Genomic DNA, 472,779 nt, shown 5'->3' on the forward strand with positions numbered 1-472,779 from the left:
CAACTTTTCCATCACTCCAGAAAAGTTTCCTTCTGCCCCTTTGCAGTCAATCTCTTCCCCCATCCCTGGCAGCTGACATGCTTTGTTTCTATAGTTTTGCCTTTTTTAGAATGTTATATAAAGAGAATCACAGCTATAAGTAGCATTTGAGGTGGGGCTTCTTTGATGTAGCATAATACATTTGAGATTCATCTATGTTGTTAGTTCCTTCCTCGTTATTGCTTAGCAATATTCCATTTTGTTTATCCATTTACCACTAGAATAACACTCTTCCAGTTCAGAGCCACTATATAAATCTATTACAAAGTGGGAGGACAGGTTTTGAATGGAAGTGTGTTTTTATATATTTCTTTTGTTTAAATATCTAGGTGTGGTATTGCTAGATATGGTAAGACTAGCATTTGAATCCTGATAAAGATAGTCTTGGGCTGCCTTTCTTTAGCTGTCAAGCTTGCGATTAATGCTAGAATCAGTCCCAACAGTTACAAAATCATGATTCGTACTCAACGCTGTACCAGGTGAAAGAGAGTACACAACAAAACCTTGATATCTATAGGTAGACATTTTAAAGCCTCCAGGCCTAATAGAGGCCACCTGTAGCCAGGAAACATGGCAAGAAAATTCACAAATGAAGTTCTGATCGTGATTGTACCGTGAGAATTTAAAATATTTTTTTAGGTTAAGGTAAATAACAGTCTTTGAAAATGTTAACACGTGAAACTTTTAGCATAGCCAAATCCCTGTCTAGAAATCCATGTATACAATTCAAATACACTTAAGACATTCAAACACTATTTAATTGGCAAAAATTACTTAGGGGTACAAAGAGTTTTCCTTGCACACCTAAATGATTACTGTGCGTATGATCTGGGACTCGATTGATGGTTTTGTGAATTACTCGTCCTTGTGGTAGACTTCACTATGCGTTTCAGACCAAAGTGGCTAGAATTAACTGCCCACCCCAGATCCCAACTAAAACAGAGACAAGTAGAGGAACTCCAAGGAGTTGAGGACGCACAGGTAACGGGCGCGGTTGGCCAGCAGAATCTGACATTTTAAATCGCCCTGCCCATCAGGGCCTCTGCTGCCTTTGACGGGCGAGCGAGTCAGAGGTAGGGGAGAGCTGGCTGGGCTTTGCCAGGCAGCGCGGGACGACGCCCCAGTCGCGGCCTTCACAGCGCTGAACTCCAGGACCCCACTTGCCCAACTGCGCCAACGCCCCCGGCGCCCCCGGCGCATCCCGCAGTCGGCCGGCAGGTGTGCGTGGTGCGCGCGCACGCAGTGCGTGCTGGGTGCGGGTCCCGCGAGCCGAGAGGCAGCTGGGCGCCTGGCGGAGAGTGGCTGGCTGGGTGAGTGTCGCCCTCCTCGCCTCCCCGCCTCCTCTCCTCGCGCCTGCCGGGGATGCTCGCGCGCGGCGCCCCCTTGCCTGTAGGCTCGCGGCCCCGGGGGGGCGGCGTGTGTGAGTAGCTGGGAGGGGGCCGCGAGGCGCTGCGTGGAGAGCTCGCCAGGGTTTGTCCGCCGCCGTCACCTGACTCGTCAGAGCAGCTACAGCTGAGGTGGGGGCGGGGATGGAGACGCAGCGCGGAGGGCTGGAGAGACACGGCGGCGGGCGGGTGCGGCTGGCTCCTGGGGCCAGGGGCGGCGGGCGCAGGGACCGCGGAGCTGAGGGCGGGGGCCGGGCCAGGGCCGGAGGCGGCGCGCAGCGGACACCGGGTCCGCTCGCGGCCGCTCACACCCACCCGACGCGACTTCCCTCGGCGGCCTGGGCTCCGCTCATCCTGCGGCTCGCGGCGCCGCTCCTGGGGCGGGGTGAGTACCGCCGCCCAGGCTCGGCCCCCTCCCCGTGCTTGGGCCGCGCGGGGATCCGGAGAGGATAATCCTAGGGCGCGGAGAAGGGCAGCGGCCGTGTGACAGCTCCGCGGCGCGCTGAAGGGCGGGCGGGGGGCTGGGCTGTCAGCCCGTCTCTGCTCCGCTGTCAGGAAGGGCGAGGCGCTGCGAGACTCCGGCGCCTCCGCGGAGCCCTGGGGCGGCCCCTGCGGCGGCGATTTGGGGGCGAAGGGAGGGGGTCCGGGCGGAGGGCCTCGGCGGGTCTTTGGAGACCGCGGCGAGGAAGGAAGGGGAGGCGGGCGCGTAATATGGCGCAATACTAGGATAATCTCTGCCGCGACCGAGGGAGGACGAGCCGGTTGCTGCAGCAGCGCGAGGAGGAGGAGGGAGGCGGCCAGGGCTTGGGTATACGATCCATTCTCCGAAGCCTGCGGGCTGCTAGGAGGAGACGCTGCGGCTGGGAGGCGAGAGGTGGGCACACGGCGGGCGCGGCGCCCAGGGCATAACCCCGACGCACGCGGGAGCTGGGCTGGCACCCGAGATAGCTTGCAGGGGAAGTGCTGATGGACGGGGGGGCGCGGAAGGGTGAGACGGGCAGCATCCGGGGGGAAGGGAGTGGGGGGGGTGTCGGTCGGGGACATTGTCACGATGCTGGCACCGGACTCGCGCTAGTCTCGCTCAAGACTCCTAAACCGCGTCGTTCGAGCGGAGCTTAGCGCGGTGCTGGCTCCGGGAAGGTGGTACCAGGGCGGGGACGGAGAAGAGAGCCGCCCTGCGGCTGGAGGAGGCAAGGCCTGGGTGCTCGGAGGGTCTGATCTGCGGCTTAAAGCAGGACCATCTCCCCCTTTTTCCCGCAGAAGAGAAGGCGGTAGACGCGGCCGGAGAAGATGTCGGGCCAAACGCTCACGGATCGGATCGCCGCCGCTCAGTACAGCGTGACAGGCTCCGCTGTAGCCAGAGCGGTGTGCAAAGCCACCACTCATGAAGTGATGGGCCCCAAGAAGAAGCACCTGGACTGTAAGCATCTCTTTATATAAGTGGGACATGCGCACGGCCGAGGCGCCGTGGATACGGGCGACGCGGCCTGGGCGCTCGGTCGATAATGCTGCAGCCTTCCGACCTACCAGCGGGGCTGCCCCTGAGCTCGAAATCTCCCACCGTGGAGGTGTCGCCTTGGGTCGGCCCTGAAACCTTGACTTTGAGCCATTTTTTTCTCCTGTTGACCTCCAAGGTTTTGCTGGAGGAAAAAAAACGATTATATATATATAGATAGATAGATAGATTAATAATTTAAGATACCAAGAAATTGTAAATTCAGGGTTAGGCGCTTTTCACCTCTTCCCCCCGCCCTTTCTCCACCCTTCCCCTTTTCCAGTCCACGTTAGAGGAAATCAGGGGTTACACAGTGGTAACAACAGTAACCCCAAAAATGGATTCGTGGAAGGTCAAATTTATCGCCCTAGTTGTTTCCTAAATACATTTTGGGTAGTTTGAAAAGTGTCATCTTTTTCGATGCTGCTGCTGAGGTTTGGTGCCTAGTGTGTGTCGTATGTCACCACACCAAACTGAAACAAATTCAAGCTCTTGAATGAGGAAACTGCACATCATAGCTAATGGAGATTCCATTTTACCCGTCCCGGCACGCTTCTTTGTCCCATTCTCGGGAACTGCTGGGCAGAATGACCATTGCAGTGGACACAAAATGGATGTGCCTTCCCAGCCTTAGAGATGGTGCAATTTTAGATGAAAACGTTCAACTTATAATTTTTTTAAAGTATTGGGTTTTTTGATGGGTTTTTTAAAGTATTGGGTTTTTTAATCTAGTTTGGAATCTATATATTTCTGAAGTAAATATTTCATTTGATTAACATAGTAAATGTTTAGTTATTGAAGGGCAACTGGGGACACTTAGAAAAAGGCTTTCACCTGCTTTGAGCAGTGAGGCTCCTTATAAGTAAGGCTACATCAGAATATATTCTGTAGTTGCTGTTCGGTCTTCTGGGACCTGCTTAGAATCTGTCCTGCTGTTGTGTTCGTTGGTAAAGGTCAGTGCTGGCATGAAAGACACAGGCAGGTCTAGCCATACCCATTTCCCACCTGGCTTCCTTTGCCCATTTTCTGGTTTTCTTATGCTTGAGGCCTTCCCCAGTGTCTGCCTTGTGCAGCTGAGAAAATGGCACCACTGTTAGAATTGACTCTGGTCCTGTTACCTGTTTAAGCAAAGCTTGATGAAGCTGACAGCTGGATATTGTAAGCGTTCTCCAGCCTTGCGAACCTGTTGTCTCATAAAATTGAATAATTTTGCTACGAGAAGCTTGCCTGAGGGGGGAACACCATTACTCTTTTCCTGAGGGAATTTTCAACACAATGTGTTGATTATGGTATCGTGTGTTATACATGCAGTACAGGGTGAGAGAGGTGGCCAGGGACCCTAACAGAAGGGGAAATTATAAATTCATGACCAGCTCGTTTTGCTGCAGCGTGCTGAATCATTTAGCCATCTTTGATCAGTTTCCCCAACTCTGGAAGGATGATTCATGTTTTAAAGGTAGGTGTAGGTGTAGCAAATCCTCATAATAAAAAAGCTATAGGTTATGGATTTGCTCAATGATTTGAAAATGATAGATCGATATATTGATACATTTCAGAGAACACTTACAGGTATTTCATTAAACGTGATTCACATAAAGACTGACTTTTCCATGTCTAGATAGTCACCTTAATCTTTAGATCTTGAAAAGTCTTTTATAAATTTTCCAGGTGGGGGGGTTTTCCAGTATTTCCAGCATATGTTAGTAAGTGAAGTGATTCTGAAGATGTGGAACACAGCAGGAAGATTCCTTACTTAAGGAAAGCCGTGGAAGTAGGAACTGGTATTGAGTTAAGAACACGGACAATCATAAGAGCTAAACATTTATTGAGCAGTTACTATATGCTGGGCACTGAGCTTTACATTATTAATTTATCATCACTTAAAAGTTTCGGGGAAGGTAATTAACTTTCATACCTTTTAACCCCTGCACTTAACTGCCATCTGTGGTTTATTTAGTAATATTCTCTATTGGGGGGGGGAAGGGAACCAAATGAGCCTGAATGGTCTAATCTTCAAAATACCCATCCTGTTTGCATGGCTTTGTGTGAAATTGAGCATCACAGCCCCACACACTTATTGTAATTTCTATGATATGCGTGCAGAAATGTTAATTCTGTCATTTAAAAAATGAGCAAAAGCCAAGCACTGAGGAGTATTGGTCTTTCTTTTTAACATTTTACTTTTCCAATAAGACATAAAATAAATTATCTTCACTTAAAGCCAACCTTAGGGTAGAATTTGGAAAGATAGGTATCAAGTTACTGATATGTCCTATTTTAAGAAAACATGATATGGAAAGTCTGAACATATAAATAATGTTGTATGTATATGTACTGCAAGAGGGGATCTTTGCACAGAATTCTTTGTAATGTTCCTTTAAATAACAGTAGACTACCTTAGTAATTTATTCACAGGTGTTCCAATAACACACCAGTTTTAAAAGTGAGTTACACCTGTTATTAAAACATGCAAACATATAACTAAGTTTCACTATAGGCACTGAAATAATCTTAAGTTTATTTAGTTTTGAAAATATTAAATACTAGTTAGGAGGAAAAGAGTGCAAAATGTAGAGTTGGGGATTTGAAACCAAAAAAGTTTTTTTTTTTATTTCTCTTGTAAGTTTATTTTCAATATTCATAACGAAGAGCTTCCTGTTTTTTAGCTGGTATATAGGTCTTTTTTTTTTTACATCTTTATTGGAGTATAATTACTTCACAATGGCGTGTTAGTTTCTGCTGTATAACAAAGTGAATCAGCTATACATATACATATATCCCCATTTCTTCTCCGTCTTGCGTCTCCCTCCCACCCTCCCTATCCCACCCCTCTAGGTGGTCACAAAGTACCAAGCTGATCTCCCTGTGCTGCTTCCCACTAACTATCTATTTTACATTTGGTAGTGTATATATGTCCATGCCACTATCTCACTTTGTCCCAACTAACCCTTCCCCCTCCCTGTGTCCTCAAGTCCATTCTCTACATCTGCGTCTTTATTTCTGTCCTGCCCCTAGGTTCATCAGAACCATTTTTTTAGATTCCATATATATGTGTTAGCATATGGTATTTGTTTTTCTCTTTCTGACTTACTTCACTCTGTATGGCAGACTCTAGGTCCATCCACCTCACTACAAATAACTCAGTTTTGTTTCTCTTTATGGCTGAGTAATATTCCATCATATATATGTGCCACATCTTCTTTATCCATTCATCTGTCGATGGACACTTAGGTTGCTTCCATGTCCTGGCTGTTGTAAACAGTGCTGCAGTGAACATTGTGGTTCATGTCTCTTTTTGAACTATAGTTTTCTCAGGGTATATGTCCAGTAGTGGGATTGCTGGGTCATATGGTAGTTCTATTTTTACTTTTTTAAGGAACCTCCATACTGGCTGGTTCTCCATAGTGGCTGTATCAATTTACATTCCCACCAAGAGTGCAAGAGAGTTCTCTTTTCTCCACACCCTCTCCAGCATTTATTGTTTGTAGATTTTTTGATGATGGCCATTCTGACTGGTGTGAGGTGACACATCACTGTAGTTTTGATTTGCATTTCTCTAATGAATAGTGATGTTGAGCATCCTTTCATGTGTTTGCTGGCAGTCTGTATATCTTCTTTGGAGAAATGTCTATTTAGGTCTTCTGCCCATTTTTGGATTGGGTTGTTTGTTTTTTTGATATTGAGCTGCATGAGCTGCTTGTATATTTTGGAGATTAATCCTTTGTCAGTTGCTTCGTTTGCAAATATTTTCTTCCATTCTGAGGGTTGTCTTTTCATCTTGTTTATGGTTTCCTTTGCTGTGCACATGAAACCAAAAATTTTTAATTAGTTTGATTTGTATATAACTTTGTAGTTTGGAGTTCATATTAGAAGGTTGTAAGAATAGAGTTTATGGCTCTGTGATTTTCTTTTTTTAAAGACACTGGGTTAATTGAATGGGCTCAGAATCTTTATGAAATGTGTACTTAATATTATTTAAAGTACTGGTTTAGAAGATAATTTTTTTCTCTTTGGGTTGATAGGCCACAAAAATTATTGTTAACTATGGTAATTTATAAAATGATGCTTAATGATATATGATTTATACATTTGAAGAAATGATTTGTTAACATCTGGAGGCAGAATTACATGTAGTAAGAAGGTAGAGAGATAAGCAAACTCTAGACATATATTCTCATATATTTTGTCCTTCTTTTCACTCATAGTATGTTTCTTGGAGGAAAAAAATATATTCAGAAAAGCTTGACCATAATTAGCAGTTATAGATGAAAGTTAAGGGTTATGATTAACCTTAATAATTTAAATAAGGATTATATATTTTAAGTTACTTTTGGATTATGTAAAACTTTTATTCTATAGTATAATAAGATTGCCCTTTGCACATGAAAATTAAACACCTAACCAGTGTTAGTTTAACATTAGTTTTTCTGGATCCATCTGTACATCCTCACTTCCTTTCCCTTTAACATTGTGTACCTATTTGATAGCACATGAAACATGCAGACTTGTCAAGCATTCACCTTCTTGATTGCGTTACATTACAAAATGTAAACTATTTTACATTTCCATTGTTTTTCCTTTTCTGTTTTGTAGTTGATGGCCTAAGGGATAGCCCAAGTCAAATAATAAAGTAACAGGATCCAGTAGGGCACCCAGTGCTTTCCCAAGTGCTGCGTCAAGGTTAAAGAACAACAACAAAATGGAGTTGGCCCAGAGTAACACCTGCAGGGAGAATTTGGGAAGTTTTACAGCCCTTGTATAAGATTCATTTTGGTTAATTGCTCTTATGAACAGTTTCTGTGTATGCTGTACTTTTAAAATACCCTGTTTAAGATTGTCAAAATTCCAAACTTAGACATTACTATCAACATCAAACCAAACCTTATGAAAAGCCAAATTGCTTATCAGTAATCCTACTTTTTTCCATTCTAAACCTCTTGTGAGTTTTTAATAATGAGCTTACCCTACATAATAAGCAAGTAATTCAAGTTCTGAATCTTATGTTTGAGAGATATTGGTATTTTATAAATGATTCTTTTCCTCCCAAATTAAGAAAAAATAAGATTGTATTTCTTTTTTTTTTAAATCAGACTATCTTTATTAGATACCTTTTTTTAAATACATTTATTTATTTTTGGCTGCGTTGGGTCTTCATTGATGCTTGCGGGCTTCCTCTAGTTGCAGCAAGTGGGGGCTACTCTTCATTGCGGTGCGCGGGCTTCTCATTGCGGTGGCTTCTCTTGTTGCGGAGCACGGACTCTAGGCGTGCCAGCCTTCAGTAGTTGTGGCACGTGGGCTTCAGTAGTTGTGGTTTGCAGGCTCTAGATGCACAAGCTCAGTAGTTGTGGCACACGGGCTTAGTTGCTCCATGGCATGTGGGATCTTCCTGGCCCAGGGCTTGAAACCGTGTCCCCTGCATCGGCCGGCGGATTCCTGACCACTGCGCCACCAGGGAAGTCCAAGATTGTATTTCTTATGAGAACATCTGGTAAAGGGAATGGGAGATACAAGACTATGTTTTGATTCGAGACAAATATTGGCAAATGACCACAAAATTCCTACTGCTTTTACTTTATTTATAAAATATCTTCTAATAAGAAATTTTGTGAGTAAACATAGAATGAAAACTTAAACCTAAAAATTTATTTGCTTTACATAAGCTTCTTTAGGATACAGTATATAAAATATATTTCAATTTATAGAAGTACTATTTGCACACTGATTCAGTTGATACCATATCTATCTTTGTGATAACTTATAGAGCTTTCTGTAATGCTAGTATGAAAAATGTAAGCTTAGTTTATTGAGTAAAATTAAGTTGGAACAGTGTATAAAAGTTTACTGAACACTAGGGTAACTTTCAATATGAGAAGTGTACTAACTTGCTGTAAATATATTTTACTTTGATTCCAGTTCTCTTTTAACCATTTGTTATTGTCTAAAGAAACCCTCTAATTTTCTATACCGAGGCATACTCTGTTCCTCCTCCTTGATTTCACCGGAAGCCTCAGCCCATGTGGAGATGGTTTAGAACAGTCTGTGTTATTTTTTAGGTAGTCAAGAAGAGATGAGGGAAATAGACTTCCGAAAAACATTCAAGCTGAGTATCCTTTATACCTTAAATCTGAAGGGGTCCAATCTATGTGGTCCTGTGACATTCTCAGGTGACGTTCAGCATCCCAGGAGGGGAGAAAAGAGATCTTGTGAAGTTTAGGGGTTAGCAGGATTAGGAGAAGAACAGTGGCAAGGAGTCTTAGGTACATCTTTGGGTCACTTTAGATTTTTTTTTCCCGTTTGAGATCAGTGTGGTTAGCGGGTACTTTCTTAGAAGCAGTATAAAATTGGTAACTCAAATCAATTTTTTTAGAAGTTACTCTAGTGATTTAAAAGACTGTAAACATGGAAAAAGATGTAAAACTATGGACGTAGTAGGTAAATTCATATCTTTTTTTTTTTTTGGTAAATTCATATCTTAATTGCAATATTAGCTTGATGCATTTTAGATTAAAATCTGTATTTTTCGTACATTGCCGTATTAGTTTTAACGTTTAACAAATGGCTCCTGAAGTCTTATTTGAAATTTAATCTGTGCACTTAGTTGCCGTGGATCTTTCCCTTAGTTTTTCACAAGTAAATATCCTTTAAATATCTTACCTCTTCTCTTCAAATTGATTGATCCTGGGATAGGGTGTTCTTTGGAGCTTATCTTGGTTTCAGTAACTTGGTAAAGAAGGTCAGGAGTGGCATATAACCCTGTTCCCTGAGGGCCGAGGATGCTTGAGTTGTATTTTAGGTGACGCAACTCCTGAGAGAACCTTCAATATAATCTTAGTGCAGTTAAATAATTTGAAAAGCCACATTTCTTGCCATTAAAAATATTTATTCTTCAGTTTCACTTTGTAAAATTCCTTTCTCTTTACAGAGGAATATATTGTTTGCTTGTAAGGGACATGTTGACTATCTGTTTTTCCTTAGGTGTTTATGTAACATGGAAGTTTATCTTTTGTTCCTCACAAACGGGAGAATAGTTGAATGGCATACTCATTGTCAATTGCATGGTGACCTATAAGTGCAAAATGTTGGTGTCTTCCTTGGAAGCAGTTGGGTGAAAGCACAAACCAGAGCGAGAATTGTACCCTGAAGCCCACAGCCCTTCTCTAGCCGTTTTCCTGCTCTCTCTTCATTTGTCCCAAGTGTGTGAGGATCCCCCTGTCCCCCCTCCCTACCCTCCCATGTGTACATAAGGTTTCTCTATTATGCATCTTTAAGAAGGGTCTAGTGTCTTCTAAAAGATTTTGTGATATGCCGTTCCTGGCTTCCCAGGAGAGAGAAGCTAGATCTTTGCTTTCTGTGGGTTTGCTTTGTGGCCTGATCATTTGATTATTCTCCTAGGGTTAGCACTTTTATTTTAAGCTATAACTCTCCTCCTTTCTGCATCAGTTATTCTCTCTGTCATCCGCATCTTTAACTTCTCTCTCTAGCTCTCTTATGAAATTTTCGAGTATCTCCGTTGAAAACAAACAACCAAAACCTCCTACACACACAGCTCTCCTTGGACTCTATGACCTCTTCTAGCACCAACCTGTCATCCTTTGCTTTTCTTTCACAGCCATGCTTCTTGAAACAGACACTCACGATTCCAAAGAAAACAAGCACAGCTCTAAGCTTACTTTGGATATTCTGTGTCTTTGGCTTAATTCATGCATGAAATATTAGAAGCTCTGTGAGGTGCCAGCTATTGCCCACCCAGGTGCCCAGGCCACTGACCTGAGGCTTTTCCCTCCTCTCTCAAATTCAGTGAGTGATCAATTCTTTTAAAACTCTCTGACCTCTCCTTCTTTAGCTGTCTTCTGCCTGGTTTTGATCAGTAATAAGCCTTATCTGTAAAATGATTAGTGATAGTACCTACCTCATATCTGTTGAGGAGTAAGAGAGAGAGTACATGTAAGAGACCCAGCCCAGAGCTTGACACACACACCTGCAATGAACATCAGTTATTACTACCACTACTGTAGTTAACCATTACTAGTACAGTTGCTGTTGTTGCCACGACTAGTACCATTACTGCTGCTCCCACCACTATAACAACTGATGCATGATCCTTACTAATTTGCCCTTACTGTGCTTGTTTTTCGTCTCCTTTCAATTGCTTCAGGTTTTACTTTAATTCTAACTTTCCCCTTCTTTAGTTTGGAAGCTATATATACTATTTCTTTTTTTTTTTAACATGAATACCTTTATTGAATCACATTTTAAATTTATAATTCTAGACATTATAGTTTTATGAATAAATAATATTTGTATTGCATTTATAGGAAATGTTCAGAAAGTGCTCATGACTTTGAATTTGTTCCAAGTGATTTTTGTAGCTCTCTAGAAATGTACTACCATAAATGTATTATCATAAATCAGATTCTAGCTTTAGAAAAGAATGTGTTATCTTTAATCATGGAGACCATATCCTATATTATATTTATCATTATTAGCAATACAGCTAGGTAGGACGTTACCTGGATTACAGTATATTTAAAAGACTTGTTTTAATTTTATTTCCTTTTTTTTTGATTTTGATGTTTTTTTACATCTTTATTGGAGTATAATTGCTTTACAATGGTGTGTTAGTTTCTGCTTTATAACAAAGTGAATCAGTTATACATATACATATGTTCCCATATCTCTTCCCTCTTGCGTCTCCCTCCCACCCTCCCTATCCCACCCCTCCAGGCGGTCACAAAGCACCGAGCTGATCTCCCTGTGCTATGCGACTGCTATTTCAGTTCTTTTAGTGATTGCCCTTCAAAATTTAGTATGCATTCTTAAAGTCTCAAGTCGATCAGTATCTCTTTTTCTTCCTACCAAAGAAAAGAAATTTAGAAACTTTTTTTTTTGCCATGAAGTGTGTTTTATTGTCATTAATCATACAAACAATTTTCTATAATATCCCAGAGCAAACCAGAGAATTTGGCAGTCCTATTAGAGGATCCCCTCAGAGACCCACAGGCCGGTGGCATCGGCACAGAGTGCCTGGGTTCACAGTGCAGCTTGTTGCTCGTGTCCATCTTGCAGGTGGCTCTTCCTCCACATCACGACTAGGGTCTCCAAGATGATGGAGGCGGAGAATCCTCCAGGTTCTTAGAAAATCTCACTTGGCTTGCAGGGTGTTCTTCTCCTTCATCTCCATCTTCTTCAGCTTGGCCTTATCAAAGCTCACGATTTCTCTCATGTCCAGCTTGTCTGCCATTTTCTTAAAACAATCTTAGAAGTTCCACTCCGAGCCTGCGGTCCCCGTGCTCCCACTTGCGTCACTGCAACAAGAGACGAAATTTAGACATTTTGAATTCCAGTCACCCACTTTTTACTCATATGCTATTATTGTCCAGGGATTTAGTCCACCATTGTTTTAACCCCCAAAGCCAGACATTATTACTTCATACAGGCAGTGTTCATTTAGCTGAATCCACCTTTCCTTCTTTGTTCACAATTCCTTGATCATGCCTAGGATTTCCTTGAACTATATCTTTTTGAAGCTCTTTCAGTGAGGCTGTTTAGTAGTAAACTCTGTTTTTGTCTAAAAAAAAAAAAAATCTTTATTTTACCCACATTGCTGAAGGATAGTTTATCTGGCTATACAATTTTAGATTGAGTTATTTTCTCTTTAAAGATAATATTTGGCTTCCATTGTTGCTCTTAAGAAGTCATCTATTAGACTACCAGCCTTTAGGTAATCTCTGTTTTTGTGGTTGCTTTTAAAATCTTGTGTCTTCTCTATCTATACTGTATGTGTGTTTAGACGTACTTTTTTATTTACCCTATTTGGAGCTTTATGAGTTTCCAGAATTTGAGAATTCATGTCTCTCATTAGTTCTGGAAAATTCTCCATCTTTGATTGTTGCCTACACCCATTCTCTTCCTTCTCTCCTTCAAACATGATTATATATATGCTGGACCTTCTCATTACACCTTTATATCTATAAATATACCTTTCATAGTTTCTAACACTTTCTTTACTGTTTGGCATGCTTTTTCAGATATCTTCCAGTTCATTAATTCTTTCTTTAGCTGTGTCTTGTCTGCTTTTACTCATTCTTAGTTTCTAATTTTATTCATTTATATTTTTCATTTTTGGAGTTTTTCAAAATTGCCCTGTTTGGGGATAACGTATTACTTCTTGCTCACATTTTTGAATTCCTCTTTTATTTCTTTACCATTTTGAACACAATTCATTTTATATTCTGTATGTCGTAGATCTATTACATGAAGCTCTGTTTCTGCTGTTGTTTTTGCCTAACCGTCAGTCATCGTTTATTTCTTCGTGTGTTTTATAATTTTGGACTATGAGATCACGTTGGCTAGGACTTCATCTTTGGGAATCCTGGAAAGCCTAGGATCACCTAGAGAGGATTTGTGTTTGCTTCTGCAAGGTCCCACAAATGCTACCATCCTGGGAGCACCTTAAGTTGATTTGTGCTCTTGGAGCTTCCCATCTAGTGCAAGACCAGGTCCATAATCCTTATCCATAATTTGAAAATCCAGAAAGCTCAGAAGAATGAAATTCTTCTTGTAAATCATCTGGTGGCAAAACTTGATCAGATATAGCTGTTGTACTACCTACCGTGAAGGTTCATATATTGAGCTACAGAAATGTCATATTATGGTGTGCTGTCCACATTATACTAGGTTACTTAGGATATGGTATATGCACCACATTACTTTTGTAAAATCTGGGAAATCCTAAATTCTGAAACATGTATTGCTCTAAGGGTCTTGGATGGAGGAATGTGAGTCTATAATATAAATTTGAATCACAGTCTGGGGCAAGGTGAAAAGCTATGTTTACAAAATGCCCCAGAGATTTTTTTCCCCCTGACATCTACTAAGAACCTAGGTTGAGTGAATAGTTTTCTTCTGGTCTTCCTTTGCTTGAAGGTGTTCTTTGTTGGTTTTTTTTCCTCCTAATTTTAGTAAGGGAGTAACTCTTTGAGGATCCCAGCTCTATAAGGAGGTCTTAGTTCCAATCAGCCATCTTGCTTAGTCCCAACCGCCTTGTCTTCTATTCCCCACAGGGTTGTTAAAATCTAAGCCTCTGGCTGCTCAGACTAACACATGGCCTCAGGGCAGCCTTCTCTTAAGTATCAGTTTACCATGTGGTTTTCTGCATCTTCTTTCATTTCTGGCCCTGGGGATTGCTTTTATTTCCTCATGAGTACAGCCAAATGGGTAGAAGATGCCTGTAATGTTTATCTAAATTATCAGGTGTTTTTTTTCCTTGATAGTCCACCTATATGCTAGAAATGGATCCAGCCTGGTTTTCCCATCCTCTGTCCTCCCACTCCTTTTACACACCCCCTTTACACACATCCCAGAGCAGCTCTGACATTCATCGGCTTCAGTATACTGTGCATTATTTGGGGGCCTTTGTACACGCTGCTTCTGTGTTTTAATATATATTTCAAAATCTCATGTCTGAAACCTGGTTTCGCTCATTCCTTTTCAGTAGGTCGATGGCACCCAGTGCTTCTGTCCCTGTCATCTCACTCTTGGAGCTGTCGTGGGTTTGACGGCTCCCTCTGACCTGCAGTTTTGTGAGGCTGCCTTATCTCTAACACCAAACACAGCCTGGTAGCAGGTTTAGGTAAACATTTGCTGAGTGTTTTTTTTATTACACCTTTACTAAATTTTAGGCCCTTTTTTTTCTTACTATTTAAAGATTTTACTCTTTTATTTAAAGATTTTACTTTTGCTTACTAACCTTTCAGAAGGGCATGGACTTAAATGGATCCATTTTCTCTCAAGTTTATGAAAACAATAGAAGTACGATATTGAAGGAAAACAAACAAAAGAAACAGTAAATTGCTTAATGTACATAGTTAATGTGCATTTCCTGACCGTCTCTTGACACTTGCATTCTTTTGACATGACAAAAATTTAATTTGGGGAAAATTATAGCCTTGATAGGCAAAGTTTTTGGGATTTAAAGTATATGTACTTCTCTTCGTGCATATCACTAATGATTAGATAGGAGATGATTGGGTATTAATATCAGAGAAAATTCTTCACCAGCGTCTTGTGTGTGCAGATGCATTTGCTTTGGGTTTTTTTGAGCTGGATACAGTTGGGTAGCATTGTTCTTCAATAGCCCTTTTATAATTTATAACTGCCTACATTATGAATGGTAAGGGTATTATGTAAGAAAAGCATTATTTCAAAAGTAGCTACATGTTGTTAATTTTCACTGAAATGATATCATTCACCAGAGGTATAGTGATATGATTTTACCATTAACAACTTGAGGGTTTTAGAAAAACAGTGAGGAGAGGAGACAAGCTTAACCTAAAGCTTTGGATTCTCTTGCCTTTGTAAAAAGAACAGTGAATATCAACATGTTTAATTTAGCTTTTAATGATCTGTTTGGAGAAATTATAAATTACTTTTAGTATTGAGGCTTTTAGTAGCTTATTAAGCACAATCCCATCATTTGTTCATTTAACAAATATTTGGGTGTTTACTAAATGCCAGGAATTATTCCAGGAGGCATGGGTACTATGGTGAACAAGATACATACAGCTCTTGGCATCAGAGAGCTTGCAACTTACTAGTGTTGACAGAAAATGCAAACACTAATTGCTGGTGGTTCTGAAAGTTTTAACAGGGGGAGGTGAAGACATCCATGGGAATGCATTGAAGAGGAACTGATATTTAAGCCCAGCCTTGAAGAACGATCATGACTTAACCTGAGTGAGGGGTGGACAAGGGCTGCCGCACAGTGTTATCTTGGAAGAGGCTTAGAGCAAGCGAGGTACGTTTTAGGAACTGAAAGAAGTTAAGGGCTGCTGGAAGACTGAGGTTAAGAAGGCTAAGAATGCCGTGAGAGGAAACCTGAGTTGTGGGCAGTGGCAGATCTGGAGGGCCTTCTAGGCTACAGAGGATATTAGAAGTTGTCCAACTTTTTCATTTTTATAGATGAGGAAGCTGAGTCCCAAAGAGGCAAGAATCACACATTCTATATGTGTTCATACTAAATATTTCTTGGGAGTTCCCTGGAAGTCCAGTGGTTAGGACTCTGCACTTCCACTGCAGGGGGCATGGGTTCGATCCCTGGTCAGGGAACTAAGATCTCACATGCCACGCAGCACGGCCAAAAAATAAAAAACCATACTGAATACTTCTTAGCTATCTGCCTTCAGCAGGTGCACCAGTGGGTCACTGCTTTGTTCACCTAGTTCTGATGGCTGTGCCTATGGTAGATAACATTCTCCATGTGGGGTCATGTGGGAAATGTCAAATATATATAAATATTAAGTAGACACACACGTGCACACACACTTTAATAGTGTTGAATTCAAATTCACCATAAATGTACACGTAACCCTGGGCACTTCTGACACAGGGACAACCGTGCAGCTGTCCCCGGTAAGTGTTGCAGGCCTCATCCTGCCAGCCTGAACCTTTCTTACCTTTCTCCTCTCCTTGTCTTTTGCTTGGTTCTTGGGTCCTGGTGCTGGCACCAGAGAATGCTCTCTATGCCATTGGTGACAGTGAAGACTTTGAAGATTACAGATGTGTAATTTAGTTGAAAGTCTTCTAAAACTATGTATTGAAACAAACTTTAAGGCCATTTGGTTTGGTCTTATTGTGGTGACATAATTTGTAACATTCCTTAACTATCACCACTGAAATAATAGAATTTTGCAAATCAGGCTTCCTAACTATTAAAACTACAAAACAAAATACCAAAAATAATCCCCCCCCAAAACACCATACATGTTAAATATATCTAAGTACGTTCATGCCATACTTCACTGGGTTGGTCTGTTAGTCCGTTAACACCAAAGAAAAACACAACAGTTATTAAAATTTAGGTTAAGAAAATATCCAAGTGAAGAATGTTACCTTTCCCCTATTCTTTCCAAAGCCAGTTGCTTTCATATCGCTATCCTTTGCAATTTTTTCCTCAAGGTAAATATTAAAAAGATATAAGAAAATATTCTATTGGTTCTTCCTTAATAGAATTTTTTAAAACTTTCTATAATCTCACTAACAACTTGATTAACATCAAATTGTACAGCTTACAAACCATCATCTAGCTAAACACTTGAGTTAGACAGTGGCTTAATGAAGTTTTGTTATTTTTGTCTCCCCATCACAACAGAGTTGCAGTGTGTTCATGTTTTTCTGGTCTCTTCATTAAATATTTTAACATTTAAGATTCTGGTTTCGGCTCCCCTTGAATGAGCATGAGTGTACTCATGGCAGTTTCCATGGAAGACTGATTTGAGCCTTGCTAATGGACAGGCTGCACCAAATGTTTTTTTTTTTTTTGCGGTGCGCGGGCCTCTCACTGTTGCGGCCTCTCCTGTTGCGGAGCACAGGCTCCGGACACGCAGGCTCAGCGGCCATGGCTCACGGGCCCAGCCGCTCCACAGCATGTGGGATCTTCCCGGACCGGGGCACGGACCCGTGTCCCCTGCATTGGCAGGCGGACTCTCAGCCACTGCGCCACCAGGGAAGCCCCTGCACCAAATGTTTTTCACACTTGAATCTCCTTTTTGCTGTGTGGTTCTCTAGTTGTTCATTTTTTCCCACAAGAGTTCTCATCATGGTTCCAAAGGAGTCACTTAATTTTTAGTTATAAAAAATTTATTGCATTTTTTGAAGAACAGTGTGCTGCACTAACATTACTATGTCAAGGGTCTGTTCTGTATGTGTGTGTATATATATCGGTAGAATAGAGATTTGACTTTGGTCCTTCTTGTGGATTGTACTAATCATTTCATGCGGTAATGCTGTGAATTCAGCAAGAAATGCTTCTTCAGTTGAGTTCAGCATTACTTTCTCAGGTGGAAAAAGAAGAGTATGAATTGGGCACTGAGTTGGTGGGAGTATAAATTGGTACAAACTTTTGGGAGGGCAGATTGGCAGTACTAGTCAGAACTCTTGAAAACAGCAATTTGACTTATAAATTGGTCTCAGATAAATAATTGGAAAAATAGAGAAAAGTATGCATTTAAGGGTATTTGTTGCAGCAATGCATACAGGAATACAAAATAATACACCTAAATACTTGATTAAAAAAGGATGGTGTGTGCCAACAATAAGATACTAGGCAACCTTGAAAAATGAGTTTGTTAAAGTATATTTGACATGGAAGGACAGTCTATGAGATATGATTCAGTTTTCATTTTTTTAGAAAGTATGTATATGCCCATAGTACTTAGTTTGGTAGAATATATGCCAAAACGTTGTCTGTGGATGGAAAGATTTTTACTTTCTGCTTCATACCCATATTCATCCTGACTGTTTTGAATGTGAGTCACAAGAATATAGATCAAAATTATTTTGGCAAACAGCTTCACCAAAAGAAAGGGACTCTCTTCCTAGAGCTAAAGTTTTACAAAATCTTACGGAAGAACTTTTTTAACATCTTCATTGGAGTATAATTGCTTTACAATGTTGTGTCAGTTTCTGCTGTATACCAAAGTGAATCAGCTATATGTATACATATAACCCCATATCCCCTCCCTCTTGCGTCTCCCTCCCACCCTCCCTATCCCACCCCTCTAGGTGGTCACAAAGCACCAAGCTCATCTCCTTAGGGAAGAACTTTGATTTGCTTTGCTCAGGTCCTTGTTGACCTGTGAGGGTATGTGGCATGATACTAATGATTACCGGTCCAACCAGAACTACTTAGTTGGGAACCCCAAGAGCTAGTGGCTTGATACAAGTTTTATTTCTTGCTTGCCTCACAATTTGCTACAGATTAGTTCATTCCATCTAGGTGATTTCATCACCTAGGGTTTCAGAGTCCTCCACTGGATTCTATGAACCTGTGTGGTGGAAGAAGGAAGACAGAAAGGGGAGTATTGCAGGGGAGGAACGAGGGCCAGGCCTAGACATCATTTCTGTGTATTTTCCATTGACAAGAATTCAGTGGCCTCACCAAAATGTAGGAGAAGGTAGGAAATGAAGTCTAGCTATGAGTCCAGGAGTAGAAGGAAATGAGATGTGAACACACAATTGTTGACTCCACCGTGCCTATGGAAGAAGAAATTGGATTATGGCTTGTCGCCTATATCTCAAAACCACTTATTTTATGCCACTGAGATCTCCAGCGATTTGACTGCTATAGTAATGTCATGCATATCTAGCAATAAGCTAGTTGCTGTTAATGTTTTTTTCAGTGAGGCCAGATCGTTCTGGAAATGCATGACTAATGGCTGGTCAGTAGACGCTCGGCATATTCCTCCCTCCTTGGCAGACGTTGCAGATTGATGCTGGCGCTCTTCAAAGCATTGATTCAGCCTCAAAATGCCGTACATATACAACGTTTTGGATTTCTACTGTCAATCATAGTTGACATTTAAGATGAAACAGATTTGCTGTTACTTGTCTAGGTAATTTATCTATGTTAGATACTGAGGCATACTGCTCTCTGGATTTATCTAGACGCCCAGAATTGACATTCAGCTTGGCTGGTTCGTAGCCCGGGATTCATCTGCCAGTGATCTTGTCTTTAAAAGCTAGTAATAGAGTGATTTGTGTGGTTAGGCCACGGGGAGAAGTTCTTCCTGGCTCCATTTAACAGCAAAAAGCTATTGTTCCTGATTTTATATTTTGTGTAACAGAGACAGTTATAGCTTTTGTGAGATAGGGAAAGGATGTTTTGAATTTTTGCATAAAATCTAAACTTTCTCTAGGTAGGCATCGAGTCTGATATTAACCAGTGGCCTTAAAATATAAGTTATGCAAAGCATATTAGAATTTTAGTAGGAAGAATTGTCTTTGAGCTGCTGCTTAGGTACCTACATGGGTATGGTTTCTTTTTTAATGTAAGTTGATTCTTGATTCACTTGTTTGATGTATAATGTATTAGCAGTCTGTCTTTTCCTGTAAGATTTAAGTGAAGAAAACTAAAGGAGGCCCCTAGGGCTGAAGTGGGTGAGCGTTGTTCCTGGCATGTGTACAGGACCAATTGCTGTTTTCCTCACAAACCTCCCTGAAGTTAATACTCCTATCCTAGGGAGGTTGGAAAACTCACCTGAAATCCCCCGGCTAATGAAGGAAGGAGCCAGGGGTTCTAACTGCAAGACTTAAGGATTATTTTTTTTTCCTTTGTATCGTGTTTTTTGCCTCTTGCCTGTGTCTCTAGTTATCACAAGTCTCAATAATCCGAACAAAACCAAACCAATTAAGATACCATATGATTGTTGTAGGGAGGAAAGACCAGGGTGAGCTCTGAAGGCAGTTCATTAGCTAATTAGCTTGATGGGCAGAAGCCCTGTGAAGGTCCTCTTCTGCGTAATGGGGAAAAAAGTGGAGGGGTGGTTTCAAATGACTGCCCTTAGCCCAGTCTCACCTCTCATCAGTTACGCCTTTTGATGCTTTGCTACTGAAGCCTTTATTGGAAATACTTGTTAACTAAGGGCTTTGGGCAGTGCTGGGAGGTACAGGAGGAGTAGTGATTTGTGAAGACGACCTAGGGTAATGCCAGGCTCTGTTGCTCTCTGGCTGTGATCTTGGCCAGATGAATTTCATTTCTTTGGGCCTCAATCTCCTCTTTTCCAAGGCATCATGGGGTTATGGTAATATTTAAATGAATATATTTGTTAAAAACATCAATAACAGCAATAAAATTCAAACCTAAATGACTCTACAAATTATTGTTATTAGAGGAATAAGCCTTGTGGGCCCCAGCAGTTAGCGTCCTATGATGTGCAGCAATGAATGTACAAAAAGAGCCCAGCCTCAGCTGCTCTCCGCATATCTTTGGCATCTGCTTGAGAGATGATAGTTTATTCCTAGAAGATAAGAAAAGAGAATTGGGCAATTAAACCCTCACTGTATGGTTTTCATGATCTTGTTTTTATTCTGTTGACAGATGTTAGTACTAATTATCAAAATACAGGTGTAACTTATGTTTGATTAAAATCATCTACTGAAATAGATTGACTTGATGCTATAGGTTTAAACTTTGCAGTTTTAGATATTAAGCTTTTCAAATATAGTCTTTTAGTAAAAGAGGGTTATTGCTTTAAGAAAGATAATGGTCGTTGCTCACTGAAATGTTTAATAAGACATGTAGGCAGTGGGAAGACTGAAAAATGTGGAGTGACTTTATTGTTGGCTCTAGATTCTTCATGGTTAGCATTTTGTACTATTTTTGGTTTATATTTGAACACATGAATAGAAATGGAGAGACACTAAATATACTGTTTTGCATTGAACAGTAAAGAATTGAGGAAAGATTTTTTAAATATTTAGAAAAAATGTTTGAACTGATAGCAAAACTGATTTAAAAGTGAGGTCAGTTTCATGGTGAATCTCAATTTATATTGTATGTACTAATAATATTATATTTGAAGGATTTGACAATTTTTAGTACTAATAGAAAGGTAAACAAGACGTAGTAGAACCATATAACAAGATGTAGTCAATAAATAATGTTAAGAATACTGATGTTCATTGTTTGTATTGAAGACATTTTGAAAAAATATTAGCAGGATAATTGAATCATTTAAAATTTTACGTATGAGAATTTAGTCCTTATAGCTAACAGTAAGCTGTGTAGTTGTGGTTAGGAATTCATAACATTTAATAAACTAATTGATCAGGTGCAATATAACTTTAGGGAGGTTATAGTATGTAGAGCTTGTCAAAATCTTAGTTAGGTCATAATTATGAGCTATCTTATTTTTAAACATTTTTTGTGTTTTTGTTGTGTATTTCTAAAAACGTCTAAACTTGGCCAGCCTCTGTTAAGAGTGTGAAAAGGGGAAGCGTTTGTCTTGACTCAGGAGTACCATTTTTTGAATTAAAATTTTAATTTTAAAAACCCAGGAATTAATTATCAGTAGTAGAACATTGGAGTTGAAAAGGATAGGAAATGGAATATTAGCTATGTCTGTACCATAGTACGACTCACTATGTATATCAAATCTTGGTTATTTTATATAAAACTGTGTTATATGGTAGTTTAAATGATTTTCTTTATATTATGTGATAGTTCTTAGAAAAATTAATGCTTTTCCCATTCTAATCTAATAATTATTTTTGGACTGTTAGTTAATATAGGAACCAAACTAATACTGCCCATCTCATCTTTCTTACAGTGCATGGCAGAAAAGATAAAATTGAAGAGTATTAGGGAATGAGATGGAAAAGCAGAAATTGTTAAAGTTGTAAGACTTATCTGTTTTCAGCTCAAGATTCACTATTTCTGTTTCCAGACTTATTCCTATGGAAACACATGAGGTTTTATACTGTCAGCCTTCTCTTTCCTTTCTGGTATGTCAGTCAGTTTGGGTATAACCAACCAAACGAAACAACTTGCTCAGTGTATCTATTGCTTTAATAGAGAATTGAGTATTTTATTACTAATGTGTAACTGAGCTGAACTGTGTTTTCCTAGACCTACAAACCTTCTTTCAACAAGTGCTTCCTAACTAACTTTGAGATCTTAAAATATGTTCTAGTCTCTTTTGAGTTATACAGCAAAAGAAGGCTAATGAGTTCACAGTTGTCATCAAAAACTGTGCTAAAAGAGAGGTACTTCAGAAATGTGTTCCGTTTGTCTTCATCACAGTATGATTTATTCCTCACAGAGAGATTTGTTCATCACAGTAGTATTAGGAAGTACTTCCTGGAAAACATTTAAACACTCAGGTTAAGTTATTGTTCTCTGTCCGTAATCATTAGGAAAACCTTCAATGTATGATGTTCCCTTTTATCCTTAAGTTCAAGAAAATTTACCTGAGAGTATTTTTTTATACTCATCATGAATGCAAAGAAAACTTTAATTGTTCACAAATAGGGTGGAGTAGAAAGAAGCTGTTAAGATTAATAAAAGTTTTTTAACATATAAAATGAAATTAAATGATGAGAAATGGAAAGGAAGTAAAAGGAAAAAATGAAGATAGTGATTGTAAACCACTTAAGATAAAATTTTATACTCTGAAGAAAAGATAGTTAAATGACAGAATGTGTAAGAAAAGAAAGAAAGGTGAGGCAACTGACACGAACAAGTGGGGGGTTTGACGACAAATATTTGACATAGTTTAATAGAAAATTAAAGATGTGATGTTTATAGCCATACTTTTTTGAGGATTGATGTCAAAAATTGTTTTCAAAAAAATTTTTTAACATCTTTATTGGAGTATAATTGCTTTACAGTGTTGTGTTAGTTTCTGCTGTATAACAAAGTGAATCAGCAATATGTATACATACATCCCCATATCCCCTCCCTCTTGCGCCTCCCCCCCATTTGAGGCCTCATTCTTTTTGGTCCTCTTTCTTTTCTTTCTGTCTTTTTTTTTTGGTGGTGGGGAAGCGCCACACTGCGTGACATGTGGGATCTTAGTTCCCTGACCCGGGATCGAACCCGTGCCGTGCCCCTGCAGTGGAAGCACGGGGTCTTAACCACTGGACCACCAGGGAAGTCCCTGGTCTTCTTTCTTGATCTTTAGATGACAAGAGAGTACTTAGATGACAGAGTAAAGAGAGTACCATCATACTGAAATCGGGTTAATATTTACCAGATTTAAAAAATATTTATCCCAAAGTTATTTGAAAGTTTCCATTTTTTAGTGCTTGTTTTGTGTATACTTTTTCTTATAATCTACCATTTTTTAAAACCATTCTTTGTATGAGCAAAATGTATTAAGATTCATTTATCACTTCTGTGTTCAACAAATGTTTACTGAAGACCACAGAATATTCCGCTAGGTGTTGGCTTTCTGGCTCTTATGGTTTTGTAATTTGGCAGGAGAGCCAAAGTAGAATTTTGAATTTTGAGGACTTAATTGGATGATTGTTTGAAAGCTGTGCTTTGTAGTTTCATAGGCATGTTATAAAGACTTCAATATATTCAAATACAAAGGATGGCTGATAGTTCAGTTACCATGAAGGCTGCTCTGTCATCAAACTGTCTTGGCCTCCCACCCGCTTCCCTTTCTCTGGGTGGTCCTAAATGTCTTTGTCCCTAATGTTGCAGGTGGGATGGGGGAGGATGTCCTAAGGCCTACTCTGAACCTTGATGGTGGCTCATCTGAAGGTGAAAGATCTTGAATAAGAAGTACCTTTGCGGGCTTCCCTGGTGGCACAGTGGTTGACAGTCTGCCTGCCAATGCAGGGGACACGGGTTCGAGCCCTGGTCTGGGGAGATCCCATATGCCGTGGAGCAACTGGGCCCGTGAGCCATGGCTGCTGAGCCTGCACGTCTGGAGCCTGTGCTCCGCAACGAGAGGCCGCGATAGTGAGAGGCCCGCGCACCGCCATGAAGAGTGGCCCCCGCTCGCTGCAACTAGAGAAAGCCCTTGCACAGAAACCAAGACCCAACACAGCCAAAAATAAATAAATGAATAAATAAATTTATTAAAAAAAAGAAGTACCTTTGCTACCTCTGAGCAACACTTAGTTTCATTGGGGAGGCTCAGTTTAGCAGAGACTTTTCCATGAGCCTACTGCTTAGTGAGATGCTGTGAAAAAAACAGATAAGACACAACAGCCTCTGTTGAGATCCTCATAGGATAAACATGTAAACAGACCAATAATAATATACCATTATAAGTGATATAGTGAAGGAATAACCAATGTACTGTGAGAGCACAGAGGAGGGATGACCAGTTTTGCCGGAAGAGAGTCAGGAAAGGCTTTTCTGAAGTGGTGATATGTTTGGCTGCATGGGAGACAAATAGGAGTTTGCAAAGAACAAAGGAGTGTGACTAGGCACAAAATATTCAGTGTGCAGTGGAAAGGGAAAAGAAGTAGGGTGTAGTAAAGAACCATAGGGGCCAGCCCTAAGTCTTATTTTATAAAGCAGTGAAAAGCCAATGCAGAGTTTTAAACAGGAGAGTTCCATTATGAGATTTAATTTCTCGGAATATACATCTGGTTATGGAGAAGATGGCTACATTAGGAAGAATGGAGACCAGATGGAAATAGTGGAGTGAGTTAAGTGCGAATGAGGGTCTGAGCAAGGAAGTTGCGGACGGGATAAAATGGAGAGGCTAGATTTCAAAGGAAATTCTGCCTCAGAAGCTACGGGAGTGTGTTTGAAGGGTAAGGAGGAAAGATTAGAGACCAGAGAAACCTAAGCTTTTAAGCTGGCTAACCATGGAGGCAAAATTAATGAGTTTGCAAACATCTAGACTCTTACACTCAGCACATCCAAGACTGACCTGTTTATTTTCCCCTCAAACCCGTGTCATCTCATATCAGCCATCTGAATCTCAGTTGATAGCAGCTTCATCCATTCTGTTGATTAAGTCATTGAGGTCATTCTCGACTCCTTTCTTTCTCTCCTCCCCTGTATTCTGTCGGTCAGGAAAACCTGTTGCCTCTGCCTATCTGCAAACTTGTATTTATCCAACCACCTGTCACCACCTCCTCTGCCAGTCTCAGCCGCCATCATCTCTTACCAGGATTACTGCAGTAGAAGCAGCCCAAGTGATCCTTTTCAGTGTCATTCCAGTTATGGCACTGCTCTGCTCAAAACCTCCATTCCACTCACCCCCAAATTTAAATTCTGATAAATTCATTACAGTCTACGCCCTGTCATTGTTAATTAAATACCTCTGTGGCCAGTAGCTCTTTTTTTTTTTTTTTGGCCATGCCACGTGGCATGTGAGATTTTAGTTCCCCAACAAGGGATCGAACCCACACCCCCTGCATTGGAAGCACGGAGTCTTAACCACTGGACCACCAGGGAAATCCTGGGGCTAGTAGCTCTTAAAAAAGAAAATGGTGAATTTTATTATGAGTTATGTAAATATGACCAGCTTATTCAGAAAAATACTCAAAGTAATAAAAACAGCACGTAACTAAGGAGCCACCTTACACCTGAGAGACTTCATCTAATTTTGTCTGTTTTGCAGACCTGGTATAGGAAGAACCCAGATTAGAATCATAAGAAAAAATCAGAGCTGATTATAGGAGATGAAGGAAGACTAGACTTAGGCAATTGAGATAAAGGCAGAGTGCGTTCCATGTTGACAATAAGTATTAGTGAATAGGTCCGCTGTCCACCAGGTCCCGTTCTCGATGCTTGGGGGTACATCAGTGAACCAAACAGATGACAATGCTTCCCTTGTAGAGTTTATATTTGAGGTGGGTAAGACAGTCAAAATAAACATAAGCAAATGGAATTAGATGTTAAAGACAAACAATGGTCTAGAAAAAAAGAGGTATGAGAGCACAGATGCAGGAATTCATTGGGTGGGGCCTTGAGTGTGAAATAAAAACGACTGGATTTTATTTGTAGGTAATAGGCCATTAAGATTGTTTAGAGCAAGAGAACAATCAGCTCAAAGAGATGTTTTTGAGAACCTCAGTCTTGTCGAATGTAGAGAGGGTTGGAGGGAGGGGAATCTACTTGATAAGATTGTTTCAGAAGACCAGGTTCTGAAGGGTTGGTAGGCAGTGTTTACAAGGAAATTGGAAGGAATGGACAGAATAAAAGACATTCGCAACACTTAGTGTGGTGATCAGGAAAAGGAAAGAGTCAGAGATTGCAGTGCTTCCAAGCCTTGTTTTGCCCCCGAGAATGGTTGAATAAGAAGTTAAGCAGTGTGTGATCATCTTTAATTTACTAAAGTTAGGGATGGTCCCTCTTGGTGTTGAATCTCACTTTAATTCTTTTTAATCACAACGAGATGAATGTTTTTGGATAGGGAAAATCAATTTATGATTTCCTCGATTCTCTACTCTTAGTCTGTGCCAAGCAACGCATTAGGCATGGCTTCTCCTCCTTCTGCCCTCTGCCAGAAATGAGATGTCTCCCTGTAGGGAAGGAGGCCTGAACCCCCAAGCTGGTGCACCCACTGTGCTTGGGGAGGGCGCAGAGAGGTTTCAACACTCATGTTCTGAGGGCACAAACAGGCAACTGTGTCCATGGGGGCTGTGTTCTGACCCTTATTCTATCTTTCTCTGATGCATAAATGTTGGGTCCGTGGCATCCAATCATAATTTTTCCCTTGTTTACACACTGAGGGACAAGTTTGGCTCCTTCTTCTAACAAGAAATTAGAGCAGCAAACAAGCATGATCTTTAAAGAGAATTTTAACAAGGTCTATGCGGATATTTCCCGTCCTCCTCCCTTTCTTTTGGTCACGTGTTGGTTATCTTCTGGGAGGGAGGCACAGATCTTGTTGCAACTCACTGTAACAATAGTCATCGTGGTTTTCTCCATCTCTTCCCTTAAGAAAGAGGAGTCAATATATAGTGGCTCGAGAGTTTCTTGTGACTAATGTCAATGTGATATTACTTTCTGATTTTCTTAATTAATGGATAGAGCTCCAAGAATTGGAGTTACTACTGCAGGTTTTTTGGGATAAGGAGAAAAGGAACATTTATTATAGTTCTCTCCAAAGGGTTTTATTGCATATCCACTGTGTTTCAGGGATTTTGCTGGTGAAGCAGAGCTCACATCCTAGTAAAGCATGCAGATATGCAAATTATCGTGCATGATATTGTGAGATGAGCCCGAAAAGTGGGTCCAGAGTGCCATGGAAAGGACTGTGTTTGGTGAAGTCCAAAGAAGTTCCCAAAGAAAGCATCGTGTGAGCACCCAGGCTGCATGGGAGCCCTCGAGTGGACAAGTGGAAGAAGAGAACGCCAGGCCAGGGAACAGCACGTGCAAAAGCACATGGGTGTGCAAGAGCCTGGAGGTCCTGTTTGGAGGCAGTCTGTGTATGTGAAGAAGTAGCAGGATGTGATGGAAGTTGGGCAGCTGGAGGCCTGGGGTAACTGGGGTAACTCATCTGAACCACAGAACATAGAACATGATTTAAGGGACTCCTTCCTCAGTTCTCCCAGTGGTGGTCTATAACTGATCTATTCCAGATGCACGCCAGAGACGTTCATTTGTCACGTACAGTGGCTGCTCTAGGGCATTGGGGAACCCAGGTTGAAAAGGACAGTATTACATGAAACTGTTCATTTTATCAGTAGGATGACACCCCATTTATATTTAGAAATATACTTTTGAGAGCTGATTAAAAATAAAGTGAGAAAAGGACAGGGAAACAAGTTAGGAGGTAATTGTGCGAGTGATCCTAGTGGAAGATAATAAGATGGTTGAGCAGAGAAACAGTTTCAGAGATACGTAGGACGTAGGATCTGTCTAACTCAGTAATTGAATACAAAAGACAAGAGAGAAGACAAGGATGACGCCGAGTTAGAAAGCTGAGGCGCCTTGTGGATGGTGGCACTGTCATCTGGGCGAGGCTAAGTAGGTTTGAAGAGAAGGTAATGATTTCTGTCTTGCTGGTCCATTTCAGATTATCCAGGTCTAGTAGAAGTATAGGCATGGGAGCGAGTGCTTAGTAAGAGAGTCTTGATGAGAAAAGAAAAGTGATCTTGGGGACATCCAATATTTAAGGGCCTGGAGGAAGAAGAAGGGCCAGTAATGGAGACTGAGAAGGAAAATCAGAGGTAAGAAAAGGACTAGAAAAGGGCGGTTCCCCCAAATCACAGGAAATATGACTTTAAACACTAAAATTGGGGGGAAAAAATTATTCAGCGACACACGAAATGGAATAGGATGGGAACTAGAGGGTGTCCATTGGTTTTGGCAGTTTAGGGGTCCCTGCTGGCCCCGGAGCAGATGCGGTAGCGTGGTGAGGAAGATTGTCATGTTGTAGAGACTCCTGTGACTGAGTTCTAATGGATTCCAGACCCTTGAGTGAAGAAACGGAGGGAGAGAGAGAAGGTTTGAGTTCACGAAATCTAGAGTATAACACAGGGTCAAGAGGGGGATTTCTTGTTTCTTCGCCCTCCAAAATGGGCTATGTTGACCTTGTTTTTAGAAGATACAGAGGAGCGGGTATGATGGAAAGAATAAAGATATAGACAGAGTGGCAGAGAGGCCGGGGGCAATGAGAGCGCAGACTGAGGTGTGGCCTTAAGAAGGAGGGGAGGACTCGTCTTTCTCCAAGGTCGGGGAGAGAAAGCAGTAGAGTATCAGACCACCAGATGGAAGGGAGGTCCAGAGGGTGTCAGCAGAATTCTAGGGAGCTCTTGTTACCCTGTGACTTAAAAGAACATTCTCATTTGCTGGTTGCCCCCCCACCACCACTTCTGTGACTTGATCATGGGAGCCCCATGACCCATGGAACTGGAAGTTTAAACTCTGCATCTCCACTGGATTTGAGTCCAGGATTCCGGCCTCCACTCCCCATTTCAGAACATTTCGGGAGGAACGGTAGAGTATGTTTAGTCATCTTCAGTGCAAGTTATTGTGTGCAGAGTTGATTGCTGCTTAATGGACAACCCTCTGATCTACCTCTCAGCCCTTCCTCTGCAATACAGAATTGCTCCTCAAAGCAGCTACCCTTCATCTACCTGCGTTCTCTACTATTCTTCACTTCCAACAAGTGCAATTCTGTTTCTTTCCTCATCTTTTCTTCCTTTGATGTTTTCTAACTTTTTCTTTTGCCTCTGAGCTGGCTAGTAATCTTTGTCAGATTGTAAACTATAGATGAATCTGAAGTGGACTTTTGTAGGTACTAAGACCTATCATTTGTCTTTATCTTGGGGATCTAAATAAATGGGAGAAAAGAGCCGAAGAGGAGCATAGGAAGCCGACATCGTTTGGGGGCTGCTGGGTCTTAGAAAAGCTGGAAGGCGATGTATTTTCCCATGGGGTCTGGAAAGGTGGAAAACCTCATCAGAGACAGAGACCACTCTGTCTGATGAGGAGAAAATGAAAATGTGAGTCACTCTCCTGATGAGGAGAAAATGAAAATGTGAGTCAGTAGTGCCTGAGAAAATGAAAATGTGAGTCAGTAGTGCCTGAGGACCTTGAGGTAAAGGGACAGCCGGAGAAGAGTTCAGCAGGATTTTGTGGGAACATAGCATTGTTACAGAAAGAAATGATTATGTTGAATCATATGAAGTTGCTGGTAGTGTTAAACCATTTTTTGATTGACAAAAATGGTAATTTTGATATAGCTCAACTGAATGTGTTCCTGATTCTAAGGACACTTGTAAACTTTAAAATCCTAACAATCATAACCCTTTCGAAAGCTGGGAACTGCTGTCCTTGGTTATGTGTGAGAGTTCCTTTCCTGTAAGTCTTCTTTGCTTACAACAGTACATGCTCTCCGTGTATGTTCAGTTCTTATAGACTGCTACCCATGCAGTGCGGTCCTTTGCCCACAACTGCAACTGGAGAGGATACTGGTCACAGGCTGGGACAGCTTCCCTGGGGACCTAATCTAGCCTGACTTCAGCTCCTGAGATCTCCAGATTCTTACTCTAGACAGGCAGTTCTTACTAGGGGGCAGTTCTGTCCCAGTGGGGAAACTTAGCAGTGTCTGGAGGGGGGCGGGGAGGATGCTACTGGCGTCTCGTGGCAGAGGTCAGCGTTGCTGCTAAGCATCCTCCAATGCGCAGGGCAGCCCCCAGAACCAAGAATTTATCTGGCCCCAAATGCCGGCAGTGCCAAGGCTAAGAAACTTCTTCTAGACTGAGCCACCAGGGAACTTGAGAAAGCACACGCAAATCATGATTCTTCGTGCTGAGCATGAAAAGTGTGTAAGGAGATGGGTAGGACTTGGCAGAATAAAGTTTGGAGAATATAATAGAGCAAAGCCAATGGCTTAACCATCCTAGATTTCAGAGGCTGCTTGTCTGCAGAGTGCACTCAGAGCGCTTAGACAACAGGCAGTTTTGAAGAAGAGCTGGGATCTGGGGTCTCAGGAGTTGACTAACTGGTTTAGCTTTCTGCTGCTACCACCTGCTGTATCTGAATTTCTGACCATCTTTCATTTTTCCCTACAGTTACGCATCAGTACATGAAGTCTCAACAGCTTCTCTTCCGTGTCTCAAGAGCAAATGTAAAGCCTTTTTTCGGCTTTTCCTTTATTCCCCCCCTTTATCCTCTAGGGATTAAGGATATATATGAAGGAGAGGCCTAAATAGTCTTTTCATTTCGCTTAAACATTCTTTTTCTCTTTTACTGCAGGAAAGTGATATTACATATATGTGTTTTTATATATTTATTTATGTGTTGATATATATAATATTTATGTATTAAATAATCCATAAAATAAACATGTATAAAGAACTAGAGTTGTATTCCTTAGTATTTCAGACCGAAAATAGACCTGGGTTTTTTTGAGGTTTTTTTTGACATTTCCTTCTAGGAAGTTCTGTAGAGGATTGTGAAAAATAAAAACAAATATGACTTTGGGTAAGCCAAGGAGAAGGGATAGTGCTGGGAGGTGTTGCCAAGGATCCTTGTGTTGTGGAGGAACAGGAGTGGAAAGCACAGAACATCCAGCCCTGTACTAGCCTTGGAGTGAGGGCTAAGAATTTGGGAGAGGGCTTCCTGGTGGTGCAGTTATTGAGAATCCGCTTGCCAATGCAGGGGACGCGAGTTTGAGCCCTGGTCCGGGAAGATCTCACATGCTGCGGAGCAACTAAGCCTGTGCGCCACAACTACTGAGCCTGTGCTCTAGAGCCCGCGACCCACAACTACTGAAGCCCGTGCACCTGGAACCCGTGCTCCGCAACAAGAGAAGCCACCGCAGTGAGAAGCCTGCGCACCGCAACGAAGAGTAGCCCCAGCTCGCTGCAACTAGAGAAAGCCGACACGCAGCAACGAAGACCCAGTGCAGCCAAAAATAAATTTATATAAAAAAAAAGAACTTGGGAGAAACCCTGAGATTAGGCTGTAGATACAGCAAAGGAGGAAAGTTCTAAATGTCTACAGCAGGAGTTGTCATTTCTGGATACTGTTTATTTTTAGGAAACATAAGCTTCACATATGTGAGTGGGGAGCTTGATTGGAATCAGAAAACTGATGCCTTATTTCTGCTGCCTGAGTCCTAACTATGCAACGCTGCTTTTCTCTGTGGCTCGAGAGCAGTCTGAAAGGAGGTGTTGAATATAAAGAGTTAACCGAGGTTGGAATGGCTGTTCTTTTCTGAGGATGGAATAAGAAGTGATGGGCTGTGGTTAGTGCATGAAGGACTTAGGTTAGACGTTTAAAAAGATGTGCAGGGTAGATCAGTGTTGAGATACAGTAATTTACTAACATGGCAAATTCTTCTCCAGACACCCCTAAAATGTTGTTTGGGGATAACTTAAATATAAGCCCCTTAAGCTTTTAATTTTAGTCCAAGTCTCTGGGAAAAACAGAAACAAAACTTAAGGTCATCATGTAAATAGGGCATGAGTTAATTTACCTGACACACTTGAAGACTAGACGTAGGTAGATCATCATGTGGCAGTAGCAGGAACTCAGAAACCCAAGCTGCACATATCTTCTGAAATCTCCCTGGCAACGAAGTCAGCAAAGGCCATCCTTCCAGCAATTACTGCCAGCTTAAAGAACTGGCTAGAGATTCTTTGTGGATTGCCCAGAACACCATGATCTTCTATTTCAGTGGTTCTGTTACAAATGTCATCTCCTACCTCTGTGATACTGTCTCCTTTTCTGGTATCCTTTTAAAATTCTGTTCATATAAATTGTCATCTGGTTCTTAAGGCACAGAGTTCTTTTGAGAACCCCATGATAATTTATAGAAAACAATTGGAAGAGGATAACATACAAAAGCAATGTAGTGTTATGGCTAGTTGACGTATGTGTTTATTTCTACCTCAGGGTTACAGTGTTAATGCCAGCACTGTGTACAGATCCTAAAGGACAAAAATGTAACCTTCCAATTTTTGTCCTAACAATTTTCTACTACCCTAGAGTTAACTGAGGGTGCAATATTTGGTACATGGACTGCTTACCTGCCCCCTAACCCCCCAATCCCAAGCAATAGTGGTTCATGGCCCTGGATCCAGCGTCATGCAGGCAGGCAGGCAGGCAGGTGGGCACTTGTCCTGGTTCCTTGAAGCTCTCTGAGTCATGATCCTGCATTCGGGAGGCACATGGTCAGTATCTCCTCTACTCCAACCGGTCAGAACAATCATAGTCAGTAATTTATAATGTTCCTTTTGAAAAGTTAACTATGCCTGCATCTCAAACCGACCCATGTTTAGAACTCTTTTGGGTATAGTTTCCATGAGGCTTAAATGATTGACATAATTCTTGGGATGTCCTTTTATGTGTTCCACAGACAATAGACCTTCCATTGGATGTAGCTCAAACATTACACAGGGCATGGGGCTCCCCGTGGATGGGAGTAAAGTCCAAAAAGAGAGTGACAAAGTAGGTGAGAGTAAGTAGAAAGAGAAACAAGAACACGAATACAAGCATATGCCTACCGTGCTTCTCTTTCCCAGAGGATACAAGAGGCCCTTCATCCAATTGTTCAGATGCTACAAGCTCATCATTCTTGATTCTTCTCTGTATCTCACGCCTCCCATCAAATCCATTGGCTAATATTCTTGGCTCTGCCTTTGAAATATCCAGAATCCTACCTTTTGTTTTCCTGCTTCTTTCCCATTGTCACACTGATGTAAGCTCACTATCACCTCTCACCTGAACTACTGAAATAGCCTCCTTTATTGTCTCCCTAACTCTACTCCCTCTACCCAGGGTAGGCTCCACATTGCCCCCAGAGAAACTCTTCAAAATATAAGTTGGGTCATATCATTCCCCTGCTCAAAACCCTCTAGTGACTTCCTACTGCATTTTAATGAAATGCCAAGTCCTTCCTGTGACCTATGATGCACTGAGTTACCTGGTCCTGATAATTCTGTCTGCCACTCTCTCTGTTGCTTGCTGTTCCCCAGGAACCTGGCTTTCTTGCTGTTTCCTTTTTTTTTTTTTTTTTTTTTTTTTGCGGTACGCGGGCCTCCCACTGCTGTGGCCTCTCCTGTTGCGGAGCACAGGCTCCGGACGCACAGGGTCAGTGGCTATGGCTCACGGGCCCAGCCGCTCCGCAGCATGTGGGATCCTCCCGGACCGGGGCACGAACCCGTGTCCCCTGCGTCAGCGGGCGGACTCTCAACCACTGCGCCACCAGGGAAGCCCTCTTGCTGTTTCTTGAATCCATCAGGCATGCTCTCACCTCAGGGCCTTTGCATTTATTGTGTGCTCTGCATAGAACATTCCTTCCTCACTGCGTGTAGGTCTCTTTAAATGTCATTTCTGTGTGGCAGCCTTTTCTGACCACCCTCTCTGAAACAGTAACCACTATTACTCTGTGGCCCCTTATTTTATTTCTCATCACATTACTTAGCTCTGCCTGGCACATCATGAGCATTCAGTAAATATTTGTTAATTAATGAATCAGTTGAATTAACAAAATATGCCAAGTCGTTTTTTGGGGTTTTTTTGTTTGTTTGTTTTTCTTGTGGTACGCGGGCCTCTCACTGTTGTGGCCTCTTCCGTTGCGGAGCACAGGCTCCAGACGCGCAGGCTCAGCGGCCATGGCTCACGGGCCCAGTCGCTCCGCGGCATGTGGGATCTTCCCGGACCGGGGCACGAACCCGTGTCCCCTGCATTGGCAGGCGGACTCTCAACCACTGCGCCACCAGGGAAGCCCTGCCAAGTCGTTTTTGATCTAGGTAGCCAAAGGGTGACTAATTATAATTGTGTGTGTGTATCCATCTCTTTTTGTGTATACTATGTTATGTATGTAGTAGAGTATTATATATGTGTGTGTATAAATGTGTGTGTGTGCGTGAGCGTATCTCAAGCAAAGTATCTAGCACGCAGCCTGGTATATTATCAAAGGATCCATTCCTTATAGTGTATCAGGCTCTGTGCTAGATATTTTGCTTGCATTACCCACTTTAATAAAATAGCTCTCAGATAGGTGTCGTCGTTATCCCCATCGTGGTGATGCAGAAATGGAGGTTGAGAGGCAACTTGGCTCAAGGTCACACAGTTATTAAATAACAGATGAATAATGGACAGGATGTGATCTGGCTCCCGAACCTTTACTGAGTGACTTGACTATGCTATCTATATACTACATCTCCTAATTTTGTTTTGTTAGTGGTTTAGAAATTAGGTTACATTAAAGTTCACAGATGGTAATATGAAATACCGATAAAGTTTTTATTCAGCTATATTGACCAAATTAAGTGAAAAATATTAAAAGTTTACATTTTATACCTTCTATTTAAAGGATTTGTTTGAAGGACACCTGTTATGTTCTGCAAATCCTATTCATCAAGTTGGGCACATTTACAAAGTGCTCCCCCTTGATCTCTGTAAACTCGAAGGTGTTTATTCTTTTATTTCCTGCTCCATTCATCCTTGTTATCTACACTTAACAGTTGAGGGACATCACTTACCCTTGCTGTCTCCACCTTTGCTGTCATTCACGTAGCTCTCAACGCCTCCCCACTAAGCCCTCACTAGGTCACTTCATTTCACATGCTCAGCCCTGCCTAGACTTGCCAAGGTTCTCCCAGTACCCCTCCTCAGCTTCTTTTCTTTTGGGATGTCCATGCAGTGTCCAACCACCTCCTTCATATTTTTGTTCTGATTACTGTCTGTGCTACCTCTGAACTTCTATATGCAAAATTTATATCTTATAAAATTATTTCACATTTGTTAGGTCTTTCTGCATGGCACACAGAAACTCTCTTTCTCCTTCCCGATATATAATTCTTTCAGTTGTACCCTCTATCCTAGTTCCTGTAACCAGCTCACCTGAAACAACTTCTATGCAAAAAGCGCTTACCTCTCAAGGGAAGGCATTAAGGGGTTGTTGAACACTGTAAAAGCTCAGAAGCAACATGGTTTTGAGGAGCAGTGAGTGAGATGCTCAAAGGATGTTAGAGCCGGAAGGCCCTGGAGAAGTCATGGGCCTGGTTCCTTTTGTTGTGTTATGTTCTGTGTAGGTTGTATCACTTAGGTTGCTTTCAGCTGCAAGTAACAATACCCTAAGAAAGGAATTGACGAGATTATTTACCATCTTCCTCAACAAGACGTCTGGAGAGGAGCCAGTTCCTGGGTTTGATTAGGAGCTCAGCAGCATCACCACTGAACCATATGCTATCCATAGTTCCCCTTGCTATCTTCAGCTTGTTGGTGAAGCCTGTACTTCTGTGTCGTGGTGACCATGATGTCACAGGCATACACAACTACGTCCACTGAAAGAGAGGAGACTTGTTTCCACTCTGCTAATTGTACAGCTCTGCTCATTCCAAAGGGAAACGTTTTTGCAGGTGATCCGGCAGACTGCCACTTCTGTGGCCACGGCTAACTACAGGGGAAGCAGGGATGGCATGTGTCTGGCATTTGTAGGCTTCCTGATGGGCGAGGTGGGTGTGTGGATTCTGCTGGTATAGAAGAAGACAGAAGGAACTAGCTATTGGTGTGGCACCCATTAATGTCTGCCATTCGTACTGAACCCAAGAAGAGGAGCTTCTGAACCATCTGCATCATTACCTTTCTGCATTGCCCAAACTGGAAGGATTAGTTTCTGTTTACAAATGTTTGAGCTCTCTGATGTTGTTAACTAGCAGGAAGGAAGGGAGAGAGGAAGAAAGAAAAAAGATATAAATTTAGAAGAACTATAGTTAATAAATTTTCATATATATCAGTTCCCATGGCAAATACTCTGAGATATTATGACGTATCAGCGACTCTTAAAACCTGCATATTACTGTGTCACTGGACTTTGGTCTATAACTTCTCATTTTCTTTTTGGGGGCTCAAGTTTAGATGATTGTAAGATAAAATAATGACCAATCTTTGTACCCCTTTCTGGCATTCAGTCGAAGGAAAATTGCTTTCTTAGTGGAGTTTGACAGAATCATGTAATTGAACTTAGGAAGAGATTTTTTAAAAATTGAAGCATAGGTGATTTACCTATACTTTACAATATTGTATTAGTTTCAGGTGTATAGCAAAGCAATTGTTATTTTTATCAGATTATATTCCATTATAGGTTATTACAAGATACTGAATATAATTCCCTGTGCTATACAGTAAATCCTTGTTGCTTATCAATTTTATGTATAATAGTTCTTATTTGTTGACCCCATTCTCCTAATTTGTCCCTCCCACCCTCCCTCGCTCTCCCCTTTGGTAACCACAAGTTTGTTTTCTATGTCTGCTAATCTGTTTCCGTTTTGTATATAGATTCATTTGTACTGTTTTTAGATTTCACATATAAGTAATACCATATAATATTTGTCTGTTTCTGTCTGACTTACTTCACTCAGTATAATATTCTCTAGGTCAGTCCATGTTGCTGCAAATGGAAATATTTCATTCTTTTTTATGGCTGAGTAATATTCCACTGTATATATGTACCACATCTTCTTAAGCCAGTCATCTGTTCATGGGCACTTGGGTTGCTTCCATGTCTTGGCTGTTGTAAGTAGTGCTGCTCTTGAGGTTCATGTATCTTTTCAAATTAGAGTTTTTGTTTTTTCCAGATAATATACCCAGGAGTGGGATTGCTGGATCATGTGGTAGCTCTACTTTTAGTTTTTAAGGAACTTCCATTCTGTTTTCCATAGTGGTTGCATCAATTTACATTCCCACTGACAGTGTACAAGGGTTCTCTTTCCTCTACACCCTCTCCAACATTCATTAATTGTAGACTTTTTGATGATGGCTGTTCTGACCAGTGGGACGTGATACCTCATTGTGGTTTTGATTTGCCTTTCTCTGATAATAAAAGATGTTGAGCATCTTTTCATGTGCCTTTTGGTCATCTATATGTCTTCTTTGGAAAAATGTCTATTTAGGTCTTTGGCCCAATTTTTTATTGGGTTGTTTATTTTTTTGATATGGAACTATAGGAGCTGTTTGTATGTTTTGGATACTAACCCCTTGTTGGTCACATTGTTTGCAAATATTTTCCCCCATTCTGTAGGTTATCTTTGCGTTTTGTTGATGGTTTCCTTTGCTGTGCAAAAGCTTTTCAGTTTGATTAGGTCTCACTTGTTTATTTTTGCTTTTATTTCATTTACCTTGCAATGAAGGCAAATTTCATTGACCTAAGAAAATATCACTACGATTTATGTCTGAAAATGTTTTGCCTATGTTCTCTACTAAGAGTTTTATGGTGTACTCTTATATTTAGGTCTTTAAACCATTTTGAGTTTTTTTTTTTTTATAGTATGGGTGTGAGGGAGTGTTCTAATTTCATTGATTTATATGTAGCTGTCCAGCTTTTAGGGAGAAATTTTTAAATGGAGTAGAAGATGCCTTTCTAAATGTAGGCTGCTGATAAAAGTACATGTAACAATGAAATAAAAAGTAACTCTTCCTTTCTAATTTGGTGATTCAGTTATGTCCAGTAGGAGTTACAGAAAGAAATAGCCTCTAGGACCTATCAATTTTATCATGAAAGTATCTTAAGTTGAGGTAGATGATGCTAAGCCAGTCACGGCCATCTCATTTACTGTTTCTTTTGTATGTCAGGGCCTGTGTTATGTACAAAGGATCCAAAGATATAGAGATGGCCTCATTCCTACCTATTGGACCTTGAGCTCCAATGGGGCAGAGACCTATGTAATCAAGCAATTACAATTCCAGGTACTACAGACTACAATAGAGATGTGTAAAAGTAAGGATTAGCACAAATGACAGTGTCTGTCCTATAAGATAGTTCATATTATCCTCATTTCTAGGTGAAAAACACAGAGCCACAGAGTAGTCAAGTTAACTTGTCCATAAACAGCCGAGTCAGGTTGTGAACTGCATCTCTGACCCCAGGTCCAGTGTCCTCTGGCCTACTCTGCATGGAAAGGAAAATCAGGTCTCTCTTCCCCTTGAGGGCAGTGTCAGAAAAGATCTCACAGAGGTTATAGTATTTGAGATTGGCCTTGAGAGATGAGATCTCAGTAGGGTGAGAGCAGAGACATTGTAAGCAATGAGAACAGCATGAAAGGCTTCAGTGCTATATTGTTGGTGCACAGTTTGTAGCAGAGAAAAAAATTAGGGAGGTAGCTGAGCCTTCTAATGAAAGGCCTTATAGTCAGGGTTGAGGTATTTACTTAATTCAGTGAACAGCAAGAGGATCCAGTGGGGTTTGAGCAGGTGACTGCTATAACCAGAAGGGTACACTTAGGCAATTATTTTTCCACAAATATATCTAGTTGGGCTGGAGGTGATCCAGAGAACAGGCAAAAGAGCAGTCCAAGCAAGAGGTAACGAGGGCCTGTCACGTGGCTACCTTTTCACATGGCTCAGGTAGCTGAGAGTCTCCCGTAGTCATGGAACAAGAAGCAGGTGATCACAAATTTGAGAGCCATTCAGGTTTGTGGCGATTTTCTTGTCTTAATGAACAATTATTTACAACTCCTAAAAGCTCAAGATTTTTTCCCACTCCCATTTATTTCTTTTATTCTCTTGATTATATTATCTTGCCTCAGAGAGATTTTTCTAGGACATTTTTAATAGCTTAAAACTACTGAAAATAGAGACTTACTTTGTGGCAAGATAGAGTAGCAGGGTCTGTATTCACCCTCCTGCCTGCAACAGCTGAGAAACTGGACAAAGCATATGAAATAACTTTTCAATATGTTGGACGTTAGGCAATAAATGACAGTGACGCCTGAGAGACGGGGAATAAACAAGGTTAACTCTAGGACTGTCGAAGCTCATTGCCATGAGAGGGCCTCCGTGCCATAGCACAGGGTGCTGGACCCCAGCTGGATCCTAGTGGTCTCCTGAATGGTGGAGGGTGGAGCTGGTCGTTTGAGAACATTGACACAGTTAAATGCCTTTACCCAGGCTGATCAGAAAAGAAGAAAGATGTAAATGACCAATATCAGGTAATTAAGAGAGGGGATGACGTCACTACTGATTCTGTAGCGGTTAAAAGGTCAATAAGGGAATACGGCTAATGAGTTGATGCCAATAAATTCAACAACTTACATGAAAATGACATATCGGTTAAAGGCACAAACTACCCAGGCTCATTCAAAAATAAATTTAAAACCTGAAAAACCCTATATCTATTAAAGAAATTGAGTTTATGGTTAAAAACCTAGCAAAGAAAACTCCAGGCCAAGATTACTTAATTGGTGAATTCTGTCTATAAAAGAAACAATCCCAAACTCTTTCTAGAAGAATACACAGACTCTTCCAGAAAATTGAAAACGAGAGTACACTTCTCTGCTTATTCCATGAGGACAGCATTACCAAAGACGTTACAAGAAAAGAAAAGCTATAGACCAATATCCCCCATGAACATAGATGTAAAGATTCTGAACTTCCCTGTGGCACAGTGGTTAGGAATCTACCGGCCAATACAGGGGATATGGGTTCGATCCCTGGTCTGGGAAGATCCCACATGCCATGGAGCAACTAAGCCTGTATGTCACAACTACTGAGCCTGTGCTCTATAGCCCACGAGCCACAACTACTGAGCCCGCGTGCCACAACTACTGAAGCCCACACGCCTAGAGCCCATGCTCCGCAACAAGAGAAGCCACCACAATGAGAAGCCCGTGTACCACAACGAAGAGTAGCCCCCATTCGCTGCAACTAGAGAAAGCCCGCGCACAGCAGTGAAGAGACAATGCAGCCAAAAATAAAAATTTTAGCAAATCAAATCCATGATAAAATATCATGACCAAAGGGGTTTATCCCAGGAATGCAAACTTGGTTTAACATTTGAAAATCAGTCAATGTAATTCACCATAATAACAGACTGAAAAGGAAAAGTGATTATGATCAGTATTTGACAAAGTCCAATATTCATTCATGAGAAAAAAATCTCGGCAAACTAGGAATAGAAGGGAACTTTCTTAACCTGTCTTAGTACATTTATGAAAAACCTACAGCTAACATTATACTTACTAGTAAAAGGCTGAATGCTTTCCCTCTAAAACCAGGAAAAAAGACAGAGATATCTTCTCTTACCATTTCTGTTCAGATTACACTGGAGATTCTAGCCATTGCCATCAAGTTTAAAAAAAAAAAAAAAAGAAGGCAAAGGTATTGAAATTGCAAAGAAGTAAAAACTGACTTTTATCACAGATCACATGATCATCTATGCAGAAAATGTGATGGAATCTACCAAAAAGAACTATTAAGTGACTGTAGCAAACTGTAGGATACAAAGTCAATAATACAGAATAAGTTGTATTTCTCAATATTGGCAATGAACTATTAGAAATTGAAATGGAAAATAGTACCATTTACCATTTCAAAGAATATGAAATACTTAGAAATGCATCTGACAAAATATGTATGAGACTTGTATACTGAAAACTGCAAAACATTGCTAAGAGAAATTAAAGGAGATTTAAATAAATTGAGAGACAAACCATGTACCTGGATTGGAATACTCAGTATCGTTAAGATGCCAGTTCCCCCTCAATTGATCTATAGATTCAACATAATCTAAATCAGAATCCCAAGAGCCATTTTTGTTAAAATTGATCAGCTCCGTCTAAAACTCATGGAAATACAAAGGATCTAAAAAGAGCTAAAACAACTTTAGGAAAGAACAAAGTTGGAAGAGTAACTTTACCTGATTTCAATTAATTATTATAAATTTATAGTAATCAAGGTAATGTGATATTAGTATAAAGTTGGACAAATAGATCAGTAGAACAAAATAAAGAGTCATTTAATAGGCCCAAGGATATATGGTCAAAATTTATTTTTAACAAAGGTACAAAGGCAATTCAGTGGGGAAAGAATAGTTTTTTCAACAAGTGGTGCTGGAACAATTTGATATCCATCTGCAAAAAAAAAAATCATATATCCATACCTCACACCATTTATAAAAACTAACAATGTATTATAGACCTAAACGTGCAATCCTAAAATTATAAAACTTCTAGAAGAAACACAGGAGAAAATATTTGTGACCTTTACTTAAGCAAAGATTTCTCAAATATGACACCGAAAGCATAATCCATGAAAGACAAAAACCTGGTAAATAGGACTTAATCATGATTTCTGATCCTTGAAAGACACTGTCAAGGGAGTGAAAAAGAAAGCCACAGACTGGAGAAAATATTTACAAATCATGTGTCTGAGAGAGGACTTTATCCAGAATCACTCAGTGATAAGAAAACAATCTAATAAAAATGGGCAAAGAATATATACCAATGGCAAGTAAACTAATGAAAAGCACATGAAAAACATGTTCAACGTCATTAGTCATCAGGGAAATGCAAAGAAAAAGCATCATGAGATACCACGCTACACCTGTTAGAATGATAAAAAAATAAGTAAACTGAAACACTCATGTACTGCTGGTAGGAATGTAACATGATACGATCATTTTCGAAGTATTGATAGTTTGCCAGTTTCTTAAATATCTACTTCCAAATGACTTAAACATTTCACTCCTGGGCAATTACCCAAGGGAAATTAAAGCATATGTCCATACAGATACTTGTACACAAATGTTTATAGCAGCTTTACTTGTAATAACCAAAAACTGGAGTTGCCTCAGATGTCCATCAACAGATGAATGGATAGACAGTTTTGGTATGTCCATATAAGGCAATACACCTCAGCTATATAAAGGAATGAACTGTTGATACATGCAGCAATTTGATGAGTTTCAAAATAATTATGCTAAGTGAAAGAATCCAGACCTCTGCCCAGCCCCGCCCAAAGAAAAAGGTATGATTTTTCTTTATAGAAAATTTAGAAAATACAAACTAATGTATGTTTACTGAAAACAAATTGGTGGTTGCTAAGGGACAGCAGGGAGGCAGATGGGGAGGGATAGGAAGGAGGATTTTATAAACAGGATTGAGGAAACCTTTGGGGTGATGGATATGCTCATTATCTTGATTTTGGTGATAGGTTTATGGGTGTGTATGTTAGTCAAAACTTATCAAATAGTATGCTTTAAATATATGCAGTTTTGTGAATCTCAATTATACTTCCGTAAAACTATTTCTGAACTACCAGAGTGCCACCAGATCTGTCTTCCCAAGTTCAACTAAGACTTTGAATTCTAAGGAATTCAACTGTGATAAATATTTAGCATTTAGATGCTCACGATTTTCCAGAGTTTTTTTCAGCATGTTTATGTCTGTTCAATTTTTTGAAGTTCTTTACTTGAAAGCCCTTTATTTCATGAAGAAGTAGAGCAGTATAAATGCATACAGACTACTGGTGAGAATATAAATTGGTGCAATCACTATGTGACAACACTTCTAATGTAAAATATGTGCGTACTCTACAACATAGCAGTTCTCTTTCTTGGAATGGACCGAGAATAGCAGCTCTCAAACTGGTCTCAGGTCGCCTTTGCACTCTTAAATTATTGAGGAATTAAAAGAGCTTTTGTTTATGTTATGTGAGTTATATCTTTAGATATTTACTTATATTAGAAATCAAAACTGATAACATTTAGAAATATTTTTCATTTTTAAATAACCATAATAAACATACTGACAGGTTAACACAATTAATACTTTTAGGGAGAATAATGGTTTTCCAAAACAAAAAAACAAGTGAGAAGAGTGGTATTGTTTTATATTTTTAATATATTTGTATCTAATACCTTGCTCAATCGAAGATGGACACTCATATCTTCTTTTATATTTAATCTTTTGGGATATACTGTCTTTTTTTTTTTTTGCGGTACACGGGCCTCTCACTGTTGTGGCCTCTTCTGTTGCGGAGCACAGGCTCCGAACACGCAGGCTCAGCGGCCATGTCTCATGGGCCTAGTCGCTCCGCGGCATGTGGAATCCTCCTGGACCGGGGCACGAACCCGTGTCCCCTGCATCGGCAGGTGGACTCTCAACCACTGCGCCACCAGGGAAGCCCTGGGATATACTGTCTTAATTGAAGTGTATGAGGAAAGTCTGGCCTCACACAGATATACAGTTGGAAAAGGGAGAACCTTTGCAGATAATTGTGGGTAGTCTTCTTTGATACTACACTGTAACTCTCTAAGTGATAGTTTTTAAAATTTAAGTTGCAGTGTTGAATCTGAAACCACATCAGTGAATTTTCTGTACTCTGTTGCATTAAAATCCATTGGCATTTGTCGATCTGTACTTTGAATGGACTGATCACATTATTTGTAATATTATGCACTAGTTTGGAAAATATTGGCTCAGGTGAGTTATTCACATCTCCCAAATGTTGACACATTTCATTATATAATATCAACAAATGATACTCATTAATATCACCCACAATCTTATCAGAAAAGTCTCGAAGAACTAGAAAGCTGTCAAGCTTGCCATGGCAGACATAAGTTTTCTGAAATTCTAATTTTTACTTGAAAGACTGAGTTTTATCAATGGCAGCCAGTAATGCCATTCATTTCTTTGAAGCGACAGGTTCACTTTCTTTGTTTTCGAGAGATAACTGTTAAATACCAAGTCTGAATCATGATGGTTTGAAATCTGTCAGTCATTCTTTCAAGTAAAACAGTGGTCTGTGGAAAAAGTGGTTAGTTCAGCTTGCAATTCAAGCACACGACTGCTTTTCCTTGAGACAGACGTTGCTATTTGTTCGACAGCAGAAGTGCCTTATGCAGCTTCCCATTTAGGGACATAACAGCAAACATTTTCTGTAAGAGGTCAGCAAGTATATACGTTAGGCATTGTGGACCACGGAATTGAGTTTGAGTGTTGTAATGATTCAGCTACATCAGTGCAGTGTGAAAGCAGCCTTAGACAATATGTAAACAAATGGATGTGACTGTGTACCAATAAAACTTTATTTACAAAAACAGGGAGCAGACTAGGTTTGCACAGCAAACTGTAGTTTGCCAACCCTGACATACAGTATTAAAAAGATGAGTATATTAAGGTTAAGAGTTAATAAAATTAATAACTTACTGCTTCACCAAGGACATGCTTCTCAGTAGCATTGATATCTGTCATCGTTCTTCTATCTGAATGATAGATACTCTTGAGCATCTATCAAGAGGATCCATGCTTACTGCTCTTCATTGTGTAACCCTCCGCTCTGATGCTATTCTAGCATCTGAGCCCTGGATTCTAGAGTTTATCCTGCCTTGAGAACGTCCCATAAATTATCTCTATCCTCTTTTCAAACTCAGTTCTTTTTGACTTCTCCTTCTTGATCTCAAACATGCTTACACGTGTCCCATCTTTAAGTGATAAAAGCCTTCCTTTGACCCTCTCCTCCACTCACACCCAGTCTGTGCTTGGGCTCTATTTCCTTTGCATGGCAGCAGTCTCCTAGTCGTACATTTTGTTCTTAGGGTTCTCTTTGCTAGGACTTTTGCAATGTTTGATACCAGTGATCCCTGACTGCTTCTTGAAATTTTTGAAGCTCTCTTCTTAATTGGCTCCAAAATTTAATTTTCCTGGGCTTCTATTTACCATTCTGATGGTTCTTTCGCCCAGTTTTCTTCCATTCATTTCTTAAATGTTGGTCTTTCTTGGTTTTGCTTCTTATTTTCAGTAAGATAATTTTCATTGTTCTTTGTATGATCCATGGGTTACCTCTTCTACTTTCATGATTTCAGCTCCCATGTCTTTGCTGGTGACTCCCAAAGTTGTATCTAGACTAAACGTTTCTCCTGAGCTTTAGAACATGCTTCCAGTCCCCTATCAGACATCTCAATTTGGAGCTCCAATAGCTACTTCCTATGTATCATGTCTAAAATAGTTTATATCTCTTTTGAAACCCACTTTCCTCCTTATTTCAGTCAAAAGCATTTACTGGGCCCCAAACTGGAAATCTGGAATTATTTAAGATTCCTTTTCCTTTCACCTCTAATATCTGTATGCTCACCTGCAAATCCCCATAGCTGTATCTCCTAAATTTCTTTCTGCTACATTCATTATCTCCCTGTCTTCACTGCCTTCTCGTGAGTTCAGCTTCCTCTCTCTGGCTATCGCTGGGCTTTCTAATGTACCCTTGTCCTGTCTTCTAGTATATCTTTCCAGGCAAAGGTGATTCTTCCTTATCTGCCTCTTCTTACCTTGCAGATATTATTTAGTAGTCACTGGGTAATGTGGTTGCCTGTAAAAGCAAAATCTTATTGGTACTTTTCTGCTAAAAGACTCCCAGGAGCTCCCTTTGGTCCAAAGGGTGAAGTTGAAACTCTTTAATGCCAGGTGTGAGATCTCTCACTGGCCATCCCCTGGCTCTTTAGTTAAGTTTCTCCCCTCCGTCTGCCCACATACACCCAGCCCCCAGACCACCACAGTTCTCCAGGGACACGTCCATCACCTCTTACGGCTGCACTCTTTGCACATTTGCTAAAAATGTCCTCACTCCCCTCCCATGTCACAGTCGACTTAAGGGCCCCACTCCACTCTTTCCTTCCCATGGAGTCTTTCCTAATACCCCAACATACTCTCACAGTGCACTGCATGGATAACAGCATTTACAGACATTTATTTTGGGTGCCTACTTTGTTCAGATCATTTGCAATCCTTATAATAACCCTGAAAGGTAGTCATTATTGCTCCCACTTTAGAGATGAGGGCCCGAGTCCAAGATACGTAATATTAAATGATTTGTCTGAAGTTAACACATCTAGACGGGGGCTGAGCTAGGCTCTGGACCTGGGCTCTTCCTGTTCTATCAGTCTGTATCTCTTTACTCTTCTAGGGATTTCTTTACTATCTGAACATGTATTCATCTCCTCTGATCAGCAATACATTTCCACATCACCAGTTCAATAAATAAAGGAATAGAAGAATTTGTGACTGACACAGAGTTTCAGGTATAAAGCAGTCCCCTGATATAATCTCAGAAAACAGTGTTAGAGCTTAGTGATTTGTCTTTGTCAAAGAGCTGTTTATTTAGATCTTGGGTAAAGTATTTTGGTTCTTGTACATTTTTGTCAACAAATGTTTACTGTGCGCAGTGTTCTCCGAAGCCCTGCCCAGGAAACAGACATTGGTATGGTTGTTTCCATCCTCAGAGAGCTTTGGTATGGCAGGAATTTATGACAGACACACAGCTGATGTGGACAGGCGGTAGGAATAAAGTGCCTCAGGTTTTTAAGCAGAGGAAGGTCACGTGAGACTGCATTCAAATGGGACCAGGAAAGATTTCCTGATGGATGAGTAGAATTCCAATAAAGGGAGATATTTATTTTAAACTTCCCATCTTCCTATTCAGGGGATAGGAAGTTTAAAATAAATATAAAGTAAGAAAGAAGTCTGGTTTGGTCCATTTATAATTCAGATCAATTATTGATCCCTTTAGTCTTGGAGTTAAGAGCAGTGATGGAGTATCGATTTTAAAAATTCTGTTTATTGTACAGTAAACAAATGCATAAAGTAAATGTGGAGCTTAATGATTAATGAGTGTGGATTTTAAGTAAGGAACGGGTGGGTTTGTCTTTGCGTTTGTTGCGTGGGATTTCCTAGACACTGGGTATCACATGCAGTCCTCTGCAGGACGGGTGTGGCCTGTAAGAGAATTCCCTGTTTTCTCGCCCTGACAAGGTCGTCTTGTCTGTTGAAGTAATTTTCTTAAGTCCACACTGCGCCAGGGTGGCTTTGCTTCTGTTCCTTAGGACATGGTCTTTGGTTGCCTCAGCTAACTTTTTGACAGTGCTCACTTTTTCTGAATTCTCGGCAGCCCCTCTTGGACACTATAGACATTTTTTTCCCCAAGGTACACCTGGAATAGTAGCTAATATGTAGATGTGGATGGTGAATGTGTTACAAAGATTTACTGTCTTATAAACTCAGGTCAGATCATAGTAATTTAATGCCTGCATGATGTTCTGTGAAAGCTTTGATGAGCAGAGTGGAATTCTTTCTTCTTTTACTGTTCCCTCTCATTCTGTCACTTACATGACAAGTGTGTTATTAGCACCCATCAAAATTAAAATCCAAGTGAAGTAGGCTTTTCGATATAGTATTTCAAAAAATACACTTATGTTATTGCCTTCAGATGGTATATAGCAGGAGTCCCCAACCCCCCTGGGCCGCACAGCAAGAGGTGAGTGGCAGGCAAGCGAGCGAAGCTTCATCTGTATTTACAACCTCTCCCCATTGCTCGCATTACCGCCTGAGCTCCGCTTCCTGTCAGATCAGCGGCGGCATTAGAGTCTCATAGGAGCTCGAACCCTACTGTGAACTGCGCATGCGAGGGATCTAGGTTGCGCGCACCTTATGAGAATCTAATGCCCGATGATCTGAGGTGGAGCTGAGGTGATGCTAGCGCTGGGGAGCGGCTGCAAATACAGATTATCATTAGAGAGAGATTTGACTGCACAGAGACCATAATAAATCAATTGCTTGCAGACTCATATCAAAGCCCTATCAGTGAGTGGCAAGTGAAAACAAGCTCAGGGCTCCCACTGATGCTGCATTATGGTGAGTTGTATAACTATTTCACTATATATTACAATGTAATAATAATAGAAATAAAGTGCACAATAAATGTAATGTGCTTGAATCATCCCGAAACCACCCCCCTGCCCAGTCTGTGGAAAAATTGTCTTGTATGAAACCGGTCCCTGGTGCCAGAAAGGTTGGGGACCGCTGGTGTATAGAATAAGTGTCCACATGTTTGAGACATTGTGCCAGGAGTGATAACAAAAAAGATTAACATAAAGTTTAGCTTTCCTGGGAGTTTGTAATTTTAAAAAATGACAGTGGTACCAGAAAATGGATAAAATTCAGAAGAGGATACAGAAGAGAATTCAATAGAAAAAATAAGTCCAAGAAAAAATAAGTACATTGGGTAAATGTATTTATATGTCCATGTGTGAAAATATGACATTTAATTTTCTTTGAAGGAAAGATATTTATTTTTTTTGAATTTTATTTCATTTATTTTTTTATACAGCAGGTTATTAGTCGTCAGTTTTATACACATCCGTGTATACATGCCCATCCCAATCTCCCAATTCATCACAGCACCACCACCACCCCCCTGCCACTTCCCCCCTTGGTGTTCATACGTTTGTCCTCTACGTCTGTGTCTCAGTTTCTGTCCTGCAAACCGGTTCATCTGTACCATTTTTCTAGGTTCCACATATATGCGTTCCACAAATATACGATATTTGTTTTCCTCTTTCTGGCTTACTTCACTCTGTATGACAGTCTCTAGATTCATCCCTGTCTCTACAGATGACCCAATTTTGTTCCTCTTTATGGCTGAATAATATTCCATTGTATATATGTACCACATCTTCTTTATCCATTCGTCTGTCTATGGGCATTTAGCTTGCTTCCGTGACCTGGCTATTGTAAATAGTACTGCAGTGAACATTGGGGTGCATGTGTCTTTTTTAATTATAGTTTTCTCTGGGTATATGCCCAGTAATGGGATTGCTGGGTCATATGGTAATTCTAGTTTTAGTTTTTTAAGGAACCTCCATACTGTTCTCTATAGTGGCTGTATCAATTTACATTCCCACCAACAGTGCAGGAGGGTTCCCTTTTCTCCACACCCTCTCCAGCATTTGTTGCTTGTAGATTTTCTGATGATGCCCATTCTAACTGCTGTGAGGTGATACCTCATTGTACTTTTGATTTGCATTTCTCTAATAATTAGTGGTTGAGCAGCTTTTCATGTGCTTCTTGGCCATCTGTATGTCTTCTTTGGAGAAATGTCTATGTAGGTCATCTCCCCATTTATGGATTGGGTTGTTTGATTTTTAATATTGAGCTGCATGAGCTGTTTATATATTTTGGAGATTAATCCTTTGTCCGTTGATTCGTTTGCAAATATTTTCTCCCATTCTGAGAGTTGTCTTTTCATCTTGTTTGTAGTTTCCTTTGCTTTGCAAAAGCTTTTAAGTTTCATTAGGTCCCATTTGTTTTTGTTTTTATTTCCATTACTCTAGGAGGTAGGTCAAAAAAGATCTTGCTGTGATTTATGTCAGAGAGTGTTCTTCCTTTCTTTTCCTCTAAGAGTTTTATAGTGTCCGGTCTTATATTTAGGTCTTTAATCCATTTTGAGTTTATTTTTGTGTATGGTGTTAGGGAGTGTTCTAATTTCATTCTTTTACATGTAGCTATCCAGTTTTCCCAGCACCACTTACTGAAGAGGCTGTCTTTACTACATTGTATATACTTGCCTCCTTTGTCATAGATAAGTTGACCATAGGCGTGTGGGTTTATCTCTGGGCTTTCTATCCTGTTCCATTGATCTATATTTCTGTTTTTGTGCCAGTACCATATTGTCTAATTACTGTAGCTTTGTAGTATAGTCTGAAGCCAAGGAGCCTGATTCCTCCAGCTCCGTTTGTTTCCCTCAAGTCTGCTTTGGCTATTCGGGGTCTTTTGTGTCGCCATACAAATTTTAAGATTTTTTGTTCTAGTTCCGTAAAAAATGCCATTGGTAATTTTTTTTTTTTTTTTTTTTTTTGCGATACGCGGGCCTCTCACTGCTGCGGCCTCTCCCGCCGCGGAGCACAGGCTCCAGACACGCAGGCTCAGCGTCCATGGCTCACGGGCCCAGCCGCTCTGCGGCATGTGGGATCTTCCCGGACCGGGGCACGAACCCGTGTCCCCTGCATCGGCAGGCGGACTCTCAACCACTGCGCCACCAGGGAAGCCCTGCCATTGGTAATTTGATAGGGATTGCATTGAATCTGTAGATTGCTTTGGGTAGTATAGTCATTTTCACAATATTGATTCTTCCAATCCAAGAACATGGTATATATCTCCATCTGTTGGTATCATCTTTAATTTCTTTCATCAGTGTCTTATAGTTTTCTGCATACAGAAAACTTTTGTCTTTTGTCTCCCTAGGTAGGTTTATTCCTAGGTATTTTATTCTTTTTGTTGCCATGATAAATGGGAGTGTTTCCTTAATTTCTCTTTCAGATTTTTTATCATTAGTGTATAGGAATGCAAGAGATTTCTGTGCATTAATTTTGTATCATGCAACTTTGCCAAATTCATTGATTAGCTTTAGTAGTTTTCTGGTGGCATCTTTAGGATTCTCTTTGTATAGTATCATGTCATCTGCAAACAGTGACAGTTTTACTTCTTCTTTTCCTATTTGTATTCCTTTTATTTCTGTTTCTTCTCTGATTGCCATGGCTAGGACTTCCAAAACTGTGTTGAATAACAGTGGTGAGAGTGGACATCCTTGTCTTGTTCCTGATCTTAGAGGAAATGGTTTCGGTTTTTCACCATTGAGAATGATGTTTGCTGTGGGTTTGTCGTATATGGCCTTTATTATGTTGAGGTAGATTCCCTCTACGCCCACTTTCTGGAGAGTTTTTATCATAAACGGGTGTTGAATTTTGTCAAAAGCTTTTTCTGCCTCTATTGAGATGATCATATGGTTTTTAATGTTAAGTTTGTTAATATGGTGTGTCACATTGATTTGCATATATTGAAGAATCCTTGCATCCCTGGGATAAATCCCACTTGATCATGGTGTATGATCCTTTTAATGTGTTGTTGGATTCTGTTTGCTAGTATTTTGTTGAGGATTTTTGCATCTATATTCATGAGTGATATTGGTCTCTAATTTTCTTTTTTTGTAATATCTTTGTCTGGTTTTGGTATCAGGGTGATGGTGACCTCATAGAATGAGTTTGGGGGTGTTCCTTCCTCTGCAATTGTTTGGAAGACTTTCAGAAGGATGGGTGTTAGCGCTTCTCTAAATATTTGATAGAATTCACCTGTGAAGGCATCTGGTCCTGGACTTTTGTTTGTTGGCAGATTTTTAATCACAGTTTCAATTTCATTACTTGTGATTGGTCTGTTCATATTTTCTATTTCTTCCTGGTTCAGTCTTGGAAGGTTATAACTTTCTAAGAATGTGTCCATTTCTTCCAGGTTGTCCATTTTATTTGCATAGAGTTGCTTGTCGTAGTCTCTTAAGATGCTTTGTATTTCTGCGGTGTCTGTTGTTACTTCTCCTTTTTCATTTCTAATTTTATTGATTTCAGTCCTCTCCCTCTTTTTCTTGATGAGTCTGGCTAATGGTTTATCAATTTTGTTTATCTTCTCGAAGAACCAGCTTTAAGTTTTATTGATCTTTACTACTGTTTTCTTTGTTTCTATTTCTTTTATTTCTGCTCTGATCTTTATGATTTCTTTCCTTCTGCTAACTTTGCGTTTTGTTTGTTCTTCTTTCTCTCGTTCCTTTAGGTGTAAGTTTAAATTGTTTATTTGAGATTTTTCTTGTTTCTTGAGGCAGGCTTGTATTGCTATAAACTTCCCTCTTAGAATTACTTTTGCTGCATCCCATAGGTTTTGGATCATCGTGTTGTCAGTGTCATTTGTCTCTAGGTATTTTTTTATTTCCTCTTTGATTTCTTCACTGGTCTCTTGGTTATTTAGTAACATATTGTTGAGCCTCCATGTGTTTGTGTATTTTACATTTTTTTCCCTGTAATTGATTTCTAGTCTCATAGTGTTGTGGTCAGAAGAGATGCTTGATATGATTTCAGTTTTCTTAAATTTACTGAGGATTCATTTGGGACCCAAGATGTGATCTGTCCTGGAGACTGTTCCGTGTGCACTTGAGAAGAAAATGTAATCTGTTTTTAGATGGAATGTCCCATAAATATGAATTAAATCTAGTCTGTTGTGTCATTTAAAGCTTGTGTTTCCTTATTAATTTTCTGTCTGGATGATCTGTCCATTGGTGTAAGTGAGGTGTTAAAGTCCCCCACTATTATTGTGTCACTGTCGATTTCCTCTTTTATAGCTGTTAGCAGTTACCTTATGTATGGAGGTGCTAGTATGTTGGGTGCATATATATTATTTATAATTGTTATATCATAGATCATTATGTAGTGTCCTTCCTTGTGTCTTGTAACATTCTTTATTTTAAAGTCTATTTTATCTGATATAAGTTTTGCTACTCCAGCTTTCTTTTGATTTCCAATTGCATGGCATATCTTTTTCCATCCCCTCACTTACAGTTTGTATGTGTCCCTAGGTCTGAAGTGGGTCTCTTGTAGATATCATATATATGGGTCTTGTTTTTCTATATGTTTAGCCAGTCTGTGTCTTTTGGTTGGGGTATTTAATCCATTTACATTCAGGGTTATTATCGATATGTATGTTCCTATTACCATTTTCTTAATTGTTTTGGGTTTGCTTTTGTAGGTCCTTTTCTTCTTTTGTGTTTCCCACTTAGAGAAGTTCCTTTAGCATTTGTTGTAGAGCTGGTTTGGTGGTGCTGAATTCTCTTAGCTTTTGCTTGTCTGTAAAGCTTTTGATTTCTGCATTGAATCTGAATGAGATCCTTGCTGGGTAGAGTAATCTTGGTTGTAGGTTCTTCCCTTTCATCACTTTAAATATATCATGCCACTCCCTTCTGGCTTGTAGAGTTTCTGCTGAGAAATCAGCTGTTAACCTTATGGGGATTCCCTTTTATGTTATTTGTCATGTTTCCCTTGTTGCTCTCAGTAATTTTTCTTTGTCTTTAATTTTTGCCAATTTGATTACTATGTGTCTCGGCATGTTTCTACCTGGGTTTTTCCTGTATGGGACTTCCTGCACTTCCTGGACTTGGGTGGCTATTTCCTTTCCCATGTTAAGGAAGTTTTCAACTCTAATCTCTTCAAATATTTTCTCTGGTCCTTTCTCTCTCTCTTCTCCTTCTGGGACCCTATAATGCGAATGTTGTTTTGTTTATTGTTGTCCCAGAGGTCTCTTAGGCTGTCTTCATTTCTTTTCATTCTTTTTTCTTTATTCTCTTCTGCAGCAGTGAATTCCACCATTCTGTCTTCCAGGTCACTTACCCATTCTTCTGCCTCAGTTATTCTGCTCTGGATTCCTTCTAGTGTATTTTTAATTTCAGTTACTGTATCGTTCATCTCTTTTTGTTTATTTTTTAATTTTTCTAGGTCTTTGTTAAACATGTCTTACATCTTTTTGATCTTTGCCTCCATTCTTTTTCCGAGGTCCTGAATCATCTTCACTATCATTATTCTGAATTCTTTTTCTGGAAGGTTGCCTATCTCCACTTCATTTAGTTGTTTTTTGGAATTTTTTCTTGTTCCTTCATCTGGTACATAGCCCTCTCTGCCTTTTCCTCTTGTCTGTCTTTCTGTGAATGTGGTTTTTGTTCCACAGGTTGCAGGATTGTAGTTCTTCTTGCTTTGCTGTTTGCCCTCTGGTGGATGAGGCTATCTGAGAGACTTGTGCAAGTTTCCTGATGGGAGGGACTGGTGGTGGGTAGAGCTGGCTGTTGCTCTGGTGGGCAGAGCTCAGTAAAACTTTAATCTGCTGACTGCTGATGGGTGGGACTGGGTTCCCTCCCTGTTGGTTGTTTGGCCTGAAGCGACCCAGCACTGGAGCCTGCCGGGGCTCTTTGATGGGGCTAATGGCAGACTCTGGGAGGGCTCACACCAAGGAGTACTTCCCAGAACTTCTGCTGCCAGTGTCCTTGTCCCTTGGTGATCCACAGCTGCCCCCTGCCTCTGCAGGAGACCCTCCAATACTAGCAGGTAGGTCTGTTTCAGTCTCTTATAGGGTCACTGCTCCATCACCCTGGGTCCCGACGCGCACACTACTTAGTGTGTGCCCTCTAAGAGTGGAGTCTCTGTTTCCCCCAGTCCTGTCAAAGTCCTGCAATGCAATCCCGCTAGCCTTCAAAGTCTGGTTTTCTAGGAATTCCTCCTCCCGTTGCCAGACCCCCAGGTTGGGAAGCCCGACGTGGGGTCAGAACCTTCATTCCAGTGGGTGGACTTCTGTGGTATAAGTGTTCTCCAGTTTGTGAGTCACCCACCCAGCAGTTATGGGATTTGATTTTATTGTGATTGCACCCCTCCTACTGTCTCATTGTGGCTTCTCCTTTGTCTTTGGATGTGGGGTATCTTTTTTGGTGAGTTCCAGTGTCTTCCTGTCGATGATTGTTCAGCAGTTAGTTTTGATTCCCATGCTCTCGCAAGAGGGAGTGAGAGCACATCCTTCTGCTCCACCATCTTGAACCAATCTCTCTGACATTTAATTTTTGAAAATCTTTTTAGCTGTTGTCAGTGCAATTTTGGACTCATAAACTCAACAGGTTTAAATGTTTAAAATTTGAAATGAAATTTTTTTATGCAATCATTAGTGATATTGACTGAAATCTTCTATTTCCATAGATTTGATCCAGGCTACCAATGAGACCAATGTTAATATTCCTCAGATGGCGGACACGCTCTTTGAGCGGGCAACAAACAGTAGCTGGGTGGTTGTATTTAAAGCTTTAGTCACTACGCATCATCTCATGGTGCATGGAAATGAGGTAAGCCATGTAGACCTAACTTTTCTTTTTCTGGCAGGGGAGGGAGGCTGGTGATGACTTAAGTTTCTTAAGCTTTCACTAATTAGGAGAAAAATAAGAGGAAGTATATGGTTCAGAGTCATCTGGAGTACAATTTTAATCTACTGTTTAGCTGTTTTTCAGAAATATGTTGTTAGACATTTTGTTAGGGATATCAAAGTGTTAAATCTGTATATACCATGTAAATGTATTAATGGACAAAAATATTAGGAGAAAGGAACAACAAAATTATTTTCCCATTGGGAAGTAATTCTTTGTGCCTCTGTGTGAAAATTGCTTTCATAAAAATGTTTAATTTTGGAAAATATTGACTAAACTAAAAATTAGCCATTTTATATGGGATACCTACCGAATCCTATTAAATTGCAGTGTTTCTGTTATATACAGAAATGAAAGATCACACAATTTAATTCTATTTCAGTGGGTCTGATCAGTTTTTATTCCCCCTCAGAGAAAGCCCACAGACTAGGAAACTTTATACTGAGTAAAAAAGATCACAATGAGAATTTATGTTTTTAGAAAATTGTCTTTAGTATCAGAACTTGTTTAAAGTAGTGATTTCAGAATATTGATGTTTAGTTCTGACTTTTGTTTTTCAGAGATTTATTCAGTATTTGGCCTCTAGAAATACACTATTCAATCTCAGTAATTTTTTGGACAAAAGTGGATCCCATGGTGAGAATATTATGTTTTATAATTTTCTTGCTAATGTTTTTGATGCAGAATTTTTTGATTTTTGAAGTGAGGTTATTAATTAAAAATCCGTGTTAACTGATAGCTCCATTGGATATACAAGGAAAAAAATGTAAACCTAACTATATAGTTACTTTATATTAGCTTTAAAATACTTAATTGTTATGCAACTCAGCATATGAATTATACATTAATTCTATTTCTTGTCTTTTTCAGTGTTTACCTTAAAAAGTAACAGTGGGTATGTTAGATCCACAATTGTTTGTTAATGAAGGTGTAAGAGACAATGAAATGAAAAAGTACTTTGCCAATGAAAAATAATCCAGTTTTAAATGTTTTTTTGTAAATTATTAGAATTTGTACTGCAGTCATTTGTTCATTCAGCATATATCCTGGTTGTCACTTAACGTATAAGGCAAGCACACCAAGCACGTGGATAGTTCTCAGATAGCTACATGTATTAAATCTGCAACAGTGAACAAAAATGCAAGGAAAAATCAGAAAAGGCATTCTGTACAAAGATGGTAGCATATCTAAATTGAATAGTCTTGGAATGTCTCATGCCAAAAGTATTTTTGCCTGAAGTAGGATTTTAAATGAGGCCTGTCTGGTACACTTATTGACCTCATCTTAGAATTATTTATATTTGAGGAGTTTAAAAAAAGATTGGAGCTAGCAAAGCACAGTTGAAGGTATTTTATTAATTAGTTTTATCTCCTCTGCCTCTCTCCCCAGGTTATGATATGTCTACCTTCATAAGGCGCTATAGTAGATATTTGAATGAAAAGGCTTTCTCTTACAGACAGATGGCATTTGATTTTGCCAGAGTGAAGAAAGGGTATGTTTTTTCTTTCTCATATTTATTTGAGCAGAAGAAGTCTTTGAGACATACTTGATTTATCTTAACTAAGTTAATTGCCAACTAGTTTTGATCACGAAGGCCCAGTTTATAATAACCTAAAAAAAAAACTCAATAATATTATGCAAGTTAGCCTTGTGGTTGCAATGTTACTTATTTATATTTTCATGCAGAAAATCTGATTTGCTGCTCAGAGTTGACATGGTACAACATTTTATTTTGTTAAAATCAACTCAAAATTCTTCAACAGTTATATACCTTCAAATAATTTTAAATGGAGAGAATTTAAACAAGTTTCATTTAAAAGAACATGGCTGTAGTCGACAATAGTTATTTCATTGTGTTTTGATTGAGGTGAAACTGAACTGTATGTGTGTGTGGAGATCTGTCACAGATCTGGAGAACAGATAACACTGTCCTACTGTTATACATGCACACACACAAACACATGAAAACACACCATATCTGAACTAATTATTAATACTAACCATTGATTAGGAAAATCTCATTGATACAGACTCCTTGCATGTTTAATTCATAATTGCTGTTTATTTCCCTCTAAATAGATGTTTGAGTTTAATCAAAAGTGTTCAGCTATAGATCTGTGCAAATCTTGTATCCATTCCTAATTTGAAATAATGGCAACATATTGTACAAAGTTTAATATTTTAGTCTCAAGAATTCACACAAAGAGATATAACTCTGTTTTCTGATAGCTGGCCTCAACTTAGCTTTGAACTACTTTTTTTTTTATCATGGTAGTGAAAAATATAAACTTGCCTATTCAAAATAAACTAGTTTCTTGTGGGTGAAGATTTTATAAAATTAAGGTTTGAGTTCATCCCCATCTCATTAGAGATGATTCTAGTTCCTATGCCTTCCTCTGACTTCTTACGTGGCCCTGGGCAGCCGTGCCTGATGTTCCGAGCTGGATTGTGACCTCTCCACAAGATGTCCACAGCCTTCTTAGAAACTTCTGCACCGCCGAGTGGGCACATAAGGGCACTTTGGGATGCTTTCCCTACCGTTGAGGTGGGAGAGACCGAAAGCTGCCATTATCAGCACCGTCACGTCACCTGGGCATTTTCCTCAGCTGTTTCACTCCTGCTGCTTCTTGACCATCTCTGGATACAGGAGCTCCCTAAGAGGCCTGTGGGTGGGTGCAGGCTTCAGTGCCCCCTACGATGCACCCTTCAGTGCTAACCTCCAGTCACATTCTCTACAGCTGGTTAAACTCAGCTCTTTTTGACCAAACTGCAAATCAGAATGCCTTTTTCTTCACTTGATGGATAATAGTATAAATTCTGTTCCCAGTCCTACAGGTTTTGAAGACTTCCAAGACATGTTTTCTCTCTCTCTCTCTCAAAAACAAACAAACTGGGGTTTAGGAAACCTAGATTTTTAATACTACTATTTCTGTTATAGATTTAGAAAAATCCATTCGTAAATTCAGCTGGCCTCTTTTATCCAGACCACATTGCTTTCTTCCTGACGGCAGTGCATAGAAAGCACAGCCTTTGTGGTTAAGGAATGCATGTGGGTGAGAAGGAGTATAGAGAAGGGACCCAGCCAAAGCCTCTTCACATCTCAGAATCATCCCAGGAGATTAACAAGGAAATAGGAGGAAAACAGTTTGGAACAATGCATGTGGTCTCAAATTTTCCACATACAAGTAAGTCTTACCTTTTTGGTTTTTGTTAAATTGTAGGGCTGATGGTGTCATGAGGATAATGGCTCCTGAGAAACTACTGAAGAGTATGCCCATACTACAGGGACAGATTGATGCACTGCTGGAATTCGACGTACGTACCTCACCAGAAAATGCTTCTTACACAATCATGCTGCCTTTTATTTGAAGGTGGGCTACAGATAAGGAATTTCCTCAGAAGACAGATTTAGGTCTCCCTCATATAGTTGAATTAGATGAACACTTAGTTTAGGCTGTCAGTGAGGAATAGAGGATTTTGGTTGTCCAGATTGTCCGAGAAGTTTACAGGTGTTTACTTCAGTCATGGGAAACTACGAGTGGTGCATTCTTGGATCCCCATGTTCAGAGCAGGATGGTGGCCTCCTGTTGTGTTTGACAGAATAAAGTAGCTGCAAAACATATGTTCAGGCAGCTAAATACCCCAGCCTGCTATTAGAACCTGTTTTATACAGTCTGTTTAAATGGCACCATCCATGGAAGAGAATTATTTTTGTTTCGTCATGGTCCTTCTTCCTGCCAATGCCAACGTGGCTTGTCTCTTAAAACCAAACCTGTATCTTGACTGTGATGGTGGATACACTAACTTACACATGCGATAAGATGATGTAGAACTAAACATACAACAACAGGTAAAAAACGGGAAATCGGAGTGAGATGGGTGGATTGTATTGATATCAGTATCCTGGTTGTGACATTGTACTATAATTTTGCAAGATTTTACCTCTGGGAGAAACTGGTAAGTAGTACATGGGAATCTCTATATTTTTCACAGTTTCATGTGGATTTGCAGTTTATTTCAAACTAAAAATTTTAATTAATGAAACATACCTGATTTGTGAAAATAAAATGTTCTGCCCTGTAGGAAGATTCTTAACTCACATTGTTATCTTTCCTCTGTTTTGGTGGTTGCCTAAAACAAAGATTTTCCTCAAATATTAGTAACTAAAATCTCTGTTAAGATTATGGTTTCGTCTGTCCTAGTCACAACACCCAACTCCTGTGAAATTTCATTTAAAGCAGCAAACCATCTTACTGTTTTTTGACAGATTTGACAGTAAGGACATCACTAGGTATATATGGAATTGCTTCTCTTAACTTTTTTTCTTATTATTCATTTTTCTTTGCTTTCCTTACCGTTGCTGTTGGTACTGTCTTACTTAAAGGAGAAAAGAAGTCAGAAAAGGAAAAAGAGCAGAGCACGAGGAGTTGTGAGCAAGGACTGGGAAATGGAGAGAAATCATTCTTCTTGGTGCTAGTGATTAGAGTATTTGTTGGGTGGGTGAATACTGTGAGTCTCCAGAATTATTTTAGGGGTAGACGGCTAGGGTATGTTTTCCCTATGCTAGGCTTCCTCTCTGAGTCACTGCAGGCCCCTGGAGCCTGAACTCTTCCACAGAGATCATTACACAGGGGAAGGAGAAGAATGTAATATGGCATGGTGAAAGCAGCAGGAGTCCAGGTGTTCAAAAGTTGGATTTGATTTATCTGTGGATCATTAATCACATAGAATGTATATATGTCTTATAATTGATAGGACTAACTTCATTGACTTAAATTGAAGCAAAAAAAATAGGCAATCCAGTTTTTGATATTGGTAGTGTTACTCAAAGAGTTATGCAGCATTTGGTGAATATGAATGAATTTCTTAGTCATTTGAGACTTCTTAACATGCTCTGAGAAAAATTGTCATTTGATGATCTGCAGTTAACTTACGAAATTTTCATCTGTTTCTAGGTACATCCAAATGAACTAACAAATGGTGTCATAAATGCTGCATTTATGCTTCTTTTCAAGGACCTTATCAAACTTTTTGCTTGCTACAATGATGGAGTTATTAATTTACTTGGTAGGTAGAACTACTGGATGGTGTCTGTGAAGAGAGACTGTATCAGAATGCAAAGATTTGGGTGCTACAGACTTCATAAAAATCTAAATACACGGCTCATTCAGGTCACATTTCTGTGTGTGTTCTTATGTCGAGATTAAGTGCAGGGAATGGAAAGCATTCTAGGTATTTTCAGCAGAAAGAGATTTCATACAGGGATTTTGATGCTTACAAGATTTCGGAATGACCGAAGGAGCAGGTTCTAGGCTTTGCCTCTTGGAATAAGTCCCATAACAATACATAACTGTTCCACTGTGCTGACAACTACCTCTGATGCCTCCCCTGGAGGTGCTCCTATTTTGATATAGTTCCATACATCTCACTATCTTTCATTTGCCATAAAGTGAAAATCAGATAGATACACTGCTTGACGTTTGGCCCACAGTAAAAGATTTCTTTCTACTGACAAGGTCACCCCTTTCTGGGATATAATGATTCAGCAAACCACTTCCACCTAGTGCCAGTCTGAGAAAACATCTCTAAACCAAGCTTGAATTATTTTCTTCCCGCTGTCAGCTGGTCATAGGGATCTCCCAGAGGCTATAGGCATGATTGGAGGGAGAAGTAGCCATCCAGAAGATGTAGGTATGCTGGGAGTATGAGCCACCTGTTCATACAACCTACATGGGTTTTCAGGCACTGCTCGAGGCCGATCGCTTATATTACCGCCTCCATTTGATGATGGAGTATATTCTTGCACTTGTCTAGCTTTATGGTTTGGTGTATAAGATATCGCTTGAGGTCTTATGATCACTTGGTATTCTCTGGTCAGAACGTCAGTCTCTAGAAGCAAGCCTAGAGCAGTTTTTCCAAAGGAGATCAGTTACTATCTGAAAAAGAAATGGCCCTGCTCCAAAGCGCTAGAGGCTTCTGTTGTATTTTCCTATTGGCGTGTGCCAGAGTCGTCCTGCAGCATTTGGATCTGCTGTAGACACTTGCAGTGCCTTTAGCTCTGCAGGAACAAAGGCCCGAGTGGCCCCAGGTTGGAGCAGTTGCAGAGTCTTCCTTGAGCTGGGCCCTGCTTCCATCTGACACCATACACCGATACTCTGTTTAGAGCAGCACATACACATGTTGTCTATGCTACCTCCAAAACCGAAAAAAGCTTGGCAAAACTTTCGCCTGCATTTTCCTTACAGAGAGTGCAAGGTGAAGCAATGTGTCTTTCAGATGGAGGGGACCTTTGGACCCGCAGAAACTTCATCGATGTAGCAGGTCCCTGGGCTTTCATAGATTCTCTCTCCTTCCCCTTGACCTGCCTGTGACTTATTAGGCACCTAGCATACCTGAAATTCTTTCCCACCAGCCACAGTCAACCTCATGTCATCAAATGATATCCAGTGGCATTATGACAACCAGAGAGGTTAATATACTTGACGTAAGACAGTGACCGTGTACTGGCATCCCTGCCAGATGAAAGAAAACTACTTCTGATGGGCTGTGTTTACTGGGGTAGATAGAAAAGAACTTGCTAGTTTGATAGATGCTTATCACATGTCAGCAACTGTGCTGATTTTATGCTGGAAAGGAGGACACATCTGGATCTCTGCAAGTAAGAATCATCACCTGATAAGTTTCCAGTAACCTACAGTTCATCTCTAAGATTCACTCATCTTTTGCACAAACCAGGTATGCAAGTTAACTGGGAATATGATGGAATTGCTACCCTGTATCTTTGTAGAGATCATGAAACCGATGTGGGGATCCTGCTAGGTTTAAAGTATTTCTGTGTATTTCAAAGTATTTCATCTGTGTATTCAGGAAACTGGGGAAATAACCACTGATAGTTTCATGCATCCACTGGATCTAATTTTTTTTTAATCTCCTAATCCCCAGAAAGCCTCCACTCAGATTGGTAGAAAATATAGTGACATTTTGGATCCCCAGAGACTAGCATCGGCTTAGAGTCTGTGTCCCTGAAAATTCTGGGTATGTCCCCTTTCCCATGTGTGTAGTCACTCTGGTAAATGTCCCTTTGCAGAAGAGTAGGAATAGATGCTTTTGGCTGTGTTTCAAGGCTCTTACTCAAGAATATCTGGAGGGCTTATTAAAATTGAGGTTGCTGGATACTAACTCAGTTTCTAATTCAGTAGGTCTGGGGTAGGGCCTGAGAATTTGCATATCTAGTGAGGGCCTGGATGGTGCTGGGTTTGGGGGACTACAGTTTGGGAACCACTGTGTTAGATCCACTTCCGGATGTTCAGGCCAGTGTTTTTTTTTTTTTAACATCTTTATTGGAGTATAATTGCTTTACAATGGTGTGTTAGTTTCTGCTTTATAACAAAGTGAATCAGCTATACATATGCATATATCTCCGTATCTCCTCCCTCTTGTGTTTCCCTCCCACCCTCCCTATCCCACCCCTCTAGGTGGTCACAAAGCACGGAGCTGATCTCCTTGTGTTATGCGGCTCCTTCCCACTAGCTGTCTATTTTACATTTGATAGTGTAGATATGTCCATGCTACTCTCTCACTTTGTCCCAGCTTACCCTTCCCACTCCCTGTGTCCTCAAGTCCATTCTCTACATCTGTGTCTTTATTCCTGTCCTGCCCCTAGGTTCATCAGAACCTTTTTTTCTTAGATTCCATATGTATGTGTTAGCGTACAGTATTTGTTTTTCTCTTTCTGACTTACTTCACTCTGTATGACAGACTCTAGGTCCATCCACCTCACTACAAATAACTCAATTTCGTTTCTTTTTATGGCTGAGTAATATTCCGTTGTATATATGTGCCACATCTTTATCTATTCATCGGTCGATGGACACTTAGGTTGCTTCTACCTCCTGGCTATACAGGCCAGCATTTTCAATCGGTGCTTCTTGGCATGTTCACACAAATTGATGAATTATCAGTGACATCAGAAAAACGAACGTAATGGTCCTTCTTTACTGCTCAGAACCTTTAGAATTTATTTGAATTATCTAGATTTTTATCAATTAGGATTGCCCGATTCAGGAGGAAAAAAATACAGGACGTCTCGTTCAATTTGTATTCAGATCAACATGAATAACTTTTTTAGTATTAGTAAGTCCCATGGAATATCTGGGACCTACTTATGCTAAAAATTATTTTTTACAATTAAAATTTAACTCAGTGTCTTGTATTTTATCTGGCATCCCGACTGCCAACATGAATTTGCACAGTCTTGCACTTCTTTTAGCATGTATGTTTTTTTCCTCTTGAGTCAGGCTTCGTACCTGTCTCCTGAGGACATGCTGGATTGCTGGGTTCTAAATCTCATTCTAGGTATTGAAGCAGTTGGCAAGGGGAAGGGAGTAAGAAGTAGAGGGACAGAGCACGAGGAGAATTTTTATTCCCTCGTGGAAGGTGGGTTGATTACAGGATCTCCAAGCAACGCAGGACCAGCCTCTTCAGACTGAGAAAGAAAAGCCTTTTCCAACAAGGGTAGCTCATTTTGGTTTGAATCTACCCAAGTACTTTCCTTTCCAGTTTTCTCTTTCAATAATAGTCCTAACTTTCACAAAGGAGACCCTGTTGAAGCTGGAAATTTAACTTGCCCACATACATTATAATTCAGCAACTCACAAGATTAGACTCCCTGACTTTGGCGATGACAGCCCTGTGTCTGTAAGGATAAGATTATTTTAGGGCAGCTTGGAGTACCACAGTCTGACTGGAGCCTTGAGCCAGTCATTTTAAATCCTGTGTTGTCATTTTCCTTTTTAAGCTCTCCAGTGGAGTCGGGAGCAGCCGTCCACCCCACAGTTCCATCTGCCTTGTTCTCGTCATGGTCTATCCCAGCAGCTGCTTATTCTGATAAGCTCCATTCTAGGTGGTTATTTCAGAAAACCATAGGTCATAATTTAAGTCATTATTTTGCTCCTGTGCCGCACAGATTCCGAGAATCCCATTCTCCACTAGTTGCAGGTGGTCATCACTGCCTTCACATTCATTCAGGTTATCTGTCTAATCCCAGATTCCTCCCTTTGACGTTTTCGAGGGTCTGATTTCTACAGCCTCTTCAGCCACCAAATACTGCGTCTATGCAAGAAACAGAAACCACTCCACGTACTCTAAGTAGAAAGGGATTCAAAACAAGGGGTTAGGTCTTCATTTAATTATGGGAAGCCTACAGGAACTGGTCCTGGTCTCGGCCTCCTGAGATGCTCCTGAAGTAACCAGTTCTTGTGCTCTAGGGAAGCGACTGCTTGTGAGGCCACTACTTGAAAGTATGCTGAAACAATCTCGGCTGCCTTACAGCACTAGGGAGCTGGAGAACGGACACTTGAAGCTATAATCCAGAGAGTCAGATCATGTGGCTGTGACTGTGACAGTTATTCCGTAAAGCCCAGGAAGGCTGGAGGGTGACAGTGAAATGCTGTGAAAGGTAGCTCACCCTCCAAGGATCTTATCACTTGCCATAGGAAACAGCTGTTCAGGTACAGGAAGCCTGCTGCTTCGGCCTCAGTTTCACCTTCCAGATCGCCCACAGGTCTGTCTAATGTGCGGAACTAAATCTGCATCCAGATCCCTGGCTTCTCATGAGTCTAGAAAAAGATAGAATGGAATTGGGTGAGCCAGTCACCAACGTCGAATACAGTGCCCTGGGAGGTTTTGCCTTTCCTGGGGAGAGATTCCTGCCCGTGGTGTGCAGTTCAAAACCACATCACCTTTATTTCAGGTGAGGGAGTTTGGTGGCAAGCCAAGGAAGGTAGACTTTTCCATTCGCTTTTGCTGGCTGACCTTAATCTTCTTTACAACTCATAAATGTGAGCTTTTGCTAAAGTTCATGTCCAGCCATCTGCTGTTTTGCTTTCTCTGTATTCTTCACTGGGAAACTTATCGTTTCCATTATGAGGAGTCTCACATCTATGCTTTCAGTCCTTCCCTTCCTCCTGAGCTTCAGTTTTGCACGTCTGCTTATTTGTCAACACTTAAATTTAAATATTGTGTTCTTACCTCAAGCTTTGAGTTTCCCACTGACTAAAATCTGTGCCAGTCAGAAATGAAGTTCTGTTGATTCATTCTCATCTTCTCTCCCCAGTGTACCCCCGCTTCATCTCCACTTCTGCTTCATGAACACTGGACTTAATGCCTTTACCATTGATTTAGCAATTAAAGATGTTAAGTCATGTGACTCTCCTCTGTTATTGTCTTGAACACTCCTTAAATGCTGCTCTGCTTTACTTTATGTTGACTTTACAGATGGAGTGTATTAAGCATGCATTTTCTCCTTATATTAAAATAATAAACATTCCATGTATTTTTTTATTTCATTTAATTTGAAAAAAAGAGTCTCTTGCCTAAGATTAGGAGCAGAAAAGGAGAAGAGTTGTACCTTTTCATATCAGAGACCTAACCTTTCAAAAGTGGTAGTTGTACATTCTGGCCTCACGACACTGTGGTGTTGAGTGGCCTTCATTCAGCATTGTCAAATTGCTCTTGTAAAAGTAACACTCTAGAAGAGAAGTATACGCAGTATCCCAAGTGTTTTGAGACAGGTCTGTTTTTTGTTTGTTTACTAACTAAGCGCTAGGAATTAACTTTATAAATATATCATGGGTGAGTCTTAGTCAAGGACTTCATGACCAGTTCTCTGCATCTAATGTTGGAATCAACAGTGGTGCAAATCTTAGCAAACATTTTATCACTGTAATGAAACTCTGATGCATGAATAAGAAGATGCTTCCCTTACTGACTAGTGGTCGTTAGTAATAGCTTACATGCAGGGTCTCAGTTTGTTTCACAGGGATGAGATACCTTTTCATCTGGTTCTTTTCCTTGGACAGTTATTCTGCAAAAGCCAGTACTAATATGACAAGGGAATTTATCAACACTTTATAAAGATTCACATTACAAATGTCAATATTTGATCATTTCAGATACTGAAAATCAACATGTTATCTTTATTATGAAAGAAAGAGACTCATTTCTGGGTGACCCATCCCCTCTGTTAAAAGTGTTAATTTCTCTGGTCTCTTAAGCGGGTGAGGGAACTTTACAGCTTTGCACCGATCAGTACATGTTCCTTCTCTGTGTCATTACCACTGTTACAGAACCACTTATGAGATTATAACCTAAAACCATCATTATTGAAAACTCTTTTGTTGCTGAATCCTAAATTACCACAAAAGATACAAACAACTTAAAAAGCATCCAGAGGAGACAAAAAAACACTGTTTAAGATTTTGATGCATTGGTTCTAAGAGGAGATTGAGATTATTCAGTTTGATTTCTCTTTTTGTGTTATCACTGAAGATCTGATTCAAAGAAATAAACTTATAGTAAAGAAAAGTAATTTAGACACTTGGAAGAAATTGTTTATGTGAAGATTGTTTAAAAAGCAAGAAAGATGTGTTTTACCAGAATAAGTCCTAATTTTCAAAGGTTTAAACTGAAAAGATCTGTTCCCCTATAACACCATATTTCTGTCTCTAGCTTAGAAGACAGGGTGGGTGGACAAAGAAAGTATACTTAAATTTGGCCATTTTTTAAAAGACCCACTTTCCTCTCAAATCCTAACAACTAGAATACATTATGTGTTTGTTTTCTTGATCTTTTTGCTTCCCTCAAATACCCTGCAGGGGAGGTCCACGTTAAAAGTAAAATTACCAAAAAACTGTCAACAGAAGGTAATGATTAGCTACCCTCAATAATTAGTTCTTTGTGTAATTATATATTATTAAACCTTTCATGAGAAAATTAAAAATACTTTTGAGGTAGTAAAATTACATGCCGAATGAAATCCAGAACTTTCAAATGTGAGAGAGCATAAAAATAGCATATGTTTAAGCATGTGCAAATATGAAATAATGAAGATACTGAGCCAACAGTTATGATCCAGGGTTGCCAGGGAGCCATTGTAGACACTGGCCGACTGTGTCTCCATCCGCAATGTTAGTAATTTTTGACTGAATGAATGGATGAATGACTGGCTGGGGAAAGCACTGTTAAAATGCTAGTTTTCTTCAAAACATGTATGGAGAAAATACACTCTCATACTACAATTATAATTCATAATTCTAGTCTTGGGAAGCAGAAGAGAGCAGCCAAAGGACCCTTTGTTTTTCTGTCTAGAAAGCTAAAAGTTGAGAAAATACACTCTCATACTACAATTATAATTCATAATTCTAGTCTTGGGAGGCAGAAGAGAGCAGCAAAAGGACCCTTTGTTTTTCTGTCTAGAAAGCTAAAAGTTGAGAAAGACGATACGATTATAGACTAGAAGGGACGAAACTCCACTATTTTATAACAAAAAGACATAATGTTTGAAAGAAATAGTTGATGACCAGTAAAAGCAAGTATCACTTATATGGAGTGTAGACAATTTAAAGAACTCTTTAATTCAGAGAAGTTTATAGATTATTGCTTTATAATATATAGATTATTGCTTTATAGTGAACTATTAAGAAAATAAGGATGATGTAGGGTGCAGTTTTAACTTTTGAGATTGTTATCAGCAAGAATTTGATACTATTTTCTGAAACAGAATATTACGCTATATGTATCATGAAGTATACCTGTTATGACAATTAATATATTCTTCTACTTTAACTGTATTTTCATTATTTAAATTGTTTCATGTGAGACACCTTAGAACATAACACCTTTCCTAAACTACTCAGACCTCACTTGTTTAGGTGTTTTTAATATTTCCCATAAGTTTTAGTGCCAAGTGTTTTGAGTCAGACATTAAAGTTGTTAAGTAATAGTATCAATGTAAGCTTAGAAGAAGATTGAATATAATACACTTTCCGAAATGCTTATCTATCTCTTTTAGAAAAGTTTTTTGAAATGAAGAAAGGACAATGTAAAGATGCTCTAGAAATTTACAAACGATTTCTAACTAGGATGACACGAGTGTCTGAATTTCTCAAAGTTGCAGAGGTAAGTGATATTAACACATGTATCTGGAGTAAACAGTAACGTTCATAATCTGGCAAGACATTCTGCCACAGAGTCACAGGTTATTAGGGTTGGAAGTGGCCTTGGAAGACATTTCATCCTGCTTCTCACCCAGAGCTGTGCTCTGCACTCTTGCTTTTCAATCAGAAGATCATCCTGTGTCCAAATAAAAGTTTCATGGATAATGAGTTCACAGCTTTGCAAGGTGGTCTGTGCCTCCATCTCACCTCATGGCTGTCCTTGATTGTGAGAAAGTGCTTCCTTTGTATTGAACTGTAGAAAAAAGCCCTTAGAAAAGTCTGTCCATTGTTCTTAGTGTATAAACGATAAACCCTGACTTTTCTTACTGTGTCAAAATGATTTCAATACAAGGAAAAAAGAAAACAAAGTATAATTAATTTTATAAAGTTTATAAATTGTGTCTTAAGGATGTCTCTTTATACGTAATCACAATAACTGTGTAACCACACAGTTGTTGTTCCTGAGGTTATCTGTAAATTGGTGTCTTCTCTTATGAAATCCAATGATTGACTCATAGTGGAAATTATGACATTTTGTTACATTCCTTTGTCAGGGTGACAGATGGGTTCTTATCTTGCTTGTCAACTAACTGATTGCTAGGGCTGACTGAAGTGTTTTGTGGGAAGGGTTCTGAAGCTCACCAGCAAAGCATAAAATGCTGTGGACGTGGGACATTCATGCCATGTTTTTGCTGTTTTTGCCATTTTCAGAATATAGCACAAGAACAGACATTTTATACACATAGTTTCAAAAGCACTCTAGTCCAAGCATTATTCTTCAAATTTCATTTATTCACAGGAGTGATAATTGTCATATTTAAATTCCAAGACCAAAATAATCTTGCAAAATACTGTCTCTCTAGCTTAGATCCATACAGTTTATAATCAGAATTTGTTAAAAAAATCAATATGGGAAACAAAAGGTAAAGATTAGCTTAATAAACTGCATATACATTAAAGCATGTTCATGTATATTTCTATGGGTTTATTGATGTTGGTGGCCTTTAAGGAAGGATAGAATTGCTTGAAACTTTTGCTGCTACACAAGTTTTATTTTTTGTATTTGATATGATTTTCCCATGGTTCAACTGTAATTATCAATGTAATCTAGCAAAATTTGCCTAATTTCTTTCTGTGAGAAGATCAATTATACCTAAACACTCAGGGCAGAAGATTATTTCACTGTTCGATTAATTCCTGATGCACACTCTTCCCAGTGTTCCCATCTGATGTTGTGTATATCAAAAAAGTAAAGAGCTGGACGTGTTACAATTTGGGGGTAAATATTTCTCTAATCAACATAATAAGGCTGGGCTCAAGGTCTCCTTGAGAAAAAGGGTGCTTATATATCAGTTCCTTCTATTCTTACATGTAAAATTTTACTTTGTGTCTCTTGATAACCTCGTGTTATCACAGGCCCATTTCAGGCTGCTGAGAAGGAGATATACAGAAATTAGATGTCATTTTGAGAGTTTGTCTTTAAACAACATAATAATAAATATTTTAATTTTATTCAAACATTATGACTAAGACTTTTTATAGAATGGATACTAATTTACAAAATTATTTTTAATAGAATAAACATTAATCACAATGGGTTAACCATTAGTGTTTTCTTTCACATTTAAATCGCATCGTTCATAATTTAAACATTAACTATTTGGATACCAGTGTCGAATGGTTTGGTTATGATTGGTAAATACAGAAAATTTTCAACAAATATACGAAGCTTCTCTTTTCTACCAAGCAGTGCTTGTGTGGTGTACATATGTATGGACTCCTACTCAATAAGCTACCCTGTTGTTAATACCATTTGCCTGCAGAATGTATAGATGACTTGCAAGAATGTTGTTTCTAAAATACAACTCTTAAAAAAAAAATACAACTCTATATATAGGCTATATGGCAAATGTTAACATTAAATTTCCCATCGTATTAAAAGAAATGTGGAGTAATTGAATAATGCCTATGGATATATTCAAATTTTGCAGAGGAATTGCTTAAAATACAGAAAACTTCCTGTGCTTTGAATTCTTATACTGAAGTCTCCTAAAGCAGACAACTGAACCTTTGTAAAATGGTTATTTTACAAGTAATAGGCATGTCTGCTAAACGCACTTACCTTTTATAGAACTAAATTATTCTTAGTTTGCTATTCCAAGGTAAATACCAACTCATTGGAGTTACGTCTCCCAGAATACTTGCAGACAGAAAGTGATGAGATTTCTGTAATACAATCGCACTTCATCCTCCAACTTCATTGTGGTTCAGAAGTTCAGGACAGTAAGAATAGCAATGTAAAGGAAGAATTCCTTTAACAGTTACCCACTTAATAGAATCGAATCACCTTTTAAGGAGGTGATTCCAATATTAGGGACCCATAATGCTTTAATTTAAAAAACACTGACTTCATTCATATTCATATTTATTTTAATGTATCATCTCAAGAGGTATTGAAATATGGAAATAAATAGAATGAAGTTGCCTTAATTTATAATTTCCATACTTTGAAAGAATGTGAGTTTAGGGCAGACATAAGACAGCCCCCAGCAAAGAATTATCATCCCAAAATGTCAATAGGGCCAAGGCTGAGAAACGCTGCTTTATTTTGTATTTTTTTAAACATCTTTATTGGAGTATAATTGCTTTACAATGGTGTGTTAGTTTCTGCTTTATAACAAAGTAAATCAGCTATACATATACATATATCCCCATATCTCTTCCCTGTTGCGTCTCCCTACGCTGCTTTAGATATAGAAAAGGCAAAGGAAAGAAGTTAGCTCAGCATTTGACACACAAGTGGACTTGCCCCTCTCCAGTTTGCCTTATTGTCTTTCAGGAGCCGACACTTAGGCTTCCTGTGTTTGCTTCCACATTTCCATCAGCATAATGAAGCACTTCATTTCTCACAGAGAGACTTGGGTTAACCCGCTTTGTTTCTTTAAGCCTCAATTTCATCGTTTATATAGAATGAGAGAATGAAGTTATGATTTGTATTTTTCCCCAGCTTTTTATTTTGAATAATTGTCAAACCTACAAAAGAGTTGATAAGCTTGTATAGTGAACACCTGTGTACTCTCTTCCTTGATTCACCTTTATTAATATATTCCCGTTTTTGCAGTCTTGATAGCACTTTCTTTTTCTGCCCCTCCCTCCCTCCCTTCTCTTCCTTCCCCAAGCTACCAAAATTTAAAATTCACATTTGCTTTTATCTAGTAATTCCACTTCTACAAATGTGTCCTACAGATGTGTCCACACAGGTGCAAAGTGATGTGTGCAGCATTGCTTGCAATGGCAAGGGATTGCAAGCAACTTAAATGTTCATTAATAGGTGACTTGTTAAATAAATTGTAAGACAAGGAAGCTGTTTAAAAATGAAGAAATTCTGTATATTAATATGGATATAGTTCCAAGATGTATTGTTAAATGAAAAGTATAATCCCAGTGTATATAATACACTATTATTTTATAATAATGTGGGAAATAACTATGTATTTATGGATTTACTGTTTCCTTGGATATGCATAAAGAAACTCTGGAAGGATACATCTTGGATGTCACAGTGGTTCTCTCTGTGTGAGGAAGGGTGGAAACTACACCCTGAACAAGTTATTAAAATTCAGTGAACATTCCCTGTCCAGAGGACTGACTGGGCATAATTAACAATTTAAATTTAGTCGAAGCATTTTAAAAAAATTTTCGTTGCCATTAACCATGGAGGAAACCTTTTACACTTCAGTTTCCTAAGTTCTTTTTTCAGGTTCTAGCAAAATTCTGTACATTTGTTATATCTATATTGCCAAAATCATTGCTCTTATATTGAGTGGAAAACTCCACAAAAAGCACATATTCAAAGTGAGATTGATATGTATAATAATTATTATTTTATACCAAGATTGAGCTGTGGTTTTAACTAATTCTGTAGGTGATCTGAGAAATTAATTTTTAAAAACCTATTAAGTAACTTTTTTTTAATCCGCAGCAAGTTGGCATTGATAAAGGTGACATTCCTGACCTCACACAGGTAAGTGATTCTCTGAGTGAAAAATTCAGTATGCATGAAATTATTAATCCATAGTTTACCATAAATGGGCAGAGGCTTATAAGCATTTAATGCGTTTTTGAATGTAGGCCAACCACCTTTCTTGGAAATCATTCTAACTTACTATTTCTTTTTTAGCTATTAAATATATTTCTGGAGATAATATGAATATTTTCCTAATCTTATAAAATCGTTTCCTCTTTAAAGGCAACGGTATTTAATTATTGAGCTCATTTTTTCATTCTTAAACTTGAATCAAACGGAAGCCTTGAAAAATGTTTAAAAAGTGTTTTATCCATGAAACGTGACTATTCATAGGCATGTAATCAGAACATTTGAACTGTTCTTCCTGCTTCTTCTCCTAGTTTTCAACATGTCCCAGGGATGGAGGAGGGGCACGAATAGCGAGAACACTGATGTTGTAGTTCTACTGTTCAATACACTGATTTTTGTCTCCCCTGTGAAGGGGAGGAATTTCTATATACAAAAAAACCTTTTTTAAAAAAATAGTAGTGGTAGATGAGTGATTTTCTGGGGACTATCTAGGAAGCAAAAACAATAGTAGAGCTTCCTTATCAATCCTTTTATCTGTTAAGAGGGTACATGGTATGGCTCCTTGGATTTAGAATCAAGATCATTCACATGTGCAGAATTACTGTAGGACCTTTCTCATAATTGGCAGGAACTACTTTTGTTTAATCAACTTGACATTCTGCTACGGTAAATTTCTGTTCCAAACATGTTCTTTAACTAGAAATAGATGATAGGAGAGAGTTAAGAACTGCTACCATATATACCAGTAATGAATATATGAGTTTTCTGTCTTTGCAAATAAAAAAAAGTTATTGTAATTGAAGAAAATTGTCATAACGAAAGGTTACCCATTTTTAATAGTATCAAAATGTGTTTAATAATTTATTATCTTTATTATCCCTTAAAATGTTTCTATATTTAAATGTTAACCTTAAATTTTTATTAAAAATTAGGGAAACCCAAAGTAATGGTCTCTGTATTGAGACCATTATTATTATTATTAAAGTACCAATTAAATGCCAAGAATTCTTCATAAATAAAATTCACAGAACAATTCAGAAAATGATGGCATTGTATTTTTTTATTTAAAAGTTGGTGGAAATTGCCTTCTAATAGACAGAATATTAGTATAAAATATTTTTGCTACTATGAGAAAATAGTGTTCTTTGATTAGGTGCATACCTAAATAAGATATTGGTATCATCTTGGATATGGCTAAAAATTGTGTGCATAAAATACTATTAAAATTTCTTTATAGATTATAATCTAATAAAGGTTTATTAATTTTGTACTACTGTAATAAAAAGCAAAGAAAATCACTGTGCTTTCATTTTAAATTATTTAATTATTTACATTATTAACATTAACATTTACATTGCAGTTTAAAAAAATAACCCAACTACATGTTAACCTAAAAAATGTAGATATTTAAATATTTAACTCAATGACTAGCTTTTAGAAATGGTAAATCATCTTTATTTCAACTGTATAGACTGCTCTCACCATGGAACAGAAGTAAAACTAGTCATGTTGTTAGAGAGGCTGGCAGGTTAAGAAGAAAATAGGTCCTCATTTATCTCAGTTTGGGCAGAGTCTGAAGGGAGATAAAGAAAGGTTTAAAAGGATACTTAAATACCTTTCTGTTTTTAAAATTAGAAAATTATAGCATATCATTGACAGATTTACATACTTGGCTTTAATTTTTAATGATACTGTTATATTCATTACAGTTTATATAATCTTCTCTTAAGAAGTCCAGAGGCATAATATTTTATGTAATGATGTATGTTCTGTTGGGGAACAGAGACCCATCCTTAAGATAAAATCTCACTCTGGGTCTAGCAGAAAGCGATTCTGTGGTAGAGATTCATTAGACACTGGTAACATTCTATCCTCTGCTTTTGTTATGACTTGAAGAGCCACATAGACTTCAGTATTAACATTTATTTTGAAATTATCTCCTTATAAAAAAAATCCTCTAGTTCATTTCTCCAGTGTATATTTAAATCTCAATTCAAAAGTTCTGTGTGCTTCTGAAATTTCTTAATAAATTACTTAATTGTGATTTCTGTTGGGTTCATGAGCAGCAGAGCTAAACACCCTCCCTAATTTTTATTTAGAACCCTTCCACAGGTCTCATTGGAGGCTTGTCATTGAGCTGGGGTTTTAGACCCACTGTGACAGTCTGGTCAGACAGAAACTGGAATGTGAGCTGTTCTAGGGTTAGTCCTGCAGATAGTGTTAGACGAGAACTAATCTGGAGATGGTCAGAAATGCCAGGTAGTGTGGACTCTGTTTGAGACCTGTGAGATTGGGTTCTACTCTCTGCCAGGCTTCTCTGTGGCCGCCATGGCCACTGAATCTAGCCGTGGCGATGGACAAAAATAGCCAGCAAGGAAGAGGATTAAAGAGATGATGGGGACCAGAAGGGCTACCTATTGACTGGGTGTAGGGGAAGGCTGCTCCTAACCGAGAAAGGATTAGAATTCCTCTTGCAGCAAGATGAAACAGAGGGAGTGAATGGATGTCTTTCTGGTTAGAAAATGTACAGTAAATACCAGTGTGGTCATCTGTAGCCCTTTTTAAATTGTGCATATAATACCATCATAACAGTATTTTAAATGATTTATAAATACCAATGAAAAACCTTGTTAAACACTCAGAAGTACTGTATTGAATAAGAAGTGAATATGATATCAGAACTGAAATATTCCTCCTCAGCACTTTCCAATGGTTTCTTAGATCTAATAAGCAAAAAATTTGAATGAGCTTTTGGTTGCTTTTTATTTCCATTTGTTTTTAATGATGCTTTAGGATCTAAAGCATCTAAATTGTAGATGGATGCTTCCTTTTTGATCCTGTACTCACAATCAGCTATGAATTTGTTTCAAGAAAAGGATTTTCAAAACATTATTTCCTGTTTGGTGTGTGTGCATGTGTTCCGAATTTAATATATCTCCATTTATGAAAAACATCTTAGGTTTTGATGTCAGGAATTCTGGTTGATCTGAAAACTACTGGTAAAGAAAAGTCTCCTTTTAAAGACTGTACCACTGATGAATCGGTAACCATGATATATCACTGTTATTTATTAGTCACAAGCTGCCCCTTGTTCTTTGGGTTGGTATTTTCACCTGATTGGTCTGTTGACTTCAGCAGTATTTAAAATAAGCAACTAAAGATACTGCTAATTATACTAAAGTTCCTTTTACAACAGCAGAGGCATTCTCAAAGTTTTGCCCCTTGGAAATTTGAGACAGTTTTCATTTTTGTCTGCTGCATGCCAGGATGTGCTCAGTGCCATAGAGCTCAGAAGGCCAATATTCCTACACTCAATGAACTTTACTATCAAAGTAGTTTTTTCCCTCCAAAAATGTTTGAAGAGTTTATTTTATTAGATTTCACATGTCCTAATAAGAGATATAAATGATGAAGCATTTCTAAACTTCTAAGCTAAAATGCTCCAAACTTAATTTTATGTGCAATGCATTGCAAAATAACACCTCTTAAAGTCAGTTTTGTAGTCTGTGTTCTTGGTCACATTTCTCTCAACTATTGTGATTTTAGTGACTACTACTTTATTTTTTTCTTAAATTACTAAGAAACTTTACAAAAAGAATGAAATTGCAAACTATCATCCTAGTTTTTGGTTTTTTTGTTTTACATAATTAAGAAACCATATAGGAAAAAAATACTACTTCTTTTGTTATCCCATACTGTTCTCTATTTCGTAACTATAAATAGCATTTCTTAAACAGGTTTAGCACAGAATCACATTTCTTTTACATTGCATTTAATACTCAGAGGACCTAAGTCTTCCAACTGGAGAGAGGTTCTATGGCTTGATATATTTTTCCTTACTGTGATCCCAATGAAAAGAATGGAAACCGAAAAGGTTAAAGTTATATGCCCGGGCCTCCTAGGTTCCATTATTATGACAATTATAATCATTACTATTATGACAATTATAATGGAAGTTCTCAGGTGTGAATTCATCTAAAAATTGTTAAGCCATTTCTGTCTTCTTCCTTTTAAAGTTACAATACACATTCTGTTTATTAAGCAAGTGTATCTTAGTAGTTTACAGTTTTTCTATAGAGCAAAATTTCCTTTATCTCTTAAAAATTCATTCTTTAAAACTTAGACGTATACCCCTAGTTGTAGTTTACTAAACTTTGCTAAGTCACCTTTTACCTGAGCTATATTAAGAATTCTAATTTTTATAACTTTCAAAATTTATTGTATCTCCTGAAAGTCATTTTTTCTACTCTACAGTAATTAACTTTTTATATAACGTTCACAGGGCTGTCCCTTTCTACCCTACCTTCGTCACTTTGATCAAGTTAATATTTTTGTTCACTTACTAATTTATATTTATAAATTTATGTGTGGCTCACTTTGTAATTTACATGTACAATCTCACATAATTATATATGTAATAATATTATTGTTAAGGCAGTATATGAGTCTATTAGTGAAATGAAAATGAATATTAAATGTACTAAACAATTTTAATAAGAATTTTATTTTCATTTGTCATTATAGGTGCAATGTAAAATGTAGAGTTATACTATTTTAGCAGTTAGCATAGTTACTTTAAAATCCCTCAAAATTAATTTTATATTAATTTTAAGAATAATTGTCAAAATTAAATGTATCTATAAATGTTATGCCAGTCTTTGAATGCCTATGCTGCTGTTAAAGTCTAACTTGGGTTAAGATTATTCGAGAAAGGTGAAGGTAAATTTCTAATGTTTGAGGAATAGATGGGGTGGAATTTTATATGAACCTATTATTTCTTCTCCTAGTATACAGCAAAATGCCATCACTTTATATTGCCTAAAGTATGATAAAGACATTCAGGTACTTCTTAATAAAAGAGGTGAAATATATTAAATTTGCCAAAACACAGTAGTCTGTTATAACATTAATATTTGCTAAAGTTACTTTATTATGTATATAAATTACATAGCTCAATAATAAGAAAATCTTAATTGTGGTTGACTATTAAAGTTGTATTTTTTTCCCCACAACTCTCACTTACCCTTTCTTTTTTAATAAAGTAGTAATTTTCCCTAATATTTCAGTCAAATATGGATAAGTGAGATTTTACTGTATTTTCATATTTCTGTAAGTTTGTATTTGGGCACTTATATTTTTGACTTGGATACAAATACCTTTAATTTTTCCACTGTGGTCTTATGGAAACATATGGTGAACTTGATTTAATTGAGTTTACTACATTTAAGTAATATCTTAGTAAAAGTCTATCCAATGTCATTTCTACACCGAAACCACACTGTAACACTGTTTGTTATGCAGTGAAGTTAAGTATATATATGATGGGCCTGTTTGAGATTCTGTGGAATTTAAATATCTAATTACCAAAAGACCCTGGAATGAAATTATCTCCCATATGTATTAGGGTGCCCAGACCTGCACTATACAAAGTTACAGTGATGTTCCAGTGTATTTATTTTGAAAGAAAGCGATGCAGACATTTATTTTTTACTTTCTTATTGTAGGCTCCCAGCAGTCTTATGGAGACCCTTGAACAGCATCTAAATACATTAGAAGGAAAGAAACCTGGAAACAAGTACGCATTAGTTGTATATTCTAAATAAGATGAAAAATACTAGACTCATTCTTTATACAGTGAGATTTATCACGGTACTACCGTTTCAGGGTATGCTTTATTGTAATTATCCTGAGTTCCCTCGAAACCCCTACCCTTCCCATTAACTTACGACATCATGACCCCATTATAGGTAATCTGTCTGCAGGCTAATTCGGCAAACTAGTAGGTTGTACCTGTGTTGGCTGGACTTGCTGATTTATTTATTATTTTGCCCTCAGAAGGGACTCACAGTCCTCAGAAAAAGAATTGCTCATGCTAAAACTTGAGACTGTCATCATTGGGAACCCAATTTCCCAAGCAGCCTTGAACACTCTGTTATGTTTCCGAGCCTACTGTGAAAAAGCAGAGCCTTCAGGAATGGCTTTCTGGACTTCAGGCTCTCCCCAGGTGGACCCTTCAGCATGGCATGCTGCTGACACTTGACAGTTATTTTTCTAGACAGAGTAGCAGTTGAGCAACGATAAGTGTAGTTTTAGTAGACTTTCAACCTTTCTGTTTGGACACTTAGATTTTTGACCATTTTTCCTGACCGCATGCCAAAAATGTCCAGGTTCCATTTTTGTCTTCTCTCCAGCCGGGATCATACTTGTCGGTTCACAAGACCTGGTACTTTCCCGTCTCCGTACCTCGCTCAGAGTGTAATTCTGCTAATCTTGGGTGCCTCCCCTCCTGTCTCTGCGTGCGCGCATTTTACACATCCTGGGGAGGGCCATCTCATGAGGGCTTCCTTAATCATGCACCACACTGCTTTATGACTCTCCTCCCCACCTCCCCTGCCCTGATATGTGGTTTAAATGGATTTTCTGATTCTTAAGGTCAGGGACTATTTTATACTTCATTATCTCCACCTAAAAACATAATGTAGCTCTCTCTATAGAGTCAGCTTGAAATCTGTTTTTGTTGGTGATCCCAGCTTTATGTTGATTCTGTTTAGATCGACAGCAGAAATTGGTAGAGACAACCCGTGAACTGCTCATTGTAGGGCTATAGGCTGATCGTGGATTTTACCTGTGATGCAGCTACCAAAATGCACCTCCTTTCTGCTTGCTTCTCTCTGGGCATTCTCCCAGAATCTAGACTCGTGTCTTGAGTCACTCTTTTGCCTGTTGTTTAGCTAAGGGTGATTTCTGTCATCTTTTCCAAGTTAGTATAAAAATTATTGCATGTCTTAAGTTTTCGATGGTAAACAACGGAGTAGGGCTCTCTCAGGCTGTGATGGCAGAGCTATTTGGAATGATGGATGACAGGACCTCTCAGGGGCTCTGTCAAGGTTGTACCGTTGTCCAAGGTCTGTCCCCACTTCAGTGTGGCCATGGACGATCAGACTTGTGTGTGTAGATTGACGTCAACTGAAAAGACGTGCGAGTATGTTAAGTCACAAAGGAGGGTGCCAGCTTCCAGTAATTGCTGCCTCCTCCCACCCCTCCCGTATTAGGGTGTCTGGGAAGCCAAATGAGTGGCCCAGGATTTAAGCCAAAGGAGGCAGGAAGCCTGAGAAATGTCCCTCTTCCTGTGGCAGATGGATCCCTTTAGCTGAGGAAATATGCATATGCCAGAGTTAGAGCCTCTCCCTTGGGCCATGCAGGATGCGCATGGGTGCAAGTCAGCTTCTCCGCCCTCTTCCCCGCTCAGGTCCCCGCACCCCGCACAGGTCCACCCTCTTCCCTCCTGAAATCTGCCAGGGCTGCAGTTCTGTGAGAAGCCGCCTTCTCGAGTGGATCTCATCAGCCCTAACTTCAGCTCTAAAGCCGCCCCCTTGTGGCTGCTGCCACCTATTTTTGGACTATTTGGCTGTGGACACTTGGTTACATTTCTAGGAGTAGTAAAATAAGAACTTAATGATCTTCTGTTTTGCATTACCTTGTACTGAGCGTCATTTTCCTCTCTCCTTTAAAATCATTTTATGCTTGTCAGATTTCTTTTCTGAATTGGCTGAGACCACCTATGAACTTGTCTTTTGCTTATTCCCTATTTTTAAAATAAATGAACTATAGTAGTTAACTATTTTCTTCTTTGTATGTTTGTGCTTACCTGGGACCTTAAGTGAAGGGTGAGTACTATATTGAGTGACATTTTTTGCATTTGGTTACTCCTAAAAATGCAAAAAACACTCTTAAAATTCCACATTTGGTATTTAGAACATTGAAAACTGATTTCTGTCCATTTTACACATCTGTGTTTTTTCATTATACTCTTAAAATTTTCTCCTAAGGTGGCTCGCATAAATGGTTTTATTTTGGTCTTCTTTGATCAAGACTAACAGACTCTCTTAGTTGTATATTCAGATATCCCTCTTAGATTTTAGACATCAAAGGCTTTTTCACTTGTTTAGTAAACAAAAGATTTCCCTATGGCACGTGGCAGAAGTGCCAAAAGACAATGCTATTAAGAAAATTAATTACTTAAACGGGTTTTCTTTGTCTTCTGGTAGCAGTATAAAACTATTCTAACCTCTAAGTCAAGTAAATGCATAAAATGAAGCATTTTCAAATGTCTGCTAAAAAACACGTAGGCCTTTTATATTTAGTCCTTATATCCACCGATACTTGTTTTTGAAATTCTATGCAATACTGTGTGATATGCCTTTGTATATTGTCTGTTTCTGTAATTCCACAGAACAAAAGAGAGAAATTGATTTTATTTTATATGTGGGTTTACTAAGTGTTGAGGGTGCAAGAAACTCAACTTTATTGTAATTAAAATTATTTGGAAGAGATAGGTTTTTCACATCTGTGTTTTGTTTGTCTTTCTGGCTAGCATTTTTGACCAAAAACTGTGTAGGGATTAGTGTTGTGAATAAGAAATAAAATTTCTTCTTTTGATAGTTTACCATTAACACATGGGAAGTGTAAACCTTAGCATTTTCTGTGTTTATCATAGAAACCCATGGATTTGTTTGTAACATTTTACAGGATCTGTGGGTCATTCATTCTCTTCTAAAATTACATTCGTGTTTTATTTTCCCCCAACATGGTTCACCATGTACTAAATTTCTCTAGCTGAAGTTATTGAAATAAGTATCGGGCTTTAAATAATGTCATTATATATAAAAGATTGTAGCATTTCCTTTTATAAAGGGCGAAGAGCCAGTGGTAGGGTAGAACATCAGCTGAGGAACAGGTAAAAAGAAGCAATTTGTGTGTTGTGTAGGGGAGGAACAAATGTGCTGGGCTCCCCTGTGATTTTGTCAGGACGGGCTGGAATGTGAAATGTGCACAGACAGACTTGGACTGGAGCCTGAAATCCACCATTAAAGAATGATGAGACTTTGGCGAGTTATTTACCTCTCTGAGCCTCCGAGCCCTCAGACTTCAATCAGTGTTGAGTGATGCTTTTTAAAGCTGTGGCCCCAATGGGAGCACCTCTGGTTCTACCTTTTTGATGAAATCATGGCAAAACCTGGATCTGGTCCATGGGAACAGAAGTCATACATCCTGACAGTTTAGTTTCATACAGTATAATTTTTAAGATGTTTGGTTAATTTATTTTTAAGATGTTTGGTTAGTTTATTTTGGTTAATATGTTTATCTGATATAAAACAATGAGATAGGTTCGCTTCCTTCAAAAAATTTGGCATCTAGTGGAGAAGACAGACGAATAAGATACAGTGCTTCAAGTGGGATGATAGTGGGAGACAGGAGGTTTTTTTGCTGAATCCATGGGGTAGCTACAAGTGTCATTTAGTAACAGCACTCATGCAAGAGCTTGACAAAGTGATTATTGTGCCAATTGTGATATTTTGTACTTAGGTTCGAGCATGATATTCTTTAGTAGTAGGTAGAGAAATTCTGTCATTTTTCTTTATTTTGCTACAGAGTATAGAATATGTTAGAAACTTGTATGTATTAGTTTGGAAATACAGTTCAAAAAGTTCTCGTTCATCCTCAGTTCTCTTTTCTGTATTAATATTGCTCACTGTGTCAGTACCACTAAGAATTGGTTCATGAAAATCTCTTGAGAGAGAAACAAATTAATTTCAATTAACTCATTCTTAGAAACTGACCACATCAGATGGCTTCTATGTTTTCTTTGCAGAGTTAAGGCTATTATTTTCTTGGATTTTTATTTAGACTTAACTCCCTTCCTTTTCCGCATATGTAAAGAGAAAAAAATGGTAGGAGTGGAGGAATTATTAACCAAAAACTCATTAGGGAATGTTCAACCTCAGTACTAGATTTTTAGGTTCCTAAGTTTCTGAGATATAGAGAATACTGTGATTCCATTTATTTCAGTAGACCCTTAGTGAGCAATATAGAGAAGCATATATCCTTTTCTTCATAGGATATCTTACTCTGAAGATAACAGCCCAAGTACACATAACCTAATCGAGTGTAACCCTTATGCATCTGTCTTCCTTATATCACAGAAATCTCTGTTAGCCCTTGCTTTCATGTTCATTTTAAGTGAAAACTAAATTTAGACAGGAAATGGCAGGCTTGTGTTTGCAAATGAAGTTGAACATAAGAGGTATTAATCTGGCATATAATATTGTTAAATTTCTTTTGCTATATCCAATATAATAAAAATTCATGATATTGTATAAAACTCCAGTTACTAAATCTCTGCTGATTTTATTTTACTCCTGCCACGTGTGATATTTTCTCTGTAGATAAGTAGAAGGGCACCCCTGCCATTCTCTGAGACCCTGACAATAGTCTTCTTACTGAAATGTCTTTTTTTCTTCATTTTGTTTCCTTACTAATTTATTTTCCACCAATTCAGGTTAGTAAAACCTAAGCTGTTTAGGCAGTCATCTCTGAAGCATTTTTCTAGAAATGATATATATAATCAGTGCTACCAGCAATCTAACTGAAAAAAAAAATGTATTTCTTCCTGATTTTCCCTCACTCCCTTAGACACAAGCATTGAAGTTACTCTTCTTTTTCCAGCTCCCAAGTTCTCACAGGATAATGGGAATATTTCTCATAGATAGTTTTCATTACAGCCATGAGAAAACCCAGACAATCTCTAGGAGTACGCACAGTGTGGAGTATGCACAGTGTGTCTCAGCTCAGTATGGAAGCTGAGACACACATCAGGCACAGGGCTTGTAGGGATCTTTTTTTTAATTCTAGTGCTCCTTTTATGTATCACAGTTATGACTAAGTGAATCACAATGTGCTTTAACCTTAATGGGTTTTCTAACTTGTAAAAATAATAAACTGGACGATCTTTTAAAAATTCTGGAAAGCATTATTTTTCCCAAGTCTTGACAATTTTTTTAAAACTCCAGTTTGAACAGTTTATTTTTGATGGACGTAGGCAATAAAGATCAATTCGAATAATTAATTGAGTTGCTAGAGATAGCAAAAAAAGATTTTGAATTTAAGAATTTCTAATACTAGAAATTAAGTGGATGGGAGACATTGGAAACAGATGTTGTAATTGAGTAAAAGATAAAATATATTTTAAAAATAGTTTATCCATTACTAAAAAAGTCTATATAAACAAGTTAATGCTTGACCAACCATCAAACTTAAGTGCTTCTACAAATGTATTCATGTATATCCAATTTTAATTCTTTTTGGTTGCCTTTTAGATCTGGTGCTCCCTCTCCATTAAGTAAGGTAAGTTTGTTTTTTGTTTTGTTTTGACCATTTTAACGACTTTTGATTGTACAGTTCAGTGGCATTAAGTACATTCACATTGTTGGGTAGCCATCGCTGTCATCTGGTTGGAGAACATTTGTCATCTTCCCCAGCTGAAACTCTGTACCCTTTAAACACTAACTCCCTGTCCCCCTCTCTGACCACTCTCACCCCCAGCTCCTGGCAGGCACCATTCTACTTTCTGTCTCTGTGAGTTTGATTACTCTAGGTCCCTCAAATAAGTGGAACTGTCCTTCAGTATCTGTCCTTTCGTGACTGGCGTATTTTACTTAGCATAGAATCTTCAACGTTCATCCATTTTGTAGCATATGTCAGAAATTTCCTTTCTTTTTAAGTCTGAATGCTATTCCATTCTATGTGTGTACCACATTTTGTTCATCCATCCATCCATCCATTAATGATCACTTGGGTCACTTCCGCCTTTTGGCTCTTGTAAATAATGCTCCTGTGAACATGGTGTACAAGTATCTGTTCAAGTCCCTGTTTGCAGTTCTTTTGGGTCTATACCCGGAAGTGGAATTGCTGAGTCATATGGTAGTTTTATTTTTAATTTCTTGAGGAAAGGTAAGTTTTTATGTATTCCCCTTTATATTAGTTTCTTAGTCATATAGCAATGTGTACTTAGCCCTCTATCTGGACTAAATTTTTCTTTAAGTAGACGAAATTTTCATACATTTATATTACAACTGAAAACAAATGTGTCAGTGTTAACGTCTTACTAGTTACAAAGCACTTTCTCGTACTCTGAATCACAGCCCTGTGAGATAAATAAGGCACATAACATTGTCCCTGTTTTGATGGTAGAGAAACCAATTGTCATTGGGTATCCTCACAAGCATACCTTTTAGACAGTCTACCGTAATAACTGTCACAACTCCTTCACCTCCGTCTCTCCTTTAGCATCCTGAAGGACAGGATTAGGGTTGTTAGTGACAAGAGTATTTACTTCTATAGGTCAGTAGTTCACATTTGCCATTGTATTTTTCACATTGCCATTTTCATTGCAAAAATGTGATAAATGTGCTCTTTCCTCTTTGCCAAATTTCTGTTACATAACTGCTGTTATTACAGACAAAAAAGTTGGCATTATGACTGCACAGGGTACCCCAGACACCCTTTACTGTGTCAATACCTGGCCAGCTGCCCAAGAGACCCTCAGGGAGCTCCAACAATCAAACAAACAAAGAAACAAACAACCTAAGCTCCCTGGTGATTCTGCTACAGAGCCAGGTTTAAAATCATTATGTCACATGGGAGAAGATGACGGTGTGGGAAGATGCAGAGTTAGCGTCTCCCCACAACTAGGGAGCCTGCTGGCCGCTGGTGGGGGACTCTGATGCCCAAGGAGATTGGAGGAACCCCAAAGTGAACCGGTAGGACGTAGGGGGACCAAGTGGGGAGGAGAAGTGGATGCCAGACAAGATCAGTGCCCCTGAGGCCGGGGAGATCAGGAGAGGCAGGCAGGAGGGGCCATCCAGGAGGAGCAGGAGAGGAGCAGAGGGCGATTGCCCTGCCCACTGGGGCCGTGGGAGCCTCTGACCTCCCAGGCTGGTCCCCTACAATCCAAAGCCCCCTCTAGGCGACGTGGGTTCTGGGAGCATAGGAGGGAGGCCAGGGAGATTAGGAAAAGCAGGCGGGAGGGGCCCTGTGGGAGGAGCAGGAGAGGAGCAGAGGGTGATTGCCCCACCCACTCGGGCATGGGGAGCCTGCTGACCTCCCAGGCCAGTCCCCTCCCCACCAAGACCCACCCCTCCCTGCCAGCCACATTGGTCCTCGGGGCATAGGAGGGAGGCCGGGGAGATCAGGAGAGGCAGGAGGTGGTGGGGCGGTAGCCCTCTGGGAGTAGCGAGAGAGGAGGGGAGGGCGTTTGCCTCACCCCCTTGAACCCAGGAAGCCTGCTGGGATCCCAGGTAAGGTCTCCTGCCCTCTGAGACCAGGGGTGGGGGGCATGCCTGGGCCCCTTCTGTTCCTTGAGCCTAAGCCCCACCCCCTACTGTCCCCAGGGCCTTTTCCAGCCCTGTGGGTCCTGAGCATTGGCCCCACCCATTGTCCAAACCGCACCCTTGCTTACTCCCTGCCCTCCACAGCCAAGGCCTTTCCCCCCATTTCTTGTTTTCTTCTCCCTCCTCCTCTTTTTTACTATTGTGGTACTGATGTACCTTCCGGTTGATTCATCTATATTTTATTTTTATATTCTCTCTAACATATCTGTTAGTTTCCTAGTCTAATTTTATTTTTTACTTTGTTATTCGGGTATTTTTGTTTTTTGGGGTTTTTTTGCCACCCCACGTGGCTTGTGGAATATTGGTTCATGAGCCTGGGGTTGGGCCAAAGTTCCTGCGGTGGGAGCTCCAAGTCCGAACTACAGGACTCACAGAGAACCTCAGACCCCAGGGAATATTCATCGCAGTGAGGTCTCACGGAGTTCCTTACCTCACCACCAAGAAGCAGCTCTGCCCAGCAGCCTACAAACTCCAGTGTTGGAAGCCTCAGACCAAACAACCAGTAAGACAGTAACACAATCCCACTCATAAAAAAAAAAAAAAAAAGGCAAAAAACTATGTCACAGATGAAGGAGCAAGGTAAAAACCTACAAGACCAAATAAATGAAAAGGAAATAGGCAATCTACCTGGAAAAGAATTCAGAGTAATGATAGTAAAGATGATCCAGAATCTTGAAAATAGAATGGAGGCATGGATTGAGAAAATACAAGAAATGTTTTAACAAAGATCTAGAAGAACTAAAGAACAAACAGAGATGAACAACACAATAGCTGAAATGAAAAATACACTAGAAGGAATCAATAACAGAATAACTGAGGCAGAAGAATGAATAAGTGAGCTGGAAGACAAAATGGTGGAAATAACTGCCAAGGAGCAGAATAAAGAAAAAAGAATGAAAAGAATTGAAGACCTCTCAGACAACACTAAACACACCAACATTCGAATTATAGGGGTCCCAGAACAAGAAGAGAAAAAGAAAGGGTCTGAGAAAATATTTGAAGAGATTATAGTTGAAAACTTCCCTAACATGGGAAAGGAAATAGTCACCCAAGTCCAGGAAGCACAGAGAGTCCCATACAGGATAAACCCTAGAAAAAACACACCAAGACACATTAATCAAACTAAAAAAAATTAAATTCAAAGAAAAAATATTAAAAGCAGAAAGTGAAAAACGAAAATAAAATACAAAGGAATCCCCATAAGGTTATCAGCTGATTTTTCAACAGAAACTCTGCAGGCCAGAAGGGAGTGGCAGGATATACTTAAAGTGATGAAAGAGAAAAACCTATAACCAAGATTACTCTACCCAGCAAGGATCTCCTTCACATTCAGTGGAGAAGTCAAAAGCTTTTCAGACAAGTAAAAGCTAAAAGAATTCAGCACCACCAAACCAGCTTTACAACAAATGCTAAAGAAACTTCTCTAAGCGGGAAACACAAGAGAAGGAAAAGACGCACAAAAACAAACCCAAAACAACTAAGAAAATGGTAATAGGAATATACATATCAATAATGACCCTGAATGTAAATGGATTAAATGCCCCAACCAAAAGACACAGACTGGCTAAATGGATAGAGAAACAAGACCCATATATATGCTGTCAACAGGAGACCCACTTCAGACCTAGGGACACATACAGACTGAATGTGAAGGGATGGAAAAAGATATTCCATGCAATGGAAATCAAAAGAAAACTGGACTGACAATACTCATATCAGATAAAATAGACTTTAAAATAAAGACTGCTACAAGAGATAAGGATGGACACTATATAGTGATCAAAGGATCAATCCAAGAGAAGATGTAACAATTATAAATGTTTATGCACCCAACAAAGGAACACCTCAGTACATAAGGCAAATGCTAACAACCATGAAAGGAGAAATCGACAGTAACACATGATAGTAGGGGACTTTAACACCCCACTTATAACAATGGACAAATCATCCAAACAGAAAATAAATAAAGAAATACAGCTTTAAATGGCACAATAGACCAGATAGATCTAATTGATATTTATAGAACATTCCACCCAAAAGTGGCAGAATACACTTTCTTCTCAAGTGCACATGGAACATTCTGCAGGATAGATCACATCTTGGGTCACAAATCAAGCCTTGGAAAATTTAAGAAAATTGAAATCATATCAGGCATCTTTGCTGACCACACTGCTTGAGATTGGAAATCAGTTACAGGAAAAAAACTATAAAAAACACGAATACATGGAGGATAAATAATGTGCTACTAAATAACCAAGAGATCACTGAAGAAATCAAAGAAGAAATTAAAATATACATAGAAACAAATGACAACGAAAACACAAAGGCCCAAAACCTATGGGGCACAACAAAAGCAGTTCTAAGCGGGAAGTTTATAGCAATTCAATCTCAACTCCAGAAACAAGAAACATCTCAAATGAACAATCTAACCCTACACTTAAAACAACTAGAGAAAGAAGAACAAAGAAAACCCAAAGTCAGTAGAAGGAAAGAAATCATAAAGATCAGAGCAGAAATAAATGAAATAGAAACAAAACAGTAACAAAGGTCAGTAAAACTAAAAACTGGTTCTTTGAGAAGATAAACAAAATTGGTAAACCCTTAGCCAGACTCATCAAGAAAAAAAGGGAGAGGATGCAAATCAATAAAATCAGAAATGAAAAAGGAAAAATCACAACTGACACTGCAGAAATACAAAGGATTATAAGAGACTACTACAAACAACTATATGCCAATAAAATGGACAACCACAGAGAAATGGAAAAATTCTTGGAAAGGTAAAATTTTCCAAGACTGAACCAGGAAGAATTCGAAAATATAAATAGATCTATCACAAGTAATGAAATTGAAACGGTAATTAAAAATCTTCCAACAAACAAAAGTGCGGGACCAGATGGCTCCACAGGTGAATTCTAGCAAACATTTAGAGAAGAGCTAACACCCATCCTTCTCAGACTCTTGCAAAAAATTGCAGAGGGAGAAATACTCCCAAATGGATTCTATGAAGCCACCATCATGCTGATAGCAAAACCAGAAGAGATCGCAAAATAAGAAAATTATAGACCAATATCACTGATGCACACAGATGCAAAAATCCTGAACAAAATACTAGCAAGTGGAATCCAACAGCACATTAAAAGGATCATACACCATGATCAAGTGAGATTTATCCCAGGGATGCAAGCATTCTTCAATATATGTAAATCAATCAATGTGAAACACCACACTAACAAATTAAGGAATAAAAACCATATGATCATATCAATAGATGCAGAAGAAGCTTTTGACAAAATTCAACACCCATTTATGATAAAAAAAAAAAACTCTCCAGAAATTGGGCATAGAGGGAACCTACCTCAACATTATAAAGGCCATATATGACAAACCCACAGCAAGCATCATACTCCATGGTGAAAAACTGAAAGCATTTCCTCTAAGATCAGGAACAAGACAAGGATGTCCACTCTCGCCGCTTTATTCAACATAATTTTGGAAGTCCTAGCCACAGCAATCAGAAGAAAAAGAAATAAAAGGAATCCAAATCAGAAAAGAAGAAGTAAAACTGTCACTGTTTGCCAGTGGCATGATACTATACATAGAAAATCCTAAAGATGCCACCAGAAAACTACTAGAACAAATAAGTGAATTTGGTAAGGTTGCAGGATACAAAGTTAATGCACAGAAATGTCTGGCATTCCTATACACCACCAATGAAAAATCAGAAAGAGAAATTAAGGAAACACTCCCATTTACCATTGCAACAAAAAGAATAAAATACCTAGGAATAAACCTGCCTACAGATGTGAAAGACTTGTACTCAGAAAACTACAAAACACTGATGAAAGAAATCAAAGATGACATAAACAGATGGAGAAATATACTATGTCCGTGGACTGGAAGAATCAATATTGTGAAAATGACTGTACTACCAAAAGCAATCTACAGATTCAGTGCAGTCCCTAGCAAACAACCATAGCATTCCTCACAGAATTAGAACAGAAAATTTTACAATTCGTATGGAAACACAAAAGACCCGGAATAGCTAAAGTAATATTGAGAAAGAAAGAGAGAGTTGGAGGAATAAGGCTCCCCAACTTCAAACTATACCACAGAGATACAGTAATCAAGACAGTATGGTACTGGCACAAAAACAGAAATATAGATCAATGGTACAGGATAGAATGCCCAGAGATAAATCCACACACCTGTAGTCAACTAATCTATGACAAAGGAGTCAAGGATATACAACGGAGAAAAGACAGTCTCTTCAATAAGTGGTGCTCGGAAAACCGGAGAGCTACACGTAAAAGAATGAAATTAGAACACTCCCTAACACCGTACACAAAAATAAACTCCAAATGGATTAAAGACTTAAATGTAAGACCAGACACTATAAAACTCTTAGAGGAAAACATAGGAAAAACGTTCTTTGAGATAAACCACAGCAAGATCTTTTTTGACCCACCTCCTAGAGGAACAGAAGTAAAAACAAAAATAAACAAATGGGACTTAATTAAACTTAAAAGCTTTTGCATAGCAAAGGAAACCATAAACAAGACAAAAAGACAACCTTTAGAATGGGAGAAAATATTTGTAAGTGAAACAACAGACAAAGGATTAATCTCCAAAATATACAAATAGTGCATGGAGCTCAATATCAAAAAAACAAGTTAAAAAATGGGTGGAAGTACACCATGATCAAGTGGGGTTTATCCCAGGAATGCAAGGATTCTTCAATATATGCAAATCAATCAATGTGATACACCATATTAACAAATTGAAGGAGAAAAACCATATGATCATCTCAATAGATGCAGAGACAGCTTTCAACAAAATTCAACACCCATTTATGATAAAAACTCTCCAGAAAGTAGGCATAGAGGGAACTTACCTCAACATAATAAAGGCCATATATGACAAACCCACAGCCAACATCGTCCTCAGTGGTGAAAAACTGAAACCATTTCCACTAAGATCAGGAACAAGACAGGGTTGCCCACTCTCACCACTATTATTCAATATAGTTTTGCAAGTTTTAGCCACAGCATCAGAGAAGAAAAAGAAATAAAAGGAATCAAATCGGAAAAGAAGAAGTAAAGCTGTCACTGTTTGCAGATGACACGATACTATACAGAGAGAATCCTAAAGAAGCTACCAGAAAACTACTAGAGCTAATCAATGAATGTGATAAAAGTAGCAGGATACAAAATTAATGTGCAGAAATCTCTTGCATTCCTATACACTAATGAAGAAAAATCTGAAAGTGAAATTAAGGAAACACTCCCATTTACCATTGCAACAAAAAGAATAAAACACCTAGGAATAAACCTACATAAGGAGGCAAAAGACCTGTTTGCAGAAAATTATAAGACACTGATGAAAGAAATTAAAGATGCTACAAATAGATGGAGAGATATACTGTGTTCTTGAATTGGAAGAATCAACATTGTGAAAACGACTATACTACCTAAAGCAATCTACAGATTCAATGCAATCCCTATCAAACTACCACTGGCATTTTTCACAGAAGTAGAACAAAAAATTTCACAATTTGTATGGAAACACAAAGGACCCCGAATAGCCAAAGCAATCTTGAGAACGAAAAGCAGAGCTGGAGGAATCAGGCTCCCTGACTTCAGACTATACTACAAAGCTACAGTAATCAAGACAGTATGGTACTGGCACAAAAACAGAAATATAGATCAATGGAACAGGTTAGAAAGCCCAGAGATAAACCCACGCATATATGATCACCTTATCTTTGATAAAGGAGGCAAGAATATACAGTGGAGAAAAGACAGCCTCTTTAATAAGTGGTGCTGGGAAAACTGGACAGCTACATGTAAAAGAATGAAATTAGAACACTCCCTAACACCATACACAAAAATAAACTCAAAATGGATTAAAGACCTAAACATAAGTCCAGACACTATCAAACTCTTAGAGGAGAACATAGGCAGAACACTGACATAAATCACAGCAAGATCCTTTTTGACCCACCTCTTAGAGAAATGGAAATAAAAACAAAAATAAACAAATGGGACCTAATGAAACTTCAAAGCTTTTGCACAGCAAATGAAACCATAAACAAGACCAAAAGACAACCCTCAGAATGAGAGAAAATATTTGCAAATGAACCAACTGACAAAGGATTAATCTCCAAAATTTACAAGCAGCTCATGCAGCTCAATATCAAAAAAACAAACAACCCAATCCAAAAATGGGTGGAAGACCTAAATAGACATTTCTCCAAAGAAGATATACAGACTGCCAACAAACACATGAAAGAATGCTCAACATCATTAATCAGAGAAGTGCAAATCAAAACTACAATGTGATATCATCTCACACCAGTCAGAATGGCCATCATCAAAAAATCTAAAAACAGTAAATGCTGGAGAGGGTGTGGAGAAAAGGGAACCCTCTTGCACTGTTGGTAGGAATGTAAATTGATACAGCCGCTATGGAGAACAGTATGCAGGTTCCTTAAGAAACTAAACATACAACTACCATATGACCCAGCAATCCCCCTACTGGGCATATACCCTGAGAAAACCATAATTCAAAAAGAGTCATGTACCACAATGTTCATTGCAGCACTGTTTACAATAGCCAGGACATGGAAGCAACCTAAGTGTCCATCAACAGATGAATGGATAAAGAAGACATGGCACATATATACAATGGAATATTACTCAGCCATAAAAAGAAATGAAATTGAGTTATGTGTAGTGAGGTGGATGGACCTAGAGCCTGTCATACAGAGTGAAGTAAGTCAGAAAGAGAAAAACAAATATCTTATGCTAACACATATATATGGGATCTAAGAAAAAAAAAAGATCATGAAGAACCTAGGGGCAAGACAGGAATAAAGATGCAGACCTACTAGAGAATGGACTTGAGTACACGGGGAGGGGGAAAGGTAAGTTGGGACAAAGTGAGAGAGTGGCAAAGACGTATATACAGTACCAAATATAAAATCGATAGCTAGTGGGAAGCAGCTGCATAGCACAGGCAGATCAGCTCGGTGCTTTGTAACCACCTAGAGGGGTGGGATTGGGAGGGTGGGAGGGAGGGAGACACAAGAGGGAAGAGATATGGAGATATATGTGTAACTGATTTACTTTGTTATAAAGAAGAAACTACTAACACACCATTATAAAGCAATTATACTCCAATAAAGATGTTAAAAAAAAATGGGTTGAAGACCTAAATAGACATTCACCAAGGAAAACATACAGTTGGCCAAGAGACACATGGAAAGATGCTCAGCATCACGAATTATTAGAAAAATGCAAATCACAACTACAATGAGGTATCACCTCATGCTGATCAGAATGGCCATTTTCCAAAAATCTAGAAACAATAAATGCTGGAAAGGGTGTAGTGAAAAGGGAACCCTCCTGCACTGTTGGTGGGAATGTCAGTTGATCCAACCATTATGGAAAACAGTGTGGAGGTTCCTTAAAAAACTGAAAATAGAACTGCCATACGACCCAGCAATCCCAGTACTGGGCATATACCCTGAGAAAACCATAATTCAAAAAGAGATAATGTACCACAATGTTCACTGCAGCACTGTTTACAATAGCCAGGAAATGGAACCAACCTAATGTCCATCGAGAGATGAATGGATAAAGAAGATGTGGCATGTAAATGCAATGGAATATTACTCAGCCAGAAAAAGAAATGAAATTGAGTTATTTGTAGTGAGGTGGATGGACCTAGAGTCTGTCATACAGAGTGAAGTAAGTCAGAAAGAGAAAAATACGATATGCTAACGCATATATATGGAATCTAAAAAAATACATATGGTACTGATGAACCTAGTTGCAGGGCAGGAATAAAGAGGTAGACGTAGAGAATGGACTTGAGGATGTGGGGTGGGAGGGCGAAGCTGGGGCGAAGTGAGAGTACCATCGACATATATACACTACCAAATGTAAAATAGTTGGCTGGTGGGAAACAGCAGCATAGCACAGGGAGATCGGCTCGGTGCTTTGTGGTGACCTACGGGGTGGGATAGGGAGGATGGGAGGGAGGCTCAAGAGGGAGGGGACGTGGGGACATGTGTATGCATATGGCCGATCTGCTTTGTCGTGCAACTGAAACTAACACTGTATTGTGAAGCAATTTTATTCCAATAAAAATCTATTAAAAGAAAAATGAATAAAATCATTATGTCTGTGGAAAAATTTCACCATACGAATACTGAGTAGAGTGTGGTAAAATTCTGGAATCCTTTGGGATGGTCTGTTTCTGCAGTTTGGCCAAATTGAATTTTCATCTTTTCTTCTTGTAGTAACAGGATTATTTTGGTTCTGTTTTCATACCTCCCACATCTCTTCAGAGCTTATTATTACAAGGCAGTTTTCAATGAGCCTTTGAAGACCTTCATTTCTGCATTTATATTGGTAGATTCATTGCTGTCATTACGTTCTCCCTGGTGTTTCATAAACATCACTTTCTAAGGTATTTACATGTATTGGTTTATTTTTATAAATTTATTTATTTTATTTTTGGCTGTGTTGGGTCTTCGTTGCTGTGCGTGGGCTTTCTCTAGCTGCGGCAAGCAGGGGCTACTCTTCGTAGAGGTGAACAGGCTTCTCATTGCAGTGGCTTCTCTTGTTGCCGAGCACGGGCTCTAGGCACACGGGCTTCACTAGTTGTGGCTCGTGAGCTCTAGAGCGCAGGCTCAGTATTTGTGGCGAACCAGCCTAGTTGCTCCACGACATGTAGGATCTTCCTGGACCAGGGCTTGAACCCATGTCCCCTGCATTGGCAGGTGGATTCTTAAGCACTGTGCCACCAGGGAAGCCCACATATATTCGTTTAAAAAAAAAAGCCACTATTTTATTTCAGAGTTGTCAGTGTCCACAATGGATGACATGCAAATTAATGTTAGTCCTTTCTATCCCCTTGATAATCTTTCACATTCCATTTGGAAATTTTAAATTTTGGGTGAAGAGCAAAGCTTGAGTTCACCCTTTCTGAGCAACAGCATCCATACTGCTCATGGGTTTGTCTTTCTTGAAGTGCTGAGCGCTTGGCACTTGTGTATCTTTGGATTTTGACTTCTTGATTAGTTATATTCTTGGACAAACAGCTATTGAGCAGATACTATCTAAGTCTGGAAACTCCTATACATTTCTTATCTCCTCAATCCTTTTTCTTAAATTGTTCTTTTTCAAACTTCCTCTGAGTTTGGTCTACTTGACATTAGATGTCCTGTTACAGCAGTGTCTGATGGCCCTTGCTTGACCTTGGTCTCTGTGCACTTTGCTTGCTGTTAGGTCTCGTTTCCACTTACAGAGCTAAGTATTGGTGGACTGGATTGAGATTGCTATTAATCTTTCTCTTGTGAATACAAGCAAATTAAATATACCAAATAGAGTTAGGGTAGTTACTAAACAAACATTTTTTTTGATATATTAGCTGACTATTAAGTCCTCTTCTTAAACCAGCCCAGGACAATAAATGTTAGGTTTTATTTCACTTTTTTAGTTTTATCTGTTTCATATTAGTGATGGGCTATCCTCAAGCTGTCGGTGACTTGAATCTTGTTTGGGAATTGTTCTCTGCCATCTGTGAACTATTTTGTAAGTTACATTTCTAGATTTTAAAGGCATCTGAGAAGACTTTACATGAAATCTGTTTAGGATGCAGAAAAGAAAACAATGGCCTTGGTTTCACAGAAGTCATTACAATTAATTTTTTTTTCCATTTTTGGCAGCTAGCAAGATCTTTCCCACTAATTTAATGTTTAGAAAGTATGTTTGGCTTTTATTTTATTTTATTTTTTTATTGAAGTGTAGTTGATTTACAATGCTGTGATAGTTTCTGATGCTCAGCGAAGTGATTCACCCCTTATATATATGTATATGTGTATATATGTGTGTTTGTGTATTCTTCTTCAGATTGTTTTCCATTATAAGTTATTTCAAGTTACTGAATAAAGTTCCCTGTGCTATACAGTAGGACCTTGTTGTTTATCTATTTTATATATAGTAGTGTGTATCTGTTAATCCCAAACTCCTAATTTATTGTTTGGCTTTAACTGTAAATACATGCATAGAAGTCATTGCAACGTTAGGCCAATTATTTTTTTTCATAATTTTATGTAAATTACGTATAACTTTTAAAATTTGAAACATGTTTTGTCCAGTATTGATTATTTATTACAGTTCTCAATTTCAAATTTTCTTGAGTTATTTCTCCCACGAGGAGCAACCAGAAAATTGCTGGGAATGGCATGGGTCTGAAAATTGGAGGTCCTCTTGCCTTGTGTCCTGTAGATTCAAATCTGACCAGAGTGTGCTTTGCATCTTCCCTTTCAGTCTTCTCCAGCCACAACTGTTACGTCGCCTAATTCTACACCAGCTAAAACTATTGACACATCCCCTTCAGTTGATTTGTTTGCAACTGCATCTGCGGCTGTACCAGTCAGGTTAGTTCATGAGAATGCAGCGAACCGTTTATTAATATTATGATCAGGTTTTCATTTTATTTTTGTGTACCAAACCCAGTGACTTCACAAAATGAGATGTAGTCCTAGTAAATGTGTGATATTTGGGGTTATTTTCAGGTACATAGACTAAGTTCTTCTATACTTCATACAGTTACTTAGGCTTGTACCTCTCAAAGTGTAAGAAAGACGTAAGCTGTGGAAATCACCTTGGTGCTCACACATTTGGCAAAGGAAGTGGAAGAAAGATGCACACACTTCAGGTTCTTCTGAAATGGATGATATGGACAGTGTTTTCTGAAATTAGTTTCTTCTTGTGTGAAATTTAAAGGGTGTCTTAAAGTGCCAAGAAATGAGATGAAAGGAAGTGAAGTGAAATGAAATGCTTGTAGTTGCAGGCCAATTAGCTGGTGCATATGAGGAAATCAAACTCTGGCGGTAGGAAGAAACCATCAGGATGTGCCTAATTGCTTTTTTAAAATATTTATTTATTTATTTGGTTGCACCAGGTCTTAGTTGCGGCAGACAGGCTCCTTAGTTGTGGCTCATGGGCTCCTTAGTTGTGGCAGGTGGGCTCCTTAGTTGAGGCTCCAGGAATGCTTAATTGCAGCTCCAGGGCTCCTTAGTTGTGGCATGTGAACTCTTAGTTGCGGCATGCATATGGGATCTAGTTCCCCGACCAGGGATCAAATCCGGGCCCCCGTATTGGGAGCGTGGAGTCTTATCTACTGCACCACCAGGGAAGCCCCCTTATTGCTTTCGTAGTGCCTAAAGGTCAGAACAGTAGTGAGAAAGGGGAGGGATGACTGTGCTTTCTGTAAAATCTCTGGGCCACCTGAAATGAAGCCCCAACTCAGAGAGGCTTCCTCAGGTAATAATTTAGGTCAACTCTTTGTTTGGTTCTTTAGCCTTGAGAGCATTCGAGTCCCATCTTGTAGTATCTGTGACTCTGATTATGAATGCCCTGTATTTGAAGACGTGAATTTTGAACTGAGCAATAAAGCCCCATGATGTGTGCGTGTTAACGATGCACGTTACCCTCTACTTGCTTAATTCTGCTTTCATGATCACAGGCTTGGTAAAGCCAAGTCCTTTCTGCCTCTATACTAAGATAAATTGCTTCTTATAAAAGCTTTGATTCCAGTCTTAATAATAAATGTTTCCCTGTTCTGGCTCTTAGACCAGTCGTATTTATGAAATAGACATCAAAACTAGGCAAGTTTCAGGGGTCTTGAAACTTTTTTTTTGTAAGCAGCAGAATCCTTTTTTCCAAAAAATATTGCTCGGAAATCTAACACGTAAAAAAGATAAAGATGGAATGGCTATTTATGAGGAGGGGTGGGGCACCTGGGACCCTGATGGCTTAGTACCTGGTCTGGCAGCCTTTAAGCCAGTGCTCCTTTAAACCTGACTGTACAGTGAAACCCCTGGGGTTGTAGTAAAATGAAGACTGATGTAGTAGATAATGGTTAAGCCTGGGATTTTGCATTTCTAACAAGGTCCCAGGATGCTGCTAGTTTGGAAACTACACTTTGAGTAACAACGCTCTAGGCTCCTCCTTGGAGCTTCTTTAGATGGAGGAGCTTTGAAAAGCACAGCCCCAATTGAATAAGAGTGAAAAATATGGAATTATTTTTAGGTGAGGTCTCTTATAGGCAAACTTGATGTGTTGTAGTTTAACTTAGAAAAAAGGTACAATAGTGATTATTCATTTTAGTATTCTTTGGTTTATAAATTCTTTTCAAGTTAAGAATTATTTACCACACTACAAAAAAAGCATACAAAAAAACTTCAGAAAATAGAGAAAAGGAAAAAAATTACCAATAATTCTCTTACCTTTATTATTTGCAGTACGTTTCCTTTTGTCACAGCCCTCATAACCAGCATTTCAGATGCTACCCAGTGGACATAACATGTTTAAAATTCCCCCTTATTTTGAGGCATTTAGATTTTCCCTTTTAATTTCTGCTCTGTGATTTGCTGAGTGACCCATTGCTTGAGGTATAATTTAACTTTGCAAGAGTTGGCAAACGATGGCCCATAGATCAAATCTAGCCCACTGTCTTTTTCTGTAAATAAATTTTTATTGGAACAAAAGCATGTTCATTTGCTTACGTACTGCCTGTGTCTTATTTCACTCCGCACTGGCAGAGTCGAATAGCGATAGAGACTGTCTGGCTCGCAAACCTAAAATTTTTAGTATCTGGCCCTTTACAAAAGTTGTTTGCCAACTCTCAGTATAGAGGAACATATGCTTTACTGCTGTACTTTACAAAATATTATTCTCTTACTGAATTTAAAATAGCCAAAATCTGTGATGTTTTCTGCATAAGTCTTTATTTAAAAAGCATCTTTACGTTTTAAAACTTCAAAATCTGATTTTAAAATCATATTTTCCTTTCAGCGCTTCTAAACCATCTAGTGATCTCCTGGACCTGCAGCCAGACTTCTCCTCTGCAGGGGCGGCAGCAGCCGCGACACCAGCACCAGCACCACCTTCAGGAGGCGCCACTGCGTGGGGGGGTGAGTGAAACCAGGCAACCATGCCATTTTTCTATTTAGTTGTTTTTATTCAGGCTGTAATTGTTATACTTACCTTCTGATTATCCAAAATGGTGCTAGAAACTCGGGGAGAAAATGTTAAGAATGGCATTGATTGATTGATTGATTGAAATATATATTGAGACAGCGAGACAAAGACAGAAAAAGTACCCATAATACAGTTAAAATATTCAAGTAATCATACCGTTTTTTTAGTTTAAAAGCTGGAACAATGGGAGTATTTTTGCTTCGCTGTTCTCAGATTCTGATTATTTTTAGTAGTTGCTCCCTAGAGATGCAGGCCTTAGAAGGTTGGGTGTTCCCATGAACTTATGGGATTACTCAGAGGCAGCATTTCGAATTTGGTTTGTCCAGATATGGTCTCCTTCATGGATTCCTTTAGACCTTAACTGGTTTTATTCACATTGTATTTGACTTCATGCAGTTGAAATCTGGGATAGATTCTTCTTGGTGCCAGAAAATATCCATCCTAAACTAATTAAGAGGAATCACACCTAAGTGCTCGATTTCCATTTTATTCATGGATCTTGGGGGAAAAAATTAAGCTTTTATATGTTTTTAATTAAACATATTTAATACCAGTATAAAAATTAAGTTAATTACTGCTTAATTCTCAAAGCTTCACAGAGTTGGTGTTAAATAACATACTCTACTACATCAAACTATCAAAATAAAAAATTGTTTAAGTTTGAAAATGGCTCATAGGAACAACATAGAGGGAAACAACACAGAGGGACTGACACAGGAGGTGTCCCATCATATCTCCCCATAGGAACAGTACTTTGGCAGCCACCCACAGATAAAAGTGCCTTTGTGGGAGCTTTGGGATCCACGTAAAAGGTTGCAAAGCCCAAGTGGAGCCCAAGACCAAGAACAGTTGATTTGAGAAGGCAAGCCTACTCCCAGGTGGGAGGCCTGCCAACCATCTCTGAACCCAACTGCGCATCCTGAAGTGGACCCTTGTCCCAGCTCCAGCCCTACTAACCAAGGTCGTGAAGGCAGTCCTGTCCACTCAGGGACCAGGAGGCAGGATCTATACCCACCCAAGCCCCTGGTAACAGGCCCACTAACATGGACACTACAGCAGACCCAGAAGCAGCCACATGACCCAGCCCCAACCCCACTCAACTGCAATCCCGGAGTCAGTATCATCAGCCCAGGGACCTGACAGGAGAAGGCCTGCCAAAACCAGTGTTTAAAAACAGGAAGAGGTGTTTGCTCCTTCAGATGCACAGACACCAACACAGGGCTACACAGAATATGAAGAATCAGGCAAACAGACATGACACTGCCAAAGGAAACTAATAAATCTCTAATAACTTACCCTAAATAAATGGAGATCTCTACATAGCTTGATAACAAATTAAAAATAATTATCTTTAAGAAACTCAGTGAAATACAAGAGAACACAAATAGGCAACAAAATTAAGTCAAGAAAAGTATACATGAAAAAAATAAGAAAATAGAAACCATAAAAGGGAACAAAACAGAAATTCTGAACGAAACAGAATACTATGACTGAACTGAAAAGAAAAACTCAGTAGAGAGCTTACTTGATCAGACAGAGTAAAGAATCAACAAACTCAAAGATAGAGCGTTAGAAAATAGCCAATTAAAGGAACAAAAAGGAAAAAAAGTGATGCATACAGGACCTATGGGATGCCATAAAATTAATTAATATATGCATTATGGGAGTCCCAGAAAGAGAAGAAAGTGAGAAAGAGAAGAAAGCTTATTTAAAGATAATGGCTAAAAACTTCATAAATCATGGGAGAGATATGGACATTTAAATTCATGAAGTTCAAAAGTCTCCAAGCAAGAGCAATCCAAAGACTATTACCTGAGACACAGTATTTAATCAGATTGTCAGAAGTCAAAGACAAAGAGAAACTTTTGAAAACAACAAGAGAAAAGCACCTCCTCACATACAAGGGAACCCTGATAAAGCTATCAGCATATTTCTCAGCAGAAACCTTGCAGGCCAGGAGTAAGTAGCATGATATAATAAAAGTCCCGAAAGAAAAAAACTGCCATCAAGAATACTACACCTGGCAAAGTTGTTCTTCAGAAGTGAAGGCAAGAAAAAGACATTACCTGACAAAATCTGAGAGAATTCATCACCACTAGACCTGTCTTACAGGAAATGCTAAAGGGATTTCTTTAAGATAAAACAAAAGGATGCTAAATAACAATGAGAAAATGTATGAAGGTACATCCCTTGAACTACATGAGTTTGAACTGTGAGAGTCCACTTATACACAGATTTTTTTTCCACTAAATATGTAATACACAACTAAACAATACATGGTTCGTTGAATCTGCAGAACTGTGGATATGGAGGACCAACTGTAAATGTATAGGTGGATTTTTGACTGCATGGGTGGTTGGCTCCCATAACCCCTTTGCTGTTCAAGGGTCAACTGTATCAAACTCACTGGTAAAGGTAAATTTGTCGTCAAATTCAGAATACTCTAATACTGTAAATGTAGTAGGTAAATCAGTTTTAACCCTGGTATGAAAGTTAAAAGACAAGAGAATTTAAAATAACTAAAGCTGCAATAATTTGCTACTACATACACAATATAAAAAGATGTAGGGTGGATAATATGTGGAGAGTAGAGAAAGGTAGAAGTGTCCATACTTTTTGTATGTGATTGAAGTTAAGTTGTTATCAGCTTAAAATAGACTGTTAAAACTATAAGATGTTTTACGTAAGCCCCATGGTAAACACAAAGAAAAAAACCTCTACTAGATACTAAAAATAAAAAGGAATCAAAGCATACCACTGAGGAAAATCATCAAGTCACAAAGGAAGAGAGCAAGAGAAGAAGAAAAGAACAAAGGAACTACAGAATGGTCAGAAAACAGTAAACAAAATGACAATAGTAAGTCCTTACCTATAAATACTGTAAATTTAAATGGATTAAATTCTCCTATCAAATAATAGAGTGGTTCAGTGGATGTTAAGAAAAACAAAAAACAAGATCCAACAATCTAGTGCCTACAAGAGACTCCTTTTAACTTTAAGGACATACATAGGCAAGGTAAAGGGATGGGAAAAGATTTGCAGTCAAAGTCTATCACAAGAAACAAAGAAAATCACTCTATAATGATAAAATCAATTCATCAAGAGGGTATAAACATCAAAATATCTAAATATATAAATCAAATATTAACAGAACTGAGGGGAGAAATAGACAACCATACAGTAATAGTGGGGGGCTTCAATATGCCAATTTCAACAATAGATAGATCATCCAGACAGAAATCAGTAAGAAAATAGCAAACTTGAATAACAGTTTACCCCAAATGGACCTAATAGGCATAAACAGAAAATTTCATCCAACACAGCAGAATACACATTCTCCTCAGGTGCACACAGAACATTCTCCAGGGTAGATCATATGTTGGGACACTAAAAATTTCTTAACAAGTTAAAGAAGATTGAAGTCATATCAAGTATCATTTCTGACCTTCAGTGGTATGAAACTAGAAATCAGTAACAGAAGAAAATTTTGAAAATTCACAAATACGCGGAGATTAAATAACATACAGCCAACCAATGGGTCAAAGAAGAAATCAAAAAGAAATTAAAAAGAATCTTGAGACAAAGGAAAATGGAAACACAACATATCAAAACTTACATGATTCTGCAAAAGCAGTTCTAAGAGGGACATTTATAGCGCTAAATGCCTCCATTAAGAAAAAGAAAGATCTCAAATAAACAATCTAGCTTTACATCTCACAGAACTAGACAAAGAGCAAACTTAGCCAAAAGATAGCAGAAGGGAAGACGTAATAAAGATTACAGCAGAAGTAAATGAAATAGAGACTAGAAAGACAATAGAAAAGATCAACAAAACTAAGGGTTGGTTTTCTGAAAAGATAAAATTTCTTACAGCTAGACTAACCAAGGAAAAAAAGAGCAACAGCTCAAAAATAAAATTACAAATGAAAGAAGAAACATTATAGCTGATACCATAAAACTACAAAGAATCATAAGAGACTACTGTGAGCAATTTATGCCATAATTGGATAACCTAAAAGAAATGGATAAATTCCTAGAAAGATACAATTGACCAAGACAGAATCATGAAGAAATAGAAAATCTGAACAGACCCATATGAAATAAGGAAATTGAAGCGGTAATCAAAAACCTCCCAGCAAAGAAAAACCCATGACCATATAGCTTCATGGGTGAATTCTACCAAACATTTAAACAGGAATTAATGCCAGTCCTACTCACACTCTTCCCAAAAAATTTAAAAGGAGGGAATACTTGCAAACTTATTTTTTGAAGCTAGTTTTACACTCATTCCAAAGCCATATACAGATACTACAAGAACATAGCTGCAAGAATCCTTCACAAAACATTAGAAAACTGAATTCAGCAGCAGATTAAAAGGGTCATACACCATGATCAAGTGGGATTTATCCCTGGGATGCAAGGATGGTTCAACATATGCAAGTGATACACACCACATTACAGAATGAAGGGTAAAAATCATATGATCATCTCAATAGATGCAGAAAAAGCACTTAACAAAATTTAATAACCTTTCATGATAAAAACTCTTAACAAATTAGGTAAATAAGGAATGTATCTCAACATAATAAAGGGCATATATGACAAGTCCACAGCTGACATGATACTTAATGATGAAAAGCTGTAACCTTTTCCTCTAAGATTAGGAACAAGACAAGGATGCCTACTCTCTCCACTTCTACTCGACATAGTACTGGAAGTCTAAACAAGAGCAGTTAGTCAAGAAAAAGAAATAAAATACATCCAAATAGGAAAAGAAGAAATAAAACTGTCTCTTCAGATGACATAATCTTATATGTAGAAACCCAAAAGACTCCACCAAAAAACTGTTAGAACTAATAAACGAATTCAGTAAGTTCGGGATACACAATTTATGTACAAAAATCAACTGCATTTGTATACACTAAGAACAAACTATCTGAAAAAGAAATGAAGAAAACAATCCCATTTAGAGCAACATCAAAAAGAATAAAATACTTAGGAATAAATTTAACCAAAGAGGTGAAAAACCTGTACACTGAAAACTATAAGACATTGATGAAAGAAATTGAAGATACAAATAAATGGAACGATATCCTGTGTTCATGGATTAGAAGAATTAATATTGTTAAAATGTCCATACTACCCAAAGCGATCTACAGATTCATTGCAATCCCTAGAAAAATTGTAATGGCCTTTTCCTATTAATAGAAAAAAATTTTTGTGTTCATACAGACCACAAAAGACACCAAATAGCCAAAGGAATCTTGAGGAAGAAAAATAAGGCTGGAGGCATCAAACTTCCTGAAATCAACCTATATTTCAAAGCTATAGTAACCAAAATGGGATGGTACTGGCATGAAAACAGACACCTCAACCAACAGAACAAGAGAATAGAGAGCCCAGAAATAAACCCATGCATATTCAGTTAGCTAACCTTTGACAAGGATGCCAAGAATACACAACAGGGAACAGATAGTCTCTTTAATAAATGGTGTTGGGAAAACTAGATATCTATGTGCAAAAGAATGAAATTGGAACCTTATCTTACATCATACACAAAAATTAACTCAAATGGATTAAAGACTTAAATACAAGATCTGAAACCATAAAACTCCTTGAAGAAAACAGGGAAAAAACTCCTAGACATTGGTCTTAGCAGTGATTTTTTTTATTTGCCACCAAAAAACACAGGCAACAAAAGCAAAAATAAGCGAGTAAGACTACATTCAAACTAAAAAACTTCTACACAGCAAAGGAAACAACAAAATAAAAGTGCAACCTGTGGAATGGGAGAAAATATTTGTAAAAAAAAAAAAAACCCCAAATAACTTGATTTTAAAATGGGCAAAGGACATAAATAGACATTTTCCAAACAAGGTATGCAAATGGCCAAAAAGTATATGAAAAGGTGTTCACTGTCATTAATCATTAGGAAAATGCAAATCAGAACCACAGAGATAGCACCCCACACTTGTTAGGATAACTGTTATCAAAAACACAAGAGATAACAAGTGTTTGGTGAGGGAGTGGAGAAAAGGGAACCATTATTCATTGTTGCTGGAGATGTAAATTGGTGCAGCCATTATGGTTTATTTTTTATTTATTTTTATTTTTAATTTTTTTTATTGGAGTATAATTGCTTTACAATGTTGTGTTAGTTGCTGCTATACAACATAGTGAATCAGCTATATGTATACATATATCCCCATATCCCCTTCCTCTTGAGCCTCCTTCCCACCCTTCCTATCCCACCCCTCTAGGTCATCACAAAGCATCGGGCTGATCTCCTTGTGCTATACAGCAGCTTCCCACTAACCATCCATTTTACATTTGGTAGTGTATATATTTCAGTGCTACTCTCTCACTTCATCCCTACTTCCCCTTCCCCATGCCGAGTCCTCAAGTCCATTCTTTACGTCTGTGTCTTTATTCCTGCCCTGCCATTAGGTTCGTCAGTACCATTTTTTTAGATTCCATATATGTGCTTTAGCATATGGTATTTTTCTCTTTCTGACTTACTTCCCTCTGTATGACAGACTCTGGGTCCATCCACCTCGTTACATATAATTCAATTTCGTTCCTTTTTATGGCTGAGTAATATTCCATTGTATGTATATACCACATCTTCTTTATCCATTCACCTGTCGATGGACATTGAGGTTGGTTCCATGTCCTGGCTATTGTAAATAGTGCTGCAGTGAACATTGTGGTACATGTATCTTTTTGAATTATGGTTTTCTCAGGGTATATGCCCAGTATATGCCCAGTGGGATTGCTGGGTCATATGGTAATTCTATTTTTAGTCTTTTAAGGAGCCTCCATACTGTTCTGCATAGTGGCTGTACAACCATCATGGAAAAAATATAGAGGTTCCTCAAAGAATTGAAAATAGAACTGTCACATGATTCACCAGTCTCACTTCTGGATGGATGGAGATCTGCACCCCCATGTTCATTACAGCATTATCCACAATAGCCAAGATATAAAAATAACCTAAGTGTCTGTCAACAGACAAAAGGATATAAAAAAAACACATTGTATATATTCAATGGAATATTAATTATTTAGTCCTTTAAAAAGAAAGAAGTCCTCCTATTTGTTACAGTACGGATGAACATGAAGGACATTATGCTAAGTGAATAAACCAGGCACAGAAAGACAAATATGTGTGATCTCACTTCTGTGTGAAATCTAAACTCACAGATGCAGAAAGTAGAAGGGTGGTTGCCAGAGGCTGGTGGTGGGCGACGGAGGGCAGGGCATGGAATGGGAAGACGGTCAAAGGGTACAAAGGGTCAGTTGTAAGATGAATAAGTTTTGGAGATCTTATATACAGTATGGTTACCATATTTAATAATACTGTATCGTATACTTAAAATTTGCTAAGGGAGTGAATCTTAAGTATTTGCACTACAAAAATACAGTAACTATGTGAGATGATAGATGTGTTAATTTGATTGTGGTAATCTTTTCATAATGTATATGTATATCAAATCATCACATTGTGCATCTTAAATATATACAATTTTTATATGTCACTTATACCTCCATAAACCTGAAGGGGGTGGGGAAAAACAGCACTGGTAAAAGACATTAACTGGCTGATGAGGAAACCGGTAAGATGATAAAGCTGGCTCAAAGAGAGTTTTGAGGAACTGGGTATTTATAGACATTTGAAAGGAAATGTTAAAATAAGATGGCTAGGTTAAGTACAAAACTGGTTAATGTCCAGTAGAGCAGTAAAAATCATGTCTTGAGGTTATCTTTTCTCCCAGACAGAGCATCACTAGCAGACAAGAACTGTAACTCAGTATATCATTTCAGAATCAGAGTCCTTAATTAACAGTTAAATTGCAGCATCAAATGAAGATACATTTCCACAGGTAATTAAATAATCCTTGGATGAGTTTGGTAAACATTGGCAATATAACATCAACACTACCTGCTATGATCTCTTGGTTTTATTTCCAAGTTTTTGTGGTAACAAAGTAAGCAAAAATAACTACTTGTGAAACAGAGTTGCTAACTATATTTATAAGCATTTAAATATTGGTGCTTTTCCATTTAAATACTTAAAACTTCTCCTTTGTTGAAATGTTCAACTCCTAAGCCTATAGCTATCATTTTCTTAATAAAAATTTTCTTTCAGCTACACTTAACTTTATTAAATTTCAATTGGTAAAGGAAAATATTTTTGTTGAAGAGATTTTATAAGGGCCTTCTGGTTTTCATGTTTTTTCATTCTGAGCTTCATCTTTCAGAAATGTTTGATTATTTCAGTTTACTAATAATTTTCATTGCCATGGTATCTTATACAGTGTATCATGTTTTCCTATTTATTTAAGAATGCTTCAAATCCATATCCTTAAATCAGGTTTTCTCTGTCATAAAATTCATTTAAATGAATTTCATAGAACTTTTATAATTTAAAATTTAGTATTAATTATAAATTTGTAGAGTTATACAAAATTTTTTTTCACTATTATATGAATGTGTTAACAATAATTCTCTCAACTAATTAAATCAGTAGATTGTTCACACTGTAATTTTTAGAACTTATTAAACATTTAGTTGTTTAGTGATTTAGAACTTGAATGAATAAACAGTGAAATTGTAAACTGTCTCCTTTCACTGTATTCTCCAGCATCAAACTGAAGAGAAATTGTGTTCTTTTTGTTTGATTGGTTTGTTTGGCACCAAAATAATAATAAATGAAAAAGAAAATCCCTTGGTGAAATCTTTTTAAATTGCATTGTAACATTTTTATTTATATTCATCTTCAAGTACTTTTTGCTAAGACACATTATAAGGAATAAGTTATAATAACCAACTTTATTATAACACATTTCAGTCTTTACTTGTTAGGAATAAATAACTGTTGACGATTGAAACATTGAGGTGTCAGTGGATATAGAAGAAAGCAGATTAGTGTGGTTTTAACCAGGGCTGTGCAGTGTGGACCCGCAGTTTGTGCCTTGCCCAAAGGCAGGTCGAGGGGCCTGAAATTCAGCCTGCTTTCTGATAGCCAAACTATGGGCTTTTTTCGTCCTTGAGGAAGAAGTAAGTGCTTTTCCTGTTCCAACCTGCTGGCCCAACAGGAGCACTTTTTTATAATTAATACAAAACACATTATAGTGTATGAAAATGTTGGCTTAGGACCTGATGGTTAGCATTAGTCTTTTGTTTCAACAAAATATCTACAGCTCCTTTCATAGCAGTAGAAAAGTCAGCTGGGGAGAAAAATACTAATAAGTAAATTCTCTCATTCCTAAGCAAAACAGTAAAAATTATAAGCCTTAAGAAATTCAAGTAGGGAATTCCCTGGTGGTCCAGAGGTTAGGACTCAGCGCTTTCACTGCCAGGGCCTGTGTTCAGTCCCTGATCGGGGAAAATAAGATCCCACAAGCCTGCGCACATGGCCAAAAAATTAAAAAATAAAATATGTATCTTACTTAAAAAAAGAAATTCAAGTAAACTAGTGAAATATGAAATTGATAAATGTTACCTTCAGTTTACATTTATCCTATAGATACCCAGTCATATTTGAAGAGGTGCTAAATTGTTACCAGTATGTTTTGGCTCATTTGACTAAGCAAAAAATTAAATACATAAAACCACTTTCTCAGTCTTGTTTGATAAGATCACTTTACTATTATTGTAGTTTATTTGAATTTTGTGTAACTAGATGGTAAAATGCAAACTCTAAAACTCCTTAGACCTATTTGGATGTTCTTATCCGACCATAGTGATAGAGGATTTCATTTTCAAATGACTATGGCCACATCAGTTGTTTATAGGTTTCTCTTGGGGGTTCTGGGTATGGATGAATATTGCCATTTTAGGGGACGTATTGTAAAGGATAGTATTTCTTGTCATTGGTGTAAACCAAATTTTAGCAAATTCATATTTTAGTAAATTTAATTTAAATAGTGCATATTCCATGTGGCATTCTGCCAGCCAGTAATGAACCTGGAAGTATACAGAGTGCTTTTAAAATTCCTACCTTTCTCCCCATAAAAGGGAGAGTGTTTTTTTCCTTCATAATAAATTCACCTCTCTGCACAAACAAATGAGTGTGTGTGTGTTGTACTTCTATGCATCTTAGAAGTGGAAAATGCGTAATTTTTTATTGTAAATGCTTGAAGTGAAATTTCTACTTTTTGAGAAATACAGAATTACTGCTAGGGTTTAATTAGAGTTAATAGACTTAATAGAAGTTAATTTACACATGCTGGAATGCTCATCAATATTATGTGATCACTTGACTTTAATAGTTTCCATGAGAAATATTAGCTACAGTACAAGCAGTTTTTGTGACCCATATTACCATTTGCTTGTTAATTAGATCTGGGGGGGCACATCTGCAGGCTGTCTTCAAACACATTCATGTGTACACACACACACACACACACACACACATGTACACATACTCTCTCTGAAAGATTTATAGAAGCTTTGAAATTCACAGTCCTATAATGAAAAATTATTATTTAACTTAAATGTTAGTTACTGCTATTTTTTATTGAAGTATAATTGACATGCAACATTATATTAGTTTCAAGTGTACAACATAGTGATTCAACATTTATACACATTGTGAAATGATCACCACAATAAGGCTAGTTACCATCTAAGCTATTGCTATTATTAACTTTTATTATTGAGCATTTGATATGTTCTTGGTATGGGCGAGCACTTAAATAAATTAACACATTTAATCTTCATAAAAACATGAAAAGTTCAGCTCCATCTCACAGCACAATATAGATTTCCTTGTTCATTTAGTTGTAGCTCTGTTTCCTTGGTTACAGGGAATATTTTCTAGCAATTTCTATAATACAAACAACTCTGATCATGTACTACTTGCAAATGGATTGAACTCTTATGCTGAAGTGGGGTTTTTTTGTATAGTTTAATCCTCTATAAAAAGTAGCAGTTTTGAGAATATTTAATAACCATCCTCATCATCTTGTAATAGGGACTTGCTTTTATAGTAGAGAAAATTTTGCGTAAAACAAGGAATATATAACAAATTATATTTCATCTAGAAAATTAAGATTTTGGAGACTAACACCTGTGGTTTCCAAGAGTGGAAAAAATTTTCAACATCAGTTATCCACCAATATGCTTAATCATTGTACATTTTCCTAGGAAATTTTACTTTCCATCTTCCATCATATCATTCTCATCACCCTCCATCTGAACAAAACACTAGTTAAGAGCAAGGAACTAATATTTTAATCTTTCATACCTCTTTTTAAAATCTTTTTAACTCTCTCTCCTTCTAGTACACATAAACAGTCTTCTCCTTTCTCACTTACCAAATGTATGAAATAAATTACCTGTCCCCTGTGATAGACAATGAGAGGTCTGGAAGTAGACAATGAGAGGTCTGGAAGCTGTTAAATCACATGGCTCTTAGCTCTTCTGCTAAGTCACACTGCAGCTTGAAGTAGCCATTGATAAGGGCAGGGCTACGGAGAGCCCCACCAACGCCAGGAGAAAAGAGAATCCAATCTCTCTGGCTTCTGATGACCCACTTTGGTTTCTAATGAATATTTTTATTTATATTTTTTATTTTATTTTTTTACCATCTTTATTGGAGTATAATTGCTTTACGATGGTGTGTTAGTTTCTGCTTCATAACAAAGTGAATCAGTTATACATATACATATGCTCCCATATCTCTTAGGACTTAGGACTGTAGAGTAACAGTTGTATTGGGCCAGGTCCGGTTGGCTTGAGGAATGATTGGAAGGACCTTCTACTTCTCAGGATTTGGGACCTGGACACCTAACAGCAGAAAATACCCTAGCCCTACGTCAGCTATTCACTAGGCGTACATTCTAAAATTTAAAAACTATTTCTAATGTCAAGAGCTCTATGTGCTATAATTTTCTAATGTTGCTATGAAATATGTAAGATTTAGTTTTAGGAAGAGCCTTGATTATCTTAGTGGATCTGTAGAGTGCTTTACCTAATATTTATTGGGTCACATATTGCATAGTTAAATTAATATGATAATTTTTTTCTTCCAGTTTTGTTGAGACATAATTGATGTACAGCACTGTAAGTTTAAGGTGTCCAGCATAATGATTTGACTTGCATACATCATGAAATGATGACCACAATAAGTTTAAGTGAACATCCATCATTTCATAGAGATACAAGATTTAGAAAAGAGAATTTTTTTTTCCTTGTGATGAGAACTCTTAGGATTTACTCTCTTAACGACTTTCATATATAGCATATATAGCATGGTGTTGATTATGTTTGTGATGTTGTATATTATACCCCTAGTACTTTTTTATCTTATGACCGGAAGTTGGTATGTTTTCACTGCCTTCATCAAACTCCTTCATTCTTCCCCTGCCTCTGATAACCACAAACCTGACCTCTGTTTCTATGCATTTGTTTGTTTGTTGTTTTGAACTATAATTGACCTACAACACTGTTAGTTCCCATTACATAACATAGTGATTCAGTATTTCTATACATTTCAAAATCATCACCACCGTAAGTCTAGTTACGATCCATCACCATACAAAGATAGTACCTATTAATGACTGTATTCCCCACAATACATTTCATCCCCATGACTCATTTATTTTGCAACTGGAAGTTTATACCTCTTAATCTCCCTCACCTATTTCTCTCCTAACCCCGAACCCCTCCCCTCTGGCAACCACCTGTTTGTTCCCCAAATCTGTGATTCTGCTTCTGTTTTGTTGTGTTTGTTCATTTGGTTTGTTTTGTAGATTCCACATATAAGTGAAATCATACAGTGTTTGTCTTCCTCTGACTTATTTCACTTAGCATAATCATCTCTAGGTCCATTCACATCGTTGCAAATGGCAAATATGGCTAAGTAATATTCCATTATCTATATGTAGACACATACCACATCTTCTTTATTCATCTAGTGATGGGCACTTAGGTTGTTTCCATATCTTAGCTATTATAAATAATGCTACAGTGAACATAGGGGTGCATGTATCTTTTCTAATTAGTGTTCTGATTTTCTTTGGATAAATACCCATGAATGGAATTGCTAGATCACATGGTAGTTCAATTTTTAATTTTTTGAGGAATCTGTATACTGTTTTCCATAGTGGCTGCACCAGTTTACATTCCCACCAACAGTGCATGAGGGTTCCTTTTCATCACATTCTCACCAACACTTGTTATTCATTGTCTTTTTGATAATAGCCAGTCTAGCAGGTGCGAGGTGATATCTCACTGCAGTTTTGATTTTAATTTCCCTGATGATTAGTGATGTTGCACATCCTTTCATGCGTCTGATAGCTATCTTGTATGTCTTCTTTGCCCATTTTTTAATCAGGTTGTTTGCTTTTTTGATGTTGAGTTGTATGAGTTATTTGTGTATTTTACATATTAACCCCTTGTTGGATACATCATTTTCAAATATCTTCTCCCATTCAGTAGGTGGCCTTTTCATTTTGTTGATCATTTCCTTCACTGTGCAAAAGCTTTCTAGTTATGTAGTCCCATTTGTTTGTTTTTGCTTTTGATTCCCTTGCCTGAGGAGACATATTCAGAAGAATATTACTAAGACCAGTGTCAAAGAGTATACTGCCTATGTTTTCTTAGAGAAGTTTTATGGTTTCAGGTCTTACATTTAAGTCTTTAATCCATTTTTTTTTTTTTTTTTTTTTTTTTTTTTTTGCGGTACTCGGGCCTCTCACTGTTGTGGCCTCTCCCACTGCGGAGCACAGGCTCCAGATGCACAGGCTCAGCGGCCATGGCTCACGGGCCCAGCCGCTCTGTGGCATGTGAGATCTTCCCGGACTGGGGCACGAACCCATGTCCCCTGCATCGGCAGGCAGACTCTCAACCACTGCACCACCAGGGAATCCCTGCGCCACCAGGGAAGCCCTCCATTTTTAACTTATTATTATACATGGTGTGAGAAAGTAGTCCAGTTTGATTCTTTTACCTGTAGCTGTCCAGTTTTCCTAACATCATTTGTTGAAGAGGCTGTCTTTTCCCCATTGTATATTGTTGCCTTCTTTGTTGTAGATTAATTGCCATATAAGTGTGGATTCACTTTCTGATAGTTCACTCTTAATATATAGAAACGCAACAGGTTTCTGTATATTAATTTTGTATCCTGCAACTTTACTGAATTCATTGTGAGGTCTAGTCGTTTTTTTGGTGGCATCTTTAGGATTTTCTATGTATGGTATCATGTCTTCTGCAAAGAGTGACTGTTTTACTACTTCCTTTCCACTTTGGATTCCTTTCATTTCCTTTTCTGATTGTATGATTGCTATGGCTAGGAGTTCTAATGCTATGTTGAAGAAAAGTGGCAAGAGTGGGAATCTTTCCCTTATTCCTGATCTTAGAGGAAAAGCTTTCCGCTTTTCACTGTTGAGTATGATGTTAGCTGTGGGTTTGTCACATGTGGCCTTTATTATGTTGAAGTATGTTCCTTCTGTACCTCCTTTGTTGAGAGTTTTTATCATAAATGGATGTTGAATTTTGTCAGAAGATTTTTCCCCGTCTATTGAGATGATCATATGAGTTTTATTCTGCAGTTTTTTGTATCACATTGATTTGTAGGTATTGAACCATCCTTACATCCCTGGGATAAATCCCACTTGATCGTGATGTATGCTCCTTTTACTGTATTGTTGGATTTGGTTTACTAATAGTTTGTTGAGGATTCTTGCATCTATGTTCATCAGTGATATTGGCCTGCAATTTTCTTTTTTTGTGATATCTTTATCTGGTTTTGGATCAGGGTGATGCTGGCCTTGTGGAGTGAGTTTGGAAGTGTTCCTTCCTCTGCAGTTTTTGGGAGTAGTTTCAGAAGGATAGGCGTTAACTCTTCAATAAATATTTGGTAGAATTCACCTGTGAAGCCATCTGGTCCTGTACTTCTGTTTGTTGGGAGTTTTTTCTTATTACTGATTCAATTTCATTACTGAACTGTTTGTATTTTCTATTTCTTCCTGATTCAGTATTGGGAGATTGTCCATTTCTTCTAGGTTGTCCATTTTGGGGGCATATAATGGCTTGTAGGACTCTCTTATGATCCTTTGTATTTCGTGGTGTTGGTTGTAAGTTCTCCTTTTTCATTTCTGATTTTATTGATTTGGATCCTCTCTCTTTTTTTCCTTGATGAGTCTGGCTAAAGGTTTATCAATTTTGTTTATTTTTTCAGAGAACCAGCTCTCAGTTTCATTGATCTTTTCTATTGCTTTTTTTAGTCTCTATTTCATTTATTTCTGCTCTGATCTTTGTGATTTCTTTCCTTCTTCTAACTTTCTTGTTTGTTTGTTCTTCTTTTTATAGTTCTGTTATGTGTAAGGTTAGGTTGTATTTGAGATTTTTCTAGTTTTCTGAGATAGGCTTGTATTGCTATAAACTTCCCTCTTAGCCTTGTTTTTGCTACTTTCCATGGATTTTGGATCACTGTATTTTCATTTTCATTTGTCTCCAGGTATTTTTTTATTTCCTCTTTGATTTCTTCAGTGATCCATTTGTTTAGTAACGTATTGTTCAGCCTTCATGGGTTTGTGTTTTTTGAAGATTTTTCTTGTGGTTGATTTCTAGTCAAGGCATTTTGGTTGGGAAAGATGCCTGATATGATTTCAGTCTTCTTAAGTTTACTGAGACTTCTTTTGTTGCCCAGCATATGATCTATCCTATAGATTGTTCCATGTGCTCTTGAAAAGAATGTGTATTCTGCTGCTTTTGGATGGAATGTTTATATACATAAATTCATATATTAAAAAATATATATATATATAAGTCCGTCTAATCTAATATGTAGTTTAAGGCCAGTGTCTCCTTATTGATTTTCTGTGTGGATCTGTCCATTGATGTAAGTGGGATGTTAAAGTCTCCTACTCTTACTGTGTTCCTGTCAGTTTCTCCCTTTATGTCTGTTAATATTTGCTTTATGTATTTAGGTGATCCTGTGTTGGGTGCATATATATTTAAAATTGTTATATCTTCTTCATTAATTGATTCCTTTATCATTGTGTAATGTCATTCTTTGTCTCTTGTAACAGTCTTTATTTTAAAGTCTATTTTGTCTCACTTAAGTATTGCTACCCTGACTTTTCATTTCCCTTTACATAGAATACCTTTTTCCATCCCCTCACTTTCAGTCTGTGTGTCTTTATATCTAAAGTAATTATTTTTAATGTCAAATTTATGTTTCTCAATCTTTTAAATGTCTTCTAGAACTTTTGGTTTACTGAGTTCCCATATGGCTTTTAAGGCTCTGAAAAAAATAGCTCCCTAATGAGTTTTGATAAAGTTTCTTCATGATTAAAATAAATTTCCAGTAACATTCATGAATTTGAATGTGATCCCTGAGATGTATCACATGACTGAGAGTAGAAGAATGCCATTGGACACTATAAATGTTTAACCTAACATCATAGTACAGTTAAAAATAATCCCTCCTAGGCTTTTTATTTAGAATGCCAACTGTAATCCCACTGTTGGTCACTAAGTCTGAACCTCCCATTGGAATGCTGACCTCAGAAGGGCTGAAAAGTTTGGATGCTGTATAATCTCTCACATTCTTCTTAAAAATAATTTTCATATGTTGTCTCATAATGTTTATAAATTAGAGATTATATACTGAACTGAAAAACACCTGGTAATGTGAAACTTACAAAGAAGAGAATAGTTTAAGTTAGAGTTTCTTTTTTCTAACCCCTAAACTTGCATTCAGCTTAGTATGTTCCACAGTCAAACTATAGCCATTGTAAAGCCTCTATTCATGCTCTGGTATGACACATCAAATAAAGAGGATCAATAAAATTCAATTAACTATGGTTTCTTCAGAATTGACAACTACAGTGTAATGAAATCAACCAAAGCAGATGAAACGGTAAATCTGATAAGAAATCGATTGAGTTTGTCAGAGTTGTTTAGACCTAGCTTAAGGTAAGTCTCTTGACCTCCCTTGCTCTCAGTTTTCCCATCTATGAAGTTGGAAAGTTGATCTAGAGGATCTCTAAGGTCCATTCCAGCTCAAAAGTTCTATGGTAATAATAGGTAATACATTTATTTTTTAAATTTCAAATGGTCCAGAAAGGTACATAAAGCTAAAATTTCTTCAGTTAGTGCCTCACCCTGCTTGGACATTGGTGTGGTTGAAAGTTTCAGCTTTATCTCTTATTTCTTCATATGCTGACCCATGGACATCGATAGACCTCTTGGGAGAGGGTGAGTAAAACTTTATTTGTAAACTTCTGTTTCGAGAGACTTCCATATCTTAATAACTGTCCTCACTTTGATCATTTGGAGCCTGGTATATCTTTTGTCCTTTCCTTTTCTTCTCTCCCATTTGTTCTCTGTCTCTGGTGCGACATAGATTCTCTGGCTGCACTTTCCTCTGTTCCCTCCGAAGCACAGATTTCAGATCCGTTCGCACCAGAACCTACTCCTCCTGCTACAGCTGCTGAAATTGCAACTACTTCAGCCTCTGCCTCAACTACTACAACTGTCACTGCTGTCACTGCTGAAGTGGATCTCTTTGGAGGTTAGTCAGTCACATCACTTTTCTTTTATTTTCCTTCCAGGATTGCTAGCGTTAAAGCATTTAAATCTTTTACATGATAGAACATGGCAGATAGATAGAACATGCATGGCAGAGTGTTTAACTACTTTTAAAATGTTTATTCATATATATTTATCTTTGCTCAATTTGTCAACTTCATATTCATTTAATTTTAGTGATTATAGAGCAAAGGTTGCAAATGCTTTCGACCTATTCAATTTTCTACTTTTTGCGAAGTTAGGATTTAAGCTGCTATTAGAACTCTTGTCCCGTATATGCTCCAGCCCTGCAGTATCTATAATAGTCGTACCAGATCTTTCTATCATATTTAGAATTGGTTTTTTGGCATTTTTTTAGATTTGAACTAGCTGAGAGAAAAAAATGTTTGGGGAACATGGGAGGAGAAATCCTGGCCTAAGTTGTTCTTTAAGATTTAGGAAAAAAAAAATCACCTAAGTGGAGTTCAGATCTAGAGGTCTCTGAAGAGAGTTTAGGGATATGTCCATTTTTGCAACTTTTTAAGCTTGTTCTGTCCAAGCAAAAACTTGGATCATCTTTGGCTTCAGAACTTTGAGAGATCACTGGAGTCGGCACTTGCAACGCTGATTGAAAACAGGTTTATATCAGACTTTGAAACGATTGTCTGAAAATACTTTTTCCATGCAAATGTAAATTCTGACACAGAGTTGATTTACAGCTGTAAGCTTCAGTCAAATATCCTACACTCTGTCAATATAATATGTCTGGACCTGATGAACCATCTGAAACCAGTTTATTTACATCTTCCCATTTTGAGTGGTGCTAATGTCCAAACCTGGAGAAGTGCTCATTTCACATGTGTACATTGAACAGTGTTATAGTCATCGTAGTTTTGTGTTTCTTCGTTACAGTATAACATCTTTCCCGGGGCATTTTGAGAGTATGGTAAAGAAATTGGAGGAAGCAAATGATAAGGGGTGGGGGCAGCAGAGATTTGGCAGGCTCTGGTGGAGTTAACGTATTCCCCTGGGAACATACACTTACACACTGTCACATACCACTGTGCAACATGCAGTGCCCCAGTCTCTGAGGCTTGCCAACGTTGTCTAAGACAAGGAATACTCAGTGGGACACAGCATCGTTGCCTCTGTTTCATGCGGGGAATTTGCTCCTGCCTTGCTGCACTGCCATTCTGTTGCTCTTCCAAATCTATTATAGGAGAAATCCGTTTTTTTGTTTGTTTGTTTTTTAAAGTAGGAGAAGGGATTTGCATAGTCTTGAATAATTTATTATGAGGAGTCATCCACTAGAGAAAGTTAGTTTTTCAGTTATGCCTCTGTAACTTTTGAGACCAGAAATTAAAATATTAGCTTAAATTTATAAAAACCAACTTCTTCACCCCATCCTTCCTACCTCCATTATTGGTCTTGAGTATGGATGGTTTCTCATAGGCTTATGTTCAGAGAAAAATTCAAGGAAAATATGGACGGGTTGGATAACAATTTTGTACGTAAGCATTTCTATTCCTTTAGCTATTTAGATTTTTGTTTTTCAGTCCATTTTAAGGAGCTTAATTGCCTATAAGAAATCAGTCAACTCCATCTTGCTTCTCTCATGGTCCTGCCTAAGATATTTCTTGGAAATATTCTTTGTGCCATTATGCTGTTTGTGTTAATCATTTATTGCTGCTTTGATGACAGTCATCAAGCAGAAGAATCTGTATGTTTGAAAATATTTTCGTGATGTCAGTCTTTCTACCCTGAAATACAAATTTAAAAGGTCAGTACTGTAGAAAATCATATAATTTAATGCCAAAGAATGGAGGCTGTCCTTTAATTTCACCAATATCCTTTCTAGTCATCTGGATGGAGGATAAGTAAAGATGAGTACATCTGCAAATCTCATCACAATTATTTTTACTAATCTTTATCGTTCTGTAAACTGTCTCCCGGCCTCTGATAGCTATAAAATCTCTATCTTTTATGTTCAGAAATCTATATGTGTCACTGTCTGTCTTGTAGTTTTCAGTGATACCCCCTGATTTCTTTCGTGTTCTTTATGGATTTATAAGGAATCATTTAGAGGTAAGATTTTAAATTAAAACTTAAACTAAAATCTCTTTGGTCGTGTTGTGTGGCCATTTTTTAAAAATTTTGTATCTCTAAAATGGGCAAGTGGTAGAACTTTTGAATAATAAGAGCACCAGTTATTTATATGACTTTAAAATATGCCCCTTTGAGGTTTTATGTAGCATATATAGCAGTATTAAGTAGATTTCTTTAGAAATAAGCTTAATGAATTTTAATTTCTGAATAATGGCTAATTGTTTAATTTCAGGAATATGAAATACTGAAATGTTAAATTTTTCTATGTATTTTAGTCTTGTATTTTCATTACAAATTTGAAAAATACGGAGTGTCTGTTATTTTAAAATACTCAGATTGATACCCACATAATGTTTTAGTCGTTTCAATGTAAGTCATTAAAAAAAAATTTTTAGAAACATTATATTTACTAAATGCTTATTTTTTTAAAGGGAACTTTTAAGAAATGAAATCTGCCTTCTGCCTTCTGGGGTCAGACAGAACAGGACTGCAAGGCAGTGTTATGCTTTAAAAATTTAGTAAAACTTACAGATATTGATAAAGGTAAAACACAAAATCCTTAAAGGCATTCTGTTTTTCACTGATGCAAAACTCTACTAACAACAGCACATTAGTTTGTAACAATACAGTTTTTTCCTAAGGAGTGCAATGCTAAATTGATGCTAATTCCTCTACATGTTCTCCAGGGTACCCTTTTCCGTCAACTGTGTTAATTTGTGTGCAAGCCTCCATGATGGTAGGCTGTGAGCACAGAACCAAGTGGCTGGAAAACCAAAGAACTTGCCTCCCAAACCTGACTTCATTTGAACAAGTTGGTTAACCAAGTTCATCAATCTTCCTTAACACCAATACTTAAATATAAGCACTTACAACTAGATTTCATGTAAGAGTCTTATCATCTGGGACCTTTGGGGAAGAAAATGAACTGGAATGGTGACTCTTGGGCTCAAGACGCTGAGAATGATTGAAACCTTTGTGCCGAGTATGTGATTTAAAGATGGTGTGTGTGCCTGGAGAAGACAGGGAGAGGAGTTCAGGCTGGAGAAGACAACAGCAGTAAGAAATTTTTACAAAGGTAGTCAGTCACATGATAAAAAATGAGGGAGAAAATTCTTCCTAGATTGCCAGAAGGAAGAGAAGGCTAGTCTGCAGCAGTGTCAGAGACTGGTTTGCTGAGTAAGGCTGGACTGAGTCCATAACAGTAGAAAAGCAGGAATATGCATTTCCTGGAAGTAGCACTGGTTGGTAATGGGCAGAATGTAGACCTGAACTGCAAATGGGCAACAAGGGAACGAGAACTAGATTGGAGATTGCTTTAGCTTTCAGTGCTGGAAGGACAATGCTGCCATCGATGATGAAAGAAAGCTGGGTAGCTAAGAAGTTTTGCTGTTTTTTTAAACAAAATCAAAATTATCTTATTGTCTCTGACAGTCCCGGGGAGTCTAGTGGGCTCAGCTGGACGGTTGTCTCTCAGAGTCCCTTTCGTGGCTACAGTCAGACAGTGGCTGTGGGGCTGGAATTATCCAGTCTCTCTCGTTCACATCTCCATCAAATGGGCTGGGAACACTTAGCAGCTCGGGGCTGGAGCAGCTGGGGCTCCTTTGTTTAGGAGAAGTGTTGACAGTTGATGAGTTAAGTTTACAATGTTTAGTTTCAGAGAAGCATTAAAAGGAGATGTCTTGCTGACCGGGAATGGAGGGACACCACCTCTCCTAAAGATATAGCTACAAATATGGGTTTCATCTACGTACACAGAAATCATAATTAAGGAGGCCAGCCTGTGAATATTTGTTTGAACTCTAGCACTGATATAACTGGTGCTTATTCCATCCTGCAAGGAGGGGACAGTATAGTAGAATGTGGCACAGTTCAAAACAGTAGAGTGGTCAAACACCCAAACCTCCATCAAACAACTTACAGCCAAATCCTGACCCCGCCACTTGACGGACCTTGGTCACATCCTCAGACTTTACAAGCTTCTGTTCTCTTATCTACAAAGTGGAGATGATAAAACCTATATCACAAGAAAGTTGGAGGAATTAAATTTAATAACGCAAATAAAATATTTACACAGCGACTGGCACATAAATAGTGACTGCTATTACTGTTTCTATTACTTCCAATGGCATTACCGTTAGTTCCAAATTTTCTAAGAATGAAAAGAAAGAAAACAGACCTGACCCGTGGCAAAATATTTTCAGCCCTCCCAACCTCCTCTTAGACTTTTCTTGTGGTCTTCTGCCCCAGCTGTTAGGGCTTTCAAGTTGCTCTAAGTCCTCTGTGATAGTATTCTTAGCATGGCATCTGAGGAGGTGTGTCTGTCCTATCCCCTGGTGTGTTTTTCCTACTCCGTTATTATTATTCAGCCTCTCCCCTGACTGCCCTCTACTCAGAACATATATATATTCCCTCAGTGTAGCTGTGGGAAGCAGTCAAATCAAGCTGTAACATATGCTTGTCCCCTTGTCCCTTCTAGGGATATTGGTGTCTTTGTAAAGGACCTTTTAACTCCAGCGAGTCTCTAATGTTTAATGTTTGTTAAGGCCGGGCTTCAGGACGTTACCATCATGTGTCTCATACTCAGATCAGTTTGGAACACGCTGGGTGAACCTGAGAAACAAGTGTCTCGACTGCAGGACTTCCTACAGCCCGATACACCACATAAATCTCTGAGAAAGTGGGTATCCTGTGTAGCATTTCCCAAGCATGTTTGACAAATTCTTTTTAATGGCTAGAGGAACAGTGTTCTAGGGAACACTGGTAGATACTGCAGAAGGCAGTATTTTAGGATGGGAAATCTAGCAGATCAGTGGCAGGTTCTTGTTGGTCCCTACCTTCCAGAAATTTCTTCTAGGCAAGGCATATTTATGATGGCTTCATTCCTTCTGTAAAGGGTTTCTTTGAAAGCTCCAGGATTTTTTTTTTTTTAAACCATAATTAACATGGTGTGTTGACAGAAACACATTGGGAATCATTTGTACACATCAGCCACTGATAAATCGGACATTTATAAATGGAGGCTGCGTGCATGTTAATGGATCTACTGTATATTATTATAATCTACTATAGATAGTTATACACTTGTAGTCTTAAAACATGAAACTACATCTTTAATCTGTTGAAAATGGATCATTGACCACATAACTGGAGCAATTCAGTATTTGAAAACAACTATAAATTTAAGTCAAAATAAAGGCATTATGGTGTCATCTCCTAATTTTTTTTCTTTAGTTCTTTAAAACAAATCCTTGGTTGTGTCTGAAAATGTTTTTCAGGGATAGTGAAGATTTAACTTTTATGAACATTTAGTATACCTTTCATGTTAACAGTGTAATTTTGTCTGTAGTAGACTGTAAAAGAACATGTAAACTAAAATTGTTTACATCATCATCATATATTTAATTTTATTGGGCTTAAAGAAGATATCCGTGTTTGCTAGAAGCCACTAGTCAGAGACATCATGGTAACATAGTGTATAAATATTACCTGGACGTGAAAGATCGATGTCTTAAATTGCATAATAAAGTTATTTTTGTGTTTTATTTTTCACATCCATTCCTTCCTAATGATACATGAAACATGCTTCTCAGAGCCCTTATACAATGAGAATCTTGTTACCTTTTGGATCCTCACAGGCCTCAGCAGGATCAAGGCTGTACCACTTGCATGTAACCAACATGAAGGGGTGCCAAGAGTCATTGTCTTGTGACCGCCAACAGTGCATGGGCCATAAAAAGGCGTTTCAAGCAATTCGTGTTGTATAAGGGAGCCTTCTTTGCAATTTAACTTGGTTCTTTTACTACATTTTTCTTCTCTTTTTATCCCTTTCATTTCTGTTGTTTTAAAACCTGCACCCAAGATGCCTTTGCAGCTTCTCCCGGGGAGGCCCCTGCAGCATCCGAAGGGGCCGCTGCGCCAGCACCCCCGACCCCTGTAGCCGCGGCGCTTGATGCGTGTTCAGGAAACGGTGGGTTTCCAGTCCTGAGCCCGTCTGTTGTCGTTCTGTCCTGATGTGAAGCTCCCGTAGCTAGACTTGGCCCTATGTGTTTCTAATTTTGCTTTCTTCTGAGTATAAAGTATCACTCATCGTAACGGAATAAAGAATGCGGGCACTTGAAAACATTAAGAAAACGAAGGGCATCCTTATCAAAATTGACAATTTCTCAAGATTGACAATTTTTGTCAGTGCAAGTATGCTCTCTTAATGTTTTTTTGTTTTTTTGTTTGTTTCCCTGTAATGCTGTATTGTACTCTTTTGTAACACTGAGTTCCAATACGTTGGCATGTTTTCATGAATTTTCCAAGCTACCAAATTGACCACATTAAAGTAAGGATTTGAATAACCATCTCTGATCCTAGACTGTAGGCTAATCTGACAATACTCTGAAGTGTTTCCGTTTCTGAACTTCGTGGTGCCTACTACATTTTCTTTTCTCTTTAGAAAAACATCCTAATGACTGACCCCTGCTAATAGGGTAGTAGCTCAAAGCAGGCCGCCTAATGCCTAGCTCGCATGTGAATATCTGTGCCAGGTGTCTCGTACCTATAGTTTTGACGCCTCTCTGTTGTCTGTTTCCTTACTGATGCCGTATGTGTCTCCACTTTCCTTTCCCCAAGACCCCTTTGCCCCATCTGAAGGTAGTGCAGAGGCTGCACCCGAGCTGGACCTCTTTGCAATGAAGCCACCTGAGACCAGTGTTCCTGTAGTTACCCCTACAGCTAGCACAGCCCCTCCGGTTCCCGCCACCGCTCCTTCTCCTGCTCCCGCCGTCGCAGCTGCCGCCGCTGCCACTACCGCTGCCACCACAGCTGCCGCTGCCACCACTGCCACCACCTCTGCCGCCACCACCACCGCTCCTCCTGCTCTAGATATCTTTGGTGGTAATTTTTTTTTGTCATTGTCGTTGAACTCTTTCCACCTGGTGGATTGAATTCTGGTCCTTGTGATGTACTGCCTCTGCACCTCTGTCTGCATGGTGACTGTGTCATTAAATGGTTCTCCAGCAACCATTTGCAGCTCGTTTCAGAACCCTCCAGAGTGCTCATGCACAACTGGAAAGTGATGCTGTTTCAGGCGGGTTTGTCCAGTTGAGTAAAGGCATGTGTGTTCTTGGTCTTAGATTTATTTGAGTCTGCTCCCGACGTCGCCCCCGCGCCTAAGCCAGATGCTGCTCCTAGCATAGACCTGTTTGGGACAGGTAAAGCCAACTCCCGCCTTTCTTTACACTAATTTGCCTAGATGTTTTCATGACTAAGCCCTTTGTCCTCACCTGTGATAATGCACTTGTTAGACTTGTGACTTTGATTTCAGCTCTCTACTTACCTCTGCTTGGTTTTGGTTTGTTTCACTTTTGGAAGATGCTTTCTCCTCTCCACCACAAGGGGCCTCTCCCGTGCCTGAGAGTTCTCTCACTGCTGACCTCCTATCCGGTGAGTGCTTTTGCCAAGGTGAAGCCTTCCGAGATGTCTTGTGGGCCTCATACGTGGAGAGGCAGATGCGAAAACACGCGGGTTCGTCTTGAGTTCTTTTACACTCAAAACTCACTTTACAGTAAAAAAAGTCTCATTTTGTGTCCATCCCCAACTGATGAGGGTAAATATTTCAAATCTACTGCCGATTGAAAAGAGAAAACCTCTTTTTCACACTAAAACCTCTGACCTCAGGAGTCAAAAGTTTTATTTTCTTCTGGAAAGTATGTATTTTTAAATCTGCTGGCTTTTCCTTAACTGCTAAGATTGTCTACAGTCTTCGGGCTATTCAACATGAAATCTCAAGAAGCCGTTTGCCGAGTCTCATGATTTCATTTTCCTTTGGGTGACATGCACTTTGTCCTGTTCTGTGCTTTGCTACAGTGGATACATTTGTAGCACCATCTCCTGCAACCACTGCCTCGCCAGCAAAGGTGGATTCTTCAGGTGTGATAGACCTTTTTGGGGGTGCGTATCTCTCCTCCTTCAACACTCACAGAATCTTTTTTTCCCTCAGAAGAGTTATTAGATCTTCTGTTTCATGATACTTGGTCTTTTTTCTTTCGACTATGTGAAGCTATTTCCATCTTTTAAATGTAAACTTACGTTCAGATCTTTTCCATTTGTCATCATCATCTACATGCTCGTCAGTTCATCATATTTTTTAGTGCATGTCCTAACAAAACCAGATCATTTTTCATTTGAAGTCTTTTCATTTGAAGTCTTTGTGTTTTTAATTTTTTGTTCGTCCTAATGTAGAATCAGCTGATTGGAGTTTCCTTCTACTGCTCTTCCTTAGTGATCCTGATCTGTTGGCTAAATCAACATTTCTAAGCTCTTAAAAGCAGTATAAACATAGATAATTCAGAATATAAAAGACATAAGCCAGTCGGAACTGAAAGCATAAGCTCTAGATGTCATACATTATTCTATAGGGTTTATTTATGTTGCGTTTAATGTTTCTAAATCCTCCCAGAGAACTGGAAGAGGTTTCACTGATTTAAATGCATTTTCCTTTTCCTGTGTGTTATCAGAAGACAGGCAGATGTACTGAATTAACTCTTGAACTACTCATTTGGATGACACATTCGAAGTCTTCTATTAGCAGTAAATTTATAGGGAAAAGTCCAGGTTTGAAGTGATTTCTTCATGAACGCCTATAAATGTGTATGCTATGGGGTAAAATACCATCCTTAGCAAATTAAACCCACACTGAGTACCTATAGTACATTGACACATCATGGAATACAAAGATGTCACAGTCTGTGACATTCAGGGGCTCAAAACTTGTGCAAATAAACCCTGAAATTTAATATATAGGTACAAGCAGGGCTGCTGCTGTTTGAATTAAGTTTGTTAAATTTTATTTAATAGAGTTCTAAGTGGGAAGATTCTTTCATTTTACCTTTGGGCAAAAATTTTAAAAACTTTGATCCTGTTTGGATAGGAATTAGAATTTACAGAATTTAGTCCCAAAGTTTTATTCTTTAAAAAAAAGAAAAAGAATTCTCCTACTCTTACAGAGATGTTAATTCTTAAATAGCTTAGAACTCATCTTTTGAGAGAATAAACTGGTCAGAGCATAATTCCGTCCACTAAGTGATTTAACACATCCGCAGGAGACAAGCTTAACTCACAGAGTGTCATGTCTGTGCATTTCTCGGGCAATCACTTCCCTTACTTGCTGTACTTACTGTTTACACTCTTTTACTTTTTTGCTGCATAATGGATAATGGGTAGATGCATTTGGAAGTAGTGCTTCTGAACCCCAACCTGCATCTCAGGCTGCTTCTAGCTCGTCAGCATCGGCAGACCTACTAGCTGGTAATTAATTACATTTACATAAAATGGTGTTTTGTTAAAGTTAAGTTTGGGTGTATTTTTATAAGTAACAGATATTATATAAATTTCAAGGTGCATGTTTTCTTTCCCTTTTGAGACATGAAATTGAAAAGCAAGACACTGTGTAACAGAAGGTTGATTATTTCCCAGGATTTGATGAAATTGGTCTTAAAATCACAGCTGTACACAAGCCACCCCTGTGGCTCCTTGGGTGCTCTTAGTATGCGTTACTTTCAGTTAGCACATTCTGTTTTCGTTTATTAAGGAGGTAATGTGCTTATGTAGCAATTTTTATCTTGTATTGCCCATGCCCACCTTTTTTTTTAAGGAATTTGTGGGGAAAAGTACCGTGATATTTGACAGTTGGTTCTGTAACATGAGAAACTGTTACAGAGTTCCACCCTTGGGTTGAAGCCGCTGCTACCTATATGTTACTGTAAAATAACTGATCATTCTCCTATCTGAAAACCCCTGGAGTGATCCCAGTTCAACAGGGCCATAGTGTGAAGTAGATTGGCACAAGGTGCCTAGGATTATTGCTCATTGCCAGGATGGGATAGATAGAATAACAGGAAACATTTCAGCGACTCAAAGATAGTAAAAGCCAACTAATAGTTTTCCTTGGGACCAAATCAAAGTGTGCTTAATGATAGCTAGACCTAGACATTATTATTGTTACAAGCAAAGCATTTGCCAGTTGTCAGACCACAGTAGTAAGTTTCAGGTTCAAGTTCTCAGTCAACAGCGTCTCAGCAGACGCTGCTGGTTTACCTTGCTCTGACTTGACTTAGAAGGGTACATAACAGGAGGTACGGCAGTGGCATCGCCGAGGCCACAGACACTCAGATGCAGCTTTGATGTCCCTCCCCTGTCATCACAAGGGATGCATTTTGTCACGAGGCTGGCAAGGGGCTGATGAGAGTGCGGCTCACATCAGCACAAGGAAGTCACCAATGTCTGGAGTCTCTCAGCTTCAATTCCCTGCTACCCAGGTAGCCCTTGATAGGGTGAGAGACTAGTTCTCATTTTTTTAGTGTAATGAACAATCCTGACACCAGGAACAGTAGGCTAAGGAACATTCTTTCTTGGATTAGTGATGACTAGTGACCTCGTTAAAGGACCCTCATCAGCTTTCCAAGTTGTAGGAAGTTTGACACAAGGTCCAGAGTCTGGAGGTGTCATCACGGCCCAGCTGTTACCCTTTCCTTCTATCAGTCATTCAGACAGCTTGTTTAACAGTCTTTCCCAGGGGCAATAGCATTTCTTTTGCATCTTTCCCATTCTCTCCAGACTACCCTGGTTAAACATGACACTCTTGTTTTCTGAATCCACTCCAAACCAGTAACTGCCAACCGATATTTTCCTGAAGGGTGAAGAGCCAGGGTTCCACTGTGATGTCACTGTGGACTTTGGAAGCTACAAGTATAAGAGGCAGTGCACTTAACACAGACCACAGCTGGTTACTTGGGGAAAACAGTACTACCTTGCCTGGCTTTTCTCCTGACCTAGGTAGTCTTCATAACAGCTTCAAATTGGTCACAGTAACTTTGAAGCTCTTACTAAACCAGTAAACTTAATCCATGTTTTCAAGGTTCAGCAAAAGGATTTTAACAGGCCACAGAAATAGCATATTTGGGGGAAATGACCTTGTTAATTTTTACATGAGGTTGCTAATTGTAAACCTTTTGCTCTGAAGTTATAATTAAGCTTCAGGTAGCACATGAAATCAAAAGTTCTGACTTTTTGCAAAATTCTAAGAAGTCTTTCTTTCTCTCTGGGTAGCCGCCATCCTGCCACAGACCCCAGCAAGGGGTTTGAAGCCTGCCAGACAGAAGCCTGGCAGAGTGGTCAGCCACCACTGACCACATCCAGCACTGCAAAGCCATGTCGTCTTCTCCAGTGTCCCCAGTTTGTTTGGGCTCTCTGTGCTTCCAGGGCTAGAACCTGAGATACTGTGTTTCCAAAAGAGCCAGGTACACTAGAAACAGGAGCAGAGAGGCCAGTGGTGAAAGCCACTGTTCCCTTCCAGTGCCAAGTCAGATGTCAGTGACAGAGCTGAGAGATTTGATCCTGGGAGATGAGATGGATCTCAAATACACCTGCAACGAGCAGGAAGGGTTCTGTCACCTACTGCTGAGTCTAAGAGCAGGCAGCTGAGCCTCCACTGCTCAGCTTGGTACATGGATGGGTCCCACGGGGGAAGTGCACAGAAAATGCAAGTCAGGTCCCTTCACTAGAAGCAAGCTTAGGTTACTCAACTGTGTTGTCCATCCAGAAATCTTAGTAAAATGGGGTAGAAAAGAGCAGAAATCAGTGCTGAAAGTGACAGTGTCATTTACATAGGTGGTGGTGGTGGTGGTGTTTTTAAATTAATTTGTTTTATTTATTTATGGCTGTGTTGGGTCTTCGTTGCTGCACGCGGGCTTTCTCTACTTGCGGGGAGCAGGGGCTACTCTTCGTTGCGGGGTGCGGGCTTCTCATTGCAGTGGCCTCTCATTGTGGTGGCCTCTCTCATTGTGGAGCACGGGTTCCAGGCACGCGGGCTTCAGCAGTTGCAGCATGCAGGCTCAGCAGTTGTGGCTCCTGGGCTCCAGAACACAGGCTCACCAGTTGTGGCGCACGGGCCCAGCTGCTCCACAGCACATGGGATCCTCCCGGACCAGGGATCTAACCCGTGTCCCCTGCATTGGCAGGCGGATTCTCAACCACTGCACCACCAGGGAAGCCCTACATAGGTGTTGTTGACTGTGCCCTTCCCCCCTTTTCCACCGTATCTTCTTGTGATTATTTCAGTGATGGGAAAGGTATTTTTGTGTACGTTTTCCTCTATTTTTTTTCCTATTTAAATTAATTAACTTTTTAATATAAATAGGTATAAAAGGGTTTTAATGTCTAGTTTGCTTTCCAAATATTTCTTGAAATTGAGCTTGTACATTTCTGTGTCTGATTTACTTGGCATGGGCGAATATCCTGATGTAAGAAATTTTCACCTAATATCCTGACATAGGAAATTTTAAATTACTTCTAACTTCTCCAGGTCTTAATTATTCGGGCTGGTTTTTCATACTTCTGTTTTGCTTATAGAAAAACATTTTTCACGCTTGCTCAAGTAACAAAATAACAAGAAGCCATGTTTTCAGTGAAGAATATCATGGACCATTAATATAATTCTATCTTATGAACCAGAAGCAACTTGCCTAGCCAAAAAATGAATAAACACAAACCCTGCAAATATATACAATATAAAATCATAGTCATATTTATATAGGTAATCTAGCTGACAGTGGCTATTCTGAGTTTTCATATTGCCTAGACATCTTTATTTGATGAATATCAGTGATAGGACAAATATTCGGGGCCCTGTATTACAGTAATTTGCAGTGAAGCTTAGCACTTGGGTTATACCTGTGTGTGTGTCTGTGGAGACAGATCAGATAAGTCCACAGGCTATTGAAATAAAGAGGAACATTATTTTAAAAGATAAATGAGCCTAATCATGGATAACAAAGAAGTCCACAACTGGGCTTCCCTGGTGGCGCAGTGGTTGAGAGTCCGCCTGGCGATGCAGGGGACGCGGGTTCATGCCCCGGTCCGGGAAGATCCCACATGCCGCGGAGCGGCTGGGCCCGTGAGCCATGGCCGCTGAGCCTGCGCGGCCGGAGCCTGTGCTCCGTAACGGGAGAGACCACAGCAGTGAGAGGCCCGCGTACCAAAAAAAAAAAGAAGTCCACAACTGCAATCAGGTTCAAAGTAGGAATTTGAATTAAAAAAAGAGAGAGAGAGAGAAGGTTGTATTATGTGAGTCTCTAGAATCTTGTATTATTGGCTTTCAGTAATAAGACGATTGTGGAAGAGTAAAAAAGAAAAATAATAGACACACAGTAATGGGAGGGTTAGACTGTCCAGAATGTAATGTCCGTTGCTTGACTGGGAGGAGGTCTCACCTTATGCTTGACTGAGGTTAGATTTTTTTGAGGGCATAAATATGCATGTAAATAACAGGGGAAATGCAATAAAGATGTAATGTAGATATAGTGTAAATTTTAAAAATGATTTTTAGAGATTTTAAACCAAAAATTAAGAATCATCTCAAAATTGGGGAGAAAGCTTTATCAAAACTTGGTTTGTAATTTAAAACTAGAAAATAAAGGCTAAGTGGATACTCTCTTAAAAATGGGTTTATCTCCCAGAAAAACTTGTTATTCTTCTTCATTTAATTTACTTCTAGAACTGTCAAATAGTACCAATTCCACAATTGAACTATGGATAAAATATCATCTTAGTCACCTTCTACTCCCTGAGTAAAAATTTCGAGTTCTGTTTGGTGCACCCAGTGTGGTGACACTGGAGAAAATTCTAGAAAAGGCAACTGCTGTGGCCAAGGAGAACAGACTAACAGAATAAGTCTCTCCAAGTCATCGAGATTACTGGTGGGATGCAGATATTACCCGTATCTCAGACGGAGTCTGGCTGGACCCTTGAGAGTTAAGTTTATAACAAATAGAAGGAAATATTATTTCACACAGTGAGGAGTAAAGCTGTCAAATTCCTCTCATGATGTACCAGCTGAAAATACAGATGTTTGAAAGCTAGAGACAGATTCCTGGATGACAGTGGGAAATGGATTATTAAGGGAGGTTAGGTATGTTGAAGGATATGAGGTTGACTTCTGAGGTTGACATTAAACAGGAAAACCATGTTCTTCCATAATAGACCATTCTGGGGCAACTGTGCCTCTTCCTATCTTTGATTCCAAAGGTAGGGAAGAACAGGGGCCTGCCCTGCAGGTCCTTCATAGTTTTGCATTCTCTGTTAACCACGTGACACAGCTGGCTTTTTTTTTAGCAGAGCCACAGAAGTCCTTGAACTGATTTAAAATATAGCCATGTGGAAATAATAACTAACCATTTCCACTAAATGGGAAGGTCTATAGAGGACTAATTCTTTCATCCTCTCTGGGGTTCAAAAACAGAAAATTGTCAGACAAAAGGTTCTCAGGGTATTATTCCTAGAAATATTGACTATCTCAGATTGATCTTAGTAAATGGAATTTAATAACTGACTTTACCACTGAGAATAATGGAAATGACAGTGTCTTTAACATAATAGAGCATGTGTGAGTGTGGGGGAGTATGTGTGGGAGTGTGGTTACCTACCCGATGGTTTTAACATTGCACTCCTTCAGCCCAAGTGATATGTAGACAGTGACTGTCAGTTTTGATATGTCTGCATTAATAGAACTTCATTAAGTGTGTAGGCCGTTCCCCTGTGGAAAGATACATTCATAAGACTAATCATCTGTGATAAAAGGCAGTGTGTCTGTAGCTGGTGATTCAGTTGTAGAACAGTTCAAACATGTCTGCAGGACATCCGGAAGCCTAGTGATTATTACTTTATCTTCAATTCCACAAAGCACCTTTCTTAATATAATTCAGAACCATAGAGAAAGAAAGAGTCGTGGTTAGGATTCTCTTATTACTTACCTCTATTCCAGGGCTCTGACACTCTTCACTAACAGGAGGAGTTCCCCAAACTCCTTAATTAATGTCTATAATTTTCCTGCTTAGCTCTTCATTAAGAGTATAGCAACAGATTTTTCTTCTTCAACATAATCAGTTGGTTATTCTATATCACTTAGCTTTTTAATTAGTCTAGGTTTGTAAGGGCCCCTGCTTCATAAGAACTGAGTATAATGGGAGAAAGTCATCTTTCTAGATCTCTGTCAAGTTCATAAATGTGTCAGAAGGGGACAACTCTGGAGTTACTCCTGGCTGTCGGAAAGACGCCAAGTAGTATTGTGGTGAAGAACCAAGGCTCTGGAAGATTCCTTTGTGGAATCCTGGCTCTGCATTTGCCATCCTGTGACCTTGGGCAAATTATTTATCCTCTCTGGCCTCAGTTTCCTCATCTGTGAAACTTCCTAGGGTTGTTGTGAGGCTTAAATGAGCTAATATATGTTTTAGGTTGAACAATATAAAATTGCTGTTTTGTAGGATCAAAAAGGTCAAATACTGGCAGTTTATGTGATTCAGATGGTTCACCCTAAAAAAAAATGCTCAGAACGGTGCCTGGCACTTGGTGAGCCTCGTGCCAGTTTTGGCTTTACTATCACTTTCTTAGAGAAAGCAATAATTTTTTTCCATTGAGTAGTGTTATTTATTCACCTGTGGGAATGATCTGCTTACCTTATGAAACTGAACAGCCCTAAGCAGATGAGCCCTGGGTAAATGCACGTATTTTTCTATTTCTGAATTGTGGGTAGGTGTGTTCACGTCTCTTTGCATCTTTTCTAACTGTGGAAAAATAAGATTGAATCAGATGATCCTAAGGCCCTTTCCAACACTAACGTGCTGTGATTCTAGAATAAATTGTCTCTTCTTGAACAAGTTTTAAGAAATGGAAAGTCAAGTACAGTTGTTTCCACGTTCACCTGTAACAGAGAGAACCACACCCTAGAACAATTGCCTAGATTTCCTGCAGCCGTATTCCAGATTGTGTGGGATGTCTCCAAAAAGTCAGCATTAACACAGCCACCAGTTTCCCTAAAACCGAAACAGTCATATCTTCAAAAATAATTACATCTAACCCATCTTTGCTTCATAATGATATTAGTTCTCAAAGATCTGGGGAATGTCTTATCTTCATTTAGGAAGGTTACATGATCCCTAAGTCACTCAAACAGCACTAAAACCACTTAAAGTAGTCCCCATGGATTTTAAAAGACCAACTTCTAATAGGTAACAGTTTTCCAAGTCACAGTTTTTCATAAACATATGAAAAACTTAGGCATGGAAAGACTAAACCCATGTCACTGTCAGTTGCCAGGGACAACATGACTTTCTGGTTAGAAAATAGTAACTGGAGAATGTCAATGGAAGTCATTTTCAAAATTATAATTGATTATTATGAATTGTAAGCGGAAGGATTTTGGTAAGCATTCTTTATGTTTTTTGGCAAGCAGTTTGTGAAGAAAAGATATAGCTAGATGAGAAAGGAATGTATATGTGTGTATATATATACATATATAGTATATGTGTGTGTATATATACATATATACATATGTGTGTGTGTATATATATATATATATATAGCCAAACTGAGTGTAAAAAAGACTTCTGGTAGTAATACATTTTTGATAATAGAACATCATCTAATGTCTTATTAAGAAATCACTTTCTTCACAGGCTGCATAATTTTGTACAGAAGCAAAACAGAGTGAGCTCTGCTTCTGTCTCTTGATTGAGAGCAGTAATTTACTTCCAGACTTCAAAAGAGAAATATTTAATTTGAGGTTTGGTTACTTTACAGTAGGCTTTGATTTTTCCTCACCTTTTAAATTCAAAAGTTGCCCTTCATTCAATAAGTGTAATTCAGTGTTTTAGGCATTTTGTTGAATATTAGTGGAAAAGGTGAAAACAAGAGGAAACAGTTCCTGACACCAAAAAGCCATTCCTAGACTGGGGTGGAGAGATGTACCAGGCGCTGAGGACACAGAGGCAGAGCACATAACCCACGTGTACCGGCGGTGGGAGGGGCAGGGCGCGTTGTGGCTGGTAGCAGCAGCAGGCAATATACGGTAAGGAAGCCCTCCCAGAGTTGGCATTTGACTCACTACGGTGCATTGTGGCTGCAACTGAGTTTGCAGGGATGAGGAAGGGCCCAGAGACAGATGAGCTTGTTTGCCATGCAGAGGAACCTGCATTTTATGAATCTGAAAGTTAAGCGGGGCCAGTGAAGGATTTTAGAGAAGTAACTTTGTCAACGTTTTCCACTCAGAAAGATCACTCTGGCTGCACTGTAGAGGCTATGTTGGAGGAGGTACGGGTTAGAAGCAGAAAACCCCTTCGGGTTGTGTTGGGTGAGCCTAAACTTGTCGGTAGCAGCAGTGGGACTGGAATATACACGAAATATATTAAGGAGGATTTGATGGCAGAGTACATGCATACTTCTCTGATTTGCCTTTTATTATTATACTGAGCCAGTGTGTACAACTAAGCATTTTCTAGCTACCTGGTATTGTGATTTGAAGAGACAAAATTTAAATACGATGAAAATAATTATCTGAAGTTTAACCCTAGTGAGACCTTCTTAGCTTTATGTACTCCATTATAACAGTAGATTAGATTGCTGCAGGTTCTTTTAACAAGGGTATACAGTCTTGTGTGCTCTTTTATTTCCAGTTAAATTAAATCTCTCATTAATACATGGCAGATTTCAAAATACTTGAAAAGCTTTTTAAAAACTAACTTCCTGGATTTCAGTGCCTTCTCATCCATATACATTCAATTCCTTTTTGGTCTTCTGTGACTTTTTCTGACTCTGTTTTAATGGCCTTTACTTGTCTTTAGTTGTTTCTGCTTATATTTTTCTGGAACTATTTTTTTCCCAGGATTTGGGGGTTCTTTCATGGCCCCTTCTCCATCACCAGTGACTCCTGCTCAGAATAACCTGCTACAGCCCAATTTTGAGGCAGCTTTTGGAACCACGCCTTCAACTTCTAGCAGCAGCTCCTTTGATCCGTCAGGTGAGGCAGTGATTTTCAAACATGCTTTTTATTTGTTCTGATTATAAAGTACACCACCTAAGGTTAGCGTGGTATCAGGAAATTTATAAGCAAATATTGAGTGATGACCTTGTTTTAAAACTCTTCAATAAATCTCTCATTCTATAATTTAAAGTAAATATTTTCTGTACATTTTGGTAGCTTTAAGAGTAACCTGCAATCCCTTTCTGTGTTTTTAACTTTTAGCAGAAATCTAACTTAACATGCACACCCATCTGTTTGCATGAGCTTACATGCACACGGTTTGGAGAAGGTTAAGGGAAAACAAATATTTTGTGCTAAATCTTTGTGCGGTATCTCAACATGTGGACACTCCCACTGCTGTTGCTTACACCCTCTGAAGCTTGCCTGGCCCTTGGTTTTATGAAGTTGACACAAATAGTATTCTTTGCCTGCCTTTAACCTTTCATCCTGCTGTCATTTTGTTTGTATTCTCTTCCATTCTACTCTTCCCATGCTGGGTCCTTACTACAAATTTTCAATTGGTGAGTTTTTGGCAATCAAATGTGTTTCAGAAAGACCCTAAATATATCCCCTGCTTGACAATTTGGTTGCTTCCTTTGCCAGTGCCTAGTTGAATGCTATCGTTTTTTCAACTTAGAATTATTGTAGAGTGGAGTGTATGGTAAATATGCATAGTTTTTTGATAAAAAATTAACAAGCATAAAACTTTTGACATAGTTATCAGCAATAACGTTTGTGCACATCCTATGAGCCTTCATTTTGAATGGTCTTTCTGTATTCCAGGAACTAAACAAGTGATCATTTGTTATATGCTGATCAGGAACCATCCATAATGGCATGATTCCTGATGTTTAAAATAGTGTTTACTGTAGCTGTGCCCTTAAAGTTAGAACCAAAAGTGAAAACTGTAATGAGAGAAGAAAATCAAAATTCTTACTTCTACAATATGGTCAACTGTTTTTCAGATACTTATTACTAGGTACTGACCATTAGATCAGGGTTTATTCCAGCACTGATTTCATAGAAACTAGGAGATTCGGCCTTCCTTTCTCGTTTAAGAATTGTTATAAAAGTAAGCATTGTAAATACTACACACTGAGTGCCTATATAAAGCAAGCATTATAATAAAGGCGTGACCTATATTATCTATTTTAGTTTTCACAACAAATCCATGGAGTAGTGGTACTCTCCCCACTTTCAAATGAGAAAACTAAAGCTCAGTCACTTTCTCAGAGTAACACGTTAGTGAGGCATGCAGCTGAATTTGAGCCCAATTCTGATTCCAAAGTCTATGCTCTTTCCTGTACATTATACAGATTTTCTTTTCCATCTTCACGTTCATTAGTATTCCCATACTTTATGAGTAGACATATGCAGAGATGTTCTTTTTTGGTGTTATAGTCGTTAAAAGTGTGAATGAAATGCCTTCTTTTATAAGATTGTAAATACATTCACTTGTTTCCATAGTTTTTCAAAAGGCAGTGTCCCTTTAATTTTGCATATGGGTTTTTTTTGCAGTTATTCTGAACCCGGTCTATTTGATTTCCAGTGTTTGATGGTCTAGGTGATCTTCTGATGCCAACCATGGCACCAGCCGGGCAGCCTGCGCCCATCTCAGTGGTACCTCCCAGTTCTGCAGTGGCAGCAAGCAAAGCTCTTGGGAGTGATCTTGACTCATCTCTTGCCAGCTTAGTAGGCAGTGAGTAATATAGTTTTCTTTAACAGAATCGTATGTGAATTTTTTTCTCTATCTGTTCGTATGTATTGTTTCTGGATTCACTTTCTGGCGAGTGTGCCAAGGAGCGGACAGAAATTCTTAGTGCTTTACCCAGTACAGTTCCTTGGAAGATACACAGTCACTATGCCGTTGTCTCCCAAGCAATACCCAGGACACTTTTAATCTAAATTACAGAAGGTGTAGTTCGAGAGCATGTACAAGTATGAAACCAAGTGTATTATGTTTAAGAAGTACTTAATTTTTTTATTTCTCTTGGAAATAACATAGAGTAGCTTAAATGCAGCATATTTACCAATTGAGTATCCAAGTTCATTTCAGTTACTCATTGAACAAATACTTATTGAGCACCAGGCAGTCTTCTAGGCTCTAGAGATAAATCATGAACAAAACAGGTATAAATGTCTATTCGTAAGGTGCTTAGAAGGGCAGAGACAAACATTACGTATTTTCAAATAAATAAATTTTCTAGGGCCATGGAGGACAAAAACAGAACACGCTAAGAGGGATTGTGAGTCCTACAGAGTGGGAGGTAGAGTAGGCCTCGCTGAGAAGGTAAAATTTGAGCAAAGATTTGAAGGTAAAGGAATGAACCGTATGGATATCTGAAGGAGATTATTTGCAGGCAAAAGAGAGAGCCGGTGCAAAAGCACTGGGGCAGAAGACTGCCTGGCATATTCAAGGAGTACCAATGAGGCGAGTGGCTAGAGCTGGGTAAGTGAAGGAGAGGGTCCTAGGAGATGAGGGCAGCTATTATAAAGATTGCCTTTTTTAAAAAAACTCTGAATTTTTCTATTAAGGTGAATGGGTTTACCATCGCAGATACCTTTCATTTTACCCAAAGCTATATCAAAAATTTAGCAAATCTCTGAGACCTTTTTTCCTATGAATTATCCTGTGGACATACTTTTTTTCCCATTCATCGTCCTTGGTCTGGACATTCATGAAAATGCTTTGATGACAACCACAGAGAGGTTATTTGAATATTTCTTCCTACTTTAAAATTTTATCTTACTGATGGATAGTCTGCAGTAGTAACTGCTTTTACTGAATATTATAATGTACTGTCTAGATCTTCCTTCAGAAATAAAGACTTCATACCTCCAGGGCTGAAAGTGCCACTAGCACACATCCCTCAGGTGGCAGCCACCTTTAAAATGATCTCAGCTGAAGCAAGCACACCCAATTGAGAAATAGCCAGACAATGTGGATAAAGAAGCACAAGTTCGAAGTAGTCACATTTTGCAATATCAAAACTTCTGCAAAGCTACAGTCATCAGGACAAATGGTATTGGCTTAAGGATAGAAAGATAGACCAATAGAGTGAATAAAGATCTCAGAAATAAACCTCACATACATTGTCAGACAATGTTTTCAAGGATTCCAGGACCATTCAAAGTAGGAAAGGACAACCTTTTCAAAAAATATGCTTGGATAACTGGATAGCCACATGCAAACGAATGAGGTTAGGCCTCTTCCTTATACCATCCACAAAAATCAATTCAAAATGAATCAAAAATCTAAATGTAAATCTAAATCTGTAAAACTCCTAGGAAAAAAACTAAGTACAAGTCTTTATGACCTTAAATGAGACAGTGGCTTCTTAGATATAATACTGAAAATACAAGCAATCAAAGAAAAAATAAATTAATAAAAATGCGTCAAAATTAAAAACTTTTGTGTTACAAATTGATGCCATCCAGAAAGTGGAAAAACAACCCACAGAATGGGAGAAAATATTCCCATATATCTCATAAGGGACTTGCATCCATAATATATAAAGAACTCTTACAATTCAATAATAAAAAGTAAAACAACTTAATTTAAAAATTGGAAAAGGATTTGAATAGATATTTCTCCAAAAAAAAAGCACAGGTGGCCAATAAGTATGTGAAAAGATGTTGAATGTCATTAGCCATCAGAGAAATGCAAATCAAAACCACAATGACAGGCCACTTCACACTCACTAGGAAGGCTATCATCAAAAAGATAATAACAAATATTGGCTAGGATGTAGAGAAATTAGAATTCACACAGTGCTGGTAGGGATGTAAAACGATGCAGCCTCTTTGGAAAACAGGTTTACAGTTCTCCAAAAGTTAAACATAGTTTCCTTGTGGCACAGCAGTTTCACTCCTAGCTATACATCCAGGAGAATTGAAAACGTATGTCCACATGACTTGTACACAGATATTCACAGAAGCAATTTTTATAACAGCCAACAAGTGGGAACAACCCAAAAGTCCATCAGCTGTTGAACAGATAAACAAAATGTGGTACACTCATAAAATAATCAGCCATAAAAAGAAGATGAACCTTGAAAATATTTTGCTAGGTGAAAGAAGCCAAATACAAAAAGCCACATATTATATGATTACATTTATATGAAATGTCCAAAGCAGGGGAATCTTTAGAAGCAGAATGTACATTAGTAGTGGTCAGAGTGACTGCTAATGGGGATGGGGATTCCTTTGGGGTGATGAAAATGTTTTGAAATTAGAGTGTGTTAATGATTTCACCACCTTGTGAACATACTTTTTGCACTGAATTTTACTCTTTAACAGTATGAATTTTATGATATGTGAATTGTATCAGTCTTTTTAGAAGTCTCATCTTACTATACACCCATTAGAATGACTAAAATTTTTAAAAGAAGAGAAGAGCTGACAGTACTTTGTACTTACCAAGGGTGTGGAGCCTCTGGAATTCTCACACTTTGCTGGTGGGAATACAACATAGTGTTGCCATGGAAATCAGTTTAGCAGTTTCTTATAGTTAAACCTATACTTAATATGACTCAGTAAATACATGTCTAGGTACTTGTCCTAGAGAAATGAAAACATATGTTCTCACAAAAACTTGTCCATGTATCTTTATAGGAGTATTATTTTAAAATGCCAGAAACAACCGAAATGTCTTTCACTGGGTAAATGTATAAGCAAACTGTGGTAAACCTCTTCATTAGAATACTACTTAGAAATGAAAAGGAATGAACTATTGATGTACACAAGAGCACAGATGAATCTCAAATACATTATGCTAAGTGAAAGAAGCCAGACACAAAAAAATTATATACTGGTAATTCCACTTATACAGTTTACTTTTGGGCTTCCCTGGTGGCGCAGTGGTTGAGAGTCCACCTGCGGATACAGGGGACACGGGTTTGTGCCCCGGTCTGGGAAGATCCCACATGCCGCGGAACGGCTGGGCCCATGAGCCATGGCCGCTGAGCCTGCGCGTCCGGAGCCTGTGCTCCGCAGCAGGAGAGACCACAACAGTGAGAGGCCCACGTACAGCAAAAAAACAAAAAAACAAAAACACATACAACATATACAGTTTACTTTTGTTAAGGCAGAACTATAGGGAATATATCAGTGATTGCCAGGGTTAGGAGTAAGGGGAAGTTTGGGTTGCAAAGAGAGAATATTTTTGAGTGATTAAATTGCTGTGAATCCTGATTGTAGTGATGATTATGTGAACCCATGTATTTGTCAAAATTTATAGAAATGTACAACACCCCGCAAAAGAGTCCCACTGAATTTCACTGTAAGTAAATACTTTATTAATGAAAACATATTCCAAAACTGAAAAAAATTTTATCTTCATACTCCTTATCAATATTGCAGCTTTGCTTTTTTTTTTACAGAAATGGACAAGCTGAACCTAAGATTTATATGGAAATGTAAGGAAGCCAGAATAAGCCCAAACATTTTGAATAAAGAAGAATCATTTTGAAAGACTCACACTTCATGATTTCAAAACTCAACTACAAAGCTACAGTAATTAAGACGAGTGGTACTGCATAGGAATAGGCATATACATCAGTGGAATAGGATGACAGGCTACAAATAAGCTTACACATCTGTGGTCAGTTGACTTTCAACAAAGGTGCCAGGACAGTTCACCTTTTTGATTTGTTGAAAAGAATTTGTTGAACAGAATTTGTTGAAAAGAATCACCTTTTCAACAAACAGTGCTAGGGCAAGTGGATATCCACATGTAAAAGGATGAAGTTAGACTTTTTATTTACCCCAAAGTAATTAATTCCAAATGAATCTAGAACTAAGTGTAGGAGTCAAAATGATGAAACTTTTAGCAGAAAATTTATGAGTAAATATTGATGACCTTGGATTAGATAATGTTCCTAGATGTGACAGCAAAAGCACAAGCAACAGTAGAAAATAAAAGATAAGTAGGACTGCATCAGAATTAAAAACTTTTGTGCCACCCAGGAGACCATCAAGACAGTGAAATATCCGGAATAAGTAAAGAACTCTTATAACTCAATAATGAAAAGACAACCCAATTTTTAAATGGTCAAATGATTTAAAAAAGACATTTCTCCAAAGAATATATACATGTGGCCAATATACACATGAAAAGAGGCTCAACATCAGTCATCTGTGAAATGCATATCAAAACCACAGTGAAATATCCCTTCACACCCATTAGGATGGCTATAATAAAAAAGGCAGATCATAACCAGTCTTGATAAGGTTGTGGAGAAATTAAAACCCTCTAACATTGCTGGTGAGAATGTAACATTGCGCAGCTGCTATGGGAAGCAGTTTGGCAGTTTCTGGAAATGTTAAACATAGAGTTACCATTAGGCAGAGGTGCCTAGAAAGCTCTTCCCCAGATCTCTGCTCAGCTTTGCGTAAGCTTCACCCCTATGAGGCCTTCCTTGGACACCCTATTTAATCCTGCCTGCCCCTCACCCTCAGCCTACCCCACCAGTTCCCCCTTACCTTGCTGCTTTCCATTTTCCATAGGCTTGCCGTATCACCTTCTAGCAGCCTGTATACTCTTTTATTATTTTATTGTTTTATCGTCCATCTCACCCCATCAGAATGCAAATTCCTCTGGGGTTGGGCTCTTTGTTTTTGTAACTAACCTATCCCAACTGCTTAGAGCAGTGCCTAGCATATGTAGGGTTCAATAAATATTTGCTGAAATAATAAATGAATTGAGATTAGAGCAGAATGACTAAGTCCGTTGGGTCAGGAGTCCCCAAGACCACCCACACGTTTATAGATCCACTAGAAGGACTCAAGGGAGTCAGCGCGTACTTGTACTCACAGCTAAGGTTTATTACAGCAGCACAGTAAGGATACCCAGCTGGATCATCAGGGGCAGAGACACAGGCAGCATCCAGAAGAATCCACACATGGACTTCCTTACGCTCTCTCTTCCCCTTGAGGGGAAGAACACACAAAAATGCAGCAACCCATAGGATGTTCCTGCCCAGGAAAGCCCTTTAGAGACTCAGCATCCAGGGTTTTTATTGGATGCTGGTCCTGTAGGCACTCTGCCTAGCATGTACCAAAATATCAGTCTCATGTAAGGAAAGCAGATTTTCAGCATACACCTTGTTTGTACAGTTTAGATACAGTGATCCACGCTTATCATTAGGAAAACTTTTATCTCAGTATAGAGAACAATTGATATTAGCCAGGTCCCCAGCCACACGGGCTGTCCTAAGACAGCAGTCTCAAGCCTGCTATGTTCACTCTTTTCTGGACACCAGTTGACATTAAAATATGATCCTTAAGAATAACGTGAAGTGAAAGAAAATGTTAGACTTGAGAATATGTTTCCTAACGTGGTTTCTCCTTTGTAAAACTAAATGTAGTCATTTGTAGGCAAAATATGGACTTTTGCTAGACCTCTGATTCTTTGATCTTTTAAATGTCATATCATTTAAGCTGAGTATAGAGGTTTAAATTCTTTTTTCTTCTATCCATTTATAGATCTTGGAATTTCTGGTCCCACGTCCAAAAAGTAAGTATTTTTGAAATTGTCTGGTTTTCTTATGAAAAGTGTATCTGTACTTATTTGAGACTATCAAACATTGCACTCATTGGAGTAATTACTCATTCCCAGGCTAGGTAACTGCAAAATTGGTTTTTATTTCATTCCCAGTTTTTGTTTTTGTTGTTATTCTATTGGAACCTCCAAACTACTGGCTCTGCAGTGAGAAGGAATAATCTATTTCAGCCTCCATATTGTCACAAAGTATATCTAGAAATATTTGGGAATTGTGGTTTGAATACTTCAGTAGCTTTAAATTGTAGATTCATTATAATATTACTAGCTAACATTGATTTTTAAAAAAGTCTCATGGGGGTCAGTTTTAAGGAAGAGTAGTAAAAATGACAAACAATGTACACTTTTTTTTTTTTTGCGGTACACGGGCCTCTCACTGTTGTGGCCTCTCCCGCTGCGGAGCACAGGCTCCGGACACGCAGGCTCTGCGGCCATGGCTCACGGGCCTAGCCACTCCGCGGCATGTGGGATCTTCCCGGATCGGGGCACGAACCCGTGTCCCCTGCATTGGCAGGCGGACTCTCAACCACTGCGCCACCAGGGAAGCCCCAGTGTACACTTTTTTTTTAGATGCATATTTCAACGTCTCTGAAATCGGGATGCATTTAACAGTAGCTGTAATCTTACAATCACTTGAAGGCAGGTTGTAGTCATGACATAGTTATGTGAAACCTTCTTTTGAACCCTGTAAGATCCAGAAAGTGCCATTATGGATTCATCTTCAGTTCAACAAAGGATATACAATATTTATGATATACTTATTTGGAATTTTTTATAACCAGTGATGAATTCAGTTGAATTTTGTGTCACATTTTTCCATTAGAAGTGACAAGAAATTCTTGTTATCCCTGAGGTCTAACCTCTAACTGATTTTTTTGTCAAATGCTCTTAAGGTCTCTTAGATAAGATATGGTAAGACTCCTCTATCTGTTTTAACCTGTTCTCTTTATTACCGCTTGACCCAAACAGACTGCTTCTGACCCCAGATAAAAGTATTTAGGGAGCCACACACCATTCTTTTCTGATTGTGTGTTTGTCTCTTTGTTTTGCGTGCTTGATTTTAGGGGAGATCTTCAGTGGAATGCTGGAGAGAAGAAGTTGACTGGGGGAGCCAACTGGCAGCCAAAAGTAGCCCCTGCCACTTGGTCAGCAGGTGTCCCACCCAGTGCACCCTTGGTATGTAGTCCCCAGGGGCCAGGGCAGTGCGGGCACTTTGCCAGTTTCCAAGTGTATAGAACAGGGTCCATGTTGCTGAATTTTGCTACTGACATTGTACTTTTTCACCCACATTAGGAACAAGATGCCATATTTACTGAAATGCAAATTTCATTGACTTTAATAAAGATTATGACCTATCTTTTTATTTTAATGATTTCAAAATAGTATTTATGCTTCTTCAGATATTAGTCCTTTATTTGTACAATTATGGAAATGATTCTTCAAAACATGTAATATCATTGATCGTTATCTGTGTTTTTACCACATTTCTTGCCTAAATTTCCTGATGGCCATAAGAAGTAATGAAAACTTTTTTTCTTACCGGAAAGATTGGGCAGTTTTCTATCGTGTAAGTGAGCTTTCATTTTAGAACCCTGTGGATTCTTCTCACCATGTTTTCAACTTGAAACGACTTTTACCATCTTTTCTATAAAATTTAAATAGGTTTCGTTTCTCTATATTAAATTTCTATCAGTATATTAATGCCACCATTCACTCTGTGAAAGAGCATATCACTGGAAATAAAGACTTAATTATTACTTAGTGCGATTTGCCACCACAAAAAGTACGTTTCCAGGATAGCAAAATTTACTATTTTTCTATATATGCCCCATATTTAGCAGAACTAGGCTAGCTACTGCTTCCCCAGCTCACCCGTAGTTCTTCACCTTTGCTTACACCTTCACCTGTCTAATTCACCCATCTCTAAGGTTTTCTTGATGCCAGCCTCTCCTTGTTGCTGAATTAATTCCTAACCATCAACCGCCAACCCCAGCCAAACAAGCATGCATGGAGGTGAATTAATATAAATTAGAATATATTTTAGATAGACTCCATTAAAAATGATGTGTTCCAGAAATCTATTTAAATATCTGAGTTTTTTGAATTTAGAACACATTTTCTTTTTTTTTTTTAACTTTTTATTTTATATTGGAGTACAGTTGATTAACAGTGTTGTGTTAATTTCAGGTGTACAGCAAAGTGATTCAGTTATACATATACATGCATCTATTCTTTTTCAAATTCTTTTCTCGTTTAAGTTGTTACATAATATTGAGCAGAGTTCCCTATGCTATACAGTAGGTCCTTGTTGGTTATCTATTTTAAATATAGTAGTGTGTACAAGAACACATTTTCTTTTAAACAATTTTATAAATAGTAATGTTTTTACACATAGTTTCATAGCGAGTTTATAAATAAAAATAAGCTCAAATCAATCTGAAAAAGGACTTTTGAATCAAAATTTACCACTAAACAGTACTAATAGTATTAATTGAACTACAGTTTATACCGTAGTTTCTATAGGAAAATACATTCTGTGCTCAGACTTGGTTCTCAAAACCCACTTCCTCTGGTCTCCCCACTCCACCCCCTGGTGCTTGTAAGAGAGCAGGAAATTCAAGGACTGATAATTCTCTGCCTTTGGTGAGTTCAAAGTCTGAAAGAACTTAATTTTAAGAAGTGACTTCTAAAAGATAACAATGAGAAGATTGCCTATTATGTATGGATATTTACCTCTTCAGATCTTTCTTTTCATTATTTAAAAACAGTGCTTAAGAGGGCCATTTTTGTATTTAGCTATAAATAGAGTTCCATTTTAATTTTTATAAAGGATACTTAGTAGAAAGCTACCAGTCTCTTAAACTGAGCTATGCCCAGGATAACCATATAATTTATTCCCCAAACTAGGGCTCTTTAAGGGTGGAAGGGAGCATAATTATTATCCTGGGACCCCAAGCATGTGCCTGGTACCTGGTGGCCCACATAGATGATGAGACCATAAGCAGGTAGCACTCTGGGTCTAGGCAGCTGCACTCCATTCTTTTTTTTTTTTTTTTTAAATTGACATAAAGTTGATTTACACTGTTGTGTTAATTTCTGCTGTACAGCAAAGTGATTCAGTTATACACATATATGTGTATATATATTTTTTCATATTCTTTTCCATTATGGTTTATTGTGGGATATTGAATATAGTTCCCTGTGCTGTACAGTACGACCTTGTTGTTTATCCATTCTCTATATAATAGTTTGATCCTGCTAACCCCAAACTCCCAGTCCATCCCTTGGCTGCACTCTATTCTTAAATACAAAAACATTGCTGGGGGTAGAGGGAGAGAGATTCAATAAACGTAAATAACATCCCTAAAGAAAGAGAAAGCTTCTTTAGAACGGATCTTATAAATCTGTTAATACTGACATGAAAGCTCACAATTTATATCATCATCACCAAATTAAAAGAACTAATTTTTCTATTCTGCTCTATGCAAAATTAAAGAGACCTTATCTGCAGTCCTAAGAAGTTTATACTTAGTAGTGTTGCCCTTATCAGCAGGATAAAGCCGTTTAATGTTTTTTTAACAGGTTAGTTTCAAAACAGTCATGGAGGGAAGGGCGATGAGAATACTGGCATCTGGCAGATCAGCTGTAGGTTTAAAAATTTAAAAAAGGTTGGAGCCAGAGGTGAGGATGGAAAGTAAGACAAGAAAGAAAAGTCTCAGGTAGATTCCACACAACTGGGGGTAATTGTGAACAAACATACCAAGACACTGGTTGCCCAGGTTTGTATGTGGGGCAGTTTGCTAAGTAATGAGGCCATTACCCCAGAAGGGGAACAAAGGAGAAGTCCTTTAAAAACGGTATTGAATTGGAGATCTTCCTTGGCCATCACCTCCCCTGAGATGAAGATTTTAACCATACAAGGTTAAGAATTCATCAGGTACTTAATTAACAACTCTTTTGCTTCTTCAGGCCCACGAGGCTGCCAGTTATCTGATTGTCAGGCACCATCCCTGAGACTGAGATTAATGCTCTTATATTTTTAAACCCCAGAACTCCTTATTTTTGTTTATGAAGCAGAAAACTTTACGTTTTTCATAGTGAAACTCCAGAAAGTTAAAGACAGTAGGCTCTAGCATAAAGTGTCCACAAGCAGCTGTGGAAAGAGAAATTAGAACAATAGAAATAATTTATTAGGAGGGCAGAGTTACATGTAGTCCTGTTTCTTTTGTTTATTTTCTTTAACATTTTAGGTAATAATAGGAAGGCTGTCCTATGCAGTTATTTTATCATTATTAACCCTCACTTAGTTGTATAAAAATTCACTGCCATTTACTGCAAAGCTCTTCTTCCTGAACAACGCTGTAGCCTTGCTTTTACTTGGTGGTGCAGCTCTAAAGTTTTTCAGACCACAGAACCCAAGTTATATCTAAAAACCTTTAACAGGACTGGCATATCATCATGGCCATCAAGAGGGTTACTCATTCCTAGTTTTGAGCACAACAGACCTGTTAAGTTTCCATCAGACAAACTAGGAAGGTACTTGCAACTCGGAAATATGTGCATTTTGCAGGAGGCCACAGAATCCACAACTCTCCCCCTAAAAACAACTAATCTTTATATGCCTATAGGTGAAAGATTTTGTTGAGTGTTGAAAAAGAAAACAACTTTTAAAACCTTAGGACAAATAACACTGAGGGAGTAAATTATTAAGAGTTAATCTACCATTTGAGCAAAATGACAAACAGACTCCCTTTAAATTTTTTGACCCATTTGTCTGATCAGGATTATCTGCAGGTTCATTTTATTTTGGTAGCTTTTTTCTTTCACAGTCTTAAGTCCTAATGATACAATTCTTGTAAATACAGTTATTATTGTATGCCACAAATCTGATAAAATATGCAATTCTGGGTCTAGTGAATAGCCTACCACCTAACCTGTTGAAATGATTGAGTAGAGTGAATGTGAAGTATAATACTTCCTTTGTAGGGGAGGAAAAATAACTTTCCCGCTATCCTTCTGAATTCTTAGTAGAGACTCGTGTAATAAAAGACGTATGAACAAGAGAAAAACAGAAGTTTATTAACATGTATGCCTCATATATACAGGGAGATACCCAGAGAAAAAAATGAGTAACTCCCCAAGGTGGCCCAAGCCACCAGCTTAAATATACCATCTTCAGCTAAAGACAAAAGAAAGAATGATGTGGGGAGGTTACCAGGAAAAGCAGGGTCAACAAAGGTAAGATTTGTTATGTAGATTTAAGTCAGTGACTTCTCCATTGATAAGATTCTCTTGTGATTTAGTCATCCTTCTCTTCCCAGTACAGAGAAGGAGACACCCTTACAAGTGGAGATTTCCTTTATAAATCTAAATGTCCCTTACAAAAGTTTAATTTCTACCATTTTCAGAGTTTCTCCTGCCGTTCTTCAAAATAATCAGCTCAAAATCATCCTTAGGCCAAAGAAGCGTGCGGTGGCCGGGTGGGTTTTTCTGCTACCCTTTGGATTTTCTTTCATTTAAAAAATTTTTGAGATAAATTTATGTAACATTAAATTCACCATTTTCACAACTTTAAAGTGTATAATTCAGTGATTTTTAGTATATTTTTGATGCTGTAAAACCGTCACCATTCTCTAATTCCAGAATATCTCCATCACCCCAAAAAGGAACACAGTCTTTCCCAATTTTCCCCTTCCCTATACCATGACATTCAAAAATTTCCTCTGTTTCTATGGACTTGCCTATTCTGGATTTTTAATATAAACAGAATCATATACTTTGGAGCCTTTTGTGCCTGACTTTTTGGCTTCTTTCACTTATCATAATGTTTTCAAGGTTGATCCGTGTTGTAGCATGTGTCAGTACTTCATTTTTGTATTGCTGACTAGTCTATTGTTTGGGTATACCACGTTTTATTTATTCATTCATTAATGGACGGACATTTGTGTTGTTTCCACTTTTGGCTGTTATGAAAGATGCTTCTGTTATTTGTATACAAGTTTGGTAAGAATATATATGTCCTCAGTTCTTTTGGGAATATACCTAGGAATGGAATTGCCAGAACTTGTGTGACTCTGTTGAGCTTTTTGAGGAACTGCCAAACTTTTTCACAGCAGCTGCATCATCTTATGTTTCCACCAGCAATGCATAGGGTTTCAATTGTGGTTTTCATGTGCATTTCCTTAATGACTAATGATATTGAGAATCTTTTCATGTGCTATTGGCCATTTGTATATCCTTTTTCAGAGAAATGTTTGTTCATGTCCTTTGCCCATTTTATAATTGGGTTGTCTTTTTATTGTTGAGTTCTAAGAGATCCTTATTATTCTGGAATACCAGATGCTTATCAGATACATAATTCGCAAATATCTTCTCCCATTCTGTGAGTTGTCTTTCTTGGTAGTATCTTTTAACGCACAAAGTTTTTGATTCTGATAAGCTCCAATTTGTCTATCTTTATTGTTGTTGCTTTTGCTTTTTTTTTTTGCTTTTTTTTTGTGGTATGTGGGCCTCTCACTGTTGTGACCTCTCCCGTTGTGGAGCACAGGCTCCGGACGCACAGGCTCAGCGGCCATGGCTCACGGGCCTAGCCGCTCCGCGGCATGTAGGATCTTCCTAGACCAGGGCACGAACCCGTGTCCCCTGCATCGGCAGGTGGACTCTCAACCACTGCGCCACCAGGGAAGCCCTGTTGCTTTTGCTTTTGGTGTCATATTTAAGAAGCCATTACCTAATCCAAAGCTTAAAGATTTACACCCAGATCTCCTTCTAAGAGTTGTATAGTTTTATCTGTTACATTTGGTTTTTGACCTATTTTAGGCTTATTTTCATATGTGGTCCAAATTCTTTGTGTTGCATGTGGAAATCTAGTTAATCCCAGAACCATGTGTTGAAAAGACTGGTTTTTCTTCATTTATTGGTCTTGGCATTCTTCTCAAAAATCAGTTGACCATAGATATATAGATTTATTTCCATACTCTCTATTCTGTTGTATTGACCTATATGTCTGTTCTTATGCCAGCACCACAGTGTTTTGATCAATGTAGCTTAGTAGTAAGTTTTGAAAACAGAAAGTGTGAGTCCTCCAAATTTGTTCTTGTTTTACGAGATTGTTTTGGCTATTCTGGGTCCCTTGCATATCCATATAAATTTTAGGTTCAGATCGTCCATTTTTCCAAAAGAAGCTGTTGAAATTTTTATAGGGTTTACTCCGAATCTATAAAGCAAATTGGGAAATATTGCCATCTTTACAATCTTGTCTTCCAGTCCATGAACAGAGGACATCTTTCTATTTATCTGAGTCCTCTTTAATTTCTTTAACAACGGTTTATAGTTGTCAGTGTACAAGTCTTATACTCTCTGTTAAATTTATTTCTAAGTATGTTGTTTTTAATGCTGTTGTAAATTAATTTTTTTATAATTGCATTTTTTATTGTTCATTGCTAGTGTAAGGTGAATGTCACATTCATTTTTGTATACTTATCTTGTATCCTGTGACTTTGCTGAACTTGTTTATTAACTCTGATAGTTTTTTTGTGTGTGGATTCTTTAGGATTTTCTGTATATAAGCTCATATCATCTACAAATATAGTTTTATTTCTTCCTTTCTTTCTGGATGCTATTTCTTTCTTTTTCTTACCTAATTGCCCTGACTAGACTTTCCAGTACATCTTTGTCTTGTTCTTAGGGAGAAAGCTTTCAGTCATTCAACATTAAGTACGATGTTAGCCATGAGTTATTTGCAGATGCCCTTTATCAGGTTAAGGAATTACCCTTCTGTTCTTAGCTTATTTAGTGTTGTTTTGTTCATGAAAGGATGTTGGATTTTGTCAAATGCTTTTTCTGCATCTACTGAGATGATCTTTTTTTTCTTATATTCTATTAATATGACATATTACATTGATTGAGCCTACCTTGCATTCCTGGGATAAATCTCACTTGGTTTTGGTGTGTCATTCTTTTAATATGCTGCTGGGTGTGGTATGCTATTATTTTGTTGAGAATTTTTGTATCAATGTTTGTAAAGGATTTGGTCTGTAGTTTTCTTTTCTTGTGATGTTCTTGTCTGGCTTTGGTATCACAGTAATACTGGAATCAAAGAATAATTAGAAAATGTTCCCCTTCTATTTTTTTTATTTTTTTTTTTGAGAGCTTGAGAAGGATTGAAATTAATTCTCCTTTATAAATGTAATAGAACTGACCCGTGAAGCCATCTGGTTTTGGGCTTTTCTGTGATAGAAGGTTTTCGATTACTGACTCAGTCTCTTTACTTGCTATAGCACTATTTAGATTTTTCTATTTCTTCTTGAGTCAGTTTTCGTAGTTTGTGTCTTTCGGGGAATTTGACCATTTCATCTAGATTATCTAATGTTTTAGCATGTAATTTCTGATAATATTTCCTCATAATTTTTTATTTCTGCAAGGTTGGTAGTAATATCTCCACTTCCTTTCCTGATATTGGTCATGTAAGTTTCTCTCTCTTTCTTGGTTTGTCTACCTGAAAGTTTGTTAATTTTATTGATCTCTTCAGAGAGCCAACTTTTGGTTTCTTCTATTTCCTCTTTTGTTTTCCCATCTCTATTTCACTTTTCTCTGGTGTAATCATTATTATTTCCTTTCTCTGCTCACTTTGGAATTGGTTCTTCTTTTTGCTAGTTCCTTCTGGTGGAAGTTTAGGTTATTGATTTGAGATCTTTCTCCTGCATATGGACTATATGTTCTTGTTTCTTTGCATACCTCATAATTTTCTGTTGAAACCTGGACACTTTGAATATTATAATATGGCAGCTTTGGAAATCATATTCTACCCTCTCCCCAAGGTTTTTGTTGCTACCTTTTTTGTTGTTTTCTACCTTGGTTGGAGGGAGGGGGTATTGTTTGTTGGTTTGTTTTGTCCTTTTAGCTAAGTGGTCAGCTAATGATTAGACAGATACTACTTAAACTCCTGGAACCAAAAATATCTCCCAGTCTTTGCAGAGGGGCTCTGAGTATGTATTAGGCATGACTTCAGACTCAACCAGGCAGTTTGCAACTCTGCCTTAGCGATCACTGCTGCTTTCTTAAAGCCTCAAAGTCAACCCAGAGGCATCTCACATCTTTCCTGAGCATATGCACAGCCCTGGGCATGTGCATGGCTATCTAAATTCCCAGGAGAAGGTCTGGGTTTTTCAACCCCTTAATCCTCAAAGCATCTCATTCTCCAGCCTTTCCTTCTGAGCTTTTTTTTAGTCTGCTGTTTTTGCTGACTGATATCCATTGCCTGATACAGCAACAACTGAAAAATTTGCCTTTAAGTATTTTCCACAAATGTCTTCAGGTAACAGCTTTAGCACTAGATGGGTTCCCAGTTTGGCAAGATAAGGACAAGCCTTTTGGGCCAATGTTTCCAGGGAGCCACCTATACATGAGACAAGACAAAGCAAATAATTAAAATATATTCTGCTCCTCGCGGTACTATTACTGGGACTGTGTGCTGTTATTTTCAAAGCTACAGCTGAACTGGAGAACAGTGGCTGGAACTCTAGGGTAAGTTAAAATGCCCCAAAGCTCAATGTTCTTACCAAGATTCAGCTGATTTTTTTTTTTTTTGATTAAGTACTTTGTAGGCTGCTGCAAACTTTTAGTTAGGTTCCAGAGTTCCAAAAAAGTTGATTTTGACCATTTTTGCCTGTTTTTCCATTGCTTTTATGCCTAGGGGGACTCTTCGAGTTCCTTATTCCACCATTTTTGTTGATATTACTATAGTATTTTCTTTTTCAATTAGGATTTTGCTCTAACGGTTAACTTAAAGAGATTGCAGCAGGGTTAATTTTATACATAAGGGAAATATTAGGGGGTTTGGTGTGTGACTGAAAACTATCAAACCTGTGCCTGAAATGGGATATATGTATGATATTATGTGCAGTCCTCTAAATGCTTCCTAAAACTTAGAATTAATTTTGGTCTTTGTGCAAATGTACAACAGTCAAAAGTCAGAAGCAAATATAACACAGAAAGAATAATATAAAAATGGGGGGGAAAATGGAAACCAAGCATTAAAAATGTAAATGAAAGCATTCTTTAAATTTCTAATTCAGTGCCTATTGGAGGATATAATGATAGGAAAAGACAAGCTTAGAAAAATTTGACTTGTTTACAGTGAGGGTGGTATAAGGAGATAGAGACGAAGCCCAGTGCTTGAGTGTAAGCTAAGCCCGAATAAGTGAACCCAAATAGCACCACAACAGTGAACATCAAGTTAGTAACCTTCTTCGTATCACTGGCGTGGTGCTAGTGCCTTTTTTTTTTTAATTTAAAACTGAAATTTGAGACTTCTTTACATCTTTACACATACTTAAGGGCATGCATTTTAAAATTGTATTCTGTCATTTTAAAACCAAATTATATTGGTTCTTTTTGTTTGTTGTTGTTTGTGTGTGTGTGTGTGTGTTGTTTCGTTTTCATAGCAAGGAGCTGTACCTCCAACCAGTTCAGTTCCTCCTGTTGCCGGGGCCCCATCTGTCGGACAGCCTGGAGCAGGATTTGCAATGGTGAGTGATGACCGGTGCTAAAAATTGTAATGAATACTTCGACGGCCTTCACCAAATCCCATATTAACTATAGAATATAATTCTCCCCAAAATGCAGTGAAGTAAAATGTAAAAAGTTAAGTCATCTGCTTTAGACATTAAGTAGTCTACAGAGGGCATGACTGAGTCACTTACAAGACACTTAAATTCTGCCATCAAAATAATTTTTATAGTACACTGTTATGTCATTTTTGAAGTACTATTTACCAAACATATTTTTAGCTCAATCATCAAAATCCACTTTTAATCACTATACTAGGACTTTTCACTTACCACGTTCATCACTAGCAAATTTTAGAGCCATTTTCCGTAAAGAAACAAGTTTTCATCTCTTCAAGAACTATGCTTCCAGGAGATGGATAAACAACAGCAAAGCCTGGGTGGGGTGAGGATGCTTTGTGGCCAGCCAGACTCCTACTGCCCCTCAGTGATTCTCTGCCATCTGGCAGCCTCCCAGCACCCATCGTTCAAAATTACAAATTATACTTTCTCACAGACCTGGATTCCTCAGGGGATATGGGGATATATGTATACGTATAGCTGATTCACTTTGTTATACAGCAGAAACTAACACAGCATTGTAAAGCAATTATACTCCAATAAAGAGGTTTAAAAAAAAAAAAAAAGGAAAGAAAAATTTTCAGGAACATATTAAAGACGTAAAGGTCAGGGCATTGCCAGAGTAGATTCCACTCATGCTATGAACTGCTCTGCTTTTCAGCCTCCTGCTGGGACAGGCATGCCCGTGATGCCTCAGCAGCCTGTCATGTTTGCACAGCCCATGAGGAGGCCACCCTTTGGAGCCGCAGCTGTACCTGGCACACAGGTCCGTTTTTAAATGTCCCACAAAAGAATGACATTACTTTATAAATGGAAAACTGTCATGTGACAAACTGTTTAAAAATGTTTTTACCTGATACAGTCTTCATACCTGTTGCTTCAGAAGTAAAGGGAACATGGAAGAGAGATGAGCCATAGTGTGACATTTGGAGGAAAATGATGGAAATAACTAACTGTCCTAAAGTCCCTCCATTCCTCTCCTACTTAATTCAGGATGATTCCTGAGAACTACCAGGTGTTTAAAGTATCCAGGCATTTAGTCCAGAAAAAATGAGCAGCTCTGATCCATACTCTTATTATGTGTTCCCAAAGTTAGCCAAACGGAAAGTTAGTGACACAGTCCTCCAGATTGCCAGGTTTGCCCAAGACTAGTAACACGAACTGCAGTGAGCTTGCCAAACTGCAAAGCCTGAGGGAGCAGTTCCCACAAGGCTGCCTTCACATCAGACCCTTCAGGTCCCAGGGGCCACCCTCACTTCCAACCAGCTGCCTACAGATTTGAGGGTTCCCAGGACCATCCTCAGATTAGACAGTTTTCTAGAATGACTCGTAGAACTCAGGGGAGCACTAACTTTATGATGACACTTTAAGTGTAGTAAAAAGATGCAAATCAGATCCAGCCAAAAGAAGAGATGAGCAAAGTCTGGGAGGGGCCCACACATGAGGCTTCTTTGTCCTCAGGGATGCATTACCCACCTGGCATCAACGTGTGAGGATACGCAAGCCATACTGCCAACCCAGGAAGCTTACCTGAGCTTCAGCGTGCAGAGTTCTTATTGAGGTTTCTTTAGATAGGAATGACTGATTGAGTTCAACCACGTGGGAAATAATTCAGTCTCCAGCCCTCCTCCCTCCCTGAAGGTCAGGCTCATATCCTGTGGCCCAAAGACTTAACTCTGTAATCACGTGGCTGGTCTTTCTGGCATGGCTAACCCTCCACCCTGAGTCATCTTGTTAACATAAATTATCAGGTGTGGTTCCAGACACCCACCCTGAATAATGAAGACATTCGTATCACTCAGGACGTTTCCAAGGGTTGAGAGGTTACCTACCAGGGTCCAGGACAAAGGGCAAACCTCTCTTTAGATGAGGCCAAATGTCTTACTGCACAATGTGCTACCTCCATTTATGAAGATGCTAAAATATATGCACTTGGTTGAACTGTTTTGCTGCTAATAGTGATGTTCATACTGATGAATCACCCTTTCTTTATTACTCTTATAAATTGCCTGGCCAAAGTGAAGGTATGTGTAGAACCAAAGAGGTCACTGTGAGAAATTGATTTAGATGGAGACAGAACATGGTAACTACTAGCACCATGCTAGTCCTATTCACATAGCTCATATATATTTTAAGGATATCAGGAAATAGTTTCATTTCTATAATGTTTTTAATTTACCACATGGGTATTTTTATTGTTTCAGCCAAGGAATCCTACTGTGAACTTTCTGAGTGTACTTTAATCCCCTTTGCTTCCTTGAATCATTTCTAAATTCATTTTCTACCTGTTCCCAAAATTTGCTTTCTTCAGCTTCTTTACTTTAACCCTCAAAAGCCATAATGACCAGGAGAGAGAATGGTGGGTGTCCAGAGAGATGAATTTACACTGTAAGAGACTCTAGCCTTCAAGGCCATAGCCAAAGCACTGGCTTCATGAGAAATCTTCTGTTCTGCTCTCATACTAATGAACGCTGCCTAAAGTTGTTTGGGGGGAGTGGGGTGGTAGTGAGGAAGCTTTTAGGTGTAATAGTTGGTTTTAAATTTAATCTGGATATATTTAAATTCTAAGAAGGATCTCATTTATTGTGAATGTCTCCTTGATGGTTAAATATATCCATGACTATCTACCACCTTTTTGAAAAAAAGGAAAGATGTTCCTATTTTTATGAGATTTTTAAAAGTCATTGTATTTGGTGTGCTGAAAGCTTTAGAAATAAATTAATATAATTTTATTATTAAAGGTAGTTTTTCTGTGTGATACTAGTGTTACAGAGCATCAGTTTGCTTACTTAATTCAAAGAATGAAAATGAAAAATAGATGATATGATGAAAACACAGTGTTTTCAATCATTTAATTGAATTTATGGTAATTTAGGAAATGGTATGCCATACTTACACAATTTTTAGATTGTATTTCCTATATCAGAGAAGAAGCATAGCTGATTATATACTAGATAAGAAAATAAACACGAGTTGATAGCTTTAGAAAACAAAACAGTTTTTCATTACTGATATGTGGACTATGCCACTATTGCTCAGTTGGTTAGTATCACGATGTTGTCATATCACCTAATTATTAATTATAGACCAGTCCTTGAGTTTCTTATCTTCCAGACAACGTTGACCCTTACCCCGGTCTTTCTATGAAATACGATCCCAGTTTTAAAAATGGAAATTTGACTGATAAATACTGCAGTCAGTCAGTAGTTCATGGACATAGGAGCAAATCCAAAACTTCTTACTTCTGGAGCTTTGTTTATGGAACCAATGAAAACATACATCCGTGCCCTACAATCCCAAGTCTCTGAGGTTTCCATCATGTTATAAGCATAGGAAATTAATTAGATTCAAAGGATACAGGTCAGTTATTGCTCTGTGTAAATTCCATGACCTTTTTCAAGGCCTTGGACCTTAACATTCCTGCAAAAGCCTGTTCCTAGAACTTATGTCTGTCACACAATGAAATAATTTAGGTATTCACTAAACAGAAACAAGGTAAGAAAATTTTTTGTTGCTTTTGCGGCAGGTTTAGTATGATTCTTCTCTATAGTCTGTAATAATGAGTCCTCTCTACAAGCTGGATAGGCAAGATTGGAATTAGCGACATTCATAACTAGGAGACTATTTGCTCATCTGAAACTAACAGTGCCCCAAAACTTGACAGGTTTTCACTTAAAATACTTTACATGAAATCCTAGTATATTTAGCTGATATTTTAAAATAATTTCTTAAGGAACTTTCTGCAAGCTGTTTTCTTCCCATTTTTCCTTCAAACTCACTGTCACTCTAAGAGAAGTCATTTATATTCCTTTATTAGTTTAGTGGTACTAATAACTCAAAGAAAAATGCTTTGAATAGAGAAATTGTTTGGGTTTTTTTTTTTTTTTTTTTTTACTGTATATTCATAATAGCTTTAATGTGACTAGTTTTTCACATCTTCCCTAACTAACATCCATATTGTTCTACCAGAGTCCTCAAATTTTACTTTGGCTAAATTTGATGTCAAAGAATTTCAAGAAAGCCAATATTCTTTGAAGTGTGTTTTATAAATCCAAAATCTAAAACAACACTGTGACTAAGTAGAACAAAGTAGATTTTGTAAACTTTTAGCCATCTAATCTTCTGCATGTTTGTTTTCTGTGGTATGTGCTCGGCCTAATGCTTATCTTTCTCTCTGTTTGCTTTCTGTTTCCACTGTCTTGGGCTGGCTTTTCCCCCTTAGCTTTCTCCAAGCCCTACACCTGCCACTCAGAGTCCCAAGAAACCTCCAGCAAAGGACCCATTAGCGGATCTTAACATCAAGGATTTCTTGTAAACAATTTAAGGTATCTAATATTGAGCTTTTCCTGTGGGCTTGTAATAATGACCTATGCTGTGCTTAGCTATTTTATTAGGTATAATATTTGTACTTCTGTGTTTTAAATACATGTATATAATAATAATAATTTGAATGTTTATGCTTGTTAAAGCAATACTGAAAGCTATCTTTATCAATGATTTTTTTAATCTTAATCTATAAAACTAAGAGGGAGAGAAACCTCCAAATTGTCCTTACACTGGAAAGCACAAAGATTATACTGATAAGGCACAAAGTTGCCCAAGCTACTACATAAATTAGAAAATTACCACTTCATTCTATGATGACTGGAATTTATGGAAAGGTAACATTTATAATACTTCATTTAGAAATTGTCTAAGAATATATTTGGCTACAATAATTATAATTTTATTTTGCTGATTCTCCTTTATTCTCATCAAATAAAGCTTAGATTATTATTTTGTATTTCTGCATTCAAGCAAAATTTTAAATTTCTAACATTCTAGTTTTAAATTTCTAATGTAGTTTATGAAATTACATTATGACTAATAGTGGACTTACAGAAGAAAACTGATGAAGGAAAAGGGTTTACTACTAGCCCCAGCACCTAACACAGTGGGTAGGTTCTCAAGAAATACTTGCTGAATGTGGATGAACAGTATTAATGATGCTTTTCATTTACATGGTATTTTTCGTACTTGCTAGTCATTAACTCTTTGACCATCTCTGTAGAAGATCAGACCCTGCGAGATAAACTAGTCAGATACTTTTGCCTCCATTTCACAGCTAAAGAAACTGTTCCTTGGCATTAAGTGATTTACCCAAGGCCACACTGGCAGAGCAGTAAGAGTGTCGAAGCTTTTGGACCCCCATCCAGTGTTATTTTTATCCTATATCTACTACCTATATTTTTTTAAACTTTCTCAAATGCCTACTAAGATTTTTGTGGATTCCTGCCTTATGAGTTTTTTCTTCATACAAAATTAATAAACAATTTATCATTTTAAGGCCTTGGCATCTCAGCCAAGTCATTCTCCTTGTGCCCAACTTTTCTGTCCCACTTTGGTGTGGATTGGGCTGAGGTAGGCTTACGTAAGACAATGATCACTTACTTCTTAGCAGCTGAAGTTTCAGGAATGACCGAGGACACTGCAGGGGGCAGCCTTTTATCCTTCTTCTGTTCAGTAATATTGCTGTCAGTCTGTGCAGGAACTCCGATAAGGACCTGAAACAGAGATGCTTTAGACAGCCCCTGCCCTCAGAGATTCACAGTCAAAAGAGGAACAGATACAGACTATGTTCTGAAGAAGAGTTACCCCCATGGCTAAGCCTGAAGACCCCAGGAAAGTTTTCCTGGCAGAGATGATGAAGCGTGGGAGATAGGGTGACTAGTGGGGGGTGGCATACGCGAAAGCTTTGAATCGCCAGGGATATCTCCCCTCTATTCTGTTCTGTCACTTGTGCAACTGTTTAGTGGCTCCTTGAAAACCATAACTGAAAAGGACCAAAAAAAAAAAAGGGAGTCCCTGCCCTTCCCCCTTTTTTTCACTGCCCTTTTTTTAAGGTTAGCTGTTCTTAATTGGTACTGAATGTCTTGCTAAGGTTTCTAAGTATCCAAATTTCAAAATCTTGCCGATAGAATTTTCTTATCTAAAAATGAAGCTATACACTGAAAGTTTTTTATTTCCCCCCCGGATGAAATTTTAAGCTTGTTTTAAAGAATTGTGAAAAGTATATAAATGTGACTTTGGTAATACGAAAACCTTTGGTGTAAAGATTTTCATTGTAACAGCGAAGTAAAATTGCAAGGAAGGTAAAATCTTTGAGGAGTACGTAGTATTGTTTTCTAATTCGAGTGCTTTTTATCTTTACAGCTGCAATTTTTGTGACTGAATAGGAAAAAAAAATAATGAGTTTGGACACTTCAAATAAGACTGATGCTCAGAGTTTCAAAGGGAGCCACCAGTACCAATCCCAATGCTTATACATAACTTCTCTTCCAAAACGTGTAGCACAGCTGTGAAAGTGAACAGTAGGAATGTGTACTACCTTAGCTGTTATCCCTACTCTCAGAATTGTAGTGTATATGGGTTCTTTGTGTGTTGTACGATGTAAACAACGAATGGATGTTTCTAATGCCTTTAGTGCTTCTCTGGACCTCACCCATGGATGGATGATGCAGCTGTTGTGTGGTGAGCCATTTGGAAAGACGTGTCTGTGTTTTTGAAGGTTTCAATGTATATATAACTTTTGGACAAATCTAAACTCTCCCCGTAAATTCTCTTTTCTTCTGTATGTACGTTACAAACATAGTGTGATGATATCAGGTAGTAAGGAAAACACTCTTAAATATACAGAACTTTTTTCGGTGTGGAGTACACTTTTCCAACCACAGGAACTTCAGCTGTTGTGGGAAGTGTTTATTTTTGTGGCACTGTATATGTTAAGAACTTTTATTTTAAAAAAATGTAAAGGTTAATGTCCATAACAAATATTTCTCCTCGAAGCTACCTTATCAAGAATGAAATTCATATGGGAAGAATTCCATATTCAATCACTGCTATATTAAAATATATATTTTAATTATATTTGACAGGTTTTGCATCTAAATTGACCTATTTGTTCATTTTTGATTCAATGTGCTGAAAAGTGAAGGGTCCATTTCCATCATGTCTGTGAAAATGCAATTAGAAATGTGCTATTCAAGTGATTATAAAGGCACTCCAAGGTATAACTGTAATTTAAAGATTACTGCACATATTTTTATTTTCTTGTGGGTTTTATGTACATCTGTTAATTTAGTATTTCTTTATGTGTTCTGTAGCGTGGTGTTCTTCCATCCCTCAATTGAACTCAAAGTAGGTTTTGTTGTACCATTGTGATTAAAATTTAAACTAAATCAGAGAATTGTATCCTTTACTGTACATATTGTATTCTTTAATTTTTAAGTTGTTGTCATATTGTCTGTGCTGATGGCTTGGCTTAAGATTTCGATGCATAAATGAGGTCACTGTTGATCAGTGTTGCTAGTGGCTTGGCAGTTTTTCGTTAAAGCATATTGGGTTGGAAAGGTGTTCGCCTTTTTTTCAAATTATTCAATAGATGTATGGTACCATTTAAAAGTGGTTGTATCTGAATTTACTGTGGGGATAACATACACTGTAATGGGGAAAAATTACCTAAAACCAATCTCAAAACGGCTTTTCTTTGTATTTCAGTTGAAAAACCCAGTGCATGTATGCCCTCTGAGATGCAATAAACACCTTGAACAAAGAAAATGCAAACATAATCTTTCTCTCTTTGATTATTTCTTAGGGGAAAAAGTCTGTTTCAGATGACGCACTTATCATATACAAAATATTGCAAATGCTAAAACATTCAGGATGAGAAATGCGGTCTGTGCCAACATAGTTTTGATTATTTTCCAATAAAGTAAAGACAAGGATAAAAAGAACAATTTTAATCAGCTGTCATTAAACTTGGGACTGCGTGGCTACTGCCAAATACACTGAAATTCCATGTTCCAAAAAAGAAAAGGATGAACTTTCTTTTGAAATATGCGGTTAAATTCTTATAATAGTTTTGCAGGAATTCTCTGTGGAAGTTGAAGAATTGTATGATTTTAAGTAATCGTTTACAGTACTCACACACTTGCATGCACAGATACTCGGACACAAAGTCTAGATTAGCCAATTTTAGTAAAATTGGATGACTTGATGCCTGTAACTAGATTGTTACAGTGTCTCAAAAAGTAGTCCAATCTCAAATAGAAGTATTCCTCAAATAGAAGCACATTTCTATTTCTAAAATTGTCTTTCCCTTAGTTACCTAGGATTTGTATCTTGAGAACTAACTTTCAGAAGCTAGTATCTGATTATGTAATGTTTTTATAGATTACATTTGATCATATGTTACTTTGCAGGCATATTGTAATAAAAATGTGTTTCAGATTGTAAATAATTTTAAGCTTAATATAGCATTTTTAATATGCTTTTTTCCCTTCATTGAATGACCCATGTGGTATAAATTCTTAATAGGTGAAGCTACAACAGCAGTATTTTTAAATTGGATGCTGGAACCTTGCTGTGGTGAGATTCTTGATGTCCTTGGGTGGGGAATTGTCTTACAGATGAGATGCCGGATCAGGTCCTCTGCTCAAACGATTTATCTCTCTGGAGAACTTTCAACACAGATGCATTTTACCCGCGGTGTTCTTCCTCGTGTTGCGCATGCCTTTACTGCCTCTCCTGGGCTCTGCGTGCATACACACGCGAGCACACCCTTCAGGGTGTGACCACACCACTGCTCACACAAGTGGTCACTTTGCTGGCCAACACAGGGCCCTCTGCCTTAATTCCCTCCCCCAACCCCACGAGTACAGCTAAATCCTACTCGTCCATCATGGCTCCCCACCCTCTTCTCAGAGCCCAACTTTCATCGGCCTTTATGGCACTTAACATACTGTGTTATAATCAGCTGGGAAGGTGGCTTCTGCCCTGGCCATTTGGGTGCCTCAAAGGCAGGAAACGTCTCCTCTTGTTCAGACCCTCAGCAGCTAGCACTTCAGTAGGTATGTGTCTGAAGGATGAACACAGTACATTAGTTCTTTTTTTTTTTTAATTTTTATTGGAGTATGGTTGATTTACAATGTTGTGTTAGTTTCTGCTGTACAGCAAAGTGAATCAGTTATACATACACATATATCCACTCTTTTTAAGATTCCTCTCCCATATAGGCCATTACAGAGTATTGAGCAGAGTGCCCTGTGTTATACAGTAGGTCTTTATTAATTAATCTATTTTATATATAGTACTATGTATATGTCTTAGAGGTCTTTTCACTTACTTGGATACTGCTGGGCTGTTGTATTTCTGATGACTAAAGAATAACTCTCATATAGTGCAGTTATCGTCAGATGTTACTAGAGTTTGAATAGCTCTCCCAACTCATTGCAGTGGAAGCATTAACACCAATTGAAAACCCATCTTGAGTTGAAGGTTTGAATTACTTTATGGTGTAATGATTACAACAAGTGGTTCTCTCAGTACTAAAGTGTCTCCTTTGTTCTCTGTCTTTCATGTTATTTGTTGTGCTTTTTAAAACAAGAATAAAAACCAAAGACTTCTGGGGAGAAGTCATGGGGTTCAGAAGAGGAAGAAAGGAGTGGACGTGAAAAAAATACATGAGAAGTTGGTTCACAGAAAGATAAAACGTGCAAAGCCCTCTGTCTGCCTCTTAAATAGACACATCTTTAACAATAGATCTCCAAATTTTTGAAGGTGGAAAAAGGGCATGGTCTCGTAGCAGTAATGACAGTGTTTCTTGGGTGGAAGTAGTTGATGAAACTCAAAATGTGTGTTGTCTTAGTTGAAAAGTCACGTTGGTCTATACTTTTGAGGCAACAGGCTTTGTGGTAGTTTGTTATTCATCCTCTTGGACTGTAAGAAAACTTCTGTTTCTCATAGCCTTGCTGACAGCACATTTCACTACTGGATACATCATTCGGGTCTCCTGTATGAGTGGAAATGTATGAGGGAGCAAGGTTTCGTGGCTTAGTGATACGGTCATTAACCTTAGCTAAACTGTCAGAGCCGCAGCACTAAATCATCCAAGTTCATTTCCACTTACGACATGCCTCGTCAAACAATTCTGAAAGAGGAATCCATGCTATAATTGATTCCATAATTAGGTATTCTGTATCTGATCGCAGAACAGAGGTTTTCAAACTCTTTGTCTCAGAACTGAATTTGAACTTTTTTTCGCCGCACATCATGTGGGATCTTAGTTCCCCAATCAGGGATCAAACCTGGGCCTCCAGCAGTGGAAATGCAGAGTCCTAACCAATGGACTGCCAGGGAATTCCCTGAAATTTATTGAGGACCTCCAAAAGCTTTGTTTATATGGGTTATGTCTGTCAATACTTGGCTATGTTAGAAATTAAAACTGAGAAAATTTTAAAGTTTTGTTTAAGTCATTTTTTAAAATATTAAAACTATTCTATATTAACATCAATAAAATATTTTTATGAAAAATTCCAATTAAAAAAAATTTAGAAGAGTGGCATTGTTTTGCTATCTTTAATCTCTTTAATGTTAGACTTAACAGAAGACAGCTACATTCTTATATCTGCTTCTGCATTCAATCTGTTGTCATGTCCCGTGTCATGCAGTCACTGGGAAATTTCACCACGAGCACAATTGTGAGAAAATGAGCGTCCTAGTATTATTATGAAAACAGTTTTTACCTCACAGTATTGTTATAAAAATAACTTTAACCTCACAGACCCTTCAAAAGGGTCTCAGATCCTCAGGAGTCCCCAGACCACACTTGGAGAACCACTTCTTTAGATCTGAAAGAATTGTTCTCACGTTCTTTGAAAGAGAGAAAACATTTACTAGTTAACAGATTGCGTCATTTTCTGTGTGTGTGAACAGAATAACCCTACCACCACCATGTGTTTTGTTCAGTGTCTGAACAAATGCCCTCCTCCACCAACCCCACATTACTTTTTACGCAACTTTGAGACATGTACAGGAATGGGAATTCCGCGTCAGACTCCACGGAAGGGCATCCCTGCTCAACCACCCACTGTTACCTTAGGCGAGTTACATAAGTTCTCTGAATTTGTTTTCTTGTCCATGGAAAGGAGAAAATTTCTATCTTTGTACTTACTCTTCAATGAGATAATGCATGGAAAATGCTTGGCACAGAGATAGTGCCCAAGAAATACTGCTGTTGTTACTTTTAGAATTACTATGGCTGTTTTTGCTATAGATTTTGTCATTTGTCTATGATTGTAAGAACACTAAGGGATGGAGAAGATGGAAGTATAAAAAGTAGTCAATAATAGGAATATTCCTTAATAAAGTACAATCACTAGAAGTACTAAACGTGTTTTAAAGTTTCATCAACGTAAGTGCCTGTTCCACATATAAATACAGCTCACAATTCAACACAGCTGGAAGATGAGGTATCTGAGCAGGGTACAAACAACATCTACCACCGAGTTCAACTTGATTCCCTGGAGCCTCTTCCTGGGCACAGTTTCCGGTGTCTAATGACACTTTTTAAGAACATAAATGAAAGATACTGATATGAAAGATGCTTTGGGCCCGTAATAGAATTGTTGCCATTGGCCAAAATTGTTTCTACTTGGAGAACAAATATCTTTAAAAAATACACTTAATAGTGATTTTTTTAAAATAGGAGAAATATTTAATGAGTATTTGACAGAGATGGAAGGTAAAAATATCCAGAATGGACATAGAATGTGCAGGTAACAACATTGAGGACTGGAGTAGGGAGAAAATTTTGAACAGAAGCCTACAGCAGCAAGAGACTATAGCCTAGGACAGAACCCAGGCCTGCAGACAGCAGACCACAGGTGAGTAGGACCTAGAAGGGCCCCCTTCCAACAAGGGGAGGGGGAGACAGTCTTCTTTTAGTGATCGTGTTCTCTGCTGTTAACCCACTCTTTAATGCTAAATTCATCTCCAGATACCCAAACAGCCCGTGGTTCATCTCTCTCCTTCAGAGTAGGGAACATCTTTGGGGTAAGTCAACTAATTTTGTAATTAATAATTGTCTTTGTAAAACCTAAACAGGAAGTCAAAACTTACAGCCTGAAGTGACTTACAAATCTGTGCCAAGGAAATTTGGAGTTACTTTTTAAATCACCTGCTATTTAGGGTCACATGGCTTTTGGCACTCTATTGAAAACAGGACATGCAGTTGTGACCATGTGTGTAATATTTTAGTTGTGTATTTGGGGCCAGATTTTTTAAAAATCTCTCTCTTCTCGCAGGGGAAAAAAAAATGGCTTCAAAGCTACACTAAAAGGAACATTTAGTTTAGAACAGAGACAAAGGTGTTCCTATTTGATTGGGTCCAGAACAAAATATAGTTACATAACTGGCTAGTTGGTGATGTGTTCATGGGTTAGTTCACTGTAAAACCACATAATGTTTATAACTTGTTGCTTTATGTCTAGGTGTTATCAAACTTATTGATAAATATTCTACAAAAATGTTTAACAAACATGTCTAAGAGTGAACTCGTTATCTGTTTACCTCAAGCCTGGTTTTTCTGTCTAGGTTGGTGGTCTCACTGTCTACCTAGGCTCCCAAACCAGAAAGTTGGTGTGACATTACACCCTCAATTCTTCTCCCCTATATTCAATGAGCCACTAAGTACACTGAACATTCTGCTCTTGGAATGTCTTACAAGGTGCCCTCTCGTGCCATTTCTGCGGCCACTTTCTTAGGACAGTAGCTCTTTACTGGGCTCTTTGCCTCTAGTCTAATCCCCACCCAAACTCACCCCAACTCAGCCTACATGGTTGGCCAGGTTTCCCTGTCAAAATTCTCATCTGATGACATGACTTTTCCCTGACCTCAAAACCTGAATGTAAAGGTTGAAGTCCAAGCTCTCTAGCATGACATTCAAGTCAAACGTCTATTCAAGGCTAGAAGTCTAGTTTGGAGCCTCATTTCTTGCCATTCCTCACCACTAGCAGGAGCTAACCTCTCATGGCAGCAACCCCCAACACTGCGTCCTAAACACACAGGACAGTGTCACACTTCCATACCTTTGCACAGGCTGTTTCATCTCCTGTGGGTGGCCTCCACTCCCCCAAGCTCCCCCCTGATAGGCTGGCAAACTTGAACGCATCCTTCAAAACCCAACTGAGGTATCACCTCCTCTAGGAAGCCTTTCTTTTCATCACATCTGCCCACCCCGATAGAGCTGATGCTTCTCAAATGTGTTCCTTCAGCACCTTGTACTTGCTTCACCTTTTTCACACTATTTTTTAAACGTGTGTCTGACTTCCTTACTATATTATGAATTTTTTAAAGAAGGGTAGAATCTAGTACTTAACTCTGTATCCTATGTGCCTAAGATTGGACTAAATAAATGTTCATTGAGCTATAGTGATTTGATCTAACCTATAGTGTAAAGCAGATCATGAATTAAAAAAAATTATCTCATTTCCAGGAAACAAGTAAAATTGGATTTTGTCCCTGATTGTAAAATGATTGCCTATGTTCAGGAGTTCTGTAAATTTGACTCATTTCTTGCCATCATAAAACAGAATTTGACAATGTTATTGCTAAAATGTGTTTCCGCTTTATAAAAATACTGAAAAGAATACCATCTATGTGTCTGATAGTTTTACCACCACTTTCCTTACCAAAGTACTTAAGATAGTTTACAGGAAAAAATATAAAGATAGGTAGAACTGAGAAAACATTTTATTGGGGAGAAAAAGACACACATAATTGTGCACAGAAGGAAAGTGTAGGAGCTGGAAGAACAATTAATTTAGGGAAGATAGGTTTTCATGGTGGTTCCCAAATCAAGCTAAATTATGAACATCATAATTCCTTGGAGAGCTTTATCAAATATAGGTTTCTGGGCCTCACTCTTAGGGGCTGCAAGGTAGATCTCAGTGGGGCCCTGGAGACAATCTTTCTAAAATAATTCCCTAGGTCATTCTGATGAGCAACCAACTTTGGAAACCACTGAAAGGTCATAAATCTGGTGGACTCACAGGGCGTAGCTCTATTTGAACGTTCTAGATAATTCCAGCAAAAGAGAAAATGTCTAAAGTCTTCAAAATAGGAAAGACACGAAGAGTATTTTGTCTCATCTAGTCTAAAAATTGAGACATGTAGTTCCTAGTCATAAAACGGTGGTCCCTATGGCATTATGATACATTAGCTTCCACCAAAAACCAAGCTTTCATCTGGCGGCTCTGTGCAGGAAAGATGCTGGACCAATGCGTGCCCAGGACATCTGTCCACGGAGCCACATCAGCCACGTACCATCTACAGGAAGTGGCACCACTGCCCATTGAGTGGGTACAATGATGTTGCTTATTTTCCCAGGCCACAAAGAGAGCCTTTTAAAGTAAATGCTCCAAGTACAGTGGCAGAATACTAAATTTGGTTCTGTCTTAGCAATAACACGCTTTTATCTTGAGACAGTTGCTTGATAAAGTGGTAGTTTTGTTTGGCAGTAGAATCTTGGCACCAAGCCCACTCTGATTTTTAAAAGAAAAACATAATTAAACGGCACTTTTATAGATACTGTAAAGAAAAACTGTTGAAAAGTTTAAAAGGTGCATCTTCTAAGATTGTTAGCTGCAATTTTTTCCAACAACTGATCAACTTAAAGGAGTTTTGAGGGAAAAAATGAATGTGTCCTCTCAGATCTCAGTACTGTATACTAGTCTGTTCTTTTCTCCTGTATGCTGAGATCGATGTTGTTTTGTGATCTGGTATCTGGGTCGGTAGCTGTAGTTTAAATCCTAGGGAACGCAGAATTGCAGTTTTCACTCCTGTCGGTTAAGAGAAGAACGAAACGTGCTTAGAACAGAAAGGGACTTCTTCTCATTTTCCAGACGCCTCAGTCATCTAAGGATTACTCTTGGAAAGCCCCTGGAGGGCTTATCTAGCTGAGAAGAGAGTAGTTCCTTAATAGGCAGTTCTTAGAAAAACCTTGTGTTGTTGGCTAAACCCCAGGAAGCTGGAGGTTTAAGAGTAACATAGTCGTGGGAAGGGGAAACTGACAGTTTCAGAGAACAAGAGTTGCAACACCCCAATCCTCCCAAAACATGCACCAGCACACACTCACCCTCACACTAGTTCTTCAGGGATGATTGATTGCTGATCTCTGCCCTTAGGAACTTCCAATCTTTCTTTCAATTATAGGAGGTAATTTCTATCATTTTATAATACTAATTACAATTATCAGCATATTATATTTGGTGACCACTTACTTCACTCAGGGCAGTCTACTAGGATTAGACAATTAAAGCTATTGTATTCCACGTCCTGAATTTTCTCCAATACACCAGAGTTGCTGTTCCTGTGTGATGTGTTTGCATGAACTGGGTTCAGCTGTATGGCTAATTCTCAACTTTCAATACACTCATTAACAGTCAAAATCACCAGTATTTTAATGGTTAAGGATTTGGGGGTATAATAAAACATCTGGGAAAGATTTTTTTCTTGACTTTCGAGATTAGAATTTCATTTGGTACAGAAGCAGGTCGATTCTGTAGACTGCTGATGTTTTTCTCTTCTTTTAACAAAGCTTTAAAAAATGTATGTTAAGCTTTTTTATGAAAAATGTTCTATAACACCTTACAAAACTCATACTGACCATAACTAAATTTTATATCAATTCTTCAGCCAGCATTGTGAACATAACATACATCGGTAGGCTTTCACAAGCTAGTATGGGTCGCATAGCAACTAGCACCGAAACTCAGCAGCTCTAAACAACTGTAATTTTGTAGTTTTTAATAACTGGTTTTTGTTGTTTTAATCGTTTAGTAGTTTGTCTGCATCTTCTCTCTCAGGCTGTCACTTTTGGGGACTGATCTAGACTTGCCTTGACAGCTGCTTTCAAGTATAGTTTGGGAAATAAGATAACCAAGCTTGTTAAGATTATTTCCAGAGTAAAAGTCATTTCATGTCATCCATTTCGGTTATCAGAGGATAATACCTGGGGCTTAATATTTTTGCTGTATTTTGGATACTTGTACTTACCAGCAAGGGAAATTCTGGGTAAATGAGATGATAATCGTATGGTATATTACAAATCACTGATGAAGTTGAATGTAAAATACAGAGACGAGTAAAGAACGTGAGTAGTCGTTACGCTGAGCAAAAGGCTAAAGGAACTTTCCAAACTCATCTGTATTCACTTGTGTGAACAGTTTCCAGAGTTTTGCTCTCATCTGTGCCACGTGTCAGAGTATATACTATACACATTTCAGTATATGAATGCATACACAGAGGATTTCAAAAGCATAAACGTCAGTTTTACTACTAGTAAAACATTTACAAATATAGATTAAAATGTGATCATATTGTCTCAGTTTGGTAAAACCACACTGGAAGGCAATAATGGATCATATGGTCACAGTGACTGCAATCTGGATTAAAGTAGACATTCTAAGCAGACTGCTTGTCCCCGGGGCTTGAGAAAAGTGAATGAATTTTAACATGTTATTGGAAATTTTAAAATATTGCTGAAATGAAAGGCTTCAGAGGCAAGTTTTGAAGCAGAGATTATCTGATTAAATATTTACATGGCATGGGGGAAGGGGAAGCTGGGACGAAGTGAGAGAGTAGCATCAACATATATACACTACCAAATGTACAATGGATGGCTAGTGGGAAGCAGCTGCATAGCACAGGGAGATCAGCTCTATGGTTTGTGATGACCTAGAGGGGTGGGATAGGGAGGGTGGGAGGGAGGAGATATGGGGGTATATGTATATGTATAGCTGACTCACTTTGTTGGACAACAGAAACTAACACGACATTGTAAAGCAATTATACTCCAATAAAGATGTTTAAAAAAAATATTTACATGGCAGAGCAGGGGATGAGGCATAACTACAGGATCCTGGCACTCCTCAGTTTGAAGGCATTTTTATCAGAAATACCCAAACCAGTAGGGAACATGGCAAATGTCTGATTCCTATGCCATGCTACAATATTCTGATATTAAAATTCTCATTACAAATAAACGTCCCCATTATTTGAACATGTGGTATATACAATATGTGGCTAAGATAATACCTCTCGTATAATATTTTGGAGCCTTAATCATGCAGCACGGAGTAGATAATGCCCTGAAAGAGTAAGCCTCAAGGAATTCTGGGTGTTATTTTTAAGCATGTATTTATCACCTCCTCTGTGCCAGGTATAAGCACTTGAGATAATGATCATGAAAATGAGGAGAAGGAGATTGGTTGGCCTGGGCTTCCATTCATACCCATTGCCTCATTCCCCTGCTGACTGCTTTATTTTATGAGTTCCCTGGGCCTGGCCCAAGTTGCAACTTGTGGGTTTAGAATAGACACTTGTTATGGACTGAGTGTTTGAGTCCCCCCAAAATTCATGTGTTGAAGCCCTACTCCCGATGCAATAGTATTGGGCGATGGGGCCTTAGGGAGGTAATTAGGGTTAGATGAGGTCATGAGGGTGGGGCCCTCATGCTGGGATTAGTGCCCTTGTAAGAAGAGACACCAAAGAGTTTGTTCTCTCTCTTTCTCTCTCTCTCTGAGAGCACACAAAGAAGAGGTCATGTGTGCACAAGCAAGATGGCAGCCACCTACAAGCCAAGATCAGAGGCCTCAGAATGAAACCTACCTTGCCGGACTTCCCAGCCTCCAGAACTGTGAGAAATAATTTTCTGTTGTTTAAGCCACCCGGTCTATGGTATTTTGTTATGGCATCCCAAGCTGATTAAGAATTACCTGGACTGTGGGTAAAGCAAACTAGCCTAGACTGGGATCACAAGTTATTGTGGCCACCATGCTCTAGACAGTTTCACTAACTGGATCAAACTGCCAGTTGTTAAATACAGAAAGAAGTAGACAGGGGGTTGCCCTCCTAGACTTTATTTAGAAAAAAAAAACATCTGAGGGTGATTTTTTTCCCCTTAGTTGAATGGCAAATCGATAAAGAATTGTGAATCTGCCTATACACTGACCCCATATAATGACAACATGATTTCACCACCAATTAGACCAAATATTCTAAATATCTCTGAACTTTATGATTTGGCCATTGAAGAAAGCTAGAAAAATCAGTTTATTAAAAAGATTGTTTTGAAGCTGAAAAAACAAAAAGGTAATGATTTGTGCACAACTCTGATCTTGGTCATACATATATTTAAATCTTTTTCAAAGTGAATACCTGGGATTTAACTAGAAACATATCAAAAAAGGAAAAATGTCTCTTCTGCCCACACAGTTATTGATTTAAGCAAGAAAAAACATAAATAAAATGAAATGTATTATTTGGGTAAAGAAAAAAACATAATTCTAAGTTTCAGTTGTTTTATAAATAGTTCTTTAAATTCACCCATTGATAAGTCTTTCTAAGCAGTAAGTCAGTATCATCCTTTACACACAGTAGACAACATATGTGTGTGGGGGTATATTTGTTTAGCTAAGAGGATTGAAATTAATTTTCTATTTCAAATCCGATAAGCATAACAGAAGAAGTATGTGAAGTAAAACTTTCTGAGTAATGTAGTACATTTTAGTGGTCCTAAATAGGTCATATGAGATCCATGATTCTCTTGGGAAAGAGAAGAAAATGAGAGAATCAAACCTCTGCCAATAAAATGAGCTAAAATTTTATATTTTTGAAAAGTATATTATACAGTGATTTTAAGGAAATCATGTATATTCAGAACTTAACCTTAAGGACCAAACTGTTGACAGTAAGCACCATAAATTCCTCCAAACTGACTCAAACCCAGGACTTATTGTCTAAGAAACTAAGATGAAGAATGCATGTGTGTTTGCAAGAGTGCAAATGTGCAAAATTCACCTTGGAACATTTTTAGTCCCAGTGATCATATAGATGTTTCCCCAAAAAAGATTTGATCAAAGTTTTGGAGACAATAGCCCTATTCCACTACCACCAGTGATAAAATACTTCCCAGCAAAATGTGCTTAGAATTAAGTAGAATCATTTTTTTAAATAAACAGTTAATACTTGCTAAAACCTTGTATGTAAAACATATATACAAATACAGTAAGAGTGATAGTTGATTTATTTTTAAAATTTTTATTGAATGATTTTTAACAGATTCACATTATAAAAGAATATAACTTGTGCTAAATTTCAGCTATTTTCAACACCATTTACAAAATCACTTTTTAACATAATCTAATCATGTATTCCTTTGCATACTAGTCAAGGGTATAACTTCCCCTTATTATGGAAAATAATAACAAGTAAAATAAATTGGAACTCAGGCAGAATCAATGACTTGGGTGTGTCCCAAGAGAAGAGCGTGTACCCTAGACACTACCAGGAAGAGCAGCCCAGAAATAAGGTCTGCAACTCCTGAATTTTATAGTGCACTCAATTACAAATCACTAAAACCCTTTAAACATAATGGCCTGAACTAAACCGCTTGTACAACCATTCAGCAAATATCTGATCATTCAAGAAATATGTATTGAGTGTCTACTCTGTGTTTTGCCCCAGGGCAGCCACTGGACTCTGCCTGCTGAGGCTGCCATGATGGCCCCAGTGTGTGCACCGCCTTGGTCCCTAATGAAAACGATCAGAACTTTCTTTTAAAAATTATATTCATAAATTATACTCACTTTGTTAAAGGGACATATCCAAAATCGCTAATCAGAGAATTCACCAAAATAATATGTCTGTGGCCCTATTAAGAAAAGCGAACTTTGTCAAGGGGAAGAAAGGCTTTCTCTTAAAAAAGACGATAGAATTCCTTGTCTCAAACTGTAACACCTCATTCGTAGAAGACTGTGTAGCTGTATAAAATGATGTGGCTTTCAACACCTGATCATTTATTAACTTTGGAACTGTCTTCCTACGCATACTTGAAAAGTCCATATTCTGAATACTAGTTAAATAAAAACTTGAGATCTTAAAAGTCTCAGTTTCCCTGTTTTTAAATTAGATTTATTTCATAGAACAAAGTAGTTCTCCCATAAATAATAACACTTCAGTTGGTATTTTTTTAAAGCAGTAAAACTGTTAATAGTTTTGTTTATAAAGCTTGCTGTTCATTGTAATTCTTAAAAAAAAAAAAAAAAAGAGGGCTTCCCTGGTGGCGCAGTGGTTGGGGGTCCGCCTGCCGAGGCAGGGGACACGGGTTCGTGCCCTGGCCCGGGAGGATCCCACGTGCCGCGGAGCGGCTGGGCCCGTGAGCCATGGCCGCTGAGCCTGTGCGTCCGGAGCCTGTGCTCCGCAACGGGAGAGACCACAACAGTGAGAGGCCTGCGTACCGCAAAAAAAAAAAAAAAAAACCTAAAGTTTCTCAGACCCAATGGAAAACACAATATAAACATGGAGGGCATGAGCTGAATGGGTCTACCTCAGAGTAGTACAAACTGTGTTATAACTGTCTCAAACTTGATTCTAGTCGTCCACCTCTGTATATGCAGTTTCACATTGAATACACAACCGGCACCCTATTGGCCTCTTCTTAGAGTAGGACCCTGAGAGTCAGTCCATTGAGAAATCACATATTATTTATGATACCAGCTTGAAAATTTAAAGAGTGTCTAATCTTTAACAAGGCAGAAAGAAACAAAAATTTTCCCACCAATGAACTTACCACCATGTAAAGAAGAATATATACTTGGCATTGAAGTGTCCATCTAATTGTAGGATGCGTACCTACACCTTTTAAAAATGTATGAAAAGCTCCTAAATTTGAAAAAATAAACATGTTGAAATACTATGGATAGGGTTCAAGTCCAAGCAAAACCTATGAAGTGATCTTTACTAGAGTAATCAGAACCAGTTTTCTCTGCGATGTAGGTCATCCACAACCTCGTTTCAGGGATCCGTTAGCCGTAGGTGCAACTGGCATCATCCCCGTGCATCCAGAGGCAGATCTGGGCGTACTTGAGGGGCGTGATGCGCACGGCCACGTTGTAGTCCTTCTGAACTCCGTTTATGTCCACCCACTGGTGGCCGGAATAGACCGCAATGATTTTGCGTTTCCATCTCTTTTTGTCCGGATCTTTCAGACGCAGATAGACCCCAGAGCCAGTGGAGCCCGACTCGGCATCGCAGTATTGATAGAGAAGATCATTGGATTCATCGGACACGCTGCAAAACCGGTAGACTAACTGATCTGCCCTGTCGTGATCAAATCCTGAGAAGTGGATCATTCCGCCGGGCAGCTTCTTGACGGTGGGACTGATGCCCAGCTCCATGTATTTCTTTTTGTGAGCACGCTTCAGCTCCAGAAGGGCGTAGTCATAATCCAAGGCCGCATCTCCCCTCCCTCCTCTAGCCCAGCCTTTGGGGATGTGGGTGTTCTTGACCCGGGTCCACTGGAAGGAGGGCATCCCGTCAGCGGCTCTCTGACCCCGAGCAGATTCCTTTCTCCTTCTCCCGGCCTTGGCGCTCTCCTTCAGGTTCTCTCTGCTACCCTCTCTTCCAGCACCACCCCTTGCTTCCCTCCTGTTCCTCCTAGAACCTCTATGTTTCTTGCCACTACCTTTATTTCTCATCTTCAACAACCCTACCCGTAGCTTTTTGCTGCCTTTGATGTAGTCGTTTCCGTCGTGGACACAATGGGCTGCTGTTAGGACGTGGTTGGGGGAGATGAGGATACCACTGCAGCCCGTGGAGAGCTTCACGGCCGTATTGAAAGGGAAATTGGTTAAGAATCTCTTGTCCAAGATGCTGAACCTGCTGTCAGTGCCGTACACCTGTCTCTTTCTCCTCACAGGTGCTCCCTGGGCAGTGAGATTTTCATGTGGCTCAGGGACCCAACCTTGAACTTTCACTCTGGTCAAGGTTCGGGTGCCGTTCTCAAAGACAGTCTCATATGAGAGAGAGTCTTCCAGGTCAGAAAGGTTGGGAGCCGGGAGTCCTTTCTGGCATTCGATGCCACACGCTTGATTTAACACCATCTTAGCGTCTGCTTCAAAGGTGGGGCTGGTGAGATGGAAGGTCCTTTCACTGACAAGCCGGGGTATTTTTCTCAAGTGCCACGTGAAATCCCGTTCCATTTCAGATGCATCGATGAGAGTCCACCCAAGGGTGGAAAGTATCAACCAAAATAGCGTTGTTTCCATTTTGTTCTTCTATGTTGTCCTTTAAAATAGAAAGAGAGGCTTTATAATGGTTTCTTTTAAAATATGTTACTTATCATTCATTTTGGTCTTGGGTCCTAAAGGTAGCTTCACCACAAATAGGAGCCCATATTCTCACTGTACTTAGATTTTACTGAGATTAGATAAACACCCTACTAAGTAGGCTCATACAGACGTCCAAAATCAGTAAACTGTTTTCACTCAGACTGCCCTCCACCAGCCCTAATCCCCGTGCATCCTACCCCCATCTGCCATCTCCCCCTCTTTCAACCCAACACATGGGAGAATAAGAAGGGGTGGCAAACTGGGGTCCTCTGTTGCATAAGCCACACCATCTTCCTTCCAAGGTGTCCTACAACCTTATCTCCAGATGATTTAGAAATAAAGATAACAGCAGATGTCCGGCCCTTTCCCTGAACTCAGCTTCTTAATAAAAGCAGGGATCATAAATTCCTCATCTCTAGAATGTAAATGGCTAGCACAGAGCTCAAAAAAAGCATTCACTGGAATACAATGAATTTCCCTTAATCACGGCTTGCAGACCAAGCTGATTGATGGTGCAATTAAAATCATAGGATAATATTCTAAAATATTCAGTAGAGATTTTAGAAGTAAATAAATGGGCTCCTCTGCTATTGACCTGCTTTGATTTTCGCAAGCAGAACCCCTGATCATAAAAAGAAAATACACAGCACAGACCCTTTTATCCGAAAATAAGAAAAATGTACCCTGTACTTTTTTAAAACAAAGTTGTGCTTGGAACCACCACCTAAGCAAAGCACCACGCAAAAATACTTTATAGTGGCATTTTACTTTATATTAAAATTGTAAGAATTTATGGAGCACAGGCGATGGTTATGAATTCGCTACTTGGGGGAACATGATCATGATGAAATATAGTCCCTTTCATCCTGGGTCTCTCATCTGAAAACTGTTTAAATTGTATAATACCTCTTCTATTGTTTACATCTTCTTGCCTTCATTTCCTGCTTCTCTAGGTTCACTGGTATGTACATCTGTTCCTAGAACTGACTTTTGTCAGTTGTTGCTTGGTGAGAGAGGGGGAGTAGTACTCTTTGGAGCAGCAGTTTGGAAATTTGTAAGCTATGTTCCAAGTTGTTTTTAACTAATAGTTAAAACATCCAGGCTTAGCCCATGATTTGCACTGTGCGTAAAGCAGAGGCAGTTCAAGGTTAGATTATTCCTACAGTACCTTCACTCTCAAGGCTTTCTCATAAGCTTTCTTCGCTTATCAAAGAAAAGAAAGCTAATAAAGAATGTCAGGAATGGCCTACAAAGCAGGGTACACCCATAAGATCCTGGGAGCTGGCAGGAAAAGCCGAAGTTGTCTCTGATTCAGAGCCGAATATGGGCATCTCTTGATACAACGGAGTTCATTTCGCCATATACAAGGACAGAATTTTATTAACAAACTAACAACATTCTTTTGATAAAACAAAAACATATACTACATTAACCTCTTCGTTATTTAAACATGATCTGTTCATCAAAACATGACAATTAATTTGAATGATCATACATTGGAACGTGTTAAGCAAGTTTAGAATAATCTTTACCATGACTTGGCATCAGCAAAATTACGTAGAAGTTTTGCAATTTCCATTTTTTTCTATTTGCTCACAGTTGAATGCTAAGTAATGGTGGTTCTGGTTAATATTAGTATTGTTTGCTGAATAGCTTGTACTTTATTTTGGAGACAGGGCATTCTTCTGTAGACTGATGGATATTGTCCAAAAAATCAGTAAACAATATACTTGAGAAAAAAATTCACACTCATGTCACAATATTTTCTGATCATTACCATGGCAAATTTGACTTTACACAAAGCAGTAATTATATCAGTAATGAATTTGTTGAACCACTTAGTATTTTCTTTTGTTGCCTTTTTATGCAATTTTCTTAATGAGTATTTCATCCATTTTATTTAATTGGATTGGAATGACAAAGGCTAACAACTCAGTAACTCTCCTGAGACCTTGAAATTGTATGTTTAACTGGGTGGTTCCCAAGATGAAATGTTATGTCTTTCCAAAAAAAAGAAGCTAAAATCATAGTTATTTGCTGCCTCTTAGTTTATCAACAGGCCATAACAGATGATTTTAAAAAGATGTATACATATCTTTTTATCTACTTGATCCTTAGCAAAATTTCAACCAAGGGAGTTTTTTGATGTGGGAAACAAAAGTTTTAAAAATCGATTTTTTATTTAGCCCTATGTGATAACAGCTGTTCATTATGTACTTAATATATGATTACAGCAAAGACTGAGAATAGCCAATTACCCACATTAAAAAATACACAGGATCACTTTGTACATTTTAACACTTGGTAATAACGATCTGTGCAGTAATAAATGTGTGAAAGGCATTCCTAGGCAAAAGAGAGAACGTCAAAATCTTGGTGTTGTGGTATTGCTTCCACAGTTAGGTTTTGTTTTTCGGATTTGGGTTGTTTTTTTTTTTCCAGTGTTGTTTAATTTAGTCTTGCAAATTTTCAGCTAGTTAGGATTTAGATAGGTAGAATGCAAATATTAAATTATAACAGACCAGATGGTATTTTGCTATACAAATAATTGACCTAGAATATGAATCTCAAATTTAGAAGTTCCTCTTTACCAAATAAAACATGTGCCCTGTGCATTAATTCTGTAGTCAGACTTTTAAGAAAGTCCCATGTAATGGTTAATTTTATGTGTCAACTTGACTGGGCCACAGGGTGCCCAGATATTTGGTCAGATATTATTCTGGGTGTGTCTGGGAGGGTGTCTCTGGATGATATTAACATTCGAATTGGTAGATAGAGTAAAGCAGGTTGCTCTCCCTAATGTGGGTGGGCCTCATCCAATCAGCTGAAGACCTACATAGAACAAAAAGGCTGACCCTCCTGTGAGTAATGGGGAACTCCTTCTGCCTGACGGCTTTGAGCAGGGAAATTGGTTTTTCTCCTGCCTTTGGATTCAAAATGAATTTTGAATAAGATTTTGTTAGTAAGATTCTGTGCTTGTGAGTGGCCAAATAAACTCTGTCACATCAAGGGATTCCCAGGTTGAAGTCCCCAAACCAGCAGTGTCAGCATCCCCTAGGAACTTGTTAAAAATGCTAATTCTCAGGGCCCAACCCAGACCTACTGTTCAAAACTCTCCAGGAGGGGTGTGGGTTCCCAGCTAGGCATGTTGTACACAGCCCTCCAGGCAATTCTGATACTCGGTACAGTTTCAGAACCACTTCAGCAGCCGGGGTCCTGGTGTAGCAGCTTAAACCCCTCCCAGAAGGTGGACTTTCCAGGGATGATTGATTCACCAGGTTTCAAAGGACCTCTGCTTCCTCTCTGTGTACAAAATAAATTCATTCTAAACTTTGCTCTTTTACTACGGTAGCAACTGTTCATATTGAATGGTTCCTCCTTTAATAGAAAACAACACATACTTTATAAGTGATTTAATAATACTTCTGAAAAGAGTCAAATTCAGTGGGCTTGTATGTAACGCCTCTGATCCTACAGATGATGCAGGAGTGTTAGCTGGACAGCCCTGTCTGGTGCCCTTTGAGGGACTCAGCTGCAATGCAGCACAGGAATAAAAGCCATGCCCACGTTGATCCTTGGGCACGGGAAGGGCAGAGCCTTGTCATATGACCTCAGAATCACAGTAATGAAGGACATGGACTTAGTAAGCCTGTCTAATTTGGCCTATAATTTCAAACTGAACAAATGTCTCAGGACACTTCCTTTTGGGAAATCTAAGTTTGCCTTGTGGTAAAACGCCAGTGTAACGTAAATGATAGCTCTTGCTGATAGAGCAAGCCATGGTTCAGTGGATACATCTATAGACTCCTGTCATCCAAAAAGCACTAACTAAAGAGACACAGTCCCAGCTGGTGGAGCAGTTATAGTATTTTGAAAGCTTTAATGTGCCATGTCTTCCCTCATTCTCCTCCTTTTTCCTGTCTTCCATTATAATTGTGACCTTCCCTGTCACTTTCCAGATGGCTTGGATTTGGGGCTTCAGATTCCAATTTTGGTTAATAAAAGTGAGGTTGCAGTCATGGCTCTCACCACGAGTCAATGTACACGTAGTTAATTATGGGTTGGACCATGGAGACGAATGGAAGGGAAGAGAATTATGGGGGAAGCAAGAATACCAGGATTTATAGATGAATTCTTACTGATGAAGCAGATATTAGTCCACATTTCTGCCTGGTCTGTACTATTCACAGAAATGACCACCCGTAACTACAAGAGATAACTTACTGTTGCTTTTGTTTGGTTTCTTGCTTATACTTTCTTAGAAATGTGAATGCTGATAGTATTTAGAATATTTGGGTATCTCTACCAGCATAGTGGTTACAAGGGCAGACCAAGGAGTAAGAAGACTTGGGTTAAGTCGCATCTTTACCACTTATTAGGCAACTGAATATGGGCAGTTTATTAAGTTCAATTAAGTTTCCATTTCCTCATCTGCAAAGTGAAGATAAGAGTAATCTCAACTTCATAATGTAATTGTGAGAATTAAATAAGTTGATATATGCAAAGAATTACCACTGAGCCCAGAGCATAGACACAATCAATAATAAGTTCTTTTATAGTTATTATTCTACCTTAATGGGTGAATTAATATCACTTTAAAACAATTCATCATATAAGGCAAAGTTATAGCACTTTTAGTTTTCTAGAAAGTCAATTTTACATTCAGACATTTTTATTTCAGGATAGTTTCTGACACACTCTCAAACTCCGTTTTTCTTTGTTTTGTTTTTTGTTCAAGGACAGCTTCGCTTTAGAGACTTCTCAAATGAATGCTTTCCTAATTACTCATTTCTATGAATATCTGTGGCTTTGTAATATGTTTTTCTCATTGCTATTAAACTTCAGTGTGATTAAACATTACCCAGCCACAGAGCACTTGAATTGCACTTCCCATGTCTTATTTTTAGCCTGAATCTACCCTAAGAATTCTGGAACTGCAACAGACCCTCAGCCTAAAAAGAAACAGTCAGTGTCAGAATAATTACTCTAAGGGAGCGATTTACAGTGAAAGAAAAACCTAACTTTTTGAGTGAGTCTTCTAGAGTGTATAGAATTTTACCATGGCATGACATAATTACATTCTCAGGCTCAGTTTCTCTTAGAAAGATTAGATGACCTTGCTATATTAAATGTTTTGAATGAACTACTTTCTTGTAAATGAACATGAGCTGATGTACCATCCAGAATCTGCACCAGGTGATAGAGTCACACTTACCTGGGCCATTCTTTTCACCTGGTCCCTTGTAATGGACAGTGAAGTAGCTGCCCAAGTTCATGTGTATCGTATGCTGCCTTGGAACATAATTTTGCATTACTCTGTCAAACACTTTCTGGGGGGCTGTTATGGGTCGGGGACCACTCAGATCAATGACCTCACAGGGCCAACACCAACTTCTACCTTAATGTATATTAGGACCCAGAAATGACTGCATAACCACTTTTGACAACTTGCCTGTCCTTTATTTAGCCATTCTTGATCCCAGCCACTCACCCCTCCCAGCATCACTGCCTACATTTACACCTGTGCACGAATGTGAAAACACGTTCCAGCTGTCTCCCTCCTCCTCCAGTTTCATCCTCCACCTGCTCAGTCAAGACTGACACACAACAGGTAGACATTGCAGTCTGGACCAGATACTCTCTTTATCTGCAGAGAGAACTGCTGGCTTAGGCAAAAGGCCAGGGCAGGAAAGGAGCATTACTAGTGTGAGCAGACAGGTGGGAAGTGAGCATTAAACGGGTCAGGTTTTGGAGAACACTTGTCAAACTTTGAGTCACTTTTGCAAATTGGGAGCAGATGCAGAGAATAGGTTGGGTTTTTTGTTTTTTGCGGTCCGCGGGCCTCTCACTGTTGTGGCCTGTCCCGTTGCGGAGCACAGGCTCCAGACGCACAGGCTCAGCGGCCATGGCTCACGGGCCCAGCCGCTCCACGGCATGTGGGATCTTCCCGGACCGGGGCACGAACCCGTGTCCCCTGCATCGGCAGGCGGATTCTCAACCACTGCGCCACCAGGGAAGCCCACTGCTGGTGGTATTTTTTTTTTTAAAGATTTATTTTATTTATTTATTTATTTTTGCGGTCCGCGGGCCTCTCACTGTTGTGGCCTCTCCCGTTGCAGAGCACAAGCTCCGGACGCGCAGGCTCAGCGGCCATGGCTCACGGGTCCAGCCACTCCGCGGCATGTGGGATCCTCCCGGACCTGGGCACGAACCCGCGTCCCCTGCATCGGCAGGCGGACTCCCAACCACTGCGCCACCAGCGAAGCCCGAGAATAGGTATTTTATAAAGTTCAGTTCCCAGTGCACTTGAAGCCCCCAGTGAATGTCAGTCACTAACTGGAGCACTGAAATGGAGGCAACATTTGGGCTAAAAAGTGTGGGATCAGTATGACGAGAAAGTAATTGTGTTAGTGATGTGACCAAGAGGGACAGTGAGAACTGGGGTGTTTCAGTGATGGTGGTGTCAGTGGGCTTTGAAGCCGAACCAACTGAAGTCCACTTGCAACTTCTCAGCAGTATGAGTTTGTGAAGGTCACTTAATCTCGCCAAACATTACTTTCTACGTTTGTTAAACAGGGATAATGTTTTGGAGTATTTTTGTGAGACACTAGTATGATATATTTATAAATACAGTGCCCAGAGCACAGTAAGCCCTCAGCAAATGGCAGCAATGATTATTAGAAGTATCAAAGAATAGGGGTCAGAAGCTACGTAGGTATTTATAAGGGATTTCATGTATCTCTGACTGCTGTGGATTTCATTCACTGTGGTACGCCAAGTACAGGCAGATGTCGTCTCATTGTGCTTCACTGCACTTCACAGATAATGTATTTTTTACAAACAGAAGGTTTGTGGCAACTCTTTGTTGAGCCAGTCTATCAGCGCCATTCTTCCAAGAGCATTTGCTCACTTCGTGTCTCTGTGTTACATTTTGGTAATCCCTTTTCATTATTATTGTATTTGTTATGGTGATCTGTGATTGGTGATCTTTGATGTTATTATTGTAATTTTTTCAGGGGGGGCCACAAACCACACCCATATAAGAGGGTGAACTTAAGTATCGTGTGCGTTCTGACTGCTCCACTGACTGGCGCTCTCCCCATCTCTCTCCCTCTCATTGGGCCTCCCTGTTCCCTGAGACATAACAGTATTGAAATTAGGCTAATTAATAACCCTACAATGGCCTCTAAGTATTCAAGTGAAAGGAAGAGTTGCACGTCTCTCACTTTAAATCAAAAGCTAGAAATGGGGGGCTTCCCTGGTGGCGCAGTGGTTGAGAGTCCGCCTGCCGATGCAGGGGACACGGGTTTGTGCCCCGGTCCGGGAGGATCCCACATGCCGCGGAGCGGCTGGGCCCGTGAGCCATGGCCTGCAGAGCCTGTGCGTCCGGAACCTGTGCTCCGCAACGGGAGAGGCCACAACAGTGAGAGGCCCGCGTACCGCAAAAAAAAAATCTAGAAATGAAGAAGGCATGTGGAGAGCCGAGATAGGCTGAAAGCTAGGCTTCTGCACCAGTCAGCCAAGTTGTGAATGCAAAGAAGTTCTTGAAGGAAAGAAAAAGAGCTACTCCAGTGAACACACAAATGATAAGAAAGCAAAGGAGCCTTATTACTGATAATGGAGAAGGTTTCAATGGTCTGGAGAGAAGATCAAACCAGCCACATATTCTTTTAGGCCAAAGCCTAATTCAGAGCAAGGCCCTAACTCACTTCAATTCTCTGAAGGCTGAGAGAAGTGAGGAAGCTGCAGAAGAAAAATCTGAAGCCAGCAGAGGCTGGTCCATGAGGTTTAAGGAAAGAAGCCACCTTCATAACACAAAAGTGCCAGGTGACGCAGCAAGTGCTGATGTAGAAGCTGCAGCAAGGTCTCCAGAGGGTCTAGCTAAGAGAATTCATGAAGGTGGCTACACTAAACAGATTTCCAACGTAGATAAAACAGCCTTCTATTGGAAGAAGACGCTATTGGACTTTCACAACTAGAAAGAAGTCAGTGCCTGGCTTCAGAGCTTCGAAAGACAGGCTGACCCTCTTGTTAGGCGCTGATGCAGCTGGTGACTTTAAGCTGAAGCTAACGCTCATTTACCATCCTGAAAATTCTCTAGCCCTTAAGAATTATGCTAAATCTACTCTGCCTGTGCTCTAGCGATGGAACAACAAAACCTGGATGACAGTACATTTCTTTACAACATAGTTTACTGAATATTTCAAGCCCACTGTCGAGACCTACTGCTCAGAAAAAAAGATTCCTTTCAAAATATGACTGCTCACTGATTTTGAATTTATTTAAATTCAATTTATATTTTATATTTATATTTTCTTTTTTTTATTATTTATTTATTTTTTGGCTCGTGGGCTTAGTTGTCCCGCCACATGTGGGATCTTAGTTCCCCAACCAAGGATCTAACCTGCGTCCCCTGCATTGGAAGGTGGATTCTTAACCACTGGACCGCCAGGGAAGCCCCTATATTTTCTTTGATAATACACAAATATTTTGAGATGAACTGATTCTAAGTAACTGAATCTAATTAAAATGGACTCTTAACCCAGAAAAAAATATATTACTGCTCACTGACAATGCACCTGGTCACCCAAGAGCTCTGAGGGAGATCTACCATGAGATTCATGTTGTTTTCATGCCTGCTGACACAACATCTGTTCTGCAGTCCATGGATCAGGAGTCATTTTGACTTTCAAGTCTTACTATTTAAGAAATACATTTCGTAAAGCTACAGCTGCCACAGATAGTAATTCTTCTGATGGATCTGGGCAAAGTTAGTTGAAAATTTTTGGAAAGAAGACACTATCGTAGATGCCATTAAGAACATTCATGAGTCATAGAGGTCAAAATATTAACATTAACATGAGTTTGGAAGAAGTTGATTCTCATGGATGACTTTGAGGGGTTCAAGACTTCAGTAGAGGAGGTAACTGCAGGCGTCATGGAAACAGCATGAGAACTAGAATTAGAGGTGGATTCTGAAGATGTGACTGAATTACTGCAGTTTCATGATAACCCTATAACAGACGAGGAGTTGCTTCTTATGGGTGAGCAAAGAACGTAGTTTCTTGAGATGCAATCTACTCCTGGGGAAGATGCTGTGAAGATTGTTGAAATGACAACAAAGGATTTAGAGTGTAACATAAACTTAGTTGATAAAGCGGCTCAGGAAAGAAGTTCTGTGGGGGAAATGCTATCAAACAGCATTGCATGCTACAGAGAAATCGTTCATAAAGGAAGAGTCCATCGATGCAGCAAACTTCAGTAGTGTCTTAATATTAAGAAACTGCCACGGCCGCCCCAGCCTTCAGCAGCCACTGCCCTGCTCAGTCAGCAGCCATCAGCATCGAGGCAAGACCCTCCACCAGCAAAACGGTTATGACTTGCTGAAGCTCAGATGATGGTTAGCATGTTTTAGCAACGAAGTGTGTGTTCAATTGTTGTATCCATTGTTTTTTAGACATAATGCTATTGCACAGTTAGCAGACTACAGTAACTTTTATATGCACTGGGAAACCCCCAAAATCCCGTGATGCTTTGCTGCAATAGTCGCTTTATTGCAGTGGTCTGGAAATGAAGCCACAGTATTTCCAAGTTATGCCTGTAACACATCCTAATCCCCAGATTAGGATGTGACTATGACACATCCTAATGTGTCATATGTGACTGTGTTCCTGACTTGGTAAAAGAGACTTTGCAAACGTGATTTAGTTAAGGATTGTGTGATGAGATTAGCTCGGGTTACCCAGGTGAGCCCAATGTAATCACAGGGATCCTTCTGAGAAGGAGGCGGGAGGGTCAAGAACGAGAAGGATCTGTGAAGATGGAGGCAGAGGTCAGAGTCAGGTAGGACCACAAGCTATAAAATGCGGGTGGCCTCTAGACCCTGAAAAGGTAAGGAGACATTTCTCTGCTGGAACTTGCAGGGAAGAAGGCAACCCTGCTGACCCTCTCTGGACTTCTGGCCTCCGGAACTATAGGATACTGGGTTAAGTCACGAAGGTTTTGGTAATTTGTTACAGCAGCAATAGCAATATACTTAGAAAATTAAAAACCTAGTTTTTAAAACTGTCTGCCCTGGATGTTTGGAAAGAAAGAAGTAGTGGGGAGTGATATAAGGGGGAAAAGAACGTTTGGTTCAGAGACTTAAACATAAATGAAAATGTTCATTTTTAGGAAAATTATCCAGACACACAACTTTAGAGCTAAAATCAGAAGATCGTGATAAAACATTCCTGTAGCATGCAGCAGTATTGCTAGGGAGAATCAAGAATTGGAACAGGATAGATAAAGTTGTTTATTCGACAAATACGCACAGTGCAGTGCTGTGCATCATTTCATAAGCCTCTTTCCTTGCTTATGAAACTCTGTGATAAGTCCTCCTTAGCCATCGAGTTGCACTAGAAAATTTCTAAGATCTCTTTTAGCTCTAAAGTCCTAGATTAAATCACAAATGAAAAAAAACACAAGTTAACTTACTCATCACTGAGCCTCGAGCCGCTTCAATCCCTAGTCCCGGGTGAGTGGAGGGGTGGGGGGAGGTGGGTAGGAACTTGCCTGCTATCCCTATTTCTACCACTAGATGGCGAAGCTAGCCTGGTGATGCCCAATCTAAGATCCCACACTTAAGATGGTTTACGTTCCTTGAGGTACAAAAATCGAATTTATTTTAAAAGCATGTAGGATTCATGGGAGGGATAGAAGTCTAACTGGCTAATAATATACTAGATGGTTATCACATAGAACTGATCACTTTTAGAAAACCCACCTCCAGGCCACAGAGCCCAACCGGATGAGCTGAGGACTGATAATGCTGTCTACAGCCAGACGTCTGGCAGGTGGTTTCCCAAAACCATCGTGGTGCCAGCACACTTCCACTATGACCTCGGGCGCTGCTAAACAGTCCCCCAAATGTGCTGCAGTTCATTTCAACAGGAAGAAAAATCTTCCGCCTGTCAAATATTTCCCATGTCTATCAACTACTTAATGATTCACTTCCAAAGGGTAAGCTCTCCACTGATTCTATGCTGAAAATAAATGGCAAGGAAGTTCATCGACAATGTGCCAATTGCTATTCAAAATATCGTACCATAGCACTATCTTCAAGTTTAGTTTCAGGAATGAGACAGAGTAACGTCTGCTTGAAAAGTTTCGCAGTAGTGGAGGGAAAGGAAGATGGTAAAGTTACACAGTTGATTACTTTACAGTAACCCACAACTTGTGTTTCTCATCATAATAAAAAAAATAAAACTTCCCTTTGTTTTTTAAGCTATTTTTCCAGGACCTGTATATTTCAATTTGGGCAATGGATATGTTGTGTGTAAATCAAATTTGGGGTGAATGGCACTGATGGAGCCCCAGGGGAACCCTCTGCTGGCTCTCTCATCCACTGACATAGGAAATGCACAGCGTATGGCTCCTGACTTACGTTTTATCTTGCAAGTTGGCGAAGAATATCTGGAACTGTATTAGGTTTGCTACTCTTCAGGCTTTAAAGCATCTTATGATCACTGTGTTTCTAGCTAAGCAAACATCTGTTAAAGCTTGTGAAGCTTTTGAAAACATATTAGTTAAGCAAAGTCATAAAATAATAACGTTCATACTTTGCTGTTTCCAATCTCTCATCTCAGATTTCTCATGTGCAAAGTTAACCCAGGCGAAGTAGCTTCAGCCTCCAAAATTCTGAGTCTGATCCCGCTGTTAAAATGCAATGTGCTTGCCTTGGATAGTTGAGCATTGGGCAGAGAAAGGTAAGTAATGAACTCAGCAGGGGAAATTAACTCACATTAGCAATTGATTACTTTAACATAATATGCACATTCTATGTGCCAAGCACGAGGCTAAACAATCTCACGTTTGAAAACACGGAAAAGATTCTTAAAAGTGTGCAGGTTTCCGAGCTGTCTGGAGGAAAAACAGGAAGAGTATCCACATCCAACCTCTTCTCACGTTAAAGGAGCTCTTCTAGTTATGTCCTAATAAACATAAAATTCCATATGATGCTCACACACTACTTTCAAGCCTAGATGTCTTATCTGGCTGGAATTTTAACCTTCTCTCTTCTAAATTATATACCAGATCTAAGCATAATTCTCCAGGCAGCAACATATGACTTTTATAACTCTCTGTGGAGACAAATGCACTTGGGATAAAATGAGAATTTCAGAAGTGAGAAGAGTTAACAGAAGGGGAAAAAAACACCTAGACAGGATATGCAGCTCCTTTCGAATCAATGACAGTGTAAAAAGGTCAGAGGAATCAGGCAGGAAGTGTTTCTACAACTTTTCAAAAACTTTTATGATGGGGCTTCCCTGGTGGCGCAGTGGTTGGGAGTCCGTCTGCCGATGCAGGGGACACGGGTTCGTGCCCCGGTCCGGGAAGATCCCACATGCTGCGGAGCGGCTGGGCCCGTGAGCCATGGCCGCTGAGCCTGCGCGTCCGGAGCCTGTGCTCCGCAACGGGAGAGGCCACAACAGTGAGAGGTCCGCGTACCGCAAAGCAAAAACAAAAACAAAAACAAAAAACTTTTATGATAGAAAATTTCCGAAGTAGAGAGAAAGTTAGAAAGTAGAAAATTACAACCCCACATGCCCGTCATCCCGCGGCAACAATTACCAATATTTTGACAATCTTGTCTCACTCAGTTGTCTTCCCCCACCTTTTTTTCTTCCTAGAGTATTTTAAAGCAAGTCCAAGACTTTTCAATTTCGTTTCATCTTCTCGCTTAAAAACTGTTTTGCGCTGCTCCTTTTGCTGACCTGTGCAGCCAGGTTGATGAGACAGCGAGAGATTCCTAGCTTTCATAGTAACTTTGCCAAAGAGGCTTTCAAGGAGACGAGGCTTTCCAGGAATGCGTTTTACACCTTTTTTCAATGGCATCTGTTAATAATCATAAAAATAAAGAGGGTCCCCTCTGGTAGTGCTTAAGTAGAAAGAATTCCATTTGTATTCCAATGCAAACAATTTTACTGTTGATATTAAACGGTGCAGAGGCCGACACAAAGAATTGCCTATTTGGAAGAGTAGCTTCTTTGATGACTTAAAACTGCTAAGTTTGATCCCTATCTTTAGAGCCCTTCAAAGAAGCTCTCCCCGGGTGGGTCCTGCCTTTCTCGGGGGAAACTTCCAGGTTCTAGGGTCTCGCCCTGTCCGGGGGCGTGGGGGGGGGGGTCTCCATCCTTACCTGCGAAGGTTACTCGGTCCCGGGGGCGCGGCCCTGCTCGAATCAAAGTGCCCCCGAGGCAGTCACCGACGCTGGCGAGGCAGGAGGGCAGGGGTGCAGCTGCCTCGAGCCTCGGGACAAGCCGGAGTCAGAGCCTGGGCGCCCGGCCACCGCCCGCCAGCGTCGCCGGGAGCTCGCGGCTGAGACTGCAGGGAGGCTGGAGGCGAGCTGAGCGCAGCGTCGCGGAGGTGGGAGGGGAAAGGGGGCGGGGACCGGGGCGGCCGCGGGAGGGAGGGGGTGTTGGAGGAGAAGGGAGAGGAGGAGGGGGTCAGGCGGGGAGGAGGAAGGGGGATCTGGGGAGGGTTTACAAGGAGGTGCGGGGCGGACCGGGCAGCCTCTCACCCCAGAGTCTCTGCCCCCAGCATTAGGAAAAATTCATGAGTGGGTTCACAAGAGATGTCTGTCCCTGTGCTAGCGTGCATCCCTTAAATAAGGTTGAGAAGATACTCCCAAGTGTGTGCTTGGATGGATTGGGGAGGGTGTTCGGGACTGCTTCTTTGAATTCCAATCCCCCGGCTCTTAGACCCCAGCGTCTAGAAGAACCAGAGGCGTTTTCCCAACCCCATCGCAAGCCTGTCTTCGCCCGGGACGCGCTCTCAACAAGGCAAATCCTGCGTCTCAGGCTCCTGCAGGCGCCCACATCCAAACTGAAGACCTGCGACCTGCCTTGGGCTGGGATCTGGGTCACCCTGTAAGCATCCCATGCGGCCTCCAGGGGGAGCGCGTCAGTTTCTGTCTGTCCTGAGGCTAGTAGGCTTTCTCTACTTTGGACGAGCCTCCTTTAAGATGTTTGCCCACATCAGACCCACCAAAATTCTAATCACATCCTTTCTTACTCTCTTTATTCTCCTCCTTAGGAGAGGTGCTCCTTTGGGGTGGGAGCTGCGTAACGAAGGGGACTTCATTTATTCAACATCTACTGATCTACTGGGTGGCAGGTCTGAAGCAAGATGGCACTGATAGAAAAATGAGTTGAAAAACTTGGTGCTAGCCCTCAAGGAAGGAAGGTCAAATAAGTGCACAAGTATTTATAACACAAGGTCTTAGCATGTCCCATAAGACTTGGCTCAGTAGTGGTTTATTGCATTTCTCAAGTTTTTATTTATTTATTTATTTTAAGCAATGAGATTAGAACATATATACAATTGTTTCCTGTTTTTCCACTTAGCATTTTCATTTAGGCGCTTACCCATATAATTAAAATCTATTAATAAATTTTATCTGGTATAAAACAATTAGTTCTGAAGCTCTCTGTCTCACCAGTTAGATCATAATCTTCAAATGCATCTTTGAATCACCACCCTCTACCACAAGGGCTGGCATATAACGGCTGCTGATTATGTGCCGAACTTAAAAAGTTTACTGGTGAAATGGAGTGTGGGGAGTTGAGAGAGGAAGCCCAGAATTCAGACTGGGAAGTCCCGTCTGACACTAAATAGCTATGCCCTGGGCCTCAGCCTCTTCATCAGTAAATTGAGAAGGTTGCACTGGAGGAGTTCTACAGTCTGTACTTCTCAAACATTTTGGGGGATTCTAGCACTGCATCAATCCGGGAGGATTTAGTGTGGACGCAGGTCTGATTCCTCTAATTCCGTCAGCACCCCTATTGACATCACATAAAGCCAACTTCAATGCTCTCACATTTTCAGGGCCCCTTCCTGAGCCTTTTGCCCCAAGCCATCTTTTTTCCCCCAGTTTTACTGAGATGTAATTGACATGTAATATTGTGTACATTTAAGACGTACAATGTGATGATTTGTTACACATATAGCGAAATGTTTACCACACAAGGTTAGTTAATACATCCTTTACTTCACATAATTACCATTTTTTAATTGTTTTTATGGTGAGAACATTAAAGCTTTACATTCAGAGTAACTTTCACAATACAATATTGTTAACTATAGTCATCAAGCTGTGCATTGGACCCCTGAAACTTACTCATCTTATAACTGAAAGTTTGTGCCCTTTGACCAACTTCTCCCCATTTCCCGCATCCCTCACCGCATTGAGTATTCCTGGCTCTCTTTTCAAATACTGGTTGACTATATATGTGTTGGTTTATTTCTGGGCTCTTGATTCTATTCCATTGGTATATGCATCTGTTTTTGATGTATAGATATTTAACTAGATTGGTTAAATTTATTTCTAAGTATTTTATTATTTTAGATGTTATTGTAAATGGGATATTTTATTTAATTTTGTTTTCAGATAGTTCATTGTTTGTGTATAGAAACACAACAGATTTATGTAGGTTGATTTTGTATCCTGAAACTTTAGGATAGTTTATTAGGTCTAAGGGTTTTTTGAAGTCTGGAATTTGCTCTATACTGTACTACTCTATACAAGATAATGCCATCAGCACACAGAGACAATTTTACTTCTTCCTTTCTGATTCAGATGTCCTTTTTTTTTTCTTGTGCCTAATTACTCTAGCTAAGACTTCCAGTAGTATTCCAAACAAGAGTGGTAACAGCCTTTATTATTTATTGCTGTGGGCCTTTATGATGTTGAGGTATGTTCCTTCTATACCCAATTTTTTGAGAGTTTTTATCATGGAAGGATGTTGAATTTTGTTAAATGCTTTTTCTGCATCTATTGGAGTGATCGTATGATTATTGTCTTTCTATTAATGTAGTGTATCACGTTTATTGATTTGCATATGTTGAACCATCCTTGCCTTCCAGGGATAAATCTCCCTTGATCATGATGTATGATCCTTTTAATGTGCTCTTGAACTCAGTTTACAAATATTTTATTGAGAATTTTTACATCTATATTCATTAAGGACATTTACCTGTAGTTTTCTTGTGATATCCTTATCTGGCTTTGGCATCAGGGTAATGCTAGCCTTGTAAAATGAGTTTAGGGGTGTTCTCTCCTCTTCAGTTTTTCTGAAGAGTTTGAGAAGAATTGGCATTAATTTTTAACGCGTTTAGCAAAATTCACCTGTGAAGCCATCTGGTCCTAGGCTTTTCGTTGTTGGAGGGGATTTAAATGCTGATCCAATCTCCTTACTTGTTATTGGTCTGTTCAGATTTTCTATTTCTTCATGATTCAGACTTGGTAGGTTGTATATTTCTAGGAATTTATCCATTTCTTCTAGGTTGTCCAATTTGTTGGCATATAACTGTTCATAATACTCTCTTATGATCCTTTGTATTTCTGTGGTATCAGTTGTAATGTCTCCTTTTTCATTCTGATTTTATTTGAGTCTTCTCTCTTTTTTCTTGGTAAGTCTAGCTAAAAGTTTGTCAGTTTTGTTTATCTTTTCAAAAACCCAACCTTAGTTTGATTAAAATTTTCTATTTTTTTCTAGTCTCTATTTCATTTATTTCTACTTTATTTTCTTCCTTCTACTAATTTTGGGCTTAGTTTGTTCTCATTTTTATAGTTCCTTGAGGTATAAAGTTAAGTTTGCTTGAGAGCTTTCTTTTTTCTAAATGTAAGTATTTATTGCTATAAACATTCCTCTTAGCACTGCTTTTGCTGGATCCCATAGGTTTGGGTATGTTGAGTTCTTATTTTCATTTGCTTCAATATATTTTTGACTTCCCTTTTAATTTCAACTTTGACCTATTTGTTGTTCAGAAGTGTGTTGTTTCATTTCCACATATTTGTAAATTTTCCAGTTTTCCTCCTGTTATCGATTATCCCCCCCGCCACATGTTTTTGATGTCACAATATACATTTTTATATTATGTATCCAGTAACAAATTACTGTAGCTATAAGTTATCTTTAGTTCTTTTGTCTTTCAACCTTTATACTAGACCTAAGTGGTTAACACATTACCATATTACAGTATTAGAGTATTCTGAATCTGGTAATTCAGATGTGTGTTGTTATTTCTGTATGTTGTCATGTTTCTAGTTGGCAGTCTTTCATTTCAACATTTCTTGTAAGGCAGGTCTAGTGTTAATGAACTCTCTCAGGTTTTGTTTGTTTGCAAAAGTCGTTATCTTGCGTTCACTTCTCAAGGACAATTTTGTTGAGTATTCTTTGTTGGCAGTTTCTTTCTTTTTATTTTTTTTTTTGCGGTACACGGGCCTCTCACTGTTGTGGCCTCTCCCGTTGCGGAGCACAGGCTCCGGACGTGCAGGCTCAGCGGCCATGGCTCACGAGCCCAGCTGCTCCGCGGCACGTGGGATCCTCCCGGACCGGGGCACGAACCCGTGTCCCCTGCATCGGCAGGCGGACTCTCAACCACTGCGCCACCAGGGAAGCCCAGGCAGTTTATTTCTTTTAGCACTTAGAATATCATCCCATTCTCTCCTGCTCTGCAAAGTCTCTGATAAGAAGTCTGCTGAGAGCCAAGTGCAGAGGTGTGCACTGGCGCCAGCCCCAGGGGGGCATGGTAGCTCATTGGCTCAGGCCACTGGGGTCCACAGAATTGACTTGGTAAGCACTACAAGAGGTCTTAAGAGGCTGCAAGGAGTCTTAAGAGGTTGTTTCGCTCCCCAGCAGCATCTCCAGGTCCAGCAGCTAGGGACCAGGGCAAGTACGGGTAGTGACCAGAGCCAGTGATACACACACACTTGGCTGTGGGGGACCAGCTGTAGGCACCTGTGTAGTGGCAGGGGGGTTGGTTGCAAATGTACACGTAGTCGTGGGGGCCAAGGCAGGCAGCAAGGGCCGGGGCCAGTTACTGGTGCACTGGCAGCTGCGGAGGCCCCGGCTATTGGCGTGCGTGACTGTGGCTGCTGGCTCTTGTCACGGGCACACGGCAGTAGAAGGTGGTGATGGAGGTTGGGCCCGGAGCATGCAGGTGCACTGGCTGCCTGTGAGCATAGTGCAAGCATGTGACGGAAAGACAAGGCCAGATCTGGGCCCACCAGCAGCTGCAGGGGCTCTGACTTCGGGCGTGCTTTTCCCTGTCTCACCGTCTGCCCCCCATGCGTGCGCATGACAGTGAAGTCTGGTGATGGATTGCATGCGAATGCACAGCTAGAGGGGCTAGCCTTGAGCACGCACACAGTGGTACTGGTCGGTCTCTGGGATCCAGGCTGGTGTCTTGTATTCTGGCAGCCAGAGAGGCCTGCAGTGGCTGTCGGTGTGGCTCCGGGGCTCTGGCAGGATTTGGGGGGTGATGAGCAGGGAGAGATTCAGGTAGCTGGTGTCAGCAAACAGGAACACCTGTGGGACGACAGCCAGTGAAGTCTGCAGGAGGTCCATGGTGGCCATGCTGGCGGTTGGTTACTTCAGTGGTGAAAACTGTTGGGTTTATTAGCAAAGCAGGTCACCGAGAACGAGGATCACGCCCACTGGGTGGCTGCCACCGGTAGCCCCTGCTTTGCTCCCTTGTTCCTAGCCGTCTCTAGTTGTCTCAGCTCTGTGTTCCCTGGGCGGGGTGAAACCAAAGCAGAACCTTCATGGGGTGATCTGAAGGGCTGGGGAAAATGGTAGCTCACCTCACTCTTCCTTCCCCTATGAAGGCAACTCTTTGTAGCTTGGTGTGGGCAACGGTCAGCCATGAGAGCAGGCTGCAGACATGCCAGGCATGCCGCCGCTGCTCGAAGGGACTGTCCCTACTTGTTCCCCTCCTTGTTCCATTCCATGGGAGATAAATCACCAGGGCCCAGAGATCAGAAAGAATGTAAACTGAGACAAGCAAAGCTGTCTCCCCGCTGCACATGCAGGTTATTTTTGATGATTCTGGCTTTATGGCTTTTCTCCCAGGGAAGTTAACCTTGAGCCCAGACAGTCTGTAGATAATATAAACCACCGTCTGGCAGCCTTCCTTTTTCTAGTCTATATAATCTGCAACTGTAGCGCCATAAAATTTGCCTTGCAACCATCAGTTGTCTTGGTCCTTCTGACCCCATCCGTCGGTGCTACTTCAGTTCCTTACCCCTTCCCTTCTGACCCTGGGCGGTGAGATCCCCTTTCTCCAGCTGGTCCGCGGCAGCTTGGGTGTTCCCCTCCTTGTGCTAAGAGCTGCCACCTTGTGTGTTTGTGCATGTGGGGGAGTGCAGGGGGGAAGCAACAAAGCAGACAAAACGAAGCTGTCTTCCTTCCCTTTTGGGGTGGTTATTCTCAGGGGTTTTGTTCCACTGTTTTGCTGTTCCGTTTTCTTAAGTGGACTCCAGAGCTCCTCCAGATCTGTTTTTGTTCACTGATATCCATCCTGATCTCTGTGAGGGTGCAGAGGCTGGAGCCTCCTCTGCTGCCATCTTGGTGACATGACTCCCCCATCTACCGCAAGCCCCCTTGTGCTCTATCTCTGGATCTGATCAAGGTGGTCTTAGCATAAACTGGAAACTTTTAAAAAATTAATTAACCAATTTATTTGTTAATTTCTAGCTTTACCTCATCTGGCCCTGATGCGTGATAAATACTACTTCCCTGCTTTCAGGATTCTGGCTTCTCTCTATCGGAATTTCTTCTCCTGGCTTCATCCAGTCCCTCAGGTTTTCTGTAGCCTTGGGTGAGCCATTCAGACACCTATACCCAACTATCTCACAAAAAGGTCCTTTGCCAACCCCTCAAGTTCCCCATTCTGGTCCTGTTACAATGATCCTTCAATTTTCCAGTGCTCATCAACCAGTTTTCTTTGTGAGAATGAGCACCTCATACAATATGAGTGACTCCTACCATTTCAGAAAATGCACTGTAGGGAATGCTGTTGTCAGTTTAAAATAAAACATGAATAATGAAGTTTCTAGGCTTCTTTCCCCAACATTCCTAGGCTTGGTCTTTTAGTGTTGTGACTATCATGACCAGAGATTTTATCCAATTACTTTCAATAAAGCCCAAGCCCTCCGTTAATGCAGGAGTAGAATTCATAACTACCTACCCTGTGTGGGGCCTCTAGGTTATGGGCTCATTGTTATACCACTCCAAAAATAGACCAAGAGTCCTGGACACATCTCTTGTCACATTTCAAGTCATTAGGGATATTGTGACTTTGGGAGAAGTCCTGGCCATGATTAAGGCTGTATCTCTTAACTTTTTTTTTTTTTTCCCTAAACTTGATTTCCCAAGGGACTCAGATCAAAATAGAAGAGCTCCCTTTCTGAGGCTAAATCTTATTTGTCATGGAAATGTACTTGGAAAGTTTTAGCCATGGAAAGACAGGAAGAGGAGATGTTTCATGGTTTATCTATGGTCAGGTCTAAGCGATGACTCAGCCTTGTAGAAGGGGAATGACTTGCTGTGGCTGGAATCACCCCTGTTAACTTTTAACCCCAAAGTTTGATCAAAACCTTTTACTTATTAGGTAGTACAGATATGGATCTCTGTGTTTAAAACCCAGGGCCTCTTGACTAACAAGACAGAGAAAATTAAGCAAATGTGATGATAAGAAAAATTAGAAGATAAGGTGACATTTACCCTCAGATTAGATTTAGTCTGAAAGGAGCCACCTGTGATCAGCTAATTTGAGGAACGGCTTCTGGCTCTCCACAAACTTACAGAATCCTTGACTTTCTCCGTCTTTCTCTGTGGCCCGAGGAGAAGCAATGATGTATCCCCAAAAGAAATATGGCAGTTGTGTCCCCAGGTGTGGCCCTCCTCCATTTGGACCTGGTCTCTCTGATAAGTGGTGTTGATCTCTCCCTCCTGTGTGCCCGCACTGGACCTGGATCCTTGTCACACTCTTCTGGGATTATTTGTTCCCATGTCTCTTTCTCAGACCGGACTGTGAGAACCTCAAGAGCATCAAAACTTCTCTATCTCCAGCACCAAGTATAGTACCCAGAGTTTTGATATTCAGTGTTAACTGAGAAAATGAAAAGGCCTCCAAAGGGGACCAGAATTAAGAGATTCTCTCCCATGCCATGGGTGAATTAGAGAGTAGAGAAGACTATCGGAAGAAACCAGATTCCCCACAGAAATAACTAAGACTTAAGCTAGAACCATCACAAATAAGTATAAATAAAAAACCTGAAGAGGACCTGGACTCCAGGGAATGCAGCTAGGATACAAACACGGGGCCCCAACCAGAAAGTCTCCCAGAGACAGGATTTCATAGGGCCTTGCTGGCAAATAGAGAACCTTGTAAAGCTGACTTTATAAGAATGTAGATTGAGGCTAATGGAGCAGAATCACTTATACTCCAAGCCTGGAAGCTCATGATACCTTTTTGTGTATTATTATTACTTTCTCTTTTGGTTCTGGAAATAGTGATAAATACTGCATGAGCAAGGCTTCAGTAAAGATCTTTAACAGGGTCAAAATGATCCTGGGCAAACTGTACTTTCTAACATGTATCCAGTCAGGAAGAATAAAGGCTGTTCTCTGAATGAGGCACTGAGTCCATCTTAGGCTCGTAACAACACTACCCTCTGTGGAAGTGTTTTTGGGGTTGACTGAAGTTGGAAGCTGAACACTGCCACTTATTAGCTATGTGATTATGTCAAGCCATTTAACCTCTCTTTGCCTCTGTTCCCTATTTGAAAATTTGGCATGACAAAAACTTGCCTGGAAGAGTGGTTCTGAGGCATAAATGTGAAAATGTATGTGAATGTCCTTAGCTGTGACCTGGTCCATGATAGGTGCTCAGTAAACAGATTCCAACTCCACAGATCCAGAGAACTGGTCCCGGAATAGAGTACAGTGGGTGACAAATGGCAGAGGTCATGACCTCACTCCCAGGTGTAACTGGAAGCTGATTTCTTTTTTTATTTTATTTTATTTATTTATTTTTTAACATCTTTATTGGAGTATAATTGCTTTACAATGGTGTGTTAGTTTCTGCTTTGCAACAAAATGAATCAGTTATATATATACATATGTTCCCATATCTCTTCCCTCTTGCGTCTCCCTCCCTCCCACCCTCCCTATCCCACCCCTCCAGGCGGTCACAAAGCACCGAGCTGATCTCTCTGTGCTATGCGGCTGCTTCCCACTAGCTATCTACCTTACGTTTGGTAGTGTATATATGTCCATGCCTCTCTCTCGCTTTGTCACAGCTTACCCTTCCCCCTCCCCATATCCTCAGGTCCATTCTCTAGTAGGTCTGTGTCTTTATTCCTGTCTTACCCCTAGGTTCTTCATGACATTTTTTTCCTTAAATTCCATATATATGTGTTAGCATACAGTATTTGTTTTTCTCTTTCTGACTTACTTCACTGTATGACAGATTCTAGGTCCATCCACCTCATTACAAATAGCTCAATTTCGTTTCTTTTTTTGGCTGAGTAATATTCCATTGTATATATGTGCCACATCTTCTTTATCCATTCATCCGATGATGGACACTTAGGTTGTTTCCATCTCTGGGCTATTGTAAATAGAGCTGCAATGAACATTTTGGTACATGATTCTTTCTGAATTATGGTTTTCTCAGGGTATATGCCCAGTAGTGGGATTGCTGGGTCATATGGTAGTTCTACTTGTAGTTTTTTAAGGAACCTCCATACTGTTCTCCACAGTGGCTGTATCAATTTACATTCCCACCAACAGTGCAAGAAGGTTCCCTTTTCTCCACACCCTCTCCAGCATTTATTGTTTGTAGATTTTTTGATGGTGACCATTCTGACTGGTGTGAGATGATATCTCATTGTAGTTTTGATTTGCATTTCTCTAATGATTAGTGATGTTGAGCATTCTTTCATGTGTTTGTTGGCAGTCTGTATATCTTCTTTGGAGAAATGTCTATTTAGGTCTTCTGCCCATTTTTGGATTGGGTTATTTGTTTTTTTTGTTATTAAGCTGTATGAGCTGCTTATAAATTTTGGAGATTAATCCTTTGTCAGTTGCTTCATTTGCAAATATTTTCTCTCATTCTGAGGGTTATCTTTTGGTCTTGTTTATGGTTTCATTTGCTGTGCAAAAGCTTTGAAGTTTCATTAGGTCCCATTTGTTTAATTTTGTTTTTATTTCCATTTCTCTAGGAGGTGGGTAAAAGGCTCTTGCTGTGATTTATGTCATAGAGTGTCCTGCCTATATTTTCCTCTAAGAGATTGATAGTTTCTGGCCTTACATTTAGGTCTTTAATCCATTTTGAGCTTATTTTTGTGTATGGTGTTAGGCAGTGATCTAATCTCATACTTTTACATGTACCTCTCCAGTTTTCCCAGCACCACTTATTGAAGAGGCTGTCCTTTCTCCACTGTACATTCCTGCCTCCTTTATCAAAGATAAGGTGACCATATGTGCGTGGGTTTATCTCTGGGCTTTCTATCCTGTTCCATTGATCTATCTGTTTTTGTGCCAGTACCATACTGTCTTGATTACTGTAGCTTTGTAGTATAGTCTGAACTCAGGGAGGCTGATTCCTCCAGCTCCGTTTTTTGTTCTCAAGATTGCTTTGACTATTCGGGGTCTTTTGTGTTTCCATACAAATTGTGAAATTTTTTGTTCTAGTTCTGTAAAAAATGCCAGTGGTAGTTTGATAGGGATTGCATTGAATCTGTATATTGCTTTGGGTAGTAGAGTCATTTTCACAATGTTGATTCTTCCAAGAACATGGTATATCTCTCCATCTATTTGTATCATCTTTAATTTCTTTCATCAGTGTCTTACAATTTTCTGCATACAGGTCTTTTGTCTCCTTAGGTAGGTTTATTCCTAGATATTTTATTCTTTTTGTTGCAGTGGTAAATGGGAGTGTTTTCTTGATTTCACTTTCAGATTTTTCATCATTGGTGTATAGGAATGCCAGAGATTTCTGTGCATTAATTTTGTATCCTGCTACTTTACCAAATTCATTGATTAGCTCTAGTAGATTTCTGGTGGCATCTTTAGGATTCTCTATGTATAGTATCATGTCATCTGCAAACAGTGACAGCTTTACTTCTTCTTTTCTGATTTGGATTCCTTTTATTTCCTTTTCTTCTCTGATTGCTGTGGCTAAAACTTCCAAAACTATGTTGAATAAGAGTGGTGAGAGTGGGCAACCTTGTCTTGTTCCTGATCTTAGTGGAAATGCTTTCAGTTTTTCACCATTGAGGACAATGTTGGCTGTGGGTTTGTCATATATGGCCTTTATTATGTTGAGGAAAGTTCCCTCTATGCCTACTTTCTGCAGGGTTTTTATCATAAATGGGTGTTGAATTTTGTCAAAAGCTTTCTCTGCATCTATTGAGATGATCATATGGTTTTTCTCCTTCAATTTGTTAATATGGTGTATCACGTTGATTGATTTGCATATATTGAAGAATCCTTGCATTCCTGGAATAAACCCCACTTGATCATGGTGTATGATCCGTTTAATGTGCTGTTGGATTCTGTTTGCTAGTATCTTGTTGAGGATTTTTGCATCTATGTTCATCAGTGATATTGGCCTGTAGTTTTCTTTCTTTGTGACATCCTTGTCTGGTTTTGGTATCAGGGTGATGGTGGCCTCGTAGAATGAGTTTGGGAGTGTTCCTCCCTCTGCTATATTTTAGAAGAGTTTGAGAAGCATAGGTGTTAGCTCTTCTCTAAATATTTGATAGAATTCACCTGTGAAGCCATCTGGTCCTGGGCTTTTTTTGGTTGGAAGATTTTTAATCACAGTTTCAATTTCAGTGCTTATGATTGATCTGTTCATATTTTCTATTTATTCCTGATTCAGTCTTGGCAGGTTGTGCATTTCTAAGAATTTGTCCATTTCTTCCAGGTTGTCCATTTTATTGGCATAGAGTTGCTTGCAGTAATCTCTCATGATCTTTTGTATTTCTGTAGTGTCAGTTGATACTTCTCCCTTTTCATTTCTAATTCTATTGATTTGAGTCTTCTCCCTTTCTTTCTTGATGAGTCTGGCTAATGGTTTATCTATTTTGTTTATCTTCTCAAAGAACCAGCTTTTAGTTTTATTGATCTTTGCTATCATTTCCTTCATTTCTTTTTCATTTATTTCTGATCTGATTTTTATGATTTCCTTTCTTCTGCTAACTTTGGGGTTTTTTTTGTTCTTCTTTCTCTAATTGCTTTAGGTGCAAGGTTAGGTTGTTTATTCGAGATGTTTCCTGTTTCTTAAGGTAGGATTGTATTGCTATAAACTTCCCTCTTAGAACTGCTTTTGCTGCATCCCATAGATTTTGGGTCGTCGTGTCTCCATTGTCATTTGTTTCTAGGTATTTTTTTATTTCCTCTTTGATTTCTTCAGAGATCACTTTGTTATTAAGTAGTGTATTGTTTAGCCTCCATGTGTTTGTATTTTTTTACAGATCTTTTCCTGTAATTGATATCAAGTCTCATAGCGTTGTGGTCGGAAAAGATACTTGATAAAATTTCAATTTTCTTAAATTTACCGAGGCTTGATTTGTGACCCAAGGTATGATCTATCCTGGAGAATGTGCCATGAGCACTTGAGAAAAATGTGTATTCTGTTGTTTTTGGATGGAATGTCCTATAAATATCAATTAAGTCCATCATGTTTAATGTATAATTTAAAGCTTGTGTTTCCTTATTTATTTACATTTTGGATGATCTGTCCATGGGTAAAAGTGGGGTGTTAAAGTCCCCTACTATGAATGTGTGACTGTCGATTTCCCCTTTTATGGCTGTTAGTATTTGCCTTATGTATTGAGGTGCTCCTATGTTGGGTGCATAAATATTTACAATTGTTATATCTTCTTCTTGGATCGATCCCTTGATCATTATGTAGTGTCCTTCTTTGTCTCTTCTAATAGTCTTTATTTTTAAGTCTATTTTGTCTGATATGAGAATTGCTACTCCAGCTTTCTTTTGGTTTGCATTTGCATGAAATATCTTTTTCCATCCTGTTATTTTCAGTCTGTATGTGTCTCTAGGTCTGAAGTGGGTCTCTTGTAGACAGCAAATATATGGGTCTTGTTTTTGTATCCATTCAGCCAATCTGTGTCTTTTGGTGGGAGCATTTAGTCCATTTACATTTAAGGTAATTATCGATATGTATGCTCCTATTCCCATTTTCTTAATTGTTTTGGGTTTGTTATTGTAGTTCTTTTCCTTCTCTTGTGTTTCCTGCCTAGAGAAGTTCCTTTAGCAGTTGTTGTAGAGCTGGTTTTGTGGTGCTGAACTCTCTCAGCTTTTGCTTGTCTGTAAAGGTTTAATTTCTCCATCAAATCTGAATGAGATCCTTGCTGGGTAGAGTAATCTTGGTTGCAGGTTCTTCTCCTTCATCACTTTAAATATGTCCTGCCAGTCCCTTCTGGCTTGCAGAGTTTCTGCTGAAAGATCAGCTGTTAACCTTATGGGGATTCCCGTGTGTGTTATTTGTTGTTTTTCCCTTGCTGCTTTTAATATGTTTTCTTTGTATTTAATTTTTGACAGTTTGATTAATATGTGTCTTGGCGTATTTCTCCTTGGATTTATCCTGTATGGGACTCTCTGTGCTTCTTGGACTTGATTAACTATTTCCTTTCCCATATTAGGGAAGTTTTCAACTATAATCTCTTCAGATATTTTCTCAGTCCCATTCTTTTTCTCTTCTTCTTCTGGAACCCCTATAATTCGAATGTTGGTGTGTTTAATGTTGTCCCAGAGGTCTCTGAGACTGTCCTCAGTTATTTTCATTCTTTTTTCTTTATTCTGCTCTGCAGTAGTTATTTCCACTATTTTATCTTCCAGGTCACTTATCCGTTCTTCTGCCTCAGTTATTCTGCTATTGATCCCATCTAGAGTTTTTTTCATTTCATTTATTGTGTTGTTCATCGTTGCTTGTTTCATCTTTAGTTCTTCTAGGTCCTTGTTAAATGTTTCTTGCATTTTGTCTATTCTATTTCCAAGATTTTGGATCATCTTTACTATCATTATTCTGAATTCTTTTTCAGGTAGACTGCCTATTTCCTCTTCATTTGTTAGGTCTGGTGGGTTTTTATCTTGCTCCTTCATCTGCTGTGTGTTTTTCTGTCTCCTCATTTTGCTTATCTTACTGTGTTTGGGGTCTCCTTTTTGCAGGCTGTAGGTTTGTAGTTCCCGTTGTTTTTGGTGTCTGTCTCCAGTGGCTAAGGTTGGTTCAGTGGGTTATGTAGGCTTCCTGGTGGAGGGGACTAGTGCCTGTGTTCTGGTGGATGAGGCTGGATCTTGTCTTTCTGGTGGGCAGGTCCACATCTGGTGGTGTGTTTTGGGGTGTCTGTGGACTTATTATGATTTTAGGCAGCCTCTCTGCTAATGGGTGGGGTTGTGTTCCTGTCTTGCTAGTTGCTTGGCATAGGATGTCCAGCACTGTAGCTTGCTGGTCGTTGAGTGAAGCTGGGTGCTGGTGATGAGATGGAGATCTCTGGGAGATTTTCGCCATTTGATATTATGTGGAGCTGGGAGGTCTCTTGTGGACCAGTGTCCTGAAGTTGGCTCTCCTACGTCAGAGGCACAGCATTGACTCCTGGCTGCAGCACCAAGAGCCTTTCATCCACACGGCTCAGAATAAAAGGGAGAAAAAGTAGAAAGAAAGAATTAGTAGAAGTAGAAAGAAAGCAAGAAAGAAAGAAGGGAGAGAGGGAGGGAGGGAGGGAGGAAGGAAGGAAGGAGGGAAGTAAGGAAAAAAAGAAAGAAGATAAAGTAAAATAAGATAAAATATAATAAAGTTATTAAAATAAAAAAATAATTATTAAGAGAAAAAAAACGGACAGATAGAACCCTAGGACAAATGGTGGAAGCAAAGCTATACAGACAAAATCTCACACAGAAGCATACACATTCACACTCACAAAAAGAGGAAAAGGGGAAAAAATCATAAATCTTGTTCTCAAAGTTCACCTCCTTAATTTGGGGTGATTCGTTGTCTATTCAGATATTCCACAGATGCAGGGCACATCAAGTTGATTGTGGAGGTTTAACCCGCTGCTCCTGAGGCTGCTGGGAGAGATTTCCCTTTCTCTTCTTTGTTCGCACAGCTCCCTGGGCTCAGCTTTGGATTTGGCCCCGCCTCTGCGCGTAGGTCGCTGGAGGGCGTCTGTTCCTCGTTCAGACAGGACGGGGCTAAAGGAGCCGCTGATTCGGGGGCTCTGGCTCACTCAGGCCTGGGGGAGGGAGGGGCACGGAGAGCGGGGCGCGCCCACGGCGGCAGAGGCCGGCGTGACGTTGCACCATCCTGAGGCGCGCCGTGCGTTCTTCCGGGGATGTTGTCCCTGGATCCCGGGACCCTGGCTGTGGCGGGCTGCACAGGCTCCCCGGAAGGGGGGTGTGGTTAGTGACCTGTGCTCACACACAAGCTTCTTGGTGGCAGCAGCGGCGGCCTTAGCGTCTCATGCCCGTCTCTGGGGTCCGCGCTTTTAGCCGCGGCTCACGCCCGTCTCTGGAGCTCCTTTAAGCAGCGCTCTGAATCCCCTCTTCTCGCGCACCAGGAAACAAAGAGGTAAGAAAACGTCTCTTGCCTCTTCGGCAGCTCCAGACCTCCCGGACTCCCTCCCGGCCAGCCGTGGCGCAGTAACCCACTGCAGGCTGTGTACACGCCGCCAGTCCTCTCCCTGCGCCCCAACGCTCCAACAGAAGCCCGAGCCTCAGCTCGCAGCCCCGCCCGCCCTGGCGGGTGAGCAGACAAGCCTCTCAGGCTGGTGAGTGCTGGTCGGCACCGATCCTCTGCGCGGGAATCTCTCCGCTTTGCCCCGACCACCCTCGTTGCTGCGCTCTCCTACGCGGCTCCGAAGCTTTCCCCCTCCGCCACCCGCAGTCTCCACCCGCGAAGGGGCTTCTAGTGTTTGGAAACCTTTCCTCCTTCACAGCTCCCTCCCACTGGTGTAGGTCCCGTTCCTATTCTTTTGTCTCTGTTTATTCTTTTTTCTTTTGCCCTACCCAGGTACGGGGGGGTTTCTTGCCTTTGGGGAGGTCTTTGGTCTTCTGCCAGCGTTCAGTAGGTGTTCTGTAGGAGTTGTTCCACGTGTAGATGTATTTCTGGTGTATCTGTGGGGAGGAAGGTGATCTCCGCGTCTTACTCTTCCGCCATCTTCCCAGAAGCTCCCCGCAAGCTGATTTCTGTGCCTCTATGTGACCCCCAGATAAGAGACCCAGGGACCTCTAATGTCAGCTTCTTCTCTCTGTTATGCTTTCCCTTCTGTTCTCATTGTACCCCAACTCTGACTAGAGGCAAAGCATCAGTTAGGTCAAACAGCCTTCATAACATTGAAGTCAACAAACAGGGAATGATCACCAGAGGGTGGAGTGAAGGGTATGAAGGGAGGAGCGGTGAGCGCTGGAAATAACACACGAAGACTGGGCCACCTTTGATCTTAGGACCCATGTTTCAGATTGCAGAAGTTTTGGTATAGCTAATCAATTGGAAGGTTACTGTGAAAATCCTGATTTCTAGGATTTTTCTGTGAAAAATTAGAAGATGACACAAGTCAAGTTCACATTCCCTCGTGGCAAGAGTCTGTTGAAGCCAAGTAGGAGCCAACAAATGAGGTGGCCCAGCCCTTCTTGAACTTGACAGTTGCTTCCACTCCTTTTTATCTGCCCTGTATCCAGTCTGAATACTGGTTTCCTTTTGTTATCTCCATGCGTGACAGTTTCTCTTAGCTAACTGTACTATTTACACGGTAGGGAGCTAGCAGAAGAGATAAGATCAGTTTGAGTGTTAGAAAAATAATCTTGGAAGCTGAAAGATTTGTAACTGTGAGAGGGAGATAAAGTGAAAGAGAAGGATTAAAGATCAAAAGTAGAAAGATCAGCTTAGGGACTACAATAGTTTACACTAAACATCAAGAACATTCCAACCGGGCAGGAGCCCTGGAGGTGGGGAGAGGATAGATTCCGAAGATAGGTTGGGGGTAGAATTGAGGGAGCTGGTGACTGAACGTGGAGGGTGAATGAAGGAAAGGGAGAATTTCAGGGCTCAAAATAAGTCAAGGCTATGCACAGCGGTCTTTATTACAACAGTTTTTGTTTAGTAGCAGAAAAATAGAAACCAAGTGAGTGCCCATCAGAGGAAAATGGTTGAAGATACCACGGTATGTCCATGCTCTGCGACACTGTACTGCCATTGTCAGGAATAAGTCAGATCCAAACCAGCTGCCACGCAGGGGTTTCCTCTGAGTGTATTTAGGTAAAATGCACTGAGGAACATTTATGAGATGATTCCATTAATGAAAAAGCAACAACCCCCAACCTACGTATGTATGTATATGCAGAGAGGTGTGTATTCATTCGTATATACGTACGTGTGTATGTTTGATTATGATCATATGAACAAAGGAAAAAGGATGGGAATCATTATAGTAATAGAACGTGGGAGTAAGTGGACGCTGAAGGAAGTAGGAGAAAACCCCCCAAAAATAAAAAGAAACCAACTATATTATAAAACGTGATCTTTGGATTTTTAAAGAATGCATATTTTATTTTTGTCGAATTGCGTATGTGTGTGTAACCATTGAAAAGGTGCATGAAATGGATACATGGGGTCTGAGGGATTCCAGTTGATTTTAATTTCTTAGAGTTACAGATTATTTATAAAATTGGTATAAACTCCCCACAATATGTGAACCTAAAACTGCTTAACAAATGAAGTTTATTAATTTTGTAAAAACCCACAAGAGATCTCTTTTCATTGTAGACAAGCACAAATCGAGGTATACTTTTCAATCATCTCAATATTCCTCTCATTTTATATTTAAATCGTGCCATGGCTATTTCCCAGCTGGGTGAACTCAGGCCATTTACTTAATCTCTCTCTCTCCGCCTAATTTTTCTTATTTGAAAAATGGGAAAGATCATCTTAACACTGAAATGTTGTTGCTAGGATCAAATGAAAGAATATCCATGAAGTGTCTGGCCCCTGGGAGGCTCTCCTTAGATGACAGCTACTATTTTTAGTCCTTTGAGAGAATACTTTACCCCTACCCTGCTCACAAGTGTGACATGATTGATAGTTTCAGCCATGGCCTTCAGTGCCTCCTGAACCGCCAGATACTTTTCTGTCCAGTTCCAATGATAACGCTCCCTCTCCTTTGCTTTAGACTTTAATCAGTTACTTAAGGCCAAGGAAGGGATTCTGGGCCACTGGCCAGTGAGCAGGCATCAGGGCTCAGTTTCTTTCTCATCCTATTTTTAGCTGATCAGACTTCTTAGTTCAAAACTTACCATCAAATTTAAGTCATTTGCAAGCCTTCTGATCATGTTTAACAAGTAAAAGCCTTTCGAGGGGCACGTTTTTGCAAGTTTGGTAAGTTTTATTTTTGCAAGTTTTGCTCACAATGTAAAGAAAAAGATGAAACGAAGGTGGGATTTAGGTGTGATAACATTACTAAGTGCTAGGTAAGATTTACAGAGCCACCGTCCCTCCCAGCCCCATCAAAATATAATAGAAATTATTTGAACTTTGGATACAAAGAGGGTCAAATCGATTTAGAGGAATTAAAATCACCTTATATTTGTATATTTGTTTAGTGTCTCCACTCCTGGAGAAACAAGAAATACTGAGATACTTCAGGTAGAGCTGTACTGTGTCGGCACTGAAGTTGCTTAAGGTGTTTCTGTTTTATTTTTAGCTAAGAAATTCCATATAAGTTGGATAAAACTTAACAATTCAATTTGCCATGTTGTCTGTTTTATTTCTAAAATAAATCATTGATATAGGGAAAATGTATAAATAAGTGTAAAAATGCAAATCCCAATCAGTTGAAAGTTTCCCTCAAAGTTTGATTGATTCCACATAAAACCTTAGAGCAAGTCTGTCCTAGCCCCAGAGCTTTTCAAAAGGAACTACAGGGGCCCTTTTATAATGAGTTAGACTTTGGGCATTTCTTGAATTCGTTGGGGGGTTTCTTCATATTTTATTTGTATAAGAATTTTATTTATTTCTGAATAGAATTTCCTCTTTTTTTGGTCTCTAAATTACACTTTAATCTTCTTCAAACAGCAGATTACTTTAAATATTTTAGAAAATAAACCTTCAGATGTGGCCATTTCTGGGTAAAAATTCTATTCCATTTGATTTGCCATGATTAATAGAAAAACAGAAACCAACATTTACTGTTTATAATGGCTTAGGCATTGTTCTAAACAGGGTTTCTCAACCTCAGCACTACTGAAATTTTGGACCGGATGATTCTTTGTTGTTGAGGGCCGTCCTGTACATTGAATACCGTTAAACAGCATCCCTGGCCTCTACCCACTTGATGCCAATAGCACACCTCCACCAGCTGTGACAACCAAAATGTCTCTAGACGTTGTCAAATGTCCTTTGAGGGGCAGAATCACCCCAGTTAAGTACTCCCCACTGTTGCAGACACTTTCACATAGGTCATTTTATTTACTCTTTACAACAGAGACTCTGAGAGTTTACGTTATTTTCCAAAGGTCACATATTGGAGTAGTGAGTGGGGTCCTGGGATTCCAATTCCAGCTGGTATAATCCCACAGTTCCTCTTTTAGAGATCATGCTGGGAAAAAAGAACAGAAAAGAAAAAGGAGAAATCTGACTTAGCTTCAAGATTTCTTAAAGCATAAAAATTATTCTCAGTGCTATTCTCTAATAATTTCTACATCCTCAAACCTTATTCTCGTCCCCAGGATGTGCTTTTAGCTGCCACCGACCCCCAGCCCTCCCTCCCAACAAATATCTCATTTTTCCCTGAGAGATGGAAGTTGTCTAAAGTGAGTTTTTTCCAGCTTTTTTCTCTTCATCTCAAAAGTCTTCCAACACCTAACCCATCCTTTACCATACTTCTTTCTGAGCCCAACCCCTCTACCTGTGCCCTTGATCACACCCCCTCCCTTCTCTCTAACCTTGCTTCATGAATGATCCCTACTACAGATGATCCCTGTGACAAGTCTTCAGTTCTTCCCTAAGCCTGAGCACATGCTTCTCCCTTTGTGATGGTTACTTTTAAGTGTCAGCTCGAGTAGACCATGCATGGTACCCAGTTATTTGGTCAAATATGATTCTAGATATTTCTGTGGAGATATTTTTTAGATGTGATTAAAAATCAGTAGACTTTGAGTAAAGCAGATTACACTCCATTAGGGGGGTGGGCCTCCAATCAGTAGAAGGTTGGCCTCTCTGGAAGAAGACGAATTTTTTTTTTTAAGGAGTCTGTCAGTGGATGTAATGGTTATGCCTCAGGAGGTCTTGTCTCTGTCATTTGCTTTTTCTGTTCCAGTGAAGTATGTTGTCAATCAAACTTCTTTGAAGATGAAATTCTTAGGACTGAAACTACAACTCTTGTCTGGGTCTTCAGTCTACCAGCCTACCCTGAAGATTTTGGACTTGCCAAGTCCATAATCACAGAAGCCAGTTCCTTAAAGTAAGTCTTTCTCCCTGTATATACAAATAGAAATTTGTTCTATTTCTCTGTAGAACCCTAATATACCCTCCTTTCCTAAAAAACCTTTTCCCTGAAGCTGCCTTTCATCTAAGCTCACATGCCCCTTCTCTACACAGTCAGCTCTACTATCCTCTCTCCTTCTGCTGGCTGCTCTTACAGTCTGCATAAGGAGATGTTTGAAATAGTGGGATTTCTGCACTGTGAAACAAGGACGTAATCTATTTCATTGTTACATTTCCAAAATGTGTCTAGCACAATAACTGGAATATTGTGGGTACTTGAGCTTATTCATTTGAAATGTCAAATCCTTTCTCTAAGTTAAGGCTGAAAAACAACTGAGAAAAATGCAACCATAAACATTTCCTTTGATATTTCTGGACTAAGATGTTTGAATTTGAACTCTGTTTATTAAAAACATTCTTGCTGGGTAATTTAGTCCTCTTTTCTCTTAAAAAATGTTTTTCAGAGTTGCAGTAAAAGAGCAACCCAAATGCATAACAAGATCAAAGAAATCATTCCCCACATCCCAGTAGTGATGAACAGACATGTGGTGAGTGGCTGGTGGACACTGTTCTACTTCACTACACGTTTAACCCCTTTGTTTCTGTCCGTGGTACCTAGAATGTCCTTATAAAATTAGAACATTAGGAAAATTTTGAATTAATTATTAAAATAGATTTTTTTAAGTCAATAAGAAAAAAAAGCAACAGGGTCAGAGAAGGAGTATTACTCCCGTTAGTGAAAAACAGTTATATTAGTTGAAATTTTGACCTTTAGGCTGAAAATGAGAAAGTGGGTTTTAAAACAGGAACATATTCTTAGGGAATAAGAAGGAGTTTTTAAAAATTCAGTGGGAATTTACCACTGATATATTTTTTTTAAATTTAGCAACACTCAGGGCACTCTAAATTGAAAAGAGAAAAAATATCCACAATAACAAAAACACCATAAATCAAATCACTTCTGCTTTTATATTTGTTTTATTTCTACAGTCCTTGACCATTTAGATTTATAATTTTTCCAACAATGTATTATAAATCTTTCAAACAAATCACTCTATCCATCTTATTTTTATTTTAAGTACATTTCAAAGAAAGTTGCAGACATCAGTATACTTCACTACAACCAAATGGGATTTGTTCCAGGTATGCCAGGCTAGTTCAACATTCAAAAAAATCAAATAATGTAATACACCACATCAACAGATTAAAGAAGAAAAATCATATAATCATATCAATAGATGCTGAAAAACATTTGACATATTCAACATCCATTCATGATCAAAGCTCTCAGCAAACTAGGAATGCAGAGGAACTTCCTTAACTTGATAAAGAACATCTATAAAAGAAAAACCTATAGCGAAGACCATACTTCATGGTGAGAAACTAAATGCTTTCCCCCTAAAATTGGGAACAAGGATGTCTCCTTTCCTATCTAACATCATACTGGAAGTCCTAGCTAATGCAATGAGACAAGAAAATAAATAAAGTATACAGAATGGAAAGAAAGAAATGAAACAGTCTTTGTTTCCAGATGGCATGAATGTCTATGTAGAAAATACCAAAGAATCAATCAAAAAAACTGCTGGAACTAATAAGCAATTACAGCAAAGTTGCAGGATACAAGATTACTTTCCTATATGCCAGCAATGAACAATTGGAATTTGAAGTTATAAAAACAACACTATTTACATTAGCCTCAAAAAAAATTTTTAAGAGATACTTAGGTAAAAATTTAACAAAATATATACAAGATCTATATGACAGAAACTACAAAATGCTGGTGAAAGAAATAAAAGAATATCTAAATAAATGGGGAGACACAAGATGTTAGTTCTTCTCAACTTAATTTATGGATTCCACACATTCTCAGTCAAAATCCTGGAAAATTATTCTGTAGATATCAACAAACTGATTCAAAAGTTTATATGGAAAGGCAAAAGACCCATACGAGCCAATACGACACTGAAGAGGAACAAAGTCAGGGGACTGACATTACCTGGATGAAGACAGTGAGGTATTGGTGAAATAATAGATAAACAGATCAGTAGAACAGAATAGAGAGTCCAGAAATAGATCCACACAAATATAGTAACTGATCTTTGACATGGGAGCAAAAGCAATTCCGTGGAGAAAGGATAATCTTTGCAACAAGTGATGCTGGAACTACTGGATATCCACATGCAAATCATCATCATCATCATCATCATCATCTAGCCACAGACCTTACACTCATCCCAAAATTAATTCAAAATGGATTATAGATGTAAAAATGCAAAATTATGAAATTTCTAGAAGATAAAAAGGAGAAAATCTAGGTGACGTTGGGTTTGGTGATGAGTTTTAGGTACAACATCAAAAGTGTGATCAGTGAAAGGAAAACTTGATAAGTTGGATTCCATTAAAATTTAAAACATCTGCTCTGTGAAGGACACCATTAAGAGAATGAAACGACAAGCCACAAACTGGGAGAAAATATTTGCAAAACTCATCTGGTAAAGGGCTGGTATCCAAAATATACAAAGAACTCTTAAAACTCAATAATAACGAGACAACCAATTAAAACATGGGCAAACAATTTGGACAGACATCTCACCAAAGAATACATACAGATGGCAGATAAGCATATGAGAAGATGCTCAATATCATATATCCTTAGAAAATTACAAGTTAGGGAATCCCCTGGTGTTCCAGTGTTTAGGACTCGGCACTTTCACTGCCATGGACTGGGGTTCGATCCCTGGTCAGGGAACTAAGATCCTGCAAGTAGTGTGGTGCAGCTAAAAAAAAAAAAAAAAAGAGGGCTTCCCTGGTGGCGCAATGGTTGAGAGTCCGCCTGCCGATGCAGGGGACATGGGTTCGTGCTCCGGTCTGGGAAGATCCCACATGCCGTGGAGCGGCTGGGCCCGTGATCCATGGCCGCTGAGCCTGCGCGTCTGGAGCCTGTGCTCCGCAACGGGAGAGGCCACAACAGTGAGAGGCCCGCGTACTGCAAAAAAAAAAAAAAAAGAAAAGAAAAATTACAAGTTAAAATAACCACTACACACCTATTAGAATGGCTAAAACCCAAAACACTGACAACAACAAATGCTGGTGAGGATGCAGAGCAACAGGAACTCTTGGTCATTGCTGGTGGGAATGCAAAATGTTGTAGCTACCTTGGGAGAGAGTTTGGCAGTTTTTTACAAAGATAAACATAGGCTCCATAAATCCAGTCATGTTGCTCCTAGGAATTTACCTAAATGAGTTGAAAACATGTCCACCCAAAAATCTGCACATGAATGTTTATAGCAGCTTTATTCGTGATTGCCGAAACTTGAAAGCAACCAAGATGTCCTTCACTAGGTGAATGGATAAACAAACTGTTATACATCCAAACAATGGAATATTATTCAACAATAAAAAGAAATGATCTATTAAACCATGAAAAGACACAAAGGAACCTTTAGTGTCTATTGCTTTATGAAAGAAACCAATTTGAAAAGGCTACCTATGGTATGTTATGGACTGATTGTGTCCCCCCAAAATTCAAATGTTGGAGCTCTAACCCCCAATTTGACTGTATTTGGAGATAGGGCATTTGGGGAGGTAATTAAGGTTAAATGAAGTCATAAGTGTGGGGCCCTAATTGGATAGGACTGGTGTCCTTAAAAGAGAGGAGAAGACACCAGCACTCTCTCTCTTTCTCTGCCCACACACAGACAAGAGGCCATGTGAGGACACAGCAAGATGGAGACCATCAGCAAGCCAGGAGGAGAGATCTCACCAAACACCAACCCTGATGGCACTTTATTATTGGCCCTCAGGCCCCAGAACTGTGAGAAAAAAATCTGCTGTTTAAGCCACCCAGTTTGTGTTATCTTCTTGTGGCAACCTGAACAGAGAAATACATGGTGTGATTCCAAATATCAGCTATCTGAAATAGGCAAGACTATAGAGACAATAAAAAGACCAGTGGTTGCCAGAGGTTCAGGAAAAGGGAGGGAGATTTGAATAGGTAGAGTTCAGGGCATTTCTGGGACTGTGAAACTATTCTCTGTGATACTGTAATGATGGATACATGAGCTTATTCATTTGTCAAAACCCATGGAACATACAGCACAGAGAATGAGCCACAATGTAAACTATGGACTTTAATAATGATGTACATTATTTAATAATAATGTATCAATATTGGTTCACCAATGTTAACAAATGCACCACACTAGTGCAAGACGTTAATAACGGGTGAGACTCTATGCATGAGTTATTAATACTTTCTCTGCACTTTTTCTACAAACCTACTCTAAAAAATAAAGTTTATTAAGACTTATAAAAATTAATATTCTAAATGTTAAAATTAGCATCATGGATAACTACCAGTTTTTTCTTCACAATTATGTGTACTTTAATATAGTACCTATATTATCCAGTTGTCTGTCATGTTCTTGAAAGTATTTTTCTGGTTTGCTGTTGACATTTTAAAGTTAAGGGTTTTGTTTGTTTTACAGAAGACTAGCCCCAGGTCAACTAAGAATGTAGCATATTTGTGACCTAAAGATGACAAGGTTGGTCCGCTTTTTACAGAAACATAACATTCACCTCGAATACTTGAAAACACTGCATATTTAGTTATTTTCACATTTGCCATTAGTCTACCATGTGAAGAAGGTGAAGATGAGAAGAGAAGTTAGAGTCGTCCAGCTCCCCTTAGAAAGTAGTTGCACTTCACCAAGATGGGGCAAGCCTGCCTGCCAGCTAGCACCTTGCTTGAAGTGATGGTGGTTGCCAGGAACCATATATGCCCCAAATCTCATACACCCCTTTTTCCAGAGACATTAAAGAAGGATTCTGACTTTGTATTGAGTATCTACAAAACCTAAAGCATACATTATCCCTTCTAAGTAAATTCTCAGGACCACTCACCTTTTACTGCCCCCCTCCCCTCCTACCCTTCTTCCTCTATTTTTTATCCCTGGTCCTATGTTCCTATGTTCCAGCGTTCAATATCTGCTCTGCTCTCTCCACTTCCTTTCTTCTTCCTTCTGGTACCTTCTGTATCATTTTCTCCAATATATCTTTCAGTTTATTTTATATCATTTATTGTTAAAACCACCTATTAATGTTTTGTTTTGTTTTTTTAAAATTCTTTTATTTCGGAGAATTTCAAAGTTCTCCAAACATACACATATACCAAATAGACAGAAGAGTAAAATGAATGCTCATAGCCCCGTGGCCCTGCTTCAATAATTGTCTTTTTTCATTTTTTTTTAAACCAATGGATTTTAATATAACAGAGTATCATGTTTTTTCATTTATATTCCCATATTTTCTCTACAACTAAGTATTATTTGAAGCAAATCTGATAAGCTTTTTTCAAGACTGCTTTTATTTATTTTTATAATTTTTATTGGAGTATAGTTGATTTACAACGTTGTGTTAGTTTCAGCTGTACAACAAAGTATCTCCGCTCTTTTTTAAATTCATTTCCCATATAGGCCATTACAGAGTACTGAGTAGAGTTCCCTGTGCTATACAGTAGGTCTTTATTACTTATCTATTTTGTATATAGTAGGGTGTATATGTCAATCCCAATCTCCCAATTTATCCCTCCCCCCACTTAACCCCTGGTAACCATAAGTTTGTTTTCTACATCTATAACTCTATTTCTCTTTTGTAGATAAGTTCATTTGTACCCTTTTTTTAGATTCCACGTATAAGTGATATCATATGATATTTGTCTTTTTCTGACTTACTTCACTCAGTATGACTCTTAAGTCCATCCATGTTGCTGCAAATGGCATTATTTCATTTTTTATGGCTGAGTAATACTCCATTGTGTATATGTACCACATCTTCTTTATCCCTTCATCCGTTGATGGACATTTAGGTTGCTCCCATGTCCTGACTATTGTAAATAGTCCTGCGGTGAACATTGTGGTACATGTCTCTTTTTGAATTATGGTTTTCTCTGGGTATATACCCAGTAGTGGGATCGCTGGATCATATGGTAGCTCTATACTTAGTTTTTTAAGGAACCTCCATACTGTTCTCCGTAGTGGTTGTACCAATTTACATTCCCACCAACAGTGTAGGAGGGTTGGCTTTTCTGCCCACAGTATCGCCTCACACCGGTCAGAATGACCATCATCAAAAAATCTACAAACAATAAGTGCTGGAGAGGGTGTCAAGATTGCTTTTAAACACATGGCTATCTCTCCTTGATAGGCATTCCCTGGCCCCTCATCTAGGAGATTCTATCAGAGCCTTAGGGTATAGTGAGAAAAGATGGGGAAAGTGTAGCATACCAGGGCAGAGAGAAGAAGCTGACACTAGAGGTCTCGAAGCTATTGCCTCTCCTGGGAGTCATGTGGCACAGTGATCAGTTTGTAATTAGAGTGTAGTAGTGACCTCAGTCATATGTCACCTGTTTTATTCTGCTCCTGGGGCCCTCCTCTGGGCCCATGGCTTGTGGCTCAAGAAATTGATGCTCTGAGTCTCTTTATTGTATCTGTGTTTAAGTACTTTCAAGACAGACCTCACATAATTTCTTCAGACACATTTCTGAGGAATGTGAGCTCACAAGGAAACAAGGCATGTGAGCAAGATCCAGGAGACCCAGACCCACAGAGATTGCAGACATTGGAATTATTGGACATAACATTTTAAATAAGTTTGTTTACTGTGTTTAAAGGAATAAAAGAGGGCATTGAAAATATGTGTAAGGATCAAGAGATTCATTTTTAAAAGACCAAGCAGATTTGAAAAAAGAACCAAATAGACTTTTTTTTGAAATGAGACTGCGATAACTGAAATTAAAAACTAAATGGATATTGTCATGGATGAGATAGTCATGCCAGAAACATTGAACCTAGATGTGATTAAACCTCTAATTCCAACTATCAGTTTACAGGTGCGAGAGGAACTAAACCACAGATAAGCAATTGGCAAAATCCAAATTGTAGAAAATTCCACAGGACAAACAACTCATTAAAAAAAAATAGATTGTAAGGAAAAGAAAATATGGAGGAGAACCTATTGATTCAATAGCAGCATAAAAGACATATTTACCAATTGCAATATTCATAGTTTGCTTGATTCAAACAACTTGTAAAAAATATGACATTTAGGATACAATTGGAAATTTGAATAGTTACTGGATGTTGAGCCTACCCACGGATAGTAAGCGGTTATTGTTAATTAGGGGTGTGATCATGGTATAGTGACTTTGTGTAAAAACAGGAGTTACTATCTTTTATAGATACATACTGAAATACTTATGGGTTTCTGTTTTCCTTGCATTGTGAACAGAGAATTTGCATGATCAGTCATTCTGGTTCACCTAACTCTCCCAGTTTTAGCACTTAACCCCTTAGTCCCAGGCTCACTGGGATGATTGGTCACTCTAGTCTAATGTCAGTTCCTTAAAATTGGTTAAGTTATCAAATTATGATTAGATTATCCCTGTTAATTATTTTGTCTCTTTGGATATTCTTGAAATGAGTTAAAGTCTGACACTTTTAATGCGATTTTTTGGTGATTTTATCATTATAATTCTGTTAAGTTTTGCTACACATATTTTGAGGCTCTATTTAAGATACATAGAAGTTTATAAATGTTCTATCTTCTTGAATCCTTTGATTTCCTTATAGTCCTCCTTTTGATCCCTATTAATGCATTTAATTCTAAATTTTATCTTATTATATTAGTATTGCTACATCAGCTTTCTTTGGTTAGAACTTGCTGGATATATCTATTTCCATACTTTTATTTTCAACCTTTCTGGGTGATTTTCTGGTAATTTTGTCTCCTATATGTAGCATATACCAAGATTTTTTTTAATTTTAATTTTTTTATTGAAGTACAGTTGACTTACAATGTTGTGTTAATTTCTGCTGTACAGCAAAGTGATTGAGTTATATATATATATATATATTCTTTTTCAAATTCTTTTCCATTATGGTTTATTACAGGACATTGAATATAGTTCCCTGTGCTATACAGTAGGATCTTGTTGTTTATCTATTTTATGTATAGTAGTTTGTATCTGCTAATCCCAAACTCCTAATTTATCCCTCCTCCACCGCCTTTCCCCTTTGGTAACCATATATTTGTTTTCTATATTTGTGAGTATGTTTCTGTTTCATAGAAAAGTTCATTTGTATTATATTTTAGATTCCACATATAAGTGATATCACATGGTATTTGTCTTTCTCTTTCTGATTTACTTCACTTAGTATGATAAGTGAAGTAAACCATCCATGTTGCTGCAAATGGCATTATTTCCTTCTTTTTTATGGCTGAGTAATATTCCATTGTATAGATGTACCACATCTTCATCCATTCATCTGTTGATGGACATTTAGGTTGTTTCCATGTCTTGGCTATTGTAAATAGTGCTTCTGAGAACACTGGAGTGCATGTATCTTTTCGAATTATAGTTTTGTCTGGATTTATGCCCAGGAGTGGGATTGCAGGATCATATGGCAACTCTATTTTTAGTTCTTTAAGGAATCTCCATACTGTTTTCCATAGTGGCTGCACCAATTTGCATTCCCACCAACAGTGTAAGAGGGTTCCCTTTTCGCCATACCCTCTCCAGCATTTGTTATTTGTGGACTTTTTAATGATGGTCACTCTGACCAGTTTGAAGTGATACCGCATTGTAGTTTTGATTTGCATTTCTTTAATAATTACTGATGCTGATAAATCTTTTCATGTGCCTACTGGCCATCTGTATGTCTTCTTTCAATAAATGAAGATTTATTTTTTTAATTGATATGATAATCTCTATCTTTTGATAGGTGAAGATAGTTCATTGAAATATATTAGAATTTTTCTTATTTCTACTATCTTAGTTTGGGTTTTCTGTTTAACCTCCTCTTTATCTATTTCCTTTTTCCTCTTCCTGTGTTCTCATTAAATGATAAACTTTTCTATATACCCTTTACATCCTCAGAGATTTTGTAAAATAAGGATTGTTTTTCTATTATGATTTTTGGTTTTATTTTTTAGTAGTTACCTTGAGCACAGCATGCCTTTGGCTTCAGCAGGACTCTCACTCTTAAATGTCCTGCTTCTTTTCTGGTTCTTGGAAATGTTTATATTCTGTTGAGCCTGATTATGTCTTTGTCAGACTCTCTTATTTGCGTTTTACATAAATTTCTGTGTAGAAATCATTGCTGTCTTTTAGAAGTAAATATTGACCTTCAAAGCATTAACTTATTATTAACAACCTTGAGCGGAATTCAGCCATTCAAGCTACTCATTTCTTGCATACAAGTTAAAGATCCTTTATTTTTCTTTCTCTTTTTGTATTTTAGATAATGTATTGTCAAAATTTTACAAATTTATACAGTTTATAGAATATTTTTAACATATCACATATTCAAAATGCAAAGTTACTTATTAAGGTATAATTTGTATAAAATACACAAATCTTAAAAACACAACTTGATAAAATTTTACACATTTATAAATCTGTGTAACCACCACCAATCAAGACGTAGAACATGTCTATCTACCCAAAAAAGTTCCTGTGGTATCTTCCCAGGCAAAAACCAACCTCTGAGGTAACCATTATGCTAACTTCTATCACTGTGGAAAAGCTTTGCCTATCCTAAAACTTCATATAAATGGAATCCTGCACTATATACTCCTTTGTATCGAGCTTCTTTTGCTCTCAATATCTTTTTCAGTTTCATCCTTATTGTTGTGTATATCAGTACATTCCTTTTTTATTGTTGTGTAGATTTCCCTTATATTAACATACCATGACTTATTCATTTGTTCCTCTTATGATGAATACTTGGATGCTTCCTAATTTTTTACTATTATAAATTAATATGCTATGAAGAGTCTAGCATAAGTCTTTTTGTGGACGTAGCTGTGCCATAGAAGAGACACTTGTTTAACTTTGAATAGAAACAGCCAAAGAGCAACGTATGAGAGTCTCAATTACTCCACATCTTGCCAACACTAGAAACTGTCAGTCTTTAACTGTAGAATTAAAGAGGGTGTGTAGAAGTATCTTTTGTTTTTAATTTGCATTTCCCTGATAAGTAATGTTGTTGAATAATTTTTTTATGCTCGTTGACTAGATATTTTATTTTGTAAATTATCTTCTAAATCTTTTGCCTTTTTTAAAAATTAGGTTGTTTGTCTTATTATTATTGAACTGTAAGAGCCCTTCATATATTCTGGATACAAGTCCTTTGTCAGATATATGTTTTTCCAGGCTCTGGAGTGCCTTTTCACTTCCTAAAGAGTATCTTTTGATAAGCAGATTTTTAGATTTTGATGATGACCAATTTATCAATTAAAAATTTTTATGGTCAGTGCTGTTTGTTCCCTGTTTTAAAAATCTTTGTCTATCTCAAGGTAGCTTTAGCTTTCAAATTTACACTTGATCTACCCAGAATTGATTTTTGTGTATGGTGAGAGATAGCATCAAATATTTTTTTTTTCTATAGGAATATCCAGTTGCTCTAGCAGCATTTATTAATAAGACCATCCTTCCTCTTTGAAATGCATGAGTGTCATTGTTGTAAATCAAGTGACCAAATATATATGTGTTTATTTCTGAACTCTCTCTTTAGTTCTATCAATCTGTTTGTGTTTTTGCCAATACCTCACTATCTTAATTACCAAGCCTTAGAGTAAGTTTAAAATCTTTTAGTATAGGTCTTCCAACTTGGTTCCTTTTTTCTTTTTTTTTAAAATAGTTTTGGCTAGTCTGTGTCCTTTGCATTTCCCAATAAATTATAGATCAGATGATTGATCTCTATGCACAAAATATTAAGCCTTCTGGGATTTTCATTGGAATAGCATTAAATTTATAGATCAATTTAGGGATAATTGATATCTTAATAATATCAAGCCTGTGGTATACCTCTCCATTTATTTAGGTCTTCTTTAATTTTTCAGAGCACTGTTTGATAGTTTTTAGCGTGTACATCTTGCACACTTTTTGTTAATTTACTTTCCTTTTCGAGTTTCTTGAAGTGGAAGCTTAACTCCTTGATTTTAAAACTTTCTTCTTTTCCAGCATATGTGTTTAAACATATAAATTTCTTACTAAGCATTGCTTTACTTACGTCTCAAAATTTTGCTAATTTGTGTTATTATTATTTGTTCAAAATAGTTTCTAGGGCTTCCCTGGTGGCGCGGTGGTTGAGAGTCCGCCTGCCGATGCAGGGAACACGGGTTCGTGCCCCGGTCCGGGAAGATCCCACATGCCGTGGAGTGGCTGGGCCCGTGAGCCATGGCCGCTGAACCTGTGCATCCGGAGCCTGTGCTCCGCAATGGGAGAGGCCACAGCAGTGAGAGGCCCGCGTACCGCAAAAAAAAAAAAAAAAAAGTTTCTAATTTACCTTGTGACTTCTTCTTTGACCAATAGATAATTTAGAAATGTGTTGCTTAATTTCCAAATATTTGGACGATTTCTAATTATTTTTTGTTACTGGTTTCTAATTTAATTCCATTATCTTTGCAAAACATATTTTATATGACTTTGGTCCTTTGAAATTTATTGAGACTTGCTTTATAGCCCAGAATATGGTCTATTTTTGTGAATGATCTATTGCACTTAAATAGTATGTGTTCTTTTTTTCTTTTTCATGGTTGTTGGCTATAATATTCTTTAAATGCTTTATTAATGTCGGATTAGGTCAGATTATTCATCTCATATATTGTGACTGATTTTTGTCTGCCTGTTCTATCAATTACAGAGAGATATGTTCTCAAATATCCATTTCTAATTATGGATTTATCTATTTATCATTTTATTTCTGTCAATTTTTACTTCCTATTTTGAATGTATGCTATCAGGCATATACACATTAAGGATTATTATATCTTCCTATTGAATTGACCCTTTCATCATTATTAAATGCCCTTCTTTTTACCTGGGAATACTTTCTGCCTTAAAGTCTACTTTGTCTGATATTATAGCCAGAGCTATAATTTTTATATATATAAACTTAATTTTTAAGCTTTTTGTGGTTAGTGTTTACATCTAATATGGTATTCATGTTTCTAATAATTTACTTTCAACTGTTCTGTGTCCTAATATTTAAAGTTTGTGTCTTATAAGAATATTCTTGGGTCTGTTTTTTAGTTAGTCTAATAATATCTGCCTTTTAGTTGGGATGTTTAGTCCTTTCACATTTAATGTAATTACTGACATGGATTTAAGTCTGTCATCTCAGTATTTGTTTTCTATTTGTCCCATACACTTTCGGTCTTCCTTTAATGGATTTTTTTTGGATTAATCAAAAATTTCCCTCCTATTTTGTCTACCTTCTTATACTAACTGGAAATGTTTTGATGATGTAGGGAATAAATTACTAACTCAAAAACCTTGTGCACCAAAATTCACATAGTCACAGTTCTTATCTTTATACTTTTACATTGTGGTTATTTTTGTTTTTCTATGTGAAACCATTTGGTCTCCTATTACAAGGTATATGTGGGTGGTGCATATGTGTAGGGGTGTGTGTGTGGGGGTATGTGTTATGCATATGTGAATGTGCTGCATATGTGAGTATGTGTACAAACATGTATGCTTGCACGTGTCTGCATGTATAGTGTGCCATGTGTGTGTTGCCTTTAAATACTAAATATCTAGGTGATGAATTTTTTTTTTTTTTTTTTTTGCGGTACGCCGGCCTCTCACCGTTGTGGCCTCTCCCATTGCGGAGCACAGGCTCCAGATGCGCAGGCTCAGCGACCATGGCTCACGGGCCCAGCCGCCCCGCAGCATGTGGGATCCTCCTGGACCGGGGCACGAACCCATGTCCCCTGCATCGGCAGGTGAACTCTCAACCACTGCGCCACCAGGCAAGCCCTAGGTGATGAATTTTAAGAGCACATTTCATAATTTAAAGATATCACTTCATTAGTTTCTGACTACAACGAAGTAATTCATTAAATGACAACAGACCGGTCTATCAGAATAAATGTTTCTGCCAAGCTGTTTTAGCTTGTAAGCCAGAATTTAACTCAAGTATTTGAAGAAAAAAGTTGTGCATTCATAAAATCTCTCAAGGGGAAGATATGAATGATGTCCTAATTTAATTCAGTATGTATTTCCATAAAATCGTACAATAAAATTCGTGAAACATAGTAAGATATCATGTCAGACACTTCTAGCATTGGAGAAATATATGCTGTATTGGTTTCATGTCAGCTTTCTTTTTTTGACTGATTTCTTAAGGAAATACCTTCCTCTCCCTCTGGTAATATGCTTGAACTTTGTTTGGAAAGCTTCAGGGGAAGGGAGGTTTGGGGCAGACTGCCTAGAGAACTTATTTCCCTTGGTGATTGATAAGATCCAGGCTTACAGCATGCAGGTATGATGCAAGTCTGTACATGTGTGGAGATTATGTTTAACCAAGGGTTTTCTTGGTGAAGGGGTAAAACTGAACTCTGGGAAATTTTGAGAAATAATTCTGTGAGTTATAATTGTAACTAAGGTCTCTTTGATGTGGCTAAGTTCTTCTCTATTAGCAGTAATTATATTAATTTCTTTTACCTTGATTTCGGCACTGTGAGAAAGACAAAAAAACGAAGTCATCCATTACATGAATTCACACTTTTTAAGCACTTGTAATCCTGCCAGGCACCATGGGTAATCTAAAATGAAAAAGTCTGGGTTACTGCTTAAGGAAAACACAGTCAAGTAGAGGGAGCTACATTATGAACACAAAAAAACATAGGATAAGGTAGAAAGTGACATGCACCTTAAATTTCAAAAACAGAGGCTGGGATTGATCAAAGAATGCCTCATGAAGGAGGGGACATTTGAATTGGGCCCTAAAAAATGGGTAGAAATTTGATAGCCACTGATGAAGTGAACGGTGTTCTTAGGGGCAGACACATGGTCAAATGTACAGGGATGGGTTTAGGGGAAAAGGAACAATTCTGTTTTGTTGGTATATAAAGTACATAGGAAAGCAGTAATAGATAATTCAGGAAAGATAAGATAGACTATGCCAAGGAGAGTGTTAAAGGTTATTATCATTATTACTACACAATTAACTTTTTATTATTCCCCTCACTATGTGTTAAAAATAGGACCAGCTGCTGTGTAGACATGCAGAAGGAAACATGGTCTCTATGTGGATAGAAAATAAAACACAGTTCAGTTCCTCCAATTTTGAATTGTCTCCACTCTTTTCAACATTACAAACATTCTGGTTTTTTAAATGCTTTGTTTATATTAATATCTACTTCTGTTTATATTTAATTATATTAAATTTATACTTACTATCATTTATATTGGCATTAACTGGAAAGCTGGTTCAAATAGCAAAATAGTTTTCCATTGATCTGCTGCTCATGGCTACTTTCATCAGTACCACCTGCCTATAGTCCCTGTTACTTATTGAGGTTTCGTCGGCCAAGGGCATAGAGATTTCCAAAACGTTTGTTCTCTTTCCTTAAATTTTAAGCATGCAGGGCTTCCCTGGTGGCGCAGTGGTTGAGAGTCCACCTGCCGATGCAGGGGACACGGGTTCGTGCCCCGGTCCAAGAGGATCCCACATGCCACGGAGCGGCTGGGCCCATGAGCCATGGCCGCTGAGCCTGTGCGTCCGGAGCCTGTGCTCCGCAACGGGAGAGGCCACAGCAGTGAGAGGCCCGTGTACCGCAAAAAAAAAAAAAAAAAAAAAATTTAAGCATGCAGAACTTCAAATATACTAGCCAATCTTTAACATTAAATATCTAGGATATGTATGACCACTGCTTAATAATTCCCCTGGCATTGACCTTCTACTCTGTGTTCTCCCTAGTTCTAGTCTGTGGTAGGTGGAATAAAGATTCTCTTTTTTTTAAGTTTACATTTATTTACCATTTACCGATAAGACTGAACATCCCTTCCTATATTTATTTTACATTCAAGTTTCTTATTTTATGAAATGACTCTCTGTCCTGCCCTTTGATCTCTCTATTAAAACATTTGTCTTTTTTGTGTTTGTTTTGTTACCTTCTTTTTATTTTTAGAATTTTATTTATATTTTTATATAGCAGGTTCTTATTAATTATCCATTTTATACATATTAGTGTATATATGTCAATTCCAGTCTCCCAATTCATCACACAACCACTGCTCCCCTGCCCCACCACTTTCCCCGCTTGGCATCCATACATTTGTTCTCTATATCTGTGTCTCTATTTCTCCCCTGCAAACCAGTTCATCTGTACCATTTGTCTAGGTTTCACATATATGCAATCATATATGATATTTGTTTTTCTCTTTCTAACTTACTTCTCTCTGTGTGACAGACTCTAGATCCATCGACCTCACTACAAATAAATCAATTTCATTCCTTTTTATGGCTGAGTAATATTCCATTGTATATATGTGTCACATCTTCTTTATCCATTCATCTATTAATGGACACTTAGGTTGCTTCCATGTCCTGGCTATTGTAAACAGAGCTGCAATGAACATTGTGGTACATGACTCATTTAATTATGGTTTTCACAGGGTATATGCCCAGTAGTGGGATTGCTGGGTCATATGGTAGTTCTATTATTAGTTTTTTAAGGAACCTCCATACTGTTCTCCACAGTGACTGTATCAATGGACATTCCCACCAACAGTGCAGGAGGGTTCCCTTTTCTCCACACCCTCTCCGGCATTTATTGTTTGTAGATTTTTTGATGATGGCCATTCTGATTGGTGTGAAGTGATACCTCATTGTAGTTTTGACTTGCATTTCTCTAATAATTAGTGATGTTTAGCAGCTTTTCATGTGCTTCTTGACCATCTCTATGTCTTCTTTGGAGAAATGTCTATTTAGGTCTTCTGCCCATTTTTGGATTGGGTTGTTTGTTTTTTTTTGTTATTAAGCTGTATGAGCTGTTTATATATTTTGGAAATTAATCCTTTGTCCATTGATTCGTTTGCAAATATTTTCTCCCATTCTGAAGGTTGTCTTTTTGTCTTGTTTGTAGTTTCCTTTGCTGTGCAAAAGCTTTTAAGTTTCATTCGGTCCCATTTGTTTATTTTTGTTTTTATTTCCATTACACTAGGAAGTGGATCAGAAAAGATCTTGCTGTGATTTATGTCAAAGAGTGTTCTTCCTATGTTTTCCTCTAAGAGTTTTATAGTATCTGGTCTTACATTTAGGTCTCGAATCCATTTTGAGTTTATTTTTGTGTATGGTGTTAGGGAGTGTTCTAATTTCATTCTTTTACATGTAGCTGTCCAGTTTTCCCAGCACCACTTATTGAAGAGACTGTCTTTTCTCCATTGTATATCCTTGCCTTCTTTGTCATAGATTAGTTGACCATAGGTGCATGGGTTTATCTCTGGGCTTTCTCTCCTGTTCCATTGATCTATATTTCTGTTTTTGTGCCAGTGCCACATTCTCTTGATTACTATAGCTTTGTAGTATAGTCTGACGTCAGGGAGCCTGATTCCTCCAGTTCTGTTTTTTTCCCTCAAGACTGCATTGCCTATTCAGGGACTTTTGTGTCTCCATACAGATTTTAAGATTTTTTGTTCTAGTTCTGTAAAAAATGTCATTGATAATTTGATAGGGATTGCATTGAATCTGTAGATTGCTTTGGATAGTATAGTCACTTTCACAATATTGATTCTTCCAATCCAAGAACATGGTATATCTCTCCATCTGTTGGCCTCCTCTTTAATTTCTTTCATCAGTGTCTTATAGTTTTCTGCATACAGGTCTTTTGTCTCCCTAGGTAGGTTTATTCCTAGGTATTTTATTCTTTTTGTTGCAATGGTAAATGGGAGTGTTTCCTTAATTTCTCTTTCAGATTTTCCATCATTAGTGTATAGAAATGCAAGAGATTTCTGTGCATTAATTTTGTATCCTGCAACTTTACCAAATTCATTGATTAGGTCTAGTAGTTTTCTCATGGCATCTTTAGGATTCTCTATGTGTAGTATCGTGTCATCTGCAAACAGTGACAGTTTTAGTTCTTCTTTTCCAATTTGTATTCCTTTTATTTCTTTTTCTTTTCTGATTGCCGTGGCTAGGACTTCCAAAACTATATTGAATAATAGCAGTGAGGGTGGACATCCTTGTCTTGTTCCTGATCTTAGAGGAAATGCTTTCAGTTTTTCACCATGGAGAGTAGTGTTTGCTGTGGGTTTGTCATATATGGCCTTTATTACGTTGAGGTAGGTTCCCTCTATGCCCACTTTCTGGAGACTTTTTTATCATAAATGGATGTTGAATTTTGTCAAAAGCTTTTTCTACATCTATTGAGATGGTCATATGGTTTTTATTCTTCAGTTTGTTAATATGGTGTATCACACTGGTTGATTTGTGTATATTGAAGAATCCTTGCATCCCTGGGATAAATCCCACTTGATCATGGTGCATGACCCATTTAATATGTTGTTGGATTCTGTTTGCTAGTATTTTTTTGAGGATTTTTGCATCTATATTCATGAGTGATATTGGTGTGTAATTTTGTTTTTTTGTAGTACCTTTGTCTGGCTTTGGTATCAGGGTGATGGTGGCCTCATAGAATGTGTTTGGGAGTGATCATTCCTCTGCAATTGTTTGGAAGACTTTGAGAAGGATGGGTGTTAGCTCTTCCCTAAATGTTTGATAGAATTCACCTGTGAAGCCATCTGGTCCTGGACTTCTGTTTGTTGGAAGATTTTTTGTGTGTGTGTGATACGCGGGCCTCTCACTATTGTGGCCTCTCCCGTTGCGGAGCACAGGCTCCGTACATGCAGGCTCAGCGGCCACAGCTCACGGGCCCAGCCACTCCATGGCATGTGGGATCTTCCTGTACCGGGGCATGAACCCTCATCCCCTGCATCAGCAGGCAGACTCTCAACCACTGTGCCACCAGGGAAGCCCTGTTGGAAGATATTAATCACAGTTTCAATTTCATTACTTGTAATTGGTTTGTTCATATTTTCTATTTCTTCCTGGTTCAGTCTTGGAAGGTTATACCTTTCTAAGAATTTGCATTTATTCCAGATTGTCCATTTTACTACCATAGAGTTGCTTGTAGTAGTCTCTTAGGATGCTTTGTATTTCTGCAGTGTCTGTTGTCACTTCTCTTTCATTTCTAATTTTATTGATTTTAGTCCTCTCCCTCTTCTTCTTGATGAGTCTGGCTAATGATTTATCAATTTTGTTTATCTTTTCAAAGAATCAGCTCTTAGTTTTATTGATCTTTGCTATTGTTTTCTTTGTTTCTATTTCATTTATTTCTGCTCTGATCTTTATGACTTCTTTCCTTCTGCTAACATTGGGTTTTGTTTGTTCTTCTTTCTCTAGTTTCTTTAGGTATAAGGTTAGATTGTTTATTTGAGATTTTTCTTGTTTCTTGAGGCAGGCTTGTATTGCTATAAACTTCCTTCTTAAACTGCTTTTGCTGCATCCCATAGGTTTTGGATCATCGTGTTTTCGTAGTCATTTGTCTCTAGGTAGTTTTTGATTTCCTCTTTGATTTCTTCAGTGATCTCTTGGTTATTTAGTAACATATTGTTTAGCCTCCATGTGTTTGTGGGTTTTACATTTTTTTTCCCTATAATTGATTTCTAATCTCACAGCACTGTGGTCAGAAAAGATGCTTGATATGGTTTCAATTTTCTTAAATTTACTGAGGCTTGATTTGTGATCCAAGATATGATCTATCCTGGAGAATGTTCCGTGTGCACTTGAGAAGAAAGTGTAATCTTTTGTTTTTGGATGGAATGTCCTATAAATATCAATTAAATCTGTCTGGTCTATTGTGTCATGTCCTTATTAATTTTCTGTTGGGATGATCTGTCCATTGATATAAGTGAAGTGTTAAAGTCCCCTCTATTATTGTGTTACTGTCAATTTCCTCTTTTATAGCTGTTAGCAGTTGCCTTATGTATTGAGGTACTCCTATGTTGGGTGCATATATATTTATAATTGTTATATCTTCTTCTTTGATTGATCCCTTGATCATTATGTAGTGTCCTTCCTATCTCTTGTAACATTCTTTATTTTAAAGTCTATTTTATCTGATATGAGTATTGCTACTCCAGCTTTCTTTTGATTTCCAGTTGCATGGAATATCTTTTTCCATCCCCTCACTTACAGTTTTTATGTTTCCCTAGGTCTGAAGTGGGTCTCTTATAGACAGCATATATATGGTTCTTGTTTTTGTATCTGTTCAGTGAGCCTGTGTCTTTTGGTTGGAGCATTTAACCCATTCACGTTTAAGGTAATGATCAATATGTATGTTCCTGTTACCATTTTCTTAATTGTTATGGGTTTGTTTTTGTAGGTTCTTTTCTTCTGTTGTGTTTCCCACTTAGAGAAGTTCCTTTAGCATTTGTTGTAGAGCTGGTTTGGTGGTGCTGAATTCTCTTAGCTTTTGTTTGTCTGTAAACTTTTGATTTCTCCATCAAATCTGAATGAGATCCTCACCAGCTACAGTAATCTTGGTTGTAGGTTCTTCCCTTTCATCACTTTAAATATATCATGCCACTCCCTTCTGGCTTGTAGAGTTTCTCCTGAGAAATCAGCTGTTAAGCTTATGGGAGTTCCCTTGTGTGTTTTTTGTCCTTTTTCCTTTGTTGCTTTCAATAATTTTTCTTTGTCTTTAATTTTTGTCAATTTGATTACTGTGTCTTTGCGTGTTTCTCCTTGGGTTTATCCTGCCTGGGACTCTCTGCGCTTCCTGGATTTGGGTGGCTATTTCCTTTCCCATGTTAGGGAAGTTTTTGACTATAATCTCTTCAGATATTTTCTTGGGTCCGTTCTCTCTCTCTTCTCCTTCTGGAACCCCTATAATGTGAATGTTGTTGTGTTTTATGTTGCCCCAGAGGTCCCTTAGGCTGTCTTCATTTCTTTTCAGTCTTTTTTCTTTACTCTGTTCTGTGGCAGTGAATTCCACCATTCTGTCTTCCAGGTCACTAATCCATTCTTCTGCCTCATTTATTCTGCTATTGATTCCTTCTAGTGTATTTGTCATTTCAGTTGTTATATTGTTCATCCTGTTTGTTTGTTTTTTAATTCTTCTAGGTGTTTGCTCTTTAATTCTTCTAGGTCTTTGTTAAATATTTCTTGCATCTTCTCGATCTTCGCCTCCATTCTTTTTCTGAGGTCCTGGGTCATCTTCACTATCATTATTCTGAATTCTTTTTCTGGAAGGTTGCTTATCTCCACTTCATTTAGTTGTTTTTCTGGGGTTTTATCTTGTTCCTTCATCTGGTACATAGCCCTCTGCCTTTTCATCTTGTCTATCTTTCTATGAATGTGGTTTTTGTTCCACAGGCTGCGGGATTGTAGTTCTTCTTGCTTCTGCTGTCTGCCCTCTGGTGGATGAGGCTATCTAAGAGGCTAGTGCAAGTTTCCTGATGGACGGGACTGGTGGTGGGTAGAGCTGGCTGTTGCTGGTTGGCTCCAATCAAAAGAGCTCAGTAAAACTTTAATCCACTTGTCTGCTGATGGGTGAGGCTGGGTTCCCGCCCTGTTGATTGTTTGACCTGAGGTGACCCAACACTGGAACCTACTGGGCTCTTTGGTGGGGCTAATGGTGGACTCTGGGAGGGCTCACGCCAAGGAGTACTTCCCAGAACTTCTGCTGCCAGTGTCCTTGTCCCCACGGTGAGCCACAGCCACCCCCGCCTCTGCAGGAGACCCTCGAACGCTAGCAGGTAGGTCTGGTTCAGTCTCCTATGGGGTCTCTGCTCCTTTCCCTGGGTCCCGATGTGCACACTACTTTGTGTGTGCCCTTCAAGTGTGGAGTCTCTTTTTTCCCTGTGCTGTCGAAGTCCTGTAATCCAATCCCGCTAGCCTTGAAAATCTGATTCTCTAGGAATTCTTCCTTCCGTTGCCGGACACCCAGGTTGGGAAGCCTGACGTGGGGCTCAGAACCTTCACTCCAGTGGGTGGACTTCTGTGGTATAACTGTTTTCCAGTCTGTGAGTCACCCACCCAGCAGTTATGGATTTGATTTTATTGTGATTGTGCCCCTCCTACCGTCTCATTGCGGCTTCTCCTTTGTCTTTGGATGTGGGATATCTTTCTTGGTGAGTTCCGGTGTCTTCCTCTTGATGAATGTTCAGCAGTTAGTTGTGATTCCAGTGCTCTCGCAAGAGGGAGTGAGAGCACGTCCTTCTACTCCGCCATCTTGACCCAATCTCCAAAACATTTGTCTGTTTAAAAAATTGATCTGTAGGCCTATTTACATGTTTTAAATACTAATCCTCTACCAAGTATATGCCTTATAATAAACGCAGTCATTTTGAGGTTTGTCTTCATTTAATTTATGGTATCTGTTGATGTACAGAAGTCTCAAATCTTAATTTAACCTAGCTTATGCATCTTATCCTTAATGATATGTAGTTGTAAAATCATCCTTTCCTAATCCAAGATCATAAAGATATTTTCTTCTTAAAATTGTAAAGTTTTTCTGTTCACATTTACATCTTTTATTCACCTAGAATCTGTTTGGGGGAATGATATGAAGCAGAGATTGAAATATAATTTTTCAGTATGGACAACCGGCTCTTCCAGCATCCTGTCCCCAGGAGTCGGTAGTTCCTCTTTTAGTTAACAAGCTTCCATATATGTGGATCTATTTATAGACTGTTCATCAGTCTAGTTGCTCTCTCCCTGTACTAACCTACTCTGTCATAAACCACACTGTCCTAATTACAATAGCTTCAAGATATAAGATACATGATTCTTTTTTAATTGTTAAATTTTTTATTGAACTTTAGTTGATTTACAATGTTGTGTTAGTTTTTGGTGTGCAGCAAAGTGATTCAGTTATGTATTTTTTTTCTTTTTCATTATGGTTTATTATAGGATATTGAATATAGCTCCCTATGCTATACAGTAGGACCTTGTTGTTTATCTATTTTATGTAGAGTAGTGTACACCTGCTAATCCAAAACTCCTAATGTGTCCCTTCCCAACCTGCTTTCCCCTTTGGTAATCATAAGTTTGTCTTCTATATCTGTGAGTCTGTTTCTGTTCTGTAAATAAGTTCATTTGTATCATAGTTTAGATTCCACATATAAGTGATATCATATAGTACCTGTCTTTCTCTTTCTGACTTCATTAAGTATAATAATTTCTAGGTCAATCCATGTTGCTGCAAATGGCATTATTTCATTATTTTTCATGGCTGAGTAGTATTCCAGTATATATAATACTATATATATATATATATATATATATATATATAAAATCTCCCATCTTCTTTATCCATTCACTCGTCAATGGACATTTAGGTTGCTTCCATGTCCTGAATATTGTAAATAGTGCTGCTATGGACACTGGGCTGCTTGTATCTTTTCAAATTACAGTTTTCTCTTGACATACAAGATGCATGATATTTTTAAAAGTGGGTCCCTTTTGTTCTTCCTAAAAATTATTTTGACAATTCCTGGCCCTTTGCTCATTCAGATTGACTTTAGGGTAATATGGTTTAACTTTCATCAAAAGTAAAAGTCCATTGGGAGAACTGATGTCTTTATGTTACTGAGACTTCCCATGCAAGAACATTTATTTCTTTAATAGCTTTCAACAAATTTTTCCTCTTTCTATTAAAAATCTCTTACACACTTGTCAAAGATTTATTTGTAGATAACTTACATGTTTTGTTGCTGTTATAAGTGATATCTTTAAATGTTGTATTTTTGATCTATTTGTTGCTGGTTTGGGGGGTGCAGTTGATTTGCATAATCATTTATCTGTTGGTTCCTTTGGATATTTTTATGCAGAAAAGCATATAAGTTGAAAATAATGATGGTTTTATGACTTTTTTTCTAATCTTTATCTCTCTTAGTTACATAACAGCTATATATTATATGTGTATATTACTATGTATAATATAGTATATGGTATACAAGTATATAGTATACAGTATACGGTATAGTATACCTATATAAATGGTATTACTATAGCAGTATTATATAATAATATACTAATTATATATATTATATGTAATTATATATGCAGACACTGTAAGTAGAAAAGGGCTAACTTGTAGAGGGCTATCTGTGATTATTTTTAGTGGTAAGTCCAGGAGCTGGTTTAAGTAACTATATTCAATAATTTACTATTAGAATTAGACCTGTAAATACATTTCAATATTTGCCTGAAATAAAATGGAATATGCTGTTTATCAGGATCCATTAACTTAGGCTCTGCAATTTAAGCCAGTTTTCCAGAAATGGTAATAAGTTTGTATTGACCCAATACAACTTTGCCACTAAGTATTCCTGAGGACCAAAGACACAGTATTAGTTACTAAGCATAAAAGTATAATGCAAAGATCTGGTTGCAGATCCCCCAAATCAGCGGATTCAAAGCATCGACATTAGTCAGGGCATACACATCATGTGCATTTACACATTTCACATTAAAATAAAATGTTAAGGCATGCTTTTTAGAAATTATTTTTAACTGCCTTTATTGACCAACTGCTTTTCCCAAGCACGTCAAAAAAATCCTTCGCTTCTACTGCTGACCAGGGCTACATTGGGGTCATAATTAGTACACTGTTGATTGACGTAAAGTCTAAGCCGCAGGCAAAACTCCAGTCTTCAACATTGTCTCTCCTGTTTGCTTAGCTCAGCGGCCGGCCACCGACATGTATAGAGGAGCTTTGTGCAAGCACCGATTATCAAAAGTCTGTGCTTTCATCCACACCATTAATTTCTGAAGCCAGAAGAAAGCATGGTGAGTGCACTGACGAACACTACTACAGAGAATCCCAGGACAAATAATCCTAGGAAAGATCAGCTCCTCTAGGACTGAACGGATCTTCATTTCTTGACCTGGGCACCTGTAGGGTGTGTCAAGTATAGTACGAGGGTAAATACTAATAGTGCTTTAGAGGTAGACACTACCTTTCATCACAGAAGTTCACATTTTTCATTAGATGCTTTCCTTTGTCCTGACAGCACTGCAATGGGATACAGAGTAATTAATTCATGTTTTCATTTTCAAATAGGGACACCACACACAAAAGGAGCCCACTTATTTACTCAGATTTTCCTACGATTCTACCAGTTGCAGTCTTACTTAATCTCCTCCACCAGGCACACATATTCAGAAAGTTCTGGTGCCGTCAGGTTCACCAGACCCTGCTTGTGACCCTTCACATGTTTGCTGTCTGCTCTGTCTCTCTGGGGATGATGTTACACAGCTGTTGGCAACTTTATGTCCTCCAGTGTTCTTCCTCCCCTTAATCCAAACAGGACAGAGGTAGTGAGAGTGGAGAGAGAAGCACTTCAGCTAAAATCTCATTGCCCCAACTGCTAACTAGTATGACTTTGCAATGTTTCCAGACACTATTTTGTGTTATCAGCATCATAATGACAAATACATTAAACTGACTGAAAGGACTCTTTGAACTCTAACCAGAATGGACAAGTTATATGTTACAGGGGGTTCTATGAATTATGTTCATTAGGGTTATTCTCTGTGACTGGTTCCATGGGATTGTCTAAATGAAAATGACTTGGGGGCTTCCCTGGTGGCGCAGTGGTTGAGAGTCCACCTGCCGATGCAGGGAATGCGGGTTCGTGCCCCGGTCCGGGAAGATCCCACATGCCGCGGAGCGGCTGGGCCCATGAGCCATGGCCACTGAGCCTGCGTGTCCAGAGCTTGTGGTCTGCAATGGGAGAGGCCACAACAGTGAGAGGCCCGCATACCGCAAAAAAAAAAGAAAATGACTTGGGCTTAGAGCAGCCATAATTAGAAGGGAAAGGAAGTGCTGAGAACTTTCTAAATCGGTGTGAAGACAGTGGTAGAACAAAAGACACTAAGAGCTGGGAGGAACATTGGAATTCATCTAGTCTAAATGCTCATTTTACAGATTAAGTAATAGCCAACATGTTTCTCATCAGGGACACCACTGGCGTTTGGGCAGGACAGTTCTTTGCTCTGAAGGACCATCCCACACATTGCAGGATGTTTAGTGTCCCTGACACCTGCCCACTAAATGGCAGGAAGCGCCAGTCATTATGACAACCACAATTCCCCTGCCAACTTCCCAGTGGGCCCTCCCAGAGGGAGCGGTACCCTCGCTGTTGAAAACCTCTGAGCCAAATTGCTCAGAGACAACCAGGAAACCCGTGCGAACACAACTGACTCACTGACAGCACTTCTGAGACTTTAATGTGTGTGAGAATCAACGAGGGATCTTGTTAAAAACACAGACTCTGACTCAGTAGGTCTGGGATGGAGAGTGAGATTCTGCATTTCTGACCAGCTTGTAGGTGATGCCGAGACTGTGAGTTTGCAGATCCCACTTCGAGTAACAAGGGTCCAAGCATCTAAATGAGAGGATGTCTGAACTGTCTTGGTGTCCTTACCAGTTCGTGTACCACCCAGAGTTGTGGCTTCGGAATTCCACAAATGGTACCTGCTCTCTGTACAAGCTTCTCGGGAGATCGGCTCTAGCTTTGTCTTGGGGACTCTGCATCTGATTCTTCTCCCAGGTGACCTGATGGCAGACTCTGCCCTTACCTCTCTGCACAGCAGGCTTCAGACTATTTTTTTGTTTGTTTCCAGAGCCTGATTTTATGTAAGTCCCTCTCTTGGAGTCTCATACCCTCACCTGTCCAGCTGCAGCTCCTGGAAGCCCAGTTGAGACCAAAAGCAAGGCGCCCGCTTGCTAGCTGAGCTGGTGGAGGTAGGCGGGTTCTGGGAGAGCCTAGGAGCTGTCATTTGTCTCAGTGACGGAGCTGCCCAGAGCCCAGGTTTCCTGACTCCTGCCCAGAGTTCCTCCCCAGTGGTCCATGTTCTCGTTTCCCTCCCTTCTATTCCTACCATTAAGTGAAACCGTGTGTCACTCAGTATATCTGTTTAACTCACCAGGAAACTGCCACCTACTCTGCTTTAGCAAGAAGGCTCCTCATGGACCAGCTTCCTGGTTGAAGTGCAATGTTGAGAACTCTTGCAACGTAGAACAAATGGTATAATGAGAAGTAAGTTCCCACAGGCATTGTCATTGATTTTTTTTTCCATTTCTGGAACTTGGAAGTAGCTGATGGGAAGATTTGGAGACGGTTTCATCTCCACTGGTGATAAAACAAAAAGCTATAACGGAATTCAATTGCTAGTCACAGAAAATCAGCTCTATATTCTCCCTTATCTTCTCTGGTTCCCTCCATCCCTTTTCAGCCAAAGAAACAAGCCAGAAGGCCATCCACATGGGTGGGTAGGCATTTCATGGGGAGCAGGCTTCTCTGAAATTCCATAATATCTGTCTTAGCCTCGGTTCCCCTGAAAGCAGAGTCTGAGACAGATGTTTGTGTGATGGTAGATTATTTGAGAATGGAGAGTCCGTGGAGCGGCAGGGCAGACAGAGGGAGTCAAACAGAAAGTGAGGGGAAGAAAAATAAGGATAATTATCAAGTCAGCCCCTGGTACAGGTGATGGTGCTGGATTCCTCCTGGACCCTATGAACTGACTTGAGAGCTCTCTAACTAGAGGACAAAAGGAAGAAGCATTTACCTGTCACTTCCCACTCCCCATTGGCCAAGGGTGGGCCCACAGGTGTTGACTCCCCTGAACTTTCAGGTTTTGCAGGTGTGAGTGTCCAGCAGGTTCCCAGAGGACCTCAGAGCTGGTCAAAGTCTGTGAGGAAACCTAGAGCAGGAGGTGGGGTTGAGTGAAATTTTAAGTGGTGCGTAAGAGGCAATAATCCTTGAGACAATGGAGGGTACTGGAAACAGTTCTGGGAGTCCTGGGAAATGGAGGTATCCCCCTCGAAGTGTCTTTGGCAGGCCAAGCACTGGCTCTTGTTTTTATATGGGAGCTGTACTTCTGAAATTCATGCTTCCAACCTGCATTCTGTCACCCTGCATTGTCACAGCAAGGGCCCAAACAGGGAGTCTGGAAATTTTAGACAATTGCAGACAATTTAGACCATTTCCCAAGTGTTGGTTTCTCATCCTCAACTTTGAGTTTGGGAACACCGACCATAAAAACAGCTTTGGAGGGCTTCCCTGGTGGCACAGTGGTTGAGAGTCCGCCTGCCGATGCAGGGGACACGGGTTCGTGCCCCGGTCCGGGAAGATCCAACATGCCGTGGAGCGGCTGGACCCATGAGCCATGGCCGCTGAGCCTGCGCGTCCGGAGCCTGTGCTCCGCAACGGGAGAGGCCACAGCAGTGAGAGGCCCGCGTACTGCAAAAAAAAAAAAAAGAAAAAGGAACAGCTTTGGAAAACTGGATATGTACATGCAAAAGAATGAAGTTGGGCCCTACTTACACCATAGACAAAAATTAACTCAAAATTCATCAAAGACCTAAACATCAGAGCAAAAACTGTAAAACTCTCACAAGAAAACAAAAAGGGAAAAACTTCTCGACAGTGGATTTGGCAATTATTTCCTGGAAGTAATGCCAAAGACAGGCCAAAAAAAAAGTAAAAATAGATAAATTGGACTACATCAAAATTAAAACTTTCTATGTACCAAAGGACTCCCAACATAGAGTAGAAGAAAATATTTGTAAATCATATATCTGATAAGGGGTTGGCATCTAGAATATGTAAAGAACTCCTACAACTCAACAACAAAGAAACCAACAACTCAGTTTAAAAATGGGCGAAGGACTTGAATAGATACATCTCAAAACAAGACACATAAATGGCCAAAAAGCACATGGAAAGATGCTCACCATAACTTATTAGGGAAGTGCAAATCAAAACCACAATGAGATGCCACCTTATACCCATTAGGATGGCTACTGTGTTAGTTTGTTATGGCTGCCGTAACAAAAGACCACAGGCTGGGTGGCTTAAACAGTAGAACTCCCTTTTCTCACAGTTCTGGAGGCTGGAAGTCCCAAGGTGTTGGCGGGTTTGGTTTCTGGCGAGGCCTCTCTCCGTGGCTTGCAGATGGCAGCCTTTCACTCTGTCCTCACCTGGACTTTTCTCCGTGTGTGCACATCCTTGGTTTTTCTCTGGATGCCCTAATCTCCTTTTCTTATGAAGACACTAGTCGGATTGGATTAAGCCTCACCCTAATGGCTTCATTTTAATTTAATTATCTCTTAAAGGCCCTATCTCAAAATATGGTTACATTCAGATAATCATATTGGGACTTCAACATATGAATTTTGAGCTGTTTTCAGCAAAACAGGTGTTGGCGAGGGTGTGGAAAAATTGGACCCCTTGTGCATTGTTGGTAGAAATGTAAAGTGATGCAGCTACTGTGCAAAGCAGTAGAGTGGCCTTCAAAAACTTAAAAATAAAATTACCTTATGATCCAGCAATTCCACTTTTGGGTATACACCCAAAAGAATTGAAAGCAGGGTCTTGAAGAGATTTTTGTACATACATGTTCATAGCAGCATTATTTACAATAACCAAAATGTGGACGTAACACAGGTGTCCATTGAGGGATGAATGGATAAACAAAATGTGGTATATACACGTACAAAGGAGCATTATTCAGCCATAAAGAGGAAAGAAATGCTGATGTGTTATAACATGGATGAACCTTGAGGACATTATGCTAAGTGAAATGAGCCAGTCACAAAAAGACAGATACTGTAGGATTCTACTTATATAACACAGTCAAATTCATAGAGACAGAAAGTAGAATGGTGGGTGCCAGGGGTAGTGGTGGATGGGAGGGCAGGGGGATGAATGGGGAATTGTTGTTTAATGGGTGTAGAGTTTCAGATCTGCAAGTTGAAAGAGTTTTGGAGGTTGGTTGTACAATAATATGAATGTACTTAACACCACACTACTGAACTGTATACTTAAAAATGGTTAAGATGGTAAAGTTCATGTTATATATATTTTGCTGCAATTGAAAGTAGATAAAACAAAATAAACAAATAAAAATATCTATGGAGGTGAGAGAGGAGGAAAGCCATCAGAAAATGGGCAGGGAGTTGGCTAAATGGATGAACGAACATGAGCAAGTGGAAAATTTTAAGCTCTTGTAAAACTGTTTCCTTACTAAATGGGGATGATTGAAACGACTGAATCTTGCTGACACAAACATAGCTGTTAAGAAATCTGCGCAAAGGCAGGAGCGAACGCTGTGAATCTTGATCTCTTCCCCACTCTTTGCTCCTGAGGCCATGCTACACAGTGCTTAGAAGCAGGCAGTGCACTGCAAGGGCAGTGAAAAGAAGTGTCCCTAGGGGTTCAGGGGCCCTCTAGCTACTGCTGCACATCTACAGTGTTGTCTTTAGGCACTGCTGGTGCAGGAGCCTAAAGCACTTTGCCAGTAAATTAGTGATGAGAACAGCATAAAGATGTCAGCTTGCGAGCCATTCAAGCAAATTGAAGAATCTGGAAAGATGGTTACACTGGTGGTAGCTGTTCATGCACAAAGTCATACCTCTAATGCTAACCTTATGTTACCTAACATACAATCATCTTTGACAGCCACCAGAAACCAAAAGTCGTTGCTTGTGTAAAGCAGCAGGGAAGTGGGAAAGACAAAACACTTAAAAATGCTTTTTTAATGTTTTGAACGGACCGATTTTCCATTTGGATTTTGCTGATGTCTCTGCCCTCTACCATTTGCTCGTAAGATTTTACAGATGCTCTGTAATCTTCTCCAAAGACGTAAGATAGTATGTAATTTACTTTAATTATATATTATTAACTTTTAAGTTAATCAACTTTTATAAATATGTAATGGTTTTTCTGACTGATCAAGTTATTTTACAATATACACAATAAATGTTAGCATTTATGAAGAGTCTAAAAGAGATGACAAAGCTCAGAATGAAGGGAAGAGAAATTCACTAAACACTTCAGTTCCTACTACACTCAGAGTTGTTACTATGTGTTTTTGTTTAAAGCAGTTATCCCCATTGTTTAAAAAGTTCTTTATGACCTTAGTGTTAGGAAAGATTAATCCCATTTAGCAGAATAAAATTTTTATATAAAATGTAAAATCCAGTTTCGAGCACTGGTTTTGAAGAGACACAAATGTACTTGAGCATGTACAGATAACAGTAACTACAATGGAAGGGTCTAGAATCATTTTATGTGCTAAATGATTAACAAAGCTAGCCATAATAACTTAGAGAACATTTGAGAGACAGATGTTCATGTTAAAATACTTGAAGAGTTATTGGGTAAAAGATAAATTATATTTCTATGACATCAAAGGTAGAAATATGGCTGCTGGATAGAAATGAGACTAGAGAAACATTTTGCCTATTATAAAGATAAAAGTTCCTAGAGCTAGTAGGAATTTTTTAAGTCACATACTAAGGTCTACAAAATGTAATTTTTTTTTTCTAAGTCTAACAGATTTTATCTCAAGTCCCCACCTGCAGGAAAAAAAAATTCATTTCAAGACAAATTAGTTCAGTTCCAGCTTCCTCAGAAAGGGAGCCTTTTTCTTCCTGCAAATGCACCAAGCCGTGCGCCAGAAAACAGAGATTGGTTACGGAGTCACAGGCTGGCCACTCACAAACCGTAGATGACGGGTCCTCGGGGGATGGGGCAGTGGTGGCTCCAGATGGGCCGGTCCAGGGAGACTGAAAGTCTTGCACTCTTTCTTTTTCTCCAGCCGCCTCTCCCTTCCCTCACTCCAGAGGGTCTTTACATATTCAGGAGATGGGAGGAGGCGAGGTAGGGAGGAATTGTGTCCCTATTCATCCAGATCCTTCTTGAAGAATTTGATATTTTGAAGTCTCGTTTTGTTTGAAGCCACCATTTGAGGCAATGGAAGCTTCAGACTGCATTTGTAGTGGCTCCAATGGGTGGGACTCTTGAGGTGAGAGGAGAAGGAGAGAACCCACCATAAATGGCAATAAAGTTTTCCCCGACTACCATGGATTGGTGCTCAGTATTGCCAAACAGTGTCCTAGGCACTTTACATTTCATCCCTACAATAGCCCTGTGAGATAAATATTATTTTATAACCGTAATAATACCATTATCAAAATAAAACAAAACATCATCACTAACATCACTAACATATAGCCCACAATTAAATTTCCCGTTACTCCAAAAGTGATTTTATAACATTTTTTTAAAAAATCAAGATCCAGTTAAATTTCCACAAGGCATTTGGTGGTTAAATTTATTTTTAGCCTGTGCTAATGATAATCTCTGAATAAATTATGATATTGAAGGTTGCAAAATGCTGATTTTAAAATGATCATTCCTCCTGTACTTATTTGCTATTTAAAAGAATAATCTTCATATTTGTTTTAAGCTATAGAAACATAGCAAAAAATCTTTTTTACTTTTTCTAACTTTTTTTAAAATTTTTATTTATTTTTTGGCTGTGTTGGGTCTTCGTTGCTGCGCGCGGCTCTCTCTAGTTGCAGCGAGCGGGGGCTACTCTTTGTTGCGGTGCGCGGGCTTCTCACTGCGGTGGCTTCTCATTGCAGAGCACGGGTTCTAGGCACCCAGGCTTCAGTAGTTGTGGTGCACGTGCTCAGTAGTTGTGGTGCACGGTCTTAGTTGCTCCACGGCATATGGGATCTTCCCGGACCAGGGCTCGAACCCATGTCCCCTGCACTGGCAGGCGGATTATTAACCACCGTGCCACCAGGGAAGTCCCTTTCTACCTTTTTTTTCAGGTGGTTTTCCCCCCCAGCTTTATTGAGGAATAATTGACACGCAGCATTGTATGGGTTTAAGGTGTAGAACATAATGATTTGACTTACATACATCATGAAATGATTGCAATAGGTTTAGTGAACATCCACTGTCTCATTTAGATACAGCATAAAGGAAATAGAGAGAAATTTTTTTCCTTGTGATGAGAACTTCTAGGATTTCCTCTCTTAACAGCTTTCATTTATAACGTACAGCAGTGGTATTGTCTTTATCATGTTGTACATGATACCCCTAGTACTTATAACTGGAAGTTCGTATGTTTTGACCACCACGATCTAGTTCCCTTTCCCTCCACTCCCCCTTCTCTCGTAGCCACAAATCTGATCTCTTTTTCTATGAGTTAATTTGTTTGTTTTTGAAGTATAATTGACTTACCACAGATAAATATTTTAATTGCATTTTATAGATGATGAAAGTGAGGTTTACAAGATTAACATCATCAATATCACAGCTTTAAAGAAGCAGAACTGGGATCTGAAACTATAACTGCCTCATCCAAAGCTTGTAAGTTAATATTTTTGGTTCTACTCTGTGCCCCCAACTGCTGTATGTATTAGGAATAAATCAGCTTTAAACCACTATGCTCCCTTAGAATAGACTGTGTCAGAGAATTGAAAATTCTTGATCACCTGAGACGTTCAGGCAAGAATAGAAGGCTTTTGGCTGAGATAGTTTCTATTGGACAGTAATCTGTAGCATTCATTTCAAATCAATAAAACATTAAAGCTTGAAGGAAATAATCATGTAATCCAACCACCCATGACTCAGAAGCATAATTTTCCTCACAATTCCATAAAACGCTTATTAGACTTTGGGTGCCTAGTAATATTTATGAAGCTGCACTAATACTAAGACTGCCACGGAAACTGGATATGGTTATGCTTTGGCTGTACACAAAGCCAACGAAAAAGACACCTTTCCAAATGAACAGCTCCAGTGTCTGAGCAGTGTTGGCTGCATTCTAGAGTGGCTTGACCTGTCGTAGGGTAATATTCACTCCCATAAAAAGGAGAATTTTTCAGAGTATATGAGCCATGGAGATTGGGCGTAAGCAAACCATGGCCGAACTGCCTACTGATTGCGACAGGCCCAGCCTGACACTCTTTGGGGACGTGCCATGAGAGACTTGCTTCAATTACATGGTAAAATCATAAATGGCTTGACGTGCCATAGCTTCACGTGAGCCGTAGGAGCAATTCTGCTCCACCCTCCTATCTCCAGAAGTGAGTGACAGCTAAGAGTCACTGCATTTACTACAGTTGCTGCATAATAAGGCAGGGATGCTCCGGGAGATGACTTATGCTTCTGCTCTCTGCCTTTATCCTAGTGAGTGTACTGTTGCTATTATTGGCATATGGAGCACTAACTGATTAGAGAAGTTGACAAATACTTTTGAAGCTTATAACACCATAAAACATAACACATAATGGCAAGGTCTCTCTCCCTGGCCCCATGATATTTGTAAGTGTGACTAAGGGCCCATTTGAAAATACAGCATGTAGAATGCACATATGTAATGCATAATAACCACCATTAAATGTAATAAATAACATAGACAACTATAGTCCCCTCATCTGCCCATTTGCCTAAAATGTTGCCATTTTGTGTTCTGTGTTCCTTGACTCCTACAGGTAATGTGTGTAAATATGGGTTATATGTTGATGACTCCCCACGGGACATCTTGAACTTGAACCCTTTCCTGAATTCTAGATTTATACATGCAGGGCCACCTCCCCAAACCTATTTTCCCCTAGAAATATCCCTCAAGCCATAAATCAGTGTCTCCCTTTCCCTACATCGAATCCATTCACAAGTCAGTTCCCCTTTCAAATATATCCTGAATCTGTTCATCTCTATTCAGTCTGTTCACCTCTTCAGTCTTTTCCTTTCTACTGCTACCGCCCTAGTACAAGCTTCCATCACATTTTCTCCAGATTTTTCTAATACATTCAAAGGTGCTCTCCTATTTCCACTCTTGTCCCCTACCATTCTTTTGACACGAACAACCAAAGTGATTAAAGATAGATAGATAGATCATTAGATAGATAGATAGATTGTTAGATAGATAGATGATAGATAGAGATTGTCTACTTTGTCTCACCAGCATTTTAGGCTCTTCAAGGTGATGCTATTCCCCATCTATCTGTCTATGATGTTCTCACCCCCCTGCTTAAAATCCTTCCTGAGTTTCCACATCACTTAGAATAAAGCCCTAATTCCTCACCACTGCCTCTAAGGTCCCATGTGACCTGGCTCTCTTTCTCCACATCTCAGCCCACTCCCTGCTAATTCACTGTGCTTCAGTGACGGCTTTCTGTTCTGTAAACTCACCAAAACTATTTCCACATCAAGGCATTTGCACATGTGCCCTCTGTCCAGAATGCTCTTCCCCCAGATCTTTGTATGACCACAGGATCATTCAGACTCCAACTCAAATGCCTGTTCAGAGAGGTCCCCTGAGCTCCACACCTAAAGCAGATCCCTCCCAGCCCGTCACACTCTATCATATCACCCTGCTTGGACTAACTTACAGTAATTTTTAATAAAATGTTCTAACGTCTTATTTCCTTACTCACGTATTGTCTGTCTCCTACCATTAGAATGTGAACCCCCTAAAGGCAGAGATCTATTTGTCTCATTTACCACTGTATCCTCCGGGCCTAGAACAGTGCCTAGAACGTGGTGGGCAAACAATGAGTATTTGTTGAATGATTGGGCTTTTCCTTAGAGCACAAAGTGTGTTTCAAGGTAAAATACCTAGGTGGGGTACCGAGTCCATTTGCTTACTTACGATAAAAGATGCAACCCAAAGACAGTGAAAGCAGAGGACTTGTCATTTGCTTTTCTAATAAACTCCTTTCTCAGCATTACAGTCCACTACTATGAATTAAATTTCTGTCTCTTGGGCATTAGTGATAATAGACATCTCAATTTCATTGAGACCGACTCTTGCTTTTCACAAAAAGCATAAGTCTGGACAATTAGGTATTTTAGAAATAGTGAAAAGTCAACAACTTTCATTTTATTCTTCAAGGCCTCTTCTTGACTAGGCCTCAACCTTTGCCTCTAAGAAATGTAACTTTTAGCACAAATGGTCTTATCCATCTCTCACACTAAGAGACTTGAACAAACACTGACATAATTTCTATCAGCTCAGAGCTGTGTTCCTAGGATGACAACCCCAGTCCCCTTAAGATGCCATGCCTGGGAAAACTCAATACTGCCTAAAGAATTTATTGTTTGTTCTAGCAAAAACCTGACAATAGGCCCCTGACCTCACTTTTCTTAGAGCATTGACTTTAGAAAACATGCCATTGTAAATCCTTTCTCTGTCTCTTTGAGATTGTATCTTCTACAACCCAGGAATGTCTTTGTCAAGGATCTGGGAGCCATCCCTTTAAAATGCAATCATCAAGCCCAGGGTGCTTGTCTCCCAGACCCTGTGGGAGAATAGGAGCCTACCTTCCATAGATGCGAGTTCGCAGACACAGATGGCCTAATCACATTGACCAAGCCCCCCGTAATGTCCTTCAGTAATTCTCCTTTAGCACCTCCAGCATTTCAAAAGCCTCATGCCTTTTTGCTGAGTTTAGTTCAGTTCTATAGTGAAGTCTCTCTCCCCTACTGCAGGACCTCAAGTAAAATCTTTCTTGCTACTTTTAGCCAGAGTCTGGTGAATAATTTCTCTTCAATATCATGGACTAGCTCATTATTCTGTGTGGTATATTTGGCTCTATTTCAGTGTGGATGCATTCTCACAGGTTGTGTACTTCGTCTCGCCAGCATTTTACTCTCCTCAAGGCGATGCTATTCCTCAGGAATGGTTATAAACACCGTCTTCACTGGGCTGTGAGATGGACTCAAGGGAGAAACTAGTGATGAATTTCTATCTAAAAAAAAGAAAATGATTGAGCTACCCCCTGAAGCAATGCCCAGACACCTGTGTCCCCAAGGCTCTCTTGAAAATCTACATTCAAGCCACTCTGCATTCCTTTTATTATGTCACTTGGGTCTTGCAGTCTTGAATGACTGTGAGGACGCTAAGTTCAGCAAGACAGTTGGATATAGGGTCTGTGGGTCAGGAGAGAAATTTGGGCTCGGAGACACAGACTTGAAGCAATGAACTTTCAGATATAAATTGAGTAGATAAAGCTTACTCAGCAAGAATGGGTTGACTGAGAAGAGGGCCAATGACAAAACCTCCCAGGAAATACCAATATTTTCAGAAAGGGTGGAGGACTGTGTTTCCCAACTTTAAACATATAGGAGCACCCATAGAAAATAGCATCTGTATGGCACACTGCAGGTAAACTGTAAGAGATTTAGGGGTGTCTGTGTGGACTTGGTGAAATTGTTCATTACTTTCTGTACTGGTTTCCGAGGGCTGCTGTAACAAAGTACCGCAAACTGGGTGGCTTAAGAGAACAGAAATTTATTGTCTTACGGTTCTGGAGGCTTTAAGTCCGAAATCAGGGTGTCAGCAGGGCCATGTTCCCTTTTGAAACGTGTAAGGGAAATCCTTCCTTACCTCTTTCTCGCTTCTGGTAGTTTGCTAGCAGTTCTTCGCTTTTTTTTTTTTTTTTGACTTGAAACTGCATAACTCGGCTATCTGCCTTTATCTTTATATGTTCTTCCTGTGTATCTCTATGTCTTCATGTGATCATCTTTTTGTAAGGACACCAGTCAGATTAGGGTTCCGCCCTACTGCAGTATGACCTCATCTTAACTAATTATATCTGCAATGGCTCTATTTCCAAATAATGTCATATTCTGCGGAAATGGTGGTTAGGACCTCAACGTATCTTTTTGTGGAGGGAAAAAGAGTTCAATCCATAATAATAACTTCTTTACATACCATACCTATAATAAAATTAAAAGTAGTAGGAATGCTAAGTATTGAATTTGTAAAATATTTAATATCAGATTTTGTTTGAAATGGATATATTTTCCTTCTAATTATATATGATCTCTTCAATTTTTTTTTTCTCTTCCAAATCCCTTTGAACGAAGCCATGGGCAGTAGAATATACAACATGGCTTGGATATGCAGCACAGCAGGGCCTAGATAATGAGATAATTTTCCCCACATCTTGGGGAAAAGAATGAAATGTATTTCTTTATGAACGCTATTTTTAAAATATAAACTCACAACATTCTCCAGGAGCTAGAGCCTAAGAGTTCCCACTGGGGATCCGTCATCCATGAGAAGCAGCCTCTAGGGAGGGGTAGGGAGTTTCTCCATGGCCGGGAGAGGCTGCAGCAGCCCCCGCCTTTGCTGGGAATGTGAGGCAGTGACAGCAGCAATGAGGGAACAGATCGGGTGGCAGCAGTTTGGGGCAGATCTTCAGCACCTTCATCACAAATACCCAGTAGGATCCAATTGGTGGCCTTGCCAGTGGGGCCAGAGAGGCAGAGGGAGGCTTTTCCTTCATGGAGGCAGAGACTTTGCTTGAAGGGAAAGAGGAGGGGCTGATAAGGAATGGGGGAGGGCATGGGGGCCCACAGAGCCTGCAATCTTGGCGACCTCAGCTGGACCACAGCCACGGCGTCAGGAGCAGGTTAAGCCTGGCCACTGTCAGCAGGAGAGGATGCAGAGCCCAATCACTGACAGGTTTGGGAAGTTTAGGTTCATCTCTGTTGCAAAGTTTTTCTCTACCAACTTGGCATCACAGGGACTTCCAGAGCTGGAGTAGCCCTGCTTGGAGGTGCTTTTGTTGCTGCTCCAGGCCAGGGGCCTGCCGCCCTTGGAATCCATGGTCCTCCTGTGCGGCACAGTTCTGTTGGAACTGGACACGGTGGCTCTGTGACTTGCGGCACTTCGGCGTGAGAATCAAAATCAGTGAAGAGGTAGATGGAGGTGTTGCTGGATTTCAGGCCTCTCGGCTGGTACAGGGTAGGATCAGGGCTCTGGATAATACATGCCATTTAGTCTTAAAACAGACATGGTTTTTTCCTCTGCTCAGGGAATTTGATTCTCATATTCTTGATTATTACCAATGGTGAGAAATGTTCATGCAAATAGGTAATAAAAATTTTTATAACCACTCAAAAATTTATGATGGTTAAAATTATATTGTACAGGGCTTCCCTGGTGGCGCAGTGGTTGAGAGTCTGCCTGCCGATGCAGGGGACATGGGTTCGTGCCCCGGTCCGGGAAGATCCCACATGCCGCGGAGCGGCTGGGCCCGTAAGCCATGGCTGCTGAGCCTGCGCGTCCGGAGCCTGTGCTCTGCAACGGGAGAGGCCACAACAGTGAGAGGCCCGTGTACCGCAAAAAAAAAAAAAAAAAAAAAATTATATTGTACATAAGGAATCCATCGGCCCTTCCTTTTTTTTTTAATATTATTACTTTATTTTTATTTATTTATTTTCTTTTGGCTGCGTTGGGTCTTCATTGCTGTGCACAAGCTTTCTCTCGTTGCAGCAGGTCCGGGCTACTCTTTGTTGCGGTGCATGCTCTCGTTGCAGTGGCTTCTCTTGCTCCAGAGCACAGGCTCTAGGCGTGCGGGCTGCAGTAGTTGCGGTTCACGGGCTTTAGAGCGCAGTCTTAGTTGTGGCACATGGCGCACGGACTTAATTGCTCCGCGGCATGTGGGATCTTCCCAGACCGGGGATTGAACCCGTGTCCCCTGGGTTGGCAGGTGGATTCTTACCACTGCACCACCAGGGAAGTCCCGGCCCTTCCTTTTTTTTTTTTTTTAAATTTCATTGACAAATGTAATAGTAAATTTCATGAGAGTGAATTTTGAATCCAATCAAATTTTCTCTTTTTTAATTGAAGTATGGTTGATTTACAATGTTGTGTTAGTTTCAGGTGTACAGCAAAGGGATTAAGTTATACACACATATATATCTATTTTTTTCAGATTCTTTTCTCTTATAGGTTATTATGCAATATTGAGTATAGTTCCCTGTGCTATACATTAGGTCCTTGTTGATTATTTCTTTTATATACAGTAGTGTGTATATGTTAATCCCAAACTCTCAATTTATCCCTCCCCCTACCTTTCCCCTTTGGTAACTATAACTTTGTTTTCTATGTCTATGAGTCTATTTTGTATATAAGTTCATCTGTATCATTTTTTTTAGATTCCACTTATAAGTGATTTCATAACGATACGTGTCTTTCTCTATCTAGCTTACTTCACTTAGTATGATAATCTCTATGTCAATCCATGTTGCTGCAAATGGCATTATTTCATTCTTTTTCATGGCTAATAGTCCTTTGTATAAATATACCGCATCTTCTTTATCCATTCATCTGTCGATGGACAGTTAGGTTGCTTACATGTCCTGGTTCCTGTAAATAGAGCTGCAGTGAACATTGGGGTGAATGTATCTTTTCAAATTATTGTCTTCTCTGGATATGTGCCCAGGAGTGGGATTGCCAATCACATTTTCTCTTGATGCACAGCCTGCCTTGTTAGGATGGTCACCCTGCAGCTACCTTGGAGGCTACTAAAAGTGGAGTTGGCACTAATATCCCTGAGGACTGAATTTGGTCCTCTGATTGCTGCTCCCATAAGAAGGAACCCCTCCCTACCTGGCTTCCCCACCACTGCCAGCTATAACTTGAGCTGTGTACTCCCCTCTTTGGGCTGCTAAAGTTGATGTGCACCTTGGCCTTGGAAGTGAGTTCCGTGTTGCTGGGAAGGAGAGAGGCACACTTTCAGATCCATTCTTCTTAGTGGCCTTCATAGGATAACAGAATAAAAGTGCTTGTAATGATGGCCATCAGCTAGGAGGTTCTGTACTTCCAGGCACCGTCTGGGTAAAGCAATCAGTATCTCTTTGCTTTCTGCCTGTTGGAAAGCTCTGAGGTAGAGGAAGTTAAGTCCTTAAATGGGCAACTAGTTAAGCAAGAGAAAAAACAAAGGAGTGTGGTGTCCCAGAAACCAAGGAGAGTGTAGCCCACAAAGTCAAGTGCTGATGACACTCTTGGAAGACAAGGACTGAAAGATTTCCACAAAGAGGTCGTGGGACTACTATACTACTCATTGGAGGGAGTAGTTTCAGTCAGTGACAGGAGCCCAAGCGTAAACTGCCACGGGTTACAGAGAATTGCAGTGAGAAGTGGGGATGGTAGAGGCAGACATCTCTTCTACAAGCTCTGCTTACCGCTCAGTGCCTCTAAGCTTCCTAGTTGGTTTTGTTTCGTTTCTGGAAAGTGCGCAAACATTAAAACCCATTCCCACAGGATTGTTGGGAGGTTTGAAAAAATTAACATGAAAGCTTTCTGAAAATTATAAAGCACCAGAAATGTATATCTCTACGTTAGCAGGTATCTTTAGTTCTAACGAAAGTTTGTGATTTCTCCATGCCGACCCCTACTCCCACCTCCACCCACAAAAGCCATCTCTTTTCAAATCTAGCTTTTTTTTTTTTTTTTTGCTGTACGCGGGCCTCTCACCCACTGTGGCCTCTCCCGTTGCAGAGCACAGGCTCCAGACACACAGGCTCAGTGGCCATGGCTCACAGGCCCAGCCGCTCCGCAGCATGTGGGATCCTCCAGGACCGGGGCACGAACCCGTGTCCCCTGCATCAGCAGGCGGACTCTCAACTTCTGCGCCACCAGGGAATCCCTAGCTTTCTTTTTTTTAAAAGGGTGGTGGGCTTCCCTGGTGGCACAGTGGTTAAGAATCCACCTGCCAATGCAGGGGACATGGGTTCGAGTCCTGGTCCAGGAAGATCCCACACGCCACAGAGCAGCTAAGCCCGTGAGCCACAACTACTGAGCCTGCATGCCACAACTGCTGAAGCCCACGTCTAGAGCCCCTGCTCCACAACAAGAGAAGCCACTGCAATGAGCAGCCCGCACACTGCAATGAAGACCCAAAACAGCCAAAAATAAAAACAAATTAATTAATTAATTAAAAAAAAATGGTGGTGAACCAGGAACCAGAGCTGGGTGGAGTCAACATTTCCTGACCCCCTCTTTGGTGCCCAGGTGGTAATGGAAGGAAATGCCCTGGCATGTCATGAAGAAAGGAAAGAAAATTCCTTCAAAGAGCTGTCTCTCTGCAAACTATTGGATTTACTCTCTGAAAAGGAAGTGTTTTTGTATTACTAGTGATTCAGCTTTGGCAAAATGCTGAGAAGAAGCCAACAGACATGATGATTAATTCCTTGAAATTTGCAGAGAATATAAACTGGAGGAAGGGCTGGGAGTGTAGATTTGGGCTAGAAGTGGCCTTGGCTGGGCCTGAAAATCCTAGTGGAAACAGATCACTGGAGGGACCCACCTGAGAAGCCAGCCCCACCATTCCGAGCCTAGGTGGGGCTTACTTTGATGTTTAGCTAAAGAAAGAGTATGTTCCAGAAGAAACTATTCCTAGATCAAAAAGCTTGGCTTCCTCTCCCATCGTGTTTTCATGGTACAGCAGTTAAGCTGGGTAACAGGTCTGTGTAGCATTGAAGCAGTATCAGGCATAGCTACATGTAACTGTAATTCTGTACCCTTCAATCCTGGAATTGTATTTACCTTTGCAATCGAACCATTTCACCTTGTGCACATAACTGTCTGATTGCCTAGGTAGACCATTCAACAGGGGGCTGACCTTAGGAAAAGAATATCAAAACTATTTTCAGTATAAACTAAGACAGTAGTTTGAATGACTATTTTCATTTTCTGAAAACTTCCTTCAGAGCAAAATTGCACCAAAGTTAAACAGGCAAGAAAGACTTTATTCAAGTCTATTGCATTAGGGAAGAACTAAGTCTGAATGTCAGAACTAACTCTGAACCCAGCTTCACTGGAGAAGGGTAGGTTTTTTAAGGGTTGGGGGAGCTGGAGAATGTTAGAGAAAGTCATAGGTCACCTGTGCTTGCTAAGTGGCTTTATCCAAAGGAAAAATAAACTCCTCATACCTTTATGACAGGAGGTAGTTTTGCAACTTGGAAGAAGGTACCCACTGAATTTAGGCTCCTACCCTCCCAGGGAGCTGGGAGATAGAGGTGCTGTCTCCTTTGATGATTACATTTTAAAGAGATAGCTCCCAGGTCATGGAGAAAGATATTCCTGGATTGTGAAACTGGCAAGAGAGTTTTTAAAGGGCATCTCAAAGGGACAGAGAAATAATTTACAAGTTTTCTAAAGACAGTGATCTAAGAAAAGGGAGGACGGGGGCCCGAGAATGAGGAAGAAGCCTTTCTAAAGTTTAGTCTGGCTGAAGGAGATGTTAAGGCCACCTTAGTCCCTGGTCACATGATAAATGATCATTGAGCAAAAATTATTTCACTATTAAATCTAATTACTCAACTGTATATCAACTCCACTTCTGTTTTCTTCAGTAAAATTGCCACCTGTTCTCATCGTTGCAAGCCTCCAATTAGCACCGTCCGATAGAACGATCTGCAGTGATGGAGATGTTCTGTAGTCTGCACTGTCCAACTCAGTAGCCACTAGCCACATGTGGCTACTGAGCCCTTGAAATATGGTTCGTGTGGCCGTGGGATTGAATTTTTAACTTTAACTGATTTAAATTTAAATAATCACACGTGGCTAGTGGCTGCCATATTGGGCAATGTAACCTCCAAATCTATCTCACCCTCATTTTATCAGCAGAAAAAAATGCTATCCAATGTAACATCTATGACTGTATCATTCTTCAAGGAAGAATTATCAGTGGAGTATAGGGATACTTACACTCACTTTGCAGGATGCTGGTAAGAATGAAGCCAGGTACTGTATGTAAAAGTGCCTCGCAAAATGCTTAGTGTAAACTAGGTACCCAACAATCTTAGTTCCCTTTTCAGTCTCCTTCAGGGGGCATGTAATAAATCGCGGCAGGGTCTTCACCATTTAGAACATAGCGGTAGGGCCTTGATTGTGTGGGTGTTACAGGAGCAGGTGTGTTATTGTTCGTCACCATTACAACGCACAGATGCTCTTGCTGTTTTGTGATCTACAAGATGTTACTTAATCTTGGAACCAATCTCCTCTTTTTATTGCCTCAAATTAAAATGCCAAAGCTTAAAATTAGAAATTGCAAGCATTTGTTCTTCTCTTTCTGAAATACCATATGCACATATATATGGAATCTAAAAAAAAAAAAAAAGGTTCTGAAGAACCTAGGGGCAGGACAGGAATAAAGACGCAGACATAGAGAATGGACTTGACACAGGGAGGGGGAAGGGTAAGCTGGGACGAAGTGAGAGAGTGGCGCGGACATAGATACACTAGCAAATGTAAAATAGATAGCTAGTGGGAAGCAGCCACATAGCACATGGAGATCAGCTCGGTGCTTTGTGACCACCTAGAGGGGTGGGATAGGGAGGGTGGGAGGGAGATGCAAGAGGGAGGGGATATGGGGATATATGTATATGTATAGCTGATTCACTTTGTTATAAAGCAGAAACTAACACACCACTGTAAAGCAATTATAGTCCAATAAAGATGTTAAAAAAAAGTGCTAAATTCCTTAACTTGAAAAAAAAAAGAAATTGCAAGCATTTGAGTTACTCTCAAGACATTTAATATTATCTATTATTGCATAATGTTATTGATGCACTCTTTTCCTCAGAAGAATTAAAGCAAACAAAAACTAGAAAAATACTATATCAGAACATCCATACTCTGAAGATTCCTCTGGTGTAAAAACATGATTTTATATATTATATGTTTTTAAAAAACTGATCTCTTCTGTGGAGAGTGAGTTATATAATTAAGAATGTGAGATACACAGAGGAGGAAAGGAGTAGCGTGTATAATGAGGGAAAGAGAATGCTTTTGGCAGATCTTGGCGTACTGCAGTTAGCCTTAGTCTGAAGTGAAGATGCTCTAGGCCCCGCCATCGGGAACTCCACATTATTAAGCTATGGTCACACAGCTGGTTTCTCCCACATACGATGTTCTCGCCTATGTCTGAGTTGGCTTTTTCTCCACTGTTAATTACTGTCATGTATTTTCACTTGTTTTCAATAGTTCCGTCTTAATTTTCTCTTGGGAACTGTACAGTGATAAGTGGCCTCAAGAGGTAGTAAAATTTTTATAACTTGACCAGGGTGTTTATATGAAAAGTAATTATTTTGAATGACCTACCCTTACTCTTTTTAATTCAAGACTGGAGTGTTGTATTCAACAAAAAGTAGAAGAGTGGAACCCCTGTCTCAGATCCCATCACATTGCCACTTAAGAATAAATGAATTGTAGCAGTTTATTTCATAATCGGTTTGAATAGGGAGGTGTCGTATACTGCCTTTTTATTCTGAATCTTATGCCAAGAAGATATGACCCATTTCTCAACAGCTAAAAATGTGTACTGCAAGCAAAATGTTCTTAAAACAACTCAGATTGACACAATGTAGAAATGATAAGGTTATACCTTGTTAACAAATAATATTAAAGCAGATCCCAATAATCCAGTTAAGATATTTAATGTATACAATTTCAACTTACACTTTTCAGGGTCATGACGATAGTGTAATGTAAGACACAACTATTCAACTATGTTTCCTTTGCCAGAAGTTGAACATATAATACAAAGCAAGGAAGGAAACTCACATTTGCCAGGCCACTTCTATATGCCAGGTGCACATATGAAAAGGACTTTTAAAATCCAGTTTTGTAAATCCATTTTTAGTTCTCATCTACCTGACCTCTCTCCTCTACTGAATTCACTTGACTTCTTCACTTTCAGCCATTGCATGATTCCTTTGGATACCACAAGTCACCTTTATGTTGGAATGATCGACTAAACAGGCCAATATTCTGTATTCTGCAAATACATTATAACTTGCCTTCACTCAATTTTTTATATCAGTTAAGAAGCATGTTAACTTCACATGAATAGCTGCTGAAATCACCATAACCTTTTAAGAAAATTAACTAGGAATATCCTTATCTACGAGCATTAAAAAGCTAAACCAAAAAGAATTAGCAAAAAATTGGGAGGTTGGGAAGTGCTTAAGATTTCTGAAAAAGATCTCTCACAAAGTTAGTCACTTACGATCTTTCTAGAGGCCATGATTTATTGTTTTATCTCTGCATCATAACTAATCTCTTTTCAGAATATCTTTTGTCCACAAATCCAAAAGTAACTCCTTTCAAACACCTGAGGCAAACATTTCTGATTAATGAAATTATTCATCAGACATTGACACCTGAAAAAACTTCAGTACTGGATTAAAAAAAAAAAACCATGATTCTGAATATATTCAAGGTATAAGGTAATAGTATCAGCTAATCCTATTAATGCTAATACTGTATTAGGTAGACTAATTCTTTCCAGGAATGACTCCTGGGACATTGCCAATGTCTGTTTCCTTTTTTCCATTGTTTGACTCCTTTTCAGAGTTCATTATATAAGCTCTGCTTAGATATTCACCCTGAACAATTTATGAGATTACTACAGTTTTCTTACTTTACTGAAAACTTTCCATTTTATAGTTTCAAAGATTTGGGTTTTTTTTCCTAAGGAATTATCACATTTGAAACACAAATATATTTCACGTTCCACACCATCCAGCTAGGAATAAAGGATAATGTCTCAGTAATTGTGTAAATTCACATTCTTGGGTTCCAAGCAACACTTTCAGAAAAGGTTAATTTTCTCTTTTGTTATTTCCAAAAGAAAGAAATCCTGTTGTAGAATAATATCCCATGATGAATTACATCATGGAATCAGACTCTTACAGTTGGATCTAATCCAATATCCCACCCAATGAAAGAATCCATTATTTAGTATAACTTAGCACCCTGATGGATGGTCATCTAACCTTGAGGTAAAGTCCACCAGGGATGGGAAACTCATCATAAAAACCTTGTTCTGTTTATGGTATAGTATAAAGTCCACTGGTTTTGCAACCTGACAGGCTGGATTACAATCCCAGTTCTAACAACATGAGGTGGGGCAAAGTTACTTACCTTCTCTGAGCCTTGTCTTTTTTGCCTATTTCTGGCATATAAGTGCTCAAAAAATAGCTAATGGCAAACTATGAAGACAAAACTGGTTAATGTAAAGTATGCTCAGTGATTGATCCCCACAGAAAAAAATTTTTTTTTCTTCTGTTAAGCCCCAATCTGCTTCTCTGTAAATTAATTCATTCAATAAATATTTATAGGAACACTGTTCAAGCTACAGTATCTAACTGTGAACAAAGCTGAAGGGACCTTATTCTCAGGGAAATTATATTCTAGTGGGAAAAAACGGACTAGCAGACAAAAATTAAATGAACTAAGTTTATAGGGAAAAAATTAAATAATAGTCTAGGTTTTTGACTAAAACCTAGAATGAAAACAATACTCCAGATGCAGCCCAAACGACATGGAATACAGCGACAGCATCTCTTCCCTTCACCTGGATTCTGTACTTCACTCCTGGGACATAAACTTGCATTATCTTTTTTTGTAGTGACTATAGCCTAATACTAAGTTGTCATCAACTAGAAGGACTGGGTCTTTTCCACAGGAACTCCCCTCTGGACACCTTGTGCCCTTCCTATGCTACACGGTTGTTTCTGTACTAGAGCTCTGTGGTTTACTTTTGCTATCTTGTTAGTTTCAATCTAATTCTTCCCGCCTCTTGGAGAGGTTTTTGCTTGTTTGTTTTTGGATTTTTTAATTGAGGTATAGTTGGTGTACAATACTGTGGAGAGGTTTTGAATCTTAACTCTCTCCTCTACTATCTTAGCTATGCTTCCATTCTCCATGTCATTCATAAATTTAGTTAATATGTTGCTAGGCCTATAAAACGGGCATCCAGCAAACAAAAAAATTTCAGAGCCATGCTAATTTGTTCAAGAAATATAATTTGCCCATGAGAAGGAAAAGTCACACCACAAGGGATGATTTCCTCCATCATCCATGTTTTCTAAATTATCTATATTAGGCATGAACTATTATTATAATTTAAAGACATTATAAAAAATATATCTTACATTACTTTTTTAAAAGGTATGCCTGCTACAGTTTTATCTAAAAAGTTGAAGAGTGTTAAAGAAAAAAGACAATGACAGAGCACTGTGTCATTCTATTAGAGAGTTCTCTCCTGGCTGATACAGGGCTGTTAATTTATTATTAGGACTGTTAATATAAACCCAACTCTTCCTGGGCCATAGTAACATATTACTAATTGTATTAATACAGGAAGGTAGCAACAAAATGAGGATGCAGGCCTTTGATTCCATGTCCTCATATCTGTTATCTTCTCAAAAAAATGAGATTATCTGGTGGAATTTCTACTTCTTAGATTAAAAGTAATTTTCTCAAGAATTCATGGAAATAATGATTAACTGTTTGAATCAAACAAAAAAATTTTCTTTTGTGCTATAATGTATACTTCAAAAACTAAACTAAAGAGTTTAGAATTAAAACTTTGAAACTTGGCATAAAATGAATACTCGGAGGACCAAGAATGCATTTCTGAGTGTGGGAAAGCATTTGCCTTCGACAAAAATTTAGAATAAAAAAAGAATTTGCTGGGTGTGGGCAGAGAATTCATCCTTATTCAGAGAGAAATGGTTACATGCTTTTAATAATTGTTTTGATAGAGTGTACACACTGACCTTGAGAAGTTCAGTTTGATTTGAATTTTTATCTATCCCTTTATTTCCCTGAAGATCTGACACTTGAATCTGATTCCTGTTTTGGAAAATTTAATATGTGCCTTTTTTCTAAAACTCGCCAGCGAAGCAGACACGATCAGTTCATTGCCTTAATCATTATCCTCTTTTCTCCATCTCCCAGGTCACTTGCTGATCTCAGGGCAAGAGCTGAGATGGAACATGATGGGTGGAGCTGTGCCATCGGCTCAGGTCAGGAAAGGGGGAGAGGACTGAGATGAAGAACGGTTTTTGGTTGATAAAACACAGCAATGTGTTTCTAACCAGTTTCCCTAGAAAGAAAGCATATGGTCTTGATGAAGACATTTCTTATGGCTTAACAGATCTCATATCAACGACATTCATTGATTTTGACTAAAACCTAAGGGAGGAAAAATGTCTGCATCTTACTACTTAAAATAGAAGTTAGAGAAAGTCCTGGGGCATGTGCAATCCCTCTGTCTCTTCAAGTGCAGGTCAACAAACATTTCTTGAACTACCATGCCCCAAGCACTAGGCATTCAAAGATTAATGAAATGTATGTCTTGCTCTCAAAGAGCTCGTAATCAAGCAGCAAAGAGATACACTTAAACAGATTTGACTTGGAGGTAAGCACAATCAAGGTATGCCCAGATTACTGTATGATCACAGAGGGAATTCCTAGAGGAAGTGATCCCTCTAAGCCCATAATATAAACTTCTCAGAGAAGCATGTCCATCTCTGTTTCTCCAGCATCTGGCCCAATACCCAGCCCATAGCGAGTGCTGCATAAATATTCGCTGGACTGAACTGAGTGTATTTTACTGATGTTAAAAAAGTTTTATGAAAGATCAGAAGGGCTGATTTACGGTGAACTGTATATTTCCATGAAAGCTTGAAAGAATTCAGGGAAAACCTGCTTATTTTCTCCACAACGTTTATCACACCAAATATTGTATACATTACTGTTTATTGTCTTCCACCCCCTTACCCTCAGGAATGTGAACTCCCTGAGGATGGGACTTGTATTTCCATTGCCTAGAACTGTGGCCGGCATCTAGTAGATACTCTATAAATATTTGTTGAGTGAATATGGAGCTCAACACTAGTTACATTGGTGAAATGGACAGTTTAAAAGAAAATTCAATAATTTTGCTTTACTTTTTTTTGTGTTTATATGAAGCAAATTCATGAGACTCTGTATGAGAATTCAGTGCCTAAATTTTTGTTGCCTAGGACAATGGTTCTTGTTCTTTTGAGAAGCTCATGAATGCTATTAACTCCTTCTACAGAAAATGCACAAACACATCAAGTTTTCACATCTATAAATAAACAAAAAAATCTGGTTGAGAACCCTTGACCAAGTGAGAAGGGGAGGTTTTTAAAAAGAATTGACTAGACTGTTTTATGGATTTGTTTATTTTTTGGAAACAATTGTAATGTCCACCTATCATGGCCCTTTATCTTAATTTATTTGTAAAATGAGAGTTATGAATGACAGATGTGTCAAACAAGCTATATTCCATGATACTATCTAGCTCAATACTGAAGCATATTTTGGAAAACTATATTACTTATTTCATTTTGACTCGCTTTAATTTTGTTTAGTCAAAAAAGTGGTTTTGATATATTTAATGTTCAGATATAGCATTAATCAGTGAAAACTAGGCAATTATTTTAAAATTCCTATAAGAAATATCTCCGTACCCCCCATTTAAAAAATCTTAAAGTACAAAATAGACCACATTTTATTAAAATAAAACCCACTAACCCTTGGAAATTGTTATCCAAAAGCGTTGAGATCTGAAAAAGCTCTGGAATTACAAAGAATTTCCCATATCAGGTGTGGTAGGCAGTCTCTAAAATGGCTCCCAAAGACACCTACCTCCTGGTATTCACACACTTCGTGCAATCTCCTCTCCCTGAGTGTAGACAACCTAGTGATTTGCTTCTAAAGATTCGAACAGGGCAAAAGCGACGGATGTCGCTCCTGAGATTTGGAAGCTCGTGCTGTGCTCTCTCTCTCTCTCTCTCCGGTTCTTCTTGCTTGTTCTAATGGAGCAAGCTGCTGCGGTTGCCCTGCCCTGTGTGGAGTCCCACACAGCCAGCAAGGCCAACCAGAAACTGAATCCTGCCAACATTCACCTCAGTGAGCTTGGAATCTGATCCTCCCTGGTCGAGTTTTGAGATGAAAGCAGCCCTGGCCATCACCTTGACACAGCCTTGAGAGAGACCCCGAACCAGAGTGTCAAGCTAAGCTGCCTTCAGATTCCTGCCCCACAAACACTGTGAGATAAAAATGTTATCTTAGATCAGTCAGTTTTTTGGTAACTTCTTACACATTAATAGACAACAAAATACATCAAGAACTACCTTATCTACTGTCAGGAAGACGCTGATGTTGTAACTAAAATGTTAAAATGGCCTTTAGGGTAGATGTCAATAAATCAGTAGTATTTCATAGTAAGGGGAGCATATTTCCAGCAGAACTATCCTTACTAAGATCTCAGTTCACTCATTTTTAAAAAATTATCTAATTTTATGGTTCTCCAAAAACATTTTGTCCCCCCTAAGTTTTGTTTGTAGCATTTAACTTCTGTTTCATTTTAATAAGTTGAATGGGTAGAAATATTAGCAACCTATTAGAAAACTAATGGATTTAATTTTTGATGGATTTTTTTAAAGCATTTATTTTATTGAAGTATAGTTGATTTATCAATACAGTATGTTTCTGGTGTACAGCAAAGTGATTCATATATATATATATATATATATATATATATATATATATATATATATTCTTTTTCCATCATGGTATATTACAAGATATTGCATACAGTTCCCTGTGCTATACAGTAGGACCTTGTTGTTTATCCATTCTCTATATAATAGTTTGCGTCTGCTAATCCCAAACTCCCAATCCATTTCTCCCCCACCCACCCTCCTCCTCGGCAACCACAGGTCTATTCTCTATATCTGTGAGTCTGTTTCTGTTTTATTGATAAGTTCATTTGTGTCATATTTTAGATTCCACACATAAATGATATCAAATGATATTTGTCTTTCTCTGTCTGACATTTCACTTAGTATGATAATCTCTAGTTCTATCCATATTGCAGCAAATGACATTATTTCATTCTTTTTTATGGCTGAGTAGTATTCCATTGTATACATGTACCACATCTTCTTTATCCATTCATCTGTTGATGGACATTTAGGTTGTTTCCATGTTTTGGCTATTGTAAACTTAGGGATGCAGGTATCTTTCCAAATTATGGTTTTGTCCAGATATATGCCCAGGAGTGAGATTCCTGGACCATATGGCAATTCTATTTTTAGTTTTTTGAGGAACCTCCATACTGTAAAACTAATAGATTTGATAGTTTCATTAAATGACTGTATAGAAATAAGGAGATACCTGAAAAAAACATGTAGCTATTATGTTTATAAATAAATTTATATTTACTGATGGTTTTAAAATAATTGGAGTGTGGTAAATATTTATTTATAAATTTCTAAAAGGAATCTCTCTAAGGAGATTTCAAGTTTAGGCTGGGTTTATTAAGTACTCTAGTTCCTGTAAGAATATTATAGATCATAAAGATTGTCGGGAGTAGAGCTGGGAAACAAAAGGAACATAAATTCAAGTAAAATGTATCACTAAGGGAAGAAATAGCTCTTTCCTCTGAGTTTGATGAAGGTTTTAAAGCAGGTAATTTTGAAAAATATTGTAAGGCTGTGTCTTCCTTAAGATGTGGGAGCTAGGAGTAGGGCATGTGAAAAAGTGAGATCTTTAGGTACAAGAGGTACAAGAAAATTAAAATACTGTGCTTCTCTCTGCTGCTCTTTAAATGTTCAGAAACTACTATAAGGCTTCAAATTTATAGGACTTTTTTCTTATGCCCTTTTACTTTTGCTATGTACAGATCTATTATGAAGAATATATACAGATTGGAGGAAGATATTGTAATTAAAAAACTGTTTTATTCTCATGAGATAGATTTAATGTCTCCCCAACAGATATTATCAGGAAAATTGCAAGCAAAACTATGTATAACAAAGTCCAGTTGATTTAATATTTGTATTTTCTCCTACTATGTATCAGTTTCCCTGTAGACAGGGCTAACAAGTCAAGTACGAATCAACTCTGGGACATGACCTGTACAACTTTCAATCATTTATTCTCTGACAAACGTAGAGCTGTTTCTGAACTTAGTTCCAAAAGCTTGAAGGCATTTTGTTATACTCCTTTTAATAGTGATTTGTATCATTTTTCTCTAACTTGGCCTGTGTTCCAGAAGTTTCCTCCATTTTTCTGCTCAGCATAGACTTTTCATTTTTTGCTCCCTGTTTTTTTTTTTTTCCCCATTGCATCAGTAGTGGTTTAGTAAAGCATAAAGAAAGGCAAGGTAAGGGCTGAAGAGGGAGAGTGGGGAATTATTTGTTGTTTTTGTGCAGGTCCGGCTCACCTGATAGAACTTGATTCCTGCCTTGCTATTATTCTCCACCACAGGAAGACAATGGTAAGGGCATAATGGCCTCAGATCTTTCCGAAGCCTAGTTTCACTGCATGACGCAGCAGGAGAGGAAAGTGCTCTCAGAATCCACCTTTTAACCTCAATTAGCCACAGATGATAAACAGGCTGTCCGGGGCTGGGAGGTGGGGTGGGGGTGGGCGGGGAGCACAGGGAAGGTAATTGGTTGCTTCCTCCAACATTTTTGGCGTATGGTTCTAGCAAAGAATACCTATCCCCCAAATCTGAATAAGCACAGGGCTGGAAATGCACTGTTACATCTAAGGTTTATATCCCTCCCGCCATCCCTACCTTTCCCCTTTAAGCCTGGTTATTTTCAGAACCCCACAGTGACTTGTGACTTAATAACTCTCCTGCTGCATCTATACGATTTTTTTCTCCTGCCCCCAAATTCCCAGTTTTCCTTCAGAAATTAGATCATGTCTTTGCCGTTTCCACTGCAGCAAAATTTATTTTAGTGTTCCACCCTGGCCTACGTGCTTTCTCCCAAGTCTCTTCATGTGTCATGAATGCACCTCTTGTGTAACTCTCCTGAGTACAACCTTTCTTACACATTTTCTCCCTCTCCCATAAACCAGGAGGTCTGGAGCTCTGCCACGGTATTAGAGCTTCAGTTTAGGACTAGACTTGAAATGCCAGGTTTCTGGTGACATTACAGATTGACGGTTGGTGCCTAAGGCTGGCTTAGTTGTATTTCTGGCGGTCACTGGTTGCTAACCACTAGATACAGCCCGCGAGCTTCATGTTAACAAGGTCGATGTGTTTTGAGTTGATCTCCAAACACACAGAATATTCTGTCTCTTAAAATTCAAGTTAAGTAAGGCAACCAAATAAGGCTAGCCCTTTTATGGGTGTGATTTTTTTTGATTCATTACTTTTTATAACATCTGTTTGAGCTATACAGGCGAATAGTTTAACACAGTGTCAGAAATGAATGGCAATTTTCAAGCGCTTACTCGCTATTCATTAAAAGGAGAAATTTAAGTCGGTTTTTGGAAACATTTCTTGTGACTGAAAAACTTTATTTGAAATTCAATCATATTTAATGTGTATTTTCTCTAACTTTAAAATCAAGTTTTTCAAAACATGAAGCAGATACTAAGAAGTAAAAAAGCCACATAATATTGTCATTTACAGAACTGCTGTTAATATCATGTTATATTTGGAAATCAATTATTTGTTAACTAAATTCCATGATAATCTGTTATTTGGGTGAGTCTGCATTAAATGGTAAATTCAATATATAGTGTTACGAAAAATGGTTACATTTCTACACAGTTTTTTAACTTTAAATTTTAATCTTTTTTTTTTTTTTTTTTTGGTTTGGGTTTAGTCCAGCTTTTTCAAAGTTAGAAGAGGAGGGTGGATCCACACAGGTGTTTGGCGGAGGAGGGTATTATGAAATTTATCCTCCCTGTCTCCGAGTTGCATTATGTGGTTGGCTTCAGTGCCTCCTGGCAAGCAGAGATTTTAGAGTATCCACACTGTAAAGCGGCATATGCCAAAATTGTCATCTTAAATTACCTTCGGAACAAAAGAAAAAAATCGAGATTCCTAAGATTTCACAGTATATTGGGTTGTTTTGTTTTTTTTAACATCTTTATTGGAGTATAAGTGCTTTACAATGGTGTGTTAGTTTCTGCTTTATAATTATAGACACTCCTGGGTATGTTCCACATTTTAAAGTTTTTTCTGAATGTAAAAGTAATTATACAAACTTCAAACATTACAGAACTGTAAAGTACAACAAGCCATCAACAGTTTGGGAGCAGATCTTTCCAAATGAAAAAAGGAGAAAACTCCATTCAGTATTCAGTGTTCAGTATTACTTTTAATATGGTATTCTTACTAAAACTAAACCAGTACGTGGTTCCAACAGGCCCAGATGTCTTTGGTTTCTAATATATAATTCTTTCACTGCTCCTTGTTAGCAGTCTATGAAACTAGCCTCATTTAGTAACCTCCTAACTATTTAAGATAATTAAGGTATTATAGAATAGTGCATTATGGCTAATTTAATATTCTGTCACTAATATATATATTTTCTATGTATTGTCATTTTTCAAAGTATTAAAAGAAAATATACCTCATTAAATCAGATTGAAAACAATTTAGAAAGCACTTTGAACTCTTGTAATATTCAGAATCAGCATCGGTGACTCCAAAACCTGGTACACTGAAGATGTAGTAAAGGTTGGGGGTCTGTATCTAAACTGAATTATAGTTTGCCCTCTAGGCTGCTTTTCTAGAATACGTGTTTCTTGTTTCCTTATGCACATTTTATATTGGTGTGAATACTTTGTATCAAGTGTACTGCCCACTGCATATTTTAGATGAACTAGTATCTAAAAAACGTGATGGGAACAAACATTTTAATGGATCTTTTCACACTCCTATGTGGCAGGTTGTATTTTCCAAATGGCTGCAACAAATCTCCTATCATACAAGCTCTTCTTACAGTGTGGCTTTGGCACTCCTCCCATTGAGACAGGCTTTTGTGACTGGATCAAGAGAGTATGGAAAAGTGACAGTCTGTGACTTCCAAGGCTAGGTAAGCAAAAGGAAAAGCACTTTTTCTACCCTGTTCCCTGGAATACTTGTTCTGGAAGCCTTCAGCCTCCAAGTAAGCAGTTTGACTGCTCCAAGGCTGCCATGCTGTGAGGAACCCAAATTAGCCCACAGTGAGAGACCCCATGGAGAGAACCAGAGAGTACTTGAGGTGTGTGTGTGTGGGAGAGGGAGAGAGAGAGAGGTGGGGGTGGGGGGGGAGAGAGAGAGAGAGAGAGGTGCCTGGACAGCCTCCAGCTACTCTAAGTTACCCCCTTTTCACTGATTGTTTAACTGCAACCACGTGAGAGATGCTGGGCTGGCACTATCCTGCTGAGGCTTCCCAAATTCTCACGTGCAGAAACCATGAGAGAGAATGAAATTGTTATTATTGTTTCAAGCCACTAAATTTGGGGGTAATATGTTACATACCGATAGATAAATGGAATACCCTACAAGCTTTTCCAAATTTCTCATAACATAATTTCCCTGCTTCCCATAGAATCTGAGTAGCTCTACCACTCCTCAGTCTAGGGAAGAGGTTTGGACCAGTGCGGATATAATGGCCAATGAGAGTGGTCAGCTGTAGCATGCAACTCATAAAAAATTGACCGGGATAGAGAAATGATGTGTTATGGAAGCTGTTCTGTGGTGATATCTTGGAAAAACTAACAAATCAGGGGAACTTCCAGGGATTCAACTATATTTTGAAGTACCTTCATCTCCAAATTTAAAAACACGAAATTTAAACAAAAACAAGTGACTTCAAATAATATTTACTTTGTTACAAGAGTAAAAAATACAAGAAGAATCTAGTACATTAGATAAGCCTACAGAATTAATACTCAACTCTTGTCAAGTCACTTAATTCTGCTTTCTAATGCCAAAACGTCTAAGTGCTGAAATTCTAAAAATCATGTCCTTAGGACACTCCAGTTTCTTCTAGTGATGGTGATGGGTAGCGTTTTCTTTTTAAAAGTTCATAGAGTAGTGTGCCTGATTTATTCATCTTGTTGGTTTTCATTTGATAAATATTCATCTAGTGCTTATCACTAGTCAGGCTAAATCATCTGAGGAAACAAGGGGAGGTAAGTTAACAAGGGCACACAAGTTGGAGATGGCAAAGCTGGAATAGAAGCCCAGGAATTATGGTTCCAGACTCTGTATTCTAACCTACTACTTAATCATCAGGGAAATGCAAATGCAAAATCAAAAATGAGATATCACCTCATACCTGTTCGAATGGCAGTTATCAAAAAGACAACAAATAACAAGTGTTGGTGAGGGTGTGGAGAAGAGAACCCTCGTGCAGTGTCGGCAGGAGGGAAATTGGTGCAGTCACTATGGAAAACAGCATGGAGCTTCCTCCAAAAATTAAAAATAAAACTACCATATGCTCCAGCAATTCCACGTCTTGCTATTTATCTGAAGGAAACAAAACACTATCTCAAAAGAATACATGCACCCCACATTCACTGCAGCATTATTTACAATAGCTAAGATATGGAAACAACCTAATTGTCCATGGATGGATGAATAGATAAAGAAAATGTGATCTCTATATATACCACATTATATATATATATAATGGAATTATTCAGCCATAAAAAAGGAAGGCAATCTTGCCGTTTGCAACAAACTGGATGGACCTTAAGAGCATGGTACTAAGTGAAGTAGGTAAGACAGAGAAAGACAAATAATGTATGATCTGACTTATACGTGGAATCATAAAAAAAAAAAACGAGCTCACAGATACAGAGAACAGATTGGTGGTTGCCAGAGGAGGTGGGTGGGAGAGGTGGGAGAAATGGGTGAAGTGTTTTCATTTTTTGTTTTGGTCTAAATAAATTGAATTTAAAAAATCATACCAACGAATGACAGAGTTGCTATACTAAAAAGCACTTGGAAGCAATGACACAGATTTATCCATGACAGTGTTGGGGGTTGGTTTTTATCTAGATTAATTGATAAAAAGCAAATGTAAGGAAGTAGTAAAATTTCAATTCAATGAAATTGAATAGCAAAAATATTGAACTGGATCTTTTTCATAACAGATGTAACTTTAGGTTTTAAATAATATAAGACATGCCATTAATGAATGGATACTTTATTGACAGTAGATATAATTGTACAGGATGATAAAACATTATACAGTTGTACAATCCAAATGAGTATTCCTTAGAGAACAACCTCAGACAAATTTATGCAATTCTATAGGAATAGAGTAAACGTGAATTTTTCAAGAACGATTTGAAAACTGAGGATTATTTGAAAGGCTATTGTGCCAACCATTGCAACAATGAATTTTCTGTCTCCAATTCTGATGGCTCGTTAATTATTTCCAGATAAATCTTTTGCCAAAGATGAAGGGATCTATTCCCTTTATTCAGAAGGCTTAAAGGAGACAGTCAAATAAAAAAATATATATGTGAAAGAAATGTGTGTATAAATAAATAGATCATGAAATAAGTTAGAAAAGTTGTTTATGTGGAGTTTTGGAACATGGAAGTGTTGGGTTTCGCAGAAAAGACCAAAAGATATAAAACCTCCACTGCCATGGAGTTGACATGTTAGTAGTCATGGTAGTGAGATGACAAACAAATAATAAGTGAATTGCATTCTATATTTAAATATAAAAAGTTACATGGAGAAAAATTAAGTAAGGAAGAACCATAGAGAGTAAGGAAGGTGGGTGAAGGAAGAATAGCGATTGCTGGATTCCATGGAATGATTGGTGAAGGCCCCAGATGAAAAATGACATTTGGGCAAAGACTTGAAGGGATTGAGGGAGCCATGTAGATATTTGAGGGACAAGTGCTCCAGAGAAGGAACAGCAAGAGCAAAGGCCATGAGGTAGGAATGTGTTTCTCCTATTTGGGGAAAGGTAAGGCAGTCACAGTCAGAGTAGCGGGAGAGGAGGGAGGAAAATAAAGGTAACAAAGCCACAGAGTTAAAGGGACTGGGGCAGTTCCTATGGGGCCTTGTAGGCCATGTAATGACTTTGACTTCTATCATGAGTGAGGTGGGTGCCAATGGAGAATTTTGAGCAGAGGACTTAAATTTAGAACTAGTCCTTATTTTTAATTTTAGTATAAAAATAGGAACTATATTTTGCAGTTGGAAATATTTCTGTGATTTTTTTTTAAGGCACAGGTTGTATGAATGTCCTTTATTTATGCAGTGAGACAAAACAATTATTATTTCAAACCAGATGTGACTGTAATTGATTCTGCCTTTTAAAGAAAGTGACATAGTTCATATCTATTGAGAAATATATCTTTATATCGCTCTCCTATTTTCTCAGGGCATATTGAAAGAGAATTCTACTCATGGAGTACCGATTTGGAACTTGTCAGACATTTTATGCAGAAATATGTTTTAAAAACTTCAGGGAAGTACTCTTTTATTCTTTGTATGATATTTCAGCCATTATGTGTTAGTGGGCTTTTAAAGGCTACTGTGGAAGCATTTGTTGTATTATTTCTATGAAAAAAATGCAATATGATTGACTTACATATGAACTTTAGGAACACAATTCGTTACCAATATGGAAACTGCCTACACAAACAGGTAGAAACAGGTAGGTAATGTTAATGATCAACCTCCAGTAGACCAAATAGTCTTAAATTTTTCAAATGGGGCAAAGAAATTTGTTTGATTTTAATTTAAATATAAAACTCAATTTCATTACGAAAAAACTTTTAAGTATGTTTGTGGCAACTTGGTTATATGCATCTACTACTTCAACTAAATTTTATAAAATCTAAGTACAGAAAAAGCACTTCTGATAAAAATTTGGTGTCAAAATTGAGATGCATGGTGTGTATAAAATACACTTTAGATTTCAAACACTTAGTACAAATGAAAAAAGTAAAACATCTCAGTAATTTTTATATTGATAATATGTTGACATACAAATATTTTGGATATAGTATTAGGTTAAATAAAATATATGATTTAAATGAATTTCACCTGTTTCTTTTACTTTTTAAAAAACTTGGCTACTTGGAAAACTTTACATATGTGGGTCATGTTACACTTCTGTTGGATAGCATTACTCTAGATCAGTGGGTCTCAAAATGTGGTCGTTTGACTATCTCCAACAGCATCACCTGGGAACTTGTTAGAAATGCAAATCATGGAGCTCCACCTCCAACTTACTGAATCAGAGACTCTGAGGGTGGGTCCCTGCTTTAATGAGCCCCGCAACTGATTCTGATGCAAGCAAAAGTGTAAGAACCATTCTTCTAGACCAGGGGTACAGAATTCTAATTTGGCTGCAAATTAGAATCATCTGGGGACCTTGGGCATAAAATCCAGGTACTAAAGCTACCACCCAGACCAATGAAATCAACAACCTTGGGTCCAGTCAAAAGTGTTTTTAAAGCTCTCCAGGGGATTCTAATATGGGAGAAAGATTGAAAACCACTGGCCATGATCCATGATTTTTAAACTGTGCTCTTCAGATGGGCTGTAGCTGGCTGGACCATGTTCTCCTTTCAGCTTCCGAGGTGTCTGCTCGCTTTCCTATCCTGCTCATCCTGGAAAGGCAGCCGCTGTGGTGATTTTCCTGGTGGATGGAGAGATACAGGGCTTGGATGGGCAAGAAGGCTTTACAGGTATCAGAAGTTCACATTTCAAATATATCTACCTACATGCGTCAGTTATGCCTGTTACATTAAATGGCTATATTATTGGGCTTTCACTAGATTCACAGGAGGATAAACCTGGAATTAGCAGAAAATGTAAAAGCTTTGATACAGCAGAGGTGAAGAAGAGTATTCCTTTTAACATTATTATTTTGGGTAGTTTTTTTTTTTTTTTTTGCGGTACACGGGCCTCTTACTGCGGTGGCCTTTTCCCGTTGCCGAGCACAGGCTCCGAACGCGCAGGCTTAGCGGCCATGGCTCACGGGCCCAGCCGCTCCGCGGCATGTGGGATCTTCCCGGACCGGGGCACAAACTTGTGTCCCCTGCATCAGCAGGCGGACTCTCAACCACTGCGCCACCAGGGAAGCCCTATTTTGGGTAGTTATTTTAGGGAGCAACTTTATCTTTGTACACCGCTGTTACCACTCAGCAGTAACTGGCAGGCAGCACAGTTGCTGACTTCCACTGGGGGCTTGGATTCCACGGGGTTCTATCAGTGGTGCTAATAGAGATATTTCTATTCTCCAGTACCATGGAGATTACTCCCCTTAAGTTGCCCTAATGGTCGGTTTTCTTGCTGTAGAAAAGCTAAAAACATTGGTAAATCCAGTCAATGTAACCTTCAAAACCCAGTTCATGTCACCAGGAAATGATGGCTATCAAGCAATTCATTGGTAAACTCCCACCTCCAGTTGATTGACATTAACAGGCCTTGTGGAAAAGTACCCAGCATCATTGTAGTAGAGTATAAACTTTTTCCAGTGCCCCATCTTGAAACTTCTAATGTTTGCAGTGTTAAAATGTTTTGCAAATACATACCATGACACAGACTAAATAATGTCTCCTCATGGGAAATTTATGATCTTTTAAGTTTCTATACATGTATAATATGATCCAGACTATACTAGTATTGAAATAGGTGAAACAGCTAGCTTCTTGTTCCCAAATGTAATTCAGCCAAATACTGCAAGCATATTTTTTATTACATCATTTGAAAATTATTGGCATGCTTAATGAAAACTTGTTCAGGTATAAAGGAACAGTTAAGATATAAATGATTTATGCATGTTCTGACTTAGTCTATAGATTTATTCCCAAATGACAAAATCACCGTGCAGTATCTGTATTTTTATGTGTTCATCTATATTTAATGATTGTAATATATACTAAGAATGAGATGGTATTACATTATTCCTAATAGTAGAGGTAATGCTCTTAACGGTTAATAAAGAGAAATACTGCCTTCCTCTTTTTTTTTTTTAAAGATGTGTTCTACAGGGCTCTAGACATTCTGTAGGGTCTTCTAGAGGATGGGGCTTTTGCATAAACTTTTGCTTAAAGAACAGAATAAAATAAGGGTGCATCTCTGTAAAACATTCTAATGAAATGACCCATGTACCCATTTCACCTGTTACTCTAATACTCAGATACCAATAACTTATAGCTTGGTTCATCAAGGATTCCTTAGAGCCAGGTAAAGCCAGGATATGTCACCCCAAATTATGAGGACCAGAGGAATCTGCAAACAAATCTTATTCCATTAATTTCTTCCCATGTATTTACCTTCCTAGAGTTTGCCGCCCTTGGAAGCCTAAAACTGCTTTCCTTTGTCCTGTCACTTCTCTACCAATTTATTGTTCTTTGTCGAAGATGCTGTATAGATCGCAGTTCTAAGCTACTGCTTTGAGCCACTCTTCGTTTTATGTTTCTCCTGGGTGATGTGCACTGCATGTGTTAGTTAATGAACTGTTTTTCTTTTGTTAATGTGTTATCTTCTTAGCGTCCCAGCTGACAACCTAAAATGGGTAGAGGTGAAGTGTTTCCTCCCCCTCATTAGTGCTCATTCAACTTGTATCCTCACTGCAGTAGGCAGGCACAAAGTCAACTCTTGCCAAGGTTGCCAGTTACCCTGGGGCTGGCCACCCCAAGGATTCAACTGCCTACTTCTGATTCTGAACTTTTAGGGTTGGCCACTCTCGTAGGCCTTGTCCTCTCTAATATATCAGACACTGGGATTCTCAAATTAGAACCCCCAAAGGTCAAAGGTCTTTCCTTCATACAGAAACACACCAAGAACCAGGTGTGTTAAGATTTTTAACTAAAAAAGAAAAGAAAAATTGGAACTAATTTTACACAGCAATAATGTGTTTTTGTGTGAAGAAATACAAAATCATTTACTTAATATCACAAACCATCACACAGCTACAGCTTTTTTCTATTAGATTTTTTTCTCGTGAAAGTTACATTTGAAATGTTGCATGTGCTATTACGTATTTCCTGAATTTTCTCTGCTTGAAATCTCAATGACCTTAGATAGGAATGCTACAATCATATTTAAATATGATTAGAGTTCATTGTGCATTAAACTTGGGCAAGAAATATCTGATTTTGACCTAGTATTCTCACTGGGCATCAGAAACTACAGATTCTAGTTCCTTTGTTTGTGAATCACACGCATTCTTAACTTGTCAATTGTGTATAGAGTGACTGTAGTTTCTCATAAGGGAAATTATAGCAGAAGTTTTTCTAATGTGTTTGGTTTTTTTAATGTGTTTTTTGGTTTTTGTAATAAAACCTAAACCTACAAATCTTTAAAAAGGATGGAAAAAGTTGGTGTTCTAGCTAACATTTATGTGGAAAAATAGGTTCTTCCCAGTACTCTTGGAACTGCTCGTGGGTATACAAAATGACTCCCCCAGCTAGGCCTTATCCTGTCATTCAAGAGGATTGAAGCTCTTTTCACGAGAGAAATAAACGTGGAAGGGAGATGTGAACTCTCCCTGCACTGGCAGGATTCTGTAATCCCTCTGTAATGATGGCTGGGGGGAAGAGCCCACACACTCTTTTGGGGCTACTCCCTATATTTATATCAGCCTTTCTATCTGTAAATATTATATCACAAAACTAGGAATAGACAGGTAATGTGTCTAAATTTATGTAATAAAGAGCTGTATTATAATAAGGTTCTGTTGTACTAACATTTTTGTTTCTTCTTCAGCATCTTGTGTTTTGTTTCCGGGCCTGTTGTTAAACTGGTCTTGTCGCCAATAAAATACGCTAATTGTAATGTACCTCAGTTAATTCAAGAGAGTGAGTTTTGTAAAGTATACCTTCTTCTCAGATGTTGTTGGGTTAATTATTGATGGATTATAGAATTCACAGGGAAAAGTGTTACTGGAATGCAAGGAATCTTGAAATAACTCTGTGATGCAAATAAAATGTTCTCTATTAAAGCAACTGATTCTAGATAATTTAAAGGCTAGCCCTAAGAAGCTTCTGGATGGCCAAAAAATAAGGCCGTAACAAATCTTTCTGATAAGGAAAAGTAACATAATTAGAAATGAAACACTTTGGTTGAACGTCTAGTTTATGGATATATAAAATCAAACGCTAAATCCTAAACACTACTTTTTGTAAAATCATTAGGTAGGAACAGGGCAGAAACTAGCGATCCTATTAACTGAAAAGGAAATTGGGGCACAGGAAGCCTTTAGGGTGTGCTGTGTCTGACGCTCCTTTTGGCTGTGATCTGATTGCTCCAACATTCCTTGAAACTTCAAGTATAAATATCAATAATAATGGAATTCCAGCGCTGGAAGATCATTTATTCCGACCTTCTCGTTTTACCAAAGAAGACACTGAAGCCCTTAAAGATTGAGTTACACACCATTATTCAGAGAGAGAGGTTCGTAAACATCTCGGCTTCTAGAACTCTTGGGAACAATATATACAAGATAAATGTGACTGTCCAGTGGGCTCTAACATTTGCACCTTGTCTTTTATATTAATGGCATTAAAGTAAAATTCCCAGGGACGATCTACAGAGACTCCTGCGGCGTCGCGGCACGCACTTTCCTCTCTTGCCTTTCTCCCAGTTCTACCCGGGCCTGTTCTTTCTGGGTCAAGGTTGGTTTCCTCCGAACCCCGGCCCTGGCTGCCATCTGGAACTGTGCGCAGCGCGTTTGGAAGCGCCTGATAGGAGGGGAGAGATGAAGTGTCGTTCGCATCAGTCAGTTAAGGCCTTTTGCAAACAGCCCCCGGGCCCCCCCTCTGTGTCTGGGCAGCCGTCCTCTCTGCCCGAGGCTCTCCGTTTCCCATCCCATCTCAACCTCCCCGCGGGGTGCGGCTGCGGGGCCGCCTCGGCCAGGGGTGATGGTGCTCACGGGCCGGGCGGGGGGAACCTGACCTTACTCCCCATTTGGTTCTCTGGAGCAAGGAGGGCACTGCGTGCGCCACACCGAGCCACGTCCCACGCAGCGATGGGCTGGGACGGTTGCGCCTCTAAACCGATGGCGAGCGGGGACCTGGGCGTGGAAGGGAGCGGCACCGCCCGGGCCTCGCCCTTCCTCCCCCTCCTCCTTGCTCGCCGCTCGCCTCTCCCCCAGCCATGACTCAGCGCTTCTCGCAGGCTGCCGGGCTGTGGACACGGGCTCCTCGCCGGCCCCTCCCGCCGCGTCCACCGCCTCTCTCCCACCCACGCCCGCCCTAGACCGCCGGCCCTTCCCCAGCGCCGCCGCCGCCGCCGCCGCCACAGTCAGCTCGGGCGTCCCGGCAGCATCAGCCGCCCGACCCGGCCAGACCCGACCCCGCCGACCCCGCGCGCCGCCCGCCATGCAGCCCCAAGCCCCCGGCCGCCGACACACCCCCCAGCGCGGCTACGCCGTGACCCGGAGCCCCCATCTCAACAAGGTAAGCCCGCCGGCTCCCCCTCGGTCTCGGTCAAGGTCACGGGCAGGCCCCCCGGCGGCGCAGCGGACGCCGCTTAGCCCTTCCGCCCGCGCCCCCGGGATGCCGGAGCGCCCCCCGAGAGCCTGGGCGCGGGGCGAACGGAGGGGCCGCCCGTGGGGGTCGGTCCCCGGGAGCGTGATGGGAAGGGGTGTTGTGGCTCCGCGCCTGGGCATCTTGTTCGGGGCACGGAGGGGACGTAACTTGTTTAAATACCGCTTGGCTTCTCCGAAAGCGGGAGCCGAGGCAAAGAAAGTAGTGGCAGCGAAGTGCGTGACTGGAGTGTGCCTGTGAAGGTAGCAGGTGGGCTGCCAGCTCGGCCTCGATGTGCCACGCACGTACGGGGCGCACTCAGGGTGCCCATCACTGGAGGCTGCCGTGCAGCGAGGTGGCCCTACGGCCCCAGCTCGGCTAGAAACGCGTTCTGAGTGGGGTCACGTGAGCAACCGGAAAGTCAAGGCCTCTCGGTTTCTGGAGGGACGCGGTTGAGAGGCTGGGAATTCGTGGTGGGTGGCTTCTGCCTCGGGGCCCTGGTGTGGCCCGGCGCAGAATCCCTGCCCCAGACGTGGGACTGTGGGTAAAGCCGTTCTATGTCTTTGAACCTGGCCTGGAAAAATTTTATTTTTTAGGACTCCTCCTTTTTTTTATGAAAAGGGGAATACAGTGCAAGAGACCCTTTTTCAGATCTTCCTAACATTTCATTTTTCTTCACTGGTGATGTAAACACCTAAGATTTCTCTCAAATGGAAAACACCTCGGAGTGTATCAATTTCCTGACGAGATACTTAGCAGTCACATTTATTTTATCGCCAGGATTTGTCTCTGAATTGTTCTTTTGTTTAAGGGTGTGCTTTTTGACATTTCCTTTAGTACATGGAAAATGCCATCAATCAGCACAGAGGCCTGTTGGGTCATTTGGGGCTCTCTACCAGACGCTTCTTTTCATCAAGAACTGGACCTCCGCGTCCCCCTCCCCCAACATGGTGCCGGTGATTTGTTAATCATTATTAATGGCTTAAAGACTTGTGACTTCTTTGATTTAACAAACTATAGCTCCTGTGAGTTCTTTTTGATTTTTGTGGTGACAGGCAACTTTTACTTATCTATGATTATTCAGTATTTCTGGTCATAAAGCATTATGAAATTTTAAATATTTCCTACCTATATTTTCCTCAGTGATTTTAATTGCTAGTTTGATTTTATACTTCCTTTTTATTATTCTGCAGGTTGGGGCCTATTTGCAGTAGGAAAAAAAGGGAAAATTTGATGTGACAAAACAATTTCTGACTTTCAGGTGTACCTGCCTGCTGTAATTTATGACCAAATAATGGGTTGCCCCTTAAAAAGAACCACGTGAGTGGTATAACCTGTTTGAATTTCCTCCAGTCAGGGGCCAGGGTGTCTGTTTCAAGGGGTTGATGGAATAGGCAATCCCTGAGCAAGAGTCATTATGCCTTTACTGTTTACATCAAGAATTTAATAAGAGTCCTGTACCACAGTGTTCACTGCAGCACAATTTACAATAACCAGGACATGGAAGCAACCTAAGTGTCCATCATCGGATGAATGGATAAAGAAGATGTGGAATACAATGGAATATTACTCAGCCATAAAAGGAAGCGAAATTGAGTTATTTGTAGTGAGGTGGATGGACCTAGAATCTGTCATATGGAGTGAAGCAAGTCAGAAAGAGAAAAACAAATACCGTAGGCTAACACACACACACACACACACACACACACACACACACACACATATGGAAGCTTAAAAAAAAAAAAGATTCTGCAGAACCTAGGGGCAAGGACAGGAATAAAGACAGACACAGAGAATGGACTTGAGGACACGGGGAGGGGGAAGGGTAAGCTGGGACGAAGTGAGAGAGTGGCACTGACATATATACACTACCAAATGTAAAATAGCTAGTAGGAAGCAGCTGCATGGCACAGGGAGATCAGCAGGGTGCTTTGCGACCATCTACAGGGGTGGGATAAGGAGTATACGTATGCATATAGCTGATTCACTTTGTTATACAGCAGAAACTAACACAGCACTGTAAAGCAATTATACTCCAGTAAAGATGTTAAAAAAAGAAAAGAATTTATGCTCTTGAAATCCTTTTAACTCCTGTTCACGAGTAAGGGTTAATTTCCACTTAAGAATAATAATATCACAGAGATCTTCCACCAAAGGCATTAAGGTGTGGTACTGAATGTGTTAAGAACATGTGTTTTGACTTTGTAACTGAACTTTATTGTCTGCATAGTATCAAATTGGATTTAAAATCCAGGTGGCCAGCTTTGGAGTGATTAATGGAATAAGCTTTACTCTTCTTGTTCAGTCCTAAGACAGTTCTGTGGTACCTCATGGAAGTCACAGAACATCCTCATATGTACCGCTGAAACTATAGTTGTGGGATCTTCTTGATGGGCGCTTCTCTGAAGACCTCTGGGCCTTTAAGTTTTCCAGTAGCCCAGAAATTTTTCTTGATTTTTGTGGTAACCTTGGCTGCAAAGAAACTAGTAGATCTTTCCCCCTATAACCCCTCAGCCTGTCACCTGGCTACACTAAGTCTTCTTCAGCCACTGTCACACAGACCTTCATCACCTTACCTTTGGGTAACTGGCACAGTTTTCCTGGTTTTATTTTCAGTATTATAGTCTGTCCTATGTGTAGGTATGAAAGAAATATCTTCATCAATTAGCATTTTATTCATGTTGCTCTTCTGTTATCCAAGTATTTTTAGTATGATATTATTTCCTATTACATTGAATGTAAAATCAATCTGTCAGTTAGGTCTACTGTCTTCTCCACATTTATCTCATTAGGTCCCCAATTTAGCCTTCCACTTAAAATATATTTGCTGAATGTCTTACTTAGTGCTTGCCTTTTTGTCTGTGCGGAATTCCTACAATGAAAATGTCATTAGTTGATTTAATAATGATCTCTTTGGGGAAGACTTTCCTAATTATTTTAGTCCTATTAACATTACTTAACACCTCTGTTTTTTATGTATTCCGTTGTAACATGTCATTTGGTATTTACTGCATTGTATTTTTTTCTTATTTGATTTAGATTGCCATAGGAATCATAATCCTTAGTACATAATTTTGCTCATTTAACATTAAATAAATGTTTATTTAATGGAGAAATGAGCCATGTTAAAACATTCTTTTTTTTGGTCTTCCAAACAGAACTCAGCTTTTAAAGCAGGTGGCTTTTAAAGTGGTAGTTTGAGCGTTATTCTAAGACATTTCTCCTCTTTAATGTAATTTCTTGTAAGTAAATTCACATTGAAGTCTAAAGCTCAGTTGACTCCATATACCATTGTATTGTATAATGGCATGTAGTCAGAAAAGGTGGAATTTGGTTTAAGCCTGACCATGAAATTTTAATTATTTGCTGGATAAGCTTTGGGAGGTGTTTAATCTTGGTACAAATTGAGGTAAACAGTAGATGTGATCTGAATTAAAAAATAAAGAATTTAAGGGAATTCCCTGGCAGTCCAGTGGTTAGGACTGTGCTTTCAGTGCCGAGAGCCTGGGTTCAGTTCCTCGTCCCTTTGTCGGGGAACTAAGATCCCCCAAGCTGTGCGGCACAGCCAAAAATAAAAATAATAAAGAATTTTAAAAACGTTAGAGAAATAGAATCTTTCTTCATTTGTAATAATTCATGTCTGGTTCTTACTGTTTGTATACTCAAGTATACATCATTGCAGGTAGGATTTCATCATAGCATTTGGAGAAGCATTTCTACGTCACACTTATGAGATTCAGTATCTTTCTGTTCACAGCCCAAATTACTTGTTTTTTTTTGTGTGTGTGTGTGTGTGGTATGCGGGCCTGTCACCGCTGTGGCCTCTCCCGCTGCGGAGCACAGGCTCCGGACGCGCAGGCCCAGCGGCCATGGCCCACGGGCCCAGCCGCTCTGCGGCATGTGGGATCTTCCCGGACCGGGGTACGAACCCGTGTCCCCTGCATCGGCAGACGGACTCTCAACCACTGCGCCACCAGGGAAGCCCAGCTTATTAACTTTTAAATGTGAGAAATGAGCTTCTGGGCAAGTGCTTTTGTAGATGTTTGTCTTGATATGTCAAGACCTAATGAGCTGAATGTGTTGTAGGGAAAAAAAGAGAGAAACAAGGCTGATGACTATGAAGGAAAGTTACTTTAAACCCCCTCTTTTTCTTCAGTGTAAACTATACCAGAATGAATCATTCAAAAAGTTTTCACCTAGTACAGTTCTCTGGAGTTGCCTCAGCAATATGATAAACTGATACATTATTTAACGTGGAATCCCACTGATGTGAAGCCCATTGTAATGAAGTGTTCAGCCATACGCCTCCATATTTGTCTATTGTCTTGGTAATGCAGGATAGTACAAAACCAAACAATGCGGTGCTCTAATGGGTAGAAAGATGAATTTGATTTGAGACCTGGTGGTGTGGAGTACAGAAAATGTTGAAGAGAGGAATAGGTTTGAGATTTTTCATTTTGTGTTCTGATGTCCTTCAGACTTTCGGGCAAGTGTGGAAAATGCGAAATAATGGAATGAACCCTCTAAGACTTTGTGTCTAGAAGAAATGAGTCCAAGTCACAATTCTTTTCATTAGCAGTTGTGAGATTTTGAGTGAGATTTTCTTAACTGGCTTCAGTTATTGTCTTTATAAAATAGAATGATGATTTCATTTATTTATCTCTTTCAAATTTTAACAAATATTCAGAATCCACTATATGCTAGGTAATATTCTGGGTGCAGGGGATATAGCAATGAATAAGATTCCTGCTTTGAATGTACTTACATTTCCATTTGAAATACGATTTGTTTTACCTCTTCCCTCAGATATTAAAGAGTGTATATTAGTTTTTTCTGACATATATTATAAAACAGGTTTTTTATTACTACAACTAATTATTGGTATGATAATATTTTTATATAGAGAATCTGAACTCATAGCTGGAACGGTTATGAAGTACTTATTTTTTATGTAGTTTTTACCCCCTTCTCTCTTGAATTTTTGATTTAACAAATCAAACATGATGGTGTGACCTATTAAATTTATGAGTGTCATAGTAAAAAATAAAACTATACTTTCTCTCTGGGAGAGACAGATGGACATTTTACTCTCAGATTCATATAAGTGAGCCTGACTGAGATCACATGTCCTTTGCAGTCTTTCATAGATTTTCACAGAATGCCAGGTGTAGGTTAAAAAATGTCTTTGTGAAGAAAAAGAACAAGGAAAGCTTTTTGCTTCTCAGTACTCTGCTCAAAGTGTGTGAAGGCTTGGAAGTGTGAAAGAAAGGTAGAGGTATGCCCTGGGGAGTTAAAATTGCTGAGGTGAGAGCAGTGAAATGCAAAGATATGGAATTTAAAAGTTCCAGTGGTGTGAAACCAGCCTTTAATCTGTTTGACTTTGGAAGTAATCAGTTACTCTGACAAAACAGGTATATGGACCGTTTTCCAATGGCTTTCAAAACTGACACGACCAAATACTGTTACAGACTCCAAGTGGCCTGATTTGGTCTATTCATTACATCATTATTTATTTTATGTTACTGAGCCAACTCAACAAACTTGTTGATAGTGTATGGACCCAGAATTGATCAGCAGACATGTTATAATTCAGGAGGACTAAGCTGGGAATGTTTCTAAGCTAAATTATTAAGAAATTTTCTTAGGCATGGGGCCTAAATATAAAGTTTGGTTGTTTGTATTCTTAAAGTGCTATTTAAAATATTTTATGGCTTATATATTAATTTTACCTGTCTGTAGCTTCGTGTATGTAATATAGTACTCTATAAAACAGAGGATTAATGTTGCCTTAAATGAATTTAGAGAATTTAAAACATCAGTATTTTTCCTCAGGCCCTGAAGATATATCTAAGTTAGCCATCAACTAAACTGGTTTCAGATACTTGAGGCCTTTGGGATTAAAGACAGGGGAGAGACACTATGCCTTTAAATTTCTGTAGTTTAATCTGGTAGTTTGGGAAGTCAATATAGTAATTGATAATGTTCTCTAAAACATGGAAATGTAACTATTAGAGTTTCTATGCTAATAAACCCTAGACCTAAAACACTAATTTTTTTTTTTTAAATAAGTATTGGTTGAGTAAGAACATCAGCAAAAGTACTTTCATGTTCACAGGAACATGGTTCTGTGAATTACATCAGGAATACATTATGAGTATCCCTGCAGTAGTTAAATTCTAAACTGTCTCACTAAGACGTGACGATCTGGAGACTGAAGGAGGCCTAAGACTCCACTAAAATATTAAGGCTGGGCTTCCCTGGTGGCGCAGTGGTTGAGAGTCCGCCTGCTGATGCAGGGGACGCGGGTTCGTGCCCCGGTCCGGGAAGATCCCACATGCCACGGAGCGGCTGGGCCCGTGAGCCATGGCCGCTGAGCCTGTGCGTCCGGAGCCTGTGCTCCGCAACGAGAGAGGCCACAACAGTGAGAGGCCTGCGTACTGCAAAAAAAAAAAAAAAAAAAAAATTAAGGCTGAGCCCCTTAAGCTTGCAATATATTAAAATACATTTAAAACATCTATTCAGAGTCCTCTAAGATATTTAAAATTTTTTTTGATTGTGAGACATTGTATATATACATACATAATATATGTGTAAACACATTGTTATAGGCTGAATTGTGTCCTCCCCGAAATCATATGCTGACGTTCTAACCCCAGTCTCTCTGTATTTAACCATATTTGGAGATAAGGCCTTTAAAGAGGTAATTAAATTAAAATCAGGTCTTTAGGGTGGGCCCTAATCCAACATGACTGATGTCCTTATAAGAAGAGGAGATCAGGACACATACACAGGAAAGTCAGTGTGAAGACAGTGGGAGAAGATAGGCATCTACAAGTCAATGAGAGAAACTGTGAGAAAATGAATTCTGTTGTTTTAGCCACCCAGCGTGGTACTTCGTTATGGCACCTTTAGCAAACTAACACATTTATGTAATTGAAACAATTTTATAATACAATACTTGCTGTGTATAGCACACTCTAGTACTATCCCATTTCAATTTTTTAAAAATGTTGGTTGTGATTCATTAATGAATCACAATCCATTTAATCCATTTTAAAATTCGAGTTAAAAAAAAATCTGCTCTGTTGCTTAAGTAGTGCATTTATGTGCCTGGGAGGATTATTGCAGAGTGACTTTCTGTTCTGTGTCTTAGTGTTGTATATGAAGTTTGAGTTTGTCTTGGCAGTACTGGCCCAGCCTCCTTTTGTTTTTCCATCTACCTGTCCAAACTGAGGTATGTCTTAAACCAATAATCTTGAAACTATGAGAATGTTATTGTTGTAACTAATATTGGCAGGTCTGGTTAGTAAGCCAAACAGTGTCCTTACTTATGTACCCAGAGCCGATAAGAAATTGAAACTTGGTTAGTGAGCGTTTTTATGGGCCTTTAAACTTTTTACTTATTCAAAATCTTGCTTATATTTAATTTTTACATATGTTAACTATATCATAATAATATGACAGAATTGAGAGCAAACAAATTAGTCATTATGAATAAATATGAATGAAGATTAACTCTAATAAAATTATTTTCAGATTGTTTCACAAAGCACAGGTAAGCTATGCTGAATATGAGAAATACATTGAGAACAAAATGTTACAGAAAGGCTAAAAATAAAGATATGAGAAAGTACAAACAGCAAGAAATCAGGGTTATCCTGACATCAGACAATGTAGACATCATGTCAAAAAGCATTACATGATCAGGACTTCCCTGGTTGCGCAGCGATTAAGAATCTGCCTGCCAGTGCAGAGGTACCAGGTTCGAGCCCTGGTCTGGGAAGATCCCACATGCCACGGAGCAACTAAGCCCGTGCACCACAACTACTGAGCCTGCATTCAAGAGCCCGTGAGCCACAACTGCTGAGCCTGTGTGCCACAACTACGGAAGCCCGTGTGCCTAGAGCCTGTGCTCCACGAGCGAAGCCACCGCAATGTGAAGCCCGCGCACCACAAGGAAGAGTAGCCCCTGCTCACCTCAGAGAAAGCCTGCGTACAGCAATGAAGACCCAACGCAGCCAGGAATAAATAAGTAAATAAATAAATTTATTTTAAAAAAAAGAAAAAGCATTAAATGAGACAAAATACATAATGCTGAAAGGTACAATTCTGAATGAAGTTATACATGTAATGAATGTCTATGCACCAGATAACACAGCAGGTACCTTCATAAAAAAGACAGTATAGGAAATGCAAAGAGAAATAAAAAAGATACTAACGCTAGAAGACTTCAACTGATCTCTCTCAGTGCAGGACACATCATAGGGGGGAGAAACTGTTTCCGTACAGTAATTTCTTCCTCAAATTTCTCAGGAAATTTATGTTTTTCCAAATCATGAGAATATTTAGTTGAGAAATTGGGAAAATAAGAAAGCTTAGTAAATAACAGAGATATTACTGATTAGAAAGACCTAATGACAAAAGGAAGAGCTGGAAATTGTACTTGTAGAGTCAGAGGTTAAGGTTGACATTTCATGGATCTTCACAGCAGTAATGATCTATCTAATTAGTCAGTTTTGCTTGTAGCCGTTGCCAGTTTCTGACAATATCTGTCTTTTAGTTTCTGTGTTTAGACCATTCACTCTTCATGTAATTATTCATGTTTGGATTTTTGTCCAGAATTTTATTATTAGGTGTCTGTTTGTTCTCTCTGTTTTTTATTCTTCTGTTTCTCCTTTCCTGCCTTCTTGTGTATTATTTGAATATTTTTATTATTCCCTTGTAATTTCTCTATTGAGTTTTTTTTTTAATAAATTTATTTATGTATTTATTTTTGGCTGTGTTGGGTCTTCGTTGCTGCGTGTGGGCTTTCTCTAGTTGCGGTGAGCAGGGGATTCTCTTGTGGAGCATGGGCTCTAGGTGTGTGGGCTTCAGTAGTTGTGGCACGTGGGCTCAGTAGTTGTGGCTCATGGGCTCTAGAGCACAGGCTCAGTAGTTGTGGCGTACGGGCTTAGTTGCTCTGCAGCATGTGGGATCTTCCTGGACCAGGGCTCCAACCCATGTCCCCTGCATTGGCAGGCAGATTCTTAACCACTGTGCCACCAGTGAAGTCCTCTATTGAGTTTTTGACAATATCTCTTTGTATAGTCTTCTTTATTAGTTGCTATGGAAATTATGATATACATAACTTTTCACAATCTACTTAAAATGAACATTTTGCCACTTAATTGGAGTGTAGAAATCTTACCATCATATCGGTCTCACTGTGTTCCTCTGTTTATGTTGTAGGTGTTATATATTTTACATCCACTTACATCTTCATATGTGTATTACATAGTATTTTAAAAATTGAGATATAATTGACAATTGATACAGTTTCAGGTGTAAAACATAATGATTCAATATTTGTATATATTGTGAAATGATCACAATAGGTCTAGTTAACATCCATCATTGTACGTAGTTGCAAAAATTTTTTTCTTGTGATGAGAACTTTTAAGATCTACTCTCTTAGCATCCCAATATGCAATACAGTGTTACTAACCACAGTCACCTTGCTGTACATTACATCCCCAGGACTTACTTATTTTATAGCTGGGAGTTTGTACCTTTTGACCCCCTTCACTCATTTTGCCCATTCCTTATTCCCTACCTCTGGCAACCACCAATGTGTTCTCTGTATCTGTGAGCTCGTCTCTCTTTGTTTTGTTGTGTTTTGTTTTTTGATTTCACATATAAGTGAGATCATACAGTATTTGTCTTTCTCTGTCTGCCTTACTTCTCTTTAGCATAATGCCCTGAAGGTCCATCCAGCTTACTGCAAATGGCAAGATTTATTTCTTTTTATGGCTGAATAATATTCCATTGTAAATATTTACACCACGCTTTCTTTATCCATTCATCCATTGATGGACACTTAGGTTGTTTCCTTATCTTGGCTATCGTAAATAATGCTGCAGTGAACAGGCGGTGCATATATCCTTTTGAGTTAGTGTTTTGTGTTCTTGAGATAAATACCAAGAAGTGGAGTTTCTGCATATGGTAGCTGTATTTTTAAATTGGGGAAGAACCTCCCTACTGTTTTCCATAGTGGCTGCACCAATTTCACTTGTCCTAACAGTGCACAAGGATTCACTTTTTTCCACATCCCTGCTGACACTTGTTATTTCTTGTCTTTTTGATAATAGCCATTCTAACAGGTGTGAGGTGATATCTCACTGTGGTTTTGATTTGCATTTTCCTGATGATTAGCGATGTTGAGCACTCTCCTGTGTGCCTGTTGTCCATCTGTATGTCTTCTTTGGAAAAGTGTCCGTTCAGATCTTCTGCCTGTTTTTTTTTTTTTTTAATCAGATTCTTTGTTTTTTTGCTTTGATTTGTATGAAAAAAATTTTTGATGTGATAATGTAATGTTTATAACTTTTGATTTTAATTGTGATACATGTTTTAAAGAGTTTAAGAGGGAAAGGACAATCTATTATAGTTACTGAGATATTTAATGTTCCTGTTACTCTTCTTTTATTCCTGATATTTCAGGTTTTCCTTAGGTATCATTTCCCTTCCACTTAAAGGATTTCCTTTAGCATTTCTTTTAGAGCATTTTGCTGGAGACCAGTTGTCCTCTTTTTCCTTCCTCTGAGAATGGCTTTATTTCATTTTCATTTCTGAAGGATATTTTCTATTTTCTTTTGAATTTTATTTTTTTTATACAGCAGGTTCTTATTAGTCATCCATTTTATACACATCAGTGTATACATGTCTATCCCAGTCTCCCAATTCATCACATTACCACTACCACCACCCCGCCACTTTACCCTCTTGATGTGCATACGTTTGTTCTCTACATCTGTGTCTCAATTTCTGCCCTGCAAACTGGTTCATCTGTACCATTTTTCTAGGTTCCACATATATGTGTTCATATACAATATTTGTTTTTCTCTTTCTGACTTACTTCACTCTGTATGACAGTCTCTAGATCCATCCAGGTCTCTACAAATGACCCAATTTCATTCCTTTTTATGGCTGGGTAATATTCCATTGTATATATGTACCATATCTTCTTTATCCATTCGTATGTCGATGGGAATTTAGGTTGCTTCCATGACCTGGCTATTGTAAGTAGTGCTGCAGTGAACATTGGGGTGCATGTGTCCTTTTGAATTATGGTTTTCTCTGGGTATATGCCCAGTGGTGGGATTGCTGGATCATACGGTAATTCTATTTTTAGTTTTTTAAGGAACCTTCATACTTCATACTGTTCTCCACAGTGGTTGTAACAATTTACATTCCCACCAACAGTGCAAGAGGGTTCCCATTTCTCCACACCCTCACCAGCATTTGTTGTTTGTAGATTTTCTGATGATGCCCATTCTGACTGGTGTGAGGTGATAACCTCATTATAGTTTTGATTTGCATTTCTGTAATAGTTAGTGATGTTGAGCAGCTTTTCATGTGCTTCTTGGCCATCTGTATGTCTTCTTTGGAAAAATGTCTATTTAGGTCGTCTGCCCATTTTTGGATTGGGTTGTTTGTTTTTTTATTATTGGGCTGCCTGAGCTGCTTATATATTTTGAGATTAATCGTTTGTCCATTGATTCATTTGCAAATATTTTCTCCTATTCTGAGGGTTGTCTTTTTGTCTTGTTTGTAGTTTCCTTTGCTGTGAAAAAAACTTTTGTTTCATTAGGTCCCATTTGTTTATTTTTGTTTTTATTTCCATTACTCTAGGAGGTGGATCAAAAAAGGTATTGCTGTGATTTATGTCGAAGAGTGTTCTTCCTATGTTTTCCTCTAAGAGTTTTATAGTGTCTGGTCTTACATTTAGGTCTCGAATCCATTTTGAGTTTATTTTTGTGTGTGGTGTTAGGGAGTATTCTAATTTCATTCTTTTACATGTAGCTGTCCAGTTTTCCCAGCACCACTTATTGAAGAGACTGTGTTTTCTCCATTGTATATCCTTCCCTCCTTTGTCATAGATTAGTTGACCAAGGGGCATGGGTTTGTCTCTGGGCTTTCTATCCTGTTCCATTGATCTATATTTCTGTTTTTGTGCCAGTACCATATTGTCTTGATTACTATAGCCTTGTAGTGTAGTCTGAAGTCAGGCAGTCTCATTCCTCCAGCTCTGTTTTTTCTCCTCAAGACTGCATTGGCTATTTGGGGTCTTTTGTGTCTCCATACAAATTTTAAGATTTTTTCTTCTAGTTCTGTAAAAAATGCCATTGGTAATTTGATAGGGATTGCATTGAATCTATAGATTGCTTTGGGTAGTATAGTCACTTTCACAATATTGATTCTTCCAATCCAAGAACATGGTATATCTCTCCATCTGTTGGTATCATCTTTAATTTCTTTCATCAGTGTCTTATAGTTTTCTGCATACAGGTCTTTTGTCTCCCTAGGTAGGTTTTTTCCTAGGTATTTTATTCTTTTTGTTGCAATGGTAAATGGAAGTGTTTCCTTAATTTCTCTTTCAGATTTTTTCATGATTAGTGGATAGGAATGCAAGAGATTTCTGTGCATTGATTTTGTATCCTGCAACTTCACCAAATTCATTGATTAGCTCTAGTAGTTTTCTGGTGGCATCTTTAGGATTCTCGATGTATAGTATCATGTCATCTTCAAACAGTGACAGTTTTACTTCTTTTCCAATTTGTATTCCTTTTATTTCTTTTTCTTCTCTGATTGCCGTGGCTAGGACTTCCAAAACTATGTTGAATAATAGTAGTGAGAGTGGACATCCTTGTCTTGTTCCTGATCTTAGAGAAAATGCTTTGTTTTTCACCATTGAGGATGAGGTTTGCTGTGGGTTTGTCGTATATGGCCTTTATTATGTTGAGGTAGGTTCCCTCTATGCCCACGTTCTGGAGAGTTTTTAGCATAAATGGGTGTTGAATTTTTCAAAAAGCTTTTTCTGCATCTATTGAGATGATCATATGGTCTTTCTTCTTCAATTTGTTAATATGGTGTATCACAGTGATTAAATTGCATATATTGAAGAATCCTTGCATCCCTGGGATAAATCCCACTTGATCATGGTGTATGATCCTTTTAAAGTGTTGTTGGATTCTGTTTGCTAGTATTTTGTTGAGGATTTTTGCATCTATATTCATGAGTGATATTGTTCTATTATTTTCTTTTTTTGTAGTATCTTTGTCTGGTTTTGGTATCAGGGAGATTGATGGTGGCCTCATAGAATGAGTTTAGGAGTGTTCCTTCCTCTGCAATTCTTTGGAGGAGTTTGAGAAGCATGGGTATTAGCTCTTCTCTAAATGTTTGATAGAATTCACCTGTGAAGCCATCTGGTCCTGGACTTCTGTTTGTTGGAAGATTTTTTTTTTTTTTCGGTACGCGGGCCTCTCACTGTTGTGGCCTCTCCCGTTGCGGAGCACAGACTCCGGATGCATAGGCTCAACAGCCATGGTTCACGGGCCTTCATGGTTCATGCCACTCCGTGGCATGTGGGACCTTCCCGGACCGGGGCACGAACCCGTGTTCCCTGCATTGGCAGGCAAACTCTCAACCACTGCACCACCAGGGAAGCCCTGTTGGAAGATTTTTAATCACAGTTTCAATTTCATTATTTTTGATTGGTCTGTTCATATTTTCTATGTCTTCCTGGGTCAGTCTTGGAAGGTTATCCCTTTCTAAGAATTTGTCCATTTCTTCCAGGTTGTCCATTTTATTGGCATAGAGTTGCTTGTAGGAGTCTCTTAGGATGCTTTGTATTTCTGCAGTGTCGTAACTACTTCTTTTTCATTTCTAATTTTATTGATTTGAGTCCTCTCCCTCTTTTTCTTGATGAGTCTGGCTAATGGTTTATCAATTTTGTTTATCTTCTCAAAGAACCATCTTTTAGTTTTATTGATCTTTGCTACTGTTTTCTTTGTTTCTATTTCATTTATTTCTCCTCTGATCTTTATGATTTCTTTCCTTCTACTAACTTTGGGTTTTCTTTGTTCTTGTTTCTCAAGTTCCTTAGGTGTAAGGTTAGATTGTTAATTTGATATGTTTCTTGTTCCTTGAGGTAGGATTGTATTGCTATAGACTTCCCTCTTAGAACTGCTTTTGCTGCATCCCATAGGTTTTGGAGCATTGTGTTTTCCTTGTCATTTGTCTCTAGGTATTTTTTTATTTCCTCTTTGATTTCCTCAGTGGTCTCTTGGTTATTTAGTAACATATTGTTTAGCCTGCATGTGTTTGTGTTTTTTACGTTGTTTTCCCTGTAATTGATTTCTAATCTCATAGTGTTGTGGTCAGAAAAGATGCTTGATATGATTTCGGTTTTCTTAAATTTACTGAGACTTGATTTGTGACCGAAGATGTGGTCTATCCTGGAGAACGTTCCCTGTGTACTTGAGAAGAAAGTGTAATCTGCTGTTTTTGGAAGGAGTGTCCTATAAATATCAATTAAATCTGTCTGGTCTATTGTGCCATTTAAAGTTTGTGTTTCCTTATTAATTTTCTGTTTGGATGATCTGTCCATTGGTGTAAGTGAGGTGTTATAAAGTCCCCCACTATTCTTGTGTTGCTGTCGATTTCCTGTTTTATAGGTGTTAGCAGTTTCCTTATGTATTGAGGTGCTTCTATGTTGGGTGTATATATATTTATAATTGCTATATCTTCTTGGATTGATCCCTGATCATTATGTAGTGTCCTTCCTTCTCTCTTGTAACATTCTTTATTTTAAAGTCTATTTTATCTGATATGAGTATTGCTACTCCAGCTTTCTTCTGATTTCCATTTGCATGGAATATCTTTTTCCATCCCCTCACTTCCAGTCTGCATGTGTACCTAGGTCTGAAGTGGGTCTCTTGTAGATAGCATATATATGGGTCTTGTTTTTGTTTCCATTCAGCGAGCCTGTGTCTTTTGGTTGGAGTATTTAATCCATTCACATTTAAGTAAATTATCGATATGTATGTTCCCATGATCATTTTCTTAATTGTTTTGTGTTTGTTTTTGTAGGTCCTTTTCTTCTCTTGTGTTTCCCACTTAGGGAAGTTCCTTTTAGCATTTGTTGTAGAGCTGGTTTGCTGGTGCTGAATTCTATTAGCTTTTGCTTGTCTGTAGAGCTTTTGATTTCTCCTTCGAATCTGAATGAGATCTTTGCCCTGTAGAATAATCTTGCTTGTCAGTTCTTCCCTTTCATCACGTTAAATATGTCATGCCACTCCCTTCTGGCTTGTAGAGTTTCTGCTGAGAAATCAGCTGTTAACCTTATGGGAGGTTATGTATGTTATTTATATGTTATTTGTCGTTTTTCCCTTGCTGCTTTCAATAATTTTTCTTTGTCTTTAATTTTTGCCCGTTTGATTACTGTGTGTCTCAGCTTGTTTCTCCTTGGGTTTATCCTGTGTGGGACTCTCTGCACGTCCTGGCCTTGGGTGGCTATTTCCTTTCCCATGTTAGGAAAGTTTTCCACTATAATCTATTGAAATATTTTCTCTGGTCCTTTCTCTTTCTCTTCTCCTTCTGGGACCCCTATAATGTGAATTTTGTTGCATTTAAGTTGTCCCAGAGGTCTCTTAGGCTGTTTTCATTTCTTTTCTTTCTTTTTTCTTTATTCTGTTCCACAGCAGTGAATTCCACCATTCTGTCTTTCAGGTCACTTATCTGTTCTTCTGCCTCAGTTATTCTGCTATTGATTCTTTCTAGTGTGTTTTTCATTTCAGTTATTGTATTATTCATCTCTGTTTGTTCTTTAATTCTTCTAGGTCTTTGTTAAATATTTCTTGCATCTTCTTGATCTTTGCCTCCATTCTTTTTCCAAGATCCTGGATCATCTTCACTATCATTATTCTGAATTCTTTTTCTGGAAGGTTGCTTATCTCCATTTCATTTAGTTGTTTTTCTGGGGTTTTATCTTGTTCCTTCATCTGGTACATAGCCCTCTGCCTTTTCATCTTGTCTGTCTTTCTGTGAATGTGGTTTTTGTTCCACAGGTTGCAGGATTGTAGTTCTTCTTGCTTCTGCTGTCTGCCCTCTGGTGGGTGAAGGTATGTAAGAGGCTTGTGCAGTTTTCCTGATGAGAGGGACTGGTGGTGGGTAGAGCTGGGTGTTGCTCTGGTGGGCAGAGCTCAGTAAAACTTTAATCTTCTTTAATCTGCTGATGGGTGTGGCTGGGTTCCCTCCCTACTGGTTGTTTGGCATGGGGAGACCCAACACTGGAGCCTACTTGGGCTCTTTGGTGGGGCTAATGGCTGACTCTGGGAAGGCTCAGGCCAAGCAGTACTTCCCAGAACTTCTGCTGCCAGTGTCTTTGTCCTCATGGTGAGACACAGCCACCCCCTGCCTCTGCAGGAGACCCTCCAACACTAGCAGGCAGGTCTGGTTCAATCTCCTATGGGGTCACTGCTCCTTCCCCTGGGTCCCAGTGCACTACTTCGTGTGTGCCCTCCAAGAGTGGAGTCTCTTTTTTTCCCCAGTCCTTTCGAAGTCCTGCAATCAAATCCCATTAGCCTTCAAAGTCTGATTCTCTAGAAATTCCTCCTCCCATTGCCGGACCCCCAAGTTGGGAAGCCTGACATAGGGCTGAGAACCTTCACTCCAGTGGTGGACTTCTGTGGTATAAGTGTTCTCCAGTCTGTGTGTCACCCACCCAGCAGTTATGGGATTTGATTTTATTGTGATTGTGTCCCTCCTACCATCTCATTGTGGCTTCTCCCTTGTCTTTGGATGTGGGGTATCTTTCTTGGTGAGTTCTAGTGTCTTCCTGTCGATGATTGTTCAGCAGTTAGTTGTGATTCCAGTGCTCCCACAAGAGGGAGTGAGAGCACGTCCTTCTCCTCCACCATCTTGAACCAATTCTAGGTTGACGGTTGTTTTCCTTCAATGCTTTAATAATGCCATTTCTCTTCCTCTTGGCCTTCCTTATTTCTGATGAGAAATCTGCAGTCATTTGAAATGTCATGTGTATGTGATGTCATTTTTCTTTGGCTCATTTAAAGATGTTTTCTTTATTTTTTAGTTTTCAGCAACTTGAATATAATTTTTCTGGGTTTGGATTTCTTTATCTTCTTGAGGTTTGCTGAGCTTCTTGAGTTTTTCAGTTTATGTCTTGTGCTAAAATTGGTATGTTTTTAGCCATTATTTCTCCAAATGTTTTTTCTTTTTCCTCTGCTTTTGGATTCTGTTGAAATAAGTAGTAGGCCTTTTGGTATTGTCCCACAGGTCCCTGAGCCTCTGACTTTTTTTTCAGTCTTTTTTTTCTTTTTTCTTTTCAGATGGTTAATTTCTAGTTATCTGTCTTTAAGTTAATTGAGTCTCTGCTCTTATACCTCGTTTCTGTTCTTGAGCCCATCCAGTGAATATTTTATGTCAGTTATTGTATTTTTCAGTTCTAAAATTTCCATTTGGTTTTTTATAGCTTTTCTTTCTTGGCCAAGACTTTTTATCTTTCCATTTGTTTCAAAATGTTTGGCCCTTATGGTTTGTGGCATAGTTGCAGTAACATTGTAAGTCTTCATGTGATAATTCCATTGTATGTGTCATCTCAGGACTGGCGTTTGTTGATTTTTTTCCCTTTGAGAATTAACCCTTTCCTGTTCCTTTATATGCTGAGTAATTTTTGCATGTATTCTGGATATTTTGCATATTAGGAGACTCTAGGTTTTGGTTAAATCCTCAAGGGAATGCTGTTCTTTTTAGTTTTTTGCAGCCACTCAACCTGGTTAGGTCAGTTTGAAAGTTGGACTCACCTTCTATGGGTTGTGGTTCCAGTATCAATTATGTTTTCAAAGCCTCCTTTGTAGTTCTGCTTGGATCTGTTCATCATGTGTACTGCTTAGTGGCCAGTGTAGGATCTATGCAGCGGTTTACTCTATAGTTTAGTTCTGAGGTCCTTTGTTATGCTGTTTAAGATCAGATCTATACATGCATAGCTTAGAGGTGACCTCAGGAGTTTATGTACAACTTTATGAGATTACTTTCTTGAGTTTCCTTTTCTCTGTGATCTTTCTGATACTTTTTGTCTTCTTGAGGTCCCCCCTTTCCAGCCCAGTAGCCAGAAAACTGGGCCTTTAGTTTCCCCGCTCTGCTATGTGTTTCCTCCAGGTGCGTTTGTATCTGGGGCCAAGTTTTACTGGAAGACAGAGAAAAATGCAACAGACATTTGACCCATGATCTTGGGACCATTGCTCCTTTGTTTAAAAAGAATGATTTTCCTCCCTCAGAATTTTAGACATCTGCAGTGGCTCCTGCCACCCACTATGGGATTGCCTGGGGGTTGGGACTGGAGAGAATGGAAAATAATAGTCAATCTCCCTCCTCTGTGACCTTTGAAAGAGTACCCTTTTCTGATTCTTGGACCAGAAGGAGAAATCTTCTGTTGGCACTCCTTTTGCCTGCACTCAGTTGCATTCGCAGCCTTTGTGCTGCTTTTTGAGTCAAGGTCAGTTGATTACAGAGGGATATGAAAAACAAAAAAGCCAGGTCATACTGGAGGGCAAACTCCAAGAAATGTCACTGATGCTTTGGTGGTACCTTGGATTCTGGTCTTCTTCCCCAGTTCTTCTCCTACCATTTACCCTTCAGAGTTTTCACATGGCTGCTCAGTGCATTGTATGCAAGGTCTAGAGTTGGATTTAGTGGGAGAGACAAGGAAAAGTATGCTTATACCATCTTGCACAGGACCAGAACCCTTAGATTGTTATTTTAAAGGTGGGAATGTGTGAAACTAAGTCTAACTTGATTTTAAGTTTCAGGGGAAAAAAAAATGGGGGAATCAGCTCTCAAATGTTTATTCACATTTTTTTTGCCCAGTTTACTGGGGACATATTTTCTACAGCCAAATAAATATTCTGTGGAAAATGGTTCATTTCTATGTAGAGTTCTGTGGAAATATTTCTGTATTCTAAGGATTTAGAAAGATGTTTGTTTTTTTTTTTTACATCTATATAGTACTTCATTTCTGTTCCTCTTCATGTTATGATGAAAAAAATACTACAGAAATTACAAGATTCAAAGTTCCTTGGTGGAGGTGGGTTGCAGGGTGGTTATGCTGGTTTGTATGATAGCTTCATCTTTCAACATAGCTGCTCATAGGCCCTGGAATATAGTTAAGTATTCTGCAAAAAAAAGGTTTATTGAAGGGATAAATGAGGGATCATTCTTGAAGTCATTCTTATAGCTCTGTTCTACCTTTCAGATGTGGCCATAACCTCTCCACAGGTCACATGCCACTTGAGGGGTGTTTATGCTGTTGGGTGTGTGTTGGAGAATCTCTTCTCTTTAGTGAGTATAAGGATGACCAGTGTATCATTTAGAATTAGACTTTGCGGGCTTCCCTGGTGGCGCAGTGGTTGAGAGTCCGCCTGCCGATGCAGGGGACATGGGTTCGTGCCCCGGTCCGGGAAGATCCCACGTGCCGCAGAGAGGCTGGGCCCGTGAGCCATGGCCGCTGAGCCTGCGCGTCCGGAGCCTGTGCTCCGCAGCGGGAGAGGCCACAACGGTGAGAGGCCTGCGTACCGCAAAAAAAAAAAAAAAGAAGCAACAACAAAAAAACAAAAAAAAAGAAATAGAATTAGACTTTGCTACATATAACAAACAAAAAACAACAAAACAGCAGTGACTCACTTAAGACCTAGCTTATTTCTCTTTCACCCATGAAGGAACTTAGAGGTAGACAGTCTGGGGCTGTTTGGTGGGTCCACAGAGTCATCAGGGACGTTGCTGCTCTGCCGTCTTCAAGAGCACTTCTTGGTCCTAACCAGCTATAGGTTTATAGACATCATCTACTCTTTCCAAGCTGGCCGCTGGAAGAAATGAGAGGAACACAAGGAGGCCTCCTTTCCAGTGGAGTCAGCTTTCTTTAAGGAGCCTTTCCCACAATGCACGCAACAGTTCTGCTTCCATATCATTGCTCAGGACTTTGTCACATGACCGCATCTCACTCCAGGGGAGTCTGGAATGGTAGTCTTTCACCTGATACATGACCGCCCTACGTAATATTAGGATTTTCTTGCTGGAGAGGAAAGGGAGAACAGATGTTACAGTAGGCAACTGGCCGTCTCTGCCCAAGCCAGAGCTGCCGGAAACATAAGGATAGTGATTTAACCAATGTAAATAAGAAATATGATTATCTTATTCTTGGAAAATGAGATAAATGCTTCTTAATATGTTTTAATATCCTTACAGGTTCACTGTATAAAAATAAATATACAAAAATATGACAGGCTTGTTTCCCTCCCATTTCTGTGCCCCGGCTCACTGTTTTCCCTTGCTGGGAACTGCTGCTTCTGGTGACCGGGGTTTCCATTATAGACCAGAAATATTCTACAAAGTGTGTTTTTAAATATTGTTTGAAGTTAATTTTCATATGTTAAGTTGTCACTGATGTAGGGTATGAATCCCTTAGTGTGGTGGAGAGGAGGTGGTGGTATACAGAGAACGGGCGCAGTTGGGGGGAAGTGTGTGAATCAGACGGACACGTGGAAAACAGGGAGTCGTGGTCCCCGGCTGAGTCCTTTGTTAGTTGCCTGGTACTCTGAAACTGGTTCTGAAGCATGGCTTCATCTTTCTTCACTGAGCCACCTTGAGTATCGGGATTCCTCAGTGTAGGAGTCCCACATACTGTGTGGTGAGTGCTGCCGGCTCCCTGGTAGCATTTTCATGCGACGGCATAACTCACCAGGAAAACAACAGCGACAACTAGATTTAAGGTTTAAAACTTTAGTCAACAGGGCTTGCCTCTTTCATCATTCTTCCCACAGCTGGTGTTTCCTTCACTCTGCTCTCTCCAAGAAGCCACGCTTTTCTGCATCGGGGTTTGTGCCTCTCTTTCCGGCATTACCACCTCCAGCGTTTCAGCTGGTCAACCCCTCCTCTTCTACTTGTCCTTAGATCTCAGTTGAACCTCACTGCTCAGTGAGCTCTTCCTTTTTAACCCTCCAGATGAACTTAGATCTTAAGTTTTGCCTTTTCTTTCCCCTGTACTTATCACATTGTTATTTTAGAGTTATTTGTGTAGCTATTCCTATAATGTCCTGTTAAGCTCTCTGGACTGCAAACTTCATGAAGCTTTGAACCACATTTAGCATGTCGGTGTTCCATTGGTTTAGTGCCTGTAAGCATTGTGAGCATTTGCTCAACAAATACTTGTTGAAAAATATTTGGTGAGATGATGATTAATTCTGTATCCACTTGACTGGGCCACTGGGTGCCCAGATGTTTGCTCAGATATTATTTGGGGTATGTCTAGGAGGGTGTCTCTGGATGAGATTGACATTTGAATTGGTAGACTGAGTGAAGCACACTTCCCTCCCTCGTGTGGGTGGGCCTCATTCAATCAGTTGAAGGCCTGGATAGAACAAAAGGGCTGACCCTCCTGTGAGTAAGAGGGAACCCGTCTTGCTGGACCGCCTACAGGCTGGGACACCAGTTTTTTCCTACCTTTGGACCTGACCTGAATCTTTGGCTCTTCCTGGGTCTTGAACTTACTGGCCTTCACACTAGAACCATACTATTGGCACTCCCGGTTTCTCCAGCCGTTGAACTTGGACTAGACCTACACCATTGGCTCTTGCTAGTCTCCAGCCTGCCGACTTCAGATCTGGAGACTTGTCCAAGGCTTCCATAATTTCAATGCCTGATCGTAAATTTCTCCATATGTATGATGTATATTCATACACCCTACTGGCTCTGTTTCTCTGGAGAACCCCGATCAATACAGTGAGCTTCACAATCTTCCATAAAATAACTCTGAGAGGAGATAAAATGTTTCTGAAAATCTCAACTGTGGATCTGAAGTAAGAAAGCCATCTTGTGGTATTTCTGGGAATATCATGTGAAGTATACATCCCTTAGGACACCGAAGCATAATTTTCTGCAATAGTTCTTAACATATTTTTTGCCAAAGTCCCCTTTGGAAATTTGGTGAAGTCTGTGACTCCTTAAATCCCTGGTTTAAATAAATAGTGTTTGAAATAAAGAGTGTTACAAAAGAAACCGATTATATTGAAATATAGATATCAGAATATTGAAAAAATAAATGTGGGATATTATAAGATATATTCCTCTTTATCAAAGACTTAAATAGCAAGATAATATATTTAAATACGGGCAATTTAAAATAAAATTTTGTAAAGAGGTCAGTATGAAGGTCATCAATATGACTAGACTGTATGCCTGTTTATGTTATAAAACAACCATATTTTGGGTCTAACACTACTGTAATTTCAAAGTGATGATAAACATAAATGATATTTCAAGATATATGTCACAGATGTAATGTGATATGAAAATATTTGTTATTTCTATTTATGACATAATCACAGGAACTACTACTATTTCTCTTCTCCCTTCTTTTATAATGGAAGGAAACACTAAATTTCATACAGTTAGTGAGAAAAGATGTCCACGTTTAAAGATTCCTGAATTATACCCACTGATTCCTTGAGGGTCTGTGATTATTAGGTCCTTGGACCTTAGGTTCAGAACCTTTGGTAGGGTTCTAAATTGGGTCTTCACAGAAAGTACTGACAGGGTCTCTAAAAACTGATTCTTAAATTCAGGAGTTTTCTGACAATACCAAGAATGTGAAGAATAAAAGTCAGTATTTACTTAGCTCTTGTATGTTCATGGTTTTGTTTTAAAAGTTATTATTAGTAACTCACGCATTTTTATCAATATAATACTTTATAATTCACATAGGATGCAAAAATATCTGGTCTCATTTTATCCTCTCAGCAACCAAACGGGACACACATAACATGCACATCTACTGTGTGTTCCATATGTTTGATTACTCTTATTTAGTAGATGCGAAAGTTGAGGAGAGCCTGCATTTAACCCCAAGCACTTTTAAGTACCTGCTCAAAATCATAGTGTTAAATAATATCTCCTTGTGAACCAAACTTGGGTCTAAATCCAGATAGTATGCTCTATAGACTTATATTGCCATGAATTCATATTTGTTAGTGAATTATGTGTGTAAATTTAAAGTGCGTGGATTAATGGAACCTATAATGTATTCAAAATGTACTAGACAGCTGCCTACAACAAAGAATTATCTAGCCCAAAATGTCACTAGTGCTGAGGTTGAGAAACCCTTGTTTAGATGAAGGTACTTAAAAAAAAATCCTCACAAACTCTAGCACTTAGGCTGACAGGTAGAAATGTCTTTTTGTCATACCAAGTTGATCTTGAATACCTGGTTCAAAGTCATTTTAAAAAGCTGTTACAAGTGGATTAATTTAATTAAATAATCTAATGTATGTGTGGAAAGCGCAATTGTTATTTGAGAGCTTTCAAATCATGAGCGCTCTATTAGTGCACATATGAAAAAATTTTAGTTTGAATTTGAATTAGGTGTGTTGGTTATTCAAAATAGAGCTACAGAGAACTGAACTACGTGAAACTGAAAAGTTGTTTCAGATCCATATATTTATTTGTTTATTTAAAATTGATTGAGGCACTGCTCCATCCTGATGTTGGATTAGGTGCTGTCATACAGATATGAATAGCATAGTGCCTGTCCGTCAGAAGCACCTAGATCTCTGGGTGAAATAGTAGTTAAACAGAAATAATGAAATATGGGAAGTTCCATGATAGAAGTACGTGGTGCTGTAGGAGAACACTGGAGGACACCTCCCTAATCCAGAGAGAAGGAGGAAGGCCACCGTTCAGGAATCGGCAAGGGTCATTAACAAATTCATGTGTGATTTAATTGGTAACTCAGTGTATTGGATTGCTGTCTACTTTGAGGCTGTAGATTCTTCTACTACCTCAAAGAGGGAGGAAATCAAATGAAGGCACAATAGACAGTTATCTTGTGGTCCTGATCTTTCGGGTTCACTGTCTTGAGTATTTGCTTTACATATTATCATAGGCATATTTAGAGGGTTTTGTCTGAGTCACATGTATAATATATTTGTTAGAATAGCGTGAATGTCCATGTGATTACTAGAGGCTCTTCTGGCGATGGGTATTACCCATTTGCTTTGGATTATTCATATACATTTCAATCCGTGACCTTAGACTTGGTTTTATCGTTTGTGTACATTGGTAGTTTCAATAGTTTATTAAGAATTACCAGTCTGCTTCCTTAACAGGGACTTTTCTCTACTGTGAAATTTGCCTTAAAACTTCTTTGAGAACAGTAGAACTCCATTCTGTTGAAAGGGTTTTGAAACCTTATTAATGATTTTAAGACTTATGTTTGGAAAATGTAGTGTTGACATTGATGGTTAACAATTTCTCAGCCTTATAAGGAATCTATAAAGTTCTGACTTTTAAGTAAGAAATACTTGACCTAATTAAACATCTCATCTGATATTTTAAAAATCCTTTTGCTCCCTTAGGTAGAGGTATTCTTTCTTTTTTAAAATTGAGCAAACATCACTTAAACTACAATGTAGTTATACTTGCTATATCCTGTAATACCTAGATTAAATAAGTTTGGGGTGTTGTACAATTATGATATTTTCTTATAAGTTTTAGGGTATCTAGGGCCAAGTGTATTTTAGATATATTTTTATAATCATTACTTATATCAGTTTAAATTACTTTATATCAGATATCTGTAAGAATTAATTGCTATGTAATAAAGCCAAATATTTTTTCTTAAAGATGTTAATATATTGATTTTAAATAATTGATTTTTCTGTCTTTTAAAGGAGACTATTACCAGAGAACTTGACTGCACAGCTGAATGCATTCAAAATAATCATATTTTTCTGATGTAAACTTTACCTTGGAAATGTATATTCCATCTGGCTGATGGTTTTTTTTTGAAGAAATGAGATTGTATACCACTAGGAAAATTTTAAAAGTTATTATCTATGTTGTCAATTAGAATTTTAAAAAAATCAATTTCAAAGAACAATTTTTGGCAATCTGGAAGACTTGGGGGAAGGAACCATTCAGTAGAATGTGTCCAGGGCAAATGTCCAGTATCTCTTCTCATTCTATAGATATGAAATATGCACATAAACTATGTTAATACATTTGAAATTATTATATTTAAAACTAAAGCTCAATTTGATCTCTTTATTTCAGAGCAATAAATAATAAAAATGTAAAGGTCTCTCCTTTCGTACTCTTTACATATAAATAATTTCTCCCCAAAATTACTGTCAACAAAATTCTAAAACATTTTTTCATAAGAACTTTTAGGACAGATATGCCATATTATCTGTAATGTCACATTTATCAAATCTGTATGTAGTTCAGTCAAAATCATAAATTATGAAAAAATTTGGTAAAGAAATTGAAGACAAATCAGCTTTTAAAAAAGGCATTTTAAAATTTGGAATGTGAAATACATCCATAATTTGCTAAGCAAACTTTTAAGTCATTTTAATTATTTTCTTTTCAGATGAGGAGCAGATTAGCTGCTGAATTGATTTTTTTATAGAACCTAATAAAATTTAGCATAGTGAAATTCACTCTTTCTGGTGTATACTTCTCTTTTTTTTTTTTTTTTTTTTTTTTTGCGGTACTCGGTCTCTCACTGTTGTGGCCTCTCCCGTTGCGGAGCACAGGCTCCGGACGCTCAGGCTCAGCGGCCATGGCTCACGGGCCCAGCCGCTCCGCAGCTTGCAGGATCTTCCCGGACCGGGGCACGAACCCGTGTCCCCTGCATCGGCAGGCGGACTCTCAACCACTGCGCCACGAGGGAAGCCCTGCTTCTCTTTGTTTTGACAAGTGTACAATGTTGTGTAACCAGCGCCACAATCAAGAAAATTTCCACCACCTCGAAAATATTTCCTCATTCTGCCCCTTTGCAGTCAACTCTTCTCTCCACTCCCCGACCCGAGAACTGATCTTTTCAATCCTTATAATTTTGCTGCTTCCAGAATGTCAAATAAATGAAAACATGCAGTATGTAACCTTTTGAGTCTGGCTTCTTTCATTAGCGTAATGCATTTGCAGTTCATCTATGTTTCTTGTTTCGGTAGTTTTTCTTTTTTGCTATTGAGTAATATTCTTGTGTACCAATGTAGCTTAGTTGTTTCAGGTTTTTTGCGATTATGACTTTCCACTGTCTTCTACTTCTTTAAACCTTCTTTCTTCACTTTTCTGCTTTGTCTTCTCCGAAACATATAATAGCAACTGTATAGTTATAGCAAATCAGTAATTGATGAATAATTTATTAATGATTAATGTGTTAATCCAACACATTTTTTGTTGATCACCTACAAAGTGATGGGTATTATTCTGGGCACTAGGGATTCACTGGTTGAATAAAACATACAAACATCTCTGCCCTAATATGATTATGGCTTCAAACATTAAAATTAATGAATTCTGTTATCATAATGCATTACCATACATGTAGAGATTATCTTAAAGATTTTTGTGATTTAGGTGATGTTTTCCTTTTTGCCATTCAGCTTGATTATTTTTAGTCATTATACAGGGAAAAAAAACTACTGAGGTTCGTTGGAACATTAAAGACTGTTAGTGTGGAATATAGATCCTATTTGTTCTGTTTTTATGGCAATAGTTTCTAATAAATTACTCAGGACAAAGTTTCTTTCTCAGTTATGTTTGCTCTGTGCAAACATGGTTTCTAATATAAGTCTCCTGTTATGCCAGGAATTTTGTTTTCATTTTTGCTTGAGAGTCTCAGTTTTCTCAAGAAGATATACATAGATTAATTAGTAGAGTCTAGAAGAATAGTTGTCCTGTTTGTTGCCCTCAGCAGTGAAACAACATACCATTCTGCCGTCTAGGGATCTGGTCCAAAAGGTTTTTTAAGGAGGAAGGAAAGTAAAAGAAAGAAAAAGAGAAAAACAGGTTGAACCTAGAGTGTATGAGAACACTTTTAGGTAATTAGAATTATAGGTGATCTGGAAACCTAATATATGTATAGCTAAGCTTTTCAACTACATAAAAGACTTAGTAGAAGTCATGTGAAAGTTAGAACCTGCATGTGTACTTTGGATACAATGTCCTTTGTTGGATAGGCCCTGCAGGAGAACCCTAAGGTAAAAATTCTTTGAAACAGGTATATGTTACCTTAACTTTTTAATAAGGAGAATGTATTAAGTTAGGCTGTCACTGTCAAGTTTTAGATGTAACTGACCTGTTTATAAATTTCTGCAAAATATATTAATATGTCTTTGTTAGTATGAAAAAATGCAATAGAGAGCCGGGATTATTACATTGTTCAAAATTCAACTTATTGTTTCTCTGAATACTTTTTGGGAAGCTGCTGGTTGGTAGGAATCACATTGATGTGTCATTCTTAAAACTGCCGTATATATTTAAAATTTTTCAGGGGTTTTAAGATTTAAGTTTACATATTCATTGATTTTTTAAAAATTCACAAAGAGTAGTAATAGGATATGAATCCAGTCATAGGACTTTAACTCTTTAACTTGGCCCAGTTCTTCAGATTTCTAAGCCCTAGTGGTTAGTTTGTTTTTGTTTAAGAGTTGAACTTGTACTTTAGTGTGTGTTGGAAAATTTGGCTAACAGCCTATGGGAGTTTGTAGTTACTAAACATCAAAGAATATAGCAAGAGATATCCAGGTGGCGTTATCATTTACATGGCATAAGGTATGGTAAACCTGTTAGACTGAGGAATTGTTTCAGACCAAACATTGGAAAATTCATGTAAAAAGACTGGCTAATGACATCAATAAATGAGTTAATGCCATTATAAAGTGAAAGAACGAGCATATGTTAGTACTTCCGATAATGAGCCTTATTCTCAGAATATCGATATTTTGATTATTATTTTTACAGGCAGATTTTCAAGGGCATAACATTCAAAAGTTTGCTGCTTCTTCACATATATTCATATGTTTTTGAGACTTTAACTTCAGCCTAGCTTTTTTCCCATTTTTAATTTCCAAGTTTTCATTTCAAGCTAGAGAGAAGTCTATTGTCTTCTTTTTCAAATACATTACTGTATATAATTCTGCTTCATTTCTAGGAAGCAGACATTTTATATTATATCTTTATATTTTAAAGTATTTTACTTTATGTCCTTATAAAAAGTTTTATTTTATATCTTTACAACAAGTTGTGCTTTTAGCAGGTGAAGTATGCCTTCCATTTTATAGAGTCCTTTTTCACAAAAACATCCCTTTCTGGGTACTTTAAATTTTAAATGTAATTTTACCAGGCTTGATAGGCTAGTTTCCTGAGCAGCAGTTTTAATGTTTTTAAAATTTTAATGTCAGTCTCTAAAATATTTAAAACTTTCTATTTTGTTTATCTTGCACGTTACTGAGGTCTAATGTCAGTTACTGTTCTGAGCACTAGGGATAAAGCAGTGAAAAAAAAACAGACAAAATTCCCTGACCTCGTGGAGTTTGCATTCTGGTGGGGACACAAACCACAAATGAAACAAAAAATGGCATGGAAGGGTTCTAGCAACACCGCAGTGTCTCCTGGTGCGGACGGGGACGCCAGGCAAGAGGATAGAGAGGCTGCGCTGGTCCGCTGTGCTCCAGGCATCTGGGAGGGCGTGATGGCACTAGGCACGGCTGGACACCCTGGATTATCCTCTTGGAGGGGGACCATCCTGCTGCTGTCCACGTGTATTAGAACTCCAGAGGACCCCCGGCTGGGCATGTAATGGGGCTTTTGTAGTGAAGGAATGGCTGCTGGTGGAGCAAAACATCTTGGAAACGGGCACCAGCCGTGCCCATAGCACGTGGAGCAAACCCGCCCATCATCACGTTGGGGCCAGACCCAAAGCAGTTAGTCTAATTTTGGGCTTCAGTATCTCCAGGGAGATCCTAATCTTCCAGATTAATGACTACCGGGTTTATCTGCTGTTACGTCCCCTCGTATTATATCCTGGCCAGTCTCCTAGGTCCATTCTGGGTTTTTGTATGCACTCATCGGTTCTATTTTGTTTGCTTGTTTTTGAGCCTCATAGTTTGTAATGCTGTTGTTTTGTACAGTCAGTGTTCGTGTAAACAGATAATGTAGGTATAATAATAAGGCTCGAATGGGCTTACTGGGTGAGTCTGGAAAGGCTTTAGAGAGGAGGGAGCGTTTGAGGTATGGCTTGAAAGGAGAGAAGCAGGGAAGGAAGACATTCTTGACTGTGGTATAGTGCAAGAAGAAAGGGGTGCGGCATGTCCAGGCAATGGTGAGAAGTTTTGTGTAACTAGGAGTGTATAATTAGTGGGAGATAGCTTGGGAGAGGAATGTTGGAAAAGGTACCGCAGAATCATAGATAAGGTGTCTCCTGACCTATATTATACATAGAAACACAGCAGGGGACTTCCCTGGTGGTCCAGGGGTTAAGAATTGGTCTTGCAATGCAGGGGACACTGGTTTGATCCTTGGTTGGGGAACTAAGATCACACATGTTGCAGGGCAACTAAGCCTGTGCGCCGCAATTACTGAGCCCACGCGCTCTGCAGCCCGCACGCCACATCTAGAGAGGAGCCCGTGCACTGCAACAAAGAGCCCGCATGCCACAACGAAAGATCCCATGTGCCGCAACTAAGATCTGATGCAACCAATGAATAAATAAATAAATAAAAAAGAAACACAGCAGGTCGTAGGTGACCTACTCATGTTCATCATTTAAAAACCTTTTGTAATAACTACTATTCATTTTTAAATTTAATGGTACTAATACTGATAATTATATCTTCTTTCATTTGCGTGGCTTCAGATAATTTCCTCCTATCCATTGCCTGATTTTATCCTAACGTTATCTAAGTGACACAGATCTGAAAATATTATCCTAATATTTAAAGGTGAGGAAAGTGAGGTGTGGAGAGATTACGTGGTTTACTCAGTCACATGGCCACGCTTGGAGGGATGCCAGATCTTCTGATTTTCAGTTCCATATACTTGTTGGATTTATGTGGTGTGTAGATACGCGTTTTGTCCTTTTCCCCCGTTGAATTATTGTGTTTTCCTTTTCTCCATAGGACTTGGCTTTTACCCTGGAAGAGAGACAGCAGTTGAACATTCATGGATTGTTGCCACCTTGCTTCATCAGCCAGGATATCCAGGTCCTTAGAGTAATTAAGAATTTCGAGCATCTGAACTCTGATTTTGACAGGTAACATGTTCCTGAAGGTGATTTTTGTATGTCTCATAGGCAACTGTCTAGTTTATTTTTTATCAGATGAGAAAGTTTAAATATTTAGTGCTTTGGAAAGAGTAGCCAACTTCTAGGAGGATTTGCCTGTAAATACAATGATGTTTTGTAAAAAATTTACCCTCTGTAGGAACATCTGAACAAACTAAAATTTTCTAAACTATATCCTCAGAAAGACAACTTTTCTCTTGTGATAAAGTTGTTGCTATGAAGGTGAATTACCAGGAAATGCCATTCCAAACTAGATGAAAGTGGCTTTGAGTCAGACACTAAGTACGTTGTAGGTGAGAGTGCACTTTTTCATCTTCCAAGCGTGGTTCCGACACTTTTGTGAATTTAGGTCACTTACTTTGTTTAGGACCCAGTTTCCATGTTTGTACAAAGATAAAGGTAACAAAGATAAAGGTACCCTTGGGAATTAGCTAGCCCTAAGTTGAAATTCTGGCTGTATCTCACTAGAGCAAACCACTACACCACTGCCATGACCATTGCATGTGCCTTGCCCTCTGCTTTTGATGCTGCCTTTTCTTATTAAGGTGTTAGACCCATCTACACCTCAGTTTTTCCATTTGTGGGTTGAAGAGAATAATAGTTATTTGAAAATGTTGTTGCAAAGGTTAGAAGAGAGAGCTCAACCAGTACCTAGTGAGTCTTCGTATGAGTCAGGGTTCTCCAGAGAAATAGAACAGATAGGACGTGTGTGTGTGTGTGTGTGTGTGTGTGTGTGTGCGCGCGCGCGCGCACACATACACATAATGAGAGGGAGGGAGAGAGAGGGAGGGGTTTATTGATTGATTTTGATTTCAAGTGATTATGGAGACTTGGTCAGTCCTAAATCTCCAGTTGGAGCCCCAGGGAAGAGCTGCAGTTCAAGTCCGAAGGCAGTCTGCTGGCGCAATTCTTCTTTTGCTCTGGCGTTGGAGGGAAGGCCAGTCTTCGTTCTATTAAGGTTTTCAGTTGATTGGATGAGGCTCACACACATTATAGAGGGTAATCTGCTTTATTCAAAGTACGCCAATTTAAATGTGAACCTCATACAAAAACCGCCTTCAGAGAAACATCCAGAATAGTAGACCAAGTATCTGGGTGCTGTGTCCTAGCCAAGTTGACACATAAAACTAACCACTCCTTTTCAACTTGGCACCCACGCACGTTTCCTTAAACCAAACTGAATCTCTGCATAAAGACAATAGAATGTCCTACCTCTGCCTAACATGATAGAACTATCCCAGGTACAACCGAAAATATACTCTTTCCCCACAAGAGAATGTAAAGCCCTTGGTGATATTTACCTTTCTCATTGATATCTCTTGACTTTAATACTATGATGAAAAGTTAACTATACAGTTGACCCTTGGGGACTTCCCTGGTGGCACAGTGGTTAAGAATCCAGCTGCCAATGCAGGGGACACGGGTTCAAACCCTGGTCTGGGAAGATCCCACATGCCTCAGAGCAGCTAAGCCCGTGCACCACAACTACTGAGCCTGAGCTCTAGAGCCTGCGAGCCACAACTACTGAGCCCACGTGCCACAACTACTGAAGCCCGAGCACCTAGAGCCCGTGCTCCGCAACAAGAGAAGCCACCGCAACGAGAAGCCCGTGCACCACAATGAAGAGTAGCCCCTGCTCGCCGCAGCTGGAGAGAGCCTGCATGCAGCAATGAAATAAAGACCTAATGCAGCCCAAAATAAATATAAATAAATAAATATATTAAAAAAGTACAGTGGACCCTTGAACAACATGGGTTTGAACTGTGCAGGTCCACTTATATTTGGATTTTTTCGATAAATACATCCTACAGTACTACATAATCTGTAGTTGATTGAATCAAATGAGGAACTACAGATAATGGAGGGCCAACTATAAGGTTATGTGTGGATTTTTGACTATGTCGGGGTTGGCACCCCAATCTCCACATTGTTCGGGGTCAACTGTATTTAAATACTATGATATAAACTCAGTACATCTTAGGTTACATGATAAAGGGATAAGAGAGGGAAAAATATTTGTCTACATATATTTGTATATATATATTAAAAAATATATATATTTTTATACACATACACACAAACATATTCATAACAAAATAAGGAAGAATGCATGTAGTAATTACAGTCCTCATTTCTGTAACTGGTCACGTGATCGGAGCTGGTATTTATGACTACCTTCTGCCCCTACCCATTTCACGCTTCCTTTGCCTTCAGCCAGTACCTCGGCCAGTCTTGACTCCTTACCTGGTACAGTGAGGCAGATCTTTAATTCTGGAGGGTCTGGGCCGTTAGTAGTCCTGTCTGAATTGGGTTGTTGTAGTTTCCCATTGACTTTAATCATGGAGACCCCCTAATGGATCTCTTGTATTCCAGACACCCTCTTCCTTACCTCCATTATGGAGTGGGAGTCCGATTTCCCCTTGAAGTCAGGGTTGGTCACCCCAGCCAGCACGGTAACTCCCTTCTTTGCCTGTTAGTTCGGAGGCACGCGGTGCCCAAAGTGGCCAGTGGCAGTCTTAACTTCCAGTTCAGTGGAATCATTGTCTCCTGGTGGAAACATTCCTCCCTTTAGAATGAACACTTCTAGGCCAGTGGAGCATCATGTCACAGGGACAGGAAGCAGGAATTTCGCTGGCGGGTCACTGGGGGATAATGGTGAGTGGTGCCACTTCCATTTCCACCCCTGTGATTCCGGGACCTGTGAATGCTGGCTATGGGAGAAATAGAACCATATATTGGATGCGGATTCAGAGCGTGTATAACCTCCTGGAGTATCTTGCCCCAGCTTTACAAGGTGTTGTCACCTAGCTGGTGCTGTAACTGAGTCTTCAGAAGGCCATTCCACCATTCTGTCAAGCCAGCTGCTTCAGGATGGTGGGGACATGGTAAGACCAGTGGATTCCAATGAGCAAGGGCCCATTGCCTCACTTCATTTGCTGTGGAGTGAGTTCCTTGATCAGAAGTCATGCTGGGTGGAATTCAGTGGATGAGGCATTTTGTAAGTCCATGGAGGGTAGCTTTGGCAGAAGCATTGTGTGCAGGGAAGGTAAGTCTTCATACAGAGTAAGCGTCTCTTCCAGTGAGAACCAGTGCCGTTCCTTCTGTGATGGAAGCTGTCCAGTGTAATCAACCTGCCACCAGGTAGCTTGCTGATCACGCCATGGGATGGCGGCATATCAGGGGCTCAGTGTCAGTCCCTGCTGCTGGCGGATGGGACTCTCAGCAGTGTCTGTGGCCAGGTCCGCCTTGGTGCGTGGAAATCCCTGTTGCTGAGCCCATGGGTACCCTCCATCCCTGCCGTAGCCACTTCTTTTATGAGCCTATAAGTGATGACGGGGCAGCTGAGGACAGAGGCTGACTCAGTTTATTCAACATGTATATTTGCTTCTTAAATTCCTTCACCATCCCTTTCACGTATTTCTTAAGTCCTTCCTTCAGCCGCTTCCATTTTTACTCTATATTCTTTTCCTGGGCCATTTTATCAGCTGCCTCCTCGGAGCTAGTGATTTTCATGTTTTTATCACAGACTGTCCCTCAAAGATTTTTGTTTAATTAATTAATTTATTTATTTATTTATTTTTGGGTGTGTTGGGTCTTTGCTGCTGCGCGCGGGCTTTCTCTAGTTGTGGTGAGCAGGGGCTACTCTTCGTTGCGGTGCTCGGGCTTCTCATTGCGGTGGCTTCTCTTGTTGCGGAGCACGAGCTCTAGGTGCGTGGGCTTCAGTCGTTGTGGCTTGCGGGCTCTAGATCACAGGCTCAGTAGTTGTGGCGCATGGGTTTAGTTGCCCCATGGCATGTGGGATCTTCCTGGACCAGGGATTGAACCCATGTCCTCTGCATTGGCAGGCGGGTTCTTAACCACTGTGCCACCAGGGAAGTCCCTGTCCCTCAAATATTTATTGAGCATCAACTCAGTGTTAGGTGCTCTTTGAGATATTGGGATTGTAGACAATGATCTCTGCCCTCACAGAACTTACCTAAATTATTTTTAAAAAAATATTAAAAAAAAGAAGTAAATAATAAAATAATAAGTAAATTATTTAATATGCTAGAAAGTGACAAGTGCTAATAAAAAGAAAAGGTAGAGCAGGGTACGAGGGATGAGAATGCTGGGGAGCGAGTGGGTAGGGTCAATTTGTATTGTCAGGATGGACTTCATAGAGAGGATAGGTTATGAGCAAGTAATGAGAGGCAGTGAGGAGGTTAGCCATGAGGAAGTCTGAGGAACAGTGCTCTTTAGCTGGTAGATTCAGGGACCAGCAGGGAGACCTGCGTCTGGAGCAGGATGGGTGAGGGGAAGAATGGTAGGTCGGGAGAGCAGATTAATGAGGTCACGGAGGACAGATTATATAAAGACAGATTGTGGAGGCCACTGACGGACTTCTGCTGTTACTCCGAGTGAAAGGGGGAGCTGTTCAGGGTTTTGAGCAGAAGGTCAACGTGGTCAGAGCTATATTTCCAGAAGACTTGCTGCAGCGTTGAGAATAGGATGTAAGCCGGAAGAGTATTTAGGAGACTCCTACAGGCAAGAGATGATGGTGATTTAGATCCAGGGTGGTAGCAATGGAGGTGTTCAGGTTGGGATATATCTTGAAGCAAGGCCAACATAATCTCTTAATATAATATAATATATTAGAGATGAGTGTTAGAGACCTTCCAGAGAAGAGGAGAAAATAGCAAAGAAACAGAAAAGGCATGATCAGTGAAATAGGAAAACCAGAGAATCTGCTGACCTGGAATTCAGGTAAAGAGAGTGTATGGAGCTCTAGGGAACGCCACTTGTGTCAGATGTCCTGACAAGTAAACTAAGATAAGGTCTGAGGATTGATCATTGATTTGGCATTGATGAGTTCCGCATGGTGAGATCAGTGTTTAGCATGTCTAAGAGTCATCATCTTCTTCCCAGTTGTTAATTTTTGGGGTTGAAATAACTCATCTATTTGCCAGGCATTAGAATCCTTGTGTCTCTGACTCCAAATTCTGTGCATTTTCAACTATTCCAGGGAACGAGAACCTCCCCCCCCAAAAAAAAAGCTGGTAAGGCTATTAAGGACAATTTTGGAAGATTCTTTTAAGTTGCACCAGGCAGTTTGAGTTTTATTCTATAAACCATTGAAGGTTGCCAGTAATATGATAAGGTTGATATTTAGACATCCTCTAGAAAGAAAACTGCCTCTAGAAAGAAAAAGACCATTTGATATAAGTAAAAAGTCCCTTGAACTTGCTTACCTTAGTAATTTTTAGGGTCAGTGCTACATTCCTTACTCATTTTCTGCTTGTCATTTCCCTTGGCCATTCAGTACTGCAAGGTAAAGTCTTTCTATTTACTTAACGTTTATGTCTACAGTGGTGTTTTCATTTGTCTTTGATTTGAAAATAGGGACAAAGTCTTTTCAAATATTAAATAAAACTGCTATTTCAGCACTGATTTTTTTTTTTTTTGGCTGCTTTGGGTCTTCCTTGCTGCATGCCGGATTTCTCTAGTTGTGGAGAGTGGGGGCTACTCTTGGTTGCGGTGCGCGGGCTTCTCATTGCGGTGGCTTCTCCTGTTGCGGAGCATGGGCCCTAGGCACGCAGGCTTCAGTAGTTGTGGCACACGGGCTCAGTAGTTGTGGCTTGCGGGCTCTAGAGCGCAGGCTCAGTAGTTGTGGCGCATGGGCTTAGTTGCTCCGCGGCATGTGGGATCTTTCCGGACCAGGGCTCGAACCTGTGTCCCCTGAATTGGCAGGCGGATTCTTAACCCTTGCGCCACCAGGGAAGTCCCTCAGCAGTGATATTAACATTTTGAATGACACTAGCTCAGGTTTATGGTACTTCATATTTTGAGATGATTAGGAATACTTCCAAAGTCTTTTGATCAGATGTTTTCTGTGTGACCTACTGTATACTTTGTTGAGAAATGTTTAGTTAGATTTCTAACAGCTATTGTACAACTTTGTTGGAACGTAGATCTAATTATGTCCAATTTCCACAGGTATCTTCTCTTAATGGATCTTCAAGATAGAAATGAAAAGCTCTTTTATAGAGTGCTAACGTCTGACATTGAGAAATTCATGCCTATCGTTTATACACCCACTGTGGGTCTGGCTTGCCAACAATATAGTTTAGCATTTCGGAAGCCGAGGTATGTAAACTCTTAAGTACAATTTGTGTCTTTCTTTATTTTTTTGTAAAGTGTTTGCAATAATTAAAAAGAATTATGGAATGGAATTGAAGTTTGGAAAAATCTAAAACAAACTTCATTTAAAAGAACATTTAAAAATGTAGTGTTTTATTTCTGATTTAAGATCATGGGAAAGTATTTTTTTATAAACCAATTTATGTTTCCTTTTACAGACAATAAATGAGCTTTTTTTTTTTTGGGAAAAAGTAGTTGATCATAATGAAGCTTGGCTCTGAGATGGTAATTACCACTATTATGTTTGTATTTTACAAGTTAAAACAGAGATTCCCAATTTTCCTGAAAATAAGGAGTATATTGTTTCCTAAATTCAGAGCTGGCATTAAACTGGCTCTTTTGTTGATTTCTTTTAAATGAAATTGTAATCACCTTTAAAGATGTATAAAATATATAATATAGTTTTTCTAAAACCATAGCTTTATTTATTATATCACTAAATACTTTTGCAGCAAGAAACAGTTGAAATAAGTATCAGTGCTTTTAACAGCAGCAACAATAAAGGCTCGAGTTGACTGTATTTGTGCTGCTTATTGTTCTGAATTTAAAGATAAAAAAGAAATGTTTATAAGTTTATACCACAAAAAAAGCCTATTGAAAATACTGTCATTGAAGTGACTATTTTTGAGGTAAGATCTGAAAGTTAGATTGAATATGTAGATTTCTTGAAGGTATATTGATGTAGTGATAGTATTTTGCACACTTGTGCCACATTACCTTTTGTATAAAGAAAAGAATTAGCCACATTATCCCTTGTATAAAGGGAAGAATTATATGTAGATGGTCTGTTAAATTACACTAATAGCATGTATCTATGTTGCATTTATATAATGGCTATGTTAACAGTGAATAAATTTTTTTCATAGAAAAACAAGAGTTAGAATTTAGCTGATAATTGTATTATGACAGATAATTCTTTTTTGAGTATATCAGTATTTTTTAATCTTACAAATAATACATATTCATTATTGAAAGAATGAGAAAATGCATATATACAGAAGGAAGAAATATTTTAAAAATACACAATGTCATCATAGCAGAAATTCCAATATGTACAAATACATACTGTTTTCCTTATAGAAGGGATCAAATTGTATAAACTGTTCTTTACCTTACTGTTTCTCTGAGTGACATCATAAAATATATATGTCTGTATATGTCTATAAAATATATTTCTACATAAAGACTCTTAATAAAAGTGTAAGTGTATACATCTTAGCTGTTTTAAAATGTAATTTAAGCATATTTATTGAAATTCAAAGTTTTCTATGAGATCCTGAGAAGTACTAACAACTATAAGACATGTAGAAGAGCTTAGCTCAAAGTATTTGGGTTGAAGTTGACATAGAAATCCCAATAGCAACAGTTATTTTTTTGAGCACTTACTAGGTACTAGATTTTCTACGGGCTTGGGATACATTGGTATATATGTAAATCTAAAAGCAGAAGAGACAGGGAAACAAAAAGTAATTGTCTAGAGTGTTGGGAGGCAATAAGTGTTATGGGGAAAGAAAGAGTTGAGGAGGAAAAGGGGGATGCGGAGTGTCATGTGCTTGGGGGGAGGGGCAGTAGCTGTTTTACATAGAGGGGACACTGCAGGTTTCATTGGAAGATGATATTGGAGGGTGAGAGGGGGAGATACAAGGGGGAATGTGTACCATAGGGTAGCATAGAGACAGGGTGGAGTGAGAGAGGGCTGAGTAGTAGATGAGGTCACAGATGTAGGATAAATAAGAGGGTACAGAACCTATAGCTTCTTGTCGGCTACTTTGAAGAACATTGGCTTTTACCATTAGTTAAATGGGTAGAAGAATCAGGTAGCAGGCTATTGCAGTAAACCTAGTGAGAGATAACAGTGGCTCAGATTAGGAGGGTAGCAGTGGAGTTAGGGGTAAGAGTTCAGTTTCTGGATAAAGATAAAGTCCCGAGGACTTCCTATTGGATTGGAGGCTTCCTAGAGCAGTGGTTAAAAGTATGGGCTCTGGCGTAGATGGCCTATTTTCACTTACTGGTTTTGCCACTTGTTCTAGTGTTGAATAAATTAGTTAACCTTTCTGGGCTTCAGTTTCCTCCTCTGTAACGTGGGGATAATACTACAGCCCAACATCCTTTATCTACATTTTTTAAATCCCAAACTTTGAAAACCAAAACATAAAAAAAGAAAAAATCTCATTTGGGACCAAACCTGATCGGAGCCCGTTTGGTGGCAAAATTTGAACTGAATTTATATGGGGATATTTATAGGATTTATGTGACTTAGTGTCATTTTTTTTTTCTTTAGAAGTATTAGTGTATTTGATTATGGGGAGCTTTGTCAGAAATAATCTGATAGGTGTGTAGATAGATGGAGATAGATAGGTAGATAGATAAGAAGGAAGGAGAGGAGAGGGAGAGGAAAGGGGAGAGATGGGGCGAGATGTAGCAGGGCATTCATAGCAAAATGCTCACTAATGTTGATTCTAGGTGACATTTTCATGGTTAGTCTATCAACTTTTCTGCCATATTTGAAATTTAAGGAATACTTTACTAACAGAGAGAAAGTAAAATTTCCACAAGTGTTTCTAACTGATCTCTTTATGGCAGTTTTCTGTCATGTTGATTTTTTTTGTCATGTTGATTTTTTTTTTTTTTTTTTTTTTTAAACATCTTTATTGGAGCATAATTGCTTTACAATGGTATGTTAGTTTCAGCTTCACAACAAAATGAATCAGTTATATATATACATATGTTCCCATATCTCTTCCCGCTTGCGTCACCCTCCCTCCCACCCTCCCTATCCCACCCCTCCAGGCGGTCACAAAGCACCGAGCTGATCTCCCTGTGCTATGCGGCTGCTTCCCACTAGCTATCTACCTTACGTTTGGTAGTGTATACATGTCCATGCCTCTTTATTGCTTTGTCACCGTTTACCCTTCCCCCTCCCCATAGCCTCAAGTCCATTCTCTAGTAAGTCTGTGTCTTTATTCCTGTTTCACCCCTAGGTTTTTCATGACATTTTTTTTTTCTTAAATTCCATATATATGTGTTAGCATACGGGTCTCTTGTAGACAGCAAATATATGGGTCTTGTTTTTGTATCCATTCAGCCAATCTGTGTCTTTTGGTGGGAGCATTTAGTCCATTTACATTTAAGGTAATTATCGATATGTGTGTTCCCATTCCCATTTTCTTAATTGTTTTGGGTTTGTTATTGTAGGTCTTTTCCTTCTTTTGTGTTTCTTGCCTAGAGAAGTTCCTTTAGCAGTTGTTGTAGAGCTGGTTTGGTGGTGCTGAACTCTCTCAGCTTTTGCTTGTCTCTAAAGGTTTTAATTTCTCCATCAAATCTGAATGAGATCCTTGCTGGGTAGAGTAATCTTGGTTGCAGGTTTTTCTCCTTCAACACTTTCAATATGTCCTGCCACTCCCTTCTGGCTTGCAGAGTTTCTGCTGAAAGATCAGCTGTTAACCTTATGGGGATTCCCTTGTGTGTTATTTGTTGTTTTTCCCTTGCTGCTTTTAATATGTTTTCTTTGTATTTAATTTTTGACAGTTTGATTAATATGTGTCTTGGCGTATTTCTCCTTGGATTTATCCTGTATGGGACTCTCTGTGCTTCCTGGACTTGATTAACTATTTCCTTTCCCATATTAGGGAAGTTTTCAACTATAATCTCTTCAAATATTTTCTCAGTCCCTTTCTTTTTCTCTTCTTCTTCTGGAACCCCTATAATTCGAATGTTGGTACGTTTAATGTTGTCCCAGAGGTCTCTGAGACTGTCCTCAGTTCTTTTCATTCTTTTTTCTTTATTCTGCTCTGCAGTAGTTATTTCCACTATTTTATCTTCCAGGTCACTTATCCGTTCTTCTGCCTCAGTTATTCTGCTATTGATCCCATCTAGAGTACTTTTAATTTCATTTATTGTGTTGTTCATCGTTGCTTGTTTCATCTTTAGTTCTTCTAGGTCCTTGTTAACTGATTCTTGCATTTTGTCCATTCTATTGTCCATTCTATCTCCAAGATTTCGGATCAACCTTACTATCATTATTTTGAATTCTTTTTCAGGTAGACTGCCTATTTCCTCTTCATTTGTTAGGTCTGATGGGTTTTTATCTTGCTCCTTCATCTGTGGTGTGTTTTTCTGTCTTTTCATTTTGCTTATCTTACTGTGTTTGGGGTCTCCTTTTTTGCAGGCTGAAGGTTCGTAGTTCCTGTTGTTTTTTGTGTCTGTCCCCAGTGGCTAAGGTTGGTTCAGTGGGTTGTGTAGGCTTCCTGGTGGAGGGTACTAGTGCCTGTGTTCTGGTGGATGAGGCTAGATCTTGTCTTTCTGGTGGGCAGGTCCACGTCTGGTGGTGTGTTTTGGGGTGTCTGTAGACTTATTATGATTTTGGGCAGCCTCTCTGCTAATGGGTGGGGTTGTGTTCCTGTCTTGCTAGTTGTTTGGCATAGGATGTCCAGCACTGTAGCTTGCTGGTCGTTGAGTGAAGCTGGGTGCTGGCGTTGAGATGGAGATCTCTCAGAAATTTTTGCTGTTTGATATTATGTGCAGCTGGGAGGTCTCTTGTGGATCAGTGTCCTGAAGTTGGCTCTCCCACCTCAGAGGCACAGCACTGACTCCTGGCTGCAGCACCAAGAGCCTTTCATCCACACGGCTCCTTAATTTGGGATGATTGGTTGTCTATTCAGGTATTCCTCAGATGCAGGGTATATCAAGTTGATTGTGGAGCTTTAATCCGCTGCTTCTGATGCTGCTGGGAGAGATTTCCCTTTCTCTTCTTTGTTCTCACAGCTCCCAGGGGCTCAGCTTTGGATTTAGCCCCGCCTGTGCGTGTAGGTCGCCGGAGGGCGTCTGTTCTTTGCTCAGACAGGACGGGGTTAAAGGAGCCACTGATTCGGAGGCTCTGGCTCACTCAGGCCCGGGGGTAGGGAGGGGCACGGAGTGTGGGGCGGCCCTGCGGCGGCAGAGGCCCGGCGAGACGTTGCAGCCTGAGGCGCGCCTGTGCGTTCTCCCGGGGGAGTTGTCCCTGGATCCCGGGACCCTGGCAGTGGCGGGCTGCACAGGTTCCCCGGAAGGGCGTGTGGCTAGTGACGTGTGTTCGCACACAGGCCTCCCGGTGGCGGCAGCAGCAGCGGCCCTAGCGTCTCATGTCTGTCTCTGGGCTCCGCACTTTTAGCCGCGGCTCGCGCCCGTCCCTGGAGCTCTCTCAAGCAGCGTTCTTAATCCCCTCTCCTCGTGCACCAGGAAACAAAGAGGGACGTAAAAGTCTCTTGCCTCTTCGGCAGTTCCAGACTTCTCCCCGGACTCTCTCCCGGCCAGCCGCGGTGCACTAACGCCCTGCAGGCTGTGTTCACGCCGCCAACCTCAGTCCTCTCCCGGCGCTCCGACAAAAGCCGGAGCCTCAGCTCCCAGTCCCGCCCGCCCCGGCGGGTGAGCAGACAAGCCTCTCGGCTGGCGAGTTCCGGTCGGCCCGATCCTCTGCGCTGGAATCTGTCCGCTTTGTCCTCCGCACCCCTGTTGCTGTGCTCTCCTCCGCGGCTCCCAAGCTCCCCCACTCCGCCTCCCGAAGCCTCCACCCGCGAAGGGGCTTCCTAGTGTGTGGACACTTTTCCTCCTTCACAGCTCTCTCCCGCTGGTGCAGGACCCGTCCCTATCCTTTTGTCTCTGTTTAGTTTTTTCTTTTGTCCTACCCAGGTACGTGGGGGGTTTCTTGCCTTTTGGGAGGTCTGAGGTCTTCTGCCAGCGTTCAGTAGATGCTCTGTAGGAGTTGTTCCATGCGTAGATGTATTTCTGGTGTATCTGTGGGGAGGAACGTGATCTCCGCGTCTTACTCTTCCGCCATCTTCCCGGAAGACTCTGTCATGTTGATTTTTAATGTGTATATTTTGTTAAACTTCTGGTGATTTTGAAGTTCTTTTTTATTGAGATAATATTTGACATGCAATGTTATGTCATCAGGGAGGACGTCTGTGGTTGTGATATCCCTCCTGTTTGTCGGCCGCCAGCCCGGGCGTGTGGGTCCTGAGTAGACCGCGTCTCCACCTCTTCTACCCATCTCATTGTGGCTCCTTCTTTATATATCTTTATAGTTGGGGATAATCTTTTCTGCTAGTCTTCAGGTTGTTCTCATAGACAGTTACTCTGTAAGTGGTTGTCATTTATTTTGGTGTGCCTGTGAAGGAGGTGACTTTAGAATCATCCTACTCCATCATCTTGATCTTGCCCCCCCCTTAATTCTTTTTTTTTTTTTTTGCGGTACGCGGGCCTCTCACTGTTGTGGCCTCTCCCGTTGCAGAGCACAGGCTCCGGACGCGCAGGCCCGGCGGCCATGGCTCACGGGCCCAGCCACTCCGCGGCATGTGGGATCTTCCCGGATCGGGGCACGAACCCATGTCCCCTGCATCAGCAGGCGGACTCTCAACCACTGCGCCACCAGGGAACCCCCCCACCCCTTAATTCTTTAGTAGAATAATTCTCATGGGTTCTCCCATGATTATAAAAAAAGAAGCCTGTTTGAAAATGTGTTATGTGACATATATCTAGATATTATATTTAATTAGAAAGGAAATTGTGATTGTGTTCGAATAATGATGGCTCTTTCAGGCATCAGTTAGCCTCTAGACTATTTTTTTTTTAAGCCAAAATTGACAAATGTCTTTTCAGCCTTTCCTACTGCAACAGTAGGTATTCAAAGACATTTAGAAACTAAACAGGAGGATTATACCTCTTGCTATATTTACTTTGTGGGTTTGGTGGTAGCAATTAGGAACATAATTAGTGAAAATTAAGGGTTAATAGTACAGGTACTGAGCTTAGTACAGTTGCAAATAGGTATATCTTTTGATCTCATACTTTTTTATATATCTTAATGACATACTTTCCTATGGCTAGATATTATTTTTCATTTTGAATATGGCATTAAAATCTGGCTAGGCATCCAAAAATAAATTCTTATATGAATAACTCTACTTGTAACATTTTTTTCTTGAGGTATGATGCTGGAATATTCATTTGTTGGTGTTGTGTGGAATTTCTTTTCTCTTTGGCATAGATACATTGTGTGGGGTTTTTCAACATGTCGGGGATAATGATTTTTAAGAATGTTGTTGAGTTTGCTTAGATTATCTTGTTCCCATAACATTCAATTCTTGCAGAATTTTCGGTATTTGGTAGTGCGTTATGCTTATGTCAACACATCTAATTGTGGCTAATTTGTAGATGATAGAGGTGTGATTGGTGGAAGCTGAAGACAAGTTCTTTTTTATATTTTTGCAGAATGCTGATCCTACTGTGTTACTTAAATTACTTGTATTCTGTGAAACTGTTCTTAAAGAAAAGTTTTGTGCAAATTGATAATGCAGGTTTATGTAAAGGACAGCTAAAGCAGATTTATGTAATTTCTTTGGAAATATTTCTGCCTGCTATATTTTACACTGCATTTTCCAGGAATCATCTCCTTCTCCTGTAAGTTCTTATCAGCTACATTACCACTTCACCATGCCTTTGGCAGTTAATCATGTTCCTGTTTTTGGTATTTTGAATGTTCTATCAGGTACTCTTGGTCTCTTTTCTTTTTTAATTTAATTTATTTCAGTTTTTAAATTGAGGTATAATCGACATATTAGTTCCAGGTATATAACGTAACGATTCGATATTTGTACATATTGTGAAATTATCACCACAAGTCTAGTGAACATCCATCACCATACATAGTTACAAAAGAACTTTTTTCTCGTGATGAGAACTATTAAGATATACTCTCTGAGCAACTTTCAAGTATGTAAAGCAGTATTATTAACTATAATTGCCATGCTGTATATTACATCCCCAGGACTTATTTATTTTATAACTAGAAGTTCATAACTTTTGACCTTCATTCACTTCTCCCCGTCCCCCTCCCCCTACTTCTGGCAACCAACAGTCTGTTGAATCTACAAGCTTAGTTTTTCTTTCCCCTCTTGGTTTCTTTTGTTGTCATTTTACTATTCATTTAGTTACAACTAGACTGTAAGCATCTAGAGAGAAAGGATCATATTTTAGAATTTATTCCTGTATTTCCCATGCTGTTTTAAGTTTAGTGTCTGGTTGGTGCTGAATGAATGTATGTTGTTTGCTACCTTACAGAAATAGTAACTTAATATTCCTTTATTCATCTCCTCACGAAGAAAAACGTAAAGTATTGGTATGATCTTTGTATCTCCTACTGTTTTAAGCTTACTGTTTTAACAGGTAAATTCTCATAAATAATAGATCCGAAAGAAATTAGCTTCATTCCAAGGAATCAGGTTGTGAGGAAGTAAAGTTCTGATTAAATATAGACCATACAACTTTAAACACATAATTACACTCCTTTCAACTACTCATCTCTATACAGTACATCACTGATACAATTTTGGCAAAAAGGATGAGCTAATACAACAGTTTGTTGGTGATAGTTTTTTTAAAAAAGCATTTGCAAAGTCTTTTCTGACTAGTACCATTAATTGGTTTGCCAACACTTAGGTGAGAAAAACCATTCAGTGCTCAATTTAATTGGAGAACCAGAGTTAACTAAAATTAAACAGGATTCTTTATTGTAAAATTTCTCAGAATAATATGTATTTTGAAAGTTTTATTGGTTGAGGAGAATTAGATTTAATATAGATAATATAGTTAACATAATTTTGGCACAAAGTAGTTTTTCCCAAGTAGTGGTTATTACAACTGGTACCATTATAACTCCTGGATTTCTGGATGACTAAAGGAATGATGGTGTCATTCACTGAGTTTCAAAATAATTGAATATGTTTATGAGAGATATAGAAAGTTCTTTTGGGGACATGTTGAGTGTTTTTTTTTTTTCTCGGGCGTTTTATTTTATTCTTTATTGAAGTATAAAGAATAAAATAACACATTGATTTACAATGTGTTAGTTTATATGCAGAAATATATATATACATATATATTCTTTTTCATATTCTTTTCCATTACGGTTTATTACAGGATATTGAATATAGTTCCCTGTGTTGTACAGTAGGACCTTGTTTATTTTACATATAGTAGTTTGTGTTTGTTAATCCCAAATTCCTAATTTATCCCTCCCCCCTTCCCCTTTGGTAACCATAACTTTGTTTTCTATGTCTGTGATTCTGTTTCTGTTTTGTAAATAAGTTCGTTTGTATCATATTAGATTCCACATATAAGTGATATCATATTATATTTGTCTTTCTCTTTCTGACTTACTTTACTTAGTACGATAATCTCTAGGTCCATCCATGTTGCTGCAGGTGGCATTATTTCATTCTTTGTTATGGCCGAGTGATATTCCATTGTGTGTGTGTGTGTGTGTGTGTGTGTGTGTGTGTGTGTGTGTGTATATATATCCCACATTTTCTTTATCCATTCATCTGTCGATGGACATTTAGGTTGCTTCCATGTCCTGACTATTGTAAACAGTGCTGTGAACGTTGGCCTGCAGGTATCTTTTAAAATTATAGTTTTGTCCAGATATAAGCCAAGGAGTGGGATTACAGGATCGTATGGCAACTCTATTTTTAGTTTTTTAAGGAACCTCCATACTGTTTTCCATAGTGGCTGCACCAATTTACATTCCCACCAACAGTGCAGGAGGGTTCCCTTTTCTTCATACTGTCTCCAGCATTTATTGTTTTACATTTTAATGATGGCTGTTCTGAACAGTGTGAGGTGATACCTCATTGTAGTTTAAATTTGCATTTCTCTAATAATCAGTGACGTTGAGCATCTTTTCTTGTGCCTGTTAGCCATCTGAAGGGACATGTTGAATTTTAAATGTTTTTGGAACTTGCAAATTGAGGGGGAAGTCTAATAGGCAATTAAATGTATGGACCTGGAACTTAATGTATTTAAGGATCCTAGTATTTTAACTCAAACATTACATATGCTACATAAAAGGTACATGTTTTGATTTTGGTAATGATGAAGATTATTAACAAGACTAACTGTCAAAGAGAGTCAGTAAGATGCGGTTTTTTGCTTATTTTTTCCCAGAAAATTCTTAGAGAAATGCATGGAAGGAAATACTAAGATGAACCAAAACAAAATACTAAGATAGTTTTTCTACACTTATTGTTTATTTGTATACATATTTCCTTTGGAATTCTAAAAAGGACTTGAAGTACAGTATTTGTTATTTAATTGCGAGGACCAAGCTTTCTTTATTACCTCATGTGCAATTTCATATGAGAATGTCTACCTAGTAATATAGAAATGGTCGTAAACATGACCATGATTAGACCATGATTATTGTAATGGAAATATATAGTTTACCCAGAAGGGCCAAAGTTCAGTTTTGTAGTCTTATAGGGTGAGGGTGTCGGTTTTAATTGATATTTGGTTTATGAAAGAGCAGTTAAAAAAAAGCTTAAAAGGAATAAATGTAAAAAGAAACCTTCCCAAAGCTAATACTCCTTTAACCCAAGAATGTCCTCATTATACACTGCAGATTATAATTAGAATAGCTATCAAATGAATAGTTAATAGGATGAACACTTTCATATTGTATCCTGTTTTATAAATTTTCACATTTTAAATCTATCTGGTTTTCTTAAACAGTCTTTTTTTATATGTACTATACAGGTATATGATAGAGAGTTTACTTTATTAGGCTATAAATATTTCAATAACTCAGTAATTAATTATAAATAACAACAGTTTAAGTTGCTTATGGAAAAGAAACATGATTTCACAGCCAGTTTTTTTTGTTTTTTTATATCATTTTTTTTTACATCTTTATTAGAGTATAATTGCTTCACAATGGTGTGTTAGTTTCTGCTTTATAACAAAGTGAATCAGTTATACATATACATATGTTCCCATATCTCTTCCCTCTTGCGTCTCCCTCCCTCCCACCCTACCTATCCCACCCCTCCAGGCGGTCACAAAGCACCGAGCTGATCTCCCTGTGCTATGCGGCTGCTTCCCACTAGCTATCTACCTTACGTTTGGTAGTGTATATATGTCCATGCCTCTCTCTCGCTTTGTCACAGCTTACCCTTCCACCTCCCCATATGCTCAAGTCCATTCTCCAGTAGGTCTGTGTCTTTATTCCTGTCTTACCCCTAGGTTCTTCACGACATTTTTTTTTTCTTGAATTCCATATATATGTGTTAGCATACGGTATTTGTCTTTCTCTTTCTGACTTACTTCACTCTGTATGACAGATTCTAGGTCTATCCACCTCATTACAAATAGCTCAATTTCCTTTCTTTTTATGGCTGAGTAATATTCCATTGTATATATGTGCCACATCTTCTTTATCCATTCATCCGATGATGGACACTTAGGTTGCTTCCATGTCCTGGCTATTGTAAATAGAGCTGCAATGAACATTTTGGTACATGACTCTTTTTGAATTATGGTTTTCTCAGGGTATATGCCCAGTAGTGGGATTGCTGGGTCATATGGTAGTTCTATTTGTAGTTTTTTAAGGAACCTCCATACTGTTCTCCATAGTGGCTGTACCAATTCACAGCCAGTTTTTTTTTTTTTTTTCTTTTGCGGTACGCGGGCCTCTCACCGTTGTGGCCTCTCCCGCTGCGGAGCACAGGCTCCGGATGCGCAGGCCCAGGGGCCATGGCTCACGGGCCCAGCCGCTCCGCGGCATGTGGGATCTTCCCGGACCGGGGCACGAACCCGTGTCCCCTGCATCGGCAGGCGGACTCTAAACCACTGCGCCACCAGGGAAGCCCCCACAGCCAGTTTTAATAGCTGTGAGTTAGATGTTTAACCTGTAAAGCTGTGGTACGTTGAATAGTTCTATCCTTTGTGATGTGGTCCTTTGTGATCCATTGTGATGTAAACTGCCAAGTGATCCAGTGCCCAGAGTATCTCTTGCTTTCCTAGGTCATCTCACTTTCAGAGCAAAGGGGGCTTCTGGGAAGAGGTCAGAGGAGGTCCTAAACCTCTAAGTAGTCCTGGATACAGAGCTGCGCAGGTGGACCAGGAATATTTTTTATTGAATTTGGCTTTCTTCGATTAAGCCACTTTAGAAATATTGAGGAGACTTTTGAGAACAGGGAATAGTTTTCATTGATAGCTCTGGTTCAGTTTGTTATTTTTATTTTTTATTGTATTGGAATTTTCTGTTTCTATAATTTTATTGTGTTAGAATCTCTAGAAATTGAAATAGTTGGTGTTTAAGAGAGCAGCTAATTTTTTAATGCTTCTAGAAAAGTTATCATTTAAATATTAGATATTAATTAGCTTTTCACCCTTTATCCATGGTACTAAGCCTTTGATTTATACTTATTCCAAAATATTCTTTTGTTCATTTCTTTCTTTTCCCGTGACATAGGCCTGATATTTGCATCTACCCACCCTCCCTTTTTTTTTTAAAAAAAAAACAACACTACATTGTGGAATTTTTTTTCAAAAATATGAAACAAGTTATTGGAATATTTGGACTAGTTCAAGTTTCTTAAATGTTACCTCAGTTGATTTTTTAGAGATAATTATTTGCAAAAAGTTGATTTTCATTTATTATGGAGATTTAGAGGATGATGATTTGTTGAACTACTAATTAATTGAAATTGACTATTTTTTTCTGAACAGACTAAATGTCATATTTATGAAAATGTATATGTGATTTGTGCTAAATAGGAGTGAGGTAGAGTAGCCTGTATCTTAAGTTCTGGCAATACAGTGTGTGCCCAGAAGTAGTTTAAAATACCAAACTATCTTCTTTCTTAAGTATTGCCTTAATTAGGAAAAAATCTGGAGAATGGAAAAAATGTAGGCATGATTCAAAGAGCGTTCTTTCACATCAGGATCTAAGGATTGCCTAAACGTTTGCATAGACATATAAATCTCTTTTGCAAGGCAGTTAAACTTATCTTTTACTGTAAAAGACCCTTAAAAAGTGTCAAGTAACAGTTCATCAAGTCTCCATATTCAGCTAGAGACTCTAAGTGTGGAAAACTTGAATGGAAATTTAAGTTTAGGATCCAAAAATAACTTTGCTACAGTCTGTGTGGTACACCCAGGTGTTTTAAGTTTGCACATAGCATGTGGAGAATTATGAAAAATTACCAAGTTTTATCTCAGGTAGTCTTTGTGAAAGTGTATTGATTTGGGCGTTATTATGTTTTTAAGAAGGATTATAAGTGCCAGTCTTCATTACTAAAAATAAAGAATTTTTTTTAAAGGGAGGCAATAAATGGTTCTTTACATCACCTTCCCAGATCACATCTGGAATATTGTGTTTAGTTTTGGATTCCATATTTTTGAAGTGACATTGGCAAACTGAGATATACCCAGAGAAGAGTGACCCAAAGCAGTGATAGTTATTGAAAACTTGTAATGTGAGAAAGAGTTGGTGGAAATAGAAACGTGTAGCCTAAAAGGTAAGACTTGAAAGGGACATAGTTAGGTCTTCAATCATTTGGAAGATTTGCATGTGAAAAAAAAGGATACTTGCATGGAATTGCCTCAAAATGTAGAACTAAAATCAGTAGATAGAAGTTATTACAGGGATGCAGATTTACAGTCAGTGTAGGTGAAGCTTTTCTGATAATTTATCTGACATTGGAATAGACTTTGCTTATTCTCCTCATTGGAAATGTTCCTGTGGTTAGATAATCAGTCATACACATTATAAGTGAGATTCTTGCATTGGGTGTGATTGTAAAATAGTTGAATTCTGAGGTCACTTTTAACTAGAAAATTCTGTGAATTTTTAAAAGAGCAGCCTACAGAAGAATAATTCCAGGTATTTGGACCACCTCACAACTAACTCATCATTTCAAGTAACCTTGCTTTCTAATTCAGGAAGTTTTCAGTAGCAACTTTAAATCACAATTTTAGGATTTATTAAAAATAATAGATTTTCAAATAAGAAGGATTGTGAACAGATTTCAAGTGATTTGATGACACATCTCATCAAAATTCGTACTCCTTCCCCCAGACAAACCCACAGGCACATGTCAGTTTACACAGCTGTATCCTGGTTATAATGTTTCTGTTAGTTTGAATGGATAAAAAGTTTAATGTTGACATTTTCTCATTTGAAGTAATTACATTCTTCTCATCTGATTTTTAAAAATTTCTCTGTAGTTTTTTCAGACTTTGTTCTGTATGTGCTTTTAAACTGTTGTTTATTTTAATATATTTTCCTTAACTTAGTTACAGTTTTAGCTCCTAGAGAAATTATTAGGAAGAATTTTCCCAGAGGCAGTGCTTTGTCCCTCCCCCCCCCCCGACCCCTGCCCCCCCTAATCAGTAGTTGAGGAGAAATAGCCAGGCTAGAGTTTGCTTTTATTCTTTCCACCAAATTTCCTTTGTGCTTCTTAGGTATGCTTCTGAAAATTCAAAGGTCTGTTTTTATGACAAAGTACTCTGTAGTTAATATCGTGTAAGAATTATTTTATACACCTTTAAAAATGTTGGTTATTTTATATGTAGGTAATTTTATAGTCTCAATTTTAACTGTTTGAAGTAAAGTCATAATTGAAGTTGTCAATTTGAGCTCCTTACTATATATTTTATAATAATATTTTATATTCACTGTAGTAAAATTTATAAAATATTTGATAGAATTCCAAATTATGTAATTATCTACTTAAAATAAATCATGAAAGGTATTGAATTTCATTTCTTTCTAAGCAAGGAAAATGTTCATTTATCAATATAAATTCTAGTCTTACTGTGATTGGCGGCTGAATGAATGACATAATAATTTGGAGGGTATCATATTTTACACATTTTACAAAATTAGTGCTGCTTTGTGAAGTTAAAACATTTTCACTATGAAATGAGGTAATTTATTTTAAAAGCTGAAAATGGTATGTTATTTCCCTAATGGAAGAAGTTAATTTTTATTGACAGTGTGCCAAATAAATACCATCTGTTTGATGAATTCAGTATTACCTTAGGATTCTTTCCAGTGTTTTCTGCTGTGGAAAGTACGTTGGATTTTAACCATCAGAACAACACCTATTTATGCTTAATTAATTGGCATGCTCATACTAGTTTTAAAATGAATAAAGAAGAGCTTATCTCAAATTGTTTTTATGTACATTTTCAGTTCACATTTATTTGGAAACAGTAGTTGAGTGTTAATGGAGCATGTGGAGGTAGAGTCATTAACGTATACTACTTGTTGGTTTTTAAAGTCTGTGTATTTTATGATTTAATACAGCCATTCCAAGGAAACTCAGTATCACCAGGTGGTTAAGTACCAGAGTTAGGGCTTGAACTCATTTTTCTACTTTGTACTCCTCTGTTTTAGAGTTCTCCAGAGAAAGAGAATCAGTAGTGTGTGTGTGTGTGTGTGTGTGTGTGTGTGTGTGTGTGTGTGTGTGTGTGTGTGTGTGTGTGTGTGTGAGATTTATTTTAAGGGATTGGCTCACTCAGTTGTAGAGGCTGGCCAGTCCCAGATCCTCAGGGTAGGCTGTCAGGCTGGAAACCCAGGGAAGAGTGGATGCTGCAGTTCACTCCAAAAATGTGCTGGAAGAATTCCCTCTCCCTTGGGGAAGGTCATGTAAAGTCTTTTCTAGTAAGCTCTTCAAATGATTGGATGAGGCCCATCCACATAATAGAAGGTAATCTGCTTTGTTCACAGTCTACTGATTTAAATGTTAATCTCATCTAAAAATTACCTTTACAGAAACATCTAGACTAATGTTTGACCAACTATCTGGATACGATGCCTAGCCCAAGTTGAGAGACATAAATTTTTTTTTTTAATTTTATTTATTTTTGGCTGCGTGGGGTCTTCATTGCCGTGCACGGACTTTCTCTAGTTGCAGTGAGCGGGGGCTACTCTTTGTCACGGTGCGCGGACTTCTCATCGCGGTGGCTTCTCTTGTTGCAGAGCACGGGCTCTAGGCACACGGGCTCAGTAGTTGCGGCACGTGGGCTCAGTAGTTGTGGCTCGCGGACTCTAGAGCGCAGGCTCAGTAGCTGTGGTGCATGGGCTTAGTTGCTCTGCGGCATGTGGAATCTTCCCAGACCAGGGCTTGAACCCGTGTCCGCTGCATTGGCAGGCAGATTCTTAACCACTGCGCCACCAGGGAAGTCCTGACACATAAAATTAACCATGACATCCTCCTAGACTCATGTTGAGTCATCTTCTTGCATTGATAAGGTTCTATCTTGGATCTGAGTTGTTCAGAGAAGCTACACTCTTAACATGTAGCTTCTTGGGCTTTTCCTCATTGACTAGTATGTGTTCTGATTTTCAAAAGCTAAAATTGTATGTTGTGTTGTTAATTAAGATTTGTCTCCCAAATAATGGAGTGTTTACATATAAAGAATTTCATCTATTGCTTTCTAGAAGACTTAATTCTAATAGATACTCCATAGGAATATTGTTCAAATATGGTTTCACTTTAAGAAGTTTCTAACACTAATTGATTTAATGACAGTAATTTAACATTTAAACCTAGTTTTAGAAATTGTCAGATAACATTGCTGATCACTCAGTTGTTCTGGAAGGTCCCTGCTTTGTTTTCTTCCCAACTCTGCCACTTCTTCAAAATCTTTTTGTTGATTCTCTGTGTTCATGATTTCTTCTCTCCTTCCTTTCTTTAACAGAAATATATTGAGTGTCCACTACATGCCAGGCACTTTACGAATCTGAATATAGGTAAATAAAAGAAGTATTTCCTGCCTTTGTGGAATTTATAAGTACAGGCATACCTTGGAGAAGTTGCAGGTTTGGTTCCAGACTGGCACAGTAAAGTGAATATCACAATAAAGTGAGTCACACAAAATTTTTTTGGTTCCCCAGTGCGTATAAAAGTTATGTTTACACTGTACTGTAGTCTGTTAAACTGTGCAATAGCATTTTGTCTACAAAACCAATGTACATACCTTAATTTAAAAGTACTTTACTGCCAAAAAATTCTAGCCATCATCTGAGCCTTCAGTGAGTTGTTCACTTGTTGCAAGAGTAGTATCAAAGATCACTGATCACAGATCACTGTAACAAATATGGAAATGTTTGAAATATTAGGAGAATTAGCAATGTATGACACAGAGATGCGAAGTGAGCACATGCCATTGGAAAAATGGCGCTGATAGACTTGCTCAACGAAGAGTTGCCACAAACCTTCAATTTGTAAAAAAAACACAACATCTGTGAAGTGCAATAAAATGAGGCATGCCTATAATATTCAGGGGAGCAGAGAAAGACGTGAGTACAGCTTGGGTTATGAAGGAAATGAACAGAGGAGAGTGATGAAGAACAACAGGGATTTCTTTTCATCGTGTAGCCAGGGATGTGTCTCTGAGAAGATAATATTTAAGCTGACACCTGAGGAATGAGGAGTTAGCTTGTGAAAACCAGAAAAAAAAAACCATTTGAGGCGAAGGAAATAACATGTTCAAAAGGTCTGGAAGCGGGGAGGATGGCATGAGACGAGGTTTGAGATAGTCAGGAGTCACGTGCAGGTCTTGCGGGTCATGGTAGAGTCTCATTGTTATTCTTAATCCATTTGGGGAGCCGTTGAGGTATTTGAAGCAGAGGAATGATGACATCCAGTTAAAGTTGTAAAAGATTATTTTGGCTGTTAATGTGGTTAAAAGATTGGAAAGGAGGGGCTAGAGTGGACATGGGAGGCTGAGTAAGAAGACTGTTGTGATATGGGCTCCCCTTGCATCAATCCTGATCGCTCTGAGGGCACTGGATCCCCTTAGGATATGGAGTGCGGAAGTCAAGGAAGGCTGTAGGAAGCTAACACAGTTGCCAATAGCAGTAACCAATCCACATGGGAATAACTCTACAGTCTCTTAGTCCTGGAGTGATGGCTGTAGGTGAGGTGATGTGGATATACGACACCCTAGTGTGTTTACACCGACCCTGAAAACATTAGCAGAGATAAGAAGAGCTGCAGTCCATAAGAATTTCTCAAGCTTGCAGACTTAGTACGCTTAATTTTATTTATAACCCAAGTCCATTCTCCTACGATCTTGTCCTCTGTGCACTGCACAAATCCGTCCTTTCTTCCGCCTCAAGGAAGAACCAAATAGACCATGTTTGTTTGTTTGTTTGTTTGTTTTTGCAGTACGCGGGCCTCTCACTGTTGTGGCCTCTCCCGTTGCGGAGCACAGGCTCCGGACGCGCAGGCTCAGCGGCCATGGCTCACGGGCCCAGCCGCTCCGCGGCATGTGGGATCTTCCCAGACCGGAGCATGAACCCGTGTCCCCTGCACCGGCAGGCGGACTCTCAACCACTGCGCCACCAGGGAAGCCCTGTGCCCCTATTTTTTCAATTCAAATGTTGTTAACGTGGGTTGGAGTTCCGTAGCTCTGCCTGCCCCGCTCAGCCTCAGCCGGATCTTCTGCTCCAGCGGGTTGAGCTCCAGCTGTGTTCTTGGCTCTCTTCTCACCCTTACGGTTGCAAGAATGTAAACACTGGGCCTGATCTTCCTTGTCTCATATACTCCTCTCCATTTCCCCTAGGAATTCACTGGCTTAACATCTTACTTCCATGAACTAAACCTAATCCGTTTCCGCTCTTCAATATATTTCCTTCTGCATCTGTACAGCTAAGAGCAGTGACCCGCTCCACCCACTAAAATGTCAGTGCTCCCCACTGTTCTCTTCTGGGTCCTATTTTCTTTTTCTTCTGTTCCTCCCCAGCCTACCGTTCCAGTCCTCTAGGTTTCTTAACTTTGGGAGGTGCAACACCGTCCACTCAGTCACCTCAACCAGACACCTCAGAGATTTTCAGGATGTTAACCCCCTTCTTTTCCCTTTTTGCGCCTTGTCAGTTTTACCTCTTATCTGTTGAATCTCTCTCATCCATTCAATCCCATCGCCACTCTTTTAGATTAGGCCCTTCTCATTTCAAAAGAGAGTGAGTTTTCACAAAAGGATGCCTAATTAAGTCCCTTCTCTGACTAAAATCCTAAGGCACTAGCAAATCAAGACTTGTAAAAAAAAACTACTGAAAACGTGTTTGTAAGTATTCATTGAACACAGAGGAAGTTTATATATTATTCTGCTTCCTGACCAGTATATTATATTTGGTACAACTATTTCTGAAAACAGATGGAAAGTGTTAAATACAAGCAATAATTTAAACTCTGTTAAGTTTTTCAAGGAAGCACTCACCCAGAAAAAAATCTAGTAGTAGGGGGGAGTTCTTTCACATGAGAAGATGAGCTCATTAACTTTTCCAGTAAGACAAACAAGATACTGACATTGCATACTTTTTTTTGCAAAGATTATTTTTACACCAAATTTAGCTTCTAATTTATTATCTTGTAGTTATAAGACATTCCTAACATGTGACATAAAGTCTTGGACATGGTAATGTGGTTTCTTTTTCCTTCATTACCCTTCATTATTTCGCATGTAACAAAATAGTATTGCTGTGTATCCCCTGAGGAGGAACCAGGACCCTGCCTCAAGGCTGGTTCACTAAATAATATGAAAAGTTGTACTAATGAAGTACACTTCCTTAGTAATGTAAATAAGGAAGTAATTTGAACACAGTGTTTATCAAAGTATGTAACACGAACAATTCGAAAGCGTGTATATAGATATAGAACAGCTTTCTTCTTGCTTTTATTTAGAAAGAGATACATGGTGCTACCCCCAGCCCCCCAAAATGAAAACAAAATACTAAACAATCTCAGAGGACAATTGTCATTCCTTACCCAGAGAAAACTACCAGTGACTATGGTGGGAAGAATTCCTTGTGGTTGGAAAACAGGGGTAAATTGCATGAAGTCTCATTTATGTATTAAGCCGCTTGAGTCAGTTTAAGAAAACTTACACATATGAAGGATTTCTATTGTGCAAGTGTCTGCTGACTGCCACCTTGAGTTTGCATAAAACCTTCCCTCCACTCATGTGCCCCACTTAACAGACAAATCATTACTGAGTAGAGAATATACCTCCCAGTTTGATACTTTAACAGTAAAGCAAACTATGATCAGTGAAGTTTAGTTTTGATTTATTCAACCTGGTTTGCAGGCATTCATAATTTAATGTTATATTCTGTCTTTTGTAGGGTCCCTGTGAGAAAGAAATGCCAAATAGAGAAGGTTCTTCTTTATCTTTTATTAAAACTTCTTTCGGAAAGAGAGTCTGATATATTGTTCAGTGTCCTCTATATAGACTCATTTGATAAATTCTCCTCAGAATTGAAGAACTGCCTTTTTTTTCTTTCCCAGGTGCAGTAGTATGTTTCCTTATGTTAGCTTTGAGAACTAACTCCATTTTCACTCTTGGACTTTGGCTGTATTTTGTGCTCAATTGCAGTAGTTTTCTTTAGATCACCTTCTTTTTCTTGTCTCCATCCCACCCCACACACCACCCAAATAGTATTAATTCTCTTCAATGAGTATGTCTTGCAAACCCAGGTTTTAGATAGTCATTAGCCCTGGATTTCTTCCCAGGCTAAGTGGAAAGCCCATATCCTCTTAAAAATATATATATATAGTATCTTATTAGAATTTTACGTCTTCTTCCCCCTCCAGGGTGAGATGGCTTCCTGCACTCCAGAGAAAACAGAGTAAAGCCCGCCAGTCCTCTGGATCCCTGTGTTTCCTGTCATTTTTCTGTGATTTGAATAATTTCATGGTTTCCCTGAATCTATAACTTGTATTGTTTACTGCCTCAAACCTTTATTAATGTAATAAAAACATCAATTTATCTAGTCTAGTTTTATTTTAGTTTTAAAGGAAAAAAAAAAACCAAGAACAGAAGCTAAAACCATCATTTCATTCTTTGTTTTGTTCTAATGCTTTCTAAACACCAATCCCTTTGTTTTCCTAGCTATGAACATGTGACATAGTTGTTAATTAGCAAGATCTTGAGATCCATAAGGCTTCATACATTTTCTTTCAAGTGATTCTTCACCGACCTATGGCCTCTCCGTTTTAAACAAATTTGTTAGTTAAATATTTGGGAGTTTAAAAGATGATATTCTTTTGATTGCCAATATGCTGCTAAACATTAGGATAAATTTAAATATTTCTGATAACCATATTCTCAAGTCTACAATTCAGTGCTTGAGAGTAACTGTGGTAATTGCATCAGTGCCAAATGATTTTCTTTCCCCTTTCGGAAGAGACATTCTTGATAGAAACTTCATTTTATTTCTGTTACTTCATGTCATATTTATAAATGTGCCAACGTATAACTACACCATTGAGAGAATTCTGTAGCTATTCACAACGTGTGGGAAACACAAATCCTTAATTTAATAAGAACAGTCTAGAAATAGTAAAAAATAAGTTTCAAAATTCATCTTAAATACAGTGAAAACTGTATTTCTTGGATTCTAAAATCATTGCCAGTCCTTTATTGAAGTACATGTATTCTTGGCGTGCCACTCAACTGATGCGTTTAAGAATTTTGCTCAGTTCTGCAGCCAGTCACATTCAGGAGTAAATGTTAAATATAACATTGAACTTTTGCATCATTTAGGAAATTAAGATGGCACATCTGTCAACACCAGTGAACACTCGAGATTATGTTTGTCACTGTAGATCAGTGATCATCATACTGTTTGGCTTGTTAACTCTTCAAGAGAATTTTGAAGAACTCCACCCTTCTTAACATCTAAAAACTATCATCATAAGTCTGAATAGTTGCAAGGAATGTAGTGCCTGTATTAAATTCTGGTGTTGGACTTTTAGAAACAATTAGATAAGAAATATATGTAAATAATAAAAAGTAAATTTATTCACTTTGTTAGACATAATGTTCAAACTCTACATATTTAGTGAAAGATAAAAATACATGTTGCTAACAATGAATTGGTGTGGCGGATAATAACTTTACCTTTTAGATGAAGCTGTAGAAAAATATGCAGCATTTGATAGAATAAAATAACGGGATTAACTGTAATAGGAAGAAATATGTCATAAATTTGATAAAATTATGTCTAATTAAATGATAGACCTTTTATTTGAATGGAATCATATTAAATTTTAATCTGCAGGTTTCATCCAGTATATCTAGAACTGTTTAATACTTTTGAAAAAAATCATAGGTGGGGCACCTAACCAGACAGAACTGGAATGAGGCACAACTCCCCAAAAGAAGTAGCCTGAGAACCCTATTATAAATCAAGTTAATGCTGTTTAATTTTCTCCTTTAATTTCCCCAAAGTCTTACTGATATAATAATAATATAGCTTATGCTTTTTGAAGGCATATTTCTCACTTATGCTTGACTTAAAGGAAATGTGACAGATTTCCTGTGATAGTGTGGATTTGAATTTGTAGAGGGATGGTCGAAATGTGAGGGAAAATGGACATTATTTGGTTTAGAGTAGCATTGGGGGGATCAGTTTCTTAGGCTCCAGCAGTGGCAACTCCCCCTGCTAAATTCTTTGGAAAAGTTTAAACCGAATCTGGCCTCTGTACCCTGACACCAAATTAAATCTCAGAGACAGAGTTTTGGGTGAAGTAGAAAAGAACAGCTTTATTGCTTTGCCAGGCAGAGGGGGCCACAGCGGGCTCATGCCGTCAACACGGTGTGTCCTGACCTGGAGGGGGTAGTGAGGAGTTTTATAGTACTGGTTCACAGGGGGTGTGATCAGCTTGTGGACAATCTTCTGATTGGTTGGTGGTGAGGTAAGTGGGAGTCAGCATCATCAACCTTCAGGTTCCAACCGGTCTGGGGTCTACGTGCTGGTGGGCAGCGTACTGTTAACTTCTCCCACCTGCTGGGGGTTTCAGTATCTGTAGAACAGCTCAAAGGTATTGCTGTGTGTCCCTTGAGGGGGAACCAGGACCCTGCCCCAAGGCTGCACTACAGTTTCTTGACTTCCCTTGTCGTGCATCCCCTCCCTTGCCTAATTAGCAGTTGTTTGAACTTGTCCGTTGGAACCTCAGGGTAAGTCGTGGAGGCTGAGTGAAGCCTATTTCCTGTAATGAAAGAAATGGGGCACACAGGAAGGCTTTTGTGCCCAGGAGCCCCACAGGGCCCTGCTCCGTATCAAAGTGGCTTCACATCAAAGGCGTTTGCTTGAATTGTATTTGGCAGTGTACCAAGTCTGCCCATGTGGCTTATATTTTTCTACTGATGAATTTTCTTTCTCTGAAAATGGGGGGGAAAAAAGACTACCTAGAGACAATACCTGTATACAACATTTTTTTCTTTTAGATTAATAGTCTTATTTTTATGATTCTCAGCCTATGCATATGGAGCTCTGTTAGTTTTCTTCAGCATTAGAAAAGGAAATGGGACTAAGTGGGCGAATAGTTTGATCACTAGCTTTGGTTTTACATAAACTCCTCTGCAAGAATACAGATTCCCAAAGGAAAGATTAGCAAAAGGAAAGACTTCTGGATGAAGGCCCAGAGTCAAGGCTGTGGGATTTACTTTATTAGCCATTTGAAAAGAACCTGAAAGCAAAGCTTCATCTAAGAAGCTCTTGCTATCCAAGAATGCTGTTTATCAGAGAAATGAGAATGAAAGAATTAGGATAAACTTTAGTCAGTTTATAGCAACAACAGCATGATTAATGAAAGTTGTTACATTTATGTCGAGATTCTCTTAAGATTTTGGACATGGGATCATGAGCCTGAGTGGGTAAATTTCATGCAAGTATTGGGACAAATCTTAATGGTCTGAGTAATGTGTTATACATGGAGAAGTAATTGAATTCTTCTTTATCCTCGTTTTCATTGCTGTTTCTTGTCCTTAGTGCCTTTGCCTTCTTGCATAAAAAGAAGTGGCGTTATTCTAGGGCACTTCCATCATCGAGCGTCTTTATTATTTCTGCTCTTGAATGCCATTGCATAGTCAGTTTATATTGGCCTGGGATGTGACTCTCATTCCATAGACATCAAGTAACTGAAGGATTTTTGTTCTTCCATTGCCAATAAATGTTTGATGGGATGTATGGATTTTCCCATAACAGTGAGAAGAAAAGTGGTTTTTTTTTTTTTTTTTTCCCTTTCCTTCATTGCTGTTTTTTGTAATTTTGGAAGGAAACCTGAGATACCAGCTGAGATGTGAGACTAAGTAATTTTTCTGTTCTGATAGAATTTGCTAATTCAAACAGAATGAATCAGATGGATGCTTGGCAAGTAATTGGTCCTAACACAATTGTTTTTTGTGTATAGAAATCTACCATTCTATGACTGTTCTCCGTGTTTGTCTAGTCTCATTTTCATTTCTGCCTCATAGCTCTGGATATTTTAAAATTTTCCTCACTATCACGTCATATTGAAAGAATTTCAGACTATCCTATCAGATATTTTTGGTGTCTTTGCTACTGCTTTCTTTACTGAAAGGGAGTTTAGAAGAAGAAAATATCACATAAGGGATTAAATACAAGGTAGGTAAGGTCGCCTTTCTTTTTCCTTGCAAAGTTAAATTGCAGAATTTGTTGTACCTTTTCATCTCACCATACAGTATCTTGGAATAATAGTAGTACAGACTGAGAAAGACCTGGATATGTCAGCTACTTTATTTCCTTAATTTCTAATATCACAGAAAACCTTAAACACACCTTCTTATGATCTTCCTAAACCTAACCATTTGAATATTTAACAGCCTTTACAAATGCAAACCTGAATCACTTGTATTTTATCTAAGTTTTTATTCTTAATTGAGATTTTAAAAATAAGGATTCTTATACTCTTTGTAAGAATCCTATAAATATTTAAAAACTGTTATCTTTTTCTCTGTATGTCTTCTCCACTGCATCCTTTGAAAACTTTTCCTTTAGAGGTTTCCTTTTAAAACATTGAATCATCTTTGCTGTCCTTTTAAGATCCTTTAAAAAGTTCTCTATAATCACTTTAAATCTTATTAATTTGATTGAAAATATATAGGAATTTTGTTATAATAACTGCCAGGTTTTGATCTGAGAAAGAACATACTCCTTCCTCTCAAATTATTGTAAAAAAAAATTGTTTTCTATGGCTTTCATTTCTGATAGTAGTAGATATTTTTGCTCTTTCCTGATAATGACATTTTGTAATAAATGAGAACATCCTTTCTGAGGATATTAAGAATTGAACTCTTTTTTTCATTGAGCGAGCGTTCAACATAGGATATGTTTGTCTTATTTCTATAAGCTATAGGTAATTAAATATAAGACCAAAATATATATATTGCCTAAATAATAGAGAATAGATAACCTACATTTTATGAAATGACTAAAACAGTGTCATCTATAGAAAGAGCACCAGCCATCTATATAAAGGGAGCTGCCAGTTCAGATCAGTTGGCATGGCCTGTGTAGAAGAACCTATCATATTCTTTAAAATATTTTTATTCACAATGAATTTGTAATGATCACAATATTATCAATTTGTACTGATGGACTGAACAAAAGGAAAAGTAGTCCATTTGTTACGCTTGATGAAACATTCTTAAAAATTATCACCAATTGTGGTAAAAATACATACTTGTAACATTAATAATAATCAACATTTTTCATCTTAGAAAATAGAAGGGTCATTTTTCTACCAGTCATTCAAAAATGGAAGATATTATCTCCAGCTTAGGAACAAAAATATTTTCTTTATATGATGGCAGCCTTTGTATTTCCATAAAAGGGGAAAATAAGGTCATTGACTTGTTGGGAAAACTAAGGAATTGCTTTAAAATAATCTAACCAGCCAAAATCCTCTAAATTAAGGATATTTTTTAAAGCATGAAGCAAACATATCTCAGTTCACTTCAGTAGATACTTAGAGTGTATACATGTTTGCCTGTGTTTGATGTAGTTTGGTGTCAGGCATAGAAATGAAAGTTCCTATGACATGTTCGGTTTGGTCTCCTGACAGCTAGGTAGGTTTGTGATTTCCCACTCGTCATCCCTCGTTTTTCTTCTTGTAATGACCCACACGATCTGATTCTTTTTTAAAAAATTAATTAATTAATTAATTATTGGCTGCGTTGGGTCTTCGTTGCTGCATGCAGGCTTCTAATTGTGGTGGCTTCTCTTGTTGTGGAGCACGGGCTCTATGCGCATGGGCTTCAATACTTGTGGCTCATGGGCTCTAGAGCGCAGGCTCAGTAGTTGTGGCGTGCGGGCTTAGTTGCCCCGTGGCATGTGGGATCTTCTCGGACCAGGGCTTGAACCCGTGTCCCCTGCATTGGCAGGCAGATTCTTAACCACTGCACCACCAGGGAAGCCCTACACGACCTGATTCCTAACAATGTGCCTGAAACTACCAGGAAAAGTCGGGGGGAAAAAGTCACAGGAGAAAATTCTATAAAGCATATATCTATTTTTATTTTTTTTAAATCTATTTTCTCTGGAAGAAGAGTTTCTCCATTCAAATTTTCTATAGTTCTGGTAGCTATATATATTGCAGAAGAAAAAAAATAAAGTTGGAAAGTTCTTTCTATTGCAGTCTCAGGATTAGAAGAGACAATGTCATAGATGCAGAGATTCTTGAGACACAGCTTACTAATATCATTCTAGACCAAATCTTCTTTCTTATTTGTAAGTTAGTGAGACGAGAAAAGTTAACTGACTGGTCTAGAGTTTTGTAGCTGTGACTAAAACTCCTCTTCCTATCCAGTGCCCTTCTATAATAGGGAGCCAAAATGTATGATATGGTCCACTCATTAAATGGTCATGTGTGTCAGTTACATAAACTGATGTCCTAAACTGTGAGATCAACATATGTAATTTTATTGTATTTTAATTCATTATAAAATAATATTTAACTCCTTTGGAATTGGAGGACTAACTACAACAAAAATTGAAAATGTATAAAGGCCAGAAAAGTAATAGAATTAATAATTAAATATTATTAATGCGCAGCACATGAAAATAGTTAATTAGGGAACCAAGCTTATTAATATATTTGTGCAAATCATTAAAATATGGTTTTCATGCCATAGTTCTGCCACTTTAAAGATTTATTCCCTGGAAAGGAGAGAGAGTCAAGCCAAGAGGAATGTCACAGAAAGGACCATTAGTTCCCAAAAGGTCGTCACATGATCCATATCTCTACACCCTCCCATCCACTCTGTTTCTACCTCTCGTAACTCTCAGACCTTCTTGTTAGGCAGTTGATTTACTTCCCCAATATTCAACTCTCCTGCTTTGATCATTATTCCATGGCTCTTCTCTTCCATCGTGATGTACGTTGAGCTATTTGCGTTTAGGTTGGCTCCAGACCCCTTACCTGTGAGTAGGAAACCCTGACTGCACATAGCCTGGTCACCTGGGCTGTACCTCATGTACTCTCTTGCTGGTCAGATGGCTGTAGACGCAAGTGGTTTATAGTATAGGATAACCCTTTATACTAGTGGTTAGAAGGAGGTTACATCTCATAGTAAGATGGAAGGACCACTGATCTAGGTGTCACAAGATCAGAGTTTTTGTTCCACTTCTGCTACTAAGTAGCTGTTGAAACTAGAAAAACAATCACTCATCTTCCTTCTGCTCAAAGAGAAATGTATTTACTTCACTTTTCTCTTAAAGATGGGAAATAAAATCATTTCTTGAAAAAAGTCAAAATGTAGGAAAATTACAAAGACTAATTACAAATACCCATGTATCCATCATCTAGAGTTGACATTTGTTAACATTGTATCACATTTGATTTTTGTTAACATTGTATCACATTTGATTTTTTAAAAAATTAGTGGTAAACTAAGATCAGGAACAAGAGAAGGTTGCCCACTCTCACCACTCTTATTCAACATAGTTTTGGAAGTTTTAGCCACAGCAATCAGAGAAGAAAAGGAAATAAAAGGAATCCAAATTGGAAAAGAAGAAGTAAAGCTGTCACTGTTTGCAGATGACATGATACTGTACATAGAGAATCCTAAAGATGCTACCAGAAAACTACAAGAGCTAATCAATGAATTTGATAAAGTAGCAGGATACAAAATTAATGCACAGAAATCTCTGGCATTCCTATACACTAACGATGAAAAATCTGAAAGTGAAATCAAGAAAACACTCCCATTTACCATTGCAACAAAAAAGAATAAAATATCTAGGAATAAACCTACCTAAGGAGACAAAAGACCTATATGCATAAAATTATAAGACACTGATGAAAGAAATTAAAGATGATACAAATAGATGGAGAGATATACCATGTTCTTGGATTGGAAGAATCAACATTGTGAAAATGACTCTACTACCCAAAGCAATCTACAGATTCAATGCAATCCCTATCAAACTACCACTGGCATTTTTCACAGAACTAGAACAAAAAATTTCACAATTTGTACAGAAACACAAAAGACCCCAAATAGCCAAAGCAATCTTGAGAGTGAAAAACGGAGCTGGAGGAATCAGGCTCCCTGACTTCAGACTATACTACAAAGCGACAGTAATCAAGACAGTATGGTACTGGCACAAAAACAGAAAGATAGATCAATGGAACAGGATAGAAAGCCCAGAGATAAACCCAGGCACATATGGTCACCTTATCTTTGATAAAGGAGGCAGGAATGTACAGTGGAGAAAGGACAGCCTCTTCAATAAGTGGTGCTGGGAAAACTGGACAGGTACATGTAAAAGTATGAGATTAGATCACTCCCTAACACCATACACAAAAATAAGCTCAAAATGGATTAAAGACCTAAATGTAAGGCCAGAAACTATCAAACTCTTAGAGGAAAACATAGGCAGAACACTCTATGACATAAATCACAGCAAGATCCTTTTTGACCCAGCTGCTAGAGAAATGGAAATAAAAACAAAAATAAACAAATGGGACCTAATGAAACTTCAAAGCTTTTGCACAGCAAAGGAAACCATAAACAAGACCAAAAGACAACCCTCCGAATGGGAGAAAATATTTGCAAATGAGGCAACTGACAAAGGATTAATCTTCAAAATTTACAAGCAGCTCATGCAGCTCAATAACAAAAAAACAAACAACCCAATCCAAAATGGGCAGAAGACCTAAATAGACATTTCTCCAAAGAAGATATACAGACTGCCAACAAACACATGAAAGAATGCTCAACATGATTAATCATTAGAGAAATGCAATCAAAACTACAATGAGATATCATCTCACACCAGTCAGAATGGCCATCATCAAAAAATCTAGAAACAATAAATGCTGGAGAGGGTGTGGAGAAAAGGGAACCCTCTTGCACTGCTGGTGGGAATGTGAATTGGTACAGCCACTATGGAGAACAGTATGGAGGTTCCTTAAAAAACTACAAATAGAACTACCATATGACCCAGCAATCCCACTACTGGGCATATGCCCTGAGAAAACCATAATTCAAAAAGAGTCATGTACCAAAATGTTCATTGAATCTCTATTTACAATAGCCAGGAGATGGAAACAACCTAAGTGTCCATCATTGGATGAATGGATAAAGAAGATGTGGCACATGTATACAATGGAATATTACTCAGCCATAAAAAGAAAGGAAATTGAGCTATTTGTAATGAGGTGGATAGACCTAGAGTCTGTCATACAGAGTGAAGTAAGTCAGAAAGAGAAAGGCAAATACCGTATGCTAACACATATATATGGAATCTAAGAAAAAAAAAATATCATGAAGAACCTAGGGGTAAGACAGGAATAAAGACACAGACCTACTAGAGAATGGACTTGAGGATATGGGGAGGGGGAAGGGTAAGCTGTTTCAAAGTGAGAGAGTGGCATGGACATATATACACTACCAAACGTAAAATAGATAGCTAGTGGGAAGCAGCCGCATAGCACAGGGAGATCAGCTCGGTGCTTTGTGACCACCTAGAGGGGTGGGAGGGAGGGAGACACAAGAGGGAAAAGATGTGGGAACATATGTATATGTATAACTGATTCACTTTGTTACAAAGCAGAAACTAACACACCATTGTGAAGCAATTATACTCCAATAAAGATGTAAAAAAAAAAAAAAAAATTAGTGGTAACATTGAAGGCGCCTTTGGCCTCCAACCTTACTCCCGTTACCTTCACGCATCCTGAAGGCAGTTGTTTATTCATTGCCCACTAACGGCCTGAAATAATATATCGTAAAATATCCATAATATAACATTGGATTAGATGAACAGTGGGTTATAATAATGTAGTTGTTATTATTTCTTAACTGTGCTGCAAAAAAGGAATTTTTTTCCCCCCCAAATGTATGGTTCTTTTTTCTGACCAGATGTTCCTGTTTTCTCACATTGTATCTGAGGACATTACCACTCTGTATCTGCGTTCTTTTAAAAGAATACTGCCTGTGCGTCTTCTTGGAATTCTAAAAATTGAATTGTAATAGCTAGCATGTTACCACCATTTGGAAGAATATTACCGATCTTAGTACTGAGTCACTTTTAATTTCTGGAAACTACAGACATCTCTGCTAATTAATGTTGTGCGTTGGTAATTGGGTCACAGAAGTGACAACAGAGCTATTCAGCTATATGTGGATAGTCCTCTAGTATTTTCCCTGGTGTCTAGCCCTGTGTCATGTCTTTCATAAAATAAATATGAATCTATGATAAATGATGGAATGAGCATCTGAATTTTACTTTTTAATATACACACTATTTACATTAGGGTTGTATTGCTGTGTAACAAGTTAATACAAACTTAGCTGCTTAAGACAACATCTGTTTATTAGCTCGCAGTGCTGAAGGTCAGAATTCTGGCATAGTATGCTTGAATCTATGTTTAGGGTATCACAAGGCTAAAATCGCGGGATCGGCCAGACTGAGTACTCATCCTGGGGCTTACAGAAAAATCTGCTCCCAAGCTTCTTATTCTTGGCAGAATTCAGTTCCTTGTGATTGTAGGACTGAGGTCTCTGTTTCCTTGCTGGCTGTCAGGCCAGGGACGGCTCTCAGCTGCTGGAAGTAGCTCTTATTCTTTGCCACTTGGCGTCCTCTAAGTTTGAAGCAGTGCTTGGAGTCTTTCTCACTCTGAACCTTTGACTTCCCCTTCTGTGACCAGCTGGAGAAATTCTATGCCTTTAATGAGTACAGGCCCTCCCAGATGACCTTGCTACCTGAGGCCCAACTGTGCTAATCATCTGTCACCTAATCAGAGTAAAATCCGTCATGTGCACAGTCCTGGGATGATTCAGGATGTGAACACCAGGGAGATGGGAAATCTTGGGAACATCTTAGAAATCTGCCTTCCACACTAATTGTCACTCCTCAGGAGGACTGAGACTGAAAATAGAGCTTTAAACATTTTCTGCAATAAACAAAATGAATTCACAAGATTATCATTGCAGAGCAAAATCAAATAGTTACCCAAAGAAAAATGTCATGCATGTTAGCAATATTAGGGTGTTATGTGGGGGTAAAAACACCTCAAAACCTTACTTTTGGAAGTAGATGACCAGAGGAAATTGGAAATCTACCCTTCTCTTCTAATCTCAAATAAAAAGTTTTTTACTTGTGTAATAAATTTGTGTTCAGTAACAAGGATGTCACCTTCCACTGGCACTTGACCTTTCTGCTGGGTCCCTCCCAACCTTTAGACTCTGTCTCTTCCTACGTTTATTTCTAAGCTAAACCAGAATGAAGGCTTAGACCACCTTATTTACCTTTCTTCCAAAGCTCATGTGATCTTATAATTTGTGATTCTTCCTCAGACCTAGTGGCTCTGAAGCTGTCAGTTGGTTCTCTCATTATTTCTTAAGTCTTTTGCTGTCATTCAAATCTGTTGCCCCCATGTTAACACTAAGATCTCAAATTGCTGATCGCTTAGCCGCAGGTTCTCCAAGTCCTACAACTGGGCATTGACTCTGGTTCTTGCTATACTTTCCCAGGGGCTTTCCCCATAAATTGCGATTTCTTCGGTCTGGTCCTTGGCCTTGTCATTTTCAGAAGACTCCCGAAATTATATATATCGACCACATAGCACCTGGGTGTTCTCCAGCCCAGATTCTTTGCCGTACTGCTTTCCCCATCATTGGGTTAGCTAGTGCCAGAATCATATCTGAACTACCTTCCCCCTTTCTTCTTACTTATATTCTATCACTTCTTTTTATTTTTCTGTGAGAAATGTAGAATTCCTGACTTCAAGAGTTCATAATCTAATAGGACAGACATATAAGAAAGTGAAAAATTATATGACAATATGATGTGTTATGTTACAGAAAAGCAGCGGGGGTCTGTGGGATTACAGAGACATTCCAGCTCAGCTTGAATGTCGGTCAGGAAATACTTCCAAGAGGAGGTAACACTTGCACTGTCTCTGATAAGCAATTAGGAGCTAGCGTAGCAGCGAAGAGCAGCGGGGGGGCATTGGAGGGAGGCCTAAAGGAATCCTTTAAAGACCATCCAGAGTTGGAAACTAGATCGTTCTCAGGCTGAACTAGTTGAGCAAATGCCAAGAGCAAAGGAAGCAACCAAAAATGGGAGATAAAGCCAAAAGATGAGATATTCAGCAGAAGCTGAGGCAAAGTGAGCCTTGAAAATGAGTCCAAGGGTGGGAGCAGAGCAGGGTCCAGAGGCTTTCACTATGCATGAGAGTGAAGAGGAGAACTGTTTCGGAGCCTGGAGAGTGCCAGCATTTAAGGGTTAAGCAGAGACAGGAGACTGTGAAACAGACCAGGAAGAGGGCAGAGAGTGACAGCGGGAGGACAAACTGGGCTTGAGGACAGAGATACTGACGCTTCATTCACTGATGAATAGTGAACGATGGAAGGAAGTTTCTAGGTGGAGAGCTGGAAGCTGGAAGTCTCTCCTGTGTCTTCCGAGTAAAAAATGGTGTGGTGTGTGAATCTGATGAGAGTGTAGAAGGGTGGGGATGGGGGACGGGGGAGAAAGGAAGTAGCTCTCGTGGACAATCGCAGAATAACCAGTAGAAGGTCCTCGAGGGAGTCATACTGAGTTATGAGGACCTGGCTGACAGTGGAGAGGCCATGAGGTTTCAGCGGATCTAACACACCCAGCTGAGTGCCCGTCTCAAGCAGCATTCTGCAGTAGGGCTTGAGGAAAGGAGAAGGCAGGTGGATTGATTTAAATTTGGAGGTTTTCTGCAAGGGTGTGATGGGAAGAGAAAAAGTCAAGGGAGTTAAGAATGGTTGGCAGAACAGATAAAAATCTAGCTGGATAAAGAAGGAAGTTCAGTCAGGATAGACTGCTAATTTGGAGGAAAAAAAATAAAAGCAGGTACCAAAAGACAGGAGACATTAATGAGGTCAAAATGTAGTTATATCAGAAGTGTGATATTCAGAAAAGTATGATGTGGGTTAGATCCTCACATCACAGACTATAGTGACAGTTCCGATAGATTTAAAGAACTGGATCAAACCTAGGAAAAAAAATTAAAATATAGGAACATGATTGACGAGGGAGGACTTGGTATACTTAAAAGAAATGTAAGAAATCTGAAAGGAGAAAAATCAATTCGTTTTACTATAAATAAATGGAAAACAACAACAAACAAAAGTGAAAGATGAGAAATTAAGAAACGAATTTGTACAAGTATGATAAGCAAAGGGATAAAAATCCTTCATCTGTAAAGATGGGATCTGGGTTGATATTTCCCAAGTAGCTGTGGATAATTATAGCTTCTTTTTGCACGTCTAGCACCAGTTTTTTTTGTGTTCCTCAGCGATAACAGCGGCAGTCAGTCTGCACCCTCTCTCTGTCTCACGCTTGTCCTGTCTCTGATTAAAAGGGCCGGGAGCCCAGCATGGGGTGTTGGAGCCTGGGCGGGTCAAGAACACCTGTGTAGGAGGGCAGCCTGGAGGATCTGGGTAGGAGAGCGGTACAGCGCCAGGTGTCAGAGCCCCAGCGGGGCAAAGAGGGCATCCGTGTGGGAGGGCTGCCTACTTCAGAGACTGGAACCTTAGCAGAAGTAAGTGGGGTGTGACACAGCGAGAGGGGACAAGATTGGTTTCACACAGGCAGACCCATCAAGTAAGGAAATATATTAAACACGATGGGAGGTAGGTTTCTCGCTCTAGGAGAAAGTTGTTACAAATGTGAACAGGGGAGAATAGTAGAAGGAACCCTGTGTTGTTGGTGGAATTGGAGGTATTGGTGTGAATTTATAGTTTTCAATGTACAGATAGATGAATGGATAGTTATAGAAATAAACAGGTATGCATAAAATGTGTATATATGCGTGTACATACCCGTATGTGTGTACACATGTAGAGTACGTGTGCACACGCATATATTCTCTAGCTCTGCCCATTGAGTCGGCTTGGCAGCCACAACACGCCAGTAACAAGGAGCCCAGCCAGCACTCAGATCTCAATGCTGCTCTCTGCCCAAAGCAACCAGAACGCCTTAGAGAAATTGCTGATCCCAGGGCTGGGTCAGGGTAAGCAAAAGATGAGCTTGGAACCTCTTATACCAGAAAGCAAGGAGGTGCTTAAAGAATGATGGGGATGTGTTGAAAGGACATAGAAGCCAGACTGAAGGGGCTCCCTCTGGCCAAATCTGGGACATTGTAAGCACTCAATAAATAATGTTTGCAGCAGATTAGAACCTACTGAGTAAAATAACAAACACAAGCCCACATTGATATGCATAAATTTAGAGTTGAATGGAGGAGTAGGGTATTTACAGAGTTTTGAAGAATCGTCCCATAAAATACTTGTTAATTACAAAGGGAAAAAAGAGCATCTTTGCAGTGAGGAAGCCTGGAAGGCACCACATTAATCAAGTGATCAAAGTGAACATCATCAATAATGGGAGGAAGGAAGAACAGCGCCGCCTGATAGGATGCAAGGAGAAGAAGCCAGCATCACTTCCGTGACCTTCCTGCAAAAGATGTTATAGTCTGAATCGAATCGTGAGGAATCACCACCTAAATCCAGATTGCAGGACAGTCTACAAAAACACTGACTTATAACTTCAAAAGTATTAAGGTCATGGAAGTCAAGGAAAGACTGAGGAAATGTTTTAGGTTGAACAGGACCAAGAAACATGACAACTAATTACAGCACAGGATTTTGAACTAGGCTCTTTTGTTATGAAGGATGAATGGTGAAATGTGAAAGGTGTCTGAAGATTATATGATAGTAATGTATCAGTAGTAATTTTCTGATTATAATTATAATTATGTAGGAGAATATTTTTGTTTGTAATGCACTCAGTTATTTGGTAATGATGAGGCATCATGCTGGCTACTTAGCTCACAAATAGTTCAGGAAAAAACAAATTTTTTTTTAAAGGGGGGGTTCTTTTTTTAAAATAAATTTATTTATTTTTGGCTGCGTTGGGTCTTCGTTGCTATGTGCGGGCTTTCTCTAGTTTTGGTGAGCGGGGGCTACTCTGTTGTGGTGCGCGGACTTCTCTTGTTGCGGAGCATGGGCTCTAGGCGCGTGGGCTTCAGTAGTTGTGGCGCATGGGCTTAGTTGCTCTGCGGCATGTGGGATCTTCCCGGATCAGGGCTCAAACCTGTGTCCCTTGCATTGGCAGGCGGATTCTTAACCACTGCACCACCAGGGAAGTCCCGAAAAAACAATTCTTTGTAGTATACTTGGGAGAATTCTTTTAAGCATTTACTGAAGGATAGAATAATATTGACCCATGCCTTTAAAAAAAATTTTTATTGACGTATAGTTGATTTACAATGTGTTCATATCTCCTTTACAGTAAAGTGATTCAGTTATATGTAGATACATTCTTTTTCATATTCTTTTCCATTATGATTTGTCACAGGATATTAAATGTAGTTTCCTGTGCTCTACAGTAGGACCTTGTTGTGTATCTATTCTATATATAATAGTTTGCATCTGCTAATCCCAAACTCCCGATCGTTCCCTCCCCACTGGCAACCACAAGTCTGTTCTTTGTGCCTGTGAGTCTGTTTCTGTTTCATAGATATGTTCATTTATGTTGTATTTTAGATTCCACATATAAGTGATATCATATGGTATTTGTCTTTCTCTTTCGGACTTACTTTGCTTAGTATGATAATCTCTAGGTCCATCCATGTTGCTGCAAATGGCATTATTTCATTCTTTTTTATGACTGAGTAATATCCCACTGTATAGATGTACCACATCTTCTTTATCCATTCATCTGTCAATGGCCATTTAGGTTGTTTCCATGTCTTGGCTATTATGTATAGTGCTGGTGTGAACATAGGGGTGCATGTATCTTTTCGAATTATAGTTTTTTCTGAATATATGCCCAGGAGTGGGATTGCTGGATCATATGGCAGCTCTAATTTTAGTTTTTTGAAGACCCTCCATAGTGTTTTCCATAGTGGCTGCACCAATTTACATTCCCACCAACAGTGTAGGAGGGTTCGCTTTTCTCCACATCCTCTCCAGCATTTGTTATTTGTAGACTTTATAATGATGGCCATTCTGACTGAGGTGAGGTGATGCCTCATTGTAGTTTTGATTTGCATTTCTCTAATGATTAGTGATGATGTGCATCTTTTCATGTGCTTTTTTGGGCATCTGTATGTCTTCTTGATACATGCCTTCTTAACATTTCCTCCGTTGACTTCCCCTGACTTTAGAAACACTGGTCGTCCTACCTGTTAGATTGTTTTTTTCTCTTAGTCACCTATTCTTGTAGTATAGGTACTAATTTGTAATGTTTTCTCCTTGACCTTCTCTTCTTTCTCCTTTAGTAATTTCTTCCATTCCTTTCAACTCTAGGCATATGACTCTTAACTCTGCATCTTCATCCTAGGTTTCTCCTGATCTAGGTTTCTCCTGACTTCTGTTTTACCTGAACTTAGCTTTCTTTAGTACGTCTTTTCTCATCAGCCCAGACCTGCTGGTATAACTCAACTTTAGGTTAACCCCTGGAGCTCACTAATGCATACTCAAATTTTGTGAAAAATATGGGGTTTAATTTTCTTCAGCTTCTGCAAGAGAGGATTATTATTGAAAACTGTAGAATGATTGCCTTCTCCACTGGGTTAGGAGAGAGTCATGAACCCATTTCCATAAGAAAATATAAATCTAGTTACAATAGAAAGTTGCATGTTAGAAAATGAACTCTATTTTGATATGAAATAAATTTCATTAGAGATGTTATGTGAGACAACATGAAGTAAGAATATTATCTAACAAATCTGTTTTGAGAGTGGAATATATACAGTGGCAGAGGTTATGAGAAAAGTTTGAACTGTGTATATGAGAAAATGATCCACATTTTAGAATTATCTCAGTTCTAACATGAAATAGACACAAAAGTATGAGTATTTTAATTGGCATGTTTAATACACTTTGAATAAAGATTAAATATTTTAAACAAATTGATCAACAAGAAATTGGACCAAGAAAAGGTTTTTATTGTAATTCCATTCATTTAAAAATATCATTCATAAATAACTTTCTTGTCTAAACTTTTCATTTTATAAATATGTATATATTTAAATATGTTCAGATTAATGTTTCATATCCAATTTTATGCCAGGAAGCATGAGTCATTTCTGTGCTGAAATACTTTTGGATATCTCATTAGATTTCTGATCAAAGAGACATTCCAGGAAGTTTTAGAAATTATTCTATCAAAATGCTTGACTTTGGTGGAACATTACAGATTCTTCATTTTATTGAGCTCTCTCCAAGAGTAAGCACTTTTGTACAAATGGATCTGCTGAATGCAAGAGATTACAGGTGTCCAAATGGCTCTCCCACTGAAGTTGTACTCATATATTTGTTTAATTAACTTTGGCATTTAATTGATGCAAATTTTAGGAAATTCATTGTCCCTCTTGTTTAAAAAGAATGATACTATTTCCTGAGACCAGTGTTACTTGGAAAACCTTGGCTAACTAACAAGTTCCCAAGGAACATTATTTAATGGTATATTGCCAAGAACATCTTAGATAATTCAACAAAATTGCCTTCTTTAAAAAGTCCAACCATATTTCATTTAAATTTGACAGTTATTTATTGAGATCTTTAATGTTGATTGCATAGTTGGGTGTGACAGGGATCCAAAAGAAATATATAACTTATAAAGAGCTTATAGTCATTTTGGAGAAACCAAATAACTTCATATGAAACAGCAAAAATAAACAGGAAAGGATACAATTTAGTGCCAACTTGGTAAATTAATGTTTTTATTGAATCAGACAGTCGTCAGTAATCCGCCTGTGGTACTTACTATCATAATATAATTTTTGGTTACTTAATAAGTCATAATAAGTCTGGGTTTACTTCATGTTTTCTGTACGTAAAACCTTTTTTTGAATCCGGAAGGCTTATTTTTTCAGCACTGAAGCCAGCACGTGTTGCACACATCCTATGCGCCAGCACACGTACAGGCACTGGGCGTACAAATGTGAACAAAATAATCACGGTCCTTAAGGAACTTGCTGCTCTGTGTGTGTGTGTGTCCTGGGGGACGGTGAGGAGACCGCCAGCCAACACGCGAGGAAATAGTCAAGGGGAGTTCAGATGCTTTATACGCAAAACGACACTGGTGAAAATAGCAGGGTGGAGGTGCTTGGACTGCTGTTATCAGAGAAGGCCTGTCTGAGGAGCTCAGGTCTGAGTTGAGGCCTGAATGATGCGAGGGGTTAGGCACGTAGTTAGATTTACAGTTTGGAGCTCAAGGGAGTGGTCTCGGTTGAAGATAGAAGTTTGAAAATCTTCATTGTGGGCATGACACTGAAAGCCACGTCAGTCACAGTTGGGACATCGAGTAGGGTGAGTTGAGAGCTGACCTCTGACTTTATCAGCTGTCAGTCGGCAGTGACTTTGGGAAGAGTTGTTTTTGTGGAGAAGTGAGGAGGAAAGGCCTAATTAACAGGGTCAAGAGAGAATGGGAGGTAAGGATACAAAGGCAGTAAGAATACACACAAGTCTTTGAAGCGTTTTGCCCTGAAGGAGAGAGAGTAGAAGGGTGGTGGCCGTAAACAGTGCTGGACATTTGTCGTGTGTGGTGCTCTGCATTTGAGTCGTATTTAACGATGCTAAGGCAAAACTTTTAAGTGAGGTTAAGACATCTACAAATTTCTTATTTTAATTTTTAAAGTTCCTTGTTAAGCTTTCATAGGAAATGCAGGGCTGTCAGAGAGCAGTGTTAAAGACTGCGAGTTAAAGTTGAGAGTCTGAAGAACAGAGTTGCAAACAACTGAGACCACAAATCGAAGAATCAAGTGAATCCGAACTCTGCCAGCGGGGGAGTTTGCAGCAAAGTAAGGGTTTATTGCAGGGCGCCAAACAAGGAGGTGGGAGACAAGCCTGGTCTTTGAGTTGTGGGTGTTTTTAAAGGGGAAGAACATAGAGGCTGGGCTTTTAATCATTGTCCTGTGACATTTCTTAATCGTAGTTTTTGGAGTCAGGATGCTTCTGGTTTAGGGTTCTCTGGCCAGGTGGTCTGTGGCTTGGAGGTCTGTTAGCTCATCTTGCCCTGGAGAAACAGTTTGTATTGTTTGTATGTTAATAATGATATCTATAATAACAGTTTTAGTACATCAACTATGTTATCAACATGACTTTTAGCATCTGACTCTGGTTGTTTGGTGTTCAGTTAGCACAGGATTGAGGTTAGAGGGGACAAGAAAAGAATAAAGTTTTGGCTAGAGAGATTAATCATAAACTTGGTAAGGGAACTTGGTTTTGGGGGGTCTCGGTTTCAGGGTTTCCCAAGTAACTTCCACATGAAAGGACTGCTCAGCGTGTCTGTCACTTCAGTCCTCCCCATAAGGGTCTTGTCTTCACACTGTGAATACGTAATAATGGAATATACACTGAAAATCCCTATGTACGTAGGCCTCACGCTGTTTTTCAAAGTGCTTTTACGTGTATTATCTTATTTAATGAAGACCGTGAATAAATCTGTGTGTGGAAATGATAATGCTATTTAAATTCTCTGTGTATAAAAATAGTGAATATTTCTTTAATTAAAAAGTATTTAAGAATATGTACTATAAGAGTGAAGCTACCTTTATTGTAGATGTTGATATATCATTTAAAATAATTTCTCCCTTACTTATAAGATTCTTGCCCCATATGTGTTTAAGGCAATAATTTTCACTAGTTTGATAAAAATGGAGATATATTACATGGATTTGAAAATTAAAAAAAAAATTCGTGATAGTGTGACAAGTCTGAAGTAAATTGAAATTACTCCTTTTTTTTTTCCTGTCAGAGGTCTCTTTATTAGTATCCATGATCGAGGGCATATTGCTTCTGTTCTTAATGCATGGCCAGAAGATGTCATCAAGGTAAGTTAGTTATCACGTTTTCCCACTGTGGCACATTTGTTCTTTTCCCTATCCCATAACAGGCTGACACTTTTCACCATGCTATGTAGCCTTCACCAGCTTTTCTATTTATATCCCTTTGACTTTTGCATAGTGGATTAATTTTATTCTGATACCATTTGGATTCTAAGTGTCACCATTATTTCCATCAGATTTCTTAGTGTTTCTTTATTCATTGTAAGTTATGAAAAGTGTTGACAAAATGTTGAAGTAGTGTCTGAATTTCTTTGAGCAAACTCCTTTTTCTTTTGTGTTTAATCATCCACTAAGAGGAATCAAGGTAGGCAAAAATCTTAATCCATTTCCTTTATCGTGGTGACCTGAAGTGTCTAACTTGACTCCCCTCTGGGAGTGAGCTAATGAAAATAGAATAATGATAGTATCTACCGTTTGGTAGCTTTCTGAGTGAGCCACTTTACCTGGATTAACTCATGTAGTATCATGATAATTCCATGAGGAGAGGAAGGCACAGGTGGGTTACATAGTAGTGCATGGTGGTGGTGGGAATTGAATGCAGGTGTCTCAAGTTGCCTTCTCCAAAACAGCCTAGCATATTGACCCTTTTCAATGAGACATGGAAAATTTGACAAAGATCAACTTTATGGAGTATGCAGAAATAATTTTCACCCACTTTTGGGTGAAATGTATATATGTATTTTTAAGTTAGTTAACAGTACATATGTACATGTACACATTTACTTTTAAGGCAGGTCTTTAAGAGCTGCACAATATAGGTGAACAGAAAACTAAATGAAAAGCCCTCAAACTTTTAAAATATATGTTCTGCATTATAGTGTGGTAGAAAAACACTGCACTAGGAGTTAACACACTCGGGTCCTGGTTCTTTGATATTAATGAGGTAAATCACTGTAGGCAAATTATTTCAGTTCACTTATCTTCGGTTTCCTAATCTGTAAGAGGGATAGACTGAATGTAGTCCAAATTCCCCTTTGCTTCTAAAATGCTATGACTCTGTACATTAGTCCTTATGATAATAATAGTACTAATATCTATAATTTTTTTGAGAATTCGTAATATACCAGGTAATACGGTAAGTTCTTTGTTTATCATGATTTCATTGTATTGAATCATAGATTTATTCAATTAATTAATGTTTTTGATTGTTTACTATGTGCCAAATGCTGTGCTAGATGTTGGTGTGCAGTAGTGAGCACAACAGAGTTGGCTCCTAATTTTATGCAGCTACTCTGAAAAGTATATTTATCATTTGCATTTTTATAAATAAGAAACAGAAGCTTTAATTCATCAGTTTATCTAAGGTCAGATAACTGACATTTTTTCTAGGCTCCATGGATATGACAAGTGTAGCAGTTTGTAGAAAATCTAATAAATTGTGTTTCACAAAATTGGGTTTTGCTTAAATTCATGTAATGGCCATGAATCACAGAATACAGATGAAAGATGCATTAATTTCAATAAAGATAACAAAGTACTTAGCATTAAAATCTCCACATGATTAAAATGTATGCTTTGTAGATATTCAAGATGATTAGAAATAAACTAAACAATAAAATAAACTAAACTAAAATTGTCTAGTGGTACTCTACTATCAGGTAAGAGTAGTAATAGACTGTGCTTGGCATATTTCAAAGATGGTAGAACAGTATCCTATGTTATAGGAGTTAAAGAGGATGGATCAACATTGTTGTGAAATTAGGAGGATGCATAAACTAAAGATCAGAGCACTGGGGACTCCTGAGCAATGATTTAACCATGGACTCTCCTAATGGTACTCAAAGTGGATGTGACTAGTTTCAAAGCTGTTCTGAGGTTCACTTTAGTTCCCAGTTTGAGCTCTTATTTACCTGTACTCTGCCCACTTACTCCTCCTGATTTAAGACTGAATTATTTGAGTTGTTTGAATCTTTATGGGCATACCTTGTCTTCTTTTCTCAACAACCAAACAATCATATGTATGTATTTTAAAAATACATTTGAAATGCATATATCAAATTATTTATTCTCCCCAGTCTTCCACACTTAATGATCATATAAAATCTTTTCCATGTATATTCAATTTATGCTTTTTGACAGCTTAGTATTGCATTGCATAAATATTAACTTCAGAAACAGAGAGTAGGAACGATGCCCCGGAATTTGCAAACATCTGTTAATAGATATTTTTTCTTTTTCTTTGAGGCTATTGTGGTGACTGACGGAGAGCGTATTCTTGGCCTGGGAGACCTTGGCTGTAATGGGATGGGCATCCCCGTGGGTAAACTGGCTCTGTATACAGCTTGTGGAGGGATGAATCCTCAACAATGTCTGCCTGTCATGCTGGACGTGGGAACAGAAAATGAGGTAAACAATTTAAGTCTATAACACAGCTCTACACCTTAAAAAATAGTACCATATTTCTGCATTTTGAGATTATTTCAGGAACTTAATGAAATTCATCTTTTTTGTTTGGTTCTTTCTCTCTCCTCAAACTCATCCCCCAAGTCTTGTAAAGAAATTATTCTTTTGCTTTTCCTTTCCGCTTCCCCTTTTCTGTAATGTGATTAAGTTTTTAGCAGCTTCTTTAGTGTTTTAGTATCCTTTGATGAGCACTTAACACCATTGTTCTATAGAGTATATGTTTTACTTTAGGATATCCTTGTTACTTTTTAAAAAATTATTTTTATACTAGGCAGGAACTAATCCCAAAGAATTTATTAAGTTTAGTCAGTCTGAAATCTTGTTCTAAAAATCTGTATTGAGTTTGTGGTAGATGATTTGGAGTTTAGCATTTCTTTTTCCTGCATCGATATTTTAGAATCTTAAAGTTATATATCAAGTAGTACATATTTTTGCTCATCTGTAATTGCTAATATTTGGATTAGTTGTGAGTGATAGATACTATAAATTAAAGGTAGAGGTTTATGAAATAGAAATGAAAAATAATGGTCAGTTAAGATAGACTTTTCAAAAGCTGCATGTAAATATCAAACCTAGATCTTTATCATGTTGAGGTATATTCTCTCTGTACCCACTTTTTGATAGTTTTTATCATAAATGGCTGTTGAATTCTGTTAAAAGTCTTTTTGGCATCTGTTGAGATGATCATATGATTCTTTTTTTTAAAATCAATTTTATTTATTTATTTATTTATGCCTGCGTTGGGTCTTCATTGCTGTGCACGGGCTTTCTCTAGTTGCAGCGAAGGGGGGGCTACTCTTCATTGCAGTGTGAGGGCTTCTTCTTGTGGTGGCTTCTCTTGTTGTGGAGCACGGGCTCTAGGCCTGTAGGCTTCAGTAGCTGTGGCTCGCGGGCTCTAGAGTGCAGGCTCAGTAGTTGTGGCATGTGGGCTTAGTTGCTCTACGGCATGGGATCTTCCCGGACCAGGGCTTGAACCCATGTCCCCTGCATTGGCAGGCGGATTCTTAACCACTGTGCCACCAGGGAAGTCCCGATCATATGATTTTTTTATTGTTCAATTTGTTAATGTGGTATCTCACATTAATGTGTTACATCACATTGATTTGAAGATATTGAACCATACTTGCATTCCTGGGATAAATCCCACTTGATCATGGTGTTTGATCCTTTTAATGTATTGTTGAATTTGTTTTGCTAATATTTAGTTAAGGATTTTTGCTTCTATGTTCATCAGTGATATTGGCCTGTAATTTTCTTTTTGTGTGTGTGACATCCTTGTCTGATTTTTTTTTTTTTTTTTCCTTGTCTGATTTTTATATCAGGGTGATAGTGGCCTTGTAGAATGAGCTTGGAAGCATTCCTTTCTTTTCAAGTTTTTGGAATAGTTTGAGATGGTTAGGTGTTATCTCTTCTTTAAATGTTTTATAGAATTTTCCTGTGAAGCCTTATGATCCTGGACTTTTGTTTGTTGGGAGTTTTATTTTTATTATTATTGATTTAATTTCATTACTTGTAATAAGTCTTTTCGTATTTTATATTTCTTCCTGATTCAGTTTTTGGGAGACGTAAATTTCTAGGAATTTATCCATTTCTAATAGGTTGTCCATATTATTGGCATGTGATTGTTCATGTAATCTCTTATGATCCTTTGTATTTCCATGGTGTCTGTTGTAACTTCTCATCTTTCATTTCTGATTTTACCTATTTGGGCCCTTTCTCTTTTTTTCTTGATGAGTCTGGGTAAAGGTTTATTAATTTTGTTTATCTTTACAAAGGACCTTATTTTCATTGGTCTTCTATTGTTTTTTAGTCTCAATTTCATTTATTTCTGCTCTGATCTTTATGATTTCTTTCCTTTTACTAACTTTGGGTTTTGTTCTTTCTTCTTTCTATAGTTCCTTGAGGTGTAAGGTTAGATGATTTATTTGAGATTTTTCTTGTTTCCTGAGGTAGGCGTGTATAGCTATAAACTTTCCTCTTAGAAATGCTTTTGCTGGATACCATAGGGTTTCTTTATCGAGGTATAGTTGATTTACAATATTATATAAGTTTCAGGTGTCTAGCATAGTAATTCACAGTTTTTAAAGGTTATATCACATTTACAGTTATTATAAAATATTGGCTATAGTCCCTGTGTTGTACAATATGTCCTTGTAGCTTATTTATTTTATACATAGTAGTTTTGAACTCTTAAGCTCCTACCCCTCTCTTGTCCCTCACCCCTTCTCTCTTCTCACTGATAACCACTAGTTTGTTCTCTATATCTATGATTCTGTTTCTTTTATATTCACTAGTTTGTTTTATTTTTGAGATTCCACATATAAATGCTATACAGTATTTGTCTTTCTCTGTCAAACTTATTTCACTTAGCATAATACCCTCCAAGTCCGTCCATGTTGTTATAAAAGGCAAAAGTTCATTCTTCTTATGGCTGAGTAGTATTCCATTGTATATATATATGCCACATCTTTATCCATTCATCTGTTGACGGATACTTAGGTTGCTTCCATATCTTGGCAATCGTAAATAATGCTGCTATGAACATTGGGGTGCATGTATTTTTTTGAATTAGTGTTTTTGTTTTCTTCGGATATATACCCAGCAGTGGAATTGCTGGGTCATTTGGTAGTTTTGTTTTTAGTCTTTTGAGAAACCTCCATAGTGTTTTCCACAGTGGCTGCACCAATTTACACTCCCACCAAAAGTGTACGAGGGTTCCCTCTTCTCCACATCCTCACCAACATTTGTTGTTTGTGGTCTTTTTGATGACAGCCATTCTGACAGGTGTGAAGTGATGTCCCATTGTGGCTTTAATGTGCATTTCTCTGATGATTAGTCATGCTAAGCATTGTTTCATGTGTCTGTTGTCCATCTCCCTGTCTTCTTTGGAAAAATGTCTACTCATTTCTTCTGCCCATTTTTTAATTGTGTTGTTTATTTATTTATTTTTGCTGTGTTGGGTCTTCGTTTCTGTGTGAGGGCTTTCTCTAGTTGTGGCAAGCAGGGGCCACGCTTCATCGCGGTGCGCGGGCCTCTCACTATCGCAGCCTCTCTTGTTGCAGAGCGTGGGCTCCAGACACGCAGGCACAGTAGTTGTGGCTCACGGGCCTAGTTGCTCTGCGGCATGTGGGATCTCCCAGACCAGGGCTCGAACCTATGTCCCCTGCATTAGCAGGCAGATTCTCAACCACTGCGCCATCAGGGAAGCCCCCTGGGTTGTTTTTTTAATATGAGCTGTGTATATATTTTGGATATTAATCTTTTATTGGTTATATCATTTGCAAATATTTTCTTCCATTCATTAGGTTGTCTTTTTGTTTTGTTGATGGTTTTATTTCCTGAGCAAAAGCTTTTAAGCTTAATTAGGTCCCATTTGTTTATTTTTGCTTTTGTTTCCTTTAGGAGACAAATTCAAAAAAATCTTGCTATAATTTATGTCAAAGAGTGTTCCACCTACATTTTCTTTTAGGAGTTATATGGTTTCTCGTGTTACATTTAGGTCTTGAATCCATTGTTTTTTTTCTTTTTTTTTTTTTTGCGGTACGCGGGCCTCTCACTGTTGCGGCCTCTCCCGTTGCGGAGCACAGGCTCCGGACGCGCAGGCTCAGCGGCCATGGCTTACGGGCCCAGCTGCTCCGCGGCATGTGGGATCTTCCCAGACCAGGGCACGAACCCGTGTCCCCTGCATCGGCAGGCGGACTCTCAACCACTGTGCCACCAGGGAAGCCCTTGAATCCACTTTGATTTTAGTTTTGTGTAAGATATTAGAGAATGTTCTAATTTCATTCTTGTACACGTAGCTGTTCAGTTTTCCCAGCACCACTTAGTCAACAGACTGTCTTTTCTCCATTTCATATTCTTGCCTCCTTTGTCATAGATTAATTGACCACAAGTATGTGCGTTTATTTCTGAGCTCTCGATTCTGTTCCATTGATTTATGCATCTGTTTTTGTGCCAGTATCATACTGTTTTGATTATTGTAGCTTTTAATATAATCTGAGGTCAGGGAGCCTGATTCCTCCAGCTCTGTTCTTTCTGAAGATTGTGCTGGCTATCTGAGGTCTTTTGTGTTTCCGTACAAAGTTTTAAAATTATTTATTCTAGTGCTGCGGAAAATGCCCTTGGGATTGCATTGAATGAATACACTGCTTTGGGTAGTATGGTCATTTTAACTATTAATTCTTCCAATCCATGAACACGTTATATCTTTCCATATGTTTGTGTTATCTTCAATTTCTTTCATCAGTGTCTGATAGCTTTCTGAGTACAGGTCTTTTACCTCCTTAGGTAGGTTTATTCCTAGATATTTTATTCTTTTTGATGTGATGGTAAATGGAATTGTTTCCTTAATTTCTCTTTATGATCTTTTGTTGTTAGTGTATAGGAATGCAAGAGATTTCTCTGTATTAGTTTTGTATCCTGCAACTTTACCAAATTCATTGATGAGCTCTAGTAATTTTCTGGTAGCATCTTTAGGATTTTCTATGTATAGTATCATGTCATCTGCAAACAGTGAAAGTTTTATGTCTTCTTTTCCAATTTGGATTCCTTTTATTTATTTTTCTTCTGTGATTGCCGTGGCTAAGACTTCCAAAACTATATTGAATAAAAGTGGCGACAGTGGACATCCTTGTCTTGTTCCTGATCTTAAGAGGGAATGCTTTCAGCTTTTCACCACTGAGAATGATGTTAGCTGTGGGTTTGTCATTTATGGCCTTTATTATGTTGAGGTAAGTTCCCTGTATGCCCATTTTTGGAGAGATTTTTAGCATAAATAGGTGTTGAATTTTGTCAAAAGCTTTTTCTGCATCTATTGAGATGATTGTGTGGTCTTTATTCTTCAGTTTGGTAATGTGATGTATCACACTGACTGATTTGCGAATATTGAAGAATCCTTGCATCCCTGGGATAAATCCCACTTGATCATGGTGTACGATCCTTTTACTGTATTGTTGGGTTCGGTTTAATAGCATTTTTTTGAGGATTTTTGCTTCTGTGTTCATCAGTGACATTGGCCTGGAATTTTTTTTTTGTGATGTCTTCATCTGATTTTGGTATCAGGCTGATGCTGGCCTTGTAGATGGAGTTTGGAAGTGTGCCTTCCTCTGTAGTTTTTTGGAATAGTTTGAGAAGGAATGGTGTTCAGTCTTTTCTAAATGTTTGGTAGAATTCATCGTAGAAGCCATTTGATCTTGGTGGGAGTTTTAAAATTACTGATTCAATTTCATTACTGGTAATAGGTCTGTTTACATTTTCTACTTCTTCCTGGTTTAGTCTTGGGAGATTGTACATTTCTAGGAATTTGTTCATTTCTTCTAGGTTGTCCATTTTATTTGTTTGTCATAGTCTCTTATGATCCTCTGTATTTCTGCAGTGTTGGTTGTAATTTCTCCTTTTTCATTTCCGATTTTATTGATTTGGGCCTTCTCCCTTTTTTTTTCTTGAGGAGTCTGGCTAAAGGTTTATCAATTTTGTTTATCTTTTCAAAGAACCAGTTCTTAGTTTCATTGATCTTTTCTTTCTTTATTTCTTTTTTAAGTTTCTATTTTATTTATTTCTGCTCTGACCTTTATGATTTCTTTCCTTCCACTAACTTTGAGTTTTGTTTGTCCTTTTGTAGCTCCTTTGGGTGTAAGGTTGGGTTGTTTGAGATTTTTCTTGTTTCTTGAGGGAAGCTTATATCAATATAAACTTCCATCTGAGAACTGCTTTTCTTCATCCCATAGATTTTGGATCATTTGTGTTTTCATTTTCATTTGTCTCCAGGTATTTTCTGGTTTCCTCTTTGATTTCTTCAGTGATCCATTGGTTGTTTAGTAGCATATTGTTTAGCCTCCACGCGTTTGTGGTTTTTGCTCTTTTTTTCCTTGTAGTTGATTCCTGGTCTTAGAGCATTGTGGTTAGAAAATATGCTTGATATGATTTCAGCTTTTTAAAATTTACTGAGCCTCGTTTTGTGGTCTAACGTGATCTGTCCTGAGAATGTTCCATGTGCACTTGAAAAGAATGTGTATTATGCTGTTTTTGGATGGAATGTTTTATAAATCTATTAAGTCCATCTGGTCTAATGTGTCATTTAAGGCCAGTGTTTCCTTCTTGTTTTTCTGTGTAGATGATATGTTCATTAATGTAAGTGGGGTGTTAAAGTGCCTACCATTATTGTATTACTGTCACTTTCTCTATGTTGTTAATACTTGTTTTATGTATTTAAGTGCCCCTATGTTGGGTCATATATATTTTTAATTGTTATATATTCATCTTTGATTGATCCCTTTATCATTATGTAATGTGCTTTATGTCTTGTTATAGTCTTTAAGTCTATTTTGTCTTATATAATTGTTGCTATCCAAGCTTTTTCATAGAATTCTTTTTTTCATCCCATCACTTACAGTCTGTCTGTTTTTCTATCTGTAGTGAATCTGTTTTAGGCAGCATATATATGGTTCTTTTTTTTTTTTTAATCTATTCAGCCACTTTATGTCTTTGATTGGAGCATTTAATTAATTTACTTCAACAGTAATTTTTGATAGGTATATACTTATTGGCATTTTAAAATGCCAATGCTTAGGGCTTCCCTGGTGGCGCAGTGGTTGAGAGTCCGCCTGCCGATGCAGGGGACGCGGGTTCGTGCCCCAGTCCGGGAGGATCCCACATGCCACAGAGCAGCTGGGCCCATGAGCCATGGCCGCTGGGCCTGCACGTCCGGAGCCCGTGCTCTGCAATGGGAGAGGCCACAGCAGTTAGAGGCCCGTGTGCTGCAAAAAAAAAAAAAAAAAGCCAATGCTTTTTGGTTGTTTTTATAGTTTTTCTCTGTTCCTCTTTTTTTCTCTTGTGATTTGATGAGTATCTTTAATGTTAAGTTTGAATTCCTTTCTCCTTATTTTTCGTGTATCTATTATAGTTTTTTTGTTTGTGGTTATGTGAGGTTCATATATAGCAACCTTACATATAGGTGTCTGTTTTAAGTTGATGATCTCGTAAGTTTGAATGCATTCTAACAGCCCTACATTTTTACTCATCCCTTCCCCCACCATTTATGTCTAATGTCATATTTTACATCTTTTTATTTTGTGTATTCTTTAACTACTTATGTTAGATATAGATGATTTTACTACTTTATCTTTTAACCTTTCTACTAGCTGTATAAGTAGTTGGTCCATTACCTTTACTGTATGTTTGCCTTTACCAGTGAGATTTTGCTTTTTGTAATTTCCATATTTCTAGTTGTAGCTTTTTCTTTTTCACTTAGAGAAGTCCCTTTAACATTTTTTGTATGGCCGGTTTAGTGGTGCTGAACTCTTTTATCTTGTGCTTGTCTGTAAAGCTTTTCATCACTCCTTCAAATCTGGATGGTAACCTTGCTGGGTGGAGTATTCTTGGTTGTAGGGTTTTTCCTTTCAACACTTTGAACGTATTGTGCCACTCCCTCTGACCTATAAAGTTTCTACTGAAAAGTCAGCTGATAGTCTTATGGGAGTTCCCTTGTACGTAACAAGTTGCTTTTCTCTAGCTGCTTTTAGGATTCTCTCTTTATCTTTAATTTTTGCCATTTTAATTATAATGTGTCTTGGTGTGGACCTCTTTGGGTTCATCTCCTTTGGGACTCTCTGTGCTTCTTGGACCTGGATGTCTGTTTTCTTCCCAAGGTTAGGATAGTTTTCAGCTATTATTTCTCCAAATAAATTCTCTGCCCCTTTCTCTCTCTTCTTTTGGGACCTCTATAATGTGAATGTTAGTATGCTTCATGTTGTTGCAGAGATCTCTTAACCTGTCCTTATTTTTTACAATTGTTTTTTCTTTTTTCTGTTCATCTTGGTTAATTTCCACTACTTTCTCTTCCAGTTCACCAATCCATTCATTGCTCTTTATCATGTAATCTGCCATTGATTCCTTTAGTGTATTATTATTATTTTTTTTTCTGTGGTACGCGGGCCTCTCACTATTGTGGCCTCTCCCGTTGCGGAGCACAGGCTCCGGACGCGCAGGCTCAGCGGCCATGGCTCACGGGCCCAGCCGCTCCACGGCACGCGGGATCTTCCCGGACCGGGGCACGAACCCGTGTCCCCTGCATCAACCACTGCACCACCAGGGAAGCCCCCTTTAGTGTATTTTTATTTCAGTTATTATATTCTTCAACCTGTTTGGTTCTTCTTTATATTTTTGAACTCTGTTGAAATTCTCACTGTATCCATCCATCTTTCTACCAAATTTGGTGAGCATCTTTATGATCATCACCTTGAACTATTTATTGGATGTATTGCTTATCTCCATTTTATTTAGTTCTTTCTTTTGAGGTTATGGCTTATTCCTTCATTTGGAACAAATTCTTCTGTTTCCTTGTTTTGCCTAATTCTTGTGTTTTTTTCTATGTGGTAGGTAGACTGGTTACGTTTCCCGGTGTTGGAGAAGTGGCCTTCTGTAGATGTCCTCTGGGGCCCAGTGGCACTCTTCTCTCAGAGCCAAATGTTCTAGGGGTACGCCCTGTGTGGGCTGTGTGCATCCTTCTGTTTTGGCACGGCCAACTACTCTGGGCATGCTGGTAGCGGGGCTGGTTTCCGTCTTGGTTGACTGTGAGGCCATGCCTCCTGAGGTGGCTGTGGGCCACCTGGATGGGAGGGTAGGCTTCCTGTGTGTTTGGCTGTGTGACCTAGGGTGGCGTGGGTCTGTTGCCAGTCTGCTGGGTGAGGCTGGGTCCCTGCATGGCTCTTTGTGCAGCTGGGGAGCCTGGGACCGATGCTGGCCTGCTGGAGTATGGGGCCTGGACCCTGGTGCTAATAGGCTAGAGGGAAGATTTCAGAATGGTGCTTTGCTAGAGCCAGTATTATCATAGTAGAATGAGGTCCTCAGAATGGCTGTTGCCACTGCTTCTTTCTCCGAGGGCGGTTCCAGCTGCTTCCTGCGTCTTTAGGTGGCTGTCTAAGATCAGCAAGCGTGTTGGACCCGGGCCCCTGCCTCTGTGCGTGTGAGATTTTGCTTATACTTTTTAAGAGCCAAGGCTCTGTTTCCTACAGTCCTCCAGCTCTCCCAAAGAGAAGCCCCACTGGTTTTCAAAGCCATATATTCTGGGGGCTCATCTCCCCAGTGCAGGACTCCTGGGCTGGGGCGTCTGACGTGGGCTGAGACCCCTCGCTCCTTGGGGAGAACCTCTGATTGTGATATCCCTCCTGTTTGTGGGTGGCTGACCTAAGAGTGTGGGTCCTGACTCTGTCATCTCTGCCTCCCACCCATCTCATTGTGATTTCTTCTTTATGTCTTTACTTGTGGAAAATCTTTTTGGTTAGTCTTCAGGCCTTTCTCTTAGATACTTATTCTATAAGGAGTTGTTATTTTGTTGTGTCTGTGGGAGGAGGTAAGTTTAGGGTCTTCCTACTCCCCTATCTTGGCCACCTGTTGACACTTTATTCTCTTTATGCTTGCACTGCTACTGTACTGAGAAGACAAAAAGAAAACTTAATTCACTGAAATATGGCAGAATGACGGGTTTGTGTGACATGTCATGTAGTTTCTATGCTGCCACTCTGTATTCCACTTTCACATGTGAAAAACCCCTTGTAGTCAAAATGTCCTGTAGTCGTAATTTTTAATCTCATCCCTTTTGTGAATCTCTGTCCAGTTTTAACACTTCATAATAAAAATACAAAAGCAATTGCTAACAACAGTTAGTTTCTTAGCCAGAATAACTTAGCAAAGTTTCATGAAGGCTAGATCCCTTTTTTATAAATTACAAATGTTTTCCTCTTTTATCATAAATACCTATATTGAGTAGTAATGAAAGTAGAAAAGGAATTAGCAGCTGATTGATAGGACAGTCCTCCCTTGCTGTTAAATCACACTTGCCTACCTTCTTCAATCTCTGCAGCTTACAACTAAAAGAAATTTAAAGAACAGAGACACTGGAACTGAGCCGCAGAAGTACTTGCCCAAAAAATACTCTTATTCTTTAAGTTAATAATGCAAAACATTTATTTAGGTAGGATGTTTGTGTTTTTATCTTACCTTTCATCTATTATTTCATAGTCCACGTTTTCTTTAATTTACTTGTGAAGCAGTTGCTATATAAAAGTTATCTTTTACCTGAAATAAATTCTCTTTGTCTCTTAAGAGCATTCCATACTCTCTTTCTTTTTTTTTCTCTTGTTGCCAAATCTTCCCATAGAAGTTATGTTTATCATTTATCTTTTCTTAAGTAAGTGACCAATATGGAAGCTTGGTATTTTACTAAAGATGTGAGTAAATGTTCCTTTTGCCCCCTCCAGTCTTAAAAACTGCTACATGTATCACATGGTGTGTGTTTGCTTGGGCTGCTGTAACAGTACCATCAACTGGGTGGCTTAGCCAATAGAAATTTATTTTTTCACAGTTCTGAAGGCTGGAAGTCCATCATCAAGGTGTCAGCAGAGTCACTTTCTTCTAAGCTCTCTCTCCTTGGCTTGTTGTCCTTCAGTGGTATTTTGTCTCTCTGCATCTGTGTCCTAATTTTTTCTTAGAAGAGCACCAGTTATGTTGGATTAGGGCCCACCCTAGTGACCCCATTTAATTTAATTACCTTTTTAAAGACGCTGTCTGCAAATACAGTCATATTCTGAAATACTGGGATTAGGACTTGAACATATGAATTTTGGAGGCGCACAGTTGAGCCCGTAACACATGGTCAGTCTTCAAGAGGGCATGGGCAGTGCGAGTGGGAGAATGTTGTCTCTACATAGTCAGTCTCTGTTTATTAAACTGCTGCTCTGGGTCTCAGCTTTTCTGATTCTAGCTTTATGTTGAGTCTGGCCTTCAGTTCATGTGTACAGTGTATCTAGATCTGGAATCCTTATTGGAACTTAAAGTCACAAAGTTGAAGCCTCTTCCTGTTGAGGAGGTTCCCCTTTTGTTCTAGAAAATGCTCTTCATGTTTGGCAAGAAGCAGCTGTGTTGGGGAGAAACTGAACAAAAGAAAAACCTTATAGATTTTTCTGTCATATGAACCTGCCATGTATCTTTCAGCACTTGTACAGAAGTCATTGTTGGCACTAGAATGTGACTGGTACTAGGTTTCTATTGCTACCATGACAAATTACTACAAACTGAGCGGCTTAAAATAGCACAAATATATTACCTTATAGTTCTATAGGTCACAAGCCTGACACAAGTCCCAACAGGCTAAAATCATAAAAGATGTCAGCAGGGCTGAGTTCCACACCCTTGTCTTTTCCAACTTCTAGAGAAATGCCTCCAGTCCTTGGTTCATGGTCCCCTTCATCTATTTTCAAAGCCAGCAATGTAGTGTCTCTCTGACCCTGTTTCTGTCATCCCATTTCTTTCTCTGACTACAGCCAGAAAAGGTTTTTCGCTTTTAAGGACTGACCTTTAATCACATCTGCAAATTTTCTTATGCCACAAAAGGTAATGTATTTATAGGTTTGTGGGGAGGGGCATGTCATTATTCTGCCTGCCACATGGTCCCAGCTAGGTTGTCAGCATTTCTCCCTCAACCCCCCTCACTTTTTTCTTTTCTTTTGCTGTACGCGGGCCTCTCACTGTTGTGGCCTGTCTCGTTGCGGAGCACAGACTCTGGACGCGCAGGCTCAGCGACCATGGCTCACGGGCGCAGCCGCTCCGCGGCATGTGAGATCTTCCTGGACCGGGGCACGAACCCGTGTCCCCTGCATTGGCAGGCGGACTCTCAACCACTGCGCCACTGGGGAAGCTCCCCCGCTCACTTTTTATCTTTGTCCTTTCATATTATGGGGATTGCTTGCCATCTCAGTCAAGTGATCCTGCATTTGAATGAGTACTAATCGTTATATTGTATAGTAAAGCCAGAGGAGAGAAGGTAATCTCTCAGTTCCCAGCTTGGTGTGTATTGTCACGTGCTTACTTTTTCATTGTCTCCTCTTACCTCACTCTCTCTAAATTAGGATTATATCAAGGATTTATTCATCTGTTTTCTGAGGCACAACATCAATGCCTTGGGAAAGAGAATGGGGTCTACAGTTTGGTTTTATATGCGCTGTTAAGTCTCAGGAACTCCTTGAAGTTTGTGATATATTTCAGAAATACCCATTATATAAACGAAAATAGAAAAAAATTTACCCGAGACAGGAATTTTCGGGGAAGTAGAATAATTTTATTTTAACTTAATAATTTAAGGTTGAAACGAGTGGTTCTCAATATACGTTCCATGAACGAACCCCGTTCAGAATTACTGGGGGCATGTGTTAAAAATGCAGAATGCTGGGCTCCACTCCAGACTTACTGAACCGCAGTCAAATTTTAATCATTTTTATTTCCGCTGCTTGCTAACATTCACGCCAGCTCATATGCAAGCTGACATTTTAAGTATTGCTTGAGGCTCTTGCCTGAGCGTTGGCAGTTAGATTGCTTAATCATATTGATGACATGAACCAGCAAAAGAGCAAAAAGTTTATATTATTTCTTTACAGAATTTGGTTTTTCATTTGCAAATAATGAGTAAATAGCAGCAGAGTATGATTATCTGTATATTATAAATATAATTAAAAAATAAATGCTGAAATGGGAAATATTCATAACATTTGTGGCAGATAAAGATTTAAAATGTTCTTAGTATTCAAAGAACAATTCAATGAGAAAATGTTAAATGTGAAATATACAAATTGCCTAAGTGGTTACAGATAATTTAAAAATGAAGAAATGAAAATGGTCAGTAAACTTATGAAAACTGTTTAATGATATTAGAAAAGAAATATAAATGAATACTACTTGATAGCATTATTTTTAAATATATTTATATATTTTTAACTTTACTGTATATTTTATTTATTATATATTTTACATGTATACTTCAGATACACACACACACACACACACACACACATATGTGTGGAAAGATAATACTGTTCCTTTGGTTGCAACAAAATAAACATTTATTATATGTCACTGGGGGGTGGGGGATTGTTAATGTGTTCATCCTCTCTAGAAGGGCAGAGTTCCAATACAGATCACAAATTTTAAAAATGTTCATCTACAGACTGCCAACAAACACATGAAAGAATGCTCAACATCATTAATCATTAGAGAAATGCAAATCAAAACGACAATGAGATATCATCTCACACCAGTCAGAATGGCCATCATCAAAAAATCTAGAAACAATAAATGCTGGAGAGGGTGTGGAGAAAAGGGAACCCTCTTGCACTGCTGGTGGGAATGTGAATTGGTACAGCCACTATGGAGAACAGTATGGAGGTTCCTTAAAAAACTACAAATAGAACCACCATATGACCCAGCAATCCCACTACTGGGCATATGCCCTGAGAAAACCATAATTCAAAAAGAGTCATGTACCAAAATGTTCATTGAATCTCTATTTACAATAGCCAGGAGATGGAAACAACCTAAGTGTCCATCATCGGATGAATGGATAAAGAAGATGTGGCACATGTATACAATGGAATATTACTCAGCCATAAAAAGAAAGGAAATTGAGCTATTTGTAATGAGGTAGATGGACCCAGAGTCTGTCATACAGAGTGAAGTAAGTCAGAAAGAGAAAGACAAATACCATATGCTAACATATATATGGAATTCAAGAAAAAAAAATGTCACGAAGAACCTAGGGGCAAGACGGGAATAAAGACACAGGCCTACTAGAGAATGGACTTGTGGATATGGGGAGGGGGAAGGGTAAGCTGTTTCAAAGTGAGAGAGTGGCATGGACATATACACACTACCAAACGTAAAATAGATAGATAGTGGGAAGCAGCCTCATGGCACGGGGAGACCAGCTCGGTGCTTTGTGACCGCCTGGAGGGGTGGGATGGAGAGGGTGGGAGGGAGGGAGACGCAGGGGGGAGGAGATATGGGAACATGTGTATGTGTGTGGCTGATTCACTTAGTTGTGGAGCAGAAACTAACACACCATTGTAGGGCAATTGTACTCCAATAAAGATGTAAAAAAAAAAAAATGTTCATCTAGTGAGTGATGTGAAAATTTTCCACTATATATTCCGATGTGAAAAGGGGTTATAAAACAGTCTATGATATTGTCCCCAGTTTGGACAGATAATATTATACATGCATAGATGTAAAGAAAAGGACATAGGAGAATATGCATCAAGGTGCTGGTGGTGGGGTGCTACCACTAGCACCTTGGGTAGAGCTTATTGGTTTTCTTTGTTTTTGATTTTACATTTCAGTGCTCTCAAATTTTCTGATAGGAAGTACTGCTTTTTGTAATGATTTTTAAAAACTTTAGAATATTGAGAAAATATTTTTTATTTCTCAGAAACTTTAGACTGGAATGGTAGAAATGAGAGATATGAACAAGGTAAAACTTGATAGTGATTACTATTAACTTCAAATAAAAATTCCCAAGGTTCCAGAGTTGAGACAGTGCTAAGAAGTATGATAATTAATTTTATCAATATATACCCTCCTTATCTCCTTTTTGAAACTCTCTTACGTTTCCATATGCTTTTGTCCTTTACTCTCTTTCAAAGCCTAAGTTTTTTCCTTCTCACGTGCTTCTAAGTCTTTGTAAGTCTTCAGTGACAACAAATGCATTGCATGTGACACCTCTTGTTAAAGAAGGTCTAATCTTTTTAAAGTGTTTGCTTAATACCAAGTCTTTCATTTATTTTCCAACAAAGATCTATTAAGTTTTTACTCTTGGCTGTGAGAAGTTTTTAATCCAATGAATTAATGTCACTTCTGTGCCAGGCTACTTGGTCTATGGTGCCATTATCACAACTGGGTAATCTTGTTAAATTGCTTTTTGTAGATGTTATTTTTTTGTCAGCCAGATCTCCAAGAATGCACTCATTATTAAAGCTTTAATTATCATGAAATTTTTAAAAAAGAGTAACTTTTGACAGAGACATTATGACTGGAAGAATTTTATAACTTCCTGATTTAATTCAAAAGCTTTATCTTGTTCATAAATCTTCATAACTGACTCTTCACTGTAGCAGACTTCTTAATGATATACTTTAATTACTATCATGGGAAAGAATGAGAGAAAAGAGAAGGGAAACATGTAACATCTTTTCTCAATTGTGTTCTTTTTCTAATTCACGTTTTAGAAGTCCAACTATGTCCCAGACATGGAGAAAGTATTTTAATTCTGGCAGCCATTAGTAGCTCATTGGCACTTCAACATCAACTGTTCAGAAGCCTGCCAGTAGATTGTTTAAAGCTTTTAGGCCTCAAGGAACAGCTGGGCTTTACAACAGTACTGTTTCAGATTTTACATTTCCTGTGAAATACATTTATATGATTTGATATGCTAACTTCCAGCTAGCCAGAAAGCCTTAACCCATTGTTGTGCAGTACATTATAAGTGGGACGACCACATAATGTATTGGCCAAACCAAGGCACTTTCACAATGAAAGAGGATACTATTAGTAATTACACTAGGGCAAGACGTGTGAACTGGGCTATAGTTTCTGTTGTCTGTAAGCAAATTCCAACTTAGGTGACTCAGATGGTTCAACCTTCTTAACAACATAACCACACCTGCAAAACCATATCATTTATCTATAAACCACCTCCAAACCTAGTGACTTAGAATAATTGCTGTTTTATTAATGTTCTTGATTCCCTGGGATGGCTGGGGAGGCTGGACTTCTTGGGACAGCTTAGCCTTTCTCTGTAGAGATTCTCACCCTTCACACATTGTTCACATTCCACATGTAAAATATGCTCATCTCCATCCTAGGTTTCCAAAAATGTCATCCCAGGAAAAACAGCAGGCCCACAGTTCAGGATCCTGTCATCTAAATCAGGTCTAGATGCAAATGAAGACCCTCGTGTTTTGCTCCTTGATGTGGTTCCTCCTGTATGTTCCCACGTACCAAGCATACAGTGGTGAGGCAGGGACAGAATGACTGCAGTCAACACTCCCTTTCAGAATGGCAGGAATAGGAGTCATATGGCTCTAAGTAGTTCATAGCAATTCTGAATTCCCAGTGGACGTATGTTGCCAGGCCACCTACTTGAGGAGCAGGGAATGTTCTTTGAAGAGTCCCAGTTCTTCTTCTTCAGAGTGGTTCTGTAGTTCATTGTTCTCCTAGGCTTTTGGCTCTTCTGTCTGGGTTCTTGGCTCTGTCCTCTGAGATAGTCTTCCTGTTCCATAAGAAATGGCCCCATTGCATCAGAATGGCTCTCTCAGTCTGCTTCCTGCCTGTGGAAAGTGGAGGATCCAGTGAAGTATTTTCATTTTGAAGTGTCTCTGTGTCAATTAATCCAAGTAGTACAGTACCTTTAAAAATTTCTTTTCGGCTTTCTGTATATCAGATTATAGTCTACTACATTAGATAAAGGCCCTACTCACAATTCTTTTCAAAATAGGCCTTCTCCCTATTATTGGTTGACATATCAGAGTGCTGTGGTACCAGTTCCACTGAACTAGGCAAAATGGTCTCCTAGGCTCCACTTTAAATCATTCAGAAGCTTTCAAAAGAGTTATTACAACCACACACTTAATTTGTTCTTTGACCACAGGCCTTATTTTACTTTGGAAATCTTTTGCAGGCAAGTCTTGTGTCCTCTATATTCTGTTTAAATGTTGCTCACAAGCTGAACATTTCCTTCTTTAGTTCATGTCCGTTTTAACCTTAGCACACAGCCAGTTTATGCATTCAGCATTCTGCCTGGAAATCTTTTTAGTCAGATTCACAAGTGCATTAGGTACATTCTTCTCTATTCTAGGTTACTGAAGGTGGCAGTGTTGTCAATTGTTTCACTGTTATGTCAAACAGATTGCCATTTTTCCCAGGCTGTAAAAAGTTTGTCTTTGTAATTTCTTTCAGCAGTATTTTGTGCTTTCCAGTATATAGGCCTTCCACATGTTTCGTTAAATTTGTCCCTATGAATTTTATGTTCTGGAATGCTGTTGTAAGTGGAGTTGTATATTTTATTTCATTTTCAACTATTCATTGCTAGTATATAGATATACATTTGATTTGTGTAAATTGACAATCATGTTAAATTCATATATTATTTCTAGTGAATTTTTTGATAGATTCCTTAGCATTTCCCATGTACATGGTCATGTGTGTACAAATAGAAACAGTTTACTTCTTCCTTTCCAATCCTTATTCCTGTTTTTTTCTTTTTCTTGCCTAATTTTAATGGCTAGGATCTCTAGTATGCATAGTGTTGAATAGAAGTGATGAGACTAGATATCCTTGTCTTGTTTTCAGTTTTAGGGGAATAGCATTCAGTCTTTCACTGTTAAATATGTTGTTTGTTGTGGGTTTTTCACAGATGCCCTTTATTAGTTTGAGGAATTTCCTTTCTATTCCTAGTTTACTGGGAGCTTTTGTTATAAATGGGTGCATATTACTGTATATAAATTATACCTCAATTAAAAACTGATTTTATTAAAAAATTACCTATTCTAAAGCTTAAACAGAGTAGTGTTGCCTGATATATGTGTATATATATATATATATATGTGTGTGTGTGTGTGTATCAGTTTTAGAAAAAATCTAAGAAAGGAATTGCTGTCTTTCCATTTCCTAAGCTAATATGATACTTCAAATCTCAGTATTGTTTTTCTATGTGATGAGCTTTGCCTTTTGAATTTTACACAACTGAGAGATTTTAATACCTTTTCTCTCCTCTAGAATAAGACATAAGAATAACAGTAAAAACATAAGAATCTTTTAAATGTTTAGTAATTATATTTCATATTCTTATTTATAAGCACTGTAGCTATATTATATATAATACTAAATAATAACTCTGTAGGTTAATTCTGAATCAGTATAGCTAGATTTTATTTCCATTTCTTTCCTTTTTGTACAGATGAGAAAACTGAGGTTCACTCAGAAAGAGTAAATGACTTGCTTTTAGTTATTTCTATACTTACGGTAACTTTTTTTATAAATAGGAGTTACTTAAAGATCCATTGTACATTGGACTCCGGCAGAGAAGAGTGAGAGGTCCTGAATATGATGATTTCTTGGATGAATTCATGGAGGCAGTTTCTTCCAAGTACGTATAATCTTTATTTTATCTATTTTTAAGTTAAATTTCAAAAACTTAAAGATAACCTAACATAATAAACTGTAAAAATATCCAAGTATGGTGCAGTATGTTTAACAACTAGAAGTGATTTGAATGAAATATATATATCTCCTCATAACTGTTGCTGGCCGAATGATAATCTCATGTGTCTCCCCCGCCAAAAGTTGTCTCTGTTTCTATCCCTGAAGATACTTTTTTCTTACAAGAATCTTCAGATTCTGTTGTTCGGGAGGCATGATTATGGTGAATGAGGCAGTGGCTAGTGACTGAATTACCTGGGCAAGCCTTTTCATGGTTACTGGCAGTCTGTACTTTGTTTCTGGCTGCTGGTAAAATTTGGTCTTCCGTCATCTTTGTGGGTGAATCTGACTCTTGCGGTAGGAGAAGCAGAGGAAGAAGTGAGCATGAGTTAGTACAATCCACAGGGTCCAGAATGGAGCAAGATCCATGAATCTCTGATTAAATCGACTGTATTTGGTTAAGATGCAGTACAATATTTCACCTGGTCTAGGTAGCATTTAATTGTGGACCCAGGGCTACTGTAAAATTATCCAGTTTTTTTCCTTCAAGGTAGAGACTTCTGCCATAATTTAGTAACAAGTTCTGAGAGAATGTTGTCGTACTGACAGCCATCCCACTTGTTTCTGTATAGCCACAGAAACCCTGTACTATTTAAAAGCACATATGTTGCTTTGGTTTTTCATAGAAATGAACTCATCACTAGAATCAATTGTTAACTATAGACATACTTCTTGTTTTTTTTTTATTACAAGGTTTAATTTTAAGAAGTTGAATTCAACAGCCGAAAATGCTTTCATCAGCTTGCACAGTATTTAGAATATTTTGAATCTCTTATTACCCGAGATTTTGTGCAGAATATATTTGCCAATTAGTATGGACTACTACTGATTTATTTATTGTTATTATTTATTAACTTAAACTTATAATAAACTACACTTACTCATAGAAATAGTTGAGAAACTCTACAGTTTAAGTTCAAGATTTCATGGTACAGTTAATTGATAGTAGTTTTTCATGTTTAAATTCCTTACCCTGTAAAATTTATGTAAGTTTTTGAAATTATGTGTAACTTGATAGGTAGCAACATTAATCAAGAGATTGTATAGAGAATACTGCAAGGCTATATGAAAGAAAAGGAAATTCTCAACATATTTGTTTTTATTTTCTGTTTGTGTAAATAAAATCTATCTTTATATCGATAACTTAAATATACTTACAAAGAAGCTGTTAAAACAAGTTATGAACTTAGCGTGTATGGCCTATATTCTTAAATGCTGTTAAATAAAATGAATATTTCCATAATCAATGAAAAGCTTTCCAGATGAAAAGCTAATTTTGAATAAGCTGTGTCAGTCTAGAATCAGAAAAGCTGTTGTTGTTTTTTTTTAAATGTTGAATTGAGAGGTTACCTAGGATCTATAATAAGGAAATAGGGTTTGACAAGAGTCAACAATAATTTAAAATGCAGAGACCACCTATAAATCAGGAATTATACTTCTGGGCTCTTCCCAGAGAAAAATCCCACAGACTCTTCAAAGACACTTCCTGGCAGGACACTACTTTGGGAAAAGTTTTCTAGTAATGAAACCTAGTACTACCAAATTAAATTGGGGAGTAGTCCTGAAGATAAGCCCAAGATCATTTAAAAAGGAAATATAACTTACATTCAAGGTGGAAAATGCCTGTTACAAGTTGGCTTAGCCAGGAATCTGGCTCTGAGCTGGAGATATTAAGGAGTATGCTTGGAATCAACCCCTTTGGAGGGGGAGGGGCCAGAAAAAGAAGTGGATAAAAGGGAAGTTGAGCTGCAACGTCGACCGGCCAACAGCCTTGGGACCACCCCTGCATGCTATTTCGACCCTTAAGGAAAAACTAATTTCCATTCCCCACTCCCCGAGCAACATTATGTTGGTTTTATAATTTACTATCTTGTCAGGGTTGGGATGGGGCAGTTGCAACTTCTTCCTCTTGGCTTTCTCTGCAATTACATATCTTACCTCATAGGCCAAAGATTTGATACGGGTGTTGTGGCAGTCGCCAAGTATACGTCTATCCTGGTTCTATATTTGGGGACTGTGGAAATCACCACCGCCTGGGTCTGTGGTCCCAGTGGATCCAGTATGAACTAGACCTTGGCCAGGGCACCATTAATTACGGGCCTCCATACGCTTCTAACGTGGAGGGACAGCATATTGATGCTTCAGGTCTCCTGGTATCACTGTCAACTCTGTGCCCTCAAAATGTTTGGGTATTCCCTGTCCCCAGTGCACAGTGGCTTGAATAAAGGACTATAGGTCCGTTTGGGGAAGGATTGGGGGAATTATTATCTTGTATTCTTTTTTTTTTTTTTGCGGTACGCGGGCCTCTCACTGTTGTGGCCTCTGCCGCTGCGGAGCACAGGCTCCGGACGCACAGGCTCAGAGGCCATGGCTCACGGGCCCAGCCGCTCCGCGGCATGTGGGATCTTCCCAGACCGGGGCACGAACCCGTGTCCCCTGCATCGGCAGGCGGACTCTCAACCACTGTGCCACCAGGGAAGCCCTGTCTTGTGTTCTGGCCATGGTGTTGCAAGATCCTGCCTTCTGGAGACTAGGCTTCTTCTTCCATCAGTGAGTCCAAAAATTAGCGAAGGTTTGGAAACTGAGCATGTGATTGGGACTTCGTTGGGGCAGCTACCCTCAGCTTTGTGGTCATATGTCTTTGATTTCTTTTGAATGTACCTATTGAATAGTAGCCTCATTAGCTTCTTATTTTGTCTCTAGGGATGCCATACTCTATGAATTAGGTCAATAACTGTGGGTCAGCACCCCCTGCACACCAACCTTGCCACCCTCAGGATGATTGTATCTACCTGGCTTCTGGTGGCTTCCGGTCCTCATCTGGTTCTATTATCCCCATTGCTGTTAATGAGCCTGGTTCCATAAAAACCTTTCCTCTGTCACTTCTGACCTTCAGAAGAGAGCCACCATGCAGAACCTAGTAATGTAGATGTCTTCTCACTAATACATTCCTCATGGCTTTGGTAAGTGGTGTGTTTTCTGGACCTTCCCAGGCAACATCACCATCCAGTGGGGTTCTGGCCTTATGTAGCATGTGCACCCCAGAATGCACTCTCTGAGCCTGTACTCCCCTCTTCTGCCATCTGCCCCCGCATTCTTAGCATTTCAGCATTACATGAGCTGTTACTTGGCCCCTGTTTTTAGGAACCATCCTAGTAGCCAGTTTGTACCGTCTCCTGAGATTCTTGCTGGTTGTAAATCTTGCATCTCAGCACAGTGCCCTCAAATCAATAAACTCTCCCTTACCTCATCTTAAATTGCAGCCCCTTTGATTAAACACCCTCAGAATTTAATCTTAGATGTACTCTCCTTGCTAATGTAAACTTGCTAGATCTTGCAGTTCCTTTCTCAAATAAATAGCCTCTTTCTTTTTCCTTTATCAGGCGTCTTACATCCCAGGTGGGTTATATTGTGATATAACCCTAGTTGTATAGGCCAAAATTTCTGGAGAGGAGGTGACGGTGGACAGATGGGGGGTTACAGAGACACAGGTGGTCTTACGGGAGAGAAGCCTCTACCTACATCATCCTGAAAAAAGAAGGGGCAGGCCACTTTTGTGGGTTCAGAAAGTTCTGGGGAATCTGGGAATTCAGGATTTTGGGAGGCATCAAACAAGACATCTCATCCCATGTGGCAGGATCCTGTTCTTTTCCAGTCAGGATCCTGACTTAGCACATCTTCTGTGCCTGGAAGTTAGGGAGTTTTTGACTACTCTGACGATTAATCCCTGTTCCTGGCCATTACCTTTCTTTGCCCAAAAGCTGCAAGATCTGAGAGCATTTTTGTATCTACCAGAGAGTTCCTCTGGCTTTCTTGTTGGTGGTTACTTGCCCTTAGCTTTTTTTTTTTTTCTTCAAATTTACAAATGCATTCTTTTTTTTTTTTTTTAAATTCTATTGGAGTATAGTTGATTTACAATGTTCTGTTAGTTTCAGGTGTACAGCAAAGTAAATCAGTTATACATATATTGCCCTTAGCTTTTTATATTCTTTTTCCATTGTCCTTATAGTTTTTATTTCTCCTATGTTTCTCAAACATCATTCTGGCTAAACTGTTCCCCTTCTGCTGGTATACCATCCCAGCCTACCTCTGGTGAGAGCTTTAACAGGTGGATAGCCACCTTGTGCCAGGGGTTCTCTGTGTTCCACTGGGATTGGGCTCTTCTTTGCCAGCCAGGCAACTAGTGACCTAGCTCCAAAGCCCCATCTGATCACCTGCTTTCTCAGACCACTCCTGGTACCGTCTGTCACAGATTAGGTTACCTGGGAAACATATTTTGAAACGACCTTTACTATTCAGAGGTTTATAAGAAGTGCCCTACCCTGTGGAAGGGGTACCCAGGCGGCAGGAATGGGCACAGGGAAAAACTGCAGCACAAGACACCTTCCTCTGGCCCCACGGGGAACTCTGCAACTACAGTGGCTTTTCAGAATTGGCCCCAGTTGGGCTGAGATAGCCAAGCCTTTCTATTCCTACATCAGTTAGTCATTGGATGTGTGTCACCCTGAGAAAGAGCGTGACCTATGGTGTAGTGTTCTCTGTAGCTGAGGCAACCCCTGGGCAACAGTGGGGGATCTGAGAGCCATAACACAGTGATATTTAGATTAAGATGAAAACTAGGCAGAAAAAAAGTTTTACGGTTTGTAATAAAGGCAGGTGCTAGAATCTGTAGGGTGGACCATATTCCTGATATTCTGTTATAAGTCAGATGATAGACAGATGCTAGCCTCTGCATAGTATTTTTGCTTTGGAAACATTGGTCATTGGAGCAAACCACTGAGTTGCCCCAGGCAACTGTGCCCTAACAGAAGCTAGATCTCTCCAGTAAGAATGTCGTGTCAATCTGTTTTTAATTTCTCATTGTTTTGATTCATTCATTCATTTGTTGAAAGCCAGGCACTGTGTTTGGTGCTGGGGATATGGGGCTGAGTCGGACAAAAATAATCCCTGCCTTTCACATAGCTTCTCTATTAGAGGAGACAGATAATAGACAAGAAAATATAAGCAAATGAAAGAATGAAATTCATAGTGAATGCAATGAAGGAAACAGGAAATTGGACTGAGAATAATAGTGACTTAATTTATATAAATCAGATGAGTGTTATAGATACCAGTTACCTCTTCTATGAAGTCCGTTGTCAAAGTCTTGATACTTTTTAGTCATGGTACTTTTGTTGAAAATTAATAGGAGCTCTTTGATTATAGTTAGGTAAATTCATTAACAGTGGAAAACTGAATTCAGAAAGTATTGATTGATTAGCCTGGATACTAAGTAGCAGCTCCAATGGAGTACCACAGGTCTGTTTCCCTAGTATTTGCCTTTTCAACGATTTTACCAGTTGGTCCTAGTAATTCTACATCTGAGAATATAGGTTAAGAAAATAATCCTGAATAAGAAATAATTTCTATACCCGGATATGTTCACTGAACATTTTTAGTACATGATTTTCTTCCCTCTGCTTCCAGAATAGCACACCCTCCTCGCTTTCCTTCTACCTCACTGGTTGCTCCTTCACACTTCCCTTGGCTTCTTTCTTTTCATTCCCTTGACCTCTATACTTTACCGTACTCCAGGGCTTGGAGCTTTCCTCGTTACTTGGTGACCTCGTCTGGTCATTGATCTTTATATCTGTGACTCCGAAATCTGTGTTTGGAGTCTGTACCTCTCCTCTGAACTCCAGGATCATAGTCTGCTTCCTCCGTGATACAGATCTGCACTAGAAAGAAAGAGCCTTATGGAGCCCGTGGGGAGCTGGACTCCCGACCTCCCACCCACCCCACCCCGCTCCTGCTGCAGTATTTCCCACCCAGTAAGTGACAGCCCATCCTTCCTGTTCCTGAGATGAAAATCACTGGAGTTATCACTCTGTACCATGCTACTTGCAAAACTTGTTAGCTTTAACTTCAAAATGTATCCAGAAACTAGCCATTGCTCGTTGTCTGTATTGTTACTTCCCTTATCTGAACCTCTTCTCCCTGATTGTTGGTAACAGTCTCCCGACTAGTTTGAGTTGTTCCTCCCTTGTTGCCCTTTAGTCTGTTCTCAACACAGAAGCCAAAATGATTGTACGTTAGGTAATTTCTCTGCTCAGAACCCTGCAAGGGCTTATCATGTCATGCAGAATAAAACTAAGTCCTTGCCATAGCAAAAAAGGCCCTGAACCATCTGATTCCTTGTTTGCTGTTTTTCTAATTAAAGCCAGGCATGCTAATGCCTCAGGGCTTGTCATTTCTTCTCTTTGGAATCCTCCCACCCTCACCTTGCCCAGTTTTCCACATGGCTAGCTCTCTCCTCCTTTCAAGAGATATTTAAAATTCCTCAAGGGAGTACCCTGGCAGTCCAGTGGTTAGAACTCGGCGCTTTCACTGCCGGGGGCCTGAGTTTGATCCGTGGTCAGGGAACTAAGATCTCGTGGCGTGGCAAAAAAAAAAATAATAATAAATTAAAATGAAATGAGGTCAATGAGGTCTTCCTTGAGCAACTTATTTACAATTTTACCCCCAACTCATTTTTCTTCTTCTCTGCATTTATCAGTATCTGACATATATATATTTATTTATGTTCTGCCTACGTCCTTATACTGTAAGTTTCATGAGAGCGGGAGTTTACTCTCTCCTTCGCTACCCTATTGCTGGTTTCTAAAATATTATCCAGCCTGTGATAAGTACTCAGTAAATATTTGTCAGATGAATGATTGAATTTGATTTGTTTTGTTTTTATAGCTTAAAATGATAGGTATGAATGGCAGAACTCTGGTATTTTAAATAATTCCTTCTTTTCATGTGATTTAATTTCAGGAAATATTAAAACTCCTATAATCCTTACATACTGCCAAGTATATATTAAAATCACTACTTGTAGGCACTCCTTATATGTTTGTGTGTGTTTCTGTGCTTGTACTTCTTGTAGTAGCCTTTGTTTTCCAGAATCAGTTGCCTCTGAAAGTTAATAAGAAAAGTAGTGGCAGCTTCAGCTTTGCTGTCTAAAATTCTTTATATCAGAATTTCATCGATAGTTATTAACTGAATGAGAAAACAGGCAGTACCTCAAGTGACCTTTAAAAAGCTAGTATTAAATTTTTTTATGAAAGTAATAGAAACTATTCAGCAATGACTGTATTAATTTTTTTCCTTTCCCTCTTTAAATGATTAAAATTAAAAATCCCTTGGAAGCACTAAGAATGGCAACAAGGATGATTATTATATTTAGACCTCAACCTTGGCTACCATCACAAATTTTATTATGCTGTGTCACGTAACCCTTAAGAGAAATAATTCTAGTTTGAAGCCATTCCATCTACCATTTGCCACAAGGTGTGGTAATGGTGTTTTCATGCAACGACGCTTTCTTTACTGATTCAGCATTGGACTAAAGCCTTGACTATGTGCCTGAGACAGACCAGACTGTTTAGAGAAGTTATTAATTTGGTCAAAGGTCACATATCAGATTTCAAAGGTATAAGATATATAGCCCCCGATTATCATGGCCAGATTTACTAAATATATTTTTATTATTATTATAATATCCTCTCTTTCTAAAGATGTCATCAGATGTGTAAGTTAATGCACTCTTCATCCTTACACAGGGCTGCAGTTCAATACTTTCTCCACCATTCTACGTTAAATCTTTGGCTGCCCCGTAGGGAAGGGGCCTTTTTATTGTCCTGCTGTTCTTCTTTCTGCCATTTCTGCTGCAATTAATTTCATGGCTGACTCTCTGTGCTGCCTTCTTCCACATATTCCAGTCATTGCCTTTTATGCCTGCTCCTTGTTTTAGAAAAATGTGTATATTTATAGCTCAGATGATTTTATCTATAAATCTGTGAGTCCCTTTGGATTCCACCTGTCACTTTGGGCAGCATAATTTACTTTGGTTTTCATAAGAAATGTAATAAAAACATATGACTCTATGGGACACCACTGCTATTCTTCCTTGTGGTCCAAAGGTGATGTAAACCATTTGAAAAAGAAATCAAGTGGAAAGAATGTCTTTCAATATGAGAAAAATCAGCAACCATGTTACTAAGGAACATGACTCAAATCTAATTTATGACTAGATTTTTTTTCCATTTTTCCATCCAAAGAAAGATCAGATTCACACTTTAACTATAGCCATATTTTTCTTGGAATGCCAGCTATTTCTGTTTATAACTTTCTCTCTACTTTTTTTTTCAAGTGAATGAAAAAGATAGGTCATGTAAGTATTAAAAATCTATAGGTATACGTTTTGTGTGTGTGTGTGTGAATATAAATACATTTATATTCCCTAAAAGATTTAAGGTGGATATATACCTTAGTATTTTAATGTTAGTTTTGCATCTTTGCCGTATTCCCGTCCAGCCTTGGTGGAACCAGTTTGACTTGGAGGAGCAAGTGAAATTCATTATCTTTCTGAACATAGTTTACAACTCTTTTCTTTCAGATGCTTTTCTTTCCTAATCCTAGTTTATTCTAATCATTAATTCTAATTGTATTAATTCCAGCATTCCTTTAATATGGGTGTAAATTTTTTACACTGATTTTGTTCTGTTTGTACGAGTCTTATGTACGTATTACTTTATTGTGCCCTATTTTCCTTACTTGAATGTGAGTTTTGTCAGAAAAAGCACTTTATTATCAAGAGATTACTTTCTCATTGTCCCACGTTATGCTATACTACATAGTGAGAATAAAATAACTCCCGTTGAAAGCATTACTTAAACGTTGAAGCTAACCGTCATCAAACTACTGTGGCACATATCTGAAGGAAAGGTGATTTCCTAACATACACTAGAGAATCACACAATTTTCCAAATAAAGTGGCTCTGCCTGTAGTAAACTAAAGGTTTGAATTTTAATTACAGAGAGACATGTATGTTTTAGATTTTAAATTTTCTCTAAAGAAGCAAAGTATTTTAATAAATTCCTGTTGTATCCATTGTTACCTCTCTTTTTCTCTTTGAATCAGCAAACATTGAGAGCTATATAGAGGCATCCCTTAATATTTTATCTGAGTTTATTAAAGCCAAATTATTGTATTTATTAAAGATAATCATTCTGTTTTGACAGTTTTTATACCATGCTTCCTCATTTTCTTCTTTGCCTATTCTCCTGACTTTTCATTTAGCTAAGTGAAGCCCAATTTCTTAAAAGCTTGTGTTTCTTGTTGTTTTCCATCTCTATTACCTTATGTAATAAATTAGAAAAAATGAATGAATATATCTGCTCCTTGGCAATATTAAAAAAGGAGACTCACTGTAGATTTCCTTAGTTGTACTCATAGATTAATCTAAAAACAAAAGCAAAAAACCACTACCGGTAGCGATGCCTTTTGGGTCAAAATAAGGTCCTTTGTTATAACCTTCTTTCCTGCCCTCCTTAGTTTATATGTATTTATAAACAAAGATAAAGCAGGTATGCACATATGAAAGCAGTTTAGGTTTTATTTTTAGAAACTATCTGTATGGCTGGGTTTGATGGGGAAATAGTGTAACCATATTTGAACGAGAGAGAGATAATTTTATTATTGGAAATTAAAGATGCTGAAAGGAAAAGGAATTAAGGAAGCAAAGTCAGAAAGTTGGTTGGGGTAAGGTCAGAAATTAAAGGGACTTTTTTGTTCTACTAGGAAATGTGGAATCTAATTTGCAGTGAATGTCGTATCTGGACCTAATGTTATTGCTGATGGTCAGAACATTTCAGTTAGTAGAAGCCAGAGCCCCTGTGCTGGCCCGTCCTCACCTCTCTGGCTTCCTCTGCCACTCTCTGCCCTGCCTTCCCTGTCACTGGACTCTCAGGGTATATTTTTCCCAATTTGTTCTTGCTCTTCTCTTTCTCTGAAATCTGCTCCCTCCTCTACCCTGAAATCTACTTGGTCAGCTTGGTTTTTCAGTATTTGTTGAAATCTTACCTTCTTCTGAGGCTTATCCTGATTCCCCCAGATGATACTGAAACAGCCCCACCTTCCCACCACCCCTGGCTCTCCTGATACACTTGCTTTGCTCGACTTTTTCTTATGATATAACTTTATATTATTTACAGAGATGATATCATTGTATATAATTCATTTATTACATTTTTTGCTTATTGTGTGTCTCACCCATTAGAATGTATGTTCCCCAAGGACAGGGATCTAGTTTGTTCCTTTTATGAGCAAGTTCCTATATCAGTGCCTGGCACAGAACAGATATACGATAAATACTTGTTGGACCGAATTGAACTACACTCAAAGGGAGGCCACACAAGAGAATATGAGTGAATTGGCACAAATCTTTTCTGTTACTAGAAAATTAAATTTTAAACATGCCTTACTTTTGATGAGTTACTAGCATCATTTTCATGTGGAAGGAGAGCCATAAAGATGTTGTGAGTGATGAATACCTGATTTTCTCAGGTCTCATGAATAGACTGTTTCTTGAGGGCCTAAAAATAAGTGCTGAAGTTGGTATGTTACATAAAATAATAACTACATTCAATGTAAGCTGGTAGTAGTTAACTTTTTGAGCTGATAGATTTCAAAGTTCTGTTATTTAAAGCTGTAACAAAATTTGTGTAAAATTTGCCCTAATCAAGACATAAGAACAAAATAATCATTCGTATTGCCAAGATGGTTACATTCTGGCTAACTCAATTTTCCATCACTTGACTGTTACTTTTATTTCACAAATTATAAAGCAAGCCAGAATTACCATAGCATGTCACAATTTTAATTTAACCATGATGTAGTGATTAATTCTTCAGACTGTTTTTCTTTGTGGTATCCACAGATGGTGACTCATTTATTTTTCATATCTTCAGTCAAAATAATACCACGTCCTGCAGTATATGTGTAAAGACTTCCACATTTGTGCATAGGAAACAAAATAAGCAGCTGTTAAATTTATTGTTAGCCAATATGGTGAGATAGGGACTGTAGAAATTCAAATGGAAAAAAGACTTAATCATTCTGAGCACAGGTTGGAGTGGGGTCGCCTGGGATAGGTTCACAGTCCATTTCTTCAGAGGGCTTACAGGATGAATTTCTTATGTCAGCGAGTTCACCATAGTTTGGATCTGACTCTCAGCTCACGAAGTTTAGAAACCCGACTACAAAGCCCACATCTCAGGAACATGTGATATGTAAAACCTTGGCTTTGAAAAGTGCGTGGGCAGATGCGCTTTAGTATATAGATTTCTGTCTTAAGTGAGAGGGTGGATTATAATTAAACATTCTCTGAAGTGTTCCAACTTTAGGATTTTATTAAAGTACTAAAGAAGCTGTATATTGGTTCACAATTCAGGGCTGATCTGTAGCCTAAAACTTAGTGAGTCAGTTGAAAATGTTGATCACATCATATAATTATACTTGACCCAGAGGAATAAGCTCATTCAGTGTTTTAAACTGCTTTGTTTTGCATAAACTTTAGCTTCCCCTTGCTGCCCAAAGATTATTTTAGCAGGAGCTCAAGAGACAGTTGGTAAAGGGATTCATTCAAGAGAAAAAAATTTCACAAAAGGTTTTTTATTTGCATTGCATTATTTTCTCTGTGCTGCCTATTAAATCGTATAGTAAGCTTCAAAGCAAGTTCATGATAAGAATTACTTTCACAATAAAAAATGGTACAGAGAACTAAAACCTGTTGAATTAGCTGTGTGAAGATTAAAAATGAGACTTGGGCTTACATAAGCCATTTATGCTAATCAACTAGACCAGTTCTTGACTTTCTCTCTCTCTCTGTTTTTAAAACATCTATATCAGCACCATCTGATTATACCCTGAAAAAGAGACAAATAATTCCTTCTTGAGTAATTCGTTATATCCCATCTGATTCTATCCCAAAGCAGAAACAAATAATTTCCTCTTCTTGAGTATCTTCTTTGACCCCCCCCCCAGTGTTTTCCTGTGCATTTAACTCAAGGACAGGTCCATTACTAAATCTGTCCGACATTTCCTCTCTTATGTCCTTGATCCATGCCCTGACTCCATTTGCATCACCGTAACCCACCTTCCCTAGACCTTGACCACTTTCTATCTTTATCACCGTATAGAACCCTCTGGTAACTTTGGTGTCATAGTAATAAGTCTTCATGCACTTATCTTTACCCCTTTATTAACTCTTTTCACCCTCCACATATAAATCCCTTTCTGATGTGGTCCTCGCACTTGGTCTTTCTCTCTTGCCACCTGCCACCCTCCGTGTATCCTTTGTACAGTTCATGAAGAGCTAGTTTTAGTTGCCTGTACGTGTACCTGTCTGTCACACCTCTGTCTTTGTACATAATGCTCCTTCTTGCCTCAGTGCTTTTGATTATTTAATTCTTGCTTGTCTTTTATAAATCAGCTTAAATCTGTAGACTATCCTAGTCTAGATAATAGAGGCTTCCTAGATGGTTCCTTAGCATGGATATATCCTAATGGCATGTATCACACGGAGTTGTAATTACGTTTATTCATCTGAGTTAGCATTAAGTCTTGGAAATACTGGAGGTCAAGGACTGGGTCTTTTTTTCTTTTCCTTTATAATACCTGTCGTAATACGTAAGAGGTGCTCAAAAATGGTTATTGAATGAGGGCTGAGGTGAAATCTTACACCTCAGAGATGTTGTATCTGAAGATTGTATATAACTTTAAGGAAAAGTATATTGGATGATTACCTGAAATTTGTTTTAAATTCCATAAAGAAATAGTGTTTCCACTCCCTATGGCTTTATAGTGTAAAACTAACAACTCTCTATAGCTGAGCAAAACATCCATAGAGTGATTTGTATTTGTTCATTGTTTCTGGACACACTTTAGTATTTTATATGCATTTCAAGGGTAAAAGGATTTTTACGCATAGGAGGTAAAAGTTTAGCCTTATTTATGTCCCATACTTCTTATGATTTAACCTGCAGGCATTTATGTTGTTTTCTGGTTACAAATGGCTAAGGATATAAACAACTAATAAGTCTAACCATTTTTAGTTTTACTAACTAAACTCTGGATTACTCTACATTTGGATTACTCCAGATCTATAGTAGAATTTACAACTGTTGAAAATCATGTGTGCACAGGGAGTATATAAAGAGATGCTACAAGTTAATGCAAGAGAATAATTAAAACACTTAGTTCATTTTAATGGTATTTGTGATAAAAGTGACCCTGGAGAATTTGTATGGTAGAGATGGACTTTGTTTTTTGTTTGTTTTTTGTTCTTTTTAAAATTGCTTTGAAAGGTTTCACACTCCAGATTTTCTACTACAATTCTTTATTATTATTTTTTTGGGGGCACCCTGTGCAGGATCTTAGTTCCCCGACCAGGGACTGAACCTGGGCCCTGGCAGTGAAAGCGCCAAGTCCTAACCACTGGACCGCCAGGGAATTCCCTAGAGACGGTCTTTGGAAATACCTAGAATGAGGGCAAGTGCAGTGAAACAAGTGACCCAGCAGCAGGCCCAGTATGATAGCCCCTTCCTCTCTCTTATCTCAGCCCCCGCCCCAGCCCACATATATACAGGGTTGATTTTCCAGGCAAAATTCATTTCTGTTCAGTTTATTTTAGAAAACATTTCTTGTCCAGGTTAAAATGCTAGGCACTAAATCTTCGCTTTCAGCAAAACATACCTAAATAAAATGTTGCCCATAAGAAGTTGTTAGTGTTTGAGTCTCTTCATATGAAGTATCTAAAGTAGTCAAGATCATAGGAACAGAAAGTGGAAAGGAGGATGCCAAGGGCTGGGGAAAGAGGAGAGGAGGAATTAGTGTCTAAAGCTTAGAGTGTTTTGCAAGATTAAAAAGTTTCTAGAGATCTGTTGCATAGCACTGTGCATATGCTTAACTTATTGAACTGTTCATTTAAAAATGGTTAAGATAGTAGATTTAATGTTAGGTGTTTTTTACCACAATAAAAAAGAGAAATTGTTAGTAAAGTTTTTATAGATGAAAAATGTAAGTGAAAAAGTTTTTTAAAGATTAGTAAAATATCATTTAGTGTTAGAGACTAAAATATTTTATTATTTTTATGGTAAAGGAAATTTACAGTCCACGTAAAGTGCTTGGAATAGTAAAAGCTCAATAATGTTGTAATTGAATACAGTAACTTTCACTTTTCAATTCAATTTGATGCAATTTTATGTTAATTCATTTTAAACTGCTTTTAATGACAGGATACTGGCATTCTAACTCAAAATGATCTGATATATTTCTGGTAAAGGGCTATGTATATAGACAGAGAGAACACCTTGAGGCTAAAAGGAAACTTTTAATATAAATACACATTTTTCGGGATAGTTTATGCTTTGTAAATTTCCCCGGAATAGCTACTCTGCTCCTCTGTTTATCACTTGTTTATATTTTTCTCCTAAATGTTATAAAATACAAAAGAATTTGCTTTTAATATACCTTTTACATACTACTGAACACTCAAAAATATTAGGTATTAAAAGGCATATTTTGAAATTAACACATTATAAATCAACTATACTCCAATAAAATTTTTTTTTAAAAGGCATATTTTCTTCTAACTTAGAAATGATCAGAAGGTAACTTGATTTGAAAGCATCGTTTGTTTTGTTGATATTTAAAACTATCTATTTAAATATAAGAATGAATACTTTAAAAATATTTAATTTTATTTTTGGCTGCGTCGGGTCTTAGTCGCAGCACGCAGGATCCTCTTTGACATGCGGGATCTTGCGTTGAGGCGCGCGGGCTTCTCTCTAGCTATGTTGCGCGGGCTCCAGAGGGCATGAGCTCTGTAGTTTGTGGCACATGGGCTCTCTAGTTGAGGCGCACGGACTTAGTTGCCCCATGGCATGTGGGATCTTAGTTTCCCAACCAGGGATCGAACCTGTGTCCCCTGCATTGGAAGGTGGATTCTTAACCACTGGACCACCAGGGAAGTCCCAAGGATGAATACTTGATATGCATTCAAATATTATCATGGACTAGAATCTTCAAAAGTTAAAGAATGACTTTTACTGGTGCCATTGAGAGAGAACAAAGATTAAAAATTAAGGAATCATAATTTCATCTTATTTTGGTTATGACACATCAAGAAAACCACCAGATGTCTTCCATCATTATTAATAAAAATAATAACAACAAGGTATATACCAGCCTCTGTTCTCAGTGCTTTAACATTTTTTTTTTTTTTTTTTTTTTGTCTGCATGCTGGATCTTAGTACCCTGACCAGGGATTGAACCTGTTGCCCCCTGCAGTGGAAGTACAGAGTCCTAACCACTGGACCACCAGGGAATTCCCACTACTTTTACATTCTTTTAATCCTCAAAACAGCCCTATTCTTACAATCATTTATCCCCATTTTTCTGATAAGAAAACAGAGGCACAGAGAGATTGAGTAAATTTCTATAGCTACCCAACTGGAAGGTGACAGGGCTGAGATTCAAATCCAGACAGTCTGGCTCCAGAGCCCATGCTCTTAATCAGTGGGCTTCATTCCTCTCTGATTTAAAGGAATGTTGTCCAAATATGTCAAGTGCTAATAACGTGGCATCTGTAGTCCATTCTGAGTTCAGACATCTTATAAATGCAGCTTTTGGTATAATGGTGAAAATAGAAATCACAATAACTCTAAGATCTAGGCTGAATGTTAAACATGTGGCCACGAAGATAAGCAGGGCCCTAACAACTGTGGTAAAACAGTTACGGAAAAGTAGGTGATTTTGTTTGAAAACTATGCATTTTCCTAGTTCCCCAAACATGATGACTTCCTTAAACATACGGAATAGTTTAATGATATTTTGTGACATTTGAATTATAAACAAATAGGAAATTTGTGTGAATGCAGTAGAATTCCCTGGGAATTCCAAATCTTGCTATTTCTTATGCACTTCAGACATATTCGCACCTTGGATTCTTCGCTTTTGCTGTTCTCTTGAACCTCCAGGCCTTTCTCTCGCCCTTTCTGTCTCCTCCAAGTCTTTACTCACTTGTCACCTTCTCAGTGAAGTTTGCCCTGTATCATTCTGTTTTAAATTGCAACCCCCCACCCCTCCCACCCCACACTGGCTGGCTTTCTCTCCTTTCTCTGCTTTATTGTAGAGCTGCTTGTCACCTTATAACATGTTGTTTAATTTACTTATTCTTATTTATTATCTGTCTCCTGTAAATACAATGTAAACTCTATGAGAGCGAGGAGTTTTGTCTAATTTGGTTTACTGCTGTGTCCCCAGAGCCTGACTCCTAGGAAACACTCAGTAAATGTTTGTTGAATGCATTCAATTTATCTGTGGTTTCTAAATAATTCACATTAAGATTTAGCTGGTAGTTAACAAGAATGAAAGCTTTCATCTTTTTTTTTTTTTTTTGCGGTACGCGGGCCTCTCACTGTTGTGGCCTCTCCCGTTGCGGAGCACAGGCTCCGGACGCGCAGGCTCAGCGGCCATGGCTCATGGGCCCAGCCGCTCCGCGGCATGTGGGATCTTCCCGGACCGGGTCACGAACCCGTGTCCCCTGCATCGGCAGGCGGACTCTCAACCACTGTGCCACCAGGGAAGCCAAAGCTTTCATCTTTTTGTTGCAGGTGAAAGAACAAAATGGAAGAAACCCATCCACGTGGTTTTGAATGGTCCCTAACACATAAGAAGTTTTCAATAACTGTTAAATACATGTTATACTTTAGTGGTTTAGCTTGTTGTATTAGTCAGTTTTATAATATATTATACTTCCATTCCCAGTTTTTCATTCTTAACATTCTAATGTTAAGAAAAGACAAAACAAGCAACTATATCCCACAGTTATGCATATTAAATTAAATAGATTTATTCTGAAATTACATTCTGCTTTATAAGATTTCTTTCTTTTTTTTTTTCCCTGTAACAGCTCCTTTACTTTGCAGTGAAAATTGATTTGTATATTTTTTGCCTCTGAGTCCTTGTACGATTTTTTTTTAATTCAAACAGAAAGTCACAAAAATTATAATCATCCTCATCAGTTCACTCAGTTCCATGTAATTAATTTTTTTATCTTGATCTTTTGTTAGCACTTTTATGAATTCATCAGTTTTCCATTAGATCTGAAAATGCTTATTCATTCAGTTCAGCAGTATAGTCAGTTACCAGAAACCTGTACTGCTTTATTTCATCCAGCTAAAAGCTCTGTAAGTCATCACATTTCTATTGCCTTTTGGTCCTAAAATTAATCTTAATTTCGGTTGATATATATATGTCACCGTGACAAGAATCTATGCATTATTTTTGTAAAAACTGAAAAAGAATGTCAGTCATATCTTATTTTTCTTTAGAATCACTTCATACCCCTACCATGCATTGGTTGTCATTAAATGTTGATTTACAACTATGTATTATTATTCAACGAGCAAGAAAATCATTGATTGTTTGGAATTTTAAATGTTGGAATGCCAGCCTGGAGAGGTAAAGAATTTTCCCAGGCATCTTTGGAATAGAAAGCCATTTCAATTTGATTGGTTTTAGCAAAACAATGCTGTATGTAGGAAGCATGCCATGGCCAAATAGGACTTAATATGAACTTCAGTATGGGTCCAAAGTCAAACCAGTATTCTTATGGTTGTCTAAGTTAAACTTTTTCTCTAGGTAAGCTATGTTGATACATTGAAAAGCAAATAAATGATAGTGAGCCTAAAGGAAAAAACCAAAATCAAACATTGTTGAGTAGTACACAGTGAGAGAAATTAGCTCAGTCTTCCTCAGCTATCCCCCATCATACCAAAGATTTCTGTGAACATAGTCAAAGAAAATATTTAGGGTACCTTGAATTATCTATTTATTCAGCAAACACATCAAGCACTTATATGTGCCAAGTATTTCTTTTGCTAAATTCTCTTAAGGAAATCAGTGTGGTTGGGGAGAGAGATAAGTAAACAGACATTTTCAATAAGCCCTGTAGTAGCAATGACTTGAGTATCGTAAGAGAATATAGGAAACAGTGTACCTAATAAGTAATATAGGGGAGAGGAGTTGTCAGAGAAGACCTGTCCCACTTGTCTCTTCTGGCTTTTGTAGAAAGAATAGTTTAGTATTCACTGTTCTTTTTCTCAAGTGCCAAACTATGTGAAATTAAAATTAGGGGCAGATTTGCTCACTTTGTTCCTTTTGATTCACCATCATCCCTTGATATTTTGAAAAAGTTATATTAAGTTTCTACGAAATTGGCTTTAGTCATGGGGTAAGGCTGCCTAAATCTGCGTATGTATCTAGAAAGCTTTCAAAGTGTTTTTTCACAAATGAGCGTTTTGTGTTTAAAGACGTAGACACCCGGCCTCAACACCTTTTAATGTGCCAGATGTAAGACCTTTTCCAGGCATACTCTTAAATACTTCTGCAAAGTTAGATTTCAGAAATGCAAACCAATACTGGAGACTTCATTTTATTTGTGAGATGGTTGTTAAAGCAAGTTGACAAATAATATTTTAAAAATATTGCTTCTCAGCAGGTATCAAATGTTCTTCCTTTTAACATCAGTTCATTTATTCATTCAATAAATAATGTGTATTTGCTATATGCCATGTGTTGTTCTAGATACTGGCGATATATTTTTATTACTAGTATTATCAGACTCTCCTGCTCAGAGTTGTTATATCAACTAGTACACACTTATATGTTCCTGGTGAGGCAAGGGTTATAAAAATGCTGTCACACTTCCAGGTCTTTATCCAATGTGGTTGCTGGATCAGTTCTTTCATTATTGTGGGCAGCTTTTTCTGTTTGTTTGTTGAACTTATTCACCATCTTGCCAAAAACATGAGCATCAAAAAGATAGAGCAACTGGAGGAGCCAAAACCTGAAATACATAGAGCTCCAAGAGACACATCTAATACACTACAAGTAAAGGAAGGCCAAGGAGTTAACTAGTATATGAAGAAACAAGTACTGACATAACATTCATTTTCTCTCTTGTATTAGTGTATCAATTATACTTCTTTTAAAAAATTTTAGTGGTTGCCCCAGGATTTGTAATACACACTTGAAACTAATACAAGTCCACTTTCAAGAAACTGTATCACATCATGGGTAGTGTAGGTAGCTTATAACAGAGTATTCCCAGTTCTCCCCCCATCCCTTATAACATCACTGTCATTTATTTCACTTGTCTGTAAACTCTAGTCACCAAATACATTGTTACCATTATTATTTTGAACAAACTGTTATCTATTAGATCAATTAAGATAATGAAAAGAGATTTTATTTTATCTTCACTTATTTCTTCTCTGGAGCTCTTTCTTTATGTAGAGCTGAGTTCCTGACCTACATCATTTTCCTTCTTTCTGAAGAACTTCTTTTTACATTTCTTGGAAGACAAATCTACTGGAGATAAATTCCTTCAATTTTTGTCTGAGAAAGTCTTTATTTCTCCTTCTCTTCTGAAGGATAATTTTGCAGGTTAAAGATTGCTAGGTTGGTGGGTTTTTTCTTTCAACACTTTAAATATTTCACTTTACTTTATTCTTGCTTGTATTGTTTCTGGAAGAAATCTGATGCAATCCTTAACTTTCTTTGTCTATAGGTAAGGTATTTTCTCCCCTCTGGCTTCTTTCAAAGTTTTCTCTTTGATTTTCTGTAGCTTCCATATGGTATACTTAAGTATAGATTTTTGGGGATATTTATCCTGCCTGGTGTTCCCTGAATTTCCTGGATCTGTGGTTTGGTGTCTGTCATTAATTTTGTAAAATTTTTGGCCGTTATTACTTCAAATATTTCCTCTCTTCCATTCTTCTCCTTCTGGAATATCCATTACGGACATGTTATAGCTTTTCTAATTGTCCCACACTTCTTTCTTTTTTTAAAAATTATATTCCACCAGTTTGCTATCTTTGGTGTAAAAGTGTCCCTATTTTCTTTCTTTTTTATTATTTTTTCTTATTCAAACAGAAGTCACAAAAATTATAATCATCCTCATCAGTTCAGTCAGTCCCATGTAATTAATTTTTTTTCATCTTGATCTTTTGTTAGTACTTTTATGAATTCATTAGTTTTCCATTAGAGTTCTGAAAATACTTATTCATTCAGTTCAGCAGTATACTCAGTAACCAGAAACCTGTACTTGTCAGAGTCTTATCCATGAATTCCTTGAAGATGAAACCCTTTTATAGGAATATTTTTGCAGAAGCATCACAGTACACCCAGAACTATCAGTAAATGACAAAAGACTTAAAAATGACCACTAAGTTAAAGATTTGATGAAAGTTCATAATAACAAAATTGACAAGGAAATTTAGTTATTTCTGAGATGTACATTTTAAAATAATAATTAGAATTATGACTTATAACATATACCAGAACATATAAGATTTTTAGGAATTTCATGTAATGTCTGAAACATTTATATTAACATATTTCCATACAAATATCCCAAAGAAGGTTTAGTATTAGTTTTTTATTTTTTGAATTTTATTTTCTTATACAGCAGGTTCTTATTAGTCATCAATTTTATACACATCAGTGTATATATGTCAGTCCCAATCGCGCAATTCATCACACCACCATCCCCACCCCCCTGTGGCTTTCCCCCCTTGGTGTCCATACGTTTGTTCTCTACATCTGTTTCTCAACTTCTGTCCTGCAAACAGGTTCATCTGTACCATTTTTCTAGGTTCCAAATACATGTGTTAATATGCGATATTTGTTTTTCTCTTTCTGACTTACTTCACTCTGTATGACAGTCTGTAGATCCAGCCACGTCTCAACAAATGACCCAGTTTCATTCCTTTTTATGGCTGAGTAATATTCCATTGTGTATATGTACCACAACTTCTTTATCCATTCGTCTGTCAATGGGCATTTAGGTTGCTTCCATGACCTGGCTATTGTAAATAGTGCTGCAGTGAACATTGGGGTGCATGTGTCTTTTTAAATTATGGTTTTCTCTGGGTATATGCCCAGTAGGGATTGCTGGATCATAATGGTAATTCTGTTTTTAGTTTTTTAAGGAACCTCCATACTGTTCTCCATAGTGGCTGTATCAATTGACATTCCCACCAACTGTGCAAGAGGGTTCCCTTTTCTCCACACCCTTGCCAGCATTTGTTGTTTGTAGATTTTCTGATGATGCCCATTCTAGTTGGTGTGAGGTGATACCTCATTGTAGTTTTGATTTGCATTTCTCAAATAATTAGTGATGTTGAGTAGCTTTTCATGTGCTTCTTGGCCATCTGTATGTCTTCTTTGGAAAAATGTCTATTTAGGTCTTCTGCCCATTTTTGGATTGGGTTGTTGGTTTAGTTAATATTGAGCTGCATGAGCTGTTTATATATTTTGGAGATTAATCCTTTGTCCATTGATTCGTTTGCAAATATTTTCTCCCATTCTGAGGGTTGTCTTTTGGTCTTGTTTATAGTTTCCTTTGCTGTGCAAAAGCTTTGAAGTTTCATTAGGTCCCATTTGTTTATTTTTGTTTTTATTTTCATTACTCTAGGAGGTGGATCAAAAAACATCTTGCTGTGATTTATGTCAAAGAGTGTTCTTCCTATGTTTTCCTCTAAGAGTTTTAGAGTGTCCAGTCTTACATTTAGGTCTTGAATCCATTTTGAGTTTATTTTTGTGTGTGGTGTTAGGGAGTATTCTAATTTCATTCTTTTACATGTAGCTGTCCAGTTTTCCCAGCACCACTTATTGAAGAGACTGTGTTTTCTCCATTGTATATCCTTCCCTCCTTTGTCATAGATTAGTTGACCATAGGTACGTGGGTTTATCTCTGGGCTTTCTATCCTGTTCCATTGATCTATATTTATGTTTTTGTGCCAGTACCATATTGTCTTGATGACTGTAGCTTTGTAGTATAGTCTGAAGTCAGGGAGTCTGATTCCTCCTGGTCCATTTTTTTCCCTCAAGACTGCTTTGGCTATTCGGGGTCTTTTGTGTCTCCATACAAATTTTAAGATTTTTTGTTCTAGTTCCATAAAAAATGCCATTGGTAATTTGATAGGGATTGCATTGAATTTGTAGATTCCTTTGGGTAGTATAGTCATTTTCACAATGTTGGTTCTTCCAATCCAAGAACATGGTATGTCTCTCCATCTGTTGGTATCATCTTTAATTTCTTTCATCAGTGTCTTATAGTTTTCTGCATACAGGTCTTTGGTCTCCTTAGGTAGGTTTATTCCTAGGTACGTTATTCTTTTTGTTGCACTGGTAAATGGGAGTGTTTCCTTAATTTCTCTTTCAGATTTTTAATCATTAGTGTATAGGAATGCAAGAGATTTCTGTGCTTTAATCTTGTATCCTGCAACTTTGCCAAATTCATTGATTAGCTCTAGTAGTTTTCTGGTGGCATTTTTTAGGATTCTCTATGTACAGTATCCTGTCATCTGTAAGCAGTGACAGTTTTACTTCTTCTTTTCCAATTTGTATTCCTTTTATTTCTTTTTCTTTTCTGATTGCCGTGGCTAGGACTTCCAAAACTATGTGGAATAATAGTGGTGAGAGTGGACATCCTTGTTTTGTTCCTGATCTTAGAGGAAATGGTTTCAGTTTTTCACCATTGAGAATGATGTGCTATGGGTGTATCGTATATGCCCTTTATTATGTTGAGGAAGGCATGTTCCTTCTATGCCCACTTTCTGGAGAGTTTTTATCATAAACGGGTGTTGAATTTTGTCAAAAGCTTTTTCTGCATCTACTGAGATGATTATATGGTTTTTATTCTTCAGTTTGTTAATATGTGTATCACATTGATTGATTTGCATATATTGAAAAATCCTTGCATCCCTGGGATAAATCCCATTTGATCATGGTGTATGATCCTTTTAATGTGTTGTTGGATTCTGTTTGCTAGTATTTTGTTGAGGATTTTTGCATCTAAATTCATCAGTGATATTCGTCTGTATTTTTCTTTTTTTGTAGTATCTTTGTTTGGTTTTGGTATCAGGGTGATGGTGGCCTCATAGAGTGAGTTTGGGAGTGTTCCTTCCTCTGCAATTGTTTGGAAGAGTTTGAGAAGGATGGGTGTTAGCTCTTCCCTAAATGTTTGATAGAATTCACCCGTGAAGCCATTTGGTCCTGGACTTTTGTTTGTTGGAAGATTTTTTTTTTTTTTTTCAGTATGCGGGCCTCTACTATTGTGGCCTCTCCTGTTGCGGAGCACAGGCTCCGGATGCGCAGGCTCAGCGGCCATGGCTCACGGGCCCAGCTGCTCCGCGGCATGTGGGAACTTCCCGGACCGGGGCATGAACCCACGTCCCTTGCATCCGCAGGCGGACTCTCAACCACTGCACCACCAGGGAAGCCCCTGTTGGAAGAGTTTTAATCACAGTTTCAATTTCATTACTTGTGATTAGTCTGTTTATATTTTCTGTTTCTTCCTGGGTCAGTCTTGGAATGTTATCCCTTTCTAAGAATATGTCCATTTCTTCCAGGTTGTCCATTTTATTGGCATAGAGTTGCTTGTAGTAGTCTCTTAGGATGCTTTGTATTTCTGTGGTGTCTGTTGTAACTTCTCCTTTTTCATTTCTAATTTTATTGATTTGAGTCCTCTCCCTATTTTTCTTGATGAGTCTGGCGTTTATCAATTTTGTTTATCTTCTCAAAGAACCAGCTTTTAGTTTTATTGATCTTTGCCATTTTTTTCTTTGTTTCTATTTCATTTATTTCTGCTCTGATCTTTATGATTTCTTTCCTTATGCTAACTTTGGGTTTTGTTTGTTCTTTCTCTAGTTCCTTTAGGTGTAAGGTTAGTTTGTTTATTTGAGATTTTTCTTGTTTCTTGAGGTAGGCTTTTATAGCTATAAAGTTTCCTCTTAGAACTGCTTTTGCTGCATTCCGTAGGTTTTGGATCGTCATGTTTTCATTGTCATTTGTCTCTAGGTATTTTTTGGTTTCCTCTTCGATTTCCTCAGTGATCTCTTGGTTATTTAGTAACGTATTGTTTAGCCTCCATGTGTTTGTGTTTTTTTCCCTGTAATTCAATTCTAATCTCATAGCGTTGTGGTCAGAAAAGATGCTTGATATGATTTCAATTTTCTTAAATTTACTGAGGCTTGATTTGTGACCCAAGATGTGATCTATCCTGGAGACTGTTCCATGCGCACTTGAGAGGAAAGTGTAATCTGCTGTTTTTGGGTGGAATGTCCTATAAATATCAATTAAATCTATCTGATCTATTGTGTCATTTAAAGCTTCTGTTTCCTTATTTATTTTCATTTTGGATGATCTGTCCATTGGTGTAAGTGAGGTGTTGAAGTCCCACACTATTATTGTGTTAATGTTGATTTCCAATTTTATAGCTCTTAGCAGTTTCCTTATGTATTGAGGTGCTCCTATGTTGGGTGCATATATATTTATAATTGTTATATCTTCTTGTTGGATTGATCCCTTGAGCACTGTGTAGTGTCCTTCCTTGTGTCTTGTATCATTCTTTATTTTAAAGTCTATTTTATCTGATATGAGTATTGCTACTCCAGCTTTCTTCTGATTTCCATTTGCATGGAATATCTTTTTCCATCCCCTCACTTTCAGTCTGTATGTGTCCCTAGGTCTGAAGTGGGTCTCTTGTAGACAGCATATATATGGGTCTTGTTTTTGTATCCATTCAGCAAGCCTGTGTCTTTCCACTGGAGCATTTAATCCATTCATGTTTAAGGTAATTATCGATATGTATGTTCCCATGACCATTTTCTTAATTGTTTTGGGTTTGTTTTTGTAGGTCCTTTTCTTCTTTTGTGTTTCCCACTTAGAGAAGTTCCTTTAGCATTTGTTGTAGAGCTGGTTTGGTGGTGCTGAATTCTCTTAGCTTTTGCTTGTCTGTAAAGCTTTTGATTTCTCCATCGAATCTGATCCAGATCCTTGCCAGGTAGAGTAATCTGGGCTGTAGGTTCTTCCCTTTCATCACTTTAAGTATATCATGCCACTCCCTTCTGGCTTGTAGAGTTTCTGCTGGGAAATCAGCTGTTAACCTTATGGGAGTTTCCTTGTATGTTATTTGTCGTTTTTCCCTTGCTGCTTGAATAATTTTTCTTTGTCTTTAATTTTTGCCAATTTGATTACTATGTGTCTTGGCGTGTTTCTCCTTGGGTTTATCCTGTAGGGGACTCGTGGCACTTTCTTGACTTGGGTGGCTATTTCCTTTCCCATGGTAGGGAAGTTTTCGACTATAATCTCTTCATATATTTTCTCTGGTCCTTTCTCTCTCTCTCTCCTCCTTCTGGGACCCCTATAATGCTAATGTTGTTGCCTTTAATGTTGTCCCAGAGTTTTCTTAGGCTGTCTTCATTTCTTTTCTTTCTTTTTTCTTTATTCTGTTCCACAGCAGTGAATTCCACCATTCTGTCTTCCAGGTCACTTATCCGTTCTTTTGCTTCAGTTATTCTGCTATTGATTCCTTCTAGTGTACTTTTCATTTCAATTATTGTATTGTTCATCTCTGTTTGTTTGTTCTTTAATTCTTCTAGGTCTTTGTTAATCATTTCTTGCATCTTCTCGACCTTTGCCTGCATTCTTTTTCTGAGGTCCTGGATCATCTTCACTATCATTATTCTGAATTCTTTTTCTGGAAGGTTGCCTATCCCCACTTAATTTATTTGTTTTTCTGGGGTTTTATCTTGTTCCTTCATCTGGCACATAGCCCTCTGCCTTTTCATCTTGTCTGTCTTTCTGTGGATATCGTTTTTGTTCCACAGGCTACAAGATTGTAGTTCTTCTTGCTTCTGCTGTCTGCCCTGTGGTGGATGGGGCTATCTAAGAGGCTATTGCAGGTTTCCTGATGGCAGGGACTGGTGGTGGGTAGAGCTGACTGTTGCTCTGGTGGGCAGAGCTCAGTAAAACTTTAATCTGCTTGACTGCTGTTGGGTGGGGCTGGGTTCCCTCCCTGTTGATTGTTTGGCCTGAGGAAACCCAACACTGGAGCTGACCTCGGCTCTTTGATGGGGCTAATGAGAGACTCTGGGAGGGCTCACTCCAAGGAGTACTTCCCAGAACTTCTGCTGCCAGTGCCCTTGTCCCCAAGGTGAGCCACAGCCACCCCCGGCCTCTGCAGGAGAGCCTCCAACACTAGCAGGTAGGTCTGCTTCAGTCTCCCCTGGGGTCACTGCTGCTTCCCCTGTGTCCCGATGCGCACACTGCTTTGTGTGTGCCCTCCAAGAGTGGAGTCTCTGTTTCCCCCAGTCCTGTCGAAGTCCTGCAATCAAATCCCACTAGCCTTCAAAGTGTGTTTCTCTAGGAATTCCTCCTCCCGTTGCCGGGCCCCCAGGTTGGGAAGCCTGATGTGGGGCTCAGAACCTTCACTCCAGTGGTGGACTTCTGTGGTATAAGTGTTCTCCAGTTTGTGAGTCACCCATTCAGCAGTTATGGGATTTGATTTTATTGTGATTGTGCCCCTCCTACCATCTCATTGTGGCTTCTCCTTTGTCTTTGGATGTGGGGTATCTTTTTTGGTGAGTTCCAGTGTCTTCCTGTCGATGATTGCCCAGCAGCTAGTTGTGATTCTGGTGTTCTCACAAGAGGGAGTGAGAGCACGTCCTTCTACTCTTCCATCTTTGTTCCTCCAGTGTCTGTCATACACTTCTTGACTCTTCTTTTCTTTTTCTCTGTTTGCATTTCCGTTTTGGAAGTTTCTGTTGACACTTTTTCATGCTCATGAATTCTTTCCTCCTGCATATCTAGTTTACTGATGAGCCCATCAAATGCAATCTTCATTTGAATTACTATGATTTTGATTTCAAGCTTTTCTTTTGACCCTTTCTTAGAGTTTCCATCTTTCCACTTATATTACCCATATGTCCTTGCATGTTGTCTGCTTTTTCTATTAGACCCATTAGCATTATTAACTATAGTTTTTAGGTTCCTGGTCTGATTATTCCACAATCCCTACCATAGCTGAATCTCATTCTGATGCTTGCTTTGCATTTTTTACCTTTGATCATGCCTTGTAATTTTTTGTTGAAAGCTGAACATGATGTTTGGGCTGTAGTTGGAGCGTTGCTCCTGGCCTTCTGTTCCTGGTAGGCTGGTGTTCTCTGTGTTTGCTGGGTTGTAGCCCCAGTTTTCAGGGCAGCAGTATTAGGCTAAGAAGAGTTATTAATTTTGAGTTTGTTCAGCTTTTTTCTTGTAATGACTGAAGTGCCGACTTTCAAGCTGTTTGCATGTCAGACTGGAAACCTTGACCCCCGATTCAGAAGCCTGGGTTGCAGATGGCAGGAGGTCCAAGAAGAAGAGGAAGCTTTCGGGCACACTAAGTTAAAATTGTAAATCTTATTTTTGTTTTCAGTTTTTGTTTGACAGTCCAGACTATGACCTTGCCTCATCATGTCCTGCATGAACCTTTCTCCTTGTATTACCTTAAATTCCATAGTCTTCTAACTTTTCTGACACAAGCCCAGCTGAGCCTTTGCTAACATACTGTGAGCATTGCTTTTCAGGTGTATTTTCTGCTAATGTAGAATGACTGGTTGATGCTGATTAAAGTGTGGGAGGTAAGCCTGTTGGGAGATTTATACTCAGATTCCAAAAACCATTGAATTTCACCCAGTGTTTAAAAAACTGTAGTAGTTAAGTGGTAGGCATTACACATCTTGGCTCTTACAGTTAGTGGATATAAGAATATAAATATTCTGTTTACAAAAGACAATGTAAATGGCTGGGCTTATTGTAATTATTCAGTTCACAAAATATATTAAAAGCTATATTTCAGAGAATGTTTATTGCTGTATTTTCATCTAAAGGAATTCATCTCTTAAGTATTTCTTTGAGGTGGGATTCATTTTTATTTAAAACAGTTTATTTAAAAACAGATGATTCCCTTTCTTAGGACTTAATGCACTGGAGTTCCTTCTAAAAATCTTTACTTTCTTAACTGTTTGTAGTAGAGCTAAAGAATTGTAACATGTAAGTTAGAGATTTTTAGAATTAGTCTCTTTCCTGTGGCCGTTTGTTAATAGATATCTGCTAATAGGTAGAACTTTTTGCAGGTAATAAATTAATAAAAATGTACTTTCCATCCTTTTTTCTTTTTAATTTAACTGTGGACATGAGCACTTATCAGTACCATAAGAGAAATGAAAATGGAAATTTAAAAAGTCAGGTAATATGCATAAAATAACTTTATGTTCTTCTTTTCCATATTTCCGTGTTAGCAGAGCATTGAGAAACGCCAATATTTGAGTATTATTAGCACAGTAGAGGAAAGGAGACAGGTGCTGGAAAGGTAGCTGTGAGGCTAAGGATAAGCGTTACAGGAACGAGGGGTTAATGGGGCCAAACACAGCAGTGAATCAAGCAAGGTAAGGATTAAAATTTTTCCACTGAAAATTTCCCTTTTTTTAAATTATAAAAATAGGACACGTGACATGAAGGGATTAGCAGGCACTTAACCAAATGAGGTCACTAGGGCACACATGGGAGTATATAGTTAGAAAGCTTTGGCAGAATAAGACTTAACTGAAACAGCAGAGATGGTATCATATCACTTTCATTCCATAACATAGAACATGAAGTGGATTCTTGTCAGCAGGCATAATTTTTCTTCCAAAAGTCATAGTTGATGTTACCTGATTTGGCACTGTAAAATCAGTCATCTGAATATTTTAGGATAATTGAGTAGAAGGCAAAATCAAGCTTCTTTTTTTTAACCTCTATCTTTTTTAGGTAAAAATGCTTCATCATAGAAGGCAAACTTTTTTGCAATCATAGAATGTTGTTTTTGATTGTAGAATAAGACAACTTTTAGGATTTTTGTTGAAAATATAAGTTTTGATTTGAGATGCTTGATTGTTTTATGGCTTTTAAAATATTTTGTTAAAAATTTGTAACAATGGAAAACTTGAAGAGCAGTCTTCAAGGTTCCAAAGTTCTTATGAATCCAAGCTAGAAAAAAAATAGTATTCCCATATAATGTATTTAGTCACTGTTTATATTTAACTGTGGTTTTGCAAAAGATTAGCTCATAAAAACATTAAAACTTTCTTACTTTCTATCTTAAAGGAGATCATTTGAAACTCATTTTAGAAATGAATATTGCAGCTTTATATCTTTTGCCTTTATTCTGAGGAGCTATTAGTTGCTTTTATACAATTAGTCTACATCTAAAGATTAATTCTGTAAAGAGGTAAATATCAGTATAAACTATAGATATATAAAATTATTTGCATATAGATATGCTAAATATACACCTGCTAAACCTGTCAGTAGGGACTGATTCTGTAAATGCCTGATGTATATGTCCTCGGTTTTAGAGAAAAGCTTCATCTTGATTTTAGTTGTATGAATCTAATCCTTGGATTTAGGGAGCTGGCTAGAGTAAGTAGCTTGACAGCTTTTCTTTTCCAATGACCCCTGAAAGGTAATTCCCCTATACCCTACAGCTTCCCCTATACATGGAACCATAGGAATATTTGAAAGCATAATATGTAAGTCTCTCCAACTTTAATCCTGATAACCTTTGTTCCACTTTCTCCCATTTCAGATTGTTTTTAAAAATCGTCATTCGCTTCTGTATTCTATGCTAGAATATTGTGTTTAGATACAATTAAAGTATGTTATACACAAATTATCTTCGATAACATGGGAAATTGATAACATTTTAAAATTTGACACAACGATGTGAAGTTTAAGGTAGTGCCAGGAAAAAATCGTTCTCTTTGTTAGGATTTCATGGCAGTGTTAAGACTTCTTCTATGCCATTGTTTTAAGAAGTATCAAAGATACTTCATATTCATAACTCTAGGGTCCTTTTAGTCTATGTGATGAGTTGGTTTAAGGATGTCCATGTTTTTAAATGTTGTCCTTACTGCCTATTAGTGTGATTATGAAGTTGAAATTTTTTACTTAAAGTTATAACCTCCGGTCTGCTAACATTCCATGTTGTCTTTACATTTGCTTGGTATGTGGAGAATTTGGAATGTCTCATAGTTGATACTTCGCTTACAACCAGCACTGCTCTGAATCTGTTTTCTCTTTTATTGAAAAATTTCTTCTTAACTTGGGGTATGAAAATATAAATGTTACCCTTTTTTCCGGATACCACAGAATCCACAAAATGTTATTGTTGTCAGCTTACGGGAAAACTAGGTGACTAATCCAGCTCATATGAGCGAGAAGAGCAGGGGCTTCTTCACTCCACATATGCTTATGATTTAAGCGTTGCCAACTTTCAGAAAACCAGTTGCAGCCTCCATGTGACTCAGTTGTAGCCACGTTCTCCTCTCATCCGCTAAACCTCTATATACCTCTTTTCTCTTCTGATCTGGTAGAGTCACCCCTGGGAAAAGAAAACTTGGTGCATTCATGGAACTATGTCGATAAATTGTCAGTTGACTTACTTCCTTTAAAAATTTTTATCCCTTTTGAATTTTGTGGAACTTTGTGAAGTTTCTTACTATTTAATAAGCCTACCTTTGAAAAGAGTTAGAGCTATACCAATAAATAATCTTGAAATGGGAATTTCCACCAATCACGTGCCCATTCCTTCTTAAGACCTTCTTATTTTGTATTACCAGAAAGTAAAAGGTCCTTTCCTGAAATTTTGTGTGGGGTCCCTTGTTAGATTTTTTTTTTTAATTTCTTAGCCTAGCCACAACCTTTCCTTCATTTGAAATTAACTCAGTGTTTTGGCATTGATGACACATATACCTTGTTTGGATTTTTAAAATTTCCCCTCCAAAAAAATGGCATCCCTATTCTTTTTACTAGTATAGAACAATAATTAACTCTTACATGTTTTGATCTTTATTATAAACTGTTGAACAACGTGGAAACTTTCTTATCCTATTTTAAGAGTTGCATGGGTAGGTCCTTCAGTATTCTTATCAACTCTTTTTGGGCCATGAAGAGGTATTTTTTTAGTTAAATAAGAATGATAAATTTACATATTGAGATGATGCATCTTCTCAGAGATCATTAGTTTATAATAGTATGTTAAAGTTCTGAGAACTCAAGTGCTGAGTGAAGAGACCTGTTTTGTTTTACCTAGTGTTTCTCAAAACCCAAGTGCAAGAGTTGCTGTTTTTGCAAACTTCCTATTAACATACTGTAGCACAAGGTTCTGAGGAGCCCAGTTTCTCAGATGTTCCTAATCATTAAAGTGGTGATCACTTTCGCAGAAGACAGTATAATGGTTAAATGAGATTTGTCCTACATACAGATCAAGCTTTTATTTTATCCTGAGGGAATTCTAGGGAGAAGAGGGATTTTGATCACTCACCTGGAAATCTGGAACCTAATCTGTTCTGTAGTTTAGCTAACAACTACAATAAGAAATGAAGAGTGGTGATTTAGAAGATAAGATATAGTATGTAAGAGCAGATATAGCTTGGTTAAAAGTATATTTTAATAGTACGTATGTCTTAGAAAATGCAATAGGAATTTATTATGCAGATCGATCAAAGTATGGTAATGTCACTCATTTTACTGACAAGATAGTGCATATCTTTTTCTCTTTCTACCGCGTGCTCTAGCATTGTTATTTTTTTTTCCGTCTTTATTGGAGTATAATTGCTTTACAATGGTGTGTTAGTTTCTGCTTTATAACAAAGTGAATCAGTTATACATACACATATGTTCCCATATCTCTTTCCCTTGTGTCTCCCTCCCTCCCACCCTCTAGCATTGTTTTTCATTCCATTGGATGGATAAAGTATGGGATATATGATCTATTGGCACAAATGTATTACAGAGGTCAGTAGGCCCGGACTTCTGGGTATATATTTCATCCAGGGTTTTGGAACAATACAGGTTTATTTTTCTTGCTCTGGAGAAATATAGAATTTTGGAATGAGACAGAAAAAATATTTCAAAAGGTTAATGGAGACTTTTATTTTTACAAGCATTTACTTATTCAGAAGTTTATATTTGGCCAAATTCCTAGTCTTAAAACCGAAGATAGGGAATAGAATCTCATTACAATAAATGTTTGACTGGGTCATTCTTAAAGACTTAATGTTCCTCCGAATTCTCATTCTCCTCGTCTCTGAGGACAAGAGTGCAGGAAGAATGCATTAGTTACTACACTTCTTTCCCGATCTTTCTTCGTAGATAGATATCATTTTGACCTTGAATTATTGTAAATTTTAGAAAGTTATTGATGAAAAAAGGGGGAACTGGTGTGTATTTCTGGGAAAATAATTTTAGGGGAAAAAAGCCAATCTAAAAAAGAATACCAGCTATGTTTTGACTTCTGCATTATCTTGGAAACAATTTATGATATTGTTTAACTGATTCTTAGTATCTCCCCTTAAGTAAACTAATACAACACTCTCAAGATTTGTGGACTATGAAATCCAAATACATGATACTCTTTTATTATAGAGAAGACAATTGATCAAAGCCTCCCAAGAATGTTTCTCAAGTTTTACGGTTTGTATTCTTTAATGTTACTTGTCTGTGTATTTTATTATAAGCAAAAAAAAAAAAAAAAAAAAAATCAAAACACAAATGGTAGAGGAACAAGTTTTAGAATATAGATTAATCATTGACAAAGAGAATCGGGCTGGAACTATTTATCATCACTGAGTATTTTATTTGAGATGACCCTACCTTAACCCACATGTTAGAATAACACCTATATAAATACACACACATATCTAAGGAAAGGACCAGTAAATTGTTCCCAGATCGTTGTTTACTAAATCATGGTTTCATATATCCCCAAGCCTAATCACAGCTCTTGTGATAAATAAGGAACTCACACTTGGTGAACAAAAACTAATATTTAGTGAATGCTTATTGTGTGTCAGAGATCGTTCCATCCAAGGACTTATATTAATTTAATCACACCTAGGAGGTAAGTACTATTATCATTCCCATTTTAAAGATGAGGAAGCTGAGGTGTAGGGAAATAAATAACCTGTCCAATGTCCAGAGGTGTTAAGACGTAGAGCTGGGATATAAATTCAAGCCATTTAATTCAGTAGAGGCTTGAGCTCTGATCTGCTCCATCAGGATATCAGTTTGAGTTTTCCATAATGCAGTTCCTGAGATGGAGGTGAAATATGAGGAGTATATTGGGGTAATGCCTGTGAAACTGGGAGGGAGAAGGATTGGGCAGGAAAAGCCTTCAGACCAGTGCACATCTGGGAAGCAGAACTGGACAGAGAACGCCTCGGACTGTAATATATATCTGACAAAGTCTCAGCCAACGCAGTGGGAGCCGCAGAGCAGAGATTGCTTGTTCAGTGAGTTCCGCGTTGAGTGGAAATGGCCAGCCCCTAGTCCTACTGCCGTGCTCTGTCATTGACTGGGGAATCCTCGGGAAGAGCACGGCCTGCACGAAATGCTGCGGCCCGTCTTAAAGCTGTGGCTGGAGACAGTTATCTGACTGTGCTCCTACGCAAGTTCTTTCTTGAAGGGCAGTCCAAGCAGCACGTTTCCACGGTTGCCCGACATCATCCTGTCACCTCACAGATACCAAATGCCATTTCACATCCATTAGATGGGCAGAAATGGTTAAATCTGACAGTGCCACACGCTTGGGAGGCTGTAGATGAATATGTCTACTGCTCGCAGGAGTGTAAATTCATGAAACACTTCGGCAATATAATATATATGATCATCTGATCGTAACCTACTGCACAGCACTTGCACCCCAGAGAAACTCCTTCATGAGGAGACACGTGCAGAAATGTTCACAGCAGCAGCATTTGTAGTGGTGATAAATTGGAAGCAATCTAAATGTCCGTCAACAAGAGGATTGATCGATCGTTGTCTGGAGACGGCGGGAGTTCTTTTCGCCATGGCGGCCGGGCCGATCTCCGAGCGGAACCAGGATGCCACTGTGTACGTGGGGGGCCTCGATGAGAAGGTTAGCGAACCACTGCTGTGGAGCTATTTCTCCAGGCAGGGCCAGTAGTCAACACCCACATGCCAAAGGAGAGAGTCACTGGTCAGCACCAAGGCCATGGCTTTGTGGAATTCTTGAGTGAGGAAGATGCTGACTGTGCCATTAAGATCGTGAACATGATCAGACTCTATGGGAAACCAATACAGGTGAACAAGGCATCAGCTCACAACAAAAACCTGGATGTGGGGGCCAACATTTTCATTGGGAACCTGGACCCAGAGATCGATGAGAAGTTGCTTCATGATACTTTTAGCGCCTTTGGGGTCATCTTACAAACCCCCAAGATTATGCGGGACCCTGACACAGGCAGCTCCAAAGGTTATGCCTTTATTAATATTACTTCATTTGATGCTGCGGATGCAGCGATTGAGGCCATGAATGGGCAGTACCTCTGTAACTGCCCAATCACCGTGTCCTATGCTTTCAAGAAGGACTCCAAAGGTGAACGCCATGGCTCAGCCGCTGAACGACTTCTGGCAGCACAGAACCCACTCTCCCAGGCTGACTGCCCTCATCAGCTGTTTGCAGATGCACCCCCTCCACCCTCTGCTCCGAATCCTGTGGTATCATCACTGGGGTCTGGGCTTCCTCCACCAGGCATGCCTCCTCCTGGCTCCTTCCCACTACCAGTATCGCCTCCTGGAGCCCTTCCACCTGGGATACCCCCAGCCATGCCCCCACCACCTATGCCTCCTGGAGCTGGAGGACATGGCCCCCCATCAGCAGGAACCCCAGGGGCTGGACATCCTGGACATGGACACTCACATCCTCACCCATTCCCACCGGGTGGGATGCCCCATCCAGGGATGTCTCAGATGCAGCTGGCCCACCATGGCCCTCGTGGCTTAGGACACCCCCATGCTGGGCCCCCTGGCTCTGGGGGGCAGCCACCACCTCGACTGCCACCTGGAATGCCTCATCCTGGACCTCCTCCGATGGGCATGCCCCCCCGAGGGCCTCCGTTCGGCTCTCCCTTGGGTCACCCAGGTCCTATGTCTCCGCATGGTGTGCGTGGACCTCCTCCACTGATGCCCCCTCATGGCCTCACTGGCCCTCCACGACCTCCACCCTATGGCTACCAGCGGGGGCCCCTCCCTCCACCCAGACCCACTCCCCGGCCTCCAGTTCCCCCTCGAGGCCCACTTTGAGGCCCTCCCCTTAGTGATTTCTCATTGCCTTTCCTCTTGTTAGAGCCTCCCAATATCTGTTCCCTTCCTTGGACCAATCAGAGTTGCTGTAGCTCCCAGGGGCTAAGGTGCTAATCCCTCCCAGGCCTCCTTTTGTTAAGTGTAATTTTTTCCACAGGAGGTTTGATTTTTTTCTGTGTCAGTCCTAAGTGTTTTGCAAATGCACAGAGAAAATAAAACTAAACTCCTTGTTTAAAAAAAAAAAAAAAAAAAACAAGAGGATTGATCATTTGTGCCGTATATATACACACATATATAGAGAGTTTGCAGTATTGTACCGTACATAAAAATGGAATGAACCAGCGTTTCGTATGTCCACAGGAATATATCTAAGAACCAGAGAATTAAGGGAAAAATTCCAAAAGGAGACATTTTAACTCAGCCTGAGCTCTTAATCATGGCACCCATACTGTCATTTCACAAGGATCACATACCATTCAACATCCATCAGATTCATATATAGTTATCCACGTACATAAAGTTTAAAGGCAATGTCATGTTTGCTTTTGGATATTATACATTTGTAGTAAAGGTATAGCATGCCTGGGAATGATGAACATCAAATTTAGGCGAGTGGTTACCTGAGGGAAGTAGGATCAAGGAGGGGCACAGGGACTTTCAAGTGATGTGTGACCTTTTTGTGGTCTGAAATAAAGATGACATAATGTTGATATTTCACAGAATTATGTAGTAGAACACATGGATGTTAGTGAATGTTCTCTAATGCTTTTCTGTGTGGTTAAAATGTTTTGTTAATAGATAGGTGGGTATTTAGTAGTGAAACCATAGGTGTGCATCTAAAACTTACTTTCAGGGCTTCCCTGGTGGCGCGGTGGTTGAGAGTCCGCCTGCCGATGCAGGGGACACGGGTTCGTGCCCCGGTCTGGGAAGATCCCACATGCCGCAGAACGGCTAGGCCCCTGAGCCATGGCCGCTGAGCCTGCGCCTCCAGAGCCTGTGCTCCGCAACGGGAGAGACCACAACAGTGAGAGGCCCTCGTACCATTTAAAAAAAACAAACCAACAACAACAAAAAAACAGCTTACTTTCACATGCAGGCATCCTATCTACAGATCCAAATAAAATAATCCATTCAAGGAAGATCAATGCCATTTCACTGAAATCCTTTGTTAAAAAGTTTTATGACATAAAAACGTAAATCTATTTTTTAAAAAATCTTTGCCTGGCAGGCTTTTTATAGAAATTAACAAAATGGTTCAAAATGTTTATGGAAATATAAAGGACCTAGAATAGCTAAAACAATTTTGAAAAAAAAGAATAAAGTTGGAGGACTTACACTCCTTGATTCTAAGACTTAAACTGCAGTAAACCAAGATAGTGTGATATTGGTATAAGACAGTAGAACAATAAAGCAGAATAGATCAGTGGAAAAGAATTTAAAAATCCAGAGATAGACCCATGTGCAGATGGTTAATTGATTCTAGATAAAGTAGCAAAGTAATTCAGTGGGGATAGGATAGTCCTTTCAAGAAATAGTCTTGGAACAATTAGATATCCATAAGGAAAAAAACGAATCTCAACCCTTATCTCATACTTACCCCACAAAAATGAATTCAAAGTGAGTCATAGACCTAAATGTAAAGCTAAAGCTATAAAACTTTTAAAAGAAAATATAGGAGAAAATCTTGGTGTCTTTGGGTTTGGCAAATATTTCTTATAGAAAGCACAAGTCATAAAAAGGTTTTAAATTGAACTGAAAATTGAAACTGATGCTCTTCAAAAGATGCTGTTCAGGAAATGACAAAGCAAGCCACAGATTGGGGAAAAGAGTTATAATACATACATCTGATGAATGCCTTCTATCCAGAATATATTAAAAAAAAACAAAAATCAAAGCTCTTACAGCTCAAGATAAAGAACTCAATTTTTAAAGTTGACCTAAAGATTTGAAACAAGACTTCGCAATGATCATTAAGCACACGTAAGCTCCGTAGTCATCAGGGAAATGCAAATTAAAATCAAGTGAGGTGCCGTTACATACCCATTAGATGGCTAGAGTTTACAAGTCTGATGACAACAAGTGTTGGTGAGCATTCCAACAACTGACACTCTTATACATTGTTGGTGGGCGTGTAAAACGGCAGAACCACTGTGGAAAACTGTTCAGCAGTTACATTTTTTTATATGCCTATCATACTACCAAAATACCAGGGAATTCCATTCCCTGGTATTTTCAAAGGAGAAATGAAAACTTTAAACTATTCATGGCAGCTTTATTTGTAAGATCCCCAAACTGCAATCAACCCAAATGTCCAGATGTCATCATATACCCAGATTGTGGTATAGCCGTGTAATGGAATAGTATGAAGGAATAAAAGGAGCTAACTATCGATTTATGCAATAGCGTGGATGAATCTCCCAAAATCAAGCTGAGCTATAGAAACCAAATACGAAAGATTTCTTGTATATTATTCCACGTATATGAAATCTGGAAAAGACAAAACTAATCTATAGCCATAGAAAGTAGATCAGTGGTTGTCTGGCGCCATTGTTGGGCTGAGGATTGATTAGAATGGGCTACAAGAGAGCTTTTTGGAATGTTTGAATATTCCATATCTTACTTGTAGAGATGGTTTGATGGGTGTACAGTTATCAAAACAAATCAAATTTTATAACTAAAATGGGTGCTTTTTATCCTATGTCATTAAAGTTGATCTTAAAGAAAGCAAGGCACAGAAAAAGTCTTAGTCTGACATAAAACTGTTACAGTGCCTCATTTATTGAAGTGACTTTGTAGATGTTGTTATTTATTCTTCCGTATGTAGATTTTCCAGCCACTTTCAGTATTTTTCTCCTTTCTAAAGAATGTTCTACCTTTCGGCAGTTTCACTGCATAGTAGAAAACCTAAAGGAGTGTGAAAAACAAGAAGAATGCAACATTTGAATTGGTCAGTTAAGGCTGTTTCAGTGAGGAGGGTGTTGAAACTGTTGGTTTATTATAAAAGGTTATCAAATATCATGTATCTGTGTTACTGTTCTCCAGATATTCCACAGTGGGTTATTAATGGTGAAGTGGAACACATATATACAGTATTTATGTGTATATTTTAAAAGAACGAAGTTATGAGAAACTGATTCAGTATTCTCTTGACTTTATCAGTCTACTGTTGCTCAGAAGTAAGAATGGAATCCTAATACTCTTACGCATGTGAACTGTAATTATCTTTTTTCAGCGTATTTATGTTTCTTGCACATCTATGAAAAACGGGTGTGTCGAAATACTCCTATCTGGACAATGCAAAATTTATATATCTTGCCATGTATGCCTACCTCATTAGTAGTCATAGTTTTATTCAGAAATCTCTTATCAGAGAGCCTACAACTGTTCTCCATCTGGACTGCACCGAGAGCAAAATTATCAGATTTTTATTTCCTCACTTTCCACCGATCAGATTGGTGAAAGTCAGACTTTTGCAAAGCCTGAATACTTTGCATAGTAATAGGTGGTTTGTGTTGTTAATGACCTCTGTTGAGTATATTTTTTCAATTCTTTTTAGTGATTCAGAACTGCAAAAGGAGTTCTCAGAAAGGTAGTGGAAAAACTGAGAATTTGACCCAAAAGAGTCAGTTTATGAAGAGGCAGAACTCAAATGCAGGTAGTTAGATTCTAATGCCATGAGAGAATTAGCTTCACTTGAAGTGTTGTTTTTCAGTAAGTACTGTTTTAGGCACAGAAATACTTTGCCTTGGTTTGTATTTCTCAGTGATACCAGAATAAAATCATTAGTTTACAAATGATAAGTTATCATACTTCCATATACTCTTGTCCAAAATCAGATTTTGGAAATATGTCAGTTTGGCAGAGAAGGAGTTGCATTCTTGAAAACTTAGACTGAAATATTTGTACTTGTTAATTCAAAAAAGAGTCAGAATCATTTAAAAGTGATTTAATGCAAAAGGAAGTCAAAACAATTCTTCGAACTATGTCAGGTTCTGTTCCTAAGAATTGTTCAGAATTAAGTAGGGACTCTGCAATAGAATTCTAATTTTAGTGTATTAGATTAAATCACTTCAACTAATTATTGAACCATTTTAAGGGGAAAAGAAGGCATTGACATACAGGTAAATGTACCCATACAGGTGCCAATAGAAACAATCTTAAAGCAGTTTGGGCTTCAAAGACCTTCAGGACCAATGGAACATATGATGAACTTAGTTCATGGGGTCCCCAGTATGTGGGAAGAAAAGAGCTTATTAATAAAGCAGGGAACATGATATTTTTGGCATTTTTATTAGTATTAGGCAATAATACTTCGGTAAGAAATACTATTAATACGGAAATGTAAATAGTCGTAACTTCAGGACACATTACTGGTAGGTGGGTTCTGATTATGGAAAATGGTTAGTGTTCAAACTTTGACATTAGTCCAGATGATTGAGCCAGAGAGGCCCGATTTGTAATTTACATTGGATTTGTGCCTTCAGCTATCTCCAAACGTAGAGTTCTCAGATTTTTCTTGAATAATATACATAGATTTCTCTTATTCAGTGGCATAAGAATGGATATCTCGTTCAAAGTTTTTATTTTAAGTAGTGGTACATGCAAAGTCCTTTTTCATTTTTACAGCGATTTTGAGGTTTCACTATAAAGTAGCGTGATTGATTTTTTTTTTTCTTTAAAAGTTAGATGCGGATGAGTGTTCTCTCTTTCTAGGTAATACCCTGGAACTCTGTACAGTGATTACAGCCGATGTTCATAGTACTTTTGGAATGCCTCTTTGAATATTGTATTTAGAACCTATAGCGATTCTTTTAAGTATCACAGTGATGGCATTTAAAGAAAAATCCTTTGAGACTGATAGTGATTCTTGAGAACAGTCAGAACGAGAATATTGATCCAAGTCAGTATTTGGATGTAGTTCTTGTTCTCCAAATATTTCTTCAGATTTTTGTTTTTTTACTGCTAGTTAAGAAAGAGGGAAGAAAATTACCTACAAGATAGACGTAAGTAATAAAACTGATTTTAAAGTCACTTTGAAAGTCGTTGAGCAGTTTGCAGCATCATTGGATAAATAAATAGTCTTAAAGTGGACACTCTAAAGGATAGTATTCATATTCACTTGAATATATAAATTGTGACAAATGTCTCTAGAAATATTCTGTATTTTATAATCTGAAATAAGAAGATATTTTCCTACATCAAAAAAGTCTCCTGGTATCATAAGTGGCTGTCATAGTTGGGGTTCCTGGCTTTTCTCTTAGGTGACAATACTCACTAGTGTCTGCTCCTGTAATCCGGTCTCCAAGGACCTTTCTAGCTTGAAAGTTTTATGGCTCTGATAATCTGCAGCAAAATCACATACAATTCTCTCTGCTGCTCAAAACCTGATCCCTAGTGTTTTGTGGAAGTTGTTGGCTTTTAAAAATGAACAGTTTGATCTAGTCTAAATTGGGAAGGAGTCACAGACAGATTTAGTGATTCAAACTGCAGAGGTAAATGACATGATTGAGGTTGGGGATAAGGTATTTACTGGAACATGCATTTGAGGAGACTTTTAATTCTCTATAGTAAGTTTGCAGATGGAGTTTATAAAAGCATTTTCTGAATTTCTGCATCCTTTATGTGAAGGCTTTCTGGGCATGGGACATGGTGCAGAGTAGAAATGGAGGGTCAAAACACAAATGGTACGTTGAAACAGAGATCCGTCCATTAGAGCCAAAGCTGCCCTTAAGATTTGAGCCTGTACTGGTGCTGCCTCAACTCATAGACACCAGGATGCAACCTTCCCCCTGCCATAAACCCACCTCCTGGCACTCCATCTTTGCAGTCCATCACGTGGCCTCTGGACATAATTCTTAGAAAGCCTTACTTCATATTTTTGTTATACTTGGTCTCCCGTTATAATGTAAAAATAACATCTCATTTGTCTAATTCCATATACCGTTTCACATACTTCATGCGTTTTCATACTTTATGTTTTGTGTTTCCTCTCCCCTAAACCAAACTGCCAACATGCCCTTCCCTCTCAAAACTTCCCACTCTGCCTTTGGAAACCTGTTCCTTAATAAAGGCTCCCTAACTTCCTCACTGGATGGTCCCTTTACCTTCTTGCTTTCCTAAAACATGGCTCTCATTTAAGACCTCCACTGTTTCTGCAGTTCTTTCAAAGAGTGATGCTTGTTGGTCCACACAGTGTTTTAGGGTTGGGAGGTGAGATCAGTGCCTTCTCCCCTCTGTCCTTTCAGACTATTAGTCCTTCATCCTTTTTTAAAAAATATTTATTTATTTATTTGTTTATTTATTTGTTTATTTATGGCTGTGTTGGGTCTTCGTTGCTGCGTGCAGGCTTTCTCTAGTTGTGGCGAGCGGGGGCTACTCTTCGTGCGGTGCATGGGCTTCTCATTGCGGTGGCTTGTCTTTGTTGCAGAGCATGGGCTGTAGGCACGTGGGCTTCAGTACTTGTGGCGCAGGGGCTCAGTAGTTGTGGCTCGTGGGCTCTATAGGGCAGGCTCAGTAGTTGTGGCGCACGAGCCTAGTTGCTCCACGGCATGTGGTCCTGTGGCTTCCAGACCAGGGCTCGTGCCTGTGTCCCCTGCATTGGCAGGTGGATTCTTAACCACTGCACCACGAGGGAAGCCCAGTCCTTCATCCTTATGTAAGCCCCTCACCCTGGCATCTTTGGTGTTTATGCCAATTAGGTTTATCTTATCTCTATCTTCTCCCAGTTTCCTAACTGCCCTCCTCTAATTCTTACCTGTTTTCAAAGCCTTGCTCTCAACCTGCTTTCATTTCCGTGTGGATGATGTGTTTTGTTGGCCTTTCTTGTTCTTAGGATCTGCATTTCTAGGGGCCTTTGGCCCATACCACTTTAGACACGCACTCATGGCTACCTCATGGGCCTTATCTTCACAGGCAGCTGCTCAAACTCTGACATACTGAAGTCACACACTTTAATGTCTCACGACAGCTTCCTCTGCTTGCGTGTCGCTGAGGTCGCTCCAGAGCGGCACTCATGATCTTCCTGACCAAACCACCAGCGTCTTCTCCTGAGATGGCCTTTTTTTTTTTTAATATACTCCATCCTCTACCAAGCGGCCCAAGCTAGAAACCTGGAATTCACCCTTGATTTCTTCTCTCTCATCGTCTACTCCTCTTCTCGAATCCGCCCACCTCTCCCTGCCCGCATTCTCATTCCAGGTGCAGGCCTGGGATTTTGCGGCAGCCTCCCACGGAGACTTCCTGCATTGGGTCCTCCCCATCTCTACTCCATTCTTTACCCTGACCACACAGAGTTAGTCTAAAATGCAAAGTGATCATGTCACACTCCTGTTTAATATCCTATTTTTAGGATCAGATACAGACCCCTCAACACAGGTTAGACGGCCTGCATAATCTTGCCCTACTTACCTCTCTAGCCTTAATTCTTGTCTCTTCCCCTTCAAACCCTGTGATTCAATCGTATTTAATTTATTTCAGTTCTTGAAATATGCCAGAATAAATATGATTTATTGAACCCTGGGCCTTTGAGCATGTTCCCTGTTTCTCACAAATTCTTTCCCTTTCTCTTGACTTGACAAACTCCTACTCATCCTTCAGGCTTTAGGTTCCTCTAGAAAGCCTTTGTTAATTCACTTAATTCTGGGTAGGTGCCCCTGCTCTGTTTTGGAATCCTGAACTTCCTGTTACAGCACTTACCACACTGCATTATAATCTCCTACTTACTGTGTCCGCCCCAAACCGACGAACTCTGTGAGGGCAGGAATGTGTCAACAGCACCGAGAACAATTCCTGGCCTCTAGTAGGTGCTCAGTATATTATTTGATAAATGAATAAATAAGGGAAGAAAGGAAGAATACGGTTTCTTTTTGAGAATGGGGGAGATAAGTTTATAAGAGCTCTCATTACACAAGACCTGCTTTAAAATAGGATGAAAAAATTTTTTACTGTGTAAACTGCTTTCAGTGGGGAAGTAAACACAAGCAAGGAGACTAACTAGGAGACTGCAGTACTATTGCAGTGATGTGGTCCAAAGAGCCTGAACTTGAATTGAGGCACTTGGAATAGAAAGCTTAACAGTTACTGTGAAAGGTGTAATCATTAAAAGGCACAACAGAACTTGACCACTAGGGTGTCAGGTAGGAGACAAAATAGAAATTGATTACAGTATTTTGGCACTGGTGGAAATAGGAAGAGTTTGGATAATAAATTTTGTAAGGAAAAAAGTTCAGAATTTCTAGGAGTTTTATATTCACATATAAAATTAAAATCAATAGAGAAAAGATTTCACTGATTTTGGAGGCAAGAAGTAGTTTTTAAATGTTTTCTTAGTAAATACACTAAATAGAAATTTTAGTTATAAATGCAGTTTCAGAATTTGTTGAATTTTAAGGAACTTAAATTTTAACAAACCCTGCTGTCTTTTTTGAGAAGTAGATGACAACCTAAGAAAATGGTTTCATTTTGTTTACGTTTCATTGTTTGTCCTTGGTGTAAAAAAGTTGTGAATTTTTTGATACTATAAATACTTCTGATACTATAAATAACTGAGTAAGAATGGTTAACAATATATTAAAATATTATCTTATTAACATGTATTTCTCATTTAAAAAAATTCATAATATAATATGTCTCCACATCTTTCTTACTATCCTTTTGGCTACATGGAGTTGGAGTTTCTTTGAAAGATTAGCAACAGAGATTATAGATTTAGAAGTTATTCATCTAAAGATGATTACTGAATCCCTAAGAATAGGTGAACTTGATAAGGGAAGATTATAGGAGGAAAAGAAGGAAAGAAAGGATGATTACTGCTGAATGTTTATAATTTCCAGTGTCACAGGGAATAATTAAGAGGTGTCAGCAAAATATAACAGAAAGAATGATAAGAGAAATGAAAGTATATCTAAGTGTTAGAAAATAATACAGAAGTAAAGTTGTAGGAACTGGATTACAGTGGGTTAACAAATGAGTGAACACATTTCTGTTTTAATTCTTAAACTTGAGTGGTTCTTGGCCAAAGAGAACTTCAGTCAACTTCAAATTCCTTATCCTGGCATTCAAGACTATTCATAATCTGAAACTCAGCGGCCAATGTTGATCTTCTAAAGTTCCTCAAACTATTGTCCTCAGGGTCCTCCAGCACAAACTCTGAGACCTCTGTGGTTTTTTCCCCCACCTCACTCTTTTCCCCATTGGAATCCTACCAAGGGCCCTGTTTAAGCCTCAACCTAATTCATGTTGTCTTCCCTAAATCCTATAGTGATCTCTTTGTGTACCGCTGGTTTTGCTTTTAATTTGAACCTTCTTTAAATTTTCTGCTTGTATCTTTTGTCTTCCCAATGAGACTGTAAGCATTTTAAGGGCAAGGTCCGTGTTTCCTATTTACTGCTCAATTTGCTCAGTTACATTTTTAAAAGTGAGTAATAACGTTATCGCTAAGGTACCCATCAGAGGTAAAATGCTCTGGATCTTGAATGCTGCATAGTGCCATGTATGTAATAAATACTAAAAAAAAATTTCATTAAATCAAAATGTGTTTGGTCGACCTGATTACAGTGAATTCTTGATAGTTTATAGTCAAAGAAAGACTAATGTTTTCACCAACATCTGTCCATATACTTTCTGTTATAAAAATACCTTGTATACGGAATACATACAAATGCTGTCTTGGTAGTTTTATGATAAAATTATAACTCCCTTATTTTATCATTACAGTCCTTTTCTTTCTAAACATACTGTTCACTTCACTGATGGCAACATTGGTGCTCTGTGGAAGCCAGTATATAAAGTTGTTAAAACCATGGACCCTGTGGTTCAGTCCAGGTCCTACAACTTATTAGCAGTATGAACTCAACCATGGCCCTAATCTCTCTGAGCTCCAGTTCCTTCATGCATAAAATGGGTAATAACTACCTTCCTCCTTGGGCTGCTGAGAGTTAAAGGAGGGAATCCCTATAAATGTGGAGCACTGTGCCTGGCCCTTAGTAAGTGCCGTCACTGTAATTAGGGTTTTGTCCAATTTAACAAAGCCACAAGAGAAAGTTCTCTGCAGTTTTTACATGTTAATTTTATGGGTGGTATTTCTGTTAACTTCTAAAACCATTTACACCCACTATTTTATGTGATATTTTGATCATAAAATAGTAGGTTCTTTTCATAGTCATGTAGAGTCCAATTGGCTAACGTCCTTGGGTTCCACTGCTTATAATTTCATAGCGACAAGGCTGGTTCAATCTGGAACAAAATATCCCTTCCATGGCTTTCTTTTATTATATGATGCAAGATGCTTGTATCACAAAATGAATTCAGGGTGCCTCTCCCTATATCTTTAGGACTCAAATCAGAGTTAATTACCAAGTAGAGAAAATTCACGAAATGAAAACTGATAGGCAGTATTCTCCAGGGGATGATTCTGAAATATCCTTTTGTAAATGATGAGGTATCTTGTGCACCCTTTTACTACCTATGCCTATTCCCAGACTTCACTTAGAAAACATTATAAATTCATAGCCTGACCACATTGTATCCTAAACACTGAAGGCAAGCCATATTGTGAGGATTTCATTTTAACCACAGAGAAATTGTAACCAGCCCCAAACCACAGGACCAAGTAAGTAGTAGGTCCAGGAATAGAACTGAGAAGGCTCTGATTCCTCCTCACATCCCGTAACCACAAGGTTCTGCTGCTTTGGTACATAATAACAGATCATCTGGTGCTGCTGGACCACAGTACATGACACATCAGGAGCAAACCATAGGACCCTGTCTGAAAACACACAGCCTTTACTTTCTAAAGGGCTGCTTAGAAGCCAGAGAGGCGGGGAAGGAGCCATGATGAGCACCAGATGATTGTTGACTGATATTTGTGTTTGGGGTAAGCAGTTGCTACCACAGAGTTTGCCTCTCTGCTAAGGTTGTTTAAACAAAAACAAGGTAATGATTTATAGCCATGGAGATGCTTTTATTTGAGTTATGTTTAATCAAGATAGCTAAAGAGTGTCCTAGAATGGCATCGCGTCTATGAGAAGCGTAGACATTTTATGTTCCTTTCAAGAACTGGCCCACTCCCCATTTTACTTTAAAAGTTTTGCTTCTTTGCCTTTAGTTGATTTCCAGAGCACTGACATGGTTGTGTTGAAGTACTTGTCCTGCTGTATTGTTGCTGTGCGGGGAAGAAATTTGCCAGCCTCCTCACTGTGTCGTGCCGGAAGTATAGCTTACTTATCCTTATTATTTTATATGGATACAAATTACTTGTATTTACTTATATTTTGTTTTGTTATATCACAGATGTTTTTTTTTTTTCTGGGATTATTTCCTTTCTCTCTGAAATACACCCATTAGTAAAAGTCCTTTAGTAAAAGTCTTGGCTTTTATTTATCTAAAGGCGACTTTGTTTCAACCGTACTCTTGAAGAATAGCTTTGCTAGATATACGATTCTTGAATGAGATTTATTTTCTCTTAGGCTTTGGAGGGTATTATTTCACTGTTTATGGCTTCTATTGTTACTATTAAGTAATAGAAAATATCTAGTGATTATGGAGTACTTAGTGCCAATCTTTACACGTTGAACATTGGCACTTATCGCTTCATTTAATCCTGATAATATACTTATGATAATATGCCATTGTTATTCTTATTTATTCTGAGGGAGAAACAGAGGCACAGTGACAGAATTTCATCCCTGGATCTCTGACTCTAGAGCCCATGTTTGTTTTGTTTTGTTTTTTAATTGAGGTGTAGTTGACATATAACATTATTGTAGTTTCAGGTGTTCAACATAATGATTCAGTGTTTGTATACATTGCAAAATGATCACCACAGTAAGTCTAGTTAACATCCATCACCATACATAGTTACAAAAAAGTTTTTATCTTTCAAGATCTACTCTCTTAGCAACTTTCAAATATGTAATACAATATTATTAACTATAGTCATCATGCTGTACATTATATTCCCAGGACTTACTTACTTTACACCGTGACGTTTGTAGCCTTTGATCACCTTCACCCATTTCCCCACCCCCACCCCCACCCCCACCCCCTTCTCTGGCAGCCACCAAAAAGTTCTCTGTATCTATGAACTTTTTTTTTTCTTCTTGTTTGTTTGTTTTTAGATTCCATATATACGTGAGAGCATACGGTATTTGTCTTTCTCTGTCTTACTTATTTCACTTAGCATAATGCCCTCAATGTCCTTCCATGTTGTTATAAGTGGCAAGATTTCATTTATTTTTTATGCCCAAATAATATTCCATTGTGTATATATGCCATATTTTCTTTATCCATTCATCCATTGATGGACACTTAGGTTGTTTCCATTTCTTGGCTATTGTCAATAATGCTGCAGTGAACATGGGGGTGCAGATATTTTTTTGAATTAATATTTTCATTTTCTTCAAAGAAATACCCAGAAGTGGAGTTGCTGGATCATACAGTAGTTCTATTTTTAATTTTTTTTGAGGAACCTCCATACTGGTTTCCATAGTGGCTGCACCAATTTACATTCCCACCAACAGTGCAGGAGCGTTCCTTTTTTTCCACATCCTTGCCAACACTTGTTATTTTTATCTTTTTGATAAGATTCACTCTAACAGATATGAGGTGATATCTCATTGTGGTCTTGATTTGCATTTCTGTTGATTAGCGATGATTAGTGATGCTGAGCATCTTTTCATGTACCTATTGGCCATCCGTATGTCTTCTTTGAAAAATGTCTGTTCAGATCTGCCCATTTTTTAATTGGAGGGGTTTGGTTTTTTACTGTTGAGTAGAGTCTATGTTTTTAAACTGCTAACACAGCCAAGCAAATACTTAAAAAAGAAGAATGAGAGATAAATAATACTACTAAATATTAAAGTCACTTAAAAACTATAGTAGTTAAAATAGAGGCATTTTTCAGTGGATAGAGCGATTAGTAGATTAATCATTACTATTATAGGCTATCATTACCGAGCAGTACCAACATGCTGTGCCTGTTTTCTCATCTATAAGATGAGAATAATAATAGTGCCTGCCTCATAGAGTGGTTGTGAAGAATAAGTGAGTGTACACACACACACACACACACACACACACACACACAGGTGTACACACACATATTATTAAAGGTTAAAAGATACTTGTTGTCGTTAGCCATAGTAGAATAAAAGAGAAAAGCACAGAAAACTGACTCTACTATGTATGAGAATATAGTATCTGATTACAGGTGATGAGGGGAAAAGATAGGCTATTAAGTAGATGGTGCTGGCAGAGTTGAGTGAATTATATAGAAGTCAGATGTTTTTATCTATATTTAAAAAAAATCTACATCTAAACAGTGAAAAATAATACCAGCTGTAGAGGTTAATCATTTTCTATATCCATGACATCACTAGAGGAAATTTTTGATTAATAGTTAAAGGTGTGTGGAGAAGATTGTAATAAGCATGCCATCAAGGGCAGAAGCTGTAAGTAAGAAGATGGAAAGATCTGACTACATAAAAATTTAGAATTCCTTTTGTAAAAACAAACAGGAATGCTGTGTAAATGATTAATGACACAGTATGCTAGAGTAGGGAGGCCACATGCACCATATATAACAGGAAGTTAATATTCTTAATATGTGAAGAACTCTTATGAAATAATAAAGAAAAGACTGTAAAAATAGAAAAACAAACCAAAGACCATATAATCTTCCAGGAACAATTACAATGACCAATGGACATAGAAAAAGATGCTAAGGTTCATGAGTAATCAAAAAAAAAAGAAACAAAAATTCAGGAAACAGTCTTCACCTTGAATTTTACAGTGATTTAAAAAGATAGACCTTCAGGGACATAATAATAATATGTAAATAACTGCAATGGAAGAAAAACAGGTGATTTACAAAGTATTTTGTTAGATCAGAAGAAAGCGACCTCATCTACATTGTGATATCAGAATGTGGTAGTGTGAGACTGTCTTTGACGTATAGGCATACTATTAACAAGAAGTGAAAAGTGAGGGAAAGTTTGTCAGCCTCTCTTTTGAGAGGTTTGGGAGTAGGTGGAAAGAGAGATAAGTAACCATAGCTTTGGCTTTGTCTTGGTCAAGAGACATGGTTTTAAAATCAGGGAGTCCTGAGGCTCCTTGGAGACGGGAAGGAACCAGTAGAGAAGGAGAAATTGAAGCCGTTAGTGTAGAGAGGTAGAGTTGAGGCAGTAAGGTCTGTAGAGAGATTAGAAACAAGGAAGCAAGAATACATCTTGGAAGTGGAAGAAGAAAAGAAGTAAAAGCACACATATTTTTAAATGTGGGGGAGCTGAGCAAGTGAAGATTGTTCACTCTGCATGGCATTCATCTGAAGTAGTGGCTGGTAAGAGATGGAATGCTTGTGGGACAAGGGGAGTAAAAAATGGTTTGCAGAAGCTGCTCTGGCATCATGCTATTGACCAGTAAGCAATAGAAAACAAATATTGCAGGACTTGATTGAGGTCCTAGCTGAGACTCCATAGCATGGACTCGTGTGCTATCTAAGTGGAATGAGGGAGAGCAAGGGACCAGGGGCTGCTAGTGTTGCTGAAAACTCGGCGTCTGTGCACCAGTGGCGAATCGAATCTCAGAGACAGAGTTTTGGGTGAAGGAGGAAAGAATAGCTTTCTTGCTTTGCCAGTCAAAGGGGGACACAGAGGGCTCATGACCCTCAAAAACTATGTGTCCCAACCTAGGAGGATTTGGTGAGGAGTTTTCCAGCAGCGGTTCAAGGGCTGGGTTGCTGATAAGGATCAGAGTGTGTGCAGGTCCTGCACTCCTTTAATCTGGTCTCGTGTCCTCTCTTGATGAGCTTCTCTGGTTCCTTTCATCTGGCCTCAGGTGGTCTTCTCTGGAATGAAGGATGCTAACATCTTCCGTTTGTTGGGGGTTTTAGTTCTGTAAAGAGTTTAAAGATATTGTTATGTGTATGCCTTGAGGTGGAACCAGGACCTGCCCCAAGGCTGCACTATTGTTTCTTGACTGCTCCTCTCTTGTCTCTGCCTGCCCTCCCTTCCCTGATTAGCAACTGTTTGGACCTTGCCCTTTGGAACTCAGGGAAGTTCATGGAGGCTGACGGCCATCCCGTACAAGAACAGGGAGGACAGAATCAGGGGACAGAAAGTTCTTCTATGCCCAGAAGCCCCACAGGGTCCTGCTCCGTTTCACTAGGGGGATGGCCAGTGCATGGCTGGAGCAACTGTCTTCAGCATACAGAGGCGAAGCTAGGAAGAATGAACTCAGAGGAAAGGAAGGACCAAATGAAGAGTGGGTAGTGTGCTGGGGAAGGAGTTGGTGGAAGAGAGGGAAGACAGAACTAGGGGCAGAGGAGAGTATTAGAGAATTTAAGATATTGGCAGTAGAACTTTTAGACCATTAACTTCTTATTCATATTTTATTAGTCTTTTTGCTCATACGGGAATTTTCTAATGCTGCTTGTTTGAATTAAAATATTACTTCTTTTAAAGGCCTAAAGGACTACTATAGAAAGTCTTCTGAACAAATAATTAACATTTCCAAAATGACTCTGATAGAAAAGAAAAGAGGAAAGTATACGGGAAAGAATTTTAAAGTGCTGGTGGAAAACATAGCAGTTTCTTAGGAATTTGTTTTCTTAGGTAACTGTAGAAAATATTTTCAAAGGAGGGGCAAATAAATATGAATAAAAATTATAAGAATAACTGTGATTTACATGATTTAAATTCCTGTTTGTATTTGGGAATTCAACCAAAAGAGAAAAATGTGTTAACGTCTTATAGCACTAAATGAGTTTTTTGAAAAATCTTGGTTTGCCTAGGCTAACCTTTTTACCTCTGTTAATAGAAACTATTGATATTGAAAACGTCTATAACCTACTTAGTGCCAACTCTTTAAAAAGTAACATGAAACGAACTTGATTTTGTTTCTTGCTAAATAAAAGAGAAATTCTAGAATAAAAGTCATGTCTATTTAAATAATAGAAAGATTATACTTTTTTTGAACTAGTATGAAAAACGCAAAACACTAGAACTTCTGGAATTTGGGCAAATAAAGGGAAATACCTACTCTGATGCAACTCATTCAAAGCAACTGATAGTCATAGTATTCGGCAGTACAGATTATTAACCGAACCAATTATTCTTATTGAATGAAGTAAATTTTTGCTTACATATTATATTCACTTGATCTTCTCTCTACTGAAGTAGTACTGTCTGAAAGAGTTTTAAGTCTCTCAGGAAGCTTTTGATCTAGTTGATGAGACATCTACATGCTAGTAGTTTTAGACCCCTCGTAACCGGTATAGAAAATATTTGCCGATTCAAGAGTGACGGTGATTTGCAATGGCAGTGCATTAATAAAGACATGGGAAGGAGACGGACATGGCGTGTTTGAGAGAGGAGAGAAGTGGTTCAGTGGGGAAGGGACTTACCCTGCAATATAGGGAGAGGGAAGGCAATTGAAAAGATAAAATGTGATTATAGATCCTTGAGTTTAAGGAATTTGAGCGTCATCATCAGAGCAATCCACTCTCTGAATTTTGAGCAAGGGAGTAGCTGGCGGAAGTTATTGTTTTACAAAACTTTGGTGGCTCTATGTCATATGTTTGAGGGAGACAAGGAGAAGCAGAGACCCGTAGACTTTTTGCAGTCCTAGCAGGAGTGAGACTAATTTCTTTGGCTGTGATAATATTTAAATAGTAGAAATGATAGAAAATGGTAATTAACTGAATATGGTGGGTTAAAAAGGAAATAGTAAAATAATAGCTTCAGTCTTTGGGTCTCTGAGACATGGAAATATATGCTTCCATCGTAGGAAAAAAATTGTTGGAGTTGAGAGTCAAGAGCCTACTTGACTTTGGAAATGTTCTGTGAAGATGATTGAGTTTCAATAAGCAATTTAGGTTGGAAATACAGAATAGATAATCTATAAGAAGGTGTTGGTTTAAGTCTTGAGGAGACAGACTTCACCATGAAGAGGTAGGGCCATCATAAATGTTAAACAACCAAACCTATGCTTAGCAGCTTTCTGTTAACTGTTGGTTTGCAACAAAACATAACCCCTAAAGACTAGTCAGTCTTTTCACTAGTTTATTATTCTGATTAAATTTTACAAAACTTTTCTGTTATAGAGCTCCTTATTTTTAGTTTTAGAACTCAGCGTTGTTCAAAGGTATATACTTAAAGGTATATATAATAACCTACAGGATAACAGAAAGGAATCAATCATAAGCTTAAAGCTTAGCTTAAACATCAGGCTCTACCACATCATCAGGCAGACTTGAGTGCAGATCTCCCCTCCCCAGCTTACTGGTGCCCAAGGCTATCCTCATCTATAAAATTGCACCCTGAGATTAAATGAGGAAATATCTATAAATTACATTCATCCAACAAATATTTGCTGAGGACTTATGGGTATTATGGAAATGTAATGAGTTTAATTTTGGACTTTTCAACTTGAGGTACGTTCAAGTGAAATTATCCAGCTGGTCATGAGATTTACAAGTCTGGAGTTCACAGGAGTAGAGTAGAAACATACCTTTGGGAGTCACTGTATATAATTGGTGATTAAAAGTATGAGTAGGATTGAGATTCTGTCAGGCCGGACGGACGCGCGCACACACACACACATACACCATATAGTAGACCAAGGACAGAGTCATGGGAAACACCAATGTTTAAGTGCTAAGAACTCCTTAAGGGAGAAAGAAGAAGAAATGATCAGTAGTTTAGGAGAAGGCACAGAAAAGCGCGATATCACAGAAGCCTAGGGAATAGAGTTTCAAGGAAAAAAGGTAAACAGAAATAGTGGCAATGCAGCAAAGAGCCCTGGTAAATTAGGGATGGGAAACAGTGTTTCTTGGATTTTTAGTTCGGAAACATTCTAATTTTAGAGCAGCAATTTTAGCAGAGTCGTGAGGACAGAAGGTAAATGACAGGGGATGGAGAAATAATGTAAACTGTAAACTAATATTTCATATACCTTAAGTGGAAAGGATAGGAAAAACATGGGGTGGAGAAAGAACTTTTTCCCTCTAATGAGAAGCTCCAAGTCAGTTATCAAAAAAGAGGAAGGAACTTATCCAGAAGAAGGAGTTGTAAATAGGAGAGAGGGAGCTAATTAAGAAGGAAGTGTTGGGAACGTGGGCAGCAGCGGTGAGTTACCTTAAACAGGAAGAGGAACGCCTTGTTGACTGATGCCTGCAGGGTAGCGCTAAAGATAGAGATGGGAGATGCGAGATGCGAGATGCAAGATGCGGTGGGAGGAGAATAGTTGAGGGAGATCACACATTATGCCCTCACTATACCAGGAAGTAGGAGACAGGTGAAGAGGTCAAGATTTAAAAGGATTGGCGAAGATTAGGAATAGCCTTTGGGTGCAATAGCAGTGGAAGCTGACCAAAGACAAAGAAAAGGAATCATAAGTATGGCAGCAGTGGGAGTCTAGCCGAGGTTGGAGACCATACATCTCTAAATCACCTAGCGAGGATGGCCATGGCTATGAGGCTTTCTCTGGCAACTCTCAGATACTTGGGGTATCAATGGTGTTAATTTCCCTTGTCTTGGATGTACAGGCCATAGATGATCATAAGAATAAAGGGTCAAACCAGTAAGTTAATTTCAGGAATAAAAATCTGTGCTGTATACTTCAAAGCTCAAAGCTTTTCGGTGTTTGGTTATGGCTATAGAACAAACACCAGAATCCTAGGCTAGAATGTTTAAGGTTTCCAACATAAGATTCTGACCGTGTCTCTCACTGCACCCTTACGTGCACCGAACACGACATTTAGGCCGAATGGGGCTTCTTGCTAATTTTTGAATGATTTTTTTTCTCTCCTAACTTTCACTTCAGTTACTTTGCTTCTGCTGTTTACTCAGCTTGTAGAACCTTACATCTCTACTTTTGAAATCATGACGTGATTAAAACTCAGTTCATTTGTTACCTGGTTTGTAACCCCAGTCAGGAGTGATATGTGGCTTCTCAACATCTGTTATCCCTTGTTTGTACCACTTTCATATTACTTTTCATTTATTTCAAAATAATTTCTACTAACTTTTAAATTCCTTGACTGCAGGGTACCATATTTTTGCCATCTTTGTAGTATTTCACAGTGCCAATGCAATGCTTTTTCCTGTAGTAAGCATGTAGTAAATATTTACTGAACAGACATTGTATTATATATTTATACTAAGTAGCAAGATAGGACCTTTAAAAGAAAATAATGTTTTGCCTTTTCTATAGTCTAATTTTCAAGGTTTATTTTTAAATGTTATTTCATTAACCTCTTCTAATGTGAATATTTTGTCCCATAGGTATGGCATGAATTGCCTTATTCAGTTTGAAGATTTTGCCAATATAAATGCATTTCGGCTCCTGAAAAAGTATCAAAACCAGTACTGCACATTCAATGATGATATTCAAGGTAATCAGATTTTCACTGCATGTAGATCAAGATCAACATGTCCTGATATTAGTTTGTAATTTTATAATGATTCAAATTCAGTAAATTTGCACTGGATACTGATTAAATGCCAGGGATTATGCTTGATGATTTCACACATTATTTCTCATTTAATTTTACGTATTTGAGAAAAGTACTCTGTGACTTCAGAATGTACCATATTACGTGTGAGCTAGAGAACAGGTGCCCTAAAATCTGATAAAATCCCCAGTGATTATGGCTAAACAAAGAATAAAATGTATGAAAATATATTATTCATTGTTTAAAATGAAGACTGTATATTTTTCTCTCTTCAGCCTTCATCTCCGTCAGTTTTCTGAGCTTAGAGATCAGTCACAGTTTCTGAGCTTTACCCCAGCAGAAGCTGCCTTTGTATACAGTGTGTACCGCGGTTTCCTGTTTGTCTTTGATTGATTGTAGATGCTTGGCTACCAGCTTTTGTCTAAGTTACTTGTTTTGTTTCTCACTAAGCCTTTTTTTGCAACTCTCTCTAGATCCACCCCCCCTGCACCAACCCACCTCCCCACCTCCCCAAATCCGAAACCTTCCAATGAGAATCTTACTCTTCCTGTTTCATTAAGGGCAGGTAGAATAAAAGCGCAGGCAGAGATCCAAAGGAGGAAGACCATAGTAAGTTCTGGCAACCCGAAAGAAGATCACAAATGGCTTCCATTCCACTCATCGCAGTGAACATTTTTCAGTGTTGACCTTACTTGGATTCTCAGCAGCATTTAACATTGTAGACCCCACTGTCTTCCTTGAAATACTCTCTTCCGTCAACTTCCGTGTCACATGCCCCTGCTGACTTGCTTCCTACCTCTTTGAATTTTCACCCTTTTTTTTTTCCAGGTTCATCCCTCTCTGACTAGCTATTAAGTGCCAGAACACTGCAACACTCAGTCCCAGGCCCTTTTCTCTTTGTTCTATTATATCTTAGGTATATACTGCAAGGCCACCCATCCCACTAGCAGATTTATATATTTAGCCCAGACTTCTTTGAATTCCGGGTCCATATACCCATCTGGTTATTTAAAATTTCCTCTGGGATGTCTCAAAGTTATCTCATACTCAACCTCCCCACCATCAAACTCTTATTTCCCCACCAACCTCAGCCTTCTTCGTGTGTTCTCCTTCTCCGTGAATTCCTGATGTCTCTCTCTTCTTCATCTCTCCCTGCCAAATACACTCCATCACTCATCCTCCTGATTTTCTGTTGTAAAAGTCTGTCTCTTCCACAGATTCCTCTCCATTAACCTAAGGTAAGTTACCATCATCTCTCCTAAATAATGGGCATTTTCTAAGAAATCTGTCCACATTTACTGTTGCTTCCCCTTCTTATGTGTTCTCTCCATAGTATGACTGCAGTTTGCCAGATGTAGACATAGGAGCTGAGAATTTTGTGACAAGCCAAAGTTTTCTTTTTGCCGTAGATATCTAGTCATATCATCCGTTCCATAAAATACTTGAATGGTTTTCCATTGCACTTAAGATGAAAGGTGAAAGTCATAAATATGGTCCAAAATGCATGGTCTGGTCCCTACCTGTCTCTCCAACCTCATTTTTTTTTTTTGCCATTCTAGCCATCACCGTCTTTTTCAGGTCCAAACATAAGCCAGACTTCTTCCTGTCACAGGGTCTATTCAAATGCTGATCCATCCTCCTAGAATACTCTTCCCTCCCCTCTTCAAATCTCTTCTCAATCATGACATTCCTCAGGAGAATCTTCTGGATCCTTGTGCTAAGTCAAATCTACCTATCATAGGCTTGCATAGCCCTACTTATTTTTCCCTTGTTGAACTTATCACAGAAACAGTTCTATATATTTATGTAATTAAAAAAATTAATATCTCCCTCCCCACTAAACTTTAAGCTCTGTGAAGGACAAGAATATGTCTGTTTTGTTCATCACCTTGTCATTAATACAGTGCCCAGCCCATAGAAGGTACTTAATGTTAATGAAATGAATAACTGTAACACATCCAAAGCAGGAGTTAGCAAACTACAGCCTATGGGCCAAATCCAGCCCACTGTCTGTTTTTGTAAAGTTTTCTTGCCACACGGCCATGCCCATTTGTTTATGTATTATTTATGATTGCTTTTGTAAGTCTGGGGCAGACATCATGTGACCGCAAACCCTAAAATACTTACTATCTGGCCATGTACAGAAAGAGTTTGGCAGCCTCTGGTCTAAAAAGAATTGGTGAGGGTCGAACTAAGGAATTAGGTTGGCTAAGGTAGGCGTGCATTTTGGGGAGAACCCTTTCACTGTTTTCAGTGTAGAGACTAAATTCATCGGGAGCAAACCTAAAGGCTGTTGCTGTAGTCCAGATGCATGGTGATGGTGCCTGGTTCTGGGGAAATGCCAGTGAAGACTAAGAAATAGATGAGTAGTTGTTGATGATGAGGGTGAGGAAATGGCCAAGGATGGAGCCTAGGTGTTTGCCTTGAAGATCGGGTAGAATGGGAAAGCAGTAACTAAGAATGAGAAAATGAGAGGCATTATAACATATAGATGTTAAGAACTCTGGGGTCAGACTGACTTGCTTTGCTCCTTCTTCATTGGCTGTGGACTTTGATCAATTGACTTCACCTCTCTGAGTTTTAATTTCTCATCTATGGCAGGAAGTTATATAATAGCTTCTATTTTTTTCTTTGGAAATGAGAGGATTAGAAGTTTGATGAGGGTAAAGGGAATTTGAAAGAGCTGCTGTAGAGGACTAGAGAGCCATCTGACCATGAAACACAAAAGGATTCAGTAGTGGGTGCCGAGGGTCCACTGAAGTTGAAAACCACAAACATACCATGACCCCAGGCTGAGCAGCTTGAGTGCAAGAGCTTAGGAGTAGGCAAGGCCAGGATGGTCAGTTGGGTTTATCTATGCTGGGTATTTTATGTATTTGTGCAGAGAAAGGACAACGGGATAAGAGTTAAGGTTAAAGTATGACCATAGCACTAAGTTGGATAGAGAAGGAAGTGAAGATATAAGGACGAGTGGATAGGGCCAAAGGGCTAGATTCCCATGAAATTAAACAATAGGTATAATGGGGATAATTGAGTAAAGAACTGGAAAGGTAGGAGATTGCGACCATGATGAGTGAGCTATTCTAATGTAGTTCTTCCAAGAAGGATTAGTTCTGAGAGATGAACCAAGATGAAACTTAGGAGGAATGTAGCCAAAGTGGAGTAAGATGAATGCCGTTGGAAATGAGGCGGTCAAAGAAAAGCTTACATGTAAAATGAGGATGATAATATTTCTCTCGTAGAGTTTATATTGTGGACAAAATAGTTATTTGTGAAAATACTATCAGCTGAAATATACTTTATAATTTTTAAAATTGACTATGCTTGAGTTCTTTAGTATAACATAGCTATGTAAATATAGTGTATTTAAAGATAATGAGTCTCTTTTTACGTTTTGAGGCGCACTAACGGAATTGATCTACTCTTTCTTTTCCTAAAATCCTTTGTGATGTTAATTACATTATTACTTTATTGCCGTCTTCATGACAAAGATCTTTATGTTATTTCAACTTCATTTTCTTCTTTTTGTATTCATTTTTTTGAGTGTTTATTTATAAGAAGTGAATATGTGGAGGATTTCAGAAAGGAAATGAAGACAGTCTAATTTTAATGTGCTATAACCCTAACTTGAAGATATAATATATAATGATAGAGTGCCTCTGATGCTAGAGACATAGGCTTTGTAGATCAGTGTCTATAAGTCACTTACCAGTTCATTTTGTATAGTCTCTAAAGTAGCCACCAGTTAACTGTTGAACAAAACTGTCCTGTCCTTTCTTTAATGGTCTATATCTTTTGATTTTGTGGGTCTCACAGAAATGTCTGTATAGACGTTAAAGACCGGTATTGCACAGTTTTGAATCATTTTACAGAATAAATAGGTATCAGAGTTCAGTTTAGGGAAAAGAACGCTAAATCCAAATCATCAAACAAAATGAGCGATTAGGAATTAGGGTCAGCATTTCTGTCAACTGTGGCCAAGAATTTAGGGGTCACGGCTTGGGCTGCATCAGCATTAAAGTCAGGAGCACAGGAAATCTGAGGCAGATGCCAGGCCAAGCCAAGAGCACTGCATGTGGAGCTGCCCTGAGAATCCACAGCGGAACATTTCCCCCAGCAGATCACCCCTATGGAGCATTAAATAACTGGTTTTCACCTCAGCTAATCTGCCTAAAGTATAATCTGCACACACACAGTCTACATATTTCCACATTTTAGGGTCCTACCGCCTTAGCCAACAGAAAGTTACGTTTGAGAAAAGTGGGTCTAATCTCTGACTAGACAAAACTTGGGGCAAGTTATTGGGGTTCTGACTAGAAATGACCAAACTGTTTTGTGCTTTCTCCATACCAAAATAGTGTCCTTAGTGACACATCTTCCCCATACGTTTCTATTTTACCTTTTTAACCTTATGTTTTTACTATTTTGCCCACAGGTGTCATACTTTCCTCACTGTGGGCATAGAAATTGCATTCTAGTGCCAACAAAAATAATTACATAACTATTACAGCCTTACCATGTAAATAAATGCTTTTACACTGGGCCTTTGGGGTAACTTTCTTTCTTTCTTTCTTTTTTTTTTTAACAGATGTGTTATTTAAATTTATTAGCATTTTATGAAAAGTATTTGATTTTTAAAAATACTTAAATTCTACTATATAAATGATCTAAAATAATCTTAAATGATAGAGATTTTAGTTCAAAATTTATTTAGACCTTAATGCATTCTAATTATAAATTATTGCTAACTAGAAGAAGTGTGCAAATTAGCTATTAAGAAATGGAAATTACGGGACTTCCCTGGCGGTCCAGTGGTTAAGACTTCACCTTCCAATGCAGGGGGTGCGGGTTCGATCCCACATGCCTCGCGACCAAAAACCCAAAACATAAAACAGAAGCAATATTGTAACAAATGCAATAAAGACTTTAAAAATGGTCCACATTAAAAAAAAAAAGAATTTTAAGAAAAAGAAAGAAAACAGAAATGGAGATTTCATAATATAATCTGGAGACCATCAGAATTCAACAAATTCAGATCAAAAGAATAAGGTCTTATACTTTGGTCTTTAAAATCAGCTGCAGGGCTTCCCTGGTGGTGCAGTGGTTGAGAGTCCGCCTGCCGATGCAGGGGACACGGGTTCGTGCCCCGGTCCGGGAGGATCCCACATGCCGCAGAGCAGCTGGGCCCATGAGCCATGGCCGCTGAGCCTGCGCGTCCGGAGCCTGTGCTCCACAACGGGAGAGGCCACAACAGTGAGAGGCCCGCGTACCGCAAAAAAAAAAAAAAATCAGCTGCGAAAAGAGATTTTTCTTCCCATAATACCCTCTCTGGAATAGCTATTCTCTAACTTGACATTCTAAGTAATTTACATAGAAATTTTTGCCATAATGAACTAGCTTGTTAGGATTTTTGAAAATAAGGTAAATGTAGCCTAATCTTATACCAAATGCTTTGATAATTGAAAAGATCAAAGTCAGACATGGTAGAACAGACATTTCACAAACGAAGGAATACCATTGGCCTGAAAACATGTTTTAAAGTTTAACCACACCAAGTTTTAAAAAGCGTATTAAACAGCAGATGACAAACTCATGTTCTGTATCAAGCTGGCAAAGATTTTTATTGTACTCCCAACTGTTAATGATGCTTTAGGAAAATGAACACTCTTGTACATCGATGTTGGGAATATAAATTGGTACAACTCTTGGGGTGGCAATACATGTCACCGATCTTAATATTATGCAGAGCTTTGATCCAAGAATTCTGTTTTTAGAAATTTATCCTCTGCAGACGAAGGTGTGCAAAACAAATATACAGGGATATTTAGCTAGTTAGTTTACATATTTGTTTATTTTCAAAATGAGATGTGATTGACATATAACACTGTATTAATTTTAGGTGTACAGCTTAATGGTTTGATACACGTATGTATTGCTAAATGATCACCACAATAAGTTAACATCCATCACCACACATAGTTAGTTTTTTCTTGTGATAAGAACTTTGAAGATCTACTCTTGTGCCAACTTTCAGTGTACAATATAGTATTATTAACTTAGTCACCATGATGTACATTACACTCCCAGAACTTATTTATCTTCTAACTGGAAGTCTGTGCCTTTGACTCCCTGTACCCATTTTGTACAACTGCCACCAGTCTGTTCCCTGTATCTATGTGTTTGTTTTTTGTTTTAGATTCCACATATAAGGGAGATAGAGTATTTGTCTTTCACTGTCTGACTTGTTTCACTTAGCATAGTGCCCTCACGGTTCATCCCTGTTGTCACAAAAGATAGAATTTCTTACCTTTTAGTGGTTGAATAATATTCATATATATATATCTACTTCACATTTTCTTTACCCATTCATTTGTCATTGGACACTTGGGTTGTTTCCACGTCTTGGCAATTGTAAATAATGCTACAGTGAACATAGGGGTGCATGTATCTTTTCAAGATGGTGATTTCGTTTCCTGCAGAGAAATATGCAGAAGTGGAATTGCTGGGTCACATAGTAATTCTAGTTTTAATTTTTTGAGGAACCTCCATACTGTTTTTGGAAAACACATAGAGGCTGCACCAATTTACATTCCCACCAGCAGTGCACCAGGGTTCTTTTTTTTCTACATCCTTGACAACATGTGTTATTTTTTGTCTTTTTTTTTTAATACCAGAAATTAAGTTTATTCAGGAAGAGCAGAGGAATTGCAATTTGGGAAATGCATCCTGTAGCAAATTACAGGAGGGTCCCTTGTCTTTTTGATAATAGCCATTCAGACAGGTGTGAGGTAATATCCCATTCTGGTTTTGAATGGCATTCCCCTGATGGTTAGTGAGGTCTTGCCCATTTGTATGTCTTCTCTGGAAAAATGTCTATTCAGATAAAGATATTTATTGTGATGTTATGTTTAATGGCAAAAATCAGAAAGCCTCTAAATACCCAAAGATACAGGTTTGGTTAAATAAGTTATCACAGGTTCATCCTATAGGATATTACAACTATACAAAATAATATTTTAAAATATATTATTGATATGGTAAGATAGTCACAAAATATTTTTAGGTGATAAAAATATGTTAAGTATGTTAAAATAATAAGCATGGCATGAGATTTTTTTAAATTAATTTTTATTGGAATATAGTTGATTAACAATGTTGGGTTAGTTTCAGATGTACAGCAAAATGAATCAGTTATACATATATCCACTCTTTTTTAGATTCTATTCCCATGAAATATTTTTCTATAAAGTTTTCTTGAATTTGCATATATCAGGTAGAGAAAGAACTTGTAAGAATGTACATCAGAATGTTGAAAACTACGGTACCTAGACAATGGGATTATAGGTGACATATTTATTATTATATTATTTATTATTCCTGCCAGTGTCAACTTTCTGCCAGTATTCTTCAAGCCAAGTAGGGAAAGAATAAACTTTCATTTAGTCTTCTTATTTTGAGTATGGTACCGTTGCACCATTATCCCTGGAACCTTACAATTATGTCTGGTGCCTTACAGTCCGGAGACCCTCTTTAGAAAATAAACCTCTAGGGGCTTCCCTGGTGGCGCAGTGGTTGAGAGTCCGCCTGCCGATGCAGGGGACGTGGGTTCGTGCCCCGGTCCGGGAAGATCCCACGTGCTGTGGAGCAGCTGGGCCCGTGAGCCATGGCCGCTGAGCCCGCGCATCCGGAGCCTGTGCTCCGCAACGGGAGAGGCCACAGCAGTGAGAGGCCCGCGTACCGCAAAAAAAAAAAAAAAAAAAAAAAAGAAAAGAAACCTCTAGTTTCTTTCTAAACCTCCAGGGTGTGGGAGAGTCAACTGTGTGCCGACAGGAGAGGGAAGTGGATCTGGGTTCAGACAACTTCTTAACAGATTTTTGAGCAGCTTCCTGTGTGTATCCTCTCTTTTATCCCCACTTCCAGAGGTACTTGGTGCCTCCTACACTCAGGCCCTCAGGACCGGGGTAGGTACCCTGGACCTCTCACATTCACCCCTCAGGACCGGGGTAGGTGCCCAGGACGTCTCACATTCACCCCTCAGGACCAGGGTAGGTGCCCTGGACCTCTCACATTCACCCCTCAGGACCGGGGTAGGTACCCTGGACCTCTCACATTAACCCCTCAGGACCGGGGTAGGTGCCCTAAACGCCTCAGTCTGTGTGCTTAAACACATTTATTCATCCTCCTCCTGCCTCTAGTTCTTGTTCTTCACCTGATCTATTTATCTAGTAAAGCACTGTAATAATTGGATTATACATAAGTCTTCTCTACTAGTTTTATATAGTAAGTCTAATCAGATTTAATAAATGAATTGCATTAGTAGAAGTGATTCTTTGATAAAAGGTAAGACTGATATTTAATAAACACAGCAAAGGGACAGCATAAATGGTGACTTAATGTTAAAGTTGTAATGTACACAAAGACAATAGAAGTTTCTACACTTTTAAGATTGACCCTTTAGTATCTCGCTAACAATGTTAAATGTTAAGTACTCTTTAAAAGTGATAGTACAAAGGTAAACTTTAACCTGTCTTTGATTTCCTAAAAGTTTAGTTTTCGGTCTCAAAGCACAAGTTACTTTGGAACAATTTAATGTGGAGACTCACATTTTTATGTAATATCAACTTGCCACATTTACTCCCTTGATTGCAATGAAATTTAAATCAAGGCAGTATCAGGCGGTAGGACCAGGTTATGTAGAAGAATCATGTTCAAGTTCACCTTTTGGTAGTGCTAAATATTTCTAATTTTGTTAATTAATTCTGTAAAGAGAAGTTTAGATGTTTCATTATGTCCTCAGGAAATATTATAAAATATATTTTTAAAATTTATTTATTTTATTTATTTATTTTTGGCTGCGTTGGATCTTCGTTGCTGTGCTCAGGTTTTCTCTAGTTGCGGCGAGTGGGGGCTTCTCTTGTTGCGGAGCACGGGCTCTAGGCGCGCATGCTTCAGTAGTTGTGGCACGTGGGCTCTAGAGAGCAAGCTCAGTAGTTGTGGCACACGGGCTTAGTTGCTCCGCGGCATGTGGGATCTTCCCGGACCAGGGCTCGAACCCATGTCTCCTGCGTTGGCAGGTGGATTCTTAACCGCTGCATCACCAGGGAATCCCCATAAAATATACTTTTAAATATAAGGCTCTGATATCCAGTGTAGATAGAGACTTATTTTGCCTTATTTGGGGTAATATGTCTGAACTTAAAACATTTTGAGTTTTAGTGCAGAATGATGTAGCATAACCATATAAAAATATCACACATTATAGCTAGTATCTTTTGGAATATTTTATTCTGTCTATCCTTAAATGCCCAATTCTATTTAAAAATCAAAACAATAGTATAGACACAGTGATTGTTGATGATACTTCAACTTTGACTCTTCGGCTGGTTAAATCTTGGGGTGCTGGTAGAATCTGTAGAGACCCTTCAAGTTACAGAATCTCAGAGTTGGAAGGGAGCTTAGAGTCCCTTAAATCCAAACTTCTGGCCAATGTAGAGACAGTTTGAGATGCTATTTGTGAATAAGTGTTCATCTAGTGTCTGGATAGCTGTACCTCTCTAATTAAAATTCTCTTTTCATCTGTTTAACAACTCTAGTCAATCTATCTTGTTGTATGAAGCAAGTACCATTCTAAACCTGCCATGGTATCTTTCTTACGTAGATCAGCGCCTTATTTTTACACAGGCTTTCATCATAAATAATATATAGAAGAGTGACCTTTGTGTGATGTGTGACTTAATTGCAATTCATAATGTGTAGCATGGCGGCTCAAAATTGCAAGCATTTTATACTTGTGTTCCTAAATAAAAAACATGCAAGAGACACACAGCTCTTCAATAATTAATCATTTATTGTGATCTTATTTGTGACTACCAAATTCTATAAGAAAGAAGCAAACAACCAAAAAATTCAAAAGAACAAATCTACTGATGGTGCAATGTTTAATGCATCTTTGGTATTTGGCATACATAACGCTTCATCATTGTGTCACTCTTCAAACCTATTCTAATCTATGTTTTTTGGTTTATTTTTATTTTTTTAACTAAATGAGAGTGTTTAAAGTTTCACTAGGCTTTACTACCCAGCTGAGTGATCTAGGAATCATAGGTAGAATGTTACTTTAGAGGAGTAAATTGTAGATACAACAGGGAGGTACTGCAGGAAGCTTCAGAGTTATATTTCAGACGTGAACCATGAAGGAATTGAGCCATGTAATTATGTTCAAAGCAAAAGAACTGCTCTGTGATCTGTGAAAGCTTATATGGCAAAGCAATAAAATTAGAACTGGTGAAGTTTCTACTACCATGAGGCATGATGAGGAAAGCTCAGTTTTTATCCTAAATGATTTTTACATTAATTTTGTCCAGTGTCTTTGGGATTCACCAGTGATTTATCATAGGCAGGAAGCTGATTAAAGACTGCATCAACATCAGTTTTTCGTTGCTATTAACTGTTAATTTTTCCAGTTGAAAATTAAAACATTTAAATTTTCTAATAGCACTTAGTATTTTTTGATCTCATATAATACAGTGATTTTACAGCTGAGCAAACTGATAAACACAATGATTTCTCTAAATTCATTCAGCTAGTAAACAGGTTGAGCTGGAAATCCACCTAAGAATCCAAACCCCATGTTCTTTTTTATTTATTGACCTATTTATCTATCTATTTATTTATTTTAAAATTGAAGTATAGTTGATTTACAATGTTGTGTTAACTACTGCTGTGCAGAAAAGTGATTCAGTTTGAATATATATACATTCTTTTTTAAAAATATTCTTTTCCATTATGGTTTATCATAGGATATTGAATACAGTTCTCTGTGCTATACAGAAGGACCTTGTTGTTTATCCATCCTATATATAAAAGCTTACCTCTGCTAAACCCAACCTCCCACTCCTAATTTATCCCTCCCCCTCCACCTTTCCCCCCTGGGAACCATAACTTTGTTTTCTACATCTGTGACTCTATTTCTGTTTTGTAAATAACTTCATTTGTATCATTTTTTTAGATTCCGTATATAAGTGATGTCATATGCTATTTGTCTTTCTCTCTCTGACTTACTTCACTTAGTATGATAATCTCTGGTTGCACCCATGTTGCTGCAAATGGCATTATTTCATTCTTTTTGTGGCCGAGTAATATTCCATTGTATATACATATATACCACACCTTCTTTATCCATTCTTCTGTCAGTGGACATTTAGATTGTTTTTATATCTTGGCTATTGTGAATAGTGCTGCTAGGAACATAGGGGTGCATGAATCTTTTTGAATTATAGTTTTTTCTGGATATATGCCCAGGAGTGGGATTGCTGGATCCTATGGTAGCTCTATTTTTAGTTTTCTGAGGAACCTCCATACTGTTTTCCACAGTGGCTGCACCAACTTACATTCCCACCAACAGTGTAGGAGGGTTCCCTCTTCTCCACATCCTCTCCAGCAGGTTCTTAGTCACTGCATCACCAAATTCAGCCACAGAACCTTCTTTTTTGGAAAGTTTTCAAAAGTCGTAAGTTGCTGTCTTAAAAGACAGATGTCAGTAGCCTGAGAATTTCACGTCAAATGCAAGCGTGGGGTCAGACAACCGCAGGTTCCTTTTCTGCACCAGTTACCCTGTTGTGTGATGATTTCAAGACATGAGTATCAGTTTGAGGCTTGGGATTCGGGATACAGCAGCGCCCATGTGAGGATTGCTCAGGGTGTTTCTTGTTGCAGGAACGGCATCTGTCGCAGTTGCTGGCATCCTTGCAGCCCTTCGAATAACCAAGAATAAGCTGTCTGATCAAACAGTACTATTCCAAGGAGCTGGAGAGGTACCTGCCTTATGTAGGGCTAACGTTCTCCTACACTAGTGAACATAACATTCATTCTAATTACTCATAAATTTGAAGTTTGAGGTAGTCTTTCAAATTTTTAGTTTATTGAAACTATAGGTTTTACTGAAAGATTCTTCAAATTAAGTATTGAGGCATATTAATTTTTCACAGGAGACTTTAGAGGCATAGAGATATTTTCACAGTTTTCAATTTGTAAGATTATCAGATGTTGCCGTGGGTTTTTGTTAGGCATATTTAAGGTGCCATGCAGGAACCAAAAAAGTTTCCAATGTATGACTAATTATATATAGAAACCTTTAAGTATTTAAGCTATTATAGGCGATGCTAACTTTTAGTATCCTCCAGTGTCACATACCAAAATTTTCTTAACTTGACTCACAATTCAGTGTGCACATTCATAACTATATAGAAGTTTCTTAGAAAAAATATTTTGAATTGAAGATTCATCATGCAGTATAACCATTCACACGCAAAAGAACTAAAACATTTAAAATTGTTGGAAAGAGTTGGCAGGAATACAAAATAATGCTGTTTCCTGTTCTCTTTTTCTATGGGTTAATCATTTGAAAGAAGAAAATTAGACTCGTTATAATAATTCACCCCCAAAATAGAAATTAAAATGTCAATTTAGTTTGAGCTTCTTGTGAGAAAACTGCCAAAATCTTTTTAGAATTATAGAATGTAATAAATGGGGAAATGCTTCGTGGCTATACATATTTTAAGAAGCCTTAAATTTTCAAATTTAATATGATTATGAATAAATGTATTACACTGGAAGAAACTGTGTATACTGTCTTGGGTTTGATTTTACTTGTTCTTAAAGCAAAATACATGAAGCTAAAACTTACAAGATACAAACATGTGAAAGAATTCAGGGTGTAAGTCACAAATTTATTTTCATATCAGAATAAAAATCAAGGTTAAATTACAGCTCATTAAAATTTGATTTTTTTAAATTTCTGTGAATTGTTACATGCTGTACTTAATTTTAGTAAACTTCTTTAAATTTCCAAAGGGTTTTGTTGAATGCCACAGGCCAGTTCTTGGTACTCAGCAGGAGAGAGGTATTCATGGTTGGTTGATTCAAAACTGGCCCTTGTTTGTCCCTGAAAAGGTTTTGGAAATTTCACAGATCATCTCCAAATTTATCATATACCAAAGGAGTTGTTTCCTTTAATCTTGCAAGAAATCTCACAGTACTTTCTTTGTCCAAATTAAGAGAGTAAATAAATGCTCGGGAACACATATTTTAAGTGTTCCATTTTATTGCCTAATTGGTCAAGTTCTCATCCAAATGACCAGGCTTCATTCTTCCAATTCAGTTAGCAGAGCTTGAACTGAACAATAAGCAATACAGTCTCATAAGCAAGGTTGAGCAGTTCATTATTTTAAATTCAATATTTTCTTATTAGAGGAAATCTTAATTGTATGAACAGGGTTAAAGATGCTGACAACCAAGGATATCACTGGTTTATCTGTGGCTCAGTATAAAGCAGCATAATAGTGATCGTGTTGTAATAAAAAGAGTAAATAATTGTCATTTAGCAGAACCCAAATGTGACAAAAATACTTCACTCCCAGTACAAGTGAAGAATGTAGCTCTTTCGGTCAACAGAGCCATTTTGTACTTCCTTGTTCACAGTGACGAAATGAGGTAAAATGTAAGTCTTGATAAGGGATTATGTGGAACAACATGAAACATTTTTGTTTTTAAGGCTGCCTTAGGGATTGCACACTTGATTGTTATGGCCATGGAGAAAGAAGGTTTACCAAAGGAGAAAGCCATGAAGAAGATATGGTTGGTGGACTCGAAAGGATTAATAGTTAAGGTAAGAGTTTGTCATTTTTAACCAGATACAGTATTTTAATCAGTACCCCATTCTGGACGCCCATCTCAAAGACAACTACTGTTTCCACCTACCTCACCTCCAACACTGTGTTAAAAGAGTGGCCATTGCACACGAATGACCATGTCATACAATAATGCGGGTACTCTTCTGAATAAAGAAGAAAACTATGGCTCGGCTATCGTATCCGTCTGTGATGTGAGTAGGCTTTTTACAGCTCCATCGGTTGTCTGCCCGCGTGAATTCGTTTAGTTTCCAAGTGAGGTGGTTTGAGACTGATACGGGTGAAACACTTCAGTCCAGCTCCTTTCACTAAGGGCTGCCTGTCAAATTGCACACTGGCTGGAAAGAAAGAAGGAAAAAAATGAAACAGCTCTTTTACCAGCTACTTTCTCTTAACCAGAGTCTTGAGAGTTTTCATGGTAATTCCTGAGAAGAACTTTAATAAATGGGCTGTTTCAGTGTTAACTTCCTTGAGGTTGTCTCCCAGCTTTAATAGAGACAATAGTATCCACGTTATAGGGTTATTGTGAGAAGCTAAATAAGAGTAGGAAGGTGACCATGACCCAATTATAAGGCGTTATTATTACTGCTGCCAGATGTGCACATCACTCACCCTTCCTTAAACTGCCAGAGAAAATATACTTGTAAATCCCCCTTCCACATGAAGGAGAATTTTTTTTTTTTTTTTTTTTTTGCGGTATGCGGGCCTCTCACTGCTGTGGCCTCTCCCGCTGCGGAGCACAAGCTCCGGACGCGCAGGCTCAGCGGCCATGGCTCATGGGCCCAGCCGCTCCGTTCCCAGACCGGGGCACGAACCCGTGTCCCCTGCATCGGCAGGCGGACTCTCAACCACTGCGCCACCAGGGAAGCCCTAAGGTGAATTTTTTAAAAAATCAGTGATAAGCAATGTATCCAGGAATTTAATAGAGAAACAAATGTGAATGTGTGCTGACTTTCTGGAAAGCTATTTTATGTGTATCCAAGAGTCTTTGAAAGTTTATGCTTCTGATCCAACAGTTTCCATTCTAAGAATCTTTACCATAGCGATAGAGATGTGTACAGTGTTTTATGTGTGAGGGTGTTATCACAGCACTATTTACATTAGTGAAATGTTTCATCATACAGTAATTATAATAGTGATATGTTATACTTACCTAAATAAAGGATAATTGTGACATGAATTGGGGAATAGCCCCTGTAATATACAGACTTAAAGTTATTTTCAAAGAACTATAAATAACCTTAAAGGATTCATAATATAATGTTAGGTGAAAATAGGAAAACACTATATTATATGTAACTATTTTGCTTTAAAAATTGAGTTGTATATGAAAGAGAAAGAAATGCATCAAATACATATTACTTTAAAACTTACTTTTAGTGCCTTTCTCCATATTCCAGGTTCTCCTTAATCATTGTGTTTCTTTAAAGCTAGAAGAATGTTCATTTTTAAAAAGATATAGATCAAGAAATTTTGCTTTAAATGAAGAAAAAGTATATGCATAACTGTTTGTAGAACATGAGTATCTATAAAGCTGTGAAACAAAACAGAAAGTACCTTTATAACATCTCCTGGGACCAAATAATAATAATTTTATTAATTTCATTAACAATAAATAATAACAGTGTAATTGTTTATAGTATATAAGAAATAAAGTTTGTTGGCTTAAAAATTCCTATTGCTTTAAAGAATCAGCAAAACTATAAAAAATTGTACACTGTGGCCTCATGACGTATACTGTCATGAAATAAGAACATTTACTGAGTGAAATCATCTGTGGCTCAGGCATTATACTTGTGGGGACACAGTAAGGCCCTTGATCTCAGGAGGCTCCCAGCCTAGTGGGAAAAACTCAAACAAGCCAAGAGTTACAACTCCACGTGACAATGTTACAGAAATATGTCCTTGGTGCCAGGGGTGCACAGGACATGGTGCTTCCACCACACTAAAGGGAAGAACAGGGAGGCTGAGGACGGTTCCAAGACAAGGTGTCTTTCCAGCTGAGTTTGAAAGGAAGAGTTGGGAGCTGATCTCGAGTCTCCATAGACATCTTAAACTTCTTATATGCAAAACTGAGATAAGGGAAGTTGAATGGCAAGTTCACTCTGAGATCTTGATTGAAGCTACGGATCATGTCTTCTACCTCTCTATCTTCAAAGCCCTACCGGTGTCTAGTAATTGACAATAAATATGTTGTTAATAAATGAGTTAATGAATGAGTGCCTTCGGGGCAGAAGAACAGCATTTGCAAAAGAAAATGTTTTGCGAGAAGAGACATTTAGGGATTAGGTTTGAAAGGACTCAAGTGATGACAGGTGATGAAGGCTCTTCTAAATCCTGAACGTGAGCAGTTTTCAGCCTCTTGTCACTCTGATGGCCTTGTGGAGGATGGACTGAAATGAGGTGCAGCTAAGAAACTAGTTACAAAGCTGTCGCAGTAATACAGATCAAAGTTAATTAAGGCCTGAAATAAAGCAGTGACTAAGAGGGTCGGTGAAAGATGTTTGATTCAGTAGATGTTTAGGATACAGGATTGGCGTACTTAGTAACCGATTAAATACGGAAGGAGAAGTAGAGCAGAGGAAGGAATCTAGCAGGACTCCTTGGGTGTATAGGTAAGTGATGTGGCCATTAATGTTACAAAAAAAAAAAGGAATAAAGAATAGGCCAGTTTAAGGGAAAGGTAATGAGATCAGTTTCGGACATAGCAAGTTTAAGGTGCCCGTGGAGACCTCAGATAGAGGTGTCCCTTTGGCAGTTGGAGAGACAAGACTGACGCTCGGGAAAAGGACCTGAGCTCCAGAGGTGGAGATTTGAGGATCATCATATGTATATAGTGGGAGCCATGGAAAACGCTGTACAAACTGTGCTGTACTTAGGGATGCAATACATGCGAGAATCAGAAAAGGTGAAAGCCCACGACGGTGGTTTTCTTTCATGATTTCTCATGACATTTCAATGGGAAATCTTCAAAAAAATACATAGATTTTAGCATCTCAAGTACTTTTAACTAGATTAACTGAACTGAGACTCCAAATTCCATGGATTACAATACTTGGAAGGACATGTATTACAGCATGACTAGTATTTGGAATAACTGTGAAATTGTTGCCTAGACCTAATCAGTCACTCTTACTTCATGTCTTTTACTTGCCAAAATAAAGAGCTGCATATGTTCTGCTTGCCAAGATAAATAAAGTTATGTTTTAAAAGATTCTTATATATTTAATAGTTTTTGTGCTATTTAATGTAAGAGAAACTTCAATTCACCACTTTTTCTTTCATGTTTTTAAACCGTCAAAATTATAATGTTGATTTTTGTGGCAGAACTAATAAATCTTAGAGTAACTACTAAACTGGTATAATCTTGCTTTCAGTTTTGCATGATTTTTTGGTGCTTGTTATCCTTTATTCTTAGTATTTTTTACAACCTCTCTTGAAAACCAATAATAATCATTTTATTAATTTCATTAACTTACATACAGTTGTTTATAATAGGTAAAAAATATCTTAAAGTTCTAAATAAAATTTTTTATTAGTCGAACTCCTTCAGTCTTTAAACCCATAAAACCCAAACTATAAAGTAACACTGTGAGGTTAGCGCATTTATGGAGTTATGTAATCATCAGGCTAGATAATTAGTATTCTAATGTGTTGTCTGTTTTCAGTTTTTGTTTTCAACTCCACATCTATAGTATTTTCTATCACTTACCTCATATCCATATGTACTATAATTATCAATATCTTAAATAATTCATCAGTATCAGTAAGGTTGATTGAAATGGATTATTTGGTCACTGATAATACTCAGATATCTTAGTTTAGTGTCTTACAGCAAGAAACAGTTGACATACTATTTAGCCCACTAAGATTAGTACGTTTTAATATAAACAAACTAATACTTGGTTTAAAAGAAATCCTTCCAAACTAAAAATTAGAGGGAGAATAAATACAGTAAAGAAAGGATAAAAAGGAGCGCTCCCAGCATGACTAGTATTTGCTTTTCACAGTGTTAATTTGGAGCATTTTTAGGGAGGACAAGAAGCCACAAAACAAAAACCAATCCAGACTTAATCTTTTTCTTAAATAAATATATCTTGGCTTTCACTAATAAACCAAGTGAATGTTAATGCAGGAAACTCCAAAATAAAATGTAGGGTATTAATAGGTATCATGAAGGATAGACTTCATCTAACACAGAATAGGACTATAGTATTTTATTTTATTTTTATTTTATTTTGTTCTGTTTGGCACAGTTCTGTTTTCAATTATTTAAAAAAGTTTTTTGCTTTACAGTTATAGTTAAATGTGTGGTTCCTGTAAGAAAGAGATAGTAACTAAAAGTATTTTATATGTTGCAAGGGTAGTTGTTTCCTTCCTGAGAGTTTAATCTTTAGGTCTAGGGCTTGAAACTCCATGCTGTATGGAAAAAGTTTTCCTTTCCCCTGTGATGTTATCAGAATTTTAGCCAGTGATACTGTCACCACCTTGAATGATGGTTAATACATTGCATACACTGTGGTTTAAAAAAAAAAATTCTGATTCCTAAGGAACTTTGAAGCTTGGTGAAAAGTATCTGGCTTGCTTTTTTTTCCTCCCTCTTTTCCATTTCTTATTGAGCATATGATCACTATATATGTAGGTACTAAAAAGCGCAGAGGCGGAAGTTATATACACGAGTCTTTCAGACAGTCAGAAAATTATGGACATGGACTTTTAGCAAATACAAAATTAAATACTGATGGAGTTAACCACCTGTTATCTTCCGTTATGACCACTCTGCACCCCTTTGTTATGCTCTAACGTGGAAAACACTTTTGTCACATCGTTCATCTTCTTTTAGTCTGTCCTTGAGATGACGAAACTGAGCTCTGAGCTCTTCAGCAAGCACACACACTCGCGCTGCGAGTGAAACGTTATTGACTGACAGGTTCTGTCTTCAGATAAAGAGGGGCCAGATTCAACTCTGATAACCTATCGACATGACAACAAAAACAGGCCAGTAAAATGGGGCAGATTGTCCAAGCAGGCACGGATTCCAGAGTTCTTCTGGTACCTGTGTGTAGGGAGGAATGCATAGTTATCAGTGGCAGTGCACAGTTATTTTTTATTTATTTATTTTTTTTGCGGTACGTGGGCCTCTCACTGTTGTGGCCTCTCCCGCTGCGGAGCCCAGGCTCCGGACGCACAGGCTCAGCGGCCATGGCTCACGGGCCCAGCTGCTCCGCGGCATGTGTGATCTTCCCGGACCAGGGCACGAACCCGTGTCCCCTGCATCGGCAGGCGGACTCTCAACCACTGTGCCACCAGGGAAGCCCCCACAATTAATTTTTTGTACCTCTCCTGGGTCATGAAATGCTACCTCAAAATCCTGACAGTCTTTGCCACCTTCCTCCCTACCCCCAGCAGAGCAAATGTTGCTTTTGAGAAAGGTAGTAGTTCAGTATGGTTGTATCTCCTGTACTAAGAATCAGCACAAAACAAGGGGTGGCGGGGGGGAAACCAAAGAAATAATAATATTCAAAAGAAACTCCCAGCTATTTGTAGTACATTTGGCGTAATTAGAGACTCTTAAAAAAAGAAACACCATAGAATTTGGGGTTTCTGAGATAAAAAGTGCCCACATGCACGTTGCCAAATGAAGGTGCAGTTTCAGCAAGGGATCCTGGGTAGGGAGACTGAGCTGACAAGAGATCTATATCCACATTCAGCTGAGGTGGTGGGCGTAAAGAAGGTAGATTCCAAATGGGATTTTGAAAGGAGGAGAAAATTGAGCCATTGGCACAGAATAGAAGTCCAAAGGTAAAAGACATTGGCCTGAGTATTACAGATCTAGAGAATGTCACATTCCAATAGTTTTAAATCTAAACCAGATCATCACATCAACTTTGAAAATGGTATAGAAAATACTTGGGAGACCTTTATTTTTGTCTTTTGATTCTTCTGTTTTTGGCAAGTAGAGCCCTTGAGCGATGCTGGTTTGCATGATTTCTGGCCTTCTTTCAGTACGTATTCTCCCTTCGTTCCTAAGTCACCACCAAGAATTAAGCCTTTGGGGCTGAGGCTATAGGTAATTTATGTTTCTTGCTAGATGGATGTCTCTGGCCAAGTTCTGGCTTTAGTGGCTAGGAGCTGCCAGTGCTGTTACTATGATTAATAAAGTAAGATGTTCATGATAAAAGCATGCATCTTTTCATATAACGTTTATCTACCTTCTTGATGATTTGCTGCTCGTTCCAGGAACCTTAGGTGGTTTAAACACGTTAAATACTTTTCATTATATCTCGGGTTGCCAGCCAGAAGAGCACGACTAGAAATCTGTGCTTTTGCATTATTCTGGAGCTTTCCTCCTTTAGAACTCATCATTTCATACTTTTTTGAAAACAGATCACATACCTTTTAAAAATGCTTCTGGTAGAGATCTGATAAATCCTTTAGTGCAGTGATTCTGAAAACTGGCTAATCACTTGAATCATCTGAGAAGCTTTTTAAAAATACAGATTCCAGGGCCTCGTCCTGGATTTGAATGAAAATATCTGGCAGCAGGGCTCAGGAATCTGTTTTTCCTCAGGTGAGTCTGGCACTCAGTTGGCTTTGGAAAGTCCAAATCAGGTTTTTTTTTTTTTTTTTTTTTGCGGTACGCTGGCCTCTCAACTGTTGTGGCCTCTCCCGCTGCGGAGCACAGGCTCCGGACGCGCAGGCTCAGCGGCCATGGCTCACGGGCCCAGCCGCTCCGCGGCATGTGGGATCTTCCCGGACCGGGGCACGAACCCGTGTCCCCTGCATCGGCAGGCGGACTCTCAGCCACTGCGCCACCAGGGAAGCCCCAGGTTCATTTTTATTACACTGTCTTCATCACCAATCCAAACCGTTTTCTAGGTGGAGAAGCCAACATCTGTAGAAGTATCAAAGGACTTGCCCAAGGTTATGAGTGAATGGAAGGGCCTAAGGTCTTCTCCACACTGATCCTGAGTCCCATGTTCAATCCCCAACACATGTAGATGGCATTTATTGTGGCTAATTGGGGAGCTTTTCTTTCATTTTTTGTATATCATTGAAGGTTTTCAGAAGTAACATAAATGTATTTGCTGTTCGCTATTAGAATGTATTCTGCTACTAGTCATTTATTCGTGTCCCTAAGCCAACAAAATTTATCACAATTTATATCAATTTATCTTGACCATGATCGACAGTTGTGAGGACAACATTGTAAAATACATTTTTAAATGTTTAATTTCCTGTTTGGGATAGTCTGGAACAGTAAGCTCAGGAAAATATTTTGAATTATTGAACTAAGAAAATGACGATTATGTCTCTCCCACCTTCAGATTATTCAACATCTTTTAAATTCATTTCACATTATGGATTTGTAGGTCCACATTCAATATGAACAGACTAGACCCTCTTCTCTCATTTACATGCTACTTGTAGCAGCTGTTCAATTCATATTATGCAAGGTTGAATTTGGTTATTTCAGCTGCTAGTAAAACTTTTCTAAGACTTTTACTCTCATGCTAGTTTCATTTATTTAATATATTTATTTATTTATTTTTGGCTGCGTTGGGTCTTCGTTGCTGCGTGCAGGCTTTCTCTAGTTGCGGCGAGCGGGGGCTGCTCTTAGCTGCGGTGCGCGGGCATCTTGCTGCGGTGACTTCTCTTATTGTGGAGCACGAGCTCTAGGTGCACGGGCTTCAGTAGTTGTGGCACACGGGCTCAGTAGTTGTGGCTCGCGGACTCTAGAGCGCAGGCTCAGTAGTTGTGGCGCACGGGCTTAGTTGCTCTGCCACATGTGGGATCTTCCTGAACCAGGGCTCGAATCCGTGTCCCCTGCTTTGGCAGGCAGATTCTTAACCACTGTGCCACCAGGGAAGCCCTCATGCTAGTTTTATTTTCTCATGTGGGAGGCTACTTCTTGGCTTGGTAATATAATGAAAATGAATAGATTTCTTCTTCTTTTAAAAAATTTATTTTTATTTATTTATTTTTGGCTGTGTTGGGTTTTTGTTGCTGCGCACGGGCTTTCTCTAATTGCGGCAGTTGGGGCTACTCTTCATTGTGGTGCGTGGGCCTCTCACTGTGGTGGCTTCTCTTGTTGCGGAGCATGGGCTCTAGGCACATGGGCTTCAGTAGTTGTAGCACATGGGCTCAGTAGTTGTGGTTCACAGGCTCTAGAGCACAGGCTCAGTAGTTGTGGCGCACGGGCTTAGTTGCTCCGCGGCATGTGGGATCTTCCCGGACCAGGGCTCAAACCCGTGTCCCCTGCATTGGCAGGCAGATTCTTAACCACTGCGCCACGAAGGAAGCCCTAGATTTCCATTTTTATGGAGAGCCTATGCAAGTTTATTTAAAACTGTATAGCAGAAGCAGTTTAGATATATTTTCATTGGCGTGTTGTTTGTCAGTAGCTAAATGGTCAAGAATGGGTTGTTTCCTCAGACTGGGAACACCTTCACTGTGAGCTAGTAATTCTTCTGTTTCTTACTGTGGGCCACAGTGCTTTACCATGGATTGTGTGGAATCTATTGTTTTGTGAGCCCAAACGTTTTCTAAAATAGACAAATCCGTGGTACATTTCCTCTTAAACTATTTTTAGTACTTCCTATTCTTATTTTGTTAATAACCCTGAAAATCTTATAAATGTCCTTTTTGCTCACAACCCTTTCAGTGGGCTTTCTGCTTCCTATTTCAAAGTAAACCACAGATAAAGATTAATTATAATATTCTACTGTTATTAAAGAAGAAAACTTCATACTAGAATGCATTAATATAACATTGAAAGAAAGTTCCAGGACATATGGTAATTCCTTGACCATATTCAGCACTGGTTATTCCTTTGATGGAATGTATTTGCATAATACTTAAACTTTGTCAGGTGGAAACCAAAAGACCAAGAGGCAAAACCCAGTGATTCATTCAGTCTTCTCTAAGAGATTCACATTTTATCAGCAGCTCTCAAGATTACCTTACGTTGCGTCGAGATGACTACAGTTGGTTTGGAGTAGGTGAATAGTGATCCTGAGATAGTTTTTCTTTGTTAGAGAACCTAGCAGAGGTTCTAGCATTAGATACCCTGAAAAGCAAATCTCTAAACCTTTGAAGAAGTGAGCACCAGGCCGAAGTTTGAGGAATAGTTCCTGTAACACATATCTGCATTAACAAGGGAGCTGCTGTCCCTGCCCATTTGAGAATCAGGGTCTCGGCCACAAACAAGAAAGTTGCCAGATATGGTGGCTGCCACCCACTGTTCCTTAGCACCCACCTGTTGGTGGTGGACTAGAAACTAGAGACTGGAAACACAGCTGCCTGGAAACAAACACCACCACCACGAGCTTCCAGAAGAGCCGTATGGCTACCACTTCATGATGTGCATTTCTCCTTCAGGGTCCTGTGAAGGCACATTAGCTTGGTGAGTGCTCTGTGTAAAGCAGAAACCCTAGCTGCAAGGGAGTCTGGGGCCTATAATTTAGCCCTTTAGGCTCTATTGTACTGGAAGTAGTGCTAGGAGCAATTTGCATTTCTGCAGTATTTGCCATGTAGGACCTGAGTGAGATTTTAGTGTAGTTACTTGCCTTTATACCTGCAGTTGAGTATATGTGTTTCTGGGAAAGAGTAACAGGCCAAAACTATGTTAGCTTAGAATTCTGGAAGCTGAAGGTTATTATTCCCAGGAAATATATCTCCCCAAGCTGCACCTTTGTTTAGTACGTGTCCTAGAAATTGCCTCGTTGTGAGAATGAAAATAGTCATGAATTTTAGTTTATACTACTTCCAGAGAGAGTTCAGAAACAATTTAGGTAAATACTGTAACTGTCAAATGGCTCCAGACTCTTATTCCTATCCATGACCAGAATTTCTCTTTTTTCTAATAACGCAGGATTATTTTTTGCCAAATAACCAAGCAGTAATAAGGGCATTGAGGTAGCAGGTGGATTGCAAAAGTGTTCTCATCAAATCATTTTGGGGAAAGGAAGCTCTTTTTTATTTTATTTTTTTAATTTTTATTTTTTATTGGAGTATAGTTGATTAACAATGTTGTGTTAGTTTCAGGTGTGCAGCAAAGTGATTGTTACACATACACATTCTGTTTTTTCAAATTCTTTTCCCAGTTAGGTTACTACAGAGTACTGAACAGAGTTTCCCGTGCTGTACAGTAGGTCCTTGTTGGTAATCTGTTTTAAATATAGCAGTGTGTACATGTCCATCCCAAACTCCCAATCTATCCCTTCACCCCTCGGTAACCGTAAGTTCATTCTCTAAGTCTGTTTCTGCTTTGTAAATAAGTTCGTTTGTATCATTTTTTTTTTTTTTAGATTCCGCATATGAGCAATATCATATGATATTTGTCTTTCTCTGTCTGACTTACTTCACTGAGGAACCTCTTATTTTCAAAGAAACAGATAGGAATAACATTGGGTAAAAAGAAACGGTGGAATATGTAATCAAAATTAAAATCATCCCGAAATAGATAACCAACAAGGACCTACTGTATAGCACAGGGAACTATACTCAATATTTTGTAATAGCCTATAAGGGAAAAGAATCTGAAAAAGAGTATATAACTGAATCACTTTGCTGTACACCTGAAACTAACACAACATTGTAATTCAACTGTACTTCAATAAAAAAAGAAAATAATAAAAAAAAGAAAAACAAACTAAAATCATCCCCTGTATCAGTTAGCTATTCCTATGTTATCGAAAGCCACAAAATCTCAGTGACATACGAACAATAATTATTTATTTTCTCACACACCTGTGGGTCAGAGTGGGTGGCTGTGATGATGCTACTGGGTGGCTCTGGGCTACAGGTTGGGTCCAGGTCTGCTTCACAAGGCTTGTCGTCTGTGGACCAGCAGGCTGGCTTGTACTTCCAAAGCAGTGGTGATGGTACAAGAGAATTACTCTTAAGGCCTAAGCTTGGAACTGGCACACTGTCATTTCGGCCCACATTTTATGGACCAGAGCAAGCCTCATGTTCAAATCCAAAGGCAAGGGGTCGGAAGTATACTCTGCCTTTTGTAAAAGGAACTGTAAAGTATCATGGCAAAATCACTGACACAGGAAAGAGATGATGAGGAACTGGGGCCTAAATCAAAATCTGAATTATCTTTTTTTTTTTTTTTTTGCGGTGCGCGGGCCTCTCACTGTTGTGGCCTCTCCCATTACGGAGCACAGGCTCCGGACGCGCAGGCTCAGCGGCCATGACTCACGGTCCCAGCGGCTCCGCGGCACGTGGGATTTTCCCGGACCGGGGCACGAACCCACGTCCCCTGCATCGGCAGGCGGACTCTCAACCACTGCACCACCAGGGAAGCCCTATCAAAACTTTTGGGGGAGGATTCTTGTGGCATGCAGATACCTCTGTTTTCTTATTTGTGACTAATTAGCATTAAGCCTAGCTACTTTTTACATGCTAGGATGATGCTTAATTAACCTCTGTGATTGAGATATGTAACTGAAATAAATTTCCCAGCTGTGAAGCTAAGAGAGTAGAGGATTGGGGCACCAGGTAGCCTCACCCCCCCATTTAGTGCAAATTGTAAAGATTTCAGTATTGTAATAATTTTTTATATTATTAAAAGGCAATTTAAAAATCTTATAAATACGAAAGAATGGTTTGAGAATATTTAGTGGTTACTCACAAAATCAGTCTAGGTGCACATCAACTATTTGTGATAGACCTATGACAAGTCGTAAAGAGGCTATGATGATAGTTAGGTTTTATGGAATGATTTGATGCTGCCTGATGAAAGTACAGCAACTGAATTTATATGATTCTCTTGACTGAGTTTTTCTTTAATAAACATGATGAACAAGAATATAGACTAACGATATTTGAGCTAATGTTGCTAGAGCCTAGAATGTTCTCTCCTGAAGTGAATATGAAACAGGAAACCAAATTTGATTTGGAGTGAATTAAATAAGGTGTTTTAAAATTGAGATATAATTGACATATAATGTTATATTAGTTTCAGGTGTACAACGTAATTATTCAACATTCGTATATATTGTGAAATGATTACCACAATAACTCTAGTTCACATCCATCATCACACATAGTTACAAATGTTTTTTCTTGTGATGAGAACTTTTAATATCTACTCTCTTAGTGACTTTCAATATACAGTATTATTAACTATTGTCAGCATGCTGTACATTACACCCGCAGGACCTATTTATCTTATAGCTGGAAGTTTGTACCTTTTGACCCCCTTCACCCATTTTTGTCTCCCCAGCCTCTGGCAATCACCAATCTGTTCTCTGTATCTATGAGTTTGTTGTTTGTTTGTTTGCTTTTTGTTTTTTCAGGTTCCACATATAAGTGAGATCATATAGTATTTGTCTGTCTTTGATTTACTTCACTTGGCATAATACCCTCAAGGTCTCTCCATGTTGTCACAAATGGCAAGATTTCCTTTTTTATGGCTGAATAATATTCCTGTGTGTGTGCATGTGTATTTTCTTTGTCCATTCATCCATTGATGGACACTTAGGTTGCTTCCACTTCTTGGCTATTGTAAATAATGAGGCAGTGACCATGAGGACACATATATCTTTTCCAGTTAGTGTTAAATAAGATGATTTTTCAGTTTCTCAGATGTAGTATATTTTGATGTGCAGGGAAGAAAAGGTGTAAGATAAAACTTTTTAGAGCCCAGGGGTCAGTAATGGTGAATTCTGTTATTAGGATGCTGTTAGCTCTAAAGTCATGCTCATGACAGAAAACAGTGATACAGAAATAGCACTTTCCAGCACTTTCCACTACAAAAAAGGGTACTAGAATTATAAGTGCTAGAACTATGGTTTTTTCTTCTTCACAAAAATTTTAATTATAACAACTAACTTTGAGTTGTTGTTAAAAACTGGGCACAGTCCTAAGTGCTTTAGATATATTATTTAATTTGCTAAAAAGCTGATGAGGTAGAAATTCTAATTATTCTTATTTTATAGATGAAACGAGTGCAAAGAGGTTCATATGTTTCAAGTTATCTATAATTCACATGTATTACTTTTAAAAACAAAAATAAAACGATAACTTTTTTATAAAAATTTTTGCTTTATATTAGAGTATAGTTGATTTACAGTGTTGTGTTAGTGTCAGGTATATAGCAGAGTGATTCAGTTATACGTATGCATATACCTATACTTTTTCAGATTCTTTTCCCATTTAGGCTGATAATAACCTTTTAAAGCAAGAATATTGTACCATCTTCAGGATTAACAATTTGCATACAAGTTGACATATACCATTTGTAAAGTGTTTTTTCCAGGGCTGTACTGTGCTGTATTATTGGAAAGACTGATTTCTAGCACCTGTCTTGGGCAAATTGCTTGATATCTCAGAGCCTCTGTTTCCTCATGCAAAAACCTAATTGTATTTGCCCTACTTTTCAAATTGGTGAGGGGATCAAATGAAATATGTGAAAACAACCTTTAAGCTATAAAGTACCATATAAAGTTAGGTAGTGATTTATTATGTAGTCAAAATCTTAAAAATTTGTAGGTAGAATATTATTATTGTTATTATTATTTTAATAATTTAAAAGTCAAGCTTAATACGTAGTGCACTTAATTTAGCTATTGCTTCCTGGGAACAAAAAGCTATTGTATCACTCATTCTTTGATGAAAGCTTCAGTGAAGTAAGGAGATTGAATAATAGATGAATGAGGAGAATTCTAATTTGAGCAGATTTTTATTCCTGGTCGTAGAAGTTTGGATGAGAATTTCATCTTCAGATCTACTAATTATGTGGAAAGATACAATACTGAAAGAGCAGAAGAAAAAAAAAAGGAAGGACCAGATTTTCAGCTAACACTCCTCTCCCCCATCCTACGTTCTTTTTTGTAGCTAGGATATTAAATTAGATGTTTCCTAGATAATAATACATGGTACAATTATAATCAAAACATTACAAAATAAAAACATATAAAACTAATAATTATGTAGAACATCAAAGTATGATATAAATATGGCATCAAGTTCCATTCTTAGTGAGTAGTTCAGCCGCTAAAGGCAACTCTGCACACTCTAAGACACTGCTTTATCAACACAAATCGTGTCTAGTAAACAATATCTTTATTTAAATGATGTTTTTCGTTGCTCTTTGTTAATGCCAGTTTCTCATAAATGTCTGTAGAGTTAGGATTTTAAATATTAAATAATAATTAAATAAGGGCAAGACTTTATTTTGTTCACTGTTATATCCCCATTGCCTAGAACATTGTCTGAGACAAATCTTTGTTGCAAGGGTGAATGAAATAATACTCTGGTAATTGGAAAGGAGACTTTAAGAACAGCTGGAAGACATAATACATAAAAATGTTAAGCATAAATATGGGTAATATGCATAATATTCTGAAATTTCTTTGACTCTCACATGTTTGGCAGATTTATCATTCCTTTTTATTTGCTGTACTTAGGGACGTGCTGCCTTAACACAAGAGAAAGAGGAATTTGCCCATGAACATGAAGAAATGAAGAACCTGGAAGCCATTGTTCGAGATATAAAACCAACCACCCTCATCGGTGAGCTTTGGCTTCTTCCTCCCCGCCATCAACCCTACCTCAACCCCACGTGGGCTTGATTTGTTTTCCTACTGCTGAATTTTGAGACGTAATTTAGCTTTTTGAAATTCTAACCTTTGGCGTTCGCAAACAAAATTACGCATTCCCTGAAGCAACAGTACCCCCTAGAGGCCTAGATTTGTAAATGCAGAGCCGTCTTAATCTTACTGATGATCCCAGCTGAAGTGTGCGGTTCCCTCTGCTCACTCTGTCAACCTGCCAATACCTGGCATATCCAGCACTTTGCCAGGCTTGATTATTCCAAATAGACAGTGGTTCTAAAAGGGAGGTGGTTTGGCCCCGAAAGGAAGCATTTGGCAGTGTCTGGAGACATTCTTTGGTAGTCACAACTGGAGGGAGAAGGGGTGGTCAGAGCTCCGGACATTAGTGGGTAGAGCCTAAGGGTGCTGGTCCACAGACTCCAGTGCCCAGCGAAGCCTCCCCCCAGTAAGGAATTGTCCAACCCAAAACGTTTGTGGGGCCAAGGTTGAGAAAGACTGAACTAGACCCTCCTTGAAAACAGGGACCGTATTTCATGTCTTTATATAACTCAGTGTGTTACACACTGCATGTGCACAGTAAGGTGTTTACTATGGACGAATTTGTTGTGGTTGAAAAAAACTCAAAAGTTTTGAAACTTTGTATCCTTTATTTTGTGTGTATATAATGTCAACCCTTACTTGGTATTATACTCCATTTCTAGAAGCTCCTGTGACACAGATGACAATATTGAGAATAATGATGAGAACCATAGTAAAAACAAATACTTACTCCATGACAGGAGTTAATGGGTAGTAGTAAGCCTTTATTGTTGTTTTTTATAAAATATGTTCCATCAGGAATCTTACTTTTTCCATTCTCATTATGCTAATAGCTTTATTCTTCTGTTCAGTTTTTTTCAGTGAGTCATACTTCAGTTTTATCATTGAATCGGATGATTGTCTTAAGTGTTAGCACTGGATTATAAAATATGATTGCTTTATAGCCTGAGGGACTGAAATATACTTCTAGAATTGTTTACAGAGGGATAGTATATATTAGACACATTTATTTCCTGATAAAATTGCCTAGAATTCCTAGTGATTGGTCACTAAATTTATTAATGAGTCAAATGTTAGCGCTGTGATTTTTTTCATAGATACTTGCAGATTTGTAACCTTAAAGGTTGTTGGCATTAACGAACATCTCTTTTTTGTCACTTTAATACACATATTCTATATTTTGTTTAGGGGGTATTACAAAATGACCTGACATGTCTCATTGTTTGGGGGGCACTGGATTAATTAACCAATGATAGTCCTATTCACTGGTTTCTTGTTTCTACATTAGGAGTTGCTGCGATTAGAGGTGCATTCTCAGAGCAAATTCTCAAAGACATGGCAACCTTCAATGAACGGCCTATTATTTTTGCTTTGAGTAATCCAACTAGCAAAGCAGAATGTACTGCAGAGCAGTGCTATAAACTGACCAAGGTAAAGCAAAAATGGAACTGATATTTTAATAGTCAAATTGTGATTCTTTGTAAGGGAGCCCAGGGTATCTAAGGTGCTTACCGGTTAACCTTTAAAAATTTTATAACCAAGACTGAAAGAACAGTGAACAGGTCATGAAGGATAAGAACCATATCCTTTTTTAGAATCTTGTATAAATCCTGTTCTTCAATAAAACAAAATAAACTTTGTAATGTTTTATTGATAATTTTCCTTAAGCGCTTTGGAAGTATCTAAGATTTAAACATAAAAGTTAAAAAGGAGGGCTTCTCTGGTGGCGCAGTGGTTGAGAGTCTGCCTGCCGATGCAGAGGACACGGGTTCGTGACCCGGTCCGGGAGGATCCCGCATGCTGCGGAGCGGCTGAGCCTGCGCGTCCGGAGCCTGCGCGTCCGGAGCCTGTGCTCCGCAACGGGAGAGGCCGCAACAGTGAGAGGCCTGTGTACCGCAAAAAAAAAAAAAAAAAAAAAAAAAGTTAAAAAGGAAAAAGCTTGATCCTAGATACTGATTAAAATAGCTTTTAACTAGCTATTCCCAAACATTGACGCACACAGTATAAAACCACAGTCTTATTTCTCCTTTGCTAACTCCTCCTGGGTTTGGATTTTGATGGCATGGGTGGAGCATTTGGGCAATTATTTTGACATGCAGCCTGACTGGGATAGGAGTCCTCAAAGCTTCAATACTTTACTGTTTCCAAAAAAAGTGACTTATTTTATACTGTGCTTGTATTAATATATATTTGACCAATATGTTGACAAGGGCTCTTTTTTTTCCTTAAAAGACTTGAAAATGTCATTACAACAAAACAGAAGTTGAGTCACATATATCTAACACTTTTATTTTGGAAAGAAATCTAAAATGAACTGGAAAGGATAAACAAGACAGAGTTATGTCACTCTGCATAAATCTAACTCAATGCATAAATAAAACTGCATAAATAAAACTGGATGGCTCTACTTCTTTAATACTGTATCCTTAAATGCTTATTACTAGAGTTGATGAAATTTTGCAAAGGAGCGACTCCATTGTTTATTTCTCTTATCTGGGATGGCGTCAGTATCCTCAGTAATTTAAGTTTTTATCCCATCTCTAGGTTGGGGAATTTGCCTCATGTAACTCAGTCCTTAAATCCTTAAAGCAGAAAAAAAAAACAATAACAAAACTTCAGCATAGCGCATTACACAGAGTAGGCACATAATAAATAAGTGTTTAAGTACATATTTTGTTTTGGCATATTTCAAAAAGCCTCAAAATTTCATAGATTCACCTATAATAGACGTAAACAAAATTAGCCAAATTTCTGTAGCTGTGTTTTTAAGTTCAAATGTGTCTGATATAAATGGCCTAAACTCTTTCTTATGATTTCGCCTAATGCTCTTATGTTGCTATATATAAAATTAAAAGTCATTTTGAAGCTGAAAACATCGGTTCAGCCAAAGGATTACAGAACAAGAAAGGGGCTGTTGCTGGATGTGAGTCTCTGCTGCTTCAGGCGCAGGTGAAGAGTCATCAGGAAAGGTTAAAAATACAAAGGGACCGTTGAATTCCGAAAAACTGTAACTATACCAAAAATGATATGGAGAGGTTTCCTTCTCCATATTAACAGTCTCTATATATGAGGGTATTTAGCTGTCTGTCGTTTATTTAATACCCTTCCTCCGTAAAATATGATGATGCTGGAGCGACTGGCCGGAGTGAAGGAGAGGAGGGTGGCAAACAGGTGTGTGTAGAATGTTGCAGGTCTCTTTCTCAAATATAATTTTCAAAGGTATATATATATCAAATGACATATATATCAAATGTGTATATCAAATGATAATTTAGTTACATTAGAAATTTGCTTGTAACAAAACACTTTATCTGCTAAACAAAGCAGACTTGAAGGTATCACACTTGTCTGAAAACAGCACCTAATTTTGTGCAAGACATATCAGTGTCTGATAAACACCTAGATGAGAATTTCTATTTTTTTCTCATCTATTTTCCTCTTTTTATATCCTGAAAAGGTTGAATCATGTTATACTTTACCTTTATGGAAAAGGTATAGTATGACATGTGTTAAAAATGAATAAGTTAATATTATTAATATCATAATGGATTTAGACTCAAGGTATAAGAGGGATGAAATTTATAACCCAATCTATTACCATTTAAACTATGCTTTGGGGATTTAGTGCTTTTTTAGACTTTTCAAATGCCTTTCTTAGATTGTAGTGCTTTATTTGTTGAGGGTTTCCTATCCCTGTTTCAGAAGCCTGAACGCTTCCATCTATATCACCTCCCAGATCAGACAGACGCCTCCCTTTTGACTGGCAGTATGGAATACAGCACCTGACAGGCCCTAAGTTCATGCCATCTTAAAGCCTCTAGTACATGAGGTTCCTCAAAAATATTATGATGAAATATTAAGACCAAGAAAAAAATAAAGACAGTTTTAGACAATTATTGATAATTTAATCTTATTCTTATCTGTTAACCCCATTTGTGCTAATGAATTTTTTTCCTATATGACTTTTCAAATAATTCTTTACAATACAGAAATATATAATATTTGTCCCAGTGATTACATTGGGAGCCTGTTGACCTCTAAACTGTAACCTAAAATGTCATCCTTTCCAAGATTCAAACAGTAACCTACCCTTTTTGTCTTCAGAAGCCTGTAAGTGGAAGTCTGTAGTCTAGAGGTGGTTGATGGGCCCGTGGGTTGGACCACTGCCAACAACAGGATGGTGGTCTTGGGGTCTCCTGTGTTTTGCATGCTTCTCCTACGAATAGAGAGGCAGATAGAGAACAGAAATAATCACTCACTCCAGAACTTACTGCCAGCGTCATGATAGCTTGCTCACACTTATTAGGAAGTCAATGAAAAATCAGACTTCTTTCTAACTACTCAATACTTGCATTACTGTCTTATGATCCGTTTGTTTGAAGATAGCCTGCCTCTTTTTACAGTTGTGTGTCTGTGTTGCAGGGTCGTGCCATTTTTGCCAGTGGCAGTCCTTTTGACCCTGTCACTCTCCCAAGTGGACAGACCCTATATCCTGGCCAAGGCAACAATTCCTATGTGTTTCCTGGAGTTGCTCTCGGTGTGGTGGCGTGTGGACTGAGGCATATCACGGATAAGATTTTTCTCACCATTGCTGAGGTATAGTAAAATACTCTGTGTTCGCCAAGGCTCTAAAATCTCAAATGAGCTCCTTGTAGGTTGTCTACTGTTTTATTTATTTAGTATCCCAGCTCACTGTCTAGAAGGTGTAAAGTCCAAAGAAGGTCAAATCTTTCCCAATAGAGAGTAAGGGATGGGTAGTAACTTCACACTGAGTCACTAGGAAAGATTGTTCTTCAGTAGCCAGCAGAAAGACTATGTTCTGATTTCTTAAAAGAGAGATTTTTAAAAATTGAAGTACAGTTGATGTACAACATTATATGTTACAGGTGTACAGCATAGTGATGCCCAATTTTCAAAGGTTATACTCCATCTCTAGCTATTATAAAATATTGGCTGTATTCCCCATGCTGTACAGTATGTCCTTGTAGCTTATTTGATACCTAAAAGTTTGTACCTTTTACTCCCCTACCCCTATATTACCCCTCCCCCTTTCCTCTCCCCACTGGTAACCACTAGTTTGTTCTCTGTATCTGTGAGTCTGCTTCTTCTTTGTCATATTCACTAGTTTGTTGTATTTTTTAGAGTCCACATATAAGTGACATCAGGCAGTATTTGTCTTTCTCTGTCTGACTTATTTCACTTAGCATAATGCCCTCCAAGTCCATCCATGTTGCTGCAAATGGCAAAATTTCATTCTTTTTTATGGCTGAGTAGTATTCCATTATACGTATATACCACATCTTATTTATCCATTCACTTGTTAATGGACACTTAGGTTGCTTCCATATCTTGGCAATTGTAAATGATGCTGCTATGAACATAGGGGTGCAAGGATCTTTTCAAATTATAGTTTTGTCTGGGTATATACCCAGTAGTGGAATTGCTGGGTCATATGGTAGTTCTACTTTTCGTTTTCTGAGGAACCGCCATACTGTTTTCCACAGTGGCTGCACCACTTTACATTCCCATCAACAGGGTATGAGAAAAGAAACCTTTTTTTTTTTAAATCTTTACACTTTCAATTATGTTCTGTGACAGTAATGAGACAATAAAAATTTTGTTTCCAAATTATGGAGGAAGTGGTAAATATTTCTCCATGGAGAACCTACCTAGACGATGGCTTTTTTTTTTTTGGCCATGCTGCGTGGCTTGCGGGATCTTAGTTCCCCAGCCAGGGGTTGAACCTGGGCCCCAGCAGTGAAAGCACCGAATCCTAACCACTGGACTGCCAGGGAATTCCTGATGATGGCATTTTGAAGATTTAAGATGACAGTCTGTTAGAGAACGAACTTATGGTTACTGGGGGGAAGGGTAGAGGGAGGGATAGTTAGGGAGTTTGGGATTGACATGTACACACTGCTATATTTAAAATGGATAACCAACAAGGACCTACTGTATAGCACAGGAAACTCTACTCAATATTCTGTAACGACCTAACTGGGAAAAGAATTTGAAAAAGAATAGATACATGTATATGTATAGCTGAATCACTTTTTTGTGCACCTGAAACTAACACAACGTTGTTAATCAACTGTACTCCAATATAGAATAAAAAGTTAACAAAAAAGAACATACATCTAATATCTACCTATCTACATATCTATCTAATAATCTTTGTAGTACTGTACTAATATAAGCATTATGGGGAAAAAAATGACAGTCTGATTTGGTATGGTGAAGTGTTTGTTATTCAGGGTGCAGTGTAGAATACAGAAACCACTCTAGTACTTCAAGCAGAGAAGAAATTAAAACAGAGAATTCGGTGTTTGTAAAGTCATTAAAAGGACGGAAGTGGGCTCTTCTGTGGGCCTTCAGGAAGGATTCACAGAACAGCACAGAGCAGAGCTGGTAGGGATGCTCTATCAAGCTACTGTTTAAGAACTGTGAAGGGTCTGAAATTTCACCTTACTTGCAGGCTAACAAGTCAGCCTGCCACAGATTCATAGATGCTGGCAAAAGACACAAAACTCTTAGGTCAGCCACAAAGGCACAAGAGGTACTCTGAACCTAAGGCTCCCATCAGTTCCCCTTGCCTTGCAAACCTCAGGGGGATGATACAGTGGTTGGACCGATATTTGTAAAATCATGAGCTGTGGGTAATCAGAATGTTCACCTGGTTGATACGTCTGAGGAGGATGCAATTCATGAAGGAGAAATTGGAGTGAATTTCTTCTCTTGAAATGAAACCACGCTAACTAAACCCAACCAAGTAAAGCCTGATTAATGTTCACATATTTTCATCTTGCAAACAGACTATTCTTTGCGTTGTGAAAGATTTTTATGTTATTGGTGTGATCTCAAGTAGCCTAAACCCGGGTTTTCGCGCCTTGGTGTCATTCTGTGAGAACAGAGGTCGGCCAGCTCTAATTCTCCTTTCTTTTTCTTCACTGCATTAAAAGCACGACGGCTGGTGTCTTAGAGCTTCTTTTTTTTTTTTTTTTTTTTTTTTGCGGTACGTGGGCCTCTCACTGTTGTGGCCTCTCCCGCTGCGGAGCACAGGCTCAGTGGCCATGGCTCACGGGCCCAGCCGCTCCGCGGCATGTGGGATCTTTCTGGACCGGGGCACAAACCCACGTCCCCTGCATCGGCAGGTGGACTCTAAACCACTGCGCCACCAGGGAAGCCCTTAGAGCTTCTTTGACTCAAGAAATCATGTCTAATTACTTAGGAGGGCTTTTCAAAGTTGTTCTTACATTAAGGGAAATGTAGTCATTGTCTTCTATAGCAGACACATCAGAAGAAGAGAGATGATCTTTTTACTCCTGGTAGCCAGTGTTTTCTTTCCTAAATAACTCCAGCACCCTCTAGTGACAAATTTCATGAAAAAAAAAAGTCTTTCCAGTAAATCTACCCAGGGAAAGTAATAATTACTCTCAAACACCTCTGAAGGAAAACAATAAGATGTGGTGAGGTTACTGGTGTTATTGTTATCATAGCCAGCTATCTCTCCGGCTGAATCTTGGCCTTTCCACTGTTCCCCTCTTAGGCTTTCCTGTTTTTCATGCCACCTCATTGTTTTCTTTGTCATCCTTTCAAGTCCCCCCCCCCTTTTTTTTTAAGATTTTTTTGATGCGGACAATTTTTTTTAAAGTCTTTATTGAGGGCTTCCCTGGTGGCGCAGTGGTTGAGACTCCGCCTGCCGATGCAGGGGACATGGGTTCGTGCCCCGGTCCAGGAGGATCCCACATGCCGCGGAGCGGCTGGGCCCGTGAGCCATGGCCGCTGAGCCTGCGTGTCCGGAGCCTGTGCTCCGCAACGGGAGAGGCCACAGCAGTGAGAGGCCCGCGTTCCGCAAAAAAAAGTCTATTGAACCTGTCACAACAGTGCTTCTGTTCTATGTTTTGCAAGGCACATGGGATCCCAGCTCCCTGACCAGGGATCGAACCCGTACCTCTGCATTGGAAGGCGAAGTCTTAACCACTGGACCTCCAGGGAAGTCCCTCAAGTTCCTTTCAACTAAGCTTCTTCCTAGTATTCAGTTTTTGGCCCTCACTTTTCTCTTTCCTTTTAAAGTCTACTTTCACAGATCTCACACATTCTCTTATTTCCATTATCGTCATTCTAAAAGGGGCCAAGTCTGTATATCCCTATTCTTCTCTTTCACCACATCTCCAGTGACCTGATGGGTATTTCCACCAAAATGCCCTGCTATTTCCTCAAATACGATGTGGAAAGCCATTTCTTCTCTCCCCTTGCCCTCAATACCCGCATTTCTGTTCGTGACACCCTTTCTAAGCGGCACCGAAGCTTAGAAGCCTGATGTTCTTTTTATCCTCCCTCAGCCCAAAGCCTTTAAACACACCAGGCATGTGCACACCCACGTAACTGTCCGATGTATCATCCTGCCTGGAAAACTCGGAGACTCATTCTCCACCTGTCTAAGCCTATCTCCAGGTCACGGCTTAAGTCCCACCTCGTCCTTGGGTCCTTTTGGGGCCTCTCTGACTCATTTTGATCTTTCTCCTTAGCCATGGCCGTCTTTAGCAAACACTTCATTTGATTCCTAGCTGTATTATGCTCTCGAGAGTTTCACGTATTGAACAATCAAGTCTTGCCTTATATTTAAATTGTATGTTATCTTCTCTGAAGACAGAAGGTCTCCCATATACTTCTTTCAAAACACCAGTAGCACTAGTGCAACATTAAAGCACGTAGCAGAAACTGAGTAAATACTTACTGAATTAAATAGAACTAGTAGTCAGTAGTATTTATTAGTGAGAATAAATACAACACCACAGACACACCTCTAGAAGGGGCAAAAAGAAGAAGGTTCTTGTCTAGATTATATTTTGTAGTTAACAAAAGTAGCATGTAGGAGATCTAGGTGAATGTTTTGTTTGCCCACCCCAAATCTAGTAACTGTTAGGGTTATTGTCAAAGTACTAATTGGATCTCTTACGGAACTAGTAATCTCATGGATTGGCACCAATCTCAAAGACTATTCCTGCACATTTTTATATCACAAAGAGATTTTTGGATTTCTCGGTCCTCTGGACAGTCTCTGGGACCTCTGATGCTCCCTGGGGACAGCCCTGCTGGCCCTGCGTGGTCTGTGCAGCAGCCTGGAACAGTCTCCTCCCTCCTGTTCACATCCGGGAGGCAAACCTGGGCCTCCTACCCTCACACCCTCCTCCTAAGTCACCTGCTCTGTGTTCTCTCATTCTCCTTGCCCCCACCCTTTCTGCTATCTGCCCAGAGGGCACTAGAGAGATCCCCACTGACAGCAGCGTCTGGAGGAAACTGATTCATGTAAGTCACTGGATAACTGAAAACCCAGGTAACTTTAACGTTGATATAATATTATTATCTAACGTATAATCCAAATTCAAATTTGCCAGTTATCCATAAAAAAGACCTTTATAGCCTCTAGATTACTCTTTTCATCTGCAAGAGCATTTCAGCCTTTCTGTTTCTTTTATGGCAATGACATTTTGAAGAGTACAGGCCAGTTGTTTTTTACAATGTTCCTCATGATTTAAGTTGTATGGTTAGAGGGTTTGGTTTAGGTTTGCCTAATAATTGAATCCTTCTCAGTGAATCACATCAGGAAGCACATAATGTCAATTTGCCTCATGTTTTTAAGCTACTTTATTGAGGTGTGATTGACATAACAAAAAGCTATATATCTTACAACTTGATGAATTTAGAGATAAGTAAGTATACACCTTTGAAACCATCACCACAATCCATGCCATACACAAATCTATCACCTCCAGAAGTTTTTTGTTTGTTTGTTTGTTTTTGTGGTATGAGGGCCTCTCACTTTGTGGCCTCTCCCGTTACGGAGCACAGGCTCCGGACGCGCAGGCTCAGCGGCCATGGCTCATGGGCCAAGCTGCTCCGCGGCATGTGGGATCTTCCCGGACCGGGGCACGAACCCGTGTCCCCTGCATCAGCAGGCGGACTCTCAACCACTGCGCCACCAGGGAAGCCCACCTCCAGAAGTTTTTTCCCACCCTCTTTGTTATTATTATGAATGTGTATGTGATAAGAATACTTAACATAAGATCTACCCTTGTAGCCCATTTTCATGTCTATACTGTTTCCTTTAGAAATAGGGACTGGTTTGGGGACAGCAAAGGCTGAGGCTACTTAGGCGATTTGGATAATCCAGAGTCTGTATCCTGCTCTGCCATGTGAGTCGGAAATAGCTCTCTCGGCCTCCTGCTCTACCTCCCGTGCAAGAGTATGTGAGCTGGGAGCAAGGCCTGGCCAGCCTCTCCTCCTCTGTTTTCAGGGTCCTTTTCCATCACTTTTCTCATCCTCCTCTGCCTTTCTTACCCTTCTTCCCCCGTCCCTCTAGTGCATCAAACAAGAAAGCCACCAGCAATTCATGGTACAGTAGAAAAGGAACTGGGTTAAGAGGGAACCCAGACACTCATCCCCATCTTTTTCACTATTTGTCTTCCGCCACCAGTCACCAAACCTCTCTGAGCTCAGTTTTTCCACTGAGAAAGGGAGAGATGCAATTGGATGATGGCGTTAATGGGATCTGCTTTTATCCGCCACCATTCACCATTATCCTCACAACTACCACATTCTATGTTATGAAGTATTTTTTTGTCTTTCTTTTTTTTTTTTTAAGGTTATAGCTCAGCAAGTATCAGATAAACACTTGGAAGAGGGCCGGCTTTATCCTCCTTTGGACACCATTAGAGATGTTTCTCTGAAAATTGCAGAAAAGGTAAAACCACTCTTGTTGAAGTCTCATTATTTTCCCTTCCACCTATGGCTGAATGTGCATGTTTAGGTATTAAAAATCCACTTCCTTGAAATATCTGTATCAACTTATTATGTCAGAAGTCAGAGAAATGAGGCCTGGTGCTTCGGCAGAGCTTAGGAACTCTGTTTGATCCTTAGAGACAGGTTGAATCATTAATTTCCCCATCCTTTTTCTCTCCCATAATTCAGATAATTCATCATGGTTTCATTTCAGCTAAGCTTCCTCCACTTGGCCTTTTTTTGGTTGGTATCTTCCATATGACACTGAGATAGTCACCACAGTATTGCACGTATGGTAGAGTGACAGACCTTGAACCACCTGCCTTATCCATGTCTCTGTGGATGTGTGGCACCTTGAAAATCACACTTGATTATACTGGGCAGAAAGCGAAACAGTGACAACAGAGAACTCAAAGCTGGCTGGCGTGGCGGGTGAGCTCTTCAAGGAACTAGCCGAGAAGCAGCTACATTTTCTACAACTAAGACGAGAGAGAAACCGACTCCTTTTGCAGGCTAGTCGTGTTCATTTACCAGGGCTGCCGTAACAGACCGCCACAAGCTGGGTGACTCAGATGACAGACATTTATTTCCTCCCGGAGGCTAGAGATCTAAGACGAAGGGGTTGGTGGGTCTGGTTTCTTCGGAGACCTCTCCCTGGCTTGCCGATGACCACCTCCTTGCTGGGTCCTCGTGTGGCCTTTCCTCTGTTTGCACATCCCTGGGGTCTCTTTGTGTGTCCAAGTTTTCCGTTCTTATAAGAACACCAGTCAACTTAGTTTAGAGCCCAGCGGAATAGCGTCATTTTAACTTAATTATCTGTTTAGAGGTCCTGTCTCCAAATACAGCCCCACTCTGAGGTACTAGAGGTTTAAGGCGTCAACATTTTCAGGTGACGTATTTCAGCCCACAGTAGTCGTCATATGTTGAAACTAGGGTTTCTCAACCTCAGCGCTACGCACATGGGTCTGGGTTACTCTTTGTCACGGGGGCTGTCTTGGGCATTGTCGGACGTTTAGCAGCATCCCTGGCCCTTATGCACCAGATGCCAGTAGCCTCTGCAACAGGTGTGACAACCGAAAATGTCTCCAGACATTGCCAAATGTCCCCTTGGAGGCACATTTGCTCCTGGCTGGAAACCAAAGCTATTGGCAAGTTTATCAGAACAACACTATTTAGATTTCATATGTCATGATTTATTTTGTTGATTCAGGGTAGATGCTTCAAAAACCAAGTAATCCTTCAAAAAAAAAAACTTCACATAATCTGCTTGGTTATCTATTTAGGAAAGAGTATGCTTATGTTTTCTCCTAATTTGTATCTACTAGTTTTAAACTAGTTTGAATTATTAATACACTGAACATCACATTATCCCTTTAAGTTCATTTTGAAGGGTTCAATGAAAAGGACTAGCATATGATCAGAGGGGTAATTAAGAAGACGAGGGACAGCAGGAGAGTATGAAAAACTCAGATGTTACACCTAGAAAGAGGAACGAACGCTGAGTGGATAAACAGAAATTGGGAAACCTGGACAAAGAATCAGCTTCAGGAAGGAAGGTGATATAAGTAGACTGCAGGTTTGTGGTAGCCATGGCAGCGGGTTGGCCAAAAGGTTCGTTGTGGTTTTTTGTAACGTCTTACAGAAAAACCCGAACGAACTTTTTGGCCAACCCAATACGTTCAAATGTACAATTCTAACAAGTAGACGGTGATGACTGAAACTTAAAGAGAGGCTGGATATAAAGGTGATCTACACGTGGTAACAGGTGAAGCTCTCGTCTTCCAGAGCGTCCGGCGTTGACGAGAAGGGGAGAGTGAAGATTTCACTGAGAGAGTGCATCGTTAATACAGTGTGTCCTGGGAGCAGAAAGACGAATGGATTTCCGCAGAGTCTGTGTCAGGAATGAAACAGAACATTTTATTATAAAAGTGATACAGCCTTTGCAAAAGAGGCACAGGGGGACTTCTGGGGGTGATGGAAATGTTCTGAAACTGGATGTGGTAACAGTTGCCCAACTCTGAATTTATAGAAATAATTGGATTAAAAAAATTTTTTAAAAAGAAATAATTGGATTATATGTTAAAACTGTTGAATTTTGTGGTCAGTGAATTGTAACTCAAGAATATCTGTTAGGGCTTCCCTGGTGGCGCAGTGGTTGAGAGTCCGCCTGCTGATGCAAGGGACACAGGTTCGTGCCCCGGTCCGGGAAGATCCCACATGCCGCGGAGCGGCTGGGCCCGTGAGCCATGGCCAGAGCTTGTGCTCCACAACGGGAGAGGCCACAACAGTAAGAGGCCTGTGTACTGCAAAAAAAAAAAAAAAAAAAGAATATCTGTTAAAAACATAGTAATACCACATCATAGGCACTCTGAAACAGAAGAGAGGAAAATACCTGACATTCTGCCTTTCTGAAACAAGCATTGTCTTCATTTTGGCGTGTGTGTTTGCTTGCAGTCTGTTTTCGTGTTTGCTTTCTTTGCTAACACTGTTGTAATAACGTGTAAGGGTATATTCACGTACTTCTGATCATGCTTTTTTCATAAACATTTTTCCACGGTACAGCACACTCTTTATAACTTTAATTTTTTCATAAACGCATAATTTTACATTGAGAAGAGATACTTCACCATTCTGATATTCTTCAAGATCACGCTTATTCAAATAAGTCTGTCATACGAGTAGCTCCTTAATGATTGCTTTCTTAAAGACTGGAGTGAATGAAAGAGCACATATGGAGTGATTAATTTTGACAACAGGGAGAATCCATTCTTCTCAAAGAAAGCAGGGGAGGAGAATGTTTGAAGATACAGAGGAGACACTTCGAGTTGAGGAAAAGAGAAATTGAGATCATTCTCTTTGATCAGTTGGAATTTTCTCAGCAGAGTGATGAGAGTCAAATGGAGACGTGAGGAGGGGAAGGTTTGAAATGGACTTCGGGGAAATTGACTTGAGACAAAGTTGTTTTAGTTCGTTTTTGATTTTTAAAGGGTAAAAGCATAATGTGCAACCACTTGGACCCAAGTAAGGTTAGGAAAAGAATGACATGGCAGGAGACAGCTCTGAAAGGAGAAAGCCAGCACTGAGGATTCCCCACAAAGACGTGGAGACAAGGTTCCATGATAGCAGCAAGGCACAGATCACGGAGACTGGCTCCAGAGCCCCGCTGATTAGAATCGGGAGACCCTGCGATAGAGAAAGAGGTTGTGTAGGAGGCCATGGTCGGAATCGGGATTGCTGAAACTGCAGGGTATCTGAGTTCAAACTTAGCAGGGATTTTAAGGTATTTAGTTCAGTTAATTATCACTCAAGTCATTTCAAGGCTGTTAAGACTGACTTATCTGAGAAATTCTGGTAGGATCACCCATGAGTAAATCTGTACTATTCACACTTTCCTTTCTTGCTGATACCGTAGTCTACTCTTGTTACATGATTTATAATTGCATTTTCACTTTATATCTTCTTTGTGATTATGTGTTCTATTATAATACACTTAATTTTTTGGAAACAGACAAGATATAAATTAGAACTTAATTTTTTGATACATAAAAAATTCTTTTTTTTAAATTGAGGTATAGTTGATTTACAGTGTTAATTTCTGCTGTATAGCAAAGTGATTCAGTTAAACATACACACACACACACACACACACATTCTGTTTTGGGGTTTTTTTTGTGGTATGCGGGCCTCTCACTGTTGTGGCCTCTCCCACTGCGGAGCACAGACGCCGGACATGCAGGCTCAGCGGCCATGGCTCACAGGCCCAGCCGCTCCGCGGCATGTGGGATCTTCCCGGACTGGGGCATGAACCCATGTCCCCTGCATCGGCAGGCGGACTCTCAACCACTGCGCCACCAGGGAAGCCCCCACATTCTTTTTTTTTTTTTTTTTAATACTCTTCCATTTTGATTTATCATAGGATGCTGAATGTAGTTCTCTGTGCTATACCGTACGACCTTGTTGTTTATCCATTCTATATATAATAGTTTGCATCTGCTAATCCCAGTCCGTCTCTCCCTGGCCCCTCATTCTCCCTTGGCAACCACAAGTCTGTTCTCTATGTCCATGATTCTGTTTCTGTTTTGTAGATAAGTTCATTTGTGTCATATTTTAGATTCCACATATAAGTGATATCATATGGTATTTGTCTTTCTCTTTCTGACTTACTTCACTTAGTATGATCATCTCTAGGTCCATCCACGTTGCTGAAAATGGCATTATTTTGTTCTTTTTTATAGTATTCCATTATATATATATGTACCACACCTTCTTTATCCATTCATCTGTTGCTGAAACAGATAAAAAATTTCTGACGTGTGCTCATCATCATCTCTACCCATTAAAATAATTAACATTCTTTTCTTATTTCTAGATTGTGAAAGATGCATACCAAGAAAAGACAGCCACAGTTTATCCTGAACCCCAAAACAAGGAAGCATTTGTCTACTCTCAGATGTATAGCACTGATTATGAGCAGATTCTACCCGATTGTTATTCCTGGCCTGAAGAGGCCCAGAAAATACAGACCAAACTTGACTAGTAGCTTAATAGCTGATATTTCTAACTCCATTGATGAGATCTCGAAGTCTTTCATAATTTTCAAAGATTGGAATCTTTTATAATGATTCATAATACACTAGAGTAAGATAATTTTACTTTAACAATCTAAAAATTTGTGGACGAATATTAATATACTTTAGGGTAAACATCTCACTAGACAATTTTGCTTCATTTACTTTATGGTTATTTATGGTTTCTATCTTAATTATTTTGCCCAAGTTCTGTTTAAAAGCTATTGTAACTACTACTGAGAAACCCATCATTTTTATATAGGGAGCTAAGGGGAAGACTAAAATTAGTAATAAATTGATATCAGTATTAAAACCCATAATGCTTTTGTTGTTCATTTTATTAAAAATCTACTTTGTAAAAAAAAGATCGAAATGAATTTTAGGCATAGACGAACTTTTGCTAAAAACGGAAACAACACTTACTCTGTTGCCTAGAGAAAAACAACTCCTCAGATATTTTTATTCCAATCCTAGATTATATCTGTTCTTTTTGTTCAGCCGAATTCTAACATTTCTAAGAAAGACCACTGCTGTTTACAATGCCTTGTGCAGCCTTAGATTTTAATGTTCTTTCGACATTGTTCCATCTCCTCATCACCTTGGTCCTTAGTCAGAAATCCCTTCGTAAAAGCACTTTTCTTTCCCCCTGACCAAGTGCCCTATCTCAGCTTCACACCATTGCTGCTGGGCCTTTGTGGACCATGGCCCTATCCTGAGGTTGGTGCCTTCAGCCGAGCACAGCCTGAGAAGTGGGCAGAGCTGAGAAGAGTGGGTGAGCTCCTTGAGAAAGGGCTGCCTGTGGAGTTGACGTCTTCAGACAAACATCCCCAGAGTCAAGGCAAGCTGAGTTCCCAACTGAGTGACCTGGCCTAAACTCCCCTTGATTAGCTCAGGTAATTAAGAGTTCATTGTGTTGAAGCAAACTCACTTTCCTCTGGGTTTGAAGAAAGTTTTGTAACCACTTCCCCAATATCAGAAATTATCTTTACATTAGATATTAAAATATTCTAATTACTATCAGTAGTTCTACAGCCCAGAAATGAACGTTAATTTCAGGTTTTACTTTTGAAGTTAATAACTGAACCAATGGAAACAACTGTAAATTCTTAAGCTCAGGTGCCAGTAACGTTTACTATTTATTTATAGAATTATATGGAGACTTTTTTGTTTTTGAAGTAATTCTTTTAAAGAGTGTAAGAAGATGTTCTAGGTAAACTATAGTAGTACGTGATTTCATTAAAAGTTGAAGGTTACACAAGTTGTTTTAGGTGTCAGTAGAAGAGGTAGGGGTATTTCTGAAGGTAACGTTTAGTCAAGAGTTTCCTGAATATAGTTATTTTGAAAAGATCCGGAATGCCTATTTCTCGTCTAGTTTCCGTGTTGTCTTGTAGCTCTAACTAAATGTATTTACTTATGCAAAGATTTATTAAAGCATAGAAACAGTGAATGAATAAAATTATAAAATAATTGTCTTTTTTTCTTAAAATATTGTTATACTTAAAAATGACAATGCTGGGTCTTGGCAGTCATATGATAGGGAATTTGGAATTTTAAAAATATTTCAGTAGCTAATTTCACTATGAAATTCATTCATTTAATATATGTGTAGTCATATTTGCTGTATACTGTTATGAATGAGCTACTTCCTTGTCCTCAGAGAAAGGTAATGAAACAAACATTGGATGATTACTTAACCAGGTACCAGGTAGTCTATATACCTTATCCTATTTAATGTAGTCCCCACAATTCCCTTAGGAAGTCGATAGTTTAAGTAATGTGCCAAGTCCACAGAGCTCATAAGTGAAGGAGGAGGGCTCTAAATCCATGTTTACCTTTCTCAATAGTCTGTTCTCTATTCACTAGAGTACAGTTAGAACAGCACTGTCGAATAGAAAAAAACAAAGAGTCACATGAGTAATTCCTGTCCTGTGGCCTCATAAAAAGAAGAAACAGGTGGAATTCATTTTAATATATTTTATTTAAACCAACATATCCAGAATATTATAAAAAGTATTGAGACACTTTTACATCATTTTGTTCATACTAAGCCTCCAGCTTTTTCACATTTACATCAAAGATATTTGCATATACATCAAAGTCATGAGAACATATAGAACAATGGAATAGCACAGCTCACAGACAGACCCCCTGAATATATTAGTTACAGAGTTAGCACAAAATTCAACGCATAAAGAATAGAGTGTTCAGTAACAGGATTGGGACAGCTACCTACCTCATGGACCTACCACCTCATCCTATATAAAAAGGAAGACTTTAGATGGATTAAAGACCTAAATACGAATGGTAAAAATGTAAAGTTAATAAAAATTAATGTAGCAAAATCTTTGGGACCCCCAAAACACAAACAAGGAGTAAAAACTGGATGTGTTGCATTATCTAAGGATAGGAAGGTTTTGGCTGATAAGTGGGTGCTGCCGTATAACAGTATAAAGTGAGGAAATCCAGAACTGTGGAATAGGTTGGTTGCTTCTACAGAGATGGATTCATAAAGAAAGAGATAGTTTAAGTTCAAAGGCTTAAATTCTCAGCTCAAGGCACCATATAAACACTAGAAAAAATGCCTCTGTTTTTGCTAAAAGAGTCTCTTCTCCCTTACTCGCTATAAGGCTGAAATAACAGAAACCCAAGGTCATACTTCATCCTGCTGGTTGCCAGATTTTAACAGGAGTTGTATTCACAGCCTCACCAGGACTCTCATGTGAAAGTGAAGAGTATTGACCAGGAAACAGGAGGATGTTGATTTGAAATGGGGATCTATGGGTAGGGAGATTTGGAGGACTTGTGATACCCTAAACTAGTCTTGAGTTCTGACAGTCCTGTGTCCCAGGAAACCCCTCATCCCCAGGCAAACCAGCACAGTTGGCAAATCCTTCCTTGCTCATCAAAACGGGAGCTCTTCCTGCCTAAAGAGGCCGTTAATGCCTTAGGTGAAGATCCGGTAATGACCTCACTCCATCTCCTCCCAGATGCCATCTCATGATCTCTGTAGGCATCATAGCAGAGACCAGCATGGAGAGGAGCTGTGGTGGGTACAATTAAGAGGGCAAACCCAGGAGGAGAAGACTCCCACCAAAACAAGTCTAGACTTTGCTCATTTACATTGGCAACATCTGAGGAAAACATATGGAATTCTGAAAATGTTGTACCAAGGATGGAAAAGTGTAATTTGGGATTGGGCAGACTTGACTGATGGGGGTGCACTTGCCACAGATCCTGCATCTAATGTGCTGCCTTGAGCAGCTGAAAATGATTCTGCTTGTTGGTTCAGTTAGTTGACTGAAATGTAGACTTGATAATGACACACATTAAATGAAATTGAGAATGCAAACATTCCTTGAGATAACATAAAGGTATTCAAAGATTTACAAAGTTGGGAATATGGGAGTGGTGTTGTCATGTGCAGTCTGACCACCCTAACCCTAATGATCTCCTAAGTCTCCCAGGAGGAACTGTTGCTGAACCTCCTTTCAGCAAGACCTTGAGAAATAGATTGGTGAAGGGATTAGTAGCATCAATGAAAAGCATTTTTTAAATTGAGGTGTAATTAACATATAACACTATATTAGTTTCAGGTGTACAAGGTAATAATGTTTGTATATACTGCAAAATGATCACCACAGTAAATCACCATACCTAGTTACAAAAGTTTTTTTTCTTGTGATAAGAAATTTTAAGATTTACTCTCTTAGCATCTTTCAAATGTGCAGTACAGTGTTATTAATTATAGTCACTATGCTGTACGTTATATTCCCATGACTTATTTTATAACTGAAAATTCATACCTTTTGACCCCCTTCACCCATTTTGTCCACCCCTCCATCCCCCACCTCTGGCAACGACCAATCTATTCTCTGTATCTATGAGCTTGTTTGTGTTTTGTTTTGTTTTAGATTCCATATATAAGTGAGATCATATGGTATTTATCTTTCTCTATCTGACTTATTTCACTTAGCATAATGCCCCTGAGGTCCATCCATGTTGTTGGAAATGGTAAGATTTTATTCTCTTTTATAGCTTGTGTGTGTGTGTGTGTGTTTTCTTTATCCACTCATCTGCCAGTGGACACTTAACGTTGTTTACATGTCTTGGGTATAGTACATATTGCTGCAGTAGGGCTGTATATATCTTTTCAAATTGGTTTTTATTTTCTTCAAATACCCAGAAGTGGGATTGCTGGATCATTTGGTGGTTCTCTTTTTAATATTTTAGGAACCTCCGTACTGTTTCCATAGTGGTTGCACCAGTTTGCATTCCCACTAGCAGTGCACAAAGTTCCCTTTTCTCTACATCCTCACCAACATTTGTTATTTCTTGTATTTTTGATTATAGACATTCTAACATGTGTTATGGTTTTGGTTTGCATTTCCCTGGTGATTAGTGATGCTGAGCGTCTTTTCATGTACATATTAGCCTCTGTATGTCTTCTTTGGAAAAATGTGTATTCAAATCCTCTGCCTATTTTAAAATCAGATTTTTTTTTGCTAATGAGTTGATGAGTTCTTTATATATTTTGGATATTAATTAGCCCCTTATCAGATATGTGACTTGCAAATATTTTCTTCCATTCAGTAGGTTGCCTTTTCATTTGTTGATGGTTTTCTTTGCTGTGCAGGAGCTTTTTAGTTTGTTGTAGTCCCACTTTTTTATTTTTACTTTTGTTGCCTCTACTTTTGGTGTCAAACCCAAAAAATCATCACCAGAATTGATGTCAAAGAGCGTACCACCAGTTTTCTTCTAGTTTCATGGTTTCAGGTCTTTCATTCAAATCTTTAATCCATTTTAAGTTCATTTTTGTGTATGATGTAAGATAGTGGTCTAGTTTCTTCTTGTGCATGCGACTGCCCAGTTTTCCTAACACCATTTATTGAGGAAACTGTCCTTTTGCCATTGTATATTCTTGGCTCCTTTGTCATAAATTAAACAATATATATGTGTGGGTTTATTTCTGGGCTCGCTTGTTCTGTTCCATTGATTTATGTGTCTGGTTTTATTCCAATACCATTTTGATTACTGTAGCTTTGTAGTATAGTTTGAAATCAGGAAGTGTGATGCCTCCAGCTTTGTTCTTAAGATTGCTTTGGTTATTCAGGGTCTTTTGTTGTGCTGTACAAATTTTAGGATTGTTTGTTCTATATCTATGAAAAATGCCATTGTAATTTTGATAGGGATTGCACTGAATCTGTAGATTGCTTTGAGTGGTATGAACATTTTAACAATGTTAATTTTTCTAATGAGCATATAATGTCTTTCCATTTATTTGACTCTTCCGTTTCTTTCATCAGTGTCTTATATTGTTTTCAGTGTACAGTTCTTTCACCTCTTTGGTTAAATTTATTCCTAGGTATTTTGCTCTTTTTGATACAATTGCAAATGGGATTATTTTTCTTGATTTCTCTTTCTGATAGTTCATTATTAATTAGTGTATAGAAATACAACAGAATTTGTATATTGATTTTGTACCCTGCCACTTTACTGAATTTGTTCTAACAAAATTTTTTGTGGAGTCTTTAGGGTTTTCTATATATAATATCATGTCATCTGTAAATAGAGACAGTTTTACTTCTTACTTTCCATTTTGGATCCTTTTTATTTCTTTTTCTTGCCTAATTGCTCTGGCTAGGACTTCCAATACTTTGTTAAGAAAAATAACAAGAGTGGGCATCCTTGTTGCTGATCTTAGAGGAAAAGCTTTCAGGTTTTCCCCATTGAATATAATGTTAGCTCTGGGCTTGTCATGTATGCCTTTATTAAGTTGAGGTATGTTTCCTTGATACCCTCTTTGTTGAGAGTTCTTTTTATAAATGGATATTGAATTTTGTCAAGTGCTTTTTCTGCATCTATTGAAGTGATATGATTTTTATCCTTCATTTGGTAATATGGGTGTATCACATTGATTGATTTTCTGATGTTGAACCATCCTTGCATCCCTGGAATAAATCCCACTTGATCATGGTGTACTATCCTTTTAATGTATTATTGAATTTGGTTTGCTAATATTTTGTGGAGGACATGAAAAGCATTTTAATGACACTTCTCTATAAGCTGGGAAATGCTGTAGTTAAAAATGGGCTCCTTATTTCAATAGAGACATCAGAATCTTGGGGCTACTAGAGGCTTAAAAAGCAGCACTTTGCAGTAATTAACAACTGGAGACAAGGTGGAAACAGTTATCATAATAGGGATCAGGTCCAGTGTAATCAGAATAGCTTGGCCTACAGAAATCTTTGGTGGGGGCCAGTAAATCACAGGGTCCCAGAGCTTGAAATGATGCTGAAAAATTGAACTAGGACCTCACAGGTCTTGATCAAGAAAAATAGATGCCGGTGTATACAACTGATACAGCCACAGCAATGCATATCAGCTGAATGTCAGGTTGGCTTAGGACCAAAATGTGGACAACCCATGTAAGTCCTACTTGATATGTATAACAGTAACAGTGGAAAAGCCTGACCAGAGCCACCAAGACACAGTATCAAGGCCCTCACCAGACTGCCATGCACAGATATAAATGAAAGATCCCTAAGGTGAAGAACTCTGTAATATCATAAATATGTTTCCCAAATCTTCCTTTGAGGCTCCACTTACTAGGGTAACAGTGCATTACAGAAAGGAAACCACTAGGCATTTGGGAAATCATCTGGCAACAGTCTGAACAAATACAAACTTCTGAAACCATTGTGATCTACTGGATGAAGTGTATGCTATAGGAATGGATCCATTGTCCAGTTACCTTCCCAGTGAAGAGTTAGAATTGATTTCTTCATTGTCTATGGCAGCATCCCCACATTGGATCCATGATACATAGAAAAAGAGTTATTCTGGCAAGGAGTACCAAATGGTTTGCCAAGGTAAGTCCCACCATCAAAAGCTTTAAAAGAAGCAGGGGTATGATTTTTATCACATCTGGACTTAAATGATCTTTGGCGTGTGCAAGAGAAAGATAGGGCTCGAAGAGTGACGGCATTAGTTTCATTCATTTAATCAGATGCTGATTCTAACTGTAGCTGTTGTCAGACAAGTTCTCTTTCTTGGAGCAAATCAGTAGGTAGCTATTAATTTGGCCTGTGCTTTTTTTTTTTTCTTTATTCAAGTAAGGAGAGGGCACCTGTAGTGTCAGTTTATCAATAAGCAACATCAAAGATTGTCTTCTCGGGCTTCCCTGGTGGCGCAGTGGTTGAGAGTCCGCCTGCCGATGCAGGGGACACGGGTTCGTGCCCCGGTCCAGGAAGATCCCACATGCTGCGGAGCGGCTGGGCCCGTGAGCCATGGCCGCTGAGCCTGCGCGTCCAGAGCCGAGAGGCCCGCGTGCTGCAAAAAAAAAAAAAAAAAAAAAGATTGGCTTCTCTTAATGTTCCATTAACTCTCTGTGTGCCAGAATGTAATTCTTGATACCAGACTTCGATC

At 38.7% G+C, this 472,779-nt stretch overlaps 3 protein-coding genes, 2 long non-coding RNA genes and 1 pseudogene across 14 annotated transcripts; 5 read left to right on the plus strand and 1 right to left on the minus strand.

Moving 5' to 3' along the window:
* Positions 1-1,212: 1,212 nt before the first annotated feature.
* On the plus strand, positions 1,213-159,590 carry SNAP91 (synaptosome associated protein 91). Of its 9 annotated transcripts, none has more exons than XM_067702670.1 (29): positions 1,640-1,809; positions 2,685-2,844; positions 54,732-54,874; positions 55,513-55,588; positions 56,342-56,444; positions 58,174-58,267; positions 59,908-60,019; positions 67,803-67,909; positions 71,930-71,971; positions 77,548-77,618; positions 83,200-83,227; positions 95,610-95,719; positions 98,142-98,260; positions 115,524-115,538; positions 115,687-115,854; positions 121,816-121,923; positions 122,574-122,837; positions 123,077-123,154; positions 123,315-123,386; positions 123,810-123,893; positions 125,166-125,249; positions 133,657-133,791; positions 135,359-135,493; positions 141,280-141,310; positions 142,420-142,531; positions 151,801-151,884; positions 152,645-152,749; positions 156,206-156,308; positions 158,176-159,590. In XM_067702670.1, the coding sequence occupies exons 2-28, from the start codon at positions 2,715-2,717 to the stop codon at positions 156,296-156,298; spliced, it is 2,703 nt and encodes a 900-aa protein (XP_067558771.1). In that variant the 5' UTR covers positions 1,640-1,809; positions 2,685-2,714; the 3' UTR covers positions 156,299-156,308; positions 158,176-159,590. The 9 variants fall into 9 exon arrangements, with proteins under 9 accessions (XP_067558764.1, XP_067558766.1, XP_067558771.1 ...); XM_067702667.1 differs by having other exon boundaries at positions 1,641-1,809; positions 135,344-135,493; XM_067702663.1 differs by lacking the exons at positions 1,640-1,809; positions 83,200-83,227 and adding an exon at positions 1,213-1,349 and having other exon boundaries at positions 77,548-77,628; positions 95,586-95,719; positions 135,344-135,493.
* Positions 159,591-170,885: 11,295 nt separating this feature from the next.
* Positions 170,886-187,343, minus strand: PRSS35 (serine protease 35). Its single transcript, XM_067702685.1, has 2 exons — positions 187,153-187,343; positions 170,886-173,928 (listed from the first exon to the last, which is right to left on the minus strand). The coding sequence occupies exon 2, from the start codon at positions 173,907-173,909 to the stop codon at positions 172,668-172,670; it is 1,242 nt and encodes a 413-aa protein (XP_067558786.1). The 5' UTR covers positions 173,910-173,928; positions 187,153-187,343; the 3' UTR covers positions 170,886-172,667.
* On the plus strand, positions 187,158-266,729 carry LOC137204785 (uncharacterized). The gene is made up of 12 exons (XR_010933830.1): positions 187,158-187,379; positions 207,136-207,279; positions 207,767-207,850; positions 230,839-230,947; positions 232,120-232,633; positions 232,787-232,907; positions 233,093-233,202; positions 239,234-239,331; positions 254,513-254,580; positions 258,805-258,869; positions 261,286-261,432; positions 264,733-266,729. It is a non-coding gene; the product is annotated as an uncharacterized lncRNA (long non-coding RNA).
* A 3,905-nt stretch (positions 266,730-270,634) lies between these two features.
* Positions 270,635-465,674, plus strand: ME1 (malic enzyme 1). 2 transcript variants are annotated; one of them, XM_067702679.1, is made up of 14 exons: positions 270,635-270,766; positions 300,625-300,758; positions 306,762-306,911; positions 346,843-346,918; positions 349,118-349,279; positions 367,198-367,301; positions 421,541-421,650; positions 433,426-433,523; positions 435,263-435,376; positions 449,819-449,924; positions 451,293-451,435; positions 454,427-454,600; positions 460,650-460,748; positions 465,156-465,674. In XM_067702679.1, exons 1-14 carry the CDS (start codon positions 270,689-270,691, stop codon positions 465,321-465,323), a joined length of 1,716 nt encoding a protein of 571 aa, XP_067558780.1. In that variant the 5' UTR covers positions 270,635-270,688; the 3' UTR covers positions 465,324-465,674. The 2 variants fall into 2 exon arrangements, with proteins under 2 accessions (XP_067558780.1, XP_067558781.1); XM_067702680.1 differs by lacking the exon at positions 465,156-465,674 and adding an exon at positions 462,572-462,846.
* Positions 318,654-327,560, plus strand: LOC137204786 (uncharacterized). The gene is made up of 2 exons (XR_010933831.1): positions 318,654-322,495; positions 327,386-327,560. It is a non-coding gene; the product is annotated as an uncharacterized lncRNA (long non-coding RNA).
* On the plus strand, positions 398,920-408,517 carry LOC137204779 (splicing factor 3B subunit 4 pseudogene; annotated as a pseudogene).
* Positions 465,675-472,779: the final 7,105 nt, after the last annotated feature.

The sequence above is a fragment of the Pseudorca crassidens genome, chromosome 13, assembly GCF_039906515.1.
Source record: "Pseudorca crassidens isolate mPseCra1 chromosome 13, mPseCra1.hap1, whole genome shotgun sequence".
Classification (NCBI taxonomy): Eukaryota; Metazoa; Chordata; class Mammalia; order Artiodactyla; family Delphinidae; genus Pseudorca; species Pseudorca crassidens.

What these genes read in the sequence shown, in the direction of transcription:
- SNAP91 (XM_067702663.1), top strand. Translation starts at nt 2,715, where the DNA reads ATGTCGGGCCAAACGCTCACGGATCGGATCGCCGCCGCTCAGTACAGC. An exon ending in TTTGCCAGAGTGAAGAAAGG is followed by an intron (nt 56,445 to 58,173) that starts GTATGTTTTTTC and finishes GTTAAATTGTAG; the next exon opens with GGCTGATGGTGTCATGAGGA. An exon ending in TGATGCGTGTTCAGGAAACG is followed by an intron (nt 121,924 to 122,573) that starts GTGGGTTTCCAG and finishes CCTTTCCCCAAG; the next exon opens with ACCCCTTTGCCCCATCTGAA.
- PRSS35 (XM_067702685.1), bottom strand. Translation starts at nt 173,909, where the DNA reads ATGGAAACAACGCTATTTTGGTTGATACTTTCCACCCTTGGGTGGACT.
- ME1 (XM_067702679.1), top strand. Translation starts at nt 270,689, where the DNA reads ATGCAGCCCCAAGCCCCCGGCCGCCGACACACCCCCCAGCGCGGCTAC. An exon ending in ATGGAGGCAGTTTCTTCCAA is followed by an intron (nt 367,302 to 421,540) that starts GTACGTATAATC and finishes TTTGTCCCATAG; the next exon opens with GTATGGCATGAATTGCCTTA. An exon ending in CTCTGAAAATTGCAGAAAAG is followed by an intron (nt 460,749 to 465,155) that starts GTAAAACCACTC and finishes TCTTATTTCTAG; the next exon opens with ATTGTGAAAGATGCATACCA.